Below are 498,425 nucleotides of genomic sequence, written 5' to 3'. Positions count from 1 at the left end.
CTTAATTTTTATGTAAAGTTCTTCCTTCATTATTCTTATGTAGAATTATTATGTAGAATTATTGTATAGTTTTACATACAGTTTATTAATATATGTAGTGTCATACATATAATATAAAATATTCAAGTTTTATAATATTCTCACTTTTAATCTTTCAAATCTTCGCAATTTTTTAAGAATCAATTTCAGGATTTTTTTTAATTTCATCAACGCCGATCTTGATCGACCGATTTAATGATTTTGAGAGTTGTCAATACTAAACTAAAAACTTATCATCTGTAGCTCAATTTCTTATGAACTCACTCATTAGCCAAATTAATTTCTGCTTAGATCACGTAATTATAGCGTATTCGAATTATTGACTCGACCCGACTCCGAGCCAACTCTGGTCTGTTCTTTTTAATTGCATTTCTTGCACAATTTAGCTTTTTTTTTAGCAAAACAGAACAGATCTTGAACAGAACAGACCTTGAACAGAACAGATATTGACTCGCGTCGAGTCAGTAAATAAAATACGCTACTTGTTGAGTTACTCTGAAAACTACTTACGTATCTAAAATATTTTTTAGATACATTTTAATAAGATACAAAATAAAACATAACTGGTTATAGTTACGGAGTTAAGAAATGTAACTATAGTTACATACGCAGATGCACAAAAAGTATTTAAATACAACGACTAGATACATATATCTAGATCACTGTTTATAGTAGAGTATTACATCGGAAATTTCTCTTTATATTATATAATTTTTAAATGAATATATAAAATATCTTACTTTATTCACTTTCCAAAATTTTCTTTGATTTTAATGTTTTATAGAAATATATTTTATAAAAGTTGTATAGATTTTGTTTTAGTTGTAAGGACGTAGATAATAGTAAAATCAATTTTTCAAGATCATATGAAAATTATTTTCTCTTTTTAAATAAAATTGTATAATTTTTGTTACATAATATGATCCCTCTAATTATTCTGTACAGAAGATATTGAATTGTTCTGTACAGAAAGTGAAAAATTAAACTCAATAAAGAGAGTTAGCAGTATATTAAGAGTAACATGATGTACCTGCTCTCGTGCGAAAGGAGGAGTATGCCAGTGAAGGACGCTGCTTGTCACATTCTTTAGTATCAAGTTGTTCGCTGAGCAAGAATACACGCGCTGCTCTGATCTGCAGTCTCGCATTTCATCTATACTCGTATTCCTACTATAAAATCTTTTGTTGATTGTGATTTAATAAAATTGTGACTTAATAAAATATACAAAGTAGTGAAATGAGGAAGATACATATTGACGATGGTAAGGCAAAATTTTATTATTTTTAATTAAACATGTATTAAACACAGAAAGAATAGTTTTTGATCGAAGCAGTGGTTGAAGTTCTCTGAATTTCAAAGAGTAAATTTTATTGTGCGCCTTAAAGAGTTTCAATTAAATAGAATATAATTTCAATTATAATAGAGTGATCACGTATTATGCAGATGAGTGCATCATTAGTGCTTAATTATCACATATTCAGAATATTTCGTCATCGAGTTCTGCGCCAATTAAATATATTGATTAAACTAATTAATGTATATGTAATCGCAAAAACGTGATAATTGAATATACATTAGACTTTGCGCCGAACATTATAGCAATTAAATATAATCGTTGAACGTGTTTTACATTAAATCTTGTACCATATATAAAAATTATACATAACTATATTGTATTAGAATACTAATACTCTTAAAATTTTTTAATCATCTTTTAGTTATCAATTTTATCTACCTTTAGTTATCTCATTACTTATAATTTAAAATTACATCTTTCTTTTACTTCACTTAGCGTCAACAATAATATAATAGCAATACTATTAAATTTAATATTTTATATTTCAAAAATATTATACTTACTTTTTTATTAAATAATATATAAAGATATTTTAAAATAATCTAAAGTCATATCAATCATTAACAAGAACTATTCCTGATCATACTTGATATATGGTCTTGATATATCAAAAATATGTATCATCATTCGTAATTTGAATTTTTTAGTATTTTATCTATGTAAATTATTTTTTTGTCACTGTAAATTATTTTATTTATGTAAATTATTTTTTTGTCACTGAGGATGCCTTAATACGAGTCAAAACGTATGCAGAATTGTTTCGAATTCGTTAAATAATCTATTAATAATCTGTACTACTTCCTAATCTATATAGTAATCGAATTCATTAAATTATATGAATAAAATCGCAAGAACAATTGGCATTTATTGTTTTTTTGCATATAATTTAAATTTTAATTAAGTAAAATATCTAATATTTAATATATAAGATATCTAATAATTAATTAACTTACTATATCTAATATGTGTAAAGTGTTCAAAAAATTACTAAACAAATACATTATAAAATTATATTTTATTTTATTTGAAACCTAAATACAATATATTGTAGAAGAATTATAACGTGTTATTTGAATAATTCGTTTATATAACTTTACATAAAGTGAAAGTATGTTATCTTTTTGCAAAAAAGGTGTGAATATGTCCTCATTTTTTACAAGTGTCTTAATCACCTTCAAAGTGTAGTGACTCTCAATGTAAATCATTGCACCATTATAACAGATTCTAATTTAGCTGTTAAGACCCGGGGTTGCATCGTTACTTTAAGCAAGGCTTGAAACTCTCTCTCTCTCTCTCTCTCTCTCTCTCTCTCTCTCTCTCTCTCTCTCTCTCTCTCTCTCTCATTTTAAAGCCGAAAAAGAGACAGAGGCAAAGAGAGTTTTAAGTCTCGCTTAAAAAGTAACGTTAGTGCAATCGGGCTTAAAATAAATAGAATTAGAATCCATTATAATGCAATGATTTATGTGCAAAATAATGAGCAGAATTAGTTTAAGCATTGCAGAAATTATCAAGTTTTGCATACATATAAATTTGATAGGAGCTACTTAGTTTAACAAAAGTTTTGTTTGCTTTGATTTATTATTTCGCTATATATTGCACTATACAAAGTCTTTTTTATAGACGCAAGAAATAATTAAAATAAATACTTATCTATTCATTTATTCATACTTATCTATTCAATATTTATTTACTTATTCAATACTCATCTATTTATTCAAATTTATTACTTTAGATAATTTTATTTTTAGATAATATTAAAAATTTTAAGTATCTTACCATTTTTTGTAAGCATCTTATTTGTTTTTTATTTTCAGAGTTCAGTGACGCTGTTTTACGAATAAAATATATGTATGATCGATAAATTTGAATAATTTATTTATTAATATTAATTTAAAATCTTGTGTCGAATAAAAGTGATTCATGCAAAAATTAATAATTTCCGCAATACTTAAACTAATTCTGCTCATTATTTTGCACATAAAAATAGTGAAATGTAACTACCAAAAAGTGAAAAAATATTACTACTTTATTCAAAATTTTAATATAAAATGTAAAATAACACTTGCAATACATTCTTAATAACAATGGAAAAGCCTTCTTGATGCTTCCATGGGTGCTTTCTATATAACTAATCTGTGCTTCGCGGGTTTTCTCCATGTCTTGGCTGCTCCTCGCCCTGATGAAGTGGACTGCAAGGCCCACGAAACGTTGGCACATCAAGAATGGACCAAGACATGGAGAAAACCCGCGAAGCACAGATTAGTTATAATGGAAAAGCCATTATAGAAATGCTGAAATAATTTAATATTTTAACATCAGGAATACTATGAATTGTAACAAATTTTACTTAAGAAAAAGACATAAGATTAAACAAATTAAAAACCATTATTTTGAACAAAATATAAATATATATTGCAAATGTATTAGCGAGTTTGTGTAAAAAATAGAATTGTTTATTATATGATTTTTCAAATTATCTGATTATTTCTATTGTTCTATTTTTCAATTTATATATATATATATATATATATATATATATACATATATAAAACATGTATATTGCAGTCCAACCACGGACAGTGGATGAACATTTCAAATTAATCCTAGAAGATAAGAGTGTAATCGATCCGGAAGCAACCGATATATCATCCAATGATCTTCCAGAATGGTACAATAAACAATTATATAAAGAGTAAGTATTTAAATTGAATTAAAATATTAAAATTCCAATTCTATTCCGATAGTAACAATCATTGCAATAAAATATAGAAGAAAGATATTTTTTTCGTATTAAACATAAATAGAAACATTTAAGAGATTAATAAATTATTTATTTAAAAATAAATTATATATAAAAACAAAAATATAGAAGTATTCAATCATAATGCTATGCTTTTATAAAATATTTCTATTATTTAATATTTATTTATATTTTTCAATATTTATATATAAACATTGATAATATTTAAAAATTTAGAAAATTTTCGAATATTTTTTTTTGTATATTACACAAATGTTAATGCAATATAACTTATTAAATCAGATATTTATTTCCAGTTTTACAATAATCTTTTTAATATTGCTTTTGTTTCATATTTTTTGAAATCTAACGCCTATAATTTTAGAGCTCAAAACTTTTATAAGCGAAACATGATGTCATTGGTAGCAGCAAACATAGTAGGAGTTATTATAGTATTTGCAGTGGAAACAATATTAAAGGTATTAAAATTTTATATTTTATTAACAATACATATAAATATATTAAAATAATTTTTTATAGTACTTGATTCTTGTTATACAGTATATTAATTTTATATAGTACAAATGAGATCTTTTTATTGTCACACATTTCGATTAAATCATAATCTCAAAATCAATCTATGAAAATAGTTTTATGTTGTACTACTTTTAAAAATTCATTTTATGTTAAATAAAATTTATTGTAAAAAATAACAACAAAATATTATTTATTGTTAAATTTTTTGTCTTTTAACAGGTGCTCTTGTATACAAAACGAAGTAATTCAACCTGTGCAGCTTTTAAAAGATATGTCGAAACTGCATTACATATAAATAACTTATATACTCATGATCCAAATAATTCAGATTCCAAGTAAGTTTTTTCCAATGTTTACAATTTTTTTCATACTCGTATTTCTTTGTGTTTTATTATACATGATACATACAAATAAAATATCATAAGATCTTATTTTTAAAATGCAATCACATTTTTATTTATAATATAAATTATACGTAAAGCAACTTTTAGATATTACACGGATTTTTTAACAGAATAAAAAAATTACGAAAAAGTCACAGTTTTTCAAATACAATCACTTATAAAGTATATAGATTTTTTACATGTTTTAATGAAAAAAATAAACAATAACAGAGGAAAGTCGCCGATACTGACATAGATCTCCTAAAAAATAAGACACCCCCTTACTTCTCAGAAATTAACTATTTGCACTTTATTAATACTATTAAAATCATCTGTTTAGCTAATTAAAGAAGTACAAACTCATGTATTTGTGGCTTGTTCTATACTAAATCAACTAAAAACGAATGCAAAAATAAAATTCTTGTGATTTTCTTTTGCAAATTGCGTAGTTTATATAATAATAACTATATTATTGATAATATTACGTCATTTTAAATGCTTGTAATTTCCTAAATCAGTTTTATTCATATCATTTTTTTCTTAATACGATTTTTAATTTAAAATTGGGGTGCAGCGTAAACCGCCATACTAGTCTGTAAAACAGATCATGAGCTAACTTAATCTTTATAATGTTGCTTTATAGTGTAAAATAGCTATATTGGAACTGAAAACAATCGTGTATATATCGAAATACTCTTGAAAAATTATCGCGTTACATATTTGCATCTTATAGAACAACATAAATAAGTAAATATGCATATAATTCAATAAAAATATTTTATAGCGAAAAAAGAGAGAGATTCTGAAATATCTTATATATTCACTTGTAGATACTTTATACAAATAATTCCTGTAAAAGAAAAAGAATAGGAATACGTATTACTATCTATTGTGTCAGTTTTAAAGCCCATTTTATTAGACGCTCATTTTTGCTTATCATAAAAAAAAAATTAATTGTAGAATTGTAAACAGTATCATAAAAACTACTCACTATCTGACTACTGCTACTATCTGACGGAAGACACTTTTTAGTTATGTTTTTTTTTACCTTTTGTTTGAAAAATATTGTCTAAAAATAAAGTGGTATGTCGGTAACTTTCTAAATTATATAATATATTCATTATTAATTGAAAAAATTATTTTCATCAGTTTTTTATTCAATTAAAAAAAAACTTTTAGTTCTAATAAGTAATATTGCAGAACTTACATCTTTAAACTCTTGATTACGTAAGACTTAACGTACATTAACATATCAACTTTAGTAAAGGGGCACGTGTCATTCTTGATTATATAACATACTGATATAAACATATATTTATAAAGATTCATAGTGATATCACTTTAAAAAATTATTTTTAAATATAAAAAAATGTAAAATCTATATTTTGCGAATAACGATCTACGTAGATTGAATTGGATTGCTACGTCAATTTCTGCCTTGCTGTGACTGAGTTGATTAATAACAGAACAGCAAAAAGTAGTGAAGATGAATTTCGTATTTGCTTATTTATTCGCAGAGATATCTTCCATAAGCTCTTTACAAATTTCTCAGTTCAATTCATTGTATATATAGATCGCATCTATGTATAATACATCTTGCATGCTGTGACATCATTCTGCGTCCGTGCCATTTGCAAATTATGTAGAGGCAGCTTAAAATATAGTTTTTTTTTTTTTTATATAATTCTTTCTTTGTAATACTTGTTTTTAATATCTAAATTTTAAATATCTTTAAAACAATTTAAACAATTTAATAAAACCTGATAAATGCCTATAAATAAATACAAATTAATTACGAATATATTCATAATATAATAATAAAATTCAGTAAATATTAAACTGCCTCTATATAATTCGCAAATCGCAAAATATAATTTGTAAACGCAGATATAGAATATTGTATTACCGAAACGCAAAAATCGAACTGCGATAACATTGATATTTTAAAATGTTGAATTTTTTTTTAATCAGATTAGAGGAACTTGCTATATGTTTAATATTTTCCGTATCACGGAAATTTATAAAAAAGGTAGCTCTCTGCTGATAAATTAAGCAAATACAAAATTCGTTATCGCTACTCTTTATCACTGTAATGCAGAAGTTGACGTGACAGTTCAGTCCAGTTTAAATTATTAAATTTTCAAAACGCAGATTCATTTTACATTTGCATTTATGATTTACATTTTGCGATTTGTGAATTAAAAAAGCAGTGATGCTTTATGAGAAAATAAAAAAACATCCTTTATTTAATGACCGTTATCCTTCAAATTATGCCCATAGAGACAATACACTGCTGATAAAGTTCGTACAACTTGCGGAAACTGAAAAATCATCTTTGGATATCATTTCAAATCTTATTGTCACATGATTTAAAATATATATACGGCAATACGCAATTCTTGAGTCAGCATTCCATTACAATTTTGAATCACTTTCCTTGTTCCTGCGATTTTGCTCTTTCGCAGATTTCTTTGTTCCTTAAACTAAAAAAGACGATGAAAGGGATTTTACAAACGTTTCGGACATTCAATGACACAATAAGACTTAAGACGATATCCAAACTTCATAGATGACTTATTTCTTAGAGTTTCTCCACAAGCTATACAAACGTTGTCAGACGTGTTGTCTCTAGGGGATTTACTTCGTAGAACGATAAAGGTCATTTGTATTATTTAGACATCGGATTCTTATGCAATTTTATGTTTTTTTAAAAAGCAAATTGGAAAGTAACATAAAAAAAGAAATTTGTTACATTAAAAAAGCATTCTAAAAATGCATATTTATTAGTGCAATTGTGGATATTTGCATATTTGTGCACATTTGCATATTTTGTGCATGTCTGCAAAAAATATCTATATAAAAATTCGATGTATAATTATTACAGTAGTTTAATTGCGTTTATATAAGTCCGTTTCTTATATGGACATAGCATAGAGACATCATCCGTGTGCAACAATGTTTTATAACATTGAAAAGAATTTAAGAAATTATGGAAAATTTGAAAAGAAGAAAAGGCAAACCGCATTTAAGTACAACTGCAGACAATACTTTTATGGTCTTAGCACATTTAGAAGAAAATCCGCACACTTCCATTTGTGCAATTGCTACTGGTTTATCTAAGAGTTCTGTTCATAAGATGGTAAAACAGAATCGTTATCATCCTTATAAAATGATCAAAGTACAACATTTACGTAATATTTGATTCACAACGTTGTCTAAATTTTATAGCATGGCTAGTTGTCATGTACAAAAGTAATCCTGAAATATTACAGAATATCCTATGGATATAATACAGATGAATGTAAGTTCTCAAATAATGGTGTAATTAATCATAATCATCATTTTTAGTCGAAGGATAAGCCATTGGTTCTGAGAACAATTTTCAACAGAAAGTTACAGTGAATGTTTGGTGTGGTCTAGTACTACGGTCATCTGATTGGACTCTACTTTTATGAACAGAATTTGACAGCCCAAGCTTACTTTAATTTTCTTCTCAACTTCCAATATTGTCGCAAGTGCTTCCGATTGATGTTGTGCATCGTATTTATTTCCAATTCCTCGGTCCCCTGATTTATCATCATTAGATTTTTTTCTAATTTTGAAGTCATTTGCAATCAATAGTCTACGCGATATCAGTTCAAAATATGAAACATTTAAAGCAGCGAATCCGTACAGCATACGAAGAAATTCACCGTGACAGCATTATAGGAGTAACTAATGGAAATTTATTACATAGAGAATTGTACCTACAAGAAAATGCGATTACAATTCGAACACTTATTGTAATTAAGGTCATAATATAGCAGATCATTGAACTCGTCTTAACACCAGTTACAATATTATGAAGTAAAAAATGTAGTGCCATTTAAAAAAATTAGTGACCTTGACTTTTTTTTCTAAAAAAGAGTATTTTGAAAATTTTTAATAATGCAATTTGTAGCCGATTGAAAACTGATTAATTTTTATCCAAACTAATTTTTGTTAGATCATCGGAAATACCGGAAAAATCGTGATCACAGATCAATTACGTGAGACACCCTATAGTATATGTATAAAAGGAATGTCAATACATATGATATATATACGATATTCATATTAAATTATATAAGATCCAGCTTTGACAAGTTATCATTAAAAGATCCAGCAACAAGTGCAACATATGCTTTTAATTTATAGATTATTTTTCACATTTAAGGTTTCAAATTTTTATTCCGAATTTTATTACCATACCATATGTATTGACATGTATTGACAATCTTTTTAGACACATGTCGCTTTTTAGACACATGTCATAAAATACTTTATCGTCTCTGAATGTTTGCTTAGTCATGCATTTATGAAAAGTTATTTACTATTTTAAAAATAGATGAATTAGTAGCCACACACTCTATACTAATTAATAGGGATGCACCGGATCATAAAATTATTAAATATCGAATATCGGATATCCGGACGGAATGTAACATCGGATATCCGGTATCCAATTAGATATCCGAGAAGGCAATTTTTTCGAGTCGGATATCCGACATTTTTCGAATATCCGATCGGATTCCGAGAAAGTGTCTTCTAAAAAAAAAAAACCTATAGAGAAAAAGATTGTAATTTTGTAATAATATATAAGATATTATAGCATCGAATATGCATACTTATATGCATACTTATTTTTAGAACATTTATATAAAAAAAAAATCAACAATTTAATGATATCAAATTTCAATCGGATATATTCCCGAACACTAATGATATCTGACTATCCGGTCAGATAGTAAAAAAGTGCCGGATAATCTGGATACTTTTCAGATATCCGATGGATTCCTAATTAATTGTAAATTGTGTTCTGATATACGAAATGAGTTTTCATAAATAAAATATAACTAATAAAATATAATGCGTTAACAAAAAATGTTACAGACACAAAATACTTAACATACATAAAACTTAATAACAGATAGTTTTTTAATTATAGTATATCAAAGGTATCAAATGTACTCACACAGCACTTTTGATACATCGTAGCTCAAAAACTATCTATTATTAAGTCTTGTATTTATGACATCTTTCGTCCATCACATTATATGTATAAGCTACCTTGGTAGCAACTGTCATTTTAACGTTAAAAGACGTTATTTTGACGTAAGCTACCAGGATACATTATATGAAAATTAAACTCATTTTAAGTCCAATTTTCCATATAATTAGTGTGAGATCTTTTAGATGTAGAATTGTATTTAGAAATTTAGAATCGCGCACTGAAAGTATTCTTTCAATTAAGTTTAAATCAAAATTTTATTTAAATATAAAAACTTCTTATATAAGAAGGCACACATATACACATGAACGAATGTTTAAACTTTTAATATTTGCTAGCTGGTACAAATCGATAAACTCAATTCGTTGGCATCACAAAATTAGCACCAGGATGTCAAAGCAGGCTGGAATTGGAGAAATATATCAAAAAGATATGGTACTTACACAATTCAGCTTTGTGGGATACATCGCTATTGCACCTAGGTCTTTTGGACTGAACATGACATTGGAAGAAGAAGAAGCATTTAATCATTTCTGGCGCGTAAATGGTTATATGTTAGGCATCACTGATAAGTATGCATACAATGTTTAATTCTGATTTTTACTAAGCAAGTTTAGCATTTAAGTCTAATATATTCTATCTCTATATAATTTAAATAATTTAAATAATTTATAAATTTGGCAGAGCAATCTCTGCCAAAATTGTGCACACAAGTTATACACTTATAATTTTATTAATTCTATTTATCTTCATCTATAGATTGAATTTATGTCGCAAAAACGCAAAAGAAACTATCGAACTATGTTATAAAATCAAAGATTTATATGGGACTTATTTGAGTAACGGTTCACCTGAATTTTATGAAACAGCGTTACAAACGTTAAATGGATTATGGTTTATTGATATAACCGCGGATATAGATTCTTTCATGGCATTCGTTTTTAAATTACATGGACTCCCAGGTAAATATTCAATTTTCGCAATGATTAGAAATTATTATTTCGATAATTTCTATTTATTGTTTTTTTTTTTATAAATAATATATCTTTATTCTTTTCAAATATTTTGATTCTAATATATTGCCGGCAAAAAATCAGTTACTTTTATTAAATCAAAAATTATTAAAAGTTAAATAAAGTCAGATCAGATTGAAATATTTTTTTGGTAATTGTTGAAAACAATGGATCCAGCTCGGATGGCCTTGACGTATATAATCAAGTTCATGAGTTCCCGAGTTCACAAGATTTTATTCGTTATTGGATCGATCATATCATATTAGATCAATCATAATCTTGATAACATTATATGTCTAGATCATCGAAGCTAGGTACGTTGTTTTCAACATTTATTTTTTTTTATTAGAAACCAAATTAGTTATTAAAATCATTGTAATCTTTCAATTTGATTTGATTTGATGTTTGTTGTAACGACTATTGTCTGCAAGATTAGATACTTTTAATTTAATTACTTTCGTCAACACTAATAATATATTACAATTGTCAAAAATAATTTATATTCCAGATAAAAAGATTGGGTGGCGTAGTTGGTTAATTATGAAATATCGTGAATGGTTATTTTATTTGTGTCGTAAGTATTGTACAAATATTTATTTGATATTTTATTTGATATTTTATCCATATGCTATATCATATGTTGATTTGTTCTCTATCTTTTTTAGTTGTGCCTTATATCAGAGTAATAGTAAGAGCATACACTAATTTATTTATTCAGCTCGTATTGTGGAATGCATATTACTGTCCTATACTTGCGTGGATAAGATTTGGGAAGAATAATGCTCGAATCAACCTATATCCTAAACACTAACAACCTCGATTTTACTAACAATTTATTGCATTTATTATATTAGGTGTTGGAATTAATTCGTAGCGTTTTACAAGTGATGGGAAGTACTTTCATTAATGTATTTTTTAATGCTCATGTGAAATAAATAACATTCTTTCATTAAAAACGCTACGAATTAATTCCAACACCTAATATATAAATCAAATTTAACTTTTAAAATATTTTAACATGTTATTAATTATTATATACATCATACACTGAGAAAAAAAGTTGTTAACTTAACTAAAGAATTAGTTCGTAGTGATCATTTAGTTCAAATATTTATATATTTAAGTAAAATATATATGATTATGTAATATGATTACATATGCGATTATATGATGTCAATATATTTACTTGAATTAACAAATAATTTAATTAAATATTTGCTTGACAGTCCGTGAAAGCTGCATTTAGTTGAATCAATTAATTTTACTTTTTTGAAACAGCAACTTTTTTCTCTCAGTGTGATATAAAAATATAAAGTATTCTATTTTCGAGGATGCGTAATTATCTCAAATACAGCGGCTGCTTTTTGACCAATCAAAACGTTGCCTCAAATTGTAAAAAGCAGCATGATATCATGTGTATTCACTAATTTAGGAATAACGAAATATCTTATATTCTTATAATATATGCGATTATATACATGTTTTAATCCTTTGACTGCGAAAAAATGCGGCGCAAAACATGCATTGTAGATCTCGATGGTAATAAAAATGGTGCTAATAACATAGTGACTTTTTGTATTTATTCTTTAGAAAACATAGTACAAATTGTTAAAATGTAAAATTTTGATTTACAATAAAATTGATGTTTTAATCAATTTTTATTTCTTTATTTAATTTCGTAATATAAACATTAAAAGCAATTCATTTTCTCTCTCTCTCTCTCTCTCTCTCTCTCTCTCTCTCTCTCTCTCAAGTTCTCAGCTCTCTTATCAGGGACGTAATGACTTTCTTTGCATATATGCACTGACATATAAAATATACCTATAGTTTTTTTAACACTGATTCTTGGTAAATTTAAACCTAGATCTTTGGTATAAAAAGCAGCCACACAACTCTGATTGCATATAATTAATAAAGTTTTATTTCAAAATTCACTGTTAGCGCTGAAAATCTCATAGTATGTACAATACATGTAACATAAGATATAAATTTTTAGCTGACAGTTAATTTTAGAACATATTCAAAATATAAAGCATAAACAATATTTAGTATTTTTTACTATGTAACATAGATAACAAATATATCAAACGTATTATAAACACCAACAGTACAGTATAGATTAACTTAAAATTAGGTTTATAGTGCCAACGGCAATAAAAAAGTAAATATTTGTATTGATTTGTAACGTCGTAACACTCGTAACCAAATCATTGTTATAAACCATTTTCAAAAAAGTAACGATAACAATAATAAAGTAATGCGTTACTTCTCATTCCTAGACTATTGAATGGTAATAAGTCTTTGCTTTTATATGATTTATACAATAATATGAATTCTTTTATTTATTATATTACTTTATATGTTACTTAAACATATCGTATTTTTAAGAATACATTTTTCCAATATAGAATCGATGCAGAATCGTTTATATTAATATATTAACTATAATATGATATTTTATTGCCGAAAACTATAATTTTGTTTATATATGTAAATAAAGAATATATATTTGAATAATTTATTTAAACATTTATTAATTTGTATTTATTACTCAATAGTAATTAATTGTTCAAGGAATAATCACGAACATGTACAAATTAAATCAAGAATTTCTATTATAAATTATTATAGAAAGACTTTTTACAAAAATAAAATTTTTATACATTAATAGTATGTACTCAATTAATTAAACAAGTAATTGAAGTAAAACGATGTTAATTAAATTAATTTATATAGCTTATCAATTGAGCCAAATACCGACACAGGCCTCTTAATTATCTGCTATTGCTGCGAGCAAAGATGAAAGAAATATACACCTACCGTCAGATAGCGTTACAAGTCTTTTTGTTTAATATATTGAATAAAAAAAATCTATCTATTCACTACATTTTATTTTTGTTACAGAAGAATTATATTAACAAACTCTTATATTTCAATTCGTACAGATTTTTAAGTGAAAATTTTTTTTTAAGTATAGTGTATTATTTACACATAAATTAGCAAAAACTGGAGTTTATAGGAATATCCAAAATAAAACGTGAATTTTTTATCACGCATTCTTTTAGTTTGCATCAGTAATAAATTTCACGTTATCTCATGACCGTTTAGGAATGCTAAATTTTAAAGAAAAAAAATAATATAATCACATTGTATTCTCATGACAACATTTCACGAGTAGTTGTTTACTAAGGTAACCAACAGATCGGATTTGATTATATCAAAATAGAGACTATGGAGAGACTACAGAGAGAGAAATCAATTTTCTGTCCAGAAATTTCAAATAGCTCTCACTGTAAAGCGAGACATGATGCTTAGCTGCTCAATTCATTAGCGCATACATCAATCATTATATACATATAGCATTTGCGTTTTCCATAAAAATAATTGCTATGTTTAAACATAATAAGTGTGGTATTTAAACATAAACCAATTGCCAATGGATTATTATGATTACAAATTATTACTTACACAAGTGTATACATTCTGTGTTCATTATTATGTTTAAAACAAATACGCGATGCAAACTTGATATAATCTTTCCATATCATAATATTACAAGATTATAATAAACAGTTGAAACAGATTCATTAAAATCATGAAATTCTTTGAAACAGAATTTCTTTTCGACTCTAAAATTTAATTTACGTAATCAATATCATTTTCGGTACCTCGTATTCGTGGAGTGTGCTCTTCCACAACACATTATGTAATAACGTTTCCATCACATTGTTCACAGAGATGATATCCTGCATGTTCCGCACAGAATTTTCCCCTCGTTTGTCCGCTTATGAGGATTCTCGCCGCGATCTTGAACGGTGTCCTCTCGCCATACAATCACGAGGGATCATTTTTACGCATCTCGTGTGATTCCAGATCCGCAGGCGTGTTCGATTCGAGCTGGTTAGAGCTTCGCTCGCGTACGAAGTGAGCCTTCGCACACGTATGCAGTGAAAGAAAGAAAGAAAGAGAGAGAGAAAGAATAGGAATGAGAAAGAGAAGAAATCCCCTCGGCGTTCGTGTGTAACGCTCTTCTCTCGCCCGCATGCATTCACACATCGATAGACGCGCGCTCGTATATACACACACACACCTGCTCTCTATCTTTCTTTCTCTCGCTCTCTCTCTCTTTCTCTTTCTCGCTCTTTATGTGAACGACGACGACGACGACGACGACGACGAAGGAGTATGTAACGCGCGGGTCCAAGTACATAATACACAGCCATATATCCTTCTGTCCCGCAGCTACTCTCCCTCGACCCTGTCGCCTCTTCTCGATTCCTCTCTTCGTTCGTTCCTTGGCTCTCGCCGATCCTTTCCCCTCGGCTGCCACGGTATCACCCAGCCCCTTTTCGCGGCCCTCCTCGCCACCGCCGCCGCCGCCGCCGCTGCCGCTGCCGTCGCCGCCGCCGTCGCCGCTAGCACGACCTAAACGAGATGACTCGCCGCGCCGTGAGGACAGGACGGCGCGCTAAGGCGGGGAAAGGGAAGATAGAGCGTGGCGATGATGAGGAGACGGTCGGGATCGGGGACGAAGGTATCAGCAGAGGCCGTCCGAAGGAGAGAAGGAAGAAGCCGGCCCTCCGGCCCTTGCGTATAGCACAAAGAGATCCGTGCGCGCGGCCGACTCTTCTAAAGCTCGATTCATACGACGGTCTCGGGGGTCTCGGGTCTCCAACCACCGTTCCTCCTCGTCTCACGAAATCGCTTTGCGCTGCTTTGCGCCGCTGTAAATTGCGAACGCCACCGCGCCGCGCCGTATCGCTCGCTTCCGTCACCCCGTCCCCTCCTCCCCCCGTCGTCATCCCCATACCGTTCGAGGACGAGGCGACGGGGAAAGGGCGACCCGCGCGTTAGGACACCCTACGGTCATACGTCGATACGTGTTTCTCGAGGGAATGACGCGCGTGGAGTCGCGTTATTTCGAGGAACCGGGCCGCGACGAAAGTGGCCGGGTGTAAGATTGAAGATACGTATATTCATCCGTCGTTCGTGAGTCGTGGGTCGAAAATTAATAGCTTCTCTGTTCATGTAGACGGGTCTTGTCTTTTGGCCTTCCAGAGGGGATTGAACTCGTGAAAAATGAAACGGCAGGTATATTACGGCGCGATATACTTTTTACCCTAGATAGAAAACGTGCGTACGGAGATTATCAACCCGTACGTCAAATCGTTTCGCTGTTGTTTCGTATGTCTCCAACGGACATTGCGAATATTTCGCAAAACGCGCGCCGATCGTATACACAATTTCCTGCAAATTATGATGCACGATCTTTGAGTAGCAAGATCGTATTTAACGGTATCGTAATTGCCAACGTGGCCGAGACACGAATTTATCTCACCGGCGCGGCGCCCGTCCAATTTTCATCGCGACCTTACAGACTTGGTTGCGTTTATATTAGAAAACGTAAAAAATCGCAGCTGCCTGCGCGTCGCATGCACGTTTCGTGAGGCATGAATAAAGTAGACGTTACTTCGCGTTTGCCGTTTGCCTTCCCTCCCCCGAGGGAAGAAAATTCACTTCACCGAGCGCGGTATAGCCGAGGTAGAAAACGTAGACGTTTCTATTTTCACGAAACAGATTATTCACGATTAAGCGCGCCGGCACGATTCTGGCCGGCGAAAATATACGCGAGATTGTATATAGATATATACATACAAATATATATATATATATACACACACACACACATATATATATATATATGTATATATATATATAAACGTATATTTCTATCTCGCGCTACATTAGTCAGCTTCGTACACAAGTTACAAATAGGATTGCAATATCGACACTGTCGGGTATCGATAATGTTAGCAGCAATATTGGAGGGAAGTATCGACGCGAGTGTTACATCGCCGGAAAGAAAGTATTGATAACGACTTGCGTGTATGACGCAAAACATATATTTGGACTAGATGAAGTTTATGAAAAGTTCACTTTAAGCTTTAATATCATGATTAAAGTGAACCTTACAATCGACACAGTTTCGTTGCGTCAGCATTGCTAATCACAAAGATCGCCATTAAATAATCTATAATATCGTTGATATTAATTTCGCTAGATCAGTTAGATGATTTTACTAAATTAAACGTTTTTTATCGGACGAGCGATACTATTCCATTAAGATTTTCACGACATCGTGAAAAAGATTCTTTATACACTAATTAAGAAAAAGATACTTAAAGATTTATTTATGAGATACAACGTTTATTTTACTGAAATAAATTCTTATTTAAATACGGCGAAAGAAAATGTTGTTTTTAATAAATAAACCTATTCTCTATCTATTACCTATTTTATTTTTTACAATTAATAAGAGAATTAAGACATATTTCAGAGACATGTATATTTCGTCATCACAATCAAATTTTTTAATTAATAATAAATATTTTTCATTAAACTATTATCCAATAAATATTTTCTTACTATATACTGAGAAAAAAAAGTCACAATTTCCCGGTGTATAATGAGAACAAAAAAGTTGAGGAGAAAGAAACACCAGCGAATGCGGTTACGTGCTGTCAATATCGCGATCATGATCGATGAACAAGGAATGTCTTTGGACCTATCGCCGCTTTCTAACAGCTTACTCTGACTGCTCTCGGTTAATGAACAGATTAGCATGTTATCTTATAAGATAAATGAATTATGGAAATGATCCATCTGCGTTCGCGATGAGACCTTTATATTTCCATTTGAACACGTAGATCGTGAATGTCCTACGACAGCACTACATAAATTATTAAACAAAACGTGTTACATGGAAAAAAAGTTTTTACTAAAGCAGCTAAAAATTGAATTAGAGATCTGAAAAAAATATATAATTTTGTTAGACCATCAAAATAATTATGTAAGACAATCAAGTTGGTTGTAGAATGTAAAAATTTTTTGCCACACATATATTGCCCATAAAATGTGCTCGTTCTACATAATTATTTATTTTAATCCTAATTAATTTCTAATATACACAATAATTAATATAAGTAATCTTATTAGAAAAATAATTATATTTATATATAGTCTTCGAATATTCCAACAAAATTATTTTCAGATCTGTAGTTATCTAAGATAAATTTTTAGATACTTTAACAAAATCATTCTTTCCGTAGCATCATAAAATATTCGAAGACTATATATAAATGTATAATTACTTTTCTGACAAAATCACTTATATTAATTATCGCGTATTAAAGATTAATTAGGATCAAATGTACCTTCTACATATATTATCACTTTAAATAAATCATATTTGCAATTAGGACTAAAAGTATTTATCGAACTTAATTTCCTGTTGAAAACAAGTCACCACCTCCACCTTCTTTCACATATGAAAAATATGTAACATAATCTTGCGCGCAAATGTAGTGAATTAACTACGGATATCCGCCGCTCTCTAGCTAGGTAGCAAGATTTCTGACAAAGGACGTGAATTATAGCGAGCGAGGAGCGTCCCGCGTAACATTCTGGCCAGACATTTCGCAGATGTTTCTACAGCGATCACGCGACACAGGAAATTCACGTAGTCGGTAAGAAGATAACCTGTACAGGTGTGTAAAAAATTTTTCTATGAGGAAACAATTTTTGTTTCCTTTGCTTTAACGCGGAAAGTGTAAAGACGTTAACTTAGGTAGCGTTATCATCAATACAGAACGAAACTGGTGCGTGTTATCATTATTTTATATATTATATATATATATATAAAATGATTAATATATATAGACATACACAACACTCACACACTAAATTAATAAAAATAGAAGCGTAAAAGCAAGACGTCCTCGAAATCACTTCTCAAACTTAACAGCCAACCAACGTCTCATAATCCGTTCATTACGCGGTCGCAAACGGTGAACGACGCGGCGAACGAGTTTCACGCTGGCGAGAAGAAAGTCCGGTGCTATAATCTCCTGTTTCTTTCTCCTTTTCGCCTTTTTATCCCAGCTGCGTGATTCGCCGCGTATCTTTCACGCTGCCAATTGGATCGCGTCGGGCTGCGAAACTGTGCGCTTTGTGAGTTTGTGCGGATTGGAAAAACAGCGTACCGCTCGCCGTTCCGCGGCAGCCGGCAGGTGCCTCCCCGGAGATCGCCGCGCCGCGCCGTAAAAAAGAATTCTACGCGACTGGTAGAAGAGGAGAATGAGAGAAAGAGAGAGAGAGGGATAGCGAGAGGAAGAGAAAGAGAGAAACGGGCGGTTTCGTTAGGCTTTCACGAGGCTAAGGCTAAGATACCTAGTAGTCAACGAATACGACGCGGGCATCGCGTACGATTTCCAACGCATATCGCATCCATTTGGACGACAACGACGACGCGTCTCTTTTTTTTCCTTCTTCTCCGCCGCATCACTCTACAGTCTCCATCCAACATCCAGTGCTGTGCTCTCGTCCCTCGCTCCCATCGTTACCCACCTTCCTCCTCCTTTTGCCTCCCGTGATCCCCGCGTCTCAACCGTCTCGTAAAGCGTCTCTTGCTCTTTCTCTCTCTTCCCGCCGTCGCTCCTTGCCACTCCTTACCGATTCTTCGTTTCTTTCTTTGCGCGCCATGCGGTTCACGGGCTGCGCTATGCGGCTCCGAACGAGAACTGCAGCTCTTTCTCCGGATAAGAAACGACCCGACGAGCTCTTTCTCGAGTCGACACGTACGACAAAATGCACGAGGAGACGTTAATATGCGATGGATTCTCTTGCGGAGCTGCTCGATCCCTGGGGCTTGCACGACAGTTTTTAATTTTCCTTCCTTTAGACTTTCAGATAGTACTTTTTGAAAGGAGGTATTAGTAAAAAAAAAAAGGTATTTTTGCTACTTTCATGTAGCAAAGAACTAATTACTATAGTAGCTAAAAATGAAAAAAAAAAAAAACTTTTTATTTCAAAAAACCGAATAAAAACATCATTTATAATAAAAATAATATTTTTTTAAACAAAATTCTGAAAAATGTGTATAAATAAAAACATTTCTTTTTTGTATTCTTTATTTTATTGATAAAATGTCTAATAACTATTCGTTATTTTGATAGCTGTAATTGCAAGTATAATATATACTTACCGCCACTTACAATTAGTCATTGTACAAGTAAGAGAAATAATTTTATTTTTTAACAAAGCAGGCTTTGATGCTTGATAATGTTCACATATAAATATATTTTTTTAGTTCTATATAAATTGCACGCCGATTCGGACTTGAAACGCATATAATAAACCATAAACCATAAACACATAATTAATCATAAGGCTAAAATGACTAAAGCTAGAAATGACATCACAAATTACATTGATCGTCAATTTGACAATGATATCAAGTATTTTAAAACATCACAAAGTACAATCAGAGTTCAAAGAAAGTACACATTGGAATAAAAAACTTTTAGGACCAGAAAAAATTAATCTTTACTAAGTTTTTTATTCGAAGCTTCTAGTTTTTCAGTAATTTATCTCTACTAATCTTTAATTTAAAAGTGAATCATACGAAATTGAAGATTTCTCGACGGACATAAAATCTTAGATTCTTGATATAAATGAAAAAAAATGAATATACACATAAAAGCTTTGAGATATAAAAAATGTAATGTATCGTGATCGTAATAAATGATTTTTGTTGAATAAGTTTACTTGAGACAGTCAGATCAAAGGAGGAGAATACACGTCCGCAAATCTCTAGAGAAAAAAGGAAGATTGGGCTTAAGTACTGTATCATCCCATCTGAACTCTCTTCTAGTTATGATCTATTATCGCGAGTCGCGTGATCCCTTGCGCTCACGTAATTAATAGCGATAAATATTTAACAAGAATCTATTACGATGGGCTGTGCGTCATTCGGGGAGCTATACGCGCCACGTAAAGGAGACACCCGTTAGATGATCGAGTCATGCGGCTCGCGCGAGCTATTCCGTAGGCCAATTAACGTAGTTACAGGAGAGCAGAGTTCGCCAACGGCGAGGGTTTTATTACGATTACGATGGGAAAGTAACGGGATGGGAGGTAGCTGTATCGACCTTATCGCGAGCCGGGATATCCGTTGCGCTCGTATTAGAAATAATTCACGAATCGCCGAAATACACCGAAAGATCCTGTCTCTCTCCTCGAGAATATTCGCTAACGAGATGCCAATAAAAACTCTAATGCTTGTGGCTTACGAAATTATAACGGTCTATCCTCAAATTGTTGTGCCCTGTCAGCAGACAATTGGTAATTTCCATTGTATTCAGTAGACATCAACGAAATTCTCACTACAGTTAGCATGACGTATATATATCAACATAAATAAATAAACATCAATAACCGCCGCGGAGAGGATGGACGGATGGTATTAATTCAGAATTATTCCATCTGGCGGTTTATTTGGAGTCACATGTAATCCACATCATTCAAATATAATGATCTCGTGGACTAATATTAGCCGTTTAGTTGTTCACGATCATTACTAAATTGTGCATGAAATATTTATGAACAATAAATATTAAACGTATATATTCATAAACTTTTTCACGATAAAATTTTATCATGTAGATATTCCTTTAACTTACACGCGTGTGCTTTCCATGTTACTTGGGTTTATAATTTTTTCTTTTCAAGTTTCTTCGAAACTATACCCGACGATTTACAGTTGATTTACTCTCGAGGTGAGCTCTCTTAACTTCTGGATATTTTGCGACGAAGGCGTCTACGTGAGAAAAGCGCAGAAGCGCGATGACTGCCGCAGCTAACGTTCGATCGCGTTGCGTTATGTAAGTTAGGAAAAGAAGGACAGAACGAAAGAAAGGGAGGAAAAATACGTAATCCGTTGGGTTGGAGACGTAACGACGATTTTTTTTTTTTTTACGATGCGTAGAGGAAAGGTCGAGGCGAAAGCGAAATAACAGTAAACAGTAGCATCGTAAGTCGTAACGTATAGCAATCAAAGCAAATTTCAAGGATAGCCTCGTCTTCTTCATCACGTACAGCGTACGTCCCTTTGTCGGGACGCTAATCGCAATATCGCGATGCAGGAGAAAAAAAGCGAATAATGTTTACATTTAATTACCAAGCGCGACAAACAACGATGTTAACTGAAAAACAAAAATTCATCCGACGTTCTCGAATAATCGCGTAATCGCTCGCAATAGTCATGTAAATCTATGTAAATGTAGCTTTGGACCTGACTGCAGTAGCTTAACTCATTACCCGTAACGACGTAATTTCGGGGTGTTTATTTTCGGAGAAATAAACAAGGGCTGAGAAAATAATTGCAATTAACAAAGAATTACTGAAAATAGAATTACAGAAATAATTACGGTTCGCCGTAAAATACTGTGTTCCACGAGCATGACGACGCCAAAGTGACGTCTTCGAAATAATTACGAGAAGTTGTCGCCGTAAGTTTTATCGTAAACTTCCGCTGCCACACGCGACTTGGCATTAACATTTAACGTATTCAAAGTATGCTGTGTTGTAAACAGTCTCTGTTGAGAATGAGAGACCTGTCGTCGATCAACGTAAGATGGATGATTAAACTTCTATATCGTTATATACACAGCCGAATCTAATCGGATAAAAAGAGTCTTAACGATTTTGCTTGCGCGGTAATTGCGGCATCGATTAACGGCTTCTTCGAGAGGACCTGATAACTTTCCATGGAGAGGATTCTGTTTCGTCCTTCATCATCCACAAGTTACCTGCCGCGGTTTTCTCATTCCGAGCCGAAATAATTTTGCCGCGATGTGTTGAATAGCCACGGTCTCTTGTATCCAACTTGCCCCGCTCACTCGACACCGGGGATCGTATATTTTGAGCATATAGCCGTGCAACTTCGACAAATAGGTTTTTATCACGGATCCCACCGTGTTGCATAATTTATAAGATACAGGTCAGAGGAATTCAAAATGAAATATGACATCGTCAGTTGTCGCGCAATGCGAGATCGCCAGGCGGCGACATTCGCACGAACACACGTGAACACACGTGAACACACGTGAACACACGTGAACGTGGTCACGCGTCAGCAAAGTTTTTTTTTTTTTTTTATAGATGTTATGTCGTGTGTAAAACCGAGTACATTTAACCCTTACTATGCGCCACTATATAATAGCTTCCTTTTTTCTAAATGATCTTTTGAGACTAAACCGACTAAATTTTACTACAGTAACTTTTCTTCTATGACACCCAAGCAGAACGCAAGTCCTCGTACGTCAAAATAACTCCAAAATGATTACTAAATAATATTGCGTGAAAAACAAAAGTGAGACATATTATTTGTGTGTATTGGAAATTGAGACTTTTTATATACATTGCTACGTTGCGATACGCCGTCTCGGACGTTATATTCGGCGGTTGCTTGAATATTTATTAATAAATAATAACGAGTCTCGACTCTTATTATTTCTCCTGCGCGTTTCGAATCTTCATTATTTTTACATTTATTTATTTGCATCATTCCACAATTAGCTGCATCGATTGCCTTTTTTATGATTCACCTTCTCTCGATCATTTCTCCGATTTGTATCGAAAGATTTCGAATTTTATTTCGGCATTTTAAGCTTCGTTTCAGATTGATTACATTTTCGTTTTTTCTTTGTTTCTTCTTCTGTGACGTTCTTGTTTTATGTTAAATGCGTAAAGTCCATTTCTATCAATGCAGATGAATTTTTTCTCGATTTAACTTATTTTTTACTTTTTTCTAGTTCTAAGTATATTAGAAAAAAGTAAAGAGTAAATTAAACCGAGATTAAAGTCAATTTCTATAGTAATAGAAATGGATATTAATTGTATTTCACGTACCTAATATAGAACGAGGACATCTCGAAGAAATAGAAAGAAAAGAAATAGATAATTAATGTAAAACGGGCTTAAGATCCTGAAATATGTAATAGCAAATTTGATTGAATAGTTACATATTAAAGCTATATACAAATTTAAATAAGAGAAATTTTATATTCGGTTAAAGCGGATATTAGTGTTTAAACACTAATATCCGCTTTAACCAAATATAAAATTTCTCTTATTTAAATTTGATTCAGATTTATTTTCGGTGTTTAAATTCATATTATGTAATAATCTTTATATCAATTTGTATATAACTTTAATATGTAACTGTCCAATCAAATTTGCTATTACATATTTCAAGATCTTAAACCCGTTTTAGATTGATTATCTATTCCTTTTCTAAATATTTCTGTGTGAATTTACATACATATTTGATTCCGCAAACTGCACGAAATTTTTCGCTCTTGAAACGCAATTATGAACAGAATCATAGTAATAATATCATTTATTAATTGAACAAATAATTTAATAATTTAATAAATTAATAATTTAATAATTTTAGCAATTTAATAATTTTTGATGCTAATAAGCATTTTTATAAGAATATTTAATAGTCTAATGTTAATAAACATTTTATGACATAAAGATGTGTAAAAACCGGGTTAAACCGTGAAATTATCAATATTTTATTGTGCTACATAAAATATGTATTTAATTCAAAATATTTACATTTTGTTTTTACATTTAGATTAAAACAGTGTACAACGGTTTTAATATGCACCAATGCACTCTAACGCGTTCAACCGAATTTGCTATTAGATTCGAAATGCGACATAATACGGGTAGATTCGAGCGCTGTGACGTAATTGGTTCGACCGTTACGGAAATTCGACAATCGTGGCGTCGCGTTTTGATGGATTTTGAATCGCGGTCAGTTCACGAAACGCGTCGCGATGACACGCTCGACTTCTTAACGCGCTCCGTATTTCTCGCGATTATTACCGTCTCGGAAAATAAATCTCACCGCGTGTGGGTGTTTCGTGAAATGCCAGACCTTAATCAAGCGTCGTATTAAGCGTATTAGACGTAGTGTACACGATCGATGTCGTATACCTGCGGATATCGCGGCATCGATGATCTATATACGTTCGGAAATTCTCGCGTACGTCAGCCATTTTGTCGCCGAAGTGAGACGCGATTGGTACGGGATTGATCAGGTATGCATGGAATTGCCACATCAAAATTTGCAAAACTAGAACTTACAAGCCAGAAACTCCGAATACTCCGGACAGTTTCCTTGATTAGTAAAATATATTTTATAGATTAGTAAAATTAGTCAGAACAGCCAAATGAATAATTATTTTAAATCTAGGATGTGTTTGATGAAAGATGTCATTAGGGCAATTTGTGTCATTCTATCTCTGTCGTTCATTAGGCAAACAAGGATAAAATGGTGGAAATAGTGCTAATAACGTTTTCCCGAACACATCCCTAATTGTTAATTAGTAATTCTAATTTGGTGTAAAAAATTGATCAATCATAGTCGAGTATTCTCCTCACATTCGATTGTGATTAACTAGTTTTTTACAGCTTAAGGATTACTACACCTATTTTAAATCAGAACTAATAGTGCAGAGTAGCGCGGGAGAAGTTAAAATAAAATATTTAGAAGATTTCTTGAAAATTTCTGCACACTTTTTGAAAAATTGTCCCAGATGTCTCCTAAAAAGGAAAACAGGGAAAAGAGGACGAATAATAACCTTGCATAAATTATCATTCTATATATAACTAATTACACTGATGTCTTACACCTCGTTGCTAATAAAAAATACATGAAAAATTTATCTTAAATTTAACACATTTCACAAATTTCCATCCAAATTTTGTGTCAATTTAACATAAAGTATATATGAAAATAATACAAATATTATGTAAAACATTAACACAAAATATAAATACAATTTGTTTACAAACTGATGTGAAAGCATTTTCTTCAGTAAAATGAGTATTTATGATACATTAAATTAACACATTTTGTTCGTTTATCTTAGAATTTACATTTTAAAATACATTATTTTTATGTTAACTGTTTACTTGCTTATAAATTGTCTTATTTTTGCACTAAGAGAAAGAAATGTTGAATATTAATTTAATACAAAATGTTCAAATGACACAATTATGTTAAATTAACACTCGGATATGTTAAAAATTCAACGCAAAAATTTTAACAAGGACTGGTTTGAACACAAATACGAAATGTTTTTTTATTGTGTAATATTTTCGCACCGTAAATAATTTTATGTTTAGTTCAATGGTTGTACGTACATACTACACACACACACACACACACACACACACACACACACACACACACACACACACACACACACACACACACACACACACCACACTCACACGTCTTCAAGTTCTCCATACATTCCGCTTCCGTTGGCGTCTAAAAACCATCAGAATTAGAATTGCAAAAATACGGTCGAATCCATATAATTGCGTTTATTACCGTATTTTGATGAATTCTACGTTGTAAATATGGTTAATTAATCAAGCTCGTAAATACATTTTCGCCGGTGTTTACTTGAAAAACATTTGAATAAAGAATCGACTCTCAGTTCTAATACGGGATTTGTTTTATTGGATGCGCGCGCGTACTTCCAATGGAAAATGTAAATAACTCAATACGCCTCGGCGAACCAATTTTTTTCTCTCCGTACGTACTCCATTTCCACGATCGCGTCGCCAACGAGATGCGGGCACATAGGCGAGTTACGTCGAAACCGATCAGAATATTACCCCGACATCGAACTTTTGCCAAACGTCGTGACAACCCGACGGTGTGTTCCCCCTTTACACCCCTTTCCCTTTCGCTCCGTATGCGCCTTCAATCGCGCGCGTTGTAACGACGACGACGACGCAGTTGGAGTTCGGACGAAGGGCAGGGACAGACGGGAGGAGGAAGGGAAGTAAAACGGCGTTGCCGCGATCACGTCGGTGTGTATCGGTGGACACCCGTTAGATGGTGTAGGAATGAGGGGAGAGGGAGAGAGAGAGAGAGACCGATAGTGGGCCAGGTGGTCCGTCGGTGCGAATATCCATTATAGATTCGGCGGAGTGTAGCTGTCGTATCCGCGCGCGGCTTTTCGGCGCGTCGGTGTGCGTGTCGGTGTGCGTGTATTCCAGTTCCGTGGTATTCCGATCTTCGAAGAGCGTCGCGACCGCCTATACGTGGGTGTGTATGTGTGGGCACGCGCGCGCGCTTCGCGACCCGCGCCAGTGGGCGGCCGTTTAAAGTTGACGAGGGCGCCACCGTCGGTGTTCGCGGCGCCACCGGTTCACTCCGCTGTCACTCCGCCATCGGCGCTCGCGACATTCGGACGTGTCGAGCGCGAGAGACGTGTGACCGTGCACGGCCTCCTCCGGTGATCCTCGGGCGGACAAGCGCGAGCGGAGCTGAGTCGACTGAGCGACAGTCGAGTGCGAGTTCATCTGTCGCGTCGCACGCGTAACGCGATATATACGTGTAGCAACGTTACGTGTGTTATCTGTCCATCTACTGCAGTGCGTCGAAAGTGCGCGGGGGAAAGAAAGAGAGAGAGAGATAGGGGAAGTTTGACGCGCGAAGACAGAGAGATAGAAACAATAGATTATCCTCTGTGCGATCTATCCGCACTCGTTCGTTATCGTGTCATCGGAACATCAAACGAGACCGAGACAACGGAGTAAAGAAAAGGAGAATGTGAAGACAGTGCGAGGCAAAGGTTTTTTTTTCCTTTTGCTTCTCTCTCCGTCTCTTGTTCTTGTCGCGCGAAGATTCACCGGCTCGTATTACCCGTAAGTTTTGGGCGCGGAGTGCGCGGGACGCCCCTTTCCTCTCCTCGAAAGTCTTCCCTTCTTCGTGACGCGTAACTCGAGTGAGCCTATACGATCGGTGCGTTTTCAGCGTACGTGACAACGTAACGGGGATATCTCAGAGTAAGCGGAGTGACGCGGACGGGAATGGAATCGTGTTGACGGAATAGCGGTGTTCGGGAATAGAAGAGAATAAAAAAGAAAGAGAGAGATAGAGACACTCGCTGTTCGCGGCGACCGGACGACACACAACGCGACGCAACACCACGCAACGACGCGGCGCGACGCGACGCGACGCGACGCGATCCGACTCGACCCGACGTTCCCATTTCGGTTTTCGTCGGCCGGCACGGCACGGCGTGTGGAAGTCCCACGGAGTGAGAGAGCGACCGACGGTGATGCCCTACGACGAACTCTCGTGAAAACGCGGAAGGTGACACGGCGCGTTTGTGCGTTCCAGGAGTAAACGGCCCCGGCAACCTCGCGGAAGTCCAAGGAGAGTGGGAAGGAGAGCCCGGAACGTTGTGCGCTGCTACAGGAAATAAGGAAGTTCTCTTCTGTGAGTTTTGTACAAAGTGTTGTAATTCTTCTTGTTCTTTTTTTTCCTTTCTTCATCTCTCTTTCGCTCACCTTGACGGTTTACGATCGTCTCGCGCCGTCCCGCGAATTCGTCGAAACGTTACGAAGATAGTGCTCCGAGTTATTTCGGTTGAGGTACGTGCCGGTCGCGAAGAGCGACGCGATATTTTGCACGACGCAGCGAGATATCGGTGAGCGTTTTTTTTTTTTTCCGTAATAGCGATAACTACTACCGCGGTCCTTTTTACAATCGAAAACATCGTCGCGATATTTGCGTATCGTCGTCACGCGGTTTCTCAACCGCATACTTTATTCTAAACGAAGTAAAACAGAATTATAATTCGGTTAATTTGAGGATCTCTATCGCGGACTTGTCGAATTAAAATCTCGGATAAGTAACGTTAATTGGCGAAGTAACGTTAGTTTATGAGTCAGCTTGTAGAGCAAATTCGAAAGGTTGTTTTAAAATTAACATACGTTAACGATTTTAAATAAACGGTAATTTATATTCTACTTAAATTTATCTTACAATTTCAAAGAATGTGATAATTCGCTACGTTGATGGAAGCGACGCAGCTTAAAATTAGCAACTTTCGAAAAATAAAGTATTTTTTCAAACTCTAAATGGAGCAACATTTTAATTAAAACGACAATTGATAGAATTTTAATGAGTACACTGAAAGAAAAATGTACTAAATTTGAAAAAAAAAAATTGTTTGAATAGTACTAATATAACATTTATTTATGGAACACAAATATTTGCTGAATACAAAAATATAATAATTAAATCAAATGAATACATTCTTGTACTAAAATAAAAAAAAAATGTTCGCATTTAGTAAATATTCAACTGGCACTGTTGAAACAAATATTTATTAAAATTTCGTACATGTTTCTCTCTCGGCACTTATTAAAATTCTTTCAAGAAGAGATGAATCACGGGAAGCAAAATGAAAAATCAGAGTGTAAGCAAGTAAGTAAGCGGTATTCGCGATCGTGACTACATTCCGATAAATGCAGCATCATCTATCTAGTAGAATATTGAAGCTTTAAAGAAAAATAAGGGAAGCGAACGCATAACTTTCGCAGTCACTTCTTCCTACGAAACAAATGATTATTTGTCACCCGTGTGCATTATGCTATATGATGACGTCAAGGAAAGGACGAACGAATGAACGAATGCACGCACTGCAAGTGAAATATGTATGTTTGCATTTCCATCGTAGCGCATGCATTCGGTCGTTCCATTACGCATTCATATGGTAGTGCACGTGAACGAAAAGTACTCGTAGAAAAAGAGAAACAGGACATTATTTTCGTTTCTCCCTCCTCTCTTTCGCGCGTTCCAGACACTTTAGATTTTGACGTCGTTTAACTTCAATCTGTCGGTTCATTTGTTTTTTTTTTTTTCTAAATCATTCTACATCATTGTCATACAGACCGAAGAAGCTTTAATAAATCAAGTCATTAGTTGAGTCATTTAGTAAATGCTATTAGTCGAGATACTTTTTTTATTAAACCATGTGACAAAATAATATGTTTCGATAATTCCTGTACAATTTCATATTTTACTATTAAGTATTACGTAAATACCTTGCAGAGAGATGACTGACTAGTTTGAGGTACGTCGCGGATATTTATTATCGCTACTTCACACTTTTAGGTGAAAATTGTAACCCGGTAAAAATGTGGAGAAATTAAATTGACCACGGTTAACGCTAAGCGACATTTAATGAGAGAGATCCTAAATATTCCCAGGCGCAGTGCGAGGTAAAGTCATCAAATGATATCGAGTAATTTTGTTAATGTCGGTAATGTAATGGCGTAACGGATCGTTTCGCGCGTCCTTCGAGGAGGCTCGTCCTCGAGGGAACGGCGCGCGTGGAAGCGAGGCGAGTAATTAGACGTGTCGCGCGAGAAAAACGCGTTCGTTAGCGATCGCAATTCGATTCTCCGCGGAAATCTTTCCTGCTGCTTTTCTCTACGTGCGCTAGAATCGAGATAGAAATCTCTCGCGGAAAAGGCCATTCGAGAAGCAATCAACGTCGACGCGTTATCCATCGTTGATATATCGACTCTGATTAACGCTTTTCCGTACTTACGTAACCCGCGAGCGTTACGTGCAGCAAAGTGTATTACGGAAGCCCGACATTACCGAATTATTATGCATCCGCCGTTGTAACACGGATCTGAAGTAGTCTGAAGGGCAAGGAGTTGATTCTTGTATATATATAGTACGTCACTGCGGTACTGCAGATTTATTCTAGGACAAAGTGACTTTTTCTTATTAGATCGATCCTTGCGTGGTTTCGATACTGCAATAATTCAATTCAAGTTGATTCAATTTTTTAGAACATAAATATATTATTTAAATATATAATGATTTGTACGCAATATATAACTGTGTGAAGAGTCGATATTTCTTCATAAAACTCTTTTAAATCTCTTGATTAGATTCAAGGCTTTAACTTTCGGCAGTTATCGATTGTTTCAAATGTTTAAAGGTGTCATTGATATTTCTGTAAGATTCTGTGAGATTGTAAGAATTCTGGTAGATAAATTAAGCAAAATACAATCTGATTTCTATGATAAAAAGGTGATGAGAACTTGTTAAAGTTTTGACAAGTATATTAGAATTTTTGTGATCCAGAACAATAAAAAAATTTTCTCTGTTTCTCGAAGATCCCTTTTATCGACGGAAACAGTTAAAATTCACATTACCGTCGGAGAGTCAAGTTTCATTAGTTTTCCTGGAAATTCATTTCTGGAATGTCGAGCGATAAAAAGATAACAATACCGTCCGGCGTGCAATTCTTGTGAGATGCATCTATAGTGAGTGCATCCTTTTCGTCGTTCTCACTAAGCCGGCAAAATCGAGAGCCGTCATCGGTAACGGATCTGCCTCGGTTTCGCGAGCGGCTTCCTTGCGGCGTTTTACCGTTAACGACCTAAATCGGGCGGCAAGTAGCGAGAGATGCGCGTCGTTTCGCGAGGGCACTTCTTGCGACAGTCGAGAAGTTGTGGTCGGGGTCTCTCTTTCTCGTTTTTCGCCTTTCCACATCGTTTTTCCCCGGTGGAACATTTAACGCAAGAATCTCGATGCGCTCGTAAGGGAAATTCAGAGACGCTTCCAAAACGATCGACTCGCTTAGTAACGACTATTTTATCCTCGTAGCTTTGTTCTTATGATATTTCGTTCTTTATTATTGCTTGATTGATAGTGAAATAAGTTTATATTTAGAATAATGCAAGTAAGTATCAAAATAAACAAGCTGGAAGAATTAAATTTGCACGTTTATTAAAAGTAAAAACGTGTTTTTGTTCTAATATTTATAAATTACATACATTACATTTCGTCAGGAAATAGGTCAAATATACATTGACAGTGACTTCACTTTCATTTGTGTGTGTATAAATAATTAAAGTAATTAAAATTGTATACATGTACATAATTAAATAAAAAATTAAATTAAATTAAATTTACGAAGTAATAAATTTATGAATAATTTGTAATCATAAAACCGCGTATTTTGTGTATTCACACATACATATTTTATGTATACTCGAAAAACAAATAGAAAAGAATTTTGTCTGTCGCCGGAAATTACGCGCTGCTCCGCAAGTTTGCGATTCGCATAAAGCTCTGTAACGTGATGCTGTTCGCTATTGCTGTATCGGGTAGCAAAATGCGCAACGTCTACGTTCTTATTACATGATCCATGTTGATTATGCATAATCCATAAACCGTGCGTGAACCGTACACACTTCTGTTTAGCTGTGGATCTAGCTTAACACTGGAGAAGCACACTGCTGCGGTTTGATCGATGAGTACACACGTCTCGCCTCCCGATGAGTCGTATCCGAGTATATCGTCGATTACATTACCTTGCCCGTCCGATCGATGTTTGTCTCGGTCGCGAATCGTAATCGGTATCGTGAATCGTCCGCCAGAGACTCGCTATGTTTTCGCTCTTTTTTTTTTTGTTTTCATAGACCTCACAATGACGCGGCGATATCGAATTAACCTTGCAACTATGATAGCGAGTCGTTAAATAGATCATCCGAATGGGAAACTAGTACGTTTCGAACTTATTGTTAGTAAAAATAAAGAAATGAAAAATCGTATTTTACGAGAAAACTTTAATTACGACGAAACGCGTTCGATGAGAAAAAGAAGATGTTTTCATTCCTCAAATATTCAGCAAACGTGGATGATTCGTATAGACACTTGTCTGGAATATTTGTCAAGTGAACGCATCGTTTGCGACCGTCTTTAGTAAAGACAGAATAATCTGAATAGTCGTATCAAAAATAGTCAACAAAAACGAGAAAGAGGGAGCGTTGAAGACATCCAATCTCCTTGTTTTTTTAATGTAAGATGATTGGTTGAAACAAGAGATAGAGACTGGCCATCTTTGCGTTCTGTCTCTCATTTTTGTCGATCAATTTTACACACGAATGGCGCCGCAGTCCGTGTTCTATGTATCTTTAGTCTTTAGGTTATTAAATTCTATCTTCTTTTTGTTTTTGTCGGCGCGGGAAGGTCGCGTCTTGTCGTGTCGGAGGAATATACGGAGCCACGCATACAAACCGCACGTTATCGGTGATAGGTGCGCCTTGGTGGTGATTAAGCGGTCGATAACGTGACAGAAGGCCGCGGCGCGACTATAATCTCTCATTCAGTCGAAGTTTTCGTTTTAAATTGCGTTCACGTTGCAATCAACGCGCAGAGACGACTTGCTTTACACTCCGCGACACGCTGATAGCAGTACAAAAATTAACTAAACTAACATCTCGGCGTTCGATGATGGATGATTTCGTGCGTTATTAATTTTCTGTCCCAAATTCTGAAAAGTACGTCGTTGGAAAATACGTCGCGTATCTCAATCGTGAAGTCGTACGCACAAATAAATGCACAACGGCACGATTAATCACTTGTTCAACAGCTGACTGATAATGCAATTGCTTTAGATACGCGGAATATAAATGTTATCATTCAATCATTACTGATATTATCCGGTTTGTAAGAAATCAATTATAACTGTGTATCAATTTCTTTATGTTATTAAAAGTATTAAGAGTAATATCTATTCAATATTGTCAACAGTATCCAAGATTAAATAATTGTTTTTACAATAATGGAGCGTCAAGTCTCGAGTAAACACGAAAGAGCTGAGCTTGTTGAAACGAAAATTTACGTGGACACGTAGTAGATTCGCAGGCCATAAACGGCCGTTTAAAACGCGTTGCTTAGCAGGCGGCCCATTTCGCGCAGCGGTCGATCGTTTCACGAAATCGAAACGTGACTAATCGCCGAAGGCGAAGAACGCCATGGTGGACGCAGCTGATATTTATCGGCTATGAAAAGTGGCAACGTGTAATGTACGAACGTTGGCCTTCGTGATCGACGACAAAGAGATCTCCCTGTATCCGAATCTACGAGCACTGCACTCGATTGTCTGGGCGCGATTTAATATTGTACGTGAATTCGTTATCAAATATTGAATTTCTTATAGCGCGTCAATTGACAGACTGAAATTAATTAATTATTGACTTCAGCTATTTAAATGTAAACGTGAGGAAATGATATCTATCTTCGTTTGCAGAAATAATCTTTATTCATTTATACATTTTTCTCTATTTATATGATCGTCGAAAATTTAATTCACAGGAATTATACGATTTCTCTTGGTCAACGAATTCGAAAAATATGTGGAAATATGAGATATTTTGAGGGAAAAATTCCACTTACAAATATTGCTATTTCTAATTATGAAATAGTCTCCGTAATCGTCGAATATCTAATTATATAATTATAAATGTAAATATAATTTAAAACACATGTTCAATAATATATACGCACGTATAAGAATCGATATCGACTGTTGCTTTCGATTAGTTAACCACGATTTCTACCGAATCTCGTGACCGGCGTAATCTGTATTCCGCAATTAGCATACATGAATAAAGAAACCATGAATCGTCAAGTCTACTAGCTAGCACATTATGAATGAAGACGTATTTATGACTTGATTTATTTACAATATATAAAATATATTAACTTTTATCATCGGAATGATATAATAATTTTTGTGTGTGAATAAGGCTTTTAAAATAATTTTATTTATTATTGTAATTATATACTTAATTATATATTTATAATATTTATAAATCTACTATAAATAAGCAATAGAAGACCTTTCATAATCGTAATAAGATATTAAAGCTGTTTTTAAAACGGAAGCTTAATATATATTTCGCACCGGTTTACATATTTATCAAAATTAAGAAGAAATTAAGAAATTATTTTCCAAGAGAGAATCACAAGAGATTAAAGACTGTAACAAAGAATTCCTCGAGCATTTCTTAACTTAGATATCCGGCAGTCTTTCATTACGCTCTATAAATCCGACGAAATTATGACGAGCGTCATAATTTCTTTGACGATCCTCTTTCTCCTTATCAAATGATTTTGAAATAACATGCATGCTGAGAAAACATTAAAGAAATTGAACATACATTTCGATTGTGGATTACAATTCGCTCGTTAGAGAAGATTGGCGTTTCGGATAGAGGATTGTATGCCTCGATGAAACACTCATCTTCTACAAGTGTATGTCAGTATAACATATTCGGATGAGTTTGAGGAATAGCTGTGTTCTAACTTTATTATTTAACCACTAGAAAAGTTCCTCATATTAATTTCGAAATGTATGAACATGCACAAAGGGATTACGGGAAAGCGTTGTAAACTTATCGCTCTTATCATATGATACTTTAATATGATACTCTAATACGAAAATGTCCCAACTTTCACAAAATGGCACGTAATCGTAATACGAGCGTCACAATTTACTAGCGTCACAAATAATTAAATAAACGAAATAACTGTACAATTATCGCCAATGTAAACGGTAATATTGTACACGCATTCTCTTTCTCCCTTTCTCATCTTCATTAAATTGATCGAAGTTACAAAGCGCAGGACGAGGAGGCCGCCGCCGCCGCTCGTAGTTACGCCTTCGGATGATTTTTAGTCCCTTATTACGAGACCCCAGCTCGGTCACGCAATGACGTTCGTATCGTGGGAGCCTCGGATTCGTTCGCGCGAGAAGACGACTCGACGAGCAAAAGGTATATCATGGAGGACAAAGAACCGTGTCGCCGCGATGACCTGCGACGCGCGTTTCAACGACGGAAATCGATCCGGAAAACGTTGCCGCACGCGTCGTTGTCGTCGCTGCTACGTGCTCGCTCGATCTTTCCTGAGCGTTGCTATCTCTCGCGCAGCCTTCGCTGTTTCACGGGGAGAAAGGGGAGTGAGAGCGAGAAGGGCTCTCTTTCTCTTTCTCTTTCTCTTCGATCGCTCTTCCTCGCTCGCTCTCCTCCCAAGCTTTGCCGCTTGTCGGTTCTCGAGGGACGACAACGGGGCGAGTTCCCGAAATAATCGTGCGTATCGATCCCCGCGCGACTCGTACAGGGTGAATTTATTCTCGTGCACGGGGTGAACGGAGGAGTGAGGGGAAGGAGGGAAGGAGGGAAGGAGGGAAGGAGAGGGATTGAACGAAGCGGACGAGCGTGCTTCGTTACTTAATCGCTCCGTGTTCGAAATGGGGGCCGTCGCAACGGCCATCAGCCATGTCGTCGAGGCTGTCGCCACGTGTTTTTTCAAACTTAAAACGGCAACAGAATGCAACGCGAACAAGCGAGAATAATAAAAGAAATTGTCGACAGGATTTTGATCGTGCTATATGAACTAAATGAAAAAATTCGAGTAATCATATCAATTATAATATACAAAAAAGCAGAGACCTTCTAATAAGAGTCTAGACACGAGCCACAGTCTTGTATGCAGTGGAGGGGACAATAGATTTTTAATAAAATTCTACGAGAGAGGACATACATTGACTGTCTCTTTCTCTTCCTTTTCTAATTTATTTTTCTCTTTCTCACTTAAAAATGTTAAAAAATAGGAAATCAAAAGTAGCTTCTTCTCATATTCAGACTCTTATTAGAAGGTCTCTATAAAAAAGTAATGAAAAATATTTAGAAATGAGGAATCAACGTAGAAATGTGATAAATTTGATAAAAAGTAATTGGTATTAATACTCTGTTTTGAACAGTAAGTTTTTTTCACGCAAGAAGCACTTACACGATTTCCGAGATAGAATTGCCGCAATACTTCAAGCATAGCATTGCGAGTTGTATTGCATGAATGTCTCAACCGAGTGACACATGAAAATCTCGAGTTGTGACCATTTCCGCGTGGCTGTCGTAGTTGCGTGCGGAATTTTCCTGCGTCAGCTGCAGCGAAATTAACAGTGTAAGATTACCTCAGCGTGTCTTATCGAACGAATGTTCGAGTTGCTGTGCGTAACATTTCCATTTAACTTTGACACTCAAAGCCGATTGTAGCTTTATAAATGCAAATATCCTTTTCACTATGTAAATGTAAAATAATATGTTATTAGGTACCTACATTATATAGCATTACGGTGTATTAGTCATTAATTTGTTAATGCTTAATAGTTAGTAGTTTTTATCAAGATATTTACTGAATGAAATTAAGAATTGAGAAAATAGTTACGAAAATATCCAATTATTTTATTCTAAAAGGTATATATAAAAGTCAGGAGAAATGAAAACATTAATATATAACTACGTAAAATGTGAAAATAATTTCTGCAATTTTTTTTTACCGAGAGACAAAGAAAGAGAAAGAGAGACGTGTCGAAAATCACAGAAATGAATATTCGAGGGACTTTGTGATTCGTTTGGCGACTTCGAGAAACTGCTCTTGCTTTCAGCGCAGTTTTTTACCGGCCTCTCGCTCCGTCAAATTCAGCTTCCTTTTTTTCGGAGTCATTGTTTCGCGCGCGCGCGTTTTGTCTGCGACGTCACGTCGTATTGTATTCATTGTTTGGAGAACGGGTAAAAGAAGAGAAGGTAAAAGAAGAGAAGGTCGCTTGGTGGTTTAACTGAAATATATTCAATCGTACATCTCACAAATGTTGTTGCGCTATGCTAATCTTTTATTAGCAACTCGCACAAATCTCTATTTCATTAACTATGTAATGTCATTTTATAAAACAATATTTTCTCTTTTTTTTTTTTTGGCCAAATGAGATTCGAATGGCAGACAGATTTTAGCTTAATAAAATCAGATTTAATTTTATATGATGAGATGAAAACTAAACAGAGGGGAATGGAGTAAATTTTCATAAATTTGAAAAAGAATGTAATTTGTAATTTTATGCACACATTAATAATGTATTAATAATTATAATAAATGACAAATGCTATATTTGAGATTTAATATATATAATTGGAATGAACTTCACACAAGTGCATTCGAATCACTCTAATCATTCTACAAGTAATGTTAATCTGTGAAGCAGCCATATCACGTATGGCGTTTATAAAGTCAAGGCTACGTAAGCAGGTTTCCGAATATACAAACAGTGGTCAACCAAGCGTGAAATTATCTCTTTCTTTCTCTTTTTCTCTCGAATGGAATATGCAGAAGATAATTCTAAGATAGACTCGTTCCGCTACTGTTTTATAACTGCTCGTGAAACCTCAGTATTATTTATTGAGGCGTTTTATAACTCCTCTGCATACTTTTTTTTTCTTATTTTGTATAATTATCTTATAATATGAAAGTTTAATATAATATAAATATTATTATTGATGCGGAATTTGCAACGACAAAGTTACAAAAGTTATTGGAAATAAAATAAATCGAAATATATTCGGGAATTATATTTTATGACTTATATTGACATAAATTCCAATTATTACATACATTATTATAGAAAATTATAGATTTAATCATCGGTCTCTATTAATATTTTTTTTTTTTTTTAAATTGAAAGTCCATATTATCTAATACCAAAAGTTTTTTCTTCGATAGCATAACTAACTCCAGCAATATTTTTCTTCAAGAGGACAATATAGCTGTTTTTCCTAACTAAAACTTTTGTGTTTATAAGCAATGGATTGCATTTTAATCTGTAAAGTGACACTTTCAACGATATAATGAAACCTTTCTTGACTGTAAGGTAACTTGACGAGCATCTTCGAGCTAAAATGTAATCCAAGATCCACGAGCGAGCGACGTTCACATTCATTCGTTCGTTCGTTCGTTCGTTCATTCGTATGAGCGAAGCGAGTAGACTCATCGCGAAAGACCTTCCCCCGAAACAGGCGCACGAAACTCGTTTTAGCTCCATCCTCGCAGTGAGGCGGATCTCACAGCGTTCCTTTCCCCACAACAACCGTCCGGCACACACATTTCGTCCAGAAGTCACGTCGTGTCGTATTCGTTGTTCGGCGAGGAGACGAGCGAAGCGGACGAGAGGCGCGGTCGAAAGGGAGGAAGGCAAGCGATCGTTTCTCTGTCTCGGTAGAAAATAGGCGCGAGGACTCATCAACTCTCCAACTGAGCACCGTACGCTGAAATCATCATCTCATTTGTTTCGTGATACGATAAAACATCACCGCGGCACGTATTACGTATTGTTGATTGGATCAAGCGGCGTCATCGTGTTCAACAATAATAGTTGTTTCCATTTTCACATAAGTAATTGACTCTAACTGAGTCTAAAAGTATTTTATACTTAGATAATGACGTTACTTGCTTATACTTTTGTGACAAAGTTATCGCATAACACTGGATTATAATCTTACTTTTAATGTGAGTTAACAAGTCCAGTTTTATCAACTTACTCTTCACCTTTTTTCAATTCTTAGAACTAGAAAAAGGTGAAGAGTTGAACCGAGATTAAAATTAAGTTTCGAGCTAGCAAATTATAAAATTCAGTTGAATTGTCGGAGTGAAATGGAACGTGCATTCAACTAAGTCATTCAAATGACGTCACAAATGAAGAAACGAGAATTATCTGTGCAATGGTTTTGGTGCAAATGAAAAGCAACTGACATTGCGATTGTACTGATACTCATATCATTTAAAATAGAAATATATATTTTTTATTTAAGCTCTTTGTTATAAAAATATCCCTAATGCAGAATTGAAAAGTACAGGCAATAGGAACAGAGATATAATAAATTTCAACCTCTCTTTCTGATAAGTTGAAATCTATTATCGCACTGTTAAACATTCCGTTATAATTTTCTTTGTGTGTTGATGCAAGTTTACAATTACGTACAGATTTCAGTTTACGATCAGTATTTAAAGTAACGTAACGCGTTACAGATGTCTTATGCGGAGAGCCTTAATCATTCGTAGTTGTCGTACTGCAATTGTAGCACTGTCTTTTTTTCCCTCCTTTCCTCTGTCAATATCGTCCACAATGTCGCCTCGATCGTCATGGAAATTCGATTTCTGTGCAAACGAGTGAAATCAAGAAGAAAGCGCCGGCAGCGAAACGGATCGAGGAGAGTAGAAAGGCCGCACGTCGTTGAGTGTATCCGAGCATGTGCACGTTTGTGTGTGTATGAGAGGGTAGGGCAAGCGAAGGGTGTAAGAAGGGGGGAGAGAGAGAGAGAGAGAGAGAAAGCGGCGTAAGATCGGGCGAGAGAAAGGATGCGCCCAGGTTCTCGACGGACGGTGATCGAACGTGGGCCTCGTTGTTCACTGCGTTGCTATAGGTCGAAGGAGAAGGTCTGAAAGCTGGAAAAGCCGGACGGTCGAGGAGAAAGGAAGAAAAGACGACAGGCGGTGGGCGGAGGAGTTGTGCTGCTCTTCCGGAGAGTAAATAGCAAGCAGAGATACGGAATGGTTGCGTACCGCTGTGTACGTTACAATAAAACGATAATTGGTCGCAAGAAATTGTGAGGACGTGCCAGTATCTGAAAACAATTGCTGTAAATTATTACAGAATATTATCGATTAGAATCACTTATCTGCATCAATAAAGAGAGAGAAAGAGAGAGAAGGGATCATACGAAACGCTATTAACACCTATTTCCATTAATGTACATTAACTTTAATCCCGGTTCAACTTTTTTTTTCTAGTTATAAAAATTAGAAGAATTAAGATTAAGTTGAACTGCGATTAAAGTTAATTTACATTAATGGAAATGGGCACAGGCTGTTAAATCAGATGTTCAATTTTGTAAATTACGTTATACCTGTGTTTTCAATGTTATGCACAATCCTCAGTGACATAAACACAAGTTATATAAATCATAATCCATTTTCGAATAAATGAGTGAATATAGCATGTTGCGTTCCATTTAGCGTCGTTTTACCTATTTATAGTACAGAACATGCGTGTATATTATATCGCGCGTGTAGTAGTGCTGATTACGTGCATACTTTCTTTTATGTAATAACGTTTAGTGACGGCCGTTTTTGCCGGTTGATAATTAATTGCATCCATTTAAATATAGAATTCGTACCATCGTGCGAGAGTGGACTTCATTCTGCGATCGTAAAATCGGTGAGCAAGCGATAGTTGTACATCGTACGGTACGACATTACGAGGGGACTCCGAAGTTTTCCATTTACCGTTAGCAATTGCCGATACAGCCCCTTTTAGGGTCGTTTCCATGCCAAGTGATTGACCGTAGGCACCTTTAGTACTATTAGGAAACGTAATCTGTTCATCAAAAAAAATTGAGGCTCAAGTACGAATTTCTGCGTTATTCGAATACAATAACAATTATTTAATTGCGAGCAATCCTACATTCTACTTTATTACTTTTTTATTTTAATTTAATCCTTGCCTAGCGGTTTAGAAACACGGCTTCTGGTTTACAATTTATATTTTCGTAAAGTAAAAAAAAAAAAAGAAACTGATTTATTTAACATCTATAAAAGTTAAAGAAAACTGAATTTTTGAATATCTTCGCAATTAAAAAAATAGTAAAGTAAATATGTGTAGTTAAAAACTGTGACATGTAACGTACAATGAATTAAGTTATAACTATTTTCACTTTTAAAATCTATAATCAATAAATTATATCATTTGTTTCAAAAGCAAATAAATTAAACACCGCATAATTAATATAATAAAAATTCATTTCCTTTTAATATTCTCTTTTCTATAAATTTTTCCCTATTTTTCTCCCTCCATCTTATTCTCTTCCATCTCTTTCCTTACTCTCTCTATTACTTTCATTAGTTTCATGTACTTTTCCTTTCTTTCTCCATAAATTCTTCTATTCATTCTTTGCCGCTTTTCACTTTTTTAGTACATGGAACATGTTCAGCTGCCTAGGATGTAGTCCTATTTTTCTTATATCTTCTTCCTCTCTTTATTACTGTGTACTCCTTTTTGTCTCAGTTTCACATTTACATGTAGCTTTAGGCTTCAACCTTTTATTTTCTCCTTTACAATTTTTTTTCAGATATTTTGGAAATTCCTCTGTTATCATGTTTTTATAATTGCTATTGTATGTAGATTCGTTTATCTTCAACTGTCTTTTTCTCTATTTTTAAGGTTTTCTACTCTTGATCTCCACAATTTCTCTTGTTACTTCTCAACTTCGAGCGATACTACATATCTTTGTTTCTCTGTTTACTTCGAAGAAAACAATATTTGAAGAACAAAAAACACAGTGTAAATAACCATCGATAAATAACCTTGAGAATATTAACATTTTTAATTTTTTTGACATTATTTTAATTTTTGTGATATTACAACATTTTAAAAAGAGAATGATGGAGTTACTAAATGCTAATACTAAAAAACTTCAAATTAGACTTTTATTTATTATTTAAACGAGAAAGAAATAGTAATTATGTGTCTAAGAAAAATAATAAAGATATAAATCAATAAATAATGTATTGTAAAACATTCGTTTATTTTTCATTTAAGATGAAACTTTCTTTTTTCACTAATATTTCCACATTTTGATATTCTTTTCCACGATAAAAACTTACAATGCATTGCACGTTTATTATTTTCTTATTTATCTTTTTCCGCGTTGGCGCTAGAACAATGAACGTCTATTACGCGGCGCACTCTTTCGGTTTTAACGTTAGATGATTTAAATGACAATGACCGTGTCAAGTGGAGTTAGTTCTGGGCACTGTACTCAGCTACTCGATCGGTTCTTACTCTCACCATTATGCTAATAAGTCGTATTGTTGTCGGTTACGACTATATGTTAGCTGGATACTAATAACTCCTTTGTTTACTTACTTATTGAGAATTTAAGGTGTCACGGGAATCTACGTGATGAGACTTCGAATGGTTCATCTTTCGTTAATAAACAAATCACTAAAAGCGCGTAACATAAGAAATTTTAACTTGAAACATATATAAACTTATAAATAAAAATTAATTTTCTTTATGATTAATCATGACAAGGATGAGTTAATTTTCTTTAATGATTAATGATCGATATTAAATATCTACACTGTAATGTCCGAGTCGATGTGATCTAAATATATTATGCGTGATATTAGTGAATAGCATTATATGAGGATATATATGCAAATATTGACCGTCTTCTACGTTGAAGCAAAAATTATCACGTGCGTAAGAGTTGCGCAGAACGCGTCGGTACATTCGATGTTGCGTTCGGTGATAATCGAATTTCCGTAACGTCTAACGACGTCTATCGACTCATTAGGTGTTGCCCATTATGGAGAAGGGGAGACACGGTTATACACGAGGGCCACCATCGAGTGATCGATACGAGTTGACTGGCACGTTCCTATGTCGTGAATGTCCCTTCGTGGCACGTATGAAATTGAACATGGATTGCCAGCGAATCTATGTTTATCGTTTCACCACTCTTTCTAAATGAATTAAATGTTTAAAATATGTGTTTTAAAGTAAAGTATTTACGAGAAATATAAAAAATTGTAAATTCAGATATTTCGAAAATTAAAAATTTCAAAATCTTCTTATATTATAATTTTCTCTCCAATTATTCTCTGTCGAAATATGGAATTATTCAATATCAATTTCTCTCTTTCTCTCTTTTTCTCTGCAAACCATATTTATTAAATACAATATCGGCAAATTTCAGCATAATCTAATATGAGAATTGGATTGAATAAATGACTCGAGTAACTCCGACAGCTGTTAGTGGTGGACGATTTGTTTTAAAATAATCAATTTAATATACGATGCATCGGCAACAAATTAATGTAACGCGAGAAAAGCGCAGCGCTTTCCATGTATTAACGCGCTGATGCGAAACTGAAAAATAATTTATCGTGCCGTTTATGCGATCGACGGTCGCGAAGAGGCGCATTGTTACCGCGATTCCCATTCACGGTGATTATTTGTCTCGTTTAATACAAACCTAGTCTTTCCACGCGGACTCGAGAGAGATCAATGACAGATGTTATACAATACGTTTGAACAATAGATCGACGACATGAAGATTGCATTCATTTGATTGCTCGCATCACAATTGTAACAAGATGAGAAGATGCAAGTAAGTCACGTTGCATCTTCTCATCCGGTCATTGAAAAATATATAATAAAGGAAAATCAAGAAACATTAATTTTGAATATTAAATAAAATTTTGTAATATTTTGTATCGAAAGGGAATTTATAAAAGAAATATATAAAGGAATTTTTAATTTTTGTGCTACAGTATATTATTATTTGGAGAAGAGCATATTAAATTTTTTCGTTACTGAATCTTTTTATTACGATATCTTTACATCATGATGTACCTACATCTGTTTGTGAAATATATTATTTTGATACGTCAAATTTTATTTTTAATACAATTGCGATTTATATATAGAAACTAAACGAGCGACTAATGCATTCGAGCGAGCATTGTTATTTTTCATGGCCGTTTCTGATGCTTTTGATATATCAGAACAAATCGAAAACGATTTCATGTCTTATATGTTAATCGACTGGAAATCCTTGTTCAGAAACTAGTTCACAGGTAGCAAATTCACGCATTTTACACATTTCGCCGTGCCGCTACATTTATGTGTATTCGCCGACAGGTATGATGTATGCATGACATCAAGTCTTTTGTTTCTTCCATGGTAATCCACGCACGAAAATCCCAAGTGATGTCTGGCGTGTTAATAAATATAGTTTACGTGGATAATAATTTATGCGATATCCGATGAAACGTCACAGATCAATCAATAGATATCGAATAGAACAGAGAATGCATGAGGATAGGAAATTCGCAAATTGACGACATAGCTTTATTGAATGTTTGCCGTTTGCTAACACAAGTCGACACAAGTTCCATCTTTGTTATTTACCGAATGTTAAAAAAGACAGAATGATTCTCGTGTCGACTTGTATCGGATTAAATGGAAAGTACATTCAAGCTATTTTCAATACGTGATAAAGCGCACGATAATAATGCTATTTTTACACGGCTAACGAAGAAGAAGTCGAGCCGGAGTAATTCGTTTCATGACACGTATACACACCGGCACCCATATTATTTCCTCTCGGTCGTTTCTCAAGCATACCTGCTCGCATACGATTCCATATAAGAAGGTCGACGCTACGCGTCGTAACGTGTCTCTTGAAACTCGAGATATGTATGTGTGTGGCACAGATTCGTACCACACATACACCACACACACACACACACCACATACACACACACACATACACACACACACATATACACGCACGCACGTGCACGCGTATCGAGCGAGTAGGTGTGCGTGCACAGTAGGTGAGTGCACAATAATTCCGCGTCGTTCACGCAGCTGTCTTAAAAAAATGGAGAACGGTCTCCTTCGGTAAAAGAAAAAACGGATGCCTGTGTCGGACCCCATGTTGACGAACGAAGCCGAAAAACTTTCCAGTTTTTTATCGCCGAGAAACGACGGGAGTCGTCGATTTTTCGTTCGTTCCCCTTGTCGAGAGATCGGGTACGACCTTTATTATGCGAAGTTCGATCGCACGTCAGCTGTTGTGCGTTAAACATGTATAAGGATTGCAGGAGCGTGGATCGTGCGGTTATGTTTAATTCTTTTTGGGTGTCGGAACGCCCTTTACGTGCGGATGTGTAAGTTTTGTGCTAGTTTAATTAAAGAAGTTTAAATTGACATTTATAACGGCTTTTTAGTTTTATGACCAATTAAAAAATTATATGTATCGCATTTAATTATTTTTACGCTAATTTCTTCTTTTTTCTTTTGCATTCGTTTTCTTGTCCATTCTATTTTGTATTGTACTCTATTTGTACTGCGCGCTACAAATAAGAGTTAGATATTGTACCCAAGCAGGATGAGTTTTACACCTATAAAAAACTTTCAAAAGTACAGTGAATGGGACGCGTACGCGTGATGTAATCCTCTTTTGCGTACTTTTCTCGGATGAATATACTAGCTGCTTGTATAAGTTACTTTTTTAACGTTCCTAAAGAGCGAGCGAGGCAAACGAGATTTATTAAAATCTCGGGCATAAGATACTTAAAGTATCAGATTCTTTATTCTGTGAATTTTACCTTTTCTACGAAGTGTAATCCAAAACAATGAAAGAGACGATAAAGAAAGGACTTAAACCTAGCGATTTTCATATTTCCTTGTTATTTACAGAAATGCAATAGATATCTTATGATTGATAAAAATGATTAATAATTAATTTGTCTTTATACAATCATGTAAAATTTGCTTGTTTATTACAGCTTGAATTCTTCAGTGATTCAGTTTTTTAAACGATAATAAACTATCACTCATTTATATATAGTGATAATTTAGAGATTCGATTTATTTCGAATTAACGTGCAAAAAATTGAACACTTGAAAGATATTGAATAGAATGCAAGCAAGGACCGGCATTAATTGTGACATATCAGCTATTGAACGGCTCGGCGAGAACGAGGCTGACAAATACCGCTATTCAGGTTTTCTGCATTATACGATTCGCTGGCCGCGTCTTCTATTGATATACCGCTCTCCTACTCCCGCAATGTTCGTTCCCCGTTCTAACCTGAGAGACGAACTGGCCCTCTCGCGCGCGTTATTGATTAATGTATTCGATATTCCCGATCGACGCCGCCGACGACTTCCTCCTCCTTCTCTCTCTCTCCTCTCCTCTCCTCTCCTCTCCTCTTCCTCTCCTCGTGCCGCTCGCGTCGCATGTCTCCCAATCTTATCGATTACCTATATTCGATTTTAATTGTTCGCTATCTCTCCTTCGTTACGTCACCTCGCATTAATTTCTGCGCCGTTTTCTACTGCGTTTGATCATAGACTATGATTTCCTGATATCACCGTACATGAACTGTTACTGGATAAGTGATAAGTGAATTGTTGGGTTATTCTAATTTTGTATCGGTTAGCGATCATGTATCATCATCAAATTACTGTTCGTAATGAAATATGTACCCTAGATATTTCTCTATTTAATTTGTTTTTTTTTTTAACAGCAAATATATAACATATATGATAAGTGTGTTTTACATTTTCCGTGTGCTCCTTAAAAGGGAGATAACTGATGAGAATTATTATAATTTTAATTGATAAATGATGAAACACTTTCAACGTTTGACTCTTCATGGCACGAAATTTCACATTGAAAACTGAGCAAGAGGTACCTACGTATTCAAATTTTGAAATCTACTCGCATTGTTTTAATTCTCAAGAATTATTAAACATGCGCATTCTTCTATTCGACTTTACATGCGTTGATTCTCAAACTATCATTTTACACGTAATCTGCCATGCATGTTTTGACATCTTCGCTTCGGATCGATAGCGTAATGTCAATCTGCCAAGACAATCCTCGGATAGAAGCCGCATAGAAGCGTTTAATCGTCGCTCCCCCTTAACTGATTTCGACGGACGTTCCTATATGTGGATCCCAATTTGCATTCCTGTCGGTCGAGCCTCCTACCGATGATACCCCTCCTCTCCTCTGCTCTCTCTCTCTCTCTCCCTCCCCCTCTCCTTTCAGCTTCCTCCTCTCATCCTATTCATTCCCTATATGTCGATTTTTCGCACGCGAGAATGCTTCTCGACATCACTGAACCTAAACCGCTCATTTGGACGTGCTGAATATCTAGGGATTTGTGCGCGCTGAGCCTAAGAAGCCAGCCACGACTGGACAGCTGGCAAAAACGTCGGCATTTCGCTCGGTTTCTCCACTCATGCGAGAATGCTCGAGAAACACGAAGAGACGGAGGTCGCTGCTGAGAGATACTGTATCCCGACTCAGCGCGGAAACGACGACAAAGACGACGATAACGTTGATGATGACGTGCAGTCCTGGTCTCTGTCTTTCACTCTGCTTTTCTTGCGTCGCCTTCTCGCTCTCTCTCTCATACTTTTCGGCTCTTTGCTCGTTCCGTAATCTGGACTGCACGACGGGTCGCGATTGGACCATGGAAGGGATCGCCGGGAAGGAACGATGTGGGAGCGAGGGAGACAACGGACGAGCTAGGAAGGGATCGCGGACGAAGGGGTTGAGAAGGAAGAGGGAGGGTGTTACCGTCGCATTTCAGAGAGAACTTTAGCGCGCTACGAACGGAGGTAGACTAGTCGGAGCGAGAGCGGAGAAACGGTTGCGAGAGCGAGAGAAACTGTGTGCGATGAGGAGAAAGAGGAAGAGAACCGTATCAAGCGGTCGTGTCGGAACGAAACAGAGAGAGACAGAAGATAGAACGTGAAACGTACAGAGAGAGAGAGAGAGAGAGAAAGAGAGAAAGAAAGGGGTGAGGTGGTAATAGGGGGGAGGGGATCCACAGAGAACCGACACGTCTCTCTGGCTATGCTGTATGCCGCCAGGCTACCCTGTTTCACATCGGCTCCAACCTTCTCCCTTTCTCCCGTACCTTTATCCGTCTCTCTCACTTCCTCTTTCTCTCATCGACGCGACCCAGCTCGTTTCTCCACGTCTCTCTCTCTCTCTCTCTCTTTCTCCTTTCCTCGCTCGCCACGCGGCATTCGTTCGTTCTCACTCTCGGTCGCCGCTGCGCTGCCTCTGGTCTCCTGGTTCCTCTCTGCTCGCGCTCGTTCGTTCAATACTCCATGAGAGAGAGAGGTAGGGGAGGGTGGCAAAGGCCAGGGGGAGAGAAGCGGTGGCGGCAGCGGCAGCGGCAGCGGCGGGCTCTCTCGCGCGCGCAAACCCAACGGACTCACGGAACACGATTCCATCGTTGGTTGGTGGGCTACGGATGGTTTGTTCGCACGATCGAAACCAGCTCGGCTAAAGGAGAGAGCCGAGGGAGAGGAGCGGGAAGACCCCGGGTTTCTCCCTCGCGCTAATATGGAACGAAACCACGCGCTCGATTGGACCGAGACGCGCGGGCCCTCGCGAGAGACGAATCGGACGTACCGTTTCTGAATAGTTGACGAGCACGGTTACGACTAGCTAATAACATGATTTATAAATCGACGGTCTCTCGTTTATCCTCGCGAAACCGGCAAATGTCGACTTGTGCCGCACCATTTAGGTGTCTATTAGATAATTCAGTACGTACATATCAGGGAAAGGGAAAGAGGGAGAGAATCCTTGGATATACGATCCAGTTTATAGCTCCACACTCGGCATTCAGGAGAGTAGGTATCAGCGGTAAATTTGAGACGGATGAGAAATGATAACGGATACTCGCTCGATGAAGATGGCGATGGAATCGCACCAAACACTCGTGTTGATATCGTGAAATATTATTCATGTTTATTATTCTGTCTGTTCTAACGGAATAATGTCAGTGTTCTGGAGTACTATGAATCTCGTGTCGTATTTTTCCATTTTTCGGCTCTCTCTAGTTTTTCTTCAAATGATATTTTTCTCTTGATAAATCGATTAGATTATAAGTAGTGCATTCGTACAACAATAGACACAAGCAGAGAATTATAGCTTTCATTCAGACAGCATTTAGAAACTTTACTTTATTGGAAAGACACGTGTATGAGATTCCGTTCAATAAATCCTAACATGACATCCTACGTTTAGTATGGCAGTTCTCTCTAAAACTACGTTCACCATATTCACGTCGATCGGCAAAGTCAATTGGCATGTTTGGTATATAGGGATTGTGTCAGATATTCCCTGCAAAATCAGCACGCCAATTAGTAAAGTCTGACATATCTCTACATAAAACGTGTCCACCAGCTTTGTGTCGATCGGCATCATGGAGATCGACGGCTAACATTTATCATTGCATTTATTTCATAAATGTACGTATCCTATATCAATCATTAGTGAACAAGATATTAATCTCATTTCTCTGATGTAACATTTCCTTTATCGGCGCTTATTTTACGCTAATCTCATTCCTTTGACTGCCACGTAAGGTGTGCAGTGGTATGATCGAAAAATTATTTTCCTTCGATCTCTCTAATGACAATATCTAAACGCGTAAAGGGTGATACCGTTAGATTCTGTTTCCAAGTGATATCGATATTTTGCAGCGGTATCGGTTCGAAAGTCGGTCCGGTTCGGATTAAACGAGTTTTTTCCTTCGGTAGTCGCAGTGATCGCACGTCGCGAAGAGCGTTCTCAATGATGCCGCCGGCGAAACGGAGAAGCGCTCGTTTATACGCGGAAGTATCTGCTGCGAGTCGTATGCGAACGAGCTCAAGTCACCGTTCCATGTCGCGACGTAAAACCACTGATTCGTCGCATGCTCTTGCTCTTGCCTTTCCGTGCTTCTCTCCTTCAGTCTCCTTGTCTTTTCTACCTCTTATTCTACTTTCGTTTCCCCTCTGACCACGGCGCTTCTTCACATTTCCGATACGTGGTCGTCCGCAATCGTTGTAAGCTTGCCTGTGTCTACGTACATCTACGTATTTACTGTATGTATATATACGTATATACATGTATATTTATACGAAGGTATATGTATACGAACATTCACATATTTACCTGTCTGTTAGTACCGTGACCTCTGGTGATCGATACAGAAACCCACTCATTTGCTACGAAGTGGAACGACTACTCTTCTTGCGTCCACCCACCAAACCTCCTTTCCCATCTTTTTTACCTCCTTTTTACTTTCGCGAGAGGGTGGTGTCTCTTCCTACTGACACTCGACGAATAATTAGGACGGCTTCGTCGTTAGCATGGAGATTTGCCGACTGTCGTTTCTTTCTTCCTTTTCTAGCATCCTCTCTCGTTTGCTTCAACTCTATATCTGGTAGTAGCCAGAGTGAGTTATAATATTGCGACAGGAAAGAGAGAAGGAGACAAACGGTAGGACGGGAAAGGAGATGGACGTAGCTGTGAAGGTATAAAGGCTGTGAAGTAGAAAGCACGAGGGAGAGATATAAAATGAAAGATTGAAGATGTCGAAAAGAAGAAAGAGGAAGAGGATGGGGAGAGAAAGAAAGAGAAGGTCGCACCGAGAGTTTCGGATAAAATTCAACGAGCTCGATCGGACTTTTCTCTCTCTCTCTCTCTCTCTCTCACAGTCGCTTCTCTCGATTGCGCGCGTCTCCCCTCCCATTTCTCTCGCAACGTTCGCACTCGTTCCTTCACCTCGCCCGCTCGCCGGTGCACGTTTTTTTCCAACCCGTTCCTCAGGTATTCTGCCGCTCTTAACGGCCGCCTGCTTCTCCTTCCGACACGAATCCGCTTCTGGGAGACGTTCCTCTTCGGTCCTTTTTCGATTCTACCATAAACCTTTCCCAGAGGAAGGGATACCAAGTTGAAACTACATTGAAGCTCTTTACCAGGCTAAGCAAAGTTGTAATGTTTTATTAATGATTAAAAGATCTCCCCCCCCCCCCCCCGGATATTGATTGATTTTAAAACCTAATTTTGTTGGAAGCTTTTTTACTTTAGGATTGTTTTATACCCTGTCTTAAAAAATTAATCTATTTTAAAATACATCTGCTAATATACATACTAAATGAAGTAATAATAACAGAGAACTACTCTTTTATCAACTTTCTCTCTTGTATTTTACAAGGGAAAAATCTGCTTAATAGATATTTGATGGCTACTGGAACGCTTATGTTTGTTTCGAGGTTACCCCGCGAGATATATCACCGCAACGCGTAACGCTTCCGGTTAATTTCTGCCTGTTCCTCTTACGGTATCGTGACCGCGGTCGCTACTTTATTGCTCGCCTCGCGGACGAAGCTAAGGTCTTTGCGAGCGAAGGAACAAATTGTCGCGTCTTTCGCTTTCACGTAATAAATATAGTAACGGGATATTAAATAGCAATATACGGGAATCATTACGAACTATATTAATCTTTAAAACATATGGTAATCATTGAAAGTAAAACGAAGTAACTAATGACGTAATTAAGTAATAATGGCATGATATAAGTACATGATTTATAACGTTCATTAATGTTTTTTCATTCACGTTCGATAGTACCACGTGTTTCACCGATATTCTTGTACTCCGCGCTTACAACTCATTGATAATTAATTCACGGTCGAATGCGTGTGCACCTTGTCCGGATTTATGGTCGACGCACCGCGTACCAATCACCGAGATCGGTAGTGACAACGACGATGGTGACGACCTTGTAACGACTCGCATTTATAAAGCGTTAACTGGGATACTTGGAGAGCTGAGAAAATGTTCTGTACGAATATTTCTTTCGACTTCGACCTTCGATCAAGATTCGCATGTGAACATTTTTCGTACATTTTACGTTTATCATCTGAATAATTCTTGTAATATTTTGATTTTATGCATCCAGAGAAAAAAGGTTGCTTCGATTTAAACCATTATTTTTTGAAATCAAATACAATTTATTTGATTATTAAGAAATTATATTCAAATCATAATTTGAATGTCATTTCTTGGATTTGAACATAATTTCTTTAAATAAAATAAATTTTATTAAAAAAATAATGTTTAAATCAAAGTAATTTTTTTCACAAATCAAAGAAATTTTTTCTTTAATCGTATAGATTCATCAAAGAAAATTTCTTTAAATCGAAGCAGCCTTTTCTCTGAATGTGTAAATTTGCGTGACAAAAGAATAATTGAAAGAGAAGATGACGTTTTGATACATTTTAAACCTCGATTTTTGTACTAAGAGAGCCAACTCAATTCTAGAGGTTGATGTTGTTAAGTAATGTCATGATTGCTTAATCGATGAAAATCGATATTGTGTTATATACACTGTACAAAGTTATTCGGCAGAAGTCTCTTGGTATGGTGTAGTAACTATCTAATAGTAATAGTATTAAATTAGCACAAGTTGAAAGTTTTCGTAGTACCTACTACAGTGTTACAGTTGGAATTGTATAAGTGCTTTAATTTATACATACCTGCTGTTCATTCGACATTTAACATTACATATTTACATTGAACTATTCTTTTGAGAAGAATTGGAATTTTATTACGGAATATTCCATTTTACAGCGTTGGAATATGTTGCTTCTGAATCGAATAACTTTCTATTTTTTCAAAGTTATTTCAAAATATATTATATATGTTGTATATGTATTATTTAACTTTTTACTGAATCAACGTAACTCTATGATTATTACTAATATTATTTTGAAGTGCCATATAGAAAATCGATAATTTGTTTTCAATGTTTATATTTATTATAAACATAAATTCGACAGATTTTAAATATTTACTCAATCGATTAATTTCGGCTGTGATTTAATTCCGTCAGAGGAATCAAACAGGACATGGCATATAGTTAGCTTTGTGTATATTTATTAACACATGACGCTTTTTCCTCGCGTTATCCAAGCGTCGCTTAGCAAAGGTCTTAACAATTGATATCAGTGTTTAACTCCGTAGTCATCGAATAACATCGACACCCGTATATTTGCTGCACGAACGTAAACGGTTATTAGCTGCAATATATCACGTTTCGCTGCGCGAATAAATCGGTCCGCAACGTATAACGCAATGTTATCTTGCAACGTTTTCAGGTGCGCAACGCTATCATTGCATATCGTTTATTCTTGATTTCCTGCCGCCGCCCTCGTGCTTGTTACATCAGTCGTTATATTTATTACATCGGCAACGCATTAATTTTCGCTATAGGATATTTGTATCGTATAATGATACAAAGTTCAATAGCGAACACAGAATGATGAGGCATATTATTCGCTGTCAATTCAATTTAGCACGTGTCAGTCAACATTATGTTTTATTATATATAAACGCGTGTGAAAAAACGTTAATATACGAAATAACCAAATCCCAGTTTGATCAGATAAATTTATGTTTATTTTTTATGTTTATTTTTCATGAAGATTAATTTATCTAACTTCATAATTCAGAATAATTGAAAATATATGCGTTTTTCAAAATTATTTATCTGAAAACGCATTTCTTAATTAACAGTGCAAATGAAGGCGAGAGATAAATTAAAAAATATTTTCTGCAAACAATTGTTTTTAGAAGCACTTTTTTAGTTTTTTTTAAGCTAAAAAAAAAAGAAAAATAATACTTTTAAGTGCTCAATTAATCCGATTTTTTCTTAATTAAATTAAAATTAATTTAATTAATTACTTTCCATAAAAATAATTATCATATTCGAAAAGTTAATCCGCTATATGCATACGATTATCTAAATAATCCAAACAAGAGAAACAGAGCAGTTGACAGATTAATAGTTATGATATTCCCTCGAATTCTCCGTAGAAATTTTATAAACAAGTCTGCCAATAATTTTTAGAATTAATTTTTAAATTACCATAATATATATATATATATATATAATAGTTTTTACTTCAATAGATGACGATAATATCATTGATGTCGAAGCGTCTATAAAAAGTACATCGTCAAAACACGGCGTCCAGACGAGATCTGAATAAACCGCCGCGGCCGGCACTGGCAATTTACGGCGTGGTATTGCGAATTTATTACGGACATCGTCGATTATGCAGTTACGCGTAAAATAGGAACGATGAAAAATCGGGTCAGCCGATATTGTGCTGGAGAGTGGTGCGTTACATACGGTTTGTTCTAGGTATTCCAGCGCGTTTTTTTTTTTTACTGATTTTGTGATGGTATGCTAGTGCCATTCTTTTTTTACCAATTTTGCGATCAGTGTTACAATTTTTTTGCAAAATTGATTCGGCGTTATGCCATACTTCTCTAAAGAAGAAATTAAAAATACTAATAGTTTTTTGAAATTCTAAAGTATCGTATAAATAATTAAAAATTTAAATAACATATTTTAAAAGTGTCAATAGACAACATACATTTATTTGTTACTTAATTTAATGTTTCTAATTTATTTATTTATTTTTTTTTTTTACATAATCGGATGTTCGAGCAATATCTTATGATAAAAAAATTGTACATCTTGTATATTAATAAAATATTAATAAACATTCGCGTAATTAAGATTTCTCTATTTATTTAAAATGATGAAAATATTTATAATGTAGATATCAAATATTTTATAGAAACAATCACATACTCTCTTGGCATCATAGGAAAGATGTGGTAAGGCACGGGAAGTTAGCGAGAAAGTCTAGAACGGGGCAGAGATAGAGAGAGAGAGAGGGGAGGAGGGGGGGGGGGGGAGAGAAAAGAGAGATGGGTTATCCGGAAGCGAGCGGTGCTCGTAAGAGCACGTACGTTTCGTTCTACGCTCCAAACCACACGACGTTTACCGCGATATGAAAGATGAAACAAAACGATAAGACAGCATTGGCTCTGTTCGTCGCGTACAAAATTGGAATGTATCGTCGCAACGACATCCGTGTTTATGAAGGCGTCGTGTCGCGCAAGTCGCGTATCGAAGAACGATAAAATTTATCGTATACGACATTTATTAATTTACTAAAAGTTAGAAATAGTTCGGACATCGAAAAGTACATTATCAATATGTACAAAATTAATTAATTTATCAAGAACTTGGTATTTTTATTACTATTAAAAATTTGCTGATTATTTCAATTGATTGAATTTATTAGTATAATTAAAATTACTATTATATTCGAAGATAATTTTAATTATATACATGATAACATTGAATAATGTGCACACAGATATGGGAACATAATAAGATTTGCATTGTCACATCTATTGTCGTATAAGATGCTCCATCTGAATTTTCGGCAGGGATATACAATATTTGCGCCGATTGCATGTTCAAGACAATTTTGTCATGCAAGGATGAAGAAATAATTACCCTATGCGCAATTAGTCGATCGATATCTCTAGAAAAGCCAATTTAATCGTGCATAATATGACAGAAAACAACTATAGCGGATAATGAAGATATTAAATTAGATTTTTAAATATCAATTTAAAAAAATGATTAGCGCAAATGCATGTTCCTTTTTTCACTAAAATTTACTAGTTGACACTTAGTGTCTAAATAATATTTTCAACTGCAATCCAAAATACATATTTTAGTTTTATTCGTCGTTTTGTAATTTATTATCGAATATACTTATATGGACAGTTTATATCTCATAAACTTAACGCAATTGACATAAAGAGAAATACTTATCTTGCACATTATATATATACGTTTGTTTTCCAATAATGATAGTTGTGAATGATAAAAGCAAATTGTTGCATCCTTGTTATCTTGCTTCAAGTACATATCGAGAAACATTGTAAGAACCTGTTGTCAATAATTTGTGCGTGGGCGATCAACGCCGTTAGGATCTCTGTTTCCTATGGTTGCGTGATCGTGTCGGAGCTCGATGCTGGTACGAGAGCGTTGAATCGCGATTTCCACGGCGAAACACATCGATGATGGAAAAAAAGTGGTCGCTCGCTGTGTGTAACGAACTTCTACTCTCTCTCTTGTGAGGAGACGCGCGGTTGTATGTTCCTCTTGGAACCCGTGGTTGGCGGAGTCGTTAAATCGGCCCGGGAAATGGCCGCCGATTATAAAAGAATATAAATCATCGCGGGCTACGGCAGCGGTAGTTGCCGATTTCTAAATAACCGTTAAATTGCAATCGTCGCCCGGGCGTTGTTTGCTTGCTGAGAATCGGCCGCAAAAATTTACGTAAATACCTCGCGATCCCAGCAGCTGTATAATCGACCATGAGATGGCTATTTCGTCGTCGAAGTACTTTTAAAATGACTCAAGTTTTTTATTGCCCAACTCGCGATCGGGTTGCGGCCATTTGCGGACATTCGTCATCGCTCGCGTCATCGCATCGTGTATGTCGTTACGACGCGGGAAAGCCGTTTATATTTTATATATCTTTGTTTTTTGCTGCTGCGATGCATTACGTTGAAGAGACAAATAAATGTAATGATATAATACGATACGATATTCTTTTTTGTAAATTCAAAAGTTACAGATTTTAGTTTAAAATGATTTAAGTTGGCCGTTGCTTAAGACAATAAATTGACTGTCTTTGTGTGAAAATAAAAATTGATTTTTTAATAATCTTATTATCATGTACTTTAAAAAACAATTTTGTAAATTATATAGTTTATTTCGAAAATAACTTTCCTCTACGATTGATAGTTATAGATTTATTATAGAATTTTTAATGCCGTTAGGATCAGCTGTTTAACGTTAGGTAGTTTAATTTTTTTAACGTGCCATTGACGGGTTTTGCATTAATCGCGTTACTCATCTGTGCAGTACACGCGCGCATAATTTACGTGGCGTACCAGTTATCATCTCATGTATAATTCATACGAACAAGCTACGAAGAGCAACGACAATTTTTTTTATCGGTTATTTAGATTATTTATAACGTAATAGACCATCATTGCGTAGAAGCATTTCAATGTTTATACACTGACACGTTGACTGATCCAAGATCGAATTCTCGCGCGTCTGTAATATCTCTCTCGCCGAAATCGCCTGTCTGGGAATCGGGAATCTGTGCGATGAATCGGGAGGGGGGGGGGGCTCCGCGCGCGGATTTACCGGCACAAATGATCGGTCGTTCTCGCTCCGCGAGGTGCGCTCCGCGAAATTTGATCGTCGCGATATCGCGCCGAAACGCGCGACGATAACGGCGCGAAAGACCGCGAGAGAGTAGGTCCCCGCGGCCGGTCCCCGCGTACAATATCGCGTGCTGTAAATCAGTCGAAACAACGAATGCGCGCGTCCAGCCCGACGTAATTTATCTCTGTACGAAAACGATAATTAGTCTCGTCGCGGTGCAACGCGACGCGACGCTGCGTATCCGTTGCTTTTACGTGTACGCTTTTTTTTTTGTATTACGAAACTCGACCGCGCGTTGATTTCGTTTGAGGCAGCGAACACCGGGTGTGGATCGATACATCGCCTCTCTCGGGACGTCTGTTTGCAGGTGATTTGTGTGTGACGATTCATAAGGAGAAATAAGGTCTGTGCCACGAGAGATTTTGATTATCGAGCGTTAACTAAGTCGAGCGATGGATAGTGTCAACGTACGATTTAGGAATGTTCGAATGAAACAATCGATTACTTACAGCCTCTCAGTCATGGAAGTAGCTAAAATTTTGTTTAGAGAGGGCCAAATTAGACTTGTGACTTTTGAACTTAAGGAGGGGAGGGGGGTAATCATAAAATCATATTTAATTTATAAAATTGTAAACTGATTCTTCGAACTGGAAAAACTTAAAATTTATGATACTAGTCGTATTGAATTCTTAAGAAAATCTTTCTATAACTCTCCGATTCTTTCTTTTTTCTCAAAATTATTTCTTGTGAATATTCATTAAGCATAGTTCATTTAAGCGGTTTTAATTATTTTTGTCCTTAAGATTTAGAGAATGAAGCACAGCCCCGTTATTTCTCTTTCTTTTTAACTGCCTATGATTTCAGTCATCAAATTTCAAAAGTAAAAACATACTGCATAATCAGTAGTAAGACTATATAAGGAGAAAATTCTAAGCAATAACTGATGCTAATTATCATTGAGAAAATAAGGAAGAATATGTATTACACGAAAGTACACATAGATTACTATGTATATCTATGCTATCGGAGGCTAATAGTCAATTTCTTCATTAAATATCTCAAACAATTCGATAATTTTCATTGAACTTTGTCTTTCGCTATCAATATCGAATTAATATCAAAATTTCTGAAAACTATGCACTCGACATGAAAAATAATGCGATTATCATCGAATGTTGAAACATTTCTCTAAATGATTAATGACGATGAGCGACGTGAGACGCGAATGCGTTGCTAAAGGCTATAAATAACGATAAATAGTTCGAGTTAGACGAGAAAACGCGATAAATAGTCGCGGGCGTTTAATTTAATTTCGTGTGACGAACGAACCGACGGACGGGACGACCTTTCGTTCCGATAAAACTGCGTGCTCGTTTCTGCTGTCGCGAATGTCGCAACGGCGACATAGCTGCGCCTTCGTCGGATGCACGATGCCGATATACCGTCCTCGCTCGCTCGCTCGCTCGTTACGGCCAGTAATTGTAATTTTTGATCCGTCGGTCGTTGCGAGCGGACAAGGTGATGTAATCGGTGCGCACCGCGGCGCGATGGCAGTAGCGGTCGCTCGTTTCGATATTAGAAGCGGATGCTGCGATGTTAGAGAGGAAAAAAAGAGAGAGTCGTTCGATATTGTAAAAGTGTATCTCACGATATTTCCTGCTTTTCTTATGTTAGCCAGAAGAAAGAAGCAGTGAGAGAGAAAGAGAGATGAAACTTTCCGGTCTGGAAATCGTTGCGAATGTCTCTCTCTCTCTCTCCGAGAAGTTCAAGTATTTTTAAATAGTTCAAACGGTACTCGAATGCGCGACCACGGTTCGTATTCTAACGCATTGATAATATACGATGTATTTCTAAGTCGCACGGTTGCATATATACCTACGTCTTAAAAGCGTATTAAGCAGAAGAAGATGACAAGAGTGAAAGATGAAAGGAGGAGAAAGAGAAGTGTTTTCTTTCTCACTTTTAAAAGACCGCTGCGTGATAAAAATAACTTTTCTCAGATATTTATTTTCAAGTTGTATAATTATAGAACTTACGTACTTATACATACTTCATTCTTTGAAAGACATTTATTTTTACTGTTTATTACTCTCAAACAACCTCAAATAATTCCGATATTTCATAATTACGTACCGTACGCGAACTAACATCTCTTTACAATTTTTACATATTACTTACTGTATAAGTAGCTTTTATCGGTTACTTTAGCATAACAATATAAATCAACTGTTATAATATAAACGCTATCAAGTGATATTAACGCAATGTGTATAATGCGCGCACGATTTAAGCGAAAATTAACCACCACCTTTTCTGCTAATTCACCAGCCGCGCTTATTTCGTTCGAAAAATTCGCGCAAAAATACGTTGCGGCGCGTAATTACTCGGGCAGAGCAAAATCCGGCCGTAATTGCACGCCCGGATTCGAGGACGCCTCGGCCGGCGGTTCACACTCGCCGTTTCGTCGTAGTCCGCAGATTCGTAACTTTCGGACCACCCCGGCTCGAATTCCGCGACTCGTTTTCTCCCTCCTCCCTCTCTCTGGTTCCCTCTGGCAGCGGGGACACTTATCGCATTCGTGTCGGTATGACCTAAGTTAGGTATGCGTAGCGTGCTTACGAGAGAGAAAGAGTGCATCGTCGACACCCGTTCCTCCTCTTTCTCCTTCTCCTCCTTCTCCTCCTTCTCACCCCCCCTTCCCCCCGTCCGCTCTTCCTTTTGCCATCCAACTCTTCTCTCTACGTCGCGTGTGTGCTCGTCGTTGCCGCCGCTTCTGCTCTCGCTGTGACTTTATACTCGACCGCGCGCATATATGCATGTATACACACACAGAGAGAAAGAGAGAGAGAGATAGAGATGTGTGAACGCACCGTGCACGACCACATTCGGACCGACCGTTGTGCGCGACTCGACTGATGGAGTCGCAGATGCACGCGTGTGCGTAAGCGTGAGCGCACGTACTAATGGACGCGCACGGATGCGCGATAGTAAACGCATACGCTCCGCGAGAGATAACCGTGAAGTAACGTGCGCGGGTACGTGTGTGTGTGTGTGTGTGTGAATATAACCCGAGGATACGGTTACGTACGCACCGAACGACTGGCGGAGGTACAGAGACGCGATTTCGATCGGAAATTGTTGATTCGAGAAATTAACGTTCTTGCGATTTTTCTCCATTTGCACGTGATAGCGTAATACCTTTACTCAGAGCGTTGCAGTTGGTAGATATAACACGGCGAATATGCATTTAACGCTGTGCTAAAAGACGTGATTATGTCACATTGAAACGCCAATAATGGATATTATCTTTATGAGTGATATTAGTTCGGCTTTAATATAATGAAATACATATACAATGAGGGTGAAAATTGAAACATGAAACTGAAACTCATTATTCACGTTTTTTATTAATACGTCTGACAATATATCCTATTTCACTCGTACAAAAGTATTTAAAGTAGTATTTAACTACTTTATTAAAGAGTTTTTCCAAATGTTACTGTATCCATGTTTTTTTATAATTTTAAATAATTTTATAAATAATTTTATTATAAAATGTATAATTATATGTTTAAAACATTTGTTTATATTACACACACAAAATTATACTCTATCGTTGCAGTTATTATTTGTATGTATTGACGCAATTTTCAGATATACATTACGACAATAAATTTGAAGATATTAAAAAATATCGAATAGTTAAAATTTTTTTATATATTAAAATAGATATTAAAATAGACATATTTCATATTTATGGAGAAATGTTTCATATTTATGAATGTACGCATTATCAAATTACGTTATTTATTGTTTATTTTATATAATTGTTTAAGTAAGCCAATATGACATTATCACTCGCGATATCTAAATCTACATTTACACATATTATATGACAAAGTCACGCACATGTATACTTGGACTTACTCGTTGGCTGATACATCATTAACTTGTGTTAATTGAATAATACAAGAGTGGCGAACATAGTATTTTATTTAAATAAAGAGATATCATTTTACCAAGCCAGAGTGATTTAAATATTAGAAAGTACACGTTGAACACTTGCGATACTTAGTTATTTGATTGTCGCAAATATTTATGAGTCAATTAGTGTAACAGTAAAAGCATCGTTCGCGCATTCCTCGAGAAACATTACATTGGTTTGCTCTCTGTACTTCTCTAAATTATACCAGGAAGATATCTTTCATTTCCACGCATCGTTGCGTGTATGTGTACGATCGACTTTCACATCTCGACCGTTGATCGTAAGATCTCGATTTTCAAGAGGCACATCTAGAAACGATAAAGAAGAGTAGCCTCCAAGGGAAAAGTGGCGAGACAAAATCGACCTTGGGCAAGGTGATCGAAGATTGATGGAACCTCCTCGATGATAGCTCGCACGAGACAGAAATTAATGGAAATTCGTGAACTGTCGTTCCTTCCCCTTCGAATAACTATTATAAGTGGATGTGTTTTTCGTTCAATTACCAAGAATGATTTTCGAGTCAACGTTTCGAATAATAAGTGAGACAATATCCAATATTAGTGAAATATTAAAACGGAGACGATTGATTCTTTAATAACGCATTGAGCTCGCAAGAAAAAAAAGAGAGAGGGAGAGAGACAGCGGAGACAGAAGATTAATATTCAAATCGAAATGGGGAGATATGATAAAATTCATATTTTTTGAAATTTTATTTATTTTGTAGTAAAAAGAATTTTTACTTGATTTTAATTAATAATTTTATTATCTATGATATTAATATTTATTCGTAACGTTGTTAGAGGCCTTGTTACACATAGTTAATTAAATATTAGGTGTTGGAATTAATTCGTAGCGTTTTACAAGTGATGGGAAGTACTTTCATTAATGTATTTTTTAATGCTCATGTGAAATAAATAACATTCTTTCATTAAAAAACGCTACGAATTAATTCCAACATCTAATATAAAACAAATGTAAGTGTCTGGAGACTATATAATGCGACTGTCTCTTTATGAACATTTGCGTTATGTAACCTTTTTAAAGAGTCGCTGTATCGTGCCCACTCGATGCTTCGCACCATGCATCCCAAGCCCCTAACAACGTTACGAGGATCATGCATTGTCATCGTCACATACAAGCGTAATGCATTCGACCGTGTCTCGTTTCTTGCGGCATCGTTCGTAATGCGCGGCTAGCAACACGTCTGTCGCGAGCGAGCTCAGTTCTTGCCCAAAGCCTGAATACGTATTGTCGACTCCGTTGTCACTTATCGCGCGTCGGTTTACAATTCACATCATCGCGAGAAACATGTCCGGCGGAGATATCGGCGCGGTAAATTTCAATTGTATATCCGCGCGTTTATCAAACTGCGTAATCTAACCAGCAGGACTGTTTTGGCACCTCAAGGTAATTGGATGGGACACAATTACGATTAAATACTGTAAAATACATTTAAAGAAATTTGTAGAATTATTTAAAAAATGAAAGGAAACATTTAGGATGATCACATTTCTGCAAAATGTTTTAAAAATATGCAAAAATAATTTTTCAAATGATGTGATATACAATGAGTGCAAAAAGTATTCGTACAGAGAAAATATTTTTTAAAAAAACTTTATTTTTAAAAAGTAAATATTATTCACCGAGAAATGAGTCATCGAATTGATATCGAATCGACATCTATACGATGATTTCGACACCAATCTGACGTCGATTCGACGTTTAATTGACGATCATTTCTTGTTGGGTAATTAACAATTTATTCATAAAGAATAAAATAGACTGTATGTTTCTTAAAATTATATGTACCAAAAAAAAGATGTGTATTAGTTATAGAAAACATCATCTAAAAATAAGCAAAAATTAAAAATTATATTGTTTGGATGCTCAAAAAGTATTCGTACAGTCGAGAAATTTAGCTTCTAAAATTAGGAATACATGCGATGCTCGTTTTCTTATATTAGAACAGAATGTATTCATTGTATATAAAATTGTTAATTAATGTTTATTTTCTACAAATAAGACTTTTATAAAAAAATTCCTTGTACGAATACTTATTGCTCTCACTGTATATCTGCGTGGTTCTAAAAAAAGTCATATTTTTGTTCGTTTAAATAAAACTTTTGAAATGTCGTTTTTATTATTAATAAAAAATTTTTTTAGAACTTTAGATATATATCTAAGGTTCTAAAAAATCATATTTTTGCTGAATTAAAATAAATTTTTAATCAGATCTAGCTAGTATCATTTTTCTTATTAATCAAAAATATTCAATACAGAAGTATTCGAATAAAAGTGACAATTAACTGAAAGTAATTGCTTATACGATAATAACCGGTAATCACTAATTTCCGTCTCCGATATAATTTTTCATAAAATATATACTTCTTTATAATTATCTTGGTAAATATGATTCTATATGACAGATATCGAAAATAATCGGCAAAGAGTTTATTTAAACGTATGTCATTATCGTTGGAAAAGTATCAAGCTTGTCAACCGAGTTTCGCGCAAGAGTAACACGAAGTTACTGCTGATGTTAAAAACTGGATAAAAATTTATCGTCGCGCTATCGCGATAAATTTGATTATAGCGATAAAACTAGAAACGTCTCGTTGCTATGATAGTGTCGTTAATAAATGAGTTGCGAGGCGGAGGTCTGTAACCGGGAGTAACCGAGCGAACCTCCTTATATCTCTCAACTGCTACGCTTCTCGTATTACGGAATCATAAAAAAAAACAAGAACGGAAATATTTCGGTGCGCGTGGGGTTAAAGAGTCACGAAGTGAACGACCACTCTCGTAAACCCGCAAGCCAGCATGATTATCGAAGAATTTCCACGCGCGTACGTGTACGCGCGCGGATGTGTGCATTCCGAACCGCATCGACGATAAATCCTCCTTCTCGATGCACCTCGGGAAAAGGGTTGCATCGAGAACCCTCTCCGGCTTCCTGGTGCTAATTTAATACTTTGTTGCCGAGCGCGGCACGAAATACGAGGTATTCCCTCCAAGTTTACCACGTATCTGCTCTTACCTGCGCGGGTTAACCCGAACGTCCAGGGTTAATTATACCGCCGCGGGAGCAGGGTGGGCGGTGAGAGAGAGAGAGGGACGAGGAGAGGAGAAGAAGGTAGAGAGAAGGTGGAGAAGGGTAGATATTTCATCCCGCGTGCAGGAACCTTCGTTCCACGGGCCGCACCCATGGGAGCATATCGGTGGTTCTCGGAGCGAGTTCGACTTGGTGTGAACGTTGCTTTAAACTCCTCGCTTTGGCGAAGGGCGACGTGATTCACGATCGCTGGCGATGATTCACGGTCCCGCGACGTTTCCTCGTTCGACGTGCAGAAACGCGACGCGGGAGAAAATATCGTCGCGCCCGTATCGATTTCCTCCAAAATCTCGCTGAGTAATAACTCCTCGACGGTATTCTTGTCCGATATTTCTTGTCGTCAACTGTGTATTCCGTGAATGATCTTTAGATCTATCTTTTTACTTTTGTACGTGTTACGGTTTTTATATTATACTTATTTTAATGAAAACGAAATTTAATTATGCGATAAATTAATTACTTACACTAATAAAATAATTACTGGCTTCAATTACTTGTGTAAATCTATTTACAACAATTTTTATTTATCGTTTAATCGTTTCGTTGCATGAAAAGAATTGAAAAACGCCGCTTCTGTGGTTTGTGTGTGTAAAATCATTTTCCCTTCGAAAATGCGCCGAGATCGTTTAAGGACTTTAAGGTTTAGCGGTTACAAAAGAGAGCTAAAGTGGTCTGCTTGAGTTTCAAATGAGTACTCTCATCTCATTTGTCACCCATGGTTTGTCTTTTTTTTTTTTTTAACTTTCTATATTTCACGATTTTCCGTCTTCCATTTTTAGCAGCGCCAAAAAATTCTTTGTGAAATGCCACATATAAAAGGTTCGTCGCAATATATAGATATACGCGTGTATACGCCGCTATGCGATCCTTTTAGAATTATATAAAAGTTCCTGAATTACAAAATCTTTTCAGCTACGTAGTTAACAACAAATAACTGTATTTTTGTAATAATTTTTTTTTCAAATAATTTTTCGCAATAACTAAGTAACGTAATAATTAAGTAACGTTGGTTTTGCCAATATATCTGTTTATCTAATATAATCTATTATCTAATTACAAAACTATGAATTCCTCAAGTGAATATATTCTTAATTCTTACTAAGGAGGATCACTAGTTATCGAGCGATTCCTGTTCTTTACGTCTTTCGGTAATTATAAATTATACTACATTTTATTAGTTTTCAAAATGAAGTACCAATATTTATTCTAGAAAGTTGAAGGTATGTTGGTGAAAGATTTTTTGAATTATTCTGAATAGATGAAAAAAACAGACGGATTCTAATACCCCCGTTAGTATGGATGAGGCACCAAATTGTACCTAGTAGGATAAGACTTAATTATGCACAAGCACCGCGAACGATGGAATATTTTTCTCTGAGAGACCAACGACGATGTCTCCTACCGCGTTCTTCTTTTCAAGCACGATCGATACTCGCGCGATGTTTAGACGCTTGTCATATTCTACGCGTGAAATTTCTCCATTTCTCTCACACTGCTGCGTAGTAGCTATTACTTGCACTTTCCTCGAACGAACGTTTTCTATTTTTGTCGCGACGGAGACACGTTGTAAACCGAGGATGAGAGACACGCATCTTGCAGAGGGACTTCGTTTTATTGATGTTTTTTTTCAAAGCGTGAACTACTTAGTTCACAGTAAGTGTGCACGTGTTTTGGGAGATGATATTATAAAATCGTCGGATCATACCTCGGGTATTGATGTATAATTCATTTTTACTCAAAGTTTGCGTAATTCATGTTGGTATGTGTGTGTGTGTGTGAATTGAATTTTTTCACGTTTTTTCGAGCTGCACACTCATTTAATTGACTTTGCTTGTCATTAATTAGCTGTTATTACAATTATTTATACATATATGCATTATTCTTACACACAAAAAATAAATTCTTAAAAAAAAATGCATAAATGTTTTAATCCAAGAATATTTTATGCTTAGAATAACGCCAAGAATAAACAATTTCCGATTAACAATAAATTATTGTTAAAATAAAATAAATTTTAATCTTAGTTCGAAACAAATTTTATTTCAATAAAAGAATAAAGTTGCAGAGTAGTTAAAGAGTAAATTGCTTCGTTCAACATTAAATATGCTTATATTAGCATTATATTTTTTTTTTCAATGATACCTTTTGTCAACTTATTTCAAACTCCCAGTATTTTAGTAACAAGGTGACAGAAACCTGCAGTAAGTGACGATAGCTTTGTGCCACATTTATAGAGCATGCCTCTTAATGTGCACGGGGTACAAGTTTCAAGGAAAAACTGAATCAAACTTAGATTATATCCTCTACTGATGTAGCTCGAAGGCAAGTGAAATGCTGAGACTGTTCTACCAACGTCCGTTAGTTGTATTGCAAATAAGGATGCAAACAGACGGTCAACCTCGTCACAATGGTAGAGAACGCTGGCTGCATATACAGGCGGATCCGCCACGACGGATTCATTGCTCATCTCACCCATTTATAATAACTTTGGGTAGCAGATCCGCGGAAAATCCACCCGCGTGTATAGGCGCCTCTTCGTCACGTCGCAGTGACAAGGTCGGCTGTTCGCGCATCCTCATTTGCAATGTAACTGACGGAAACATTAGGACGAGCTGAATATTTCATCCACCCTTAAAGATTGAATCACATTTAGAGGTATGTTCCACGAATGCGACAGTTCACTCATCAAACCACCGTCAATCGTCATTCCCTACACCCATGCACTTCCGATATCTTGATATTACTGAGGGTACTATTCTTATACACACTGTTGCCGTCTGCCGATGAATTTTCAAATTTATAATTCTTAATACAAGAATAAATAGTTTATAAATAATGCGATTGAATTTGTTAGAATCATATAATGATTTTAGAAATAAGAATACAATTTTAAGAATAAAGTATACTTGGCATAAATCTATTTATTATTGATGCCAGTGAACATTTATAATTGAAGAGAATATTTTATACTTAAATGAAAGTAAATAGCATTCAAGAATAAAAATATACGTGAATCAGGAATTCATCACTTTTTTTCTGTGTAATATGCAGCAGGTAAAAAGTGAATTATTTGTAATTAACTACATATAATACAATTGATACAGAAACTCTTTTGTGTTTATAATCTTTTTTTTTTTTTGGTATTTTTCGTTAAGCTTTGTAATAGGGGAAAAAATTCGCTTTTTGAAATATATTTCGTAATACAAAGAGACGAAGAACAAAGGATTAAACTGATATCAATTAGTGATACTTCATTCTTTTCTGACTCGTACTCATAATCACGATATAGAGAAAATTTATTTAACTGCAAACTGATATTACTACCTATTTTAATCGCAAATTTTAACTTCCGTATAGTCTCGCATATCATTGGGCGACCGATTCCATCCGAAGAATTTATATTAATCAATAGCCACCGGCGGCGATTAATCGTTGATTATTCCGTTAAGTGAAATCCGATAGCGACTAAAATGGACACCGTCTGTCGAGTGTTCACTTTGTGCCATTGCGTACGTGAAATAAAGACAGGTAATACAGCCACGTGTGAGACCGAATAATCAATAGATGCAAAAGTTTTTAATTTCGCGTTTAATCTCGACCGGAAATCGGTCTTGCAGGAGTACGTCATTGAGCATTTTTGGCTGCGTTGTCTTGTTATTTCTTGTTAATATCATTGTATATCATTTAGATTTTTGATTCGATATTTATTACTATCATTATATTGTATTGTTACATGTTATTAGAAATTATATATACACTGTTAAATTTGTGATGTCAAATTATACCCAATTTAAATTATTCTTAATCGTTTGTATAGATTGTTTTTACTCCCACTGTTTTTACTCAATCATGTCGTTAATTTAACTAAAACAATGGAGTTTAATTTAAGAAAATATGTTAAATTTGAGAGAGAGAGAGAGAGAGAGGGAGACTCAAATTTAGTTTATTATTTTCTAAATACATACGTTAACATGAACGTTATTTACTTTGGAACTATTCGCAGAAATGGAATTCATTTATCTTGACATAAATGGAAGTAAACAAAATATTATTTAACTCAAGGAATTGCTACTATAATTGCACCATTGATATCTAACAATTTTGATGATTGTACAAAATTGCATATATTAAATATTACAAAACGTAAATAGAGCGATAACTTGAAAAGTTTTCGAAATACATCTCTTCACATCGAGTCGTTGGAATATCTCCCCTCGTGAAAAATAATTAAAATGTCTTTCCTATGCATATTACTCTGTGTACCTACCTATATATCAAATTATACTCTCGCGCGTGCATAATTTGAGCCTTCTTTATTTCACTTCCTTACCTATCGCTTTAATTTCACCTCGAAATACAATGTAACCCAGAGTAATAACGCGTAATTCGATATTAAGACATAATTTCTTGCCGTAATAATTCGCATGTATAAATATTAATGAGCCTAGAAGCCCCGATTCAGCGATAATACCGTAGTAAAGGTGCACGCGGAAAAAAAAAAACGGAGCGAGATGAGGGAAAGCTGTACGCAAACCCGGTATTGTCGATTTAACAGGGGGACCGCGCACACCTGCGAGGAGGAACCTGTCCACGTCGAGAGCCTGATTGGCACGTAGGTAGAACCGATTATAAAGCAGGGAAAAATCTTCCAAGTAAATTCATGCGAGTTACGGCATTTTCGCACCGACTCACGATTCCATCGTATAGCTATTATGTTAATCATAATTATAGCGCATTGCGTTAATTCGCTAAATACTACGTTGCGAACGAGCGTATTTATTATCACAGAAATTGGGTGAATATGTGTGATAAAAACTGTTGATTATAGCTGTAGTTAAATGAAATATGCAAATCTTACGGGGATTCGGCTTTCTCCTCTTGGTTGCACAAATACATTTTTTAGCACGTGCAGCGTGCATATTAAATTAGTATTACGTTACAAGAAACACGTTAATGACATAACACTAAAAGATATAAAAGAATATAATGAGTCGTGCGACACGATTTGTAACGTAATACATTCTCGCTTGAGAAATTAGCTTTGAGTTTGATTGTGAAATGTTCAACGAATTTGTGCACGTTGCGAGTTTATTTCTGCAACGAACCAAATCATCAGCACGACTGCTATCCACGCGTCGTGGAGGCTTCTTGGCTTTCCGCTGGACATTTTTACCGTCACGCACAACCACACTCGAGTAATCGTGTTCGCGTACGCTCGCATTCGCGGCAGTGCAGAACAGCGATCTAATAGTTTCATGTCATAATTTTTGTGATAATTGTGTGATTTTTCAAGTCGGTTAATTGGTTGAAACAAAGGTTAATGGTATCTTGATACAAAGTCCGGGACTGTACGAAGTCACCTCACCTCGCCGCGCGTCGTCGGGTGTGGAAGCGAGCAGCGGCAACGAAATTACATTAAATAAGCGGGGCGGGGCGGAGCGGAGCGGCGGCGGGACGCTAACGTGCGCGCGCGGCCGGCTCCCAGTAATTTCGCTCGAAACTGGCGAGAGTTCCTGGCTGCCGTATCTCGTTCGGGAGCCATTTTCGCGTTGCTTCGTTTCGTCGTCTCTTTGGCATCGCCTTTGGCGTCCCTCACCCTCCCCTTCCGCCATCCGTCCCCGCCGGCCCCGGATTCCCTCCTCGTCGCGTCCGCGCGAGCCCCGTCCTTTGTCCGTCTTTCTCGCCGGCGAATTGCAGGTGTCTGCGGGGATCTCCCTCTATCTCTCTTTCTGCCTCTCTTTTATCTCCTTCTCACTCTCGCGCGCTCACTCGGCCCCGCTTTTGCGCGCGCTCCCGCTGAGAGCGGCGAGAATGACGACGAGCGGAGGACCCCGGGTAGGAGAGGGAGAGGGAGAGGTGAGGAAGCGGGCGGCGGCGAGGGACGGAAGGCGCTCCGGGCAAAAACGTAAGAGCGCGCGGAGACGTTGCGATGGTGTCGTTGCTCGTGGACCCAGGAACGCCGATATGAGAGTCGACCTGCTCGCCCTTCTCCGTTCGTCGTTCGCTCACGCGAGTGCGTTCTCGCGAGAAATCGCGCCCGACGTTCCAAGCGTATCGTGAACGCTTGCACCGCGGAAAACTTATCCGGCGAAAGATTACTCGCCGTTGTAACTTTCCATACACGCGAGTATTAATACACGATGTTTATCGAACAGCTCACGTCGATGTAAATCGCAAAATATGTGTTTTAGAAGCATTTGTTGTAAATCACCGAAATCATGTATTCGTCATAAATGAGGGAAGAAAGAATTTTAAATTGATTATTCTAGAGAAATAGCTAGCACATCATATGGTTGTAATATCTATCAAAGTACAATGACCGAGAATAATCCTGGATTTGTTATTTATTACGACGGTATTATTAGCACTAAACTCGACTTTAGGAGGTTCGATACGCTGACCTTTTTGCATGTGCGTATTTAATACTATAGTAGCATATATCTGTCTCACGTGTGCGTATGTAGAGTGCGTATAAACGGTGACCGCCTTTTACTCTCGTTGATGATTATCGCCTAAGGCGAATCAATTTATTGTTAAAAATTGCAAAGCCTTCTCGAGCATCCGTAACGTTTACATACTGATTTAATGACACGATTAATAACCGACAGCAAGGACAAATCATTTATCGAACTCTTTTCTTCAACCTGATTTCAACTTATTACTTAAGACTTTCGTCTTATAGAAGTTTTATCGTTTTTATCGAAATCAAAATATCACTATGACGATACTTAAAGATAATATAACAAAAGAAGAATAAAATAGCATAAAATTTCGGCACTTTCGATTACCTCAATTTGTTGCAGTATGAAATTAAATAGAGAAGTAAAGGAAATATATTATTTCTCAGCTGTGAAAAGATATTTTAATTTCTACTCTTTTAAACTTTCACTATTTCGTGAAAAGCGTTTATTATAACGTTTTAATGTCGGCAGTGCGTGAATCTTTTATAATTGCTCAGAATTTTTGGCTGGTGCCAGAATAACTTAGCGGACAAAATAATTCAGTAGGTGATTAATTATTTATTTTCAAGTTAAAATTCAACATTAAAATAATATAAATAAAATAGATAATTTATGGAACACATTCGATTTCTATTTATACAATTTGATATTTTAATATTTTCAAGGAAAATATATATTATTACATCATTGCTACCCTTGTATTTTTAACATTAATTATACGAATTGCGACGTGAATATTTTATAAATTGTCGAAAATTTAACTAACGTGCTCGATATTTTATAATGTATCCGTATTATGCAAGTCACAGTATTAACGCAACACGGCCACGATATAATTAATATTTTAGGTATGGCAATACATTTTGGAATGAGCGCAAAGTACACGCATTTTCGATTGCGACGCGAAAAACATAAATTCACGTAATCGGTAAATAAGTGAAACATGTCGACTGCACATGTTAACGTGCTGAATAAATAATAGAACAATTCAGCTCGGAATAGTCATGAAATACCGTAGCTATCGAAATTGTCAGGACGCCACCACAGAACGGAAATATATAAGCGAGTAGGCCGTAAAATGCAGCGAATTTTAAAAAGAATTATATGCGTTACGTATAGCAGTTATTTTTCGAAATGTGCGACAGAGCTCGCATACCATAAAGTTCCTATGACCTTCTGCCCCTTCGCAAAATTTATGTATTTAGTTATTTTACTGATGTATCACATAAATTAGTCAAATTTATTTTTTTTCTTAATTGCGATATTAAATGCATAATCGAATTAAAAGATACATCGCAACAAAAAGATATTCGAAAGATGCTCTTGTCGAAATTCTTTTATTTCTTGTCGTTTATAATTAGAAACGAGCGATGAGAAACAATCGTGTATTTCTTTTAAATCGGCTTTTCGCGCTCGGTAATCCTTCCCTTTTGGGATATGGTGGTATTCTCTCTGTTGTGAGCTTCCTTCAAATCAAATTATGACCCGTGGGAAACTTGGTCGGTAATAGCAGCGTAACGGCAACGTACGCGTATATATATCGTTGTCCCTCGCGACTATTGTAAAACACAAACGATTATCTCGGAATCGATTTAATAATCCGCGGGATCTCTTTTCCCCGGTACTTCTAATTGCCTCGTCGTGTCCCGTAACAGATTCAGTTTTACGCCCGATGGAGCCCCATTCCCTCTTTCCGCAAGACATGATTAATAGCGCGTTGTGATAGGGCGCGATACTCTTTCGGTTCTCCATCGAAATCCCCGTCGCAGTTATCGACTTTTGTCCAGCGTGGTGTGCACGATAAAGAATATATATATATCCGCCTGAAACTTTTCGGCGGATTTATTTGCAAGCGAAATTACAAATACGTGGGCGCTACGTGAGAGTTAAAAATCCATTTTCGTGAAAGCGCGTATAATAATAATAATAATTTACGTTTCTCTTTATTTTATTATACAATGCGACCTACATATTTTGCAAAATATCCAAGCGAATTATGAAATATATCGGGTGCATTGATATAGTCTGGGATTTTGTCAAGTGCGAATAGCGATATCAGCTTTTGCGATTTTTTAATTTCTACGTGGCGTATAATTAATAATTTACATATTTACTCTCAACAGCGTATTATTACGACGTATTATCACTACTCTGATAACAGTTAATAACGTCGGACAAATTCTGCAGATCAGAATTTATCGTATGGAATTGCAATTGTTACCTATCGAAGTCGATTTTTTCACGTAGCTTATTTTCCGCCTACAAAATCGAGTTTATTCCAGCAGGTTTCGTCTTTGTAAAGCGTGATCGATATCCTGGCACATTCCGCCATTATGCAGCCACTGAGCGTCGATTGGATGCGCTGTACATAATTTGCGACCTGAAACTCCATCCGCAATTCAGTTACGCGCTGCGTTTATGCGTGTAACGGGTGTCCCGATGACAATTTGTCATCGTTGTATATTCGCTGAGTGCCGTTTGGTTGTTTGCGGTGCTTGCATGTCATTCAAACGACGGAAGCAGAGGTTTACTGTAAAGAAAGCGAGCGGCATTTGCAAGAAAAGTTTCATTTGTAACGGCAATCTGCTCTAACGCGAAAGACAATGCACCGTAAAGTATTCTGGTGAACTTAACAGAATCGTGTATTATTACAGAGAGAATAGCGTCAATATACATTAATGAAAAATTTCTCAGAATTATATATATATATATATATATATATATATATATATATACACTTTGAAAAGCTCCAAATTGTTCCTACTTGTACATATAATTTTATGTAATTTTATTTATTTCTGGATTTATTAATTTGTAACTTCGTAACTCATCAATTATGTAATGTTCACGAATGTGAATCGAGATAACGTATTTTATTCATGATTCTCCTAACCGTATTATTTCCGCATCGGAAATATTACTGTATTTGGAATGACTAAGCGCACACTAAAATATTTCGTGAGTTTGTGACAGCTGTTTTAACCGACGAATCATTTCTCAGCGATATTTGCCACCTGCACCAGGCCTTGTCCACGATGTCGCTGAACTCGTACGCACGTAACGGTTTTACATTCAACCTAAGTTCGCTCTTTTGCATTTATCATCTGACTCAGCGATTGTTAGTACTTTGTTGCCGAGAACAAGGTTACTGATACAAAAGATCGCGCGGAAACTTTATCATAACGTGAGTTAAATGATCTCTATTTGCTATAGTTTGCTCTATTTGCTGCTAATCGAAGACAACTAAAGCGCATTTTGACGTGAGAATGATTTGTTTCAGATATAATTCAGGTGGTAAAATAAAAATTTGAAAATTTCAAAATATCTACATTCAAATTTTCTTAATTCACAATATGTGTTCGATATATAAATATATTTGTGAGTTAAACATATTTTCAGATCATTGCAACGATTAACTCGCATCAGTGCACTGATGCGAGTTAATTAGCGTCTTAATTGTGTAATAAGGTGTAATAAGGACTTTCTTGCCGTTATGAAATGATCGATCCGACAACACGTGTAGTTTACGATACATATATTGAAAGGTCCTAGTTACAAGTTGTTGAAACGTGCAATCTATAATGACTCGTTCAATTATTTATGGCTACGCACTCTTCACCGTCTTGCGAACAGTGGAAGGTGAAGGGTTACTACAAGAACGGAGGTTACTACAAGAATACCACGTTCCATTTCGAGGATCTTGCTTTCTTAACAGTCAGCTAAAATTGTTAATTTACAATCGACATCGCGATTGTGCGATTTTTTCAAATTTCTTCATAATATTCATCCAATATTATATCCATATTATAATATCGAATCTATAGATGCGCTTATTCCAAATTAATTACAATCGAAGTATATGAAGAAAGTTAAAATAGGTCGCATTCATAATGCGTGAATCTAGCAAAGATTCGTGACTCGAATTTCTATCTCTAGTTTAAGAGTAGACCTATTATTTTAATCTGCAGCATATGTCTCTTTCTCTTGGAAAACTGAAAACTTTCTGAAAACACGCGTAATTAGAATTAGTCGCAAAGATGGTTGCCGGGGCATATGTTATCGGTCATTCCGGCTTGCGGTTTAATTCGTGTAAAATTGCCGGGTTAAACGCGCTCTCGTCATCCACCGTATATCTGCAGCGGGCATGCACGCGTCTAACGGGTGTCCCGGTAGCAACCCGGCGCGACTGGCGCACCCACCTCCTCCCTACCGCGGTAGGTCATTCGGTTATTTATGGCCCCGTGCTCGCTGCAGAGCAGGGCGTAGAGGAGGGCTTGCTTGCGGCGAAGGAAGAGGGTGGCGTTTTCAGGGAGGTGGCGGACGACTGACTCTTTTACTCGTACGTACGAGCCGCGGTGCGAGAGGGCGGACGGAACGGAGAGGATAGGAGGGAAAGGAGGAGGAGAGAGAGAGAGAGAGAGAGAGAGAATGAGAGCAAGTGAAAGAGAGACGGAGATGGGGAAAGAAAGTGACAGACTAACGGGTGGAGGGAACCGACCAAGCTTGTACGGCGCGTGTAGCGAAGTCTATAAAGGACTGCTTTATTGATCTCACAGTTCGAGCGCGCTAGGATACCGATATAGTCGCCGAGTAATACTGTAACAGTCGTCGGGTCTTTAGATAAAAAGGGGAAGGTCTCTTTCAGCGTATTAACACACGAACTGCACGCACGTGTGCAATTTCGTGCGAGTGCTGCGTCGAGATCGCCTTTACCCGTCAAACACGTAAATACTGCCGCGAGGTTAATTGCTCACCGTCCGAAGTTCTCGTTCGCGGTTAATTATGAAAGAAAGTGAAAATGATGTTTAATCTCTCTTTTTCTTTTTTTTTCTTTCCTTTTTTTTTTTAATAATGAATTTCCTTGCTCCAATACATTATGAGTAATTTAGATGTTTAATAAATCACACATGCTTACAATTACACTTTCTACATAATTTGATCCTTCATTTATTTATGGATAATTAATATGTCTCATAAATAAGCTTTTAAACGGGTTGTAATACATTACTCGCTCTTCACTCTCTTTTTATTTGCCATATACAATTCATCACTCGCGAAAGGATTAAGTCGTCCTCGATATGACGTTAAACTCGTGTTCTCCTTGTTCCCCTTTCTCTCTTTCTCTCTCTCTCTCTCTCTCTCTCTCTCTCTCTCTCTCTTATTCCCTTCATCTCCTTAAGTGGAGCGCAGTGGTAGATCATATTTCCATTTTCGAGCGTGACTGTGGCGAATTTCGCATACGTTTCCGCGCAATGTATGTACACCGCGTGCATTTCAACCATCGCGTGTGTACTTGACTGTACTTGCATTGCGAACGTACGCGCGGGATACGCACTTTGTATAGCTCGGCGGGGATTTGCTTTCGGGTCAGCGAGCGGGAGCAGTCGGAATGCCGGGTTAGGTATCCGACCCTCCTACAGCCAATAAGGATCCCGAGTTTGCAGCGCCAACGGTGCCGAAGGTAGATGCTCGGAGAGAAAGACGGAACCTTTGATCGAGCGACCGATAAAACGCCTTGAATAAACCGCCTCTCGCGAATTCTGTTTCAAGACGAGGGAACGTCATGTCGATGGCGAGTACGCGAGCGATTACGCGAAATTGTTTGTGAGTATGACGAGATAGCAAAACTGCCACGAAGAGAACGTGTTCCAACGTTGAGGTCACTTCGAAATGGTCAGGGATATAGATATTTATCTCGTAGAGATAATCTTATCAGCTGAGCTATTTATATTTATGATAATTTTTTTTAACAAACCACGATTATCTTTGGAATTGTAAAATTTTTAATCTTTCCAGTTTGGAAACTAAAGAAATATTTTCCTGTGAGAGAAAATTTATATAATACTGACGCAAATAAAATTATCTCCTAAAATACACGAGTTTATTGCGAATTTTTCGAACGTTTCGGGAGGAATCGTTAGAATGCAAATTAGGAGTAGTACAGTCATACGATTTTAATAAAACGCTCGCGCAACGTGATAGAGGGGAGTTTCTTGGACCCACCAAGTATGCGTGTATTGAAGGTAAAGTTTAACGATAACACGACTCTCGTCTCGAAATTATCGGAACAGCAAAGTTGACGTCCAAGCGACTCGAGACAAGCCAGGGTCGCAGAATTCCAGTAATTTTTGCTTGATTACTTGAGATCCGCCATTAAAGGCGTGCTCGCAGTTAAGGCCGATCTTAACTACGTTGTGTGACGGTGCATGGCCGATTGTCGCCGCCTTGGTGCATTTCCCGTCGCAATCTACGCGATCGAACTTTTCAAAAGCTGAGAAACGTGACTCCCGATCTCCCATTATTTATCGCGTCACGGCTCACGGCAAACAACCTTGCACGAAAAGTCGAGATTATATTTAATAAACGGTGAACATCCGGAGTTCGTGGAAATTCTGTTAACATAGCGATAGTAACATAGTGATGGTAAATCACGCATTGAACTGTGGATATACATTTCATATACTTTTCGTTAAGAATTTCGAAGCTCAAACAACGATAAATTTTGCAGGTACAAATAAAATGGCTTTCTAATGATATCTCTTTGTCACAAAAAGATAAATTTTTGTTTTTTTTTTGGTTTTTTTTTCTTTTTTTTTGTTTTGTATTTGAGGGACTTAATTTAGTTACTTATGCTTCCATGAACGGAATTACACGCTGTGAAACTTGGCTATCGAGGTGTCAATAATGCATTTTGTTGCACATTTCCCAAAGTATCAGCGATTTGCAGTATGTATCAACGTTAAACTGTCGATATCTCCACGCTGATAGCATGGAGATGATATCTTGTGACTGTGAGCTATTCAAAATAGAAATATTCAACCGACAGTCGTGATGTATAATCGACATATAGCAACGCTTCATTGCGTATCGAATATTATTTTTTTCTTGTTCTCCGTGGATACATGCAAGTTACGATAACCCATCTTCTCGGTCAACGATTCGCTCGATGAGCAATGCGATTAATTTCACCGCGATGTTACGTGCTGTTTAAATAGAAAATTGTGCGAAAATATATTTTCAAATATATTCGAGAAACGCGAATAATTGTTCGTAATGCTTGCATAAACAAGTGTGATAAAGAAGTCTGTAGAAAGGTCTGTATTTATATAAGACGATAGTTTAAGATATAACAAGTTTTGCAAACTCAGCGACAAAATAGCTAGGTTGTTTCGTATATTTACCTTATAAACGACCGTTCATGGGCGAAATAAATTCACGATGCGGCGCATCGAATCGAACGATTAAAAAATCTCAACGATATTGTTGCCATTCAGAATACAAAGCTTGGCAGCGTAATAATATTACAGAGAATGATCGCTTGTTCATTTCGTGTCATGGTCAAAGACACCTCCGAAGGTCAAAGACATCAGCCTCGTCAGATTCAGTTGAGTAGCATGCGTCAAGCGACGAAATGTATATTCCTTGAAACCGAACACCTGGTACGTTGGAATTTGTGGAGAAAACAAGACTTCTTAAGAAAATTTCAATAATGTGCTTGAAATATCTGATTCTGCTTACAGTTATATTTGTATTTGTGATAACGATAAGCAACAGCGATATATACGATATCAGGAAAAGGAAAATACGATTAAAACTCTATTTCTCATATATTGGATATTATTTTAATATCCAATAGACAGTTGTATTTTTTAAGAGCGTTGAAAATACAAAGTATAATAGGTAACTGATTTTCGATAATATTTATGTGCGAAACCTTATATATAAATCTTAATTTCAATTACTTAATGCTTTGAGGAAGTGACGTTATTCCAAATGAAACTTACTTTCACATTAGGTTCCTCTGAATCATTTAGTACGAACCAGATTCTTTCGAAAAAATGTCATTATGAATCACCTAGCATAAATACTTTCGTACAAGTCCATTAGTTCATAAATGTGGTTCCGATAGGAACAAATTGTGCAACATCTCGCATTCTCGCGGAAAGTTGTGAAATTTGTCTTACAAAATTCTTTGTTATCATTATTATCATAATGCTCGCCTCCAATGTCACTGGAACAAATCGATACGTACGAGCGTAAGAGAAACGTAGGTTGTACAGAAGAATGCGGGTGGCGTATTATACGTTTTGAGCGGAATCGCGCAATACCGGATATTGAAAAACTTAGTTCACGTAACTTTGGTCTTTAATTGGAATCGTGTTTTCACTTTCATTTTGTATCGACGTTTTCAGTGCGACACCGCTTTTATTTCAGATATTATGTTAGTTCCAACGCTAAGACAAGGTCGGGCCCAATCTGATGAAATAATCCGGAACTAAAAGTTATGAAACAGGAATTACAGGACATTCAATTAATTAAATTCAATATCAATTAAAACATATTAATTAAAAATCAATCAAAACGAACGAATCGAAGCAAATTAGAGAATTAATCGCTAAACTAGCAGATGTAAAAATAATAATAAAAAATTGATTTATCATAGCCCGTGGACTAGAAAAATGTTTTCAATTAAATTTTTTTTTATTCCCAGAATTGTAAAATGTATCTCGCGCGACCAAATAAATTGAACAGATGACAATTGGTTTGACGTGAAACTACATATATAACGCAAATATACACAGTAAACAAACGCTGCGTTTTATGCCCGACTGTTATGAAAAGGAAAATAAAACAACTTTTTTTTATTGCCGTGCATTGCCATGAGATACGTAGAGCGATCGAGTTAATGAAAAGTCTATAATTTATATGAATGATTCAACGTATATTAAATGATGGAGAAGTTTTTACTCGCGCTCATGAATGACCCAGTACAAAATGAATGAAAGTTGTGTAGTTTTAATTATAAATTATTTAATGCTATATTTTATACATTTATCGACGATTCGTTTTATCAGCATGTTTATTTTGTCATTCGACTTCTGTCACGTCTTATAATAGATAGCATTTCTTTATGATAAATATTATTGTATATTAATATGTTACGTTATCTCGATGATTTGTAATCGACGGTTGAGTTTGTATAAACACGTATAAAACACTGACGTGGACCACATCTGCGCGTATGTAAAACTGACCATTATTATGAGTAAATAACGATCTCACTGTATATACATACATACATATATATATATATATATATATACATGTATATAAAACGAACGATATGTAACTGTTCCCTCTCTTTCTCTCTCTCTCTATCGATCGTATATAACCATATTCATTCATAAGATATACGTACAACACCAACAGCAACAGAAACGTAATGTCTCGTGGGTAATGTGTAGTCCTGGAATTATTTATCATTGTCCAGTTTTCGTATTTTCGCGATAATTTATGTCGTTTTATGCACGCCTTTCTGCGTAAATAGTAATAATCGACATAATGGCAGATATATGGGTAGACACGTAATATGTATGGCAGAGAACACACGTGGAAATCTGCAGTCTCTCCATCTACTCGTAATAGTTCGTTATTATAGATTGTTAAATACGCACAATTTTTTCGAACATTACTAAATTCGAGCTCAAACTAAATTGTCGTTATCCAATGATGTTGAAAAACTCACAACTATATGTATGCATTCTGTTATGCATTCTGATACTATGATTAATGGATAATTCAATATGACATCGTGATAAGAGAAAGAGGAGAATATGATAACAATTCAGATTCGAAGGCTTCTTTCAAGGCGTGTTTCGTCCTAAATTAAATCTCTCAGAGATATACGTTCAAAAACCGAGAGACGAGTTTTCTGTGAAACTGTCGAGCGAGCGCGCTGCATCGGTCGTCGCGCATTACGAGACTGCAAGTTCTTTGCATTCTTCGTCGCTTCGTCCCCGACTGCCAAGCAGCGGGATCTGCACTCGCGCTAATTATCCAAGTCCTCCATTAAAGCTCCAGCAGAACTTACTTCGGCGACGCATCGGGGCTCCCAGGCCGCCTGTCCTTTCGGTGCAACAACCCGGAATGCCTCCCAGCACAGCAGAACTCGTCTTCAAACGACGTCCGCGTCTCGAGCGCGTCGCTACGTTACGAGCGCCGCGTCCCCGCGTTCTCCTCCTTCATCCCTTTGCCTACCCGCGCTCACCCTCTATCCTCCGATATACCAATTCCGCCCAGTGCTTCGCGATGGAACGTGAACTCGCCTCCTCCTCCCCCTCTTTCTCTTCCTCTTCCTCCGCCTGCCTCACCTCTCCGTGCCCGGTCTGTCTCGCGCATAGCGATTCAACGGAGAGAGGACCGGCTAGCGATGTTACGGCGGAAGAAAGAGCGAGAGAAGTGCGCACGGAGGAGCGCCGAGAGTGAGAGGGAGAACGAGAGAACCGGTGCGAGAAAGCAGATACGGAGCGCGGAACGGAGACGGATTGATACGCGGTGCTCGCGTGCGTCAGAGGAAGGTGGGTAGATAGATCGAGAGAGAGAGAGAGAGAGAGATAGGGCGAGGGAAACAGCCGGAGGGACGTAGAACGTGAACCGATGCGGCTGTCGCGAGAGGACGAGGAGGGGGAAGGGAGAGGATAGTGGAGAGGATCCGCTCTCCGAGTGTCAGGAACGAAGCCGAGAGACGAAGAAGAAGCGGCTGCGGTAGAGAGACGGAGAAAGAAGCGGGCGAATCGAGATAACGAGCGCGACGAAGAGAGAGAGAGAGAGAGAGAGAGAGAAAGAGAGCGGGTCGGAGAAGGAGACGGGACGATACGCAGAACGAGGGACGTGGGCAGATAGAACCCGAAGAGCGGTAGCGCGTGCTCACAAACTCAAACCAGCGCCTCGTCGTCATTGCTAGCTGCCTCCTCCGTTCCCGCCCGTCTTCCCACGCTCCCTCACATCCACCCTTCCGCCCTTCGCTACGTCACCCTCTGTGGTGTCCGCCTAACCAACCCCACCCGGTCCCTCGCCGCGTTGCTGCTGCTGCTGCTGCTGCTGCCGCTGCCGCTGCCGCTGCCGCTGCTGCTGCTGCTGCTGCTGCTGCTGCCTCCTCCCCCCTCCTCCCCTACTGCCTGTCCACCCACAGGCCCGCGAAACCGCTCGTTGCCGTACCACCGAGCCACCCTACGTACCGACTCCCCCATTACCCGGCCGCCTCCGATCCTCACCCTTCGTCCGCCAACCCCTCCCCCCCTCCTGCCAACCGACCGACTCCTCTTCGCTTTGCGCGACTCTGTGCTCTCGGTCTCTTCTCTCTTCCGACTGCCGTCCCCGTTGCGGCCCTCGCCCCTTTCCCTTCCTCCCTGTCCTACCACTACCTCGCGACGCCCAGCGTCACCCCCTTCGGGCAACCAGCACACCCGAAAGCCGTGCGCGGTGGAAACACGACAGGCAGCTCCGCGATTATCTTTTGTCCGATCGTATGTCGCGTGTGTATGCGTGCGAGAGAATGCGAAAGGGGTGAGGGAATACGGAGAAAGGATGCGCGAGAGGACAGCAATTTAGAAGCAATATAATAGAACAGAATAGGAGAGAATAGAAATCGTCCTCGATTCGTTTCTCGAAATGTTTTACGAAAGAGAAATAATCAAAATCCGCGAACGAATTCGAAAAAAGGCAAAAGAAGAAAAGGATGTGTAATCGAAAAAATTAATTACCATTGTTTCGCTCACTATTTACATCATCTCGTTACTCATTTATGCTCACTATATTTTATCTCCCCGCGATCAAAAGTCTTCAAAACTCGAGGATAGAAACAGAGGATAATTTGATTTGAAAGATCCAAATAAGTCCCATTATTGTTCTTTAAATCTACAAAGAGGGGAGGAAGCCGGAGAGATTTCGATATTTATTAACAGACGATTTAGAATCTGGCAAGATTAGTGGTAGAGATTAGAGATAATGGATAATATGTAACCCTCGATGATCTCTTTTTTTTTTTTTTATACGCTTTACACTCTTCTCGATCGTCGATTACGGACATCTGTGTTACCGTTGATCTCGGCGATATCATCGTATTTTGTGATGCGTATACTTGGAACAGAGGTCTGGAATTTTACGCGTTTCCACGAGGTAGGGTGGTAGCGAGATGCGATATCGAGAACGGTTTCTAGAGAGGAAAGCGTGCGTAGATCTCTCCGATATTCGCAGGAAAAAGAGACGTGTGCGCGCGGCCGCTTTGTACTGTCGTCCGTCTGTGCCGAGAACGCCCTTCGGCTAGGGCGAGGTTCCCGCTTTGTAACACCAGTGATTTCGAATCGATCGACCTGCTCCTTATATTTTGCGGGAAATTTTATCAAACGTCGGTGCCGAGCTCCGAACGGTCGATCGCGAACGAGATACGAAAATTGATCGCACGACCGAAATATAAAATCATCACGACTCGTTAAGCAGTTCAACTATTATTAGCGCGTAGCTCGTTTTATTTATACACGAATTATGAATATTTTAACAATGTATTTTAATTTCGTAACAATATATGTATCAAATCAAGTAACGTATCATCAAGAATTTATAGATCGTTAAGAAAAATATAATAAAAATAAATATCTCGCTTACTGTAATTTTAGAAATATTATATTTTTAGAAATTCACACAAAAGCGACGTAATAAAATAACGAGCGCTTTCTTCTTTTAACAAGAATTTTAATTCTACTTTTCCAACTATCTACTTGATAATTTGCATAATATGTCGCAGATAACGTCGAGCGTAATTTATATGCTCGCGTGTGTATTACAAAATATTTGTAACCTTTAACCACCGGCACGAAACGAACTAACATCAGTATTCGCTTAGCACTTTCGACGCGCAAAAGCAGTTGCATTTCAATTTAGTATAATTGTATAAGTAAATAATTATATGGATGTGCGAACGTAATCTTGATTTAGGAAAATGGGATACATAGAATGTTTCCGTATTACCATCATGGAAGCAGAACGAAGGCAAACGAAACGAGTAAACATCTGGATACGGCGTCTCTCATGTACAAGCAATTAAATATTAAAGAGGATTATATTATTATTGAACGTTCCGCATTTAGAAACTAATTTATGCAAACGTTATAAGCATATCATTATCTCTGTTCTGTCTCTCCGTCTCGATTTTTTTGCAGAAATCTTAATTGCACGATAATATGACACATATTCCAACGACGCGACGCGACGCAATCGCATCATCCGTATGATCATATTTTCGCATGATGTATACCGTCATCATTATCATCGCAATTACTATACCGCAACGATTACGCGTCATACCTTCCAGTTCTTACCTTCGATTCTTCTTTCTTTTGCAGGCGAAGTCGAGTAACGATTACAGGATCAGCGCTGACATCGATCTTGTTGCACCGATGGATATGTCGCGATGGGACTTGAGATAGAAAATAGGTACGTGAAAAAATATAATCCGCGCTCTTCGTAAATTATTTATACGATCATAAATGCGATTTGTCAAAGTATGGACATTAAGGTGTAAGAAGTTTATAGATTGAAATGACATAATTGACGATTGCACTCTGCGATCGCTTTTAATCTATTTTCTGACCATGTATAATCTGAAAAAAAGAGTGTAATAATGAAAAATACGAGAAATATTCTCTCTCAGTGAATTGAAACGACGTATAAATGACATGCGAAATACGATTATTATGAGTAAAGTATCATATGATGTTACTGAAACATGAAAAATATAAAAGAGTAATTCATTTAAAAAAAAAAAGCAAATTTTTCATATGAATGATAAGTAAAATGACATACGTATATTTGCGTTGTTTCATATGATATTTTTTCGTGCAAAGTTCGAGCATTGTAAAATCTTTGTACCGATTTTTTCGTGACGATGACTACGTGAAGCTGTGGAACCAGAGGCTTTTTATTATCCTCGTTCTTCTCTGCGTTTCATCCTGTGCGTGGCAGACCGGATTCCGGAATTTTGTGGATTTTGAGGGGTGGGGTTATGGTGGACACGTTATCGGTAGTGGCTTTCGAGCCAACGGTATATTCAATCGAATCGGACCTATATAGTTGTTGCAGCGCTGTTTTATTCTGTCGACGATCTGCATGACGAAAGTAACGAAAATTGATAGTATTTTTAGGGTGTTTATTTCTGTATGACAATTTCGATTGCTTTGTTTAACTTAAAGCTTCTAGAAATTCCAAAAAATGACATAAAAGTCGAGGAAAATTCAAATTTTAAATTGCTTCTGGCTATTGATGAAAGTAAAATGAAAATTAAACTATTCGATAACAATTGACATTTCATCCTTTATTGTGCGTTTGATCTCAAGGGCAAAGTTGTCGCAACACCGATTCTTACTAATAGAAATTATTAAAATTTACGATATACAATTGACTATTAAATACTTTTTCTAGATTAAATAGAACTAATGTCGATTCGATCATATTGTGACAATTTCGAATCTTTCAAATTCACAATCGAGCAATACCTGGTTCGCTTGTAAAATTCGCTTGTTATCGATACAATAGTTTTCGGACTGATAACGTGGATATTGGAGTATCTATCGTAGTAGTGTTTTCTACGAAACGAGTGGCATCCGACGTGACGTAAAATTCACATCGTGATGATACAGTCAAACTCTATCTGACGTGCGTATCGAAAGTGCGGTTCGTTCCATGAGTGATGAATGTTTGCAAACGTTATTATATAAACATAATTTTATTGTTCATCACGAGAAATTATTAGTTTTATTGAAATAATTTTTATTGAAATAATTTTGCACGGAGAGTATTATTTGTGCGTACGTATATATCTATAAAATATGATTGAAACTTAAAACATATTTAAAAATAAAATATAATTTATTGTACGTAACATATTTAAAAAAGAAAAAAAGATTGTACAAATTTTATATACATAAAAACAAGATTTCAACAGAAGCATGCTAATTTAAAAAGTCTCGTTACGTACATATTATTTGGCATAATTGGAATTATGTATCGGGACGGAAAAAAAAATATGATTGTACAAATACATTTTTGATAGATATAATATTGCACTTGCAAGTCCGCGAGGTTTTCATACACGTGCATCGATTTAAAAAGTTAAAGTTTTCTTACAATAGGAAATTTTGTTATGTAGCAATTCTCTCTCTCTCTCTCTCTCCCCCTCTTTTTTGTAGGATATATAAAACATACAGTAAAGTAGTTGGTGAAAAATCTTTTAAAAAACTACTAGCTGATGAAACATCTCCGGGCACTTTCACATCTTTTTATATTTCGAGTATGTGCATCAACGCGAATCATGCAATTTAGTCATTTTGGAAATAGTTGACGCGACGCGAAACACGTATATACTAAAGCTATGAATTTTTTAATTCTTTTGCCTTTGAAGAGTGTACACCCGCTAACAGCATTGTAACTGCTCAAATTTTAATTCTCGTTATAATTCCGATAATAGTTTCTCGAAAGCAGAGCTCTCATAATAGATTTTGTTAGACTTATACAAGTACACCTTATACAGTTGTTTATATAATCCTTACCATACAGATTCATTCTTACTTATCAGTAAGAAGCCCAGCTTGTCGTTCAAATTTCTCGGTATTATCGTTTTAATTATGCTGTCAGTGATCTCACTTTTAGATTCGTGTTTCCTGATAAGATTCACGCGATTCGTTCCGGAGACACTTTGTGCGCAGCGACAGGCGTGTCGAACTTCGGGCGCGGATCGAATAAATCGTCGAGGATGACGTCAACGGACAATTCTGTCTCTTACTGCACACGGAGATACGTGCTCGCTGATTGCAGCTTGCGCATGCACGGCACCTTGCACGTTGCAACGGCGTTGGCGGTGGCGGTGGGCTATGGGAACTCGTCGTTGCGAGTGACTCAACGCCGACGATGATCGAAGCCACCCACGCTTTCTGCTCGCGCCGCGTCAAATCGCGTATTACAAAACTCACATTCGACGCGATATGTAGGCCACGCGTCGTCGCGCGTCGCAGTGTACCTGAGCTATACGTGTGAACGTTATTCCGCCAGGTGAACAGAGGACGTGAATTTTCTCACGCGTGGTAGCGATGATCGCGCACATTTTCGTTCCTCAATCTCGATGCCGTTCCAGGAGGTCTCTCGGAGTTTCCGTATGGAAATGCGCGAACTGTTACTGAAGAATAGCGGTGTAAAGCCCGCATTTTCTCATCTTGAGAAAAACGCAAGAGTTTGTGGAAGTAACGTAAACTCTGGCTTTACTTTATCGCAGTACTCTTTCGTGTAAAGAGAAAACGGATACGTATCGAACTTTTTTCGTCTTTACTTTCTCTTATCATTATGTGCTTAATTCTTTTACGTTTACGAGAGAATTTATAAACACTTTATAGTCTTTATATCTAAACTTCAGTAAGCACATATCCTGTTTTCTCTTTGTATTTTAAAGCAAATTTACCGGGGCAGAAATTTAAACAGGAAAGATAAATTTTGCTTTTTATTCTCTGTGTACTCTTTTTCCGTATCAATATACTACACTGCATTGCTACGCATTATGTAAACACCGATACGAGAGGTACAAATGCGCCGATACGAGTTATTTTCTTGCTTATCTTGATTCTGATTACTCCAAGATCGATAGCTTTGTTCTTTCGGAAATCGCTTGAGACGAGATCGCATAACAAAGCCGTGGGTGACACGCCATTAATTTAAGAGAACGATAGAATTCTTGCCGCTGCTAGAATCGCGTCAGTGCAGGGTGAGAAGAGATATATCTCGATAATAGACGATATAGCGTTTCGCTGCCGTTGGACACGTTTGATTTACAGCTTTCGTTCTGCGTTTTTATTTCACCGACATCTATGCAAATTTTATTGTTCTTGCTCTTTGTCCGGTCAGAGCACTCGGTCAGAACTTCTCGCGCCGGTGAATAGTTTTAAAAATTCAGACCTCGCGAGTATTATCGTATCCCATCGATGCGACGCGAAATGTATCATCGACGACTTGGATTCGCTTTTGGGAATATCCGGAATGAACCATTGCTCGTGCCAAGCCTGTGACTCACAAGATTTCTCAATACAAGCACGATATGTCGCAAGATGCGACAACCATAAATTCCATTTCACGTGTTAGAAATATAAATGATGATTTATTGACATAGGCAAAAAAAAAAATCTGGGTTTTAAAGATTAGAGAAATATAGTGGTCGTGCGTGACATTTGTTCCTTTTTCTAATAGGACTTAAAAGAATTAACTTACACAGCACTGATATAATTTGCGCACCGTGTAGAAGAATAAAATACATGTCTTCCTCTCGTCGTAATTAAATATCTCGTTTCGCCGTAATTGAGAAAAATGAAATAGCAAGTTGAGCCGATTAAAACGGATGTTCTATCTCAGAGCAGGATCACATTAACTTTCAACTACATATATGACGACGGTCGCGAAACCAGCCAGAGCACGTGCCACTTACTGAGACGTATAATATAGAAATATTAAACTTTTATCGATGTGCATTGATAACAAAAGTCCGCTTTCGCGCAGCTTAATTTCATGTTAATTGAAACGTTACTTTTATTGCGCGACGAGTTCGTAAACTGTAATGATAATTTATATCGCTGACTTTTTTTTTTTTACACACCTATTTCGAAAGCCATATCGACAATATTATGACGAACATTATCCTTCATAAAAAGTTCTCGCTTCTCCTTGTCTTGCTGCAGTTTCAGTGAATTTTACAGATTCAGTGAATTTACAGATTTACTTTTTAGAATAATGTTTTATAACTTGATTCACTGTTTCACCGCGACACTAAATAAATCTACCACCATGTTCCGTAAAACGTTGCGTTTTGTCGTGGAACACGTGCGCGAGTATAAAGAAAATTTCACAGCCGGTGGTCGTGCGAAATTTATACTTGTGTCCGAGTATGGCGGGACAACGTGTACAGAAATTTAGGCCATAAAGGGTTAATTGGTGACACGCCGCGCGTGCGGTGCATTTACTACGTGCCACCACGTGGCGATGCATTCTCGAGCGTTAATCCCCTTCGCGCTTCTCACATCGGAGGTGGACAAGTACTTCATAATGACGGGGCGAATTGAGTTCAAAGTTTCTCAATCGGGAGTAACTTGCGCATTGACTTCAATAGTTACACTCTCGAGTTTCAAAATGGCTAAAATGAATATCCTTCGATAAGGGGAAATGACGTGGTGAAATAGAAATAACAATATCGATCTTCTTTACGTGGGCAAACGTTATTTTTACTTTATGTACACTAAATGCATCTTAAATGTATTAATCTTAAAGACATTGTCGCTTAGAAAGAAATGGTTCATATTTTTTAAATATTTTCTACACGGATAGAACGATTTTGCTGTAATAATTTATCTAGAAATTTATCTAGATATTACAGATCTAAACGTAATTTTGTTAGACCATCCAAATATGTAATAGGATTGTGAAATTAATGATAAGTTATTAAAATGTCAAAACTTTTTGTTTACCACGCTTATGTCCCTACATAATTATTTTGATAGTCCAACAAAATGATTTTCAGATCTATATCTAACTAAATTTTAAACACTTCAGCAAAATCATTCTTTTCATGTATCTTTACTTTTGTTTGTCTTTAATCCTTGAATCTTTAAAGTGCATAAATAGGATGATAAATCACATCGCATTAACAATATGCTTGTCATAATGCACATAACAGAGCAGTTAGTTCCGCTCGATCGAGCGAATATTGAATCGCTTAATCTCGTTGAAGTACTTCACCGATTTACTTCGAACCATCCGAATCCACCATCTCAACTCCGAACACAAACCTTAGCTGCTTGTGCATTAACGTAGTTTATCTATTATGACATCAGTAACTCTCGAATCTATTTGAATATCGATTTATCCAAAAATATCAGTTGACTGAAGTTTTTTTCTTGAATTTTGGACAAGACGTATTTTCAGACATATTTCCCTATCTTTTTACGCGTGAGAATATTTAAAAACATACATTTTTATTGAAATATAATATTACGAAAAACAACATTCGTGTTTGCATAAACGATAATTGCAGTCTTATTGATTTTATAAAATAATCAGGTGATTATATGTCTTTGATGTACCACACAGTTTGAAACTGAGGTAAACTTTTATATGAAAGAACAAATGTAAATCCTCCTTCCACTGTACACTCTGCTATTTAGCATTCTTTTTTTCAGACATTGTTTCCTTTAAAATGCTTTTTTCGCGCAATGTTTCGCGCAATGATTTCATTGATTTTAGAAAATTGCCTTAAAATTTCCCGCGATTCCATCCAGGGAAAACTAAAAATCCGGAAGAGGCATTGAGACCAATATAATTTCGATCAGCTTAAAGAGAGATTTCGATGGTATTGGCACTTAAAACATCATCACCGCGTCTACTCGCAATAGCGGAGGCGCGACGATTGGCATAAAACGATCCATTTTTCGCTACCTGGCAGAGAGCGTAGAGAATTGAACTCGTCGAAATTACATCGGCTCCAATCCTAGTTCAACGAAATTTCGATTACTCGCGTCCGCTGGACCGCGTGACGATGTCTCGATTCCGTTGGTTGACTCGCTCGGGAATTCGTGGCGAGCGAAAGAGGCGCGCTCGCCGTTGCTCGCGCCGGCGTCTCCGCCGGAAATTATGCCAGAGCTCTCGGTTTCTTCTCTCGCGTTCTTGGTGTAAACGGACGGCGAGGTAACGCCGGGTTTAGTCCGTCGCCGCCGCCGCCGCCACCGCCGCTGTCGTCCATGGTAGTGTGGTGGAACACGCCCCCAGGAACTGCGTTTCTCGTGGGCGACGGCCTGAAATATCGAGCGCCTTGCCCACGTACACACGCGAAAACGATGGAACCCGGACGACGGTCGAGAAAGAGCGCGGAGCGCGGAGCGCGGTGAAGAGAGACGAGGAGGGAATAGACGGAAAGAACGTATGAGAGAGAGGAAGGGTACGGATAGCGGCGACGTTAGAGACGGAGGAGGGAGGATACCGGTACGCGGAGAGACGTGAGACAAGAAGAAAGAACGATCGAGAGGTTTCGAGAGATAATTTTCTGCCTTCTCGGCTTGCGTGGCCGGAGCTATGCGCTATATAGACGAATTCTGGATTCAACTGTGCCAAGCCGGAGCCGATCCGAGCTCTGGCTAGGCCAAACCGAGCCAGACGGACCGAGCGCGTTTATACGTGGGCTTTGAACGACCTGGAAATGACGCGAAACGCCCGCGAGTTATCGCGTCGCATTTTTCCGTCGCCCGCGCGATGATATTAACTTTCGAGCTTTTAGCACGAGCGCCGTATAAATTTTGATTATTTTTACCGAGAGTCTAATTAAAGATCGTACATTACAGACAAATACCTGCAACGTTTGGCTAATGTAATCCATTATAGCGTTTAATTTGCTTCTTATTAGTGATCAACCGAGTAACCGTTTAATTATAATCGATTTTATATCGATAAACTGTGTATATCGATGAAGCGACAGTATCTTGTAGCGATCATTATCGACCAGAATAAATATCTTCTTAAGCATTTATTACATCATACACTTGTTAAATTTTATTCAGTGATGATAGAGAATGCGGCTTCGGTTATATTTGACGATAAAATTGAAACGTAATTATTTTTTTTTTATGCAATCTCGTTTTTCTTTGATCATTAAATAGATATAGATGAAAATAACACTCCACGCATAGCTTAAAAATCTTACTCTGAAAAAAGAAAATAAATATTGCCCAGAAGATTGTCTTAAAGTTCATTGTTTATATCTTCCACTATCTCATAAAATTTGTTAGAGGTGTTCTAACCCCACCTTCTTACTTAAAGGTTCATCGTAACTTTAGCAATTTTTTACGACTTATTTTTACAAGTTATTTATTTAAACACAGCGAATATTCATATTTGGAATTAAAAAGTATTATGTATGATCGCTATTATAACGTAGACAGTGATTCGTTATGTACTGTACACATATACTAGTCTTGATTAAAGAATTAATTTTTCATATTAATAACCTATACCGTTATGTAAGGAGATTCTAGATCTGTCAGTCTAAAATACGTGGGCTTTATAACTTCCGATGCTGATGTATATTCGGCGATAGTTCCGACACGTTAAATCCTGCTATATTAAATATGTCGAGTGCACTCTTAAGAATTATGTACATCCGTGACGTACGGCAACTTTCGCGTAGAATATCAAATACAAAGTATATTTAACGTTCCGCGCAATGAGCGCGACAAATTATCCCAGTAATCGCTGAGTTCTATGAAACCTGAGAGACTTGTGCTAATTATATCGATTTACACAAACTCGCGCATCTAAATATTTTGATATCAAACTTTTACCATCATCTGAATTTACTTAAATAGCAAATATCTAGACAATAATTACGTTTATTCAAAACTGTAAAAATACAAATGTACTAGCGGGAGAAATGTAAATATGCCGATCGATGCGAAATTTTCTGAAGTCTTAAAATTAATATTACAGCGATTAATATTGACTTTATATCGTATAACGTATGCTCTTAAACTATCAAAATGTCGGAATACTAATATACAAACGAATTTCTTTTTTTTTTTTCTTCCTTCCTCTTTCTCCATCTTTCTCTTCGTCCATAGCGAGGTCGTACAAACCGCAATTCGGTGATGCGTAGAACGCGAAGCCACACAGCGATGGGAGAAGGAAGCGAGAGCAATGGGTGTAAGAACAGGGAGGAAAGAAGAGAAAAGCGAAGCAAGATAGAGAGAGAAAGAGGACGCGATTCTTTTGAGTCTCGGCCAAGTTTTGCGGCCTGTCGGCCGGCTAGTGGAATCCAGTTGCAGGCGATTTCTCGTCTCTGCGTCTCTTAACGTACCGGCGGCGGTGCGTGTCAGCGCGAACGCACGTGTGTCGCGTACGTGTGCGTGATGCAAGTGTGCGTGTCGATGGACGTACATGAAAGCGGTGAGACGTGAAAGGAGAGGAGGAAGGACTGAGAAACCGTTCGCGCATTTATTACACGCTCGTCTTATGCTCGCGAAAACGTTCCATTAAACTGAACGTAGATCGACGTGCAGGTGACACACCCGGTGCGCAGGACGCAGAAGTCTCGTTTTTCTTTGATCCCTCACTGGTCGAACGAGATAAAATTTCATTCGTCTTTTTTTTTTTATGCATTTCCGATTCTCGCATCTCAAGAATCTCGGGGATTACCTACGTAAACTGAATATCGAAAAAACTTCGATGCGACTTTATTGAAAGACAAACTCCAATAATCCTCTTCTATAAATATTACGTGTGAGTTTTAGATATTTATACACGTGCATACGATATATATGTATACCTATTCAGGGTTGTCACAAAACTGGAGGTCTGAGAAATCGGGGAAAAGTCAGGGAATTTTGCAAACTTTCTAAAAGATATAAAAATCTTTTACTATAATTTTTATTACATTGCTACGTTAAATTGATCTCTTAACAAAATATTTAGCGGTTTTTTTTTTTCATCCAAATCAGGACGAAAATACGAAAATTTTTAAAAATATCATTGAAATCGGGGAGGGGAAATTATGAAATTTTTGTTCAACTATCAATTCCATCTAATTATAGTTAACCACGAATTGTTACGTTATGATCGTCTGTAAATAAACGAAGGAGATTGGCTTACAACTGGAACTACAATAAACATTTTTGGTGCGCGCAAAAGTCTTTTCGCGTTACGCATTGTGTGTTTTTAGCTATAAGCGTATTTCGGAATGCAATGAACGCGCAGCGTAGAATTTCGTGCCTTCGTTATTTCAAATTGGATAACGCGCAGTGATGCAGTATAGGCCGACACGGGCATAGATATGTTATGTGTTATTCTTGCAATGCGCGTTTGCGTTTTCCGACGTATTGACTGCTGCGATGAACACCGCGTTGCGATCACGCGCGCTATGTGTTGCAGGGTGACACACCGGAAAATTCTTTGATGACATTTGACGAATTTGGAATTGATTTTTGATTAAAAAATTCTATGAAACTTAAAATTAAATTCAGAACTAGCGAATTATACAATTAAAATCGTATTTAAATTAATTAAGAACAGCCGAAGATTAGTCTCGAGCGAACTTAAATAAAAATGCAATTTAGCACTCATTGAAATATTTAACGCTTAAAAATGACAAGGTCCCGTTGAGAATTCTCAACGAAGAATTCACTCGAAATACGCCAAAGAATCTGTCATTAAAATACTTTCAGTAGGATACCCTGTGTATCGAGCAAATCCTGTCGGAAATATTTAACGCTTTGGGTGCTTCGAATATTCGAATAATCAGTGAGAGCGGATGCGAGCACGTTGCGAACGGTGAATAGCACGAATATTACGGATAGCGGGAATACGGGAAACACGGCGCCGATTTCAACCAACTTTTTCTACCTTTTGCAAACTACGTTGGAAAAACTTTTCCTTCGCGTGTCTTCTCTGTCCGTATAGAGTATTTTAGTTTGAAATATTAGCAATATAGAGCAATGAAACAAAAACAGAAATCTTTACGAGCGCTTCAAATTAAACTGACACTTCGTATTGATTGAAAAATTGAAAGTCAATCTTTTATATATCGAATCGCTGAATATTAACATCGACAACCCACACAAGAGTGGGTCATTGAAAATTGATATAGTGCTGAATGTCACGATTAAAACGATATTCCGCGAAAGAGATTTAAGAGATGTTTATCCCGATCGCGCCTCTCACTCTTGTGAAAAGTGAGTACAACACTTTGAGTTTAAAAATGGCTTCTAGCGAAATAGAAGTTATCGCTATATTTTCTAATTGCCCACGATTCCCGTGGAATTTTCATAACGATAACGACGATTATAAGTACGACCTTAAAACTTGTTCAATTTTCTGATTAAGTCAGTTTCTCGCGAAACTTTCTCAAAAGATTAACTTGTGGAACGTAAAGCAAACGAGTTTTTGAGAAAATTCAGTGTTTTCGGAAGGAAAAATGTAAAAAATGAGTAGAGTGTAAGTATATTAATTCGTTTATATTTTAATAAAAATTTAATAAAATATCACTTTTTGTATTTTAATGAGAATCAAAATAATATAGTGTCTCGGAGAAGAATTACGTATGTTTTTATCTTATTTATCTACTTCCTTATATTTATAATTTGTAATTCCAAAATAGGCATTTTTAAACTATTGAGATTAAGATAGTGAAAAATTTACGCACGAAAAGGACGGTTTTGCTGAAATGTCTAAAAATTTAGATATACATATTTGAAAATGACTTTGTCGAGTCTTTTTGCAGCATTGCTCTTCATGCTTGATTCCTACGTAATTATTTTCATTAATTATCTGACAAAATTATTTTTAAACATATATCTACACTGAGAAAAAAATTCTTACCTTGACTAAGTGCGTTTAGTTCCTAGTGATTATTTAATTCAAGTATTTATATATTTAAGTTTTAATTACAGGTGAGTCATGTCAACATATTATTTGTTTAAATTAATAAATATTTGTTCAACAACTCGTAAGATTAACCGCTGCATTTAGTCGAATCAAACTAATATTTTTTTGAAAGAGCAACTTTTTTCCTCAGTGCAGTGTATAAATTTTTAGATATTTTAACAAAACCGTCCTTTACGTGCGCGAACGAAACAACAGCGCGGTTCGCGAAATTCGCGAAAACTCGCCGCCAAGCGTCCCGACAGGCGTCGGCACTTGATTTTAGTCCGATCGCGCCTGCAATTGGAATTTAAATTGGGATGCAGAGTGGATTCCTTCCCCCTCGCGTAGTATCGCGTACCGTTGCCGCTCGTTACGAAACTTCGTTACCGCCGAAGTATTTTCAACCCCGAAGATCCCGTTGGCCCCCGGGCGAATCCATTAAAGGTAAAAGCTTCTCCCGTTTACATCTGCCACCGTCCTCCCGGTTTTACCTCCTCGCGTTACGATTTTCTCGAAAGGGAGGCAGCTGCTTAGCGAACGGCCGCGGTTGAATGCAACTGTCGTTCGCTACACCGCATTGCAAATTGCAACGACGATGTTCTCGTCTTTTATGCGTTCTCTCGGTTTTTTTCAGCTCGTGATAATATCGCGTTGCGGTAAAGACGTAGAAACGACGAAACACGAAAGTAAGAATGAGACGAAGTGCTTAACGTCATTTATTTCGTCATCTTATCTTATTTTTTACGACGATTACAGAATGCTTTGGCATTTAAGATTATAGATAATACAACGTCTGTATTTCGACATCTTGATTTAGATTGACGAACGTTTTAGCTCTTTGTCGTTCTATTGTATGTAAAAATGCATCAGCTTCTATCGAAGTCACGTTCTTACAAACTATTCACTCTACAAGCTCAATAAGGATTTGGAATTTTCTCTATCTTTTACGACTATATCGTTGCAACATAAAAGAGAAAAAGATAGTAAGAAAGGCCAGCATATAATGCGGAAATGCTACGGAAAAGTCTGACGCTGTGTTGGATTTAACTGTAGGTTGATTTAGGAGCGAGCTAAGAATGAAAGCTTCAATCATTTCGAAGGACTTGAGAACGCCCGTGCGTTTGTTTTCGCAATAATCTTTCTCATCGTTCGAAGAAACATCGGTCGATGACGCATTCGGTTGGTCCGCGGTATCTCAAAAATCACCATCGAATCGAATATTCGCATTTTCTTCAGTACTTTCCATTATACGAAACATCAATCGTGAACATTTACTTATCGGCGAAATAAAATGTATCCTCGATCCAAATTCACGGAGTAAATTTGTCAGTACGAATTCCATATTTAGCGTAAGTACAAACTTTACTTATAATCGCGTTATGCAAATATGAGATTAAATAATATTTATACCGAGGATACAATAGCGCGGAAATTGGAAGCATGAAAGCCAAAATAAATCTGCGCTATTACGAAAATCCTATCAAATGTCACTCAGTTCTATATTACTTAACGCGATACGATTAAAGTTATCTATAGCTATTATGCGACGCCAGAGTGAATCCATTAGTTTTGCATATATAGCTTGGCATAGCACGTCGTTATGAAATGACGGATTTAACACGTACGAGGAAAAGACATTACCATGATTTCGCTGCATCGCAAGCTATTGCAGGAACTCGAACCTTCAATAATTCTCGGCAAGTCGATCGTCCTCGAGAATCTGTCAAGCGAGTTGAATTTGCGATAGAAAAGCAGGTATTATAACGCAATACCGTGAGATAAATTGAGATAACTCTCCCGGAAAACATGCCGCGAATTCGTATGTAGATTCAGCTTCGTATGTAGTTTTATGTTGGCGCGTACGCTATGCGTGTGCAGCAGGTACACAACACACACGCACACGTACGCGCGGCCGGGAAAGTCCGTTTACCGCGTGCCGGGTTCTCAAGCCACGTGGTATTTACGCCGGTTTCCGTGTCGTGGTGCAATATGGTGCACGTTGATCCTCCTATTTTACAGCGAATGCGCGTTGCACTTAATCTCGTTAATCCCGCTGTCTTTATAAAGGGAGTGTCTAAAAATCGCCAGTGGATGTGACATATACACATCTACGTACACATGCATAAGAGCTCCGAGAGTAACACTGCAACTATCTTACAAAATCTACATAAATACTTTTCAATTTGTTATCGCAAATATTTGTTATAATTCAAAAGGGGTCGAATTTTAATTCCGTAAATTTCTGACCCGAAACATAACTCCCGGAATAGCAAAATCTACATTATTAATTTCAAAAAACAAACTGTATTTTGTTCACTTTGTTCTGAAATCCTATAGAAATTCATTTTAACTAAAAAAAAAAAAAAAAAAAAAAACCATACGATTTCTAATTGATTTCCACAGTTTTGCCAACAATTGTAAGCTGAAAGCTAACTCGTGATAATTTTAATAGTAAAATATGTGGATCGTAAGGAACGTTGTTCTCTGTTGTTCGAATTTGACGATGAAACATCGCGAAAGCGCAAACGATATTTCTGCGTCATAATGCAGTTTATATAAGTAAGAGATCTCAGTTGTGTGACTCGCTATTGATCCCAGCGGTTACGTGAAAATCGAATTGTGCATCTGTGAAAGCTCGTGTGCGTGAATGGAGGGAAGCGAGACCGCTCTTTATCTATCCGAGGTAGCATCTGTGACGAGCATAACTAATCACTTTCATAATTCATCGCTGCACCGTTCGCTTACATCGTCCGAATATTGCACACCCGTTCGAAAATGCAACGGTTGTAAATCATACAGAGCGTTTTAGGGTTAAATTTTAACAGCGTGTTTAAAATCGTGTATTCCGAGCGCGATTTTAACGATTTTTCGTTCCTTGTTCGTTGCGAATTTTTTGCTACTAAATATCACTGTCAAATATCTTGTGTATTATTAAATATTTATCTCAGCACTAAAGCTTTTTGAAGTTGACCGAAAAACGAGTTACGAGAAAACACTTTTAAAACTTAATCCTTTAGACTCTTCTCTATTCAACACAAATATTTGTGTTAAATAAATATTTGCGTTGAATAAATATTTGTCTTATTGTTAGCGTCTCGACATTTCGTCGAGATTTGTTCTTTCACGTAAATGGTTAAAAAGACATCAGTGCGGCAGGACACTCCGTATATGTATCGGTAATACATACATCAAGTTACGTAACATACGCGCACCGTGATATGTCAATAAATTCCTCTCGCGTTCAGTTTCGCAGTAGCGAGAGGAAATGCTCGCAAGATATAAGGCCACGTCGAACGTGATCGTTTTAGCGCTTCGTACAACAATACACGTAAAGAATAGTTTTGCTGAAGTATCTAAAAATTTAGCTATATAGATACACATCTGAAAATAATTTTGTTAGATTATCAAAATAATTATATGTAGAACGCTTAAGTATTGACGATAACGCCGCAAAAAAAGTTTTGACAACTCATTTCAGCGTTTTACATAATTATTTTAGTAGTCCAATAATATTATTTTCAGATCTATCTCATTTAATTTTTAGATGTTTCAACAAAATTGTCTTTTTCGTATAAGAGATAAGTCTCGGTAGAATTATCATGTTACGTCGAGAAAAAAAGAAAAAAATAGATATGTATTACGGTTGCCACCTCTCCGATTTTTAGTAGAAGATTCCGGCTGAATTTGAATGAATCTCCGATGAAAAAAATTTCCAGCTAACCGCTTAAAATTTTAATGATTTTTTAAATGCGCGTTCATTTTTCATAGGTTTTGAAAAGAAATCTCTTCGACACGGGAGAGCCAAATTCAATTTTTTAAAAAAAGAGTCCTACAAAGAGGTAATAACTGGCATTACTGGAATACTGGTAATAACTGCGATCTCCGGAGAAACACTAGTTCGCATCGTTGTAGTTGTAAAAAATGACAAAGTCAGTCCGTAATTCTGTAATTATTGACAGTGACAGCGCGGGTATTTCTATACGTTTACGGACTAACGCTTCCCTGCTGCAGTTTGCATCTCATGTGATTTTAACGTCGCGCCTCGTGCACATTTACCGCAACGATTTTAGCGCGTAACGAGAGGGTTGCCCCCGCGCGCAATCATTTCGCGACGGTGTGCGATGACGTATGCACAGTATTGCACAGCGAATGCGGTCGGGTCGATACGTACGGGTGAATGCTAGAGTACTGGGGAGGTGAGTTTTCGATGCGTCGGACGGGAGATATGTACGAGAAATTTGGAATTCGCCCGATGTAATAATCGAAGAGCCGTGCTATGATATTCCGCACATACGCGGTTTCATTATCCGGATTGGACAGACGGCGGCGTCGGCGTCGATGTCGACGTCGGCGTCGGTGTCGGCGTCGGCGTCGGCGTCGGCGTCGGCGTCGGCGTTGGCGTTGGCGTCGACGTCGGCATCGATGTCGGTGTCGGGACTTGTGAATTTGCTCGCCGTTATCCAGGTTAATTCCGAGTTTCCGTGACACGAGTGCGTTTCAGAAGAATTATGTACACGTACGACACTTGTAATAGATATTACGAACAGACACGAGATATTTCCGTGTACGTTCGGCGAACCTCGCGGCCGCTCTGTCGTTTTACGTCGCTTGTGCATAAGCGCGGCTAAATTCATTCTTCGTCGCAGCTGACACGGAGCCTTCGCGTATCTATTTTGGTTTAATTCCGAGGCACGCAGATCCGATCGAATTGAAGCTAAAGACTCACGTTTCAAAGAAAGCATAGCGATTCGGAACAATCGCTAGCTGCGAATTAGAAAAGTAAGTTGGAGCGAGTGAAAGTGGGGCAGAGTGATGGAATTTTTAACTTCATTTTCGATTTATTCTACGCAATTTCATTTGTACAGTCTTGCACGAGAATACGATGTAAATTTTCCATCTTGATACGTATGAAAATATATACTTTTCCTCATTATCGCATATAATTTTTTAAATTTTCGAATAATTCGCAGTAAAATGTTAATAAAACAAAAGCGCGATAAATTAAATACGATATGGTTTTTACTGTTGAATATTTAAGTCTGAAAATTGCTAATTCTGTCTTATCTCTTTTTCTGCAGCAATCAAATAAGCACAAGAACGCGCGTCTTTATTATGTGTATTTTATAATTTTATGTTTTATTATGTAAATGCGCGCGTAATAAATTATAATAAGTAGTCATATGCCTGATGTTACAACGTCCGGCTATCTTCATAGAGGCGGACCGTGTAAATCGTCCCGATCGAGATCGAGTTTCCGTGATGTGAGAGCATTTCGAAGAAAATTACATACGGGACGTTCGTTAAAGTGAACGTCATTGAAAAGCGATTTCTGTGTTATGGGATTCCTGTAAATCAATCTTCAGCAACAAAGACAAAATGTGCTCGTGGTTTATTAAAGCCTAATCTGATCGTGGATAATCGAGCAAAAGAGACCTTTCTCTATCGTCATTATGAAAATTTGCGGTAAAAATTTCAATGGCGCGTAAAACGTTTCTTCTCCCTTTTCGATGAAATCGAAAACGATTTGAGCACGAAAAAAAAAATAAATAAATAAATGAGACTTATATCTATAATAATGATGTAAAATCGCTCCGTTAACCGTACATAATCGATCATTAGAGGCTCGACTGCCACGTTCTCGACACAATTTTGTTATCTCGGTCAGATCACCGGTGACAGGAGGATAATGAACTTACAGCGGTTGTCAAACTATCCGATATACGCGATCGCATTCGCTGGTATCAAAACGTGTGGTATGTATACGTCAATGTCTTAGGCAAATTAGATCAAGTTCAGCGCAACTGTGCACCTAACCAACTAATCATTATTTCAACGTAATCATTTTGATAAATCACCATCGCAGACAAAAGACTCATTAGGAACATAACGTTTATCTTCCAACGTTAATGCTGTGTTAACAGTTTAGGCATACAACGTTAAAATTATGATTAAGTATCAATATATTTTAATGTTTAACGAAAATATTATATTTATTTTTAAAAATTATGCATTTAATATTTTTCACAGAATATGCGATCAAATTAAAAAATTCTATTATCTCTCTCCAAGTAGGTAAGATTATAACCACAATTCTGAAATATGTGTCTGCAATATTTAAAAAAAATATTGGATAAATATTTCATAGCATATACAGAATCTGCTAATTTAGACTCAAATTTAGACGTCAAATTTAAAAGTAACGATTCTAGAATAAAGCACATCACATTTTAATTTTATTATTCGAAATGAATTCACAATTCGTAGCTAAATCGGGCTTTATTCATGAAATGATGCCGAACGAATGTCATCGTGGCACGGCGACGTTTCTGCGGGTATCTCTGTATATGCGTGCGTATGTACGTTTGTACGCCTCTGTATATCCGCCGCGTGTCCACGAAAAGAGGAGGGATACGCGTGGGGAGAGGGAAGGGGGGGAGGAGAAGAGCGGATCAGAACGAGAGAGAAAGAGAGAGGATAGGCAGGTAACGGAATCGAGTTTTACGCCATTCGATTCGTTCGCAGTGCGAGACACGTACGCGTTACTGGCGTCATCGCGCGTATGCACGCACGCACGCATGCACGCACGCATGCACGCACGTACGTAGAATCTTCGGTTATTCGTCGCTGCGAGTCTGCCGTGTGTGCAGGTGCCGCCAGATATGGCCATAAAAGTTTTATTTACTCGTTTACTACTGGCCCTAAAAAGCGCGGTAAATACCGGCCGAAGGAGGATCTGTAATTACGGTGATAAAATCTAAAATGCGGCAGCTCGCGATAAATGAGCGGCTTCTTCGGCCACGTTCGTTTTTCTCGCGCAGGCGAGACTCTTTTGACAATAACGTTTAATAATAGAAATAATGACTCGGCGCGATAAATCAATTATGCGAGTATCTAAGATTGATGAGCCTAGCCTCGAGCGAGTATCGAATACATGTTCAGTTAAAGAAATCGGGAGTTGACTTTAACGACAATGAAAAATTTGCTCACGCATCGAAATTTCGTTCTCGAAACTCGTCGAATCGAATCGCAACGAATTTCGCAACGAATCAGTTTCCATAATCGATAAGTGTCAGTGCGGCGTGATGCAAAAATCAGCGCGCTTCTTCGTTAAACGCTCTTTGCATACTGATTGAGTAACAAGAAGTTTCACTCCGTCCGCGAACGCAAGAGCTCGTAACGATACGATTGGACGGAAGTGGCGGATTTCCATCCTTTCCTTTCTTCTTTTTCTTACAAGAAGACAGGGCGACTCGCTCCGACGACTTCTCGTTACGCTTCGCGAACATCTCTCGACACGACGAGTCCTTGTGAATAGTGTGTCCGCCCTATAAGGATCATTCGCAACAACAAAATCGAGTTTCGCCAGGTAAAGTCGTTCGAAACGAATAAATATCTCGAAAATATATCGAACAGTTGGCGCCTTTATAGACTTTATGAATAACGGTACATCCAATTTGTGCATTGCATCCATACTTTAATCAACACATTTTATAATAAAGTAAATATTTTCAGGAAATATGTTTTTATAGGATTCTCTTTTTAGAAATATTTAATATATATTTTTGATGAAAAATAGCATAATATTCCAATTTAATATTTCCTATGCCATATATATTCTAGCTGTATAAAAGAAACCACTGAAATAAATAAGTTAATTACTCCATGAAACATTATTTTACTGTACAATAAAATAATATATAGTCAAAGAGAATCTTTATATTCTTTTGTAATTTTTGAACGTAAAATTTAGAATTTTTTAACTGCTACTTTCACAAATGACTGTTATATTTATAAAAGTAGATTTTTCAATTTTAAAATTAGATCCATTAATTTAATTCTAGACTCATTATTATATTTATTTAATTAAATAAAAAATGCTTAAAAATATGCTTATATAGATTTAATGCGTAACAACATTGAGCAAATTTATATCCTTTCCTCTAATACGCGTTACGCGGATAAAACGGATATCAAAAGAAAAACGTACAATGAATTTTATATCTACGTTAATCGTTTTAAAAGTAGTCATCTCAAACAATGTTTGATATCGCGCAATGTACACTAAAAGGTGGTAGCATTGCATTTTGCGGATGTAAGCACGCCATTCCCCTGTTATCAGAATTGAAAGTGGCGTCCGCAGATGAGCGTTGCAGGGTATGAGCAGTAAAGCGGCGAGCAGCGGCGCGAAACTTTTATGCGGCCGTGTTTCGGCGTAATATAAAGTCTTGCGATGCTTTGCTTCCGCGTGGAAGATTCGAGAGGCCATTGCCGGAGAATCCGGCATAACCAGATTGCTCCGCAATAACGTTACACCCAACGAACTTTATAAAGCACCTTCAGTGAATTCAAATTCGACCACATCCTTGCAAAAATTCGTCTTCCATCGTTTCATAATGTTACCATTCCTTATGTAAGACAATCCTTATGTAAATTTAATAAATAGGCTATAAATTTGAGTTTGTGAAACGTGCTCTCAGAAAATTGAATGTAAACAAGACCTTTTTTTTTTCTATCTGCTTTACTTCGGTTTCATCCTTGAAGGTCTGCAAATAGCTCATTTACATTCTCCCTAATTGTGCGTGATAAGCTGTTCACATCGAACCTTTGTTGATATTTTATTGACATTTTTATTCAGTTCAGAGAGGGCTATCGTTTCCATCGTGCATCGGTCGAGGTTTTCTCAGGCCCGTTGGAATACCTCGTATGTATTGGAGTAACAGCTACGTACGGTACGCACGTTCTTGCATGCGCGTGAAATCGTGCCACCGTTCCGCTCGCGCGTTAGACGCGTCGCAAAAACTGGCGGTGCATCGCGATTACGAGATGCACCGCGCGCTGCCAGATCGCGCCCGTAATCAGCAGCACCGCACGGCTGTAAAGCCCCCTGTCAGACCGTGCGATATTCCCAACCTGTTTTCTTGCTGTTACGTTCGCTCATTTTCTTGCCACGAGTTTCCTGGCTCTCGTTAGCCAGGCCTTCTCACTGCTCCGAGGCTCTGCGATCGATTTTCGACGATATCTTCGGCGTAGCGAGAATAGTAAATAAAAAAAACGTCAAAATATCATTTATATATATATATATATATATCTATTTGTATATCTGATAAAAATTCAAAAATACCATTGAAAAATTGTGTTAAGTTTAACACATATTTTACATGTCCCAAACGGTCCACTCAAATTTATGTACATTAATTTAACACAAGATGAATATTAAAAGATAACACAAATATTATTTAAGAAGATACATACAAAAAAGGTAATATTAACACAGTTTGTAAACAAATCATGAAAGCATTCTTTGTGAAATTAATATTTATGATATGTTAAATTAATACGGTTTATCTTAGAATTTACATTTTAAAACATATTTTTATATTATTTATTTACTTATTCATAAATTGTATTATTTTGACATTAAAAAACATTATGTTGAGTAATTTAACACAAACTATAAATAATATAATCACATTAAATTAACACATATTTAATTCGAATATGTTAAAATATTCAACAGAAAAGTTTTTTTTTAACAAGAAGTGAATTAACTTGAGTGGATCGTTTCACAATCCACACAAATATGAAATATTTTTTATCGTATACATTTCTGGATTAAGGACTATCGAGAAAAATTTGACTTTGATTCAATCATTTTCGTTAATATCGTATAATTCTTCTTTGGTACACGATGAAAAGTGTTACTGTTAATAAAATTATATTTTCGTTTCACATAATTCACTCGTGCGGATATTGATGAAAATTGAATTTAATTCCGCGCGTGAATACGTATATACCATTCATTAATTTTTCTCCGCGGATTTTGATCCCAGATGCAATACGGATAAACTCGCCGAACCAACATGTATAAAGGGGGAAATCGATCGTCGTTACAAATTTGTTCGTATTTGATACACGGTTTGCATTATAATTAAATTGTATTTAATCGCAGTAATTTATACTACCGACAAAAGCGAATTTCCTTTTACTTATCACTGTAAAAAGTGATCGTAACTATATTATTACTGTAATGTAAGTATGTCATAATAACCCTGTGTTGCATCAACTGGTATCGTAATCATGTGTTTATGGCTCATCGTATTCGTGACTCTCATCTTTTCATAGAGAGATTTATTATTGTTATCCAACTATCTGCAGTATTAGAACAAAGTAACTGTAGCCACATATATTGTGCTTTTCAATGTTTTAAGTGATGGATTAACTCGGGAAAGAAAACATTTTACAACTTTAAAGATTCTTTCTCTTAAAAGAAACTATTCCAAGTCATTTAAAATCACTACATCGATATATTTCGATATCGTTGTATTGTATCTTACTGGAAATTAATATTATGAGATTAACGTACGAATTTTCCGCTGTTTATACCTCGCGTATATTAATTTCGATCACCGCGAGAACGTACTTAGCGCTTATATACAACTTCGTCATTTCCGCTGGAAGCGAACATTGAAATATTTTCCAACCGGGGAAGCGACCCGTATATATTCCCTTTCCTGCATTAAATACCGCACGACCGAAACGGATGGTCGAACGGACGATTGCATTGGCAACAACGAACGGGAACGAAGCGTCTCGCGTTATCGACCCGCCCCGCCGCGCCGCCTGATATTTGGGACGAGGCTGACCGCTCGCTCGTTCGGCTGCCAAAACGCTTCTTTTTTCCTCCCCGGGCCCGAGAAACTCCGGCACCAACGGAATCCGAGGGAGAAGACGGCGTCGCATCGCTCGGCCAGTCTGCGCGAAACTGGTTTGCCCAGAGAAATCACGCTGAGTGGCTTCCAGAGAGCGTTTCGTGCTTTTAAGACCGGATCCATTCGGTCCGTCCATTCGAAGAGAACGTTCTCGCCAGACGAATGAAGGAACGAATGAACGAACGAACGAGCGAACGAGCGAGCGAGCAGCCAATGCAATGTGACGCGACGCGATGCGACGCGACGCGCGTCGTCGACATTTCGGGCTTTCAAGCCCGCGGGGGTATCGATCGAGCGCGCGCGAACGAGCCCTTCTAACTTATTCAAGGTACCGCACGATCAGCACGCCGGTCTCCGCGTCCATTTTATTTACGACGACGACGACGACGACGACGACGACGACGATGAGACGAAGCCACGGGACGCGAGAACGTCGCGTTTACCGCATGCATCCCAGGGGAAAAAAGAAGGGGACTTCTCGATAATATATATTTGCGACGAAAGAGACGAGAAAGTATGGCCGAAAAGCTCGATTTACGTCGCAAAATGTCGTATTTGCGGAATAAGATATATACATACAATTCATTATTACTCCAGTACGTCAAAATTAATGAGGGAAATCATTACTTGCAATTATATGGTTTTGCAAACGGAAGATGCACTTCTAGTTTCGTTAACTCTTTGATATAATCGAGATTGTTTCATTAAAATCTCATTTTGCAGTTGATGTGAAAAGGATAGCGAGAATAATTGACTATACAATTAGAGAGAGAAAGAGGGGGGGAGTCAGTCGATATTTTGAAGCGAAGATAAACTTCCATTTTCGCTAAATAAAGCATTAACGCTCGCTGCTAGAGTTCTCACTGCAGCCTCGATTTGTGATTCAATTATTTAAACATAGCGATAATTATGTAAGAGCGAAGAGAGAGGTTTTGCTTTCGCGCAAGATCGCTGCAATTTATTTTTGGAAGAAAATCGAAGTAGTTTACGTCGATCAACGACGAGACCAATCTCGAATTCCAAACTGATTGATCATTCGCTTGACGTCATTTACGAATAATTAGAGTATAATTTCAGCAGCGTGAGCCAAACGACGATAATCTCACTTTAATTGATGGCACAAGATTCTAATTATTTTTTCTCATTTATCTTAATATTGATTTAGATTAGCATGAATTTGTACTTAATTTTTCAAAGCTGTTGGTCGACAAGATGGGACTCATCGACTTTTACGTGACGGATAGGAATTAGACGGCAACAATTAATAACTTATTCGCAATAAATATTTATGCACTTCTTTCATACACGTGGTCTCTTGATCATCCAGTGGAACGCGTATTGCCGGAAACGAGCTTTCGAGTTTAGCGTAGATTATTAGATGTTGCACTCTATAGTCTATAATTCTACTGCACCTCCATGCAATCTTCGCAATATCATATCGACATTAGTATCTCTGAGATTGTTGAGATATGCTTTATAAGGTGTCAGCCGCGCTAGTTTTCATTTACGGTAATATCCTTGTTATCATGCTAATAATAAAACAGAAAATTATATTTTAAATACATAAACTACGAATTTTAAGGTGATTATGCAGAAACGAATGAAAGTAAAAAAAAATCTCATTCGAAAAAAATATATATACAATATATGTATATTTTATATATTCGTGAAAGTATCATTGCGGATTTCAACGATGCCATTTTTAACAAATAAAGGATAGGATATTTTTTCTAATAAAAATAAAAAATGGTGAAATGGGGGGAGTCTTTTTGCAAATGAATCTTCATGTTTTCACATATTTTAATTTATTTACAGAAATTGCATTAATTATTGTACAGTGCATATCGTAAAACATCGTGCGTCTGTATTTCGATATTTCCGCAAAAATTGTCCACGTACAAATAAATGTGTAGAGAGAAATTCTTTGTCGGATGATATTTTCAGGACATATTGCGCGGAAGATACTGCAGCGGGAGATTCCACAACGAACGATCTCGCGAGATACATGTAATATTCGCGTACAGGATAATAAAATTTCGAACATTGCCGCGCGTAACGGCGTAGCGGAATCGAGCGGATTTTTGTCACCACGGCCGTTCATCGATAATGATGACTCCCGATGCGGCGCGTTCGCGGCGACCGATATTCACAAGCACACTGTATAAACACACTGACTAACGACCGAGCTAATTAAGCTTAATTACGGTTGTCCTGCCTATTAATTAATCCGTTGCCTCCCTCTTTGCTCCGCGCACCTGTCGTGAGTGCGGCCGATCCGCCTCGGATGTCGGCCTTTTAAGGTGCATTTATATGTGGGCACGAGAGAGAGAGAGAGAGAGAGAGAGAGAGAGAGAGAGAGAGAGAGAGAGAGAGAATGGATTTCGAATAGATTCGTTGTAGCGTAAACGGTGATTGAGAGCGAACGCGAACTCGATTGTTCGTGCTCGTTCCTATTGTTCCCCAGCGATATTTTATATGACACTAACGACATTCGGCGGTGTCTTAATTATTAAAAAATATCGCGAGGCAATAGCGAAAAATTATGAATCGTTGTGATGTCGCAACTTTCAAGTTGTAAAAATCCGTTGAATAACATTTTACATCTCGCTATTCAACAATGTTCATTTAACGAGAACGAAAATGTAATTAATTATTACGTTCTAGTATAATGTAAAGATATCAATAGCGGTTTGACAACATTTTGATTTTATTGAATAGTAAAATAACAAGGGAATCCATTTTACCAATAACATAATATTCAAGTCAAACTGTATCACTGGCCGACAGATTTGTTTGCAGTACAAGTTTATCTTTACACATCGCGTGTGGAAATATACGCGCTGTTAAATCGGTATTCCTCTTCGTCGTCATCGTAAGTACATTGTAACGAGATTCATGAATATTTAGTTAACTCGTGATTATAGAAGGGCGTCGGCACGCGGCATAATCATAGGAAAACACGCGACGTAAAAACTCTGACGAACCGATTTCGTAATTAAATAGTACCAAGAATACAATTCTAAAATTACTTGTATATCGTGTGATTGTGATATTGTGTTGCATAAAAATAGATAAATGTTAACTAAGGAGATCGGAAGGAGATGTCACGTTATATAAAAAGACTTTATTTTTAAAGGGATTTTAAAAAAGAAGCAGATATAGTGTTCTAATTTCTGTTCTATTCTGATCCGAATTTGCAAGAATATAAAATAATAATAATGCTATATTTTTACACTATCGGAGGTATGATTTATATTACAGAACAGATCAAAATGAAAAAAAGAATGTACACGGAGAGAATTTTCTTTTAAAATTTACGTTTAAAATATGACAGTTGCGACACAATATAATATTTTCAAGATTTTTACCATGCTCTTCAGTAAATTTAATTAGGCTTATTTTATATTTTATTGTAGTTTTATTAAATGAATGAGAAAGATTTACGTGAAAAATTCTCCGAAATACAATGCTGTCCCACGACTATTATATTTTCATGGTAAACTTTAAAAAAAAAAAAACTTCTTTCCGTGTAATAATTCTTTATTGTAACGCACTTTCGTAACACTAAATACAATTTCTAATTCGTATAATACAATACGTCGTTAATTTATGAAATATATTATAAAAAAATTGAAATTTAATTTCAACAATTTTTTAGATACGTTGGAATTATCGTTTTTCGTGATACTGGCTTTTAATTATCGCTTCATTCGTTAGTGAATCAAACGATAATCGGACGAACGTAAAGAGCGCGTCTTTCTGGGAGAATCGTCGCGCGTCAAGCTCGGATAATAAATCCGCGGTGGCGGGGACCACGGGGACGAAGCGTCAAATAAACGTGCTCCGACGGAGCCGAATCGATCTTCTGCCTCGGCTGCCTCCCCTTCTCTTTCGACCCCTCGCGCTAATTCGTATTCTCCGCCGGTTGCAACGCGCGTCGGTTGCAGTTCTGGAGACACTCGAGCAGGAACCTGACCGGTTCTCTTCGATCCCCGAATCGACAGAAATTCTTTTTAGTAAGTATAATTCACATATGTAGTAAAGTCACATATGTAGTAACGTTAGAGGTTCTTCAGAGTTTTAATCGTTAATCATTTCTTCTAATCAATTCAAATTCTCAAAGATAAGCTTTTATAAATAAATACAGAATAATTTCTAAGTGATAAAATCGATGAAAGAACCTTGAATTAGAATCAAGCGTATTGAACTATTATAAAAAAAATCATTGCGTTTTGATGAAAGCTTTTTAGAAGTTAATCCGCGTAAGTGGCGTAAATGCGCGCGCCTTTACTCTTCGTTACGTCTTTTAAAGGTACTATCTGTTTGTGTCCCACGCGCATTCCTCTTCCTTCCTTCTTTAACTTCGCGATCTTTAACGCCGCGCGGTCGGGTGCACGCGTTGCGTTGAATCTGCAGATCGAGATCATCGACATTCTCGCCGCCGGGGAAAAGGCTGACGGCGGAAGAGGCTGCTCGTTTTATCGTTAGTGCCTCGTTCGTGGAACACGTTCCGCGGCCGGACAACCTCGGAATGTTTGCATTCCTTACTCCTCGTTCCTTATCTCCTCGATGACCATCCTCGGCGATCGCGGTAGCACATTTTCCATTTACACCTTTTTAATGTGCATTGCATCTTTTATACAGAAATTATCGGTGAATAACACCGCAGGGTAAAAAAATTAAAAGTTAACAATTAGATTATAGAACGTCTGTGATTATTTTTGTTTGGACAGCTTCTTTATTTATTACGAGTTTAGACTGCTCCGTAGATGATTAATGTTATCTTTTACCCTTCGTAGTCATTATATTACTGGGTCTTTTTTAACCGAAATTTCACTCAAATTTCTTGGCATAAATTTCAATTTTTGTTAAATAGAGATTTTAACATTTCAGTTAAATAACTATTTGGCAATATAAAATAGAGATGTTGAAAAGTAATTCTGAATTTTTCTAGATTTTCTTAAAAGTCTAGAAATACAGTAAAAAAATTTAGGCTGGGCAAAAAAGTGTGTCTACGAAGGGTTGATAGCAAAAGTTGTTTGCTTCGTCAATAAAACTTGTCAAACGGCACGAAAAGTTTACGAGTATATATATTTATATTTATCGAATAATTTACGTTTAAAAGTAGTTCATTAATTTCCTTAATCATGCGAAAAAACCTCAACGTGTCACTTCACCACGATACAACTACTAATAATGCGGTCAGTTGAAAGAGGAAAAAAATGACGGCGGTGCGTAGAGTTAATACCCCTTTTTACGGCATCGTTGGCTCGAGAGATTTAGCGGTTACACCCCGTAGTACATCGTAAAGTCCGAACATACGAGCAGGGGGAGCAGGAAAGAGATGGCATGAAGGGTATCGGCAGAGGCGGCAGGCAGGCAGGCAGGCAGGCAGGCAGGCAGGCAAGCAAACAGGCAGGCAGGCAGGCAGGCAGGCAGACAGAGGCTTCGATCGAATTTCTCACTCACGAAATAATCCGCAGGTCCACCGGTTTCACATCGACTGCCCTGACGTGTATCCCCCCTCCTCTCCCAAACCCTCTTCTTCGTCCTTTTCTTCCCTCGTGAGCGCCCTTAGTCCCTTAGTACAATATCCCTTGGTTTCGAATCCATGCGCTCGAGAGTCCGACCGCCCGGTGACGTGCGCAACTTGACTGCACGCGCGTGCATATCGGCACCGCGGCTGCCGCGCCGTAGTGCTTCGGTAAGCTCGTATAGGGTGAGGCGGAAGGCACTGCACGCATATTTCCGAGCGTGACGCACCTTGGACGCTGTAGCTGGGCTTGGCTCGAAAGATATCGCGCTGCTGCTTTCTCTCTCTCTCTCTCGTCTACGCGCACGTGCGCGCGTGTGTGCCTGCATACATCTCTTCTTTCTTTCTGCCTTCGACACGGGAGTGTGCGTGCGTGCGATACGTACGCGTGTACGCATACGGGGTGTCTCGAGCCATATCGCGTCTCCTTCGCCTTTAACTGCTTTCGAGTTCGAGATCGCACCTTTGTCGTGGATTCGGTCGCGCAGAGGACAGCGCTCGGGGTTCATTGCACCTTGACCGCAACGCACGCGTCTTTGTTTGTTTCGTGCCAAGTGAATTTTCTCATGGAGATAAAACGGTAGCGCAAGCGCCGGTGCGGGCGGTGAAATAACGAATCCTCGAACTCGGAACGAATTCTTTCATTCGTTCGTTTATATTCTCGTTCAGCGAGTTTTCATACGTCAACACTCGATTTTCTGTATCGCTTATGTTCTCCATTCGATGATCGACCGCTCTTTCGGCTCTCTTTTTCTCGTCTATCACGGTTATAACTCTCGGGACACCCCGTACATGCTCGTGCGAGAGCGTGCACAAGGAGACGAAAGGAGCGCGAGGCAAGACGGAGACGCGGAATGGGAGAGAACGAAGGGAGCATGGAAAGGAAGAGAGAGAGAGAGAGAGAGAGAGAGAGAGACAGAGGGGGAGAGGGAAGAGTGGTGAAAAAAAAAGGGAGCGAGAGACACGATGCGACACGCACGGAGTGTAAACGGATACACGGCGCACACGATTAACCGCGTCGCGTCGCGTCGCGCCGGTTCGTCGTTTCAGTCGGAGGAGTCTTTATACGACTGCGCCAGGCCGCTCTTTGCCGGCTGCCAACCGGTACGTTAACCGTCGAATAACCGGCAGTGACCGCGCTCGCACTGTCGACGTGTGGACTCGTGGAGTGTCCCTCGCCGTCCGTGAATTCCTCGAGCGAATTGGTATGAATCCTTCGTCAACGCGAACGTCAATATGTTAATGATCGTTAAATCTATTTTCTTTGGCTGAACCAGTGGGAACTTTTGGAATTTTTAAATTAGATTGATGTACGTTTGATATTGATGTTCTATGTAGTGCAGTTTAGTGCAGAAATAAAAAGTAGACCTTTTGAGTCACGAGACTCTTTGAGTGATTGAAAGTGTCGGAGTGTTAATTATTGTGAAACATACAAGCTTGCCAAAACTACGAATGAGAGAAATGGAGGTAATAAATGATCGAGATCTTGATGTATTGAGATGTTTCGTGATGTGAAATCAAATTTAGATGATAGATTTAAGCAAATTTGCCTTGAACGAACGGTGATCTGTAGAACGTAATTGAATGAATGACGATTAGAGATTGAGTGAAATAACACGTGACGCAGCTCTTGGCAAGTCTCTGGACTATGAATTGTTTAACGAAGAAAGAGCCTTGAAGAGATAGCCTCGTGAAGAAAATTCTCGGCATACACCAGCATGCGCAGTGCCGCACACGGACTGTTTTACAAATGCAGAAAGTTTGCAATCTCGGTAACGGAAAATCGAGCTCGCAGCACCGTGCTATCTCCCTCTAATCTCTCCGTGCGCTCTTAATATCGCTCCTACATATTTGCTTAATATCTGCTTTAAAAAAAAAAAAAAAAAAAAAAAATTGGAGAATTACAAAATTCCTCGCGCATACCGCGCGTCGTGTCGAAAGAAGTCGACGAAGATTATACGTTGTGTTTTGTAAGCAACTCTGTGTGTTAATTATGCTACACCAACGTGACAACATACCACTCTCGGCTTCCGGTCGCAACCAATTTCTACGCGGTAATTGATTCGAGATGGTCGTGCGAATGCATTATTACCGGGCTGGACATAACTTTTTAATCGCGCCGGCAACGAGTGACAACGAGTTATTGTGCAAATAATGCCAGTGTGAATAATCGTAATATGCTAACTTGTGTCAATCGTGGATATTAATCATTCTCCTAAATTCGTTTCGCGCTGAGAAACATTAGAGGTCAACACAACCTGTTGCACTTTAACCGAGACATACTGCCGATTTAAATAATTGCGCATTAGTAAGTATATCTTTCTATTTTGTGTGTGTTCTTTTTTTATTCTTTCAACGCGAAGAAACATTCCTGATTTATTTTGCTTTACATCGATGAGCGTGTATTGTGTATCATTGCGAATTACATCGAGCAAAATATTCAAAAACGATCCACGTTAATGACTAGATTCTACTTTCTTTTCTTTTTTTTACCGATTATCTTTTCATGCAGATTTATTCTACCATTAATAATCTGCCCGAATACACGCATGGAATACCTACATCCGTTTACTATCTGCTTTAAAACTCGCGTTCCGTCGAAAACGAGATATCTCGAATTATATGTATTCGCGTGTCGAAGTTAAAAGCTCACACGGGGTGCAAATTTTATCATTTTATAATGAAGCATACGAATAATTTCCTCGACAAATATTACATTGTACGGAGGATGTTCTGGATTTCTCACATTTATTTTATTACCAGAAACGCTTTATTTAACATCGCAAAAAAATTTAATGACCGCATCACTTGTTTATGCATTATCATGAGAATTCCCTCGCCGTTTCTATTTTAAATTTATTATTCGTATTAGTATTCGCCGCACTCCCGTTTTCGGCGAAAGGAGACACGTTTGTTGGAAGGACCGGCAGTGTCGTAAAATCGGAACGATGGCGTCGTGACTTGTCGTGGATAATTTCGCGACGAGAATACTCGCGATGCACCTGGAGGTATACGTGGAGATACGTCGCCGCGCCAGGTCTCAAACGGCTGTAACGTCTGCCGCGGTCTTTGACCTCCTGCCTGGTGCAACCCAGAAGCCCGCGATGAGACTGCATCGTTCTGAAATCGGTGCGCGAATCGAGTAACGGAAATGGGACGTACTAAAAGTGCCACTGGCTTTTTATCTATTTAAACCTGTTATTTATTCTGGATGTCGCTCCGCGCGACGTCCATCGCTAACGGTGCAACTGTGAAGAGGGAGATGCGACGGAAAAATCGCGCAGAAATATTCGAAACGTGCTTTTAACCGTAAAAAAAAAAAAAAACACTTCATCTTTCATTAAATAAACCTTCCTGCGCGTTTCAAAGCGTAATTTTTTAATCGCGCGTGATCAGAGAGTTTCCACGAGGAGTTTGGAATCGTATTTTGCGGTTATCGCAATGAGGAAAGTATCGGTTCTGTGCTGAGAATTTTGTTAGCCAGGCGAGGCCTCGAAAACGAGGTGGAAAAGTGAGGAAAAAAAAAATTCTATCGCCGCGAGCCGATTGCCAAAGTGCATTTTCGGCCGTAATGCAATGCGCCCTCCATTACGGTTATGATTTAACAAGCGTTTGCGGCATATCTCGCGTGCGTGCGTCGCGAGGAAAACATGCGGGGAATGGCGCGCGCGTATTCTGCGTTCGACGAACTTCTCTCATAAACGCGGCACGAAAGTTGCCGCTGGCTGGTGCTCGTTTCGCGCAATCGCCCGCGGTGATGCGAGCAGTCGCATCGAGTTGTCGATATTGCGAACGTTATCCCCGCTCGAATCCACGAGGAAGAGGGAAACGCATAAATTAGGATGACAATTATTACGGAACGGTTCGCGAAGTTCGCAACGACAGGTAATTAATCTACGCGAAGGATCGGGAAAAATTGGTTGCTTGCGCAAAATACTCAGAGTTGCCATGAAATTGGAAATGTTAGGGAAATTGAAAACGGTCAGTGGAAGGTCGCAGAATTTTACACAAAATTTTTTAGAAAATTAAAATTCCTGAATTCAAAGAAGTTTAATATAGGTGTACACATCACATCTACGCGGTTTTTGAAATATTACCAACTTGGCAATTAAATCCAAAGAACTGTCAACAACGGTAATTTACATTGCTATCTTAAATTGCTGCCTCGACAAAATATTTGATGGTTTCCAAATCAAATTTAAAATAGAAAAAAATTTCAAAGTATTACTGAGAACATCACGGAAAGGGGAAATTATGAAAATTTGTCTGAAAAAATTATGGAATTTTAGGATGGAAGGAATTCGTGACAACCCTGACACCGCTCTATAAGCACGATCGATGAACTGAACGAAAATGAGCTGAGAAAAAAGTAAGAAAAAGATATGTGCTGCTGTAAAATGGTTTTGCGGCATTTTCACAACACATCATTGCGGTTTGCGATTTTTCGTTTAATCCTCAATAGCGAAACTCGTATAATAAGCTTATATGCTTCACGCCACCTGAATTCTGACGTTACGTTCTTTTTATTGCTGCGCAAACGATAACACGTGGATGCGTCCTCCGTGTTCGTTCGCTCTTATTTCAAAAGGGGAAAAAAGAAGGTTCGACATCGGGATCGAAATGCAATTTCTTTTCTACCCTTACGTTTTATTTTCATATCTCATTGTGTCGCTAAAGCATCGCGTGGAGAACTCGGTGCCGTGCACCGACGGTGTGACGGTTTCGCGTTTTTGCAATGTGGAGACGCCGGTTTTCGCGTGCTCGCGTGACCCGCGACACATCGCTTGATAAGGGGGATAAAGGGGGATAAAGGGGGATAAAGGGGGACATGGGAGGGAGAAAGTGCTAACTCACATTAATTGCGTTTTGAGGCAAACGCGAGCGAAAAGTTTGATTAAATTCACCGCTTTCGTTTCTCAAGATTCTTAAGCACTTTATCTATCGTCGTACGTAATTATCCGTCTCGTAATAAGTAAAACATTGTAAAAAAATACAATTCTCTTACAATGTTGCCTCATGCCCAATGCGTCGTTAAATCATTCAGCTGACGGAGATTGTTATTTCTAATGAGAATCCAGCACGCAAAACTCGTACGTTTTGAGAATTAGCTCTAATTCTCCATTTATTTTCCTGACGGATTATGTAACATATAAAAAATATATAGATTTTTTGTGGAGGGGGGGGGGGATTCTTAATAATAGCGATCTCAAGTCTTCAAATAACTATTTTCTGGATAAATTATACTACCGTATACAGATTAGAATTTTTTTTCTTCAAAATATTGATTTCCAATCGAGTCACTTCGTTCCAACTTTCCATCAACAGTTTAATGTACGCTTTTAAATAATGTATGCTGAATGCAACGTTGAGCTTTTTATAAACAGCGATTGGCGCGTAACGCAACGTTATTGCAGTTTGAATAATTTAATGAGATCCAACGCATGTATAATATTCCTGATAATAAGCGGTTCGATTTACGGTACTCTTAACGCGCCCAATAAACCGCATACTGCATATGTAAACGTCCAAGGAGTAGTTTACGATTGATTTTAATTACGATGATGTTCGCATACATATGCGAGTGAAAATGCGCAAATGTTTTTACAACGTAATTTCTATTATCGGTTGTAATTGAAGATTTCATAGGATTTGTTCGTACGAATAAAATCTACACTGTTAAATCTATAGTGTCAAATTTGACCTAATGAAATCGCCACTGCTCCCTTTCAATATATCGTTATTTTATACCAAAACAATAGTCAAATTTAAAACTATATAGTGTGTCAATTTGACACCACGTAGCGTCAAATTTGACACTATATAGTGTCAAATTTAACCGTTGTTTTACACATTTGTACAAAGTAACAATATATTGAGTAGGAGAAATGGCGATTTAATTTAGGTTAAATTTGACACTCTCTATAGATTTAAGCGAAAAAAAAAGGCAACAGCGTGTGTTCAGTTTTAATAAATTTAATTAATTGCGTTAGATTGAGAGTACACCGATCAGGAATTTTAAAATTAATTTCATTCAGATACTATTTCATAAATATTCAAAAGAAATAATTTTTTATACTGCTCATGATTAGGCTGACATTTTTTTTACTGATTCATCAATTAATAATTTCCTTTAGATTTATCTTGGATAGATAATCTTGGATAGCATTTCTCTATGTCTTAATGTCACCGAATATCTTTCTGAAAGAAAATTTCGAGTAAATATTTTTTTTCTCTCTAACTAGATTTTATCAGACTTGACTGAAAAAGAAGATATTTTAAATATAATACTGGTTACTAACAATATTGGAATTTATTTCCGTGTTAAATATTGATTTTGTGTTTATAATTATCTCGAGATTATTTTACGATATCCGATCACACACACATACACACACACACACACACAGATCTTTTTAACATAATTTCTATTCAGAAGATACTATTGAAACCAGTCTTCCATACTTTTGATCAGTCAACGCTGAAAGCGCTTGCGCTAGAAAGCTCGCAGTTGATCATCGGGAGACGAGGAATGGAACGTAAACTGGCGCGCTTTTCTCGGGGACTAGTCTTGATTTAGCGACGAGAACGACGGACGAGGGAAGCCGAAGGTCGACAGAGAACCGTGGAGAATCCAGGCCTTCTAGGACGTGTTCAGACTGACGTTTGGTAGAAGCCTTACGTTTAACCGCGCTCCGCCTCGATCGCGTTCATCGAGGAGGAGAGCGCCGCTTGTTTTTGTTCACGTGGCGCGCGCACGGGCGGCCTCCGGCCACGCACGAGACACGCATACATGCACGAGTAGCCGACACATAAAGGCGAATTTACACGGTTCGTTCCTTGACGGTGATCATACCGAGTGAATCATCCGCGGCGAACGAGCTGAGACGCGTATCGTCGGCGACAGTCTGTCCGACTGCGGACGATACGTCGCGACGTCAGTTTTGTCGATGATTCCTCGTAATCCTAAACTCAGCTGGAGAGGACGAACTTGAAATTATAATACGTTGCAATTAGAGATGGCATCGCAAATAGGAAGCTGACTGTGTGTCTTGAAACGAGATGGAAATTATACATAAGTAAGCAAATTCACTAAATGTTAATCAATAAAATTATAAATATTTTAGTAAATTCACTCACTTTTGTAATTTTCACCAAGAGATTCACTTGTGAGATGGATAATCGTACCCGAAGATTGTGTTTCGAAATTTACTGAAAATCCGTAGTTTATGTGCAGTAAGATAGATTTCAGTACTGACAGTAAATTTTCAAATACACAATCCATATATAGAAAGTTGTAAGATTATTAAAATGATTCGTTCGACAAGAGAGAAATATTTATTATATATCGTAGATGAAATCATTGCAATTGTTATGGATGATCGCAGAGATACTTCGTTTGTTATAACATTCAAGATCGATTTTCAAAGTGAGAACAGATTAAGAGACAAAAGGGGTATTTTCAACGAGAGTATGTCCCTTTTAACTCTTGGTCTTTTAAGAACTTCGATCGAGAGCTTCCATCTGCCTGTCAAAATCGTACCGTGTAAATTCGCCTTAAACATCAACGATCCTACGTCTCCCAGCGTCAGGACCCTCGTCGCGGCCGTCAACTAGCAGCAGCGAGCGAGACGGTGGCAACGGAAAGGACAGGGATGAGGAGGAGGGGGAGGATGAGGAAAGGGGGGATACGACAATGCCCCACCCCGGTTTCTGGTATCGATCTGCCGCAACGAAAGTCGAGATACCAACGTTGGAAGTATCAGCCGGATAAGTCCGAATTATATCGGACCGATATATATATATATATATATGTGTGTGTGTGTGTATGTATGTATATATAAATGCGTATACACATACGTGCCTATATATCCCTCCGCGTGTAATATGGCCGCGTGTATGGCCATGCTGTGGGTCCTTCCAGCTGCTACCTGACTCAACGAAGGCCAACCCGGTCTCGCTGAACAACTTTTGTTTCGAAAATGTCGGTTGCCCGCGCTCCTCTCTCGGACCGATGTTACCGAGAGCCGAGCTGAGCCGAGTCGAAAACGATCGCGTTATCGCCACGCCGGAAATTATTCCCGCCGGTAGATCGACGAGCGCGCGTCGCGTTCGCAGAGCGTCGCGTCGTAGCGTTCGCCGTCCGGCGTGGAACGCAGTCGGAAGGAAGCGGTTACGAAGCGATGACTGGCTTGGTGCAAGTTCGTGATGTGCGCGTGTTCGCGACGTTATAGATCTTGTTAACTGCTGCGCGAAAAAATCAATTGAAGGCAATGTTTTGAAATTCGAGATAGGTTTGTTTTCTGTAATTGAACTAGGACTTAAAGTGAAGTAGATATATATTTGATATTTGATGAAAGTGAGAAAGAAAGTGTCTAGTACAGAATTAAAAAAAAACTTATTAAGGGAGTTATATAAAAATTCGATGTATCATATGGTGAACAAAGATGATTTTATTATAGAAATTCGTTTAATATAATTTCACTACGATAATATCACGATTAATATATAATAACGTTGTTAAAATTCGCGCCTACGCGTAATAATCGAAAAGATCTCGGGGAAAAGTTTTTCTCACCGTGTTATTTCATATCGAGAACTCGTTTATGACGGTGCCAAATTAAATCAACTGAATTCTGACGGAGTATAACGTACTATAAATATATATTACGCGACACGCGCACTTGAACACACACACACACACACACATCGGAATAACGCAACGCTTTATCGTTTACATGGAAATCGTGAAAGTTCTCCATGCTATCACACAGGCAACGGATCCAACGGATTGAAGCCGTAGGATCGCATTATAGCTTGCTGAATCTCTCTCGAGTGTTCGGTGGACCGTTGGTTTTCGCAATTCCGCGATAATTTGTAAAGGATTGAAAAGCCGACGATGCGTGCGCGCGTTCGCTCGCTCGCGCCGTTAAAAACCATTGAAAGCATCGAGACCATTGAAACGTGATCTCCGCCGGCTGAGAGGCAGGCAGCATGCAAAGCCGACAGCTGCAGGAGTGCTCTCCGTAGCAGGTATGATGTAGGCAGGAGGCATGATGCGAAATTATGGCACCGATATGCGCTCGCGTGCATTCATACATCCATACACACACATATATATATATATATATATATACATATACGAGCAATGCATAACCCCTTCGACTGTGTGTGTGCGTGAACGCGAGACCCACATCGTACGTACCACGTGCGCATGAAAAATCGCGCTTTGCGGAGGGCAATCCGCTCTCGCGAGCCACCGTAACGCGGACCGACGACGGTGCAATTTCATCGCGCGCACATTGTTGCAGCACGCTAAGCGCGCGAAAAAGTAAAATAAACGCTGGCGATGTATCAACGCCCACCGTCGCCCCTCCCCTCCCTGCGATAAAGGTGGACCGATTATACGGGTCGTTCCAGAGACGGTAGTCGCGACAGATACGCTCGAGAAGAAGGAAACGAGCGTGTTGGTTGTTTTACTTTTTCATGCGCGCGTCGAGTATGTCGCATATGTTTTCCGGGAATATTTCTGAAAAGTCGGGTTTGATGAGGCCGAAGATAGATAGGAAAGATGATAATGAAGGATCGATTGTTTTATTCACATATCAGTCGTTAAGCGATTATTCATTATCGGATTGGCAAAATCAAAGAGACGTCAGCTGTGTCGTAGCATAATGCGAAAGTGCAAGATGACGCAGAGTTAATGATACTACTAGCATCGACATCAATATATTACCAATTACAACGTAGAACTAACCGTTCACGCTTGCGTGCTTTTAAACACTCCGCATGCGTAGGTCACGTGGAATTCTAAGAAAATAAATCTTACATGCTTCCTTATAAATAATCCAGTTTTTGCATCTTCCAAAATTTATTATCTGGATATAATAAATAATTTTATTATACAAATAAAAGTCATAAATTCTATTCATAATAAATTTATTTAATTACTTTATTATAAATATCTAATTATAAATTATTCTTTAAATGCTTTTTCAGTACGATGTACTTAGTTTTTCTTTTCGATCCTTTTTTCATTGTTTATATTTGGTTTTATTAATAAAGATTACTTAATATCGTTATGTTTCTTAATCATTAATGACATTTTAATTGAAAAAAAATTATATATAATACGTTCATTTTTATAAAAGTAATAAGTCAATTAAGTCGAATATGCTAGTGCGTTGTTTCCGTGGCATTTAAGGATTAAATTTAATCAGCAATCACGTGGAGAAAATAAAAGGGCTTATTTTTTCACATACAGTGACAAATCGGAAAACACATGTCTCATGCGAAGAACTTCAGTTTCGATTCCCTTATCTTCTCATGTCAAGCAAAGATACAAAAAGTATCAAAGTGAAAAATTTCGATATTCGTTCCCAGCCTCCCAACTCCTCCGTAATCTTTCAATTTCGCAAAGATAATATATTAATGTGACGATAAATTTTTGAAATTGAACTCGTTCAGTTCCGAGTCCCCGCAATTTTCACCGTCCTACTTCAGTGACGCGACGCGCTGCGTCATCGCTCGTGGAAACAATATTGACGCGCACGCGCTCATGTGCATAGCTCCCGCTCTCATCTGCACTTATCAGTTAACACATTCCTTGATTAAACGAGGCGGTCGCCCTGACGTTAGGGAAAACGAGTAACCGAGGCGGCGATGAGCAGAGCTCGGATCGTTCGCGTGCACTAATACGCACGCCTACACGTATTACAGTGTAATTGCACGGCTGTATAATTATTGAGCTCCATCCGCGCGTTCACGTTTTCGCTAAACGTCTTTAACAATGCAAGTATAATTTTAATTTTTTTCGTTCACGGAGGAAAAGGAAGAAAAAATATAATTTCCTAAAGCAGGTGTCTCGCGTTAATGCGAGCCACGTGTTTGACACATTCGACATCACATATGCGCGACAACTTGATTCCTGTGACCGAAGTCCCGCGTGAACTGTAGAAGCTTCGATTCAAGTTCTCAATATCTTCTTTTAAAAATAGAAAAGTATAATATAATCGAGAATCGAGACGCATTTCAATAACAATCGATTTTTTTCTCTTTCTTTAACTGTAGTGTTTGCAGAAAACCTCGTACACACTTTTTCATGAAGAAATCGGCTTCTGTCAAAAGTTCTGACTAAATTTTTTATGCACGATTGCTTTTATAATGCTGATTAAAAATTTCAATAACTATGATCTCAGAAAAGCTTAGCTTTTACGACTACTAATTAATGATCGGATATATATAATAATAGAGATCATTTAAAAAATTATTAGTTTATCTTAATTTTTAAGACTAGGCTCTTTTAAGTTTTGCTTTGTTGAGAAAGTTCGAAAGAAGGCTGGAAGGTTGCAGGAAGGATATAAAAAAGCACCAAAAAAATTAATGATCTCATGTAGAACAAAATATGATTTTTATAAAATACACAGTTTTTTAAACAATTTATAAATGGACCTTTTTTTGTACTTTATGAGCAGTTGTTAAGTGTGACACTCTACGCTTCATGTAGATCCTGTACGTTAGCCGTCTGGTGCTTAAACATTGTTTGCGAAGTAGTTACGTCTGCTACATATAATATCGAGAGAAGTTGGTCGAACTCACACCCGAACTTTCCACACAATGCGTGACTTTAACATGTACGCGACTACAATCGACATTTTACTCGACTCTCTCGAGTGCAATCGGGAACAATAATAGCATCCCGCTGTGATACTAATCGGTACAAGGAAAGAACTTTTGATAAAAATCAATGTAATGGCGTTCGCCAATTCTTTCGCGCTTTTTGCGATATTAGAGTACAATACGGCAAAAAGTAAATTGTATACAAGAGTATTTAAATATACTTTATCTTATCCCATTTTACGTTTAAGAAAAATGTTTTCGTTAAAAGTGTAACTCTTTACATTTGCATTTTTTTTTTCTAGCAATAGTTATAATATTATTTCTGTCAAAACGATAAAACTATAAATTTTAATAAAAACACGTGTCTACTATATCTCTGCACGGAGAACTGCTGAAGCACGTGTTTTACTCTTTTTCTCATAGGTGAGTCTGCGACGTCATTAAATTCGCGAACAGAAGCGAAATTGCAATAAACCGAATTCCTCCTCGCCTTAATTAGTTGGCCGGCGAAAGTTTCCGAAGGCTCGTGAAACGCGCGACTGTACCTCAGAATAGAGATTGTACATCGTCAAACATTCCTCGTCGTGGTTTTACACTTCGATGAAAAGTTTTATTCGTAATATATGTACATCGCAGTTTTCATTTTTTTTTTTTAAAGAGAAAATTCATCGGTAAACGGGATAACGAATCATCTTACAGGAACTCGTCGATCTATATAGGCTTATTACAGGGAGAGGCCTTGAATACATGTTCCCCTCTATGGAGATCAGATCGCGCGAGAGCGACTCCCTTTGTCTTTTCCGCTCTACGAAGAAAGGATTCCGCGTAATCGGTCGAACATATTTCAGACGTGACGCAATCGGTTACCTGGCGGCATCGAGAACGATCGAGCGCGAACATCCACAAAATTCATCTTTAACCTCTCGAATTCGATTTTGATGAGTAGGCATTCTCAAGATTGAAATGGCGGATTCTCACTTCGTTCAATGTAATCCAGCTGTACTTTGAAGTATCGATTTCGATTCATAGCATGAAGGGGACGAAGTTATACGTTAATCCTTGAGCGATCATTCCTTTTTTCGAGAAATCATTTCTCATTTTTCTCTATATTTATCTATACATGATATATATATATATATATATATATATATATATATATATATATATATATATCGTACATCTGCGCTGAAAAGAGTCTGGTCGCATTGGAATTCTGGACATGGAAAATGGACAAATTAGAATTTTCTAGTTTATCCATCTGTTACAATTTTAATTAAAATAATCAGAATTCTGATTAATATGATCAGAATCTTCTAGTTCATTCATTTTTAACCAGAGATTTTTCCCATTACGTTACATATTATTTATTTTTAAGTTTAGAGTATATATTTTTGCTTATCTTTCTTATTACGATACATTAAAGTATATCGTTATTACTCTTCCTTTCGTCTCGATGGAGTATAATTATTAACGTTGATAGCGCGGCTGTTTCTTCGTTCGCAGGCAATGCAAATACAAACGATATTTGCAACCGCTGAATAATCATTAGTATTGGTTTATGAATACTAAGAATTTCATGTATATCAAGAATTGCGATTCCCAGCGGCGTCGGTCTATCGCGTTTGTGCTCACACCAACTCTAGTTCGAGCCGATGATCGATCGTTCCGTCGAACAAGTGGATACGTCTCGACGATTCCGTGGAGAATGAAAGAGAGAATAATATAAAAGAAGATAAGAGCGAGGAAGAGAAAGGTCGAGAGGATGACGGGAGTAGGATGAGGAGAGCGAAAGGGCAGCCGGGAGGCTGATTTATGGGCTACGGCACTGCGAGGCGTTTTCGCTGCGTAACTTCCGCCAATTTCATTTCGTCTCACCGCGGCGGGGGAGTTTGGTTTCCGGTTTCTAACCAAATGGCCAACTGCAACTTGCCATGCTGTTATTACCCCAGTGCAATGTTACCTACTAATGTTTCCTTGCGAAATATTCCGTAACAAAGTATCGAGACGCGCGAATCAATGTATTTATAGGACCAAGTTAGTGTTTGGTTTTTAAACGAGATTGCCTGATCGACGAGATTAAACTGAGAAGAGTTGCAACAATTATAGACTGAAAAGATTTAATGTAATTAAATAATTATTTATAACAATGGAATTTATTATATATATATATTTTTTTTTGTTTCTTACAAGCAGAAAGTTCAAAATATCTCTTTACAATCCTCACGTCAGAAGGTAAACAAATATTCAGTTATAGGTATAAAAATTTGATAAAAAGCGAATTTCAATCGTATTGATATTGACACTTTTTGTTATTTTTTTCTATCTACGACTAGCTCTTGTTGGTCTTTTGTTTGCTAGTTGACTTTTTAATCTTCCCGCCTCTTTCAATACCTCGAAAAAAAAAATCTGTATTTTCTCATCGACAGGATGATTGTTACTATCGATGAGTCGCGAGTCGAATGCGAGAACTTACAGCGAGCGAGGATTACCGTAGAAGCGAATCGTAACTTGGCAAAATCTAGGCCGTGCGACTCTGAGAACTGGAACGTGCGTGCAGGTGCGAGAGATCGAGAGAGACGCATAATTTTCCTTCTCGAACCTGCCTCTCTCGTTACACCTGGACGAATGAGTTTAAACTATAAAACGTTACGGTCTCCAATCAAGTACGATGATTCTTCATCATCAGCAACAACGCTGCTGTATCCCAGAGTAGTTACTTTTAAAAGGATCAAAGAGGAAACACTTACTTTGTAAAAACATAATTCGCATAATTTGACAGTGGGACGATCAAGAATCGTAAAGTGGCATTTTATCGTTGCATTAATAATTTGATTCACATAATTTATGGGATGTAAAACGGTGCGTTTAATATCCCTAACTAATTATATTTATTGTTGGATGATATTAATTGCTTTTGCTGCCTGTCAAGCGTATTGGCACATATTTTCTTGTAAATGGAAAAAAAAAATGTTACGAGTAGATCAATGTGCAATTTGATTTTTAGAGGCTATTATTTTTTATTACGAGCAAGTTAATCTTCGTTTCAATGGAACGAACTTGCTCGAGGAAAATGCTCGTACATCGATTATATATTGCGACAGGTATAAACGCGTTGCGTCGCGGTGCTTCGCGAAAATTGTCGATTAAAACTTTGAGGTCGGCCATTAGCCTTCACCCACATTACTCAATCGTAACCATTGCGCGATTGCGTCAACTGCGTTCTCCAGTCGGTTCGTCGCGACTGCATGACGTATCGAAGGTGTTGCTCGCGAAATTAATTCATACATTAATTATCAAGAGTACTTAAGTCTCCCTCTTCTTCGATATACATCATATACATCATATACGCGGCCCGTATATTATTCTGCGCGATCGCTACCGCGCGAACTGCATTTTCAAGCAGCGCTGCGATTTCATATGCAGAGCGCCTAGCAAGAAAAAGAAGACAGCGAGTCACAGTTATAAATTTTACAGAGACGGATAATAAAAAAGAAGTCACACACTCGAGCAAAAAAGTGAATAAAGTTTACGGTTAAACATAGTATTATATGGTAATAGGTATATTTGATAAATGGAAAAGATGTACGTTCTTGATAACTTATTTTGTTTCTTCCGAAATTTACATTAATTTACATTTGCTATTTTTATTATAATTTTCGAGATTTTATTGTCTTTCACATTTTTGTTACGCTGCTTATTTCATTACTTATTTTATTATTCAAATTAAATATTGCGGTAATTACAGAAATATGCACTTTTTAGTATTAATATGAGATAAAGCGTAACGGTAGCGAGATGACGGGACCGTACTATAACATTTCCGCTAACACGAATAGCATTTGGAATAGAATATTATACAACACGGGAAAAGATCCTCGTAATACTTTTTGCATAATTCTCTCTAGCCAACAACGAAAAGCTTTTTAACGAAATCTCGAAAATACTGATGATCCATTATTACATTAATGCATCGAGAAAAAAGATACGTGGTCACCGTTGGACATTGCATTAGAGATGTTTCGTGTGGAATAAAATTGCGCGCATTAACATGACTGTTTAACTACATCGGTAATGACAGCCAATGCGACAAAGGGAAAAGCGGAGCGCATTGTCGTTACATAATTAAAGGAACAGAATATTTCGTGGAAATGTATTGTGAGTGTAGTATTGCGCGGGAACTTTCAGGTGCAATTAACAGGATCTCGTAATTGATATCAGGCAATTTGATATTCTCACTCCGATCGGAAAAATCGTACCGAACAATGATATCCTTTCCTGCATTAATTCTTATCGCTATTACGAATTATCCAATTATTAATTGTTCCGATAATTCAATGTTTATATGCTCCAAAAGTGTCGGACATGTGTACAATACGACAATTTGTCACGAGTCATCATTTTTATTTTTAAAACTTTATTTACGAAACATATTTATCCATTTCTTTACTTACATCAATATTTATTTTGCAATGTTGACGAGACACATGTAATTTGAATCGCATTATAAGCGGATTTTAATTCGAACAATGCATCGCGTTATATTGTCATATTTAAATTTAATTTATAAAAAGCCACTGTAAGATTCATTTTGAAAGAATTAATGACAACCACCGAATATTAATATACCGCATCGATATTAATATACGAATATATCGTTGCTAATTGCAAAAGTTTTAATAACAATGTTTCAAATGTTACTAAAGACACGAATTTAACGCACTCTTGATTTATTTACGCATTTCGAAAAATAATCTTTTAAGCTTCTAAGGACTATACCCGTTCATTGAGATACGCCGAAAGTCTCTCATCTGCATTTTTTTTTTCATTTTTTTCATTCACACAGAAGCTATCGCTACCTTAAAATTTCTATTAAATAAAAAAAATCGACTAAAACACAAACTCTCACCGAAATCCATCATTGAAAATTTTGGCGCGGCGAAGTGGATTGTTGTGGATTGTCCTGCCAAAAGATTTTTCGAAAATGCATCGTAGTCTTCCGATGACGAAAATGTGATGTTACACATCGCGGGACTAAAGAAATCACGCTCGCACGTCAAATCGCGGATCGAAATTGCCACTCTCAGGGAAGACACTGACCCAGATATCGACGTACATGGGGAAGGTCGTATGTAAACATACGTATATGTCAGACCTATATATACGTGTACATAGATCGACGTGTTCGTACGTACATACTCTCGAGTGAATAATACCCGAGCGCGGCGCGTGCACGCGTGCGTCGTATATATACGCACACACACGCACACATGCGCGTGCACGGGTAGTATATAAAATAGAGGTTTACGTATTTTCTTCACCCCATGCTCACGAGAGCTCGCGTGTGCGTCGCGCTCGTTTATGTGCACGCCGATAATGGCAATGTACGCGCACGTCGTGCAATACGTATCGCGAACTGTTTGCCACGTTGATTAACCGCGCGATAGAAACCTTTGAACAGGGGCGAAATTAAATTTGGTCGCGCGCCCGTGAGTAAAGGGATACATCAATGAATGTCTTTAGTAAAAAAAAAAAAAAAAGTGATCGAAGTAGCGAAGTATGAATACATCGATATATTGTTTCATCGAAAGTTTCAAGGAAACGAATAAAAAAGGAACTCAATAAGTTAATAAAGTATAAAGACTGGATTAATAAAGTTGTGCGATGATTATTTTGCGATATATTGTAAATAAAACATCGGACAATCTGTAGGATTGTTCAATAAATTACAATAAATTAATTTAATAATATTTGTGACTCTACCAAGAATAAATTCATTATAAGTAAAACGCGTATGTAAATCTCCGCGGTTATTGGCGTGTAAATTACATATTTATAAGGCGATAAGATATAATTCGCAAACAATTGGAACGTGTTTATCAAATGAAGTTAACTGAAGACATCTTGACTTTGGATTTGTTATTTCTTTAATGCGATAATTGATGAGCTCGAGTACAAACTAAAATGAATATTGAGGAGAGAATTGGATTAGAAATGTTCCCCCGGTCATTTTTAGAATTAATGTAACAGTATGTTATTAAAAAAAATATACTCATAAATGTCTTTCAACTCGCTTTTGAATTTTGGACTATTATTACTTTTTATTTACATTACAAAATTTATAAAACGATTGAAGAAAATCTTGCGCATCACCAGCGATAAAGATAAAGTTGTCTGACATATTCTATATTCACGTTTATATAGATATTTACATAGCAATGGCATATGTGCGTGTTCGCGTGTATGCGTCAGCGCGTAAAAACGTAGTGCTTGTGAATGAAACTGTAGTAGTGCGTACGTAAAGTTATATCGATGACTCAGTCAGTCCCGCTGACTCGTTACAACTCGCGCAATTTACAAGCACTTTCTCAAGGGATCGTTGAACTCCATCGAGCACTGTCTCTTTCCGAGGTTTTTTTTCGTCAGTCATCGTTAAGGTAGATTAGATCAATGTAGAAGTTAACGTCAATCATATATCGTAATTAGCGTGTAAGATTCTTGAAAAATCACGGACCTGGAACAGACTTGGGATAGTTGAAAAATGACTTGAAAAAAAAAAAAGAATTTATAATGGATACTGTGTTTGGTTATATTTATTAAATTATTTACTGCCTTAATCCATATGTTACATATTGCAATTTGCATTATTCCCTTTAGCGTAATTATTAGAAATACAGGAGTTGGAAATACGTGTTTCTGCATTAATCCATCGAGGTTATAATGATTGCATTCAGTATGTATATTCAAGAATAGATTCGTGGTTCTTCATTTTGGGCATAACAATTGGTTATACATGAATAAATGAACTGTGGGCAAGATGTATCATGATGGCCACGATAATCAATGGTTGTGGTTGATGGTATTCTACTGTCTGTATCAACAGTTAACAGCGGCAAAATGGCTATTTCATGTTCCCGTTCGTCGTTGCGTACCGATCTATAATTTAACAAAATGCACCGTTCGAAATAATCGATTGCTGAAGATAATTATTATATTATTCCACACTTATACACTCACAAATAAATATGGGTATGTAATCGTATGGGTCGTGTAATCGTGTTCCGCTTTGACGAGCATCGACGAAGCGCGTAAAGGCGTGTTCTTAATTATACAGCAGTGTGATAGAAAATTGTGTAATATCTCTTTTTTTTTTCCATTATTGATACAGTCGATCATGTCTTATCGCGTCACGTCTCTTTCCGTTTGAGATAAAATGAAGTAAATTGTGTTGTCGGATCTACGACCGCAACAACGCGATAATGAAATCGGTATAATTTACAATTCATACTTTATAATTCCGTTTTTACGGGGCACAAAAGTGAGCGGTAAAAGATTAATATGCTGACGCTTTGCGTCGCGGTATTGCCAATAAAAGTTATTGTTATTGCGAACGATGCTGCTAATTTAAATATCCGCGCGCGCGAGTGCGCGCATGTTACGTACGTACGTCATATATATGCGTGTGTGTATGTGTGTGTGTGTGTGTGTGTGTGTGTGTGCACGCGCGATTGACGTTTGGATGACGGACGTCACGTTATTCATGAATTATGGATACAATTGAAGCGCTTGATATCGCTGAAACATCGCGGTGTGGCTTTTCCACCACGTTTATACGCGAGAGATGCCTCTCCCCGCTCGGCTGTGTGCTAGGTCGAGACTTTTTGGCTGTTATCAACGCTAGCAGATAAGAGCCTTCCTTGTTAATTAATGAATTAATGCCCGGGCTGATAAAATCGGTCGAGGTCGAGCAAACCATTGAGTCCCGGACTCTTTAATCCGCGTCACCGAGGGCAAATCACCTTCCGCATAATGAAAAAACTAAAGGTCGTGTCAGAGTGCACGTAATTAATTGCACAACAGATTATTGATTATTCGTAGACGTGTTGAGAAAGTTGAAGCGCGCAAATGATATAAGATAGTGGCAAACTCTTGCCACTAATGACGTGGTTTTTTTCTCAACGATTCTTTTTCTGCGATCACGAGGGAAAGATATAGTACAGTCGTAGAGACGATATTTATTTGTAGATAAACATTTACGTAACTTTGTTTATGTCTATTCTACAAGGATCGCAAGTCGTAAGAAATTGACCAATCACAGTTAAGTGTGAGAAGAATAATAGACTATGATTGGTCAATTTTTTACGGCTTAGGCTTATCGCTTACGATTCTATTGTAGAACAGATCTTAGGTCAATTCTACAATAGATATTTAAACTGTAAGCCTTAAAGATAAATATATATAAACTTAAAGATAAATATATATTTGGATTATGTGACAAAATACAACGTTATAATTCTTTAATTAATAGTTTGCGATATCATTTAGATTTTATTGCATAAATATGTAATGTTTTTTTTCTACTGTTTTAGCGTCAAATATATTTTTTCACTATTTTCCGCATATTTTACGTACATCGACAAGCAACACAGAGGAAAGAACTTTGGCAGGAAGTTAATATAGCCGGGAATGTGAAGTTTGCGAGATTCCGAGGTATTTCTTGTTCGAGTTTGTAGAGAACACCATCCTGCTCATATAATTATGTTACGCAAGGATGTTACATCGTCGTCTTGCCGTCTCCAGGTCTTATTGTGAGTGGTAATTTGGTTTATGGGGCAACACACATTTGGATTGTATCCAGAACGCGGTTAGTGGACTTCGTACTTCACGAAGACCTATTTTCTCCGGTGGACTTGTTGAGCGATATCAATGTTAATGCATGCGCATTTTTTTTTAGAAGAAACTTCCTTAAAAATACGAGAGCGTACAGTATTACTATATTCGTTTTATCTTTTCACAATTGTTAAAAAAAATGTTATTATTAACTTTTAAACATCTTTTCGGTTTGATGCACCAACTTTTTCTATTCCTTACAACTATTTTATTCATAAAGATACATACATTTACTTGGTATCGTTTCGAAAAAAATTGTTTATTTTTTTATAAGCAATTAAAGTTATAAGCAATTGAATTGGATTAGATATGTTATACCCAAGGATTTTTCCCAAAAAGGGGCGTTTAAGGGTTCATCATGTACGTTATATCATAGATTTTGCACGTGTAAAAAAATTAGATGGAAATCATACAAAACCAGAACTCAACGCTAATAATCTATGTGTGATGATGATTGTTTTATTAAAAAAAAAAAATAAAAGCCATGTTATTTTGAAATCGCAGAAATAGTACATGCGGACGATGGGATATTGCACGTAAGTTTCGCGAGTGATTCGTAAAAATCTGGAAATGCTAGGTGTTTAAAGGGACACAGCTGTATCGTTACTCCGTAGCGGAGAATGCCGCCATATACGATTGTCTCGGTTAGATACACACGTTTGCGATATCCATCGTATCGATCATAATTTCTATCGAAACGCAGAGTGGATGCGCGACCGAATAGCGACTTCGCAACGGCGAGGCAGGCAACGCTAACATTGACTCGGCATTCATGCATTAGCGTACGCCAATGTAAACGCTTTGCTACATTCATGTGTTTCCTTTCCCGCGGCAAACGCGATCGATGGCAAATATTACTTTGGTCAATTCCAGCCGGCAGTCTATTTACTTGTTTGTGGTATCACTTTGCTGCGCCGATAGGGAAAAGTCGAGAGAGCGAGAGAAATAGCGAAGCGAATAGGAGAGAGGAGGGGCGGAGGAGGGGCGGATGCGAATACCGATACGCGGATGTGATTCCACGGTTTATATGCACGATGCGTTTTCGTGCATCGACTAGCGCACGCGCGTAGTTACGAATACCAGATTCACTCACTTATCTCTCCCAACGAACCTTTCGGCTAGTTAACTGTTACGATATGTGTAATGATGATGAATGATTCGGAATTAGTCTCAATTTCGTACTACTCTGAATTATGACTGTCGTTACGAAGGCTGTCGTTATCGAGAGAGGAGTGTTTTCATTTATATTTCATTACTATCAACTGCTATTTCGTTATCTGTAAATAAAAAGAAGAAACGATCTTTATAGTGGTAATTAGATTTATTTATAAATATGTATTTTTACATAGATAGATTTCGACACATTTGACATTTCTAGGAAATTATCTCCCTCTCGATAGATCTCGATTAGCAGTATTTTTAATTAATCCTCTGAACGATTTGAGTATCGCCTTTTCATTCATAAACATCACCAAATGAAGATTTCTAGAACTGACAAAATGTGTTTTCAACTACTGAATTTTTATATATCTATATAAAATATAAATCTGTATCAACCATGAACATTAATTTAGTTACTAGCATTATCCGTTAATCGCATTATTATACATATAATGTAATCCAAAGAGAGAGAGAGAGCTCTTTTTTCCATTTATAATAATTGCTAGTTTTACAACACACACAAAGTTTGCAAAACTTTTCTGAAATCATTGCGGCCCCTGCATTTCGATAAAGTCAATTCACAAACATGGATTACACGTGAATTTGAGAAAACTGAAGTAACTCGCTCTAAAAGCGGAAAGTTTGTTTTACCATTGTCGATTCTATCAGATCGTTCATGCGTGGATGCGCAATAACGAAGCGTCCATCCTCAATTCATGAGAAAACGCGCACCGATGAGATTATTCGCTGGTGATTACACATGTTCGCATCTTAATAATCCTCGTTTGGCCGGTTGATATAAGAACATATCTACCTAGAGTGTTCGACGTTGTTATTAACGATGCGATGTATTTCTATGTTTCAGGTGCGAGGTGGAGTCTCGCGGAGCCGGCTTCTACTATGAGTTGAAGCTTCGTAATTAATCGTGAGTACACGAATACCTCGTATACTTGTGTATGTGCGCACGTATATGGCGAACGAGTGCCGTGCGTTATAACGAGAGTGCCGCGAAATGATCGTTAAGCGATGCCGGTACGCACGTACCGTGCATATGTAATGTCTCCCAAATTGCGAATTTAATATCGCCGGGTTTTATTGCCTCGCCGCTCTCGCTTCCTTCATCCTGTAATTTACGTTCGACAATTACGATTATATTAATCGTGGCGCTCTCGTGTCTCATTAATCGCGTCTCATTAATCGCGTCTTCTTCCATCGTGAGGTAGGAGAAAGTCGAATAGCCAGCGGCAATTTTCGTAAGCGTACGTACACGAGCGTTTCGATGTGTCCGATCATTGATCTTTTTCTCTACGTAACGATCGGTAGATGCGTCAAGAATACGGGTTGCATTAATATTTCACTATCGGATTTTCTATTTTTTCATCGCAAGCGTTATGTAGGAACTTTGTGTACATATATATGTGCGTGCGTGCGTGTATGTGTGTGTGCCATGTGTCATATTAAACTTTTTTTAAATGTTTCATAAAATAGCACTTCTTCGAACTTCCTATATGACTATAGAACACCGTATAAAATGCATCAAACACGTGTCATAACAAAAACAAAAAGAATGAGAGAGGAGAGGAGAAAGAGAGAAAGATTGGAACAGAAGAGAGAGAGAGAGAGAGAGAGAATGCAAACTCCATTCTATAAAGTACTCTTCATATTCTTTTTAAGTTTATAAATCAAATGAAAAGTTTTAAGATATTATTTTTTCATAACATACGGATTATTACGGATATGTAAGGTCATTACGTTTTATTAAACATTAATTTCTATCATTGTATTTCAATGGATTTCATTATTGAATAAAAATGTTTAATAATCGTCTTGCGATATTTCGAGCATTTCGTTCAGCTCGAGAGTTTCTCCAGCTCGCCCACAGCTCTCTGCTACAGTCCGATCGGGTCTGCATTTATTCGCTGAATAAAGTGCTGTTTGAGCGTTAATATGACTTCATTCCGCAATCGATTTGAATTCGATTCACCGCGAATGAGGGCGGCGGCGGCGATTTCCATCGTGGGCGTCGCGGCATTCTCGAAAGGGATTACGGGCGCTCGGCCCGGCGCATTTCTTCGTATCGATCGCCGTCGCGAATACTCCCACATAATTCGCTTATTACAGCTTCCGCGTATCTCTGCGTTTTCCCCACGGCATAGCCGAGTTCGCGGAAAAAGTATGCGCGCTTGGTTGGGAGGAACACCTTCTCGTGTTCGTGCTCGCTCGCTCGCTCGCTCGCACGCCACGTTTCTTGTTTCTCATGTTACGCGCTACGAGCATCGCCGCTATAATTGCAGCCGATGCGACGTATGTACGCTAGCATGACGCCCGGTCGCCTCGTTGCGTACGCGCGCTCTCGTATTGGTGCACGGATGTGCATGTGCATCTGCGTGTGTATTTGGCGGACGCGTGGGGAAGTCCCCGTTAACGGCGCTGTAGCGCGTTCGTGCAACCGTTGTATTTGCGCTCCGATTTGAGAGAGATAGACCGAAGGTGGGAGAGAGAAAGAGAGAGAGAAACTACTCCGGTGGTGCCCAATAGAGAAAGGGAGAGAAATATCGGCGGTTGTTCGAGAGAGAGAGAGAGAGATTGAGAGCGAGAGCGACACACAGAGTAGTCGAGGGATGGTTTTGCTCTGCTGGCTCTGTATTGATTGCTGTGCTGCTCCTCCACCTCCGCCATCTCTTGCGACGATCTCTCTCTCTCTCTCTCTCTCTCTCTCTCTCTCTCTCATCTCTACTCACTCCTATCCCGCGATCCCTGCCGCCCGCACACCAACGTGGCCGCCCGTAATGTCGGTTCGCTCTCTGCGAAACCATCAAGATCCGAGGTCCTCGTTGCGCCACGTATCTCTTCCCTCGAAACGCCCCGACGAGAGAAGAGTCCGCCTGTAATTGACGCAGATAGGAGTGCCATCTGCTGCGGCACGAACGGTCGGGGAGAGGACGGAGAACGCGCGTAATGTCCGCCGTTCTCGGCGACGTGTTCCATGTAAGGATTCATTGAATGAGAAACTAAGCTGCGCGAGCGAGACGAGCGAGCGGACGAGAGCCACTCTTCGTGACGAGACTAAAGGCTTGCGTGCTCTGTCTCGCAAACTGATCGCAACGTTGCAGTTGTCCAGACGAGTCGAGGATATCGTCGCGTTTTACCGAATCTGTTTACTAATTATCGAGCTGTTTCGATTTCAAATGTGCCTTCGTCAAATTTGAAATTTCACTGTTTTCACGGTTCGCATCGATCTTCTCAATGTTGTATTAATTACAATGTTATCCACATCCTACCGAGCTATTAGAATCGCGCTATTACGTTTTATACACATCAACTTGCAATTTTATGTATCATGGTTTTATGCGTTTCACTTTATTGTTTCGCGTTTATCTCCCTGGTGAGCTTTTCGAAGCGAACATTCTGGTTCGTCAAATATTATTATATTCACGTACATCTGGTTTCATTACGGCAATTAACAATTTACGGGATAGCGATGGACTTGTTGCAAATTGGCGTTCTATTTAAATTCGCTAATTACTGTTACGACATAACGATGATACGCTCGCTTCAGGATGAAACATTCATGTTGCAAGGTCCGCGTGGCTGTATGTTTTTCCTTCGAGCACAGGGGAATGGAATCGGGTATAATTAACGTATATGGAAGTATTATCTGATGCGGCACAGTGACATCGATGCAACGCTCGTAATTATATATCTCCCCTCCAGCGTTGTCGTGAATACAGAAATGGGTTTACGTAAAAATATTAAGCCAAAGTTTATTAAGCTGTAGTTGACTACGAGAGAGAGAGAGAGAGAGATTGCCGGTATATATAGTAATCATACCTAGCTTTGCTTCGAAGAGCATGGTTATCGTATAATCTCACGCATTTTTCTATCTCTCTGATGTGGCGAAATAGGAAAACATTAGACACAGATACCACATCCTGCATTACATTATTAATAAGAATGAACACATGCGAATATATCATTAGGCTGCATTAGCAGTCGGGTAGAATTTTTTATTAACCTTCAACTACAGCTATGAAAACTGCACTTAATCGTTTTCTTTGAAGTACTGAATGCAAATGAACCTCTGCCTTATGGCGATTGACAGAGGAAGGCTCAAAGTTTTTTTTACCTGCAGTAACTTCATAATACCAATTGTACCAATTGTACAACCGTCTAAAAATTTCGCTTCTAAATGATATCCACTGCTGTAATCGAGGATTAATGATACCATGCTGCTTTTTCTCCCAAATGCTCTTTTTCGTGAAAAATAAAAAAAAAATGTTGAGGTAACGTGCTTTCTGAATAAACTGATTTATTCGCTATCTCAATTTAAGCCGATGCGAGATATTCACGGATTAATAATAAGGTCGAGATATCCGAAGCGCGGAGGAAAGCGGAGGAAAGCGGAGGAAGCGCAAGAATAAACGCAATAAGTTGAAGTCGAACGCGCATTGTCGGCGCAAGGGCGTCGCATTTCGCGAACAAACGGCGCGTTTTCTTCCTCGTCACCGGGCTCTTTTCTCTACCACGACAACGACCGTGTTCCAGCCTGGCACCCGAGCTTTTCCCGGCCGAAGGAAAGGAGCGTAATACCGGTCGAGAAATCGATGGTCGTCCGTGTCTTCCTTTTGCTCTCGGTTCGTTCGCCGCCCCCACGTTCCCTTGCCTTAAGGCGTCCACCTCTCTTCTCGCGCACCTCCCTTCGCCCTCGTTCCTCGCCCTTCTCTTCCTCACCAATTTACGAGCATCTCGAAGTATGCCCGCTATAGCTGAAAACCGGGTGGCGTCGCGAGCTCGCCCGGATATTCCGAACACCGTACGGATGACGACGACGATGTCGAATCTCGAATCTCGAATAGATATCTTTACGATACCTCGATATTATCCGCGCGCATTGACTCTTTTATTTTTGTTACACGTATTATTTTAGATCGCGATAATTTGTATTCCGATAATTATTAGATGACATTAACAAAGTTCAGATTTTCTCTTTATTAATTGAGAATCGATATCTAATAGGAAAACATTATTTTAAAAGAAATTTACGAGTAAAAATACTCTGCACATTTTTATTCTAATATTTATAACGGATTTATTTTATTAATTTATTGTCATAAAGAAAAATTTTTCTTTATGATGATAAATTCCCTCGATTATATCGAATAATATTGATAAAAGTTGAATATGTACTCGTAATACTCGAAGGAATAAAAAAATGTGTTTAGTTATAAGCATCTCTATATGCAAGTTGTGCGTGATGTACATACATAGAAAAGAAACTCTTCTGAAAAGATTGGTTAAGCCGTTGCTGCAGCAATAATTGCAGGCTTGGTTACACCACGTTATTTAGCTCGCCCGGGAGATGCTTCTAATTATACGTTCGTTGGATATAGGTGATAATTTCAACTAGATTTTAATATATTTCAACATCGTGCGCATGCTACGCGAGTTCAAAAATTATAAAAATTATCGAAGTTACGCGGAAAGGAAAATTCGTGTAAACTAAAGTATTTGATTCAATTGTATATCACTCTCTCTTTCCTTTCGCTATTAAAAAGTTTTGATGTCGTCCGGATATAATAAACTACAGCAACGCTTAAATTGTAATCATATCTCGAATTTTCAATTTTTTAAATTAATATGTTATTCTATTTAAAAATAGAATTATTACGCGATAAATTGTGATTTTATTATTAAAACGAAAACTTTAATTGGAAATGAGATGATAGGAAAATTTCGTCATATTAAAGGATTGATATTACGTCAATAATCATCTATCGTGACATTTTTGTTTTTAGAATTTGAATATATTGATCAATAACAAGAAATCACACTTCTGTCACATTGTTAAATTTTGTTTCTAATTTTAAAATAAAAGCCAGGAAAAATATTGATTCTATTGTATTTATGCGATGAAAGAAATTGATCCTTTTAGATATGATAAAAGTGTAATGTTCGAAATGCAAATAGTATACGTATCGTAAAATATTGGAAAATAATGTACAAGTTTTGCAGAAGTAAAGTTATTGAAATTTTGATATTGAAGCTATTGTAATACGAAACTCGGAAGTTTCGTTAATTAGTCTGCAATTTTTCACTTTTAGTTTATCAACAAGCAAAGGAGCGGCAATAATAGTCGGAGATATTGAAAGGATGCTTTTCTGTCACAGTTATTCGGAGGATAATTTCCGGCGGCAAAGAGCTTTTACGCGGCTTCTTTTGTCAATTACAAACGAGAGGTTTCGCACGACATCACCATTCACGAATCTGAGAGCGCAATAAAAGCCATTGTAAGAGTTTCTTTGTCAACTGCTTGTGATGCAAAATAATCGTGCAAATTCCATGGATATCGAAATATTGTTTCGATAATTACGAATAATATTTTGTATAATAATTATTAAAAATTTAAAGTTTATATAATCTTGTATGTTTGTATATATAAATAGATTTATTTCGTTATATCAAAAATCAAATTTTTAATAAAAAAATAATACTATATAACATTTTAAAGATGATGTATTAAAGAGATCGCTGATAAATGAGAAAGAACATGATTTTAGACTGTATATATTAATTACAGTCTAATCTTTTTTTTTTTAATCTGTTATGAGCATCACATATCTTAAATGTCTAGGTTAAATATAGAAGAGGCATTTTATGATGATCCTCTTATAAAAGTAAAAGGAAGCCACCGTAAAAAGATACACGGAAAATGTAGACGCACACATTAGAAATGTCTTTGAAATATTTAAATCGGATTATCTTTCTTTCTTTCTTCTGCCTTAGCACTACTATCATTCAATACTTAAGTGCTTTCTTTATCCATCTTCATCCATTAGATTAACGAGGATAAAGACGCAGAATTATTTATACGTTACTTTCGCCATCATTCAACGGATCGATCACCACGCGACCCTAGAAATCCTGAATGCTTTGCGAGATTCTCCAACAAGACCGTGTACGAACCTGATAAGAACAAGGGGCCAACTTGAATCAATACGTCGCCGATAACGATCGCGTGACGACTCGTAGTCGAATGAAGGCTATTGTGTATACCAGACCACGGTGAATTTTCCTTATCAAGTTTATTCCGATTGTAACATGATAATGTGTAGAAAGGAAGTAGGTATGCATTAGAATTCTTCTCTATCGTTACAATGAATAATACATTCCGCTGGAAAATAATCGATTACGTGTCGCACGTGTAAATTTTAACGAACACAGGCTCTTCTGTGAATTTCGTGTGAACGTAAATATTCTTTGTTTGTGTTTTGTTAATATGTTTGTATACATTTTCTCCAGCGTGGAAATTCCATTTTTAATAGAATTAGAATGAATTCGTCGAGCGCGGATTCTTTTGCGTTTGAAAGCGCATTCCGCTCGCATGAATAGCGACGGGAAAATGCATTGAAACAGCTCGCTCGCGGCGTGTGCACAGCTATATATTTAAGAATTAAACGAGTTAATAACGGTAGTAAAAGCTGTTTCAACATTCCATTCGAATTGAGAATCCGTTTATCACATGAACGATGCACTCGCGCTTTTTGAAATGACGCTTTTCGAAAGACTTAAAGATAAAGAAAAAGAAAGAGAGAAACAGAGAAAGATAATTTCCCACGTAGACACATACTTGATACGAGCATTCGATATACAAATATCAGCGAAACGCCACGAATAGTTGAAGCTTGAAATGATTTCCGGAGGAAGACCGAAAAAGATATGAAAGATGAAAAATCGCTTCACTCAAGGAAGTTAATTAACGTAATGGCGACGACGTTAATCCGATTCACTATCTATCGAGGACTCGTACGTATGATAACTATACTGTATGATAATAGCGCCGTCGCCGCCGTCGCCGCCGGTGCATCGTCTAGCCTAGCATCAGCCTAACCTAACTCAACGTTGTAACGATGTATATTTATACAACAGCTGGGCGGCGGAGGGAGGGGAGTGCGCCAGTCAGCTGATTGAAGCGCTGGAGGGGAAAAGATGGAGGGGAGAACGACCTTTATTTAAAGCGCCGCTGGAGGAAGCCTTTCTTCGACTGGTAAACAGTCGTCGAATGCAAATACGTGCGAGCTGCGCTCGTGTGCGTGTGCGAGTGTGTGAGTACTCGGAGTGTAATGTATGAATGCGATTTGTTTTTTTTTTTTATATTTTCATCGAGAAATATTTCACGAGGAGCGCAAATGTTTTCCACGATGATCTGCTTAATTGTCGCAATTACGCGGAGGAATTTCGAATACCTCCGATCCGAGGCGGTTCTGCATTGGCTATTGTACATACAGGAAATTATATAGAAAAATGAGATAGTAGAAGCTTTCTAATTCGATGATTTGCATCAATACAATCATTTACAAAAATTTGATTCTTTTTTAAATGATCATGTGGGTTACGATTGTAAATTATAATACGATGTGGAATTAAAATTTAATAGAAGAGTAATCGATTTTATGTTATCGAATTATTGATGTAGCTATAATCCTGTATTTAATACATACATTAAATTAAATTAATTTAATAACGATTTTTTATGAAGCGTTACGATATCGTTATAATACGTTTATTTCGTAATGCGTTAAGAAAGTGAAAAATGTCTCTGGCAAAGACATTTTGATTACACCTCGGAAATCATGCATATTTATTGAGTAAACAAATTTTTTTTAATCCTTTCCTCTATGTCGACCGATAAAACGCTTTCGTCGCTTTTTCTTCTCAAACAATAATCCGCCGTGTCGTCGGAGCTTCACGCCTCGTCAAAAATTCGCGTACCGAAATCTCGACGCACTACAAGCTGCAAGTTCGTCGTAAATATCGTGCGCGGCGCGAAACCTGTTCTGTCTCCTCCCCCTCGTCGGGGGATTTTTCGAGGTAAAGAACAGCCAAGAACAGCGCGGAGTCCTTGGCGATGCGGCATCGCGGGATTCGCGCGTTGCGCGTGAGAGCGAACTTGTCTAACGAAACCATGGGTGGATGTGCGATGTTTCAGGGGACTGGCATGGAGAAGGAGAACTCCGCATCAGGCGGGGGCGGTGGAGGCGGCGGAGGTGGCGGAGCTGAAGCGGCGGCGGCGACTCCGGGCGCCACCTCCACCTCCGAGAAACTCCAGGCGGACCAGGCCAATCCGTTGCTCGATCCTACTGCACTCTTCGGCGGTAAGTCATTTTCGCTCGTTCCACTGCCTCCTTTTTTTGAATTTCTCTCACGTTTCTCCCTTTCCCGCTCGTTCCAAACCGTAAAACTACGTGCGGACGCGCTACGTCGCGATAAGCGGCATCGTTATGCGAAGCGGCGATGGTAGATCGAGGAAAGAAGTCCGATAATAGGAAGAGCATTCTCCGCGCTCTAATGGTCGGGATTTCTTCAGCGGGCAGGATAGTTCTTATCTGTAGAATATCCAACATCTACATTGTAATCGGTTATATCTTACGGTATAACTTCGTCTGACAGTTAATTACAGCCGGGGAGATCGGCGAAAATAGCATAATGTCCGAGATAACAAATTCGCGAACGAACGGACAATGAGGCGAGTGATTTTGTACCGGCGGTGCAACAATGACGTTTGTTCATTAACTAATGATCTCGTTTGCATCTCGTAACAAATCATTCCGCTTTACCTCTGGATCCAATGATACCTTTTCCCTTTGTTTTTCTAATTTAACCGGCGCCGGGGTGGTTCTATTTGATCCGTACGCAATCGTACGCGATATTGTTTAGACAATACGGGCAAATATTTTCCGTGTAACTGACAGTTTGCGGATGCGTGTGTTCGGTATTTCGAAGGGGTTATGCGTGCGAATTCCGATGGCATGTTTGTCGGCGTGAATTATAGTGCTTGTCCAGGAGGAAGTTTACTCCTGACGATTCCGATTTCGGTCGTCAAAGCACGTTTCCGCGACGGATAGTCGGTTCCGTATAATAGGGTTGTAAGTACATAAACTGACAAATTGAAAAGTGCAATTCAAAAAATGATAGACAAACTTTCTTTTTTCCCATATATACACACGAATCTTTTATGCCTTACAATCGTATCTTTCTTACGAGTTCTTATATATATATATTGTTTTCTTTTTCTGAAAGAACTTTTATCATAATATTGATATTCTTTCTTGCTTATCTTTACGTACATTTTATTGATAAAACTTACAACTGAATTTTTTCATCTATTTTAGATATATTCTATTTTCTCAATCAATAATGAGATAATAATACTTGTAGCTACCCTCTAAAATCTTTGTGGAGCGAAATCTCACTCTTAAAAATTGACAATTGAGTCTCTTTTACAACACTGGCTCACTTTTTCTCACTTTTTAGAGTTAGATTCCATTCCAAAGATTTTAGATAATAAGCTGTCTAATGAAATCGAAGATCGAGTAAAATAATTTCACGATCTAAAATTATTCTCCCTGTACCGCACCGTTACGACGCCGTTGCACTTGCCGTGGATTTACAGGGTCGTTCGAAAGCCGGATGCGTGATGCAAAATGGGCCCCAATACGGTCTCGCGCGTCAACGCGATATATATCAGTGCTGCCTTAACGAGCGAAGAGCCTCTCTCTCTCCCCCTCCCCCCCCCCCTCTCTCTCTCTCTCTCTCTCTCCTCCACTCCGTCTCGAAATCAATTAGTCCCGCGCGCGCACATCCTACCCAGCCTTTCTCTCCTTCCAAGGTTATCGAGGCTCCTTCCGTTGATCCTCGACCGATTCCTCGCGACAAAGGAGAGAACTCGCGCTCGTCGTCCAGACTCGTTCCGAGTGCTACTTCTAGATACATTGCCCTAAACTTTTTCACATTCACCTAAGTGAGAACCATATTCAGCTATGAAAAGTAGAATCGGTTGGCAAATTGAGATCTCGATGATTCTTCAATGGTTTTTCATAAAATTAAAAAATATTAATAATTTTTCGTAAAAGCTTATTTAGTTTGAAATTTCGACGCTTGTATCTTTTTTTTTTATATTTTTATAATTGTTGGAATTATATTTCTTATTTATCTCATTTTAAAGCATCTACAGTTTAAAGTATCGCTCAATTATTATTGGAAATTAATCACACTTTACGTGTGAGAAAAAAATACAAATTAATGAAAAAAGACAACGCTCCAAATTTGAAAATTATAGAATGATAGATTTATAATAAAGAGTTATCGAACAGATTTCTCCGTGTGGTATGAAATAAGTAAGAGGTGATAATTGCACTTTAATAACAAATATGAAAAATTAATCTAACAGTTTACACAAAAAAGATATGTATTTATTTATCCGGTAAGTCACGTGCATTTTCTGTACGCGAGTACAAAACAGATCGTTAATGCAACCCGAAGTGCATTCTGCGCTCATTTCTCAGCTCGTTTCGATTTCACTCCGAAAGCCTCTCTTATTTCCTCGCTGGGTAGGATCTCCGTCACTCTCAACGGAGACGGGACCTCGTCGTTTATTTCGTCCCTTCACCTTCGACCCATGTCGTCCCTCTTCGTATTTCCTGGACCGCCATCGAGCCGCCCTCTCCTCTCATTCTTCGGGCGGGATCTCTCTCTCTCTCTCTCTCTCTCTCTCTCCCAAGTTGCCCTCCGATGCATTTTCTGTCTTGCTCTTCTCTCTCCTTTCTCCGCGCGCTACCCGAGTTTCCTGTCCATCGCTGTCATCCGTCTCCGTCTTCGCCGGCGACTTTTTTCGCCCGCGCTATCTCGCTCGATCCTCTCCGTCACGCCAGTTGGTTTTTCTCCTTTCTCACTCCGGGTTTAGGTCCGTAGGGCTTTGGGGACGCAAGAACGAACGAACGAACGAATGAACGAGCGAACGAACGAACGAACGAACGATCGGACAGACGCAACTGGCGAGGCGTTTCTCTCTCTTTCCCATCGTTCTCTCACTCTCGGTCGGTCGCCGCTCGTTCGTTCGCTTGCTTACTCGCTTGCTCAGTCGCTCGGCCACCCTCTGTCTCCCTCACTCTTCGCCGGTTCTGTATATTTATTGATTGCCACCTCACCTCGCCTACCACGGGCAGACCTCGGTCTGCGGCAGTTTCCCCACCCCTCTCGCGTTCCTCGTTTCCCTCGTCCCTGCCTCGTTCTGCAGCAACAGCAGCATCGCGCGCGCTACGAGAAGCTCCTCTCTCTGTCTCTCTTTCTTGCTCTCTTTTCGCGCTATCACGTTCTCTTCGCTTCCTCTCTCCTCCCCCTTTCTTTCTCGCTCTTTCTTTTTGGCTATCTCTCGTTCGCGCTCGTCGATCCACCCTACGTCCTGTTTCATTCGAAGCTTCATTCGCCTTCTCTTTCACGTTCTACCTTTATCCGCGGTCTCTCTGTCCGTCTCTATATATCCCTCTCTCTCCACAACCCCGTGGTGCTTTTACCTCCTACGCTCGATACAAACTCGTTGGACGCGGCAGAGTTTTCGTTTGAAGCTACCATATCCGGGGCTTGCGATATATACCCGTCCCACATCCATACCACCATTGCCGCCGCCGTCACCGCCGCTTCCCTCGTCTTGACGTCGACGTCGACCTCTCGGCATCGTTAATATCTCGAGGGCGGAGAACTCGCGGCGGTATCAGCGCTACAACGAGAGTGCGCCGTGAGATGAGAAGACGCCGTCATTTAGGCAAAGTAGGGAAACGGAAAGGTCTATGCGGGTAAACGATACTTCTCCGCTGTACTGCAGTTTCTCTCCTTAGTCTCGGTTATCTTCTCTTGATTCCCTTGATATGATAATCACAAGGTATACATACATTCTCTCTCCCTCTCTCTCTCTCTCTCTATTGTATGCCAAATTAGTTATGATAACGTGAAATTTGCGCACGTGGATAACTTTGCGTACGGATAATCCATGCTGCTGAAAGGTTCGACGATCGAATAAGCAGGACTCTTTTATGAAGTCTTCGAATAAAATTTCACCAAGTGCCACATTATGCAACGTTAATGATATGACGGCTAATTGGATTATTTTTTTTTTTTTTTTCATTCCTTTATCAGAGCAACGCTATACGACGTTTCGTTTATTGAGGTCTTTATCGCGCTCGTTTGTCTCTCGCGCATGCATCATCGTTAGCTTGTGTCGTACGTCGCAAATAAAACGCTGTCATTCGTGGGAAATAAAAGACGAAGAATCGAGCGCAGGAAAAAATTACTGTCTCTTTTCCTTCTTTCTCTCCGTCCGCCTCGTTCGTTCTTTGTGTTCCTGTTGCATTCTCCGTCTCGCTCTCGTGCCCCTCTCTATGCCTCCCTTTCTCTCTCTCTTACCGCTCGTTTGCGATTCCATTGCTCTGTGACCCTTCGCGACCTGACGGTTTTACCACCCACACCCGACACGAACACCGCCGGGCGAGCCATGGTCTCCTCTTAAAGCTCGTTTGTTGTCGAGCTCATCGTACCGCCATGCGCGCCGGCGAGCTCGATCGAAGACGCGAACGGAGACGCGATTAAAACGTGAGTGACGCAATAAATCCCTAGTGAAACATTTCCAGTATTTTCTACGCGAGTTTAACGCGAGAAAAATATTCTTTACTCTATATTCGAGGGTTAACCCTTATCAGTTTCCTTTCAGAATTTTGTATGCCACTCGATGCCAAATGGAAATCTATTATCTCGAACTTCAATCAGAAAATCTCTGACGTACGAATTTATTTCGCCAAAGATATGAACAAATGCAATTGATGCAAATGCGAAATGAACTTTTAATTTTAGCATAAAATACGCTGTAAAATACTCGTACTTAATATTTTTATCGTGTATTAAATATTCCACTCAATGTATTAAGCATTGTAATAATTTGTGTTATTGATACAACGATTCAGTAAATGTAACATTCGGGAAACATAATGTTCAGACGAATTCAGATGAAAAGAGAGAGAGAGAAAGAGAGAGAGGGAGAGAGAAAGCGCTTTAATAGCTTTATTCCGTTTGGACGATTGTTTTGCATACGTAAAAAAAAAAAGGTACGAGTAGTTACAGCTATTATGGCAATGTTTACATAGATTTCGCGTTATCTGCATAGATTGCATCTAGAAAGATCATTTGCATAGTTTATGTGCATGCGTTAACTATTGTCGTTTACGCGTGCACGTGGCCGGTGCGAGAGAATGCGTAAATGCGAGTACATACTTTAACTCGGTGCAAACGACGCCCCTCTCGTTTGTACGTGCACGAACGCGATAGTATGTCAGACTCACACACGTGGCCGCCGGCTACATACGAGTCAGGGGTGTAGCTATTATATAGCGTGAATAAATAAAATTATAAAGATCCATGAACGCAGCGACACACGCCTCGTTTCTTTAACGTGCAAGATATGCGCGGAAAATCTACGAAGAAATGACATTTTTTCGTTTCTTTTAATTTTAATTAAACGTTACTCCCTAATTATTAAGTGAAATCATATCCATACGCTTATTTGTATCGATAAATATTAATATATTTATTTTAATTTGATTTATTTGATGTTGACTTAATGATAACGATAATTAATTTAATATTAGAATACAAAATTGATATTTAACGTCAATCCGGAGTTATTCATAATTTATTACCATTTATCGAAGGGGTAGATATTATTATCGGTAGTTTCGGTATCGTTTATTACGTACTCTTTTGGTTGATTATATATTTAGAAATTATTTTAATTAACTTAAATTCGTACTTTTCGCACGTAAATTGCTACTCGGTGTTGTTTTAACATATAATTTCACACAAATGCCAACTGGCTCTTATGATACCGCTTGCTGCGTTATCTATTAATTTTAGTTTTAATATACGCTCGGTGTATATTATTATTTTTTTCTTCTAAAGTGTATTAAACCGCACATATGAATTGACAAGAACCTAAACATGCATGCAATTAGGTAAATAAAAAGATTCATGAATAATAACGAAAGAAGGGTAGCTACGCCACTGTACGAACGCAACACGCGCACCCATCGCTCTCTCGTTTCCACTCGCGTAACGCTTGCGTGGCTTGATAAATGCGTTTACCGTGCTTCGAATTCGGTACATACACGGGGCTCTCGAGGCGATGAAAAAAAACGACCGTGAGAGAGAGAGAGAGAGAGAGCAAGGGGGGCGGGAGGCGGAGAAGAGCTACGGGGGACACGTGGACGAGAAAGGGACTGCGTGTGTACTTCGCGTGTATCCTGTGAGACGCATCCAGCCGAGAAATACAAAAATATCAATCGACTTTCAGGAATATACGCTCCCGCACATCACCTCCCCTTGAAACATTAAGCCACTGAATAATGTAACCGAGGGAAATTTCTTCTTTCGTGGGATTGCCTGAGCGGGATATTTTCTGCGTGTCACGACCGCCTCGTAATACGCTGCATAATGCACGTAGCTTCAGGTGGACTTTGAACCGCCGATACCTTTCGTTGTACATACGCTCGTGGTGGTATCTTCTTTGTCGAATGATCTTATATCTCGAGAGAACGGGAGAGGATGGGAAGAGGATTGGCGGACGGTACGTATCACGTGTGAGAATCGTGGGCTGTCTCACGTCGGAGACAGGCGAAAAATATCCACGGCATGATGTTAGAAAGAACACTACACAAAGTAGATATCGTTTCTTTGAATTTTTGAAATTGGAAAGATAAGTGATTGTCGTTCGATATCAATTATTTATCCGTTCTTACGTTTAAAATTGCAAGTAACAGCATTAATAGATTTGACGGATAGTACTCTATTTACTCTTATTCTCATCTATTGTTAGATAGTGTTCCAGTTCACATGTTGGATAAGTTAAATTAAATTAAGGAGATAATTCGTCCATTTTTGCATGCAATTGACTCGCTACGTCATTGAAAGGAATGCAGACGATGTTGGCTAAGGAGATTTAGAGCAACAGCTGTTCGAAATGTATTTCACTGTCGAAGCTAACAAAGTTTGTGGAAGCGAAACTTTATACATAGAATAATTTATTTCCAACCTTACTGTATATACGTATATCTTAATGTAATTAGATATATACAGTAATAACAACACAAACCTATGCTTCCTAACTTTTTAAATACGAATATCTGCGGAAAGGAAGAAAGAAAAAGGAGAGAAAAGAAAGTGCATTTATTACTTACCGTGCACGTATAAATGACCCTTAACCTATTAATTTATTAATCTATTTATGTAACGTTTACGTATCATACTTAACCGGTTTGAAAATTACGCGCATGGCTAATTCTACCGGGTGTCAAGAAACTATATTCTCTTAGCGTCGAGACATTATCGTGTCTCTGGATCTTAATAAACTTAAATATATATATCCATATGTAGGATACTTTCCATTTGATGACACAAGTCGACACAAGTGTCTTCTTATCTTTGTTACTCTTTGAATATGAAGAAAGATAGAGTAATGTTTGTGTCATTAAATGAAAAGCATCCATAGTTCGTAACAAAAAATGAGCACTTTACAGTTTTTCTGACGCACAATTCACGTACGAAATATCGTTTCGTATGTCATATTGCATATGTTTTTCGTTCGCAGAGTGAGCTGCACACGAATTGCCGAGTAATCTATTTTCTTCTCCAATTTCGTTCGGTCTGTCTACCTGCCGTTTCCCCCGACCGTACTTTTTCCCGACCTAACGACCCGTCGATGAATCGATAACTTTGCGGACCTCCTAACTGCAATTTCGTCAAGTTTACGTCACGGCTAATAAACTTACGCGTTTGGCTCACCTGATTATATCCGAAGAAGGAAATACGCTAGCTAGGAGAGTAACGCGATTAGGTGGCACAGAAACGGGTTAAGCCTGAGGCCACCTTAATACCGACCTCTCCACCTACGGTAATCCGAGTGTAAATTACACAAGGAAGATTCCACGTATGAGTGACGAGAAAATTCTTCGATATTTAACGAATGTTACATTTTGTATTTTAAACATTTAAGAATTATTATGAAGTATTTAATAATTGATTAAAAAATTATCAAGTTAATAATGTAAAAAAAGTTTCAATTCTGAATGAATTCTTGTAAAAAGTTTAAGTTTTTAGGTCACGTAAAGATGCCGACAAACAAGTCTTTTAAATAATTATTTCGTAACCTAACCCTTCCGCAATAACAGTGTTCGAGAAACAGTAAATTTTTTTATTGTTTCAGATTATATAAAAATCTGAAAAAAATTCTGGTATATTTGTCAAAGCTTTAACGAGATTTTACTATCATAGACATTGGATTGTATTTACTTACTTTCTACAGATTTAAATTTATCTATCTCAAAATTCATAAAAATTCGATGGTACCTTTAAAGACATCAGTTGCGAACGAGAAAAAATGCATGTTCTAATTTGGGTTTATCATCAATTTAAATACGATGACATTCCCAGTATTTTCTTAAAAAACCTTAAGATCATTTTTTGTCATCTCCGCGTCGTGAAATCAGCTGTTTGATGTGTTCGATGTTCAAACGTCAATTGTGCGTCGTTGAACGTGATCAGTCCGATTCGACGTGAATATGATGAATCTCGGTAATCCCGTTGCGATGCATTCGCGTGATTCTAGTAAACGGGTAACAGCCGGCAAGATTGCCGTTGCTGCTCCTCGCGTTCTGTAAACGAAATTAAACGGATTTGGAGGCGAGCCAGCCATCGTGTCGTCGTCGCTCTCGTCGTTATCTACTGCCGTCCCGACATTCCGATCTCTCGATCGATCCATCCGCCAGCCTCTCTTCGTCACAAAGAGCCTGGGGGACGGATGGGGGGGGGTGGGATCATCGCCCCTCGATCGGGATTGGACAGTTATGATCCGAAATAATGACGAGGCCGCGTCGCGGGGTGACGGAGAAGAGAAAGAGAACGCAGACCGCGACCCCGGGATTTACCTCGTATCGACTTTGTATTAGGTTGAACGCTAGTAATTGCGGTTTTTTTTACGAACGTCAAAGCGCTCGCCCGGGATCCGAGGGTGGAAAATCGCTCAGACCCGCGGATTTTAATATGTTTGATGTCGCCCGGACTATTCGTCGTCGTAACTTGTTACCGGCGGCCGATGGACGGAAAATACGTTCCGCTTCGTTGTAAATTATATTATACGAGTTACAGTTACGCGCTAGTTTCTAAATGTTGGAACGGCAAGTATACGTAATATGATAAACTTGCACGCGGCAACGGTGGTGAACGCGAGGAATTCGACATAGAGAGCGGCTCGAGATCCTGGACGGCTTCGAAAATTGTAACTTCACCCGCGCCGTAGCGAAGTTGTAAAATCGGTATTTTCACATCCGGCGCAAACGCGATTATCGTAACGCACGACGGCAAGAGTTGGCCGCCGCGCAAGGTCTCGTTAAATATATTTTATTAATTTTTGACCGCTGTGTGTCCGAGCGGCTATTTCAATGCCGTAATTGGGGACAGGACCGGTTTATTAAGACCTCGTTCGGTAAAGCGGATTTTACTCGTGACGCGCAAAATAATGCACTACTAGAGGCGTGATATTTTCTGCACCGCACGTTTGCGGGTAAAAACTCGTTACGCGCTCGAAATGGATAAATTATACTACATCTTGCTTAATGAACGAGCTAACCAATATTGAATCCAATAGTGTCTTTATATTTAAAATTTTAAAACTTTGGAAACCATCAATTCTACGTATTTCAATTATATAATTTTATTACTCGATAATAAAGAGTATTGGATGTTTAAGTATATTAACGTTTGAAAAATTATGCTTTATCCTTTATAATTCGTTTCCCGTCCTAAAACTCTCTGTTCGATAAAATTTAGAGTTACGTGTTCTATTAATTGTTTTACATCGATTGGGACTTTATAAAATTTTTTTTTTATTGTACATTAATTATTACAGATTGACTTTGTTTACATATTTCGCCCTTCTTACACAGGAGGGTGTATATCGAGAAGGAATACGAGACAACCGTTGAGATTCTGAGTGAATTTATTTCTCTCGCGCGCAGATGCCGGCAATAGTTTATTTTATAAGAACAGTACTTTCGCGCGAGTTTGCGACTTATTACCCTTTGCTCTCCCAGTCGTGAGTTACACACATGGAACACGGCTTCAACATCTGTTCGTGAAGAAATTTATGATCTATAAATCGCTCGATACTTTTTTTTTTTTTTTTTTTGACCGCGTTCGATTTGGCGCAACGCGAATGATAGTGAGTTTAATCGAAAAACGACGATGCGACTTTCTGCAAATCCGAGATCAATATAATCATAGTGTAGAATAAATTTTAATATTAATCTCCCGTAACTTGAAATAATTTTTAGCAAATGATTCGATATTATAGGGTTATGTGTTTTTTAAATCATAACAGTTCTTTATTTTTAATCTTTTTATATATATATATATTTTATATTATAATTCTTTATTCTTTCAACATAGATATATCATCTAACTTTTACCATTTATTAATGGCGAAATGAATTAATCTATTGTAATAGCAAGCTGATCACAATTAAATAATTAAATGATCAGCACGTCTTCTTGCTGTGAAAGGCCTCAAGGCGAATATCTCGCGTCGTTCACTCACAGTACACCTAATTGTTACTCCTAGCATGTGCACGTGTTCGTAACAGCGACATGGGTTGATTTTCGTGGAAGTTGCTCGCCGTCGCGTCGCGTCGCGTCGTCTTTCCAGGCCGCAAGATCCGCGTCGTTACGCGACGCGCCGTTGGTCCGGGCTATTTTCTTCCTGGCACGTTCCTGTCGTCGGGGCCTGTGCACCGAAAAAATTCCAGCCGTATATTCTGCGCCCGAAAATAGCGACGAGAAGTTACGTTACGTGTTCCGCGATAGTCGGGAGTAGCACTTGGCCATTTTCAATTCTAACGACGCCGCACCGCGGGGGAAATTATGGGCGAGCAAATGCGCGTGTTTCCTATACGTTGCGCTTTTACCGCGGAAAATCGTAGGGTCGTTAACGTCGATCAAGCGAAAATTAGCATCATAAAATGATCGTTGGGAAAGTTGATAGCGCGTCCAGCTGCGAATAATTTCTATTCACATAATATCGGCTAATTAAACTTGTGTGATTACTAAAAATCATTTCTAAAATTTTAAAAGACATCTATAATTTGCATTGCTCGAATTTCTGTATTAAAATTTCGCGACCAATCGACCGAACTGACTTAAAAAAAAATTATCATCTTCATGTATTCCTTTGAAGTACTTAAAACTGAGAGGAACTAAAACTTCTCTTTTCTCGCTATAACGAAGCAGAATCCAAAAATCGTGTCTTCCGCATCGCGGCAGGCCTCATCTCGTCCTCTTTCTTTCTTTTTTCTCCCCTTCGCTTCGCTCCCAATTCTTGCCTGTTTTCGCCGCGCGCAAGCAAGCCAGCAAGCGCCGAAAGTACCGGGTATACGCAGGTCTGGTCGCTTCTCCGGGGCGAGTAAGGGCCACCACTCGTAATCCTCGGTCCCTTTCCACCGGTCGGCTGCCGCGCGCGCTCATCAGCCCCGCATATATCTATAATACGCACGTCGCGCTCGCCCCGTCTTCTCCACCTCGCCCTAAACCCCAGGCCCGGCTCCGACCCCTCCCCACTGGCCGGAGCACCGATCGATTTAATAACACGGCCATTTTCCCAGCTCACGGACCGAACGAACACGCTCTCGGCTCTCCTCTTCCGAACGACCGAGATGCTGCTACAGCGCGACCGCGCTCTCATCTCGTTTCATCTCGCTTAAGCCCGCGGCGCACGGAGCGTGTTTCGCTGCCACGTCGGAATTCTCTCGCAGTCTCGCTGGCGTGCATGCGTGCGTGCGTGCGTGCGTGCGTGCGTGCGTGCATACTCCGCCGCATGTCGAGATCCTCCTTGTAGACTCCTATCCGCTTTGTTCTGCCGGACCGACGCGCGACGGCGCGGCGTTGGAATCATCGAATGAAGATTATCTCCTTGCATTACTTGCGCTAAATCACTATCTTTAATTATCGCTATTATTGGATAATATCGTGAACGATTAGCACTAAGCGTAAACGCTTTATGATACTAATTACAAAATTTGATCAATTACTGGTCTTTATAAATAATTAGAATAATAATTTCCTTAGAGACTTACATAATTTCGAATTTATTAGGATCTAACATTAGACTTGCAGGATTCAATTTTAACTTTTAGTTAGTCGCGCGAAAATACACGTCGAACGAAATGATTTGAGACGACCTCGCGCGGGTAATTAAAGGTTTAGCTAAAACGTATTTAATGTGTTTACGATTAAAGCAAATGTTATTATTTCGGCCAATTTATTACAATCGTTATTTCTTATCTCTTACCTTGCTTCATTAAATTGATTAAATTGATCAACTTGATTAAATTTCAAACTGAAGCGCAGCATATTCGCTGGGCTTCGATAAATCCTACTGCATACGTTGTAACTCGCAAACGCAGCGGGGAAGGATTAAAAACGTTCCGTCTCCAGCTTTAGCTTTGCTTATTATAAACGGCGCACTACAGCGCAGGCCGTCGCTGCGGTTTTATTAGAAGTGCTCGGAACGTTGATGTTTTGGAGGCGAGCAATTCCGATTTAAGCCGCGGGATGTCAACGATCTACCGGTCGGACATTCTCGCCGGCTTGGATTGGCAGGGGCTAAATTTACTATGGCATCCGATATATCCGCGGATAAACGTACTGTCAGGACCATACGTTTAAATTATATTGCGACGTACTATCGACTGTCTTTACTTCGCCTCCGCTACAGCAAACCGATAGTTCTCTATTAAAATAAGATGTTAATTACTGTGTAATCTTAATCTTTGTGATAAGAATACAATGTCACAGAATAATGTCGGAGTCTCTAAAAGCATAGTACAATTAAGTAATTGTTCGTATCTACTAATTAACTCTTAATTGTCGACTTCGATTTCTCTCAGAAACATAGAGACGTGAAAGAAAACAAACGTGCCGTTTTCACTTGGTAACGTTACCTTGAAACTCTCGAATAAAGTGCCGACAGAATGAAGCAAAAAGTCATCGGAACTCAGAAAAAGTTTCCTAATGCAGTTCGCTATGTCTTTGTACCGTTTTACAAATTGAATTTTCGTTCTCGTGTTGCAAAGAATCATGCCTCCGTTTTGAAGTACAAAAAGTCACTTAAATCGACGATTTGAACAGTGCAACAGATACGATATATATATATAAAGGAGGATTTTACTGAAGTATCTAAAAGTTTAGCTATTTACAGATCTAAAAACAATTTTATGGACCATCAAAAAATAATTATATTATAGGACGCTCGAGCTGATTGCTAGAATGTTAAATTTTGTAGCATTCCTCATATGCTTGATTTTTTTTACTTAATTATTTTGATCCAACATTATTTTTAGATCTATACCTGAATTTTTAGATATTTTAGTGAAATTATTTTTTCCGTGTATAGAGAATGAGCTGTGCAAAATTATTACAGAAAAATATTCTTCGTATGACAATCAACGATCCTGTAAAATATCTCTATAAAATACACTCTATAAAAAAACTGGTGTGAATTTAACATCATGCTATATGTATAATTTCATATTAATATTAATACCAACATGGTGTGTGTTATTTACACCCTTGGTGTTTTATCACACCATCATTGTGTGGATATTTAAAATCCGTGATATTAATATTTATGTACATAATCATCAACACGATGAGAAGACACCACATGGTGGTCATATCAAATCCACACCGATATTTTTAGAATGAAAGAAATATACAAAATGCGTATCACACGTGCCTACGCAGGTATCAATTTCAAAATGTGAAAATACAAGTCGGGAGGTCAAAGTGGCCTCAATTTTCAATCCCCTCTCCTCCTTGGACTGCAATAGTGGCTCTCGAGTTCGTCGATTAGGGGGAAGAGAGAGAGAGAAGAACAACGGGGATGAGAAAGAGAGTCCTTCATTAGTACGGTACGAAAAACAGGAAATTAGCGACGCGGCGCGACGCGTCGCGTCGCGTCCGAACGAACGTGGACGGCAGCGATGATGACGTGTGCCAACCGGACGAACGGCGATGACCCCACCATACGATCCTCTCTTTCGCTCTCGCACTCGTCGCCGGTCCGCACCACTCCGTCGCACTCTTCCGCGATTCCACCCCTCCATCGCACGCTCGTACGAATGCTTAATCACAAATCGATAGACGTGACGCATCGCCGCGGCCTCTGAGATACGTCGACTTGCCGCCGGCTTCGGCTTATCTGCATTTCCGACCGTTTCGTTCGCGCGTGACTGGCGGTGGATTAGAGATCACGAAGCTGGCGATTGCAATCGTTCCCCGAGGCTCGCCTCCTAGGTCGTCTCGACCTTCGCCGCGTTGCGTTACGTCGTTTCTTCAGCAGGTAGTTAATTAATGTTAAATTTAAACGTTTGTTAAAATCATTTAATTTAATTTAATACACGGAGACCTCCTTTGATTTTCTTCAAACGCGAAAAGTCTCGCGGAGTGACGTGTCCGGAGTCTTTCCCGCCGATCAGAATGATGTAAGACTTATGTGAAATCATTGAGAATACTAATTGGGAGACAGCCTGGTGCATTTATTACATTCAGTCGCGCTGTGAAACTGCGAATGCTGGCAACGGGCAATGCTATGGCGACGCTGTAATGGGAAGGAGAGGTTGCGCACGAGCGAAGTGTAGTGCAATTACGTTCAGGGATAATGGTTCGTATTCGCGCGCGTATACCGTCAACGTTCAGTGCGCGATTCTCGCCTGCTTCTCTCACCTCGATGCAATTACGATTCGAACCTAACCCGCGGAGAGAATTATCTCCCCGAGTCTTGAGCGCAGCTTATTCCAGGAGAGCTTCCTCCAGCCAGTATATTTGGTTTAAGAATCGCACGCGTGAGATCTACCTCTGAATTACCGATCCTCGCAATGTCGTCCGATATGATTCTTATCTCAATATAGTATCCTATCTTGAACGCATAACAATTTTTTCTATTCCTTTAAAGATTAAACTGCGATACTTATCGATATACGCGCGAGTTGTAGCAGAATCTCGACGGTTCAAATATTGCAATTATTTCTTACATTATTGCGCGTCAATAATCTGCGAGATTTAATGAGAAGTAACGATAAGAGAATTGTACGGTCTTATTCTAAAATAATAACTGATACTGCAAATTGTAGGATGTATAGTAATGTAGAATTGTTTAACGTTTGCATAATAAATAAAGTATCTTACAGTTTTGTTTCCCAAACTCGATTTGTATGCGTCACGATAAAGTTAATGTCGGATGCATCGCATTTGTTGCGTTTAATATCTCGTATGCCGCAGGATTAAAATCCTTCTCTCGGGCGAATCAGATATATAAAACTTATAATCCGGCAGCCACACATTTTGTATCCCTATATTAAATGTACGTGAGAATATTATTATCGAGTATTTAATATATCGCATTCTTCCATCTAGTATCACTGATTAGAAAAATGTCGCGGTGCATGATATTCCAATTAATTTGTATGGAATATAAGCAAGCGATATTGATCGTGATAAATTACAAGCCGCGTTATGATAATTAATAGTCTGGAGAAATGTAGACTTTACATTTATAATGATTCGATTTAAAGCCTCATACAGAAAATAATAAAGAGTAATAAAGTTATAAAGCGATTTATACATAAATAATAATAATATCTGTAATATAAATATTGTATATGCAAATAATAATATTAAATATACATATATATAGTAATATCTAGAATACTACGAGATATAATTAAACGCGCTAAAGCGATAAATACTATATTTACATCACGTGTAACGATGTAAATAGTATAAAAATCTATGATAACACAAATTGTTGCAACTCACAACAAATCTATATAAATAAGCGCACGCTTTGATTTATATTCTAATATCTAGAGACACGATAGTGTTGAAAATACAGAAAAGATGTTCAAAGACGTCTTACAAATGCAAGATAGATCGAGTAACAGCAGTGTCATCAAATAACCAGTTCAACGTGAAAGAGCAAAGTATCTCTTGAACTCGATTGATTGGTACTCGTTAATCTAACACGTTTCACATCTCGCATTTCTTCTTTTTCACAAGAATATATCCGTGCACGCTGCATTATGATAATCCAAACAAAACATTGATTTATTCGAGGCATCAAGTCGTTTATGTCGTATCGAATCGATAAGGGCGTAATTTCCATCCGACGATATTAGGTCATGCCACTCGTGAATACATGTTAATGTAGTTTCATGTCGAATGGAAAGGCAACGTTGGGACACGGAAACGTAGCGCCCGTCGCCGCCGCCGCTCCTTCCAACGAGCTGTATTTTATCGACTGTCTTTATACGAGCTCCGACACGGCAACGTTACATCAAATGTATTCGAAAATGGCGGCCACAGTTATTGCGTTAGTCGGCCGCCGGTTGTTCGAATAATGGACTGCTGTTAAAGTATCTAGATTAAAGAGGAAGGCACGATATGACTTTCCGCTCGTCGTTAAGTCATTAAGAAAAGAAAATTGTTCCGCGCGTTATTGTAGGGTCGCCATGGACAATCGAGGTCAGGAGCCGGACGGTATACACGAACTATATTGTGTAGCGTCCAGGAAATTGATGGTGAATGAAATTACGACGGGGCTTAGTGAATTAAAAAGCGCGAAAGGTTATATAGCTATTGATTGATTAATGCCTTTTCAAATATCACATTCGGCTAACTTTCTTTCTCTCGTGGTTATCGGATCTTTTGGTACATCGACATATTATGGAACTGAGCCAACTCAATTCTAGGTCCGCAATTTACTTACGATCATGCTGAACGCCACGTTGAAAAAGAAGATAAATAGGAGAAAGAAGAAAAAAAAAAAAGAAAGAAAGTTGAATTTTTAACCTCTCGTAAAAACATCAAACGCTCGTTTCTCAGTTTCCGACCATTTCCGACGATGTTTCGCGCAGAATGTTTAAAGACCGTAGAAAATCGATGACGAATGAAACTTTGATCTCGTGTGTCTCATTCACTGTATTCAGCAGCGGCAGTGCATTGTAAACACATGCGTATGCACGTAAACTATTATGCGGCTGCAACGGCGACGATGGCTGCTCACTGGGTGAAGCAGTCGTATAAGCCGGAGTACGGAGTTCAACGACCGGTATAAATTAAAGCGGCGCTCAGATTTCAATGCCACGGCCTTGCTCAAGGCCGTCGCACTCGTAGAAAATCAACGGTACATTTGCGTCGGCATTCGTAACAATAAATTGCGCGAATACGACGCGTATATATATATATATATACGAGCGATTGGGTACAACCATTTGCAAAACTAATATCGTAAGACTGCATGATGAACTTATTTCCTACGACAATTCGCTCATTAAACTCGAATTTCTAAATAAAAATTGCGCAATCAAGTTAAAGAGTTTCACATTTCTTCAGCTATAAGAATTCTTTGATCTCATTTTTTTTTTTTTTAGAAATATCGTGGTTTTTTCTCAAAAATAAAATATTTTGCGATAAGAAAAAAGTATGATTAAGATTTTTTTATTAAAATATCTATTAAACAAAAATTACTTAATTTTCGCTAATGTCGGGCTAATGTAGGACTGATATTTTTTATCCTAACAAATTCTTAGCATGCATGAATTTATTTCGTTCATCACGTTTGCATTGAATACATGCATTTAGTTTTCTAAAATTATAACACACATGCATAATTTATTCAATTATATCACTTATCCACTCTTGTGTTACAGAGGGTGCTTCATTGTTATTATTATAACGCCTGTAACGGTTAATGCGGTAACACGATTTGGTAGAGATTTTAATTGTGGAATTGTTAAGAAGACCTGGTTTGTTTGGACTCCTTTGCGCAAGTGTAATTTATAAGCAAAAAAATTCACAATTTGGTGGAACATGTATTCGTACACTCGATGCACATATATTTTTGCCTCGTTCAGAATATTGCAAAATATTTCGCACGGAAGGAAAAAAAACATTTTATTACAAAATTATCACGACATGTTTAACAATCTCGAATTGTTCGCAAACATTTACGGTGCATTTGTAACGAAATCATTTCCCAATGAGCAATATATTTATTCGTCGCACACGAGATTCGCGTGGGTGTACGCTTCGCTATCGTACGATTTTTCCGCGAACGCGTAAATGTATTCCATCGCACGATAGAACTCTATAAATTAGCGTTATTGCTCTAACGTGCGGCATTATCACGTAAACAAATGACATACACGTTGCTACTGGGTAATTAATTAATTTACTCAAATCGCCGCAGGCAGGTTTTGATACGCAATACGCTAGGCATCGACATGAGTCTATGCAAAACAGTTATCGCACTGTTCGTTCAATACCACAAAATCGAGGTTATCACCATTAAATAGAGTAATGCTGAATTATATTCTATAAAGTACGACTAGTCATAGAAAATAGAACTGTTGGAATTATTTGCGACAACTGAGAAAAGTAGTCTACTTATCGTAAGTATGTAAATACTTATCAGTAAAAATAAACTATACAAATAGTTGTCGATTTTGCTAGACAAGGTAGAAAATCAACGATTCGAAATTGACATTTCCGGTCTATTATATATCGATAAGTGTTCTATATTATGAGATAGACAGCGTTCTTATTATCTAATTAACTTTATTTCTGCTTCGATGCGATTTCTCAACGAAACAGCGTTATTCGCTCGGACGTCACTTATTGAGCTTACGTAAGAGATACGTGCCAAATTTGCGGATTTGCACCCATTCATAACGGTCTCCCCGATTCTAATTTTAGCAGCATACTGGTCTCGAGGCGACAGCGCAGCGTCGTCACTCTTCGGCGGGATGCCGGGTGGTTATGGCCTGGGGGCTCCCCATTTGCCCTCGGCTTACGCTATTCTGGGCCGAGGGGGCTCAGCGCCTGGCTTTGGGGGTCACACACCAGCCTCGGCACCACCCCCGTCCCCGTACCCTCACAGCAGCCTCGGTACGCTCAGCGTGGCCGCCAGTCAAGCTGCAAGTCTGGGTAAGTAAATTTTCCACTAACCCTCCGTCTCTTCACATCCGTCTCTTATACTCATCCCTCCTTCATACGTTTCTGAAAGTCCTGTCAATTAGGGTAAGTCGAGTGTTCAATGAAACATACAAAATATGGACTATTGGTGCAATAGAGCATGTTTTGTATGTTTGATTGAATGCACTATACGACCTCAATCTTTTTTTTTTCCATAAGACATCTTGACTATTTTAGACTTCACAATTTAGATTTCAAATTTACTTATTTGTAAGACGTCTCTTTTAGAAAAATATTTTTTGTTGTATCTATCTCTCATTGGCTCATCCAGACCCAGACAATCGAGCGTTGAGCAGTGTTTCGAGATCGAATTTTATAGACCGGGCGGATTTACCGGATGTATCTTTCGTGTTGCAGGCATCAACCCAGCAGCCACTGCATGGTGGACAATGGCCTCTCATCTGGCGGCGCAAGACTACCTCGCGAGGCTACAAGGAGCGGCAGGACTCCCAGGATTTCCGCCCGGTACCGAGAGCCTCCTGCCACCCTATCCCGCCTCTCTACTTAATCCCCCGTCCCTCTCGTCCCACAAGTCCAGTAAGTGTAAGTAACAACGACAATATTGCATAATACAATGCTCGAGAAACGTTCGCCTCCGTTCTCTTAATCCTCAATCGCCGAGTCTTTTCGAGATAACAACGTCACTCGGAATATTTTTAACTGTTTTCTCTTTTTAACGCTAAATATTAAAGAATTGTCTGATGAGACACAATTTTTACTTCTTGCTTTTTGTTTACGATATATTTTTATATTTGTTTTTATCTAAGCTATATCTACGTAGCTTTTTCTCGTAATTTTATTTATCACTGTAATTATTTTCTATTTTGCGGGCAAGATGTTTGAGTTTTGTATATTTTTATTTATATTTGAAGTTATAATATAATTTTAAAATTTCTCTCAAGTTCGAGTTAAACAAGGTTACTTGTTAATGAGGTAGAAACTTTTCAAAGTATAAACTTACTTTCGTAACAATTGACAGCCTTGCCGGTTTTGGATTGAGATGAATGCGGACATTTTTTTCGAAGATAATTTAGATTTAGATGAATCGTAGATGTACAATTATGTTTACGTTTTCGTGGTCGAGCAGCTAAGTCAAGCAAGAGTCACAAGACGCCGCCAGCTAGCAGTAGTAGCTCAACAACACCAAGTATGACGAGCAGCAGCCTGCCGGTGTCTACTCAACCACCGGTGACATCATCCTCTCATCACAGTACCCCGGTCAGCAGTACGCCAAATTCGCAATCCAACGTCGTCAGGTGAGAGATTATTCGTTTCGCATATTTAATAAACAAGGCCGCAGATTGATTTTATTTAACTCGCTAAAAAATTGTATTTTCACGCTATCGTTTTTCCTATCGCGACAGTTCTGCGAAGGAAGGAAGGTGAATATATTAATTCAATTACGCGATAGATTTTTCACGAAGCTCTGATTGAAATTAAAATATATAAAATAGGCCCATTTTTTTAAATCTCTTAATACAATTAAGTTCTTGAACTTCACTGTTCAATTATCTTCTCTCTCTCATTATATAATTTAATCTACTTCAATTGCCGTAAAGAATAAGTAATTTCACAGTGATGTTTTATCTAGTGATCCTAGCAGTATATTGGGAGGTGTGCGCCTACCTCCCGACACGGAGATTATCAAGTATACGTCAAGTATAGTCGGTCCAAAGGTTCCTGGAACGACAAACCGCGGCAGGAAGAAGACAATATCCTTGGACACTCCCAGCGTCAGCGTACATCCGCCGCCCGTCCCTACCCTTAGCGCTCATCAGACAAACACGACATCGTCCTCGTCGCTAATGATAGAACCGAGAAAGTACAATCGCACGGGGGTACGTTCAGTCACTGCACGTGTCAGTCACAATTCCGAAACACTCAAGCATAAAATTGCAATCAATCAACATCTATTATTGGTTACTTTTTAATATGACAAATACTTAAATTTTATTTATTTTCACTCAGTTGCGGAATTAAATTGCTCCCTTAATTTTATATCCGCTACACGAATCTGTATTTGTGCGCGATGTCATGTAATCGTGCACGTTTCGTCTTTCCTCAGACCGACTCGAACGAATACAGAGATTCGGTGGATCGAGTAGAAGTAATCAAACTGCCGGCCCATTCAACGAACGGCTCCGTTCTGTCGGCGCCACCGACGTATACTAGCAGCAGTAGCAGCAGTAGTAGCAACGCGAATAACAACATCAACGATTCGGACGCACCCCTAAATCTCTCCTTAAAGCCCGCCACGACGAGCAGTAGCTCGCCGATTTCTGGTAGTCAACCGCTCAGTCAGCTCAGTAATTTAAGCCAATCGTTACTTGCCTCCGATCGAACGTGTAAGTATAGCAACTGCACGTTCAGCATTTTCAGTTATTACTTTTTTAAAATCGTTGTGACATAAAGTCATTGTATGTTTTTATTTAATGGAGCAATTGCTCGTGAAGCAAGAAAAAGAATTAACAGCGTTTTTGCAAATACACAATACAGCTTGTTATTTAAATCTCCACATTTTTTAAACTCAGTCTTTTAGAAAAAAAAATTAAAGTAAAATTATATAAATTAGTTGTCAAATCAGGAAATATATTCCGATAGCCCTGTATTCTTATTTATGTTGTTTTCAAAATCCATCAAGATTTTACATACACAAGCGAATATTTACGTGTTGAGAATGTTAGTCTCGATAGAAAAGTTTGTCTTTATTTCCAAGAAGTCAATTTTTCTGAAAAAAAAATACGTGGTTCAGATAATCAAAACTTTATGAATTATTGTAGCGAGACGAAAACCCGGACCAAAGCCAAGAAGAGTTCCGCAGAATTCGGTGCCGGTACCGGCGTCACCTAGTCCTTCCTTGGCGCAGCTTTTCGCTGCCGCAGACTCGCCACAGCGGCCGAGTAGCGGCAGTGAGGAAAGCGAGAGTGCAAGCTCTGCCACCCATCACAAGGACGGTAGGCCGCGAAATCTCGGTCGCGGTGTATCGAAGCCTAAGAAGAACACGGTCGCGTCGTTGTTGGCTCAAAGCAGAGCTCTAGGGATTAAACCCACCCCGACTTTGGATCCAAGTGTGCCATTGTCTCACCAAGTATCGTTGCTGAGGTCAAATATACTGGCAGCTCAATTGCACGCTTCCGTCGCTACTGGTCAGAGTGACGAAAAGAACCAGGTAAAATCCAGCTATCAGCGTCAACGTGAAATACCTTTATCGTACGAGTATTAATTTTAACGTGTCATTTTAATATATACGAGTATTAATTTAAAAGTTAATAATTACATTTTAATAGAAACTTTATTCTTTTATTCTGACTTCTGTACTTATGTAATTTCCGTATATCTTTACGATTATCTTTTGTTAAAGTACTATCACTTGCTAACGAAGATACAGAAGAAGAAGCGACCTCGACCAATTCGTGCTTCGTGGGCGAGGAGCCATGTTCGTTTTTCTTTTTTTTTTTACTTATGATTTCGCACTAAAACCATTCTCCCTATATAGAAATCTTTGCAGGAAAAGATGAAAAACAAGTTGCTGGAGGCTTCGGGAGAAGAGAGTAACATGGACGTGACCAGCGAGAGCGGCAGTAACACCGATGTTGTCACGGATACCGATGACGACAATGCGGAAGGCACACCTAGCGCGAAGAGGAGGAAACTCAAACCCAGCGAAAGAGACCTTCAAATGCCGTTAGAGCGCGGTTGGAAGCGTGAAACGGTTATCAAGGGACTAGGAAAGACGGGAGTGATAAAAGGCGACGTGTCGTATTACAGCCCCTGCGGGAAAACTTTTAGGAGCAGTCCCGATCTAGTGAAGGTTGGTTGCAACATATTACGATGATGGTTGGTGTACGTTATCAAAAGTGATTCGCATGAAGTCGCGCTGGCAAGTTTAGAGTACTTTGCTAAACTTTCTGTCATTGCTTTCGCGCGCTATTATCATATCTACATCGTGATACATAACATAATAAGAAAATAACATAATTACGAAATACAAATGACATTTATTAATTGGATTACTGAAGTCGACTTCTTTTAAGAAGAAATCAATTTCTTAATTTCAGTTTCTGGAACATCAAAATCCAGCCGAATTAACTACCGCCAATTTTTCGTTTTCCTCTCGTCCATTGGTGGGGGAATTCCTGCAGCCAACGATGGGTTTAGCAGAGGCTGAATTCGTCAGACTCGGTGCTCAGGAAGTAGCGCGAAGACTGGAAGAACTCAGAGCGGCTGGTGGCTTTAGAGACGTACGGACGAACAATCAATATGATAGAGAGAAGCTAGCTTATGCGAAAAAACTCGCGAAGGAAGAAGCGCAACGACATAAAGAACAAGCTAGGTACGACATTCCATTATTTAAATATATTATTATTTAAACGAATTTATTTCTAAAAAAATATTAAATAATATTACTCGAGTAGATTAAAAAATATGAAAGGAGTTAATGCGCGTTATTATCTATCTGTTGAGAGAGACCACTTCATAAAATTGATAATTGTCAATAATAGTTAAATAAATTATGAAATTTATTGAAGTGTTAATCTCATCGCTATGTGAGAAGTTAGATATTTATTCACTTACTGGAATTTAATACTTAATCCGAAGTTTCGCCATCGCAACATGTTGATGTTTAATTAACGCGTATTTATTTTTCTTGCCGCAAGATTATTGCTTGCGTAATCATAAAACGTTATCGAGCAAAAAACCAGTGTCGCAGATCGCTATGTTAATTCAGAACTCGAATTCTTTTAAACATTCGTAAAATTGATGGATATAAAATAGTTTACTAGTAACCGTTGATTAATTATTTGTTCGAGTCTTTTTACTGCTCGGGAATTACGTCTACTTAATGATACTCTCATTGTAGGCTTATTAAGGAGCAAGAGAAGACAGAACGGCTGGAAGCTGTTAGACGAGAACGGGAGATCAGGAATCAACAACTACTCGAGGTAAGTCGATGTCTATCACCGAGTTTCCTTCACGTTTGTCTCGATCTCGTTGTTTCATTCACACATAAAACTGTTCTCTTATTCTATTTGGGATACCTACGTTTTTTTGTATTTTGTCCACCTGTCGTGCGTGTCGCATGCTCTCTGTGTGTGCCGTATTTATATATATATACATATATATATTATCTCCGTATATATATATATACATCTGTCTATATATACATATTATATACAACTTTTTTTAATGAATATTCTTGTATAGAAAAACTCTTTTCTTATACTATATATATACCAATGAACCTTTTACAACCTCTAATGTCCCAGAATACACGAGACACCCATAGCCAACCAACAACCGCTAGCGATAGTGACAGGAGAACCCAGCATGTCCTCCCACCCTACCCCCTACCCGCCCTATTTGATTTCTATTCTTTTTAATTTTGTCAAATTATTGTGTTTAATTGATCAATAAAAACCGTTGAAAATTGTAGTCGCAATTTTGTTTTTATCAAACGAAGGCAAACTGTTATAGAAAAGGCAAAAAATAAAATGAAAAAAATAACTCTGGCATTCAAACATTTCAAACGATCTAATAAGAGGAATAGAAAGTTTTATTTCTTTTACAATCTACTTCTTTTTGGTGTACGTTAAAATACACGCGTCGAATTTTTAATTTTTTTTTTTTTATAAATACGAACGCGAGAATCGTGAATAAATTAATATGGATGCCAGTATTGGTTTAAATTCCAAAATTCTTTCCACGATATTCGATATTTCATACACTGAGATCTGTTTTGAAACAATCCCATGTGTTTTCAATCGATACTGTTGATGCTTTTATGTATGTACGCTGTAAACAGAAGTATCGTTGATACATTTTGTTTCCCATTATTTTTGTCGATGCTGTCGGATAATGAGACAAATAATTGCATTTCATTAAGAATTATTTTTGACAACGGAAAATTTACGTGACAATAAAAGCACTTATTGAAATAATGGACGAATCGTATACACCATCTGAAATTTCATCTTTTGATCAAAATTATAATTTTAATGGATGTTTCCTCCGATTCTGCATTTTAGGCAAAATTGTTCAATCATTTGTACCTTTTTAATTATGTAAGATACTTATTATATATTACTATTTCTATTATACAGTATTTACTATTTCTGAAAATGTATATTATAGTAACTTGTAAAATTTAAAAGGATGAGATATAAAGTACGCATTAAAAATAAAGAATCGTATTATCTAAAAATAATTTCTATTCGCTACTGATTTCTATCGGATTCCAAAAAAATTGAAGATAAATTTTTTAATTTTAATTTACGCTTAATTTATGCTAGTTTAATTTTAACAAAGGACGAAGATACATTTTGATATTGGAATACGTGTTTAATACGATCGGCGTTATTCTGGAAATTTGTCTGTGCGAGAGAAAACCTCGTCGAAATAGAGGCGCGCGATTGTAGAAATTTCAAAAGTCCATCCATTGTGATAGTCCTTCAAACTATGCCCCATCGGAATCCTCGCGCAAGCCAGATTATCACCCTGTCCCCCTCAATCACTGTCACTCGTTCGTTCATGTTTCCTCGCATTCACACACGCATTCCACATCCACACGCACATCACTAGCCCGAAACATACACACACAGCCCGTGCAATTTGAAAGAATAGAAGGAGACGTCAAACGACACAATAGTGTAGTAACTGTAGCTACACGTGGATTCACATGTAGTGGAAAACGCGAAATAGGGATGCCCAGAACGTATATAATCGATCCTAATCGATTTTTTCTGGGACGTAGAGAACGAAAAACGAAGCGGATGTATATTATCGATGCATATTACATTTAGACAAGCTAATTAATATTGGCATAATTTAGCAAGGTATCGATGTAATTGAGAGCGTTATTATTTTGTTATGTGTGTATTGTGTTATCATTGTGTTCAACATTACGAGAAATAGTCGAGAGAGGAAATTATTTCATATTATTTAATATCTTCATAAATAGTCAACAAGTATGTCGCGTATTTCTTTTTTTATTTTACATAGTAACCGCTTTTATGTGCTTATAGTATCTAAAATTGGCTTTATCGGAATTACACATATTTTAGTCTTTTTAAGGGTGGTACGCCGAGTTCATAAAATCGCAATTATTAAAGTCATTATTGCAAATAACAATAATGCCACTGTATAGAATTTATTTGCCGATAGCGTAGCTTTACCTTTTATTTATTCTGATAAAATATTTAATACATACTTAACACATTCCAAATCTTGCGTCGTAATCTTAAGAAAAGATATTCTTTAGGATACATTTTGCGTAGAAAATTATTTGATTGTCATTATAATTTTAGCTTCGTATATTACCGTATAATCAATTCGCGTATCGTATGATCTCCGCGTATCGCCCCGATTCAATCCCCCGCCGGTCGACCGCGAACGACCGGTCGCATGTGGTTGCTAAACGACCACCTTCCTCCCAATTAACGCGATCGATTATATATTGGGCATCCCTGTAAACCACCACCAACGCAGGGTCGAAAGCGGCTCGCGTTCACGATCAAGCAGAAAATGAAGATCATCCAAGAGATCGAGCGCGGCAAGAGCAAGAGCGACGTGGCTCGCGAGCTGGGTCTGGCGAGCAGTACGGTTGCCACCATCTGGAAGAATCGCGAGAGCATTGCCGAGAGCTGGCGCAACCGGGACATGATGCACCAGGCAGACATCGAGGACGTACCGTCGAAGAAGCCACCGTCGATGTCATCCCTCGCGTCGACCACTGCCGCGTACTGCACGCCGGTGACGATGACGACGATGACGACGATGACGACAACGACCGCGATCACAACAACGCCGCCGTCTCTGGTCTCTGGCGTGGTCGTGCCGCCTCCACAGGTGCAGGTGGTGCCACAGGTACTACCACCGCCACCTTACCCCACCTTGACCCTGCCGCCGGCGTCGGCGGGCCTTGTGCCATCACCGCAGCCGACGGTGCCGATCTCGTCTTCGTCGAACCTGTCATCGACCACCACGTCGACCGGTACGACGACCACGACCATGCCGCCGGACAATACCCAGCAGGCACAGACCCAGACGCAGAGTCAGGAACTTCTGGAGGTAAGATGTCGTATGACGCATCCCGAACCCCCTCTCATCCGAATCACCCTGTCCATGGTCTTGCCCGCCTGGACCCGTTGATTCTCCCCTTTTTTTCGTACCCCATTAACATCCTTCACGTAATATCTCGAAGCTCGATATCCCGACATATGCGCCACTTGGATCCATCATCGACCACATCATATTCACTAATGAGTGTTGTCATATTGTCTTGTGAGTCGTTATTACTTCCGGATGTCCCTATCTCTCCTTTTGGCTTTAATTTCCTCCGCGATCCGGAAACGGTTTGCGATAGAAGGGCGAAGAGATCCCCGGAGGTAAGAGTTACCGTGAGTATACCGGCTCGCGGCTCGCGATTCTTCTACGTGTGTTTGCGTGGGGTGAAATAATATAAGTGTTTCCGCTGCTCCAACAGACGAATATCGTGCGAATTTTACCATTTTTGCGTCAGTCTTCGTCGTCTCTTCAACGTTCCTTTCAACGTTCTCTACTTTGAAAAATAGTGTACACAGTAAAATAAATTCCGTTTCAATGGAATAAATAAAGAATGAATTAGTATCTCGACTTTCTTTCTTTATTAATATGTCACAAGAAGAATACGAATAGTTTTAATATCATAAATTACTAAATAGTGTTCTTGTATCATAAATTCACTTTTTATTTCTTATTTTTTCAAGGAATTTTGAATTTTTTATAAATGTGTTTTAATTAATAAATAATATCTTGGATGTTAATCGCCTAAATATTTTGGGACTATAAGCTAAAACAAAGCTAAAAAAAAAATCACGTTTTATCTTGGTGCAGAAAATTCCATGTTTCTGAAAGTCCAATGAACACGAGTCTTCAGTAGAAAGTTTCATGATATTTTTATAGTCGTTTTACAATTCTTCAAGCTCTCTTATTATAGCAAAAGTTTATAACGTGATGACATGTATCATCAAAGTGAAGAGACGGAATCCGCGACTGACGTCATAAATTCACCCCCACGTACTACTTTTTATCGCGTAGTAATGAAATGGAAAACATACATACATACACACATACATGCATATAGATGCTCATCACCGTGCTTTCGTAGGGTTGAATGTGGCCGATCTTTTTGTTCGACCAAGCGGATTTCGGAATTTTGTTTTATTATCTGTGATCATTTATTATGCTATCTATAAAATAGTGTTTGTTTTCGAAAATTTATTTAATTCATCATCTACGGATTATTTTTAAAAAATCGTAAATTTGTATTGATTATATGTATAATTAATTAAATAAAAATTATGTAAAATTTGAAATTTTTATACTGAAATAAGTGCTTTTTATCTCATCATTATTCTAGCGAATTTAATTTAAATTGGAAAATAATTTATTTCAATTCACTTGAAGATAAGACTTAAAACTTAACATTCGTAATCTACATTCACGCTGATAACTCATGAAAAATAAAATAAAGCTCTAATTAAAGTAACGCTTCAAATCAATTATAATTTATCTTCAATTTGATTCATAGAGTACATTTCGAATCCATGCTCAAGTTTATTATTTATCAAATTTTCTCGATAAAGGACAAGAAATCCGAAATCCGAAATCCGAAAGATTATAAAGAAGAAGCATCGATCTCGAGTTCTCGTTGATCGGCGTTTTCCGAGATTGGCAGCGGAAAAACACGGTTCACTGAGAATCATGGGATCTAGATGCTAAATCAACACTGCGATCGAGGCACGTTAAAGCTAAACGATATACGTAGGCACGATAAATATATACGATAATATATAAACCGACTGTCGCAATGCTCTCCTGTGCCTAGCTTCTCCTGTCACTATACAAAATAACAGCTAGCTACATGATTATCCAGCATGCCATACTTCTCGAAGAACCTGTCTCTAGTATTCGATTATTCGCTACACGAGTATATATAAGAGCTTTCCTTTACCTTCTTGTTGTACTGCGGACGACACACAAATTACCCGCGTAATGAACATGTGACACCTATACCTCTCATATATATATATATATAAATATATACACATATATTACATATATTTTTATTACTATGTATTATCTACTGTTACATTTTATATTCCTAAGTAAAACGACACGATAGCTTTAATATTTTATCAGCTTAAGCGACGGTACATACGTACCATTGATATAATATGTGCATACATAGGCGAGTATTGCTTGGCTCCTTGCATGCCCGGCTGAAATTTTTTCACTTTTCCACGTATTCTTCTATTTCTCTTCGATCTCTGTTCATCTTGTATAATGGTGTTGATTTATAACAGTTTACGCTCTCTTATTATCTCACACAATTGACTCTTTTTTCTCCTATTTATATAATAATTAAATATAACTATTTCAATTCGTGTTTTTGCTGTCGAATTCGCTCTCAAATATTTCACGAGCGAGTCAGTCTTCGTTATGCTTGGCTGCTGTCTCGACGTATACGCGTCATTTTTCTTGGTGGGGTTTTAATATTAAATCGCATGCTTTTACTACTCTTTTTCTCTCTTTCTCTCTTTGTACAAGGATTTTTTACGAGGACCTATTGCGCTAATTGAATATGCAATGTTTATCGGTATGTAGAAACTGAGCGTGCGTTATCTCACGGCTATTACGATGAGCCTAGCATATCCGATGATAAAGAATCCACGAGAGCGCAATAATCGGATCGCCGAGTTGACAAAAACGGAAGTAAACTACGGGCATTTAGCAGAATAGATTCAGATTTTTAGATTCAGATTTTTAGCATGAATATAGCCGGGAAGGACGCAAAGATACGATTTGTAATCCCGAAATTCTAATGTAGTCTATTTTTCATTAAGGGTGCAAATTAGTAAAAGTAAGTTGTTCTTTCTTTAAATTCAAAATGAACTTAATCAGAACTTCAACTTGATATTTAAGTATCCGAGGTGTATTATTAAAAAGTTACGGTGCCTTCCTAGGAAATCTGCGCTGAAGAAGGTTCGGCTTCAAATAACAAATAATTGGCATTAAAATATAAATGCACCCGTACTAACTTCCAGCTATATTCCTGAACTTTAGAGTAGTGCTTAATCCCTGATCTGCGCTATTTAGATATCGCTTTCCACACGTAGTCTTCGAATCACAATTACACTGTGAATATCACGAAATCAAAACCCGAGGAAAAATTATCGCGGATAGACAACTTGTATAGCTATTCGTTCGATTGAGAACTCAATAAGAATCCGTTTCTATTCGTTCAGAGAAATATAAATAATCGCCACATATCAAGAAGCGGAGATCGAGATGGTTGCTTTAGAAGTCAATTGCATTAATTTTTTGTTGAATATTTTCACAAGAAAAATATTAATAATTGTCAATAAAAATTGTCGGTCAAGAAATCTTGAAAATTATATTGCATTTTTATAATAATTTTTCTCACATTCTATATATGCAATGTATAACTTTTAAAAGTTGAGTACTTCTGAAAATTATTCTTTGAATTATTAAAAATAAAGCCCTTAAACTTTTTTTTAGACTGTGCATATACAACCCTGTATGACAGTTTTCATACATTCGCTTCTGAAATGTAATAATGAATGTCAAATTTACAAGAAAAATGTTAACAATTTACATTTTAATTTAATATAATCAAAATAAAACTGCATCTTTGCAGTAATAAAATAGCTTCTCTGCTCTTGCAACCCTCTCGATCATTGCTGTGAGAAATCCAGTAGGGCATACGGTAACTTCAAGCTAATTAATCAATTATCAGTACTGATAACGGGAAAGTTTTCGTTGCTAAAACAATGCCTTTTTCTCTTGTCGTAAATACCGAGCGATCCCGCGAACGAGAACAAAATTACCTAAGTTTTCTCTTGATAAACATGATTACGGATGCGAGTGACGTGTGTATGGCGTATGCGCAGGCACGAAAAAAACGGCAGGAAGAGGTGGAGAAGATCCGACTGGAAGAACAACAAAGGAAGCAACAGGTAATTCAACAATCGTTACTATGTTAATGCTCGACCCTGTTCTTCTCGAGTTGTCTAAAGTTAGATGTAATACGCGAACGAATGACTGCCACGATACTATTTCTACAGTTGTATTAAAGAGTCTTTTAATTCCTCAGGAACGGGAGCTGAAGAGGCAGCAAGCGGTTATGCTGAAGGAGCAGGTGAGTTCTTGTCTTAAAACAAATCGTTCACCGCCAATCGTTTCATCGCTGTAGATTAGCGTGAGTGTGCGTGAGTGTGTCTCTCGTAGACGTAGAGGTGTTTTACTTTTTTGTCTTCATTCGTCGTTCCCCATTTATTTTTATGATGAAACTCCAAGTAAATTAATCTTACGTTACGTATCGAATTAACCGGAAGGCAGGAAATTTTATTTATCAAGAACGTACGCGAAATAATATTTTGAATAGAATAAAAAAAATGAAATGGAACATTTTTTTACGTGGTAGAATTTATTAATTATCGTATCTCGGAAACAGTATTTATTAGTGAAGACTTCATGTAAGTTGCATGTAATTTTTTTGTAGGGATGTTTGAATAGAATGTTTGATTTTAAACTCTTTGATTGTAAATATTCATAGATTTTTGCAAAAGATTTACCCTCTTATTTAAACTGACTTGAGTATTAATAGAAATATAATCTCAAATTGAATTAAACATATTTTTTAATGAAAAGTTACATCGTTTCTGAAGAATTGCAATTCTTTTTATCGTAATCTTTTTGCATTTTAGAAAACGCGTTTCCGATCTTAAAAAAATAGCACGTTGTACATTAACATTTATTCATGTCATTGCTCCGAAATAACTTTTTGAAAGTTAGGAGATCGTATGTATTATTTTAATGTTTAATAAAACACAGTTATTGTATAAGGAAATTAATTACGCAGATATATATGAGGAATGCAACGCTATTATTTTACATGTTACTTCAGTGATTAGTAAGTTCTAATTTACGTTGTAGAATATTCACTTTGAATAATCTAACATTCTGTGTTTCGGATCCACAGCTCTAACTCATTATTTATATTACCAATATTCATCGAAAAGTAAAATTGCTGATGCGATTAATATATCATTTTCGGGGAAGTGTAATTCATTACATATCATATGCGGGATGTTCATTCTTTATCACAAAAAATGAATTTTAACTGTGGACTACCTGATGAATTTCGAGTAAAATTTTTTAGCGAAACTTCAGTGAGAATCCGAATATGAAAGTATACAATGAAAATTAAAGATTATCCGCACAAATAAAAAACTTTTAGGATTAGATAAAATTTCAGTCTCTTATTTTCAATAGATTCTAATAAAAGCTTGAATTTATTATGAATTATATTACTAAGACATTTAATTGCCTTAAATACAACCATTTAATATTTCATTAAAAATTGTAAAGTTTTTCTATATGTAATGATTCTTGTTTAAAATTCTTGTTTAAAAAACGTTAATGATTCTACATTGGACGAACATGCTGTCGCGAAAATTTATAAGGATGAAGATGAGACATCCCGTAATCACTTATCGCACTTGCTTTATCTTAAAATCGAAACAATCAGTCCAACATAACATTGCCGCGCATTGCTCAACAATCTTGTCGTGAAAGGATCGATCGCACTGCCGATTTCGCGACACGATTTAATTCTGTGGCAGTCAAATAAGTAGAGAACATCTACAGTAGAGAGCGAGGGAAAGATTTTAGATTGAGTGTGGCGGTTTGAGCACTAGTGGACTGTGGATGTGTTTTGTGCCGCAGATGTACATGCAGGAGCTCACCAAGCAGCGCGAGATGCTCTACACCGTCGAGCTGGTATGTCACATACCCAATCTAGCGTCTAACAGAACGGCATTAACGAATTAGCGACTTGCTCTCGCAACTAACTCGCATCGGCTCTGCGTTACATCGCAAACTGCGGCGTGTACATGAACGGCTATGCGTTACATTTCTATCAAATTTCTGACGTGTGTCAATTCGAGATCTATCTAACGACGACGGCTTATCGGATTACGTGTCGCGGTTTACATGTACCGTTCAACACCTCGGCATACTGTACTTTTGTCCGTAACGCAATAATGTTCCATTTCTACCAATGTAGAATAGCTTTAATCTTCGAACTTATCTCCTTATTTTTTTCTAATTTTAAGAAAGAATTAGAAAAAATAAAGAGTAAGTTAAACTGAGATTAAAATTAATCTCAATACATTGGTAGAAATTGATACAAGCCCGCTTACTTAATCGATCTGTATTTGCTTCAGCTTTCACAAATCATTGCAGTTCATAAGCTTACATACTGTAAAAAAAAAGCACACGTTTCGCATTTCTGAGTTCAGTGCTAGGGACCCGAAATTTTTCACTCGGTTGCGCTATGTGATGACGTATTTGGTAGAAACTTCTTTCGAAAATTTTAAGAATTGTAGGATTCATCTGGCTAAAGGGAGATGTTTCGAGTAGCTCGGGCAGCCGCTGGTTCTGGTTTGCTAGAAACTGCACGGTTTTCTGCGCACTGTAAATGTAAAAGGGCGATTTCCGCCATCGACGCGTCGTATTGCTCTCCTTTTGACTATCAGTGCATCCGTTTAACAATACTGTTCGTAATGTGTAATGCGTGAAAGAGAAATTTGGAACGGTTGTAGAGTTTGGCCCATTATCCATGCGTGACACAAATACAAAGTGGAAAATCATGGGAATTGTACATGAACTTGAACAACTCGAATTACAACCAAAGTCCTCATTTCTTCAAACGTTTATATTTATCAAAAAAATACGTAAATTTTCTAAAATATAACCGTTCTTAGACTTTTTACTTAAAGTTTAAATTTTCCATTGAAGATTTTTGAAGTTTAATGAATAATAATATTTGTAAAAAAAAATAACTGATTTTTCATTTCACACAACACACACACACACACACACACACACACACACACACAAATACACATATATTGCGCTTTATTGACAATGCACAACAGAAAATTTAAATACAGTCGCAATTTTATCTTGATTCAACATTATCTGCATGAGCGCGTGTTAGTTAGTTTTTCTGCATGTTATTGTAACACGATTAATGATGACCGCAGGAAAGAGAAAGAAGGAGGCAGCATATGGCTCTGGTACGAGCACTAGAGAACCGTCGGAAGATGGAGGAGAAAGAGAAGAAACGCTTGGAGGCCAGGGCCGAGAGAATAGCGACGAAGGAAAAGCGGGCGGAACAGAGAAGAATTGAGTTGGAGTTAATCGAACAAATTCGCAAACCCGTAGAGGATATGGAACTGACAGGTACGCGAAAGTGACTGATATTGACGCGATGAGAACATTGCTCTTATTACATCACGTAGCGAGCTAAGAACTTAGGTGCCAAGTTCGTGCATTTCTGAATAACAAGAATTTTAGATTAATGTGATATCTAACTAATTCTAACTAATCTTTTAGATCATAGACCACTGCCAGAAGTCAAAAGAATACCTGGACTTAAGCTCTCCGGGCAAGCATTCGCAGATATCGTTATGGTCTTCGAATTTTTGCACAATTTCGGGGAGACTTTAGGATTCGGTGAGAACATTTTGTTTTACATCTGTCAGAATAAAAACCATTTATCATTTTATTCGGCATTCATTGTTATTATCCTATTTGTTGCAGACATGGAATCGCTACCGAGCTTGAAGAGTCTTCAACTTGCCCTTCTCAATGATGAAGAAGCTGAGGAGGAAATGCTGTCGGTTATGACACATCTGTTGGTGTGTGCTATTGAAGACCCAGGAATCCCGCAACCGGCCAGACATACTACAGGTTTAGGTCAAAGTTTGCGTCAAGCTGACATCACTCACGCCAACATCAGTGAAGTACTGCGAATTTATTTGTACGCGAACGCAACCGGCGAAGTAAAGGCTTTGACAGGGGTGTGCCTTGAGCGTGAGCGTGACAAGAAATTTGCCGATCATCATCAGAACGGCGGTGATTACGCTTCAACCTGCTCGGGAAAGAATGCGCAGTTCTATGAGCACTTACATAACAACGAAACATGGAAGATGTCAGAAAGATTGCGAGACAAGCCTTTCTTAGCATTGAATCCGACGCATAAAGCACAGATGCTCGCTTTTCTTTGCAATGAGTTACTGCAAAATAAGGCTGTGATCAGACAGATAGAGGGTAGCCTCGAGACGGTAGCTCAGCTGAGGAAAGAGAGATTCGTATTAGATACCAAAATCAGAAAGTAAGTTGAAATGAAGAAATAATTGATTAAAAGATTAGATTAACGGAATAATAATATTAAAACTATTTTAAATCTAATAATATTTTTTTATTAAAAATAATTTATGATAGAGAAGCTACATTAAATTAAAGGGAACCATTACATATTAAATTATGCTTTTTCCTATCAGATCTATGTTTTGATAACATTGTCATTGTTTATACAGGCTTAGACAATTACATAGTCGAAAAGTCCGAATGGAAGCCGTGGGTGTCATTGTTAATAAGATTGGCGACACGATCACCATTGAAAAGAAGGAAGGTGAGGAAGAAGGCAATACTACGTCTACTGCCGTAGGTACGACACCTACACCAGACGAGATTCATCACGAGGACGAAGTAGAGGACATGTCTGAAAACGAGAGTGAAGGCACTCAGCCAGAAGAGGTATACTTTAGAATATTGATTTAATCTTAAGTTAATTTGGAGATTTAATTGATACTTAAAGAAAAATTCTTATTTAGGAGGAGGATAAGAATTTATCTGGAGAAGAATTGGGTAAGAAATTGGATAAACTATTGAAGCAATCAGAGGAACAACTACAAAAGTTGAACAGCTCTTCGAAGCAACTCCGTGCGCACATATTCGGCCAGGACAGGTATTGGAGGAGATATTGGGAATTAGCATGCGCCGGTGGTATTTTCGTGGAAGCTATGGAGAGCGCCGAACCGGAGGTTCTCGACCTCCAAGCCGAGCTCGACGAGAAGTACAAAAACATGCCGATAGAAGAGAAATCTGAAGTGAAGCAAGAGGGTGAAAGCAAGAATTCCGAAAATCGCGAAAATGAAGCACCAAACGAAGTTAAGGCTGAAAAGAAACATAATTCGAGTGAGCAGAATGAGAACATAAAATCTCACGGAGATAAGATGAAGTCCGAGGAGGTCAACTGTAAGAAAGAGCCTGTACAAAATTGCGGCTCGGAGAATGTAAAGGAGGAGAAAAGAAATAATGACGATAGTACAATGGCAGATGCGAAGACAAACGTCACATCCGAGGAAATAAAACAGGAGACGGAGGTGATCAATACAGATGTCGACATGAAAGAAGAAGTGAAAAAGGAGAATGAAGAGACGGACGAAGATATGACGAAACCACTGGTGAAAATGATGGAGGATAAAATTGTCGAAACAATACCGAATGGCGACAAGTTCAACCACGTCAATAATCTACACAACGGGAAAGAACTCAACGGCTCCTTTATTTCCAGTGAGTTTCTATAAATCTTTATTTAGGACAGACTTTTCAACATTTTTAATTAATTAGTTATGTCGATTATTTCAGACAATAGCAATGCCGAGCCTAATTGGTTTTCCATTTTACCGCGTGAAACGTGCGATACTCCAGGACCTAGCACTAAGCAAATCTTTGGCATAGCCGAGCCGACTGAGCTCAGAATTCCAGTGTTCCCACCGCCCGCTAGTCCGAGTTACGATAGATGCGATAGTCCAGCACCTCTGATATTAACTCAAGATGAGGCAGCACAGCTAGAATATTTGAAAGTGCACGGTTTACCACCTCCTGGCGAAGCCAAACCGGTGTCAAAAGGTAAGTCGAATTAATTTGTGAATATTAAAGTAAAAGTATGCCCACGCAAATAATTGTATTTTCCAAGTTTCTAATTATATATTTGTTTTATATAATTAGAATAATATATATGTAACTTTATATAGATCTGAGATATGGTTGGTGGAGGATAACAGACGTTGACACGTTCCAAGAACTTCTCGAGCATCTACACTCCCGCGGTGTCCGCGAGAAAGAGTTAAAACGCACAACATGGGCGACGATGGAATCCTTCTTAGCCGTTACCGGTAAAATTAATGTTGATCCTGGTAACGTTTCCGCCACGGAACTTCAAGCGGAACCAGATGATCCCAATACGCCAATTCCAAAACCCGATAATCCGAATAATTGGGGCGAGCAAGTTGCGCTACGAGTAGATGCTCAACTTTTGGAACAAGTGGAAGCGCTTGAAGATAAAGTGGCTAATGCTAGCATGCAAGTCAAAGGTTGGAAGCTACCGCCGCGAGCGGGAACTGAAGAAGCCGAGGAAATTGAGAAGTTGAATGAAATGGAAAAGATTAGTGCAGTCGAGCAAGCTCGGCAAAGGCTACTTTCTTTGGAGGCAGCTATAGAAAGAAGATACTTAAAACCACCTTTAGGTGTTTGGTAAGATAAATTTTCTATATTATTTTATTGTATATAATAATTATGTCTCGCAATTGTTTCTTCATTCAATAGTAAAAAGAAAAATTATGATTCCGTATCTCGCAAGAAAATTTTATAAAAGTAACAAAATATAAATGATTCTTTTTAAATAAAATTTGTTTAATTAGTGCCTTCTATCATTCATATATAATCATTGTTCAAGCATTCAATTAATATTTAAATTAAATTTGTTGAGCAAGAGGTTTACATTTTAATTATATTTTAATTTGATGTTGGTAATTTTATAGCACGGGAGATCCCAATTTGGCAGCCCTCAAGGCGGAACAAGCAGCAGCCGCTAACGCAAACTCGAATAATTCTGAGCAAAATAACCAGACGCCTGCACCGCCAGAAGAAACGACACCACGGGGTCTGAACACCTGGCGGGAGGCGACGGCACGAGCGCACACGTCGGCGCAACTCGCTATGGCACTCTACATGCTCGAGGCTAGCATCGCTTGGGACAAGAGCATCATGAAGGCTGTGAGTCTAACAACAGCTAGAAACTCGGTCTGCGCCAAGCTACGAAACCGCTGCGTCTCACTCAAAGCTACCAATCAGTACAAACAGCTATTGACTACTTCTCAGACCTCTGTGGGTATTCGCACTAACTTACTAACCGAATCGTCCTTTACTACCTCTGCTCCCGATACCTTTGTCCTTTCCGTTGAATGGCTTACAGAGAACGTACGTCGCCTCGAATGGATATCGACAGGTGTCTACTCGATCCGATGACCAGAGCCTTAACGATCGTTTCTCACGACAGTATTTTTACAATACGTCCGTTTCCAATCTCATTCTCTAAAATTCTGTATATCACATGTGCGAACAATATGGCAATGAAATTTGCATACATCCGTTGGATTTCGCTCTGTTCGCGCGATACCTGAACACACTTGTTCCACTTGTATTTATTTATATGGATGCCGTAGATATATTATAAATAAACACGCGTCCATCGATGATGTCCATAAATTACTGAATATTGGAACACATAATGTCTATATATATAAACCATAACGAAAATATACGTTAAGAATGTACATTCAATGGTGGTCAGAGTCTAACGTAACGGTTGCATGCAAAACTGCCGCTTACTGTTTGTTTGTTTTTTTGATAAACAATTTATTTTTTAACTTTTATGTTCGCATAGTTCTAGTTCGCTTTTTCACATTCTAGTGCGTTCAGAAAAATTCCATTGTCGTCATCATGATTGATTTACTGTTGCTTACGTTTGTATTATTGCACGCATTTAAGTTATATTTATTATAATATGAGTGCATACAGCATAGATTTTGTGATTCATCTTGTGATAACCAAAATTATCTTTGTCTTATTATTTTATGAATATTTATTTAGATTAAATTGATACTAAATTATTTTGGATTTGATTTATTATACATAGATTTTATTTAGCTTATAATTAGCTTTTATTTTTGCGTAATTTTTAATTGTGTTTTTGCGCTTTATTAATTGAATACATATATTGTCTATACTTATCTAGAGCTTTGTTATTGCTTTAAAAATTATTTTAAGTGCTCAACTAACAAACTGCTATAATCTTCATGCTATTTTAGCCATCAATGATTAACTCTTCCGTTTTCTTTTAAATGAAATGAGAAGTTTATTTATTTTGGTTGCAGAATTGCCAGTTTTGTCATAGTGGAGACAACGAAGATAAGCTGCTGCTCTGTGATGGCTGTGACCGTGGCTACCATACTTATTGTTTCCGTCCAAAAATGGAAAACATTCCTGATGGTGACTGGTGAGTAACGCTTATGCGTATTATATTCTTGTCTAGTTCTATTTGAAGCAAAGAGTTTTAAATATTTCTTGTTACTTCCAGGTATTGTCACGAATGTATGAACAAAGCAACAGGTGAACGCAATTGTTTAGTGTGTGGAAAGAGAGCGGGTAAAAATCTGGTCCTATGCGAACTCTGTCCTAGGGCTTATCACACTGACTGCCACAATCCTGTCATGCCAAAAGTAAGTAATTATCAAAATATGTCTCTGTAAATACTTCAAGATCTCATTATTTAATTAAATCAAACACGTACTGCAAATATAAATTTTGTACATAATATATTTTGCTTACAGATGCCACGAGGGAAATGGTATTGCTCTAATTGCCACAGTAAACAACCAAAGAAGAGAAATAGTAGTCGAAGGAGTCATACCAAAGGGGGAGGCACCAGAGAAAGTGAAAGTTCTGATCATCCACCAGCTAGGTGATTACGTTAAAAACAAACAAACATTGTCAAGTTGCTGGCTTAATGACGTTTCATGCGAAATATATTAGAAAACAGCTATAATGAACGATTTGATAATATTCATCGCAACCGCAAATGGCGGACAAGTATTATTCCCGATTGAATAAAGTAATCTCAATACGAATCTAACTCTGTATACGAAAACTATCTGTATACACTGTACTCATGCGTTTACCTACTTAATCCTCGGCCCGTGTCGTAATACCGCCGAGAATTTTTGTCGTCTCGAGGAACTTTTCCTTTCATGCAGGGTGTTCTATGAGAAGCTAGATCTAATTTTTCATTCTTTGAAGGTGATTGTAACTAATAGATTTTCCCGAGTGATTTCCGTTTCTTCAGTGTCTTATCCCAAGTTTCTACGGGACACCCTGTACATTCATGATACATCGTTGTTGTCTAGTGTATTTGCGATCGCCGACTGTGAAATAGATATTTTCTCAGAAATATTCATCGTAACAGTAGAGCCGCCTTCAGGTCGTGTATGATGAGTCGGAAATAAAAACGAGAGAGCGCAAGAGGGCGAAAAATAGAACGGAAAAAGTAATAGAACGAAGTAGAGAACGAACGAGAGACAGAGAGTCAGAGAGAAACGCAAATAATTCATCGGGAGCAGCGTACCCGTCTCAGCCGGACACACGATCGAATCTTATGCAATTCGTCCTTGCGCATTCGTCCAGAGGCTTTTATGACGGGAAACCTCCTGCAGAACGGAAGCTAATCGTGCAAATAATTTCTCTGTTGTTTTGCGCCGCAGTCCAACGCCATCAACGGCATCGAACACGCACGTAGAGGATGTCAGTTCGTCGGAACCGCCGACTCCTACCGCCTCACCACGGAAGGAGGGTAACAATCGGACGCTCACGAAGAAGCAACAACGAGAGCTGGCGCCTTGTAAGATACTCCTCGAACAGTTGGAGCAACAGGACGAGGCCTGGCCGTTCCTCCTGCCGGTGAACACCAAACAGTTCCCGACCTACAAGAAAATCATAAAAACCCCCATGGATCTCAGTACGATTAAGAAGAAGTTGCAGGACTCCGCGTAAGTTGTCCAATACGCGCCAGCGATTAGTTAAGTGAACGTACTATCTTTAGCTGCCTTTCCTCTCAAAAACTCTTGGTCTTTAAAACAGGCCTAATAGATCTAACATACACACACATATAGACTGATCGCAAAAAAAAACCCTATTGACCGATCGTCAACCTTGGTCGGCATTGGAAGGCTGAAGTTTTTCACAACGAGTGCTTCTCGATGCAGGTACAAGTCTCGCGATGAGTTTTGCGCCGATGTCAGGCAGATGTTCATCAACTGCGAGGTATTCAACGAGGATGACAGTCCTGTGGGCAAGGCCGGCCACGGGATGCGCAGTTTCTTCGAAATGCGCTGGACCGAGATCACCGGCGCGCCGCCTCCACATCCACAAACACATAGCTGAGGTTCGGTACGTTCGCGCAACACCTGCAACAGCTTCGCTCACTTCTACTATTAGGATATGCGTCGCGTCACCGACAGTCGTCGAAAGGGACTGATCCACCCTCTACCACTTCACTTCCAAGCATTAATCGGCCTCGTTCTAGCGGCCAATCGAATTTTCCATTGTAATAGTAATTGCTGTGAACGCGGGTACACACTCGCCTTATTGTATCATCCATTCTCGCTGTTCATCACTTACGCGAGTGCGTTTTTCTCGCGTTTCATAAAATGCTCTAGTACTTGGGTATACTGTGACACGAATGTCTCGTACTTCATTTCCTTGTTAGCACCTATGACGCGATTTTCGTCAAACTTACTCATTGTTAAGTATTATAGCGAGACGTTCTAAGCCGATCGGATATTCGGCTTCGGTTTAACGAATATTGGTAAAAGTGCGACAAGTATTGCACTTAAGGTCGAGATTTTGGTCTCCGATAACAAGCATTTCTCGACATCGACGTGATTATTCAGCTAGAAGCATGCGCGCATCGTTTCGATCTTTGTCGATTAGGACGGAGCGATACGAATGGTCATTGTACTTACCGAAACAAGTGAACATTTGCCTAAGCGACAAAAGTGTAATTTGCGATTGTATTATACGGGCTTAACGCCGACGTATCGTCGGCAAAAGAAATATTTTGCAAAGTAATAAATGTGAAAAAGAGAGAAGTTATATATGTATATATAAATATATAAATATGAATATGAATATAGTGTATATGTATACAGAATCTATATACATATATTGTACACATGTCACAACATACATACATGCAAGCGTATATTTGCCCACGGATAAGCACGATAAGGGTATTATTCGCTGTAGAAGTAGAATAGACAAAACGATGAACGAAGTTAATGTTTCGATTTGTAATATGACAATCTAGATAGTTAGAATAAAATTATTATTAATTTATAATAATTACTACGATATTAAATCAATAATAATTATAAAAAAAAAACTTTATTCGTTCTCTTTGCAAAGATGATCGAACAGCACTTATGTCCAATGAGAAGAATAAAGTTTTTTTATAATGCAAGTAAAACTTATTCCCGACTATCTGAATTATCTTATTACAAATTGAAGAAAAGATCTTAACACCGTTTCGCAGAACCAATTTACGTTCTTTGCATTTAGCGTCAGATTTTGTTAACTTGTGAATTACATGACAAAAGATGCATGATGTATGCAGAATGAAACTATTCGTAACATAACGAAGAGAGAAAATATTCATATTTTAACACATCAGTATTTTAAGACAAGGATATACTGTGACTATTGTTGACTGTGTTGTATTGATTCGCGGATATTAAAAATCTGTCAAATTAATAAGTATAGGATCTACTATTGTAACTGCTGTTACTTTTGTAAAAGAAGAATGTTAGACGGTTATTGTAATGTAGTCAATGATTATTCCCTATTAATTAACTACATGTCGCGTTTTTACGTATTCCATGTTACGAATGATACGTTGAAAACTTTACTCGTAGAAAAAAAAGTATCAAGTTTTTCTAGAATACTCTGTCTGTTTGATTTTATGCAACATGCAATGTCGTTTGGAATAGTATACGTTGCATGTGTAAATCCAAAATCTTCCACTGCCGTTAGAGAGATTCGCATTGTGTTAAGCTCGTCAATCCAATATTTATTATTTAGAGATTATTTTAACTGATTTTGCACGCGGAAATGTCATTTGTTATCCGCAAAAGTGGCAGCATCCATCTAGCTTCCTATTTTTCGTTCATCGAGAGTGTCATAAAAGTTCCGAATCAACGCAACATATACACAACAAAAATTAGACATTCAGGAACAACGTTATCATCATCTGTCAAGCCAATTAGGGCGTTTGAAAATGCGATTAGTATAAAAATGATTCAAATGCAATAAAAATGCATTGCATAACGAGCGCCTTTGAGGGAACGAATTCTTTTTCAGAAGTAACGCGATTGTGTTTTTGTCGTCATTGAAAAGCTAGGTTTTCATAATTACACCGCGCGCGTACATGCGTAGTATTATTATTATAATGTTAAGAATTATATATTTGCAATTTTACCCGCGTCAAACTTGATGACGCGGTGTAACTCGCGTCGGTTTTCTTCCATCAGCGCAGAATTTTCTAAGGACGATTATCTGTGCTCGGTCGTCGAAAGATCTTTCGAAGTATCGTCGCAATGTCGCCGTAGAATAAAATGCGAAGGGATAGTACATCGCTCTGTGAATGATAGATTGTCAAACGGCGGCGAGTTTTTCCGATTAATAAATGTGGTATATTTATAAGTATAACCATCTTACGCGAGACGGTGTCGATGTAACAAGAACACATTAACACTTGTATCTTGTTTTGTAATTGATGTACATTATTGCTCGTAATAGCAAAATAGTTGGTAATAGCGAGAGAAACCCGGAGGAAAGGGAGTTCAACCGTAGTGTAACATGCTAAATGCTTACGGTTTAAGGAAAAAGGAAAAAAAAAACATTCGTAGCGTGTAAAAGTATTAGGTAAAGTATAAATGCCAGCGGAGGAGCGACTACGAAATAAAAAGTAATTAATATCGTTCAGGGTGTGATTGAAACAGAGCGTCGAACGTTGAGCATCGTAATTTAAGAACGAACATCCGGTAAGATCGTTGACGAGATTGCGCGATGATTGTAAATGTAATGATTCCGTGGCGTTTCGAATGCTAAGAAGACAGTAATTGTTAACTTCATTGTTTTTAGAATTTGCTGATGAAAAGAAATTTAAAAGATTTTTTTTTAATTTCAAATACTATGATTTTAAGAATCTACAAATTTAATTATTAGATCATCTATCTCCATGTTTGTACCGCATTTAAATTTGAGACACTCGGCATATTAATTTGCAAAGATAGTGCAGGGCAATTTTATTGTTTTTGTTTTTTTCCTGTTTTGTCCCCGCTTTGTTCTTAATTGCGTGTAATTTTAACTTTTTCAGTAAAAAAAAAAAGAAAAAAAAAAGAAAATCGTTAGCTTTTCGCAACATACAACGAGAGACTGCGATCGATTCATGTATGTACAAGTTTACTGATATAAAGAAAGCGCAGATTGTGGGGCATTTTATCGATCTTACCGATTGTTCTTCGAGAGGCACCGGCCGTGTCATTAGGAGCACTGCGCCTCGCACTGTCATACAATAGCCGATACGTTTAGACATCTCATACATTCAACAACAAAACCGACACACAACAGAAACAAATAATTTTTTAAAATTTAATTATTATTTAAATAGTACAGTTACATTGTTAGTACGAATAACGACGCTTTTTATACGAATTTTAGTTTTTAAACGTCGATCTTACGATATATATATATATATATATATATATATATATATATACATATATATATATAATATAAATAAATAAATATATATATAGTATATAAAAATGAGAGACAATGGTAATAGTAATAATAATTGATATCGATTAACAGAGCGGATAAAGAGAAACGAAGGAATTGTATGGAAGGAGAGTAAGTGAGTGAGCGCAAGAATGAAAGAAGTAGAGAGAAAGGTAAATGAGAATGCATGTGTGTATGAAAATAAAAAAGAAAGAAGAGAGCGCGATATTTAAGTTAGGTGATTGTTTGTCTATCGTATACACGAAGGCATACGTTAGGTAGCCTCGATGCTATTTAAACAGACTTAATTAATGTATTGCAAATGAATTAATAAAGTGTAAGCGAAGCGTGTATCTATATAGTGCGATTTTTTCTTTTCTGGCAACTTCAATAAAATTCTTGATGAACAGATCTCCTGTAAAAAATTAAGATATACAAGAATAGGCTGAACCTCTTCCTATAAAAAAAAACTCAGAATGCTTTTGCAAATTTTATAGATATATTCTTATATCGATGGACCTGGATATCGATAGAAATTTTATTAAACTTTCTTAATTTAGACATTTTCGTCTATAAATTAAAATCATGTCAAAGAGAGATTGACATAGTTTTCTAAAAATGACATTAAATTATTGTAATATTTTATTTTTCTAGATTTACTTGATTCCTAATAACATACGTCAAAATTCAGGAGACACTAATATATTAGTAACAATTAATATTATATACAGGATGTTTACTACCTGAAGAAAACTTGAAAAATCGAAAACTTTTAAAGAATTTCTATTTTTACTTTTGAAACAAAAATTAAGGATTTTCATGGAATTGTATTCATATTTAGAGAAGTTTTTTGAATTTTACTTTTAAATTTTAATTCTATCTATTTCTGAAAACATTTCTTTAATCATTTTTTCTTGATAATGCAAAATGTTGATAACTGATAACTTGATAATAATAATAAGTATAATATACACATCCGTATATATTCACGTTTACATGTACATTCTTGCGAGTTTTTTTCACCGTGCAAGACGCGTGCAAAATTCGAATTTGCCGCCGCGGCGCAAGCGTGATGCCGATTATGCAGCGAAGCTAACTTCAGAATGGATTATACGACGATAAACCGAGCAAACACAGGCTGACAGGCAAACAGCAAGGACGTCAAGGACTAGACGCTCGACTTCGACCTTCGTTCGCGACGGTGAATTACGTGTACAGGTGTACACAAGTAATAAAGTACGGTATTCGATCGCCGCATGGCTCGTGCCGGCGAGAGGGGATCGGTTACGCACCCATTAATCAATTGCCCCACGGAGCGGCTCATCATTCGAGAAGACTCGGTATTGCCCACGTGAACATCTCGCTCATCATGCGATGACGGTTTTCAACTACCTTTGTAGAACTGCCAGTGAGTATGATAATTCACAGATCACATGTGTATCAAGTATTCGCTAAATGATTCCTCGTGCAATTTTATTGTATTTCATATCGTTCATATCGTTGTATTTCATATCGCACTCAGTTATACATTGAGGCAGTGACAAGAGATACGATTAGAAGAATAGAGATTGAAATTTGGGACAAGCATCGTAGATCGATCATTTTTCTGCTGAACTTTTTATTATCTCATTTTTGTCCTCTTCTGCTAGCAGTAAAACTGAAATGTATACAAACTTAAATGTACTATCTCGATTCAAGTGCGGAAAGTGCAGCCTAATGTCATCGTTTATTTCGCACAACACAATGTGTGCTTTCTATTTCGTAACACGAGTGTTCTATCTTTGTTACTCACCGGATATCACGAAAGATAGGATGATGTTTGTGTTGACCTGTGTCACTAAATAAAAAGCACTCGATGATTTTTGCACGCTCACGATATTATGATAATAATATCGACATAACCTTTCCGAAAAAGAATAACCATTTATATTTAGACCATTTATATTTACTTACATTTAAATTTATTTAGGACATAGTCCTAAACATTTAAATGCTATTTACTATAACACATATAATGGAAGAAAGAGCACATTTTTATGACATTTTTCTTATGACAGCCCTTGATTCTTGTAATTAAATCTGTTCGCGTTACTTGAAATTCCCGAAAAATGTTTGCACTTAAAATAAGATAAATTATATATAATATATTCAGACGTTGAAAAAAAAGAAAACAAAGATGCTAAATATAAAAAAAACAACGCAAACAGACCTACTGTTTTTATCGCATGATTAAGCAATTCATATTTTGATTAATACCATTAAATCAAAGACAATTGTTAAAAAAACACTATCATATCATGTGTATATTTAATATAATTACGGTTCTTAAAGAAAATAAAAAACAAACTTGAAAATTTTAAGGTTTATTTTCCTATATGTTTTCAAACCATAAAGTAAAGGATATTTAAAAATAAAGAGTGAATTGAGTTTTGAAGAAACAAATCTAAAAGATAGCTATCTAAAATAAAGGACATATGGTCACAAATATAATGCATTTATTTTAAAATACATCTTTAATAAAGTACATCTTTAAAAACATGTTTTGGAATTGGTTCCATCTTTTGATAAATTTTACCTGTTGGGTAAGTAGCAAGATTATCCAATCATATGCATGCATTGCCAAATTTACCTCACAGGTAAAATTTACCAAAAAATGAAACAATCGGCCCATAAGCCCGACACAATATATAGTTACCTAAAGATTAAAGGTAACCAAGAAATTTATAAATTAATTTCATTAATGAATCTGTTGGTAACCTTTAATCTTTAGGTAACTATATATTGTAAAAACGGATCTTAATGTTTTTTTACGTTTTCATATATTTGTAAAATAAAACAAACAGTTATACATTCATATGAATTATTAATTTAATTTATTTATGTAAATTAAACAATACACGTAATGTTTTTATCAAATGATTAATTTAATTTTACATTGTATTGATGATTTTAAAGGAAAACTGTGAATACATGAACTGAAAAGTTCAGTTCAAGTTTCAAAATTTCAAAGTTTTATTAATTAGTAATTAATTAAATTATAATTGATTAAAATTGATAAAAATATATTTCAGAAACAGCCTTTACCATTTTCATTTTATTATGAATAAAAAAACATGAAAATACATGAAATTAATAATTGGTATCTGATTATACATAATTTCTTTTTAGGAACGCTGCAGCTTTTACAGTTTCCTACTCATGTGCAAAGAAGTCTGCGCATTTTCTTTCGAAATGAATCTAGTTTTGTGCCTAAGAAGATACTTATTGTGGCAAAATTGTCCCGATATCATTTCGAAAGATTACAAGAACCCGATCTCAGCGAGGCCCAGCTGAAGATGAAATTGATAGAAAGAGGTTCAGATTATGATAATATGTTCGCCAGCCACTTGGCTAACAAAGCTATAGAAAATCAAGTTATTCACCTTTTGGAAAAGATGAATGTGGAATATAAGATAGTAGATAGGTGAGTTCAAATCTTTTTGGTAAAAAAATTATAATTAAAAAAGTATAATTGGAAAATAGCAAAATTCAATTTCTTAAATTTATGATAAAGTTGGAAAAAATCATACGTTTAGAGTTGGATATTTTACAGGAAGATGAAATGGAAAAGTGAAAAATTTAATCTTTCCAATTATACGGGATGCTTTGTTTATTAAGTAAATTAACGTACATGTCCAATCACATTGATTCTCAATTCACTTTTCTTTATCGCTTTCTACTAACGTTTGACCTTTCTTTTAGAGAGCCTGTTATGATATTCTGTATTTACAACAAAAGTAGTAGTGTAGCGACAATATAATCGCCACATGTGTACTAACTTTAATAAACTCAATAAACAAATCCAATTTCGTATGTCAAAATTAAAATATTAGTCATTAAACGTTTATCACGAAATAAAGATTATCATGAAATAGAAGATGTATTGTATTTTTTCAGAACAAGTTTAGACCATTCGCTTTTTACATGGGCAGATTTGGTGCTGCCAATTGGCGGTGACGGAACGTTTCTCCTAGCCTCGAATTTAGTATTTAACAATAAAAAACCTATAATAGGTATTAATTCCTATCCTAAAAAGTCGGAAGGCTATCTTTTATTATCAGCGAAATATACGAAAAACATAACAGAAATTTTCGAAATGCTAAGAGCAGGACACTACAGTATACTCATGCGAAGAAGAATTCGGATCACTTTAAAGGGAGAAGACATATGGCAAGCTCCATTTCATATGCATGAGAAAGGACGCATCGTTGGCACTGAAAGGCACGTTATATTAATACTATAAATTATTATAACTAATTTATATTTGTTAAATCATAATAGTCGATTTTTAAATTTATATCTATTATTACTGTTTCTTTACTGCAAACCCAATTGTTTAATTATTTTATTATGTATTTTGTAGGTTTTATGCGAACGAAAGGTTCGAAAACAAGCACAGTTTACCAAAAGAAAGGCGTCTACCTTGGTTAGCGCTTAATGAAGTGAGTTTGTTAATGCTCCTCGATGCATGTATAAATATTAGAAGTCGGATGACTTGCTCTTTTATGCATATCTCAGGCCTGGTTTTTGTCGCTAGGTTTTCATGGGTGAAATATTATCGGCACGGACGAGTTCCTTATTTATAAAGTTCGATGAAGAACAAGAGTATCACAAAATAAAAGGCTCCGGTTTGTGCGTGAGCACTGGAACAGGATCAACATCTTGGCATAAATCTATACACAGTTTAAATCATCAAACCGTACGAGAAATATTAAATCTCATAGATATTGAACGGCCATTCACTAATGAAGAAATTGATATGATTTGTTCAACGTTCAATAGCAGCTTACGGTTTGACGCAGGTCAGTACGTGCGATATGTGAATAATAAAAAAAAATACGATATCGATATGATGCTATTTTTATTTACAGGGGATTCCAAACTGTGTTATTCTATAAGAGATATGATAATGACCAATGCAATACCCGTTTCGAAAGACGTCCACACTCGTGGTTTCTGTAGAAAGGCTATTGTGAAATCACAGTGCTTCGATGCGGGTTTGGTTCTGGATGGTGGAATAGCAGTCCCCTTCAACTTCGGCACCATTGCGGAAATAGAGACTTTTCCTGAAGATTCCTTACGAACTATCGTTCTTCTTGATTAAATTAATAGATTAGCTATTCAAATAACATTTATGATAACACAAATACGAAATTTTATAATATAAATATTCCCATATTCTTTATTAAAATTAATTTCTATGGATAAAAACATTTAGGATACAACACGTAAATATTTAGTGACAACAAATATTCAGAAGTTATTGAAATGCTATATATTTAATATATATCTATACAATATATATCTAGTATATATGTATACTACTATATATCTAGTAATCAAATTCAGGCATTAACGGAACTTTTCGGAATAAGAAAAAACAAACTAATTTAAAAAAAATTTTATCATAACTATATTTTTTAAAACTTATATCGATCATTATGTATAGTCTTACAAATATGTAACATGTATTTAAGATTTAATATATGACATCACATATTATTACTATATAATTTAATACCTAAAAATATTTATACCTACACAAATATCAAATATCAAATATCTGCTTATCAGTCTGAACTATATTGTTATTGTTTTTTATATACATTTAGAATATTTTAGCTCATAAATATAAATAATTAAAAGTTTTATATATATATATTAATGTATCTGTTTATTCAGTTAAAAAACTTAATGTATTTTATGATAAGTCTTATTGTACATTTTAGAGGATATGTTTATATATTTTATAATATATTTAACAATTTTTCAAAAATTTCAAATGTGCAAATGCCAAATTTTTGATAAAATATAGTATTCTAATAACTTTTACTAATATATATTTATTATATCTTTTTATGATAAAACAATTAATTTTAAATTTGGAAACAATCGGAATGTTATTTTCTTAATCGTACGGTTTCTAAGGTTGCTCTTGTAATATTCCATTTGTATTCTCTGAAACTGAGGAAATATTATATAACTTCTAGTTATTGAATGCTTTTGATGACAAGTATCGTTCTATCTTTCATTCAATGAAATATAAAAAAAGATAAAACGATGTTTGTGTCGACTTGTATCACTAAATGAAAAAAACATTAATTTTTTTATCCAATATTTACAGTTGAATTATATTACACTTTCTGCACTTAGAACAAGATCGAATATTGAAAAAAGAAAGAAAAAAGATAAAAAGTACAAGGTTCAATCATAAAGCCGGTTCTACATTAGTTGCAAGCCGATTGCAAGTTTGTTGCGACAGCCAATCTGAAGTTTGCATTTTGAAATCAACGCTTCATATTGGCTATCGCAACAAATTTGTGATCGGCTTACAACTAATGTAGAACCGACTTAAGGAATAAATGCAATCGTATGAAGTTGTACACGTTTGACAACACAGCTTAGCGGCGACTCCGACTTCAGGCGTGACTAAACATCACTTTGTACTCTCTTGTTTATACTTGGTGATTCGATACGGTGGTGCAAACGAATGATTTTCTCGTTATCACGTAACGGCATGCGATGCGATGCATGTGCATGACATTGTTTCATCGATAAACAATTCAACTACCTGGCCGTATCTATGAGAGCTCCCGGTCGCAAAACGGTAAGGAAAGAAAAATATTTCAAACGGAAACGCTGAAGGTCGAAGCATGACGTGAATGTACTTCTGTTCGTGATGCGAATATCTCTCGAGAACCCGCAAACTTCGCTTTTTCGACGATTTTTCAAGTTCGGTTATCCGCGTCACGGCGATAAAGTAAACAATAGTTTTCACGATTTTGAGGTTAGGACGTCGCATTAATTCCTATGACAGAGTCGCGCCGAATGGAATGTTCCTCCTGAATCTCTTTCTTCGGGAGAGATTTGTGCCAAAACAATTTCAAAACTATATTTCATAATTAATATCTTTGTATACCATGATTTTGATGTTAAGTATCACAAAGAAGAAATGATAGCATATAACAATAGTGCGTTCCGTATTAATCTACAACGATATGTTATCAGATTGACACACTCTTGATTTAGCCTACGAAATTGTATATGAAAGAGCACATTGTATGTGTAATGATGTATATACTTGTGTGGTTCATTTTAATCAGTCCACATTAAAATATCTTAAAATCTTTAAAAGTTTAAGACAAAAGTTGCTTAGTTATAGAGAAAAAAATGTTAACTTTGGTTTACGTTAAGAGAATTTAAGATCAGATCAAGGACATCTCAAATTTATTACATTATAATCCTCATTTTTCTGATTCATATAGCTGATTTTAAGATTTTTTCAAAACACTATAATAAACTATTTTTTTCTTCTTAAGTTTACATGTCGACGTTTAATCTATTTTAAGAAATTAAGTTTAAGACGAAGAGAAAATGATAATCTTGGTTGACTTTGACACACAGTCCTTGAGTTCAGCTTGAAATCATCTTGAATTTTTAAAATTTCTTTTTCATTTTATACTATTTTAAATACATTTTTTATTGTGTCCCATCATGAAACCGAAATTCACGTTAAAGCATTCCAAAAAGAACAGAAAACTACTACGTCCATGTATTCTTAGGCCACTGTTTTCTTTCCCCATAGTAACTGAGCAATTTTTGTCTAAAATATTCTTTTTTTAAACTTAAGTATTTTTAGATATTCTATTCTAGTGAATCGATTAAAATAAACCAATCTGTATATATATTATAAGGCTAAAGCTAAAACCATTGCATTTTATGAACTGTGATCCTGTAAACATATCAGTAGATCACATAGGCTTATTCTTTTTAACTGAATTTCTTGTACGATTCGAATTTATTGCACTGTTAATATCAAAATAATGAATTTGATATTATTTTTCAAGATTGTATTATTGTATAATTATAATAATCTTATACAAGAAAATATTTAAATCACCGTCGCTTTTATTCATGCATACAATAATGTATTTATCTTACGTAACAGTAACTAATAAGAAGAAAAAATAGATTACTAATTGATAAAGTATTACACAATCCAGTATATGTAATATTTTATCAATTAGTAATTTATTTTTTCTTCTTCCAGCATATAATACTTTATTTTTAACATCATTCTTATAATAGCATTTATTTCTTGCGAAACATAAATATTCATATATCAAATCTATAATAAATTCTAATTTTGGAAGAAGAAATAAGGCAGGAAAAATATAAAACATAAAAATTACGAAAAACTAAAACGAATAGTCATGCTGTTATTACTACTATTTCTTCTACAAATTTGCACATGCTTACTATGATCCATTTTCTTAAAGGTCGACGTTACGACGACGACATTAAAAGTACATCGAAAGGATGGCAGAAGATGAGAGGCAAATTAGAATGGCCGCTGAAGCTATATTAAGTGGCTCAATCAACTCTCAGAGAAGTTCGGTTACTCAGCACAGTATAACACGAACGCCGGATATCGTTCTCAGCGAGGATCTGATCGCAGGAGCGAGACACAACGGCAAGATGTCAAATGTCAGGCGTTTCTTTTGCCTCTTCGTCACCTTTGATCTTCTTTTTACATTCCTTATGTGGCTCATTTGCACAATGGTACAAGAACATTACCTGATCATTTAATGAAATTAGATTGAAAACTTGATTTTATTAAAGATGTAATTTTTTATTTTGGTAATATATACAACTCGTTTGCTTTTGTCTGTTGCTCGCGATGGAGACATTTCACCAAAAATATATATATACTTTTTTAAATCAAAATTTACAGTTGCTTATTATATTTACAGATTGCAGGTGAAAGTTTACGTACAGCTTTCACAGATCAGGTGATACATTATCATATAAAAACGTCTTTGTTTGATATTGTGGTGAGTATATTTTGTCATTCGTTACTAACTAGTTTAAGAACAGAATGACGACAATGACATTCAGTTCGTCATCATTTTTCATTATTCATTGGGGGAGCAGAGATTTTATGGATTTCATCTTCTCAGATGGCAGCGATTTGCAGGTTCACGGTCTTATTGCTCTTTTATGCGCTACTGTATTTAAATCACTGGATCATTGTAGCTGTAAGTATGTTTGTTAATTGAACCTTTTCGCGAAAAAGAAAAATTTATTTATAATGAATGTGTAAACAACAAAACAAAGAATACATTTTTTTTAACAATTAATATAATAATAATTTTGAACTTGTATTTTACAGATATCAACTGCCACAACATGTGCCTTTTTGATTGCCAAAGTTTTTCTTTTTGATGTAAGTGTCTTTGAAATACTTATTTATTATCTTTATTATTATCTTTTTTTATTTAATTCATTTAACATTTTGTGATTTCAGTGGACATCAGCTAATCAACCAGTATTCCAAGTTCTGCTGATCTTGACATCTTTTGTATTAGCATGGGCAGAAGCTTGGTTCTTTGATTTTCGTGTGATACCTCAGGAAACTCAAGCAAGAAATTGGATTCTTAGTAAGCGGTCTCTTTCTGTTTTTCTCTCAGTAGTGTAAATATTTTTTTGTTTTTACTGTACTGTTGTTAACAAGTAATACGATATGAGAAATAACAATGTAAACCCGAACATTTATATACACAAATATTTACAAAAATACTAGTTTAATAACATGATATATGAAGTAGAAAGTATTGCATTTTGATATTAAATCTTGATTTTCGCAAATTAATTTAAAAATATGAAAAAATATCGACGAAATTATGAAATTTACAGATTTTCCGGATACAGAAAGGACTCCGTTATTACAAGGCATTATGACAGAATCACGGCAATATGCTGCAAATGTTGATCACATGAGTACATTTTTCACACCTGTGGAATCTCCGACTCATTCTGATGATGAGGACATCCCCAGAAAGCAAGGAGACTTGAAACTCTCAAAATCCAGTGAATTATTTAGATTCCTAGCGAAACTTACACCTGATAAGGTTAGTGAAATTATGTTTTTGTTCTCGCATTAATTGATAATTAATTCGTAAGTATTAAAAGGAAAAAAAACATAATAATATATATGTCTTTGCCATATATGAATTTTGACTTTAATTAATGCAGTTAAATGCGATAGTAGTTAGCAAATATTATGATTTATAATAGCTCTTAGGATATTTGATAATTTATTTTTATAATCTAAAAATTATTAAATATCCCAAAAGTTATTGAGTCATTAAAATACTCGTTGATATGAACTATTAGGTGTTGGAATTAATTCGTAGCGTTTTTAATGAAAGAATGTTATTTATTTCACATGAGCATTAAAAAATACATTAATGAAAGTACTTCCCATCACTTGTAAAACGCTACGAATTAATTCCAACACCTAATAATATGTATTGATATATATATATATACAAATATATATGTAATTAATATCGAATCCATTTCTATGTCTACGATAGTAATTCTTAATAAATATATTTTTAAACATGCAATGATAACTGAAATTGATGAGGGATACAGAAAGAGAAGGCAGCAGAGAATACCATGGAAATAACGAAATACAAAGGGGTGGTCAAGAAACATACTATCTTTAGTTGATTATTCGTATGAAGTAATTAGATGAATGACTTGTGTTTAATCATTTTTCTTTTGTACTTTGTCAAATTAAATTTTAATCTGTAAATTTTATTGGACTAATTGTGATTTACATTATATTTTTAATGGTTATTTTATTTATACTACATGTGTTCTATCAAGCGCATCAAACTATAATCAAATAATAATACATTCGTCAGTTATATTTTTGCGAGTGCAACAAATTAGTCGTGTTATTTATCGTCCACGTAATAATGAGTCGTAAACTCAAACATACTTAAACTTTTATCTATATTTTTTTTATAATTACCATGCTAATGCGTTATTTCTTTAAATCACTATAAACATGTGTATAATATTTTCATTCCACAATACATTTTTAGAAATATTTTCTTTGAATTTCTAGGTATTAATTAAAGAGTATATTATGTGCTTTTTTTTAGATTGATGAATATAAAATGAAGACATCTAAGATGTTACAAGATTGTCACGACTTGTTAACATCGAAAGAATGGAAAGACACAAGTATAACAAGCGATGGTGATGAAATGTCATGCATGCAACTCCCATCAGAATGGAAATTAGATGGAAAGGTCATGAAAATAATGGTAAATTGCATAAATTGAATATAGCGTAAATTGAAAATATGTAAATTTAAAAAATGCAGACTTTTTCGGTAATAAAAAAATGTTCTTATTTTATAAAATTTAATAATTATTTAAGGGTATCATCGATGCACCTGCTAGCATACTCATAGATTTATTGTTTGATGGTGTCGAGGAACAAGTTTCGTGGAACAAACTCGTGACAGAATCAATAAAACTACAGGTTAGTAAAATTTTTTGTTGTTTCTTTTTTCTTACTATAATGCTTTATCATATCGATAACAAAATTTATTTTAAATAGTATATTGACGAAAATACGGATATTGTTTACCAAGCAACAAGTCCTTTTGGCGGCGGGATTATTACAGCGCGAGATTTTGTTATTTTAAGGCATCGTAAGAAATATGGCAATTATTATATCACTAGCGGTGTATCGATTCCTACCGCGTCAGTTGAAGTTCGCCCAAACATGACAAGGTGAGAGCCCGAAACAAATTATATTTTAACATATAAGAAAAAAAGAGTAAAGAAACAAGAAAAGATTGACTGTATTACTTTAAATATTTTTTTAAGGGGTGAAAATGGTATAAGCTGTTTCGCAACAGAAGAGTTACCTGACGAAGTTAGTAAATGTCGTTTTACTTGGATCCTAAATACAAATTTTAAAGGCTGGATACCACAAACTGTTGTAGATAAATCTTTGTCCACTGGTCTAGTAAACTTCATGACATATTTAAGGGAACATTTGAATGATATGCAACAATCGTCAATCTAGTACAGTGTTACTCATAAAGTTGATAAGTTGAATTATCTTTTTTTATGTACTATGTTAGATCTATGTATTTTTTTATCCAATATCTATTGACGTATATACATAATACGTATATGCATACAAAAAAAGAATATTATAATTCACATAATTGTGGACTTGACAGAGAGTATATTTTTAAATGAAAGGCATTTTTTAACACTAGAATCGCTGATGTCCCGTTAAAACTGCCGAAGGTGTCAATTTGGTAATTTTCTACCTTTTCGGTTAGCGAAAAGTTATTTAAATATTGTTTGTATCGTTAGAATTATTTGTATAATATTCACATACTTTCAATAATGGCTGTGTTTAGCATAAAAAGCTTTGCAATAGTTATAAAATTCTTGATACGATTGATTTATACATTCAAATCCAGTGAGGAACTAAGAGCAAGACCAATCATGTTAAAAAATTTTACAACAGTTGCAAAACTTTTCTGCTGAATGTAGTCATTCTGTATTATAATATATTATATAATATACCAGCTTGATCAAAAAGTTTCCGGAAGAGACCACCAGGTGATGCTCTGAGTCAGCTGATTTGAGTTCTTTTTTTTGGCTAGGTTGCCACATCTATCATTGACATTTCCATCAAATTTTATCGCCATAGCTTGACATTTGTAAAAATTACGCCGTCTTGAGTACATCTACCTCTGCGCGTGTTTTCGATTTTTTACAGTTTTAAAAATGGAGTTGAATTTGCAACAACGAGTTTGCAACAACGAATACCAACCAACAGCCATCGAATTCACCCGATATGGCTCCCTGCGATTTTTTTCTGTTCGATCGAGTCAAAAAACCTGCGGGGAACGCGTTTTACACAGTCGAAAAGAGATAATGGAAAAATCGAAGACGGCTCTGATGGCTACCAATAATAGAGTTCCAGAAATGTTTCGAGAGCTGGATCAAGCGCTGGCATAAGTGCGTTGCAGTCGCTGGAGAGTACTTTGAAGGGGACAATATCACTTTTGATGAATAAACTTGTATTTTGAATTTTCTGAATGAATTCCGGAAACTTTTTGATCAAGCTAGTATTATATACAAAAAGAAATTTGAAATGATTAGCGGAGTCAAAAGGACATCATCGATTGTGTTAAAACATTTTTTGTTTGAATACGAATAATTCTCAAGTGTGAATAACATTTAAGACATTTATTTACTAGCGAAGAGTTTACGATTGAAGTCACAGATGCATGATAGGCGTAATTTTACGATTTATATAAACATAAGTATGTTCCAATTATATTTATAATAGGAATTATTCTCATCAATTTTTAAAATGTAAGAATTTTATCGATGTCGATACATAAATAGTATCCATACTTCTCACAGTTTTGTTTAAAAAATTGTACGCTATATTTTTTCTCACAAAATTATTTCTAACTGCAATCGACAAACAAGAAAGGAACATACTACTTTATTCTAATCATTTTTTTTCTATGAAATATGTCGCATAGTAGTTAAGAATCATACGCATATATTATGTGCTTTTTGTAAGTGCCTATGAATGTTCGGTTAAGCGCATCTTTTGACATACAATGTATATAGTATATCACAAATGTGTGTTTAACACGTGTGATGGTATCTATCATGCGTCTATCACATTTCATGCAAAAATAAAGTCGTGATATTAAAAAAGTTACATAGAAATATATTACTAATTTTTTTTTCTTTTTTTTTATCTATTTGTTTTTATGTTATTTCCGATTCGTTAACGCGTGCGCGTGCATTTTTCTTTGCTTCCTTCAATTACATAAATCATAAAATTTAATGTATTGATATTGATTTATATAAATGTGCATTTAAGAGAAGCGTGCAGTCATTAAATAATCCTAAGATTGATAGGATTATTATGCGTACGTTATACATTTGATCAATTTCGTATATAATAAGAATAAAGAAACGCACATTATTTTCATTCGTTGAATCGGACATACTTTAATTTTTTTTAATTACAGAAAATGTATATACAATTGCACATTTATTCCTGATAAATTCATTTCATTTAATTAACATGATGTTGGCAATATGAGCGATATCCGCAAGCGTTTAATTGTGCAATTTTGGATGATACACGCTTCCAAGTTTAAGCTTTTTAGAATCTTGCTCTATTTATATTATCTCCGTTTATGTGATCGATATTATGTAATTTTATTGCCTAGTATATGATAATGAGCGTGAAATGTTATGAAATAAATACTTTAATAGGAAGAAATAATGATAGAATAATCTATTAGACAGAAAGGAAATACAATGATAGCATGTTGATCTTTATTAATATTTAAAAAAATAGATTGTTGAAACTAACTAAAACCATTTTTAAAGAAAGATAATTGATTGATTTTGTTGTGAAACAACATGTGCAATTTAAGAAATTATAAGAATGTTTAGATTATATAATTTTATGATTTGTTGAGAAAAAAAGAGAGAAAGAGAGGGAGAGAAATAACTATTATTAATCAAAAGATGAATTTTATTTACTGTATGTGAGTGTGTATAGATATATGAATAAGTATAATTAAATTCTCTTAATGAGAAAATATTATGATAATATTACTTTTAAGCTATTTAATATATAGGGTATCTCGATTTTATATATGTAATTAAATATCTCTTTGTTTTTTTAAATATTTCGTGCATTATGATCTACTTTATTAAAAAGACTGCATAAATTTGACACATGACTGTATTACATAGTGAAGTAAACGCGACAAAGCATGCGTATGCTTATTAATGTCCCATAAAAAAGATAAATACTATTTTATTTCTATATATGTTCGTAATATTATATACATAAAAATAGCAATTTGTATTAAGATTTTGTATGTGTCGTTAATCACTTGAGCAGTATACTCCTACATTTTTCTTATGGAGATGCCTGTGAGACATGGTACTACATTAAAGAAGTCAACGATATCTCAACAGGATAGAATAAGGATAGACTACTCGAAGATGATTTTATAAATCCAGCATATATTCGAATATAAAGATTTTAGCTTTAAATCAATAAATGCAAAGGAAGATCATATCCTATTGTTTTCTTAGACATGTCAAATCTCCTGTCTTACACACGCATAATGAAATAGTAACTACGTTGTTTTGATCGTTAGTTTCTATTTATCTATAATCGTGTAAAGTTTAACTATTCTTGTGGCACATAAATTATTGAACACTCATTACTCGTTGATTGTTAAATGTCCAAATATGCATGCCACGGGTATATGGCATACGAGAATGGAGATACGAAGATTAATGGCAAAACGGATAGAAGCGGTAATTGCGGTAAATCCGTCTACTCTAGTATGCATTAATTAACATGATTATATGGCGACGTGCACCAATATTGTCTCACAATAATATTACAAAACATAATTAAGCTTGTCGTATTCTGCATATTAAAATATAAAAAAAATTTAATTTCATTGAATGTATAAATACGTTGTATTACGTGTAAAATAACGGTTAATATACTCAGGTAATATACTTTGGTAGAATAATCATAGAAATGAATATCATTCATATGAAAATCCTGAAAAATTATAATTTATTTGGACTGTTGAGGAAAAACGGTAAAAAAATTTTTTAAATAATATTAATTATTTTATAAAAAATATATTAATATTTAAATAAAGAGAGAGAGAGAGAGAGAGAGAGAGAGCTCAATTTTCGACGGTCGTAAGTATCTTAGGCGTTACGAAATATAATTTAAATCATTAAATATTAAACGACATAAATCGAAAATTTGTTTCCATTTAACGATTACCAAATAATAGCTTAGTTTATTAATATATATGGCCATTTTGAATTCCTCGATATCGAGAGTTAATATTCTCGTAAATCAAGCCTCGATACAGCTGGTTTCATTAGTGCTGATGCGGTAAAGCAATGCAAGTTCAGTATGATACAGTGTTGAAGTTTAATGTATCATATAATTTCCAATCGTTCATTTATATGTTATGGAAATTATAATCCTTGTTTACTTTATTACTTATTACATAATAATACAGCTTTTACTTCAGTTTTTGATTTTCTTATGCATCTAAACGAGAGAATAATATAAAAACGTGTAAGATTATTTATCTTAATCAATTATCTTAATGTGTTCCTCCTTTATTCCTTAAAATTAAATTTATTAAACGATGCCACGAATACAAAATACGTGAATTGTTGAATAAATTTCAATGTGATATAAACAATTAAGATTAATGTGTAGGATTCTTTTTGAAAGAGAATGCATGTACGTCTTGCATTTTCAATGCGAAATATCAAAGATTAAAATATTCACGGATATGAATTATGAATTATTCTGTTAAATTTACAATGATATAGTCTAAAAAATAATATATAAATGAAAAAATAAAAACATGTAAATAATAAAAAATTGCATAAGAATTTTCTTTCGTAGATATTTTAAAGAACCTGACAGTCATGCGATTGATTAATTTGAAAATTAGCATGTATACAGATCTAATAATTGAATGACATCGGGATAGATAATTTATTAATAAATTAATAATAATTCATTATTATTGCAGCTATAAGGATCACAATATAATTGAGGGGATGGGCGAAATAAAAAAGGCCTAATTATAAAATCTTGATATTAATAAAAATTAAAGTACTTGCTACTTTTTTATTATATACAAATGGGTACAATATCAAATAAATTTATGTCTTTAAGAAGTTACATGTTACAATACGATTTTTCTATTAATCAATAATACATGAAAAAGCTAATTGTCAGAAAAAGGGCCTAAGTAGAATTGCGCTTTTATTCCGCCCATCTCCTCAATTATTGCAGGTACGATAACAATAACGATGCACGTGAACAATAAAGGTACATTGCGGATGTAGGATACAGCCGGTAAGACAAATTGTTGGATTTCGAACGTCATTCGCGATTCCTCGCACGTATTTTGTTCTACACGTAGCTCATGCGAATATTGCGAATTGACGTATAGCTCACATTTGTTTGATTTGCACGTTGTAAAAAGTCATTTCCGTTATTACTCTTGACGTAATTTGATAATTTATAGGAAATAAAAGGGATTCTCTATAGGTATGTTAATGACGAAAATTTCGTATTGCAGAAAATCATATTTTTCCACATAATATTTATTGATGCGAGAGAAGAATTGGAAATAAAGTATTATTTACATTTATTGATTTTAAATGATAATTGCTTTTGTAATATTAATAATATTTTATATAAAACATGTAATGCAATTTTTAATGAAAAAAATTTTATGTATTTGTTACACATTAAACAAATTATCATTATATTTTTCTTTATTATATTTTTTTAAGATATTAATTACTTATTGCTAATTGATTTATTTTGATTCTTTTAAAAACTGATATGCGCAATAAAAAAAAGGTGCTGATAAAAATTTTAAAGCTCATCATAAAGAAAATAAATTTGTTTGTCAATTATATAGTCACAATTTAGCAATGAAGGAAGTAATTTTTCGAAACATTGCTTTATAAAGCTACACTTATTTTGTACCACTCAGTGTAACATTTCCTGCTGCAGCGAAACACACAATTTTGTCGCAATAGAAAACTCAAGAGGAACGAGGACGTTGACAAAGGCTAACGTGGCAAAGGGAAGGACTCTTTAATTAATAAAATGAGGGCTCAAAGGAAAACGAAAGTAGAGCGAAACACGAGAGATGAGAAGCCTATGTATCAGATGTTGATTAGATGGAAAAGAAAACAGCGCTTAATAAAATCATAGGATTCACATGTATTCGTTATCATGTATTATTACTACATTAACTAAAGTGATGGAAAAAGAAGTCTTCAAGTTTAATAAACGCACGTTGTGCATTTTGCATTTTTATCTGTAGGAGAGAGAGCTTTTTCCGCGTAATTTACCATACATAGGATTATTATAGGCCTAATTCTCTGACGCAGCTGATTCTATAATTCCTTTACCGAATAAGCACTCACAAAACGAACTGTATCGACCGGTGAATTACGAGAATTTCAGCTTTCAATATCGAGAAACGCAAATGCAGCTGTGTGTTAATGAGTAGCCCAGAGATACTACCTATTAACTATAGCAGCAGTATATTCAACAATTTAGATTTTATTTTTTTTTTCTACATATAAATAATGTTCGTTATTTTTTTCATCAGATACTGTAGACATTTGGATTCCCGACAGCACAATATTCAAAAATATAATATTATTATTATTAATATTGATAATTATAAGGCAATTATTATTATACTATTGTTTGTTATTATTATTATTATCATTATTATTATTATTAGTATTATTATTATTATTAGGACGTCTTTATGTTATCATTTAATTTAGACACGTGTGCTGTCTAGAATATCTTAATGAGAGCTTCGAGATCTTTTAGAAATTGGAATTCTTGTTTCTCAATATTTAGATACTTGGATAGACGTTTAGATAGCAGTTAAGAATCATACGCATATATTATGCTTTTTGTAAATGCCTATGAATGTTCGGTTAAGCGCATCTTTTGACATACAATGTATATAATATATCACAAATGTGTTTAACCCGCGTGATGATATCTATCATGCGTCTATCACATTTCACGCAAAAATAAAGTCGAAAAAAATTTTAGAGATTGAAATTCTTGTTTCTCAATATTTAGATACTTGGATAGACGTTTAGATAGCAGGGTGACGGTAGCCCCTGAGAATCACACTTTTTTTGTCGCAGTGCAGGACGGGGGGGGGGACCGGGAGAGGAGAAGGAGGAGGGGCGGAGGGAAGAGAGGGGAGGGGAGGGGAGGGGGCAATGCAACGCGGGGGATTTTTGCGCGGGCGGACGGCTGCAGGGGCAGCAATCAGCATCCGTGCGGAGCAGGTGGCGCTGACGCAGGGGCCGGAGATCACGGCGGGCGAGCCGAACCAGTCGTTTCCGCGCTTCACGCGTGTGCGCATCTTAGGTTGCGTTTTTAACGTGCCGTTGCAGCCAGCGGCTTCGAGCAGCTTCGAAAGAGAGCGGAAGAGAGAGACGGATAGACATAGACAGATAGATAGATAGATAGATAGTTAGATAAAGAGAGAGAGAGACAGAGATTTCGATAAGCATCTTCGCGTTGTACTCGCGCGGCGTACTTGACGAACAAATCGAGGCGCGCGCGGTCGATTTCGTGTTTCTCTTTTCCTCGCGGTTTTCTACGGGATCTTCAACGGGGCGCCGGCCGACGACGATGATGATGATGAAGACGGCAAGGTTGTGAGAGCGACGCACACCTGGAGCGTCCGATACGCGGCGCGATGGCATGGAAATGGTAAATACATTGCCGTTTATTCTCTTCTTCGAGAATCGATCCTCGCGTTTTCGCGATCACCGATTTTTCTCTATTTTCTCCTTTCTTTTTTTGCACTTCGATCGTTTTATTACTCGTTGTTCCGCGACACGCGTCGCCGGTTACGGCCTCCCTCTCGCTCTTCGATTGTTCGTGGAAGTACTCGATTTACTTGCGCTTCGATCGGCTCTGTTACGTTTTATTGTGCTGTGAAATGCGCGTGAAACGCGGATAATATATGTCCTTCGTATCTTACTATTACCGTTGGTCTAAATATCAAACAAGCGTAAACTATCAAATGTGGGCTCAATGTTATGACAATCCAGAAGGGATTAAGAAAGAACGTATAAGGATGTTTACATAAAGCGATAACATCATCTTAAAGTGGAAAAGACGACAATAAGAATAATTCTTCTTATATAGGAATCAAAAATAGAATACAATAAATTTATATTTAAAAATATATAAAATTATTATATATTTTTTTCTTTATGATTATGAATATTTTAATTAAATTTATATCAGAAAAAGATTTCACTTTATGAGTCGCAAAAAGGTTTTCACAAAGAATCGTGTTAAAGAAACTAAAAAAAATTTAGTGAATAAATCATTGACTGATAAATCAATAGTATTTTGATTAATATATACATATATATGGTGATACATTAATTTTTATTAATACCTCGACCTTTTACATTAAATCTTATTCATGAATCATTTCTGGAATATATTGCTACATTCGTGTATCAACTTTAATGTCAAGTCTAATTTTTTCTATCAAATTTTTTTTTTTTGATATTACAGGCAGGATAACTGTAATCTAGAGAAATAACTAATTTGAGGAATTATCGCGAAATTGAAGAGGTAATTAATTCTGTATACATTGTTAGACGTCAAAGAAGCAATATTAACTCAATCCTTTGACTTAAAAATACTTTGTTATTTTTAACTTTCATGTATGTTAAAATGTAAATCAATCTATTAGTTTAAATATAAACAGCATTCATATCATCGTATGTATTTAGTAAATAATAAACTACTTTTGAGTCAAATTTAACACATTTTCTTAAATTAAATTATTGAACTCCATTGTTTTAATTAAATTAACAACAAAAAATAGATAAATAATAGATAAATAATAGGAGCAGTGCCAATTTATAGAAATGATTAAAAATAACTCAAATTGGCTACCATTTGACATTACAAATTTAACAGTGTATAACAATAAAGTAATCGGTTGTTAATAAATATAAATGTATAACAGCGATAATCAATTAAAGTTTCTTCTAGAGTGTTGCAAAAATTATTCATATTTTACACACACACACACACAAATATATATATATATATATATATATTAGGTGTTGGAATTAATTCGTAGCGTTTTACAAGTGATGGGAAGTACTTTCATTAATGTATTTTTTAATGCTCATGTGAAATAAATAACATTCTTTCATTAAAAAACGCTACGAATTAATTCCAACACCTAATATATATATATATTATATGACTTTTATAATTGAAATCTTACACGAAAACTCTCTACATTATTAAATTCATAATGTCAAAATTCATAATGTTCAAAATTATATCCAAATTAAGTTATTTTTAATCATTTCTATAGATCGCCATCATTATTAATATATCTAATTTAACTAAAGTAATAGAGTTAAACAATTTAATTTAAAAAATTAAATTTGATTCGAATCTCGTTTATCATTTACTAAATGTATGCATTATTTATTATGAAACTGATCACAAAATTGATTGATTTACATTTTGATACACAGGAAAGTTAAAAACAAAGAGTTATTTTTAATTCTAAATATTAGTTATCATTGCTTTGATATCTAAATGTATTTGAAATTAATTGATGGATATGATTTCATTATCCATACATTCTTGAAGAAAAATCCATCCCAAATTGATATGAAATCTCCTATTAAATGTCGATCATGTAGTGTTAGGAGAGAGAATTTATATACTTTAAAACCAATTTGCTTTGTAAAATATATTTTAATACGTATTATTATCTATATATTTATTATCTATATATTTTATCTAAAAAAACTAAAAGTACTCTTTTAGTTCCGACGTTGCAAAAAAAATTCGTCTTTTTTTTTTATCAAAAAGAATCATACATTATTAAATATCAAAGGAGCAATGATAATCTAATCTCTCAAGTTAAATAACAATTTGCTATTTCAACTTCCACGTGTGTCAAAATGTAAATCAATCCATTTCTGTGGTTAGTTTCAAAGTAAACATCGTTCATATTAAATACGTATGCATTTAGTAAATAATAAACTAAAGTTCAGTCAAATTTAATACATTTTCTTGCGTTAAATTGTTCAACTCCATTGTTCCAGTCAAATTAACAATACATTGGGTAGGAGCAATTGCGACCGATAAATGATTAAAAATAAACTCAAATTGGATATAATTTGACACTATGAATTTAACAGGATATATCAAATAAGAGAGAAAGAGAGAGAGAGAGAAGTCTGACAATGATAAGTGTTAGATTCACACTTGAAATTAGCTCTGTCTTATTAGCGTAAAGCACAGCTGTCGCGAATGTGCGTATGTATGTGAGTTAAATCTACGTAAAAGCTTCCGAAGATAGGCAGTAACGATATTACTTTTCGCCTGGGCCTCGATGACGAACCCGACGCTTACATTATTCAATTCCAATGTAAACAATTAATATCCAGTCGTGCGTTTTTAATTGAATATTCCTCTTTTGTTGAACATTTAATTGGTACGCGTTCGAAATTTCGGCCTGTGGTTACACGAAACGGAGCCAATTCCATGCCCTTTGTCAGAGATTCCTTTTAACCTTTGACCTTCACAACAACGGTGTTATATAGTAGTAGTAATATATATGTATTCGCGCGCGACTTGCGGCGCGATGCCCTCGTTCTGCGACACGAAAAGCAGGATCCCGTGGTTTCGAATGCATTAACATCGGAGTGGGCTTGAAAAAGCGTTGCAGCCTGCTTTTACACTCGCGTTTCCGTAGCTTGATAACTTAGTTTAAAACTACTTCGTGTAACTTACAAAAGGGCTCAGGTCTCACTACTCCATTGTGCATTTCACCCTGTCGACATCGCGATTTTCCACGCGTGCGGTTGAATCCAACGAATGTAGAATCAAAAATCAATGGGCGCGTGTTAAATTTTTAATACATTCCATCTGACTTTTGAATAATTAATATAATAAAAAAATAATTACATAATTATTAGAATATTCAATTATTTAGAATCATCATTAAGTTTTTAATTATTTATTTTTTTATTATTAAAAATTTACATTCTGTACATTTACTTTTAAATTTAATTGTATCCCAATTATAATTGAGTACCATAATAATTTAATTATTTACACGACTATTTAATTATTATTTTTATTATTGTATTAATTATTTTGTTAATTTTATCGTCGTTCCTTAAGTGAATAATATATTCGCATATTTTATTCGGACACCTTAACGTAATTTTATCGTCGACAGATGTTGCTCTAATAAAATTTCTACTCTGCGTACAGCCGAGTTAAGTCTTCCAATTACATCTAGCATTCGCGGAATACTAGAGCTGAATGCTTAATGAGAAAGCGACCTGAATTTGTCGCATTTATTTAAACTGAGAAATATATATTAAACACGCGATTTATACGATTACACTTAATTTACACAAACAGATTTGAGCCGGAAAATTTCAGGCGCAAAATACCGGACACGTCGTGCCGCGAATCTTTCTTCGTGTCTAAACATAAACCATGACGCCGGAATTCTTCACGAGTTTCTGCAATCGGACGTACAGAAAGTTGCTTTGAAAAGTGATAGTCCATGCATCTGTCAAGCGCATGGATAATAGTTCACGTGCAACGCCCTTGGGATTGTCTTTCCAATGAACGGACTATTCATTTAAAGTTTTGGCTCTAATTCAAAAACTAATCTATCTGGATTTCGCGAGTAAATACTTGTATTTGAAATTTTCGTCTCTTCTCAGTGGAGAATACTACCCGCCATGGCACCTGAAATAATTCTACGACCGAGGCGCTGACAAATGAGAAACTCAAATTTTTATGAGCAGTAAAACGTGATACCGTCGGTATTTCGAATCAGGCGTTATCGTTTGCTCAACGAATTTAACCGCGCACGACAATAAAATGCACGTAATAACAAAAGTAATAGCAATGGTCAGTAAGCATAATTCTTATGTTTATTAGCCTACTTTTTTGTAAATATAAGTATACTGTAGAGATATTACGTGTATTACAAATTATTACATATATAACGTGTTATTATTAAGTAATTGAATTTAGGCACGTAATAATTAACGTAATAAATATCATTACGTAAATTTTCTCTTTTTTTTTTGTTCTTTTAACTAACTCTTGATTTGTAAATTATACTTGGGAAAACATTTACAAAAAAAATCTGATACCTTCTCGCGTTCAACACCGCAGGTGTAGGAAGGACACCATTTTTTTTTTCTTCGTCGCTCATTTCGTAAATGCTACCGTCTCTGCTTTTCTTGCGTCACGTTGTACAGCTACGTTCTTGAATTGCGTAAATTCCAAGTACAAGTAACAACTGCCGTGAATGGAAAGCTCCACCCTCTTACTGGAAATCTTTTTTTTATGTACGCGTTTACAAAGTGCTTTTCAACAGGTTGTCGATTCAATTGTCTATTATTTCGGTTTCAAATTATCAAAGGAGACAGCACGGGTTTCTAGTGTACAAGTACTATTTCGTTATTTTGAAAATTTGACTCGATTTTGTAAAGCTTTGGCGTTTACGTGCACTTATGAAACACAAGCTTTACAAAAAGTATTTCCATTTTTATTTTAGCTGTTGAAAAAAAGCGGAAAAAGTTTACTTTATGAGTTTACTTTATTGGCGGGTCGAATTTATTTTTGTTTCAACATGTATACTTGAATTTTATACGATTTATAATGTTATATAATTTATATAAAATAAATCGTACGAAATTTTGTAAATTCTATATCGTGAGACGATAGAAATGTAATAGTTATATTTGTCTAAAATCAAATATGCAGAGAGATACAAATACTGTTATTATTTCACAAAAATGTTCCAACGGAAAAAATTTCATCGAAAGACGCCTAAAATCGTCTGATATTTTTCTACTACTTTTATAATATCGATCATCGGATAGTAATCGGCTTTTGATATGAGATACGATGAATTAAACGTTTTAACGGAGAGTGCATAATATTATTACATGTATGAAATCGTGAATTTCAATTTTAAGAGTAAAATCTTAAATTATGAAATAATGCAAAGCCGAAATTGGAAATAATAATTTAATATTGTTCGAACAATTTACGAACAATTATTCTTAATGAAAAAGTTAAAAAGAAATTGAAAAATATAAGGGAATTTGTAGATTTTACTTAGAATAAATAAATTTTACTCATTTGTATTAAAATTTATCGCTGAAGACAATCTATAAACTGATTAAAAAAATTTTTTCAAATATTTATTAATATCAGAATAAAAAATGTATCCTCTCGCTATTAATTTTTATATAAACAGATACTTTTTAATCTCTCTTTCCTTTATGAACATTACACGCACAATCCTTTATAAATATTACACACAGTACATACAAAAATTATGATATACATTTACTATTCATGAATGGAACAACTCAACAACTCGTCATCTTCAGAAGTATGTTCTATTTAGAAACGAATGAATAGAACATTGTGCAGAAAATTTCGTTGTATCGTATTTTAGACTATTGTTGTCTTTTCGCGATGATTAAAGCGGGAAAAATAGAGAGGATGGAATCAACAACCTGTTGAAACATATTTTTCAATATGCGTTCATATAAATTCCTTTCGTCAACCCTTTCATGTCTGTGTGTCAGAGAAAGAATCTAGATTTAATCGGGTAAATGAGTTCTGGGAACTAAGAAGAATGTCTGTCGTAAATATACCACTAAATTAACCATATCGAACGTACACATCAGAAAATCTTGCTCTATCTAGTATATCACAAAGATACTTAAATTGTAACCCGTAATTCAGAATACTATCGATTTAAGGATCCGCTTTGCGTGACATAGAAGTAAACTGTGACTTTCACGGTTGCTCTATGAATATGCATTGCTTAATTATAACTCTACTCGGCGCGTTTGTAAGCGATTTTCTTCTGCAGTCAGACCGGAATTTTAAACAGTTTCGTCGCGTGTGAAAACGTTGGATCGTACCTCACTGAAAATTCAAGGGCTCGTGCTAAGTATTTGCTATTAAATGTAATTATATGTATTGTATATACAATATATTATTCTCTGAGCGCTTTCTCTTCATATCGTCTACATTTGTCGCGTTATACCAAATTCGTGAACAGAGAGTATCTGTATGTATATATATATATATATATATATATAACAGCTACGGACTGAAACGCGAATTCTCGTCAAATCTACCACCGACTTAATTATCGTATTATACAAGCAAAATTCACAAGTGCATTATACCTGTCTGCCGCTGAATGTGAGACGGACCGAAATAAATCCCTTCCTAAATCGAATATCGAGCTGACTACACTATTAAGTCCTACGTTCAGCATTCAACACTGTTTAACCGTATTAAGAACAATGAGTTTCGCCGTGGAAGCTTGCCGGCTTCATTAATGTGCTTCATCAGCCGACAATCGACGCGTGCGCACGCGCGCGCATCGCTGATTTATTCAATAAAAAGGAAAATGAAACTTCTTTACAGTTCATAAAGCTGGGCCGTTAGTTTCCTTTTGACTTTATGCTTCTCAGTTCTCTTTTACGGCGTTCTCTCCGACGGAGAACCTTCCCGCGACGAGAAGCTCTCCTTTTCTTCTTTCTTTTGTCCCCATTTTTTTGTCATCTCCTTCGAGTGTTTCACGCGTTTCTCTCATTTCCTCGTATTTCCTTCACCCTTTCGCAAGTTTCACGTTCTACCCTATTCAAGGACAACCAACGGAGAATATGTTACCATGACAACGCATGAGCTCAGTGTAACCTACTACCCATTCCCATCCCTTTTCTATGTACCATACACGTGCCTATCCATCGTGTCGTTGCCGGTATGAGCACGTTTTCGTTGAGGATTGAGATGTCGCATAATTTCGACAATGTTGACGACGTTGACGAAACGTATGACTCCATTCAACAGAAGATACGATAAAGAATGAGACGTAGCATAATTTTGAATGAAGAGTTTATGAATACGTCGTTGAGTCTTGTAAGAACAGAGCGGACGTGAAACTTGCTTTGGTTCGAATGTTACATCTTCAATCTTCCAAGTCGGCAATGTTGGACTTCAATCGATTTTTTGATTGTGAATTCTGGTAGATAAATTTAAATTTGTAACAAGTAAGTCAAATACAATCCAACTTCTATGAAAAACTCATTGTTAAAGCTTTCATAAGAATTTTTTCAGATTTTTATATATGTACAGTCTGAAACAATATAAGAATTTGAACGGAAGTCAAAGATCCGAATAAAGTGTGAAAGTTTTGTCGACGGAAGATTAATTTTTTAAAAGTTCCTAGCCAGAAATGATGATTGACGTTGAATCAACATTGATTTATGTTGAATCAGCATCAATTCGATCTCAGCTTCGATCAATTATTTCTGATTGTGTTTCTAACCGAGTTTGTCTCTTACTATTCATCAATCCAAATCCTAAGAGTCTTTTTCACCAATTCCGACGCTAATCGATGGTTAATTGAATCGTCACAATTAAAACTGAATGTCTCATTCTCAAAAAAGGAAAAGAGAATAAAAATTCTGATACATTAAATTGATGTTGATTATAAGGATCCTAAAGCCGTCTGTATCACCGACTAAATCATAATTTTTGTATAACAATTAACGATAAAAAATTTCGAAATTGAAATCTTAGAAGAAAATTTTTTGCCATTCTCGGCATAAATTCCACCTCATCTATTAATGTGTATACTTTAATTCTGGAAAAGAATTTTCGAATCTGTAAAAGAGGAAAAAAGTAATTTTTATACAAAAAACGATTTAGTCAGTAATACAAACGGCTTTAGGATCCTCTTAATCAGAAATTTATAAAAAAAGGTCCTAAATATTGTAACTAAATTAAACCTTCCTCTGAAGATGCCAGACAACGAAGAACAAAAATGAAAACATCATGAATACGGTGAAACTCCGAAGTTCAGAGAAACTGGATATTATGCATCTACCGTAGTCTCGATAATTAACTTCGAGCGAACGACGCGACACGTGACGTGCATCATGTTTCGATAGTCTTAATTACCGTCGACAATGTAACTGACGCGCATTGTTTCATGTTTGTGCTTCGCATTTCGAAGTGCAAACACGCCGATACGTAAATACTACAAAATTACATTTGCCAGTTTCCCGGGAGATTACGTGCGTTCGAGGGTGTAAAACACACCGTCCATCGTCCGATTGAAAAACGCTGAATTATATTGTTCGCAAAAGTACATCTGGAATAAGTTGAACGGGTTCCGGGATGGGTGTTGCCAATGAAATTTTATCGTCTTTGCAATACTTGGAGAGGAAGTACTAAAGAGAGGGAAAAAGAGCATCTTAAAAATAATTAATCACCTTCGTGGCATAAATTCCGGATTTATGGAAAATACGTCGTTCGTATTTTTCTCTTGATAAATCGAGTTTCACAAGATAATTTAGTACATAATTTTATTAACCGTAAATTAATCTTCCATGAAGAAATGCACAAGGAATTAAGTCTTGTATGATGAGAAAGGATTGAGTCTTCACAACTAGGTACCTATTCCAGATTATACAACTGAAAAATCTAAATTTTATCACGACAGTGAACTTTTCTCGTCGTTGACGTTTCTATACAAGAAACTTTTTAAATCGATGCGATTGTTTCGTTGTCATTGAAACGAGATTAAATTCTGTTATTCCGCGTGTTGTTGCCAGCAGTTTCGTAACGCGGGGATACATCGAAGTAACCAGATTAGATAGGTGCCATTGACATCGAGAATGTCAACCAACCACCTGTAGAAACTATCATTAAAGCCAACCTACTGTCATTGCCAGTGGTTACAATATAAACTTTATCAATTACGATTATACATGCGCGTTAATCTAATCATAACTCTTTTTATTTCTTTTCAGACAATCCATATTATTAAATAGAAATCCATATTATTAAATTGTAATTGTATGTAATTTAATTAGATTTATTACTGAAATAATCTAATAAACGTTATGTTGTAATATCTTGAAACAATAAAGCTCAAAGTATATTTTGTATGTAGAAATATATTTCCTAACATCTTATATCGAAGTTAATGTATCTTTAATTTAAAAGATTGGATTACCTTTTCAATGCAAAAATGTATTAAATTAATAAAATTCTAAAATGGTAAACTAACTTTTAGACATTGAGATATACAACTCGTTTACAATATCGGTTTCTAAAAGTATAGTTTTTAAAATTATTTCAGAATTTGATTATATAATAAAAGGAAGGTATAACTTTTTGCACGATCATTCAGGAATAATTTTATTTCTATATTTTCTTATGTAGATATTTTTTTTCATGGAAAATTATCACAATAATGAGGCTATATTAAAAAAAAATTGATATATAGAAATAAAGTTAATAAAATCCTTATTTATATCATTACGAAATCGTTGTCAGTTATGCTTCAATCAATAAAAATTAGAGTTGGAGTCAACAATTTTCTGAATTTTTTAATTTCGTAACGAATAAAAATTGTATCTTTATTTCAATGTAACAGTTTTTCCTTAAATGTAGTAATTATAATAATTTTCGATTTCCGTAAAGAAAAATATATAAGAAAATACAAAAATGAAACGATCTCCAGGTCGTAAAATAGTAAAAAGTCGTCACTCCTTTATGTATTATAATAAAATTAAGTAACTTGACGCTCTTTGTAGAGAATATTTCGGACATGTCATGTTTGAAGTATGCACGCAATGGCAAGAGTAGGAGGCAAATAGCGGAAAAGTTAGATGGAACGCACGAAACAATGAAGTGAACAAGTGCATTGTTTGCTTAGTTTACGCTGCAATCCGGACAACTTCGAACTTGGAAAGCGCAGAAAGTTTGGACGCCGAGCTTTAGTGACTAAAACACCTATCATTCGTATTCATTTCGAGCGTGTCCGCGACATACATAACGTAATATATTATATATGACTCGATTGTATTCACGAAAAAAATATTCACGAATTCATGTAAATACCAAAAAAAGGTCACAATGCGAATGACATAAAAAAATTGAAGAAAATATAGCGACAGTGCGGTTACATGCTCGTTTAGCAGTTTCCTCGAAGGTGAGAATCCGTATTCGCGAAATGGAAAATGGAAAATATCGTTCAAAGCGACGTACAACGAGGATCATTGCGAGCGGAGAGAAAGGAAAAACGCGACAGAAAGGAAGAAACGTCAGCCGATCAAACGCAATACCTATTTTCCGTCGAACTCGATGAGCGACAACGAGACGCCGTGGATTTTTATGTCGAGGTGAATTTTCGAATATCATACGCACGTCTTCTTTATACTCTTTAGCATCGCTCTTCTTTGGAGAGCACGTTGACGATTCTTTCTTCTTTTTTTTTAATCTCGCGCGCGCCTTTGTAACGCGCAACATTGTTATCGCGTTATGGATATCGGTTACCGCGTTCGATTGACAGGCAATTGTCGATGCATTGTGCGAGTTCCACGGTATGATTATAGCCATGGGCTACAAGCGCTACAATACAATGGATCTGCTGCCCGCCGGATCGTTTGTTTTCATTCAAGGCGCCAGCATAGAAACAGCCTGCATCACATTTTTCTTAGGACCTGTCTGTGACGTACGTGTACATACAAGTATATCTGCGAACTCAACGTGAAGCCGCTCACGATGGCGATACCACTCTTGCCCCTTTCGCTATATATTCTTATTAATCGTATATCTATATGTTGACTCGCAGTGGTAAATACCACTTACTTCTACTATCAGACGCAAACTCACTGAAGCTATTTTTCACCTAAGCCTTCTTCCCTCTTTAGAATCTCTCCATTGGATTACTGGAAACGGATGATCGTGATTCTCGCTTTATCATCTAATTGGTGGTTTCTAGAGAAACCTCTTAGATCTGTAATTACGAATACATTTCAGCGACAAAATTTACTATGTATTTTTATATTTGTGCGTATCTGCACGGAAAGAATTATTTCGCTGAAGTATCTAAACATTTAGCTAGATATTCTCTAAAACTTTTAGAATGTATCTCTCCGAAGAGTGAAATGAAATTCTTAAAAATTTAAAATTGAGCCCACTTTTTTTCAAGATTAATTTAATTTTCACTTTTTAGAGTGAGATTCCACTCTAAAGAATTTAAAGAGTATTACAGATTTAAAAATAATTTCGTTAAATCATCAAAATAATTATGTATTATTAGGAAACTACATAAACGCTCATTATATGCTATAAAACGTTAGATGTGCAACGTTAAGAAAAATTTATTCTAATAATCAGTTTGAGCGTCCTACATAATTATTTTGATAGCTCGAATAAAATTATTTTTAAATCTGTATCTAAATTTTTAGATACTTTAACAAAACCATCTTTCCGGAAAACTAAAGTATGGCTAAAAATATTCGATAGAGTTCTAAATTCTCGATACTTGATTTTCACAATTCAATTTTTCGGGGAATTTGATTTTTCCTCGGAGAGAATATAATCTTACGCCAATTTTGGCAAATTTTTGGCAAGATGCATACATTCTTCTTAATTGAACAATGTATGCAGGCTCTGCAATTAGAGAAGATTACTTATTGCATATTCACAGACATTCACAGATGGAATTGTGCAGCTTCTCACGTTGTCAAGTTGGGACGTCAACGATCGCGATTCCACGTCTATCTGTTACGCTATGTTGAACTTATGCCATTTGACGCACATGGCCCTGCACGCGACAGTTACGTCTGATTGCCAAAATTTTCAGTCACTGAACATGTCTCTCCGATCTCTCGACGAGCCAAGTCGAGCGTAGTGCAATAAATTTCTCTAAATAAAGCTACTCAAGATAAATCTTACTCATTCTGAGATATACCATTACAAGCTGACTATTAGCTAATATTACTAACTAACTGAGATATATTTAACAGACTATTCGCAGTTTATGAACGAGCAAATCAAATTAAGATAACGAAGATGGTAATAAGTGCACTAATTAAATCGTTGTAAGAGCATTATAGAAAATTAGAATGCATTATATATATTATGTTATAATTATGTTATATTATATTACATTAAAAAGATTTATGTAATCATAGTTAACTGTATACTATTAGATGTCAAAGGAGCAATAGTAATCCAATCTTCTGAGTTAAATAACATCTTGTTAACTTTAACTTTTATGTGTGTTAAAATATAAATCAATTAATTTCTGTAGTTAAATTGCTTAGTTTTAAAGTAAAGAACGTTCGTAATGTATGCGTTTAAAGTAAATAATACAATAAATTTGAATTAAACAATTTAAACTTTTTTTTGTAAGTTATTATTTTACTCTATTGTTTTAGTTAAATTAACGATATATTGAGTAGAAGCGGCGATATAATTAAAAGTAATTCAAATTGGATTCAATTGGATAATTTGACATTATGAATTTTTAATAGTATCAGATGAAAAAGTAGGAACTATGAGTTCTAAGATTTTTATTATGCCTTTTTACAAGATGCGGACATTATCGGGTTAAAAGCGCGTTTCCGGGATTATTTCTAGATGTTCTAAAAAAGAGCTAAAGTAATTACGCAAATAATTACTAAACTTTCAGATCAACGCAAATTCTCGACATACAAAATCCTTTCTTTTTTTTTTCCATATCGTTACCCAAGACCATCGCATTATCGCGGTCGTGTACTCAATGTATCACGAAAAAGTAGATGTTATCGATGGCAATTTATTTCCCGAAAGGAAAAACGATGCGGGTGGGATAGGAGTATAGGTACAATAACACGCTTTTCCTGGCCCACCTTGAGGGAGTGAGTTCCCTCCGTGACGCAGAAAATTCGTTTGGAAAATACATCCGCGTATTGGCGATTGCTTTTGCGTCGGTTATGATCTGCTCTTGCCGCGGTCATGTATGAAAACGCATTTTGCCGATATAGCTGGAATTTAATATTTCCTCGTATTTCTTATCGTTATGTATCGACGATTTTCATGACAGTTATGATGTGCATAAAACATTGAAAATATCAGAAAGAAAAGAACTATTTGACGCTTTCTTTACAGTATTCTATTTATGTGCATCTCACATGAAAAAATCTACCGAGAGAAACTCGATAAAATTAACGTTAACTTTTGAATGTCTACTTAAAAATTATATCTACCTTACTTCGAAAGCGACGTAATTAAAAAAAAACCTAATTTTCGAGTTATTACTATGAATGAGTTAGATAAACATTATCCTATCAATCATCAAGAATGAATTAACTTAATTTCATAAATCATCAAAATATTGCAAAAATTGCTAAAAAAGGAATATTTTTTTAAGGATTGTAAAATGAAAATGATCGTATTAAGAATACATTCTTTTGTCGATTATTTGATTAATCAATAATTTTCTGTCAAATTTGAAAACTAATTATTCCGCTGTTTTGAGAAACTTAATTTTTTTGAGTTGTGTCACTTTTAAAGTAAAAGAGCAATATATTCGAATCTCTTACGAATCAATTTTAATCGCACTTTTATTTTCGAGCCGATGAAATATTACGATATCAACCACAGGTATTAATTCACATCTCTCTTTCTCTCTCTAACCTGAACAAGATAAGCCTACATGATTTCCTCCTCGTTTACTCCTCACGATATTAATCGCTCATTAATTATACCTTGGCGACGCGCGATAGGACACGCGGAGACATTTTAGTCTCGTTATCGCGGCGCGCAACTATCGCAAGCACGACAGATGTTATCGGCGATAATTTATCTTCGGAGTGTGGGTGGAAAGCGATGCAACTCCCCCGAGGTGTGCTGCACTTTATGACGCGACGTGTGAGAAAGCTGCCGGTGAAAAATTCTGCTTCCTACGATGCAACTCGGCACCTACGTCGCGCTCTATGGTGACAATAGCAAATCGGCCGTCGACATTAACACCCCGCAGTCACGTCTCCTTCAGGATCAGACCTTGGCTGTGCTGTCGCACGGGATCTCGAAATAGCTCACTCTTCTTCTCGAGACACACCGGGTTAAATTATTTGCGCTCGGAACGCGTTCCAAGATACGGTCGAACATTAATTCGAACGAAGCGTGTCCGCTTCCCTCATTTTGGTGCAGTACTTCAGGGAATTAGGCGATATCTCAGCTGAGAATTTTCAGCTTATTTCGAGTTAATACATTTCGCTTATTGGAACAATTTATTTAATAGATACATCATCATTTCTTATATACTTTTGGCATATTTCATTGTTTCTTTTCAATAAAGTTCTCTCGACAGAAGGGACGCAAACTTAACACTTGCGAATTGAGAATACTATAAGTAATAGATTTAAAAAATACGTTGTAATTCTTAATATATCATTCGTTTGATTAACAGTAGGCTAACGATATTGAAAAAAGATTTAATGTCATATAAGTATATATATATATATATATCGAGGAAAAGGATCAACACGCTTCTCTAGTTTCAATGCCAATAGCAACGGCGTTACTGGTTCATTAGTTTGTTCACGGTCGTTCTAGCTTATTTACAGCCTCGAGGCAACATTTATTTTACGGCCACCGCTTTTTCACAAAATTCACGCTCTAACAGAATACAAGCCCTGATCATGTAATAACCAATATCAAAATTAAATCTGCTGAAGTAACACCCACTCTAATATCCAGAATTAATTCAACTTTTTAAGAAAATGAGATATATCGAGCTGAATTTATTTATTTGAACTTAAATTCTTAATAGCGCGCAGTACATTTTATGCAATTAAAATTTTTCTTATTAAATAACACGATATTAATCTCGCGTCGATAATTTTAATTTGAACGATGCACCGCGATAAAATAGCAGTTTGAGAACGATTAACGTGAAAGAAACATCGATACCCGACCGTCAACGCATAGTCACCGCAAAAGTAATTAAGCTCACGAATTGGATGGCTGTGCGTTGTTTTATGACAGCTCGTAAAAATTAAAATAAAATTGCGCTCTCACGATGTGACTCGGATGTCAATCACAATGTATTTGCACGTCGATTACGCGGGTTAAGCTCGCATGCGGATACATCGGAGCCTGTCTGTTTGTGCGAGTTGCGAGATGGTTATCGATCGTTACGATATTATAGCGTAATAAATTTTAATAGGCAACGTCGAACGCGCGCGAGTTCGTCGTTGTGTTAACCACGTTATGCTTGCGGATGATCCTGTTTCGTGCGAAACACCCGCAATTACCTATAGCTCGGCTGCGGATATCGTCGCTCAGTTTATGGACATGACGGATACTGTCCACTAAGAGAAAGAAAGAAAGAGAGAGAGAGAGATTATTTTTTTCGATCCCTTATCCTCCCGCGTAAGCTGCCTCTTTAAAGTCCTGACATTTTAACGCCGATTGCTCGTCCGGCCTCACGCTTTTACGCAACTGCGCCGCAACTCGAACAGGGTCAGGGTGGGAATATTCCGGAGTCTAATAATTCTTGAGAGCGACCAGTGGGAGTTTAACCCAGCAAAGAGATGTTAAAGGGAACGTATCCCCCTTCTGCTCTATATGCATCGCATAGCTTTCAAAAATTGGAAAATATCATCGAACGGAATTATATTGCGAAACGTTTACTCGAACAGAATTTTAATCCGATTTATTTGCTCAGATATCTAATGTAGAAATTCTTTTTCTCTCTCTGTAAAAACTCTTTCGACATTTTTTTCTTTGAAAAGAATTGACCCCTAAATTCGACAAATTTATTAATTTTTAACAATAAGCCGTTGTGAGTATTGTGAGCTCTTCGACTCTTTTCGCGCGGCAAAACAATTTTGCAAGATACATCACTTTGTCCATCGATTTTTGCACGATCGTTTTTATAAATAATTATCAATTGTTTCGGAAATAACGCCGTATTTTAATTTTTTTCAGCATCAACGTAAATGAGTAAAATCTGTTATGTTTTTGCAATACTCGTCGATGGGTCCGAATTAATTCGGATTTATGAGCGCGGTCATTAGGGCTACGAGCGCATAATGTTGTCTCATTATCTGTTTATTTATTTGTTAAAGCGCAATCAATTATTTATTATCAATTATTTACGTGGATTGTGTTTTTTATCTTTTAATTTGCTTCGATGGTGTATACGTGAATCGATAATGATATATAATTACGCATCGAAATATAGAATCAGAGAAAAATCTATATCGTTCGCAATTACATTCATATAATTACTAATATTTAATTAATCTCTAAAACAGAAAGAGAATAAATCAATTACGATACTTTTTCTTTGTGATTATCTTGCTCGTTATTTAATAAATCGAATAATAATGCCAAACTAATTTAGTTATTTATATTGCATTTAAAATAATATTCCATTTCTTTTTTATATTTATGAATCGGACGCGTATATTGGTGGTGGTCTGGGATAACACGGCAAAAGTTCGTAACTCTTTTCAAGGACTCCAATTACTCCGATATGGACGTTACCGGCTAAAGGCCATTTAGATAACCGATAACATGATTATAAGTTTTCGAAAATGCCTCGAACGCAGATAATCTCATCAATAACTGTATTAATCCCAGATCGCTAATACGCAGCACATACGATGCCTTGTACACTGCGAGATTATGTTAATCTTCTGAGTGGCGTAATCACAATCAAATTGTTATCGTTAAAAAGTATTTTTTTTTAAGGAAATTTGATATATAATTTTATATGCTTTTAATTGTATTCAAAACATAATGTTATATTTAATATATTTAATTATATTTAATTATATTTTCTTCATTTTTAACATTAATATGTCACGCAATTTTAAACAACAAAGCATGTTGTGTTCTATAAGACAAAATCAACTTAACATCAGCAATCGATTAATTTTAACTCTAAGAATTTAATTAATTTTTATCGATTCTAATTCTAGAAGACACATAATTATAAGTTAAGTTTAATCATGATTGAACATAATCGATGTTAACGGAACCGGTATATATTATCTCAAAAGATAATTTATCTGTGTCTGTTAGACACGTCAAACTTATTTCGCACAATCTTTCGGAACGTTTCGTGAGTCACAAGAATGATAGATATTAAGTCCAAACCACAATCTCAAAGAGCTTCATTAGGATCAAGTGGCCTCAAAGGAATTTATTCTCCGATTTTTGAAGGAAATAAGGGATCAAAGATTTTTTTCTTCGGAATACTTATGAGCACCGAGTGCTAATATTTTTCTTTTTTATTCCTTTCTTTGTCCCTGAGCTTTAGTCTCTGTATGCCTAATCTTTACGACGAGCGCTATTCAAATATCTTTCACTCGCAGAGACCTTAACGTGGGCGCCGAAGCGAACCTACGTGTCACTGTCAACTCGAATATCTCTCCAACTTCTCAGGTATCTCTCAACTTTCCTCGATCCAAGCTGACTGCGAAATTTCAACAAAACTGTATCGCAACGAGGTATTCTTGAAATTGGAAAACGTAACTATGTTACTGTGCTTTATGTTATGACAGTAATATTTTAATATTACTGTCATATTTTAATATTCATATCTCTTCACGTTTATCTTGATTTATAGGTTTTTTTAAATTATGATTTAAATATTTTTGTTCGAATATTTTCCGTGTATTTTGTTAAGTTCAGCTTTTATATATGAAAAACTGTTCTATATTATAATATCTATAATAATTGATATATTTCTAGACAATAAAGAAATAAAAATAAATCTGCATAAAAAGAGGTAAAAAAAAGCGCTTTTTTATAATTTTATTGTTCAGTATGTAAAGAACTTTTATCTCATATATTTTTACTTAACGATATTCATAAAATGTTTAATGTAATTGATATCTTATAAAAAAATCATTCGAATTTTCGGCAGAAATAAAATGTTTTTCTCAGCATACCAAAACAATATGCCGTTTGACATATCTGTATTTTTAAATAAGTACTGTCTTCTGTTAAATGATACTAAACGTCATTGTTAAATAGCAACTACATACAATTCAATTAATTATTGTACAATTATTAACATGCGATGCTATACAATTGATTTATTGAGTTCATGATAAACATAATGCCGGGAAACTAATTATTAAGATAATTAAATTTACATTTACTATCATATATTACGTTTAATATATACATATATTACATTTAATATATAGTAAAATTTACATTTACTATATTAAATACATTTTGTATTACATATTACACATTTACATTTAATGTATTACATATTGTTTTGATATCTTATCTCATATCATTTAATACATTTTGAGATGATATAATAATAATATATTTCCGCAATTCTAATCTTTCTCTTCCTCTCTTTATTTCTTTTTACATCTTTTAAAATTTATTTCTTAATGATATATATATATATATATATATATATATATATATATATATATCGATATAATAATATGTATAATAACGGTATATAATATATAATACTTCTGCTGCTCACTTTATATGCAACAAATTTCTGCCGATACAGGATACGACTTCGTCAAGCCGATGTTTTACGGTAAAAAATTAAAAAACGATACTCTACCACTGATCGGATTTACTGGTATTTATATAGATACACGAAAAAGCTCGTATTACAGTTTGGATATCTGCATCTCTTCTGGGATTCCAATGTAGATATTTCGACAGACTCAGAATTAGAAACACGTTAGAGAACTGCAGAAACACATAATACATCAATAAAATGATCGCATATGCAACCTCCGCCATTACATTGAAGATGTAATGCGCGTTGAGAATTAAGCCTTATGTGGAGAATTCTCTGAACAGCAACATTCAAATTTAACGAAGATGTAATATTCAACTTCGCGTGATGTTATATTTAAGATAGTAACGCTAAGTTAGAGCAATTAGAGTTTTCCTATCTCGATATTGTAAGGATATTATTTATAAAGAACCATTATATTAAATAACCATATTTTATTTTATTTTAATTCTTTCTTTCCGTATATATTTCAATAAATTATAAAATATAAATAAAATTCTTTAAAATGATTATTAATAAAATTTCGCCCGAAAATCTCAATATTTATTTGTTTTGCATTACATATCGCGCTCCCTTACTTAAAAAATAGTGACAACTAAGAAACGAATATGATTCAAACAAAAAATTTTTCGATTATTCGTATACATTATCAAGAATGAGTTAAGTAAACATTATTCTATTAATTATTAAAAGTGAACTTAACTAAGTAAAAAATTATTAAAATCATTACAACCAAAAAAAGATGATTTTTTTTTAAGAATTAGGAACCGATAATGATAAAACTGACATTTGATTATATAATATGTTATTTTTTTAATATTATTTCATTAGTCAATAATTTTTTATCAATTAAGTTTCGAAAAATAATTTTTCCTTTCTCTGAGAAACTCAATTTTTCTGTTATATTACTTTCAAAGTAAGGTAACGACATATATCATTTGCTTCTTAAAATGCTTCAACAAATTTATGTGTACCAAAACAAATCAAAACTTACGCGCAAGCAAAGTTTAAATTGCGATACAGATTAGTTAAATCGGTTCTATCGGATTGAGTTATACTCGATCTTCGAAGGACGGGACGTATTGTCCCAATAAGGAGAGAAAATTTAGTCAGATACGATTAACGCTAATCGAATGTCATCAAATGGCGTTCCCTGTCGTCGAAGGACGCGTGAAAAGCGTAACGTGTGCAAGAAGACCGTCACATAAGCAATCGGTGAAAACGGAGGCAATCGAAGTATAATGATATAATTTGATCGGATGAACGGAGGAAGGCGTTGCCGAGAGATATGGGCGACGAACTGCGCTGCTTGTAAAAGGAACTGACTACACGAGCGAGCTTCGAGACGGGAATAGGTTGGGTCGCTTTAACGAGATCCCGGCGTCGACTAACGAGACTTCCATGGGGATTTAGATAGCGAGTATAACTAGGCATAGCCGCGATAATGACACGACTCGGTGTCACGTTTGGTATCGTTTCATACTCGGTTTGCTTTAGGATTCCACGTTAGGACCTTCAAGCATGGTGAGAAACATTCGTAAATGAATTTTAAAAGTAGCGTTTTTGAAAACGTTAGAAGCGTACAAAAAGCGCAATTGCGTTTATTGCACGAACATCAGGGCTAATAGATTCGTATTGGCCTCGATTCGATTTTCCGTAGATTTTACATGGACAAGCTAACTGTTATTTATTTGATTGATTTTTATTCATTTTTATTCATAGTAAATGAAATTAACTTTACCGTTTTCATTGATCCTGTGCGACTTTGATAAAAAACGCGTGCGAATCTCAAATCAGCGTACGGGTTACTGTACAAAGGAAAATATTCTTACGAAGGAAAATACATGTATATGGGAAGAAAATATTTGAATAATGAAGAATAAAAGTGCGTGATAAGTTTTCGAAACATTTTTCCTTCTCAAACAACGTAATGTTAGCTTAACATTACCTTCGCGGTAATGTTTCTATGAAAATATCGAAAACAGCCACGGGCGATTTTCGTTCAACAAACGAAAGTTTTTTGGAACTTTAAAGAACATACGGTTGTGTTTTACATTCACTTAATAGAGACTAAATATCTCTCTTTTTAATTATTCATCGATAATTTTACATAACTTCGCGTTTCGTCACCATTGTAATTTGGATACTATCGATAAAAAGATACATTTTGTTTTTACGAATACTGTATTCTGTAAATCTCTACAGGTCTTGAAAAAAAAGAACTAATTTTCTTTTTAATTTAAAAATGGATAATCGTTGCAAAATACGTTGGTCTCAAAATAATGCGCCTTTAGAAAGAGATTAAGTAGTTATTTTATTTTTATCGTTTCACGAGAGGCAGCAAGCTTTCCATTATTCATCGCTCTGCATTTTTTGATATAAGTTATACTATAATGAGACTTTATATTTCTTAAATTTCACATTGCGGTCGACGTAAGTAGGCATCAGAGAATTATATAAGATCCATAATTCACCCTAGGTTCGCGGTAGACTCGCACTCATCTTATTTTTCTCACGTTCGCACCAAGTGCTGCTCAGCCGCGGTGTCTCAGTTCATAACTCGTTGGAATCCGTTTACGGTTTCAAATGGAGCTTTCGGCGACGCCCAGACTTCCATTTCCCTAAATCTGCATGTCGCCACGTTATCCCGCTACAATATGTACTTTGTAATTTGAATCATAGATCTAGAAACTCTTAGTCCTCTGATTAAACATTTACATAAGCTTAGAATAAAATCAAATCTCAGAGTTACAGATTAACTTTAATTCGTTTTAATCAAATATTGCGCCATTTTATCGGAAATGATGTAATATTTGATGAATAAGTTACAAAGATACGTATGAATATTAATTTGCTACAGTGAAAAAAAAATTTAGTAATAGCTGCCAAATGTTAAATGAAATAACTTTCATCAAATGTTTAGTTGATATAATAAAAAGTAATTTTTCTAAATATTTAATAAGTGTTATCAAACATATAATGTAAACCAACCGTTTGGTAATAATTATTAAATATTTAGAAAATTAAAATTATTTTTAGTTACACTTACCGAACATTTGATCAAAATTTACTTCAACATTTGGTAGTTATTACCTGATTCTTTTTTCAATGTAACGCGCATCTTAATTAATATTCTAAAATCAGTGTTGAATTGAAGATGAAAAAATTCAAAATAACTGAATTATTAGCAGAATTTAATATTTCAAACTTTCTCTTTCTTCACACTGTACTTTCACTTATACGTAACTCCTTAATTATTTTTTCACAATATCATGAATAACTGCTTCATAAGATAAAATTATTAATGTGTCAGAACGCTTCTATAAAAGAAGGAAGAAATATTAATCTTTAACGCAAAACCAAACTGGACAAGATAAGATCGTGAAACTTGCTGTTAGTTCAGTTGTCAGTTCAAGTTAACTCGATGAAATCTCCATCGAGTTATGACGTTCCATGGGGATTTAGATGTCCTGTATAATAAGCAACGCAATAATGACTACCTACCCTCATTTCGTATTGCATCAAGATTACATTTGTGGATTTAAATTATATGTAATGTCACCGGCCATCTGAAAGTCTGATTCGATTACCGTGCCATTCCCGGCAAATTTTCCTTATTCCGTAAAAAGTGCAAAAATTACAACGACGTCCATAATTTTTCACGGAAAAACGAAGATGCAGAAGCATATAATTTATGGAAATTTAAGAAATCGAAATATCGAATAGAATGGAATTATAAAAGATTTATCGCTGATACGATGTGATCGGAAAGGTTAAAACAAAACAGGCTCCGTCTTTCCGGTCGCGACAGAAGATGCAACAATTCACGGAAATTCTTCGGAAGTTTATGAGAATTTGCGTAAAGCACGTCAGCCTTCTTGTTGGCAAACTTCTTGAATGCAAAATGCTGCGAAAGACGCCGCATAATTAGTGTGCGAACATAACTTGCCGCGGTTGATGACGTCCCGTCTGCTGTTTTAATGTTTACTTAAACATCCATTCTTCACACTTTCAATTCGGATGGTAAACAAGTGTTTAATTTTTGTTCTTTCAAGAATAAGCGAGCTTTCACGCAAAATGGAACTCGCTTTATTGAATAACGTAGAGGGTTGATTGAAAATCAATATTATGAAGAAAAATAATTTGATTCGATATTACATCGATAATGAAAAGATTGCTATATACAAAAATAAAATTATATAGAAAGGATTTGTAATCTAAATATCTAATCTATCTAATCTAAATAAAGATATACAATCCCAAATATTAGTCCCAGTTTTCTATTTTCCCCACTTGTTTCGTCCCATTTTTACAATTTGAATATAAATAGAATATTACCTCTTATATAAAACTTTCATAAAATTCTGATTCTTTCCTAAAACATTGTGAAATTCCTGATACAAATAAAATTTCAAGGATTAAAATAGAGATCCGAAAATATTAAAATGTTAACATTACATTTTTGTTATACGGAAAGTGTTTGTAGTTTCTCTTATTTTATCTGTCGATCTCAGTTGCAATACTTTTCAATAGAATTCTTGAAGCGTTCTCTGTATCTTTCCAAGTGCCAAATTTCCAAAAAAGGAGTTTTAATCCGTGAAAAATTTCTAGAAAAATATGTTTAAAACAGAAACAGAATCATACACGGTGACTAAAAATTGAGAAATCAAGATAAAATAAATTCTGAAGTGCATGGTAACGACGGTGACACGTGCGGTGCGAATAAGCGAGCAATATATGTAACCGAAATAACTGCAGCGCTGCTTTTATCGTAGAAAAAAGTCGACGAGGAAGGTGCGAAAGTCGAGTAATTTGTAAAAAAAAAAAAAGCGACGCGCTTCGATGTTCCCATCATGCGTAATACGAACGCGATCGTATCGGATGTTAATTATGGGCGAACGAGGAAAGTAGAGTAACGACAGATGCGCGATCATCAACAGCTAATTAAGTGGAATGTGAATAAAGAGCGAAGAAAAAGAGGAAGAACGAACGCGGGAAATGGCGGGACGAAAGTTCCTGAGACTTTACTCGGACGGAAAACTTCGGTGTTACATAATAGTAACGAGCCATGTTCGCCTCAGCAGCTCGTATCGCTTTCCTTTTGTCCGAGAATCTTTTCCTTAGAGACTCTCTTCCGCTTTTAATTCGGCAGTTCGCATCAGGAAGTCACGATGCTTATCCCGATCAAAGCGGATTCGTTTCCGATACGATTTCCGCATGAATCCATCCATTGATTATCACATCGATGTCCCAGTAATGTAATCCAGCATTTCACATGGTAATTCTGCGGCTTACTGGAAATTGCCTTGCTAATTATTTACAATAAAACGAACACTGGCGTTTCCGCTTTTCTATTGCGTGGATTCCCAATTTCTCGTTTACAGCTATTTCAAATATTTCTATAAAGGCGCCTCCGCAGACGATATGATGTATACGCCAACTTTGCACGCATTTACTAAATATTGGCCTACATTCAATATGGATAATTGTGTATGTTATGTGTGTGTATGATATTTGCTAATATTGGCGAATGTTGACCATATCATTTAGAGCCACTTTAAGATTTGCGTAGCATAAATATCTATTGTTTCTTATCGATTTTTTTTACCGATTGTTTTTTTATCTATTTTTATTTGTTACATCTATTTTTTTATTTGCAAAATCTATAGCTGATTCTTAACCATTTAAATTTTGATTTCGTAATGATTTATCTATCTTAACGAAATAATTCAGTATTGTTTAGATTTAGAGAATTATTTAAAATATGAAAATAACAATACACATCGAATTATACTTTATGAGCAAGGAAAAAAAAATTTTAAATATGCAATTGTCAATACGACATGCATTCATAGAAACAATTTCCGGATTCAATGGTATTATTTTTCGATTTACCATGAAATAGGATCTATATAGGATTTAATAATTATATTTATTGTTGAAAAAGAGAAATATTTTACTTTTAAATAAAAAAATTTTTAATTTAGAATAATATAAGTTTCCAAATACTGTGACGCTATAGCACCATAGTATTAAGATAAAGATCGATAATTTAATCTATAAATATAAAATTAAATTTTTATATATATATATATTTCTAAAGACAATAAGTCAATCTTATTTAATTCGAGGAAAGAGATGCGAATTATTGATCTAATTTTTAATATCGTTTAATATAGTTTCATTTTTACTGTATAAAGTTACGACAGGATGGGATTAAATACAATCAAGAACATTTTTTTCTCATTAATAGAAATTCTTTTTGAGAGAGTGCCTCGAGCTATCAAGCATCAGTATAGTTTTTTATCGAATATAATGCTATCGAGTATAATGCGTCGGTATAGCTCAATATCAAAATGACAGTGTCGTTTAATTACATACACAATTATATAATCAATGTGTGCAAATGAAGTAATTGCTGCGGAACTCAAAGCATACAAGATGCGGCATATTGTACTTGTCGCACACGTTTAGATAGAATTATGTAACACGTACGTGTGATGTCACCGCGGTGCATAAATGTATCCGCCCCAGCTGAAGTTTACATAAATTTATGTTACACACGTGGCGCATTAAGGATGTATTACACATATTTTTAAAATATGTTATGAGTACAGATTATTCTGGATCGTATTTAAAAATAATACAAAAAATTTAGTGGCGGTTTATTATCTGAATCCAAAGTTATTTTAATAAGAAGTAATTCTTTAAATTTATGTTCTAGAAATATATGGAAATATAAAAACATGATAAAAATCTCAATTTTTTTATTTAAGTGTTTTCTTTTTAAGTTGATTCAAGATGATTTAAAGTTACATCGTAAGAGATTAGTTGTTCTATAAATAAAAATATTTATTTCTCCTAAATCTTTTTCTAACTAATCTCTGAATCGCAATGGAACTTTGGACATTCTAAAACTTTTAAAATAAAAGTTCACTTTGAAGAGTGAAATCCTTTAAAGATTGAAAATTGAGTCACTCTTTTTTAAATCTGGCTCAATTTTCACTTTTTAGAGTGAGATTCTATTTCAAAGAACTTTGAGAGTATGTACTATTATTTAAAGTAAATAATACTAAATATTAATACATTTGTAGATATAATATCTTTAAATACGCCATGGATACGTCCCAATTACTTGCAAATTGTCACACAGGCACACTTCTTGGTGCAGATGTCGAACATTTTTGCATACGCACGTATCTACATTTGTGCAGCAAAACCTCGTTATTTTAGACCACATTGTCCCATAAATCGCGATCGTGAGATCTATCGCATCAATAAACGTAATATTTGCAGGTATGACAAAGGCATCAATTACAGATCCGCGCGATTCTTTAATCGTCGCGCGCCATCGCGCCGTTCCGATTTCGCGTGCGACGTGAAATGCATCCGCGAGTTGTGCCCGTGCCAGCATAATTATGGATCGCGCAGGTCGTATACATAGGAATCGAGGCGCAAAACAATTCGCGGCTTGGGACGGATAAATAATCGTACGCGCCGCAATAACTTGACGGCGGCGGTTTGGAGTTTTAATGGCGGATCGTAGGCGGTATCCGGAACGCGAGTTAAATTATATTTACTCGGGACGTATAACGTTGTAATTTATTGCGCAAAGCGAGCGGTACACAATACGATGATGTTCGCGAAGCACAGTAAGCGCGAAACTTACCCAAACGCGGACCACGTACGTTTCTATAATCACAACGCGTCGCAAGGTTGTATTACATTTGCATTCCGCGCGTATTCATGATGACTTAACAATTGCGTGAGATATGCATAGACCGAAGATAAGATCGTAGAGTGAAATATTTCCATCACAATTTCATTTAAAGTAATATTTGCCTTTAAACAAATATACAAGATTTAATGTATAATATAATTATAGTAAGAGAAATATTTTTGGTATTTTGTAATTATAATTATATGCTGCTACAATTATGATTATTATTATTATAATATTAGCGATAATAATTATATATGTATAGATTATAGGGATTGTAATCATTTTTGTGTTAATAATAATTATAATTATATAGTCATTTTTTAATTACAAATATATTATATTTTGCCAACTACATGTATTTGTAGATAGCACTAATATTATTACTACTAATATTATTACGTTATAGCACAAATAATTATAATTATAATAAAATGTAATTACAGTTACAAATATCAAAAATTTTTATCTCTGCAGTGTATGCATTCATTTGTGACTGACCAATTCAGTATTTTACTACTTAAAAATATCTCATGTGAATCGATAAAAGGAAACCTTTTCTCAATATTAAAATATGCACTTCAATTTCATAATTTAATTCAATTTAATTTATTAGACACGCGGATGAGATTTACATAAAAATTACATGAGAATAAACAAGATAGCTTATAGTATAAATATGAAAAAGAAAAAACTAATAATATGGTGATAAAAGTGGTGACGAAGAGCACACCACAAAAATATTTCACTATCTTCACTATTGTTTTCTTCGCATTAAAAATATTAGTATAATAAATAATATATAAGAAACACATGTGTTCCTTTATCTGACTTTAATTATTCGCGACGAGCTATTATACGTAGGTCACGCACATCTTCGATCTGTAAAGCGGCTGTTTCAGCGCAGAAATTTATGGACAAGCTTTCAGTTTCGAGTTCGCGAAACTCCATTGAATATACCGGCGTAGATGGTATGTACCACCATTCGCATAAATTCATTTCTGCACACGCAAGTTGTCACGCGCGACACAGATGCACGTTGTAAGTCGTCACTGGCGACAAAGAGGCATAAACGCACGCGTTACGCACGAGAACGCAGGCACGCAATAACCGATTCTTCCGCTTCTTCCAACTCATATATTTTGATCGCTTAAGTAGTAATATGAAAAATGACGACTGTTGCCACAACAGCCCTTACAATTTATAAAATTGTAATAGATGCTTCGAGACGTGTATCACCAACGAGAGAATTTATTTTTGACGAATTATTCCCATTTTACTTTTGCCGAAAACTGTTTTCTTTCTGTATAAAGTTTTGATGTATACGAGAATTTATTCTAGCAACTGAAATAAATTTGGTTATATGTAGGTACATGCTTCGAATATTTGTTCAGATAAATGGTAAAATAAAATCGTGTTTGTTGCTGTTTATCAAGTTCAGTTTGCAAAAAGTTAAATTTTTAAAATTTTTAACATTAGGTAGGTTTTTTTATTTTATTGGGTATCATTAGAGATGTGATAATTGCCTTTCGACAAGAAATTGTCTTTTGTTAATTCCTACAGAAAAAACATGCTCAATTAAGACAATCGATTCGAATGATTTGAAATAATGGCTCGTTGTACGATTCTATAAAAAAATTAATTTAAACTCTTTTATACCTACGATCGCCGAAATTTGCAATTATTTATACGACCTTAATCTTCGTCTATATTAGCGTTTGCATGGGCGGGGCACTGAGTTAAATCGCTTGCGAAGCCGCATTGTGTTCTTAACGTATGTCGACCAACCATAGTCCAGTACGTGAAATCGAATTACCTATGTATGTTGTAACCTCGTCAAACATTTTGAACGGGAAGCCAAATTGGTTCCTTTGAACTTCAACCTTTAGCTATCGCGCGCCAAAGGAAAATTATTATCGTTGTCCATGCGCATTATAATTTCGAGGAGAATATTATATTGTAAAAATAGAATTTATAACAATATATATAATAATTTCTGCTATGATTTTGTATTGCCGCAGAACAATTTTCTCGAAATAGGTACAAATAAGTATTACAAATAAATATCACAAATTATTCATGCAATTAAAATGAATCTCCGGTTACATTTCAAACGACTATCAAGTAATTATAACAACATGGAACGGCTTCCAAAAGAAATCTATTTTCATCAGCACTTAAAGACCGTTCGCTTGAATATCGGTGTAAGACTTGGCAATTGAGTGACGCTTGTCACTCGGGACTTCCGGTCAAACAGGCCGGCGACACCACCTGCCTGTCGAAATGTGACTTCGGTTACCGTACAAGTTTGCAACTGGAATAGATATTGAACGATGCGAATATCGCTTAGAAGGCTCTTTGAGATCGCCTTAGCAGATAGAGATCAAATTTCCTTTGAAACTTGCACGACCACGGATACAACAAATTAGCTTTTTCTTTCGCCCCCTTTTTTTTCTGTCGCATTATTTCGCAGATGAACGCGCTGAAAAAGCATCGAGAGAGCGCACAGAAGTATATGGTCTTAAGGAAAAGAGGGAAGAAAATTCGGAGCACCTTTGCTTTGATACTAATGGCGAAAAAAAGTTGATCGCGAGAGCGGAAGATGTTTTCTCGTTACGATACATCCACATTTATGTACACACTTATACATGTGTATATATGTAGATGTGTATACATACATAAAAATAAACGTACAGTTCTCTCCTCGGTAAAGGTACTTTTGCTCCTTCATCAGCTTCGTAGCTTTTGCTGTATCTTCTTAGAAAAACGGTTCTGATTTCAAACACAACAAACCTTTTAAATTTGTCCCTTCGCACGTCTTTCTTTCTGCACTATTTGCGATTTTACGCTCACTGTATAGATTTCCGGTACTATTATCACAAATCACGCATAGCACTCATCGTGCCGAGCTACCCTTCGTGAGAAGTTCTCCGGGAAAGCTTTGAAAGAGGTTTCGTTGCTACGTGCCGCACATAAAATGTTGTAACGTCGATTTTGGTTCAGCTGCGTTACACACAGGATTGTGAAAATAATATCGCGCGAAATTGAGAGGCAATATTACGAAAGATATACGTATGTCGATACTATGATCAAATATCAATATTAATAACCGTACGTTTCAGGCTATTTTGAAACATTTTGTACTCCGTGGTGATATAACTTCCGATTTCGAATACCTCGTTTCGAATTTTGCATGCTGAAATCACATCTCGATTTATTCACGTTATTATTTATGCGACGACTTGGTCGCGTATTCCGAAGTTATAACGCGAATGTCTTTTGTTGACAACTTTTCCTAGAATTTTTCTTAAGCGAATCGATACATTATAAGATTTTCCTGGTATTTTTCCACTTTATTTAACACATATAATTAGTATCTTAAAACGCGTTGAGATGTAATATAACAGATACTGAACTCACATCTTGGACATCTATAGAAAAAAAAACTATGTACAGAATTTATCATTACTGCTTTCATTTATCTCAATATTGAACAATAAATTCAAAATAACGCAATATAAATATTAATGTAATATATCTTTTAATCCTTTTATCAATGCATATTTTTTTCCATTGCCGTATTTCACAAGGTTTCTGCTAAAAACATGAAACAAAATGAAAACAAGATAAAGTCTATGAAACTATTCTTTGTTATTCAAAGGGTGAATATTTGTAGCATCGTAACGAAATTCGCGCACAAAAATATATTTTACTATTTTTAGTTCGAAATTGGTTGGAACCCATTCATGGGCAGAGGAATTAAACAAAATCTTCATAAAATCCATACTGTTCCATAGAGGCTTTGAAAAAAATTTATTAAATTTTAATAAATATTTATTTGAATAGTACTAGCTAAATATTTATCAAATGAAAACATTTATTTGATACAAGAATCATTAATTTGATTTAACTATTTTTTTTTATGGAGTAAATATTTACTGTAAATAAATGTTTATTTAATATCAATCAAATAAATATTTATTAAAATTTAGTAAATTTTTTTCGTAGGTTAAATCAGGAAATGTTCAACTATTAATATTGATCGTCTTAATTGATGATTGTAAGACACTTCGAAATTGTTCGATGGAAGTTTCAATAATCATTCATTGACTAATGCCTGCTGTCGGTGACAAGGTATCAGAAATTTATCGTCGTATGAACCTGCTAAGAGTACGCGGCTATATTACGTTATTGGATCCACCTCCGACCTTCTCTCGACAAAAAGTGCATCGTCCGCGACGGCCTTAAATCGCTTTAAAGGACGAGCTCGTAAATTTCCTTCCTGCTGATTCGTTTGTTCGCCCGTGCAGACTATCAATGGTCTTCACAAACCGACCAGCACGTGCACGAAATCACGATTTCGTTCCCGTCAGATGCTCCGTAATTTATCGTCCTTATTGCAGGAAATCCGGCTTACAACCACCATGCGAGAGAGCCGGAAGTTTTAATAAGAATGCAAAATTTCTTGGTACGCATCAATCGCAAGTGCGATGATTCCGCCGGTTATGAGATTCTCGTACAGTTTTGATTGAATCCGAAGACAGCTCTCAACTTTTTTGAAATACATTGGTATACGAGAAAAGGATGAGCCATACATAAAACTAGTATTACTGTATATATTGTTTTTATTCTTAAATAAGTTTAATAAAAAATACAAACTGCACTATAGGTGCTTGAGTTTAATGTTAGAAATATTTTCAACGTTTGCCATTCTTTCTTTAACTGTACTATCAGTAGCATAAAAATCCTGGGATTATCCATCTGGTAATCTTAACGATAGTTGCATTATTTTTACAGATAATACACGTGTTTATATTTACTTGCGTGTATTTTTAGATTTTTCACAGTATATTTTTATCCGCAGATTTTGACATACGTCTGCATTTTCTCTCGCTGTGAGAAAAGTATTGACCGGTAAAAGATGGTCGCGTTTATTGAATCGATTTGGCACGAGGTGTCTCGTGTGTTGGCTCCTCTTTCGTTTCTCGCGCCGACCGCAATACGCGGGATATTAAATTGGAATTACTGGCATTAAAGTGGAATAAAGTTTCACCGGGTACAAGTTTCCACGAGTAAAAGTAATTTCCATCTCGGAGCGTGGTAAACTTTAAAATAGCAGAACGCGGGAATGGTTGAGGTAGGAAAGGAATCTTCGTTTATACTTATGGGGAGGAATCGTTTTCTCGTTGCGTGAGCGCAGTCAAACGCGAGGCAAGAAGTTAATTAAACTTAAAGATTTTAAATCTTTTCATTTTTCCTTCTTGTTTCTCGACAATATTCGAAGACTGCTCGTCAGAGTAGCACTGAAAGATCAGAATTACTGAAATGTTGACTCGACTGATATAGCATGTCGCTTCGCGACATACGCGCCATTCGAAAGCTACCAATTTCTACTTGAAATTCTTCGAAATTACTCAAAGTATCGATAACAACCTTCGTTTCAAAGTACGTCAAGAAAATGGAGTTGACACTTTTGCTTCTTCAAGCAGCACGGCAAACTAAAAGTGTTGATACCTTGAGTTTCGTAGGTTTATACACTTATCGTCGTCAGTACGTCAGATGGAGCGTTGAATTTTAAAGCTCCTCGTATACGTGCTCAAACTTTGATATACTACGACTCGTGTTGTTCACAAAGACTTCTAAGTTCCGTTAAAATCTTTGGAACGAGGATGCTTAGTTTATGTTGTGATTCGAGATATCGGCAACCACCTGAAGCCACCAACCTGTTATCGTCATCGCGGCTCGCGGCGCTTCGAGATTTGCATTAATTTCAAACTCGGCAAGATTGAGGAAATTAACTTAAAATTATATCAGCGCGAAGAGACACAAAGAGCATGCTGATCTCATAATCGTAATTCACGTTTCATTTTCCTACGACGAAAAATCTATAATCTATGAGAAAAAGATCGGCCCGGTATTTGCCGAAGGTAATATATTATCGTCATATTCGCGTTCATCGAACAACATTACACGCACTTTCGCGATGAATAATTAATTTGTAACGAGAAAAGTGCACGTCACGTCACTTTTATCACGGAGGGATGATTTTATAGAAAGCTCTTAATTTGGGCCGGAGAGAAAAGTGTTGGAAAAATCGCCGAGCAATCGCCGAACACGCTCATTTATCCTTGTTTCTCGTCGCTCCGCGGGAAAAGAGGTGAGATCATTTTTTTCTTTCAACGAAGAAAAGACGCGTTTCGGAGGAAAATTCTTTTAAATCCCCACCCTTTCCTTTCGCTCCTATCCCGTGTCGTACGATTTTGTCACTTGCCGAGATAACGGCTCAAACGTGTTCCGGACGGTTAGTATTACTGTATTGATTCCTTCCTGTGTGGCACTTTCCACCCTTTCGCCACAACCACAGTCCATCCCCTCGACACTCCGTCGACAGAAAAGCATTCTCCGCCCTCGGATCCTCCTTAGCACTGCTGCCACCGACGGCTTTTCAACAGATCGCTTTTGATCTTGTGCGTCTCGACACCAAATAAGAACTCCGTGACTTTCTACGGTTAATCAGATTTTCCGAAGAAGATTAAGAGAAAAAAATAATCCCTCGAATCTCGTATAAATGTACACGGAAGTATTAAAATTAGTTTTTATTTTGTGTAAAGCGGGTGGATGATTCGCCATCGCAATATATCGGCTGCAAGTTGTTTCTATTGTGCTTAAAGATGTATTATACTTTTACATTCTATGTTATAATAATATTTATACTTTAATAAATTATATACATATAGTTGTGTTTATAAGAATATTTTCCTTAAATAACATTGCACGTTTTTGTTATTTATTTGTTATTATTTGTTATTATTTATATTGTTTTAAATTAAAATTGAAAAAAATAGTGTAACAGAAATTTCAATTTTTTTTTTTTAAATAAGTACTGTGTTCAAAATAATTTATGCAAAGTTTCATTGGGATTCAGAGATTAGTTACAAAGATTTAGAAGAAGCATTTTGTTTATTTATGGAATAACTAATCTCTGCAATGGAACTTTAAATCATCTTGAATATCTATTTAAAATATTTAAATTAAAAAATTGAGATTTTTATCTTTAATATTTTGTGCTGCAGTTTTATGCTCTTCTTTTTCTAAGTTTTGATAGTATTATAAACCACGTTCGTTTTAATTATATATATTGAGATTTTTATCTTATTTTATAATACATTTCTGTTAAAGCACGGATTAAAAAAATACTACTAGTATTGTTGAAATACTCTTCCACATGATGATGGTGAACCGTCGTTAAATTTATTTGTATTACATTTAAATATAAATGCGATCTAGAATAATCTGTAACTTTTTCATTATTTTGAAAATATGTGTGTAATACATTCTTAAATCATATTACAAAGAAGCGCTAATCTGACGAAGAAATATCAATCCGATTTTTAATCCTTAGAGATATCGTATTTTAATGAGACATTAAAATACATTTGTGTTAATAATGTAACAACATGAAGCGCGATGTGTATCTATTACAGAGGGATACTCTAGAAGAACAATACAACAGTATTGTGAACAGGCCAAAGTAAACACCTTAGACCAGCGTAGATTAATGTACGGTAGTTTGGAATAGCGCAAGAAGAGGCTACATAACAACTTAGAACAAACATATAATGTGCGAAACATATGTAGCATGAACATCGACCCAATTTGTAGTATTTAAAAGCATTCAATGTATTGAATATAAAGCACGAGTCTTTAGGAAAATATATATATATATATATATATATATACACACTCCTCAAATTTTCCCAATTAGAATTATTGGAGATATATTAAAATTTGAGTTACGTCACTAACAGGGAGTTTTAATCAATCATCCATGTTTGTATCGTGCTCGCAAATATTATGGGTAAACGTTTTACAGACTTATCTATCTTAATTAGAATATAATAAATTACATTACTCCCCTTAAACTATTCGCTCAGTTATGAAAATAAATGAGTAATTTACGTGCACGTATAATGACATGCAATTTGTAATACATAGCGTCACGAAACGGCACGATCATGAAACGATACTTTATGTAACTTGTAATTATTGACAATATCGCGGTTTACTCTGAAAACTATTAAGTTGAATGAACTATCTCGTTAAGAACTTCGAACCCTCAAGTACTAATTGTAAGTAGATTAATAGGTACTACGGGAAGCGTACTTCGAAATCATCGGGATTCCCTCGTTTCGCGAGAAGGATAATAAGATCGTTAAGAAAGCAAGAGAGAAAGCAAAGTAATTAAACATTTAAACAATTAGTTTACATACATGGTTAGTCGAGCACAAGCGGGTGTATTTTTTCACTGAAAAATACACGTTAAATATAGAAGAGTAAATCAAATAAATTAAGTTACGCATGAGTTTAATATAACAACGTGCACGATTTCAGATAATGATAATTAAATAAAAGGAGAAATGGAACATTGTTTTTGCTTTTACTCCCGGCTACGTCACTTAATTAAAGAAAAACGCATGCGAAGCTTGCGCATATTCTTTATCCACAGTAAATTGCATTTCCGTTTGATCTTGTTACATAGATATTACGTAGAAAGCGAAGCGAAGCTCAAATCACAAATTTCCGTGTTATTATCCTTAATTCTATAAATTACTGTTGTATATCTCACCATGAAATATAATTCACTAATAAAACATAACACACGAACAAGCATCACATTTGCGAGACGTGTGAAGGTCTTATTCAGGCAATTCATGTAACTACAACGTATACTTGTATGATACATTCCCTACTATTAAAATTTCATAGGACAATAGGTTCCAATAATTAATATACAACTTATTTTGGATTATTCCGCTTAAAGAAATCGTTTTCTGTAACAAATGTATAAATCATCTGAAAGCTTATACAACAGTTTAGTAAACGTTTGTAATCCTACGTTTGTAATCCTTATTTTTTCACAAAAAATTAAATTATTAAAATATATATAAAAAATATATTGTCGTGTAACGGCAACAATATATTTCTCTATTTACATACTTTTCAGTTCATATTTGGGATAAAAATACCATTCATTATTCGGTATATCATACAGAGACACATCACACCGAGACAGTCCGTTTAGTCGAGATTTTATTTACGACGACGTAGAAATCGCGAAAATTCATTACGGTTTTTACAACGCCGAATAAACTTCGCGATTCGTAATTCATCCGCCCTCTCGACGACATCCGGCACTGAGGCCAAGCCTCTGTTTTTAATTAAACGCTCGTGGTGTCCCCCGACGCATCTTTCTCGCCGACTTTCTCTCTCTCTCTCTCTCTCTCTCTCTCTCTCTCTCTCTCTCTCTCTCACGTGTACATTCGCTGCGTTCGCCATGCAAACCTTTCTGTTTTTACAGGCATCGATCGTCAGCGAGGCCGTAAATTTAGAAACCGAGCATTTGGTCGGAAACTAAATTTTCGATTCCATCTAACTTCGAATACCCGCAGGAATATTTATATGCGATTGAAGACCTTTTTATTTCCACACCGTTTTAAAACTATGTATTTCTGGAAAATAAAAATTACGTATTACAAAGGATTTCGTGACTTTTCTTTTTTTTTCGATTGCCTACACAATTACACGCGGGTTATAATATTTTCATGAATAACCAGTCGTACAAGAGTTTAATGAGATAATCTACATAAAGCGGAAATCAAAATACCGCTTTAACCGCATAAATAACTTTACTGTTGGCACAGTTACTTATGGACAAATCCGTTTCGAGCATATCGTAATGATGTGTAGGAGTGTAGAATTAATGCATCCGTGTATTACATGTATATGTGTATTATAGATTGACACGTCCGATATATGCATTGCAATTTGATTTTCATATCGCTTTGATGTAGCCAATCAGCACTGGATGTGTGCGATCTACGATATTAAATTCAAACGGTTAGAACGATATTAAATGAATACGCTTCTCGGGTCGCGCTGCCAGGTGCAGGATTTCAAATTTTTTTTTTCAAGGGTGATATTGCCCATTGTGACTGCGTATCGAATGCACGCCGGCTTTGACATTTCGAAGCCTGGAAATCTGATACAATGCTTTTATTGCAGTATTACGCGAACCTTTCAGAGAATGTGTTTCATTACACACACGCACGCGCGACACACACACACACACACACACACACACCAAAAAATAAATATTTATATTAATAAATAAAACATGAGATTACGTCGCTATTACGTCACCGTAAAAATATTTTATCGTATTATTGTTATAATATTTCATTGTCACAAATAAAATCAAAGAGGGCAAAGAGTGTGTAGAAAAGATATTTCAGATAATTTCGATAGCGATTATTTCATGGCGGCCACAAATACGATGCTAAGCGATGACGCAGCGCGGACGGTCGAGATGAAAAAAAAAAAGAACGGTTTTCATTTACCGCTAGTGAATGGTGAGATATATCGAGTATATACAGCGAAAGCAAAAAGTATTCGTGCAAGGAAATTTTTTATAAAAAGAACTTTTATTTAAAAAATAAACATTAATTACAGCAATTTTATTACAGCATTTTTTGTATATTTTATACAATGAACATATTCTGTTCTAACATAAACAAACGAGCTTTGCATGTATTCCTGATTCTAGAAGCTAGAAGCTAAATTTCGACTGTATGAATACTTTTTGAGCATCCAAACAATAAAATTTTTAATTTTCGTTTATTTTTCAGATGATATATTTTCTATAATTAATACACATCTTTTTGGTATATAATTTTAAGAAACATACACTCTGTTTTATTCTTTAATAATAAATAAATAATAAATTAATATTAAATTTAATAATAAATTTAAGAATAAATTGTTAATTACCTAGCAAAAAATGAATGTCAATTAAACGATATCGAATCGACATCGAATTGATGTTTAAATCATTGTATCGATATCAATTCGATATTAATTTGATGACTCATTTTTCGCTGGATAATATTTACTTTTTAAAAATAAAGTTTTTTCAAAAAATATTTTCTCTGTATGAATACTTTTCGCACTCACTGTATATATGTTACCACAACGGAACTGCGTGTCCAATGCGTCCGTTGGTATAGGTTGTGAAATAACAGCGCTATTGGATAAACACAAATTCGCGTAGTTTAACATCGCATTTTGAATCACTACCGACAGATACGCGTTCGATTACGCAACGCCATTGCTATTCGCGCTGTTACTGTTATCGAATGATTTCCCATTACGACGTGGATTGATCATTAACACGTTATGTACGTTACAAACGCATTATTCCAACATGCGTTTACTGTCTTATCCGGATCTCTCATTGGACCGAGACAGATTTCTTAGGTAATCGCTAATCTAATTCCGTTAATAGTATCAATTGCCGTTAACTAGCGGTCGATGATAGAAGTGTCAACTCAGTGATAGGAGGTAAAATATCATTATTACGGAGAAAAATGGCAAATCGACGTCTTCGAGATGCACACCACCGCGCGCGTCGCTCATTATCGGCAACCTATTGAACCGTCATGAAATGCTTGTAGAAATGGAGCCCGTAATTGTACGAGCAGGTGTATTTTTCTTACTTATTTGTAGAATCGTTCATGACTTTTTATGGAAACAGAAATTGTCTTAATCATACTGAAAAAAAAAAAATTAAATTGTCTGCCAATTTGTAGCATGAAATCTCTTTACGAGGTGACGAATAGTCACCTTTTTCTACAAAGATGTCACATTAGCGAAAAGAATTATATTGTATAATATAATATAAAAAACGAATATACTAAATCTATAGAAATTATATTTGTCACAAATGCCTGCAATCATTCATCAGCGTTATTTGTAGAATGTTTGCGATTTTAAATGGAAATCATTTTAATTATGCCGGAAAAAGAGAATTATTTGCTAATTCGCAATTCAAAATCTCTTTACAAATAATTAATAGAGATATCGTATTAAAAGAAAAAAATTGTATTGATATGTATAATTACAGATATATGTCAAAGTGTTAACTCAGTAAATATATACACTTACTGTAGTCTGCTGTAGTCAATGTATACATTTACTATAATATACGTAAATGTATACATTGACTAGTAAATGTACACATTTACTGAATTTAATACTTTGACTATGGCATACAAATAAAAGTATATGGAAATTGTACTTACATAAACGATTATGTATATGTATATAGCAAGATCATCTTTTTTGAAAATAAGACTTAATCCACGAGAAGACTTGCATTGTATTTTCTCTAACAGATATATTTTTACCGACTAATTATAGTACAGTTTGTGTTTGCTTGGGTTTTATCAATGCATAAAATCAGGCACATGTGACTCCTTCATAATAACGCCGTTGCGCATATATTACACGAAACAGAAAGAAAGACATTTCAACCACTTATCTCATTAACCAAGTAATAACAATATTAAGAAATTATCTTCCTGGCAATTATGCTCGCAGTGTTATTCTTAGCATTAGCCAGAATGTGTTACAGTATATGTTACAACGCGCAATGCGACTAATTTTAAGCTTTCGCATGAATACATTGCTATAACGTACCGAGTTAAATATATGCCTGTAACATAGGTATTCATACAATGTACAAAGTGTGTCTCGAGGGCCCTAATTATTCATCTAATCTAGTTAATTGCAATCAATGCGTACTATTAAGCGCCATACAAAGATCATTAGCTACTTCGAAAGGCGAATATTCATCAGATTTACTGCATTAAAGAGAAAGAAAGAGAGAGAGAGAGAGAGAGAGAGAGAGAGAGAGAGAGAGAATTTCAATATCCTTTTATTATCTGTCTCGGACTTCGCGCCGTTATTTCATATTCATTAAAGTTTCACATACATTTTAATTTCCCTATATGTAATGCAATAATTCCATTATCTGCTATTGATTTCCCCAATAAAATGGTTTGTAAAAAATGTGATTTATGACTTCAATAACGAATATATTCGAAATAACAACATAACTTTTGTATACGTATACAATTCTAAGTCAGGCATGATTACAGATGATGATAGAGTACAGCTATATTTTCTGGTAATATAATATTCATTGTTAAGCTTGCTTTAGAAAACTGGGAGATTTTTTTGGTTAGAAATTGCTATTGATAGCAATTCCGGGCAATTCCATGTTTTATTGTCAATCGATTATATAATCAGTTCTTTTCTTCTATTTAACAAGCACACATGTACATCTTTATAAAGATTACAAAATTCTATACAGTTTTAATTACGAGTACGTAATGGTTCCTGGCGCGATTATTCTGTCAAAGAGAGAGAGAGAGAGAGAGAGAGAGAGAGAGAGAGAGAGAGAGAGAGAGAGAGAGAGGAAGATAGAGTAGAAAAAGAAAAAGAGAGAGAGTAAAGATAGGCTGGACTTTGTTGGACTTTATGTACCTCCCCGTTAAATCCTCTGCGCTTTCAGCAACGCATATTCACTACGACATTATCGTAAATCAATTATCGTCGTACCAGCGCGAACGAACGACAGAGGGTTTTTCACTTAGTCCATTGATCTGCCTCTTAAATTTTATTTCACCGTCATCACGATTGACAGCGATTCCGAACGTTTTCTAATTAAAAAACGAAAAGTGAAAACAATAAGCGAAGTACATTTGAATTATACATTTGAAGAGACAAATGAGTATTATACCAGATAATATTGAAAAATAGAAGTTGACATCCAACGTATAAATGTATTGATAGTTTTACTATTTATAATAATGCTTGCATAAATCCTGTACGCACAAAAGATATTTCACAATTTTAATTCATTTTAGCAAATAAAAGAATTAAATAGACTTAAAAGTTTTTAATACATATGACGCTATGAATTAATTATTTTATACAAAGCGTATATAAGAATAAATTATAATCAATTAATTTTAATCTCATATTATTTATAAATGGTCTATGTTATATCTATAAATAATTTATTTAACGTTAACGAATTCATATTACAGTTACATATCTGATGTTAGATAATGTCGAAAAGTACAAGTTGACACTTAACAAATTTATTTTAAGGCTAAAATTTTGAGATATCCTCATTTGCGCGTTTATTTGTTTTACGCGAACAACGTACAGTTTATAGTAACATATACATATTACAAAACAGAAAGAATTAAAGGGTGAAAGCCAGATCTTGCATAACACATAAGAAAATGAATCAATCAAAGTCCTTTATTTTCGTCTTTTCCTTTATTATGAAATAAAAGACTGTGATTGGTGGATTTTTTTATGCTTTATGCATTCTGTGTTACGCAAAGATCTGTATTCCGATTTTATAGCATACAAAATGTATAATCATAGCATAGAATAAGACTAAAATTGTCTGGAGCAATAAGCGTTTAACATAAAGTCGCCCACATTTACATGCTCATAGATATACAAAATTTACACTCGAGGCTTGTAATCTAATATCAATTCCTTTCCCTTTAATAAATACGACTCTTTTTAGATGGCTTTGATTAAATTAATAAATACTATTAATCTTATCGTGACAAATATCATGTTAATTATGTCATATCTTGTTAAAAAGACAGCCTTATGTGTTAAGTACGTATATTATTAACGACTGGTTATCGTCTATTGTTTGATAAAATCATACTATAAACTTGTTTAAATTATTTACGTTTATTTAAATAAATAGAACACAATTAAACGAATTACATGTACCTATATTTCAACGAGTACATAACATTTATCTCGTCATCAGAAATAAGTCTCTTCGAGAAAAAGCTCAGCGTATTTTTACGTCATATCATAATTTACATGATATATTACTTTATATTTCTGTCTCGAGCAGTCTCATAACGGTTTTTTTTCTTTGTCAATTGCAGAAATCGCTTATTCGCGAAAGTATTCTGCAAATAACATTGCTTATTCGCGTTATAAATTGAAGCCGTCCTTGCTGTTATTAAAAAAAAATAATAAGGACACACACGCGAACAAATGTAAAGATTTTAAATATGTATAGGTAAATATGTTATAAAGATTAAAAATTATTATTCTCATTATCATAATTTTTCTATAATGCACTAAAATTAACTAAATGTAATAATATTAAAAGAAATATATCTGTATGTTTTATAATTTAATTACAATCTCAGGAGGTAAGATTCAGTCATAATATGGAGAATTCATTAATGTAACATTAACGAGAATACAATTTATACAATGTATACTACTAAGCTTAAGAATTAAGTATCAATGGGCAATATTACGTGGCGCCTTATACGGACATCGTATTCCAGCAACTGATATATCATAGATCAGTAATTGTCTTCGTGGATGCTCCTATCATGGATAATTGACGACGGCGTATATTTCATTTGGATGTTGGGACAAGATAATAAATTTACTTAACTACGTTCCGTCAGCGATTTCATCGGTCGTTGTAAGCGCTGTAACGTGAAACGCGTTATTCTATTCTGAACGAGTTTCCTTCACCGCGCAAGAAGAAACGCAATTTCTTTCAGGTTGTAAAAATAGGAGAGATTAAATCGCGAAACGACAATGCGCGAATACTTTTAGTAATTACGACATCCGCGGAGTACCGCGAAATATTCATTCCATTTAGATGATGAATAATCCGTTGGATCAGCAAGACAGTTCTTTAATACAATTTGTGTTGTAACTTCTACAATACGTATTTTACAATCGGGACAAAGTTCGGACAAATAAGTTTTTAATTATCGTTTATAGAACATGAATTTTTTGAAAATCTGTCGCAATATATGGAGACGTAATTATGTAGCGACATATTTGGTGCGACAAAATGAAAGTGAAAATCAATACAAAAAAAAATCTGCGAATTTTAATTTACCAACCGCAATGCGTTACTGCAACTGATGGGAACAATTTGTCAACTGAAAGAAAAACATATGAAAAACTACAAGCGTAAATTTTTTCCGTTTGTACAAAAAAATATTTGTAGACTTTACAATCGCTGCAAGTGATTGAAAAAGCTTTTAGAAGTAAACTTTCTCTATCATCCTTTTGCACATTCTGCAAGTCTTACAAACAAGATATTCACGTAAAAAAGATATTTAATTTTTCTTATAAGCATATGCATTACCAAATTTCCAATTTTCTTCATAATTAATATCGTGTTACCACATATACACATTTTTTGAAAATCATTTGTAACTTGAGTCTCTTTCTAAAATAAACTCGTCTACATTTTTAAAGCAAATCCACTTTTTTCTCATTTCAACAAAAAGCAGTGACGGCTGTCGCGCGAAAAAGTCTCGCAATCGCGACCGTTCCCCTGCTCAGGGATTTATTTTTCTCCAGGGGTGGATTAAACGGCCGCATCTCGAGCTGTCCTTCATTTGGATTCGCGTGTGAAACTAATTACAACGCCACGCGTTCACCGCATCGATTGGCGTTTTATTCGAATGCGAGTGTTCGGGGACACAGCCGACTGTACACGGTAAATCACGGAAGAAGCCAACGGAGCAATAAAATTGCATTTCACGCTCGTGGCACGCACGCGAACAAACCGCGCGTGCACGTAGCGCCGAATCCCGATCTCGCTGCGCGTTAAACCCGGATTATATAATTCGGACGAAATCATCGGCGAATCTGTACCCACAGGGGAGGAGGGAGGAAATGATCGAATCACACATCGGTAGTAAAGTATTACATGGAGAAGCGGATACGTCGGGATTAATGCGATCATGCATCGCATCGTGTTTGTCGATTGTGCTCGTTGTACCAATAGCTCGTATGCACACCGCGAATTAAGGGTCTCATGCGAAATGGCGATGATAATCCGTTGATATTATACTAAATTTTCTTTTTATTCATAGCATTATCGGCCCGATGCCCCCGTTATTTGAACTCTTGCTTTTGAACTGTTACCGCATTGGCGGTTCCATTAATTCCAGTTCACATCCAGCTTATATTAAAAATCGCGGCGCAGCGGGTGTAACATTTAACGAATACTTGATTTACAGATAGCACACAGAAAGAACGATTTTGCTGAAATATCGAAAAATTCAACTAGATAGAGATCTGAAAATTTTGTTTGAACCATCGAAATAATTATATAGGACGCTTAAATTGATTAGTAGAATATTAAAACTTTTTGTAATGTTATCATCACCGCTTAAACATTTTACATCTAATCGTGTTGATTTCCAAACAAAATTATTTTCAGATCTGTATCCAGTTAAATTTTTAGATACTTCGGAAAACTCTTTTTTTCATGCAGAAATGACTGATTCTTTACGAAAAGTGACGAAACACTCTAAAAAATGTGGATATAGATTCAATACTATATGTATCTGTATAATTTTCATCGTGCTGATATAATGTCAATATCAATATGTGTATATTTAAAACTTATGGTGTTTATATTAACATTAATATCATGTGAATTTAAATCCATGCATATATTAATGTTTATATCAATATCACAACACAGTAAAAATTATATAAATATGATGTTAAATCAACCATATTTTTTAGAGGGAAACGTTTTCCTTTTTTCCTGACAATTTAATTAATATCACCTGAAATAAGATCATTTCAGATGATATTAATTAAATACAAGACGCTATTTTTTTTATTTAATAATTCACAAAATGTTAAAAAAGAACAAAATGTTAAATTAATGCGTACATAATTATTGCGTAAAAAGAATCTTCATATTTTTCCATATCATAATGCGTAAAATACTTTCAATAATATAATTATGTTATGTAAATAAAATCGCGGTAACACGGATACCATATTCTTATTACATAAAATGTTCCACAACCACTATACAACGCTTTAATAGCGTATTTTGGATATTAATTGGAGTTGAAAATTTTGATGTGAGTAGATCACGATAGTCTCTCGAGTTATAACGATCCAAATTGATTAATTAATTCCACAGAATTTGTACACTCAGTCCCGTAACTAATTACACGCGGACCGATGTGTTATCTGTTATTTATTTTTTTCAACTCAAATATTAATTTTTTTTAATTTTGCCTTTTAGCTCCAGATATTATTTTAGCGTTTCACATTAGTTCGCTTTATATCAAAGCTCAGTTATCAATAAATGGCATAATTATAAATATGATTAATAATAATTTGTCTCTTTTTATTAAATTGTTGGAATATATTACGTGACTGTGAAATATTTACTATTATTCTTTTATTCATCGATGAAATATATAGATTATTGAAAAAGTTTCTGAATATATTGCTTTCTTGCGCCAGTTTATTATGTAACATTAAATCCTGAAGGAGTTAAGTACGAACCTCTCAAATTTTATTAAAAACATATTTGGGAAGAGGGAAAAGAGAAAATAAAGTAACGCATCTAAATATTAATAACTTCTCCATATTTTTCTACACATTAATTTACTTTTATTTTACACAAATATAAAAAATACTTGTGTCAGTAAACTAAATAGTCAATCACACATTAACAATAATAAGTTAGATATACGATATGTCATATATATGACAGTACTAATCGATTTCTGGTGGAATGGCTATCGATTTCCAGCGGAACATTAATTGAAAGGTGATCTCGACGTTGATCAACGCTCTTTTTAAAACCGAAAAGATATAAAATGTTGGCAGTTTCATCTTGATATTGATGAACACTGTCGAATTAAGAATTATATTTCATAGATATTGGAACGAAAATCTGAAATAGTAATTTAATTCTCATCTCTGTCGCATCAATTTCTCACTTCCAATGAACAAATTGTGTAAGATATCTTTCTTAATTAGTATACATGGTAGGATTATTCGTGGTCCTGTGCATTCTTTTCTTTGAAATATAATACTAGGAACACTAAGTAATTACAATTATAATTCGAAATTGGACCGATGAGAATAGATCTTGTTTAGAGAAATTCTATTTTTGATCAAAGAGGACCTTATAATGCTTGAATGTGCGAATTTATATACATGTCCAATTCCGTAAACTGCGCGCTGAAATCTTTTCAATTCTAAAACGCAATCATAAACAAAAAAGTTTTGTTTATGATTGCGTTTCAAGACTGAAAAAAATTTCGACATGCAGTTTGTAGAATTGAATATGTATGAATAAACATGGAAATATTTAAGTCTGAGATCCGCACACTTTGAACGAAAACAGGATTTCTCTTAATTATAATAGACCAAGTAATTAGTTATAATATTTATATACAATTTTTTTTAATGTACAACTTTACAAATACTTTTAAAAAAATATTAAAGTACGAGTTACTTATTAATTTTTGTAAATTTGTAAAAAATTAACCCCACGAACCTGTTTACTCATCATCCGTCGAAAGTTCATTATTTACGTAGTCGGTATCACTAATTGAATAATTGCGTCTCTTAGCACTTGTCGCGACTGTGTTTCGTAGAGTAATACGACGATACAACACAACGGCTCACGACACTACCCGCCCTTTCGTCTGATCTCGCTACGTGAATGACAATAAGGGCCTCTTCAACTCTGATTAACGCTAATCGATATGGTTAATTCAATTACCACAATTGCTAACGTGAGAACTGAACACAGTTTAGCTCAGAAGAGGAAGAAAGAAGAAGTTCTGATTCATTGAACTGCTATTGGCACTTCTGCGAATTAATCATCGATTAACTAAACTAAAGCGACTGAATTGTATTGACGATTACTTTGCATATACACGCAAAAACAAGCGAACGGTGTTATCATGAAATATTTAATATGTCCCGAAAGATAAAGGTACGTCGAATATTCTCAAATCAATATTCATGAATGAGTTTATTATCGCATATTGCGCGCTTTGTTTCGCAAACCCGTTAGCGTCGCTTAATTGAGTTATCGATTAATTTTCAGTAACGATCGAAAATTTTCATGCAAAAGAAAATTATATATCATTTGCATGTAACGGTTAAAACTTGTTATTTGACATAATTAAATTATCGAAAAAGAGTATTAATTAAATTACCATTATTAGTCGATTATTAATAATAAAAGTTATGGTTGAAGAGAGAAAAAGAAAATGGACTGAAAAATAATAATCACTAAATTAAAAATCATTTGAAAACAATAATTAATGTGCATAAAAAAAAATCAATAATGCATAAATGCAATTATAGGTTCATATTTGTTTCACTATATATTTCGTTTCAGAACGGAGAGAAAAATTGATAAAATTTTAGAGAGAAGGGAACGCAATATATGTATTGTGAATGATTTTTCAGATCTATTAAATAACCTTTTATTTATATTTCACGTAGATTATTTATTAAAAAAAAAAAAAAGACGGACAGCGTAGTTTAAAATATAGCGATTTATTAGTTAATAAAGATCGCGTTTCAACAAAAATTTAATTTTTCGTGAACAAAGCCTAATGTAGCTGACTGTAGGGAATTCTGGAAAAAAAATTCGATACATTGGACCTGTGAATATCGTGTCACGGTTTTTTCACCATGGATAAAGTTTTACGCGGCCCAGCTAAAGACAGTACAGTGAAAAGGGATCGTGAACGTTCAAAATGCCAAACGAACGAGTTTCATCGAACGTCACAGGTTTCGCTGACAGAACATGTGTCCAGCCGTTGCCACATGTTTGCGGGAGGAACATGTTCGATGTTCGATCGTTCGGATACCTCTCTTGCACACAGGCACGTTTACAGCGAGAGAAAAGCGGCCACAGTGACCATAAATCTGTAATTTTAGCCTGAGCGACTGATGCGCAACGAATATATATATTTATGTGTGAGACTATATTATATGCAACAGACTATATTAATACAAACCACTAACAAATAGTAAATCAATATCAAAATCACTTCTAGATTGATCTAACAGATAATGGACTTAATTAAAGCCGCACAACGCTTTGAATTTAATTTCTTTTTGTTAAATAAATTTTATTTAATTAATCGTGTTATTATTATTTTGATATTATTTAATTTATCATTACATTTGATTTATTTAAATGACACGTTGCATTTTCCGCCCGAATTGTACGAACAGAAGGCGAATAATAAATATTTCATATCAGCATCAATTTATAAATATATTTAATATTTAAAAGATTAATTCAATCAGCACAAAACTTTTGTTACACAAAAGAATCATTAATATTTCTCTAAAGATATGTTAAAAAAAATATAAAGAAATTGACTCGATATTGATTACATAGCTAGTCGCTAAATAGTTTGAAATGTTAATCAACTTACTGAAGCTTATCGAACATGAGTGTATTATTTTCTTCATAGTGCAATCAGTTTTATTGAATTAAATTTCAAATCTAATTCAATAAAATATAGAGATACTTAGTTATCTCATGAAAATCTTGAATAACAAAGCCATATAGAGAGATATCGATCGTGTTTTTACAAATAGCGATATCTTTTGATTTGTAGGTGACGAATTTCAGTATCCAGCATCTGGCCACTCGTCCTGAGGGATATATAGATCAGAAGTAAGGATGACCTTCCATTGGGATAAGCTCTCGCCAGCTGAATTCCAACAACTTCAGGACTTGGCAGCTTGTAAGTAGCAAAAGAAGGAAACGGAATAGGAAGTGCTGAAACGTGTAAAATAATGCAGATAAATCACAACGGAGAACTAGGGTTTCTTTCTTTTTCCTTTTGAATTTTTTTTTACAAGTCGTAAATCCTAAAGTCTGCGTTACTGATGAAGTTTTAACCAACTTTGACTTATCTAGCGTATCGGCAAAATTTAACACGAACAACTTTATATACATCTGGCTTAATTTTCTGTCTTAACAGACGCTGTTATTAATTTGCGGACACTTAATGAAGATTAGTCTCTTAACTATTTATCAATATGCAAGCTGATTTCAAAGTTCTGAATAAAGAAGATTATTCGATATAAAGAAGCCAAATAAAGTTTCAAACATTTTTTTTAACGCTTTACGATATTTGCAAATTTGTAACCGCTATATTATATACGAATTATTCTTCATAATGACAGTAGCATATTTATCGCAATTTTATTTCTATTTGCGTCAAAGTCAATGCATTAATTTTACATTTTTTTCAACATTTTCAAATTCGAACAGTTTTTAATTTTGAGTGTATACTTGATTAGGCGACCATTCGGTGTCTTCCGAATGAATCAAATGACGTAATTTTATTTGCTCCGAATCGAATCGAATGTGCGATAATTTTATCCCGAATTTACTCATTGAATACAAATGAGCTTCTCGTGTTGCCTGTTGCGTTCTTTAAAAGTTTCGTTGCGATGGAAGTAACTGAAGTTACGCGCGCTATCGGGTGACTATCGCCGCACGAATTAGATTATAGTCACAAGAAAGTAACTTATTTGAACAATGAAAGATAATATAACATTATTTGTTACCGTCAAAACGTAAATTAATACGTAAGATAGTACGTTGTAATAAAAAACATTCTACTAACATTTTGTTAAGATATTTTGTAACAGCATGTTTCTGATAGAATAGAACAATATAATCTTTTTTAATGCATAAATGTAAATTTTCTGTCTTTGTCATAAATTACCTGAGACTTTCATGTGCCATAGTGAATATTTTTAAATTATGTGGCTACCAACGGGGCACTATCTTTAATTACAGATAGCACTTAACTCAATTAAATATAACTGAAACGAAGTGGTAATTAGCTCCGCTCAATTACGCAGAATGAAAGTCAACAACTGGAAGTTTGTTGATTGAAAGCTATTAAAAATACATCAAGATGGATATAAAACGTAAATACTATCACGTTGAAAAGAGAAATATCGAATAATCAGCAATTTATACGTCTTCGTTTGCTTTCTTCTGTTACAAAGCATCGTGCAATTCGCGCATGCTTGAAATTTATAAAATAATATGTATTTAAAACTTTAATTAAAAATATTTGTGCGTTAAGTAGCTTGCTATATTTTCTTGAAATCCTCGTAGACATTTTCGCGGATATCGCTTTGGGTAAAAACAATCGCAAGATATCAAGAAATTCCCGATTGGAATGAATAATTAAAATGAACACGTGTATAAAGCCGCTTGTTATATTATAATCTCGCTAATATAATATGTAGATCCGAACGTTGAAATTCGTATTAATTTTGCCGTACATTTCTGTGCGATTTAGCGACCGGCAGTAAACGCGCTTCGAATTTTCCGCGCATAAACAACTCGATCGCGGACTTGATGACGTACAGGTGTTTCCACTATCTAGTATTTTACATCCGGCTGACAGGAAGATGCGAGGCTGTAGCAACGTCTATGTCTTTCGAGAAGAAGCAACATACGCAACGTTCGCGCAGGAAAGCACTAATTCATCGAACAAACGCCGCACTTTGTCGTGTAAGCTGAATAAATTGCCGCCGTTCGTCAACAAATTTACTGGCATTACCGTAATATGGCTTCCATCCTGGTACATAATCTTTTATTCGAAATAGTACAACATTGTGCGAAACAAAGGATTTTCGCGTTAGAATTCGCAGAAATAGAATGCGATTGCGAGATGAGCGAGATCAAGAAATTAATATCATTAATATCATTAATATTTAAAAATAATCGAACAAGTGTACGTCATATTTATCGCACGGAAAGAACGGTTTTGCTAAAATAGCTATCTAAAAATTTAAATTAGTTATATATAGATCTGAAAATAAATTTGATGGCTATAAAAATAATTATGTAGAACATTCAAGCTGGTTACTAAAATGTCAAAACTTTTTACAGCATTGCTTATTATGCTTGACTTTCCTACACAAATTATTTTAATAATCCAACAAAATTTATTTCCAGATCTGTATCTAATTAAATTTTTACCTACTTTCAGCAAAATAGTTCTTCCCGTACGTATTTTAACTGATATTAACCAATAAACACTTTCTTTCATTCTCTCTTAAGTTAAACGATAATGTAAAAATAATTATAAATTAAATTATAAATCGACTGTACAAATCAAAGATTGTTTAACAAAAAATCAACTATAAATTCGAAAATTAATGTTCGAACGTCTACAACTTTTTAAAATAGAATAAATTTAAAATATATATTTATCGTAATGAGTACAGCTTTCGAAAAAAAATTGCTTTGTCATAAAGTTATTGTTTACGATCCATTTGTGTGGATATTCTACTGTTATAAAATAATTGTTCAATAATCATCGACAGTTATGCGAGACGGATAGTCATCGAGGTGGAAACATGAATTTTAGCTGGATGCATTAATCATCTGCCCGTTCGAATACGATCCATCGTGACCGTCAATCGAAAATAGTAGTCGCCCAAAAATATCCCGGTCCGTTAAGTGCATTATGACGTCAGTGCGGGTAGATTAGGCCAATGGCCTCCTATTATTAGTCAATTTATCACCGTTGTTTCTTCTGTAAACAGTTGACTTCAAGATGGTTGATCAATCGCCCTCTCTCTTCACTGTCTCTCTCTATCTCAGAATCAGAACTAACTTGTTCGTGACACATTTGCTGACATATCGAATCGTACAACCAGAAAAAATCTCTCACGAAATATTGATGTATTTACAACTTTAATGTTTTTTTTTTTTATACATTCGTTGGAATGATCAATTTATCAAGCTAAGATTGGAAGTATTTGAATATTTAAAAAATTGTATTAGTATTCGCGTCATACATATCGCCAATCAAATTTTTTTGACCCAATAAAATTATTTTTTTAATTTGCTTTTACGTTTTATACGTATTGTTATGAAACATTTTATTAAATTTTCGACTATTATAAAACATGTGTTATATTATTTAGATTCTCTTTGATACTTGACAATTATTCTTCCAATATCATATATAATAGAATTTAACTATGAGTGCAAAATAAATTGTCAAATCGTTAATTGTTTCTCAGATTCCACGCGGAAGCTCCAGGATGTTCTGGCCGAATTTTGTGGGAGCAACACAACGTCGAGCGGCGTGCCAAAATATCATCCGGACGGAGTGAGTCATATAAAGATTAATCCATATTTTAATCATAACCGATAATATACGCATAAAAAAATTTAAGAGAATATATTTCATCTATAAAAAAGATATATTGTTTTAAAGATAGAAAGGGTGAAATTAAGCGAAGATATATCTCTAACATTAAAAAAATGAGAATATCTTATGCAACGTTATTTTAGTTTTTCATCCGACACTGTCGTGATACTCTATTCGGTAAATGTTATTTTTTGTAAAGTATACGTTTGATTCCATAGAAATTTCCGCAAGTTTTCTGTGTAAATCGATAGATGTGAAGGATTCTACCGAACGCGAACACGATTTCGTTGCCGTCTCTCATCTCAGGTGCACTTCAACCTTTCTATAAAATGAAATTGAACGATCGGTGTGCTCAAGAGTGCACTTGAGCGACAAATATCTACTTAACTTGGACGCAAGCTGTTTAAACAAGTTTTCAGGAAATGTGATATTTTACGGAAAACCGCGAGATACATCCATTCAAAACGATTTATGTAAATAATTAGTAACTTTTATTCGTGACAAGAACGAATTTGTAACTTTACAAAATGTTAGATACAGCTGTTCGCCGATGAAAAATTTTTTTATCGTCGTATTAAAAAAAGGAACTATCGTTTCAGAGAAAACTTCTTCCCGTTTTATCTATTTCATATCGACTGAGGTACTGTCAGATTATATAAGCGTACAGTTTATATTTTGAGTAAAAGCTATACAGGAACGACATAAAGCGATGGTATAATATGGTTCACAGCGAGAAAGCATTTATTCCATAAAATCGTAAACTATTCCCGCTAGAATAACATTCAGAACACGTACGATTCTCACGGACAGGTGGAAGTTATTGCGTGCTCGAGTTATACAAGAAGGACGGACCGCATAAGAGAGTTTCGCATTCGACGACGCATTAATGATCGACTCAAATTTCTAATGGTAGTCGCATGCGAAGTTATTTCTTGCACGAAAAGAGATTTCTTACCGCAAATAACATGGACTATTAGTTTAAGATAAATTTTATCAGAAATGTATTAAAAAGGAGAATTGTATTAAATTCTTCTCTCTCTTTCTCAGTATATATATATATTCTGAATTTTTCCTTTGCGTTTTTTTTTCAATAATAAAACATGGTACGACAGTTATTCGGAGTTCGCAAATTTGCGGATTTTTAAAGTTTTTCAGCGCATGCAGCTCATAATGTGACCGCGCGCGAATTTCGTCTCGCGGATTTCACGATGGAACTAAAGTCATTCCTCCAACTTCGACACCCCTCGCTGTTTTCTGACAGTCGTTTTACTTTTGCGTCAGCGTGCGATGTATTGGAACAATGTGCAACATCGACGTAGCATACGTCTATAAACCTAAACATGCGGGAACACGTTTAGCTCTCCTGAGGAATATTAACTCCGAAACTAAAACAGATTGCTGAAGTTGCGACGATGCTTTTTTTTTGTATGAAGTACACTCGCCGGCACCGTGTTTACCGTTCGTCACAGTTTGTCGTAACACGCGTTGCATCATGATGATATATCGATTAGGGCTTCTTTTACGTGTATCTCTCTTGTGACTAATGGAGCAACTTTTTGCAAAAATTTTGCACCAAGTCCCATGCGAAAAGTTACGAGTCTCGTCATAAATATTCAAATGGCTACTGCGCAAGCTTTTTGAGAGAGAGAGAAAGTCATGATAATTTTACTCAATAATCCCATTCCTATATTTTTGTACACTCGTTGGAACAGAATCAGAAATATGTTAATATTTCTCTTGTTAATATTTCCTTCTGATAATGGGACAGTTATTGTAACAAGCTACTAGACACACCTGTGTAAAAACGATTTGAACGTTTCTTTTCGAATTCCTAAATTCCTAAACTCTTATAAAATCATTGTGAGTTACAACAAGAAGTCTGATTCATGATCCGACGATAGTAATTTCATGGCACGTTCCAAGTTGGGGTCCCTTTGAAGCGATCTAAATTACTTTCTTCTATGTTGCCGGCGTCTTTCCACAAATTCCAACCGCGCGACATTTTCAGACGGTGAACAAATTTACTGGCTCGCCATCGACGGCGATATAATCCACCATTCTCACGTGATATTCTCATATGAGCGACTGGCCCAGAATTTCACGAGGTTATTAGTCTTCGAGTAATTATTTTAAAATAAAGGCAATAAAGCTTGGGTTTCTTACAGGATCGTAAAAAATTGCGGATCGTAAAAAACACCAAAGCGGTTGGATTTTATGCTGGATAATTGTCTAAAGTTTTATGATTCTCAAAACGAAGAAGAAAATGACTTGTATAACTCCAACGTATACACCGTAATAATGCCGCAAAAGCTTTCTGTTCGTTTTGTAGCGGTACGTGCCGTAGAGATTCCGCGAGACACTAGTAAAACTTGTTCGTTGCTGGAAAGCACAGAAATTGCATTCTTACTAAGAGTGTCACAATGCTTACTGATCTTATTGCATACATAGTAACAGTTAAAATCCATTAACGTGAAGCTATTGTTACGAGAAAGATTCCGTAAACTTTATTTACGCACATAGCCAGCGATGTTATTCGCACAGGATCGAACATTATTCGTTTTATCGTGTACAGTGGTAGCTGATAGGAAAATATCGTCGACTTCAGTACGCGATTACGTAAGGCAATATTGGCAAATTTAATATGTAATTTAAAAAACTCTTCATTAACTTCCAGTAATAATAATTTGAATCTCACTTTTGAATCTTTTAAATATACATCAATCTTCTTCCTATAACTTATATGTGTATTTTGTATTTTTAACTCTAATCGATATCCATTCTCACTTAACTAGCATTCGCGGATTCAGTATACTTTAAATTAATGTATCTTTGCTTAAAGTTAATATGACTGAACGATTTTTTTTTCATTTTGAAGGTCAAAATTCGAAAAACAAGATTATGTAACTTAAAATTATGTAAGATTATGAAAAACATTTGTTATAAATAACTTTTTATAACACAGTTGAAGAAAATGTTCGGGTCCGCTGGATACGTGAATATCGATTAGGATTAAATACTTCACTCTATAAAAAAGAGGAAAATGTGGTAAAACAAAAAGTAACTAAAGTTCAATTTTAAGCTTAATCTATGTGCTCGTGTGTGTGTTGTTGTGGGTGGTTGTTGACGTGAATGAACCGTGAAGTAAATTACACTTTAAGAATCTAACAGATAATTTTCATTGCCGCGATATTAACATCAAATATACCAGTTCAATCACAAAGCGATTGAAATCGAACCGACCAATATTGCGTCAACATTTACAAGACCGGAGTTCCTTTGTGCAAGAGAACGCAAACGCTTGATAATCCATAGGATACGACAATCGACATCGAATGTTAAGAGGTTACATCGGTTACGAGAGCAGGAGGTCCGGAAATTCCCCTGCGGACGTGGTCTTTTACCGTGAAGCGTAACCGGTGTCGAGAACTCATAATTGGAGATTCCACCGAGGGACAAGCGTGCGTCAACGGCCCGATAAGAGGTCACATCCAACCACAAGTCTGACACGCGAAACGAGCGCTGCGACACTCGATTCCCTCGATTATAGTTAGCCGAATTTGCGATTTGCTCGAACCAGATTTCTCTGCGTAAATAAATTTGATCGTTTGAAAATCACAAGTTTTTTCTTCCACGATTAATTAATCGCCACATTATTAATTGTATTTAGATAATTTCTTTCTCATTATATATTTTGACAAAAGTTTTGTAAATATTTAATTAGAATTCGTCTGATTTGTGGATTATATATCTGTAGATATATTTGTATATATAAATTATATATTTAAAAATAATATAATATTTTTTGTAAAACCGTACTCTTACCTTGTACGATTTATTTATACATTTTATCGTATCTTTCATGTTTTATTCAATTGTTTTGTCATATCTTTTACGTTTTATTCAAAAGTTTTACTCATTAATTGTTCCGAAGCATCATTGCAAATAATACGAATAACACGGTCACCGAACAATAACGGTGAGGTTCGATAATTGCGAATTTAATTGAATAAATGCGTATATATATATATATTGCTAACAGAAATATTCTTGCCCAATAGCGATAATAGTCAACAAAATGCCATATGTACAAAAGCGAAGACAAATACCACGGCATTAAATCAATAAAATTGCGATGGATGAACAGAGTTGCTTGCGTTCGCTCGTTAGTGTGGGAAACACTGTTGAGCTCTCATAACTGAATAGCCAAGAGAGAGTTCAGGTTTTGCGGCAATGGTCTAAATGATCACATTCAAGCTCTATATTAACTGCAGAGTTTCGAAACATGCCAATGTATATCATCAATATTACGCAACTCAAAGATACGGAGATTTAAATGATCGGCAAGATTTATTCATCAAAAGAGAATTTATTCAATTCTACAAGCAGATCGGAATTATTATCTGCCATTTATATTCAAGAAATATGAGACATTCTTCTAGAATTATATATTACATTAATATATAATTCTAATTTATAATTTAATTGATTAAATGTAGCGATAATAATTTTTATAAATGGTTGTCGTCAAAGAAATATTGTGGACCTGATAATCTCGATTCAAAGATCAAATCGAATGAGATCAAAGACTGTGACGTCAGAAAGAAATCCAAAAAGTATACTTGACGGTCTATTCACGTTATCGACGCAAATAGAATTCTTGAAACGAAAGAAAATAATCGAACGAGTTAAATGGTGATAAGAAGAGAAGAGAGAGAGAGAGAGAGAGAGAGAGAGAGAGAGAGAGAGAGAGAGAGAGAGAGAGAGAGAGTCGATTACGTCTATTTAAAATGAAAATCTTGGAAGAATATTTAATTAGATCTGTAAACTGAGATTATGCTACTTGTAAGATGTTGATCTCTCATTTCATTTCACCAATTATCTTACAAATTTAAGGATTTATACCAGTTAATAGTCTACGCAGGATATTTTTTCCGAAATTTTTTTCTAGAGCGATATAAATATAATTTACATTTAATTATTTGAAAAATAATTATAGTATCTTATACATACAAAAAAAGAGAAAGTGATATAAAAAATGTTTCTCTATTGTAGGAAGCGTCGAATCGGATAAAACGAGTGATTCATACATTAAATGAAATAAAATCATTTCGATATTATGCATTATAATACATATGTACAGATTTATCACGAATTTACTCAAATATATTCATACAAAAATATTCATAATTTCAATTTTCCGAATTTTAATATGCGATATATAATATTTTTCTTAAAATATTCTCATAAATTATCAATACTTTTAAGAATAAAAAATATCTTGTTTTAAATTTTTTGTACATTGATCTATAATTTAATCATATATAATTTTCATTATTTTTTTAATGAATTCTTATATCAATAATATTAAAATGTTTAAAATACACAGTTGAAATAAAATAGCAGGATAATTGTTCATCGAATTTTCGACTAAATTAGAAATACAAAAATAAAAAATTATATTCGGAAACAACATGTAGCTAAATATATTCGTGCGATATGTGCGGAATATATAAAATTCCAAAATATAATATTATTTGTCATCACGCCGAGGATTATTAAAAATCGAGTATAAAAGCTTATTTATCGCTCTATTCGCATACCAAATTAGAGAGATTTGTCGTCCTATTGAATATTTCCAACCACACAAGTATTATACAGCTTCACCGCTTTTGCAGAGAAATCCGCGAATAAAAATAGTTTACTCGATGTGTATCAAAGCCTGAGAATTTAAATCGAATGCATCTCGTTATGCACTTGAAACGAATTAACTAAATACGTTCGACAAAAGCATCTTCTTAATTGAAATTCGATGCGAAATAGACGAGATAGATCATTACGAGAAATCGTTATTCTAATATGTAGCTTTCCGTGCTCAATATGATTGTCTTACTCGTAATTTCGTTGCGCGAGGAATAGTGTCATTACGGAGCACGTAAAACATACTATTTTTCTTTTATTTTTCTTCCACCTAGCTTCCTTTCTCTTATACATCCTAAAATTTTTTCAATTTTTTCTGTGCCACTTGCATTCTCTTTTTCTTTCTCGCTGTCTCTCTCTCTCTCTCTCTCTCTCTCTCTCTTTCTCGCTTTATTATATTTTATAATTATCTATTATAATTTATCTTTTCTTAATTTTTTTTTATTATTATAAATTTATTATTATTTACTTGCTTTTTGGTTTTTTTCTTTACATTTCTATTTTTTCTATATTATTTTTCTTTCTTGTATTTTCTTTTTATGTCTCTATTTTCTTTGTATTATTTATCTTTTGCTTTATTTTCTTTATATAATTATTTTTGCGTTGTATGCGTATTGTAGTTCTTGTTATTCCATACATTCTTAGAGGATTTATCCTAGAATGTTAATAAACACTGTGTATTTCTCTCTCTCTTTCTCTCTCTCTCTCTCTCTCTCTCTCTCTCTCTCTCTCTCAGTGAGACATATTATCATAACATTTAAATGCCGAAAAAGGATTAAAAAGAATTAAAATCGATACCGATCCATTAATGTTCGTACAATTCATAAAGCATACCCATTTTATATCCGGCGTTTAATAAGAGAATACATACATACATACACACATACACACACAATAGAATTTTTGAAATTACAATAAAATTACGATGAGAGAATGTGCGAATATGTTATCTACGATCTTGAGAGAGAAAATGTTTCACTCGCAACTCTCCGCTCTTCATTTTCCATAACGCTAATTAAGAGGCGCTGCCGCAATGGTTTCATTTTGACGATGACGATTAACTCATTGTTGTTAATTGAATGAATGCAGCTTTGCGATTGTAAATATACCAATGTTCGGTAATGGGGGTAGCTCAGAGTTACATAATGATTCTTCTTACCTTCGCTTTGTATTCTATCTAGTCACGCGAATGAAAGCCATCTCTCCTTCCCTTCTAAATTTCTTCTTCATATTTTGAATTGTTTCATGGAAAAGTAAGCATGCAAATTGCACATCTTGCAGAGATAAATAAAGCAAGGAAATATTCCCTGCGCGGAAATGTACCAGAAAATATAATATTTGTCTTAATGTTATCGCTGTGTTACTATCGTACGTCGCGAAGGCTCGTACGTAGCTTTAAGGTGAGAAATTGCTATTTTTCTGCAAAATATACCTATCTGTGCATAGGCGACGATATTATGTAGAAACTAGCGCGTCGCCCATGTAGTATTCATGCTTGACTCTCTTCTTATACGTATATATCTATGCATACACACGTATATATCCACACGAGGTGCAGACACGGATAAACAGCAACGAACAACAAGACGGAACGTGAAGGGGGAAGCTACAGTTTCTATATTAAGCTTTGTGAACGAGATATTCTCGGCGAAAAGTCCCTTACGAGGGTCGGCAACGGACAAGGACATATATCAATGCCGTGACACGTTGCCTAGGATCGCATTATCGATGTCACTTCCAGTAATGCACCTTACTTGCATCCCACGCCAGTCGCGACAAATCGATTGTTATTTGACTTTCATGCGGGAATGATTAACGATTTTAGCTTTTGTAACGCCTGAAGAGAAGTAAATTCGTTCGATTGGTAAACCGGGCACGGGAACAATCGACGCTAACGCAACGTTTTGCTCTTATCGTTCTCCGCTTTCACGTTGCGAATATCTTCGAAAGTTATAATACATTCTTCGTTTGAAATCTTCAGGAGAAGAAAGTATCGATAAAGTATCTCAGCTTATCCGTCATCAATTTCATCCATCAAATCCTTTATGAAATTCATTTCCCGAAGGACACGTATATCCTCGGTTTGTTGTACAGCGTAAACCTACATCGTTATCATCGGTAACTCAATATTCAAACTTTCCGAAACAACGGAAACTCTGTAACGAGATCGAACTGGACGCCGTGCCGCAGTAATTATATTATCATGGTGCTCTTCGACTGTGTGACATATTTCGAGCGATTATCCGGCAACCTGAACAACTCTATCCGCTTTTTCACTCGAGATAGCCCAGGGACTACGTAACTTCTTATCGAACTATCTCCGTGTATGTGTACACGGTATATGTTCCCCGAGCTCGTCCTTCGGCCCGTAAGTACGAAGGACAATGAGAAACGGTTGCTGGGGATGTAAGGGATGGAAAAACGGGTCTTCGTGAGCCGCAAGGGTGTGGTTGCTTAGCTACGTGACGTCATCTCTGACGCACCAAAAGGGAAACGTGCCGACACCAGAGGTGCGACAAAGAGCGGATATATCACACATGCCGAGGTCACTGCGTCATCATCGCACGCACACACAAATCCACGAAGAGGAGGGTTTCCGAAGCGGATTAAATGCTTACTCTAAGAACGATCGAAACGGAGTTCTCGCTCGCTATCGACCTGGGGCTTGAATACAATTGCAAATAGAAACTAGAATAGTATAGATTGATCCTTCCAAGTGTATTCGAATCAGGCTACAGATTTGAGGTGATCGAATGAATCTTGTCTAAGGAGAATTTCCCCAAAATCCCTTTGTTGCTCTATTTGCGTGGTAAACAGGTTGTTAGTTATAGTAACAACTACCTGACTCCATTAATGCTACTCATAAATTATGGTTTAGACCAATTCTTGTGAAATCTAAGAGTCCTATCTATTGTAAGAGAAAGATGCACTTATCAGTTCACTTAAAACGATGAAAAGATATACTGTTTGAAGGAATTTACTTGCTAATCATCTCAATAGTGATAAAAATTATAATTTCGAAGACCTGAGTTAATGCTTTTTTTAATGTTCAATGATGCAATGCAATCAATTTAATCAACTTTTATGTATATTAATACTTATGATTATGAATATTTAATGTTCAATTTCTTCAAAAATTATTCGTGTAAAATACGGATAATTTTCCGCAACAAAAATTAATATTTATTACAGATTTTCAAAAATGATATTAAACGTATACAGAGATTTCTGTTTAAAATCTTTTCAATCTTCTATATAATTCTTAGCACATAAATACAGCTCAGTATTGTATATAATTCAACGTACAAATGTGATATATCGCAACGTCAGCAGCCGAAAAATACGCTGTCCTATCTCTTTTAAGAAAGCTATTTATCGTAAAACGAAATTTTTGTGCCGTTAAGCTCACGCCGATACCGTCCCACTTTACGATACTCATAATCGAAATCCGCGGATTTATAAAATATCGCTGTCTAAATTTTTCCTTGGTCATCTGATCAAATCTATTACAGACGATAACTTTTTTGGACCATCAAACGCAGGTCCATCTGCCTGAACGAAGACAAAAAATTGAATCTCAAAGAGCTTGCGTAGACAAAATTCTTATCTTTTCTTATTTCATTGTGGTATTCAGAACAATTGTTTTTTCAGTTCTTGGAGAGAGCGTGAAATTCAGTATTAATTGTTTCGAGACAAAAGTGTCTCAAAACAAGTCATTATTTTTCACTTGATTACTCGTTTGACGACTATCGCGAGGATGTATACGATGCTCAGGGTGTTTTCCAAGGAAGAAACACACACCTCGTAAAAATATCGTTTCAAATTTCGTGAATCTGACAAAGAGAGAAACGCGTGGATGTATTTTCTTTGACAGTGATAGCTGAAACCGACGCACATCGCGAGGTAACTGATGACGCCACGATCGGTCGTACTCTCCACGCGAAAGACGATTAAAAATTCAAGCGTCATCGTTCAGAGACCACTATCGCGATTATCGATCCCTCGCGGGGGACTGTATCATTTTAGAGGTGGAAAACGTGATAACGGACGGATATTACATTTTCTTCGGGTCGTCTCACGTTACCTTGCCGCGATTATATAGGCACCGATGCCAAGTTGTTCACGCTCGGCGAAGCGCGACGTGCTTCAGTAAAGGCACCTCAAAACGCAAAAGCTAACCCGCTTCGTGAGCTTCGTCTGCCGGCTTCCACACTTGCAGTTTATGCAAGGTCTCGAATATAAAACGAGCATGTCCCCCGTCTTCGCGTAAGTGCGCCGCTACATCTCCATATTGAATTATCGGAGTAAAGTCGTGAATGCAATAACGTTCCGTTACGTTGTCGGCTACAGAAAATTAGATTTCATTTTTTCTATTTTTCAAGGAGAGCAGAGCTCAAGTTTCTTCCTTTCTTCCTTTCTTTCTGTCACTAACTGCGGATGACTTTAGAATGTATAAATAGATTTCCGTTCCCTTCTACATCATCCTTTTCTCACTACAGAATATTACATGATATTCTCATTGTTCTGTCGGATTATGAAAAGAAATAGCGAACAAAGCAGTGTGTGTGTGTGTGTGTGTGTGTGTGTGTGTGTGTGTGAATAGAGTAGTCTTTTTAAAAACTAAATGAAACAACGAAGTTTTATTAAAATCTTTGTAAGTGTTGAACGCGCAATACATATATTGCTTTACCTGGTTTGTTTAATTACCAAGAAAATGAATGCAGCTAATGAATCTTACTTGATTATCTCTTAACGATATCAAACGCTTATATTTTCATATTACAAGATATCTATCACTATATTATTTCTGTGTTTTCATCTTTCTTTATGTTGATATAAAAGAGGAAATAAAGCATTTGAGTAATAAGAGACAATATCCGCATTAAATTGCATTTTTTCGTGTATAATTAGATTAGCTTAGACATCACAGAGGAACAGTACAAATGAAGCACTGTTTTTTTTTTCCATATATGTTGGAAAAAGAGGTCATGTCAAGCTGACATGTTGTGCCTTTCACTTGTTAGCAGTATACATTGTACTTTTTCGCATAGTATCCGCCTCATGAGCGCTTTGTTGAAAGTACACCGAGTGGTCACTCAAGCAATGAAAATGACGTTTTTCTCGCAGATGGTCTGTAAACCATTTCATTAATTTGAAATAAGTGCTTAGCGCTTTTTTTTTGTACGAGAAGAAAATTTTTCATTCGAGGTAATGCAAGAAATAAACGAAAATTACTTATAAAGCATTATCTAAGAAACTCCTTGTTTTAAGTACATTATATACTTTTATGTATACATTGTTAAATTTATAATGTAAAATTACATCCAGTTTGAGTTATTTTTAATCATTTCTACACATCGTTCACTAGTTCTACTTAGCATTTCGTTAATTCAACTAAAATGGAGTTTAAACAATTTAATTCAAGAAAATATAAAGATAAAAATATTAAAGATTCAAATTTAGTTTATTGTTTAATAAGTGCATACGATAATATGGACGTTTTCAACACTTCAAAATTAATCGCAGAAATAAATTTATTTACATTTTGCGTAAAAGTTAAAAACAAAATATTATTTTTTAAATTTAACTTAAGATATTGGGTTTACTGTTCTTTTTTGATATTTAACAATGTACCATCATAAAGTTAATAACATTAGTTAAAATAAAATTGGATAAAATTTCTTGTATGTAACCGTTAATTCGACTTAAGGTGAAATAATCCAGAAATACTATTAGACATTGTGCAACACTTTCGTGCAGGACTTGCCTCAATGTCGGTAAGAACACTAAGAACTACAACAAGAATCAAATTAAAGAATTCACTCGGTTGAATATAGAAAATAATGTCATATATGTTGAGTAAACCGTGAAACCAAAGTTTATATTCCAATTTTTCCACTTGGCCTAGAAAGCTAGCAACGCGGAGGAGGATTTACAAACAGTTCCTCCCATACGTCGCTGAATATTGTTAGTCGCATTGCAATCATTTGTATAAATCTCACCAAATCGCTTCTTATGCACATAACGTAGCAGTGCTTTCTGATGTGATCGGCGAGAAACTTGTGAATTTAAAATATCTTGGAGTAAGATAGCAATCAATCAAGAAAACAGATGTAGTTAAGTAAGAAGAAAACAACTCTAAAGTATGTATATATACTTCTTCAATTCAATAATTAAAAGAATATTATTAAATTTCTACAATATTACATACAGAAAATTCACATGTACATTTTTTTTAATATTCGGCCTAAATTTTGAAATAAATACGAGAAATTTCTGTCTAATTAGTAATAAGAAACATGCTACTTTAAACAATTCATAGAACTTATTTTTTGAGAACATTCACATTCACGTTACAAAAAAAAATCGCACAATTCGAAAGCGGCGTAACGAGCAAACAGCCAAAGTATTTTATACGGTTTTACAGAGGATAAAAACAAATATTGCTCTATTTTGCATGAGCCATTAGTTTCTCTTTGGATTAAATTACGTTTAGTTACGCTAAACCCCATTTCCAGTGATTTTGTTATAAACCCGCAGGATCACGTCACGTCGCCGAACAAAAAGATCGATTGACAGCAACATCGCTATTATTTGCTGGTGTACCGATACAGTAGCTATCAATTCGGTGACAGTGTCGACGGTGCCGAAGGATATATTGTAGCATCAAAGGGATAAACGATGGACGATGAAAATGTCGAGAGGCAAAGCGGTTACTCGTAAACATCACGGTAATAAAGTACGCGGACGATAAAGAAAAACTTGTATCGCCTGGTGCTCGAATGAAGTTTCTCGTAACGATAGAGAGAGAGAGAGAGGGAGGGGGGGAGAAAGCTGTATAATTCACAACTCTTTCTCAGTAAATGTATCTGCTATCCGAGAATATCCGGGAAAGGGCAATTGCTGAGCTTGCAGAGGAAACCTCGCCTCACCCACGCTCTGTTATTGAACAGTGGAGTTAACATTTATCGAATATTATGCTCAGAACTTTGTGATATTTGGAGGAGATTTAGACGTGCAGTTGTCCAATGAAGACAATCATCAATAGCTCAATGCAAACAATAGGAAGCTTTTTCAGTAACAAAATTTGATTTCTATCTTTCTCTTTTGAATTTCCCAAAGCTGAGACATCATGCCGTTAAAATACTTACTTATATAGATTTTTTTAAATCATTTTTCTCACTGGAATAGTGCATGAAATAACTCGAGATTATTAAATTGGAATCGTGCGAAATTTTCAAGAATCTTCGCGTTAAAAAACAAACTATCAAGCTATAAAACTACATTTCAACACGTCAACTCGACTCTTAATTAAACAAACTCCTCCTGAAGCAAGCAACTTAGGTGTAAGTGTGTGCAGTCACGCACGTGTTCGAGAGATCATAAATCATTCAGATGCGATCGTAATATTTCTACGTATTGCCGTAACAGTCGTTATTCCAACGTGCAGTTGAAAACATGTAAACACACGTAACAACTTTATTACATTCACGACAGTTCGTGAGGTGAACCCTTGAAATCTAGATGTGACTAGCAATCAACACCACACGTGAAACACGGAGAGCAACCGAAGAGAACTTATGTATGTAAGCAGGAGGGAAATCTTTCACGCTCTCTCAGTAAGAGGAACAGCATTTTTCATTTGCCGAACGTGATGCATAGATGTATCATCTTTCTGAAAGATATCTTAATGAAAGACATAATGAAGAAAGAACGATATGCGTGAGGTTGAAAGAAATAGAGTGTGACAGAACCGAGAGAATAAGGGAGAGAACATGCCAAAAGGCCGGAGGTTCTTCTTCGTGCACGATGAAACTTCTCTCTCGCTGCCTTTTCAGCGACGTCACAAGGAAATATTTGCCGTCCGTTCGGTTAGCCGTGCATGCGCTTTTATCCAAGCAGAAGGAAGAAACGCGAAATTAAAGCGGCACTCGGAGGCTGATCCGCGGCAATCCAATCCCTTTTCTTCATTACATTCCAGGCAATCCATCGTTTGCTCTTATTGCCGGACGAACGACGAGATTGTAAAGGACTGACACGATCGATTCGACTTGATCGGTATTAAATGAGGATCCAGGATGAAGCTGTCTCCTGCTTTTCATTCACTATCTCACGCCGCGTTTCGTACGTCTCCCTTTCATTTATACGAGTCGATGGGAATGTTATTTACCAATTGAATAAATATAAATCTGAGCTATTGGATTAACGAAACCCGAAAATACAAATCATTTATTGGTCCGAAATAAGATCTTCTGCACATCGCGTTTTCTTGTAAAATATCGTAAAACATTTATAATAAAATGTGCATGATTTTTTTAGAAGATGCTTTAATTTTTTAAGTGAATCACACACCGTAAATTCTTAAAGTAACTTATATTAAGCAAATGATTATCGCAAATCTATTGTACAGCGAAAATATCATTGTATAATATTATTAACTATTACAATATAAATTCAAATACAAACTTTTTGTCGAGATTGAATTTTCGCATAATGTAAAGTTTTCATTTACAAAGCGGATAAGCGGATGAGAAACAAGAAGGGAAGTTAGAAAAATAAAGGAAAAGAAAGACGAAGTTAAACTGAGATCACTAGTAATCAAAGTTAATCTAATTCCTTTTCTGTTATTACGATCTTTCTTTCTTTTTTACATTCCAGAGGAAAGGGATATTTGGGAAAATTTCTATTATTGATTTATTATTGATTTATTACATACTATACATGACGACTTTTAAGCTTTTGAAATTGAAGAACTGGGAATCATAAAAACCTGACAGTTCTCATCTCGTTTTCAAGGAAAAAGGAATCTATTCTTGTCGGATATTTTTAGTTATCTTGCCCGTCACGAGGAATACAATTTTCGAAAACCTGCCGTATACATCACACGGAAAGTATGACGTCATTGTATCCATGGAAACGAAAGAGAGAGACTTTGTCAATGACGTCACTACCTGCAGTTCAGTGCTTGCTCAGGGTAGCCGAGGTCGGTGCCCTCAGAATTGCATGTGGTATGCATCTGTGATACGACGTCACCATCCCTAATATTTACATGGTCGCATCGACAAACCTGCGTGTGTTTGTCCACGTAATTTTTTGGCTTTGTCTATCTTAAATTGCCTCCTAAATTTTTGGCTTTGTCTATCTTAAATTACCTCTATTCGAAAAAGTTTTTTTACAAATTGGTAAAGTTTTTAATCGTCACACGAAACTTTTTATTCGTTTATAGAGAAAGAAATGTATTCGCGTAACTGGATCATGAATTTTATTACCAAAAAATGTGTGAAGATCTTTGTACTTTTAATAAAGTTTTAAAGATAAAAATTTGTGTAATTTTAGCGTGTTTCTTGTCAATCAGTTTTTTATATCTTATATTCATATATATATATATATATATATATATATATATATATATATATATATATAAATAATATATATACATATAATACTTTCATATAATATCGAACGAAACGAAATAGGGTTATCAAGAAAAACTCGAATGACGCATATATACAGCGTTTGATAACGAATCTGAAACCTAATTTTATACTCTGTAAAAATGAATCAGTGTATTTTCATTGACTTCAGTGCTACACTTACAACTGATGTAATCGTCAGCGAATATTTACTGTTTTTCAGTAATAATGCACTGATTCACTTTTAAAGATTATGATTTTCTCCAGATTCAATCTGTAAAAACCATAACTTCTAAAAATGAAGTCAATGTGTATGTGTGTGTGATAATACACTGATTCACTTTTAGAGAGTACAATTTCTGAAACTAACATAATGCAAATATCATGATAAAAAAGATTTATTCTTAAAGTTTATAATTCTATTAAAATTATTATACATATAATAAAAGATTACAGAAAATGTATAATTGTTTATTTATCCTTTAGAAAAATGAAAACCGCTTTTACGGAAGTAATATAAACATGAGTATTGCAAAATAATAAATGAAAAATCGTGTGATATAATTCTGTATAGTCATAGAAATAGAAATTCAGTAAGCTCTGGAGAAATGAATTTTATGAATAATTAATAAATGTTTCAAAAAAGGATGAATGTAAAATTGGATAGAGAATTTTTAACGATTCTTATTATGCGTAACAGTTGTATAAAATTATGAAGATAACGTAATTAAAATTAAAATCCCTTATAAATCTTAGAAATACTCGTAAAAAAAGAGTGCATGGATAAAACGATTTTGCTGAAACGTCTAAAAATGTAGCTAGATACAGATCTGAAAATAATTTTATTGAACTATTAAAATAATTATGTAAAACTAGTTCAAGCTGGTTGCTAAGATATCAAAAATTTCTGCAGCATTGCTCATTATGTTTGAATTTCCTACATAATTATTTTGATGATCCAATTATTTTCAAATCTAACTAAATTTTTAGTTACTTCAGCAAAATTATCCTTTTCGGGTGTATGAAAAAAAGAGAGAAATAGAAAAAAGTATTATAGATACTATCTTAAGGATTACGTTGATAAAAAAACATCAAACGCTATTTGTGCCTGTGTTCCGATATCTCGCGTATTTTCGTAACTATTTCACTATCGTATCTCCCATGGAATGGAAAGGCTCATCCAATACAGAAACAATCATGATATATAGTTTATATCTTGATCTCTAGCGCGAGTGAATGGGCTGAAATAAAGTGAATGCGGTATATAGATAATACTGCAATTTCTAAAGTCTTCTCTTTTTTGCTGACATTTTTGTATAACTTGCCTTCGCATATCTACATCCAATTTAGATTTATCTATTTTGCATGTCTCTGATCGAGCTATAACTTCATAACTGTAAATAGCATGCAGTATCGCGGATTTAAAAGAAAAAAAATGCTTTAATTAACTCCCACATAGTCTAAATATGCATTTTATTATATTTCCTGGCGAATTCGTTAAAAAATATCTCGTTAATATACAGAAAAACAAGCTTTTGTAAAAAAATGGTTTGTCAATATTGCTTTTTTTTATTTAACGTTATATTTACGAAACTCTCTCTGCCTTTTTTTCGCGCAACCTCAAGATAATCATTTACGATTGGAATTTTTATTATTTTTGGATAATATGTCGCACAAAGATATGATCGCCTTGTGAGTTTATGTATAATACGCGCCCACGATTTTCTACTTTCTACTACCTTGTCCATACGTTACATGTGTGAGAGAATAGCGCTTCTATACTCACAAACAAACATCATATCAAGTGCATACGGAATTGTATGACGGCATAGTCGCCATTGCAGAAACAAACACAGCAGGCAGCTATTTCGGGAATATCAGCTGGCTGGTATATTGTATATTTAGATGATGTGTATTTGCCTGTCATGCTCACGGAATTGAGCGTATAGTGTTCACGCGTTTTGCTGCCTTTTCATGTTACACACTTCGGTATGAGAGTTACTAAACTACCGATAAACTGGTGTGAATTATGTAAGAGAAAAGCATGGTTTAATATATCCATGTACTCTCCTCTCTCTCTCTCTCTCTCTCTCTCTCTCTCTCTCTCTCCTCTCTCTCTCTCTCTCTCTCTCTCTCTCTCTCTCTCTGAGTACTCTAGTTATATTCACTAGTAAATATAACATTATGTAGATATATGAATAAATATGAGATGTGCTTTAAATGACACGAGTCAGCAGAAAATAAATTACATATATATTTTTATCAGATATAAATTATATATTTTTATCAGGTACAAATTATATATTTTTGTCGAGTAAATTTTAATATCGTTTCATTCGATTTTCTCTGTATTTAGCATAATCAATTTTTTCTGTGAAAATCGATTATTTTTGAAAGAATGAATAATTATTTGAAAAATATCTTGTAAATATTATGCACGTTATTAATGAAACACTGATGAACATTATTCAAGAGATCATAGTATTAATTGTCTTAATAGCCTTCGAGTCTCATGTATATTCATTGTCTCTTTAAGAATTCTTAGAATACCTGTAAGTATAATAACTTGACTTATACTACTTGAACTTCAAGTAGCAAGAATTGAATCATTGCCGATCATTTCAGATAGAAATTTGTAAGATTGTACTTTTTAAACTTGGAATTTTTCTAAAAAGATGAGTGAATAAGATAACATAGTCGAGATTTCATCATGTTAAGAAAAATTTTCAAGAAGTTAATTCAGGATGAAGGGCGGGATGACGGTCTTTTGAATACAAATTTACGTATCAATGGTTAAAGCGTTATAACGTGAAGACGTCAAATTTGCAAAATCTATCTCTTAAACTTTACTCACGTAAAGTCAGGGTTCAATTTTCTTTTCACAAGTAATTCGTAACAATTCGAAATTCTCGAAAACACTAACACATTATTCTTAGCGAACATCATCGTAATTATTTATTTTGAATAAATGCGATACTCGTTATAGTTTCGGATAGATGACGTAAATATGTCAATAATCTTCTTTAAAAATGTATTCTTGTACAAACGCATTTATCAAATATATGATTTATATAAGAAAACTTCATGATGTAATAAACCATCATCATAAACATCATCATTTTTACTGGATAATTGCAAAAGTTTTAATGGATTTCGTGATAGATGTCGATTGATGATATTATATACAATTTAATACTAATTCGCCATTTCGACACAAATAGTTATCGCAAAGTAAAAAATTGATAGATTACCACATTTTAATATTTAAAAAATTTCGAGAAATTAAAATCGAAATTAAAAATCTCTATTTAAATCTTGTAAACCGTTTCTTTCACAGGTTGTAATCGACACAGCGTTTTCTCCAAATATGACGCAAATGTTATTTAAAATGCTTGTTCCTCGGAAATCCATTATAATTATAAATGGAATCTATCAATACTCATTTTCAATTTCAATTAAAAACAACAAAATCAACTAGAATCTATTATTTAATTCGAGAGCTGAGAAGGAACATAAATATATCTATTAGTATTATCATAAAACTGTATAAAACCTGTATATGACACCTATTACAAAACCCATCAAAACTTTTGCACTCAATACTTCATATTTAGTTGCGCAAATATCCCAAGTTTAAAATGTCGTTTTAGAACGTTCTATATATAACTTAGATATATAAGCTGAAAATTCAACAGAAAATGAAAATGTAACGGTGCATAGAAACATTAATCTCTTGACTTTGAAGATTAAAGTGTCAAGTTAGTTGTGTCTGTAACGATCATTCGAACAAATAACTATAAAGAATTTTGTAATCTTTCTTCCAATTTTTCGTTTTACTCGCGGCTTTCAACCATTTGGTGCAGAATTTGCGGGAAATATTGAATTTAGCGACAGGAAATTCAGTCCTTTCCCTATCTTGGCGGAAAATATTTCTTTAAAGGGATGACGTGTTACACGTGTGCCATAGATAAAAAGTGGATGGAATACATATTTCGTTTATGAGAGCAGGGAAAGGTTCGAGTTTAAACTGAGCCCCGAAAGACGCTCGCCATTCAACATAAATATTCTACGTAATTTTCCGGTAAACGAACGTGGTACAACCACATACTAAAAAAAAAAAATTAAGTCAAAAGCACTGCAGTATTTCTGTAAAAAATCAGCGCGATATTTACACTGAAACGTTAGAACTTGATTGTCTCGGCGATTTATAATTGCGTATATTTAATTCCACTAGATATTTTTGATGATAATAATAATTCTTAATTAAAAGGGATATTAATTATAATAAAAAATTTTCGAAAGACGTATAATGAAAATTAAATTTTTACTTAATAATGTTTCACGATATTCAACTCTTCATCTCCAGAAATATTAAGGACCGAAATTTTACGGATTTTTGCACTGTCGCTTTTACAAAAGACGGTATCAAAGATGGTATCAAAGAAATTTAATCTAAAAATTATACTCTGCACTTGTTAAAGGAATAAATTAGTTTCAATTGCAGCATTCTATAATATACTTAGAAAAATGGTCTGGTTGGATTAAATAGTAATTCTGATTCGTCCATGATCCAAATTTTTTTCAGAACATGTTAAAAGATCTCCCTCTCTCTCTCTCTCTCTCTCTTTCTCTCTCTCTCTCTCTCTCTCTCTCTCTCTCTCTCTCTTTCTCTCTCTCTCTGATAAATATGAACCTTGAAAAATAAGAATTACATTTATATTCAACATCAAAATAGCGGATCTCAACATTGCCGAATATACGAGAATTAACATCTCATTATGCATAGAGGGATGTTCAACAAAACTTCTTTGATTTATGTAATGGAAATAGATAATGAAAGCATGAAGCACAAAATTCTTCCCAATGAATATGTTATCTTTCCTCAGGGATGTGCTGTGCAGAAAGAAATCCCAGAGGTAAACTGCTGCAGTAACTATTTTACTTTCGGCAAACTTTAGTTATGCAGCCGGAGGCATTGATGGACCAATGTCGCTACAAAGGATTTGCATCGATGTCATATCGAATTGAATTATCGAAACAGCTATTCGATATGCTTTAGACAACATTTTATGAAATTCGACACTTGGGCGAACTTTAGCGCGAGACAATGATCCAAAAAGGCGGTCTCACATACGGCAATGGAATTTTATAGCTTCTAAGCGGAGAACGAGAGATATGAATCTAATATAGAAATAGTCAGCCGGCCTTATGTAAAATGCCCTTGCGTGAAAACTATGCCAAATTAAATTTGAACAAATCAGAAAAGCAAATAAATTTGAGAAGAACTTGAACGCGCACTGCGTAACAAAGAAACGGATTCCGAGTCAACTTTTAACTTTGTAGCAAACTGTGAAATTGTTATGCTAATTAGTGATCATATTATATTTTACCTTGGACTTTACGCTTTGCTACTGAAATATCTGCATAAAAACAACATTTGCTTGCGTAACTGTATCATTAATTGTTGCTTCGCAGTTATCCGACTTATGAAATAAGCTTATTACACATTAGCGATGTTGTGCTTTGAAGAAAGCTAATATTTTATTTATAAAATTATCAAAAGCAAATAAGCAAATTTCATCGATCAATCTTGCATAACTCGTAATTTTATAACTTCATTACGTTTTAACATTTTAAGTCGTAATGTCCTCGCAGTGATAGCACTAACAAAATTAGAAAAGTTAGTTATACCGCTTAATCTAGCGATAACATATTTATAGAAATACGATTACAGTTAAAACTTATTTATTTCCTGCATTCCTATTCGTAATTTCACAAGCTAAAGAAGAAAGAAAATGATAGACAAGTTATTAAACTACAAAAATATACGCTCGTTTCATAGCAAGCGTTTCTTGGCTTACAGGAATGGCCATTTATAAACGCGTAAAAGAGGCCATGTCTATACAAAGCGCAGGAAGCGCGCAAAAAATATGTGTAATGCGATATATCCTGATCGCGAGGATTGTACAAGTGAGGGTGAGAAGTTTATTATGTTTGAACAGGGTGTGGGTCCCCCACTGTAAGAGCTTTTAATTGAAGCCACCCCGCCTCGAGAACAGCCTTTGGAGTCTTCTTATAACCAGGTATATGGACAATTGAGCTATTCTTGATGCCTAAATTGTTTACACAGTGCGACCCCACCCCCTATCGAATGATCGCTATCACGGATGTCGGTGTGTATGTTCGTCTTAAGCTGCTCTTAAGTACCGTTCACACGTGTAAGTTCGCCCATTTCAAACGCAGGCGACGATCGGGCGTTGTAGATTCACTTTAAGTGGAAGTATCGAAAGGTTCGTTCGACGATAAACTTTACGCCTGGTAATAAAAGCGTCCACAAGTGAATAAAGAATAATCGTAATACTTCCTCGTATCAGTATATAAGCAAGTTACGTTGCTTGTAAAACTCCCTCTAAGGGAGGGAGTCTCATACTTAAGAATTGCTACCCTTACGAGTTCTAAATTTACTGTGTACATTGTTATTTAAAAAACAGCATCGTTCTGCAGTAACGAGATAAGTTAAATAATGAGACTTTAAAGACATTGATACTTTTCGTGTGAAAGATTATCGTTTTGAAAAACGAACATGAGATAACAGAGTAATGCGTGGCTATCATTTCTGGTGTAAAGCCGAGAAGCCACAATCCGCGGTGTTTGCTGGTCCGACGTGAAGGATGAGGTGAACAAGTGACAGGTCCTAAGTGACGTGATATCGTCAGCTTGTGACACGACATGATCTTGATCGCAATCGAGGTCAATCTCTATTTTCGATCCGGGAAGAATGTGGTTGCGATATTCACGATTCCACAGCGGCAACGTTTCGCGCGTTTTTGTTAGCAACGTGTTTATTTTTATTGCACAGCCGCCCGGCACACATAAACCCGTCAATATTGTCGTACGTTAAATGCGATCAAAGTGTATGCAAATGCCGTTTTTATGAATTATTCATGTAAGTCTATCGATGTTTCGTGGTGGAAACGAAAAATTATCGTGCTGATAAATAAACCGATACATATGTTTTATTAAGCACCATTTCTCGCTTCTGTGACACTTTCTGTCAATCATTTTCAAACAAATTTGAGTTTTTTTCGCAATGAAAATTTTATGGAAGGTCTTTCTTTTTTGCTACTAATAGATTCTCAATATCAAATATCCTAGTACTAGCAAACTAAAGTTTTAATAACTTACTGTTATTAATTAAAATTACCGCGTGGAAAACTAGTTAACTTACTCTCTTAAAGGAATCAATATGCATTTAAAGTATATGGAAGTGCTTAAATCAATACTATCCCTCACATAAATCAGACAGGACAATCATCTCGAAAGTAAAAATTTATATTTATTCGTTATTTTATCAGAGCTTTCCAAATAATTTCAAAAGATTGCCGTCTAAAATCTCAGAAAATGTGTCATTCTCGAAATGACACGTTTTCACTTCAACTGAAAACATATAATTTTCTTCAATATCATGATCGAATGAACGGGCAATGCATTCTTTCTCTGTCTCTCTCTCTCTCTCTCTCTCTCTCTCTCTCTCTCTCTCTCTCTCTCTCGTGTTCGCTCTCACCCTCTGCGACCTATTTTTCCGATGTAGTTATGACGCTGTTACTATGACGTCACCACCGCACTGACGTCACCACCACTCCCTTACGTGACCATTCAGGATGACCTCGTTTCTCTCCCTTCGAATTTCGCCCTCTCATCCCCCTTCCCTAACGACTCTGTCCCTAGAGCTTAATGGCCACCTCCTGCGCCATTCACGTGAACATTTCCTCGCTTAGCGGAAATGTTTTATTTCATAAAACGGTTTATTATGCGATCGTGTAAATGTGATGCTTTCCGTGATGTCCTCGATATAATATGGTTTCTTCAAGACCGATAAAAATTTTATCACTTTTATTATTAGGTATAATTATATTTAAAAAAGCACTATTAAAAATCGTCCAATTATTAATACACAATATCGTAATATTTAAGGAAAGAAAGTTAGATATATTTGATACTGGAATTCTTAAATTGTCAAAATTGTATGCCAGAAAATGACATTTTAATTCACCTAATGAAATAATATGTTTCGTAATGTTGATCTATGTTTCAAACTATATTAATATATACTTTCAAATTTATTAAGCAACTAATGTTATTCGAATTATCGATGTGTATCAAGTAAACGTAACTTCATTTAAATCAAAGCACGTACGAATTGCCTTTGTGCGTCGAGTATCAACCTTCATTTGAAATTATAATTTTCTAAAGCTTCTATTTCAAAAGTTTCAAATGAACCACTTCAAATGCGCAACCACACGAATTGTAATTGAATCGAATGAATATTTCGAATCAAGTGCTCGTAACAATCAAGTTAGGTTAAATCGCAAGATAAAAATATGAAAGCGGTTAGTTAATTAGAAATATCGTAGGCTGAAGTTAAATCATTTTAACTGCAAAATGTCGATAATAGAACACATTCGACTACATACGCTATATATAGCTACGGAATTGATGCACAAAATAGGATTACGACCAACAGACGCAGACACGTTAACGGCTCAGTAGTAAATCCAGATATTTCGCTGACGTAGGAAAATTATGTGAAAATTCAATAGAGAATAAGCAAAAATCTACCGTTGGTTCCGTCTATAAAAAATAATATGAAATCTTATTTGAATAAAAAGAATACTGCAGAGAATTATCGAGTTGTCAATTAGAGCTTTTAGAATTATATTAGAAATTAAAAAAACGATAGAACGGATATATTTAATAAGAGAAGATTTGTATTAAACACAAATTTAATAACTTTTTAATAGAGTACTTTTAAAATTCTTTCTGAATTGGAACAATGTCCTAATTAGAATAATGGATATGCATGCCTCCATTTTCTTTCCATGTTATACTTTCAATTATAATGTACTCTTTAAAATTATGCCATGAGTTTTCAAAATTCAAACACTGTAATCTTAATATAAGATTGTATCCAAAATTGTGTTTCATAGCAATGTATAAGATTTATATCGTTTTTCCACAACAATATATAAGTTTTTAGAGTCAATTTCTTTTTATTATTTTAAAAATGCTAATTTTTTATTTGTGACATTTTTTTATCAATGCGACGATATGATATAAATTTGTTATATGCTACATTTTTAATGTAAGTCTATTTAATAATATTTATTGAATTAAACAAATGCACGACTACAAGCTTTCATAGATAAAAACAAATGAGATAAAAACATTATAACTATTATTCATTGAACCATATATATATATAATAGTGTAAATTAGTTTCTAAAAGAAAGACGTCTTTTCGAAGTTACTTGAGTCTACTTATAAAACTTAAATTCAAAGTAAGGTCAAAGAATTTCCATTTAATTTACCACACAATACCGCGAGAGCTGCAATGATCTCGCAAATTAGAACGGAAGAATGACTTATTACGCGAAGCAAGATGTTCTTAATAATAACAGCAGCTTCCTAATAATAACGGTTCGCAGTTTTCCGATTAACGTCAACGAAGAAAGGCAAAGAAAAAATGTAAATATTTTATAATTATTGGGAACTACGAATTTCTATTATTTCATAAACTAGAGAAAGAATGAAAACAAAACATAATTTGTTTATTTATTAATTAATTCGTTATTCTGCAAGATATTCATAATTGTTACAAATTTATTTTCAACGATCTAGCACGAACCGCGCCCTTTGCAACCATTCTCTGCTTGCGACTTTATTGCTCATAGCGCAGGTTTAACGGAACAAAAAAGAAAAAAAAGGCGACACCCTGCGTCCTTGGTTAGGAATATTGATAAATGTCACAGTGGTTCTCTCAGACCTACTCAAATAAAACTCGAAATTAGGTTAGCGTTTTACAAATCTCCTCTTTAATTATAACTGTTGATTTTTGTTTCATTCTAATTAAAAATTTACGATTATACGCTGTAAAATATGCATACTTAAGGTGCGTCAGTTAAGTTGATCAGCATCTTCAGATTGACGAGTCATTTCACTGATTAAACAAGAAGGTAGTTCGAAAAGTTTGCAACTTGATAAAGAAACACATTATTTTTAATTTCTTTTAACATTGTCCTCTTTCAGTTCAATACACTTATTCGTTTAAAGTAAACATTGGTTTCATCGATTACTTCAGTATTTGAGATAGATCTTTTTCCTGCGAGCCAATTCTTCATGTTTGGAAAAAGGAAAAAAATCACTGGGAGCTAAATCTGATGAATACGATGCGTACGGAACCAATTTGAAGCGCAATTCGTGCAATTTTGTGACTGCAATTGAAGAAGTGTGAGCGGATGCATTGTCATGATAAAATCAAAAGTTGGTTGTTTTACACGACTGAAACAAAGAAACTAATGAACATATCTGTCTGAAATTTTAACAGTAGCTCCGTGCTGGATCAATCTTGTCGAAAATTATACCAATTCGATATTTGTGGCGTCATTTCGGTGTCAGGTTGTGAACTTCTCGAACTTCCCTCGTACTCTTGATTTCAACATTTTACGACCTATATTGAGCACACGCTTTTATCGCACGTTTTTCTGAAATTCTATATATATAGTATACGTAACGTAAATATATTATATGTTATATGCACACTAACATCGTTATAAATGCGTTTTGAATACGAGCCTGCATATTTAAACGAGTTATTGTTGAAGGAAAGAATGCCAATCTTGAAGAGCTCGCAATGAATAGACGCTAACACAATACACTCGTTGATCATTAATCGAGCGGAAAATTGCGGAAAATTAAATCACGCAGGTCGTGAAACAAGCTCCTTTTCTCTTCCCTTACCGAATCGTACTTCCGCTATATCCCAATCGGATTCTACAAGGTGAAGCACGAATTTCAGTGCCAAATGAATTTTCGCCAGAGGCGGATGCGCGCTTGTTCGCGGTAGATCGACCCAATATCTATGCAGATTCAGTTTAGTGGAATGTAGGCCGTGCGTTTCCGGAATTGGATAACTTTTTTGTTAGTCTCGCAAAAGTTCGCGCGAAGACGCGCACGAACGCCTTCGATTGTGCGGATGTCATGTAACGATGCCGCAACTCCGCCGCTTTTCTGTCTAATTTTCTACCCAGAAAGCGTACGTCATGCTTGAAGTTTTCTCCAGCTTAATTGGCTCCTGCTTTAATTAAAGTGAATGAACTGGCTGCGCGGAAATATTACGGATTTTAGGAACACTTTCGACATTTGAGCGAAATTTATCAACTATATAATATAATATAACTTTGCTTATACTGGCAATTTAGTTCTTCCTACGACTTAATATATATTTACAGCTTAATATATGAACAGCTTAATATATTGTAGCAAATATTTATACACGGAAAGAATGATTTTACTGAAATATTTAAAAATTTAGGTAAATACAGATCTGAATAACTTTATTTGAATTATTAAAATAATTATGTAGGGAGAGAGAAAACTTCAAGCATGACGAGCAAGAGTGCAAAAAGTTTTGATCAACTTAAGCGTCCTACATAATTATTTTGAGACTAATAAAATTATTTTCTGTGATTTATATCTAGCTCAATTTTTAGATACTTTAGTAAAACTATTCTTCCCGTGTAAATATTCTCTCTGAATAATCCATTTTCTTTAATAATTCATTATTTATAATCGTTATCTAATAAGTATAAAATCAACAGTAGATTCATATTTCGATGATATATTCTTCGCAATTTAATTACTTCAAATCAATCATGGATTAAGTTGTATTACATGTTTATTCAATCATAATCGATTTTATAGTCAACAGCGATAGTTACATAAAACGATAGTTATATAAAGATAATTGATTGTGTTCTATTCAATAAATACATTTACATATTCGATAAACTTTTTGTTTTATGTAAAATTGTTTAAATTCAATATTTTATTGTCTTTCTTTCATGAGACGCGCACTGTATTCTCAAAAGAGATACTCAATAACCATTTTACATCATTCGTAATTCATTCAACCATTTCGTTATTGTTTAGCTTTAACCGCAAATCTTCCGAAACATTTCACTTTTTTTTTAAGATTTCGTTTTTTAACAATTGTTGGCAGATACTAGGTGGCTCTAAACAATTTTAAGGGATTCCTCCTACCTAATTCAAGACAAAAGCTTCATATGTCACACCATATGTCCGAAACAACTTATAATTTCAAAGGTACAATATATCAAAGTTGAAGAGGGAAAGTTTCGTTTTTTTCAAATAATTTTGAAAATCACTTATTTCAATGAAACTTTAAACATATATAAAGATTCATCAAAGTAATCCAGGTTGTTTTCGAAATTTTTAGAAAGAATGTGAAATTTTACTTTCAACTTTGACATCTTTAAAATTAAGTCGACATATAATCATATGAAGTTTTTATCTTAAATTTGTGAAACCCTTTAAAATCTTTTAGAGAACTAAACATTTATCTTGCACAGTTAAAAAATGAAATGTTTCAAAAGCTTTGCGGTTTAAGCTACAATAATAAAATAGTTGAATAAATTATGAACGATGTAAAATTTTTTATTGAGTATTAAATCTTAAAATCTTTTAGAGTATTTACTCTTTTAGAGTACTTAGTATTCACCCCGTATGTATTAAGCTTCTCGTTTCGGTGAATACATTTGGAGAATGTATTCACCGAAATGGTGTCGTTTAAAAAACTTTAGATAGTTTCGTAGAAAGACTTCTCTCTTACAATTAGAAGAAAGATGGCTTAAGCGTGCAATCTCACTGAAACAAATTCTGTGAATAGTAATGAACGAAGCATAGTTAATCGCATCAAGTACTATCGATTCATCCAGAACGTGAGGAATCCAAATACGCGTCACCGAATGTAATTGTAATCAGTCCATTTACGAAATGTGCACCTTGCGAGATTCATTGTACCGGCAGAAGCGTCACGTTTCGTTGGGCTTTAATCTTCTGTCGAATGAAATTCATTTGGATCGAACAGAATCGAAATGAACACGAGAGGGCGGCTTACGTATACCGGATTAATTAACGACGTTTTTTTTCTCGATACTCGTGACGAAAATACTTCTAACTGCAACTATCAATTATTTAAAAAAAAACGCGACACGGAGAAATTCGATCGCCAATTCGTTTAATTTTAATTTTTCATCTGCCAGTTTATTATTAAGCTTAATATACGTAATTAAAAATATATCAAGTTTTGTTTTAATTATAGATTTCCGTGATGTATCGTCAAAGTAGTTAGTTTCTACGTTATGACATTAATTTATAACACATGCGTCATAAAACTTAATTAATAATAGAAATTAGATTATGCTTTAACTTTTGCCTTGTTAAAATTTCTATACTCTTTAAAGAAATTCACTAAATAGTATTTCCTTTTCGGCTATTCCAGGACATCGATTACGAGGGTTTCCGCAAATTCCTGAATTCATATCTGGAGATCGATACGCCGGAAGAATTATGCCGACATCTTTTCCTTTCGTTCGTCAGGAAGGGTTCGCGCGGAGTGGACGGAAAAGCCTTCAAAGTACGTATCACATGTTTAAATTAATAAAGATTCCCGGTATATATGGTATATATTATCGCTACTGCGAGTACACAGGTACCATAAACGCAAATTGGTCACAAGAAAAAAGGAAAAAGAGAATTTTTAATGCGAATTTAGTGTCACGACGTGACACTACAAACCTGAAACGCGCATTGCAATCGCAATGATATCACATTGGCCAGCTAGAAAAGCATATCACGTCATGCGGGGAGCGCGCTTTCGACATAAAAAGCGACAATAAGAGATACTCGTAAACGAGATACTTGCGCGCGCTCGCGCCGGGAATTAAAAGCCACGTATTATCCGCGTTTGTTGGCTCCCAGGAGATGGCCGTGCTCTCCTCAACAACTGCCTGCGCCGCAATTACATCGCACACGACTTCCAGCAGTAACGTTAATAGCACCGGCGTACCAGGCGGGGCATCCACGGAGGGTCACGTTGGATCCTCGCTGGCTGACAAAATTCACGGAATTACGGAAAAATTGCAAGCTCTAGGTCATCATAGAACGGAAAGCGAAGTCTCGAGAACGAAAACAGGTAAAGTATACCTTTCAATTATTTACTGACAGCCCAATATCGTGTGTAACGGTTAAATTATGAATTTATCCAATAATGTGAAATGTATTGTATAATATATAACATAAATTCTTTCCATTCTTTAATGTAGGTAGAAGTCTTTCTACAATCCAGGAAGAATAAAATTAATGTTTAATATCATTTTATTTATATAAATTATATTTTTTTTATAATTATATAATAATAATAATTTGTTTTATAATTATATAATTATATTGTGTAATGATACGTAAAATTGTAACACAATGCTCTGTTGAAGAAGTAACCAACACAAAATGGTCACTGTATCAATACTATTTTAATACAAATATTTTTCTTCTCAATTTGTACCAGCAGCGCTCGGGCCTTCCGTTTCTCAGGCTATATTTTTATGGTAAACGAATACTCTTGCGACAAAATAGGTCAGAAGCAGGCAAAACGAAAATGACAATTCCAATGGTTGGAAACCATTTTTTTACCCTGCATCACATATCGATGTGTATGCAGTTGTTTGCTTTGAAATGGCGGATGAATAACAATCGATCCGACCAAAGAAGCTTTGAATGAAGACTCTTTTAAGTCCGACGGTACCATTCGTTAAAATAAATTCGTTCTAAATATCGATTCTCGATTCTTTACCAAGTTGATCTATAGAGACATTGTACAAATATACATGGTGCACGTATTTATCTCGTGAATATATTTTTAATTCCTAAACATAACATTGTAGACGATATAGTATTTATCAGGAAAAAACGGGGAAAGATGTTTGCTTACTTAATTCGGAAGTGGAGTAATTCTTAATGTAACTTATTGCTTTGAAACGCGAGAAATCAAAAACTCCATATAAACAAATGTTCTCTAAAATCTTTGGAGTGGAATCTAATTTTTAAAGAATGATAAAGAATGACAATTGAATCAATGTTGAAAAAGAGTTACTCAATTGACAATTTTTAAGAGTGAAATTTCACTCTTTAGAGATAAATTCTACTTCAAAGATTTTAGAGAGTACATTTCTCGGAAGACACAAAATATAGCCTTCGAGAAGATTAGACGTTCAGATCGGATAATGAATATTTAACCAATGAATCTTTCAAAGCGCTGCATCATGTCTTGCATATAGAAGATCAACTTGCGAAGCTGATCGATCATATTGTTTGTTTTTCTTGTATTTCACGCAATCACATGGACGATTCAGGAAGCGTGCATCCGATGTTAACGGTCACTCATACATCGTACAGCTGTCACGATGTGCTAGAGAAGAAGAGCACAGACAGCAGTCCAAGTCAAAGCCAAATGTCGCGTAATTCATCCAGGAAGTCGAACAATTCCCTTCTTGTCAACAACGGGAAATTGGAAGGTAGGAGCAATCGCTGAATCCAATACATATACGCTACATTGAGCGCAATACACTGTTCGCAAACACGAAACTCTGTTTTACCATTGAGATTATTGTAGAATGAATTTCCACTCAGATTTTTTATATGCTCTTTTCCGCTATAGCGGTTAATCTTTCCCTTATATTTTTTCATCTATCCTTCTTCCTTCAGAAATTCTTTCTCACTATATTAACTAATATAGTAAACTCGATATACGCGCGCGTGCTATTTCTTTTAACGGGCTTCGGTTCGCTATATTCTTTGGATATAATCCCCACCTGCGCTCTCCTCTCTTTCATTTTAGATACTTGAAGCTTACGTTCGTAGAAGCTCTCGATAAAGAATCGGTTCTTCGTGATCGAGAGCTTCTTCTCGAGGAATACCTTGCATTAAAGTTCCTCGAGCAGCTGTGTATGGCTTTACGTGAATGCGGAATTAAAGGATGTTAGATCGTGCCGCTTAAAAGATTTCTCATCCAGCGCACGTGAACTCGCGTATCCGTGAAATTCAGTGCACAACGCAGAATTCATTTTTGTCAAAGAAATCGCGCTGTAGCGCAATGACAAAGGGTCCATTTTAGTCGCCATCGATCTTACAGACGCGTAAGCTCTTTTCCTCTCTCTCTCTCTCTCTCTCTCTCTCTCTCTCTCTCTCTCTCTCTCTCTCTCTCTCTCCCTCTTCTTCTTCTTCTTCTCTCTCTCCCAAACAAAACCTGAGATCGTAAATGCTGCGATAAATTACGGAGGAACGTGACATCTCTTTCAAGAGTGTACTTCACCATATCGGAACGAGTTAGCGTAATAAAAATAAAAAAAAATAGCGACTACAATACCAGTGCCGATATACCTTTTATATGATATCAACGCAGCCCATTTTCTTGCTTCATTATACATTTCCGCGAGTATTTTGTTATGGCGTTTTGCGCTATTTTTATCCATGCATATATCTTATTTAATATATATTTAATGACTTCATCATTAGAAATATTGCTGATAGAAAAAAAAATCGTTCAATAATTAATCTTATTAAAATTCAACATGAAATTCGATAAATTCGTTGGCAGAAGACTCAAAATCAAGGAGCGATTAGTTTTGTCAGTTTTCCAGCGCGTGACATGTAAAAAGTAGTTTATTTAAATTATTCGAGCGAGACATCAACAGGCGGTGTTTATGTCTGCTCTAAATGAAGACGCACTGGTAAGTGACAGAAATAATCATGCTTACGTTATGGATTTAAGGAAAATATTTATTCACGTTTACGGCGATCGTGCCATCGATCGCGCGGCATAAACTTGCGCATCTTATCGGAGATACAGGAGAGAAATGGAGATTGCTATTTTAAATTCTGGTTTTACGTGACAATCTACGTACGACGAGAGACGAAAGACGGGTTGATTTTCACGAAATGTCATGACGTACTGGAGATTGTGTACGCGATTGAGAAAACTCAATCCAGGTTCTATTTCCGAGTCTGTTTAAAGAACGGGGTCTGATCTTATCATCTCTTTACACATGAAACACACTGTGGAACACATGCGTTTCCGCGTCGGAATACATCATTGGAAGTGATGAAATCGTGAGTTAAAGTTTTTCCGCGCCCCTCTTGGTACACGTGTGCTCTTGGTACTCGTGAAAATGCAAAGAAAACATCAAATATGATCTGAAAATAGAAGATATGTGACGAATCAATGTTCTGATAGCGTTATGGTACCCTCGAGCCATTTTGAAATTATTGCTGAGCTGAGGTAAGCTGAACCACAGACTCGATCTCGTCTTTTATGAATCAGAAGATGAATAGTTGCCTCCAGGTGTTCGCTTCGTAATAAAAAGGATCATAAAATACATCATGTGAAAAACATATGAAGAGGATAGGAATAGAGCGGAAAATATTTCTTCGTCCGATGTATATGCAAATAATCGATCCAAATACATAATAACGAAATTCAACGATTCCGCACTATCAATGATAAGAGTCCTATACAAATTTAAGTACTTCTATCTTCCATGTATATTTCTATAATTTTGAATAGGTATCCTGGTCATGATAACATTTTCCGTAATAAGTTATTTACAGCGTAAATAGGTTTTAAAATACTTATTAGCCATTACTATTATTAATTTAACGATCAATTTAATTTGTGATATTATTATTTCAGCTTCAGTTTATAATTGCATTTCAAGACCGATATTAATCGGCGCGTAGTTTATATAATTAAAAAACATATTTAAAATTTACATATTAGGTCGGGGAAAAAGTTTCTTCGTATTTAAAAAAAATTTTTCGCACAAGTTTTTCATTTGTTGCAAAATTTTCGTTACAATTATATTATTCGTTAGAGCAAAGTTTTAGCTTTAAGAATCTGTTTTTTAAATTGCGGTGAGATGATTTTTATCGGAGTTACGAGCAATCAAAGTTAGAATGCTCCTTTACTTAATTCGCGAATAACTCAGTAACAAAAAATCATGGGAACATTTTTAAAAAATGATTTTGTAGGAAAAGCTTCGAACTTTTACGATAGGTAGTCGAAAATTTTTGTAAATTTTTTTTGGACACGTGAGAGACCTTCAAAGTGAAAAGAAAAATTTTCATCTTTTTCAGCTCGCAGTTTTTTTGATGTAAAAATTATCAAACTCACAGAAACTGAAAAAATATAGTAATTTTTCGAAAGTAGAGATTTCAAGCTTTAAAATTCTCTTTTTAAATTGAAATTTCATTTATTTTTGACGAAGATATTGTATATACAATTTTGAATTAAAAAATACGAAGAAACTTTTTCCCCGATATATTCATTATGGTACCAAGATGTAGCTTCAATCGAATTAGTTCTTCTTTATTTAATTTGTTCTATAGTTTGTTAATCTGCTATCAAATTTCTTGGAATGAAATCTTACTCTAAGGAGTGAAAAAAGAGTAAAAGTAAAATTGAGCCAGTCTTGAAAAAGAGCAGCTCAGTTTCCAATCTTTAAGAGTGAGGTTTCTACAGAGGTTTTAAAGACTAAGATATTTTCGGCATTTTTCTAAGAGCTGACAATTGTGCTACTTCGAATGCGAAAAGTATAAAAAAAATACCGTTAAAAATAGAATAGACTTGACGTCACTGCGTAGTGCGTTATTGTCTTAATTAATGAACTACTAATCTACTACCGTATCGATTCCGAATAGCACAGAGTGGGACATTGCGCGTTTCGAATTATTCGCGCGATATATGGGCGAGTTTGCGCAGCTCATGCACACGTGCCAATGTCACCAAAATAGCTATATCGCTGGTATCATCCGGTATAAATGACGTCACGAGTGTGGGAGAGAATGATACCAGGTTCCTGAGGCTATGTCTCAGTGACTCTTGAGTCGCAAGAGAAGCAACAAGTGCTAAATCATTAATCGCACGTCAACGCGGATTAATCTTATTATTTGATTCTGATTAATAATTAGACGACACAAAAGGATTAGATAATCCGATCTAGAGAGACCAATTTCCTCTTTTTTACATCGTCCTTAATAGTGAAAAATGGTCCAGTTACCAAACGTATCGGGAGTGAAGTTGAAGGAAGGTAAGTTTCATGACTTTCGAAGATTCGATATGTTTATACCGAGATAATCTCCACACTGTGCGTACAATTAACAAGTGATATACGCAAATACATTTTTAATTCACGTTTATGCGGCAAATACGACAATCAATTTATTCACGCGAAATCAACTAAATCAAATAATCCACATTGCTACAATCCGCAAATAATAATTAGTTTAATTTAATGAAGCCGCTAATGATTATATCATAGATTTTCATTAAAACAGGATGCAAAGTCAAACATTGCGTACGATTATGAAATTACGTTCAATAAATTTTGATAAACTGTCCACATTAAGAGAAAAAATGTGTATTCTCTAAAACTTTTAGAGTGAAAGCTCACTCTTAAAAATTGAAAATTAACCACTCCTTCTCAAGATTGGCTCAATTTTCATACTTCAGAGTGAAATTACACTCTAAAGCGTTTAGAGAATAAGCAATAGAAAATAATTTAGTAGATTGATTTAAAGTTTCAGCTGAATGTCATGGTGATTAATCATTACGTATGCAATCGATCAGAACGTCGCGTCGCCGTTGCCGAACAATTTTTTTCTCTAAGTTACGAGTTTTTCGCGATTCAATAAATTGAATTGTTCTAGCGTAAAAAAATATACGATCTCACATGGATAAAGCGCATGATTGCGTTAGTTAACGCGACGCATCGTCTCGTGCGAAAGTTTATTTTTAACTTGTTCATCGTCATGCAAAATTATTCCTGCGAGACACGCGATGTCATCTAAAAATAAGAGCAGAGAACCTGAACCATTGGAAAATATGCTAATTCTTCTATTAATGATGGAAAATATATAATTATGAATTCATGGGACGTATTCAAAGTTATAAATCTTTTGGGACAAGATTATATATATGTATCTTTGTATATGTAGATAATCGATCTTATTTCTAATAAATTGTGTTCGAAAGTGAAATTAATGCTAAATTGACTGTTATCGAAATGATATTATAACATTTATAATAGGATTTCAAAAGCGATGTGATATTAATAAGTTTATTTCCTCATCCGATAGAAACGCAAAATGTATCTATCAATTTTCTATTGTCACTTTTCCATTTTAGAGACACGAGCAAGAGATTGCTTTTGCGTGCTTTTTTTTATTCGAAATGCGAATTCGTTGATATTAATTTCAGTTTCCCGGCAATTCAAATTTCGAAATCGTGAGAGTACGCAAGAATAAATTTTATCGACAGCGATAAATTTTATCCAATCGATGTACAGTTGCATTGATTCATGCAGAACTACACGGCGATTTCGATATAAATAGGCGATCCAGAAATACGGGCTAGACGTCGTCGAGCTGTCTCGAGTCGCGACTAAACTCTATAACAATCTATTATGACAAATCCAATCGCTTATACATATTGACAATCGCGCTGCTTCGGACGAAGCAACAGGTCCTTTAAACTTTTAGATACAATTACTCAAGTCCATATGAATGTTTATCTAAAAATACGGCTTGACCATTCCTTCGAAATCGCGAATTTTCCGTTTACTTTAACGCCAGAGTGCATAGTGAATTTCCTACAAAATATGGGATAGATCCATCATATTGCAAGTCTGGCGATTCTCACTTTATCCGATATCTAGATACTTTAACAGGGACTTTTCCACGAAATGCGACGTTAAGAAAAATCCTGATGAAAATTCAATTTAACTTCTTTGGAATGAAAATAGTAATTATGATAATTTCTACAATTTTATTCGCGATAGCATACTGATGAATTAAAAAATCATGTCCTTAATATATTTGAAAAATATAATTATCATAATTTCGTTATAAAAAAATTAATGCCATAATATAATATAATTAATAATATAATATATTGTAATATATAAAATATTTGATATTTAATGTATTTTAGGATGCATTATGTTTCAACTTCTAAAATATTTATCTGTAAATTTATGATTATCTATCTAGTCATTTGACAATATTGCATTAACGACACGCTTATTGATCAGCAACTGTAAATTATCTAGCGAGATGTCAAATTAGATTTCTGTTTTTCCAGAGATGAGACATCTTGTCAGAAAGCAAAGCACAATAGACGTTCAGTCTGTTAAAGTCAGCCTCAAAGACATCGTTTGTTATCTCTCTCTCTTGGAAGCGGGCAGACCGGAAGATAAACTGGAATGTAAGTAATTGCCAAAAAACAACGATTATCTCGAAATTCACGAAACTCCCATTAACTTTCATACCGAATAATTCGTGATGGGATGATCGACGATGCTTTGAAACAGACCCAGCATTGTTTTCTGTAGCCGGGATCGATGCTATAACGATTACATGGTTGTTTCCTGTATAATCAAAAACATGTCCGCGCATAAATCTCGTTCGTTTTTAGGAGAGCGTTATCAGAGCGATATTTCACGTGCGCGTACACAATAAAAAATTGTTTCGCGAAGTGTATACAATATCATCATGAATATTTCCAGGCTTGAAAATCCAGACTGTAATCTTTTAAAAAAAAAATCACGCATTTGCTTTTCAATATAGATAGAGTTTATTAGACTTTTTCATATGTATACCTTCTTTGAAAAACATTTGAAAGTATTTTCATAAAAAAAGAAAAAGGCAATAAAAAATATTATTTGAAAAATATTAAAATAATAGTACGTTAAAATAACAAGAGTTGAAGAAGTTGAACCCTTTTGCGTAAACATGTTTTTCTATCTACGAAATATTTTGCAAAATGCTAATTAATCAAATATTTTGCCCTCGGAGAGAAATATTGAAGTAACGCATATGAGAAAAAAAAAGAAACGAGAATGATAGACGTACCTATAAAATTTATGAGAGGACTCGCGTGTCGGCCGGCAGTCCTTCTCGATTTTCTGCTACAGTTGTTGCAAGTCCATTCCGTGTGGACTTGTAGTGCAGCTGCAACTTGTTGCGCGGCAATTTCGTCTTGTGTTAACTCGATAATCCTTTTTTTCAGTCATGTTCCGGCTATATGATACGGATGGGAATGGCGTCCTTGATACGAACGTGAGTAAAGAATCATCATTATTAGTTAATGCGGATCACGCAACAAACAGAGAACACATGTAACGCTGTTACAATGTGCACTTGCACTAGACGGAAATATCATTAATTGTCCCATATATCCCTCATAACAAAAAAATTCACATTCACATCACAAGACTTATAATAGTAATAGACAAATTGGAATGTAACTGTGAGATTATCAAAAGATCACAGCGTGATATCACATTATTATCTTCATGTACTATACATGTATCATAGCAGTGTCACAATGAAGTGCAATTATCACAGCTTCATTCATAGTGATGTCATAGTTTTGTCACACCTGTGACAAAGCGAACATTCATATACGTCATCGTGACTGTTGTGATATTACTGTGACTTTTGCTGAGGGATATATTGTGGCTATATATTAAATACAGTTTCAATATATTGTCATAGATTAAATATTGTAATAGATTAAATAAATGCCGTGTCATCGCGCCATGTTAAAATAATCACATTAATGAAGCAATCGATATGTGATACTCGACAAAAGGTGAAAAATAATTCTGATTCCAATTTACACGAACGAAACCGACTTTTCTTCGGCGAAAATAGGTTGACCTTTGTTGCTTAAGTAACAACAGCGGTATAGAATAGCTCCGGCTGATATTAATAGAAGAGATAAATACTTGTTCCATATTGTTAGCTGCACCCATAACAGACACGTCAATTGACATGTACCCTCTGCGATCCGTTACATGAATTACGTAGAACGAGTATAATTTCCGGTGCCTCGATGACGCGCATCATTGACCTCTTTGCAATTGAGTACCCGGAAAACTGTATCTAACTAATGCATTATTATTATTATTATTATTATTATTATTATTATTATTATTATTATTATTATTATTATTATTATTATTATTATTATTATTATTATTATTATGTGAAAACGGTCCATTTTATATCATTATTGTTTCATTATACGCTTATCGTACATCAATAAATAATGTCTCATATTTATTGATGTACGATACTAATTTTATTAATCTTTTTTCTAAATAACGAGACATTAATAATAAACGTTATCATTATATTCATTAATCTCAGAAAATAGTTAAAATAATTAAGCGATAATTAAGCCATAAACAATTTCAAATGTAAAACACTTATTTTACTATTTATTTATTCCGCAACTAACGTGGTATCTTAAAATCAATGTCGAAACGACGAAATTCCAATGATCGGTAAAAATATTCTATCAGAGTAGAATTTTTACCGATCATTGGAATTTCGTCGTTTCGACATTGATTTTAAGATACCACGATAGTTGCGGAATAAGTAAACAGCAAAATAAGTGTTTTACATTCGAAATTGTTTATGGCAGCAGGTGTTCAATACATTTGTCATTTGGGCATGAGATATGCCTAGTGCATATTGATGCATATACATATATATAGAGATGCGATTTATGTGTTGACATGAAATTACGGCCAAGAAGGATGTCGGGAAAACGACGATCGCCCGTATAATGAGTTCCATGTTGAATAAATCATTGATATCGCGGTATACAAATTGTACAGCCGATAAATATTCACGTTGCCGATAGCGGAACCGCGGAAAAAGCAGATGAAAATATGCGGCGAAGCCGTTGCTTTCATTGGCATCTATCTAGCCAGGGCAAATAAAAAGCCACGGAGAAAACACGAGTTTTTAATGAAAGATGAAAGATATTATAGATTCGTATATGTATGATCGATATATAAAGAAAAGATATATATTTGATATACGTATACAAAACTTCAAAGAAAGGATGATCAATATTTCAATACATTGTACATAGTTTTAATAAACGATACGCGTCATGGAGCATACAATATAACGGTTGTTTTTTATCGTTATTACTAATATTATTATTATTATGTGTATCTAGGAGATGGACTGTATCGTAAATCAAATGATGAATGTCGCGGAATATCTCGGCTGGGACGTCAGTGAGTTAAAGCCGGTAGGTAGAAATGAATCCTGCTTTCAACAGACTCAGATTTTGAAGATTGATCGTCTTTCCATTACAATTCAATTAATAACTTTTCTATTACTATTTACTATTATATCAAAAAAAATATCAAAAAAAAACGAAGAAATTTTTCGAAAACAGCTGACAATTATATGGGATCAATACATAGAAAGTATAATATAATTCCATTTTAGATTCTGCAAGATATGATGATAGAAATTGACTACGACGCAGATGGTACAGTTTCGCTAGAAGAATGGAAGAGAGGTGGCCTCACGACAATACCCCTGCTAGTTCTTCTGGGTTTGGATTCCCACGTAAAGGAAGACGGAAATCATCTGTGGAGGCTAAAACATTTCAGTAAACCCGCGTACTGCAATCTCTGTCTAAATATGCTGGTTGGCCTTGGCAAGAAAGGGCTATGTTGTGTCTGTGAGTAAGAAATCCTTATTGCTACTTCTACTTCGCGATACCAGAACTAGTTAAATTAGAATAGGGACTGCAAAAAGAATCGTATGAAGTACGTAACCGTCTCTAAAAACGAGCGCATTTTATTCAAAACCAACATTATTAACCATCATTGAATAACAATCCTTTCTTTCGTATCAGTTTGCAAATACACGGTACACGAGAGATGCGTACAAAGAGCGCCAGCTTCCTGCATAGCCACATATGTTAAGAGTAAGAAGACACCTCAAATAATGACTCATCATTGGGTCGAAGGTAATTGTCATGGAAAATGTTCCAAATGCAGAAAGACCATCAAGAGTTACAATGGCATTACCGGTTTACGCTGCAGATGGTGTCAATTAACCGTGAGTATTTTTTCCAAGTTGATATCAACGTAAAATATAATGCAATGTGTACATGTGTAAACATCTTGTAACACATATATTTAAAATTAATTATATTCATTATTTAAAATAAAGTCCAAGAGATATTCATAGTTATGTGAGAAAGAGAGAAAGAGAGTGGCAGAGTGAAAACAGAAAAAGAGAAATATATTTAAAGATGTCATAAAATAATTAATTTATTGATTAGATAAATATTCTAGAGACCCCCCCCCCCCCCGCCTCTCTCTCTCTCTCTCTCTCTCTCTCTCTCTCTCTCTCTGTCTTTAATTATAAATTATTATAATACATAAGATGATTTTTATATTCTTTAATATAATTGATTAAATAATGCAGACAAAATTTAAGATGGTAAAAAATTTAAATACGTGCATTAAATACGCACATTAAATATGTATAACAAATATAAACAAATATATATGTAAATTTTATTCGTTGAAGTAATAGTGTAAGCAGCATCCCTAACCGTTCATGTAAATATTTCCGCGGAAATATTGCAGTTGCATAATAAATGTGCGTCACAAGTGCGAGCAGAATGTACGCTCGGCGATCATATGATACACATCCTTCCACCTACGGCAATTTGCCCTGTTGTACTCGAGAGACAAAGGTCATTGTCGAGGGACAACAAACGTGGTAGCAAACACTGTCAGGATAGCTCATCAGTCAGTTCCGTAAGTGCAACACACAATCATCCATATTAACTATCTCTTATTATTAAAAGTCCTCTTAATAATACTTCTCGTGAATTTAAATAATTTCCAGTTTAAGCAAACTGTGCGATTATTTGTCCTAAATCAAAACTGGAATATAATATCGCAAATTAAATTGACAAGTAATTTAATATTATTGATGTAAGAATCTCAGAAAGCTATTAATAATTTGATGCCTATAAGCATCTTAAAAGCTGTAAATAATTAATGATATCACATACCTCGATGATTGAATTGGGAAATCGAATTGATAAGACTCGAATTCAAATGATTGAGGTAATATTTTTCGCAATAAATTATTTACAATTTCTAAAATGTTTATTAGCATTAAATTATTTACAGCTTTCTAAGATGCTGAGAAAATAAAAATAAAAATTAAGAGATTATGCTTTCAAACGGCATACTAACGAAATGTCGCATGTTTTATAAATAAATGTAATGAATGTAAAACTGTAAAAATTAAAGATTATACAAATAATTAAAAAAAAATAAATAACTTAAGGGCTCTTGTTATCTTTGCAAAATATCAACAAAAATAACTGACAAAAGACAATAAAAAGTCGATGCGATAAGTACGTGTTAAAACATATAATGATCATATTTTAATCTAAAATAGGGTGTTTTCCTGAGCTGCAGTAGTGGGTCGAATCAACAACCAGCTATGTCTTTTCAAATTACACCATCGGAAGGTACAACGCCGCTTTTGGTTTTTATAAATCCAAAATCGGGCGGTCGACAAGGGGAACGAATGTTACGGAAGTTTCAATATGTTTTAAATCCTCGGCAAGTTCACAATCTAGCAATCGGTGGGCCCATGCAGGGCCTGCAAATGTTTAAGGATGTGGAAAATTTTAACGTGATCTGTTGCGGCGGCGATGGAACAGTTGGTTGGGTTTTAGAAACTATGGGTATGTATCACGATTTAATTACGATGTGTGTATCCAATTAAATTTATATTGAAAACGCGAATAACAACGACACATAGAAGCTTTGTAATATATTTTGCAATATTGTATGCTAATTGTTAATCGTGTATTAAATCTGATAATAGGTTTATCGACTACTATATAGACCAGCGAATAACCTGGATTTCAATAAACCTTCCCTTATTAACCGATTACGCGTAATAAGTTCATCATTTCGATGTTGCTTTTCGGTATCGCTTATTAATTGATTACTAGTAATTTAATGTTTGACAACGGCAACCGCATGTTGTAATCAATGTTGTAATCAATTTGATAACTATTTCATCTAGATCGTGTGCAATTCGAGAAACAACCTGCCGTTGGCGTTATACCTCTTGGTACAGGCAATGATCTTGCCAGGTGCTTACGTTGGGGTGGTGGTTACGAAGGAGAAGCGGTACACAAAGTACTTAAGGTAAAGCAAAAATATACATTTTTAATATACGTTCTATTCTATACATTTTCTAACGTACATATTTTAATATGCGTCATAGATGAATGTCTGGTTGAAAATGAACGAACCAAAAGATTTTGATTATCAATCAGAATTCCGATTATCTCAATTAGAGTTCTAATAGATTTAACTAGAAAATTTTGATTCGTCCATTTTTAATCAAAATTTTAATTATATAATCTAACTAGACATTTTTCTCAGTATTCTAACTGACAAGAGAATACAACTAAGTATCCCCTTCCTATTTTAATAAGCTTTGAATATGTTAAAATAAACAGAAAAATAAGAAATTGTTTTATAATTGTTTTCTCGTATAGACCCTCTCTCCCTTTAAAAAAAATCGGTTTTTTCTTTTTGAATGATTCGTCAAAGACGAATAAAAAAAAGTTTTAAATAAAAGTTGGATAGTCTCAAAAGTTATAATAATGATAAAAAACTTCTTTTAAACACAATTTTTTTATTTATACAAAATAAAGAATTAAAATGATTTTTATTACTATTATTATTATTATGAAATATTTTTGAAATCATTTGACAAATTTTTTAATAACTTTGACAGTTTATACGATTTATTTAGTAAGAAGAATTGAAAGGAAAGGATTTTTCCAATGAAGAATTTTTCTCCATTCTCTTAACATGCAAGAGAAAAAGAACTCTTGTAAAAAAATACATTTTTTCTTTTTAACTATATTTTAACATATCTAAAGTTTAATTAAAATCGAAAAATTGTGTTCCTTCATATTGCGAGAAAATATCTTCTATTTTTATATCTCAATAAAAAATCGGATGTTTTATTATTTAACGTCGAATTACCGTGGAAATTCGCTACATGAAAACCTTAACGATTCGCAGAAAATAGAAAAAGCGACACAAGTGATGATGGATCGCTGGCAAATAGAAGTGGATCAAAAGGATGAAAAAAAACCGAATCAGGATAGCATACCATATAATATCATTAATAATTATTTCTCGGTGGGCGTCGACGCCGCTATATGCGTGAAATTTCACATGGAGAGGGAAAAAAATCCCGAGAAATTTAATAGCAGAATGAAAAATAAACTGTGGTACTTCGAATACGCAACCACGGAGCAGTTCGCTGCTAGTTGTAAAAATCTTCACGAAGATCTCGAGATAATTGTGAGCATAGCTATATATGTATACTAAGAAAAAAATTTACTATATTTTAATACATATTTTTTTCAATAATACTTTAACTAAATATTTACTCAGTAAAAAAAAATGATGGTTAAATCAAATTAATAGTTTTTGTACCAAATAAATACATTTTTATATTTAATAAATATTTAGTTAGTATTATTCAAACAAATATTTATTAAAATTTCGTATAATATTTTTTAGTCAATATGATCCCTATATACCGTATATACGTGTATATGTAATTTCTTCATTTGGTTAATGGATCAGTATTTCGAATAGAGCTAAAATATTCAAATACCGAGCGCAGAGCAAGAATTAATCATCCACTTCCGTTCTAACATCGTCCTAAATACGTATAGTCAAATCCGTAATCAATCAGTTCAAAGGAATCAATGGAATTCGTGACTCTACATGCATTTCATCGATTGCAGTGCGACGGTACGCCTCTGGATTTAGCGCACGGTCCATCTCTGCAAGGAGTCGCATTGCTAAACATTCCTTTCACTCACGGAGGTTCGAACCTCTGGGGCGAACATCACACGCGGCACCGTCTTGGCAAGCGAAAAAAGCGACCCGACAAAGAACTCAGTACAAGCAGCTTCAATTCCGTAGATCTCACGGTCGCTATTCAAGGTGAGCTCAACGCGCGAAATAATTAATCTTCCAATATAATATTCTGCGCTTCGCAGAAAAACGTATGCAAATAGAATGCGAAGAAACGTTTAGTAATATTCAGTACTTACCCACTATCTGCAGACATCGGAGACAATCTGATCGAGGTAATTGGTCTGGAGAACTGTTTGCACATGGGTCAAGTGAAGACCGGACTCCGACATTCCGGCCGAAGGTTGGCCCAGTGTAGCAGCGTCACCATCATCACGAGCAAACGATTCCCCATGCAAATCGATGGCGAACCTTGGATGCAGGGTCCTTGCACGGTGAGCTGAAATAAAACAATAACATTTGAATATTTATTCAAATGTAATAAAAATTTTCGAATGAGCCAACTTTTTTCTTCAAGATTTTATCAAACATTTTGTTGGAAGAGAATGAAATATTCTTTTCTCTTTTTAAATTATGTCTTAATAAATATATAATTTTATACTAGATTATCAAGACGTTCTGTTTGATTTATATAAATGTTATTTAGAATAAATTCCTGTTCTCAAGTTCATACATATTACTGAAAAAAGTCTGGTAATAGCTATCAAATGTATTTTTAGCATATAATATTTTATAAATATTTAGTAAATATTAACATAATAGTCAGACGTTTGATAATAATTAAAAAAGTAAGATAATATTTAGAAAAAAGCTTTTAGCTAATTTTAGTTAAAATTATATTCGAACATTTGATTGAAATTATTTCACCAAAACTTTAGTAATTATCTAGATTTAATTATTATTACCAGATTTCTTTTCAGTATATTACATTGGAACATAATTAACACGTAATAATTATCTTCATATGTTGATATTGATGCTTCATATTTAAATTACAAATTAAATGGAAAAATTAAAAATATTTTTCCGGCACAGATTCGTATTACGCACAAAAATCAAGTACCGATGCTGATGGCACCACCGCCAGATAAGAGCAAGGGCTTCTTCCGATTCTTAAAGAGATGAACGCAGCAACTTTACACTTTTACCGAAGGAGGATGGATATTATCGAGTGAAAAGATCAATTCTGTCTTCACCCAGTCTTTGTCATTGTCTGGCACGTTTATTCCTCTTTATTACGGCGGAAATGTATCGGTTCCATCGTATATAGTCGCAGCTTCGATACACGTCTAAACGCGAAGAACATGAGCGTCAACGCGCCTTAGGTATTCTTGTGTACAGTATTTTTCAAAATAAACGAAATTTTATGTCCTAGTCTTAGATCACGCCAAGCGGTAGGCTCGACTATCTTAAGCCTTTTTAACGTTAGAAATTTTCAATCGTTTGTTTGCCCTTAACTGGTAAAATATGGACATCAAACGGAAAGATATCAATTCTCCATGTACGATACATACATAATAATTCTGTTGCTAAAGTTTAATGTCGTCTTTCAGCCAGGAATTCAATAGATTTAATTTACGAATTTATTTCAATTAAAGCATCTTTCAAATTTATCAAAAATAAAGCTCGTTGACACAAAGACGTCGTCTTTCCAGTTAAGGGTCAAATTATCTCGCGCAAGTATCAGTCGCACAGCGAGTGTTTTCACGTTGCGAGTTTTGAGTCTACCGCTTCTTACATATGCCACTCGACCGGCGCATGTAATTACGCAGCAAATAGACGACATATTAACACGGCGAATATTATGCGGCATCGTGCAAACGAGAGTGGAGTTGAAACCATTTCAACTTAATGCGGATGTGGATACGATTCTTTCACGATCTATCGCCGAATAATTAGCGTCTCTAGCGTAGAAGGATGGACAAAGCAGATGGACTGGACTGGTCGACATTTTCGCTTGATACGTGATATATTCCTAATTCTGGTTCTCCTTTGCACGAATCCGTCCGTCAAACACGAGTTACATACCTTCCTCAATTAACTCTATAGGTTTTTGTACCAAGGCTTAGCCGTAAATGCTTAATAAGGCATAAATCACTTATTTATTTATTTATCTGTATGATGTATTTATTTATTTATTTTTTTCGCGTACTTTATAAGCAATATATCATAAGCATATCAAATGCGATTGCGTAGTATGTTGTAATATTTGGTATAATATTCGCGATTATAATATTTGATTAAATATTTATTATCATGAAATGATGACGTCACTGTATATTATTTAACTGAATATTATTTAACCTTCGCGAATTATAACCGAATAGCGAATATACAATCTGCGTTTATATTATTTTGAATATTTATTGTTTTTGATAATTGTATATAATTATTATACTTTTTACATTCTCACACTTCACATTCATGTCTCTACACTCTTCGTGCCCATAAAGAATTATAACTGAATTTTTCTTGTATATTCATTAATATACGTTGTCTTAATACGTATATGAAATCGATATATTCTACCTATATTATTAATAATCTTACGCTGATCTGAATAATGGTTCCATATGCGTTTCTCTTCTTCTCTCTGCTATTGTTATTCCAATTTAAACTTTGTACATCAATGACGATCGATTCAATATTATTTTTTAAGATTTTCCGTAAACATTAAGGAAGAAAGTAGCCTCTTAATATAGCCATTAAATGTATCGTCTATTAAATCATAGATTCTATATTTCCGTGCACTTGTTAGACACATTTTGTTAGTACGATACAAAATCTGAGATATATCAATTTTAAATCTAATTGTAGTGAAATGAAATTATGTTTTTGTAATTATATATACATATATATATACGCAGCCAAAGAAATAATGTATACAATACAATTTAAAATCCCGCAGGGACCATCTCGATATATAAACGATAAAGATTTTAAATTTTCATATCTTCGTGCAGACTTCGAGATTTTAATCTTTTGTAATATTTAAACCGTCATTTTTGCGGCATCTCTCGCGGCTATTTAGATTTTACTTGCGTCAAATGTATTACGCGGAATAAATTGAAGAACAACGCGTCATTGACAATTAATTGATTCTAGAGCAACAAGTATTATAAGTGGAAGTTTTACATAGCATAGTTTACATTTATAATAATTCAAAGTACAATATTACACCTTCACTAGGTAGATGGTTTAGCTTACTCTCCACTCACTGATCACTCATGATCGTCATTGTTTTTGTATCGCAATTGCGCATATGATTTACGTGACGATTAACGCGGTCGATTAGTCGCTAGATAAATCGAAATACTACGCTTATAAACAAAAACTTGTAATCGATGAAGGAAAATGTTTTAATTTTCGAGTCGTTACCTACTAGCGAGCGAACTCTTAGAAAAATGAAAAACGAGAGTGAAAAAAATCGCCGCGGGGACATACAGGAGTCTATCCTTGCGGTTCTACGTCCCTTCGATCTGTGAATACTAACGGCACAATAACGACGATATTGTTTTTCTATTGGATTGGCGCAGTGTCTCAGTGTGCTTTGTCATTGTGTAACATTATATATGATACGAAAAGACCCAAAAATTACTCGTTATACGGCAGTACGGGAAAACGTAAGACATTCGCCACGAGAACCTATTGGAAATTTGAGAGCACAGCTTTACGACGATTGCTAATATTTGAGACGAAAGTCAGAAGGTAAAAACTATACTGTGTACTAACAATATTCCAAGAAGGACCTCGCCAAGTCTCCGGAACATTGTAGCGATTTCGTCGTAAAGAATGCGATTGTGAAGCGTGAGTCGGATGTAAAATTAGAATTTTATTAAATTAAGATTTGATTAAATAATAGGATTGCTATATCAATCCCTGCATAGTTTTGGCACAGAATAAAAATGAATAAACTGACTTCTCAATATGCAGAAAAAATACAAGTGACAAACATCTAATATTATACAATAATGACAACGACGAAATTGACATAGTTATGCAGATTATTTAATAGAATTACGTGCAGATAATTGTCACAAATAAGATCAGAATAAAAATTTGTTACCGACATAATAGTCGTTTGAACTAATAAGAAATTTCAAATAAGTTTTATTGTTTGACAAAAAATTCTTTATTTTTCATCTTTCTCGTTTTTTATCTTTTTCAAATAACAAAATCTTCTTTGTGGATTCTTATAAAAATAGATAATTTAAAAAGTTTTGTAGAAATTTATTTTGCAAAATTATAAATTATTTTCATTTACTTGGCTCATAAATCTCTTTAAATTTCTATATTTTTCTATTGCAAAGAGCAATTAATGCAAACAGTTTCAAATTACTTAATTCTTCGTCTGAAATTAAAAATTCAGTTTTACAAAACGAATTCCTGTAATTTTCCTTTAATCGCTTAATTCTCGCGTAACGGAAAAACGATCATTACTTTTGAGAAAATACCATTGTAAATAATTAAAAAATTATTAATTCGAATCTAATCCAATTTTTCCTTATATGAAAATAAGGACGTTTTAAATTATATATTGTTAATAATTATACAAAAATTGAATATTATTGGAGATACCATTACACAATCCGATTCACTTTTCCCCCTTCGCTTTTGATGAACATACGTGATCCAAAACAATGTTTGGCATACAGAACGTACTTGTTAAGCGCTGCTTAATTGTGGAGCGACATTAGCTGAATTTACTGCCATCTTTTTTTGGGTCTACGTACGTTTGAGCACTACTGCCATTTTCCAAAGGATAGACACATACGCGAATGAAAAGCCTGTCTATAGTGTAATATAACATAAGAAATAAAATGTAAATTTATCGCAAATTTATTTCCTTCCTATCAACAAGTTCCCGATCTTCCAGAATTTCAAATCGATTGTATGATGTATTTATGTTTCAGTTAATTTCAGAACGACGTAGTTTTATAATTGAATAAAAAGTAGGACAAAGACGAAATATCCATGCAATGCAATGTTTTACGTGAGCAACACGTATAAATAAAATTAGTTTTTTAGTTGCGTTTGAAGCTTAATATATAGACTCTCAATTCGATACATCTTCTTTATACATTTAAAATTATACTCACTCGGCTGCAGTTTCGCCGCGCCGCGCCGCGCAAAGAATTACTTCTATCATTGCGCCAACTACCTGAAATAAATAATAAACCCTTTTTAAAGTGCAAGAAAAGACGTCGAATCTGTAATAATCCATAATCGCTATATCAAGCAAAAAGAAATACCTCTTTCTGTGACGAAAATCGCATCAAAATCGTGTTCAACAACGCTGTTGTTCGCGCGCGCTACTCGCATGTCCGCCATTACGCGTCTCAATCGTCGCAAATGATTTCAAATTCTAAACGCGCGAGCTTCGTCGTGGCGGGAGAAGGAAGAGAAGGGGAGTAAAGTCCCTATAAAAAGTCGCGTAAATCTTGTATAAATTTTCATTGGCTTTGAAGTAAAATGGCGGAACTAATCATCGATGCTATTATATCCCCACTTTGAGTATCACGAACACGGTGATTTAGATTTAAAAAATTGTGAGAGTAGAATTTATGTTAAATTATATAATATTGACCAGTAGAATTTATGTTAAGTTTAATTAAATTAATAAAATAACATTTTCATTTAACAATACTTTTATTTTACAATAAAATGTCTTGCCAAACTGCTATATACTGGTAATTTTAAACGTCCATTTTGATAATTATATGATTGACAAAATTAGAATGTCACTTTCAATGCTTTTCTATCACTTAATATCTGTATTTTTTATATAATTTTAATTCAAAATCTTTATAATAATATATAGGCTTACCTATTTATAATTTTGATACATCTAAAATAATTTCATCATATTATTAATCAAAGCTTCTATGCTCTACGTTAGAGTCTGAGCACAAGAATTGTCGTAACACTTTCTTAGAGAGTTTTTAAGTTATAGACGTAAATAACGCACAAGCTCTCTTATAGAGAGTCTCTAGAGAGGGGGGGGGGGGCTGTTGAATGCAAACTTAAGGCCCTCCTGCGCACAATAGAAGGAATAAGGAATTTCGGAATAAAGAATAAACGATTTTGGCTACGATCCTTGATGCTACGAATGCTTCGAAGCATTTTTTGATTGGTCAGTTAAATTCTTTCTTCTGATTGGTCATTCAAAAATTTCGAAGCATTTGTAGCGTCAAGTGGACCGCACTCTTTAACCTATCAGAAATCGAATACATCAGAATACACAGGCTCGGTGTTTCATTTTTTGATAAATTTTACCTGTTAGATAAATCTGGCAATCTGTGATTCGATAATCTTGCTACTTACTCAACACGTAAAATTTACTAAAAAAGATGGAACAACCGGCGCACACAGTTTCTTAAAAGGGATCATCCCGTTTTCATGGATCCATCAAAAAAAGGCATTTCTAGCGCCTTAGTAAAATGTCAAGATGGCCGCTCTTCAGATTTCTCTGACTGCAGTCACTCATATAATGCTTGAGTTTTTCCACTGGATTAACCAATTAGAAGATTCTGTGTAGAACTAGCCATTCATCAACGACCAATCAGACGGGCACTCAAGTGAGTGAATGGCACTAACTGAATTCAAACAGCTGATAAGGTATTTTCAAGGTATTTCAAGAGCCACTTAAAGCCGTTTCAGTAATAAAAATTAACGTAATTAAAATTGACGCTTGATATTCGTGAACATGTGATTTTTTTTATTGTTAAAATGACTGGTTTGAAAAATGTACGGCTCGAAAAATGTACCTATACTTTAACAGGAATTGCCCACACTGGCATCCACTTTGTAGATGTAGGCTGTGTTCCAAAATTCACTGTCAGTGCTGAAAATGTATAGTACATGTAACGCAGACTGTAAATTTTCAGCGCTGGCAATGAATTTTGGAATACAGCCGTAGTTATACAAGTGGGTGTCTGGATGATGGCCGCCTGACGTTTCACTTTCGTTGAGATCTACTGAGTTCTCGCGTGTGCGTTGGTGCTTACCCGAGATCGTGGTGAATCGTGCCGGTGATGAGCGCTCAGCTGCTCGACTGATCCATTTAATCTTGAACGAGCGGTACGGCGAGAAACAACGGCATTTATGCCCGAGAGGTGAGAGAGATTGATCTCGTAATGCCATGGGGGCAGTTCAACGGCATCGCCGGCTGGGGTTAGGAATCGTCAACCCGGGTCGTACAAATCCGTAAATTCATTTGTTTTATAGAAACACAGCCGACGATATGAGTAAGTCCGGGGAGGACAACCTGAGACATCTCAACTTCCAGCAGACAGTGTAAGTTTCTTTGAGAGATCTTTTAGAGCTTTTGAACTTTTAGAGCTTTTAGGACCATGGTATGAAGTTTTGTGTCTCTAATTGTGACAAAAATAAAAATATTGTAATTGCCACTTTCCATTAAACTCTCGAGAAGACAAGTAGAACGTTAAAACCGAGCAACTAAAAAAATAAAAGACTTTTAATATTTATTAAATCGCAAAAAATATGATATTAATATATATGGATCAGATAACATAAATAATCTGTTTTATTTTTACATACTATAACTAAAATAAATTTGAACAAATTGCTTGTGTGTTTATAAAATTTATTTATGAATTTATGTTAAATAAATATTCTTTTATCTAATTTAATAAGTAATACTTTCACTTTCGACTCGTCTTATGTTTTTGATATCCTGTATGAGAGTTTAAGGTATATTACATTGATTAATATATTTCGATAAAATATCATGGTTCTACATATGCTTCTAGGGTATTCATAAGCTATGTTTACATCATGCATTGAAGCTGCTGCCTATAAAATAGATGTTTATCTTAAACAAAAACATCTATGGTATAGATGGACTAAGTGGTGTAAACATAACCATAGTCTGTTTTTATTTCAAGATTACCTTAAATAATACCTTGAGATATTAATATAATTTTGTGATTGGTTTATGACATTTTAAGACTTTACTTAAAATAATCTTAACTATAAGAACCCAACTATGAATACTGGTCTTAGATAGATTTCTTTAAGACTTAACTGGTATTCACAATTTGATCTTATTTTAATAGTGTCTTAAAATGCTAATACAACTTGATGGATATATTCTGCTCTTATTAGAAGACCATTTTAAGTAATATCTTAAAATACAATATGGCTCTCTGATTAATTCATGATATCTTTAGATTATACTTAAGATAATCTTAAATATAAGAATTTACTGTGAATATCGGCCAGTGATTGATTTATAACATTTTTAAGAATATATTTAAGGTGATCTTAAATAAGAATTATAAATATCAACTTGAAACAAGTTTCCATCCAAACATGTTTAGCATTTCTTTATTAATATATACTTTGTATTGCTTATTTGATATTTCTTTCTTTTTTATACTAATAATAAGGAAAGGAGATAACATGTAAGTTTTAATTTATACGAAGATTTTGATATGTAGCATTCTATTTCTACAGAGAGTTTAGTGGACAGGAGGATCAACATTCAGTGGGATTATGTAGCACAAATGTGACCATTATCCCTTCCCCTGGTGATCATAACCATGGTAGTTCTAAAGTGAAGTTGAAAAATATTGTTGACTTCACATGGGATCACCATCTTTACACAGGCCAGTTGTTGGCTGTTCATGTATCTGGAAAATATTTAGCTTATGGTTTAAAAGGTAATTTTTGTTAAGATTGAGGTTTGCTGTTTGCAATGGTTTTTTTTTGCAAATTGAAATGCTTTATACAATGTTTCAATAAAAAAGTTGATTTTATTTAATTAATTATACAACATATATTTATAGAAGCTATTCAAATCATCATACTTCTATTTAGATAAATTTTCCATCTTTTAGTTGGTACCGGTGGTGGGGTAGTCCGTGTTGTATACAAGGATTTAGAACATAGATCTCTGCTGCGAGGAATGCGTGGTGTTATTCAAGATCTTGCATTTGCTCATGTTGCAAATGCAATTCTTGCGTGTATCGATTATACAGGATCACTTTTTATACACACAATTGAACCTACACCGTCTGAATTATTATGTAGTTTAGTATTACAAGTAGACGCAGAAGATGTTTCTCCAACTAGTCACAGAGTGATCTGGTGCCCATACATCCCGGAGGAGGATGCTTCTGACGGAGATGAAGTATCAAAATTATTAGTCCTAACACGTGGTTCCAAGGTTGAATTGTGGTCTGTTGCAACAATAGCATCAAACTTTAGATCAGTAGAGGTATATAAACATATATTCCATAATTTTTGTTCATATGAAACATATAAACATATATTCCATAATTTTTGTCCATATGAAATATATATGATAAATAATTCTCAATTTCTTTTCTAAATAAGGCAACAGATCCAGGTGTTAAAGGAAGTGGTGGCATGATGGAAATTAATCAGCACTCGGGAAGTATTGTTGAAGTCGCCCTTAGTCCAGATGGCACTGCATTGGCAACGGCTAGTACAGATGGAGAAGTAAAATTCTTTCAAGTCTTCCTTCATAGTAATTCTCACAATGGCAATCCGCAACCACGTTGTTTACATCAATGGAGACCTCATGGAGGACGGCCCATTTCCTGTCTGTTTTTCCTTGATGATCATAAAAATTATCAACCTGAGTGAGTATTTTGAAAATACCAATTCGAGATGTGTATGTATATTTTTATTCGATAAATTGATTATAATTAAAAGAAATATTTATTTTTCAGTGTTCAATTTTGGAGATTTGCTGTGACGGGGTGTGACAATAATTCAGAACTAAAAGTATGGTCGTGCGAAATGTGGACTTGTTTACAAACAATCAAATTTGCTCCAAATCCTTCCACGGGCAAAATACCGGTACTAAAAGCAGGTTTAGATCTTGGTGCTGGATATCTGTTTCTATCGGATATATATAATAAAATTTTATATATATTAAGTCTTACGAAAGATAAAAATGAAGCGTTAGCTTGCATAAGCACGGTATCAGAGTTTCTCCTGCCATATCCAATTCTAAGTTTCGGAATTGTCGATGCTGATCAACGTAAAATACGGTCGACTGGCGAATCATTAGAAGATTTATGCGAAGAGATTGAGGAGAACGAGGAACAACTTGTTATTTACATGTATCTAGTCCAACCAAAGTCGTTACAAGAATGTCACATTGCTTTTAAACCTGCCTCACAAGCAAGTAGCAATTATCTTATAGATACACTTGCTCATGATACGCTGGAATATTCTGAAGATATGCCAGATATGGGAACCGTTACTCACAACGGTATGTCCGGAGAAAATTGTGAGGGAGAACGATCTTTATCTTCAGCAATTGAAACAACAATTAATCATAATACTGGTGGCTTAAACTTAATGACACCTGATGCATTCAGTTCACCTGCAAAAAAAGATAATAACGAATTGGAGTCTAATCCAGGAAGCCCAGATTTGAGGAAAGTCTTATCAAGTAGTCCTCTTGCACAAGCGGTGCAAGCTTTGAATGCATCTGACCCACCACTAGTAAAAAATGATATAGAAGAGCAAGCTCCTGCAAGTTGTGGAAGCAGTCCATCTAGAGAAGTAAGAGAAATCTTATCTCTTACTAAACCAGATGAAGAAACTGATATCGATGGCAAACCGGATATAAAAACGAATGCCGATGAAGATTGGTCTAATATCCCAATGGTCTTGCTTAAAGATGTTAGTGTGCATGCGATGCAAGAGTCTGAAGAATTTCCCGAAAATAATGAAAATAATGTGCAAAGGCAAAAGACAAAAGACCGAGTTGAACCGAAGACGTCGTCCCTTCCTACCGATGATCCTGGATTATCATGGCGAACAAACAACGATATTGAACTAAACAATAAATTGAAATCTATTTTAGATATAATTCAGGATCAGTGTCAAGAACTAAAAGAGTTACGTACAGAGGTTACTAGATTACGGCAAGAATCACCAGTATCCACGCGAATAGAATCGGCATTGGCGAGAATGTCTCAGCAGCAAAATGCGAACTTGGAACAAACTTTATATGATCAAATGACTCGTCAACATGAATTTCTAAATACATTTGAAACAACGATCAAAGATAAGATTGAAAGTACCTTACCGTGTATAGTTGAAGAAACAGTAAAGCCTTTGAAGCATCAAATGAGACTAGACGCAAATCAAATGGATGAACTCTTCCAGAAGAATATAAGTGAATTGATAAATAGTTCACATGTAAAAGATACTTTATCTTTGACAGCTGCAAATGCAGCAAAACCAGCTTTGGATGTTGCTTTTAAAGAAGCATTTACAACTGTCCTCTTACCTAATATGGAAAAGGTTTGCCAAATTATGTTTAAGCAAATCCAAGACGTCTTCATAAAAGGTACTCGCGAATGTAAGTAACTTATTCCATTAATATGAGGACAATTAAATATTTACTTGAATGTACTATGTAACATTTTTTTTTATAGATTTACAACATATCGATACAGTTATCGATAAACAGAATCAACGTCATAATGAGCAATTAAGCGAAACGTTATCAACATTAGTACGCGAAGAGGTACAAACTGAATTGAATAGAGTTTTAACGACGATGCAAGATAGTACTATACGAGCAGTTCGTGATTCTATACGAGAAAATCTAAATCAGCAACTTACAGAAATTTCTACTGCGCGGTAAGGATAAAACTGAAATTTAACATTGTTAAAAAAGTACTATCATGAAGATAATATTAAAACACTTTATTCTTGAAACCTAGATCAAGAGCTACAACCCCTGCTATACCTGTAACCGCTGTAGCTGATGCTCAATCACGTGTTATGTCTCTTCTTCAAAGAGGTCAACTAAACGCCGCTTTTCAACAGGCTTTGAGTGCAAGTGATTTGGGATTGGTAGTACTAGTGTGTGAAAAAACAGAGCCTTCAAGAGTATTTTCATGTACAGCACAAGGTTCACGATGCATTTTGCAACAACCCGTGATTCTTTCTCTCGTACAACAATTGTCTGCTGATTTAGGACATCGTACAGAATTGAAACACAGGTATTTATTATTTATACATAATTTATTATTTATTTATAATTTATATATAAATCATGAAAAAGATTGTATACCACACATTTGTAAATATTATAAAATATTTTAAATATATATTTTTTAAATATATGTATTTTTTAAATACTTTTTTAGGTGGCTGGAAGAAGCAATATTGAATTTAGATCCAAGTGATCCCGTAACACGAGAACATATGGGCACAGTGCTAATGACTTTACAAAATCAATTGGCTACATTTGTAGCAAGTAATCCGAATCATCGATCGACGAGCCGCATGAAAATGCTCGCTATGGCTACACGTGCATTATTAAGTCAGCATCCTTGACCATCACGTTTGTGAGATTATTCAAGTACATGATATAAGATTTTTTATGTTCTGTTTAAAGACTACTTTTGTCTAAAAGCAATATTAACAAAAGTCATGTTTAAGACTGTGTGTGGTAGTAATTTTCATATAGAATATACAGATACAGATGTATGCGAAGCCATTACCATTCACACTACTTTAACAAACATTTAGATTCAGTTTAGTTCTATTTAATAGATAACACACATGTATTTAATACGTCATAAATTTTCATTTATTTTTTATGGGCTTAAATGCTTTAATAAAATTTTTTAAATAGTTTTTACATAAGCTATATTTAAAAAATAAAATAAAAAATAAATTGAAATTTAAAAAACCGTAAGTTGAGCACAATGTTAACGATAGATTAGTATTAGAAAATGGTCAGTGCTAAGTCTAAAAAAAAATAATTTTTTAATTTCATACTGTTAAGTTCTGCATGAACAATGTTACATCCTACATGTGTGATGACTAAAAATAAATTTCACTTATAAGTTGATAGTAAAAATTACAAATATTTCTTCAAATTTTATAATCTCAACATAGTGCATGCATTTCATAAAATATACTTAATCATACTTGTATGAAAAAATGCGTCTGTAAAAATTTTTATTAAAACATCTAACTTTGAAAGATTTTGTCTTGATAATTGTTTAGAAATATAATTTTTTGACCGAAAAAGATTCTATTTTTGTGACTAGCAATTTGTGAACTAGAAAAAGTCTATATTGGAATAAATAAAAATAAGTGTCATGATAATTGTAATAATTCAACTGAATAAGATAAATGTGGAATTATTTTACTTACATATGATTTATATGATTGATTTCAAATATTTGTATCTAATAGAAAGAGATGATTATATTATTTAATTACATAGTGGTAGATCAATTTGTAAGCTGCTTATAAGAAGCGTAAAAATTATGAGGTCTTGATATGAAGACAAAGAACCATCATACATATCAAGGTCGCATTTTGAAAGCTTCAGCTTTTTTAATTTAAAATTTTTTATATTAAATTTCTCGTTTTTTCATTGTATATTATAATAAAGAATTAGATTTTTTTTGTCATTCACATTTAATTTTATAAAAATGTATACATACATATGTGTGGCGTGTATATATATATATATATATGTATATATATATATGTGTATATATATAATATATATATAATTATATATATATTATACGTATATATATTATACACATTTACATATATATTATATTACATATATATTACATATATATTATTAGGTGTTGGAATTAATTCGTAGCGTTTTACAAGTGATGGGAAGTACTTTCATTAATGTATTTTTTAATGTTCATGTGAAATAAATAACATTCTTTCATTAAAAAACGCTACGAATTAATTCCAACACCTAATATATGTTTTACATGGCATTATATGTCATATTATACATATAATATTTCATATATGTATAAATTTTTTTAAAAATAATTTTTTTTAAAGAAAAAGACAGTAACCCTCTAAAAATATAGATCTACCACTACTTAACTATGATTATCTAATAAATGTATACTATGATAATATAATAGTATTAAATATTGTCTGGAAGTTCTTAAACAGGGATTGTAAATAATATTGTATTACCTATATCGAAAAGATTATTTTCCAACATTTTTATAATTTCTATATATATATATATATGTGTACATATATATACATATATATGGAAATTCTTAATTCCAGATTCATGTGTTCAACTGTATGTTAAGATCTAAGACAATGACATTATATAACGTTATTTAACAATATCGTATTAAAGAATTAATATACATTTTTTTCTGAAATGAAGACTTTTTGTTATTTCTTTTTCTTAGTATTTTCGTATTTAAATGATATCAAATGTAATTAAAAATAGCGCGCGTCTATTTTTTCTTTGACGAAATTAAACACTATAAATTATTTAATCATTAAATAAAAATCATTTCGGTTATTTATAACAAAGTTTTATTAAAACAAAGTTGAAGAATTATGAAAAATTTTTCTATGAAAACTAAATATTTCAAGTTTAAAATGATCATAAAGGCCAACACACATAAGGAAATTTTAATCGTAATCTTAAGTCAATCAGCCACAATCAAAATTATGATTTCAGAATACACAACTACGAGAGTGTTTGTATTGGTCGATATATTTATGGTCTTATAGTTACAACTAAAATTTATTTATATATGATGATCTTAAGAAATGTCTATTTAAATCTTCATTCATTTAAATCATAAAAGTATATACAGGGTGTTTCTTTCTGAAGCTCACGAATCATATAGCGCTATCCCTGATAAAAAACTGAGTTGATGAAGTCCTCTACAATTTTCACAATGTTAATGAAATATTAATTTCTAAGGATTGCAGAATAAATGCATATTCGGCCGCCTAACCATTAACTATTACAAAAGTCGCAAAATGGTACAGAACTTTTCTGATAAAAAACTCAGCTTTTTATCAGAAATAGTATCATATGATGGGGAGACTTTAAGAAACTCTGTGTGTGTATATATACATGTGTGTGCGTGCGTGTATGTATACTTAGTAATGTTTTTAAATATATAATTATTTTTTCAAGTCAATAAGATATTGAATGAAAAACAAAAACATTTTGTTTTCTCAGTTTTTAATTTTTTAACGATTTTATTTTTTATATGTTGTATTCACAGAATACATGTTCAAAATTTACACGATTCACATGCATACAATTTTATGTACTATGTTTATTCTTCAATTCTGCTAGTAAAGCCTCTTTAATGTGTGGCGCTATTTTAATTTTTCTTCTTCTAATCTTGCTAGATTTTGTACCATTTTTCTTCAATATTGTTTCGGGTTTTTTCTTTTTTTTCAAACAACTAAGCGGATTTGGTCCTCCTTTTTTCCTTTTCTTCTTCAATTTAGTTTCTTTCTCTTCTAGCCCTGCTTGTTTTCGCAATACTTTTACATTTTCTTTTTCCCATATAGACATACCTAAACCTTTCTGCATAGCTTCAGCATGTTTACGGCTCGCCTCTGAAGGAGAGTCTAGTGTGGGTACTTTTCCATGTAAATAAATTAATGGAACTCCCGGAATTATCCTCAATTTATCCTGAAGTTCACGATCTTGCGTTGCAACAATATATCTATAAAAAGTATAGTTTTATTTTAAAAACATTTTTCCTAATACATGATCTTAATATATTAAATCATTTATTTATTAATATTGTATATTTGAGGAGGTACATATACTCAAAGTGACGAAAATATTATGAAATAATCTTTTATATACGTTAGCATATATAAAATAATCTTGGAAAATGTAACAAAAATTCATCAAATTAAAAAATATTTCACTCTTATATCAAAATAAATAGTTTACCTACAACTACGGTTCCCATTTCTCTGGATTTTGAAACAAAAATTCTGACTTTGACCAAATCTCTGGCTAACCGGTTAAAATTTCAGTGACTTCTTTTTAAGTCGATTTTCCTCCGGGTTTTTAAAAGATATTTTCTGCTAGCATGTGATCTAATCTTGTTTTTAAAAAACATTTTACAAAACAATTTCAATTTTGCCAATTTCAGAACTAGTTATCAACGGATACTGAAATTCTCACTGGAACACTGATTGAAACCGTGGCAACCGTATTTATAACATATTTAGCATAACTTTCTTATTTTCTCATTACTGCATTTTGAATACATGACAAATGTTCTAAAATCAGTTTCCTGATTCTTCTAATTGTTTCAGCAAAAACAGACTATAGAACACAACTAAATTTATTGTCTCTATATTGATAGTAATAAACAGATATATCTACTTAATAAACATATGTATGTTTAGCTTACAAAAATCATATTTTTTTAATTTAAATAAATTTAAACTTGTTTTTCAAAGAAATATCAAAGACTTAAAAAAATATAAAAATTGAAAGTCATTTTTCAATTTTTATATTTCTTAAATCTTTGATATTTCAATATTTTCTGAAAATTTGAAGTTTAAATTTATTGAAAGTAAAAAAAAAAAGATTTAATACAAGAGGTTTAATCCAATTAAAACCAACATTAGGTGAAAAAACACGTGTGTAAAAATTCTTTTATATTAATAATTCTAAACAAATGTTTTAACCCTCACTTTGAGTCCTCTTCAGTATATTTATGTCAATTTATATTTATGTAAAATAATGATCTTGCAATATAAAAGTCAATAAACTGTTACGCTTATACAAAAGTGTCCATATCAGTGAGGAAGTAGTCAAAGATAGTAAACAAAGAGAAGTCCATGAGTAAAATATAATATAATAAAGATATAATAAAACTCTAGGTATATATGTTTGTAACCTCCTAATACACTCTACGTACAATACATACCTTGCACTATTATCTTTTCCTATCATAGATAAAAAACATTTTGAACCATTTATTGGTTTCTTTTCATGTCCACATCTGTGTATAGCGTACTGTTTTACAATTTGCGTAGCACCATTAACTGCTGGAGAGAATATACTAAGTTTCTCAGTTTCTGAGATGATGCATGCTGTTGTTAGCAACTTTGTTTCAGACTGGAAGTACTTTGTTAGTTGTTCTTGTATGTTAAATTTGTTCTAAAAAATAATAAGGCACATATATATGGTGGATGAAATAAATTAAACATTAAATAAAACATTGTGAAATTTAAATAATAAACAGAAAATAACGCGAGTACAGCTAACCTGTAATGCTGCAAATGCAAATGTACCATCAATAAGGACTTGAAAAGGTTGATGAAATTTATAATTATTCACATAAAATCCAAGAGTCTTCCGGGCTTTTTTCACTCGCGAGGTCTTCATTTTAAAAAGGTAATTATAATTAAACTTTTTCAGAGATTGGACTTTGAGGCCTAATAATTTTTTCGTATTTATTCGCTCTATTGGACTAGAATTCACTAGAATCCAGTATCGCCAACATAGCAGATCTTTTTTTCTCTTTGTCCCTATATACACGTATATATTGGATCATCTAAAAAGTATCCGCGGTTTTTTGTCACTAGATGGTGTTGATGGTCAACATATCTACAAAAAACCGCGGATACTTTTTAGATGACCCAATATTTAATATTTTCACGTGTTAATAAAAACATGACATCTTTATTATTTATTTTTTTATTTCAAAATACAATTTTTGTAATACCTTATTTTTAAAATTTTCACTTTTCCATATTTATGTAAATTCTGTATTCTGTATCTATATTTTCCTGTATTATGTTTTCTCATTTTCTTTGGAAATATATTTTTTTATATTCTTATTTATTTTATATTATTGTCATCAGTTACAAGATGATGCATACTGGATTTCAAACCCTACAAATATATATTTTCGAATTCATGTATAATTTAAAAATAATGTGTATGTAATGTACATTTTATACTTACACTTTCCCAAGCAAAAAAGTGCATGGATGTAAGCTTCTCTAATGGATCAATCATATGAACATTTAAACATTGTGATTGATCAATAAAAGGTCCACGAGAAGCTGCCATTTCAAAAATCGTTTTTTGTGGCATTTCCCAAACTGTTTTATAAAGCAGTTTTAAATCTTCAGGTATCTCCTCAATATTCTGCAAATGAGAGTGAGGGAGAGAGAGAGAGAGAGAGAGTTTATTAATTCAATATCCATTAAAAAAATATATATATATATATTATTTAATACGCAATCTATTTATAATACAGTTAAATTAAACAATAAATATTTACTTGTATAGATCCGCCATTAAAAATAATTTTATTACACATATTTTCATCCCAAAGACCTTTCTCGATTAGATCTCGTAGCAAATGTGGTTTAATAATTGAGTATTGTTTTGATAATGCATGTATCGTATAAATATTGCTCATATATGGCTCAATTGACATATTATTTTCCAACATTTGTGCCATAAATGCATCTGACATTTGAGCTATTAACAACGAATTACGTAATCCATGTTTAGCAATTTTTGCCTTTAAAATATCCCAATCCCATAAATTTGTTGGTTTCACATGCCACATGTCGAACTGAAGGATCTACAAAAGAATTTGCATTTTTAGATGTAAATAACTTTCACAACAAATCAATAATAAATAACAGAAAACTTTTTCTTGATTATACTTACACCTTCACTGATGGGACTATCCTTATAAGACTCATAAGGACCTTTTTCAGTAGCTATTTCGCAACTGGCTTCTAGAGCGCCATAATAGAGAGTCTCAAAAATTTGAACGTTGAGTTCATTAGCTTCTTTGCTTTCAAATGGATATCTCATTAAAATAAATGCATCTGCTAATCCTTGTACACCAATACCTAAAGTTTTAAAAATGAGTTTAAGGAAAGCAATGCATATAGTATGCGAATTAAACGCAAATAGCTTACCAATAGATCTATGTTTATCACATGATAATTTTGCCTCTGGAAGAGGGTAAACATTAACGTCAATCATTTTATCCAAATTGTGGGTAACGATTTTCGCTATTTCTTTAAGTTTATAAAAGTCGAAAACTTTTTTAGTAGAATTTACAAACATATTGACAGCGATTGAAGCTGTATTACACATGGCAACTTCATCCGAACTCGAATACTGAACTACTTCGGTAGAAAAACTGCTGCATTTAATTGTGCCTAAATGCTGATGATTTGATTTATAATTACAATGATCTTTAAAAATTATGTATGGCACTCCTGTTTCACATTGTATCTGAATAATGAGAAGCCACAACTCTCTTGCTTTGATTTGTCTTCGAAAACGTCCTTCCTGTTCATATCTAAATAGGAATATACATTCTTTGAAAATTATATAAATTCAATGTCATTTTTTTAAATTATATTAGAAATGTATAATCAATTACTTGGTATACAATGTTTCAAATTCATCACCCCAAGCTTCAATTAATCCAGGACATTCATGTGGACACATTAGACTCCATACGTCATCATCAAAAACGCGTTTCATGAATAAATTTGGAGTCCATAATCCATAACACATGCCTTTTGCCCTCAATTGCTCCTCACCTATAATATAGTTGTTTAAAAAGATATTTATATATCTTTATTTATCAAAACAAATACAATATAAAAAGGAAATATCAATAAAAAATAATAACCAATACTCCTTTTAAGATCCAAAAACTCAAAAATATCAGAATGCCATGGTTCTAAATATACAGTAATCGGTCCCTCATTTTTGTCATTTTTTGAGACAGTTCCAATAGATGTATCATATGTTTTTAACATAGGTACTAATCCATTTGACACGCCTCCTGTACCCCTAATAGGTGTATTCTTTGCTCGAATGCAGTGTACATTGAATCCTATTTCACCATTATAATCACAAAGAATAGTAAATCTTTCCAATGTATCCAATATTCCATCTATGCTATCGCCAGACATTGTCAATAAAAAAGTGCTGTAAAAATATCGTTTACACTTAATAATATTACAACACCTACTAAAGCTACTCATTAATGAAGATAATTACCTAGCCATTTGTTGTGTAATAGTACATGCGGTATCTATTGTTTGTGCAGCATATATGAAATATTGTTTCGACATAAAATTGTACGTTTCAATAACCTTATCGATGTCTTCACCATGAATAGCTACAGCAATTCGCATTAACATGTGCTGTGGTCTTTCAACAACTTTTCCATTCAATTTCAACAGGTGATCACTCTCAAGCATTTTAAATGTAGCATAACTATAATTAAAATCTCTATCATATAGTATTGCAGAATTCAATTTGTCTGCATTATTTTGGATAATTTGATAATATTTCTCGCTGATTATAGGCAAGTGTTCATTCGTGATCGAGCTTTTTGCATAATACAAATTAGCTATCACCTCTGAAAGATACAAAGTATTAATAATAAATCTTCAAATATTGATAAACAATGTAATATCTCACCACTAAAAACTTTCTTTGTCTCCTTGTGTAGATTGGATATAGCAATTCTAGATGCTAAGGTTGCATAATCTGGATGTTGATTAATCATAGTCGCTGCAGTTTCAGCTGCCAGGTTATCCAATTCGCTTGTTGTCACTCCAGAACATAAATTAGTTATAACCCTAAGTGCAATCGCAGACTGTAAGAGAAAAGTACAATAAAAAATAAATACAATACGCATTTCTCTTAATTTAACAATTTTATAAATTATAATAAACTTGACTTTCAGGAAAATATAAAATTCATTAATATATAAATTAATGAAAAATTGATATGGAACAAAATTCCTCTTTTTTTCATCAGTTACAAAGGTACATGTGCAAATGCTTACTGGATCCACATAATTCATATCCAGACCATAACATAGTGCCTCAATTCTTCCAGTTATCTTGTCGAAATGCACAGGCTCTTTATGTCCATCTGACAACAAATAAAAGAAACATTAAAAGAGAAAAGATCAACGAAACAAAGATAGTTTCGTGCGAGGATACGTCAAATAACGATGTCAAGTCAGAGTATATTTATTCAATTTGATGTAAATTACCGCGCTTGAGAACATGCATGTTGCTTCTTCGGACACTTTGAAAGCGTCACAGTTGCAGCAACGTATTTTTTCTCTAATTTCACTTGACGCTGCAACAAGTAATCAGCGCGATTAAAAACGTTATCTGAGTAATTTACCCGCGAAACGGAAGTGACGAATTGTTGCGTATCACGACCAATCGCAGCTTCGTTTCTCGCGAACGTCACTTCCGCAGACTTTGTGAAGAACTTTCACGCGCCATTTCGAAAAATTTAGATCTCTCTCACGTTTTAAATACATATATTTACATATGTAAATGATTTTCATATAGTAGAATTAGAACGCGATTTAGGCGTATGAAAAAGATATGTACAAAGATCGAGACAAATATTGTATAATATTTTTGAGCAATAATACTTTTGATATGGAAAACTTACGCAAGCGTACAAAATGTGCAAGTAAAAAAATCTATTGTATAATTGTTACATAAATAATCATTATCATTCGTATTTTGTAAGAGAAAATAAATAAATATTATTGAATTATTAATTATTAATGTAATTAATAAAGGTTACCGATATATAAAAAAAAAATACATATTGTATACATAATGTATCATACATAAAATATCTTTATTAATAAGCGGCATTAATGTTAAGAATTACTTTACGGACAATACTTGAAAAAATAAAATGAATGAAAGAAATGATATTTTATAAAATATATTTATTTATATAAATTTTAATCCAAAAAGTCTTTTCTTGAGAGGCTCCCTAAAATTTGGAAGAAATAAGTTATTATATAGAGCTCTAAAAAAAGCATGATCAATAATAATAACGTATATTACTAATGATAGTAAGCATAAATATTTTTTGATTATTAAAAGTATTTGTTTTTTATCATATATTGGGTAGATATATGACCATCAACACACATCTAGTGACAAAAAACCGCGGATACTTTTTAGATGACCCAATATAATTATCAACCAATCAGAATTCTTCCTTTTCTTCCAGTTAACAGAAAAGAAGAGCTTTGATTGGTTGATTCTCTTATGCACTATGCGTTATGCGTTATACATGAGTCTGTGCTGCAGCCTTTAAACTTATCCGTCGATCAACTTCATCACCAAAAGACTAGCCAACAGCAAGACTTAAAAATCTGTCTTTTTCTTATTTTTGTTAGTAATATTAAAGAAAAAGTGTTGTGTAGAGATAATGAATAAAACATTGAAATGTAAATATGTTTAACTATTTTCTACAAATACATATTGTACTTTCGAAATTAGATTAGAGATGATGAGTTTTTCAGTTTAGCAGTTGGCAATACTTAAAGTTAATTGGCGGATAAAGTAACTGGCGTTGATGAAACTGGCTTATAATCTCAATAAGATGAATTTCAACCAGTTGAAAGTCTCCTTATAGATAAGTTTACCGCTATTTCTATTTCCATTAGAGTACATAGATCTAAGCCACTTTCATCAAGCTCTAATTAACTTAACGGACCTAGTAACTTTGCAGGATTCCAACTGAAGCTGATGTCGGAGAAAAAAATGTGAACTGAAGAGTTAAACATAATTCACTAATTATTGTATAATTAACTGTAATTTACTGTAATTATAATTAATTGTAATTACATACTATATTGAACACAAAAATAGGTTATTAACAAACAGAGAGAAACCTTGCTACATAAGTTAGTATTACAAATCTATATTTATAACTTCTCTCTTTGCTTTTTTCTTTTGATTTTTTCTCCATCAGCTTCAGTTGAAATTCTCCAAAGTTACTAGGCCTGTTGAGTTAATCAGAGCTTGATGAAAGTGGCTCCTAAAGCGATATCCTAATTGGCTCATTAGTTTAAAATCACGTTTTAAGGTTACTGTTACAGAAATTTTGTCTGCGGCAACCTTTAATTAAGACGCTAATGGCTTTCTGATTGGTTCGTGACTTCTTAAGACTGTACTAAAAAAAGGAATAATAAATATTGTATATAAATATACAATATTATATGTACCTAATATTTATAACATATTATATATAGTACATATTATAAATATATTGAAAAAAATAAATGTAAATACAAAAAATCAGATTCGTCCTGAAATTTCCATCAGTTATATTCTGGTGAATATTCGCAAGTCAGAAAAATGGTTTGCAGGGCAAAATACAGAACATACGGAATAATACGGCGAAGAGGGGATTGACACGCGCGCTGCCGCGAGAGATTCAGCGAATGCGAAGGAGCGAGATGCATCGCTATATATGTATGTATGTCAGCGAAGTAGTATGCTCGTAGCTTCTCGTCGCTCTAATACTCATACGTGAGCTGACCGTTAAATATTGATAGAAAGCCGCCGACGTTTCGCGCCGGGATGACACGCGAGTGATCGAGACCAGGGTTTCTACATCGGTGATCGGCGTTGCGTCACGGACGCCCGAACGGCAGCTAGAATGCGCGGTCGTCCTTGCCGCGATCTATTGCCGTACGTGTCGCAAGTGAGTCGAACTCGCGATGGACGCGGCCATATTTCCTGCTAGCAGAAATCTTGTCCGTCAGTGATTCGCGCTGATCGTGTGCCACCGAAAGAGCGGAGCGTGCAGAATGCCGAAATGCGATGTGAAGACGAGGCCTCTGCCAGCTACATTCGCGTGGATTGTCCTACTCATCTCCACGGCACTCTTCTTCATCTTCCCGTAAGTTGTCCCTCCTCTTTCGCACTGCCGCTACCCGCGACTCGTGCACGAGCCACGTTCGTCGAGACGGAACTCTCCCTTTCATCCTCAAAGGATATTGCTGAATCTCACATGTTTCACGTTCACAGGTGCTGGAACTACTATGTTTCTCGGTGGGGCTTATGGGTACCGATTCTGCAAGGAGTTATTACCTTCTTCGTGGTGATAAACTTCTCGCTGGCGACGTTTATGGATCCTGGTGTTATACCAAAAGGTAAACATGAAACTAGTGAACTCTGTATAACATACTGCAAAGCTTATATGCTTACACTGTAAATACAGGCAAGTCAACCTAGGAATGTACTTTTGTTTTTCTAATGTATTACATTTTCTAATGCTTCAATGTTTTTGTAGCTCAAATAATATATGTAAGACTGAGAAAATAATCTCCACAAGTATTTCTCTCTGTTCACTCTTATCGAGCAGAATTTTGCTTCATTAGCTTTCCAATATGTTGTAGAGTTCACTATATGAAATATGTTTATGGTATTTATGGCAAGAAACTGGCTACATTTCATTGCATGCATAATACACATGATCATTTTATCCTTGTTTAATACTCTGTGAACAACAAGGATAAAATAATATCTCATGTGCATTATGTCTGCAATGGAATACAGCCATGAATCTGGAGCAATATGATTTTTCATTAAAGCACCTCCTGACGAAGATCGGGAGGATGATTTTCGAACTCCATTATACAAAAGTGTGGAGATCAATGGCATCACTGTACGCATGAAGTGGTGCGTCACCTGTAAATTTTATCGACCTCCACGTTGCTCACACTGCAGCGTCTGCAATCATTGTATCGAGGTATGTTTCTTTTTGTTAATATTTGTTAGTACAGATTGTAAGAGAAAAGTTTAATGAGATTAATTTAATATTTTTAGACATTTGATCATCACTGCCCATGGGTGAACAACTGCATTGGTAGGAGGAATTACAGATACTTCTTCTTTTTTCTTCTGTCGCTCAGTTTTCACATGCTCAGTATATTTGGACTCTGTCTATATTACTTACTGGAGCATAAAGAGCAGCTGAGTGAAGTTAATACCATTGTTGCGTATCCTTTACATAGAAAATAATTTCTAAAGTAAAATGCTGCATGTAACATAAAAATTATAAAATTTATTCTTTTCAGTTGAACTTCTTGCATGGTTCATTTTTTCTCTTTTTTTTTCTTCGTGTTAAAGAAAAAAAAAAGAGAAAAAGTTCAACCAAAAGAAACAGATCTATACATTCAATATCAATTTTATGAGATCCTTAATCTTAATATAGACTCATACTCATGGGAGTGGTAATGCTTTTATTCATTCCAATCTTTGGACTGACTGGCTTTCACGTGGTCCTCGTTTCCAGAGGACGTACTACGAACGAACAGGTGAGGAGCAGACTTTCAAAATTTTATTTTTTTAATTAGAAGTGGCATAATGTTCAGTGTTGAAAGATTCAAATTTTAAACTACTCTACGATGTTCTAAAAGCAGTTTTTCACCATCAATTTACATGCTGAAAAAAGTTTAGATATTCAAAATGCATTATTAATCTTTAACTAGAGACAAATAAAAGGCATTTGTTTAACATTATTAGAAATAGTTTAGCAATTGTGTTGAACATTTTACAGTGTGTGTGAAGCTGGCGTATCATTTCGTGGAAACTCACTAATTATTGAGCGTTCTGGCTTTATTTTCAATATAGTTCTATAGTTCTAGATCGATTAAACTAATAGTTCTGCCCTTAAAAGCGAAATAACAAACTGAGACGCCAGGTTCACGCAGCGTCTCACTTTGTCCTGCGCAAGCTTTGACAGATTGTTATAGGATTTTAAAAGATAATAGTTCTAGATGAGTTCTAGAAAGAGTTCTGGCGATAAATAATGTTAATTTCAATTTTTATTGATCTCCCTCCCCCAAAAATCACTTTTATAGGAACAAAGATGAGACGCTAGCTAATTTTCGACAGTTCTGTGAGTTCTATGATAATTAGGGTGTGTAGTCCTAAACGTATACTATAACGCTTTCCGAAGAGTTCTGATGATATAAATTATTTGTTAATTTTTTAAACAATTTTTATCACCCTAGAAAGGCGACTTTTGGGGATTAATATGTGGGGGACACTGGCGGTATCCCGGATACGTGAGTTCTATGGCAATTTTCGTGTAGTTCTGAATGTATCCTAATGCTTTCCGAAGAGTTCTGATGACATAAATTATTTGTTAATTTTTTAAACAATTTTTATCATCCTAGAAAGGCGCCTTTCAGGGAATATATATGAGACCCTGGCGGTTTTCCGAAAATTCTGCGGATTCTATCGCAATTTTAGTGTAGTTCTAAATGTATCCTAATGCTTTCCGAAAAGATCTGATGATATAAATCATTTATTAATTTTTTAAATAATTTTTATCACCCTAGAAAGGCACCTTTCAGGGAATATGTGTGAGACGCTGGCCGATTTCCAACAGTTTTGTGAATTCTATGGCAATTCTCATGTAATTCTAAATGTATCCTAACACTTTCCAAAGAGTTCTGATAATATAAATTATTTGTTAATTTTTTAAACAATTTTTATCATCTTAAAAAGACGCCTTTTAGGGAATATGTGTGAGACGCTAGCCGTTTTTCGACAGTTCTGTCAGATTTATAGTACTTATAATGTAATTCTGAATGTATCCTAATGCTTTCCAAAGAGTTTTGATGGTATAAATTATTTGTTAATTTTTTGAACCCCTAGAAAGGCGCCTTTTAGGGAATATGTGTGAGACGCTGGCCGTTTTCCGACAGTTCTGCGGGTTCTATGGCAATTCTCGTGTAGTTCTGAATGTGTCCTAACGCTTTCCGAAGAGTTCTGATGATATAAATTATTCGTTAATTTTTGAAATAATTTTTATTATCCTAGAAAGGCACCTTTCAAGGAATATGTATGAGACGCTGGCCGATTTTCGACAGTGAAAAGAATAGAAATTCACAGAACTGTCGAAAATTAGCCAACGTGTCATCTTTGTTCCTATAAAAGTTTTTTTGAGGGGAAAAAAATTACTAAAAATTGAAAATAACATTGTTTATCGCCAGAACTCTTTCTAGAACTCATTTAAAACTATGTATCTTTTAAAATCTTAGAAGAATCTGTGGTGAAAACTTATGTAGGACAAAGTGAGACGCTGCATGAACCTAGCGTCTCAGTTTGTTTTTTCACTTTTTTTTTGTTTTTAAGGGCAGAACTATTAGTTTAATCGATGTAGAACTATAGAACTATTGAAAATAAAGCCAGAACTCTCGATAATTAGTGAGTTTCTGACGAAATGATACGCCAGCTTCACACACACACACCTTTTTATATCTTACTAATTGGCAAATTGTTATTTTCTATAAGGCGCGTGGTTTCCTTGTGGCTTTCTTTCTCGTTTTCTGAAAATTAAATATTTCGGATGAAACGCATTTTGAAAGTTTGATCCTCAGGTAACAGGCAAATTTAACGGGGGCTACAATCCTTTTTCACGAGGTTGTCTGCGCAATTGCTGTCACACACAGTTTGGACCACAATACCCAAGGTATTGCAAGGAGCCAAGGTATTGTAAAATTAATTCTGTATGCGTAAATTATTTTGTTATAATGAATTTTCTGTGTGATTTGCAGCTTACTTAAATCTGATAAGTATTCAGGGAAGCGACGTGGAGCGTGTGCATCAGAGATATCTACTATAGGCAGTGAGAACCAGGTAAAGACCTACATGGATAGCAGCAATGGTGTTAGAAATGCCAGTTCAAATGCTTACAATAAGGTAAGAGCTAGCGCAGTCTCGCTTATCTTCTTACTTTATGAACACACCATTCGGAATCTGATGCTTGAACCATTATTATGATTTGTATTCTTACTATTAACACAGTTAAACAAATGGAAATTTGGACGAAGCTTACGTCTTAAGCACTCTTTTGCTTCTATGCAGTTTTCAAGCATGTATAGCATGACTAGCAACATTGTTGTACCACTATTAGAGTAAATGTAAACAGTTATGCAATTCCTAGTATTAGCTTCGTAGTACATTTTAGTGTTTTACTATAGAAATTAACATATATTTACATCTTTTTCTCACATCTGTAGAGTATGAGTTGCAGCGATGATACCTCATCTATCAGTATTGATCAATCCAGAGTCCTAAGATGCCTTTACTGATTTCCTCCTGTGGTTTATACATGTCCCATTCATCCAAACTGATCCTAATATTCATAGGAAATATAGTAATGTATATTGCAGAGAGAAATTTTTTTTTGTTTGATATATCTTTTGATATATCTTTCTTCGATCCATGATTGTTGGTTTTTCTTTATAGTTATCACCCGGACGAGATGGATCGGACACAGACATGGAACCGACAGCGTCTCAATCTGCAGACTGCGAACCTACGCCGCCGTTGCAAAGACACGGTTCTAAAAGCAATTTCTTCCTGCCACCTGTGGAGAATAACGAATCTCCCAGGCATCCTCCGCCGTCGCAGCTTCGCCATCCAATACATTATCCTAGAGGCAGTCCACATCCAAGGCCAAGGTATTTGCAATAGATAGTGACAGGATTTTCAACATACAAAATGCTCTAGCATAATACTTACGTTCATCATGTTCATAGAGGGATGAACGGATCTCGAAGTCACACACCTGATCCGTTATCACCGGAGACGAGTGGTTCGCCAGCCACGGTCCCTCAACGTCAGGGTGGTGCCAGCCCAACGATGCAACAACGTATCAAAGCTATTGGAGTACCCACTCCGCTTGCCATATCCAGTCCCATACGAAGGTACATTATACTTGTGCATTACTGAAAGAAAAATCAAAGTATATATTAATCCGATATATATTTGAAGAAATAAACCTTTTAATATCAACACATTTACACGTGATACAAAAAAAAATGAAGGATTGATTGATTGAGTACTTACATTTGATCGATTCTTATACGAAATATTCAAATACTTGTTACAATTTCAGATTTATTATGTATCTCTAATTATATATATATTTATATATATATATATATATCGCGATTTTCACATTGCACAAAATTATCTCAATGTAGAGAGCAAGAGGGAAGCGCCACACTAGTAATAGTTACAATGCATCTCTTGAGCACGCTGCCAATACAAAGTGAACGATATTCCTCTTATGATATCCTTTTTGCTACCCTTCGATATGATGTCGGCCTGTTTTGTCAAGATCTCCTGCCCCTCACTGTTAAACACCTCACTCTTGCTCTTCTTTCTCCTCCTTTTCTGTCACCACTGTTCTCGCCTTCCGGAGGACGAAGGAACGTGTCAAAAAGGAAAATTGCGCAATGTAGCTTACAATAAATATTGTAGACGATTAGTCTCTCTGCATGTACATATTACAAGATATATGGTATATAGATAAGTTTGTGTCCCACTGCAGGGGGTGGTAACTGCAAGGAGCTGCTTTCTACCATCATGTTGCAACCTACTGCAGGTAAACACGAACTTCATCCTACGAGGACATACCGTAGTTTACAATTATGCTTTCTTGCATATATCTTTGTATATATAGAAAAACATGGTTGTAAAAATACATTCGCATATGACATACATACACACACATACATACACACATTACACAAGATGCTCCTACACACATATTTCTTAGGTTCGCTATCTTTTATGTTTCTTGAATAGATGCTAAATTCTTAACAGGAATGATGCGCTGCTCTCTCTCCTGTATGTCTCGCCAGAGCCGTATTTGTATGGCTACAATGCTCAAGCACTTGCATATTCATCTTGGTTCACTGTACTATGCATTTGTCGATTATTGAAAGCATTTTTGCGTCGTGGAAGATTCGTGAGAGCTAAGATACGTTGTGTCTGTTACAGATCAAACCCGGGTACACCGACGCAGGTTCGTCGGCCGGATTTCATAGGCGTGAACGAAGCGCCGACGTATTATGATGTACAGCAGGGAAATACGGGAGTCGGCGTTCCCAGTTCTGTCATTACTGGTTACAGTCCGCAGCGACGTTTCTTGTCAGAGAGCGAGCTTGTACGACAAGGCACGGATCATCCATATTCGAGAACCAACAATACGGTCGACAATATACGCGAACTGGCTGGTTCGCCGCAGCGCGGTGTTTACATGTGGAAAGACAATTCTCCCGGCAGCTATCCAGGTCCACCTCCTGGAGGAGCGGTGAGCAGTACAGCGCATCAATCACCTTCCCATCGACCTCCGCCATACGATTATTATCGCTCCAATCCCACGAGTCCGACTCAACAATCGCAATACACGACGAACGCTCCTAGGGCAGCATATCATCCAGCCCTGAGAGGTGGAGTGCCCGTCTTCCCGCCACATCAACCACATCAGTCGCCGCAAGTTAAACGAAAAGCGACTACGATGGCAACACCAACTACACCAACCTCGGGAGATGCACGGCGTCGACCGATGTCTTTCGTCAGAGCCCTCGAAATGACCGATTCCATGGAAATGGTTTCGGTACCCAATGATCCGAGATCTCAAAGACCAACTACACCGACACCGGATCGTGCAAGCGTATACGATATGAACTATGAAATATCCGTATAGCCCACCTTTCCGGTCTCCGCACCATCCTGCGGCTGGACGGAGATTCTACGAGAGCCGCCGAGTAGTCTGCATGTCTTATACTCCAATGAGAAAAGGATGTGTGCCGTTTACGAGATATCCGTCTAAATTCTTCTGCGATTGATACCGTTACGCGCGTTTAACATTGCAAGTGGGCAGTAAACGCAAACCGCGGCTGGTCTTCAGTTTCGTTTGTCGCCAATGAGATTATTCTTACAAATACAAGCATTAGACTTGCCAGAGTAATCAGGATATACGCGATGTACATGTTTGATAAATTGCCATCAATAATGTATGTGTGCGCGCGTGAATCATCGCGATTGACAGTATATAGCATTCATTCTCGGCGAGGAAGTCGGTCCGTCGACGCATTTAATTCGTTGTGAATTCACATGAAGCAGTAAATATACGACGAATATTTATTTCTCTAATTCTTCCTTCGGCATTGAAATCTTACGGTACGATGATAGAGTTCTTGCATTTTACGCAAGACAAACCAACGGCAATGCAAGTGTTCTGTCATAGTAATATCATTTATTTAGTCATTATTAATAAAAAGTGATTCCACGTACATAGCAGCGAATGTCCATTACGTCAAAAATAACAGCGTTTGGTCCGACTGACGATCCGAATTAATGAGTCACGGAGACGTCAACGAAAGTATATCCCGAGCGCACAGAGGTTGACCTTTATTGGAACCATTACCGATAAATCGGTCCTCTCGCTTGAACAGAAGCAATTATATTTTTTAGTACACGTTTAAGGTCAGTTTAGATTTTTATACAATGACACCGTGACTCATCCTCCTATAGAATACGATTAATCCAATGTCATCCTTTTCTTTCTCTTTTTTCTTGTTCATATCTCCATTTCCGATAAGGAGCATGATTTGATAAATGAGAGAAGCACTAGGGATCACTTTATTACATCCTTATTAGCTCTTCAAATACCAGAGGAGTCCATTGAAAATGAAAAAAGGGAGTTACTTAACCAACTTAAGTCATTATCGGGATAGAATAACAAATCTGTGTAAAATAATCGTGGAATATGTAGTAAATTTTTAATATACATATTTAACAATATTTATACGTAAATGATTAAAAAAAAATATAAGACTTTATAATTTGACTTGTTTGTTATAAATGATGATTTTATCGATGTGCCCACTAACATATTTTATTTCTACATAAAGAGTTCGCAGAAGAGAATGTGAGAGAATAAAAGTATGAGTGTACAAAAAATAACGTGTGAATGGGAAGAATGCATTTACAGAAGAATGAAAAAAGTACAGTTCTAGTTTTCTCAAATGTACACAGGGGTGGTTGTTCATAATATGCGCGAACGTAAAATAAAACTATTTTGATTTTGTTAAAAAACAAAGAGAATTGTAATATATGTATTGCATAAATCCATTACTGCATCCATCGTTGCTATTAAATTTGTGATATAACCCGCTTTTGAAATTGCATGATAGTTTCTCTATCGTGTATGTGTATAGGAAGCCAATAATTATCGGCTATAATTAGATTACAGGCTACAGGCTGCAACGTGATATTAATTGAATTTTGCGTACGCACTCGATTCACGATGGATTGCGCGGGAATCGACTTAGTGTTACACGACACATATCATTTTGACGTCAGACATCGAATATTTTTTAGATTAAAAACAACTTTTGCATTTGGTATAACAACTGCTTGACTACAGACACAATATTATAATGAGGATTATAAGCATTTCTTCCGTATTTCTTGATAAGCTATATTTAGGATTTATTTAACAAACTCGTTTTATTTCTATTAAGATGAACTGTGCCAAAAATTTCCCGTACTCTTCAATCATGTAGTCTTGCTTAAAATAGCATTTAATGAGACAACGGTACAACGTTACGAATTAACTAAGATAATAATGTGTAAGGTGTGGCGAGTGTTAAGTGTTTATATTCGATGTACTTGTACATAAATATTGCTCGTTACTTCTGTCACTTAAATGTACATACATATATCATTCGGTACTTACGTATCGCCGCAGCAATCTACAGAATAAAAATCATGAAACATAGTAAATTATACTGTGTTATATCGTGGCATTTTTTTATGTAATGTTTCTGTTTTTGCTTAAGCCTGTTATTTTGTTGAACAAAAAACGAAAAAAGTCACGTTATCACTAAACACGTTTTTAAATTCATCATCTAATTGTAAAAAAAACATTTCATTTAAATAAATTAAAGTAAATAAATTAAAGTACGTTTCAACTAAAAATACTATGCGTATAAAGATGTTTCAATGCACGTGGTTTTACAATGTTTCACGTTACGCTTCATAAATTTTAATATACGAGCTATTTAAATATATGAATTATTAAAAGCGCTATAATTAAATTTTAATTTTGAAATTGGAAATCATTTTTTTACTATTAAGAAATGCTTATTGTTCATTCATTATGGTAATTGAATTGAAGATAATCTAAATTTGAAATTAAAAAGTTGCTAAAAACTTATTAACTTTAATAAGTTATTAGCAAGATGAAATTAGCTAATGTCAATTGCTTATCCTCCTTGAGAATTATTTTGGAAATATTTTATATTTTAGTTTTAAATAAATTAGCATATATATATTTACATTCAAGGATCTGTATATACAAAATATACACTCTGTTGATGATATTAAATATAACTTGCAACGGTCCTAACTTCTTCAAATGTTCTGATTCTGGTGATTAAAATGCATCTCCTGTTTTCGAATCTTTAATTTTAATATAATTTTAAAGTTTATACAAAATAGTAAATTGTTTGATATATATAAAATCAAATAAATCTCACCATGATGATATGCAGTGCGATGTTTCATACTCTCATTAAAATATATATTTGGATGTTCAAACAAAGTATCGTTAAGACAGTCATGTTTAATTTCATAATATTTGTTACATGCTGCAAAATATTGACCGTTCTTGGACAATTTCATTATTGCTGATCTCTCTAGATAATAAATTAGCTGATACATAAAAGAATTCATTTTATGATTCTACATACAAATTAATATTGGGATACTTACCCGATGCATTAAAATCGCAATCAGTAAGTTGCTCTTCAAGTGTATCATGCAGCATATGTTTAAAAGGGCATCCATGATAATCTCTAGGTCCAACAATTGATTCCAGAATTCTTTGGCACTTATAAGGCTGATAATCTCGACGACTACCTTCTTTCCCATAGTTAAATCTTATATAATACATATGTTCTTTAAATGCAGTATCGTCCATTATTTTCATGAATTCGTCTTTCCAAAAAGTCATTGCATCGGACAAAGAAAGTCCCATGCCTTTCAGGAATAAACAGTATTGTATTCTACCACCATGTGTAAGATGATGATTCTTCCTTAGTGCTTTGTGAAGCACTCTCATACATAGAGGATAAGAAGTTTCTGCAAGCTGTAATAAAATCATTTGTTATAAAATAAGATTTAGCATGTCAAACTTATTACAAGATATTGCTGTCATTAGATTTAATATCACGTCATTATTAATTACAAAAGTATTTATAATATTAATTTTCACCTGATCCAACTTATCGAGTGAAATATATTGTTGCATCTCTTGTTCTCGTACCAATACAGTATTTTGAGTAAGAATATTATTTTCTAAATAAGCAAAGATATGAGTAAACCTTTCATCATTATATAAGTTGGCTCTAGCTTCACGTGCAACCTGAAATATAACAACAGAATAGAAAATAGTAAGTTGATTGACAGATTCATAGTAATCACATTTATACTTCAAAATTTGATATAAGAATTCTCCGGAAATATGACACAAACACAAATGCCATTTCTTGTTCGGGTACAAAAGCTTCACCTTGCAAAACAAGAACTTTACGCTTTCTAATTAAATTGGCTATATGAAAGAAAGGTATCCTATAAAATTGTGTGTTATCAACATCACTAACATTGAGAGAAGACATGTGAAGATGTTCTCTGATATTTTCTTTTTCATTTTGGCTAATCTAGAACCAACAGAAAATATTGTTAATCTAAGATTTGAAGAAAGTTATATCTAAATATTAGAATAAGCAATAACTAACTGGGCTAAAGTTAAAATTATTAATGCACATAAACTGCCTGATTCCTTCATTGTCTAATGAAGAAAATCTCCATTTGAATAACCTTGCTTCTTGCTTAAAAAACCAGCGCTTTTTGGATTCATTGAAGGCAACTGTAGACCTTAACATAAAATGAGATATATGATCTCTTCTTCTAACACGTATATCCATGTCAGTGCACGATTTGCATCCGGAGTTTTTAATCAAACTTCCAAATTCGGCTAGCCCTTGTTTGTGTAACTCTTCAACCAAGGCAATTCTGCGTTGTGATAGCGACATTGTCGGTTTTTGTAAATGAATACGTTCGACTAAAGAAAGAACTACAACATAAAAACACATTAATTATGAAAACAATTATTATATTAATATATAAATAACCATATGTTAAATGAAAGGAAATAAGGTGCAAAATTTAGAGTTAACCTTTGAGCCGTGTTTCACTTATTTCTTGTAACTCTTCTAACGTTATCTCTCCAAATGGTACGTTCCGATACAATTGTAAATTATGAGGATACGAATCACCAGGATTCCTCGATGAAAGTTTAATAGGAACTTGAAATGTCATTGTGGATACCATATTACTCGAACTTGAATAAAATCAAAAGAACAAAATTAAATAATAAGTCAAACAAACAAATGATTAATTTAATTCTTACATCTCATAACAACATTTTATCCATTTAAATTTGTAGCAAGCACAACTAGGCATAGGCAGTTCAAAAGCAATTGCGACAATTGAGAAATCTAACGTCCAATCGCGTAACTACTAAACCGGAAGTTGACTGTTCGTTTCCCTTCTATAGCACTAAAGGCTTAAACACAACAGGCACAGACACTAGGCAACAGAGAATAACGAGCCGTCCAATCAGAGCTCTGGTGTGTAAATTCGATATCACATCCCAGAGTTCTGATTGGATGGCTCGTTATTCCCTGTTGCCTGTGCCTATTGCCTGTGCCTATTGTGTTTAAAGCTTAAGAGTACGGTCAACGAGATGCTATAAACGCTTTGAAGCGTTTTTTAATTCGTCAGTTTGCAAAATTCTTTCTTCTGATTGGTCCATTAAACACTTCAAAGCGTTTGTAACAAGACTTTGACCACAGTTTAATAAAACAAACAAAAGTAAAAATATATTGGATCATCTAAAAAGTATTCGCGGTTTTTTGTCACTAGATGTGTGTTGATGGTCATATATCTAGTGACAAAGTACCGCGGATACTTTTTAGATGACCCAATATATGACTACGTTCAACAGAATACAACAGTTTTGCAACCGTTTTATAATTTGCTGAGGTAGGATCATTCTTTTAGATCTAAAAGTATAATCCAATCAGCGCGAAGAAAACTTTCAACAGTTGCAAAATAAACGTTCTGCTGAACGCAGCCATTGACGTATCAGCGGACCAACAGCTGATTCTGGTTGACCAACGGTGTTCTTTTAGATCATCCAATCAGCATTTTAGATCTGGAAAAATACATCAATAGCAGCGAGCATTCATTCAACTGTTGAATCCGCTGAACGCAGCCATTAGGTACATTCAAAACGACAACCGCTCACTAAACACTCAGTGAGGTCTTTTATCTGATTGGTCTATATTTTAGGAATATGCCAATCAGATGAAAGAGCTCATTGAACGCTCAGTGAGCAGTAATTATTCTGAATGCACCCATTGATGTATTCTTCCAGATCTAAAATGTTAATTGGATTATCTAAAAGAATACACCAATAGCATCCAGTGCTCACTCAACTGTTGAGTCTACTGAATGCAGTCATTGTATAAAAATACTAATAAATTCTAAAAAAAAGCATTGATCGGCTAGCCTGCTTGCTGAATAAATTAATATTCGTTACTTATAGATCCAACTAATCACATTCAATCGCGAGCAGGCTAACAAACTTTGTCTGGCGCCCATTGTAAAAAATTCAATATAAAGAAATAATTTGTTAATAAATATAAAATTATATTCAATAAATCAGAAAAAAAATGTATAGAGGAGAGACATAATAAAACAAAGATGGCCGCATTCAAATCAACAAAGCTAGTTTGCTCGTCGAGCAAATAAATATGATTAGTTGTTACTTAAGGCACAGTAGAACAAATATTAGAAACAGGAATAAGGTCCTGTTCACAATAAAAGGAATAAGAAATTAGGAATAAAGAATAAACGATTTCAACCTATCAGAAACTGTGTATTCCGATGTATCCGATTTCTGATAGATTAGAATCATTTATTGTTTATTCTTAACTCCTTATTCCTTTTACTGTGCGCAGAGCTTAAGTAGGGTGCGTTTTAATATTCACTGATAATGTTGAAAATATTGAATCATCTAAAAAGTATTCGCGATTTTTTGTCACTAGATGTATGTTGATGGTCATATATCTAGTGACAAAGTACCGCGGATACTTTTTAGATGACTCAATATATAGTGCACGTAACATATATTGTATAATTTCAACACTGGACTAGTTTCCACCGAGGGTTTAATCAGGTGTAAAAACTAACCAACTACAATCGAGTATTCCCCTGTCGTTCGAATACTCAACTAGGCCACTGACATTGAATATCGGAAACGCAAATTATTAAGATTTTAACTTTACTACGCAAATTATGCTGCATGTGAAAGCAGTCGAATTGGGACCATTGGGTGCATTCAGTACTACAACCGCTCAGTGAGCGCTTGTATCTGTTTGGTCTATATTTTGAGTTCTAACGGAATATGCCAATCAAATGCAAGAGCTCACTGAGCGTTCAGTGAGCGGTTGTAGTACTGAATGCACTCATTAATGTGTTGGCATTGACGCCACACGGGTTGGGCTGGATAGCGAATTTTGGCGACATCAGCGCCATGACAGTTCCATGGTAAGTGGATTGTTTGTTCTTAATGCGCGCCAAGGTATTTTAATAAAATAATTCAGTAGCTTATAGTAGCGTTGTACGATCAAGATCTCGTCTGGACGTTTCTTTCTTTCGACTAACGTTATTTCGAGCGTGCGAGGTGTGTTACTTGTGACAGAAAACGTTCGACATAAGTAACGTCGGCTTCGTATCCCGGTAGTCCGCCATTTCTGGCGTGCTTGCGGCTAATACGGTTGGCGTATCATCCGACTTCGTCTTAAAGCTTTTCATCCTTAGATCTTTCATTTCGGGAGTCAGAAAAGTCTCTCGTTGCTAATTATGTGAGTAACTTCATTACACGCAGTCAGCAATTACGTAATATTTATATGGATTTTAATCTTCTTTCTCTTTTCCTCTACTCTACACTCGCTGTTTATTATTTAGGGCCCGAAGTCGAAAGGACAGTACAGGCAAGAGTGACTCCGAAGCTACAGACAAAGAGAACAAGAAGGAGAGAGGTAGAGAGAAAGAACGGAAAAAACGAGCGGCTTCTTCTTCCAGTAGTGGGTCTAGGTGAGTAATGTAAAAATATTAAAAGTAAAATTAAATTTACTATCAAATTTAATCTTCATTATGGATTTCATTTGGTTCTATCTGGATGAAATAATTTTTCATATTCAAAAAAGCTCTTGTAGAGAAAGAAATTAGACATTTTCTTTGATGATTGCTGTAACTATTCAATACTTATCACTTTATTGATAAATACATGTAAAATTATATTTGGTAGCTCATCAGATAGCAGTTCTGGATCTTCGAGCTCTAGCAGTGGCAGTAGTTCCAGATCAAGCTCTTCTTCCAGTAGTTCATCCAGTAGTTCACCTAGCTCTTCAGCCAGTTCTAGAGATCGAGGAAGAAAAAGAAGTCGTAGCAAAAGCGCTGATGCTTCACGCAGACATGACAATAAGGAAAAGGAAAGAGAAAAGGAAAGAGAAAGGGAAAGGGATAGAGACAAGGACAGAGACCGTGATAAGGAAAGGAAGAAGGGAAACAATACTGTTCCTGAAAAAGCGAAACAAAAACGATCCAGGTATTATATTTGTTGTAAAGTTGACTTTAATCTTTCTTCTTTCATTTATAATCAATTAGTAAGTTACTAATAATTTTCTTTATTTTACAGATCTCCTTCTCCTCGTAGGAAGCGTAGGGAGCGTTCACCGATTCCTAGACCAACAAAAATACATATTGGTCATCTAACACGGAATGTTACTAAAGATCATGTCATGGAGATATTTTCGACATATGGTCAAATAAAGATGGTCGACTTTGCATTGGATAAGCTTCATCCGAATCAAGGAAGAGGATTTGCTTATGTCGAATTTGAAACTGCAGATGAAGCCGAAAATGCCATGAAACATATGGATGGAGGTAAAACGCCGATTAGTATCATTATCATTTTATCTATTTCATTTGCCGTTTGCAATGCTCTTGGAATCTCATTTTATCTTTGTTATTTATCAAATAAACAAAAATAAATGATGCTGGCTATTGCAAACGTCAAATAGAGCACATTCTCGGTGAATTACTTTATTGTATACCATACTAATGCATTTTGCATTGATCTGTTCACAGGACAAATAGATGGACAAGAAATTACGGCTGCTCCAGTCTTATTACCGAAGCCGCGACCGTTACCAATGCGACGCATGTCCCCGGGTATGGGAAGACGCGCACCACCACGATGGGGAGGTGGTGGTAGAAACACACCGCCACGTTATCGCAGACGTTCACCGCTTATGAATCGTCGTAGAAGTCCAAGACCACGGCGTAGAATAAGAACTCGATCACGAAGTCCACCAGGAAATCCACGACATCGACATCGTCGTTACACAAGGTCCAGTTCGAGTAGTTCTCGATAACAGTTTTTATCGCGATGTGTATATATATATAAGAGATATTGAACTGAACGTGATCAACATTGTCGTATAGTTGAATTATTGCACTTCAAAAAACTAATGTGTAACAATTTCGTTTTAATAATGATAAGATACGTTTGCTAATGAAGATCATAAACTTGTTTATAAATATCATAATAGTTTTATGTTTCGAAAAGCACACTTTTGAAATATACTAATTTTGCAACATGTATTGATGGTCTTTCGTAGTTACACCTCAAGTTATTATAAACTAATTAACACTTCAAAAATTATTATAAACTTATTGTAACATTTACATTATTCAGACTATCATAAGATAAACAAAGAATATTTGTAGAAAGAGTTAATGCAATCGTTTTTTTTTTAATCAATGTATTTTTTCTAGTCTAACCTTTTTAATCGCGTATCTGGTGTACTACTAAAAATGGATCGTAGGATTTAATTAAATTAACTTTATATATATATATATATATAAAATATAGTATGTATATGTATATATAATATATATATATATATAAAAATAAAAAGTATAGTATGTATATATATATATATATATGTAGTATGTATGTACATATATATAAATATGTATATATATATATATATAGTATGTATATACATATATAAATATATATTTTATATATATATATATATAAATAAACGAAAAGCAAAAAGAATTTTTTAACTATGTAAGTACTACAAACAGTTTGAGGGGAATGCGTTCTTCTGATATAAAATACATATTTTAGAATATGTGTCGATTTAATTTTTCAGTTTGTCTTTCACTTTTCGCATATAAGGTGCGTTTGTGTGTGTGCGCGCGCGCGCGCGTGCGTGTGTGTATATACACTTGATTCAGAATTCATCTGCAAACTCAAATTTAACACATATATGCGAATTCTTATTGTTGAGACAATGTGTTTTAAGCAGAGTGATCCATTTTTATTTGACCATATATAAAAAATTGTATGTATATATATATATATATATATATACATACATACATACATACATATATATATGCATATATCCATTCATATATACATATAATTCGCATACATATATATATATATATATGTATATATATATATATAAAAGAGAAAAAATATATATATATAATTTTCTCTTTTATCTCCTTTTCTATTTCTGTGTTCCTTATTTACATGTAGTCTTATACAGGGCTGTAAAAATACTAAAAACAACAAGATTGATAGAAACTATGATTATTAGATCCTTTTACAAAGAATCAGTTTTAGAAAAACCTATTCACACAAAATCCTCTTTTATACTTCGCGATATCTACATGAACAAAATCATTGCATCACATTGTAACTTTGCATCGATGAAAAATATCTACAATTTTTAAACTGCGTGTGTATAGTTGTTAATTATATAATATACAATTTTATTGTGATTTTACAATATAAATGGAACAGAGTCTGGAAATTATTTCGATCATTCAGAAAAGTCATATTTTTCTTTTGAGGCACCAGGAATATTCGAACGTAACCTGGTCCATGGCACAGAACTTTTAAAGAGATCTCAATTGGCTCTCTGGTAACACAATGACGTATATGGCTAAGAATTGAGAATGGTTAAAAGAGAAGAATAAAACTGCCATAATTTTCATGAGAACGTACAAAAAACTTCGAATGCTTATGCACATGCACACAGTATTAAAAATTCTTTGATTGAAGCACTTTGGCACGGATAAACTGCTGTTATATTAAGCGTCATCCTGTGTTTTCCATAAATAACAAAAAATCTAATTGCCATAACTTTATCAGATAGTTTGATTTTATTGTATTTGCATCTTCAATTTATGGTAAAAGAATTTACTATTCTTGATTAATTTTTCTTTTTTATATCACAGGAAAGCACGAGAGTGCTTTTAGTCAGCATGCAAATGAAAGAAGCATGTGCCGCCGAAAGCCAAAGAACACTTTTCACATTTTATATACCCTCTCCTCTTTTTCTACCGTCTCTAATATACAAATTAAAATCTAAGAAGTAAAATTTACATTCGATCATTTGTATATTACATCAATTAAATAAGGGCAAATCTTACGCACTTGTACGTCAGTAGTAGAGATTCAAGTTCATTTATATGTCGCAATAAATAAATAATTAAATAATTTTTGAGTAATAATAGAGATCCGCTTAACTTTTTCTCTTCTATGTTGGATTCATTTTTTTTCCTTTTTACGTAACCATCGCCTCACGTTCTATAATAACTATTAATATTACACACGATACTTTTTAAAATGTACGCATAGTTATCGTCGTAATAATTAGAGCTCGTTACCACTACAGACAGTCAGATCACTGAAACTGCAGAAATCACATAACAATAGCGTTATCATTTGTGATACATCAGCGATGCCTCTGTAATTATTTCACAAAACGTCATTATTCATTTAGCCGCCATTATTGGTGGAACACCGACATTGGTAGCAAGGCATCTTCGTTACGTTTTCTCGTAGTTTTATACGCGCTTCTGTACTTTTTCTCTCGATAACTATAAATATTGTATGTATATATATATATATATATATATATATATATATATATATATATATTATATATAGTATCTATTTACACTTTCTTTTTTAAATAACGCTTTTTTCTGTTAGCAAAATATCAGCACCAAACTCCGAGTATTAACTGGATGGGGTGCTCAAAAGGTCGGACCGTCAGTGCGTTCGCTCGCAGAAACCGAGGACGCCGAAACAAAGTATCATCGGGACTGTGATCCATCTTCTTTCTTGTGAATATCCGCGTGCATGAGGGCGTTTTCGAGCGGACGTGTCGGTACTCCTGGACCAGGTCCTGCTCTATGATGCATATGCAAGTTGCTGAGCGGACCTGGACTAGGGTCCTTACTCCTGAGTGTATTCACCGGCGGTGGAGGATAGCCGGCGTACAGTTTTGCTCGTTCCTCTTCTTCAGCTCTGAACGCCGCCACTAACGGATTATATCGTAACTGTTGCAGCGTATCGAACCGGTATTCCCGGAAAGGATCGCCCGGCCAAGGGGCTCCCGGTTGACCGGCAGGCGCAGTTGGTGGTGGAAAATGCTGCATCGGATGTGCGCTTAAATTGGGAAGCATGCTACGTGGCATAGAATGCGAAGTTGGCATACCGTGTGGATGCCTCGTAAGATAAGCATGTGGATGCGGGTGATATCTCGGATCGGGCAGTGGATTTGGTCCTGGCGCAGGCCCCGTCGTTCCGGGACCGGGTACTGGCGGTCGGGGAAGCATTACAACCTCGTCGTCTTTACTGCGTGGTTCTTCCTTTACGCGCACTTCCCCAGTATCCAAAGGCGCCGAACCATTCCTGAGCGGCGAACGATCTCGGGATGTAACCACATGTTGTCGATTCTGATGAAGTAGTCTCTCGCGCTCCATCTCACGTCTTTCCATCTCACGACGCTCCTTATCTCGCCTTTCTCGCTCTCGCTCGGCCGCTTCCTGCTGTTTTCTCTTCTCCTCTTTTTCGCGTTCCCGCCTTTCTCTCTCACGTTGTTCCTCTCTTTCCCTCTCCCGTTCTCTTTCGCGTCTGATACGCTCGCGTTCCCGTTCGGCACGTTCACGCTCTCGTTCGCGTTCTCTTTCCCGTTCACGCTCGCGCTCCCGTTCTTCTAGTTCGGCGCGCCTGTCTATCGCAGGAGGTTCCGGTTTCAATCCCCACGAAACAGTAGTCTGTGGAAATCCAGTACTAGCGCGTTGCAATCTGAAATTAGACACATAAGTTAGTAAAACATACATTTACAGTAGAAAAAAGGTAATGATCTGATAGTTGATTAATATTTCATGTACATACCCTCGCCATGGATCGTGTACTGAACCAAGTGCACCTAGAGGAGGCATTTCTCTTGGCGGAAAAGTTGAAAGGTTTGGAAAATTAGGATTCGGCGCGCCGAACGTTGAAGGATATCTTCCAAAGGGAGATAATCCTGCTCCTGTAATATAAGAAAAGATAACAATGATGCAAACATTGATAATCATAATGCAGTTCAATGTATGTATTTACAAACATGAACGTGCGCATTTGAGAATAAATGTGAATCTTTGTTACCTCTATTACCTAAATGTGAGGCCGTTGTAGAAAGAAAACCGACAGGATGTGGTGGAGGTGGTGCAGGATGGGCAGATGGTATATTAGTGGAAAACGGAGGTGCCATTGATGGTGCACCGAGTCCAAGACCACTGGCTGGTCCCCCGGAATAAAGATGGGTCGGTGGTCTTAATAACTCAGTTTTGGTACTAACGACACTTCCCGCTTTAGCTTCAGCCTGTTGCTTTTGTTGATGATTATATATCTCCCACGCAATACGTACATGCATCGCATTCCACTTTCCACTTTTCTGGATTAAAAGATTAAATAAATATGTACAATATGAGAAAAAATACTTACTTTTAATATAAACTTTAAATAAAAATACCTTTGGCGCAAACGGAGTCAAGTGATTAGGGGGCACAAAAGGTGTCGAAGGCGGTCCAATTCCAGGATGAAGAAGGCCAGTGTTAAAACCGGAATAACCAGAAAGGTTTAAGTTTCCACGAAAAAATGGTGATTCGACTCCTCCCAATTTTGGGATGTCCTTAAACTATTAAAAGATAGTTTCGTTTAACGTCACTTTATGTGTACGGATGAGTTTATGATGAGTATTACGATCAGATATAATTAGTTATGATAGATATAATAAATGTATAGTCTCATTGGTCAATAGATATATTTTTTACTTACAATTGGAGGTGGAAAAAGTGAAGATGTTGCAGCTGGTAGCAACGGTGTCGTGTGCTGATGTACATGCGTGTGTTGATGTTGATGATGATGCATTTCCGTTCGAAGATACGCTGGACCCAAATTCCCCACTCCAACACCAACATTTCTGTCTTGAGATGCTAAGAACCTATTATCGAGTTCTCTCCTCAGAAGATCAGCCTGACCTGCAACATGTGTCACCCCTTCTTTTGGTTAGTGCATTTATTATCTGCTCATATTCACATAAAACATAATATATCAAAAAAGTTAGATTGTAAGTTTACTTGTTTGGAACAGAGACTCTGCAGAAAACGGATTGGGATTGGTCGTCGGTGGGGGAAGCGAGGGCAGTGAAGTATGGGGGCTTGAGCTAGACACTGGCGGCGGTAAAGGCGTTGCGAACATCGGTGGTGGAAATGTATGTGGTATGCCGAGTGGTACCGGTGGTGGAGTTGGCCTCGGAACAGATGTAGCTGTCGCTGGAGACAACTGAGGAGCTGTGTTGCTGCTGTTTTTTAAATAAAAGATTTTTTATACTATTTTTTGTTTGATTTTTATTGAAAAATTTTATTGAAAAATTTTATTGAAATTTTTATTGAAAATTTATTTGATTTTTATTAAACTTGTTCGGGCTTACCTAATCCAACTTTGTGGCTTGGTATATGTAGGTAGACTAGAATTGGCTGGTGAGGAGGTGTTTGGCACACTAACAGGCGTTATGCTGCCCCGACTTAGACTACTCACGTTACTGCTGTAACAAATATACAATTATTATTAAAATTTTCTGTTAATTGTTGAATTACTCAAATCTGACAAGCGCGACAGTCTGTTCGCGTTGCTTGCACTTTTTGCAATTCAAATCTTCGCTTTCTCTCTCTTTAATGCTCGAATATATTTATCTCGTTTTAAGTACAAAATTTTTTCAGAATTTCAAGCAACGCGAACAGACCTCGTAATGCTGCAACCTGAAGAAAATATTTTACCTGTAACTATCCCTTTCCCGACTGGGGCTATGTCCACGTGGAGAGTTATTATTTCGTCCGGATAGACTGCAGGCCACCATGTCTCTATGAGCGATAGTATTTGCCGTGGTAACTGTATTAGTTATAGTGGATACGCATGTTGTGGTGGCGGCACTCAGTGGAGTATTATTGTGACTCACGAGATTACTTCCTATAGTCTGTTTACTTATGTTGGTACAGGGGGAAGCTCTACTCCCTCTCTAAAATATAATTATTACCGTCGTTATGAACACTCGTATTTTGTACTTGAGATAAGTAATATCAGTGATATAATTGAATACGTCAGCAATGTACGATACAATACGAGTAACTTACCACATCAGCGCGCGATGAAGCAGAATGAGAAGGGGATGGTACCGCAGGCGGAAGATATGGACTGTGATTTAGTGCAGTGTACGGGGTGTAGAGCGGTGGATACGATGGTTGTGTCTGAGGATACGCGGCTATAGGAATGGGAGGTGGATAACTCGTGGTGGCCGCTCCGTTCGATGGTGCTGCTGGCGTAACACCTAAACTGGCTACCGCTGGACTAGTTGTATGACTCGAGACGAGGGGCCCAATAGGTGGATGTAATGCAGGTATCGTAGTGTGCGGTTGCTGAGATAGGGAGGGTGGAGGCAGAGCGGGGGAAGCTGGCCGCTGTTGCGGAGCTATTGCACGTGGATTCGCTGCCAAAGGACTAGTCATCTGGAATGTAATATCAACAACAAATGTTATCCCGTTCTCTATGAAAAAAGATTAAGTTTATATAACACAATAACTTACAGAAGGCTGGGATATGTGTGGAGGCAACGTGGGGCTAGGAGGACTCGGCGCTGTTGGAACTGGTGCAGACGCAGGCACAGGAGGTGGTATAGGTGCCGGAGCATTCGTTGCTGGATTAGAAGTTTGACCACCCGTGTCCGGTGGAGATCCACCTGCCCCGTTTGTGGGTGGTAAAACGTGTGGCGAAGAAGATGGCAATTCGTCTAGAAACGAAAAGGAAAGATCAGAAATATATGCACAGAAGTAATAGTAATAATGTTATACTTTCAAAAGACGATTATTTATATAAATATGTACATTTCCCATTTCTGAAAGTATTACTTACATTTACGTGTGAGAGGTGGTGAGGTAGAAGATTCAAAGAGTATAGATTCGGCATCCGAGCCCTGTAACATAAAAACAATGAAAATTATTGAAGCTGATCGATTATTTTCTTCAAGCTAGTAGAGTATCTCAATGTGACAGACAATGTGCATACCTTATCGTCTTCTCCTTCACTATCACACTGAAACGAAGAAATAATAAATTAATATATCATATTTATTACGATAATATAGAAATACAATTTATAATTAAAACTCAAAATGTAAAGCTACAAACCATACTAGATATTTAATGCTTTTTAACGGATATCACCTCCATCAATTTTAAATAACGATCAACATGGATTTATTTGGATAGAGCCTCCACTAACTGCAGGAAATGACAAATATGGATTAATTTCTGATACAAGAGCGAGAATTATAATGCAATTTTTATTATTTGTGGTATCTTTAAATTTTGTTTGTAAACACTGAGAAAAATGCGATTGGTGTCGAAACATCTGTTTTAGAAATTGTTTTGAAATTGTGATTTATGATTTATAAAAATCTTAGCTTTAAATATCTAGCTTGATTCGTAGTCTTATGGTTTTGATTTTTAATTTTAAATTATTTGAACCAGTTATTGTGTTGAAATTATAATTTAGAATTTTCTGTATATTGATTATAAATATAGATACTTACGATATAACCTTTACCCGAACTGCAATGACTGCTAGCCTGTATTGCAAACATGAACTCATGAATAAAAGCATTAAAAGTACTGATCAATTTTCTAACTTTTCATTACTTATTTCGTAAAAAAATTAATATTGATGTATATATGGTAAATATATTTTTATCTTAGTTACACAGAAGTTAGTCAGAAAGTGAAGAAATATAATAATATGTTAATAAACAAAAATATTAACAAGACATTAGTCATATTTAAAATTAGAAAATAATTTATTACATAAATTTCAAGTTTTGAAATTGTCAACATTGAATGTACTAAATTACAAGTAGGATATGGAACTCACATCGCTGAGATGGTCCCTAGAACTGTCTGCGTCCTGGCAATCCCTAGGTATACCAGGGCCGTGCAACTGTTCAGACGCTCTGCCACTATCGTCGCTTGTACCTGCATCTAGGCCCTACAAGAGAAATTATCAATGTCACTGTCATTATATCATCTCTAATTGATATATGTCAGCAGGCTAGACACTTGACGCGATTTAACTAAGATTATTCAATTACCTGGTTTAGCGTCGAGGGTGTCAGTATGGAATTATGTGTGTAATGGTTGTGCTTGAAATTGTTTTTGATGTGGTGCTCGTTGTGCCTGTTATTCTGTCCAGTATCCAGCTTTGGTTTTTCGTCCACTATCGATAGCAATGTGTGTATTTTCTTGACATTATTTTTACCAGCTAACGTTATTGCACTCTGAAAACAAAGAAAAAGATATATGAAATAAAAATACTATAATATCTTGCATACATAAAAATATATGTATATGTATGTATGTGTACACACATAATCACAGCATATTTTGTATATTTTATATAAACAAATATGTTCTCTATTTCAAATTTGTATTGTATTTAATTTTATTGTTACATTGCTAACACTATGATGGTGTATAAACAACACTGTAAAAATATACGTCATCATACATTATAATTTCACATTTAGCAAGAAATCTCATTTTCATTATTGCGTTATCTTGTCACATAAAACGTCAAGGATAACCAGAACTGTAGAGACGTCGCCTTCACTTTTATCGAAATATCAGCACCATATTTATCAATCTGACAGCGTTAAATCACGTTGAAAATCAATTGACGGATATGAGAAAGATGCGCCCACCTGTGTTCACGAAAAGCGCAAAGTGTCGCCGCAATCGGAGCACCCGCAGCCGCTAGTATCCCCGTCCGCGGTGTCGGAGTTTTATTCTTCGCGCCCGCGCGACGCTTGCTCCTAACGTGCGGCGGCGGCGGCGGTGGCGGTGGCGGTGGCGACGACAACGACGTCGCCGAGAGCCATGCCCCCCCCTTTCCTCCCCCCGGAGTCACGGCGATCGAGATTCCGCACTGTCGCGCACGCACCCAACACACTGTTGTAATACACACTGTTGTAAACACCGCGAACGAGGCCCTGGCCGTGAGAAACGGCCTGGCTACGAGGTGCGCGACGGCGACGACGACGGCATCGGGAACGTCATCGACGACGTGCAGTCGAGAGAGCGCCGGAGTCCGCGGCGAACGATCGCGGTACTTTCACGCTGTTGCGCGCGGCCGCCGGGCGGAAAAAGCCCGAACGAGAACGCCTTCCTCCTTGCCCTCGGAACGGAGCGCCTTCAAACCGCGATACGAGTGCACATTTCCGAACGCACCGCGTTCTCTTTCATTCTCCGGCCGAACAATATTATATACCGGTGATCCGTGGTGCCGGAGGGATTTACGTCGCGCGACTCCCCGCCGTCGAGAATGACGACGACGGCGACGACGACGATGACGACAACGATAACGACAACGACGCGTTGCGGGCGCGACGAACTGATTTTTCGCGATCGCGCACGGCGCGGGATAATCCTGGCCGCGGACGGGCGTTCGTTCGCAAGATGACAGAGGGATTTCGCAGGCATCCGTGTCTCGTGTGCGCGATGCAGCACGGGAGCGCTGCTGAGTGGGGGGAAGCGATGAAAGAGAGCGGGAAGTGAGAGGAAGCGAGAGAAAGAGAACCGGAGGGGGAGGACGGTAGAAGGGACGGAGCGCGAGAGAAAGAGAGAAGAGAGAAGGGAGAGAGTGAGGAAGAAAGAGAAGACATTGACCGAACGAGCAGCCGCGCGACAAGGCCTCCTTCGTCGTGCCAGGCCAGCTGGAAGGAGCGAACCACGATCCGATTGCTTCTTCTCTCTCTCTCTCTCTCCCCCCCTTCCCTCCCTCCTTTTGCTCCTGTCTCTCCTTCTTTTTTTGCAACGACGGCAGCCCATGGCTTGTCGCGCTCTTTCTCTTGCTTCTCCTCTCTCCCTTTCTCGTGCCCCCTCTCTTCTACCTCGGGTGGGTACCAAAGAAAAGAAGGGAAAAAGCCACTAGAGACCTCGCGGTTGGTGCAAAAAACCACCGCCGCTGCCATCGCCGCCGCGGCTGCTGCTACTACCACCACCACCACCACCATCATCATCACTACCACCACCACCATCACCACCACCACCGTCGCCCAGCAAAAACCGCACTCCACCTGCGCACGTGTGCCAACTGCGAGTCGAAACCCCCTAGGACGTGTTCGTCGCGGTCGGATCGCGTGCTCCTCAGCAACGCGAGAATTAATTGAATAAAACCTCCGCGACTGGTCGGCAGGTCGGCACTGTCGGCACTCGGCCGGCCGTCTCGCGGAAGGTGCAACGTTCGCGAAAAGAGCACGTTTTGATTCAATGTTTTGTCGCGTGTTTATTTGAAGTTTCTCTCGATCATTCCTCGAGAGAGCGAGACAGTGGTTGCGTTCAGTAGAAAAAGCAGCGTTATAAAATTCTTTAATATGATTGGTCTTGTCCTCAATCCTCAAACACAATACTGTAGTAAGCCTCAAGTCTTAAGAAATTGAACAATCACAATTATTCTTCTCACCTTCGAAATCATAATTAATAGTCAATTTCTTAAGGCTTAAGGTGCTTATTGCACCTATCGTGTTTCGGTTAATTTCTCGTTGGATCTAAAAGTATAAATCAATCATATTAAAGAATCTTACAACAGTTGCAACGTTGCTTTTTGACTGAACGTTAGCTAGTATATTTTTTCCCTCTCTCTCGCTCTACCTCTTTCTTTTCGAGCAAAGATGCGCCAAGCATGATTGATGAGAGCTATCACAGTTGGCAAGCCGCTCGTTCATTCATACGGCTGAACTGAATCAGCTGACGCGCATTATTCTTAGAGATAGTCGCACATTGTGCTCAAACGACGCGATGTTTTGTCAGATTGAGATTAACAAGACTCCTGTATACACACAACCCCCACCCCCCTCGTTGAACGAAACGTTTCACCTTAAAAACGTAGCTCGCGAGATCGCAAATGTCGATTCGTTGCACCGTCGTTTCCCCTTGCACGCGAGCTATTTTTATTTAAATGTCGCGATATGACAGTGACGCACGTTTTTCCTAACAAACACGGGGTTCTTCCCCGCAAATTGCCGGTGTTCGTACAGTAAATTAATTTACAATCATTAATAACACCCATGTCAACTTCTGTCACCGAGATAGTTATTAGACGATTACATGTTTTCAAGGCGTTTATAACGCTCGCTGTGTGAACCTATAGAACGAAACACTCGACAATTATCGCTTGTAAATATATTACGAAGATTATATCAGATAAGTGGATATGTTTTAAAAAGTCATATGACTCATTCCGCGTATGTATGCATGTGTATGCCACGTAGTAGAGGCCTGCTCACAAAAATCGAGCGGGTACACTCTGATTGACGTTAATACCGCGTTAGACAGGAACGTACGCTATCATCATGTATATCCACAATGATTAAATCCTTTCTCCCGCGACTACACGAGATTGTATGGGTTCAATTCCGCAAACCCCCTATGGCTTTTACCGGTGGTATGTCACAACGTTGCCTTTCGCAAGAAATATGCGCACGATAATTCATTACAGCATGCATATAATCGAGACCCGCCACGATGTGGCATCCAGTGTTTGTTGCATGAGGTATCATCGCGATTATGACGTAAGAATACAAGGTGTTTCATTGCTCGTAATGGTAGCCGAATGTAATTTCGGGATAGATTTCTCCATTGATGACAAATTTCTAATAGCGACTTGTAACATTTTGGACTAATTTCCTAATTGGTCATCGACTGCACATCTTGGAAACGAAACACCTTTGGTTGCGTTCAGTAGACTTAACAGTTCAAGCCTAGTTTGCAGTTAACTCCTTAAAATCTTAGAATTCTAGAATTGAAATGAGGAGTAAGGTGAACGTCAGTTAAAAAGTTAATTGCGAATTGTGAAATTGCGGGCCTAAGTGAGCGCGATTGACGTATTCTTCTAGATCTAAAAGTCTGATTAAATGATCTAAAAGAATACACCAATAACAACGAGCGCTCACTCATGCCCATTTCTACCCCAATGTTCTATCAAGATTAATTGATCTCAATTTAATTTACTCCTCATCATTTCTAATTCTCAGAAAAGATGAAAAGTTAACTGGATCGAGATTAAAATTAAATTACACTGCTAGAAACGGGTGTCAACTGTTGAGACCTGCTGAACGCAGTCCTTGTATTCTTACATTATGACCACAGCAGTCGGGTTTTCTCCGCGAAAATCCAAACGAATGATCCGTGAGCGTATATGATCTCGGAACGGCGCGGTAGAGAGAAAAACGGACGTTGGAAGTGGCAATTACACGAGCGCGGTTCAAGCCGACGAATTACATGACTCGTTGATTCCGTAACGAGCTGTTGCCTCTGTCGTCCTGTTCTCAAGACTATCCTATTACGGGAACGACACAAGAACTTAATTACGATTAATCGCTTGTGTAAATGAAGAAAAAAAAAAGGAAAATCTACTAACACAGTGTGATTATGTGTTTAGGTATATGTGAAAAAATCCTTCGACTTTGTCGTCCGCTATGTATCTCTCTTTTCATTTTTTTTTTCCTTTTTTTCGCAAGTCACGGCTCGAGGCAACGCGATGCGATAACGTTCTTATGCGTTACGCAGACATTACGGCGTAACGAAGTTTCTTCACGTCGCGATACGCAACGTTGCATATTATTATGTATATAATTTTTGTCCGTGCTCTCTTCTCGCCCGCCTCTAGTCCCCCTCCCCCTCTGTCTCTCTCTCTCCGTTTCTTTTCATTTGACAGAGGGATTTGCTTATAAATGGTAGCCGAGTCTTATGAGCCATAAAACGTATTGTTCATAAACACGAATAAAAAAAAAGGAGATAGATTTTATCAATGAAAATGTATTCTTTTCATATTTACTTCGGCATAACTTTTGTTACAAAAAAGCATGATAAAAAAAAATCAACGCGGCGCGCCCGGGTATTGAGATGTAAAAGCTATTAGTATGCATGAATAAAAAAGTACCAGAGTTGAAGAGTCGAGCGCAACAATCGAGCTAGCCCACTTTTTTCCCAACAAACGACTTGTTTACCATTTGGCATTCAATGAATAGTGAAATCTATCGATTGTTCCAACAGCCATGCGTGCGTAAAATTAAATACGTACACATATATTGTAGGTATGTGGAAACAGATAAAACATGCAGATCTATATAGCAAGGTTTCTCTTACAATAATTGAGTAACGCTTCATTAATAATAAGCAATAATGTAATAAAAATGTGCCGATTAAAAATAAAAAAATATCTTTATTCAATTTTGAATTATTTACATTGTTCAAATTTTCTTGCAAAATTGCCAAAAATAATTATATTTCTAGATTTTTCAATTTTCCTAGCTGTACAATTTTTTTATTTCTTACAGATGACCAATAGCCATTTTACTTTTTCTTCGTTTATAAATGTTAAACACACGTTTTTGTTTCTTGTGTAAAACGTGTGTGTGTTCAAATTCATTCGTAATTAAAGAATCTAATTTTGTACTCATTACACCCTGAGGAGCACAAAAATATTTAATAGCAAAACAAAAAAAAACTATTTAAAAAGATTGATTTAAGTTAAATTTTAGTTAAACATGCAGGAACTGTGTTCAAAAAATTTTACCTGGATGCACCCAGAACCTCTATTTCGTAATTCTTAATGAATGTCAAAAGTTATATTGTCGTGCAGTTTTTTATACTGTACAAGGTAATTACCATTTTCATCTTAATAAATAAATATTTCAAAAATTTTATTCAAACAATTTTATAAAAAAATATTCCAAATGAAAGTTGAATAGAGAGAGATGTCATTGTACGTCACCCACTGTACTATACTTTAATTTGGAATGTTTTTTTTTTTGGAATGTATGTCCGTCTACCAATACAGATTAACTTTAAATCTTGATTTCAGCTTGCTCTTTATTTTTTTTTGTAATTTTTAAAACTAGAAAAGGATAAAGAATTAATATGTACAGAATAGAGGTTGAATGCACCTGGACGAAGTTTTTAAACACAGCCCTGCAGTTACAGAATAAGGGCCCATTTTATCATTATTCACTATTCAATGAACGAACAACAAAGATAAAAAATGATACCCTAAATTCCCGAACATACGCGAGACGACATTGAAAAATTTCAACACGCTTGAAAATATAAAAAAAAATGAGATTGGGCATTTATTTCAATTCTAGGGCAAGTCCTCTAAGAACTTTAAATACAAAGCAGCAAAAATACCAAAGATGAAAGAAAATACAGAAAGAAACAGAAAAGAAGATAAGAGATTTTCGAAAATCAAGGAATGTCCGACCTAAGGGATCTCAACTCGCGAGAGAAATCTACGTTCGTCACGGAGAATCGCGGCGTATATGCGTGAGGAACAAGATAGAAACTTCCACGGCGCGGCGCAGCGCGGCGAGCGAAGTTCCTTGGCTCCGCGGTGCGAATCGTGCGGAGGGAAGGTCGTTCTCGAACGCGCGGACGTTCCACCGTCCATGAGCACCGTACATGCCTGCGTGCGTGTAAGCGTGAGCGAGCGAGCGAGCGAGCATGTACGTGCGTGCATGCATACCGTGCATTCGGGACCGACCGGCCGGCTACCAAAGTCGTTCGTCCGCACGCCGCGGCGTTGCCGCGTTTCCGTCCGTTTCGTTATATGTTGACACGACCGGGCTTGTGCTCTAATCAACCGGCCGTCGCGCCGCGCCGCGCCGCACCGCGTCGCTCCACGCGCTCGACCGTACGCTCGCTGCCTGCGCTGCGATGTTAATATACTCTCGCCCGTGTGTACACAGGTACACCGAACGGACAGATCACCGCGCGCGGTTTACTCGCGAGAAATGCTGTTAATGTACCCCGCGGGACGAGGGGACGATGACAACGATGGGAGTGGGCAACCCGGGCTCCCGCAATCTTGTCGAGCACGAATGGTAGGGGACGCGGATCGTATCAATTAATTCATTGTGAATCTACGGACAAAATTATGCTCTCTTGTAAATCAGTGTTACCGCAAATTCCTCATTTTAAAATTCCACACAATTTTTTTTTCTGGTCTTCCGACAAATTTTTATGACTTTCCCTGACTTTTTATAATTTTTTGAACTTTTTTATATTTTCGTCCTGATTTTTGGAAATTGAATATTTTGTTGAGAAAGCAATTTAAAATAATATAAATTACTATTAATGTTGCTGACACTGTTTGCGTTTAATTGTTAAGTTAATAGTATTCCAAAACTGCGAAGATGTGATGTACAAGTATGAAAACTTCTTTAAAGCCAAGAATTTTTGTTTTCCAGAAAATTTTGCAAAATTCCTTGACTTTTCCTCGATTTCTAGTTTATAGAGGTGGCAAATCTGTAAACATCCACACGTGTCTCTCGATATCACTTTTGGAATACGTGCTCCGCTCTAATTTGTTGCTAAAACGATGCGATAGAAAATCGATTTTCTAGAAAAAAGTCGTTTGAAAAAAATCGTTTAATGCAGCCGGTTGAAACGGGACTACTTTTGTAACGCGGAGTTACAAGAGGTTGTTCACTTATTACTTGTATCAACCAGGACGTTAACACTGTTCAGGTTTATTGCGGAGTAACTTTAATCCAGTCTGGACTCTCGTAATATTTATGGATAAAATATCATAATTACGCATAAATTGTACGTTGTGAAAACGCGTTGCGAGCATAAATTAAATTTATAATGTTTATACTCACGTTTAAATCTATATATTCGTTTTTATCGCGGCGCGATGAAGGTGTACCGGGCATGGAATTTTATGGATTTAGAGCCATACGGTGCTTATACAAAGGCTTTTTTTCGGCAATCGACTTTTTATATCATCTCATCATCCACTTGTCTTTCCAATTAAGCGTTAATGGAATCACTTTGCCGTTAATAATCGCATTGGAGGCGATACTGTAGACATTGTGTAAACTCTGCGTGCGCGCTTTGACAGATTAAAGCGCGGATTGGGTCAAGTATATACGAAAGGAATACGAGCGTCCAACTTTACTTCCTATTACTCGTATAAACACCGGGATTGTTTCCTTTGGCATCTGCAGGATGAAATCTAGGGTAAAACACCCCCCAACGTGTAGTATTGTATTTTTATAGCCGTCATAAATCGCTCGTGAGAACGACAGGGAAAATATTGCCCGTGTAGATTTACAATGAACAAAATAAAATAAAACACTCGCGGAATAAAACTGTTTTTCATCCATACGTTTATGTGAAACACACTCCAGATGATTATTGTTTCGTTCTATTTTCAACGTGCACGAAGTTCACGCTGACAAAAATTAGCAGATTTTCGTGCGCCTCGATGAGTGAGAGAGAGAGAGATTTTCCGGGAGAGCGCGAGATAAATTACTGGATAACTCGTGGCTTATAAAAGAGCGTTAAATTTGACAACGATAGTTCTCCTTTCTGTCCGCGTGTCACAATTCGCGTGTAAAAGATTCCGCTTGACAATATATTCACTTTTCCCAACGAGTGGCTGACATAACCGATCGCGAGGACATATGGCTTGTGACAAAGATTTCGGCGGTTTGCCAGTGGGGAATTGACGCGGTGAACGGCGTCTGGCGTTCGTCCAAAGTTATACGAAAGTAAACACGCATCATCCCCGAGTATTGTTCGCGTTAGCGGGGTTATATCGCTCGTTGTGCCTTATTTCCGCGCGTTTATTTCGCTCCGCGTGCGCGACCGTAATTCGTTCATTAGTGACCGACGTTATCGCGGTGGTTACGAGACGCGGGAACAAAATAAAAATCCTCGCATCTACCTCGTCTTACACGAGATAACGTCGCCGACGCGACGTCACGCGTCGCAGTGTCTCTCTGATTACCGCAACGAGAAAATCTGTTTCTTTTTTCTTTACTTTTTTATGATTATTATTTGGAATTTTTCTACTAATAGCGAAAATTTGCACGTATATCAAGACTAATTGTTTTATCCCCCGACGAGTTGAAACAATTAGTCTTGATATATGTCTGTAAAACTCCATTCAATTTATGTTAATTAAAAGACACTAATTAATTTTAAGCAACCAAAATGGCTCATATAAAAAATGAATATTAAGTATATTTTAATAAGAATAATCCAATTAGCAGATATAACATAAAGAAAATGGAATTAGCATTTTTGACATTATAATTGAGTGGATCCAAGTTGTTAGCTCCGAAAGGTTAATGAAAATTTTCTTGGTCGCTACCCTCTTGTCTTTCAATATTTACCGTTAAATATATTTCAGTGTTGAAATATAATTCGAAATTAATCTCTAAATCTGAATCAGTGAATAATCACCGATATCAATGCCCAGTATGCCATTGATAATAATCGGTGAATGAAATGTGAGATCCTTAATCTAGCCAACCTTTATTATTAGGTGATCTAATTAACCTTGATTTAATGCATAAACTCAATGAATATGATAGAAGATTGAAATAAACGTGCACAAATATCAGTATTATAATATATAATGCTCAAATTGTCTTTCTTTTTAATTCAATCTCACTAATTATGCCATTGCGGGTAATCAGTGATTACCCACTGATTCAAATTAGAAAGTTATGTCAAAGCGCGATATATAAATTATATACATACATGTGTGTATCAAATTAACTAACTGTTCAACTACATGAGATTTTTCACTTACAAGTAATTCACGACTTAAGCTTAATTCGCGAAAGAAACTCCTTACATGCAGTTCATAAACTATTAGTAAGTTGTAAATTAATTAAAAAAAATCTCGTTACATGCAGCGCACAAATTTATCGTCATTCCGTAAAATAGACGTGTGTGTTACAAGCATCTGCAAAGTCTCCACAACGAAGAGGACGATGTTACGCGAGACGATGTTTATCCGATGTGGAGACGCACGCTCGCCTACGCGGGATAATAAACGGAAGACGACCGGGTTGTTTGGTTTAAACGACAGAACGCGGCAGCGTGTTGAGAAATATTGTCAAGATACACCACCAACAGGATGCTTCAAGACGACGCAATTCGGTTCTCCGTAGCTGCGGACGGGAAAAGTTCTTATCGTGTACCGATACGTTTCGCACTTAAAGCGACGTAAACAGAGCGAGAGGAATGCGATCACGAGCGACGCAACAAACTTTAACTCTGTCATTTCGATCGAGAAAGTTTTGCATTATTACTTAGCTCGTCGATGTAGGATAAGATACAATTTCGAACATGATATTCTTCTGAGCGAAATAAGATTTGAATCTACTTTTCGAAATTCAAGTTTGGTTTTCTTCTGTTTCATGATAAGCTTCAATGAGAGAAATGTTCGATATAAATAATCATTATTTTGTTGATATATGAATTACAAAGACTTTCTTACTTTTTGATTAACAAATTATATTCTAATCAATTTTGATTATTCTAATCAAATTTTAGCCAGAACAGCATAATTTTTAAACTGAAAGATAAAATTTTTAAAATTCACATATTAATAATTTTGTAATTTAAAAATTACGATGGTCTCACTAAAATTTGGTTAGAATAATAAAATTTTGATTAAAACACAATTTTTTAATTTAAAAAGGAGAAAGTTTTTCGCATAAGTATCAACAAAAAATTACTTATATCAAATATTTCTCTCAGAGAGATTAAGATTACCAAACTTGAACCTCGAAATTGGATTTAGACCTTATTTCGTTTAGAACTATGTTTAGAACTATGTCTACCATGTTCGAAATTGTATCTTATCTTATGTATCTATCTAAATTCGCCTAAACTAATGATTGGCGATTCGAAAAAAACATATCAATAAAATTATCAGAGCGATTATTTTCTCACCTCGTCTCTTCAGTTTGATAAATTTGAATGAAAGTTTATGTAGAAAACAAAAACAGTATTATCTTCAAAAAAACAAATATTTTCAAAATACCGCCATGTTATTGAGAATAACGACCGAATCACGTCTTAAATCATTTTCAGGGCGAGCGTAGAAAGATACATAATAGAAAATAATCGTAGGATTATCTAGCAGCGGCAACATAAAATGACGCTTCCATTATGTATTTTCTTCTGAAAATGCGAACACCCGTGAATATTTTCTTAAGGGAAGAAGTTTAACCCAGTGCCACTGTAAGGTGCCCAAAGTAAGGAGCTGTCTTCGAAGCATTAAATTTTCCATCTAACCGAGAATTAAGCATCAGGTATATCCCGAGTGCGTGCCATTCGCTTACGCCACTGGCCCGGTCAGAACGGTGCGCAATAAAGCATTTATCCCGACGTAAACGAAAAAAAAAGAGGGAACAAGAGAAGCGGACAAAGGGAAAAAAGGACCGAGGGGAGAGAGAGAGAAAGAGAAAAAAGAAATAGCGGTCCGACAAACCGGTGGCGGTAAAAAGATTTAGCGCGGCGTAAACGCGGCGATAAAGTCCGAAGTCCGCGATCATTCCGCGCGAAAAATCTTTCGCCGATTTGCACGGTAACGCGTACCGGTAACTCAGCCCGTTATTACGCGCGGGATTCCGCGTTCCTGTGCTCTCTCGCGATCGTCGCGTGAAACGGTGACGGCTTGAAAAGTGAGCACCGCGTCATTATCGCCGTGCGACGTGTTCCTGATGTTTATCGCGGATAATACTGCTGCGCGATCGCTTCCGCGTGCGAACGATTGCGCCGCCACTTTTCCGGGGGAAAATCATCGATCCTTTTGCATTTCTCCCAAGGAACAAGAATTTTAAAGCAAATTCACTGATTATTTAAGCGAAATAATTTTTTTTCTAATTAAGTAAGAGAAATGTTTTATATATATATATATTCAACGGTACTTAATATTTCGATGTAAATTTGTACACATTCAATTCTGCAGATCAGGACATCGAGAGCGTATACATATTTCAAATTTTATTGTTTTATGGAAGATGTGATTATCCATTTACGTTCTTCAGGAAAGGAAACAAATTTTAGAGATAATGACAAGAGCAGGTCAGTTTTGAAATATTTTAAGTCTAAATATTTGAAGTATTGTTCAGGATATATCTCTCCTTCAAAGTTTTGAAGCGCCGAAATCAAAGTTTTGAAACGCAAGAAAGAGAACTACGATAGTAATGTTATATATTAAATTGACAAGCAATTAATAATATTGATATTAATAAGCAACTTACGAGAATATTAATAATAGAATGTTATATAATAAAAGTCTTAAAAACTATGAATAATTTTATTGCGAAGAATATTACCTCAGCCGGAATTCAAACTCGAATCTAATAATTTTTTTTATCCTAGAAAACTTTCCTAAATTGGAACTTTTGAGGATAAAGCAATTAGAAGAAACTCGCCTTCACGAAGCCGTGAACGTGGGATAAGAAATCCTACTTTTGTCATTTTATGTTACTTCACGCTGAGACTGGCACAAAGCGGAACCGAAACGTTCGTTTGTAAGGAATGTAATTATGTATGTTAAGTTGGACAACATTATACTTTTCTTCGCACCAAGAACTGTATTGACACTTGCAACCTTCTTTTTTATATTGTTATTTAAGTTTTAAGCGAAATGCTAATTATCGGACACGTAACACGTGAAAATGAATAGCAATAAAATCATTAGCTTCCCTGCTGAATACATTAAAAGTCCACCGAAATCGAAACTACATTGGAATATTTTAGCATTCTCGATCTCGTAACGATAATTTGTGAAAAATAAAGAGAACAGAATTTCCATTTTTTATCAAATAAATATCATACATGATTCTTTTTCGACTTATTTTCGTTGAAGTTTTTCCCACAGCTTTTGAAGAAGAGATATATCCTGAACAATACTTCAAATATTTAGACTTAAAATATTTTGTCAAAACTGACCTGCTCTTGTCATTATCTCTAAATTTTCTTTCCTTCGAAGAACGTAAAATGGATAATCATATCTTCCATATTATAAAATATGTTTGAAATATGTATACGCTCTCGATGTCGTTTTGACAGGATGAAAGATATCGATTTATCTTCGAAGGCTATTTCTATAAATACATAAAAGAATACGTATCTTTCTCTTGAACTATCATATTCTATATATGAGATAGAGAGCATTTCAAAATCCGAGAAACACGGTCGCTTCTCATTTTACGGATTCCTTCTTTTTACGAAAGCAACCGCAACGACCCAAGGAAAGATGCGAAAGTAAGAGACGTGGACTTTCTTCCGTATCTTAGGGAATTACGAAGAGAAGTGGGTCACTTCTCATGCAGGTGCAAGCGACTTTCTTTGTCGCCGGACACCGATGTCATGTCCCCCCATATTGATCTCTACACCCAAAAAAACCGTCAGCGCTAAAACCTTTTCTTTTACCCTTTTCAAAATATGAAAAAAAAAAAAAAAAAGTATTGCATGGAAAAGGTCGTGGATGCGCAATTTTAGCAAAATCTACAGCAACACGAGATATATGTTTTCGTCAAAATGAATGGAAATGTTTATTTACAAAACGAGTTTATTCGCCGCGCGTATCTCGATATACCATATCGTTGATAATTAATCGTTGGTAATTATCCGACGGATCTCGTGTATTTGCTATCGATACTGTTGAATCTCATTTATTTACCAGTATTAATAAGAGCTTTTGTATAATTAACTAAAAGCGATAAATGTAATGTAGTTTTTATTAATAACCCGGAGATTTAAAGGATAACGATGTGGGGGAGAGAGCGAGTGAGCCGATCGAGCGCATTTTGATTCATTATTAAAATATGCTACCTCGTTACGCATTCATCGTTGTATCGCGTATAATTCGGGGGATAATAGAATTATTCGCCGATGATAGTCAATTACATTGTTGCCTTTGAGTACCTCGGTAATTTTTATAAATCGCTCGCCATAAAATAACTCAAAGCGCATGCTTAATTATAAGGTAATTAGGTTACCACGTGTCATCCAATTGTTATCGCTACGGCAATTAGCGGGTTGCCGATCGCTAGGTTTATTATTTTTTAACGAACTGTGAATAACGTAGTGATGTATTCACGAATTATTTCACGAGGCAATTGAACGGGGGAAAAAAAAAAGTAGATGAGCAGTGGATTTCGTTGCTCAATATCACGAAAAAATAATATCGTTTCATACAATAACTTCAATGTTATTCCAATCGTCACTAAAATTCTGCATATGCTTCAAATTGTTACAACATTTATAATCCTCTAATGATCACTTCTGCGTGCAACGAGATGAAAATTGAATCGCGACAAGGTAGGTGTGTATTGAAAATACGACAGATATCTATGAAAATGCATAGAACGAACATCTCTCGGAGATATTTCATCGCGAAGATGGAATAAATTTCACGATGACAAAAAGAACGTAGCTTAAAAGATTCAAATTTATCTACTTTACTTTTAAAAGAAGAAATCCTTTTAAAAGAAGATGATTTCGCAAAACAGATATTTAAATCGTCAATCTTCGATGCTATATATCAATATTACATAATAAAAATCGACATATGTTTTATGCTTTTCGCGTTTATTAAAATGATAAAAAAACCTAGCAAAAAAATATAACGCAGTTGTCATAGATCAACGTAGTTAAATTCGTAATTAAATATAATTGCGAATTCAAATGCGTTCTACTGCGCATTTTAATAAATTGTTTTGCAAATTTTTGTATTCAAACTTTCTGCACGTTTTTTTCCGTACACGTAAAGAATGGTTTTGTTAAAATATCTAAAAATTTAATTACACACAGAAAAATGTCATTCTATTGCTATAAGAAAAGTGATTTTTTTCAGTTTACCTTTTTTCTTTCAAGAAACGTCATCTAACAAAAAATATTTTTTTATAATAGCCTTGAAATATACTTATTATAAATTCAGAAAAAACAAAAAACTCATTGCCATATATTTAAAACAAGAATTTATTTCCATATATTTAAAACAAGAATTTATTTTTTTTTAAGAATTTTATAAAATTATTATCGAAAAAAGAATTATATATAATAAGCGATGTGTTTTCATTCAATAATTTTGATTGAAATATTAAACTTATTAGGATTCAGAATACATTTTTAATAAATTTAATGCTTGTGATAAAATTATAATAGATTTATGGATATAGAGATGTAGACTTTTGAAATATTTGAAACAAATAATTAATATTTACAAACACAGTAATTAATATTTAAAAATACAGTTTTTTTTCTCTGTGTAGATAAATTTGAAAATAATTTTATTAAACTATCAAAACAATTACACACGCTCAAACTCACTGGACGCTAGAATATCAATATTTTTTTGCAGCATATTGCTCATTACGCTCGAGTCTCTCATACTGTAAAAAGTTTGTTTGCACTAATTGGAATTCCGGTTAAAAACGAACAGAATTTTGTGGTTGAATCTGTTATAATTCTAGTTGAGATAACTAAAAATTCTGATTGATGTAATCATTCATTTTGAATAAAAAATTTTTCCCAACGCACATAATTATTTTAATGGTCCAACAAAATTATTTTCACAAATTTGCCTCTATATAAGTGAAACTTTTAGAGCATTTCAACAAAAATCAAATGTTCTTTCCGTCTAAAAAAGAATCGAAGCCACAGTGACTCTCCTATCATACTATATATTGGGTCATCTAAAAAGTATCCGCGGTTTTTTGTCACTAGATGGTATCGACCATCAACATCATCTAGTGACAAAAAACCGCGGATACTTTTTAGATGACCCAATATATACTTTTGACTTTCAACTCTTGCGTTCGAGGACTCGTGGGGTTTCTTCAGCGACGAGGCCGTCCGTCAGTATAACATCCGACGGATACGCATATCTCATCCGGGTGATCTCTGTTGACGGATCATGTGGCAGATTCGACCGTCCTTGCTTCCCACCGAACCGACACGCGTCGCGCGAATACAGCAGTTCTGATTTATTGAGCAGCGCGCGGGCGCTGCTGCCGACCTCACTCTCTAGTCTCTCGGCCTCGGCATGGCTAACGACATCGCGGTGCGAGCGAGCCCTCGGTGATGCGCCGAACGCTGGCGATTTCGTCCGACGTAAAATTACGTTTCTCGGCCGACGAACTCGAAAGCCCTTCCTCTCTCTCTCATTCTCCCTCGTTTTCCCTCTTTCTTCAGTTTCTTCCGCTCGCGACGCGAAGGAAGACTCGACTCGTTCGAACGATATGAAAAGTTTCAAGACACTTCGGTTCAGTTGCCGCGAAAAAAGTCCTGAAACATCGTTCGCTGAGAACGAGTAATTCGAAGCCTTGTAACGAGCGCATCTTATCATTGGGGGTCTTATCAATGTACACCCTCGTAAGGGCTACGAGTGTTTATTTTGCATCGAGCGCGTGCATGCTGACTGTTCAATTTGCAATTTAAATTCGTATCCTTTTCTGCAGGCTTGTGATTACGCGTGACATAAAGTTTCATGTATTTTCTTCCTTACTGGAGTCTGTATTATAATGAAGTAGCTGTGTTTATATTTAACTTCTTCGCGAATCGCGCTGTCTCTCGAAAGATATACGAAAAATGACTTTCATGTTACGATTCTCTTCAGCGTGTTGTGACGTAACAGACTGGTCGATACATAATGTACATTAATCTACCGATGTTCAGAATCTTATCGTCGAATTAAGAAATAAATTCATATAATTACGTGTCAATTAAATCATAATTCCCTCCGTGTCGCGCATCTATGAATCATATCTACATTATCGCGAACATTAATTAATGGAATTATCTTTAATTTAATGTTTTATACGCTTCTTGAAGAATCAGAGTCTCTCGTTAAATTATTAATTAAGACATCGACGATTCTATTAATTCTTATTCGCTTTCTTGGATACCATTCAAAATTTATACGAAACAAATAATGTATTTAAGAGGATCCTATAAAGTCGTCTATTTTACCGGATTCAACAGAATTTATATTGCATTGAAAACAAATTTACTATATCTTGGTACACGTTTTTAAAAATAGTATTAAGTAAACATTTATTCACAATAAATAAATATTTACTGTAAACAAATTATTCAATAAAAAAATGATAGATCAAATTAATTTCATCGAATAAATGTGTTTTATACATTTAGTAAATATTTACTTGGAACTATTCGAACAAATATTTATTACGATTTATTATTATTGTTACTACTACATCAATATAGCATACAAATTTTCTAACTAATTGATCTTTCATATTAGATATCCAATTCTAAGCACCTAATCCAAACCCAAGATTATATCTATTACAATACAATTATATCTACTACAATACAAAACTTATGTGAAGCAAATATTGTTACGAATCGCCAGAAGCTGATAAAAAAACTAATATTCCAACTTTTTCGTTTTTGTCGTATTCGATCTATTTGGAATATATTATCGTTTATACTTCAATTGTTAATTAAAAAAGGATCGTTAAATCAGTAAAGATAGAAAAATACTTATTAAAATTCTCTTAACGCGTGACATTTCTTGTATAACGAGGCCTCATTTGTCAGACAACGTGACACTGACCTCATCCCGAATTCACGAGCGAACATCGACGATTATCGATCCCCAGCTTTTTAATAGAAAAGCCGCTTTCAGAACCGCCGTCAACGTCGATGATCAACGAGCCCGATATTTCGATCAACGCAAACGGCCAACGTCCTCGAGGAAAGTCCGATGTAATGCAGTTTGCGGATATCTTAATAGACTATAACGACAAGTGCGTTCCTCTAGATGCTCTATTCATAGAACGTATTGCTATTTATTATCGCGACTCTCGTGAACGCGGATGGGCGAAACGTTTCTTAGCGGGGAGCCCATAATCATAAATAACTTACTCTATTCTTCTTTCTTTTCTTTCCATTCTCTCATAACGTTTTCAAGTCGCTACCAGTTTATACGCAAAATATGTTTGTACGCGAAATATGACAGGCACCGCAACAAAAAGCCATAGACAATAATTCCAAATGAAACAATATGTGCAGAGCATGTAACAGTTTCTTTTGTACGTGGAGCTTTGCTCCTGAAAAAAAAAAGCGGCGTTAAAAATTCAATCCAATTTAGTGAACCTCGCTGGTGACCATTGTTTTTTTTCATCATAGCGCACAATATCGTGATTTGCTGTCCGAGATTTTGTTAAAACAAATAAATTGTCCTGAATAGCTGTTAAATCAGTGGAAACCACAAAAAAATGACAATATTATGTACAAGTGCGAAAAAAAAGATGTCCACCGTATCGTAATACGTACTAATTCAAAATCCATCGTACAGAGAAAAAAAAAAAAGATACAATGGAATGACTAGCGAAAAATTATTGTAGTAGCTGATGTTTCTCATGAATCTTGAGGTATAATAATATTTATAAGCGTTGAGACTTAATTACGTAAAAAAAGTATATTGCAAAATAGTTTGTAATCATGTTAAGCGTTAAATTGCAGTGTTATTAATTGCCGACATTTAATATGCGACGGAAGATATACGTTGAAAATCCACGGGTCGCGTTTCCACACGTTAAACTGATGCCCTGAAGCGTTATTACGGCATAATTACGCATGCACATACATTTCACGGCGATGTTAACGCGCGACGGTATATTTTTCTGAAAACGGAACGATATCGTCCGACGAGGGAACAAATAAATGGGAAGAAACGGCAACGAAAGACACTCATTGTGAGAGAATCGGCACCTGGCGGCGAGGTTGGAGTTTGCATTCCGGCAGGATCGGAGATACCAAAAGGACTTTTTTCCTTCTGTCACCTCCTCCTCCTCCTCCTCCTCCTCCTCCTCCTCAACCTCCTCCTCCTCCACTCCCACCTCCACGCACAGACGATGATTGTAAAAGGATACGATGGAGCGAAATGGCGCCTTTGACATCGAACGCGCCAAATGCAATCCGAACGACATTCTCCCGAAACATTTCGCAAATCGGAGTCGAATGTTTAGCGGAGGACAGGCAAGTAAATGAAATTCGCTCGCAAGGTCGTCCACCGTTTTACGGTTCGCTTTACCCGCACAGTATTCCCAAATAAGAAAGCCAAGGTCACAACGAGGGAACGTCATTTTTAACAGGCTCGAAATATCTCGCCGTCTTACGATTCGTAATTATAATTTATCATGTAGGCTGCTGTATCTGTCTTATCTAATCGATTGCTCCGGTCTATTAGTTCCAAACATCGGTCACGCTCGCTGTTTTTTGAGATTATTATGTTTATAGTTAATTACACCAGAAAGAGAGAGAAGGGAGGAGAGAGAGAGAAAGAGAGATAAAGACATTTATTAATATTCTATAGGGCAAACCCTCTACGATATAAAAAAGATAAAAAGGAAAAATGGTAACACAAAATATCAAAATAAAAATAAAGAAATACAAAGATAAAAGGAGAAAAAGAGAGAGAGAGAGAGAGAGAGAGAGAGAGAGAGAGAGAGAGAGCTGATTGTCACGTTCCGTTACCGACCTTTCGAAGCGTTCTATTTGCCGCGTTCTCGTGATAACGGAGGCTCCAATAACCAGAGAAGTGGCGTCGATAACTCACGGACAACGGATGTGCTCTCTCGTCACATCCGCGCTCTCCGCGACCATTTCTATTTAATTTGTAACAGATTACAGCGCGAGAGAACACACGTCTCTCTCGCGGTACTTTTAATTAAGAAAATAAAAACCGTCGCCGCGCGCGTCAGAGAGGGTGGATTTTCCGCTTTGCCTTTTGAACATCCAGCAGCTTGCTTTGAGCAGCTTGATTCATGCCGGAATATCTATTCAGGAATGATCGACAGGCCCGTTTAGACGGTACGCGTACTATTCTGCTCCGTCATTCGCACGCGCGATAACAATAACGTCGCGTTTAGCGTTTCAACGGTGTTAAAAGGTACCGGTTGTTTTTCAATGCCGTAAGGATGATTATATGTCTTATTATTCTAAAAATATTCTACTTACAGAAATATCTAAAAGTGTGTCCAGTTGACTTGTATAAGATAATTCATTATCTGGAAACGTAAATATATTTTTACCATACTAAATAAAATTTGGAAATGATGCTCATTCATTAAAAATATCTAAATATTTGAATTATATAAATCAAAATAGAAATGCTTGAAAAAGCAATTAAATTTCTTTTCTGCGAACTATAAAAACTTGAAGGAGAATATAATTCCTCTTGATTTCTCCATTCAATAATGAGAACATGACACTTATTATAACTTAGCAATTATTAATACAAATATTAATTTGCTTTCGGACAATAAATATGTTGCCGCAATCGATACGCACAAGGACGATTATATAATGTTCTATAAACATTTTGAATAGAATAAATATGAATTCGAGAGAAATATATCTCATATAAACTTAATTACTGTAATAAAACGTAAATTTCTATATACTAATAAAAATATGGAATCGATTCGTAAAAATATTTAAATGTTCGAATTGTAAATCAAAATAAAAACGCGAAGAGAAATTTTTTTTTGCAAATTATAAGCTTCAAAGAAGAAAATAATTCTTCTTGATTCCCGCATTAAATAACGCATTAAATAAAAGAACACAGCTTATTTAGACGTAGTAATTATTAATACAGTAAATACTTCAGCAAATATATATCAGTGCAATAAAAATGCTCAGAGTAACTTAGTAACACGTTCGATTAGAAATGCATTATTTCTACGACAAAAAGATGTATCGACTATTTTGACATGAACGATCTGCACGCGCGCTACGATTTTTGTACCCGTCGGGAAACAGACTATCCGGCTATAAGGAGTCACGCGTTGCTTCGGCTTCGTCACTTTTGTCCTTCAATCGTGACACGAGTAACGACGATAAAGTAAAAGAAGGCACGAGGCGATAAATTTACAAGGCGTAGCGCGCACACACCGAAGCCGGTTGCATAAACAAGCGCAGCGAGCGTAATGTTTATGATAATGAGCGGGTTTTACCTATGGTGATATGTATTTTGCGGTCGTCTTGTAAAACGGTTGCCTGAAGATAAATGTCATTTTTTTCCCTTTCTTTTTTTTTTATGAAATAAAAATAAGCGCAAGAAATGCCGGAGTGACCGGCAGCTCCGCGATTATCGCGTCAACGCGAGATAGATAGAAGTCTAATCTCGAATATTGATAACGAATATGTCTGCAATGCCTCCATTAAGAAGGGGGAGGGAGAGAGATTATAGCTGGAGAGATTATAGGAGGAGAGACTAGGGGGAGCGTTGGTGTGTGCACGAATTACCGCAATGACGCACCGTAATGATGCAGTGTAATGACGTTTATGACGTTTACGTGATGGTATCTCGTAATTATTCAATAAAAAGTTCAATTTTATTGTACGATATTTTTTTACATTACGCTAAATATATACGTTCAAGTTTAATTTGTACAGAATATTCGCGTAAAAGAACTATCGATCTCGAACAAAAAGTCCAGTTGTCTTTAATTTACAATTACAATTAATGGTGGAATAATAATTCAATGCAACGGAGACACATTGATTTCTATTGAAAGTCTGGCTCCTTCATTGAAATTCGTCTGGCATCGAGAAGTGCTATTGGAAAAGACGAATCTTTGCGTCGAAAATTTCGCTTCAAGTAGATATCAAATTTGTGTTATTTGAGGATCGGCGATACGTGTTATTTAGAAACCGACATGCGTTATATAAATGCGGGTTATATTTTTATCGTCATAGGCGTCATAGCAATATATTGAAGGCGGGATAGACGTAAAGCACTGGGATCGAGCGGGTGAATGGTTGCAACAGGCGAGCCACCTGCAGATTCAAGCCAGCTGCATGGATGCCCATCGTCATAAACACGATGCAACCTTGATAGATAAACTATAGATGCTTCATCGATACGTGAAAAAAAACTCTCAAGTGCCGATTAAATAAGAAAAGCAGAAAGTGATCGATAAGAGCCAACGTCGTAAAATGTAAAACGCTAAAATCGAACGAGGTTGAAACGTTTACTTTAGAAATAATGTGGAAATGTCTTTAATTAGGCGAAAAATAAGCATCTGCAATGACGATAGCTTCGCGGCAGTTATCTTCACGATTATCAGTTTGCAAAAGCAAATCGTCATTTCAGATCTGGTCGATATCGAAGAAAATTACGTCAAGCTATTTTATACCCCGACGAGCAGTAATAAAAGTATAAAAATAGAAATAAGCGATGAATACGTAATTATACAATTTATAACGTAATCAGTTTTAAGATCGTTATAATTTTATAATGCAATTATCTAATTTTAACAAAAATTTTTAATTTTGTCAAACTATAATATATATCATAGCGATATTTCACGCTGAAAATGTATCATCCAAGTTTATCGAATTTAAAGAAAAGAAAGAATTTAACTTCAATGATGGAAGGACGAACGGAATTTGAGGGATTTATTCATGTCGACGGAATCGTAATATATAGCGTAATACAAATTTTAACGTCCCATCCGGTATACCGAAAATTAAATTCAACGAAATATATTACCAGTGTTTTGCCAAAAAGAAAAGGATGACGATGTCGCGCTTAACGAGACTTTGCAAATAATAAAATGTAACGATTTAACTTCCCGGCCGCGATAAATCACGATAAAGGCGTCCGCGCGCGTAATTACGCGGCATGTCTTCGAGTTAATTTGCGGATTTAATGTGCGATACGTCGCGCCAAGTTTTTACCGTTCTCGCCGAAAAGAAATAATCTCGAGCGACGACGCATAAATCACGACGCAGGGCTCGGGACGCGATTAACAAAATAACTTTCACTTCGGACAGGTCTCTTTGGTAACACGTCGTAATGTTGCGGAAACAGAACGCATCGATGTGTCCTTTTCACCGCTCTTCTTATTGATATATCGATCCGCAAATAAAACAACTCCACGGCGAGATAAAACTTGATACAACGTGAATTCACCGGATATTTATTTTCGTTTCTCTCAGTGATAATGATAGTTATCGAGTAAGCTTTTTTTTTTGAAACAAAATCTAGTTCTGTAATTATGTTTTTGCTTGAAAAAAAAAAAGGAAGTTTTTGCTTTAGGAAAAACTAAATCGTGTTTAATTAAAGTAATCATTCATCTTTAATTGCACGTAATAAGACATTTTCTGTAAACAAAAAAAAAATTATTACTGTAATAATTGAGATTTAATATCCTGTTATCGTCTGGAGTTAGCGATATTATGTAGAAGACGTAGAAAATTGTTAATCATTCGATTAACTTGATCAAAACAGGGGATGCAGGAAGCGGCTCGACGAATTTAGAGCAAAAGAAGAGTTTCGCGTCTAAGGCAAAATGCACACTCGAGAGTCTTGTTATCGAGGATCACTCGCGGAGAGAATGAAACTCTCAATTGGGCACTCATTAAGTGTCGCTCTCAATGTACGCCGGAAATTTTACTGTCGAGGATTGCTCGCGAGGGAATAAAACTCTCAAGGGCCACTCCCGGCGACGTATGCACCGATGAGCTTTACTGTCGAGAATCATTCGTCGTTACGGGACACCCAGTTCTTTAAACATACCAGAGAAGAGGACCAAATATATTTATAATTTTTATTTCTACACCATTTAAGTTTACGGGATCTATTTGGCTCTCTGGAAAAATTCTTAAAGCAGGATTGTTCCCTTTCGAAAAATTGTACAATAGTCTAATTTCCATACCTAATGCGGCAGCGTTAGATATCAAAGAAACAATGGTAATTTAATCTGTTGAGTGAAATAATGTTTTATTTTTAACTTCCATGTATATTAAAATGTAAATTAATTCATATCTGTGATTAATTTTAAAATATTATAAATAATGTTTATGATAATGTATACACATACAGTAAATAATAAAGTAGATTTAAGTCGAAATTGATACATTTATTGAGTTTTATTCCAGTATTTTCGTTAAATTAACGACATATTGAATAAGAGCAGTGGCGACTTATAGAATTGATTAAAAATAATTCAAATTAGATTTTAACATTAAGAATTTAAGTCTAGGATCAAATTTAAGTCGGAAAACCGTTTGACTGCGCTCATTTCATGCCGCTTCGATCCACAAAGTCACTCTCCATCCAATGGAAACAATATTCTAAATTGATCCGCACCGAAGTGGAACCAAATTGAGAGTTGGAAATTAGACCAATGTTTTTTTTTATGACCCCTCACTAGTAAACGAAATTTATTAAAACGATTTATTAAAACGAAATTTATTAAAATGATCTTACCAAATTATTGATAAGATTGTAAATACACGCAATAACATAAAATGTGTGTAAAGCCACAGATTAAGAAAGACAAGCGTGACGACCTTTCTCACCCGTAAAAAGTTTCTTTAAAAAAAAAAAATGTAGACTAAATGGGACACTTCTAACCGCATAGTATACATTTTGAAATTATATAAGAGAAAATATTATTTTTCATTTATATAATAGATAAAAGGCAACGGAGGCGCACATTACGGCGCGCGTGTCGGCGATATACCTGACAAGGTCACAGTTCATTACGATGCAAATTTATGTCAATAGCGGAAAAATAAGTATTCGCCACGCGAGCGATTTCTCTTATCGACGTGCTCTCATGAACGACTTATCTATCTTCAGAACGCATTCGTGTTATCTCCGATTAGAATCAGCTTTAACCGCTTTATCTTCGTTATCTCGACCAAGGTAACTCTTGCCATATTTTCGATTACGTTAATTACAAATTTGTTAAAACTTTATTACATCACTAATATCTTTTTAGTATCATTCTGTATAATTATATTTATATTCAATTTTGAACGTTATAATTATCTTATATAAATTATATACTCGGTATCCACATTCACTTTTCGACGTTTTCGAGCAAGTTTATAAAGTCAGAGAAATTTTATAAGAGCATTTGAATAGAAGATAATAACGCATTATTGTGTTTTGTGTTCTCTCTCTCTCTCTCTCACTCCCTTTCGCGAAGAGAACTCGCAGTCTCGCGCGCACAGCAAGTGGATTTTCATCTCTCGCTGCTCGTTCGCGCGAGAAGAGCCTGCGTCGTGAATACCGTTACACGCTACGAAGAAATGGTCGGTACACGCATTACGACGCGACGCGACGCGATGCGATGCGATGTAATGCGATGTAATACGAACCGCGAGACAGGAGCACGTTCGCGTTGCTCGCGCGAGGAGAGCGACGGCGAGATCGTCGTGCTATCAGTCGCTGATATCACCGAAGCGCGTTCCAAAGGCCGGTTGCATTGCACGGACGACGTCGGTTAAACTCTAACCGCGATTAAACCGCGCGAGTGGCCGAGCTCGAGTCTACGAGAGCCAGAATGTCTCTAATATAATTTGCTGACCAAAGTATCCGGTTGCTTGGAAAATAATGGCCGATCCATTTGACTTGAATCACTTATTTCGGTACAAGGTGTATATATATATATATATATATATATATACATACATTCTTTTCTCTTTTGCTCGTTTCATATTAGCGACTTTATGATCTGCTCCGTTTATCTGCGCCAGTGACTCTTACTCGCCCAATTACAAAACTCTTCTGCATACGACATTAATTGTGTACGTGTTTTCCGTAATTAAAGTATATATACGCCACCGAGATTTTACTAATTAACACGAGACTGTCGTGTTACGTTTGTTTTTTGACGTTTTTACACTGATGCTTATTGGGTTTATAAAGTACGATTTGAGAAACCACTGACTTCCATCGTCAATACTTTAAATGAACTTAATTTATGTTATCTCAATTAATTAGAAATATCAATTGGTTATTATTTCCCAATTAATCTTGTATTCCGCATATAAATTTCAAATGCGCAAACTTATTTGAGTTAATTGAATAAATAACTTATCGGATATTGAATTACTTTTAATAGAATTTCTGGAATTCGAGAAGTTGTGAAGTAAATAAATCTCTTCTTTCATACGTATTCATATTAAGTAAATCATTTTCTCTCTCTGCTTTATAATAAAATTATAATTCTAAAAAGAGGTGGAAGAAACTGTTGAAACAATTCTTGCTACTAAAGTTGTCTCACGGTTTGCTTATAAAGTAATATATTTTCGATGACTCCTCGCTGGTACATAATTCATTGAAAATCACTTGACGACAAGATCATAAATATACATAAAACACGGCGACACAAAATGCGTGAAGTTACAGATTAAGAGGAACCACCGTGACGACCTTTCGCACCGAAAAGAAAACATTTTTTAAAAACGTTGACCAAATAAGACGTTATACAATATGACATACTTGAGACAGTACAACTATTTGCCTGCGCTTTTCAAAGCTTTAAAGAAGCTTTAAAGCTCCCTTTATCCATATGGCATAAAACCTGAGACACAATTGAAAAGCACAGGCAATAGAAGCAGAGAATAACAGATTTCAACTTATCCAGAAATTGTATATCACAGAATATAAAGTTTTCAATAGATTGAAATCTTATTTGCTGTTTCTATTACCGGTCTTTAACTTAACTCTTTTCATTTTGTTCGAAATGAAAACATAAAATTCGCACTTCCCCAATTTTCTTTATACACATTTAATTGCAAGTAAAAGAGGTAATACTAAAAATAGATTTCTTGATTTAATAGTGATTGAAGCATATTTTGTAAATATTTCTGAAATATATTCTCCCATATTGTGCTACAATGATAGTATGTACATAAATGCACATACATATGTACACAAATCCATTAAATCTGGAATGATTAATGAGACAAGATAAACTAAAAGTACTATTTGTCGACGGTCGTATAATTCAAATGGTTAGTCACTTCGAGAAGTAGAAAATCTTTAGTTTGGATAGAGAGAATCGATGAAACAAATCGATGGACAATGATTATAGGACTTTGCAAATAAAAAAAATTGAACAATATAATCCCTTGGACTTGTATTCTTTCTGTCCGAATTGTTTAAACAGTCAAAGGATTACGTATCCAGTATTACGAATCGATTAAATAATCCAATATCCTGTTGGGTCTCTTCGAGTAGCATAGACTCTCTCTTTCTCTCTTTTCTCTCTCTGTTCGAGTTCATATACATATGTTTCCAACTTTCTATTTCTGATCTTATATATGATAATCTTCGGATACGTGACTCGCAGAAAATTCGTATTTCCGCCTAATCCGAAAGAAGAACCGAATTTGGAAAAGAATCAAAACAGAAAGACAAACAAGAGCCGAGAAGAGTAGAGAAGATTTGTAGGTTATCTCTAGGTTATACTTTTAGGTTATGGCAAGTACATCACATCCGAAGACGACGAACATGTTTCCGATTTTCCTTTCCACTCCCTACAATCACTCCACCTCATCTCTATAAAGATCCGATCGCGCGGATCTCGTTCGGACGAGAGAAAGACAGAAAATGAAAATAAGTGGTAAACGAATGGTTCCGGTCCGTCGCTCACCTCGAGTTCCTCGTAGGAGCGGAAGGCGAGGATGGCGAATCCGTCGATAATGTCCTCCTCGAAAGGTGGCTCCTTCTGGTTGGCGGCCGCGAGGGAAGACTTCTTGCGCGGCCTCGGGGGTCGCGGTGGCCTGGGCGGTCGCGAGTGGCCGTCCCGCGGGTGACCGGTCTTGGCGGCGAGTCCGAGGCCGCCGCCACCGCCACCACCGCCGCCGCCACCGCCGCCGCCGCCGCCGCCGCCGCCACCACCACCGCCGCCACCACCACCACCACCGCCGCCACCGCCTCCGTCACCGCCACCGACGCCACCGCCAGCGGGGTCCTCGTCCTCACCGCTGTGGCTATCCTCCTCATCATTCGGCGGCCGTTGTCGCGACTGCTGCGATTGTTGCTGCTTCGCGGTGGCCAGGCTCTCCCTCTGCGCCAGCATGCGCTGCGCCCGCTCCCGTCGCCGATTCTTCTGGCTACGCTGCTTCGCCTCAATCTCCATCTTCACAAATGAAGATCTCCAAACTATCTCCACGCACACACGGCACTTTATCACTCGAGGGTCGTCGCGATCACTCGTCGCGCGGCGATACTACGATCAACATACGACGACGTGGACGGCGCGAGGGAAGGCGGCAGCGATGATGACAACGACAAAGGGAGCACACGACAGGGAGCAGACGACAGCAGCGATGGTCGTGGCAGCGTTCTCGTGCATTCTCTACAGTCGTCTCGACCGATGGGAAGAGAGACGGGAGCGAGGGAAAAGAAAAACCGAGGCAGGGAGAGCGAGAGGGAACCGAAGCGAGGGGAGAAGAAAGGAAGACGACGTGCGGAGGGCACTGGAGGGACGAGAGGCAAAGATGGTGCGGGTAGAGGGAGACGGAAAAGGGACAGGGCAGAGAGGAATCAGGAGAGAGAGCAACAGCAGCAGCAACAGCAGCAGCACCACACCGTGCTGCCTCGGGGTACGCACTCACGGAGACGTTGCCGTCGGCACGCAGTACGCACTGTCGCACGCACACTCTCCACTCGATCCCCCGATATGTATATATATACGTATGTATATATATATATATATATGTATGTATGATGTGTATATATATATATATATTTCCTCTTGTGCGTCTCGTCGAACGAGTCTTCTCGGCTCTCTGGTCTCCAAGTCGTGGCGCGACGCGTTAGTCGCGGATATCGCGATAGCACGAGAGAGAGAGCACGGTTTAACGGCACGGCGCGATGTCACATCGATCGCGCGCGGTGGTCGAGGAAGAGGAGAGAGAGTCCGGGTGCGTGTGTGGCGAGGAGGCACGCGAGAAACACGCACCCAAGTCGGACAGACGGGACAGACGGGACAGAGACGGAGAGAGAGAAAGAGAGAGGTAGAGAGAGAGAGAGACAGAGAGAGAGAGGGAGAAAGAGGGACGGAGAGAGAAGACGAGAGCGAGCGAGCGAGCGAGAACGCGGCGCGTTAGGGAGGGAGATAGAAAATGACAGCGGTGTATACTGTATTATACCGAGATGGAGCACTCGCGAATCACGAGCGAGACAAGTACACGCTCTTTTTTGGGTCCAAAGCACGCGCTGGAAGGCCGAGGAAGTAGTACAACGGTCTCTCACGGTAGCGCACTATTATCCAACGTTATTTTATTGGTTACACACACCGAAGATCGAGACGGGGGTTTTAATGCACCACGGGCTTAATAGCCCGTCGCTAAACACCACTGGGAATCACAGGCACCTACGGAGCACACGGAGCTCACGGAGCTTGAACGGAGGCTGAACCGTATAAACGCAGCTGGATTGTTCGTACGGGACTTTTGTTTCCTCCCGTTTCGACCTCGTCTTTTTCTTCGTCTTCGTCGTCGTCGTCGACGAGGTCGTGGTCGTAGCCGTCCACGTCGCGGCGGTGATGATCGCGGGCGCCGTTATCATCCTCCTCACGTTATCGCCGCGCGATCCCTCTTTCCTTCCTCTTCTTCTTCTCCTTCTTCTTCGCCTCCACGCTTCCACCTCTTCCTCCTCGCCACCGTCGTCGCCAACGTCGTCGACGTTCGTGCGCGAGACGACGACGTCGTCCAAGCGCAGACACCTCCAGCACCACTACTGCCACCGCCGGCGGCCCACGGGCCGTCGTCCTCTCGTCTTCGCGACGTCACGTCTTCCTCTTTCTCTCTCTCTCGCTCACTCTCTTTCTTTCTTTTTCACGCCGAGTGCGGGACAGCGCGTGTCTTATGCGTGCCGTGCGTGCGTGCGTGCGGGCGTGCGTACGTACATGCGTGCGTGCGTGCGTACGTGCGTACGTGCGTCCGTCTGTCTGTCTGCCTGTCCGTCCATCCGTCCGTTCAACTGAACCGACTGACTGCAGCGCAGCGTGACGCGACGCGAAGCGGAGCGCCTATCGTCGTCGACGCATCCTGCGAGGACTGCACGTAGCGCACCGATTGTTTGGAATGGCGGATCGAACGAATCGCACGCACGGTTGCCGCATCGCACGGTGTAAACGGTGTAAAAATGGCCGCGCGCCGACCTGCCTTTGGCCCGCCGGAGACCAGAGCGTGTCCCGTGCCTTCGCTCCTGTCCTCTACTTGACTGACTGACTGACTGACTGAACTCTCGTCTTCCGTTCCGTGCACACCTTCTGTACTTCCCCTCGTCGCCGTGTGTGGCGAGCCTGGCGAATCGCGCACGTATCACAGCAACACACCGTTGACGGACGTCGACGACGTCGTCGTCATCGTCGTCGTCGTCGTCGTCGTCGCCGTCGTCGTCGTCGCCACCGCGTCGTGTCACGGGACGATGACGCGTGACGAGCGCCGTCGCTGGCGCATCGTCGTTATCTTCGTGCACATATATTACACGTTAAATACACACCGGGGTTAAGTTACCGTCGGTACGGTGTCGTCGTCGTGAGGAGCAAAGACGGAGAGACGAGACGACGAGCGAGAGAAAAACAGAAGGGGGAGGGGGGGGCTGTGGGACAGAGACGGAGCGAGAGAGCTGTGATATATTCACTGATGATATCCACGGCGAAAAGGCATCACACACCGTTCCCCGTATTACACGCGAATTATAAGACGATTTTGCCGCCCCGCCGAAACTATTCACGTTCGGCGCTAATTCTCGCACTCGCACGACGGCTTTGCATTTCTGTCATCCGTCCGCGACTGGCCCTTATCCTCTTGATCCTCTGTCTCTGTCGCGCCACCGAAAGAATATGGCGTACGCTCCGCAGACGGTGCATAAACGTACACACGTATACACACGCATACACACACACGTACACTTAGCGCACGTTACACCAACACAAACGGTGTACATACGTTACACAAGCGGAACAGAGAATCACCGTACGGTCTTCTGGGGTCGTGGCTCTCGCCACGGCGCCGAGCTTCGCTCTCTCTCTCCACTTCTCTTCCTCATCGGTTCTTTAGCTCCCCTCCCTTCTAGCCCTTCTCCTTCATGGCACTCGACTTTAATATTCCGCCCTCTAGACGGCTAGATACTTTTCGTTTCTTCCCTAGGAGGTACGCCAGGAATCGACCTGCGAAACGACTAGCAGCGGCCTCTGCGTTTCTTATGGTAGGAATTCTCGCCGCTAGGTGTCGGCACTTACCTTGCGCGAGTGATATCGATTTTCGATGCGCAGCACGGCGCGTAATTTTGATACGATCGTGCCAAGAATGGGAAACGAGAGAACCGTACGGCGCGAATCTACCGCAGCGAGCGGCTATTAACGTCTTCCGTGAATTAACGAGAGTACGTTTGGCCAGTTTAACGCCTGCTCAATGCTCGCTTCCATCGATTTTGAATCGTAACGCGAAAATTTTAATGGCAAGCAGACGTTTTTAGGTCTCGCATTATTTATGCCTTCTTTCTCGGCGAACGCGGACGGGAGAGGTAATTTGTTGTGATGATAATTTTATAATTAATCCTTTATTATTCGTATGGAGTGTTTGAACACCTCAACTTTCAAAATATATTTAATGCAAATTGTTTTAATTAAAAAAATTTATATTAAGTTAAAAATTAATTTAATAAACGATTTACATTTGTCTTCATTTAAAGGGTATTATACATAGGATGTTATTAATCTTTATTGCTAATTAAATTATAAAGTAACAACACGAAAATTGTGTAATATGATTTTGGGGGATTAACAAAAATACATGAATAATTTCGTTAAAAAACAACTATGTGACTCAAGTAGCAAGTCGACGTTTTAATAACACCTCGTTGGCGTTGAAGATACTATTAAAACGTCATTTAATGTCGCCTTGCTACTTCCCAGCAAATCAACATGTAACTGTAACATAACTTAGGAAGCTCATAAAGAGAACAATATGATATACTTTGTGATTATGGTGATATGTAGATGTTACATAATTTTGAAAATAGTTTAGGAAAACAAAGATATATATATTTCCTCATTATGTTATATAATTTGTAATAATTTGAAAGATAATCTAACTCAAAATAGCTTACATAAATACAACAATTGTGTCCTTCAGCTATTTAATGGATGTTATATACTGTCGATATGTATAAAATATATTACAAATACGTTGAATTTATTTAACTTCTAGGGGTGTGTTTATTCAACTTTGAGAAGACTATTAACACACTATTAACACTTTTTCACTGAGAGAAAGGACTTTGTTAATTTAACAAGCATCAGTATATCTTTAACAAAGATATACCGATCATTTGATCGGTAAATATGACAATAAATTTTGTTTGTTGTGATTGCTGCTAGTCTGCTATACCAACCAAATATTAATAACAGAAGCAAACTATATAGAATTTAACTTATCTTTTGAATTGACTTCAAGCTCGTTTACATTATAGAAATCGTAGATGATCATGAAGTCTTAAGTCTGAAGTCGTAGGAAACTGATCAAGCACAGTCAAATATAAAGAGAATACTTGACTAGACTTTTATATATACATATATGAGCCTCTTATTAGCTAGAGATGCTATTGATTATTTGTTACATTGACGAATTAATTTGCAATTGTAACAAATCGATAGTTTTTTTAAACAAATATCACATTTGTTTTCCCTCGATTTATTCCTGTAACAAAATTATTTCTCCCAATGTTGTGTCTATTGTATTCTATAATTCTCAATATTGTATTCTATAATTGGAAAGTAACAATAGAGTTAATGATAGACGAATAATCTCTTCTTAATTTTTTAATGTTCGCTACACTATCCAAAATATTCGCTTTCTCTCGAGATTCCGATGTAGCGTTAAAAGTAGAAGAGATATGCACTTGCAGAGCGCAAAAATAGAAAGGATGCAATATATTATACGAGCTCAACGCAGAGATTATTCTCGTATGACAATCTCGCAGTCGCTGAACGGTAGGCTCGTATCCTTATAAAATGACGAACGAGGACATTGGACGCGCAAACCGGACTGATGACGTCACATCGCCACATCGGTCGCATCTCTTCGCATCGTCGCGGTCAGGCCGCACCTGGGAGAGGCGCACCTCCTTTGAACCAGTTCGCGAGAGCAATTACGCTTTTGCGAGAAAGCGTCTCGTCGCTATTCCGCGATCCGCACTCATTCCGTGCTGGTTTTGGTGATGATCGGCACGTTTCCAAATCCATATAGGTAAACTTGTCGCGACTTCTAGACTCCGACGTGCCCGGAAAGACGTGTCCAAACTGGCAGGACGACGACGTCGAACACAAAATTGATTTCATAGCTCTCACAATGTTAAATAAATGAAAAAAATAATAATAATTCTTAATTAAACCTCGATCAATTATTTATGTAAAAAGAAGTAGGCAACTATCGGATTAACTGTATACGTTGCAATAGTTATTTGATATACGTTATTCTTCTGTGAGAATCTGTATGTAATCATAATAACTCAATTATATATTTTTTTAGGATCTCCATACATTTCTCCAAATGATAAAAATAATTCTTTGATTTCATCTTCGATTCATGTTAAACCAGTCAGGTTGAAATTGAGGAGGAAATACTTGAGATATTTCATTTGTGAGAAATAGTTTGGACCGCAAAGGATTAAGTTTCTACTAAGGTATCTACATCTTTCACACACTCACACACATACTGAATAAAGAGATCGTGCCACTAATATTCGGGATGAGTTGATCACGCGAATGAGACTAATCTGAAAGAATTTAAAGATTCGTCAGAAATCTCGCAACGATGATTTAACACGCTCGCAGCATTCAACATATATTGACATTGACACCGTTTCCTCGGATATATCGGACGTATTATGCATTAGCGCCGAGATTAATGCGCGTGTTTTGGTCCCAAGGTCTCGATAACTTCTCGATCTACTTGCACAATTCGCTGCGGCTGCGTGGAATCAGATTGCCGTCAAGGAAAGCGAGAAAATTATAATCATAGACGGGGAGAACGGTGTGTAATAGATACTTTTCATATAATTGCTTTCTATTGTTGATTTATATGAATGACGTGATAAAACGAACACGTTTCGATATTATCGTGACTTTTGCATGTACATATTAGCATCGATTACTTACTGGCTGTACACCGCTCAATGAATGAATTGATGAAAATTTATTGAATAATAATCCGTCAATAATGCTTCAGCTTAATTAATCTTGCATAGATTTCTCTACTTTTCGATGCAGTTCTAGTAAAACAGAGATAAAATGAGTGATAGCTAGTAAACATCGAGTGATTTAAACACGTTTGCGATTAATCCTGATCTATAATAGGTGTAGCAACCTTGCTGAAATTTTTTTCTTAGAATTTTTATACGAATTGGAACATATTCTTTGTATTTTAAAAATACAAAGAAAGTCTACATTTTCTTTAGAATTTTTCGTATATGTGAATTCTGAAATGTTTTAAGATTTCTAATATTTTAAGACTTCCCATTCTTTTACAATTTCTAAAAAAATATTTTTAACTATTTCAGATTTTACAAAATTTCTTCAGAAATTATAGAATGAGTAATCTTAGAAATCTGAGAACGTTTTAAAATTCACATATATTAAAAATTTTTTAGTCATTTCCAAAGAGTGATCTAATATGTATTGCAAAATCTGAGAAATTTTCTAAAAAGTTACAAAGTTATTTAAAACTTATAAAAAATTCTGAAAAGACGTACATAAACAATTCTGAGAAAAAGTTTACCAAAGAAGTTTAACCTTTTGCTAAGTTCTGCTAAGCTGAATTGTGTTTGTTTTTCTGATAGAAAACATTTCTAGCATTACCTTAAGTCATAATCTGTAAGACGATTAGAGATTGTAAAATTTAGAGCTTACAGTAAATTAACATCACAATTCAAAGCTAAAGGTTAAAGGCTTTACTATACCTATTACAGATCGGGGCTTACAATCGATCAGAAAAAATACGTTGTTACGTATCACGTAATCTCCGGTGACACGAGAAATAAACCGGCACAATAACCATAGTTGAGCGTTCAAAGAACTAATAACAGCAACAATCTCGGGGTATTATTGACGACAAATAGAGCAGATCGGCGTATCGTTGACTCATTCGCTCGTGCTGTCGTAATCACATGTGGACGTCTGATGGACCGATTTACGAAAAGGAGAGGGGACTCCAATGATGTTCTCTTGCTCTGCTAATTAATCATCGGGAATGATCGGTCGTCGCCATTTCAGGTCGACCTTGCGTGCGGCATCACCTCGCTGTGTGAGAACACGCTGGTTCACGAAGGAACCTGTATTTTGATTGCGCGAATGAATCATTATGTACATGCCGAATTTGATGTGCGATATAAGGAGCTCGACCGGAATGTATGCATTTGCATATTAACGACCTCGAGCGCTAAGAATGAATTTCTAAAAATTTACATTTTCGAAAAATACTACTTGCTTATCACGACAGCGCTGTTCGGGGACACCTCACTGAAAATGCGCGAATAAAACTTTTTCGGATAGCTTGCACTATAATTCGCGAAAGCAAGTAAATTCGATAGTCTTTAATCCTCCGGAATCGACGCCAAAATCTGTAACATAGTTACCGTATATATAAGACTTGTTCATGTTAATACGTTCCGTGCCAGTTTTAAGTGACTTTTTTATATCACCGCGCGTGCCGCGAGGATCGCGATATTTTTGTTTACATTTATTATATTTGTTAAATAACATGTATTTCATAATGGTTTAAAAAAATTACAAAAAATGATATTAAAAATTATTTTATAATTATACTCCTTTTAGGCAAAATATCAAATGGTAAAATATATCAAACGGAAAATTCGATATGAGTCATCTTGAGTGATATTAATTAAAAGGCACTAATTAATTTCAAAGCATCAAAATAATTCGTATAAAAAAAGGATGAAAATAAATATATTTTAATAATCCAAATTTGCAGATATAACATAAAGAAAATTGAGTTACTTGATATTTATGACAAAGAGATTTATATTTGGATTGATCCATAATAGACCCGTCGTCAGTTCCGTAAAATGTCAGGCAGAACATTTACTTGACAGTTTCATTATCTTTTAAAATACATAAATTAAGTTATACGGCACTATAATTACAATTTCAACATATTTCGGATATATAATAAAGACACAAAATCTTACACATTACGCCATATAATTTTTTGAACATAAAGCTTTTATAGCCACTTTTTATTTTCTGCTTATAATAATGTATTTATACTATATAGTTTATAATATATCATGTGCTTGAGAGGACGAGTCGACCTCAAAATGCTGAATAAATATAACAATTCTCTCTCTCTCTCTTTCTCTTTCTTTTTTCTATAATACATATTTTTTATTCTTACCGTTTATTGTGACGCAATATCGGTAATAAATTAAGAATAATTAATATTCTTGCAAAAAGAACATTAATTATTCTCTCGATTCTGTTCATACAGACTTTTCGAGTATGATATTTGCAATCGCACTCGCTACGTTTTTTGGTTTTTTTAGATATTCGACGCTCTTTAGTTTCGGCTCATTCTGAAAATAATAAAAGATGTTGGCGTAACAGAGTTCGACGCTTCGGAAAGGTCTCAAGGCGATCGCGCGCTTTAATGGGTTAATGGGACGTTAATCTCCGTCTCTCACGCAGCGATATCTCCGATTGGACGAACGCCATCGTGATAGAGATACACGGTGTTTGCCCATTCGGGCGTGTACTCGGTTGTCGCGTACGTGCCTGTTGTTTACAGTGGCTTCGCCCCGCCGCGCCAATCCTCACCTCCTACTATTCAATGCTCCGTTCCGACAGTCTCGGCATAAGCTAGCGAAGCCGTTTCGTTTGTAAAAAATTCTTTTCTACGTTTCCTTCTTTAGACACTGAGACTGAAGCTAATAGAATAATGTATATGCTGAAAATATTCGGTTCTTTTTTGCGGGATTTATTTATGCGGTTTGAATATACAAATATAAACAATATGAAACTAATTATGCTAATATTATTTATAAATGAAAACTCTTTCAAAGTTATGAATAGAATTAGTTAAATGGAAAATTATTGGCTTGCCTATAGACAAATTATATTTCATTCAAGGTCTGTGTAAGTTTAAAGCACAGGTATACATGGAATAGTACATTTACTTTTTTCATACACTTTTAAAGTGTGTAAAATAAATTCAAGTTTTTGTGCACATAGAAAATTTCCTCAGTTGGTGTTCGAGCAGTTCTTGTAACATAATAATATGATAATTGACTGAATAATTAAATCCGAGTCTACTTCGAGACTCCGAATCTATTATACGATTAATAATATAATAGAAAAATACCTTTGCCTATGTAAATACTCTTGCTTTTTTAAATACAAAATGAGACTGACCAACCTTTATTATCGTTACGAAATTCTAAAAAAGAGTTTATCAGAAACATTGCAAGAAGTACACGGAATCCTTGATAAATCCGTGATAAATTATCCAATCGCATGTTTGTGTTCCTATTCCGCAATTATTTCCTCTCGCGATTACTATTCGAGCTTTCATGGGCAAGCTGGTCAGGCACTTATCGCGTGTCTGATGGGACGTTCCTTTTTAGGAAACCACGGGAAGGACGAGCGAGTCCATAATTCATGGACGGATCCAAAAGATTCGGCGTGACGATGCGCCGAATTCTATATTTGTCTTTCCGCCGAGGTTGCGTTGGAAGAAGTTGTCCCAGGCGCGGTTCACCACGCACTCTGGGCGCCTCACCTGCTAGACTCGAGCCTGAGGTGCCCCAGGTGGATCCGTCAGAAAGTACTCGACGGCCGGACAGTATCGCGAGCGCTGGCGCGAAAGCATGCGGCGCGGGTCTCGTCGAGTACTTTCGTTCCGCGCGTTCGTAAGTTCACCTTCACAGTCTCTTCGTTGACGCGAGAATGACAAATTAATTTTTCACAACGTTGAAAGTGTTGATCGTCGAGGAGAACATCGATTTTTCTTCAATTCTCTGAAAATCGATCTCACAATCGTGTTTTTCATTTCCTTAAAGATCCCTGGGCGTAACTCGCGGAAACAAGCGTGAACGTGAGTGGAGTGTAGGTGAGTGTAAACAATCGGCGTGCTTTCTTACTCTCACGTTGCCTTATCTTTTCTTCCTAAAAATTTCACTCTGTGTTCTAACATCCTATACGCTCCGATCTCTCTTTTATGCGTGACGCCGATAGACGCGTGTGCATTTCGCATTTCCGAGAAAGGATCGGTCGACGCATCGGCGAATGGCTTTTCCTCGTCGAGGATATTACGCGAATAGCATTGTCAGTCTCTTACATAACGAGTCGTGCACGGCGGAAGCGATGAGAATCTTCTCTCGGTGCACGACGGTTATTCGAGCGTTCGATTAATACACGTTTAGCGATTTCGAATTGCGTTTTCCCGCGATCGTTCGCTGATAATGATCGGTCGCCGCGTGAGTGATCGACCTCAAACTGTATTTGGCGTGAAAGCCAAGGTGCTCGTTCCCGCTGATAGATCCTCAGTGTCGCGCAGTCCTAAAATGGATTCGAGCGCGATCGAACGAGCCCGCTTCGTATTTTCAACCAAAATGGCGACGTCCTTGACGAGGTCACGTGTTCAGCGTCGCTGTCCACTTGTTGTTAGGGCCACCGCACGTATACTTTTAAAATGAATTGTCACTCTGAAGAAATCTTTTAAAGACTGTTTTTAAAGACTCTTTTTCAAGACTGTTTCAATTTTCAGCTGGTTCAATTTCGACTGTTTAGAATGAGATTCAAAAGAATTTAGAGTATAAGAAGTGAGTTAGGTCTTCTTATGCTATGCCCTTTCTTGTGCGTTATATATCTTATATACGTTATGTTTTACGATGACTATAATTGTTTAAATTTTTTGGAGTGGAGCCTCATTCTAAACAGTCGAAATTGAACCAGCTTGGTGAAGAGTGAGATCTTTGAAAGTGAGATTTCACTCTTCAGAGTGAGATACACTCTAAGAATTTTAGAGAGTACGTGTTGACGTAATAAGGCATAAAAGATGCTACGGTAATGTAAATGCAGTGGTCCTTAGCAGCTCTCGCTTAAATCGCTGTTTTTCGCGCGTCCCGCCGCGCGTTGAAATCACCGCGACGACGCGATGCAGCGCGGGTCGGCCATGATTCAAACATCCCGCGTGCACTTTATCTTGATCTATTTAACGAAGAGAGTTTCGCCAATGTCGATTAACGTTAATTTAATCTCCCGTTGTTCGTGTTGCGTTTATGCAGCGATCAGGGCTGCAGAAACGGTCAAAATTAATGAGACGTTAGTGAAATCTTGTCGATAGCTTTTTGAAGAAATGCAGGCGTATGAGTCTGAATCATGAACTTATTTGAACAAATAACACGTATTTTTTGGGACTTTATTTACTTTAAAGCTTGTAAATAATTTAAGAATAAATTTTTATTGAACAGATTAACTCTGTATGACAAAATTTTAGGTTCAATATAGTCAAAAATTTATTATGAAAAGTTGGGTAAAAATCTGTTTGTTTGATATCCGCGAATATCATGAAATTATGAATGAAATTGTAAGAATTACGTTCATATTTGAATTTATATATTACATCTGCTGCATCAATTATTTAATCTATTTTCATAAAAAAACGTGTCAGAATCCATTGACAATTCGATTATGGATGGAAAAAATAATAAAATTACTACTTTCTATTAAAATATATAATAATGAGCCATTTAATGATATTATGATGACTTATTACTGTCAAGGATGTTTATGTTATTCCTTAAGTGAATTTTTTACTGTTACTCTAACGAGTTTATCCTGCCCTAGACAAAGTGCGTAAAATGTCACGGACTTTTCGAGTTATTCGCTTTTATACGCTGACGCATCTCTGACGTCACACACATATCCAATAAGGTGAGACTAACATGGTTGTATGGCGGATTACCAAAGAAGTATGTTGTCAATGCAAAGTGCATAATTGTCCTCTTAGATCTATTCATGAGATATGTTTATTGACGCGTTTACGACCTCCGTTGAAATGGCAAGAAAGCAGAGAAACAAAGGAATGTTTTTAAACATGCTTATGAAATAATTCTTACTCTCACATGTATATGATGCGTCGAGCGTGTTGAAATATTTATTTTATTATAAAATTTAATTTATTATAAAAATCGATTTGCTTATTAAAATTTCTTGAATTTCGTTTTATATTATTAAACAATAAAATAAACGTAATGCAATTGAAGAACTTGTAATTAACAACGTTAAATGAATTAAGTATCATTAAGAAATTATACGACGAGTGGACTGTGTATATATACCGCAGACTATAAAGTACTTAAAAATCACATTAAACACATTTAATATGTAGTTTGAAACCACACTTTATGACCATAGATCCTAAAAGATAAAAAAAGTTTAAATACTTATACATACCTGTCCAGAGTCTGAGGTGGGGAGAATGCGTGCGTAATTCCAACCGCAAGGACGCAAATATTCAGAGGCGTAGGCAAAGCTCTTTTTGAAATGGATTAAATTGTTCCATTCGTGAAACTTTTCGTAGTGAAGCGACGACTGAGACGGTCCAATTGAGCGCTTAATATCTAATATATAGTTAGAACTTGAAATGTAATACGTAATCTGTATATATTGGCATTTATTATACAAAAAGAACTTTTGCTGAAATATTGAACTAGATACAGAACTGAAAACAATTTCGTTGGACTATCAAAATAATTTTAAAACGTTCAAACTAGTTGCTTGAATGTTAAAACTGTTGCTCATCATGCTTGAGTTTTCTATATAATCATTTTAATGATTCAACAAAATTATTTTCAGGTCTACACCTATTTAAATTTTTAGATATTTCTCAGCAAAAATCGTTCTTCCCATGTTATACTCCAATTACAGTATTAACCGCAATTAGAAAAAAATCTTGTATAAACTTTTACAATTTTTCTATTCCAGAGAATTATAATATTCAACTATTCGTCTAGTATTTTTTGTTATTCTTAATAAAAGAACAATTCGTTCATTCTACTGCTAGTATTTAATTTTTGCAGTTTCTATGAAATTATAATCTCAAGAGCCGCGGCGAGAAATTAATTGTTCCTCAATTGCGCGTCATTATCCTTTCGGATGAAACAGACAGCTCAATCCGCGCGAGCTCTGCGATCAAGGATTCATGCTTGTGAGAGAAGTCACTTACGCCATTGATATAGGGCATAGAGCAACCGGCCGTACGTGGTGTCTTTAGCCATCTCGATATCGTATCACGTGTACCATCGCGAGGTGGTCGCGACCACAGGCCCGCGTGCCACCGCGGCCTTCGGCTTCTTTCTCTACGCAAAGAGAGCTTCCCGATGAATTATTACACCTCCGTGAGCTGCGTGTTCCTCATATGTGCGTCGACGTAGCGGAAGAATGAAAAGAAGGATGGCGCGCTCGCGGCGGCAGGACTAATATCTTGAATCGAATCCCGTATTATCGAAGGAATTGACCGTGGTGTTCTTAGCGTCACTCTCAGATCTGACGCATAAAGTGTTAGACATAAAGTGTTGTAATATTAAACTTAATTTTTTTCAAAGATCTTTAATGTTACATAAGATGATTCCCAAGCAGAACAATTTAATAGATCATGATTCATTATAACGTTAAAATGATGTTAAAATGAATCGTGATTGAAAGAAAAGTAATTTTTGATTAATTATTTTGTAGCCCTGTTGATGTCAAAATACATTACGTTGTGTTTGATAGATTTTTTTTATCTTACTTGGGTCATCAAGAGGGTAAATAATTTTTTTTATTTTCTCTTGAAATTTCCTCCTTTCTCAATTAAAATATTTCACGCTTACTTTGATTAATATAAAAGTGATATCGTTTAATTGAAAAAGATATTGCTGACCGAAACGTTCAAGACCAATAGTACTTTTATTTTCAGCTTTTGAATAGTTTTTATATAAATTAATTATTATTTCGATTGTAACAGAGCGTGAGAAGAAACATTATTGCTCATGGTCTGTTAGCTGAATTCCTTCTTGCAACGACAGACTGAATAATCAACAGGAACATCAGGACCACGTAGCAGACATGATCGAATGATGGAGGTGATTTCGACACGCCGATACGAGGCCCGTCCACCAACGAATACCCATTCCTCTATTATCGTAAGTAACATTTTCTCCGATCTCTTCAGAATGCATTACTCACGCGTTTCTCCTTCAGAGTTCACATTCTCGCGCCTACATTTCCTATATTCAAAAACTCTAATATACGAACAAGTGCTGGAATAATGAGGACAATTGAGAGTTAGCGGTGTAGACAATGAGTAATAAAAATTTTTCTAAAGCAATACATAGACGTTTCGACTCTAATATATGAAATATTGATAAAATAATGAATTATTTAATTTTACTGGTCTGTTCCGGTTTATTTGAACCAAAATGTAATTATTTTTTTATAGGTACTAATATTTTTGTTATGCAAATCTGTTATATCCTTTTTTTATGAAATTTTTTTTTATTTTTTAAAACTTTTTAATCATGCTGATTCAAACTATATAATTATATAGTAAAAACAAACAACAAATTAGTATAAAGACATACGATATTTTAATTGTTGATTATATAAATTTAAATAGTACAATAGACAGAAGGAGAGAGAGAATGAAAAACTGTAAAATAAATCTAAAAAATAAATCTAAGAAATTAACACAGAAATCGAATAAAAAAATGAATAAAAGATAGATTCGGCGAATGGTAGATTGAATCGGCATTTATTGAATAAATTATTTATACACACTTCGATAAATAAAATTCGTCAATTAATTACTTGAATTTCTGTATACAATTAATGGCTCTTCTCAATAATATTTTCGTACAGCCATAAATGTTTCAGCACCTTAAATATTCTGATTAATTATTCTTTTCTGATTAATTATTCTTGAATTATTGTAATTCATATAATTGTGTCGGACATAATTTCCTGCAAATCACTCACGCATTTATTCATCAGAGTCGTTCTTGCAAATGATCTTACTCCGCGTTAACATTCCTGTCGGATCGGAATCTGCCGGGTGTCGGTCAGAAGTTTAGTCGCGTGTAACATGGAGTAAGAAAGCGGTTAAGGCGAAGTTATTTGCAGTAGACGTACTTCTCGTGATACGTAACTTCCCCAGAATGTCCTTAGCCAAAAGGAATCGCATCTTCGATGGTCTCGCTCGTAGGCGGATTTACATACGTATTGTTTCCTTTTTCAGGTTGACCCTGAGAACTCCGTGGCATTAATCAAAGAAGGTAAATTCCTCGAACAAAAATATTAATTTACGAACGAAAATGATCTGTAGGCCATTTATACTGCTAGCGTGCAAACTGAAAATTTATTAAGACTTTTACTGCCGCTATTAATACTGTTATTAATTCATCATAATCAAAAGAAAAGAAAAAGAACATTAAATATTTTGAATGATAAATGTGAAATAGTAAATAAATATTCTATGCACTGTCAGTCTATTTATAAAATACTATTCTGCTAGAATATCTTTTCTGAATTTCCAAGAACATATTTTCGAGATACACTAACAATAAAACTCGAAAGAGACTAAGATACTACAAGAGATATATGATCGAAAAGTTTTAGTATCTAAGTGAATTTATATCTGCCAAATCTTCATCTTATCGCTCAAACAAAAGATTAGATATTGTGAATTGAGCATTTTGGAAAAGTAAAGACTCTTTTCTATCAGTTTCATTTTTTTTTATTTGACAAATATCGCGACAAATATTACAAAAGTAACTGTTTACTCGAAGTATATAACTGTTATGTCGCTCCTTCGGCGTAGCCAGAAGTGCTTGCAAAGGTGCGATAGTTGACAGTAATGTCGACAGAGGCATAAAGGCCTCTCCCTGTCACCATCGTCGACTCATCATCCGCGTTTTATGTCCGTTTGTTTGGGACCGAGAAATTAGTTTTGCGAAACAATGCCGGTATTGCGAGTGAAGCTGAAAGAATGCCCGCTTCCGTCTTTCAGAAGAATGGGAGACCCGCAAGAAAAAGGAGATTACCACCACGCGGCAGATCGAGACGAGGGTGAAGCGACAGGTTGTTCTCGAAGACGGAGAGGTCGTCGTCGACTCTGGACCCCTTGTCACCACAAACACAACCGAAGACGTCGAGCAACAGGAACATACGACTCAGGAGGTTCGCACGATATTTGTCAAATATCTTAGTTCGTTAATATATTTTCTAAGACTTTTAGAATGAATCTCACTCTGAAGAGTCAAATCAATGAATGAAGATTGAGTCACTCTATTTTAAGACTCAATTGTCATTCTCTAGAATGAAATTTCAAAGAATTTAGAAAATATAAATGACTCAAGATAAATTTAATACGGATTTTTAATAGGAAGAACAGGTTTGCTGAAATATCTAAAAAAATAAACATACAGATCTGAAAATCATTTTGTTGGACCAGCAACTAAAAATTTATTTTCATAGTCCAACAAAATTATTTTCAGATCTATAGCTAACTAAATTTTTAAATACTTTAGCAAGATCGTTATTTCCATGTGTAATATACAATAAACATAAATGGCACAAATAATCACGACCTCTTAAAATCTACTCATAATAATACTAAATTCTTACATCTCACATTTTTCATCATTTCTACCCTCCCTTGTAATAATCAACAAAATCCCAGATTGCATATTGTTAGTCGTAATAATTTTTACGAGATGGAGAAACGTAACGAGTAACAGTCGAACAGAACTTTCTTCTTTCTTACTTTTCGACACGCGTCCATTGTTCATTGATTCTGCATACATTTGCGTATCAGAATCGGCTTGCTTTGTAGTATTACGCGCCCGCGTGTAAGAAAACGTGCTTTTAACTGGTTCGCGAACCGGTGTTTAGAGACGCACGACCGGGGATCAACCGCAGGAGGTCGACTGGCGGCCGGCGGCAGGTGGTACTGTGACCGGAAATGGCGGTAATATCGTGCAAAAGGAGCTGAATGAGACGGTGGTGAGGAGCCGCGAGGAGATCGAGGAGAGACTTGAGACGGAGGATCGTCAGCAGTTGGGAGATATCTCGGACGAGGTATATATCCAGTATGCACCCGCGACACACCCACCATCTGAATTCCACCTGTGCGTGCCACGGGGTACACGACTGTATGCGCATTCTCTTTCCTGGCGTCGCCGCGAAAAGGTCGCGCTGTTTGTTCTCCAGAGAGTCTCGTTGTCTCGTCCCGTCTGATAGCTCGCCGCGCCGTGTCGACGTGTCTCAAGCTCAGTGAGATTCGGTCAGCATGGCACCAGATATTCACTTCGTCATCGTTATAAAATCATTCGCGAAGCTGCTGAAAGAAAGCATGTTTGAGCGATGTTTCTCTACAAGAGGTCTTAATGTCGCATTTTTGACTGATATTACGATTTTTTGTATAAATACCTGATAAAACGTATACCGGAAAAAAATAGAAATAATATAGCTTTGAAAAATTTCCTGTGTACTTAATTTCTTTCTGCAAAAATTTTTAAAACTTTTATATGCATCGCAAAACGACTTTATTGAAGTATTTAAAAATTTTGGTAGATACAAATCTGAAAGTAATAATTTTCTTGGATTGTTAAAATAATTATGAATTCAAGCACAATGTAAGCAAAAAGTTTTGACATTCTAGTAATTAATTTGACCATCCTGCTAGGCTTCAGTTTCCATCCGAGTGCCACCCAGATATCACTCCATCTTTATTATTTAACTGAATGTTAAACAAGGACACGATATCAGAGAAGCACTCGAGTGAGAATCCGCGCACGAATTACTACATAATTATTTTTATAGCAATATTCAACAATTCAGATTTGTATCTAGCTAATATTTTAGATACTTTATCGTGATAGCAATCGAGAAACAGCTTACATTTAAATTAGAATCTTCTCTATATTTTATTTCATTTTTAAAACAATATATATTTATTTACTTCTGAAATAATAAATTCGTTTATATTTCTGATCTAATCATAAACTGTAAATCCAGAATGTTATCTTGACGTTTATGTCATTTGACAAAGTGATGATAATAAATTCAAAAATGCATACCGAGAAAGATAAAAATATCACAATCCTGAAAAGTTTCTCTCGTACTTAATTTCTTTTGTAAATTAAAAGTTTTTAGAAATTTTACAACTATGAAATGTCTTATATTCAAATTAAAATTCTCTCTTCGTTTTATCCGTTTTTAAAATAAAATGATATAAAGTGTCCATTTACTCTTCTGAAATATAACACGTCAATTTCTGATAGCCATTTTATTATCGCGTTCATTCCTGAGGTGCTATAATCACAAACTATAAATTAAGAATGTAGTTTGACGTTTATGTCGTTTGACGTGGTAATAGCGATAGATCGTCACGTTCCAAGTGTCATAATAACACACTACACGTTTAACGCGTGTTAGCGCAGCTAGACAAGTCCGAGAATAGCTCGGTGTAGAGAAAAAAAAAGCTCTCACTCTCCTCCGATACCAATCTATGCGGCATGCAATCGCATCCACGTAAATCGCAACGAGGTTTCACAAACCTCGCGGGGATACCCGGATTGCGAAAGACGGGCAACAGGTATAATACGCGAGAGGAGACGCTCTCGCGCGCATGAACGATTCAGGACGGAGGAGGTCGAATCGTTCTGGGACGAAGAGGACGAAGGAAGGACGGAGTTAAACGGCGAACTGGCACTGTCGAGCGAGAGAGGGAACGGGAGCGCGAGGGAGAAGGGGATCGTGAAAAGCGAGAGACAGAGAGAGAGAGAGAGAGAGAGAGAGAGAGAGAAAGAGAGGGAAAGGGATCTCAAGAAGTGGAAGTCGATGATCTCTCGATTTTGCACTCCCTTCACCCAATGGCGATGAAGGAGCCATGAGATGCCCGCAGCCGCAGCCACAGTCTCAGCAGCTGTTCCGCACGTCTCTGGACCGCGGATGCGATCAGCCGCAAATCCGACCGCGATAGTGTCCCGCGCCTCCTTCTCGTCGGTGGAATCGCCGCGGGGGTGTCCTCGCGAGCATTCCTTGGAATTCGTCCGCTCTTCTGTCTCTGTGTGATCCTGCTCCCTTATAGTCTCAAGATTACTCGTCATCGAACAGGACCAGTCGTCCTCGCGCGAGAGATGCCGGGACAATCGCTCCGCGGAAAAAAGACACGCGCCGCTTGATCGGACGCGACGCGCGACGTGCCGGCTGGACGTATCGTGTCTCTTTACCGAGATAGTTGCAGGTATAATTAAGATATAAATTAGTCGTATTTCTATCAAAGTTGCAACGGATCGTGGACTCGTTTCGAATAGAGACCCTATAACGGAGTTTGAGTCCTTTTTTTTTTTTGTCAAATTTGTTAAGTTAGAAAGAACCCCAAGAAACATATATCTATTCGAGAGAATATAAAAACATGATGATTTTTTGTTATAAAATTTATTTGTTAACGTCAAAAATGAAAATAAAGTCATTTAATTTTTTGTTGACTTTTGCATGTCCTTGGAGTAAGATAATATAAATAAGAATGAGATAGCATATATAAAAAGAAATAATATACATATATAAGAAACAGTATACATATTCTTCCTTCTTATTCTTGTTTTGACAAAATTAGTCAGACCTTGCAGTTATAGAGTTTCTAATTTTGAAATGCATAACGCGCCCGCTGCAAATAGATCAGATATGAAGTTTGATTGAAATTAAATAGTTTTATACGGCAAACAGTTTTCTCGATGTCTATCGTGGTTTGTCATGCTCGTCATCGTCCTCGGCATTTCGAATACTGAGCTGTTCTTTCGTTGAAGGTCGAAGAATCGTGTCGTGTCATCATTTTAACCGGCACTTTGTATAATATTTAATTTGATTGGTCGATAGAAGACACGCATAGATTTCTTAATACATAACTATTTGATATATAGATTTCAGAGTTTGAGAGTTAAGGAAATCAGTATTGCGAATGTCGAACTTGTCAAATGTGATATTTTAATAAAGAAAGTTATAAATATATAAAAATAAAAACCAGAGAGAGAGAGAGAGAGAGAGAGAGAGAGAACTTAAAATGAAATCAATGATTAAGACAATTCAATATTAACACAAATATTGAAACATGCCGTATTTTTATTGGCAATTATTTATTGGCTTGTCACGCTTGATTTATTTAGACAGGTCACAAGAACAGTAACCAATAATTATTATTGGCTTTGATTTTTTGTTATTAAGTTTAAATAATTTAAATACACGATCTTTGCATGTGAAACATCCGTTAATTAAAATTTACAAAGATCGCGATAATTTTTTTATTTATTACTTTTCCTTTCTCATTTGTGATATCTTTACATATTTATTAGTACAGATTGCACGTATTTGCTCTATATTATTATGTAGTTGAACGTCATATTCCTTTTTAAAAGCATAAATTCATAAATCAATATTTTCGTGAAAGAAGGAAGAAAACAGGCACGGCCAAACCAGTTGGTTTTATTATGTATACAAAAAAAATGACTTGCAGAGACAATAATTGATCGCGAATGTCTGACAAGAGTCAATGCGCGAATCCACTCTGATTTTCAGGCATACCAGAAGGCGGTGCGTAACAATAGGGGTGACTTACGAGTCGCTCTTGCCGAATCCTCGAAACAATTGTCGTCACAGTCTGGTCCACGGGTCATCCAGCACACGACTAGGTCAAACAAAGTCATCGACACCGAGAAGACCTTGGAGAAAAAGGAACTGAAGGCTGACGGATTAATCGTTACCGAGAAGAAGCGAACGGTCGAGCACGAAGAGGTGAGTCGCAGCAGCAAAAACTGGTTAATATACTCCTACCGTCATTTTTCTCTTCTTGTCTTGGTTTACCTTCGCCAGTTTTACGAATTGTAAGACTATTTAATTATATATGTAAAATATATAATAATATATAATTAATATATTTATATAAATATAATATTACACACACACACACACACACACACACACACACATGCGCGCGCGCGCGCACAAGTCGGAGAAATAGTTGCAAGTAATGCGATCGTTTTTGCTTCAGATTAAAGACGACGAGGTTCCGGACGACGGGAGGAACGACGACGACGCCTCTGAAACGAAGAAGGAAAGCTCGCAAAGGTATATCAAGAAAAGAGAAGAAGACGTAGTGGACTACATCTCGGCCGGCGAGAGAGTCGGCCGAGAAATGCGCTACGTTGCAGAGACAACCGAAGGAGAACGAATAGGCGACTGGTCACCATCACCGACGGGCATGCGGACGACTCGTTTTCACAAATATCCCGGTACGTGGCCTTTCTCTATTGATTTTCTATCGTTGCGTTCTACATATTTACGAATGGTTGACCAGATGATCAACAGATAATTGTGAGTGTGGTGTGTTCTGAAGTATAAAATATGACAGCTGATAAAACTGACTGAATTGCCTTCTATCCTCAAGATTGCTAGATGTTATCTTTACTGAAAAAAAATTTACATTCAAGAAAAATTATTTTTATTATCTCGATTTGAAAAATTAAAATTTATTGAAGAACATATAGAGATATCGTATATTATCGTATATTATATTTTTTTTCTATTGACATATTCCTTTTCTTCAAAAGATTGCTAATTATTACAGGCTTCTCGGATGCCGCTCGAAAAGATGCCTTGACGAAAAAACCGTTGGACCTCGAGGAAGAGGACGAGGCGAGAAAATTCGAAACATCGAAGTGGTTGGAAAGCCATTTCGGCAGCGATTCGCGCTCTTCCCACGGATCTCTTGATGCCGATGACTCTCCTCTTCCAACCAGCACTAACACGAGCTACATCAATGTCACAATGAAATCTTGCACGCCCAAGGAGCGCGATTATCAAAATGTAAGTTTCAACCGCAATCAGCGACGTGGTCGAGAGACGAATTCGCCTTCAGGATATTTTCATGGAATTAGCGAATGGTCGGAACGATATCAAGGAAAAGGTATGAAAAAAGGAATAATTTATTAGGAAAAATAATTTTTAATATTAATTCAATATTAATTCTCTTTCTTAAAACAGTTTTCTTCTAATTTCATGTATTATAATTTAAGTATTCTAACATATTTTAAGGACTAACTTTTTCCAGTAATTTAAAAAGAAAGCTTCACATATATATGAGAGACCATACGTTCGACAAGCTTAGTTTTTCAAAAATAAAATGTCAAAATTGAAGGAAAAATTTTGTTTTTTTTTTTTTAATTTCTAGAACCATTATTGGACGTTATTTTGAGATGAAACTTTGTATAAACTTCAAAATGAAAACTCATCTTTTGAAATCATGCATTATTTATTTTTTAAAGATAAATCTAAAAATAAGGATATCTTCAAAACTACATCATTTCGAACATGTGGTCACAAATTTTTATCTTGAATTAATATACGAGGAATCGTTCCTTAAAATCTTTAAAACATTTGACCTTCTCATATAACATCGTTTTTAAATGTAATATAAGTTTGTAAAATTAAAAAAAAGAGAGATAAAAGATATGTTACTACGTAAAGTTTAGAAGATAATCCTAAACTCACATTGTGTAAAACAATTTTATTTCGATAAATCAAATGATACATGAAATGGAAATGTGAATATAATGTATTCTACACAGAGAAGCAAAATCATGCGCGATCAAACTCTCCAGTTCGATATGTGGAATCTTCACGTACCAACGGACATGTCCACGGACATAAGAGAAATCAAGTTGAATCATCTTATTCGAAAACTTACGAATCGTTCCGACGTGATTATCAAGATTCTGTCGAAGAACGACAACGTACACCTTCCCCACCGATACGTCGAAGATCGAAAGAACAAGTACGAACATTCCTCTTCATTATGCTAATAGCAATAGTTTTAAAATTTACAAGAAAATACATAATATTAAATGCAATGGAAGTTTAGTTTATATTCTGCAAATTTTCTTTCTTTTGTTTATTACAAATAATTTATATATTATAATAATTTATAATTAATCTATATATAGTTTATTAAATTAATTTATATTGATTTAAACTGATAAAATATTTCATTTTGTATTTCGCTATATTATACGAATTATTGATACATACTGAATTATTCTTGTAATCTTTTTATAGTGGGCAAAATCTGAAGAAAAAATCAGTTCGAACGAGCTCCCGTCAGGTCGTACTTCAAGTCCGGTACACGTGGTACAAAGAACTTGGGAGAGTCGTAATCGCGACGTTCAAGCACAAACACCCGAACGCAATTATAGAAATACCTCGCCACGATCGCGATCAATCTCGCCGAAATCGCCGATAAATAGTCGCGAAGAAAAAAAGTCAGATAGTTCACGAGCATCTAAGGGTAATTGATAGAAGCAATAAATTAAAAAAATATTTAAATTAGAAATTTATGAGTGTAAATACTTTAAAAATATTTTTAATTAAATCAAACTATAATTACGATCAAATTAGAAAACAATCTGATAACAAATAAGTAATAAAATAAAAGCCGATTAAAGACAAACTAAAAATAAAAGTCGAATATTATGAGAGCATTAAAGAGGAATATTATCAACATTATTATTGTTGTGTATGTACTAAATATTATTATCTGTTCTATTCTAGGTCATGGACCTAAGTATAAAATCGGCGAATCCTTTCGGAAGCTGGTAGGCAAATTACGTTCAGCTAGTACAGAGAGAAAGAATAAACGGACGAGCGGTGGTTCTACCTCACAATTGACGCAGACCGACGACAATGGCCCGACCTATTTACAATACAACGTAATCGACAGGAACATTCCTTTCGTCAGCGAAAGGAACACGATGGAGGACAAACCACCGGAAAGACCACCGCGATCACCGCGAAACGCTAACACGTCGAGCAAAGTCACGAAGATCATCAGGACGTCTGATCATGGTATCCAGGAATGGCAACGTAGCGAATCAACGCCACCACCCCTACAGAGGTATTACTTGGGCGAGGATCCTTTCGGCGGCAGTATCTACGGACGTGAAAAAGGATACGAGAACGACCGAGACCGGTTGCGACACGGAAGACCACGCGGCTGCGGTAAAATTGCCGTAGATTCCGAGCACAGGTAATCGAAGTACTCGACATAATGAGAGCGAGACAAATTTTGACTGATAAGTTATCCCCTAATTAAATTAGATCGCTATGCTTACTGCCCCTTATCGTTATTGCGCTTGTTGAAATATCTTCACATCTTTATTTAACACTGTACAGTGGTGTCTTCTGTAAAATATTACAAATCTTCTGTCTTTCTCTTGTTTGGTTTTTTTCAATTGGTAAAGAGTTACTATTTAAGGTTCATAAGAGAGTATGGATTAAGTTACAGAAATTGATCAGATGAGATTTATTTTGAAAGTAAATAATTTTGGTTAAAGGTATAGAAAAACGAAAGGAAAAATATTATAGAATTATGAATGATGGCTGATTTTCACCAAGGGAAAATCGATTGTGAATTGAAAGTGTGAGGGATTTAACTTAATCCGAGACACTCTACATAACTATCTATGCATGAAACGTTTATCAGGAATGACATAGTGTTCCAAAGATATTTCACGCTTTCATTGTCAGTAAAAATTTATCTCTCGGTCAGAATTTGTCATCATGAAATAGACGACGAACTTGCTATCTCATGTTGCTCGATCGCCAAAAAAAGACGGAATTAGTTGTACAAGCTTCAGGAGCCAAAGTGCGAAATCTAAATCGGGCCGCTTGGGTATATCTTTTAAGTCGAAATTCGGCGACTCCGTGCTTCGATTTAGGGTGAAGGCTGCATGAAGGGACGCATGGGAATCGAACATATATGACTCGATAGACTCATTCGATCGTCGCCGCCGCAAACGTCGACGAGAGAAAAAATCCGCACGACTAGGCAATCACCTTTCGGAAACAACCGCGTTTCAGCGTCGCCTCCAGCTCCCTCGGCAGATTTAGCAAGTCCACTAGCAGACTGGTTAGCGATCAAGAGAGGGAGGAGCACTTTCGGACCACCCAGACGTTACCGCGAAGCCTGCATTCCACCGGTGGTGAACAGTCAGCTCGTTCTCAGACTAGACGATACCAGGCACCGAACATCGGCAGATACGGCAAAATGAGCCAACATCACAGCAGCATGATCAACATATCGATCAAGAACATGTCGCCGAAAGTGAACGCGCCGCCTGTTTACAGTACTCTTCAGGCTCCGCCGAAACCCGAACGTACGTACAAGTCATCGCTGTCACGCAGCAAAAGCTTTAATGTCGAGGCTAGCAAGAATGGCGTCGACGTACCAATCCGTGTACCGTATACCTCCAATTTGCACCTTAATCGCCTAGACGAAACGCCGCCGTTGAAGAGTCCTGGTATTCTTGCCAGCATTAGCCGTAGTAACAAAGATTTATTAAGAGACGGCAAATATTAAGGTCAGCGACGTAATAAACTGTATATCCTTTCGGACGTTATTACTATCCTTCTTCGTGAATATATTATAAATAAAAATTTTAATTTATCTCAAAGCGATATAAAAATTTAGAAAAAAACTACTACTGATCTGATAAAGTAATGAATTATACATTTGTATTTTACATCTATTATAGATTCTGCTGCATACGTGCTTTTAATATTCTTATATCTTTTTTTACTTCCTCTCTTTTGCTATCATTCAAATCTCCCGCTTTTTTGTTTCCCTTTTAATTGCATAAATTTTTTTCATTTATCTAATTCTTATCAAACCATTGACTTCATTACCATATTATCACTTCATTATGTATTTTAATATGGAATTTTGTTGACGTAAGTAATTGTAATGATTATAAATACACAACATCCAGGAAGTTACTCAAGAAATTGCAAGTGTTGCAATTACAATTTATAACCGTTTTTACAGACTATTTTCGCGTAGACAAAATAAATATAAGTTCTACTGTATGACATATACGTGTTCATAAATTATTTAATGTGAATTAGATCTATCGAAGTCAAGAACGTAAAAGCTACGTTCTTAGAAATTGATTACATAGAATTATTAAAGTAGAATTGATAACAATCGCTAAATCTTTTGAAATATTACAGAATGTTTCTTATATCTTTAATGTTTACGTACCACGTATATTTTCGACATTTAAATTACTGACATTCTCATAAAACAGAATATGTGAAGGTCCTTAACTATTCTTGGTATATAATGTACAGAATGCTCTTCATTACTGTATATTTCTTGTATTTTATCAATATTTTTTTCGGCAATCTGAAGAATTTTTTTCATAAGCAATCATGTTAATAAAAACGATAATCTTGAAAAAAAAAGCATCATAAAACATTCTGTACATCCATTACCGCACATATTTTTTATTAACAAATGAATATATGTACGAGTTTCATATAGATGCGATGTTATTTATATTGTTCATATTGTTGATTTACAATAATATAATATGAATATAAGCAAAAGTTTTCTCTTTTATCTATGCATATTAATTAATTGCTATATCTTTTATTTAAAATATTACATTATAACACAGAAAAATTCATTCGATTGTTTGCACGATTTCATTCGATTGTATAATGTAAAATAATGGAAAAAAGTACTTTAATCTCTTTCGTTAAAAATATTTAAAAATTTATGTTTATTTAAATTATTTATATTATATCTAGCAAACAACGAATATAATATATACATAAATACACTTGTTATATATCTATGTTATATTAATTGTTTGTTGGATATTTACCATACATTGTATAAATTCTACAAAAATAGAGAATAGAAAAAAATTATTAAAATATTTTTTGATCGATCGCAAAAAATATAATTCTTTTTTATTTTTATTTCACCTTTTTATACATATCGTATGAGGCTAATTTTTGGAATTGTCGGAATTTTTTGATAGCGAAAAATGTAATCATTACGTTTATAATGTACGTGCTAATACATACAACGCAGATATCTCTCTGTAAATATAATATATGGCTTAAATATATTGAAAAAATATTAGAGATTATTCCCAGAATAACAGTTGCAGCCGAAAAGATGTAATTATTAATCATACCTGAAAAAAATGATTTCGTTATTGTTATGTAAGACATATGTATAGACACGTAGGCGACAATGATTGAATACATACTTAAAATTGCGACCAGAGTATAAAACATTAAACCATATATAGGATTTCGGACATTAAACATAGAATCTTTTGGAAACAATCCGAATCCTTTGCCATACCTGAAATGCGACACGTTAATTTTTTACTACTTATTTTGTATATGTTTGTCTGAAATAATTTTACGATTATTCATGAACAATTATCAATTTTAAACAATTTCACGTCATGACATTTTATATTTTATCTAAGTTTTATTTTCGTTACGTTTTATTAATCTCAGTATATGGCTTAAAAATTTGTGTGATTGAAGACAGCAATTATGACTGAATACGCATGTCATGTTTATTGTTACTCTGTAGGAGTGACGAATCTTCTATAATAAGCCGTTAGTCATAAATCAGAAGTCAGAAGTTAAAAATTGACCAATCGCAGTCATCAATTTATACCTTCTGGCTTCTAATTTATGATTAATTATATTAATTTATGATTAAGCCGTAACACAGACTCTTGCATAATGCATAATGCATAGAGCTTAAGAGAATCAATCAATCTAAATTCTTCTTTTCCATGGAATAGGAGGAAAGGAAAGATTCTGATTAGTTGATTCGCATTATGCGTTATGCAAAAGTCTGTGCTGCGATTTTAAGGGTATATCCACTATGCAAATTTATGTGGATATACCCTAACTACTCTCTTCCTTTAAGGTTCTCTAACCTTGAAGATGCTGAATGTAACAAGTGCAAGCAATACGAACAGACCAAACTTTAGGACTTCACTGTACATACTTTCCATAACACGGATAAAGACCGCAGCACAGACTTTCCTCCCATTCCATAGAAATAAAGAATTTCAATTGGTTAATTCCTTTATGTACTATGCATTATGCTAGAGTCTGTACCGTGGTCATAACTCAATAACTGTAACACGTGTCATAAGAATTAGCCAATCAGAACTGAAAATTTTTTATTTTTTAATTTTTGACTGATTCTTACGTCACGTCTTATGATTATTATTACGAAAAATATGTGGTAACTCGTAGAACTTTACATTCCACGTGGTAAACAATGAGAAATAATTTCCTGGATTTGTTAAAATTTCTTTATATAGCACTTATTCAGCAGCAATCTTCTTTGTAATTATTTAGAGTGCGTTTCTCATGTATGATGCACCCCAGTGAGAAATGACTATGGCCTAGTTTCCATAGAGGACCCAACTACACAGTCGATTCCCTTGTCGTTCGACTGTAACAGGGGAATACTCGACTGTAGTTGGTTGGTTCTTACATTCTGATCCGGATTAAACCCTCGATGGAAAGGCCAATGAAATAGATGTCGAATCGACATCGCTTCAATGTCGATTTCATTATCATTTCTCACTGGGACATATGTTAATTTATTTTTATTGCTCATCGAATATTAAATAATAGAATAAAATGATAATCATGTTGCACTCGCATCACTCGTGAAGTGGAACATAACTAAAAGTGCTATTTCATTTGTGCATTTTATCATATGACAATTAAATGTGTATAGATAGAGATCTCGGATCTCAATCTTATAGTCAATCAACAAGCTTGAAAAAATTTGTCGTACGACAAACGAAATAGCGGCTTAATGTAATTATTGTTCATGACCTGTGAATTGAGCATAATACAAAACATGCAAATATTAATAAAATATTTTTATTGTATATATGGACATCGCGTTATATATATTGGGTCATCTAAAAAGTATCCGCGGTTTTTTGTCATTAGATGTGTGTTGATGGTCATATATCTTTTTAGATGACCCAATATATTATGAAACATGAGAAAGTCAATGAGAAAATCTATACTGTGTTTTTGAAAAATTAGCGAAGCTTCAACAGTTGCATTTATTCACTGATTCTGAACAATGTCCATGTTCATGTAACGAAGGGAACTATTAAGTAAATAAAAAAAAATCGTAATGAATTATACATAGAATGAAGATGTAAGTTCGTTTAATTATGTTTCAAGATTTGAACATGGTGAGTCGCGTTCAAGTGCCATTGCACTGATTCGGTAATACTTGAGCGTGCTTACTCGGTCATAAATACTTTAGTGCAGCTTATATGTTCGGAAATGTCGCACAGCGGCTGGTACGAATCATCTTGATCCTTTTTGACCTCCACGGCGTAAGCATAGTACGAAAAAATGAGACCAAGCACGCACGTAAATATGATTCCAGCGTTGAATTTTTGGAACGCGCAATTTCCAATCCTCGTCATTGTGTTACGAAATGGTACTGTGCAGTACTGGAATGCTACTAATTTATTCCACTGTAATACTCTCCACTCTCATATTACATACTCTCATCGATATCCAATACACTGACAATGTGACAACTCATCGACATTTAATGGACTTTATCCAAAGATTACTTCGAGATGTTTCGAAAGTGATGCGTCATGTCTGCACAAAACAGCTGTACTGATAAGACAACAGCGAAAATCGATAACGGAGTATTACATTATGTTAAACTACTTTACTCACCGTCGCATCGATTCAAGTGTCAAATGTGTGTTCACCAATGTGGAAAACGATTCTCTTGGAATATTTGCATACTTATTTAGGATTCAATGAGTGCAACGATCATCTTTTTTTATCATGCTGTTCTAATGAGTTGAAATTATTTTTCTTTTTTTTTTTTGAGAATTGTATATTACTTAGGCTCGATTGCATCAACTTTGATTTTAAGTAACGCTTAAAACTCTCTATCTCTGTCTCTTTTTAGCTTTAAAATGAGACGGATAGTTTTAAATCTCACTTAAAATCAAAAGTGACATTAGTGCATTTGGGCCTTAATAAATTTAGTCTTTAAATTTAGTCAACCTACGAATGTATTATCATATATTAAAAAAAAAAGATGGAACTGATAGAGAAACTTGAGACGATAGATATTTATTTAATAGCAGCTATTTTTAATTTCTCTCATATCACTGTTTTAAAAATAACATCAGTAATTATTTGTAAGACTTAAAAATTAAAGAGCTGATCAAAAAATAATTCTGCCTTAAAGTATACATATCTTATAACATGGTTCTTAATATTAATAAGAATTATTATTTATGTGCGAAAGAATTTATATGTGATTTATATGTCGATTTTCGTATGTTGTCGTTAGTATACGCTACATTTTGAAATTTTGAAAAATATACACATTGAAGACAATATTCGATAAATAAACGTTAAGACCATGAACTACTTAACTAGTTACATATATTAATTACTCGTAAAAAAGATTAATTATAAAGAGCTATGAATCAGTTTATGATGTGTTATCCACATACAATATCTTTCTCACATTTTATTTTAAATATGTCGAGTTGACAATTCTTGTGACTTATTCCTGTGGAGCCATTGCTCTGGCTTGAGCTTTAACACGCTTCTCGTATTCCAAACGATTTTGGCTGCAAATGAAATCCCCAATTATTCTTCAGATTACTATTATTCAAAATCTGATGAACATGTCTCATAAATACCAATATATTGTATAAGCTTCGGCTTGAGCTGGATCTTTCACATTTGGCTCGTTCAATAAATCCTGAATACCAAGGAGGATTTGCTTAATTGTGATAGCTGGTCGCCAATCTTTCTCTTCATCCAAAAGTGACAAACATACAGTGCCTGATGGATACACGTTTGGATGGAATAGAGGAGGTTCAAATTTACATTTTGGTGGGCTTGAAGGATAGTCATCTTTGAAAATCATACGTAACTTGTACAGGCCACCCTCCCAAGGAGTCTGCAAAATCGCAAGTTTAATACGAATATTTGTCACCTACACTTGAAAAAAATTGACTTACAGATTTCTTTCCAGGTATCGCACATTCCCAACTCATCAAGTTAAGGGAACCATCTGGATTTTTAGTTGGTCTAGCTACAAACCCCTACAAATAGTCCTTATATTATTTACAGGAAAAATTTAAATATATACACAAAATTTTTATCAATTCTAAACACTAAAATAAATTTCTCTCCAATTTTATGATAATTCAGTCTTACTGTTAATATTATAATATTATACATTAATTAGAGAATTAATTAATTTAGTACCAATTAGTTTAATTCTTTCTACAGATAAGATAAAAATTGCTTATACAAATAAAAACGTTGGTTATGATAAAACAAATAAAATTTATCGTAGATTCTCGCTTTTGAGATGTGTAAAATGCCACGCGAGTGACGCAGGGCCATTGTTTACAATCGCGACGAGTAACGACGGAGTAACGTAATAAGTGTTCTGCCCTGCTGATTCTACGGCGCACCAAGCGGGAAACCGATGGCGCGTTCCCGTGTACAACGAGGAACAGAAACTCACGAACGGATGGTCCTTCCTCCATGCTTTGCGCTCCTCAGCGAGCCTGGCTATCGCTATCCCTGACATCGGGTCTTCGACGATGCGGCGATTTTCGTATCTACAAAACACTCGCGGTTGGACGACGCAAAACAGCGTCCCACGTTCTCTTAATCACGTCGTCCCGATGTGCCTTTGCTTGCAGTCCTGCCACGGAATTTGAATATCGCCGATGCCAGCCGACGCCGACAGGCGAATCCGTAAAATGCGCTTTTCTTGAGGGTGCACAGTGCAACCGTCGTCGTCGTTAACCAGATAGAGGGTTACACACTGATCGCGTTCATAAAAGCGCCACGAATTCGTTCGCGCGCGTATGGTCAGGAATTTGCGAGAAGGTTTTTTAGGGGATAAACTGACATTTAATGGCGAAAACTCGGTCGATAAAGAAGATTCTCTTTTTTGGACTAAATATACAGACACGGACCAATAGCGTGGACTAAAAACTTGTCCAATTCGCTGATTCGCTAGTCCAATATTTAATCGAATGCAGCTCGCAATTTGAAAATTTAATGCATACATTTGTGCAGATTAAATATTAAAAACAATAAATTTCAACCATTTAAAGCAATTTAAGAAGCAAAAAATGGATTTATGAATTTTATGATTCAAATGTGTTAACGTAATTACGAAAGATAAATTAATTTGCTCACATTACATATTGAATAATTTTTACATTAAATAATCACTTTCAATTAACTTTTGAATAAATCATAGTTGGATTAAACATAATATTTTTGTGTTGTATCACATCATACTTATGTTATACTCATATTTTATTTTTATAATTAAATTTTCTGTGGATATTTTCTTGCTAAGATTTGACAAACAAATTTATTAGAATTAAATTGTCGGATAGAACTTTTTAATATTTTTTCGATTTTTTTATTTTTACATTGTTTTAATTTTTAATTTATTCGTTAAAAATTATCACTAATATAGAAAATGTTAAATAACTCGATTCTAATCATATTCAATGCAAGTTTCTTATTTAATGCAAATGTTACTTCCACATACACGATGATGTTTTTAAAATTCAACATTATGGTGTCTGATCTGAATTGAAATTACGGTAATATATAATATTTATTAATTACAGACAATAAAAAATGCCACAAATTCAATAATATTACTAAATATCTTTACGTTTTATAGTTACTTTTAAAAATCCAAAACTTATAATAATGTGAGCATGATGTCCGCTTACCGGCTGACGTTGTGAATTTCACTGTTTGAAAAATTTATTATCGCAATATGTATCACTGCATGCGAGTATAGATCGCATTTCCACAACTGTTATCGCATAATATGTTCATTACATGTTAAGCCGTTTAAGTTATCCACCTGCTGACACGTCGAATACAGCATCTATTTTCTCATTAGCAGCACTGCTATTCTTGATACGACACCTATCGCATTAACGCACGTGATGCGAGTGCGTTGTTAGGTCGACACCTATCGCGTCAAAAAAAAAAGTGCTGAGTGATACAAAAATTCCATTACATACCCTTTGTAAATTATTGTTTGTTTGTGCGAACAACTCGTCAACGTTGATACTTATTTACTGTATCTTAACATTTCATGCTTTGAGAATGATAGTGCAACGAACTTTTCTGTGAGTATTTATTTATCTTTTGCTTTCTTCTTACGATTTAATGTTGCGCGGATTTTATTATAAATTTTAAATCCATTTTGCAATCGACTTCTCCATGTCTTGTAAAAGATTTTTATAAGATATCGATCGATCATTGATCGATTGCACATCAATTGTTATGACTTACAAATTCATGAAATTTTAAGTAAGTCATTAGCGTTAAAGATTTTATGATACATTCAATATAAATATCTGTTAAAAAATAAATATAATTTGCCAAGAAATTAATATTTTCACTGTATTTGAAAACTGTCACATTTATTTTAGATTATAAACAAATACTCTATTTTGTATGGAAAATTACATGTGCAATTAGAAGAAAGCACATTGGATTGTTATACTGATTAAGATTCCTGTTCATTCACTATTATTATACTTCAATTACGATGTTAAAAACGAGAAGGCACAAAATTAATATTTTTGCAAATTATATTTGAATAGAAATATTTTTCAATAAAACATTTTTAATTGACAGAATAGACTTATAAAATTACCAAAAACTATCTTCTTATTTCAAGAAGAAATTAACAAAACAAAAGGAGAGTTTTTGGTATATTTTACAAGTCGATTCTATGGATTATAAGTTTCGTTTTATTGAAATATATTTTCATATTAATATACTTTGCAAGAATTTTTATTATGAATTTTCTTCTAATATCATCTGAGATCTAGTGTAATAAAAGAGCCTTAAATTTGTGAGGTTCTTCATATGAAAGACGATTCACCGTTAAGCGGAGAGATAACTGTAACAACATTTACACAATATTTAGTATCAACGCGACAATGTTACGACAATCAAAAACAAAATCAAGGCGAAGACATGATTCGCATCGTGTAATTTGTTCATATTCATTAAGGATGGTTAAGCTGTTAAAATTGAATTGTTTGGAAAGCGGCTAATCAATCGCGAAAATGTTTCAAATACTGATAAGTTAAAACGATCGCGGTGCGCATCAAAAGCTAGGAAGACAAATACGAGATATTAAATTATGTACGTAAGTTAATTTAATGCTGGCGAATATAATGATACATTGGTCTCGTTATCGTCTTACGCAAATAACGAAGCTGCCAAGTAATAAAGATTATAAATCTCACAGCTAGCCTATCGTGAACCATCTATTTACTTCCGTCGCACACCTTCACGAGAGTTCACGAATTGTGTAATATTGTTAAACAAACTATTATTTTACGACCAAATAGGATAAATTATATCTCTGCGCGATCACGCATAGATGTTTAAACATGATGAGCGCAAGAAGCTAGTTTTGATATCATGAAGAAGCATATCTAACATTCGCGAGATAACTTCGTATTGTAATTCTTCCTACACAATTAAACCGTTTTATTTATAGATTCGCGTTCTTAATACATGTACATTTTTCACGTGGCATCACGAAAGATGACGAGATTTGTTATCATCCACGTGCCAATATTCACCCCGAATGCAACTTTACGGAAAGTCAACAACGTCTCGTCTGTTTTAACGGCTTTAAAGATGAATGGAGAGCAAGGTAATGTTACTAAGAACTAAATCTAAAATATAAATTTTTTATAAATATCGAGTTAATATTGTTGATTTCTTGACACAAAATTAAAGTTTACCTATATAGAGTAGAGACTTGCAGAAACATTGCTGTAACATTTGCACTGCAATATTGTTGGAATATTACAATGTCGCTGCATTATTAAGAGATAAAGCGTTTTTAAAAAAGTATATATAATAATATTTTTAGGGTTAAAGATGTGCAGGTACTTATTCTTTGCGTATGGCCGAAGGCAACGTTTGATCCGCAGGAGATTCTACGGGGATTCATATTCTTACGAAAGTTAATAATCGCGAACAGTAATTTAACTCAATTATCAACTGCATTTCCAAGCGAGATGAAATTTCTGGAGGTAGAAAATACTTGCCAAATGGATAGCAAGCGAAAACTTTGTCTATACTTCATTAAAGTTGTTTATTCGAATTTTCATGGACAATAAGTGGGACAGTTTTAACATTATTTTAGGAAATAATAGGATACAAGTTCAGCAAACTGTCTTGGAAGACATTGATCATGAAAATTCGTTTTTATCGTGAGATTATATTTTGCGTATATTTTTTCTCGAAAATATTTACGAAAGATTGGAGGAAATGTTTATATTAATTAATTAATAGAAAATCAATGTGACCGGCACCAAACTGCGTTTACTACCGAATGATGCGTTCTCTAATTTGTGGAGTTTGAGATGCCTTGATTTAAGAAACAATGCTCTCGAAGAGATCAGTATTACGGTTTTTGATGTACCTACGTTAAAAGATATTTATCTGACCGGTGAGAATAATTCGATAAAATTTTGTGCACAAATAAGTTATGATTTAAGAAAATCTGACAAATCAAAATTATATTATATTTTTTGTCAAATATTGTGTAATACTTCTATAATGCAAAAATTTTTTACGTGATTAATGAATTGTTTAATCAAAATTGCATTCGATTGATGCGCGAATGGTGGATAATTAATGAAGATGTACTGACGAAGGTAATCCATTGAGATGTACGGAAGATGTAGCGTGGATTTTGGACTCCAGTGAAGGATCAGCCGCGAGTAAAGTCGTCGACAAAGACAAATTACTTTGCGCCACGCCGTATGATGGAAGACCGCTTGTCCCGGTTGTCAAGATAATCGTGGTAACGAGAAAATGTATCTTCTTCCTGTAATTGATGATTAAACAGATCTTGAGTTCCCCGCTAAATCAATCTGATTTTCAGACATTGAAGGAGGAATGCAAAGAGACTGTTTGCGATTGCGAATTGATTTACGTTACACCTCCAGGCGAATTTACGCAGAGACTTATAGTTTTTATTTCAGTCAATTGTAGTTATCGCGGTCTAACAGAAATGCCCGAATTTTTACCCACAGATACAAATATTCTTCATCTAAGTGGAAATAAGGTCATTTATATTTACATAATTCTCCCCCTTTAAACAATAATTTTTACAGACGCGTCATGAAGTTATGAAGTAGAATTACAAAACGTTAAATATGAGATTCAGATAGATATTTATAAATATGTTTCAAAGCAACTTATTATATAAAACATCAATATAAACTTATTAATATTTTTAAAGAAAAAAAATATTTTTTTATTCAAATTTTTAAAGAGTAAATAATATATTTGCAAAGAATAAATATAACATATTGAAAATTATTTCTCTTCAGTTTTCTTATATAATGCACTTTCATATATCTATATATTATAATGATTCATATATTAGACGGTGGTTAAAATACTTTAATCTGGTCTGTTGTTTACTATAGATCAAGGACCTAACTCCGCTTGCGACAAATCCCGCTTACAAGTCCCTGTTAGACCTCTACATAGACGATAATCTAGTAGAATCTATCGCTCGCTTAGAAGGATCAGACTGGTTGGACCATTTCCGACGTCTTAATCTTCGAGGGAATAAACTTACCGATGTTAGTTTGCCGTGTCAAAGTTATCAGATGTCACATAAGCAAACAATCCATTTTATTTGACGGATGTCGGAATATGAAAAAACTGTTTGAGTTGATTTCGTGCAGCACGGTAGATGATTAAGAATTAAGATACGCGATTTAGAGAAATTATAAAATATCATGCGTTATTTCATCATTGTATAAGATACACAAATACAGTTTATAATTCTTTAGTCTGCGTTTTTTAGTTGCCTACTTACGCTCTGGAGGATGCATTGCTGCACAATAGAAATGCAGCTAATCTATATCTCGGCAATAATTCATGGACGTGCGACTGTCACTTTACACCGGGCTTTCAGGTTATAATTTAATTAATAATAGAATTTATTACAATTTAATTGACAATATACAGGGTGTCGCAAAAATTTGTAATTCAAAATACTATAGCAAGTTCTCAAAAAATTAAGTAACAAAGTTATTTGTAAATTTTTATTTTTAAGATAATAAAGGTTTAAATATAGTCAATTGTAAACTGTTCAGATGAGAAATTACTTAAAATTGCTTAAAATAAAAATTTACAAATAACTTGGTTTTACTTAATTTTTCGAAAACTTTCTTGCTACTTATATTTTGAGTCAAAAATTTTGGGACGCAGTATAATATATTATATATAGAGTTTACATATATGTTTTTAAATTAATTGCCAATGAGATTGGCACAATTACACCGTTTTGTAGAAGTAAGTTCCACATTCTTCAATCGTTTAAAATTCTTAAAAGATCAAAATAGATAGTGTAATATAAATAAAATAATATTAAATTTAATTTTCAATATTCTACTATTTACATTTTTTGTTTGTTTGAATTTCTTACTTCTAATTTAAAAAAGATCTTAAATGACCACTACCAGAACTTAATCATTATTAATTTAGTCGTATGATTTTATTTAACATTTTTTATAGGATCTTCTGATCAGGCATCCAAATATAATAAAAGACATCAACGACATAAGATGCGCTTTTACGAGTGACAACGATAACTCAAACAAACAGGTAACTAACTGCACGTCTTTTTTATCAAGTCAGATTGAAAAGCAGATGCATGAATAATGCAATTAAAATGCAATTGCTTGCTTTAACATAATAAAATAAAATGGCTCTCATAGATTCGTGATCTTACGCGGACAGAGATCTGCATTTTACCAGACGAAGACTCTTGGCTTCATCCCCTCGACATCTTGAACATCATATTGGCGTCATTAATATTCCTCGTGCTTGGCAAGCTTTTGTATGATTATTGGTCTTTTAAGAAAACCGGAAAGCTACCTTGGATAGTCGCCAAAATACCATGATAACGGACAAGTGCCTCTTGCAAAAGAGAGTTTGAATGGTCGAGTGTTTGATCATTAAGAGTAGCAATTGTAATGAATATATCTGCATTAAAATATTTTTTTATTTATAAAATCTCCAGTCCTTTTTCTTGTAAATTCAGTATACTAATCTTGAATATAAAGTTTTTTGTATGTGTGTGTGTATGTTTTCTGAATGTGTGCGTGCGTGTGTGTGTGTGTGTGTGTGTGTGTGTGTGTGAGACATAAGTTGTAAATACTAAATAAAGATACGAACGTTCACTAAGATCAAATAAAAAATTTCAACATGTAAAATTTCCAAAAACTGTTTGTATATATTTTATACATTTATTTATCGTTTATTTCATGTTTATTATGTTATTAAATTTTATTATCAAAGATAAACCAAAAGAGTAGGCAGTACATTATATCGTAATAATTGATTTTTGAGCTCATGTTGATTATTGCTTCTCACAAATATATTTCTGGTATAGATTTTCAGCAGCAGCAATCTTAGCGTTATCTATCCTTAATCCTTGTCCTATAAATAAGAAATAAAATATGTTACATTACTCTAATAAGTACTTAAGAAAATTGATTATATAAAGAAATGGTACAAAAATTATGTTAAGCTTTTTCTAAAATGTAAAATATTTTTTCAATATTACAAACAAAATAATAACAAACTAATTCAGTATGTGATAAAATTTAAAAGAATGACTTAATGATTCCTTTTATTATTAAATAAGTTAAAGTATTAAAATATACGAAATTGTAGACTCCTTTTAATATTATTAAATATATTAAATATTATTATAATATACGAAATTGTAGACTCCTTTTAATATTATTGTTTTTAACCAGACTATAGCAAATAGTGAGAAAATAACATACCAACTCCGACGTGACCTAAAGCTACACATTGAGCTGTGTACGTAAACCCTTGATGTGTTGTCGAATTGCCAATAGTATACTTCGGAATAGATTCTCCTTTCTCGAGACAAAATTTGTAGAGTTTTTGCGACGCGTTCTTCAACTTGCCGTCAAGTGCTATTATCTCTAACATCCTGACACAAAAAGAGTGCATCAAATTCTATTTTACATAAAGTCGATTGTTTTTCGAGCGATGCTCCGGTAAATTTTATATCGTCGTAATCTATATCCTAATTTTTCTTATATTTTTGCACCATTAAACTTACTCTTCTCTCGAGAAATCTAATAATCCGCGAACAGATTTCGAGCCATCCATCTGACGCACGGCTATCATCCACAATATTTTTGCTGCCCATTCGTTTTTGGCCAGATCTTTGGTCGCGGCACACGACATTGCTGGCACATTATCCAAACTATGTTTAACAACGTGTAAAGAAGCACTTGCAACATTTTACATGTCGGATTTATGAATGACAAGTAAAAGTTATTAAAATTATCATTAAAGTGTAATTGCTGGAAATAATCCGGTGTTGTTGAATAAAAAAATAATACTTAACACGTGTGTGTGAGTGTGTATATATGTGATAATATTTCTTGTAATCTGTTTGTACGAGCTACGAAGTATTTACCGCGAAATCCACATAGGTCACCATTTATCACATACAGATTTGGTTTTGATTTGCACTTGTATGCGATTGGCACTTCACACTGCTTTGCATATTCTTCAAGGATAGTAAACGGTGAACGAAGATTTGCAGAACATTTTGCAATACTGATCTATATTATTTAAACGTTTATATTATTAAAGTCGTAAGTGTAATTTTAAATAAATCAGATTTACATTTAAAAATCTTATCGTTAGATAAAAAAATAAAATTAAGAAATATTTTTTATCTATAAGCTTCTTCTGTTTCAAAAAAATCTGCGTTGCAATATTTCATCTGCCTTATTTAATTCAATAATATTTTACTTAAATATAACATAAATATGTCATAACATTAGTTTTTAATTACTTTTTCATCACTTTTGTCAGATTTGTCATCATTGTTGGCTGTTAATGAATGATTATCTATATTTCTGTCGACGCTTGGCTCCGTTTCTGAATCGTTATCATCTGAGATGTGATTAAAGCAACATTTATTATTTATATAATTAAAAGCGAAATACATTTTATACTTTCCATATCATCATGATATTTACACAGTATATTATTAGTCATATTTGCCCATCCTTCCAAACTATTTACTTCACCCACTGCTTTCATTAATCCTAAATTACAAATATAGTAATTTATTAAAACAAGCGGTGTTATAAATTTTTTCCCACCTTTACGAATTTGTAAAATATATTTTTTTCTAATTATTCCGTGTACTCACTTTCTTCCGAATTCATACCGATTGCTTCGTCAACATTATCCTTTACATTAGTATTTAATTTCTCTTGGGAATTGTGACATTTATTCATCGAGCTTGTTTTGAAATGTTCAACAATCTCGTCGACTCTTAAAGGTGAATTCAAATTATATTCCTGATAGGGGTGTTTCTTTTCGCACTGAATAGATTGTTCATTACAATATTGAGACTCTAAATCCATTTGCTTTTCGTGAATATCGTGCATTTTCAGTTGCATTTCAGTTGCGTTCTCGGCGACTTCGTAATGTTCTGAAATCTTGGAGGAAAAGGTACACAGGTTTTTTTAAATTTAATACGGCAATAAGCAATGACAGCGTGTAACAATAAGTAGGAAATATGCGGGAAGCTACGTACATTCGTTTCTTCGGCAAACGATTCTATGTCGGACACCATCGAAATCGTCGCGTTAGATTCCCGGGAATCCGGTGTGTGAAACGAGCTGGACGTGTCTGTAATATTGAGTGAGTCAGGTCCTGTGAACTAGCATAAGTTAGACAATATTGCCGCGATGTAAATTTTAAAATCAGAATTGCTAAAATTTCTAGAATACACTTAAAAGTGTACGACATGAAAAATCATTATGCATAATTTGACAAATAAAATTCTCTCTGTCTACAAATTATAACCGAAGGTGTGGATGCAGCAAATTTAGCAAATCAGCTTACGCGTAGCATCAGATTACGTCGCAAATTTCCGAATAAGCACTCTTTAATCATTAAACGCTAGATTGACAAAATCAAGCAAATGAAGGATTATTCCGGATAACAATTTGGTCAATAAGTCCGGCACGCAATTGAAAGGATAAATGAATGTAGGTCATGCGTAAACCATACATTTCTATGAAAGATAAATCTTCCTCGTGAATAAATTACTTGTGTGTTTCCCATTATATCATGTATACCATTAATTTAATAACGTGATAATTACAATGAGGTTAGCCGAGTGCACGAATAAATGCAGGCTATTTGCATAATTGGATCACGCTATTGTAACCATTAATTTAAAGCTTAAGCTCGTTATTTTAAACATGTTGAATCGTAATACATGTTAAACTGAGTGTATACTAAAATTCTCCGAGACTTGTTTGCCTGTCATGCACGTGCACGACAGAAAAGTTGCTTTCCGGTTGCTTTCGAAGAATCGCATACCATTTCCCTGAGTGCAAGGCGTTTTAAGCTGCTGCAGTAGATCTTCTGCTCGTTCGATCACCGTTTCCATCTCGCAGAGAAGCGGTGCCGCATTCGGAAATCGCCGCGTGATCGTGTCCCAAATGACCTCGGCATCCTCGACACCGTGCAGCGATCTCGGTGGTTCCAGCTTGCCGTGTATCGCCGTATCAGTGAACGATGCGCTCCCACTGGACATTCGAGGATCCCGTCTTTTCGCGAGTCTGTCCACGACGTGATGAATATTTCATCGAGAACGGCGCGATAAATCTGCCGGGTTGTAGGCGAGCGGTTTTACGTTTTTCGTGGACGGAAAATTGACGGATGGAAGATGTCAAGAGGCAAACAACGTAGGAGCGCGATGTCATCCTGATGGCGATCAACCGTGCATGTCTTCCGCAGTATATACATTTTTTTGGATTGCGTGAATAAAAGTAAGACAAATTGCTGTTATCGTTAAAGTAAAAAAAATAGAGACATTTGTATTGAAAACTTAAAAATAAAATTATATTTTATGTCAACTTTGAATATTCTGCTGCTTTTATTACAAAGCGAACGCTTTGCGTTTTGAAATTATTTTTGTTACGATAGATATCAAAATATATATTCTGTATTAATACGTAAAATATAGAATCGTGTAATATGTGGCAGTTAAAAATCTATTTATAATCGTAAAATAAGTAAAACAATAACTTTTAAAAAAGAACTTATCAACATTCTAATGATACTTTTATAAAAAAATTTGCAGCAAGAGCTTTCTTTAAGGAAATAGATGATATAATATTCTTATCTACATTTTTTTGAAAATTTTTTTCTTCCGAAGCATTTCTTGATAAAAATTAAAAATAAAACATCTTTTTTATTATTTTTACTGTAATTAATTATTTTTACTGTATTTTACTGTTATTCTTATAAAATTTGTATATTGAAAACGAAGTTTCGCAAATCATCTCGAAGACAAACAAGAAATCGTATGAAAATTTAACGAGGCAAATTTGCGATATAATGTGAATTAATAAACTTAAATTATAACTAGAGAGAATATGAATAGCGTTCTTTCTCAAGGGATTGCGATTGAGAGTCCCTACAATCGTTTTAACGAGGAGTTTATCGAGGAGAATTGACCTAAAATCCAAAGTTTCTAGACTTTTACACAGTATATGAGAAAAAGGAAACGCAGGGGACTTCTTTTAGCAAAAATTACAATTATGTTAAAAAATTTTTTTATCTTCATTTTTTTTTTATAGATGTTTCTTAAATTTATTTCTGAAATTTATTTATTCTGTTAACTATATTTTTCTCAGTAAATATCACTATAAATTTAAATTATTATTTACTTAAAAAAATAAGAATTTTTGCAAATAAGAGAGATATAATTTGTGAAAATCTGTATATGTTCTAACAATGAATAATCCTTCTAGTTGTAGTCATTGTTCATTGTATAGGTTTATGTAGAACAAAACTTTGGACACTATGAATTATATGTCTTCATGAATATACATAAATGTATATACATAAAACTCGGAAAGAAAGTTATGTTTCTGAGAACGGAACGATAAATTGATTAATAATGCATTTCCCACGGCTGGTCTGCTGGGTTTCTTTAACGCGATGGTATTTTATTAAAATTATAAACACGGGATTACAATACATCGTGTAACGCGTAATACTTGCTTAGAAACGTCGTTGAATCAAGGCCTCTTTGATTCAAAACTCTTTACCATTCACTTTTTTTTTAGCTACGTATGTGCGAGCCAGTTTGTGCTACGGCATTTTTTTTCCTTTTTTTATGTTATTTTTTTTTTCGTGTACGTTCTTACATACATGCATAATACTATAGTTTCGTAATCGTAGGACGCATTCTCGATTGAGCGCGACGTGGAGTCGAGTCGTCGTACCGTATAAATCCCATGATGACTACACGCTCCACAGTAGATTTTAGATTCATATATCCGTTGGAGAAATTAAACTCGATGTTGATCCGTCTTGGTTACGACAACGATAGGAACGACTTTCGTGGATGCTTTTAAAGGCCGGGTCATATCAACGTCTTGATGCCGGGAAGATACCGGGAAAATAGGTAATATAAATCGTCGTTCCCTTGTGAATAGAAAACGATGCGTCCCACAATGTTTATTACGTCGGTTTCCGTCGTCGAAGGACTTACGCTTTTACTTATTTATAGATAGATTTATCGTGAACTGCGAGAAAACCACCGACTCGAGAATATATAAAAAATTTCGTGGGAAACGCTTCCTCTTTTTTTCTTATTTGACGGAATTTTATATAAAGGGAAAATTGGGGAAAATTTCTTTTCGAAAGTAAGTCGTCACGGTTATCCGTGAAAAGATGACTTCGCTACTTCAGTCTCGACTAGTGATGGATGGTGTGACGCGCTTAAATTAATTTCGAACTTTCGATATGTTAGAGTAAATTTTTAACATGTCTTTAATGTGGCAATCGCGCAGTTAACACATCGAGGAGCTTGGCGGGTGCACAGTTTCGCTTCTGATGCACGCTACGTTTATTCGCTAGTTACATTACTCGTTATCGGATTCCGTGTCTTATAGCGTACAGAACGTTATATACTCGGACAGTTTTTCGTATTCGGGTAGAAAGAGACTTATAAAACTTTATGAATAAATAATAACTGCGGCAGTATTCGTTGGTAGGCGATGTCCTTATGTAATGAATTATTCACGGAGCAATTCATGAGACTGGCGAAAAAATATCTTAACGCGGCCGACATCTCTGCGGAAATTTTCAAATTGTCGCAGAAAGTGTACGTGAGTTTGCAAAAATACCGTATCAAAATATCGCAATTGATTGCTAAAAATTGCAAGTATAACTCGTATTCAATTACTGTTCTTATATAAAATTCTCCAATTAATTGCTGTCTAAAATAATAAAGCTAGAAAATTTTTTCAATTCGAAGTGGATAGAAAAAATTACAAATGTATATAAAAATCGAAGCGCTTCTTACTATGACCATTTTTTACGTTTCTAAAAGATTAAAGGGATGTATATAAAATTTTGCTTCACCCTAATTTGATTACGTCTTCTTAAGTATAATGTAATAACATGTCAAATTCTTATTTTTGTCGACTTATATTGCTTTTCTGGTTAAGTCTGTTTTCAATCAATTTTTACCAAATTTTCTATCAAAGTACATATATTACGTCTGAAAAATCGTGTTCGCATCCAGGACTTGGATTACATCTTTTTGATTCGATCGATGATCTAAAAATTACACGCTTGGCCGCGTTAAGATATCGATGTCGCCAAAGAAGATTGCATTGGAAGGTCGTGATCCATCTTCGACGATGGGTTTTCGAGGATGCGTATATGCGAACGTGAAATTTACGCGAGAGATTTATTTCCGATTGTTGATACGCTTACTTCTATCACAGCATACAGACGTACGTTAGACGTGCTTTACCATACAGTGTCTACAATAGGCTAACGCGTGGAGACTGCGTCCATTTGCTTAACAGGATTAACGGTGTACATGCTCCTGTAGCATTCAATTAATTACGCGTAGACATCTATGTCTCATTCAAGCGCGTATCGATACCGAATCTAGATTATTCAAGTAAATTATCTACGTATATTATTCCATCTTCCATAAATCACTTATAAAGTTCAAAATATCGTAAACTGTAGATAGTATAAAAAAATAATTGTTGGTTCGACGTTGAATGGAATGAGATCGGCGACTCGATCATTGCATTGTAATGCACGAAAATATCATAGTTAAATGAGTTATTTATAATACAATATAATGCGTTATAATATAAGGATAATTGTATCAGATTTGCTAGGTAATATCGAATCAGATCTCAGTAAAGCAATTTGTAAGGTGGAAATCGATTTATATTCAATTATCGAGTTTTTTTTCATAATATTCATTACAGCCAATAATTTGATTCTGATCAAAATGTCACGGTGTTAAATTGCAAATACATGATGATCTTGATATTTAATTAAATCAGAAATAAAAATAAACCAGAAATAAGTTAATACCTTTTAACGGTAAAAAAAAACAGCCCTGTGCAGTCATCTTAATTTGGAACAATGCATCGCAACAACATAGTCCAGCCATAGGTCTAATGAGAAAATTAGATTAGACGGATGTGAAGTGCGTAAGTCCAATAGTAACGATCATCAAGCTAGATCTTGTACAAACGTTAAATCACGCCTCTTTAATCACGACTATTCCTTTTTATCAATTTTTTTCTCCATGATCTCATAAGTGATGTTATAAGTGCGAATTGTCGGAATGTATGCGATCGGGATCAGAAGAGTACAAGCAATGTATACATTCGACCTTTACTGGCACGTCCGCGAATATCATTCGAGTGTCATTCACGGTGTCGTGACTCTTCGCGTATTCTCATGTATGCTTTCCCGTCTATCGCATCGTCATTCATACGTAAGCTATCGTGAAACGCTTCTCTCGCGATAAGTTCGCACCATCGTTCTATTCTCTTTTCCCTCCATCTCGTTACTTTTATCGTCACACTTGTAGACGTTTACGACGTTTGCTCGATAACCGACAGAAAGTGCACTCAACGGAAACAGCGTATCCTACGTCTCTTAAAAGCATTGCGTAAACGCCAATTTCGCCGCTCTTCGTCCACTCGTGCGTATCTTTCGTTTTTTTTTTTTTTCATTTTACTCCTAAATCGTGTGTATCTAAACCTACCATGATACTGCGGTGTTTATCGTAAATGCCATATACACGAGCGTACGAGGTGCGTTACATCAATTTCGCGACTCCTTTCTGAAGGATTAGGCAGGTGTCTCGTGGTATCCATTCTCGCGATAAGCTCGACGGACATACATCATCCACCTCGGTCTAATAAGTCGAATTGCGATCTGCTTATTCAAGGCAAGCCGATCGTTATGATTCGATTAGAGAACTTGACTACGTTTGCCATCAACCAAATGGCTACCTATAAGCACGTCTCGTGCGCTCGCTTCTATGAGCTTCGGATATATTCTACGGGATTTCGTACGATTACTGCGAAAGTATGTATATGTATACGTGTGTATGCGTGTGTACTCATGTATGTGAGTGTGTGTGTGTGTGTTCTGTGTATGCGTGCCTTTGGGATGGGAGTGTTTGGCTGCCGTACACTCCGGTCCGTTACTCAAGGGGGTTGATGGGAAGTGGAGGAGGGGGGCCCAGAGCGAGGTAGGCATTTAAAAATCATGACTATTCACACGGTGGTCTCAATATTGGCGATGGCGTATTGTCAACAAATACTATCCTTCCCGTAATTCTCCAGGTACATTTCCTGGGGTGTGGCTAAGTTGTAACGTCCACTCAGACGGCTCCCGGTCAAGCCGTTGTTGTGATGAGTATGATTCACGTGGAGATGATTGACGTTCAGAGCAACGTTCTTCTTCTTCTTACGCGCCTTGTGCCGGTAGAGGCAATATTTGAGACAACCAGTGGCCAACAGGAGGATTAAGAATATACCGAGGGCACCGGCGCCCACCGCAACGTAGAGCAGCGTCACTCCGAAACGGTACGAGCAATTGGCTTCTTCCTCGTCAAAGCCTGAGGGACAATGACGTACACCATCGCACCATAGGACAGAGCTGATGCATGCCTGGATCTCTGGACATCTAATGACAGAGATAGAGAGAGTTCCAATCAAATAATTTTATTTCGATTAAACTCTGACTTATATATTTCATGATCAATAAGAAAATGATTTTTTTATATATGGAAATTGCATTACGAACCTGTACGGGCAATCTTCCGTGGGCAATATGGCAAACGCATTGGCACCCACATTGGACGCGGTTGGTGAACGTTTGGAGATCGCGATCCATGTGACAGCGTAGAAACCTGGTTCCCGTTGAAGGAATTCCACGACGAAGCTACGAGAGTGCTGCGCCATCGCCACGCTCGCATTCACGGCACTATAATTCCAGCCACCTGAGAAGAAGTCGACGGTCCTGGCCGTGTCGACGCCACCCTCTGGACAGATTACACTGCGTTCTTTTGTATTCGCAGCTGAATAAACAACGATTCTATTCAGGGTCGTGCACTCTTCAACGTTGTCCAAGGTAATGCCGTAACCGGCAGTTCTCAAGTACAGGAAGTTAATACGCGCGTCTTCAGGTTCGATCAACCACGGCTCGTTCACGCATTGCGTCGCGGTGAGATCCTCCGTGTTCGTTAGGATCTCCTCCACTGCAGCCAGGCCGGGGATCACCCGCGGTAAAGGACTCCTGAGGGAAATCTCGCCGCTGGTGCCGCGCAATCGTCGCTCCTCGAGTCTCGTCGAACATCCGTGCTCATTCGATTCCGCGCCCACCGGAACGAAACGATATTCCCCCTCGAAGAAGAAATCTCGATAATCCTGGGTAACATTCATGAGCGTGATGGTAAATCTGACCTCCACTACGTTCGATGTCAGAGTCCGCACGACGATTCTCTCACTCACGTTCGAGCACAGACAATCGCGAACCTAAAATCAGAGGATTACAATGATTACGAAAAGAGAATTACATTATTTTATTTTCGAAGATGTTTGACTAATTAATTACTTAGAAATAAATTTTCCTGATTTTTATATTAATTCTTTTAGGAACTTAGACTCTTAAAATGACTTTTTAATGAGAAAGGGAGAGTGTGGAGATTTAGAAGTTTTTTAATTAAAGGCATTAAAAAAGAAAAAAGATTTTGTTATGTCATACATACCAATTCTACTCCTTGCCAAGGATATTCAGCGACAACAAGATCCGCCATGCCGAATTTTTTAATATCCGCCATGCGTCGGTCGCACGTCCATCGATTTACCAACGGGTCCACGTAAGACGCGCAATTCTTGCCACCGAAGGAGGCCCTGACGAAGGATAGCTCTATCCTGTGATCGGGCTCGGCCTCGAATCTGTACACGCAGCTCAGATTCTGCGCCCCACCGCGACCGTAGAAGAACACGTTCTTCGGTGAGGCGAATTTTCCGGCGTTGGACGATAAGGAGGATGAGGATGATGAAGAAGAAGAGGAGGATGATAAAGACGACGTGGAAGACGTGGATGAAGCCGACGGCACCGAGGCAAACACGTGGTTACACGAGATGGCCTCGTGGACGAACTCGTAGCGCAGCACGAAACTTATTGGATATAACGCGCTTCCTTGGCGCAATATGTGTTCCAGGGTGAGATCGCGCCCGGTCGACACGTAACTCTCCGCAAGGCTACACGGCCGCGTATGACGGCTGCTGTTACGCAGCAGACTGTGGTCGCAGAGTCGCGGTATGTCGTCCTTACAAAACTGTCCCATCAGCGTGACGTTCTGCGAAATTATTAAATATGTATATATATGTATCAGATGAAAAAGAAATGGTATTATCACAAAATATTGCACATGACAAGTATTATAGTATATACGTTACGTATATTATAGGTTTCTTTAATGTTTTATTTAGTATGCGATATTTTTCAAAAATAAGGGAAGAATGTTCAGTCGTATTGATGTAATTTGACAAATTTGTCGCATAATATATATTAATATGCACAGAATTTTTGGTGTTATATTCTCGAATAATTATATCCTTAGAATTCACGGAAGAAATTTTATAATTTCTCTTGCGAGATATTTAGATTATATATTTCTCCTGCTCGTGGAATCAAAGCACTCTTTTCTGAATTTATATTTATATCTATATTACTTTACTAACAAAGTTATTTCAGTAACGAAGTTATATTACTTCAGTAACGAAGCAAGAAAGTTGCTAAGTAACAGACTTTGTAGAGGCGGGATACAATTTGGTACGTACTTTTCGGCTGAAAGTAAGTTTGTCCACTGTGATATCGCCATCCCATATCAGAAGCTTTGCATTGCAATCAGCGGCAGTGTCAATACTCGCAGCAGCTTCCACGCTGGCGGCATAATATTTAACGAACGATAACCAAACGATTTCATTGAGTTTCCCTTGGAAGTGATAACGGCAAGTCGTGTTCGGCGGTAAAGAGTGTTTCGGATTTTCCAGAATGCCCGACGAATTCTCGTCACCGGATATATAAAAATCGCAGTTGTCATTTTCCTTCACAAAACTTCGAGACTTTTCGTCGACAAAGATCACCTATAATAAGTGTGAATGTATATATGTACATATACACATATACATATATATATATATATATATATATACATAAAGAAGCGATCGATATATTGTTGAATATATTTAATTTTAATGTATATATTTAAATTCAATTCTATTACATTTTAATAATCTATCAGTGATATTAAAATAATCACAAATAATTAATTCCACGAATTGCAATTTTCATATTTTTGCTATAAATTTGTAATTGATGTTATGCGAAAAGGTATTATGATATCCGAGCATTACCTGAACCTCGAGTTCAAATCCTGGCAGGAAAGACAGTGGTACTGGATGAAACGGATTGTCGTACGGGGACGTATGAAACTCTAACAACATCGTATTGTGACTGCTGATGATGTCTGGCACCGCATCTCCTCCACACAGCCTTACAAGTACTCGGTCTGAGGTTGAACCTCCGTCATATACTGTTAAATAATCCTGCACGACGTTGCACTGATCCCATACCCTTGAAAAGTGCGAGAATTTTACTTAAAAAAATCTATTTTCTATACGTTATTTACATTTGTGAGTGTCCTCTTTGCATATTTTTGTTTCTCTATCTTTGAAAATTTTTCGTATTCTGAAGAGATATGTTCGCGAAATTATTGACATTAAATTAATTAGATTAATTTCTAAAAAAAGATGTTTTTTAGAATTTACATATTAGGTGTTGGAATTAATTCGTAGCGTTTTTTAATGAAAGAATGTTATTTATTTCACATGAGCATTAAAAAATACATTAATGAAAGTACTTCCCATCACTTGTAAAACGCTACGAATTAATTCCAACACCTAATAATTTTAAATCACGACGCTTTTATAATTTTTTTCTTGAAAACATGAATTAAATTTCAACAATAGAGATCAATAACACATTTATAATTTCTGATCAGAATTTCAAAATAACATTTTAACTTTTTTTTTTTAAAAAAAAAGGTCAAATACAGTAAAAAAAAAACATTTTTTTTGCACAATAAATGTCAATTATTTCGGAAACCTAACTGAAGAAATTTAGCTTGTGTTATCGTGTATTTTCAGCATTCAAAAATCTATAAAAACACCTTGTATGTTTCAAAGTAATTTTTTGCTATGTAAACTAATGATATTAATTCGACATTACACTTTACTGAATATTGATTTGATTAGCATCATTAGCATCAACAATTTACCTTAGCACTCGCTGACTTCTGTCGTATTTCACGACCTGGTCCTTAATGTGTATCTTGTGACTGTTTCGCTGACTAACGGCGAGTAAAGCCCGATGACCCACTGGCGCGCGGTTTTGCTCGACTCGATAGTAGCAAGTGACATTCCTGGGATAAACTCCGGGATAATTTGGCGACTGCAGCCGGCAGGCTCTAGTATCGCATTTGGTAAGGACGCGATCGCAATACGTGCCGTTTACTAGCTCGCCGCGCCATGTGGACATACTACTGTTTCCGTATCTGAGATGCGCCTCGCTTCTTCTCAGGAACTTGTACGACAGCTTGAAGTCGAAGTTGTAGCCGATACCCTGAGACACGGAAAAATTTTTCGAAATTGTGCCGCGATCGTAACACGTCGTCCTTTTTTACTTCAGGTTAAACATTTTCAGTTGGACAATTTTATTCGAAATATCTCGTTGCTGATTGCCTCAGAATTTTTTTACAACCTCTTGTTGAACAATTCGTACAAGTCGATTTTAACTTTAACAAATTTATAATTTAAAATTTGGAGAGATAGCGACATAACAAATATAATGAATGATGTTTTCAATATTTCTCTGACGAGAAAAGGCAACTTTAAATATCGTTATTTAAATTAAAATGCTACCGTAGAACAACTACGACAAAAGTTCTATATTGCCGCGGTGAAATTGCGGAAAATCATATCGCGTATCTCCTTGAGCTGAAACAATTTCTTACCTGCTCTGATAAACGTAGTAAATATAAAGTCAGATTGATGGAAGGAGTTTCGCTGTAATAGACTGTGTAGCCCCACGCGCTGCCACACCATTGTCCTCCCGTTGCAGGACGACCTTCCTCGCGAATAGTCATGAAACCATCTGGACATCCTTCCGACGTAAAGGATAGAAAGCGGCCGACCGTGAAGGTATCAAAAGTTAACTGCAACATGGAGAGAGCCACAGGAGGGAGGAATTATTCTAAAAGTTATGAGTCAGCGAGTATCCGCGTGCGCAACTAGCTAATGGTGTTTTGTTGGAAATAAAACTAAAGATAAAAGTTAGAATACCAGTTATTACGAACTCTTCGCGATAAAAGCAAATATTTCTATAATAACCTCGTTAATTATTTTGCAATGTACACGTTTTTCGTGAAATATGAGAATGAATAAGAGAAGTCACAAGAAGGAAGTTTTACAGCGCGAAAAGTTACGTAACTCCTGTAATATGAAAATACACAATTAGAAAATTTGTGTTAAATTTAACATATTTCACGTGTTCCAAAAGTTTCATTCAAATTTTTGTAAATTTATTATAATTTAATATATATATAAGATGATATGTTAAAAAGTAACACAAATATTATGTAAAAAAGTTAATATAAAGAATATAATACTGACACAATTTGTGTCAAGCAAATTGTGTGAAAGAATATTTTTTTCGTAAAATTAATATGTATTTTACTCATTTATTTTGGAATTTACATTTTAAAATATACATTATTTTTATTTTTGCTTATTCATAAACTGTGTCAATTTTGACACTAAAAAATGTTATTTAACACAACATTGCTAACATTAATATCAAATAATGTAATCGCATTATGTTAAATTAATACTCAAATACGTTAAAAATTCAAAAAATTTTAGCGAGTGGACTGTTTTAATACACACACAAAATATTTTTTATTATGCATATAAAAACGCAACTATTTTATAAATTCTATGATACAAATTTTGTATTTTATTTGTATATGTATATACTATTTGCACAATATTAACGCAATAGCAGATAAGTTGAAAAAAATCTTTTAATTCGTAAATATTAATTTTGGGAAGTGTCGAAGAAAGCTGTTTGAAAGATTCAGAAGCTTTCAAGTATTTTTACGCTGTCATTTTTACGTTTTTATTGTATCCCGAGATATCCGGCCCATCTATTGTGAAAACTTTATGCTCTTGACCGTTTGATTGTACTCCGCTAACAATGTAAATATCGGTTCTATCATTGCGGAGGGACGTAATAATCGATATGTCAATATCAATCAGATCGAAAATATATATCTGAAAATGAAAATATATACTCGGGAACTTACAGTTGAGGATCGGGGATCTGTAGAGTAAGCTTATTTCGCGATGGCGGACGCGGTGTTTACTCAGCGTGGGAGTTGATTTAATTTCGCCAATAAACGCGATAAGAATCGTAAAATCCGGGATATAAATTATTATCCGGGCTCCGACACGACGCGGCCCGCTGTCTGCTCCATGACAGACTCCCCACGCCAACTGGGCACCAGTCAGCATTATTTTCTACAACTACATCATTTCTACGTCCAACCTGAACTAGATCCCCGAGATCGGATCCGGCGGCAGTGAAGTTGAGGTGACACAGGAATGGCAGTCGATCCTCCCTCGGCCTGCGGATCTCCACCCTGTAGGTCCGGCCGACGTCACCGTACAACGTCCGATTGCAAGCTGAAAATGTTTGTTTATTCGTTCAGTTGTTTCCTTTTTTTGTCGTGCAATAATTACGCGGAAAAGTAAATTGCGTCGTATAATCATTTGTTCGTGTTGTTACGTGGTAAAATAATATTCAAGAGAATTTTAACGCCTAACTAAGCGCACGGTATCCTGGCACATCGAAGCGTATAATGTCCGATTGCACGCCGAAATGTTTCCGTCATGCGTTCACAATCACACTGGGAAAATATATTCTAGAATATTTCAATATTCCGTCGTGATTATGCTCATGATACGGGTGGGATAAAATATTATTTGAAACGAAATATTAACTCTCCTAACTACTTTCACGGTTTCGTATATCAAGCCGAACAAAGTCCGATGGTAAGCTGGAATGTTTTTATTGTGCAGTTATTGTGTACGAAAAATGAATTCTGGGGTATAATTATGCTAAATTATGACACGGCATAATAATATATTATTTTATAAAATATAATCTGCTAATTACTTTCTCTCTTTCCCTCTCTCTCTCTCTCTCTCTCTCTCTCTCTCTCTCTCTCTCTCTTTCTCAAACGCAAAGTAATCTGTACATTTAGTTCAACGTTCATAGACATTTATATTTATTCAAACTTAGAGCTCTCACATTTTTATATTTACTTAATACATATATTATGTTGTTATATTGCTATAGCTGTATTTATAATGCAATGTAATATTTAACAAACTAATAGCAGTGTGCAGAAGTAATTCACAAATCCATAAAAATTAGAATAATGTTGATTAATAATGTTGATTAATAACAATGCTGATTAAAAATCTTCTATACAATTGCAATATTTTTTTGTATTCTTATTTCATAACTATTGAAAGTATATAAAGTATACATAATTATTTCATGTAATTAGTTCACATAGGCCTGTGCATATTTTAATATGAATTTGAAATTTTATGAAGGAATTGGATCATGAATGCTATAATAAATTCCTCCTATTATGTTACGTTTCTATTGAAATGTATCGCATAAATTATCGAAAATTAAAAATTCAAAAAGATGAAAATGCAATATTTGTGTAACATAATTATATTTGAGCTTTGCAAATCGATTAAATTTCGTATGAAGTGGTAATTACTATTATACTAATAATGAACGAACAAATTATTTACCTCATTAAATTATTAAATAAAAATTATTTAATTGTGCGTTTGCATGCTAATACAAGCCATATATGTTGAAACAAGTACGATACTAATATTATATGTTCTATGAACGACATATTCTATGAATGAATTTTATATTATTGTACAATTTTGATTTTTATATAAATGGAGCCAAAATAATAACGCACAGTTAAATAATTACTGACTTGGAATATTCTATATCTGCTTGGATGAGCGAAAACTTTGTTCCTGGTTTATATACTCAATAATTCATATTGTTTTGAGTATATAAGATAAATAAACGGTCATACATGAGTGAAAACGATTGCAATTATTTTTTCACTTCGAAATATCGATTCTGTCAATACATTTTTCATTTTATTATCAGGTGTACACTATGGATCTACTACGTTCAGTGTATCTACTGTGAATATTTGATTGTCTGGTTGACAATGATTAATCCGACATTCTGCCCGATAAACAAAAATCTCTTTAATTTTTAGAAACACGAAAATAATAATCCATTGGTTGACATTGATGAACATGGTGATTTACTTTGTACTTTTTTGATTATTATATTATTCAACAATCGTATATAAATCAGATTTGACAAGAGAATTATAACAATAAATTTTTCCAGGAACTGATTGATTGGACTCATTTATTATTTTTTAGATTATGTTCCTAAATACATATAATAATAACAAAAAGTTCCTTCGAGAAGGAAAGGGAGAGAGAGATAGAGACACAGAGATACCTCGTATCGATTTGCCCCGGCGACTTGCTTTGTTCGACGTCTCCGTTCGTTCGCGGAGATACTCACGGGTGCAATATCTCGGCTCGTCAGACTTGTCGTCGCAGTCATTCTCGCCGTCGCAGTACTTGTCCTGCGCGACACAATGACCGGTGGTGCTGCATCGGAACTCGGATGGTCGACAAAGCGACTCGGTGTTGCTGGCTGCGAGCTCTGATGGGCCGGACGTGGACGAGCTCGACGAGGACTCGGGTGACGTCGCGCCGGAGTAAACCGCGTATCCACTCGGGTATCCAGAATAATCCGACGACGAGATGCCAGGGTGGTAACTAGTCGAGCCAGCCTCGATCGAGGCCGCGATCGCGGCTGCGATCAGCAGCAACCGCCGACACACCAACATGCCCCCTCACCCTTAAAAGTAAATTAAATTTCGCAAAGTTGAATAAACTTCATACAGTCATATATGCAAGACAGTGAAGTGAATTCTAATTCTATTTTACCATTTAACTTTTAAGTAAGTAGGTAACCACAGCGTCTCATGCATATAGTTATTCTAAAAATTTTGTTCTGGAAAAGGAAAATGAAAAGTAATATCTGGAAGTCTTAAAGTTTATTACTTCTACCTTCCTCTATTTCATAAATAGTATAAATTCATTATTTTATTTTATATATATTATTAAAAAATATAACTATAATATAAAAATAAAAAATTTTTAGGATGTTTTGAGCTTTCACCTACTTATTTAAAGGTTAATCATAAAACGATTCAACGCAACTAGCGGTAGTCGAAACTAAATTTTTCTGACTTTATATACACAGAAGAACATTCAATTTCTTTCTTATAAAGTACAAGTTTCAGACTCTAACTTATGTTCCATGCATCAAGAAAACTTGAATTCCTTTAGACCATGAGTTTGTTGTCTTGGCCAAGATAATATTAAATCAAATGAGATTGAAAATATTTTGTTAATTCTTTTTTATACCATATTTATATTAATTTATAATAAATTAATAATATTTAATCTATAATAAATAAAGAATTCTATTTTAACTTTATGCATCATAGATTATTTGAAGAGCAGGTTTTAGTTTTATCAATAAATAATGGTGTTAGATATAATACATGAGTACTGGTTTATAATATATCTTGCAAACTTCTAATATTGGTTTGTACTAGATATCCATGGCTTCTCCGATAGTGGCGGTAGTTCCACAAGTTCTTATCTGTACGAAGAGAGTCCATGGACAATGGAGTCCTAAGGGCTTTACAAATTGTCAATAAATGGTAGGAACTATCAGATTCTATCAAGAAAGAGAAAGTTTCTTGTTTAGTTTTCATTCTAAAAAAGAAGATAATCTCCGCATAAAAGAAACAATATGTGTTTTTAGTCCTTCAGCGTTTGCTGCATCGGTACAGCCACTCGCTGCAACGATGCAAGAAGGAGAAACGATACAATTCAAAATCATGAAGAAGTAAATTGATATTGCGGAAGGACCTGGGAAAAGTCTTGGCAAGACCTTGGATATATTCATTGGTTGAGGATATATATTCTCTTAAAAAGAACCGAATAAATAGTCGTAATATTTCATGGCTTGCAGGTGTTGCTCCAGCCTGTTCTTCGTAACATTTTTTAGTGACGGCTCTCTTACACAGCAAAGCCCTCCTCTTTCGTGGTTACATTTTTCTTCCTCCGCGTATGTGCTCCTCTCTTGTTGCTTCATTATTTAGCTTCTATGATATAATTGTATCTTGATATATAAAACGAGTAATATTTTTTTCTCTCCGTCGTACTTAAATATAAATAAGTAAATTTTAATTCTTCGCGTAATTTTACGGAGTTAAATTTGTCAACAATTTAAAAAGTCGATAGTTTTTTTCCGAATATTTCATAAGTACATAAAAGTATCATTTTTTCGAGGATTTTCCTAGTCTCCTATGCAGTCGGCTCAGCGATCAATGATTCACCCGATTGCATGTGAATAAAATGTTCTTTGCTTTATCTCCGGTCCGCTCTTTCTCTGTGTCACAGGGGATGTTGGCGTGGGATGTGCATCATCAACAACATTGGTTCACCCGATTTAAAATCTTCCCTCTTCGTGCTCCATCTCTCTTACAACTGGACCCTTCACTTTTTACGAAACTTTATTCATTCCACTCGAGCCCTTCCTTTCTCAAAGTCATTTTAGTCGTTTACCATCACTCGAATACTATTCGACGATTTGTTACCTCAGAGACACTAACTTGATGCATCCATTCTTTGGAACATTACATGAAAAACGTGCGTTTTAATAAATTCTCACAATAAATGTGTAATAAGAGACAAAGTAACAACACGTATTTGCCATGCCCTTTGATTAGCTTAAGCAAATTTTATTTACTTTGATATGTATTTCAAAACATATAAAATGAATATCGGTTTTAACTCGTTAAGACACCAAATACGACTCGGTAGGTGATTCTCGGTAGGTGGAGTGTTTAGCGAAAGGAGCAGATTATGCTAATTCTATTCAGAAAACTAACTCCTCTTACGTGAATGGACTCGCCGGTGACGCTAGTTCTCAGTACAAATACCGTGGATCTATTAATTCGCACGGCAACTCGCGCGGATCGATCCCGCGCGAGTGTTTGTAACAAAGTTCCACCGTCCTTATCCGCGAAACTTGATAACACAACGTACGCTTAGAAAGCAAATGCGCGACGGCACGGTACGCTCGTGTTATCCTGTCTTTTTAACTCCGCGCGTACAACACCATCCCGTGCAAAACCCATCGACTTTCGGGTGAATAATATCCATGCTAATGCAACGTTGTCGCGAAAACGTCAGCTCTAACGAGCGACACGACATGGCGCGCGCAAGGAACGCGGAATAAAAATCTGATTTTGCCAACAAGCAAGTAAAAGCAAGTAAAAATAGACTCGGACGTTGAGCGACTACGTGGAGACCACCATCGTGACTTGGGACACGGTGGATGGTCGCGCGAGGAGAGTGGAATCCGCAATAAAAGATAACTGGATTCAAGTGCGGAGACTGCGTTGCACGCGCGCGACAGTAAAGGCTCTGTTTATTAAGCAGAGAGGTAACGGAATCTGGGCCAAGCCCACGGGAACATGTAGTGCATGGGCGGGCAACACGGAATATGGTAATTCGCCCGGCGCGGGACCGAACGGGGCTGCGCTCTGCCTCACTTCGCAAATATACACGCGCCGTATACGAGTGTCACTGAAATTGCACGCGCATGAAGCTTACGCTGGTAGCGCGGTCGTACTTGCGGAAAAACAGTTCACGCCGATCAGTTACATTAAATTGCGTCACGTACACGGAATATTGCAAAAATATGTTGTACGCTTCACGTTGCGAATATTAAAAGGTACATGGATACTGTCGTATATCACCGTCAAATAATCTAACAGTTATTCTAGAGATTATATAGTTACAATCGAAAATCTTAATACAAATTTTTATGTTATTATAAGTCTTGAAAAAGTCTTGGTAAAGTTGACTGATAGTTATCATCACATAAAATGTGTTCACACATAATATAACTGTACAGATATGTAGATCTATTATTTATTATTGATTTTATGACCGCTCAGATAGTAATTTTTGTTATTTAATTAAATTTGGCATTTCTTATATGCATGATGATTATGACAAATTGTTAAGAATAAGTAACACCAATAGTCAATTTTATATTATATGTAAATTATATAATATTTAATTAAAATTTCGATCAATTAATTACTTTACTTGAGAAAAATTATTAATTTAGTACACACGATGGTTTTTCGATTTTTTACTGTACGATACTTCATGTTTTGGGAATTTTCATCTCTTTTACAAATATACAAAAATTATTAAGTAATTCTTACATATATTTTAACATCTTTAAAAAGTATTTATAAAATTATATATTTTAAAAAAAAGTGTACAGACAATTATTTAACCAAGTGCTTTTAGTATTCTAAAGAAAAAAACGAGTAGCATACAAATATCCCAATTGTATATACTACTTAAATTTATATTTAAAATAAAAGTTATCTTTATTTTGCATAATCTAATTTGTATTATATAATATAAGAAATTAATTTTTCTTTACTTTGATTAATTTTTTTAACAAAATGGAATACAATAGCATGATTTTTAAATAAAAACAATTATTCACAATTTTATTCTTTAATTTATTAAGATCACAAAATTTTTGCTTTATTAAAACTTTACTATTTTATAATTCAAAATGTAAAAAAATAATAATAATAAACATGTAATAAATGCTTTTCCAAAAATAAAGCTAAATTCTATTCTTTTCAAGCAAATAAATTTAAAATGTCATAATATTTCTTATTTATTGAATTTGATTATGGTTATATATCTTGTAATTTTTCAAATGTTTTATGCATTTAAAAGAACAACAAAATTATAAATGAAATTCTACCTTAAATTTTGACATGAATTATATATCATCTTAAGTGAACTTCACGTCGGTGAATCAAATGAGCGCGAACAAACACAAATAAATAGAATTCGTTAAATGAGCGAACAGTGCCACCGTTAAATATTTGACTGTATTGGATATCGTTACATATTTTATTGAATTTGGCTGTGCGCGATGTTCGGTGCTTGTTTTCGTAACATTCGGCGTTATATTTACACAAAGTTGCCGTGTTGTCATTCGTACTACGAAACTCGAGTGGGCGGGCAACGGACACGATTCCGTATACCGTAACGTTATTATCCTTTGAGACAAACTCGAGGTAGGTATAATGAAGAGATGTATCATTGCTGACCAGTTAGTGATTACTATCTCGCGCAATCAGTCAACTTTTCCTATTAACGAATTATATCAACAACTTTTTATCATTGGTGAATCTAGAAATTTATTAAGGAGGACCGCAAACGAAATTTTTTTAAGGTCAAATATGGAAAGATAAAATTATTTAGATTATTACATTGAAAAAGCATTATCTAAATGTATAATTTATAAAATATTTGATTTTAAATTATATTAACATAAAAATAGAAAAATATAATGAAATTTATGTTTTTTTACATCTAAGAGTTCCTTAAATTAAAATATATTTTTGGATTAATACAAAATTATAGTTAAGTATTTCAGAAATATTTGAAAGTTCATACATATATAACATTTTGCTATTAATATTTTTGAAAAAAGAGACTTCAAAGACAGGACCATAGCTCTCATTAATTAACGAAATCTGTTTGAAATGAATTAAAAAAGAATTAAAAAATATATAGAAACATATTTACATAAATGCATCTTTATATACATGTTATCGTTGAAAGTAATATTTAATTTACATAAAAATTAAAATATGATTTTTAAGAAATAGAAAAAGACTACCTTTTAAATTTGAAAAAAAAATCACAATTTGTGATATAAAAATGAATATTTTGGAACTCTATTCAAATGTTTACGTAGCAATTGACGATAAAATTTATAAATAGTGTTTACATCTCTGCTTTACGCTCAGATTCGAATGTATTATCCCACATCACGCATTCTGAGCTCTTCGCCAATTCGAATGTAATTTGACCGCGATTCTCATCGAGAGACCGCGATATATGCGATCTATTATTAATAATTCGCCAGGATTTGTACATTCGAAATGTATCGCATTTCAACAATGTTGTATATTATGATTGTATATTATTGACAATTGAAATGCGCGTAGTATATCTTTCAAGCGGTTAGCGTTCGATAGGTCGCGTCTCAATTGGTGGTCAATTTGACTCGCTTCGTATTCGCGCGGCAGAGAAGTGAAGTTGCCGACACTGATTATTTTTACGGAAAGTTCACATCCGTGACACGGTCTCGCGTCGCGCGCGGTGACACGATCAGTTTGACTGGTAAATACGATCGTGATTAACCTTGATATTTGTTAAACACACAATGCAAATCCAAAGTTTGTACGGCGATTAAGGGTCTCCAGCGAGATTTGTCCGCTGCGACGATTATACGTGAGTCGTCATGATGGGTGCCGGGCGAATCGTATCTTTTTTCATGGCGTCCTTTCATCGCAATGAAGTACGCCGCGTCACGTGCGGTTAACGTTGAAAGTGTCGTGCGAAGTGCCGCGAGATCGTCGTATTTTCGTGTACGAACAAAGCACGCGCGCGCGTGCGCGCGTTTATAATTAATCGTGTTTTCGCGAGTGAATACCATAAAGGAGCAGCGAGGGAACTGAGAGGAGGAGAGGATCTGGGAAATATCAGATGACAGCGGAACAATCACATGGGGTGAGTAATTTATTATTTATCATACATTATAATTTAGAATTTATTATGCACTATCATATTTGTAATTTATTATTCTATATATTATTTCGATATTTGTATGTTTGATCCCCCCCCCCCCTTCTGCCTCCTCCGTTTATCCTTACATTTGGAGGATTTATGCAAGAATTATAAGCGAAACTTTTTTTATTTGTAAGATTTCGTTAGAATTTACATTTAAAAGAAGAAAGAGTTCTCCTCTCTATTTTAAAATTAAAATTCTATTGTACACTTCGTTGGATATTTTTATGCTTGAAAGATAAATATAATATTGAGTGTGCGCAATAATATTATTCTTTGAAATCATGATATTGATCGCTTTATACGATGTTAAAATTTGAATATTTGTGTGCTTTACAGGTCGCAGTTATAATTCCGCCGCTGCGCATCGTGTTGGTAAGTGCCAAATTATCTTTTATTTCAATCTGAGATAATGGATCTGCAAATATCGCAATATAATGTCTGACAGATCCACAGTCTTAAAATAGATGAGCTGTTGGTTGATAATTTATTATTTAATTATTATCCGTTGATCTATTATTCATACATGTATGCAAACGTATAGAGCTTATAAAATATAGCTTATTATCATTATCGATGCATTATTAGCCGATTAGATCATTTACTGCCGTATTTTGGTATCTTATTATGCATCAGTTTATAATTCCTCGGTAATTAGCGTTTAGTAATTACATAAGTGCTTAAAATTTATATGAAATTTAAACTCGCAGGTAGTGAAAAGAAGATAGTAAATATATTTAACGAAAGAATACGATGAAAAGAGATATGATTAATTTAATATTTAACACGTTTATATGTATAATTGGTTTAAAATTTTTAAATTCACCGTCATTTAGACAAATAATGAAAAGTAGAATGAAAGAAAATACATTACGTGATAAATAAAATATTGATATTTTTAGAATATAAGATTCTTATTTTATTTTTTTTATGGTACTCATATATTCTTCAAAAATCGGATCTAGATGTATTTTAGTTTCTCTTTTTTCTACTTCCTAAATATTATTTTAATTAAGTAAAATTTGAAATTTACGTATGATTTCTCTATAGCTCTCTTTACTGAATTGAATAAATTGATGTAAGAATACATATATTGAAGTTTTTTTAATATCATGCAAGCGTAAATAGAAGAATGACAAAAATTGTTTTAATCATATGACATATTCCAAATAATTAAATTAAATCACGCTATTGTTGATGATATTTATTACTATTATGCACCAATTTTTGCATTAATCTCTTTTATAATTTGTCCATACTTATTGATAATTTTATTGAAGGAAGATAAATTGATTGAATTATTATAGATATATATGTACACGTAACTTAAAATTGAAAGATAAAAATTAGTTCAATAAAAATCATTATCATCTGATTTATATAATAAATCAATAACAATTACGCACTGCATATAATAAATGCACAATATAATAAATGCAATTACGGGTCTAAATATGAAAATTTTACGCGATATTATTGATCGCTTATATGTATAATTCGAAAATTATTATAATTTCCATTCGGATTTTTACGTTCATATTTTTAACTTTTTAATTAATGTTATAATACGCGGTGGGATAAAACTTTTTACGTTTACTTTGTATCTTATGAATCTTGTGAACGAGTCTCTCTCTCTCTCTCTCTCTCTCTCTCTCTCTCTCTCTCTGTGAACGAGTTTTTAAACGTGGATTAAATCTATTTCATTCGAACCTCTTGAAATTATATACATTGCGCTCACGTTGCAACCATCGCAGAAGTTATTTAAACGCTTAGCTCGTCAAAAAAGAATATTTTTACGATCGGGAGATCTCGTTTAGTTGCCCCCCTCGATTACTATAACGTCCGCAGGATCCGCTCTGTGGTACTCTTAAAAATCGGTTCTGACCCTTATCCCACGATAGGCACTGAAAAAGTGGTCTTCCGCCAATCTGGCATGGCGAAGTGGAGGGAAGACCTGTGTTAAATTGCCCGTACTGGCCTGGGAAATTGGGTCGATGCACGAGAAAATCGACTGCAGATTGAGAGAGAAAGAAAGAGAGAGAGAGAGGGGGGGGGGAGGGAGGAAGGGGGAAGAGTGGAAAAGGAATAGAGAATGAAAGAAAGAGAGACGCTTCCAACATCGAGGATCGAGCGACGCTTCTATCGATGCGAAATTGAGGCTGGAAATCGTGGCGCAAGAAGCCGAAGGGGATTCGAAGAGGCGCCGAGAGAGACGAGCAGAGAGAAAGAATAAGAGAGCGAGAGTAACGAAAGTCTAGAGTCGATCGAACGAAAGGGGCGAGATGCCAGCTAGGGATCGACGATTTTCGCGATCGTTCGAATTTTCGTCCATCAAACTGACTGCGTTTCGATGGCTGGCCTCCCTTCGGTCGTTACGCCCAGTGTTTAAAGTCGAAGAAAATTGGCGCGGATCGGGGACGAGCGATTTCAGCGTAACAGCCAAGTAGCAGCACGCTCACGCTCCGATTCTGCTTTATATGCCTCCGTTAACCGGACGCTTGCATCTATTCAATAACGACTCGCGTAATTTAAGTTTTCGCTTAAGCGTGCATATTACGCTCCCGCGAGTTTCTTCGATCTCTCGTCCTGGATTTTCCTCACGCGCACGAATTTCGGTGGATGCGAAACGCTTCCGCGGCGGCGATGCGATGTACCAGTGCAGTATTCGTTCCAACGAGGAATAAATGCATAATAAATGCGCAATGTGCGCAACTAGCGAGATTAACTGTCTATCGCCGAGAAAGATATCGGGGATCATCTTGCAGTCCGAACCGGGGAATCATTTATTAAAATCCAATATAAAATTGTTTTTGTAAAATTGTTCTCCGTTCACTTCTTAATTTTTCAAAATGGTTTAACATACGCTTGGAGATTGCCAGAGTGTAACATAAAATTCACTTTTTTTCTTCTTTTTTTTCTTGCGAAGGCAAACTGAATTGCACGCCAGGAAGTTGCTGGAAGACGGTTGAATTGACAGAAGCAAAGCGTGCGTTTACATGGAAACTAAATTACACAAATTATCATTGAATAGACGTAAATGTTGACGGAGATGCCATATAATTTTGAATCGAGGCGTGAAAAGCGTTCGATCATTCTTGATGAAAACTTATCAAGAGACGTATTAGATAAACGTCAAGTGAGATAGTTGAAACTTTTGGCTAATAAAGTAATGCTTCCCAGTAATAAAAATATCTGATTATTATTTTTAATATTTCTGTAGCTATTATTCGAACATTTTTGTAATTTTTTTGATAATTTTATAATAAAATTAAATTAAACTTACTCTTTTAATGGTTGAAAAATCATTGTATTATCTCATTTATTCCGCGATCTCAATTAGCTCACTTTTGTTAATTAAAAAACGGAAATTATAGTAGAACGTGCACCTCATTTTAATCTATTTTATTCGTGAATGAATTAATTGTACCCCGTTAGACAGAGAAGCCTTTTTTCTCATTTCGAGAAACCAAGTTATTAAAGGTAGCAAAGTTAATTTAAAATATCTAACTATTTTATTGCTGCGTTTTCTATGGCTTCATAAAGAGATAGGAAAATTTTATTTATATGTTCGGATGAGTGTGAAAATTTATATATATCGAAATTTTATTTTGATACATATAAATTTGAAAAGAATGGTTTTACTGATATATCTAAAAATTTAGCTGGATGCAGATCTGAAAATAATTATTTTATTAGACTATCTAAAATTTATATAACATTTTCAAGCGTTGATGCAAAAGCTTTAACATTTTAGCAACCCAGTTTGAGTATTCTACATAATTATTTTGATGGTCCAAATAAAATTATTTTTAGATCTGTAGATAACGTAGATTTAACTAAATTTTTAAATAATTCAACAAAATTGTTTTTTCCATGTACACTTTTATTATGTTTAATAGGCGTAATAAATTTTTTATATAAATTATAATTATATAAAAATTTACATGTTTTACTTTATAACAAAATTTTAATATGAAAAACTTTAATTATTCGCGTGTAATTAATGTAGAAATAAGTACATTAGCGGTAATAATAGAGAGAAGATATAATTGTTTTTTGAAATTGATAGAAAAGAAATATTCATTATCTGTCTTACAGATAATATTATTCGTTTTAAAATATATTTTATAAAATATATTTTTATATATTTTGATTGTTCTAAACATATTTTTGCGTTAAAACACACATACACTTTTACATGTTTCGTACTACGGCACGTTTTGAAAGGTGCGAAAAACGTAAACTCGCGATAAACGAGCGCGACGGATACGACAAAAAGACAGATGAATTTCCAGGCAACCTTCCCTGTTGGAAGAAACAATAGCTCGTCGCTTCGCTTAAATCGCGACCGAAAAATCTCCTTAACCGAGTTCCGAAGAACCCTGCAGAACTTGACGAGCACAACGAACATTGGCGGCGACCAGCCTGTTGCTTTTAACACCTTCGTCGCAACCGCGTTCGACCCGTTTCGTTCCGCTCGAGACAAAGAACCGCGAAGACAACACCTGGCTTTTCCTAGAAAGTGTCTCGTTTTCGCAGTATGTAGTACACGAAAATCAATATCCATTTCTATTCGAAACATCATAACGACTATATCGCGGAGTCTTCCGTTTCAACATCGTCGCTTGTCTTTCCACTTTTGAAGGAAAGACAGAGGTCGCCGAGGTCACTTCCATCCATTGACACAGATATCCGATGGTTATTCTCGGATATCCTTTGGTATTCAAGTGCTTCGTAATATTTAGATTTCAAAACGTTCATCAATTTTCCATTTGTAATAAGATGTGATATGAATATTTGCTACCTTTTTTTAATTTATAATTTTTTAACTATGTCTCCTCCTCTCCTCTTTCTGTTCCTCTCTTCATTTCGCATAAACGTCTAAATATTTTTGAAGTATTGACTTTTTCATTTTGCTTATCTAAAGAAAAAGATTCAGATATAGATAAAATAGTTAGAATGCAGAATATATCTTTCCTTCAGAATATAAAAAATAATATCAATTTGACGTTACACAATTGACGTCTAAAATATGATTTCACACGGTAGCAAATAGTGGCAATAAATATCAAGAACTATGGCTATCGGAGACATGTACTTGTATGAGTGTCCAAGCGATATCCATTGGACATCTGTGTTGTGCCCGACCGCGGTCATCGAAAATCAGCGACCGAACCTTCGATCCGATGGTTTCCATTGAGGCTCATACCTGGTGGTAGGCCGATACGGTCGCGGCCGAGCGGCCAGATCCATTCGATCCGGAATAGTCGGCATTCAGAGCAGGCGGTCTGTCTACTCGGACGCAACGAAGCCCGACCGCATATCTGGTTCTACTACTTTGTCGCGCTAGCTGATCCGCGATCACGGCAGCGTTCGACATTGTGGATACGAAGCGAGTATTCGTGGGCGAGCGTGTCTCAAAAGCGCGTCCGAAATCGCTGTGCCTGCAGAAAAGCATAGAGCGAACAAAAAACTGGTTCCAGTTCGAAGGGTAGACCGTCTAATTTCCGTAAAAACGCTCGCGTCGTCGGAATTTGGCTCGTGTGCGACGATGCCTCATTGTTATCGTGTATCCGTGTAGCAACGGGATTCCGGAACACATCGAGAGATACGTACAAATATCGGTGAACTCTCCCTCTCTCCTGCCTCCTCTCTCGCAGAAATCCTTCAGACGCATAGAGGAAAATGGGGGGAAAAAGAGCAGTTATTTATTTTTCCATAAAAATGTTCCCTCCGGCCTTGCTTGCACGATTACGCTATTGTTACGCGTATAACTACAAAAAAATTCTTTTATATGTTTTTATGAAAGCGATTTACTGATGATTATGCTGATAAAATTTATGATTTGAGTTATGAAACAAAATCGAGTGCAGATATACATATATATTCGAGATAATTTTAAAATTTGTAAAATGCAAAAATTATAAATGCAAATGATAATTATTAAAGCACATGATATTTTTATAAAATGGAACTATACTCTATAAATAAAATATATGTAAAACTCGAATAGATGACATCTATATCTGTCTATATTTAAACTATTAATGAGAGAATCTATATATATATATATAATTTCGACGAATTGGAGCGCGAGCTCTATCATAAATAATTATCATAGTCTCGTTTTTTTTTTTGGAATTATGTAATATATGCTTGTTTTTTTAAATAGAAACATTTTCATATGTACGCAAAGTGTAATTGTTACAAGTCGAATGGTCAGGGAAAAGTGCCAGCAAAAGAAGCGAAAACTGAGAAAATAAGTATCATACCATCGCTATGCGTTGCCAAAAATCTCAAGTTCGCTATCTTTGTGCACCCTGAGAGTAGAATACGTTTCTAAATAAAGTTAGAAAAGTTTTGTAAGTAACATCCATCTTCGTCCACGATAATGAATTTTGGTTTCATGTTTGTCAATGTATACAATAGCACGAAACAGCTTTGATCATTTAACATCGATACGTATAAGCGAGGACTTTTAGCATGTACAAAAATTTATGATCGTTTAATTAATAAATTAAGTACTAAAAAGTTAAATATATATATAAAAACCCAAAAACAGATTATGCGCATTAATACTTCAGAGGAAATGAAAACGTACATTCAATATCCTGCGCTAAAATTGAATTTTATAGAATCTTGATTCTGTCCAGTAATTCCGTTATAATCGCATTCGTAATTTAAATTTTCAAGCGCGCTCGTCTGTTGCGGCGCTTGTGTTTCCAATTCACATCAAAAAATTCACCCAGGTTAAGCGGAATAAACGCTGCGATTGTCTCGTTTATGTCATTTAAATAAAAATTTTCAACCTCTGTCAACGATGAGAATATACCTGTTAAATGGGATATTTTTTTGAAGTCGCGTAATTTTGTAATGTGTTATCGAGTAATGTAACAGGACGTGAAAAACGATTATACATGTAATAAGTTTTATTTTTGCTGAGGCAAAATGTGTTACTACATGTTCTATATTAATAAAAAATTTTGCAATTGAATATTTTTAATATAGTTAATTATTATCAATGCATTGCGCAAAGAGACAGTTTTCTTATAATAACTAGAAATATAGATAAAGCTATTTTCTGATTTAAATTCTCCTGTCAATGTTAATTGCGATTTAAAATTCTTCAAATTTAGTTCTCCTTTGATTATTTTCGTAGAAAAACATAATATTATAAAAAAAAGAAGAGAAAAAATGCATAGAGAAATAAGAACCCTCCTAGTGAAGTTTGTTATCGAATTGCTAACCGATCGACCGGCTGGCAGAACAAATACAAGCAATCCCGGGAAAACAAATAACGACAGTCCCTTTCTTAGTATAGCGTGAGCTGAGTAAGTAAACGGCGAACCGGTGCGACTTGGTATCATCAGGATTTTTATCTACGTACTGTAATTTCTCTCTGGCGTTCATTTCTTGCTGAATATAACACAGCATGAAATAAAGACACGTCTAAAGCGACTTGTCTATATTCAGCTATATGACAGATCGATATGTAACTCGTTTATATTAATTACATTTTATATATAAAAGATTGAGAATGCTATAGATAATCACCAGATTTTTAAATAACGTAAAGAATATCTTGAAAGCTCGATGTGAGAATCGATATCATAATCACTTTTATAATATAATAATAATATTAAAATATCGGATGTTGAATAATTACTATTTCGAACAATGATTATCAATTGTAGAAACTCAATTAGGAACTTTCTATCGTAGAACTATTGCAATAATATTCAACTTCATTACATGAGATGTGCCTTGGATATCATTCTCAATGTTCTACAGAACTACACAATTATGTTAATTAGCAAATTACTTCGTCACAGTTAATTCGAAATAATCTGTATAATATGAGATATATTATTTCATGAAAAAATTTGCTTTTATTACATTTTGCTTTTTTGGGATTTTTATTAAAAAAGTAATTCTTTATACAATAATTATATTTTATAATCATTATATAATTGTACCGTTTCATATATTAAACTTTTATACAAAATCCTCGATGATAATAATAACCACAAATCAATACTCGGCTAAGCTTCAAAAATAAAAAAATGTAGCTTATGTATAATTAATCCTGCGGTTATTAAATTACTTATCCATCGCGAATACTTGATCGAATATTAAACGAATTCCTTTAGAATTTAATCGATTTTTTCATATCACAATATATATATAATATATATATATATATATATATTTGTGTGTGTGTGTGTGTGTGTATGTGTATAATATGATTTCGAAAACAAAATCACTCTTTTAATTTGAATTGAGATTATTAAATTGACCACTGTATACAAAAATTTTAACTAGGCAGATAACAATTAAAAACTTATTTACTGATAATATAAAATAACAAAATAAATTTTTAAAAATGACAGCAGAAATATATTGGATTAATTATTTTTGATAGAATAGCAATTTCGCAGAAAACATTTCGATATTAAATTTTACAAAAATTTTTATTTTATAAAAAATGAAAAGAAGAAAATATTACGGCTCGATATAGATTACACAAGAAGTAATAAGGAATTCTATCATTCTTAATATAATTATTCTTCAACAAAAAAGTAATATTAAATCTCTTTTTCGTGATGTATATCTAACATTAAAAAATATCTTTAATTAAATTTAAACATTTCGCTTTAAGAAACAAATATTTTATTATTTATTTCTATTGTAAATCAGAAAATAGCGTCAACAATAGTCACAGACAGTACGTTGAAATCTTGCGTGGGTCGCGTTCGATAAAGGATTACACTTTGAGTTTTAGAGAGGAAGAGAGAGAGAGAGAGGGGGGAAGGGGTGGGGGTGGGAACGACGCGCTCTACACTGATAAGCGACTGTAAGATAGAAACTCGTAACTCCCCCGTATAAACTACAAGCTGTGCAAGCTTCTGTCCGTGGAAAGCAGGCAGCGCCGAGCACTTGCCGGCACAATCTAGCATCGTCGGAATATCTTATCCACGTCCGGCGATCTCTTCCGTTCATTGCCACCTACGTCGCAAACGCCGTCGTACATCACGTATGTCCGGAATGCTCTATAGACACACGCGCTTCTCATATACCTGTCCGATTCTTTTCTCTTTGTTTTTTATGTCTTTTCTTCTTCTTCTTTTCACCGTATTTTCGATATGCTCGCGCGCCGAGAGGCAGGAACCTCGCCTTCTATTATATTCTTTCTCTCGCTGCCTCTGATTTTCTCGCCTCTCTCCGGCGCGCGTTCCTTTCAATCCGATCATCATCATCTCCGCACGCGAAGAAAAGAATCCTGGCGAACGGGATAATGGCATACGATTGTTGGCCGTTTCTCCGCGATTAATCCGCGTCTCCTTCATCTCTCGTTTCTGTCGCGATTCACACGCGTGCAAAAGAGATGGGGCGTATCTGAATACATCCCTCGTCGTCCTGGCAAATGAGAGCACCATCGACGTAGACAGTATTACTCGATCCCTTTTCTTCTCGTGGAACACAATCAGTGTGCCGCGAGACGTAATCCCCCGAACAGAGAAGTTTACGACAAGAAGTGTTAATTAATTAACTATGCCGTTGTCATGCTGGTACTTCCGCTAATGTCGTGCTGCGAGGGTTAAGCGCTTTCGAATAATTTTGGAAAATGAGATTCACCCATGTGACGCTACACGTCGTCAGTTTGTGCGATCATGATCAAGATAGTTACGTCAACAGAGCCATTTTTTTTCTTTTTCTCGCTCTCTCAAACGGTAATCAAAGCATAGCGTTGAATCCCCTTTGAAAAATGTAAAAGGATATCGGAAGAAGCGCGGTGGTTATGGGTGGGGCGAATAGTGCGGATAAAGATGAACGATGATAATGAAGCTTCTTGCAGGAATGTCATTTCTTTCGTTTAAACGTAATGCGTTTCGCAATAAGCGATAAAGACGCGAATTTACAATGGGATAGTTGTTATATCAAGATATAATAACCTGTTACGTAATTTCGAATTACATCTTTTGATTAACATGAATTAACGTTGTATTATAGCAAATATTTGCAACAAATTATTGTAAAAAGAATCGATTGTTCCTTATCTTGTTGTATTTCACTCAGAGAAACATTTTGATTGATATTAAGGAAACAATAATAAAATACAGAATACGTAATAATAAAGTAACAATAAAAATAATAATAAGACATAAAATACATAAAATTTCCTGAAATGTTTCGTAATATTTACTCGTTTTGATGATGATAAAACTAGTAAAAATTAATAATAATTATCTACAAAATGTGTACGTCTCGATAAAATAAATCATAATAGTATGTTAACATATTTCTTATCGTTTTACAAATATTAAACATAATATATTCGCGAAATATTAAAATACGACAAGAATACGAGATATATATTTTAGCGCAACTTCTGAGTTGGATGCATAGAATGTACAAAGAATATCTTATGCAAAAGATATAGAACCGCGATCTTTCTTGCTTCGTAAAAGATTATCAATAGATATCCCAGCGGCCCTTCGATCTAGTTCCATCATACTGGCCGATCGTGAAATTCGATAAAGAGTTTCATAAATGTCTTATTCGCATCGTGACAGGAAAGGAAAGGGGAGAGGGGGAGGGGGGAGAGGGACGGAAGTGGCGCGCGAGGAAATCGATAATGGCGAATATCTGCCATAACCGCTCGCCATTAAACCCCCGCGGGTCAGTGGTATGTCTCACTAAATTCCCTCGGGCCATAATGCAGTCGTCACGTCCGGAGAATTAATACGCCCACGGTGCATTTATTCAACGTGGCGTTTGTTGTTTCGTCCGCAGTCAAATGAACGGTAACGGCAGCGGCGGCGGCGCAGCGGCGGCGGCGACGGGCGGGGCGATCGGGATCAAAATTTACTGCCGGTCTAGTCCGGGGCCCTTCGAACAAAACCGTTCCGGAGGGAGATCGATGCGACGATCGCGCTAGACGGTTCGGGGTGGAGAGGGGGTGGTCAGCGATCCCGGGTCGGTTCGGTCCATCCGTTGTGGGGATGCTGCAACGGTGCATACAAACTGGCGCGTCGGTATGCATCGCCGCTGTCGCGGACGCGTCAGCGCACCGTATTGTCTTTCACAATATTTGTCCATACGAACGTAGGGGATCTGGAGCAATAGACATCGCATGATTACAGTAACCGGTGACTTAGGTAAGTCCTCGTGTTTGCAGATCGTGAGGGTATAATCGATTCACGCCGATGAACTACTCTCTGGCGCACCCGGAACGTTTCAGGCGCGCTTGTGTAGTGCCGAAATATTCTCCGGCGAATAGATAAATATTATAAGAAGATGTAATCATCGTTACTTAGGATATAGTTAGGAAAATATGACAAGCGTAATGAATGGATCGAATACACGAAATACATGATTTTGTTAAAGTGTTTAAAAGTGTTTAGCTAGATACAATTTTGAAAATAAATTTTGTTGAAATGTATTGTATTGGAATAATTATGTAAGACGCTCAAAACTGGTTGCCAGCGTGTCGAAACATTTTGCAATGCTGATTGTATGCTTCAGTTTCCTACATAATTATTTTGATGATCCAACGAAATTGTGTTTTCGAATCTGTATACACCTAAATATTTATCTAAATATATATCTCAATATTTGGATACTTCAGCAAAATCGTCCTTCCATGCAGCAATATAATGATGAGATGGGAATTTTCAATATGAATGGAGATGTGTCTTGACTTTCCAGACATACAAATTACAAATGGTCTCTGAATAATTCGTGATGTCTTGATGGTCTCCGAATAATTTGTTATTTCATGGATACGTAAACATAAAATTCAAAGACTAAATATATTTTCTTCAAATATCATAACGATTCTTCAGATATAATCAGACATTTGTATACATAAAATTAACATAATAAAAAGGCGAATTAGTGAAGATTAACTATAATAGAATATAGTAGAATATTTGATTTTCTTTTGATTGAAATTCGTTGCGACTTACATTTATATCGTTCACGACAGTCTATTGATTCAAGCTAACTTGTTTTCATATAAAACAACTGTTCTATACAGTAGCGAATAACAGCAATGTCAACATACAGAAACCTGAATAATAGTTACGTTTGTATATCTAAGGGATATATGTAAGATATCCGTTAGATATTCGGGTTGCATAGATATATCGTCCGTGCGTTCGTTGCAAATCGTTCGCTACATGTAAAATCGTCGACGCGTTCCCTCTCTGAATGCGTGCTTGAATTTTTCCACCGACGGTCCCGGCCATGCGCGCACGCTTTGATCTTTTATGGAACAACGCAATTTATGGTCCGCTTTTTACCGAAGTTTGCCTGTTATACATCCGCGCAAACGCTCCCACGATGGGACCGGTCGTTTCCACTTCGCGGTCTCAGCTCTCTGTAATTGCGTCACGTAAAACTAGAAGAAGAAACTTTTGCAAATGGAGTCATTCGTTATCGACCGCTGAGGTTCTCTGGGATGGTGAGCAAAGCGCTACGCGACTTTTACTCGCCAGTGCGAATTCATTAAAAGCGATGATCCAGCCATCCATTCTGCAGAACGGAACGTTTAAAAATCCAATCTGCCCTGGCACGATTTCGCGGTAGAACGTCGCTTTCGTGGCGAAAAAGAGAGATCGACCGCTGCCACAACCGTGTCTCCCTCGATTCGCTCCGATGTTTAAACATGAAGTGCCATGAAATATACATGCGTGCCTCGTGATCGAATGAAAAAAAAAAGTATAATACTTTTTTCCGCATAAGGTACCGCACGACGTTATCTCGAACGTCCCGATCCCGTGAAAGTGCACACGATGCATGCGTGCCTCCAAGGCGCAAAGTTCTTTCGTGTATGCGAAGCGCAATCGATATCACTCGTTATTTTGGTAGCGCGCCGCTTACGACGATCCCGGGCATGATGTAATAAAAAAGGTGTAACTATATAGAGACCCTCCAATGAAAGTCTGGACACGAGCTGTAGTTTTACACAGCGTACTTTTAACAAAAATCTGGGAGAGAACACATATTTTTTTCTCTTTCTAATTATTCTATTTTATCTTTTTCTATTTTATCTATTTCTCTCTCGTTCTCTCTCTTTCTCTCCCAGGAATTATTAAAATATGATGAACCAATAAAAAAATGACTTCCTCATATCTACTCTTAAAGGTCTTTCGACACTTTAGCTTTCCTATAGAAAAGTACATTTGAGCCTAAATTTAATTGGTATTTCTAATGCTATCGCCATTATGCGTAATCCTTAACAGCACGGATCTCCAAGAGACGTCCTTTGAACATATATAGACATATCCCCGAATAAAGAATATATCCCGGATAAAGTGTACTATTAGAGATGTTACACTTTTCTTATTACATCATAATCCCAGGTTAGACCTATCGCTGTGCCGCGCCGGTTAGATTTGAGACATTTATTTTGCGGTTTCTCCAACGCCGCGAAGAATAATTAAAATGTGCGAGGCGAAATCGCGGTTTCCGCCACGATCGTCGGCTTAATATCGCCGAGTTCGTCACGTAGTTGGCAAGTAAGAAAAACGAGGAAAGTGCCCCGACCAGCTGAGAATACGAATTTTCAGTGGCAACCGCGATGGCGCTCCTCTGCAAAGTGATAAAATTTAATTATTCATAACGATATCGTCTATTCGGAGAACATGACAGGAACTCTGATGACAAAAGGTGTAATAGTTAATTGATGTCTTCATAGCGGTTGAAATATGAAAACCATCTTCTTCAGTATGTTAATGAAATATAAATTGTAATGTTACTATATATATATATATATATATATATATCTGTTATTTGCAAAAGTATATAATACTATTCGTAGTTTACATTCCAGAAAAAATATCTTGTTAGTAGTACCGTCCAGCTTTTATTGCGGTTCTTTTATATTCCTAAATTCTATCCTGATTATTTAATTAATTGATTTAAAACGTAATGCCCCGTAAATAACTTTTCCGGTAAATAGCAAAATTTTCGGCTAATTGAGATTCTCATTCTTTATTAATTATAATGTAGATTGATGGATGGCCTCTTTTCTCGACCGCACGGAATTAGCATGAGTAATAAATTGATAAGTATGAAGAAACACGTGCCCGCGCACAATCCATTAATGCATAAATTATTCACGATGATCTGCATATACGCGTTCGCGCTCATCTCGCGCTTTGGAATATTGCTGCAAAATTCTCTCGCATCGTCAGTTATTCCTTCACAGCTGTGCATGCACATCATATATGAATCCCGTTAACGAGCAATTAACATGGTCCTACCCTTTAAGTTGGTTAGAACAATCTAAAATATTCAAATACATGCCGCTTTTAGTAGATCATCGAGGTAGATGTAACTGCTTTTATGAATGTTCTTTGTTGATATATTGTGCTTTGTACAGGATTTTCGCGAGACGAAATTTCAAAGTATTTTCTCGTTCGAACACCAGGTCGAGCATCATTTAATCCAATCCGAGGTGAGCACGAAATTTCCTTTTGTCTATAATGTCTGTACCGATCTGTACTGATCATACTTGTTTTATTCCGGCCAGGATTGAAATTCAATACTTGATATTATAAATGTATATACCCGCATCACGTTCGCGAAGTTATTTTAAACTATCTCCGAAACGAAACAGCTACAAAAATTTCATGAAAAATATATTAATCCCAAAGGCTGATCAAATTCAACTTTGAAAGCGTATTCAATAAGATGACTAAATATTAATTATTATAACTTCCTATAGTCTTGTTTAAATTAACTATTTATTTGTATTTCGGTTGACTATATTTTTAGAAATTTTTTTTAAATACATAATGTTTATATGTATATCAATACAATATCGTACAGGTATACATTATATATATATATATATATATATATATATATAATTTTTTGTAAAAGAACACACAGAGGATCATTTTAACATCCCTATGTAAATATTTTGTTTTTTCGTTTTTTATAAAAAATTTAGATAAAAGGGAAACAAAAATAATGATAAAATCAATTTAAAAAGAAATCGATTTTTTAAGATTATCTCGAGGCTCCGCTATTTTTTTAATTGCACTGAGAAAAAAATGCTATTGATTCAATTAAAGTCTATATTATGGGCTGTCACTAACATAAGTAATTTAAGACGTAAAAACCTTGATTATTGAAATAATAATTTATGCCTTTATATCAGTAAAAATATACATGAATTAAGCCCATAATATAGACTTTAATTGAATCAACAGCATTTTTTTTCAGTGTGGAATTGTCTGACTTTTTTACATAATTTAATTTAATTTCTCTAATTATTCTGCAGATAGAAATATTAAGATATAAATATAAAAAAACCAATAATTTATGAGATATTTTATACTTTATTCTGGCACATTTTGACATGAAATATGATAATCTCATAAATTACTTATTTTTTTATATTTCTTTAAAATACTTTTACATGCAGAATAATTAGAGGACTCATATTATGTAAAAGTGGCGTGGAATTGCGTAACTACAGTGTGTGCTAAAGATCCAAATTCAAATACATCCAGAACATATATAAATCAGATTTTATTTGATCATTACTTCTCGAAACGCACCAACAAACCATCTAGAATATATTTGCTATAACAACCTTTTTTGAATAGACTAAGCTTGCAGTAACATTGCTGCAATGTTTGTAATGTTATTGCAATGTCGCTAGAATTTGTGCTATCGGAAGATATAAATGTTGAAGATATAATTATTGGACAAAATGACAAAAATTTTAAATATTAAGCTTTTAATAATATATATAACTCTAAATAAATTGTTTATAAAAATTTAATAAGATGAACTTATTTAGAATCATACATATAAAAAAAATTTAAAGGCTAATAAAATAAAAAAAAAAAAACCAAAAGCGACAGCAATTATTTCTTGCTTTCCTTAAAGCAAGGAGTAATTGGTTTGTTTCTACATTTCGCGAGGCGCGTAAATGCGTATCGTTCTGGCTGTCTCTAATAAGAGAAATACGACGAAAGAAGACAAAGTTTAAACAATGCAGAGTGCTGCAGCAACACGGCTGCTGCACTACTGCACCCTCGCAGCTATCCTCATCCTGCTTCGCATCACGCCGCGCCGCATCGCGCCGCATCGCGTCGCGTCCACGTTGCTGTTAATCCGACCGTGCAACGCGGGCGCACGAGACAACTCCGAAGCACGAAATAATGCTACGAAATGCCGTTGTTGGATTACAATCGTTTTGTTTTAAGGACCCGCCGCGCCTGTTTGCGCGAGACGGTGTATACACGTGCCTTGAGCGCTCGCGCTGCCTTCGCCGCGCCGCCAGTTTACGACTAGTTTCCAAAGGAACAAAGGGAGCGTTGTTTCGGGGAATGTAATTATTCGGTCCATTTTGTAACGTCGAACTCGCGCACCGCGATTAAAGGGCCTTTACATTGCGCGTTAATCGACCGAATCAATTTATTTTTCCCAATACGCGTCACTGATTTAGTTTTTGGACCGTTCCTCTGACCAGCCGTTTCGGAACAGCAATTCGTTTAAATATTTCATCAAATTTCGTGGTGTAACACTCGAAACGAGGAGTATCAACTATTCAAATAATACCGTCGTAATTGTAAATTACATCTATATATATAGAATTGTCTTATGATTATAATCTTTTTTAATTATTTAATTTTAAGACGCAAAACTGGTGTAACTTCTAATTTATCGAGTTTTACAAGAAATGTTTGAAACTTAATTGGCAATGATACATTTATAGATGCCAATTAACGATGATGTAACAAAGCTCGACGTATTGTTGAAACATGATACTAGTTGGAATGTGTTTATGTGCGTGTACATGTTAGCGGCGTATTGATTAGAAGTCAGGTTGAGAGAAGCAACAACTCGTTTTCAAAATTTCAACATAAATATCCATACGTCCGAACCTCTCTAATTGTAGAATGATGAGTTGAGATTATTAATCGTATGACAGCTTAGTATTTCCCAATGATAATGTTTCATGTATCATTTTACCTAGTTATTTAAAACAATTAATCTAATTAATTGTTTAACGAAAACAAGAATATAATAGTTTTTATTCTAATTATAAAACTAATCCAAAATAAAAAGTTTTACGTTTATTTAAACAATAAAGTCACAAAAAGATCACAACGTTTGTTTTTTTTTATGTATTTTAAATATGTTCTGAAAATTTTTTTGTTAAAGTGTTAACAAATATTGTTTAACATTCACAAAGTAATATTGATTAAATATCAAAATTTAAAAAGTAACAATAAAATCTAATTTTTGCCAAAAAGGATCAATTCTAAATATGTCGAAAAATTCGTTGTTAAGAGAAACTATAGAGAAAGTGCGCTATCCTTGGAATATTCTGTATACGTAGACATAAAGTAAAGTATTAAGTACTTTGAGAGACAGAAATCTACAATAGTACCTCATTAAGTAGTCAATATTTGATAATAATGAATCCAGATATGAGCAGTTAAGCAATGCTGACGTGGAGCAATAATATTAACTATAACTATCTTGGTTATAACTGATTTCGAATGTAATTCGCAGTTATATTATAGGACTTTTCTTAGCACGACATAAAGCATTTTGATGTTTATCTTAAAAATAACATATCCAGAAATAAAAATATAAATTAATGGAACCAATCAAGTATTCAGAATAATTTTCGAAATTCTACAATTATTATTGATTATTATTCATCGATCTATTATTCGTCATAATCATCGTATTTATGGAATCATAAGCGTCTATATTAAGAATTTATTCTGCAATATGTAGATAAGAACTCGATAAAAAACAAGTAAAAAGTTTCTACACGGTGCTTCTTTTTAAAAAGAACTTTATTGTCTATTGACTGCTCATGCATGTTCCGTTAATCCGCAGCTCTTTTGCCGTTTACGATTTCCTTTATATCGCAGCCTCCCGTACAAAAAATGAATAAGCGTAAAAAGGCTGTAGTTTACATCGTGATAAAAGCGAACAGAAGAGGAGTTTGGATTCCTGCTCTCAGTGTAAAATACATACAAATTATATTCCTGAGAGTATTGTACTATTCATATCTTAAACAAGGGATCTTTATTTAGATCTCATGTATTGTAAAATTCTATACTTTTAAAAGAATTTTCATCACATTGAGATAAATAAGAAAATTATGCGATTAACGAAAATGTCATTATTTTACAATGATCTATAAATATGTGAACATTAAATCATTAGCCATCACGACAAACGTAAATATATATGAATCCCTGATTTGCCGAAAATCGTTCTCATCTCTTCACTGTCTCGTATTTCGAGATTTATGTAGCAGCTTCCTTTCGATGTCCAAGAAAAGCGCGAAACGATGGGATATCTGCGGTATCCTGTTGCAAAAGATTCACGAAATCTTTCGAGAACTCTCATCACTTTGCAGAATCTTCCTCGCGTAATATAATTTCTTCTTATTTTACATTCGCTGGCATTTCTCGCGCTTTTCCCCGCCAAGCAAACAATAATTTATCACGTCGTAAATTCTTCATGAGGATTTCATATGGTATGGCGAGAGGCTGGACGCGACCGTGGAAAAATAGAAAGAAGTCGAGAGAGAAAGGAGTCGGGGGAGTCTGAACCAAGGGGGAAGCGAAGAAGAGGTTTGAGGAGGCCTGAAAGAGAAAGACGTAGAGATAAAGAAAGGAATTGTCTAGGACGAGTGCGTCGTCGTCGCTAATATTCCGAGGGTGGCCGTGGGATATAATGCAGCTGCGCGCATGACGGATACGCCCCTGGCATAAAGGCGACATTTAGGTCGCCACCAGCTTTTACCGGGCCACGGTGTACACGCGGACGAGTGTCAACTGTGACGACGAGGCTCTGTTGCTGTTGTTGCTACCGGCGACGCATCGCTCCGTCCATTGTTCACCCGCTCATCGACTGAGAGTCTACCGCGACCGGCACTCCATACCGTCAGTTCTCTTCCGCGTTCCTCCTTCCCTCCTCCGTTCGTTTAATAAGGACGCGTTGCATGATAATGCACTGGTTGCCGTCGAAAGAGCGACTGTAGACAGTCGGGTCTCCTTATATTCCCAAAGAAACTCAACGATGACTTTGGTGTGATTTTACCCTTTGCCATTTTATACAGTAGCCTATTGTAGCTTGTGTGTTTGAATTCCTTATATTTATGTAGTTCCTTTTGCTGCTGAGCCTCTTGATAATATATTCGAAAATATATTCGTAAAAATTTTAACAAAAGTTTTATTAGACATTGTTTTTTCACAGTTTGGATAAATTAAGATCTGTATGGTTAACACTAGAAGTATCAAACGGTCATTATTGATCATTTCTATTATTTAGAATATTATATACTTTTTGTGTAAAAAATAAGATTTTGAAATCTTTTTGATTTTTCAACAATTGTGTCCTTTATACTGATATAAAATGTTTCATCTTTTAAATTTTTTTTTATTTTCATAATTGATTCGTTTGATCCTTTTAATAAATATTAAACAAAGTATCTTTTGAGATTGTGAATACAACAAATAGGAAATGAAAGCCCTAAATATGAAACCGAATCTTTAATACTTAAATAATTCGGTGCGAATTTATACATCATATCCAATCCTACAAATTACGCGCTGATTAACTAATTTAATTTTCAGTCTTGTAATGCAATCCTAACAGAACTAAAGTAATATAATATCACAAATTAAATTGACAAGCAGTTTAATAATATTGATACTCAAGCATCTTAAAAAGATCTTAACAATCTGATGCTGAGATAAACGTCTTAAAATAAGTAAGGAACATTAGTGCTTTTAATGTTAAGACTTTGAAAGAATCGAAAACAAAATTCTTTATGTGAATGTATTTTTAACCTTAGAACGCACAACCTTCCGACAAATTTTGAAAACACACACCATGAGTCTGAAAGATCCACTATAACTTTGATAAATTGTAACTTTAGTTAATAATAATTTTACTCTCTTTGTTATTTTAAAGCTCTGATAGAATATCTGAATAGGCTGTAATACTAAAAAAGTTTTATATTATTAGGTGTTGGAATTAATTCGTAGCGTTTTTTAATGAAAGAATGTTATTTATTTCACATGAGCATTAAAAAATACATTAATGAAAGTACTTCCCATCACTTGTAAAACGCTACGAATTAATTCCAACACCTAATATTAAGTTATAAAAGAAAAACTCTTCCTTTTCTTCGTATATGGAATGAAATGTTTGAGAGATCCATGTGTGAGTTCTAAGGTAAGACACGGTTTGTGAGTTAGATCAAATATAAGGGATTAATGTTTGTCTATTGTATATGAAAATAACGGGGGAAGAGGTGACAAACTACGTAAAACCGAATGCGAATTGCGATTCCTCGCGCATATGTCTGGTCACCTGCTCGAAGGAACAGGGACCCTGTGAAACATGGGTTTCCCAGGCGGTCGTTCCCCGAGGAAATTAGTGCGCCGCCGGCGAAAAACATTCCAGCAAAACGCAGTGTCGCGTCTAACGATGAGCCGCGATGTACCAAGCCCTTCCGATTTACCGCAAATTCGCTTCGTGTTCAAACGGAATTTGAAATAAGGAACGTACGGCTGTAACAGCAAGCGGTTTCGCTGCAATGAAATATTGCTCCCGGCAATTTAGCGAGATTACGTAAACGATACGACCTTTAATCTCAGAAATCAATACGTAGGGAATCTGGTCTTATAATCAGATGAAATTCCGAGGATATCGAATTTTTACGTTAGACATGCTACAATCCGCGATCATTACGATGGGATGAGAATTATTATAATACAAGTATTTTTTTTTTAAATTCGAAAAATAGAAAATCTCTTTTAATTTATTGTTATGTCTGCGCATGATCTATATATGTATATAGCGAATAAGAGAAACAGATTCGATTCTACTTTGAGTACGAATCGTCGCGCCGTTCTCTTTTTTTTTTTATTGAATCCGATTATGTTAATTAGATTTAATCTCCCTCTCCAAGCAAGATTTATTAGTTAAAATTTAAAATATAGATTTAACGTCATCTCCAGCGTATACTTCTTATTTGGGAAAATCACAAGAGAGGATGGTTGGTAAACATATGTGTAAAATGTATATAAAGTATCCCATTCGTTTTAGGATTAAGCTCAGAGCGGTATTAAAAATTCACCACAATCTAGGTTTCTCCTGGTTTCTCCATGGCAGCCAGCCCGGCTCGCCATTGAGTCCGCCCACTATCGTCACTCCTTGTACACGGTCATCTTCATTTCCGTAGGTGAGCTCGGGCGACGGCTAAGTGACAATAATTTGACAGCTGCGAACATGTACCGAAATACGAGCGGGCTTATAACGGACGAAAGTTATCGTCGACTCGGCGCCAATTTTGATCCTGACAGGATACCGCGCTATGCCATCCCTGCATTTCCATATACGTACGCAGATAAATTATACGCGTAGAGTTACATATAAGACGTCCTAGAATTATCGCGCTGCAAATAGAGTACAAGATTAAAATAATTAAATTTTAAATTAAAATAAGTGCAATTTGTGCAATTTGTGCTTTAATTAAATACTTTTTATAATACGAATGATTTTTAAATAAGGTCCTTATTTCGTGACTCTTAACGACTGTAACGATCAAACGCGTAATTAAAAAAATTCCTTATATAAGCGTGGCATATAAAGAGATATAAATTAAAGAAATTCATTCGGGTACAAAAGGACGAGCTACCTATTTTGTCGCATGCAAATGTGGTATATAGAATTGTGGTATTAATTGCAATGGTGTGATGCGTCATATATGTGGGACAAACGGGTAGAATTTTAAAGACACGCATTCAAGAATATAGAAAGCACATTAATTGGAACACGACACAGCATTCAGTCATCACGGTACATAGACTTGACTTTTTACATGAATTTAACTGGGAAAATATAGATATTTTAGATGAAGAATTTCTACAAAAGAGGTTAACATCGGAAATGATTTATATAAAGAAACAAACTAACGGTTTAAATATCAAAAACGACACAGATTCTTTAAATATTATTTATTTACAAAGATAACTTATTTACAAAGATGTGACGCTTCCCTCTTCTTACTGACGTTGTCAACATTATATATTGCTTAGTCTCGTTTGCGTTCAGTCATATATAAGCGAACAACAGAATTGATGATTTTTATGAACGATCTAGCTTCTTTGTGCTTGTATCATGTAAGTTTAATTTATTAATCATTTTTTATCATTTAATTATCTATTGTATATGTCTATTCAATTGATGCTTAATAATTTGTCATAGTTAATCTGGTAATTATTGATAACAAGGCAAATTCAAAGATTGTAATGATTTAAGCAGTTTGTAAGTCTAATATTATTTTTTTCATAAAAAGCTATTAGTTATTACATATGTTTGTCTAATGTGATATTTAATATTTTGTCATAGTTAATTCGTCTATTATAATATAAAATATAGGACAACAAAATCTTATTACATTTATAACACAAGATACATACATGCATAATTTATTTATTTAACATGTTTGTATGACTTGAGATCTCTAAATTAATTTAATTTTAATTAGCGATGTTGAGAAGAATCCGAAATAAGATTGAAACGTTTATCTTTGTACTTTGATAGTCATGAAATAAATTTATCACAAATGTGCACCCAGTGTTTCGCTCTCATTAGGCAGTTGATTTTTATTTGACTGTAACGATGTCATTACTGTCGTTAAGATTTACAGAATAAGTTCTACGGAAGAATTTGAATAAATGCCGTATGATCATTTTTTTAAATTTCAAATACCAAGCATTTATTATTCCTTAAAGTCTTGGAAATTAATTAATCATCAGGACGAAAGGAAAAACCGATAACTTAAGGATCCTTTATATCCGAAAGGAGGATAATCCCGGAACACCCCGTATGTAAACTCAACGTATAATGGGGAATAACGACTGTCCTGCTATCTATGTTAGTAGTAACTATTCCGTCGTGCGGAACGAGCTTCCGCCGGGACGTGCAAGTCTCGCGTCCCAGAGAGAGCCGAGTAACGTTTCTTCGGAACGGTGCGGTTGCTACAGCGGTGACACAGCGGCACAGGATATCGGCCATTTCTATCTGAATTGCGGCCGACATTAAAGTCGGGTTTATTCCGGGAAATTTTGTTGCGATGGAAAAATATGGTCGACCAACTGACCACTGGTTGAGACACGATGGCTTCGGTTTTTAATGTTTCCAAACGAAACGACCTGTCGTTTTTCCGGCCGCCGAGTGACGTTAACAATATTTGCGCAAACTTTGGCACAGCCGAAGTAATTTGTTTGCGTTCACGTACGCAACATGCGCTCTTTCGAGGTAACGGTGCGCGACGACGAATTTTCAAACGTGCGCGAACCGTCCGTCGGCACGCCGTAATTATTCTCTCGGTCTGCTTTATGCGTGACGTGCCAACGAGCGATGTTACAACAGCCTCGATACCTATATAAAGAGTATAGCCTCGTTAGTTTATTCAAACGGTCGGTCTGCATCGACGATGAATATTCGGTGACGGCGAAATTATCGGATTTTATCGTCATACGATATGCAAAGAAATATTAGTAGCAACTCGATTTTATTCCTTATAACATTTCTGTTTCTTTTTATTTAGGAGTCTGGTTTTATCCTTAAGCTCGAGGAAGCCGAGTTAAAATTTTATCATTGAGGATATAAAGAACATGGAAACTAGGAACTTTATACATAATTTTTAGAATTTTTCGTTTCTTTCTTTTTATATTAATTCTTTTATAGAGGCACACAAAAATTTTAAATATTTCCAAAGTAATGTTAAAATTATGATTATAACAGAAACTTTAAGATATGTTTATACTTCTTATATAATATTTAATATTAAGGAAATCTTAAAATTAAGTCCGAATTTTGACGAGATCGCTATTTTCCCGATCAAATGCGACACATCGACATATCTTTATATATTACTGTATCAATATCGCACGTATACCTACATAAATATTCATAAAACAATAGCGTTTTAATTAGACGTCTAATTCTAAATACTTTACGTTATTTGCTCGTATAAACTATACTAGTCTGTGAATCATAATTTTGAAATTATAAATTGCAAAGCTTTTATATCAAGTAAATATTGTTACGATATAAACAGCTCTGACGCCATATTGGATTAAAAAATGATAAAGATCTCAATTTAAACAATTTTTTTTGTTCTCGGAAAGAAAAATTCTCACAGACATGTATCAATGTGTATACTTTAATGGAAAAGAATTTTTAAATCTGTAAAAAAGGAAAAAAGTAATTGTTATATAAAAATTATTGCATTTAATAAAATAGACGTTAGAACCTTAACTATTAAACATAATAAATATATATTAAGCTTAAAACTGCGCGAATATTACTTTATTTTATGTAAACATGAATAACAAATTTATGTCACAATGAATCAGATAATATGAAATGAGAAAAATATTTTCTCCTTCGTATCGGTTGTACCTTTTATACCGCGCACTGTTAATAAACATTCAGGAAACATCCTGAGTCAAATAGAGCGTAAGAGAGATAGAAGGAAGAGTAGGTCGAGATTTTAATTCGCTCTAAATTAGTTCTGCAATTTATTTGGAGCACGTATTTGCTTGCACGCCGTGCCCTCCAGTGGCCGCGTCATCTGCTGCCAACTGCTTGTCATTACAGGTGTAATGGCATGGTGTTGACCTTAGTAATAGTGTTTTCGTCTTGAATGTGCGGATCTTGTTACAAGTGTTTCTTAAAACGTACATTAACGACGATGTTGTCTGAAGAGCGCTAATAAGATCCATAATTAAAAAAGTTAGGGACGTTGTTCGACCGCCCATTGAAAGAACACTCGACGATAAGAGAGGAAATAGTAATTAAAGATCTGGGAATTAAACATGGAAAATGAAGAACGGTGGGGAATTCACTGTTGGCGAAAAGGAATAACAATTTGATAAATATGATATCGCGCACGTGGGACCGACTGATAACAGTACACGAGAAAATATCGGGTCGTGCAACTACCACGTCGTGAAAAAATAATGAATGCGTTCTGATTCCCATTTCTGTGTTCTCGGTTCTTCCTTTCTGCATTTATTCGCCTAGGTAAAATGCAAACAATCACTGCAATAAACTACATTCAAATAGGTACGCACAAAATTTTATATTATATACATCAAAGATACCAGAAGGTTTGCAAGTTATCGCCGTGTTTTTATTCATTGCTAATGCCTTATATTATACATGAAATATTTTTAACGTTAAAGAATTTTGAAATTCTTTGTAAGGCTGAATTGGAAAATTTTATTTTACGTAATAATAAATCTTTGTTATATCACCCAGATAAATGTATATGACATTTAATATGTCAATTCCACAAAATTAATCAACTGCGATCGATTTCTTCGATTTAACGGTTTCCTTCGATATGAAAATTTAATGAATATAAACTAATGAAATTTATATTGCTATACTTCTCTAATTCTTAAGAATTTCATAAAACAATTTTCTTTAATTTGGACATTTTGATGAAAAATCGAATTAGCCAAAGTATCTCATCGAGCTATGGAGATGAGATACTTTGAAACATCTTGTTCCAAAGCGGACAAGGGGAGAAATCCCTATGGACATCTCGTTTAATTACACTTAAGTTGAGGAACCCTAAATGCTGATTAGTTTCGGACTCTGACTAGTAAAATTAGTATTCATCACCTATGGATGAATATTCTTGCGAGGGAGATGTAACGAATAATGTGGGCGCGAGAGTAAAAAGAAATATCGTTTGGTGTACGACGTTTTTAGCGGTCGTTGCATATCGAGAAACGTCGACAAAGTAGAAAAAGTATCACGGATAATAGCACAACCACTGTGTATCAGCACGCGATAAGTTATTGCTGAATCAGTAGTCGCGCAGCACGGACAGCGAGATCAATCCCGGTCGCTAGATAGGGCCGAAAATATCGACGTGGCATCTATCGATGACGAGTTACGATGCGGTGTAAAACAGAAAAAAAAATACCTACGATATAGAGAGAATGCACACAGCGAAATGGGAACGCGCGGGTGTATCAGGCGGGTGTTTTGATGGGAACGGAAAAGCGTCGGCGAAAGGAATCGTTCGTGGTTCGCGAAACTGAGAGATCATTTCCCGGGGCGTGACTTTTGCGGAGAGATTATTTTTGGTGTTTCTACCTATATCTATTTTATGCACGCACACGCACACACACACACACTGATCGATGTGACCCTCGCTTTTTTATTATTTTTTCTTCTCTTTTTTCTTTTCAATCTATGCATCAGTGGAAAAATTGGAAAAATACTGCTAACTTACAAGAGATTGGAAAGTACTGTAACTTCTGTTAAAGCTAACTTTAAAAGTGACGATTAAATTTTCATTACATATGGTATATTTATCAGCCTAATTTAAAAATTTCTTAAAATCTTAAATAGAAATTGAAATAAAATTCCATATGTGATTTAAATTAAGTTTTAATAAAATGTAAAAGTCTCTCTTGAAAATGTTTAAATATTGTTAACATTATTATCTGCTATCACCGCAAAGAAAGATTTATATATGACTGTAAAATTTATGATAGTAGACGAGACGATAAAAGTTTTGTTCATTCTGATATAAAGTTGAAAATTCAAAATTTGCTGCGTAAAATTCACCCATAGAAGTAAGATCATATAGATTATTCCTCTTCGAATAAAATGACAATTAAGAAGTTCTTCTTCAAGATACTTTAATAAATTGAAAATACAAAAGTAAGAGACTATCATAATTTTGTCAGAGAAATTGAATCTGGCATTCTCTTAAGCTCAAATTTTGCGAAAGAATATTCAGCACGATACCGCGTGCAAATGCGAAATATAATTTGTGATAGGCAATAATTTATTTTTAATATCATAGAGATTCAATAGAGACGTGTGTATCGTAAATGTGGTCCGTGTGTATTGAAATATCGGTTAAAGTGTTGTACCTAACACTGCGGTATGTGGCTACCAAAAAAGTGAAGCCGTGTCCCAATATTTGAATTCACGTAGGAACAAACGATATTTTTCATATCGCACGTACGACGCACGAAAACAAACGTTTTACAATTTCGACGAAAAATTTGCGATATCACGTAGCGGCGAAGAATAAAACAGTTATTGAAATTGCATAATATCGATAGATTATATGCAGTGGCACACATCCCGTAAATACACGCGGAAATTCTTTTTTAATGTTCAATACATTTTTAAAAAATTATTTCGCAACTCAGTAAACGCGCGTTCATGAATGTACTTATAGTGAATTTTTAATTGTCACAGGAAAGGTAGTCGTGAATAATTTGAAAGCGGAGTAACCGTAAAAACACGAAACTGAATAATAATCGTTGCATATTTATGCGTAAGAACGATATTTTATACATATAATCTCGTTTCACATCAAATGCACTAGATTATTGATAAAAATTGTTATTTTTCTAAATAATTTTTAATAGCTACTACTAAAAAGCAAAAATTTTTAATAGCAACATAGTGAAATAATAATTTTGTAAAAGTACAGCTATATTATTCGTGATAATATATAATTGATAATATCCAACAATGTGAAAAAATAAAATTTGCGTATTTTGTACTAAATTATTATTTAAAACTCATATCACTGTTTTAATTGTTGAAAACGTGCTTCACCAATTATTTTTGTCTATATTATTCCTAACTTAATGCGCTTTTGTCATTGATTTATAAATACATATTTATTTATACAAACAGAGTTAGAATATAGAGTTAGAATAAAATGCATTCATCTTAAAACTCAACACATTGACAGCCGAATAAATTGAATCCGAACGAACGGACTGATCGAATGGAAAAATCCCGGAATTGTATAACACGTTCACATAAATATATTTGAAACGTCATCCACATCACGCCGTTCCGATGTAGAATTAAAAATCATGATGTGTATTTAAAAAACAAGTGACTCGAATATAATCGGGAGTTAACCTCTCCAAAACTGGAACTTTATATAGATATATATATATATCGCTTTTTTCTTCTTCGAGCAACGTGCGCACGGTCACGTTTAATCAACGGCCCGATTTCTGGACGAATTAATTTCACGGTTTAATGCACTCGTTCCCTGTCACACGTCCCCTCGCACGCATGCCCATCTATATCTGAGTAACGTGAGTAACGTCATTAAATCAGCAGATTAGCTCGAGCGGTTTGAATTTTGTTTCGCGCCTCATTCGTTACCGCCACCGACATAATTCGTGCGATCCGGCTCGCTTGCTAATCGTAACAATTTTCCCAGTTCCCAAACGTGCCGTAAAAACGTCGCACCAGCTGGGCGTTTTCGAAAATTTCGGCGATAGAGCTGGTACAATAGGAACGAGCGCGAGATTTGCGTTGTCACTTGACTGTCAACTGCACCGCGCAAATTGCCACCGACTACGAGTTCACCGTCGAGTAAGCGACGTAACTTTATTCGATCAACTTTGCCCTGGCAAGGAACTAAAGCCGGTATTTGTCCGTCACTATCGCCTCGTCTGTAAAAAGAGCTCTCGTCGACTTGATTCGCTTCGAAGTTTATTTCACATTTCATTTAACACTTTGTTTTTCACTCGTCTGCTGCGTGCGACATCATGGCAAATTGTTTCATTAAAGTTACGCACTGTCAAAGACTATTATGTAAATAGTTGTATGCACTATAAACTTAATAAACGTTGAGTTTATGAACATTTAACATCTTCTGTTCCTTAGCTTTTACTATTACGTTCACATTTCTGCGGAAGTTAATGATAGTATCGTAGAATGTGATATTATTAATGTTAACATCTTCAGTTTCACATCGCATCGTTTCGATAATATGAAGTTGTGAATTTTAAAAATCTTAAGAGATTATTCGCGAATGGGAAATTATCGCTTTAATAAAAACCTGCAGAAAGGTTATTTGGATTTATTTAACGTTAAAGAGTATACAGGAGTAGATATATTCTAATAGCTTAAACTTCATATTTTGAATTAAAAGAACACCGCTTCTTGTACTCTATAAAGATTTACAATCCTCCGAAGTGACTAATATTAAAAAAAATTTAAATCTAACCGGAAGGAATGAACATTGCAAATAAACAAATGTTTTTTCATACTCTTTTACTGCTCTTACACTCTTTTGCAGAAGTTTATACGTTCTCCAGTTAAAAATTTAAAATCTCCACGGTGCCTTACTTTTTACAGTATTTTGCACGATTTTCTTTTAATGAACAACGAGTGAGAATTTTCACACGAAGCTACGGACTGTCGCCTTAATTATTTATCTTGCATTGCGTGCTTTTTATTACGAGTTAACATCTTACACGTCCCTAAACTTCCTGAAAAGCTTTATACTCTTGTTACCGCTGAATCTCAACATACGCAAGGAACACATATACAGGAACACACATATACAAAGTTCACTTCAAGTAATGCACCACGTAACTTAATTAAATTTGACAATCCTCTTTCTTCTTTCTTTGCAAATTATAAATTAATTATGACACGCATATGACTTTAAAATGACATAAAATCATTAGCTTCGTATATCATTTATTTAAATAATACATTTTTAAGGATATCAAATAAATAATTATCTTAATTATCTGTATCTCTATTTTCTCTATTTCGCTTGTCGCAAAACTAAGTATCTAGAACCATGTAAAACGATATTACGCATTCGAAACGGCAAACGTCGACTCGCGATACTAAAATCCGGCAAATCTGTTGGGGGTGTGGAAACTAGTCCGACTAGTAACTATCGCGGTGACTACTTCTTATTTAGCCGATAGCTACTAAACACGATGTGTGCCGTTACTCAAAAGGCCGTGAGACATAATTGGGTAATTTCCAGTACCGAGAGAGAGCTATCGCTTGAGAGCCACGGAATTGGATTAGCAGATTAGTGAACTGCGACCTGATATACGGCCCGGGCCGCTTCTCGTTTTGCTTTTACGTTCTAATTCCATCCCGTGACCCCGTTCGAAATTGTAATTGTAATAATTTCTCGCCGCCGCCGTTGGTACGTGTGTTACCCGGGTAACACCCACGAGAACACCCGAGTCGAACTGTCCGGTCTGTACGTGCACACTTATGCACGTGCACGTACCAGCTATCCGGTGATTTGCCTACGTAGCAGCTGCCTCGTAAATGCCTCAAGGATATACGGAGATTGCGAGCGTTACGACGCATCCCCCTGGAGAAAAATGTAAATACCGTAGATATCGCAGAGTTACGTAAATAGTGCAAAATTTCTCATGGACGGGTGGCGAGCGAGTTAATATAGCAGTAATAACGGACTCGCGCATTTATTTGAACGTACATTAGCGATCTTACGCTCGGTTTTAGTGTATGGTATACATGGTATACGATAATTAATTGCATTTTCGAGCTTGTTGATTAAATACATGTTGATAAATAGGCACGCACACCACTCTCGGAGGCACGATCTTAACAGAGAGAGTTATTAAATATTAAGATTCAACTTAAGCTGTTTCTGTTTCAGAGAATCCCGGCGCAAAGTTTTAAGCTTTCGTCTTTCTTGACAATCGAGAATTCGATGTTCGTTGCAAACTTGCGTCGTTTTTCTCTTTCTAAATTGACAGAGTTGCGTTGCATGAGCTAACATTTTATGTAAGTACGAGTTTGATAGAGAGAGATTCTGGTTCAAGAGATTGCGACATCAGCTGTACTTAATTAATATGATAAGCATGACCTAGCGTAAGAAACATTATCAACTATGCTCGGTTTAACTCTCAAGCAACTCTGAGCCTTTGAGCTTTACTGTCTTCTTCGTTTCTTGGTGCTGTCTAAGCTATTAAAACCATTACTCTCTAGCTATCATGTATTTTAGTGCTAATTATACAAGACATTTTACTTCATCGCATATATTCAAAGGCTTCAAAAGTGGAAAAAGTTTTCATATAGGGAAGAATATATCGTGTACCATTACGGAAGAAAAAAGTTGTGTTTTTATTCATAAGAATAATGTAGGATAATGTATTCTTTTTAAAATAGATAAATGATCTCTAGTAACAAAAAAAAATGTAGTTCTTCTTGTAGTTAATTATTAAGCCATCTGTCTGAATTGAACGAAGCTTTTAAGTTATTTAGAGACAACCCGAGACAAGCAGATCTCGCCGTATGATAGATTCGCATTGATACATCATCGGCTTTCCATCGTAACATCTCGGCGTGACTCTGACTCTTTATTTGGTTAACGTAAGGCAAAACACTACGAGGGAGTACATATGTTCTCGCATAATCTACGAGGTAATCGATCATGGAAATCCCGTAAAAACTCTCAGGACGTGTCTATCCCATCGGTCTTGAAGTGTCAAACGAGAATTAATAGCGCCGCGCTAGTAATATACAATGTATACTAACCCGCTGGTACACGATGAATAAAGATGAGCAGGCAAATCACTTTATCGGACACGTAGAAACAAAGGAAAAAGAGGAAAATAGTAGAAGAAAATATGTAACGGTGGAAAGGATGAGAAGGAAACCGAAAAGGGAGATGTATAAGAAAATACAGAAATCTTGAGATAGATAAAAAAGAAATTAATAATCGAACGCTGTGTAACTAGAGAGCTTTTTGAGATCCTAATACTTGCTGAGAGTTTCTGTAACGGTGAATGCGCTTCTCAGCGATGAACAGGAAATAAACGCTTTGCCGAGGTAAGATCGGATAAAAAAGATTAATGAGAGAAAACCGTTTCCGGGATTGCGATTTTATTAAGGAGACTCAAAGCGGATTTTCCGATGCCGGCTTGATTTACCCACTTCCGTGAATATCGATGAGAAAGTACGGGCGAGTATCTACTAAACCGTGTACTCGAGTTTGTATTATTTCGCTGAAAGAGCCGCATTTCGAGCTGTTAATGATTTATGTTTCGTACGGAGAAATTGCGAGAACTTTACGGTCTGCGTGAGATGTAAGACGTTAAGGATTCCCGATACCTACGTTGGCCATTTCGAATTGCAGAAGCGAAGGTAGTAAACAAGAAATTTGCTTATAGTTGCATTCCAATATACTTGAACTTTTCATTTAACTTTTAAAAATACATATAAACATATAATTGAATCAGAAAGTTATAACAGAATAGAATCAAGTGTTTGAAAAGAACAAATTACTTCAAGAACATTTTTCTCCATAAATCCAAATACATATACACATTTGCTAGTATATTAATATTGTTAATATTAGTAAAAAAAAAGAGTATTTAGTGAAATACTACCGAAAAAATTCAATCATCCGTATTTGTTATATAAAATTTATTTCTATAAAATTTATTAAAATACGAAATATGTGTTTGCATGAAAAGAAGTTCATGTACATCACACTCTTGACATTTTTCGAGCGAGATATTTCTTTTTAATAAATAATTCAATTCTGTGTTGACGCTTTTTTTTCACTTTTATAAGAAACAAAGGAGAAATACTTTTATGTATGAGGAAAGTAGAAGAGAGTGGATAGTAACTCTGAATAATTCAACCAACTACGTTAAACGAGGAATCTGGTATTCTTTGAACACTTCGTTCTCCTCTTAAAATCATGGATCTATTAAACAATACGGCTAGCTCATATCGTCCATATCTCTACAGAGACGCAGTGAGAGAAAAAAAATCATGTACATAGTTCAGTGAAGGACGTACGTGGAAAGTGCGTCGTCACAGCGGCCGTTCTAGTGGAAGATCCCTTACCGTAGTCTTTTAAATCCAGGCGCGTCCCGGTACGCTCGGGATACAATATATCTTTGCGCCGATGCCCGGTGGTTCATTATACAAGGCCGTCTCGCCGAAGTTAAAAAACTAAAACTTCGGCGCGAGTTGGAGTTTTCACTCCGTAAAGATTTACGCCTCTCGTCTGTAATTTAATACGGGATACTTTCTCGGGTTCCTTTCGAGGAGTCCCGCCTCTCCTCGGCGTCTCTCCCGGTTTCCCCGGGAAACGTGAGTGGACTTTGTATCTCGGTTTACCGAGCGTATCGGAAGCCGTACCGGCAGGGAAGTGGCGAGTAAAAAGAAAAAAAAAAAAGAAGAGAAAAGGGGAAAAAGAGAGGGACGAAGAGAAAAAGGAAAAAGGAGAAGGAATGCGCGGGAAGAAGGAAACGGTGAAGAGGACGAGGCGAAAATATGGATATTTCAGTATCGTTATTCATCGTGCTCGGATATTTAATTACAATGACGGGTGGGGAAAAGGGCTCTGGCCCGACTATCTGTGCAGTCTGTGCTCGCCTGTGCGAAAAATTCGCAGGACGAGGACGAGGACGAGGACGAGAATGGCGGTGTGGCTTTTCCCATACTCGGTACTCTCCGCGAGGATCGAGCGGTGCAATGATTTATCACCGTCTCCTCCGTACGTGCACCCCGGCGAAATTATTCTTTTTCCGAAACGTGGACCGACGATACTTTTACATCCTCATCGATCTCCAACTGTCGAACTGGCATTAGTTGTCGCTAAAGTAGCTGCTGGTGTCTTCGAGGAAGCGGAGCGGGGATTTGCGCGGAGAGCAGATCTGAATCTAATTCAAACAGAACGTCTTAGAGAGATAAGTTAGACCGTTCGTGAACTACGAGCGCTAGTCCTATTTATGTACTAGCGATGTAGATAATGCAAAAGACGTAGCTATATATTTTCTGATTCTAAATTTTCATGAATATAAGTTGATAATTGGTTTGAATTTACTTAGGCTGAGAGATAGCATTCTATTCAAGTAAGTCTGCAAAAGTACTTTTAATTGATTAAAAACAAATGTCTTATAATTTCTGACATTCTTAATTTTTTTTTTTATATCTTTTATTTCTCTTTGTAATTTGCAAATTAACTTGCGCTCTTATTTAACCGCATGACAAATTTTTAATTAGTAACGCAACTTTCGTATCTTTATTTAAAAGTTTATAGTTTATAATTAAAAGTATTTTCAGTTTTACGCTGACAGTGAATATTTGATTACTTATAGAAATTTTTTTTTGTATAGTCTCTATAAACTCTAATATTTATTAATCATTATTCATAAATCACTAGACCTGAAGGAAGAGATCATGTTATTCCCTTTTTATGTCGAGTCGCGAAAATCACAGCGGAGCGCACATTATCGCTAACGTATATTTAAAATCTGCTCGACTGACTGATCGTCGATAGACTGACGTCCTATCTCCGGCATTATGGTAATTGGCGATTCAAATTCCGCACGAAATTCTACGAAGACTTCGTTATCGCAGCAAAACCGCGAGAGTGTGAGGGCACACAAAACTCATGGATTATTCCAAATAATTCAACCGTAGAAAAATTCAGTGTTCCGTGACAACGAAATCTCTTCTCACTCTTCCCTTTCCCTCTCCCCTTTCTCTCTCTCTCTCTCTCTCTTTCTCATCTATCTATCTATCTATCTATCTGTCCGTCCGTCTGTCTGTCTGTCTGTCTATCTATTTCTCTATGTATCTATCTATCTACCTATCTATCTATCCAACAGCTATCTATCTATCTTTCTCTCTTGTGGCAAAAATCTAGAAAACTTCGACGAGCAATTATTTATCAGAACGATGAATTATTTTTCGTCGCGTTTCCAGGCTCTGTCAATCGCCCCATCATGGGGATCTGTTCGCCAATATTTTATTTATATTTCACCCGTAACCCAATTGTCTTTCAACGTCAATCGCGATTCGGTCAATTGTTCTCAACGAATCGCTCGTGCAAATGCGTACGTGGGCAGGGCGTACGCGCGCGCGGCGCAACGCGTCTGCAACAATGACGCGTAATAACCGCGGCGTTTTTTTAATTAGCATCGCGGCACAACGCGGTTTATCTCGTGGCGCGCGAGCGCTTACCCAAAACACACGAGAGAGCGTCCCGTTAAAATTACGTCGACCTCGTTTTCACGCGGACACCGGTGTGCGCTAGTAAAATTGAGATCGCATCCTCTTCCTCTTACGCGTTTTTTCCCCCTATTTTTAGATAAATCTCATTTGCATAATAGCACGGCACGGAGGACCGCGCGACTCGTTCTCGCCTACGGCGTGCGAATAGTTCAAGAACGGCCGTACGAATTACTCTCGTTTACAATGAACGCACGAAAAAATTATTGCGAGTATGTCGTCGTTATGCATTTCGTAAGAGATTTGAATAATACGCTCTTACGTATTTACGATACATTTACATTGTATCTCGAGTTTCGGAGTCGGTATTTGAAAAAATTATTTGTCAATAATTTTACAAAAGTAATCATAAAAAAAAAATCTTTTTTTAAATAATGATGATATAAATGTATCGAACCATGCTTCTTTTTTTCTCTCTCTCTCTCTTTCTTTCTATCTTATTTTTGTCCCAATTTTTATCGTCATGTAGATCTGAAAATAATTTAATAATTTAATAAACTAAGGCAAAAGTTTTAGATAAATTTAATTAACTTATGACGAAAATAATATAATTATAGCATTAAGAGAACTGGAGCTTTATTTAATTCATCGGGGAAAGGAACTGGGATGCGACGTTATCGCAAATATCGGATCGCGCGACGAAGATACGAATGCGAAATACGTTGTTGCAACTCGAGTATGATGTTCAAGTTACAGTGTGAGTGTACATAACACTACAGATAGTTCGTTCGCACGCGAACGTCGCGCAAAACCGTCTCAATCGCCTTATCTGCCCGAGATGATTCGATTCGAGTCGGCTGTCAGCCATGACAATCGTACCCATTCGACCGGTCGATTACGCGCGCCGTAATAGACTGCCATTCGCCTACGAGAATCCGTTGTGTAGCGGACAGGTTCGACGGGAGACGACGCGGATGTAGGCGAGAAGATTCTACATCGCGGTCCACCGGAAGCTTCGCTTCTATCGAGATTCTGGATTTGCGGAACCGAAACACGTGTACGAATGTGTATCATCCGTTTACGGACACGGAGCTTTATCGCCATACAAGTCCCTGGATAAAAATGAAGGATTGACGTAGAGGAATAAAAGAGGATGTAGGTGTCCAGTTTTCAAAATCGTTTAATCATTTCAACGAAGCTTCGATGTGGTACACTGACACATTAGAGAACCTCCAATAAGAATTTAGACATGAGCTGTAGAGTAGTAGTTTTAACAAAAATCTACGAAACAGAAGGATATACTGTTTCTTTCTCATTCTGTCCTATCTTGTTCTTATTTCTTCTTTTTTCTCTCTCTCTCTCTTTCTCTCTCTCAGAAATTATTAAAACGTGGCGGACCAATCAAAAGTGACTTTGTCATGTCCAGACTTTTATTTGATCACTTAGCTTTCCTCATCCAGTGATACAAGTCGACACAAGTCGACACAAGTGTAGTTCCATCTTTGTTATTCACTGAATGTCAAGAAAGATAGAATGATACTTGTGTCGACTTGTGTCACCAAGTGAAAGGCATTTATTAGAGAGTCTCTAGGATGCATAAAAGAATTTTTTTACCCAAAAATTAGACCATAGTATTCTTATTTTGTCGCTCTGAAATCGAATCCGAATTGTCCAAATTATTCCATCACGTCACATTTTTTTTAACGAAAAATAGCTTAATTTTCCAATATTTTTAACCTGTCAGCTTGCATATTAACTTTATAAGCTTACATACCGTTGGACTTATTTTTTTCTTTTACCTCAACTTATATGTTAAAAAATCAGATCATAAATATGACATTAAAAATATTGAAAAATCGAGTTATTTTTCGTTAATAAAAAAAATTGTGATGTGTCAAAACAACTTGAATATCAGATTCGGCTTTAGACGTTTCGTAGAACAGTTTTGTCTTCGAAATGATTATTTCGTTGTTTCATCAAATATGTCAAAATATGAATAATTTTTTTTAATTTTTTGAATATATATTATTAATTACTATTATCTCTATCTTCATATTCATACATTCTTTTCCACTCTTCTAACATAAAGTTGTCCCACTTTTTAATCCAAAACTATCTGGTTACATTGTTATTATTTATGACGTGCAAACGAATGCGAGGAGAATCTTTGTTACTGTGTATCTTTGTTACAGTTTCCGTAATGTCAGGGATGACGAACGAGAGTAATTGACCGTCTGGCGTTTCACCGTCATCATTACGTCAGTTTATATGTTAATCCCGTTTGCGATATGCGGTTGAAAACGCCTAGGAAGGCTAATCAAAGTGACGACGTAGACGTGAACACTGATTAACGATTTTCGCGGTGACGGCTATTAGCGATAGTATTGCGAGGGTCTTTAATCTAAATTTATTCGCTAAATATTTTCCTTGCTCGCGATTAAAGATTGCGCGATATTAACGAACGGCTTAAGCCGCGATGATTTATTATCCAGATTGCGATATAGTTATTTTGCTTCTTCTTCTGGCTACGTCGCTGTGCCCACGTAAAATGTAAATCCCAAAGGAAGCTAATCAAATCGTTACGCTTTACGACTCTACGAATCACCGATCGTAAAGAAACGCCGCCACCATTCTCGCTTTGACCCTTTAACTGTGAGTACTGTTTCAATGTTTAAAAGCAAATCTTCGAGATTCGATCATGCGACCCTCCTCCCCTTCCGGTAAAATCAATAGAACGCGCAAATTTCTGTAAATTTTTCGCTCGTAAAATGTAACGGACAGAAATCAGACGGTAACTGGCAAACTTCCTCTGTCTTCTCGTTTATTTTAAAGGTAGTAGCTAAAGTAAGAGCAAACAATACTGCTGTTCTACGTAATCTCCACTTTTTCCGATTCCGTCAATTCTTCAGAGATTGTTGCTCGTAAATTAGATTATGCGCGTTTTTCGTAAGACTTGCACGTTTGAGGCGATCCGACGGTTTATTCGTCGAGCTCTCTAGTTTATCTATTTACGAAACGATTTACTCGTTTACTACCATTTATCACTATTCAATGAAATAACTCTTTTTCTATTGAGCCGACATTCGTCCGAGATACGATCGCAATGTGTAAAAATTACATTACTACACTTTTTCCTGGTATTGAATTGATAGAGCAGTCTAATTGTTACATGTATATATTTGACGAAATACATTAAACAAATTATATATTATCTCAGAAAAAAGATGTTAGCTTTTCGTTCAAATTAATCGCTTAACCTTTCAGACCTGATTTTATTGGAACCATGTTAAACAAAAATTTAATTCAATTTATTCGCATTTTAATAAATAATTCATGTTAATTAACAACTAAATAATTAATTTCTTTTAAAATGTTTTCAACATATAGATTATTATGCATACAAGATCTCAGATGAAATGTCGATAAAATTAAATAATTTTAATGGATATAATGTCTTCAAATTTGATATTCATTACAGGGGTTAAACGGAACAAATTTAATATAGGATTACTTTATATATTTAAATATTTCTTGTTCTTTTATTTAAATTCATATCTAATTATTGTTATTACAATTAACAATGGTAATATAATTATTCAGGAGCGAGTTACGTTATACACGGTTAATTGTGTGTGTGTACGCAAAAGTTGCGTAAATAAAATTCCGAAAAAAAATCTCTCTTTTTTTTTAACCGAATTTTTTTCGAAACGATAAGTTTTGGTCGGCAGAGTTTTCTCGTTAGAGTAGCGCGAATATTGCATTTCCAAAATCCAGGTTTTCCCATGGCCCTCTGTATAAAGGCGAAAAATGGCTGTCGAGGGTGCAGTGAGCGCGCTTAAACGTCGCGCTTGGTGAACTCTTTCCACGTAAGAAGTTATATAGCGTCTGTAGCTTTACTTTTTTGAGCCTGTACATTGTAATGGAAGCGTACACGGAATACTTGTAATTACTTGCAAGAATGTATAAGGTGCAGGGTCGCGTGCAATATAAGTGGTATTACTATGCTGTTTAGTCAGGCGTTACACGCGAAAGAGGATAACAAAGCGACCCGGGCCGGCCGTTCGCTCCATCGGCGATGGTGCAGTTAAAAACTTTATCGGCCTGTCGGTTTCACCTACGATTCGCATTAATTTGCACCGATTTGCATTACGGCTTTACTCGCAGCTTTCGACAAACCGAAATTTGCATTAGCCCGGTTACCAAAGCGACGAATAGTGTCGCTCAGCGCGTTTTCGTAATTGGCCGGATTGCCCTTTAGAACTAGCGTGATTCGCGTGGCTCACTGCTCCGCGACGCGAAATCGATTTGACAAATTCGCTTCCCTCTTCTGTCTTCTCCTCTCCTCTCCTCTCTTCTCCTCTCTTCTCCTCTCCTCTCCTCTCCTCTTCTCTATAGGAGATTATACTCATCGGATTGCCGTTAAACCGACTGCCCCCTCGGATTCGAAAAACACAAATTCTTGGAGACGACGACGACGTCCACGTCGTCCCGAGTGAAGCGAAACGAGCATAAACCCGTCGCCTAGAGAAATCTGTCGCGATTTACGTTACGTCGTCTCAAAACATACCGCTTTCGGCTTTCCGATGAAACGTGACGTCGGAATTAATTCTCAATCTTTTCCTCGGAAGTCGTATATGGAAATAATCAGTTTTGTCATTCACTTTCACATGTGCGCTCCGTATATATATATATATATATATGTGCACATATAAATGGAAATTACGCATAACATTTTGCCATTGGAACATATTAAGGATCTAGAAAGAATTTTGCTGTCGCATTTCGTATTTCTATTAAATTTCTTTCATTTTTTATTTTTTCTTGTTTCTAATTTTTTGTATTTGATACAATCTCTACAATTTTTAAATTCTGATAATATTATTATATATATATATATATACATTCATAGTAATTATAAAAAAGATATTTTAAACTTGTACATTTAATTTTTATCTTAATTCAACATCGAGGTCGCGATCATTTTTATCAATATATATATATATCTTTCTAAAAATATTACGCTGTTAAAGTAAAGTAGTTTAAGAACAAAATTTGTTTAAGTTATCAGTGTATAGAACAATAGTCGTATCTATTCCGACGTTTAATAAACGTTCTCATGCGTGGCGTTAACTGCACGTTATTTTAAAAGCTGTGCGTGGCTGCGCACAAACACAAATATCTTTCTTTTTTTTTTTACGAGCGGATAAATTCGGTCTTTCCATTAGAAAAAAAAACGCGAATAAACCGTGCGCCGTTGAGATCTTTTGCGGGTCAGTGATGGAAAAAAAAGGGCACTGTAACAATACGAGATAAACGTCATCGGTTTTGTACACTTCGCGTCTCTCGATCCGTATTAATTTACATTACAAATGTGCCGTCGCGCGGATTCAACGACGAATCAAAATCTGCATTACTTGCGTCGTGTTCTAGTGTGAGTTAATGGATATAGAGTGGGCAATGGATTCTGCAAGTTGCGCGAGTACTATTCAACTGTCTGCTTCTTGATTGGACAGCACTCGAAATGGGACAAATCGATCTAAGTTTCGCTTCCTAAATATTAGTGTACATTGTGATATCAATGATCACTTATTTCGCAAAAATAATAATTTGATAAACCTAAAGCAATTAATAGTAGAAGAAAAGAAATGCACTTCTATAAACGCTTATTGTGATAAAAAAATAATTATTACTCTCTAAAACTTTAGAGTAAATTTTATTCTAAAGAATAAAATGTCGTTCTTAAAGATTGAAAATTGAGTTATTTTTTTTTTAAACTTAATTTTCATTCTTTAGAATGAGATTTCACTCCAAAAAGTTGTAGAAAGTCCATATTTATTTTTCTGGTTTGAATGTTTCTTAAAATTATTTTATTTTATAAATATATTATACAATATGTGCATATCAGTTTTTTTATTTTAAACTTTTATACATTTGCTCATATTATGTGTTATATGATAATAATCTTTTTTTAAAAATTATGTATGGTTTAATTTTTTACGTAATTTTTCGCGTCTTCTTTATTTATTATATCAACCTTAATTTTTAATTTTTATTATTATCTTTTCTTTCATATTATTATATCTTTTTGATATACGTTTTAATTGCTTGCTACACTAACGGGAAATTAAATAGAATTAATAGTATATGCGTGTTAAACGTAAAAGATTTAATTACGATTAAATCCTAAGGTTTTTCCAATGAAACTGTTCCGAACACGTTACTGCAACTTCATTAATAAGACACAGCCGACGTGTAAGCTAACTATTGCCTGATGGCGCTACACGTAAGATCGACGAACGTTAAATCGCCCGTTCTGTACACTAACTAGTTACTTCCAGAGGTCGAAGTTAACTATCTGCAGACTAGCGTAAGATCAAGAACTTGTAGCAGTGCCGGTAACGTTGCTTCCGCTCGTCAGATTATTTGATTGTGCGCATATCGAGAGCGATATCCTATTAAGGGTGAATTCATACGAGAGAAGTCATTAGTTTTAGTACAGCTGGATTTATTATAAGTTATAACGTAATACTGCGACAACATTGTCCATAATACGTCAAATTAAGCCATAAATGGATCTTCCAAATTTATCCCTAAAACAAACGGGGAAATTTAATTTAACGCATTTACGTTCTGAACGCTTATGAATCCGTACTCCTAAATTGTTGTACGCGCGAACTGCACTTCATAAATGAGACTGCGCTAGTTTCCAAACTTTCGTAATATATACGTCAGTGAAAACAAATTTTGATGTAACAAGTCAATGCTATTAAAAAAAGTATTTATTTTACTTATCTCATGCATATCACGTATTGACAAACGCTTTTGATGAGATTTGTCAAATGATATTTTATAATTTTTAAGATTGCGATAGTAAATTTTATGTAAAAATTAGATTATTTTTTGTCAGTAGCTTAAGGTTTGTTAAAAAAAATTTTTTGCAACATTTTTTGCAATATGAAAATTTTCAAATTATTTTAAAATTCACGCTTATACAGATATTTACAATTTAGAAAATTATTTTTAATTTGTACAATAATTTTCAAATTTGTTAATATGGGAAAATAATTATTAACAAAAATTACCCAACATTATGCATGCATTTAAAATCAGCAAATTAAAAGGACTGACAATAAGTGATTGTATCGTATATTATTATTTAATTAACTGTTACAATTATATGTTTTATATAAATGATAATTAACTCTTAATGTATTCCAAATTACATTGAAAGTATTTCAATCTCGTGTATACAGAGAATCAAATACACACGTTAGAATTGGACGGTCGCAGCCCGAAGCATTTCGGAAGCAGACAATCGATCTCGCGTCACTGTTACCAGAATCACTCGTTTCCTTGTACATCCTGTTTCCGAAAGACACATCTCGCGAAACACCTCGTTCTTATACACGGTGCATGAGATCAATTCTTTTTGATCTGAGATGTTGATCCTGAGATGTTGATCCTGAGAAAAATGAAAACAATCGAAACGAATTGTCGGGTTACATTACGCGTATATTCTCTTTAAAACTTTTATAGAGCGAATTGTCACTCTAAAGAATCAAATTTCATTCTTAAAGATTGAAAATTGAGCTACTTGCTTTGACTCAATTTTCACTCTTCAGAGTGAGATTCTAAAAGAATTTAGGAAGTACAAAATCATGCGCTGTAGAAAAATTATTCATAACGCTTGTAATTCTCTTCGAAATCGAAAATAGAATTTGCACGTGCAAACTTCTATCATATCGTCGAAAAAGAACATTAAAAATACTTTCTTTCTATTTTCGCTTTGCGTATTTTAGATAATTTCCAAAAGTTTATGATGCAGTTGGCGACGCCAGAACTGAAGAAAGACTTTCGACGAAAGACGACAAGACGTCTCGGCAAAGATATTTAAAGCCGCTTAGAAGATTTTAAAGTTAGCTCTTTAGAGCGGTGATGATCGACGGCGCGCGTGATCATTCGATTGAGGTGAATTCGATCGATCGGAAACGTGCGCGTCGATCTTGTTTGCTGGACCCACTGAAAAGCGTATTAGACGGCACTTTCCAGGAGTGCTTACTAACGACCGCACATATTTGTCGGATTTCGCTGTTTGATGAATGGAAACTGTGTTCTCTATCTAAACCGGAGTTAAACGCGCACGCTGGGCGCGTTCCCCGAGCAACTCGAGCAACGCGCACGTTGCGTTTATTATCGCGATTGAAAGCAAAGTTCGTGAAGACGGTCCCGAGTGAATTACGTTTCAAACTAATCCTGGACGTGCATAGAGATAACGCGATTATTTTTATTCCGGTTCATATTGGAGAAACCTGGCTATTCTGGCTTTACTAATAGAATCGAGAAAGACTAGTTTGCCCGTTAATAATTAATAATGATGATATTTGATGTCTGTCCTATTTTGTGACTATCCGTTTATGGTAATAGCTGAGAATTAATAGATGTAATAGATGATGCCAGTAATAGAATACGATACAGTATTAATTTCATGATAATGAATTGTGGACGTAATATCACGCACGAATGGATCTAATTGGATTATGTATTTAGTAAAAATAAACACGCGTATAATGGATGTTAAGCGGCAGGTTTCGCTCGTAGCTAAAATGAACTATTATGAGTAATGTAACTTAAGTAATAACATGCTTAGTAAAAAACGTTCTATATTTATGTTAAAAACGGATTTACTCAAATCCTTGTTCAAATTTTGCTTGTTAAAATAGAATTTGTAATATATCTGAGTGTTAATATATAATGTGATCATGTTACTTAAATATTTTGTGTTAAATTAATATTCAACATTTCTTAGTTAAAGTAATACAATTTAGTAAACAAATAACATATAAATAAATTTCTTAAAACGTAAATTGTAAGATAAATTAATAAAATGTGTTGTAATCTGATGTATTATAAATATTAATTTTAATGAAGAAAATGATTTACGTTTTTTTATGTTAATTTTTTACATAATATTAGTGTTGCTTTCTAACGATTCTTCTTGTGTTAAATTAACACAAAATTTGAGTGGACCGTTTGATACATGTAAAGTATGTTAAATTTAACACAAATGTTCCAAACAAATATATGTATGATATTTAGTGTGAATAGTATTAATCATTTTTTCAAGATGTAATTGCGCGCGCACGCGATTCAATATTGAATATCTTGCCTTTATTTCAACGAAAAATTTTTTGCGTTTAATTAAAAGAATTGATGAATAGTAATTAATAAAAATATCTTTATGACCGCGAATCAGCGTCGTAAATGTGTGAGAAATAATACTATTTTTGATGTAGCTGAAAAATTTTCTATCTTTTTTAGTAAAACAAAATATTTTGTAGAATCAAAAACGGATAGTAAGTAATAATATCATTCATGTTGCTAACAGATTAGAAAACGTGCGTATTAAAACCAGCTAAATTCGTACGTAGCTGTACGTCCTGTAGTTCAGCAAAAATTGACAGAGAATTGACAGGCTACGTTAAAAGAGATACATCCGAGAACAAATTCTATCCGAATTTATACCGATCAATATTGGTTCTCTGCCAACGCCATCCGGTCTTGATCATGACTACAAAAGATACAAAAAGGTAAAGATGTATCATATGCTCGTCGTTGTACTTTATCAAAAATATTTTTGTTCACCCAAACTGAAAAATCAAAAAGCAGAATATATACAAAAAGTACGATTTTGCTAAAATATTTAAAGAAGCTACATATAAAGTTGAAAATAATTTTGTTAAACATTAAAATAATTATGTAGAAAATTCAAGCATGATGAACGATACTACACAAAATTTTGATATTCTGGCAACTTGAGCGTCCTACATAATTATTTTAATAGTTCAACAAAAATTATTTTCAGATTTATATGTAGCTTTTTTAAATATTAATAGTTAAATTTCTAGGTATTTCGACAAAATCGTTCTTTTTATGTACAATCAAACTGGTTTTTTATTTTTTACTTAATTTTTCACTTTAAATTTTTACAAAATATTTATATCAGTTAATATGCATGACAGATTCGGATTTGAACAAAAATTGGAAATAATTGTTTTATAAAAGTAGATAAATATTTTATAGTTTGCAATATATATTGGAAAAGAAATTTGATTGCATTAATTAGAATTCTAGTTAAAAATAGACAAATCTAATCAAACAATAGTTAGAATTTTCGACCATTATCAACCAGAAATTTTCTCAGTGTATACGATCGTTTAAGGAAATCTCACGTACACGTGCAAGGCACAAGATTAAGACTCTTCATCTACACAAAAATGATGTTGACAAATTCTCTAATAAAAAACGCACCTTTAGTACTCCAAAGTATTCATTTTACGAATTATGGAAAGTCGGACTTTTAATACTCTTACCTGTGTCACACTACGCATTAGAGGCTGAGAATTTCGCGCGAATTGAGGATTAGAATTCAGCCAATTAGAACGAAATGGATTAAAATTAAAATTATCTGATTGGTTGAATTCTAATCTTTAATTTGCAATCCTCAATATATAATGTGACACGGGTATACCGTTTAAAACAGTGTTTTATTTAATATGTTGACAGTAACTCTGGACTCTAACTCTGGATTCTTACATAAAACAAAACGAATTTGAGTAGATAGATGATTCGAAATTGATTGTAATGCGACCAGTAAATTTAGCAGAAATTTTCAACAATACAAAAGCTCTCTTTATTACGCAGACACTTATGCAAAACTCGATCTTTATTTTCGATAAATGCATAATTTAAAAAAAATTTCTACTGAAGAGTACTCGATGTGCAAGCACTATATAAAACAATAATAAAATTTATGCATTTAATTTCTTTCAGTACTACTGGGAACATAGACAAACACGTTTCTGTTTACGTGACGTTAAGTAATATTTATAGCCTTTTAGGTCAAATATTCGTGTGATTTTTCATTCGCGTTATCCTGTCTCTCCTGTATCCTATATTATTTCGTTAAAATTTACCGATTAATACAGAACACTGCTGACACATCGTAAACCGTAAAGCACGTTATTAAAAGTTACCGAAGAAGAAGATTCGCTTTCAAAACAGGCTTCCAATGAGATATCGAAACCACTCTTACGTGGGCGATACCTGACAAATCTCTCCGGATTCCTTCAATCTTTCGCGACGGGGCACACGTTTCCCCTGCGGCGAGAGAGGATCCGGAGTAGGAAACTGTCTCGTAACCCGAGTCGGTTTCCTTCTTCAGCCACCCCGCCTCAGGTCGCGCGAAGCTCTTGTGGAAAGTTCAGGGCGATTACATCGAATTCTTTCCCCGGAGCAGACCGCCCGTTCGACCTATCGCTCGTCCTATCTCGTCGCACACCCTATCCTCGTCCGATCTTCCCTGCACTCCCGTAATCCCAAGCCCTTTTGTTCCCCTCGTCCCTTCGACATTTTCGCAGCCCCGTTTGAGTGTTTACTCGCGTGCTCGAGTTCTGTCAGTATCACACGTCGTGTCCGCCAAACAAATCGATCTCTTCTCACCCACTTCGCATGTACAGGACTTTCGGATCGTGTACGACACGACACGGCACGATTCAGCCACGTTAAGGTATGCTTGAGCGTCGTGACCCGTCATGTTGACCGATTTTTCCGATTATGAAAATAGCAAATCGAATACGCAAAGATCGCGTTGGATATAGATGATGTGCAGTTGTAGCGCGAATTGCAGTGTGCAGACGAACGGAGAAGTTGAAGAGCTTCTTCGAGTCAAATTGCATTTATAATCCCGATGATACGTAACACGAATGTTCCTTGATGGAAGCCTAACGTCATACTAGCCTTCCGTGTAGAATCGAGTTTCAAGTGTCACATTTACACACGAATGCATATTTAACACGTGACAGACAATCTGAAGATTTATTTATAAATTCGCAATTTGATCGAAGTAGTATTTGATAGGACACTTCCCCCTGTCTCGTTTGCAGATTCATTTTCTGACAATTATACGGTATCTAAAGATAATATTACTCGACGATCTCGACGTGGAAACGATGTAAGCAGATCTCTTTAGCTCTTCAGTCGATCTACGGTAATTACATCAAAGCATACGTCGGTTTCCGTGGAGTTCTGTTCGTAAGAGATTCCGCCCTTCACCCCTTATGGAATCTGAATACGAGCTAGCGCGCATTACGATCCCAATTGTAATCCGTTGTTCAGTGCAGCTCGGCCCTGAAGGGGCGCGCGGAAGGGCAAACAAAGGCGAGCACGTCGACGAGCACGCTCGCGCGCGCGCGACCAGCTGCGCGTTCGGTTCGGGGGATGAAAAGAGGGATAATTCTCGCGTTGGTGGTCGGTGCTCCTGTATGACCGCCGATGACCGTGTCATGTTACTTACATGTCCAAGGATCGGCCACGTTGAACGCCTCACTTAGGGGGTTGTACCAAGGGGGTTGGTCTCGCGCGAACAACGGCGAGGTACCGGGTCGAGACGGGTATATACGCGGACCACGCGTGTCTCCCGATTGTGACGAGCGCACACGCACGCACGCACGCACGCACGCAAGCACGAACGTACGTACGCACGCATTCACACGCACGCAGTTTCGCCGTCGTCGCCGATATAGCGATAGCGGAGTTACGGAGATACACGGAGTTCGCGAGTTCACTGCGCACACAATTTCCCATCGCCGTCGTCGCTTCTCATCCCATGCCGAGCGTGCATCCTCGTCGTTGTCATCATCAGCCGCATTAGCCGTGTAGACATCGCCGTCTTCCTAACAGGATCCGCTGGTTCCAGCGGCGCGGTCGTTTATACACAACACGGAATTCTCTCACCTCGATAAACGCGTGGACTGACACGCGTGTCTCTCGTGCACGTCGTGCGACCAGAAAAACTCAACACGAGCGAACTTTAATATCCCAGGGTTCCGCGATGCGAACGAGCCTTTCCTGTCCACCGATGTCACCCGGACAACCGGGTACCCCCTTTTTTTCTCAACCGGCCGGCTAGCTAACCAAACCGGAAAAGGGCGAAGAGTGAGAAAGGGCGAGGATAGATTGGAGGTTCGCGGAGGACTGTTCGCGCGCTGTGAAAGGATCTGGCACGATTTTTAGGGAAAAAGGAGAACGTTCGCGGACGATGAGGGCGCGAGACGTTTATTCTCCGTGTAGAGTTGTGCGCGACACGGGTCTCGCAGACGTTGGCGAGCACTCTGCACAAGCTCTCTCGGCCGGGGATACACGAACGAACGAACGAACGCAGTAGTAGCGGACCGAACGGGGCGGCCAAAACGCATCAGAGAAGGAGTAGGAGAGGGTATATGGAAGTTGGATGCGGCGCGGTGGTGGCAGCGGCGGTGGCGGCGGCGGCGGCGGCGGCGGCGGCGGCGGCGGCGGCGGCGACGACGGCGATAGTGGCGGTGGAGGAAGGAGGAGAAGGTGGAGAAGGTGGTGGCAGCGAACGAGGGATGGCGCGGGGTGGAGAACAGCATGAGTGCTTGGGGGTAGGGGCGGTGGACTGATGGCAAAACGGGGATGGCTCGCCAAGCCCGGTGGTCTCGCACTCGCTCGCTCACTCGGCTTCCAGTCGGTCGTCGTTGCGCCATCAGGCTAGCTTTCGCTCACCTCCGCTGCCTCTGCCACCTCTGCCGCCTTTGCCACCGCCGCTGCTTGCGCAGCACCCGCCGTTACCACTACCATCGTATAACCACCTCTCCATCGTCGTCGCCACCACCGCCGCCGCCGTCGCCGCCGCCGCGACCCGGCCAAACCCAGACCTGGCGCGGGGTAGATATCGCGGGCTCACGACTCCGGGCTCCAGGCCGCCCCAGCTGCTCGTGCCCCACCATCCACGCGAACATCCCCTTCCGGCCCCTCAGTGCCGTAACGCGGACGCGATGGCGCCTCGGCCGTACACGGGTCTCCGGTAAACGCGTGGACCGACGAATTGATTCGGTAATGAACGCGCGGACCGTTGCTGATGGGTGGGACGATGCTTGCACCGCGAGCAAGCGCGACGCGCTGACGATGGATCTGAGAGAAGCGGAAATGCCGCGCTTAATTACGGCCGCATTCGCGACGGACCGTCGCGGGAACGTCGACGTCGATCCTTTACCGGGCCCCTCTCGTGCACAGAGTACAGAGTTCTTCTCGGTACAACCGCGAGAGCTGGCGGTCAAGGCGATATTGACGAATCAAGGGGCGCCGGCCGAAGATCGAGATGCGCGTTTACTCTCCTACCTCGCGCGTACTTTTATGTCGCACTGGATGTCTCTTAATCTCGGATACGATGATAAATGACGCGATTACCTGAAAGGAATCGGATGTAGGTTAAAGCAAGTTTAAAGCTCAGAGGAAGCGAGTTGTTCAGAACCGTATTGACAAATTAAGGGTCGAAATAAGATCCTAATATGAGGGATTAGGGGTTAAGTATCTTTGCAATTTTTTCAGCCTTGTCTTAGGATGGAATCCGTAGACGTTCTCAAATTTCGAGATGATCTTAAGCTAGTGCTTGACATGTCAGAAAGTATTAGCATCTCAAGACATTGCATTGAGACGATTTTACAATTAAGAACTATATGAATACGAACTATATGAATACTGGCTTTAATAATGACATACTAAAATTTTTGAGGAAGAGACACGAGGATCGGAAGAAGCGTGCCGCGCTTCCGGGAAAGGTATCATATTAAATCGGATAGTATCGAGAGGTAGGTAACTGGATAAGGGCGGATAAAGTTGGATAGAAATCCCATCGGAATATATTTGGATCCATGCGGATTTCGCCCGATACCATAAGTTCCTATATGGAATTTTTCGGCATCGGGGAATAGGTAGGAGAGGAGGGTTTCCGTAAAACCCGGTCTGAGAGCCCAGGCGAGGCCGACGACGCCGATGAACTCCACCGAGACCGGCGCGGCGGAGAGGCTCGCGAAGATATTTTTATGAAAAATTCAGCTTGCACGTTTGTGGCGTGGAATTTTTTAACGAGCGACGTGGCAAAAAGTTTGCCACGAATTGGAAATTCCGACTGCATTAGCGAACTTTCGTGTTCGGGGATGCGCGTGCGGGGGTACTCGGTTATTATACGCTAAGAGAACATAGTGCGCGCGAGTAGTCAAGATCGTTTTAGAAAAAAAGGGCGGGACGGGGAAGGGGAAGGAAGAAAGAAAGAACGTCGGAGACATTACTTGACCCAGTTTCTTGCCACCTCCTGGTAGTCGTACCGTGCTTGTTTCGCGCTTCTGTATAAACGGTCCTCTAGCTCTTAAAAGCCGGCCTGGCAATCAAATAGTATATAAATGGACCATCTCTGTGTTTCTAGAGGTTTTCACAAGAGACGCGTTTGCGTACAAAGAAGATGGTCGCTCGATTATGCGATTGAGAAAAAGAGACTTTTAGCGCAACTCAAATGAATTCCCTCCGACTATCGATTGTTACACGTATAAAAATGCTTACGTGATCGTACTGTACTTTCCTGTCGACGTGACCACATTAACCCATTTCAATTTATTCAAGAGAGAATCAGCCAATAACAATTATCCATGCGGAGCGACAACACTCGATGAAAGATTATTTAAATATCCGAGAAGGGGGTCGTATCGATTCGTATCAGGAATTCGCCACTTGAATTAATTAAATAACAAGTCACAAAGGTGGACTTATTCCCGCGAATATTGAATAATTAGTGCGCGGCGTGGAAGCATCCCTTACATTACGGTCCGCGTGTACGAGCATTAGCAATTCGCGGAATTAACAAAGAATGGGCTTTAAGGATGAACGGTATCCCCCAGAGATAGAATTCGATATTTCATTTTGCAACGCCTCGACAGCGCTCAATTCTCTTTGCGGTGATGCTGAAAGAGTTACGCTCTTTGATGGCGAATAACATAGGCATGATCTGTTCAGAAAAGAATGAACGATGCACTTTAACTGACAGACGTTAATTGATAAGCCGATTATCGAGCTACAACGATTGTTTTTAGTGATCCGATCCATTTTGACGAACGTTAACCGAACGTGCTAAATATTCCGTTTGAATAAATAATCGCGTCTCTCTCGCGGATCGATTTTCGACAACACGGCGCCTGGCAGAAAAGACGAAGCGTCTTTCTAAAAATATAAAAAAAGAAAAGAAATAAAATTGTATCGATAATTCGAATCTGTTTCGTGCGCGGTAAATATCTGCGAAAGTAACATTCGTCGTGCCATTTATCACCATGCTGTTCATCGAGAATGGTTGATACTTTTTTTTTTAATTTTTACGAATTAAAATTGTCGATGGAATTATTAAATTGTGTACGAAAAGTTTTTATAGCGTTGATTTTTCGCGATCTTTTCTGTTTGCAGCGCGTAGTCATCTCTCCGTTGTAAAATTGCGATGTATTATCGTAAATTTAATAATTCTTATATACGTTTACTGAACATGTTTTATTTTACGAACGTCATATTTATACTATACTTAGTATATCGTTTAAGTCAAATTTATGTCAAATAGAACTATTAAAAAATGTTCATCTGTTATGGAGAGAGAAACACGAAAATAGATCTACGGATGTATAACCGGAAACGTTTAGTTTTTAATTGCCAATGCTGGCGCAGCTGAAAAGTAACGATGTACTATTAAATTCATCACGTTCATACGGATACGCATATAGTGCACTTACGCACACACGCATCTCGCTCCATCCGGCCACAATAATAAACACGAAAATCGTTCTCCGATGCGCCAGCGTCGTCGTCGTCGTCGTCGTCGTCGTTGTCGCTGCCGTTTGCGAAAAGAGGAAGGCATAATGACACTAAATTTTCTGTGACAAACGACGCGGCCACTCCGGGATACCGGCGGTACCATTTTTAAAGCTCACGCTCCGCTAAAAACGCTCGCGGGACACGCTCGAAGGCGCATCGTGATTACATGCGTATATACGTGTGCCTGTATATGTAAACACGTACGTACACGTATACGAGTGCATACTTGTGAATTTTTCTATGCTACGCGTGTGTAAACGCGCATTTAAACGAGCCTATGTCTACAAGTATCTGTCTCTAACTGTGTATACCCGTGCTTGTACGACGTACATATAACGTGTGCGGATGGGTAAGGGTTGTACGGACGTATGTACGCGAGAAAAGCGGCGAGCTTCGCGTCACGAGCCAAAATCTCTCGCGTATTAAATTCAGGCCTCATGGGCCTGACAGTCGCCAGTCATTTAGATAGTAGTACGAGGCTCTTGAGTGCCACCTTACGGCACTAACGCTGGCAAACGCCGATCTCGTCCGCCACCTCCTGATCCTCCACAGGAGAGGACACAGGTTCCTCCGCCCTTCGGTTCCTCTCTCTCTCTCTCTCTCTCTCTCTCTCTCTCTCTTCTCCTCCTCGTTCCAGTGGGCGGCGGGTCAAGCTCCGCGCGATCAGCATCGAGCCGCACCATACCGTGTAGTACCTGCAGCAGTGCGCTTTGCACACACGCGACGTGCCCACTTGAACGAATATCTTACGACGCGACGAGGAGCCAACCGGCTCGTCTTTTCTCTCGAGGATGAGAGAAAAGTGCGAGTCGCCGTTTACAGCGCAGTGGACCGTACAGGCAATGAACATGGTACATGTTCGCGTGTATATACAGGATGTCATGTGATACGTGGAAATTATTTGTAAAATGAATTCAAAAGAGAGATAGAGAGATAGAGGATAAATCGTTATTTATTGCGCTTTTTGAGATGATATCCCCTCAAGCGACTAGAGAGAGAAAGAAAGAGAGAGAAAGAGAGGAGAGAGAACATGAATCCATAATCAGTATCCATATCCTACGTTTAGCATTATAAATGTATCTTGATACTCCTAGATCGAGATAACGTGGTATATACGCGACCTTCGTCATGAGGCACATAAAATTTAGAATTCGATTAATGTTAACGATCATTTAATTATTGGCAAAAAGGTGCTTTTCAACGCGCATATAAATGAATCTTCTTCCCTCTCGAGAATGTGATTTCATCTTATAAGTATTTTTTATTGTATGTCACCCTATATGGCTTAGAGGATCGTTCGGGGCTGAAGGAATTTAGGGATGGGAAGGCGCTTTTTTCCGTTCAATCGATCCTTCAGGTTTGATTTTCGGGATGAACATTCGGCTCCAAAACTCCCGGCGATTGTGTGAGCTGACTTTAATCCTAGAAAGCCTGAAAAAAAATTGTAGGCGCTTTAGTTTTTCATAGAACGTAGTGCAAGCTATTTCGCAGAAATCTCCGTCAGGTTATAAAAAAAACATCTTATGTACTAAGCACATGTAATCAAAGAATTAATATTTCTATTTTACGAAAGTACACATGAATAACAGTTTGAATGAAAAAAAAAATGAACACTAACAATGTATAAATATAAAAAAGGAATACAGCATGTATTCATTATAAATGAATGTAACATTTATCGGACATCATGCGTGTAATTCAACCGTAATTATGATAATTGCAATTATATACGTATTATTGTAACAATTATATCAGCATCGACGATAGTATTGCTAACAGGAATTCGAGCGTAAAGTTGAAATAGCACAGCTCTGCAGATATAAGTACGCAGACGCAGTTGAAAAATAAACGTCATATCGGAATCTCTCTCACTCGTACGTCAACCGGATGCGAATTCCAAAGTGCGCAGTACCGCAGCAACAAAAGCTTCCTTGATATGCTATGGCGAGATGCAGGCGATTGTATAGGTATAGGTTTCGTGGATTGGACCTCGAGTCCTTGTTAGCGGTGGTTCTAAATTGAAATTCCTCGGACAGATAAGGAGAACCCCCCGTCAAGATACTGAATGTTTCGCCACGGTGGTATCTTGGTATCTTGGTATCACGAGAACGACGCACCGAGTCGCAGGAAATAAGAAACAAATACGAAGAAACAAAACACACTCCAGGGGTTTTTATTGGAAATGCCATTAACAACGTGCCGTTGATTAGAACAAAAAATTTCACGATTTGGAGGAAGTGGGATTACCCGTATCGACCATTTAAAGACTATTTGGCAAGCACAATTAACGTAAACTTTCTAAGAAGTAAATGAACAGCGAAAAAATTCCGATAACGGTGAAAGTTATACAGTATAAAATGTGTTCGTGACACTCAAAATTGCAAACTACTCTTTTGGGAAAATCTCGTGAAGGGTTATAAATTTTAGAGAACATTCGAAGCGCTACGCATCTCCATAGTCTCTATTGCGCGAACGATAACGAGAGACAAAATACATGACAGTTCTTATCAACAAAATGTCTGAAGGCCAAAATGAATCTAATTTTTTATCTTTCGAACAATATTTCGTTCGAGTAATACGTTTTGTTTGAATGAAATTTTTATCTTTTTCTCAAATGTTGCGAATTGTGAGGATAATACAAGTTCTGCTGGTAAATATCGAAAATATGGAAAATGATAAAGATATCTATGCCACATCGACTTAATCAAAGTAAATACATCGTAAAACGAAAATACCCTTCGAAAACTTTAATGTCAGAAAATGATGAGAAAGTTTTCCCGCATTTGATCGATGTTTCGCGTTTGATTTTCGCGAGTGGCGTTTGTCGCTTTTGAGAGGGTGTCCCTGTGTGACATCAATGGACGAGTTTGCCCGTACCGTATACGATAAGAAAGGTGCACGGTCCATCGTATGAGGATCGCAAAGATCAAGGAGAGAAAGAGAAAAAGAGAGGGAGGAGAGAGAGAGAGAGAGAGAACATTGGAAGGGAAGGAAAAGGGACGAGATAGCCTGGGACAGTATGGGACAGTAAGAAATGGGGGCAGGTTTTTCCTCATTCGATCGATCCATCGAGTCTGATTTCTGCGAAGAGCATCCGTCTTCTGTGCGGTCGTCCGATGAGTCCATTCCGACATTCCAGACGTCGCGACGTCGTTTGTCTGTCGTGTTAGTGCCTTCACGAGAGCACGAGAGTGTAATGTTCTTGAAAAAAAAATGTTTATCGACGAAGGAAACCGCATAGCGTAATATTTAATTCTCAATTACTTACTGCAGCAATTACTTACCCTCTTGAAAGGAAACTCTTAAAATTTACTTAAAATTAATCACGTCTGTCTGCATTTCTACATTTTTTTTTAAACATCTTCCATCCATGTGGAATTTTTCCACTAAGAAAAATTTATTTTTACTTTGAATAAAAATATTTTACATTTTTTATATCTTTTTTATATCTCTCAAACTCTTTATTATCAATAATTTTTCGAGAAAATCTTCAATAAAGAACTTTTATTTATAGAGCGTATTTATTGAATTTATGATATTTGGATAACTTTCAAAAACACTTCTATCTTGCAATCAGTTTGCATTTGTGACTACAGAATAATCGTACGGAAAGTGTCAGAAAACAAACAGTGAATAAAGCGTCCGGAAAATCACAGTTGCTGATGGGTTCACATTAAGATAGATTAGTCGACCGCGACACGCCAATAAGCAGATCAGCGATGCGAAGAATCCGGAGAGGAGTCGGCGACGTAGGAGGAAGACGTAAAGACAGAAACGCGGCTAGCTCTTTCGCCGTTCGATCGATCTTTCGGGTCTGATTTTCGCGAGAGACATCCGTCTCCTGCTACGAACTCTCGAACTCGCCGGACAAGTACGTGATGGGCGCAGGTGGAAGATAAATGGGGAGTTACACTGGGACAGCGTAAAAATGGATTCCCCGCTCTTCTCTCGCGCCACGTTTAGTTACAGATGGATTCTCGAGCATCTGTTGTGACGATTTTGCGGCAGCATTGTTAGCACGTTATCGATACCGTCATATCGTATCGAATTATTAACGCGAGAATTGTTGAACGTTAGTGAAGTACGAAAATACAATACGCATCCTGCGGTTATAATCGTAATTTACAACGGCGCGTTTTTAACGATGTGAAAACAAATTAAACACGTGCGCGAATAATTAACGCGTTCCCTAAACTTTGTTGATTTGTTACGTAGATGTGATATCTCTCGTGATATCTTAATCACGTTGTGCGTACACATCTCGCGTGTCCTTTTGCGTTTCCATTTCATTATTTGAAAAGTTCATTTGATACGTTCACAATTACGTTATAATCACGTTTTGTGTATATAATGGATTCGCAGTTATTGGAATGTTCTTTTAAATCATTCAATTTAGCATGACGTAATATTACGCGTTCACGAGTGATATTAAATACTTAATGGTTCCGATTGTAATTGAATGCGCACTCGTTGCCAATAATTTACATAATTATGCAACTTCGACATTCACGGATTTTGCTCGCGGACTTATCGCTATGTGAATGCTATCGTGGACAATATCCACGCGAGCGGCGCGGCGCAGCGCGCTGCCAAAAACGGATAACGTCCCGGCAATATTCGCGCTCTCACGTTCGTTCATTGTTAATCTGCCTCAGCGCGGGAACAATTAGCTCCCCTTCAATTTTTTACACTGCGGCCACGCGAGACAAGGAAAATATTTTGCGTTCGCGCGCACGAGTTTTCTCGTATTTAAAATTCCAACAAAAACACATATTGTGTCGTAACGAATATTCCGGTGAAAATATATATATATATATAAAAAAAAAAGGAAGATAAAGAGAGACGAGAAAATGGCGCAAAAGCAACAAAGCGAGGTCCTCTCCAATTTTTCAATGACCGTGTCGCCATGAGTCGACGCGTTTAGGCACGGAATTTCGTAGCCGCGGATTATCGTTGACGGAATATCGGATCAGCGGTTTTCAGAAAAACCGTCTTATCCGTGCGAGAGACGAGATTGTCGAAATACGATGGCCAAGCGGAGAAACTCACTGCGAAAAATCAATACCCGCTTATATACGGGAGATGAACTACAACGTTACGGCTTCTGGCAACGGCGACGCAAAGTTACTCACCAGTTCGGAACATTTTTAACTATTTCTTCGAATTTTGTTTGTTTGATCAACTAGTTTCCCCGACGGCGGGCTTTGATGCCAAACCGAAGTACGCAAACCATTCGCGCATCGATCGCTCACATCAAAAGTACAGTACGCCAGAAACGTTTCTAAGCCGTATGCGATTCGTGTGCGAACTTCCTCCGTGGTTTAACGTTCTTAGAAGGAACGTTGACGAATACTGTTCCCTACACATGCATTCCGAATAGACGACGAGGTCTGACGTTCGACGTAACATTCGTGAGTTTCGCCAATCCCTGATAACCACGAAGATAAATGTTGCAAAAGTATTGCTTGATATTTCCTTTTTTTTTTTTTTAAACGAATCTTGCGAGTTACGTTTATATTATGCGTAGAAATTGTCTGTAATGCGAAATGCCGGGACGCGGCATTTTTCTTACGAGAGATCAGTCGGAAGTAAATAGAGTATCCCAGAACCTCCAACCCTCATTATAATTTTAAATTCTATGATGAAACTGAAGTCAACTTTTTTTCCTGTGAAAAAAGTTCGAAAGAATTCACCGCGCATTGTAATTTCTTGATATTCAATATTATATATATTATTGATAATAAAACTTTGAATTGAAATGTTTAAAGAACAGAATGAACTAGAATTTTAATGAACAACGAAATTTTGTTAATTAATCCCAGCAGTTTAATTCGCTAAAACTAATTACGATAAGGAATAATTGATCTTAATTAGATTAAAATTGCCCATAGCCTAACGAAACGGTTTATTTAAAAAATCGTATTTTATTTTCTTTACAAACATTTCGAAATCCATTAGTTCTCCAAAATGCCACAGGCTGCGAATTGTGTAAAAGTTTTTAGAATTCATTATGATTCTGATATTGTACATGTTATTCTAAAAAAATATAATTGAGAAATTAAAAATGTTATTAGTGCTTTTATGCGTTACTTTATTGGAGAAGCTAAAAAAATTATACATAGCTAACAATGAGTATAAGAGATCTCATTCGTATAGTTAACTAATTAAACATGATTTCCAGAGTATAGTTTTACACAGTATTTTAACTTTGCACATACTTATCCTTTATTCTCTTAGAGTTTAGCTCACTTTAGAGAAAGTATTCTCTTTCCAAACGATTTCAATTATCCTCGTCAATTTCGACATTAATGTGAAAATTAAATTTTAGTCGAAACTTTGAATACCATTTTTTTCATCGTGCAAAACGAGCAAAGGAAGTAAACGTGAATAGAAATATATATCGAGCATAATGAGGGATTATCCGTAATCTGACGGTCTTAACGTCGATGCTTTAAAGATTTCAAACCTACGTTAAGTCCATCGTTGGCGTTAATGCACGGTTTGCGTGACCATTCTGAGTCGTAAAGTTAGATTAAACTTGAAGTGACCGTAAATACGTATAAATATTATCTGGTATAAAAACATATTCGTTAACGATATGATTAATCATTAATTTGAAGAGTGATAATTCTATAAAAATATCAAACACTTAATAATCAGACTAATTAATTAATAATAATAGCAAATAATAACGATAGTGGAACTCTTTTGAATTCTTAAATTTTCTTCAAGTAGAATATTCTTTTGTGAAAAGATTAGAGAACGTGTTCAATTGGCTTTTCACACACACACAAAAATAATTTTTCTTCGTTCGCCGTTTATTGTCTCAAGATTAGCTTTTTTTTCGTTCAAATGATTTCCGAAAAATAATTTCGCATGAATTGCTTTGCGTGTACTTGAATATAACATGAATGAAATATTTTATAAATTCGCTTTGAAGTAAAAAAAAACAAATAGAAGATATATTTTTATACATGAGAAATACATAATAATTATATAGTCAGTAATTATATTAAATAGTCAGTAATTATATTTTATAGAATAAAGAGAGCTAGATTTCTTCGGAACCATTAAAGTATTAATTAAAAATTCTCGATGCTCTATAAAAATCTAAAGTTTTCAGCCCAAGTAATCAAGCGGTTGAATCAATTATGACAGTCTGTGCAAAAATATCACGTATACGCCCTAATTGTGCTGTAAACAATGCAAATTGTTTTCGCTTGACAATGAGATGAGGTCAATAGAAACATCAAAGTTTTAAAGAATTATTTCATTCTTTAAGTTTAAAATAACAAAATGCTCAAAAATTATATATTTTTTTATAAAATTGAAAATAGAAAATAGAAAAGAGAGAAGAAAGAAGAGAGAGAAAGAGAAAGAGAAGAGATTTCAAAAAACGTTTATAAAGCATTTTTAAAGAAAAAGTCTTTGCGGAGCTTTACAATATTTTCGGATCTATTTTGGCATTTATTACGTTATCGAACACGCGTCATGTAATCGGTAGAAAATATACAATACGATACAAGGCAAAGTAGTCGAGGTAAACAGTGGCGATTCCGTTAACTTCCTTATCGAGATGACATGTGTTCATTCGATACACCCAGCGGAGCGAATCTGCTAGACGGAAACGGAGCTTTTCCCGAGCTTTTTCTTATTGTGTAGCGCGAAAGCTACCGAAGCTGTCTCTGGCGCGAACGCGAAAGTGGAGGTAAAAAGAACACCCTTAATTCTTTTCCAATCAATCGATTTCTCGAGCTCGATTACCGTCGACTCGGTTGCACCAGCGTGATACAAATTGCGCGTGGTGCGCACATTTTCTACGAGAAGAATTAACATCCGACGGGGATTTACCGAACGAGGGAATTGGGCTGAGATTTTTACGTCGAGATCGATCCGAGATATCGAGCTGGCCGAAAAACCTTCGTCAAAGACGGTTGCAATTGTTTTGCGAGCGCAATTGTGTTACGTGCTAAGCGCGATCTGTTCGATCCGCCCTAAAAGAATTTTTTATTCTATTTCGCACAAAAAGTAAATTATGAAGCTGTAAAATTAAACTACTTTTAATTTAAAAAGTATAACACATGTTTTTCATAAATCTATATCTGTATCCACTCACTTATTTAAAATTATTTTTGAAGACAGATGTATAGATTTAAATAAAAATATGTGTCACGCTTTTTGAAACATATTATAAAACATATGGAAATTATATAAATGTGGATAATAATTATTTCTCCGGGTAATAAATAATCAAAATATAGCAAGTATTTTTTACGAGATACATAAGAAATATATTATATTAATAATAGAGAAATAAATAACGCGTTACGAACGCTTAATGATATAAATAATAAGTAGTTTAATATCACATTGGTTTTTTATCATAAATTTAATAAGTTTTAAAATTAAAATTAATAAATTATGCCTTCATCAAGTCAAAACTAATTTCAGATTGGACCGGGAAGTCATAAATGACAGCACGTGCGATAAATTGGGAAGCTCTGCATGGAAGTATAGTAATCTGAAGAAATGATGCTGTGAAAATAGAAATCGAAAGGTACAAAATATAATTGCACGAAATCATTGCTTGCCACGTACAACTTTTCGAATGAACTTCTTAATTCGTAAGAAGCTCATTTCAAGATTATATATGAGACCGGTGAAAATTGCGGAAGAACCGAAGGTATACTTTTGGCTTTGCGAAAAGAGAATTCGGTCACTGTTACGCGTGTGTATAAAGAACGCAGTCATTCTATCTGCTCATCTTGCCTTTTTTTAGAGCGTCGGTATTTCAATCTCTCAACCACTCACACACACACACTCACACACTCACACACACACACACACATACACACACACACACACTCACACACACACACACAAAACCGTAAAGTCTTTGCGATCGATTGAATCTCGCAGGTCCTGTCATTCATTCAGAAATGCGCTCGTGTGTGACTGGCAAGAATAGTACACAGATAAAAAAGATCTGCGGTCAATCAAAATTTATTCACTTAACTTTCTTTATTTACTACTGCTATTTTTTTTTATTTACGGTTGATTTGATATCTCCCACCAACAAGTATTCGTAACCTCGTGAATTGAAATTGACTTGTAATACATATGATTAGATCATTTCGTGTCCTGCACATGTCCCTTTTTTTGAAAAACTAGGATCATTAAGTAATTAATTATAATATTTATTTACAACTTTTTTAAAAATACACGGCCTTATAAATACTTTCTAAAGATTATTGAAGTACATGCAAAAACTGCTTAATAATTTTTGTATATTTGTTAAAGTCTTAAAAGTAATGAAAATTGATTTGGGACATGAACTCACTATGTATAGTAAAAGACTGGAAAATCATTGTTTATATACTAATAAGTGTTAATATTGGCTAACAATGTATGTGTGTGTGTATGTTTGTATGTGTTATGTGTAAGATGTGACTTTCTTGAGATTTTCTTACACCACTGATTAAACTAAATTTGACCGCTTAGTTGTTTTTTCTTTGTTTCGCAGAGAGAGAGTTTAGATTGTAATTTCTTTTTCTTGGCTGAGATCTGGCTTTCGTCCTTCGTTAATTAACCATCTCGAAAGTACTCCTTTTACGTTTTCCTCGCGTGTTCTTATCACGCCTGTTCCTATATCTCTCTCGATCTCGAGCGTCGTAAAATCACCCACCAGATGTAAATCGTGTAGGCATCTCGTATCTCATTCGTGTGAGATGGAATTCCTGATTCGCCGTAGTGATACACATTGCGTCTCTATAAACCGAAATGATTAATGCAAGGCTGTTCGTGAGACGCTATTCTAAGCAAACGATCGTTTTTTTCCCTATTATTTTTTATAACTCGTAAGATGTCTTTTACATGTAATCATAAAAAGTCCATGTAATCATATTGAGAAAGCCGTATGCAGGACTTTAACTCGATTTTAAGACAATTTCGTTTTAGCAAAAATTCAAGTTCAATCTTATATATAATATATTATCGCTCCCCCCTCCCCCCCCCCCACGTCAAGTTTTATATTAGAAATTAAAAAGTTACGACGAATAATGTTGAAATATTGTAAAAGCCAGTCCTTCGACTACATTGATGTCATCCGTTCCGAAGTCAGGATGCCAATAAAGGAAGCCGTTAGCTCGCACAGAGCATCGTATAATATCTTACCAAAGGTACCAGGTATCCCCAGCACCTGCGAGAACCCGGCTACTTTCGGATCGACCGACCGGCCAGATCCGGGCTGCGCGCATATGAACGATACTATCGTGGCGAAATATTGTTGCTGTAGTTAACGAGATCGATGCGAATGCGAATCTCCGAGAAGCTACATTTGTACACGCATACACGAGAGTCTAGTT

The 498,425-nt window shown here is 35.8% G+C and overlaps 19 protein-coding genes, 5 long non-coding RNA genes and 1 other non-coding gene across 63 annotated transcripts; 11 read left to right on the top strand and 14 right to left on the bottom strand.

Annotated features, from left to right (window-relative positions):
- Positions 1–1,107: 1,107 nt before the first annotated feature.
- On the top strand, positions 1,108–12,659 carry LOC105148654 (uncharacterized). The gene is made up of 9 exons (XM_087402538.1): positions 1,108–1,300; positions 3,962–4,088; positions 4,522–4,615; positions 4,893–5,008; positions 10,424–10,657; positions 10,845–11,047; positions 11,607–11,672; positions 11,764–11,944; positions 12,084–12,659. The coding sequence occupies exons 1-8, from the start codon at positions 1,276–1,278 to the stop codon at positions 11,907–11,909; spliced, it is 1,011 nt and encodes a 336-aa protein (XP_087258664.1). The 5' UTR covers positions 1,108–1,275; the 3' UTR covers positions 11,910–11,944; positions 12,084–12,659.
- Positions 12,660–23,180: 10,521 nt separating this feature from the next.
- LOC147910486 (uncharacterized) lies at positions 23,181–27,062 on the bottom strand. The gene is made up of 2 exons (XR_015544104.1): positions 26,352–27,062; positions 23,181–26,288 (listed from the first exon to the last, which is right to left on the bottom strand). It is a non-coding gene; the product is annotated as an uncharacterized LOC147910486 (long non-coding RNA).
- Positions 27,063–27,412: 350 nt separating this feature from the next.
- Positions 27,413–186,372, top strand: LOC105148652 (bromodomain adjacent to zinc finger domain protein 2B). Of its 16 annotated transcripts, none has more exons than XM_087402861.1 (32): positions 27,413–28,256; positions 83,697–83,787; positions 133,334–133,393; positions 141,455–141,620; positions 160,150–160,377; positions 160,783–160,968; positions 161,513–161,681; positions 161,790–161,807; positions 162,017–162,263; positions 162,491–162,770; positions 163,206–163,594; positions 163,787–163,861; positions 163,934–164,236; positions 164,484–164,758; positions 165,287–165,368; positions 167,911–168,492; positions 172,377–172,442; positions 172,580–172,624; positions 174,214–174,267; positions 175,536–175,734; positions 175,888–176,007; positions 176,095–176,668; positions 176,874–177,093; positions 177,171–177,912; positions 177,970–178,251; positions 178,377–178,875; positions 179,163–179,508; positions 180,558–180,679; positions 180,761–180,902; positions 181,014–181,144; positions 181,941–182,225; positions 182,442–186,372. In XM_087402861.1, exons 4-32 carry the CDS (start codon positions 141,464–141,466, stop codon positions 182,617–182,619), a joined length of 6,996 nt encoding a protein of 2,331 aa, XP_087258987.1. In that variant the 5' UTR covers positions 27,413–28,256; positions 83,697–83,787; positions 133,334–133,393; positions 141,455–141,463; the 3' UTR covers positions 182,620–186,372. The 16 variants fall into 16 exon arrangements, with proteins under 16 accessions (XP_087258987.1, XP_087258988.1, XP_087258993.1 ...); XM_087402862.1 differs by having other exon boundaries at positions 160,147–160,377; positions 177,988–178,251; XM_087402867.1 differs by having other exon boundaries at positions 160,147–160,377; positions 179,163–179,397.
- Positions 83,812–87,018, bottom strand: LOC147910485 (uncharacterized). Of its 2 annotated transcripts, XR_015544103.1 has the most exons (3): positions 85,899–87,018; positions 84,223–84,455; positions 83,812–83,954 (listed from the first exon to the last, which is right to left on the bottom strand). It is a non-coding gene; the product is annotated as an uncharacterized LOC147910485 (long non-coding RNA). The 2 variants fall into 2 exon arrangements; XR_015544102.1 differs by having other exon boundaries at positions 83,812–84,455.
- A 729-nt stretch (positions 186,373–187,101) lies between the features above and the next one.
- Positions 187,102–191,556, top strand: LOC105148651 (NAD kinase 2, mitochondrial). 2 transcript variants are annotated; one of them, XM_011060486.2, is made up of 6 exons: positions 187,102–187,423; positions 189,184–189,478; positions 189,952–190,275; positions 190,418–190,496; positions 190,592–190,856; positions 190,926–191,556. In XM_011060486.2, the coding sequence occupies exons 1-6, from the start codon at positions 187,390–187,392 to the stop codon at positions 191,156–191,158; spliced, it is 1,230 nt and encodes a 409-aa protein (XP_011058788.1). In that variant the 5' UTR covers positions 187,102–187,389; the 3' UTR covers positions 191,159–191,556. The 2 variants fall into 2 exon arrangements, with proteins under 2 accessions (XP_011058788.1, XP_087258999.1); XM_087402873.1 differs by having other exon boundaries at positions 187,103–188,597.
- Positions 191,155–194,326, bottom strand: LOC147910484 (uncharacterized). The gene is made up of 2 exons (XR_015544105.1): positions 192,974–194,326; positions 191,155–192,018 (listed from the first exon to the last, which is right to left on the bottom strand). It is a non-coding gene; the product is annotated as an uncharacterized LOC147910484 (long non-coding RNA).
- Start1 (Steroidogenic acute regulatory protein-like) lies at positions 192,316–201,007 on the top strand. Its single transcript, XM_011060485.2, has 11 exons — positions 192,316–192,661; positions 194,334–194,616; positions 194,808–194,888; positions 195,015–195,092; positions 195,227–195,280; positions 195,362–195,494; positions 195,751–195,965; positions 197,013–197,177; positions 197,293–197,397; positions 197,476–197,651; positions 197,748–201,007. Exons 2-11 carry the CDS (start codon positions 194,374–194,376, stop codon positions 197,947–197,949), a joined length of 1,452 nt encoding a protein of 483 aa, XP_011058787.1. The 5' UTR covers positions 192,316–192,661; positions 194,334–194,373; the 3' UTR covers positions 197,950–201,007.
- Positions 201,008–204,838: 3,831 nt separating this feature from the next.
- Dgk (diacyl glycerol kinase 1) lies at positions 204,839–305,239 on the top strand. Its single transcript, XM_011060484.2, has 18 exons — positions 204,839–205,260; positions 253,037–253,165; positions 256,485–256,573; positions 285,086–285,220; positions 285,565–285,778; positions 286,995–287,156; positions 292,778–292,900; positions 293,705–293,754; positions 295,673–295,747; positions 295,951–296,188; positions 296,366–296,571; positions 297,108–297,281; positions 297,937–298,228; positions 298,576–298,700; positions 299,592–299,876; positions 300,329–300,530; positions 300,654–300,835; positions 301,437–305,239. Exons 2-18 carry the CDS (start codon positions 253,102–253,104, stop codon positions 301,524–301,526), a joined length of 2,706 nt encoding a protein of 901 aa, XP_011058786.1. The 5' UTR covers positions 204,839–205,260; positions 253,037–253,101; the 3' UTR covers positions 301,527–305,239.
- Positions 304,491–305,977, bottom strand: LOC147910483 (uncharacterized). Its single transcript, XR_015548364.1, has 2 exons — positions 305,654–305,977; positions 304,491–305,562 (listed from the first exon to the last, which is right to left on the bottom strand). It is a non-coding gene; the product is annotated as an uncharacterized LOC147910483 (long non-coding RNA).
- A 1,307-nt stretch (positions 305,978–307,284) lies between these two features.
- Ge-1 (Enhancer of mRNA-decapping protein 4 homolog Ge-1) lies at positions 307,285–313,457 on the top strand. The gene is made up of 9 exons (XM_011060483.2): positions 307,285–307,516; positions 307,629–307,697; positions 308,880–309,085; positions 309,263–309,642; positions 309,762–310,030; positions 310,121–311,769; positions 311,846–312,053; positions 312,137–312,418; positions 312,566–313,457. The coding sequence occupies exons 1-9, from the start codon at positions 307,506–307,508 to the stop codon at positions 312,753–312,755; spliced, it is 3,264 nt and encodes a 1,087-aa protein (XP_011058785.1). The 5' UTR covers positions 307,285–307,505; the 3' UTR covers positions 312,756–313,457.
- Positions 313,458–315,397: 1,940 nt separating this feature from the next.
- On the bottom strand, positions 315,398–317,719 carry LOC105148646 (rRNA-processing protein UTP23 homolog). The gene is made up of 3 exons (XM_011060482.2): positions 317,479–317,719; positions 317,138–317,370; positions 315,398–315,910 (listed from the first exon to the last, which is right to left on the bottom strand). The coding sequence occupies exons 1-3, from the start codon at positions 317,596–317,598 to the stop codon at positions 315,499–315,501; spliced, it is 765 nt and encodes a 254-aa protein (XP_011058784.1). The 5' UTR covers positions 317,599–317,719; the 3' UTR covers positions 315,398–315,498.
- Positions 317,720–317,894: 175 nt separating this feature from the next.
- Positions 317,895–321,444, bottom strand: LOC105148645 (ribonucleoside-diphosphate reductase large subunit). The gene is made up of 11 exons (XM_011060481.2): positions 321,269–321,444; positions 321,056–321,144; positions 320,686–320,863; positions 320,260–320,623; positions 319,886–320,187; positions 319,631–319,793; positions 319,158–319,546; positions 318,901–319,088; positions 318,503–318,811; positions 318,181–318,366; positions 317,895–318,108 (listed from the first exon to the last, which is right to left on the bottom strand). Exons 1-11 carry the CDS (start codon positions 321,285–321,287, stop codon positions 318,055–318,057), a joined length of 2,241 nt encoding a protein of 746 aa, XP_011058783.1. The 5' UTR covers positions 321,288–321,444; the 3' UTR covers positions 317,895–318,054.
- A 1,971-nt stretch (positions 321,445–323,415) lies between these two features.
- Zdhhc8 (zinc finger DHHC-type containing 8) lies at positions 323,416–331,998 on the top strand. 6 transcript variants are annotated; one of them, XM_011060474.2, is made up of 11 exons: positions 323,416–323,943; positions 324,072–324,196; positions 324,638–324,795; positions 324,873–325,045; positions 325,261–325,363; positions 326,063–326,116; positions 327,437–327,546; positions 327,614–327,695; positions 328,308–328,522; positions 328,601–328,768; positions 329,850–331,998. In XM_011060474.2, exons 1-11 carry the CDS (start codon positions 323,852–323,854, stop codon positions 330,556–330,558), a joined length of 1,989 nt encoding a protein of 662 aa, XP_011058776.1. In that variant the 5' UTR covers positions 323,416–323,851; the 3' UTR covers positions 330,559–331,998. The 6 variants fall into 6 exon arrangements, with proteins under 6 accessions (XP_011058776.1, XP_087259810.1, XP_011058775.1 ...); XM_087403684.1 differs by having other exon boundaries at positions 323,417–323,943; positions 327,437–327,528; XM_011060473.2 differs by having other exon boundaries at positions 323,419–323,943; positions 327,614–327,758.
- On the bottom strand, positions 325,412–325,489 carry LOC147910482 (small nucleolar RNA SNORD36). The gene has a single exon (XR_015544314.1). It is a non-coding gene; the product is annotated as a small nucleolar RNA SNORD36 (small nucleolar RNA).
- LOC105148644 (DNA primase large subunit) lies at positions 331,617–335,466 on the bottom strand. Of its 5 annotated transcripts, XR_015544304.1 has the most exons (9): positions 335,332–335,465; positions 335,099–335,262; positions 334,658–334,995; positions 334,352–334,579; positions 334,135–334,284; positions 333,633–334,008; positions 333,398–333,556; positions 333,198–333,320; positions 331,617–332,611 (listed from the first exon to the last, which is right to left on the bottom strand). XR_015544304.1 is itself a non-coding variant. In XM_011060479.2 (8 exons), exons 1-8 carry the CDS (start codon positions 335,382–335,384, stop codon positions 333,295–333,297), a joined length of 1,482 nt encoding a protein of 493 aa, XP_011058781.1. In that variant the 5' UTR covers positions 335,385–335,466; the 3' UTR covers positions 331,617–333,294. The 5 variants fall into 5 exon arrangements, 4 of the variants coding, with proteins under 4 accessions (XP_011058781.1, XP_011058779.1, XP_011058780.1 ...); XM_011060479.2 differs by having other exon boundaries at positions 331,617–333,308; positions 335,332–335,466; XM_011060477.2 differs by having other exon boundaries at positions 331,617–333,320.
- A 1,916-nt stretch (positions 335,467–337,382) lies between these two features.
- LOC105148642 (uncharacterized) lies at positions 337,383–339,656 on the top strand. Of its 3 annotated transcripts, XM_011060471.2 has the most exons (6): positions 337,441–337,535; positions 337,809–337,852; positions 337,956–338,084; positions 338,299–338,598; positions 338,689–338,936; positions 339,141–339,656. In XM_011060471.2, the coding sequence occupies exons 1-6, from the start codon at positions 337,533–337,535 to the stop codon at positions 339,425–339,427; spliced, it is 1,011 nt and encodes a 336-aa protein (XP_011058773.1). In that variant the 5' UTR covers positions 337,441–337,532; the 3' UTR covers positions 339,428–339,656. The 3 variants fall into 3 exon arrangements, with proteins under 3 accessions (XP_011058774.1, XP_011058773.1, XP_087259812.1); XM_011060472.2 differs by lacking the exon at positions 337,809–337,852 and having other exon boundaries at positions 337,383–337,535; XM_087403686.1 differs by having other exon boundaries at positions 337,459–337,852.
- A 993-nt stretch (positions 339,657–340,649) lies between these two features.
- tay (tay bridge kinase) lies at positions 340,650–378,172 on the bottom strand. 7 transcript variants are annotated; one of them, XR_015544303.1, is made up of 17 exons: positions 374,711–378,172; positions 347,555–347,740; positions 347,338–347,451; positions 347,003–347,038; positions 346,477–346,503; positions 346,324–346,384; positions 345,999–346,201; positions 345,549–345,920; positions 345,195–345,433; positions 344,849–344,962; positions 344,496–344,719; positions 344,194–344,417; positions 343,889–344,053; positions 343,522–343,810; positions 343,267–343,405; positions 342,042–343,176; positions 340,650–341,960 (listed from the first exon to the last, which is right to left on the bottom strand). XR_015544303.1 is itself a non-coding variant. In XM_087403675.1 (16 exons), the coding sequence occupies exons 1-16, from the start codon at positions 375,197–375,199 to the stop codon at positions 342,180–342,182; spliced, it is 3,879 nt and encodes a 1,292-aa protein (XP_087259801.1). In that variant the 5' UTR covers positions 375,200–378,172; the 3' UTR covers positions 340,650–342,179. The 7 variants fall into 7 exon arrangements, 6 of the variants coding, with proteins under 6 accessions (XP_087259801.1, XP_087259802.1, XP_087259805.1 ...); XM_087403675.1 differs by having other exon boundaries at positions 340,650–343,176; XM_087403676.1 differs by having other exon boundaries at positions 340,650–343,176; positions 375,043–375,147.
- A 6,733-nt stretch (positions 378,173–384,905) lies between these two features.
- On the top strand, positions 384,906–401,928 carry chas (chascon). 4 transcript variants are annotated; one of them, XM_011059578.2, is made up of 12 exons: positions 384,906–385,196; positions 389,097–389,274; positions 390,366–390,402; positions 391,137–391,306; positions 392,021–392,206; positions 395,705–395,920; positions 396,177–396,417; positions 396,753–397,091; positions 397,753–397,958; positions 398,240–398,468; positions 398,732–399,206; positions 400,040–401,928. In XM_011059578.2, exons 2-12 carry the CDS (start codon positions 389,206–389,208, stop codon positions 400,536–400,538), a joined length of 2,667 nt encoding a protein of 888 aa, XP_011057880.1. In that variant the 5' UTR covers positions 384,906–385,196; positions 389,097–389,205; the 3' UTR covers positions 400,539–401,928. The 4 variants fall into 4 exon arrangements, with proteins under 4 accessions (XP_011057880.1, XP_011057882.1, XP_011057881.1 ...); XM_011059580.2 differs by having other exon boundaries at positions 399,898–400,227; XM_087403531.1 differs by lacking the exon at positions 384,906–385,196 and adding an exon at positions 386,003–387,022.
- Positions 401,492–405,012, bottom strand: Vkor (Vitamin-K epoxide reductase). 2 transcript variants are annotated; one of them, XM_087403532.1, is made up of 4 exons: positions 404,549–405,012; positions 404,282–404,493; positions 402,241–402,338; positions 401,492–402,165 (listed from the first exon to the last, which is right to left on the bottom strand). In XM_087403532.1, the coding sequence occupies exons 1-4, from the start codon at positions 404,552–404,554 to the stop codon at positions 401,942–401,944; spliced, it is 540 nt and encodes a 179-aa protein (XP_087259658.1). In that variant the 5' UTR covers positions 404,555–405,012; the 3' UTR covers positions 401,492–401,941. The 2 variants fall into 2 exon arrangements, with proteins under 2 accessions (XP_087259658.1, XP_011057879.1); XM_011059577.2 differs by having other exon boundaries at positions 404,282–405,010.
- A 126-nt stretch (positions 405,013–405,138) lies between these two features.
- On the bottom strand, positions 405,139–406,862 carry lwr (ubiquitin conjugating enzyme lesswright). The gene is made up of 4 exons (XM_011059576.2): positions 406,560–406,862; positions 406,045–406,128; positions 405,721–405,983; positions 405,139–405,648 (listed from the first exon to the last, which is right to left on the bottom strand). The coding sequence occupies exons 1-4, from the start codon at positions 406,623–406,625 to the stop codon at positions 405,582–405,584; spliced, it is 480 nt and encodes a 159-aa protein (XP_011057878.1). The 5' UTR covers positions 406,626–406,862; the 3' UTR covers positions 405,139–405,581.
- Positions 406,863–407,028: 166 nt separating this feature from the next.
- On the top strand, positions 407,029–413,149 carry swi2 (Protein singed wings 2). Its single transcript, XM_011059575.2, has 10 exons — positions 407,029–408,207; positions 409,599–409,757; positions 409,980–410,142; positions 410,405–410,561; positions 410,770–410,918; positions 411,000–411,182; positions 411,550–411,708; positions 411,936–412,046; positions 412,649–412,738; positions 412,852–413,149. Exons 1-10 carry the CDS (start codon positions 408,185–408,187, stop codon positions 413,035–413,037), a joined length of 1,380 nt encoding a protein of 459 aa, XP_011057877.1. The 5' UTR covers positions 407,029–408,184; the 3' UTR covers positions 413,038–413,149.
- Positions 413,150–413,458: 309 nt separating this feature from the next.
- On the bottom strand, positions 413,459–414,513 carry LOC147910481 (uncharacterized). The gene is made up of 3 exons (XM_087403533.1): positions 414,234–414,513; positions 413,929–414,101; positions 413,459–413,575 (listed from the first exon to the last, which is right to left on the bottom strand). Exons 1-3 carry the CDS (start codon positions 414,359–414,361, stop codon positions 413,496–413,498), a joined length of 381 nt encoding a protein of 126 aa, XP_087259659.1. The 5' UTR covers positions 414,362–414,513; the 3' UTR covers positions 413,459–413,495.
- Positions 414,514–414,515: 2 nt separating this feature from the next.
- Positions 414,516–417,980, bottom strand: LOC105148094 (uncharacterized). Its single transcript, XM_087403534.1, has 6 exons — positions 416,528–417,980; positions 415,734–415,828; positions 415,344–415,635; positions 415,149–415,236; positions 414,981–415,092; positions 414,516–414,744 (listed from the first exon to the last, which is right to left on the bottom strand). The coding sequence occupies exons 1-6, from the start codon at positions 416,742–416,744 to the stop codon at positions 414,520–414,522; spliced, it is 1,029 nt and encodes a 342-aa protein (XP_087259660.1). The 5' UTR covers positions 416,745–417,980; the 3' UTR covers positions 414,516–414,519.
- Positions 417,981–418,136: 156 nt separating this feature from the next.
- On the bottom strand, positions 418,137–484,637 carry LOC105148074 (uncharacterized). Its single transcript, XM_011059573.2, has 10 exons — positions 483,710–484,637; positions 430,274–430,615; positions 428,171–428,307; positions 426,579–426,779; positions 425,844–426,187; positions 424,921–425,140; positions 424,345–424,650; positions 423,264–423,860; positions 422,300–423,030; positions 418,137–422,179 (listed from the first exon to the last, which is right to left on the bottom strand). The coding sequence occupies exons 2-10, from the start codon at positions 430,602–430,604 to the stop codon at positions 421,804–421,806; spliced, it is 3,243 nt and encodes a 1,080-aa protein (XP_011057875.2). The 5' UTR covers positions 430,605–430,615; positions 483,710–484,637; the 3' UTR covers positions 418,137–421,803.
- On the top strand, positions 434,075–496,879 carry LOC147910480 (uncharacterized). The gene is made up of 3 exons (XR_015544272.1): positions 434,075–436,461; positions 436,858–436,893; positions 496,513–496,879. It is a non-coding gene; the product is annotated as an uncharacterized LOC147910480 (long non-coding RNA).
- Positions 496,880–498,425: the final 1,546 nt, after the last annotated feature.

This window comes from Acromyrmex echinatior, chromosome 2, assembly GCF_024713525.1.
Source record: "Acromyrmex echinatior isolate Ae372 chromosome 2, ASM2471352v2, whole genome shotgun sequence".
Classification (NCBI taxonomy): Eukaryota; Metazoa; Arthropoda; class Insecta; order Hymenoptera; family Formicidae; genus Acromyrmex; species Acromyrmex echinatior.
Note: the sequence above shows the minus strand (reverse complement) of the source record. Positions and strands in the feature narration are given on the sequence as shown.

What these genes read in the sequence shown, in the direction of transcription:
- LOC105148654 (XM_087402538.1), top strand. Translation starts at nt 1,276, where the DNA reads ATGAGGAAGATACATATTGACGATG. An exon ending in CAGTGGAAACAATATTAAAG is followed by an intron (nt 4,616 to 4,892) that starts GTATTAAAATTT and finishes GTCTTTTAACAG; the next exon opens with GTGCTCTTGTATACAAAACG. An exon ending in ATGGTTATTTTATTTGTGTC is followed by an intron (nt 11,673 to 11,763) that starts GTAAGTATTGTA and finishes TATCTTTTTTAG; the next exon opens with TTGTGCCTTATATCAGAGTA.
- LOC105148652 (XM_087402857.1), top strand. Translation starts at nt 141,464, where the DNA reads ATGGAGAAGGAGAACTCCGCATCAGGCGGGGGCGGTGGAGGCGGCGGA. An exon ending in CTTCGTGGGCGAGGAGCCAT is followed by an intron (nt 163,862 to 163,933) that starts GTTCGTTTTTCT and finishes AAATCTTTGCAG; the next exon opens with GAAAAGATGAAAAACAAGTT. An exon ending in TCTGATCATCCACCAGCTAG is followed by an intron (nt 181,145 to 181,940) that starts GTGATTACGTTA and finishes TTTGCGCCGCAG; the next exon opens with TCCAACGCCATCAACGGCAT.
- LOC105148651 (XM_011060486.2), top strand. Translation starts at nt 187,390, where the DNA reads ATGACGGTTTTCAACTACCTTTGTAGAACTGCCA. An exon ending in CTACCTTTGTAGAACTGCCA is followed by an intron (nt 187,424 to 189,183) that starts GTGAGTATGATA and finishes ATTTCTTTTTAG; the next exon opens with GAACGCTGCAGCTTTTACAG. An exon ending in CGCATCGTTGGCACTGAAAG is followed by an intron (nt 190,276 to 190,417) that starts GCACGTTATATT and finishes TGTATTTTGTAG; the next exon opens with GTTTTATGCGAACGAAAGGT.
- Start1 (XM_011060485.2), top strand. Translation starts at nt 194,374, where the DNA reads ATGGCAGAAGATGAGAGGCAAATTAGAATGGCCGCTGAAGCTATATTA. An exon ending in CCAAAGTTTTTCTTTTTGAT is followed by an intron (nt 195,281 to 195,361) that starts GTAAGTGTCTTT and finishes TTGTGATTTCAG; the next exon opens with TGGACATCAGCTAATCAACC. An exon ending in GTTCGCCCAAACATGACAAG is followed by an intron (nt 197,652 to 197,747) that starts GTGAGAGCCCGA and finishes TATTTTTTTAAG; the next exon opens with GGGTGAAAATGGTATAAGCT.
- Dgk (XM_011060484.2), top strand. Translation starts at nt 253,102, where the DNA reads ATGACCTTCCATTGGGATAAGCTCTCGCCAGCTGAATTCCAACAACTT. An exon ending in CAAAATATCATCCGGACGGA is followed by an intron (nt 256,574 to 285,085) that starts GTGAGTCATATA and finishes CGGCTATTCCAG; the next exon opens with GACATCGATTACGAGGGTTT. An exon ending in ATAGCTCATCAGTCAGTTCC is followed by an intron (nt 297,282 to 297,936) that starts GTAAGTGCAACA and finishes AATCTAAAATAG; the next exon opens with GGTGTTTTCCTGAGCTGCAG.
- Ge-1 (XM_011060483.2), top strand. An exon ending in CTCAACTTCCAGCAGACAGT is followed by an intron (nt 307,698 to 308,879) that starts GTAAGTTTCTTT and finishes CTATTTCTACAG; the next exon opens with AGAGTTTAGTGGACAGGAGG. An exon ending in CATAAAAGGTACTCGCGAAT is followed by an intron (nt 311,770 to 311,845) that starts GTAAGTAACTTA and finishes TTTTTTTTATAG; the next exon opens with ATTTACAACATATCGATACA.
- LOC105148646 (XM_011060482.2), bottom strand. Translation starts at nt 317,598, where the DNA reads ATGAAGACCTCGCGAGTGAAAAAAGCCCGGAAGACTCTTGGATTTTAT. An exon ending in TTGCATTTGCAGCATTACAG is followed by an intron (nt 317,371 to 317,478) that starts GTTAGCTGTACT and finishes ATTATTTTTTAG; the next exon opens with AACAAATTTAACATACAAGA. An exon ending in GGAAAAGATAATAGTGCAAG is followed by an intron (nt 315,911 to 317,137) that starts GTATGTATTGTA and finishes TACTTTTTATAG; the next exon opens with ATATATTGTTGCAACGCAAG.
- LOC105148645 (XM_011060481.2), bottom strand. An exon ending in ATAGTCCCATCAGTGAAGGT is followed by an intron (nt 318,812 to 318,900) that starts GTAAGTATAATC and finishes ATTCTTTTGTAG; the next exon opens with ATCCTTCAGTTCGACATGTG. An exon ending in ACTTTTTTGCTTGGGAAAGT is followed by an intron (nt 318,109 to 318,180) that starts GTAAGTATAAAA and finishes ATATATTTGTAG; the next exon opens with GGTTTGAAATCCAGTATGCA.
- Zdhhc8 (XM_011060473.2), top strand. Translation starts at nt 323,852, where the DNA reads ATGCCGAAATGCGATGTGAAGACGAGGCCTCTGCCAGCTACATTCGCG. An exon ending in GACGTACTACGAACGAACAG is followed by an intron (nt 325,364 to 326,062) that starts GTGAGGAGCAGA and finishes TTATCACCCTAG; the next exon opens with AAAGGCGACTTTTGGGGATT. An exon ending in GTTCAAATGCTTACAATAAG is followed by an intron (nt 327,759 to 328,307) that starts GTAAGAGCTAGC and finishes TTTTCTTTATAG; the next exon opens with TTATCACCCGGACGAGATGG.
- LOC105148644 (XM_011060477.2), bottom strand. Translation starts at nt 335,384, where the DNA reads ATGCCTAGTTGTGCTTGCTACAAATTTAAATGGATAAAATGTTGTTAT. An exon ending in ATAATTTTAACTTTAGCCCA is followed by an intron (nt 334,580 to 334,657) that starts GTTAGTTATTGC and finishes TGTTGGTTCTAG; the next exon opens with ATTAGCCAAAATGAAAAAGA. An exon ending in TCGCACTGCATATCATCATG is followed by an intron (nt 333,321 to 333,397) that starts GTGAGATTTATT and finishes TTAAAATTAAAG; the next exon opens with ATTCGAAAACAGGAGATGCA.
- LOC105148642 (XM_011060471.2), top strand. An exon ending in AGTCTCTCGTTGCTAATTAT is followed by an intron (nt 337,853 to 337,955) that starts GTGAGTAACTTC and finishes TTTATTATTTAG; the next exon opens with GGCCCGAAGTCGAAAGGACA. An exon ending in GCGAAACAAAAACGATCCAG is followed by an intron (nt 338,599 to 338,688) that starts GTATTATATTTG and finishes TTTATTTTACAG; the next exon opens with ATCTCCTTCTCCTCGTAGGA.
- tay (XM_087403675.1), bottom strand. Translation starts at nt 375,199, where the DNA reads ATGGAGATTGAGGCGAAGCAGCGTAGCCAGAAGAATCGGCGACGGGAG. An exon ending in CACCCTCGACGCTAAACCAG is followed by an intron (nt 347,452 to 347,554) that starts GTAATTGAATAA and finishes TTTCTCTTGTAG; the next exon opens with GGCCTAGATGCAGGTACAAG. An exon ending in ACCACCTCTCACACGTAAAT is followed by an intron (nt 346,202 to 346,323) that starts GTAAGTAATACT and finishes TTTCGTTTCTAG; the next exon opens with ACGAATTGCCATCTTCTTCG.
- chas (XM_011059578.2), top strand. Translation starts at nt 389,206, where the DNA reads ATGATGGAGGTGATTTCGACACGCCGATACGAGGCCCGTCCACCAACG. An exon ending in GAACGGTCGAGCACGAAGAG is followed by an intron (nt 395,921 to 396,176) that starts GTGAGTCGCAGC and finishes TTTTTGCTTCAG; the next exon opens with ATTAAAGACGACGAGGTTCC. An exon ending in TCGTTTTCACAAATATCCCG is followed by an intron (nt 396,418 to 396,752) that starts GTACGTGGCCTT and finishes TAATTATTACAG; the next exon opens with GCTTCTCGGATGCCGCTCGA.
- Vkor (XM_087403532.1), bottom strand. An exon ending in ACTAAAGTATTTATGACCGA is followed by an intron (nt 402,339 to 404,281) that starts GTAAGCACGCTC and finishes GTCGCATTTCAG; the next exon opens with GTATGGCAAAGGATTCGGAT. An exon ending in TACTCTGGTCGCAATTTTAA is followed by an intron (nt 402,166 to 402,240) that starts GTATGTATTCAA and finishes CATTTTTTTCAG; the next exon opens with GTATGATTAATAATTACATC.
- lwr (XM_011059576.2), bottom strand. Translation starts at nt 406,625, where the DNA reads ATGTCAGGGATAGCGATAGCCAGGCTCGCTGAGGAGCGCAAAGCATGG. An exon ending in GGAGGAAGGACCATCCGTTC is followed by an intron (nt 406,129 to 406,559) that starts GTGAGTTTCTGT and finishes GACTATTTGTAG; the next exon opens with GGGTTTGTAGCTAGACCAAC. An exon ending in GAAGCTTATACAATATATTG is followed by an intron (nt 405,649 to 405,720) that starts GTATTTATGAGA and finishes TTTCATTTGCAG; the next exon opens with CCAAAATCGTTTGGAATACG.
- swi2 (XM_011059575.2), top strand. Translation starts at nt 408,185, where the DNA reads ATGATAGTGCAACGAACTTTTCT. An exon ending in CGGTTGTCAAGATAATCGTG is followed by an intron (nt 410,919 to 410,999) that starts GTAACGAGAAAA and finishes TCTGATTTTCAG; the next exon opens with ACATTGAAGGAGGAATGCAA. An exon ending in ACTTTACACCGGGCTTTCAG is followed by an intron (nt 412,047 to 412,648) that starts GTTATAATTTAA and finishes CATTTTTTATAG; the next exon opens with GATCTTCTGATCAGGCATCC.
- LOC147910481 (XM_087403533.1), bottom strand. Translation starts at nt 414,361, where the DNA reads ATGTCGTGTGCCGCGACCAAAGATCTGGCCAAAAACGAATGGGCAGCA. An exon ending in TTAGATTTCTCGAGAGAAGA is followed by an intron (nt 414,102 to 414,233) that starts GTAAGTTTAATG and finishes TTTTTGTGTCAG; the next exon opens with GATGTTAGAGATAATAGCAC. An exon ending in TTTAGGTCACGTCGGAGTTG is followed by an intron (nt 413,576 to 413,928) that starts GTATGTTATTTT and finishes TCTTATTTATAG; the next exon opens with GACAAGGATTAAGGATAGAT.
- LOC105148094 (XM_087403534.1), bottom strand. Translation starts at nt 416,744, where the DNA reads ATGTCCAGTGGGAGCGCATCGTTCACTGATACGGCGATACACGGCAAG. An exon ending in CGTTTGCCGAAGAAACGAAT is followed by an intron (nt 415,636 to 415,733) that starts GTACGTAGCTTC and finishes TTTTCCTCCAAG; the next exon opens with ATTTCAGAACATTACGAAGT. An exon ending in CGGTATGAATTCGGAAGAAA is followed by an intron (nt 415,237 to 415,343) that starts GTGAGTACACGG and finishes TTTGTAATTTAG; the next exon opens with GATTAATGAAAGCAGTGGGT.
- LOC105148074 (XM_011059573.2), bottom strand. Translation starts at nt 430,604, where the DNA reads ATGTTGGTGTGTCGGCGGTTGCTGCTGATCGCAGCCGCGATCGCGGCC. An exon ending in ATCTCGGGGATCTAGTTCAG is followed by an intron (nt 426,780 to 428,170) that starts GTTGGACGTAGA and finishes TCCATGTTGCAG; the next exon opens with TTAACTTTTGATACCTTCAC. An exon ending in ACGGAAGATTGCCCGTACAG is followed by an intron (nt 422,180 to 422,299) that starts GTTCGTAATGCA and finishes CTCTGTCATTAG; the next exon opens with ATGTCCAGAGATCCAGGCAT.